The sequence below is a fragment of the Lissotriton helveticus genome, chromosome 9, assembly GCF_964261635.1.
Source record: "Lissotriton helveticus chromosome 9, aLisHel1.1, whole genome shotgun sequence".
Classification (NCBI taxonomy): domain Eukaryota; kingdom Metazoa; phylum Chordata; class Amphibia; order Caudata; family Salamandridae; genus Lissotriton; species Lissotriton helveticus.
In genome coordinates this window covers 1,221,792,698-1,222,369,413 of record NC_136070.1, presented here as the reverse complement: position 1 = coordinate 1,222,369,413, position 576,716 = coordinate 1,221,792,698, and the positions used below count along the sequence as shown (strand labels likewise).

At 43.9% G+C, this 576,716-nt stretch overlaps 1 protein-coding gene across 3 annotated transcripts; it reads left to right on the top strand.

Moving 5' to 3' along the window:
* Positions 1-119,042: 119,042 nt before the first annotated feature.
* Positions 119,043-547,957, top strand: FGD5 (FYVE, RhoGEF and PH domain containing 5). Of its 3 annotated transcripts, XM_078661706.1 has the most exons (23): positions 119,043-120,349; positions 141,721-144,658; positions 296,890-297,019; positions 340,053-340,111; positions 340,202-340,232; positions 406,770-406,921; positions 419,461-419,617; positions 428,355-428,442; positions 432,034-432,084; positions 437,184-437,242; positions 441,476-441,547; positions 445,647-445,715; positions 472,562-472,645; positions 473,837-473,916; positions 491,968-492,067; positions 493,770-493,907; positions 496,548-496,650; positions 498,889-499,025; positions 513,590-513,718; positions 529,010-529,164; positions 530,299-530,361; positions 542,213-542,259; positions 546,342-547,957. In XM_078661706.1, exons 1-23 carry the CDS (start codon positions 120,340-120,342, stop codon positions 546,356-546,358), a joined length of 4,869 nt encoding a protein of 1,622 aa, XP_078517832.1. In that variant the 5' UTR covers positions 119,043-120,339; the 3' UTR covers positions 546,359-547,957. The 3 variants fall into 3 exon arrangements, with proteins under 3 accessions (XP_078517832.1, XP_078517833.1, XP_078517834.1); XM_078661707.1 differs by lacking the exons at positions 530,299-530,361; positions 542,213-542,259; XM_078661708.1 differs by lacking the exons at positions 529,010-529,164; positions 530,299-530,361; positions 542,213-542,259.
* The last annotated feature ends 28,759 nt before the right edge of the window (positions 547,958-576,716 follow it).

Genomic DNA, 576,716 nt, shown 5'->3' with positions numbered 1-576,716 from the left:
TTTTATTTAATTTATTAATTGCTAATTATGTAAATTAAAATAATGTATTTCCTGTAGCGGGTTGTGGGTTTATAGGGGAATAGGGTGGGAAGTAATTTAATTATAATTAATTAAATATGTAAATTTATTAATTGGTAGTAATAATTAATTAATTGGTAATTAAATAATATATGTTAATTATTTAAAATGTAATTGGTAATTAATTTAATTTAATTCATTAATTGCTAATTATGTTACATTAAAGGGGTATTTTTAGGGTTCAGGGTCAGTTTTTAGTTTTTGGGTAAAGGGGTATTTTTAGGGTTCAGGGTCAGTTTTTAGTGTTTGGGTAAAGGGGTATTTTTAGGGTTCTGGGTCAGTTTTTAGTTTTTGGGTAAAGGGGTATTTTTAGGGTTCAGGGTCAGTTTTTAGTTTTTGGGTAAAGGGGTATTTTTAGGGTTCAGGGTCAGTTTTTAGTTTTTGGGTAAAGGGGTATTTTTAGGGTTCAGGGTCAGTTTTGGGTTTTTGGGTAAAGGGGTATTTTTAGGGTTCAGGGTCAGTTTTTAGTTTTTGGGTAAAGGGGTATTTTTAGGGTTCAGGGTCAGTTTTGGGTTTTTGGGTAAAGGGGTATTTTTAGGGTTCAGGGTCAGTTTTTAGTTTTTGGGTAAAGGGGTATTTTTAGGGTTCAGGGTCAGTTTTGGGTTTTTGGGTAAAGGGTTTTTTTAGGGTTCAGGGTCAGTTTTGGGTTTTTGGGGTACAGGGGTACAGTGTAAAAATTAAGTAAAATTAAATTTACATTAATTTAATTTAATGAAATGAAATTAAATTAAATTATATTTAAATAATTTTAAATAATTTAAATTAAATAAATTATTATATACTTACCAATACTTACGTTGTAATGGTAGTGCGTTGTAAAAGTTGCGTTTATTTATTTATTTATTTATTTATTGGCATTTGTAAAGCGCAACATATACCCTGGGGTGTCTTGGCGCTGATTAATTTGCCAGCTTGATGTTAATTAAGCTGCCTTGCTCAGACCTCTGTTCTATACCGAGAACTTATTTATTGAACAGCCAGGTTTTCAGTTTTTTGCGGAATTGGAGCAGTGTGGGACATGCTCTGATGTCCTGGGGTAGAGTATTCCAGAGTTTGGAAGCTGCTACCACGAACCGTCGGTCTCCCCAATTCACTGTTCTGGTGCGAGGTACCGTTAGTTGGTTGCTGTTGGTGGAGCGCAACTGGCGTGTAGGTTGGTAAGGACGTAGATGGTCTATAAGGAACTGCGGGCCCTGTTTATTTAGTGCCTTGTAAACAATGCACTGTGATTTAAATCTGGCTCTGTTCTGAATCGTCAGCCAGTGTAATTTTGTTATTGCGTCCGAGAGAGGAGAAAACTTAGGGATTCTCAGAATAAGACGAGCTGCCGCATTTTGTATGGTCTGCAGTTTTTTTATGACTCTAGCTTGCGAGTTGATAAAAAGTCCATTACAGTAGTCTAGGGATGTCAGGACTAATGAACTCACCAGTGTTTTAATGGCAGTTGTAGGGAGATAAGGACTTATTTTTCGAATCATGCGAAGTTTGTGATGGGTTGTGGAGGCCACTTTGTTAGCATGGTTCATGAAATTTAAATGGTCATCGAAAAGTATTCCTAAGTTTCTTACTTTAGTCACCGGTTTGGGGGGGGCACCAAACGTTTGGGGCCACCACGAGGCGGGCCATTCTGGTGAGAGTTGTCCAAAAATCATTACCTCGGTTTTTTTCAGAGTTAAGTTTTAGGCAGTTAACTGCCATCCACTCGCCTATTTCCGTCAGTCCTCTCTGGAATCGTTTAGCTACCTCTTCTCCATCACCTCTTATTGCCATAACCAGTTGAGTGTCGTCCGCGTAGGAGGTTAGGCTCATCCCATGTGCCTTGATGACATTGGCCAAGTCCGACACATAGATATTAAAAAGTGTCGGACTCAGGGATGAGCCTTGAGGTACACCGCACGGTTGTGACAACTTAACAGATTGGTAAGGGCCAAGAGTGACGGCCTGCGTTCTCTCAGAGAGAAAGGAAGCGATCAGAGCTCTTGCCGTAGAGGAGATGCCCATTTTCCCGACACGGTCGACCAGAATACTGTGGTCGACCGTGTCGAAAGCTGCTGAGAGGTCCAGCTGTACCAACACTGCTGTACCGCCTTGATCTCTTATTATTCTTACATCATCGGATGCTTTAATAAGGGCGGTTTCGGTCCCATGGTATTTCCGAAAACCATACTGAGTGTCGTCTAGCATCTTATGAGTTTCAATATACTCAGATAATTGTATGTTCATGGCCTTTTCCACCACTTTGGCCATGAACGGGAGACTGGCAATAGGTCGATAGTTTTTTAGTTCTAACTTATCTGCTCCTGATTTCTTGAGCAGTGGTTTGAGGAGTGTGGTTTTTAGATTAAGGGGGTATATCCCTGAGAGCAGGATGGAGTTGCAGACTTGTGTCAAGATTGGTATAATCGAGTCCATCACCGGTAAGAGCGCCGACAGTGGGCAAGGATCCAGCTTGGATCCAGTTTTGACTGTCGACACAATTTTTAATACCTGATCCTCTGTCAATGGAATAAAATTAGTGAAGGATGATGTTACTATTGGTTTTGAAACCTCCTGGATAATGTTGGGGACCTTGGTGTGCGTGGTTTTAGCCATGAAAGATTGATAAATATCATCCACCTTAGTAAAGAAGAAGTTGGCCAAGGCATCGCACATGTCTTGGGTTGGAGGTGGGGTCAGATCGGGGGTGTTACCCGAGAGCGTTTTAGTTATATCATATAACTTTTTGCTAGAGTTTTTTGCCTGCTCAATTTGCATCATGTAGTACTCTTTTTTTGCCTTTATAATCATGGCTTTATATATTGCCAAGGCATCCTTGTATTTAGTTTTGCTTGTTGGATTGTAAGTCTTTCTCCATTGTCTTTCCCAGTGTCTGTTCCGTTGTTTTTGTGCTTTTAGTTCATCCGTGTACCATGGTGCGGTTGGGGTGGACCTGTTCTTAGATAGTTTCTTGATGGGGGCTAACGAATTCATGGCATGTCCCAACCAGTCGTGGAGTTGTTGTACGGCCAGGTTGGGGTTAGCCGATATTAGCGGACAAGTATCGTCCAGATGATTTTTTAGGTCCAACTGGTTGACATTGTGCCATGCTTTAAAAGATGTAGACTGGAGGAGAGTAGTAGTTTTAGCTGGGCTTTTATCCATAACCAAGGTACAGAAAACCGCATAGTGATCTGTCCATGGCATCGGAAGGATATTGCGTACATGGAGCCCCTGGACACTTGAGAATATAGCATCTAGAATGTGTCCAGCTTGATGAGTAGGTGATGTAACCAACTGATGTAACCCCAGGACTTCCATGTCCGCGATGAGAGCTTGAGTCTCCTTATGGTTAGTGTCGTCTAGGTGGAAGTTCAGATCACCTAATACTGTAATCGAGTCCTCTAGTGCTAGAGATTCCAGGTGTGTACTAATGCTCGTTAAAAAGCCAGTTTTGACTCCTCGGGGCCTGTATATAAGAAGCCCTTTAAAGTTGAAATGTGGGCTAAGTTTGATTGAGAACATCAAGGCCTCGCACGAGATGTCCTGTATTTGGGTCACTGTTACCTCCAGATTTTCTCTGGCTATGATGGCGATCCCTCCACCTTTCTGTCTAGGCCTATCTTGTCTATAGGCTTTGTAACCTGTAGGTGTGGCAATGACCACGTCCGGATCGGACGAGTCGTCTGTCCAGGTCTCTGTGATGAAAAGTATGTCTAGCTTAGAATCTGTTATCAGGTCGGCGATCTCCTGGCTATGTTTACATAGGGACCGTGCATTAATGAGGGCTATGGCAACATTATTAGATTTAGGGTGTTGATTTGGGAGGTTCTTCTCGCCTTGACTCGATATCGTAAAGTGGCAGTGAGCACAACATTTTTCGACTCTGTTAGGCGTTTTACAGAAATCAAATGTGGTACAGGCATGGTTCATTGGTATTCTCAGATTAAGGAGGACGTCCTTTGGGTAAACCATAGTGGGATCTTTAGGAATTGGGCCAGGGGTCGTGGCCCTCGGCCCGGTCCCGGCGTGGACGGGCGCAGACGGGCTTGCCTTTGGCGCGCCTTTGGCGCGCCGCCGGCGCGCCCGCTGCGCCCGCCCGCTGCACGGACGGGATGGTGCCATGTTTTTATTCGTAATTGGGCAGAGGAGGGTGGGAGGGTTCTATCCACTGCAGCGCTGACCTTCCCTCACCAAGATGGTGCCTCGGGAGGGTCAGGTGAGGTCAGGGCGCCTGTTAGCAGCGCGCTTTGCCTGGCGACTACAGGAAACCTCTGGTGAAGTAATCTCACCCACGAGGTAATGTGACGTTAAAAAAGCACTTTTTAAAATATTTTACAATTCCTAAAATCCTCGTTTGTAAATCAGCGACGAGATGTAGAATTAATCAGTATTAGCAGGTATAGGAAGATTCCCCCGGCTTTCCGCCTCAGGGGAGAACAAGAGCAAATTACCTTTTCCGACCCTGTCCCTGCCTTAAGTATCCTGGGAGGGCGGGAAGGTTCTATCCACTGCAGCGCTGACCTTCCCTCACCAAGATGGCGCCTCGGGAGGGTCAGGTGAGGTCAGGGCGCCTGTTAGCAGCGCGCTTTGCCTGGCGACTACAGGAAACCTCTGGTGAAGTAATCTCACCCACGAGGTAATGTGACGTTAAAAAAGCACTTTTTAAAATATTTTACAATTCCTAAAATCCTCGTTTGTAAATCAGCGACGAGATGTAGAATTAATCAGTATTAGGAGGTATAGGAAGATTCCCCCGGCTTTCCGCCTCAGGGGAGAACAAGAGCAAATTGCGTTGTAACGTCATATATCCACTGTTGCACTCTTTGCAGTGGGAATAGTAATTTTTACTGTTTTGTATTTGTACGTTAATAATATTGGCTATTATTTAATTAAATTTTGTTACTATATATATATATGTTTTAAGAAATATGATTAAAAAAAATTATTTTTTTACTTTCATTAATTATTTAATTATTAAAAGTTATTTTAAGTATTGTTAATTATATTTTAGTAATAAATTTTTTATATTAATGTAATTAAACATTGTTTTTATTAAAGTCGATATTTTTTACAACTATATTTTTGTAAACGATATTTTGTAGTCGATATTTTTGTACTTACCTGTTTGTACATACAAACTCGATATTTTGGTTGTAGATATTTTTTCCTCGATATTTTGGGTAGTCGATATTTTGGTAGTCGATACTATTTCAGTGATCCAATCATGTTATGTAGTTTATTCATTTCTTTCTATGTTTTAATTTGTTTTCGCTTACTTTCCATGTATCCTCGGTATGGAGGGGTGATGGGGTGCTTGGGAGTCCATTTTGGAGTGCAGTACTGCGCAGGACCAGAAGTAGCGAGGTGGCATTGACACAGCGCCAAGAGAAAGTCGCTGCCAAGACGTGCCTGGGAAGATGCACCTTCACCTAGCCAGAGAAGCTGAAATGTGTTACATTATTAACAATGTATTTCTTCCTATTGTAGTCAGTGCGACTTCTCATGGGAACCCCAATCTTGCTAGGCGGTACCCAAGAATGTAAATTTAGGCTTACAGTAGTCTGTTCTGATTGGTGTGTTAACCTAGCCTACTTTGGGACCAATCGAAATTGGGGATTCTGACACTTTGCAACATTTGGGGGTGGTACACTGACCCGAAAACAGTATAACTAGCCTAGGTTTAGCTATAGAATTTGTCCGACTTGTCTGAATAGCTGACCTGTCACTGACCCAACGCACTCAATAGGTGACTGAAATTACAGAGCGCTGCGGAGCACTCTGTCCGAAATTGACCATAGACTTTTAAAGGTTTTACTAAACCTTAAGTGCTGGCGGAGAACTTTGCTGGGGAGTTCGCTAACCCAATCGGGGTTCTGACTGATAGCTGCAGAGAGGGTGGAGCGCAGGCGTTGCTTCCGAACTGCGGGTGCTGGTCATGCCTTGGTGGTCCTGTCCTGATCCTAATCTGGTTTTCCTGTCCTGTCCTGGGGTGTCCATTCTGCACCTGCTGTCCCATTGATGACTGCTATTCCTTGGGGTATTTCCTGTCCTTGACTGATCCGTGGCCAGGGTTGGTTTTCACACCATTCTAGGTAAATATATAGATAGGGCTGAGAACTCTATACTGCACCTTTCTATTTTCTGTCTTTGCTTCAATAAAGACATACCTTTGCACATGTTATAATTTCCATGCTTTCCGCAATCTACTATATGAATGACCATTTGAATTTTTCATAGCATGTTCCTATGTTACCTTACCTTTTAGAGCACAATTCTCTCCATACTGTTTATGAATTTAGATGTGGTTTATATTTTCTCCTGAATTCTATTCTTGAAATAATAATATTAGAATTATAGCGTGTTCCACTTTTACCCTTTTGATAGATGTATAGGATTCCTAATTTCCTCTCATTCTTCATGAAGTACGTCCAATAGTATAATTCTAGTACATGCAATAAGCTTGCTCATTTATAAATGTCCATTCTTGAGGTTCAGTTTTAAGTCTACTTAGTGTGTTCCCTGTCGCACTATTTACAAATTTACAAAAAGTTAAATGATTGCCTTTACACTTTTCTTGTATGGTTATGTTCTTGTTGTTATCTTGATTATCGATTGCCTTTTAACTGTAAGCCTAAAACTCTCAGAAACTGATTTCTAGATAAAACCTTTAAAACTTCTCAGTTGTCCGTGGTCATTTTATGAATATCAAAGGTATTTTAAGTTGGGTTTTGTATTTTGTCTACTTTTCTTCACAGCTAGCTCCCTAATCCATTGTGGTCATAGGTACCCGTAACGGTGGATTGGTAAGTCGGGTACACTAAAATAAAAGGAAGGAATCAGGGTTGCTGATGGTAGATTTGTGAGGTCGCCTGATTAATGTATATGGTGAATTGAAATTTATGGGCCCGAAAACTATATGGTGAAATTATTGGTCAGGTGACCCCCGATCTCTATCAAAGATTCCTCTCTTCGTTTAATTACTCCTGCCCAGCCTTGTAGTAAGTCAAGCACCACACATAACCAACCACTGGACCAGCAAAGCATTCTATTCTAAAAGAATGGACGCAGGCTATTAAACTAACAATCCATTGGAAATTATGTAAAATAAATATATATATATATATTCCAAACGAAGGTGCCCGAAGGATGAAGCGCCACACACGTTTGCAAGTTCACCTTTTTATTAGAAGACAGCAGCACACTCAGTAAAGCCTTACCGGCGCATATTGCTTGCCAAACGCGTTTCGGGGTTAGAGTCCCTTGTTCACTGGCTCGGGAAAACTGCTTTATATGATTAGGTCGCACTCGCGATTTTCATACTTTTGTCGCGCCCCACTGGGCGTGTACCAGCATGGCATTGTGGTCCTTGTTGTAAGGTGAGTTATCTTGTCACAGGGGATACTGCTGACCATTCCCTTTGTTTAATTTTAAGTCTTTCAAAGGGAACTTGCAAACGTGTGTGGCGCTTCATCTTTCGGGCACCTTAGTTGGAATATATATATATTCGGTATGTTGTCGTCCAAACTCAGCATACTCAGCCGAACAGAAGGATGAAGCGAGACCCAATTGTTTGATATAGATTATTTATTTGCCCAACACCAGTCAGCCATATATATGTATGTATATATATTTATATATATATATATATATATATATATATATATATATATATATATATATATATATATATATATATATATATATATATATATATATATATATATATATATATATATATATATATATATAGTGGTTAAGTTATTTAATTTAAGTTATTTCTTAATTTCATAATTCCCTGAAATTGTAACCAAATGAAATTAAGTTCGGGGGGGAGACACTCAGCTGTGCATTGCCAAAGGCCTTGCACAGCAGAGAGAATGCCCCTATGAGGAGGGCTGGAAGAAAGGTCTGGCCAGAAGCCTGGTTCTACTCAAAATCCTTTGCCTGGCTGTGGAGGGATGGGCAAAAAGCCTTGCCCTGTCATTTAAAATTACATAAGTGAAGTATTATTTGAGGTCATAAGCAGTGCGTGGGGGACAGTAAGTTGATAAAACTATTACCGGTGAATTTCAGTGGATTTTCAGTTTTTAAATCTTAGTTGTTTTCTCATTCTACAACTTAACTTTAACATTACTTCAACTTTTGTTTTTCTCAGTAAATTTCTCCTTTTTTCATAATTTATCATCTTATTACCAATCCAAATTATAACATCACTTTAAGTTTTTTTCCAGTGGAAAAAAATCAAATATATATAGTTAGGACCTTGTTTCTATTCAAAAGGGTTTTTTCTTTTGCCAATATCTTTGGTGCTGTATGACAAATCTTCGTGAAATTTTCAAAACTAGTGGGGCGCTCCGGTCAGCTCCTGTCTTGAAAGTTACGGGGTGATTTGTCAAACGGGACCAAGATAAAAGGGGTTCCCAAAACGCATTTTCCCCATGTTCATTTCCTTAGGAATTTTGAAGCAGGTTACAGCCCGAACTGTTGAATGGAATTACACCAAATTTGGCAAAAAGGTAGCCCTTGGTTCAGAAAGAAACCGTTTTTAAATGGTGTAAATCCATTCAGTAGTTCCTGAGAAATTAGAAAAAGAAAAATATCGATATCTGAGCACAGAGGAGGGTTTGCGAAACCCCCGAGCACGAGCTTCACTCTGATTGGCTGCCAACACTCCAAACTAGGAAGTGCTGGCAGCCATCTTGTGACTCGGCAGAACCGAGTCACAAGAAAACAGTGAAAAAGAGGTTAAAAAGAAGAGAAAGGAGATGGGTATAAACCTCCTGACCCCCTAGGCCTGCTCAGAGGGTCCCACAAGGACCCCCAGGGCCCAAAAAAGCATTTTCTCTTTTAAATTTCTGCAGAATCCGCGTTGGTGTCACGATCCCGACAAATGTTTTTGTTTTAAATGAAGCGCGGGCTACCGTGCTTCATTTTAATGAGGCCCCTGGGGGTGCCAGGTCTTGGGGGCAAGGTGTATTTAATTTACGGGGACCCGGAACGCCAACTCCCCAGGGCTATAGTAATTATATGTGGGGGGCACGCGGCCCCCCCGCAGCCCCGGTTACCACCACCTCCTCGAGGCTTTCATAATAAATGCTTGGGGGGGTCCAAACCCCCCAAGGTGCCGCCACCCCCCCAGGGCTTCTTTAAATAAGGGCGGGGGGCCTCACGGGCCTCCCAAGCCCCGGGGACCGCCACCTCCCTGTGGCTGTAATAAATAATTTGTGGGGTGGGCTCAAGCCCCCCCACACTACCACAGGGACCACCATCTCCCTGGGGCTTTAAACGTTGGGAGTGGGGCCGTGCGGCCCCCCTCATGGACCCTTTGATGGCTCTGGGGACCGCCACCCCCCAGGGCCTGCTCCTGCAATGTACCAGGGTGCCCACCCCCGTACATTGCTGTTTACTATGGCAGGGCGGCAGGAGGCCTCCCGCCCTGCCATAGCAAACACTGCTTTGCTTCATTGAAGCGAGAGCAGGAAAACTTGCTCTCGCTTCAATAAAGCAAAGCAGGATTGCTTTTCCACAAAGGGAGATGCATGTCAGCAGCTCCACTTGTGGAAAAGAAATTCCAGCTCCCGCAGGAGGTGGGTAGCTGGCGGGGCCGTGAGGACATTGGGGCTCCCCCGCGGTCCCCAGCGGAGAGGCCAGGCCCTGGGGGATGGGGTCCCCGGGGCCAGAATTGGTCTGAGAGGGGGGCCACGTGGTCCCCTCCCCTGTACATTCAGTCACTCGTCAATACAACACTATCATATGCAGTCCCTGTGGCCAACCCTAGATTTGCAGTACCTTCACCTAGGCCCACAATAACTAGCAAAACCCCCAGTGAGGTACCACAGTACCACCATTGGTACCCCAATACCGAAAAATCATTAAAAAAATTTAGAAGGGTCTGGTTCTAGGCCAGAGCCAGATGCCAACCATCATTATGCAGTCTGTAGGCCATGCGCAGTATGGGTTGGCTGCCTGCTGTAGCCTGGTGGGTTTTTTTAACCTCAGCCTAGCCTTTATTCTTATACCTAACTATAATGTCACTTTAACATTTGATTTTTTTAGTGAATGTTTTTTACCATATTCAAAAGAGAGCATACCTCCAAACCCTTCATTAATCTGCACCCATACCCCCCTCACACAACTAATGCAAGAGTTGTTGTCCAAACAATAACTTTAAATCCTAGGCCTTCCTTGCAAGTATTAACTGTTTGAAAAGGAATTGCTTCCTTACTGAAACAACTTAGAGGCTGGAACTTTGCTCCCAACTAGTATAATTTGGCATGAAAGGACAAAAGAGGGCCAAGCAGTCACACTGGTTTAACAAAATGACATTACAGTCCATAGTGCCAATATTGGCAACATTTTTCAGTTCTCATACAGCAACATACATAAATAAACCACAAGACACCTTCTCATTTTTCGTACAGCAAAATACATAAATAAACCACACGACACCTTTTTAGTGGAGAAAATTGCTGCAGGTTTATTTGCATAACAAATATGCCAACATGTTAGGTTATCTTATGGGCGATCCAAGGGCAGGCCAGCCCCTACGCTGCCTGCCCTAGAACTTTGCTCCCAACTAGTATAATTTGGAATGAAAGGACAAAAGAGGGCCAAACAGTCACACTGGTTTAACAAAATGACATTACAGTCCATTGAGCTGGAGACAAACTGTCCCATTTGCAGCAGCAAAAGCACAGTGACCGCCTCCAGCCATGCTCGACCATTGGTAACCCGCGAGCACATCCGTTATCCAGCTCAGAGGTTTCCTACCACCAGTCGCCTTTGTGACCAAAATCAGAATGCCAGACTGTCTGATGCTTCCAAATATTAATCATGGCCAGCAAGTCAAAGAGTGGCTGATGCCCTGGGCGAAGGAGCTCTGGAGAATACACAGCCATCCCCGCACCTGTGGTTCCCTCAAAATGAGTGTCCCCAACTTGCACTGTCTGCTCGTTTGCAGGAGAACAGAGCCCTCCATTAATGCACGACAGTGAATGGGAGACCCGTGAATGAATCAGCTCACTGACAGAGAATGGCCCAGGCCCGCCCGGCGGAACGTGCTGCTGGGAACAGCATGGCTGCATTTCCTGTTCAGTGACTCCAGCGCGCGCAAACAGGAAATCAGCTGGAATGCGGCCTTGGCTGGGGCGGGGGTGGAGGGATAGACGGCAAGGGGGCGACGGGGAGATGGGGGGGCTTTTATCAAAGATCAGTGGAGTCTGCAAACAGTGACAGGGCCAGAGATGCTAAGATAGTGAGATAAGGGATGACAGAGAGGCAGCCATCTTTTAAAAGAAGAGGAAATGTATTTAAATCATGGGTTTCTCATTTGTTAGGATTTATAAAGCATAGCTTGGTTCTCCCTCAGCACAGCCTCCTCTTCATCCCCTTAAAAATCTGGACCAGGATGTCAGGCGCTGTATCTCAGACCATTCCAGCAATCTCAAAACTGAATATAGTGAATTGCTGATTTTCATGAGGGTGGTAACGCAGGCCATATGCTCTATATATGGCACATCACACCAGTAGGATATGTGTTTCATTGTCAGCCAATTAAAGTCAATATCCTTTTCCTAGGTGGTTGAACCGCAGAAACGGGAAAGAGATTGGCATTCCCAAAACAAGATGCACTGGTAGTGGTGAAGTTGTTTTTTTCCCCATACAGCACCAGGAGGCCATTTTTGATGTCTTCTAAGCTCTTGACGTTTTCTTAAAATAATATCTCATACTTTAGTGTGAGGGTGGTAAACACATACTCAAGCGCGGCGCTCCTTCCCGAGTTCAGTTCCCCACTACTTTCATGTGGTGTTCTCTTTATTTCATTTCTTTTGCTGTATGGGTTTCTCTCAGTGGGACCCATAGGTCTTTCTAAAATTACTGAACAAGCAAGTAACCAGTACCGATGTTATGGAACATTTCCTCAGATCCAGCCATTGTGGATTTAAAAAAAAGATATATGTTTTTTTTTCATGTTTGCCAACATTGCACGCTGATTACAAAAAAGTAACAACTTTGTATTCCATACATCGCACTCAGATATGCCCCTTTATATGTATATTTAAAAAACACCCTGCCAATCCAGAGTGCAAAACAAGGCTGGATTTACATTTTTACTGTTGTCACTTTAAAAACCAAAAGTTTAAATGTTACATATGGGACTTAACCTCGTTCATGAGTCAGGTTATGGTTGAATAATTTTCTGCACTATATGATTCAGATGTAAATTTCCCTACATACCTTTTCAGCGTGTGAGGAAAGGAATCCCTACCTTCCATTCTCCTCTGTCTATAATGATGGTTGGTAATGACGTGGGCTAGGCAATTATCTGCACCATTTTGCTTTTCACAAAGAAGTTCAACGTGCCACAATCTTGCTCGAGACGTCATAGTTAAAATGAACCCAATCCCTGCAGGCGGATGTTCTGTGCAACACAGTTGGAATGGTAGGCAGTAGGAAGTTGTGTTTCCATGCTGTCACGTGACTTGCGGCAGGAAAACAAAATGGCAACAATTCAGTCAGCCGCATCATCTTTTCTCAATCCCGGATATCCTAGCCAGGGAATTGGTGCTCCTAATGCTTCTGTCTTAGCTTTCTTTACTAACCACCAGCCATTAGTATTGGTTAGAAACGCAGTTAAAGCATGGCCCAGTAAATTATATCAAATACATGAAATGTCCAGTCAGTGATATATATTGTCAATGAAGAATATGGTGTATTCACAGATAAGTGAGAAAACAGATGCAATTATAAGTGTAATTTACTGTACAGTCAGCGGATGGGTGGGGAGGGTTTGGCAATTTACCTTGCTTATATCAGGGCACATGACATCACTTCACTGCCATGTCATTAGTCTAGATAAGTCACAGTCATTTATATAGGCATTGGGCCGTAAATGTGGTATAACATTAGTCAAAAAGGCCAATATTTTCCTATAAGGCCATGCTCAGGTGACAGGTGTATGACATTATAAAACATGTTTTTACAACACATGCCTTTACCATGCATTGCCTTTACCAGGCAAGCCTTTACCATACATACACCTTTACAACGCATGCCTTTACAATGCAAGGTAAGTATATGTAAGGTAAGTGAAACTCCTACTTTTATTTTATATATATATATATATATGTATACCTATGTGTATATACAAACACACACACATACATATATATGCGTGTGTCTATATACATAAATATATGTATGTATATATGTGCATGTAAACATATTACTTATTTATTTTATTTGGGTGGAGGCCCCTCCATCCCCCCATTTATTTTTAATTATCACAAAATGAAATATTTTCTTTGTGTGGGGAAGCCCCCAAAACCCCCTCCTTTTTTTTGTAACCTTACCACCCTTTTCCCTTCCCCACCCATAACCTCTCAAAATACCTTAAACGCCCTATAACCTTACCCACCCCAAACCCTAAAAACCACCCTTACCACGCTCTACCTCTACCTACCCCTAAAACTCTAAAAACAACCTTACCACCCAATATCCTTACCCCCAAACCCCAAAAACACTTTTACCACCCAATCCCTTTACCCACCAATTAACCATAAAACACCCATACCAACCTACACCCTTATCCACTGCTAAACCCTAAACTAAATTGCTATATGTGTGTGTGTGTGCATGTATTTTTTTATAAACCAACAGAGACACTTTCCTGAAATATGCTTACCTTTCATTGTAAAGGCATGCGTGGTAAAGGCATATTCGTTGTAGAGGCCTGTTTGGTAAAGGCAATGCATGGTAAAGGCATTGCGTGTTGAAGTACGTGTAGTAAAGGCATGTCGTTGTAAAGACAGCATCGTAAAGGACGTCCACCACCACCAGCAACAAGTGGCACGCAGAAGCTGGAACAAGATCACAGCCGACCAGCTCGCCGCATCCCTGAGCCAGCACCCCCCCACCAGCTCAGCGAACCCCAGACAGGCCGCCGACAACCTCACGAAGTGGATCAGCGGCTGCGCAGACGACCTCGCCCCACTGAGGACCCCGCCTAGCAGACCTGGCAGTAAGAAAGCACCCTGGTTCACCGACGAACTCAAGAGCTCCAAGGAGAACTGCCGAGCCCTCGAGAAAGCCTGGCGCAGAGACCCAACACCAGACAACATGACCACCCTCAAGCTCGCCACCCGAAAACACCATCAACTGATCCACGTCACCAAGAAAACTGCATTCAAGGAACGACTGGACAACAACGCACACAACAGCAAGGAACTCTTCAACATCGTTAAAGAGCTCTCCAACCCCAACGCCCGAAACACCGACATCACCCCATCTCAAGACCTCTGCAACTCCCTCGCATCCTACTTCCACAACAAGATCGCTGACATTCACAACAGCTTCAGCGCACAACCAACGCTCCCCACGACCGCACCTACGCCCCCACCACCACCCTCCGCGCCTGGACCCCGATCAGCACCGAAGACACCATCCGCACGATGAACACCATCCACTCCGGATCTCCAACCGACCCCTGTCCTCACCACGTCTTCAACAAGGCCGACGCTGTCATCGCACCCCACCTGCGGGACATCATCAACACCTCCTTCGACACCGCTACCTTCCCTGAGAGCTGGAAGCACGCCGAACTCAGCGCCCTACTGAAGAAACCATCAGCGGACCCCACCAAACTCAAAAACTACCGCCCCATCTCGCTCCTCCCGTTTCTGGCCAAAGTCATCGAGAAGACCGTCAACAAGCAGCTGGCCGCCTTCCTCGAGACAAATGGATCCCTCGACCTCTCGCAGTCTGGTTTCCAGGCCAACCACAGCACCGAGACCGCCCTCATCGCTGCCACCGATGACATCCGAGCCCTGCTCGACAACGGAGAAACAGCGGCCCTCATCCTCCTGGACCTCTCCGCGGCATTCGACACTGTCTGCCACCGCACCCTAGTGCAGCGCCTCAGCAACATCGGAATCCAGGAGAAGGCACTGGAGTGGATCATCTCCTTCCTCGCCGGAAGGACACAGAGAGTCCGCCTTCCCCCGTTCAGATCAGAAGCCACCGAAGTCATCTGCGGCGTTCCTCAGGGCTCCTCGCTCAGCCCCAGCCTCTTCAATGTCTACATGAGCCCCCTTGCGGCCATCGCACGCCAACACAACCTCAACATCATCTCATACGCCGACGACACTCAGCTGATCCTCTCCCTCACAAACGACCCCGCCACCGCCAGAGCCAACCTACGCGAAGGGATGACAGACGTAGCCGAGTGGATGACAACCAGCCGCCTGAAACTGAACTCAGACAAGACGGAAGTTCTCATCCTGGGCTCCTCACCCTTCGCCTGGGACGACTCCTGGTGGCCCCCCGCCCTGGGCAGCGCACCCAAACCGACAGATCACGCACGCAACCTGGGCTTCATCCTGGACTCCTCCCTCTCCATGACCAGACAAGTCAACGCCGTCTCCTCGTCTTGCTTCAATATCCTGCGCATGCTACGCAAGATCTTCCGGTGGATCCCCACCGAGACCAGGAAGACGGTCACCCAGGCCCTCGTCACCAGCCGACTGGACTACGGCAATGCCCTCTACGCCGGAACCACCGCCAAGCTCCAGAAGAGACTCCAGCGGATCCAGAACGCCTCAGCAAGACTCATCCTCGACATCCCCCGACACAGCCACATCTTCGGACACCTGAGAGACCTGCACTGGCTCCCGGTCAACAAGAGAATCACCTTCCGTCTCCTCACCCATGCTCACAAAGCCCTACACAACCAAGGCCCAAGATACCTCAACAGCCGCCTCAACTTCTACACGCCCACCCGCCAGCTTCGATCATCCAGTCACGCTCTCGCCGCCGTCCCCCGCATCCGAAGAGCCACAACAGGAGGAAGGTCCTTCTCCTACCTGGCCGCCAAGACTTGGAACTCCCTCCCGACCCACCTCCGCCTGACGCAAGACCACCTCGCCTTCAGGAAGCAGCTCAAGACCTGGCTGTTCGAGCAGTAGCGGACCCCCCCTCCCCAGCGCCTGAGACCCTCCGGGTGAGTAGTGCACTATATAAATGTTTTTGATTGATTGATTGATTGATTGATCTCCCTCAGGTGCGGCCTCTTAGGCTTCTGGAACTTAGGGTTTTGTGAACAGCAGTACGATGCAGCCTATGATGTCAACTATGAACACACGACACCTTGGATGGAGTCCACAATTTTGTGCAGTAAGGCCTTTCAGTTAGGTATCCATTTTCCCCACACTTGTCCTGCAAATGAAAATAAACAAGGGTACTCAGTTATGGGAGAATCACAGACTTCGGAGGAGAGAGACGGCAGGCTATCTCCCCATCAAGCCTTGGATTAAGGGGCTGTATCTACCCTCATCAGGACTGGAAGATCACTTTCAGGATGCCCTGTCGAGGAACCTATCAAAATGGCAGTGGGACCGACATCAGTGTGACCAGGCAGACCGTGACAGATATGCCACCATGTTATAGCGTAAACAGGCAGGACTTTTCACTGGTTTAAACCTGGTGATTTCCCTGACTCCAATTACCGTTTGCGAACCTCCAACTTTGTGAGGTGGGAACACTGCTGATGGATGGCAAAGCTTGCGGTCAAATTCCAAAGAATGCCCAATGTATGTGACTGTGGCATCCACAGGAACCTCTGGCTGGGGGTCACACCCACCTCATCAAGTGTAACCCTCGACGCAGTGGATTTAGCGGGGCTAAATAGAGGTCCTAAGAGTTGCAAACAAACTCCGTGGAACTCAGCTACGCCACCCACCTCCACCCCCCCTATTAACAAGTAATTCAACATTAATTAAAAGTAAATTTAAAACCACTTACCTCTGTACTGTCCCAGGGGTGCCCTCCTCCTCTTCCTCGCCATATCAGTAATCCTTGAGAGAACTGTGCATGCACGCGTGTCCCTCCCTGGTGCTGCGAACGACCGTTGGCCGTTGCAGCCCCTCCCACCCTTTAGAACGCCCGCCGCGGTTAAGGCGTTAATAGGGGGTGGAGGCAGGGGATGGCAAACTTCGCTCTGGAGTGTGCGGAGATTTGCCTTCTCCACGTTCTCTGCGGAACGCGGAGAAGGCAAATCTCCACACACTCCGCGGAGTTCTCCGCTCGGGGTTAATCCAGTGGCCAGGACCGCCCTGTTCTTGTCTTGCTGGCACGAACGCTAGCTCCCTAATCCTAGGAGGCGGTCTTTGCTCTTGTACGTCCCCCTTCCAATACATAAGTCAGAGGCTTGAGACACATGGACACACATCCATACATGTACCCTTCTCCCCCCCCCCTACCACCTCCTCAAACTGAACTAGTTGAACAACAGTTGGGAAATCCCCATATATGTTGATGGCTTATGAATCTCTATGGATGAATTCACTGAGGACCGGGGGCCAAGTACTAGGCTATTTTTCACAGAAATGAGGAAGACAAGATAAGATTGTAGGATTCCAACTGTGTGAACAAGTAGATGAAAGAACAGACATTTTTAAATTTAAAAGAAACTAGAAGTCTGCCCGCTATCTAGATGGAAAAATATTGCCTTGTCTGGGTTAATGAGGTTAGCGAGAAACAGAAAGGAGAAATACATTGTTTCAAAATGTGCCCATAAAAAATGTTCTTGCGTCTTTTGATGGAAAAGTTTGTAGTTTTTAAAGCATATCCCCCTGGTTTAGCCAATTGCAGGATATGGAAAGAGATTGCACTGCTGGCGCTGAAAGCTCTCCTTTGATAGAGTCAGGTCGGCAGGGAATATACATCCACAAGTTGGAAATGCAGATGGAAAGTTCTTTGTTTTCCTGCACATCCCCGCACTTACATACTTGACATGTTTACTTGCTGATTGGCTCCAGTCACTGTACCATCCAATAGCACAATGGGACACTAGCAGCCTGATTCATGTACAATCCGTTTTGCGTGGCCCTAATAGCGAATCATAGCGACTCGCTATTGAGGACACGCAAAACGGCATTCATGTAGGAATTGCTAATGAAATAGCGATTCCTACATGTTCTTTATTTGCGAGTAGCAATTTGCTACTCGCAAAAACTCCCCATTCATTCCTATGGGCCAAGAGGCCCATAGGAATGAATGGGGAGTATCCCTTATTTGCGAGTAGCAATTTGCTACTCGCAAATAAGATAGCGATTTTAAGGGTGCCAGGGGTGTCCAAAGGACACCCTGTTGCACCCCTAAAAAGCACATTTGAACAGGTGTTGCGCACACACATGTCCAAAGGACATGTGTGTGTGCAACATGCAACTTAGAAAAATGCTTTTAAAAGCATTTCTCTGAGTTTTTGCTATTTACCGAGAGGTCTGACCTCTCGGTAAATAGCGGCCCCAAAAGTGCTAAATCGCAATTTCTGGATGTGTCATGAATAGCATTTGAGGAATCTCTAATAGAGATTCCTTAAATGCTATTCCTCGCATATTTGCGACTTCTTAAATAGCGATTTTTGCATTTGGTATCATGAATACCAAATGCAAAAATCGCACTCGCAAAGGGCCAGATTCTCAGAATCTGGCCCTTTTGCGAGCGCTAATGGCTACATGAATCAGGCTGATAGTAATTTGTTTTCTTTCCTTCAGTGACTGCAAAGTAAGCCTGGAGCCGGTCTGCTGATTGGCTACAGTTCCTTGCCGAACCTTGTAATTGGTCCTGCTTGGAAATAAAGGTCAGCTGTAAGGTATGTCTAGCCCTGGAGAGAAAATCACTTCTGGCTCGTATAATTTTTCCATTCAGTAAAAATTAAAAGAGTGGTGAACTTTTCAAGTTTGTCTGCTTGGTGGTGGTGCATTTTTGTGTAACTTGGGGATAGGACATGTTCTTGCGGCGAAAATGCTCGGAGGCACCAACACAATGGCATTGACATTGAGCGCTAAAATTACCATCTGTATTCTGTCATGTCGGAGTTGCCATCTTCAGGCGCTCCTTTCGATGAGGTGTTACCCCACTACTGATGCCATCAAGGGGGCAGATTTACAAAAAACTGATGCATCTGTACAGATGCGTCAGTTTCCCTGCGCCTCCATACGAAACCCTTGCGCCACCATGAATGCGCCGTATTTACAATACGGTACACCATGGCGCAAGGATTGACAGATGCGTCAGAAATTCTGACGCATCTATTGTCCCAAAAGTGACGCATTGCTGGAGTTGCTCATCAAAGTGACGCAACTTCAGCAATGCACCACAACAGATAGGTGAGTCCCATTAAAAAAGCACTGCGTCATTCCTTACGCCTGGTCTGAGGAGGTGTAGAGATTTTGATGCCGGGAAGGCGTAGAGTGACGCAGTGAAATGGTGTAAATTTCACGGTGTCAGTTCTACATGGCTTTTTGCGTGGGAGTGCCCACCCTGCATACATTATACCTGACGCAGGTATGATGTGGCACAGGGCTTTACAGGATGATGCATCTCCCTAGATACATAACGTTGTAAATGGTCCGCAACATGGTGCATTGTTTACGCCGCCGCTGCGTCACAAAAAGTGACGCAACGGTGGCTCAAAAGTGTGGCAAGGGGCTTGTAAATCTGCCCAAGATTGTTTTGAAGCTGTTCAGAGGATCCCTGTTGGTAATGAGCGACCCGTTGATATGGAAGTTCTCTGTTTTTCCAGGTCTCTATTGGCATGGAAGGTGCCTGTTGGTTCAGAGCATCTCTGTTAGAATGGAGGATATGTGTTGGTGCGAACGGTGCCTGTTGATACAGAGGGTCTCTGTTGGTATGGAAGGTCCCCGTTGGTACAGAGAGTCTCTGTTGGTATGGAAGGTTCTGGTAGGTATAGAAGGCTTATTTTGGTGTACCGGATCACTGTTGGTACTGAAGGTTTCGGTTAGTACAGAGGGTCTCTGTTGATATCGAATGTGCCTGTTGGTTCAGAGGGTCTCTGTTAGAATGGAGGATCTGTATTGGTATAGAAGGTCCTGGCTGGTATAGAATGTATATTTTGATGCACCAGATCTCTGTTGGTTTGGAAGGTCTTTGTTGGCACAAAGGGTCTCTGTAGGAATGGAAGATCTGGGTTGGTATGGAAGGTGCCTGTTGGTACAGAAGGTCTCTTTTGGTATGGAAGGTCCCTCTTGGTACAGAGAGTCTCTGTTTGTTATGGAAGGCCTTGGTTCATATAGAAAGTTCTGTTCATATCTGTTGATATGGAAGGTGCCTGTTAGTTCAGAGGGTCTCTGTTAGAATGGAGGTTCTGTGTTGGTATAAAAGGTCCCGATTTGAACAGAGGGCCTCTGTTAGAATGGAGTATCTCTTTCGGTATAGAAGGTCATGGTTGATATAGAAGATTTATCTTGGCATACTGGATCACAGTTGGTGCAGAGGGTCTCTGTTGTTGTGGAAGGCCTTGGTTCGTATAGAAGGTACTGTTGATATCTGTTGATATGGAAGGTGCCTGTTTGTTCAGAGGTTCTCTGTTAGAATGGAGTATCTCTTTTGGTCTAGGAGGTCCTGGTTGGTATAGAAGATTTATTATGCAATACCGTATCACAGTTGGTACAGAGGGTCTCTGTTGGTCTGAAGGGCCCTTGTTGGTATGATGGGTTCTTGTTTGTATAAAGGGTCCCTGTTTGTATGGAGGTATCAGGTAGCTATGAAGGGTCCATGTTGTATGGAGGTTATCTGTTGGTATAGGGGGTTCTTGCTAACACAAATTGACTCTGTCGATATATGCCAGGTGTTCTGGCTGCTCTAGTTTGTGTGACTTCCAGATGTGAGTATGGAACTCACCTCTGGATATTCCTGATTGAACCGGTTAAAGCTTCTATTCAGTCTATCTGAACTAGAGTTGACAAATCCTCTATCTTACCATGACGGGTGCATATTTTTTATGAAGAATTGTGAAGACAATTAACATCCCAACACCCTAAGGAGACCTACATGAAAAAAAAGTACCTTTTTTAATTGGACAACTCAATATGCCTTTACAGAAAAAATCCAAAGTAAAAGTGCAGTTTCTGAAAAGGATAAATAGAGTTGACATTTCTAAAACAAGGGCGTCCCCAACGGATAAGGTGAGTCCTAATCCATGCACTCACAAATGTATGGGGGCACCCACCCCTGTCAATGAGAGGCCTCTAACTGTCAGTGCTCTAAAGCAAACAGTAGAGTAATGAAGAAAAGAAGGCCCCAGTGTTATGCTGCATAAAAACATATGCAAAATGTAGTCCAGTCTCACCTCTTGGAGTTAATAAAATATGTAGCTAAATTACTAAATACAGTATGGCCATGTGATGATGATATTAGGTTCTAATTTTTAATAGCCAGAAACATAAATAACAATTAATTTACCAAGCAATCTATGGTTTCTATCGCGGCCCTAGCATCTCTCTTTCTTGTTCTTTCTTGTGACTCTTCACACTTTCCAATAATGACTCAAGGAGATTGTAATGCTGTGAAATGTCTGGTGAAGTAGAACGTGTCTGTGAAACTGTTGAAGAAATTGAGCAGCATCCAATGAAATTATTTCACGATGAACCTCGTTTTGGGTCGGATTCCGAAGGACCACGTTTGAGGAGCTGCTTTTGAATTCGTAGTAAGGGGTCAATTATGATGGCGGACGGATCGCCACCGCCATGCAGGCGGTAGCGATCCGTCCGCCATTCTTGCCCGTCCGCCACCTATATCCCCCCGCCATATTATAATGGCGGGGGGACCGTGGCGGATGGGAAGACCGTCCGCCGCTTTTCCGCCGCGGTCGCAAGACGGCCGCGGCGGGAAAGGTCTAATATGGTGGCAGTGTCTATCAGATACCGCCAGCCATATTAGGATGGGCTCAGGGGAATGCCTTTTCGTGGCGGCAATGCCGCCACGAAAAGGCATGCGGTCCTTGCTTTGGGGACCCGTTGCGGGCCCCCAGGGTGAAGGGGGGTGGGGGTGCACATGCGTTTCAAAATACAACATGGCAGGCACCGCGCGGTGCCTGTCATGTTGTGCTTTGAAACGCACAACATGCATTTTTTGCATTGCGGCGGGCGGTGCTTTCAATACCGCCCGTCGCAATGTAAAAAATGCGGGATGCACCCGCCACTGTAGCAGGTGCATCCTAATTCGAGGCACGGTACATCAGCCCCTGTGGCGGACGGTTCCGTCCTCGGACAGGATTGACCCCTAAGGTATCAATTGTTTTTCTGTGAATAAACGCACTAATGAAACTGACTGATTTTTAATGACCGTATTTTAATAAAGACAATTAATGAACAGTTTCTGATTATTCATATGGAAGAGTCTCTGTAGGAAACCATGGATTGTTTGGAAGGGTTTGCATCCTGCAGTGCATCATAAGGAAATACAGGAGGAAATCCCTTGTGTTGCAGAAATGCTCTGGGTGGGCTGCCTCCTGCCAAGATAGTCAATGGTTGGAATACGTCTGTAAATAAACACCCAGAACCTGGTTGCTGGCTGTGAAGCAAAGGGTGGGGTAGCTACTACACAAAACACACCACGATTCTGCTCTGTGTGGTGTTTAAGAGTGAGCTGCTGTAAATACCTCATTATCAGAGTTGTCCTCTTGAAAATCAGTAATTATTTCTGGAATCCATGGGCGATATGTATCATTGAAATTCGCATTCGCAAAGGCCAAAATTCGCAGAATTTCGGCCTTTGCGAATGCGAATTCTCAATATGGAATGTATGAAACAAATGTGGTTCAAAATCAGGAATTGCACAATTTGCTATTCCTTATTTTGCGATTGCATTTAAGGAATCGCAAAATTTGCGATTCCTTAAATGCAATGTATGATGCAAAAAAATATTGCTAATTGTCCCTAAGGAATCGCAAATTACCACCAACTTCAAGTTGGTGGTAAGTTGCGAATTCCTTTATAAAAGCATTTTTTTTTTAAACAAAAGGTGCCATGTGACGGTCATACATGCCCTTAGGGCATGTATGTGCGCCATATGCACACACATGTCATTTTCAGGGGTGCAGCAGGGTGTCCTTTGGACACCCCTGCACCCTTGAAAATTATCTCAATTTGCGATTAGCTAATTGCTAATCGCACATTTCCCCTTCATTCCTATGGGCCTCCTGGCCCATAGAAATGAATGGGAAATTATTCCTTAATTGCGATTAGCAATTTGCTAATCGCAAATAAGGAATTTTAAGAAATCGCTAAAAAGAAGCTGATTTCTACATACATACCAATTTGCGATTTCTAAATAGCGATTCCTTAAAAATCGCTATTTAGGAATCGCAAAACGGAATGTTGATACTTATCGCCATAGATTTTCTGCACTGAATTCATTCGTAGTTGATTTTACCATGCAGTCATCACTGGTAAATATTGCCGTTGACCTGCTAAAATATGCCATTGGAAAAAATAATCTTAAATGACTGTATTCCTGATGAGTTGATCAGTTTCTCACATTTCTAACTGGATTGCATACAGGTTTGATTATGTGTAGGCATGTGTGTATATGGAAGTGAGGGTAAAGTTCTGCATGCATGTCAGTGGGCTTGTGTGCGAATATAGATGCAATGGTTGTACATGCATGTCAGTGTACATATATGTGTTTATGTGTGTCCCTTTGTGATGTATGTGCATGTGGGTATACGTGTTTTGGTGAGGGGGTTTATTTGTGTGTGTGTCATGTTTAGTCTACATCTCTCTCGTAAACTTCACCACCAGTTTGTTTGCCCACTCCCCGGCCCCCTCCTTGAGCATATTAAGTTGTTCGATTGTTCCATAGGATCTTTATGTAATTGCTTTTTGTTGTGTCTCTATCGCAGCCTGTAGGAGCAGGCGAGGATTCTGAGACTCGCAAGCCCAATCATTCTTTGCCAATCAGGAAGCAGACACCATTAAGGCATAGGCAAAGAGAGCAATTGCACAGGGACCCCACCTTCCAAGGCCCCCTGTTAAAGTGTAATTTCTATCTCACATCTGTATATTTCTCCATCTCAACCTTTAGTGTATTATACAATATTATTTGGCATCAGCAGGATTCAATTAGCAGGAAATAGCAGGAAATAGGTCACAAACAGGGTCGAAGTGGCATACAGGGCAATCATGCAATACCTGAGGGGCTGGTCTGATAGGTCAGTGGGTGGGCCTGTATTTTGTAGGTTGTAGGCCAGTTTTCTGTCTAGTTGGGCAGTTTTTACTATTGAATTCCACGAGATTACCACTAACATTGCCTGTAACAAGCCCACATGCATGTAGTCTCCTTGAAAACACCTGTAAAACATGCCTTTACAAGTTCAAACCTGTCCTGTTTACAAACATTGGCCACTTTTTTAGCTATATGATTCATTGAGGGGGCCAGTTTTACTTTGGTGCCCCGGGCTATTGTCTGTCCCAGCCCCACGCTGATATCAAAATACAATGCTGTTCCAGACAGGGGTCCCCACACCTGCCAACTCACACAGTGGCACCGTGCGACACACGATATCCGCTCCCATCACAGGGTCTTCTGATGAGGAGTCAATATCCCATGGTGGCAAGGAAACTCATTTTCCAAGGCTTTGCACTGTAGACGTCCATTAACCCCTCCCACGCTGGTGACGGAACCGCTCCGTCACGCCCCTTGGGTGGGCTGTGCTGGTGACGGAGCGGTTCCGTCACGGCCTGGCCGCCGCGCCTGCGCGGCGCTGATTACGTGCCTGCACGGCGCGTTCTATTGAGCGGGCGGGGTTCCGTCACCAGCGTTGGAGTGCCGCGCGGCCCCCCCACCCCCTTAGCGCTGCGGCGGAATTGTCGCCGCAGCAAAAGGGTTAAGGGATATGAAAACACCCCAGGACAATGGCACCAGCCTTCGCAAGCTTTTTTTGTTTTTGGAGAAGGGGGCTTGGGAGCAGGGTTGGGTTTAAAAGTGCCTCCTAGGTACCTCTCGGCACAAGGCCCTGTCCCTTTCAAGGCCCTGCTCACTCCTCAGATGGTGAAATTGTCCTTCAAGTTGGCAGGTGTGGGTCCCTGAAGTAAGTCTTACATAAGCCTGGCGGTGAACGCTGCTCCGTTCGCGAAGTTTTCAGAGTTTTTTGCACTTTGCTTTCCGAGTAGCAGTAAGGAGTTTTTTCCCCACTTGTCAACGTTAAATTGGTGAGCACGAGCGAGGAAAATCCAACGCTAGACTACTTCCCTGTGAGATTTCTCAACGCGGCTGATCGCTACCGCTCGCATTGAGAAACTTTCTATTTGTGTAGAGGAAGCTGCCGCTCGAGTAGAACTTCTACTCGAGCGATAGAAAGAAGCAGCGCCCTCTTACATTGTGCAAGATGCCGTTCACGCTGATTTTACAGTGCAGGACAAACACCCGGCACTAAAAATCAGTGCGAACAGCGCAAGTTAACCCACTCCGCAGCTTGTGGAACCACGCATAGCTTGGCAGAGTTTTTTGTCGGATGTATGACATTACAACGCATGCTTTTACATTGCATGCCTTTACAACGCAAGTATTACAACGCAGTCCATTACAACGCATAGTGCTTTGGGGTGCTGGATAGTGAATAGTTTAATTTACTATTCCAACTCCAGTCCCCGTGGACACTAGGGAAGGTTACTGGATAGTAAATTAACCTATTCCCTATCCTAGAGCGCCCCCAGAGCAATGCGTTGTAATAGTTTGCGTTGTAATGGTTGCGTTGTACAGGCTCTGCGATGTAAAAGTTGCGTTGTAAAGGTTGTTTACCTTTTTTGTCACTTCGCAGAGTTCGGAAAACTCCGCCCAGGCTTACCCTTACCCACACACCACAAAATCCTTAAGATGTCTTATCAGGAGGGAAGTATTTCTTGAGCTGACACATATTTCTGATCCCTGTGTGTTCTTCACCCTTCACAGTCATTATGAAGCGTTTGTGTTTAATGCTGCTAAGTGGTGCATTCTCGGAAATGGTTTAGGGACTTTTGACATTCAAGGAATAAACTGTATTTTGATGTTAGAGACAGTTATTGCCAGATAAAAAGGCTCTTTCCGGCCTCTTCTTTTAATTGGCATCACCTAAGGCTGGTGTCAAAAGTGGCATTCCTCCATTGCCCTAAGAAACGACCAGCCCTCCATGCTGTTGATTGTGGCATGTGACCTTTTGTGCTACTGCTGTCATACCGGTGGTCTTTCTGAAGGGATGAACCCTTTTAAGGTCTCCTTTTCAGAATGTGTTATCATATTTTCTGACCCTGACGCCGCCTACACTATCTTGTGATCTGTCGTCCAACTGTGAATTTAGCTTTAACACTTCTTAGCCATGCTCTGAGACGAATATTCCTGACGTCATGTAAAACATGTCTGTAGTTATTATGGTGAACGTTTGTGAAAATTAGAAAGGTATTTACTATTTATTAAACTTACAGTTAGAAAAACTTTTAGTAGCAAAAACATTTAGAAAAAAAGTTTGAAATTTGAGCACAGAGATACACTGAAATTGGCCAGGACTGGTGTTTGAATTATGAACATGCCAAATTTATGGACCTGTATGTGCTGGTGTTTTTATATATAATCTGTCTGGAACAAAATGCTGTCATTTAAAAAAACAATTGCAAATTCAGATCCAACCGCCTTTTGACTCTGTAGTTACACTTGTAGCTGGTTCATGAGACGACAGCATCTGTCCACTTCCAACCCTAATTGCTCATTTGATTACACAGATGTTATTGGCAGCTAGCTTCACTGTGGCCCAGATGTGGAAGCTTGGATAAAATGACTGCAGTGGTCAATGACATAGCACTGATCACCAAGAGGTTTGGGAGCACTTTATGTAGCATCATAATAGTAACACGAGAGTCCTACAACTGTTATAGTCTGGTGGAAAGAAAGTGGGGGGGGGTTCATAATCTAATTTCTTTTTATTCTGCAGGGTAGTATGATTTGTTGATTTGACTTGTTCTCCGTGTAACAAACAAATCACTTAACCTCCCCGTGCCTACCAAAAAATGAATGTGTCCTTGTGTAATATAACTGGTACTCATGTAAAGCGCTCCAATACCTTTGGATCGAGTTTGCGCTTTATAAAAACAACAACACACAAATCTTACCATGGTCTCTGAACCTAGTGGTGTGCGAGACCTTCTCTGAAGTGAGGATGTAGGTAATACGGCATTATAAGTTGCTGCACAGTGCTTCATGAAAGGGAGAGAGCAGAACAGCACCATATGTACTTAGATATGGTGGTGCGTTACTCTTTTCCTGCGCTGGCACACCTTAGGCAGTCTAGTGCCAACGCACACACTGGTGCACCGTACTGCAAGGGTGCGTGCTTGATCTCAAGCATAGGTTTTGTACCAAAAAGGTGGACTTCCAGTACAAAATGCAACGCATTAACGAAGTTCAACACTTTTCTCTTTTGAATGCATGCTGAACAGTGCAGCACACGTGCAAAGTTGGGAAAAAGTTAAGAAAAGAAACAATTCTCAAACTTTATGCCTGCCGCATGCAGGCATATAGTTTTGGCATAACCTCACTCTGCCTGTTTAAGTAGCTAGGGATTTGCTTCAAAATTACCACCAATGGAACACCCACTTGAACAAATGTAGTGCAAAGTAACTTCAGGACACAAATCAGGATTTGTTTTGGAAAGTAAATCCTAATACAGCACTTTACACCAAAAGTGACACAAGCCTAGTGCAAAGTTTTATGAATGCATGTATATTGTATGGTATAGCAAAAGGCAACAATGAAATATATAAGGTATAGTGAGTGATAAGTGAGGCAGCTGGGTTATTGATGCTTTGTGATGTAGTGTTCTTTAACCCCTTGGCCGCAGCAGTAATTCCGCCGCGGCGCTGGGGGGGAAGAGGGGCTGGTCGGCGCTGCCATGCTCGTGACGGAACCACTCCGTCACGAGCCATGGGCGTGCTGTGCTTGTGACGGAGTGATTCCGTCACGGCCCCGCCCGCCAGGGCCGGACTGGGAACCAAAACCGGCCCTGTCCAAGTGCTCGGCCTGCCCCCGGGGGGAGGTCTGAGCTCTTTGCCGGGGCCGGTTTTTGGCCGATTTTGCAGCTATGCTGCATAAACGGCCCTGTATCAAAAATAGCCCCCACGGGCCCACAACTGGCCCCCACCCTTGCGGCGTACCGACAGATTGCCCGGTGCCCACAACGGCCAGTCCGGGCCTGCCGCTCGCTCAAAAAAACGGCCACGCAGGCGCAGAATTCCTGCAGCATGGGCAGGGCGGCCGCGCCGTGACAGAACCACTCCATCACCAGCACAGCGCGTCCGTGGCTTGTGACGGAGCGGTTCCGTCACGAGCACGGAAGTGGTTAAAGAGGTCAGTCTTCAACTCTTTCCTAATCTGGAGTAGCTTTGACGAGGTCCTGGTGGATACAAAGCTGCTGTTCCAGATCTTAGAGTCATAGATGGAAATGCCTGCTGACTTGTTTTTTTAAAGATCTCGTGGTGTCCTGGCTGTAGGTGTACTGGGAACTTCCAAAGATGGTGAGTTTGTCTGCAAGATACGGAGGTCAGCTGGTAGGGATGGCTCTGTATAGGATGCAGCTGGTTTTGAAGATGGTGCAGCCTGGCAATGAGAGTCAATGGAGTTTCATCAGGATGAGGTTGTTGTGATCATATTTCTTCAGGATCTAGATGACCATGCTGTGGTATGTAGGATTTTCTTATGGGGTGCCACTGGGGAGCCTGGAAGACATGGAGTGAGGTGTTACCATGATCTATTGTCAAGAGTACGTGGGTTTGAACAGCAATTCTAAGTCACTTTCTGGAAGAAAGCTTTACTTTATTTAGAATTGAGAGCAAGTACAATCTAGGTAACTTGGCATTCAGGAAAAGTTGGGGTGCAAAGCCACCAAGATTCATGTATTTTTGACAGGTTTGTACTGTTTCTTGTTTGTTGCTCTTGGCAAATAACAGTAATTCTGTCTTGGGTGGTTTGAGCTTCAGTTAGGCCCTGGACATTCAGGCTTGGGTGAGATTCAGGCAATGTTTCAGGAGTCAGAGAAACATTCAAGTAAAGTACTTTATCGGCGCCACCCCTCCAAGGTCTCACCCCTTCCTCCCAAAGTGATATGTTTTTAGTTGAGGGGTTTGCATTTTGCAGGGCACTTAAACCCATATTTTTACCTCTAGTAGTCTGGTTGATACACAGTCTAAGCCCCACAGCACCTACAGTTACCTGTACGATATTACGAAGACAAAAATCATCTGTGAAATTCTTAAGATTTTCCACATTTACTGTTGTTGATTGACCATATGAAAATTATATAATGTTAAGATGCCGAAGAATGGAGAAAAGGAAAACCCACCAGAAGATGCAGTAAAAACAATACATTCCCAATGACAGGGTACCCATCACACAGGAAAAGCCATGCTACATCTGTGGGCGTTTATAGAATGGAATTTGTTTCCTTCCATAAAATGAAATTATTTTAATGTATGTGTGTGTGACCATACATATTGCTATATTTTCGATGTGTGTGTATGTCCTTATATAGTTACATATTTATTTGAATAAATGCGGGGGGATTCATGAATAATATTATCCTGTTGGAGCTCTGCCAATACCGCCACCCTCTGACGAACCCAAACCTCTCGGACTACTATGGACTCCAAAAAGCCCTTTCCAAACTCTTTCCTCCTTTATCCACTTTATCCAACGAACAGACACACATGTCCACCACTCCAAATAACAACTCACACCTTCCCTTTACTAATCCATATCAATTATTCCATCACCATCAAAACAGTACAGTAAATGCATGCGATCTTAATGAGCACTAACTAAAGACACCACAAGTAATCTACAACAAAGATTAAAAAAACACGGGTCACTAATTTACTACCTTCTTACTACTAACCTTGGGCTCTGGAGTAGCGTGCTACTCACTGCAATTGCATCAACCCCTCGTCTGGGTTAGAAAGCGCTACATAAAACAATTTATAATTACTAATTTCTTTATTGAGAGGTTTCCTCTTATTGGTCAGGTGAATTTTCACATTGAAACAAAAATATCTATACTTCAGTGATTTGAAGGAAGAGCCCAGAATAAGGTTAAATTCAGATGGCCCGACAAATGCAACATGCATTCCTCAAAGACAATCAACAATCACAGCCATAAAATGTTTCTTCAAAAACATAGGGCATCCTAAAGTACTGGTCAAAAAGAGGACCTGCACAGGTCGAATGCTGAGTGGACACAGAGGTACTGGCCGCCGGGCAGCCATGATATTTTTTGTCAAGCCTGGCCCTCTGAAAGACAAATAGGGCTCGGTCAAAGTCAGGCATCTAGGATTCGGTTACAAATAAGATGGGTCCTTGTAGGTTATAGGATGTAGGTTCATTTGGTTTAGTTATAGGTTACAGATAACGCTCCACCAGGAGCAGCATCTTTGTTGCTCAGCCATCCACTCCAGCCGATACTCATTCAAGCACAAACACTCTCAACATTCCAATGACCTCACACGCTGACTGAGCAGCAGGGAACATAGATACTATGGGAAGGATGTATTATATATAAGGCTCCCTGTTTTCCGTTTTTACAGATTTTCTGCAGATAAATACAGACAGAAAACATTCATTTTCTTGTATGTATTTATTTTTAAATGTGGATAAAAATGGAAATTGGGTTGCTTTTTGAGTAGCTCAAAATACTGTCTGCCATGGCTGCCAGGCCAACAGATATGTTTATTGATAGATAAGAGGGTTAAAAAAAAGAAAGGAATTTTAGTAAAGAGACTTTAACAGCAATAGATATGCACAAGGTTGATATTGAAATGTGCATATTTTCATAGAAGTCCACTGATTTATATTCTGCTGATGTTCACAGCATTGAAACCTGGCATTCAAGTATGAGTGCACATATTTATTGGTTAAATAAATGTGGAAATATACTAATTTCAACTTAATTTTTCAACAAAACCCAAAATAAATATGGATAAATACAGATAAAATTAGAAAAAAATAAATGTGGTTAAATACAGCAGAATTGGCAAAAAAATAGATACCATAAAACCGGGAGCCCTAATTATACAGCAACAGGTTACAACAAATTCTTCCCAGTCTGAACCCATTTTCAATGGTCTGACTTATCAGGCATTCTCCAGGTAGCCCTATTGGCTAGCCAAGTCCTCCCCCCCCCCCTCCCTTGAATAGCTTTGAAGTAAATGACTAAGTTCTGCCTTTGTTCTGATGGGTGTCATTTTGGACGAGTGACCTCTAGGCATGATGGCACTCGAGGGGTTAACAGAACACCTCCGTCGCACAGGGGTTGCCAGGGAAACAGTTCCTGTACTTCAGGAAGCAGGGAGAGCAGTTTCCTGTTATGAACTAGGGCTGAGGGCTGTTTTCCTCCAATCACGCCGCCGCTGCATGAGCAGGAAGTTTGGGCGGACACTGCGGCCCTTCCAGAAACACCTCGCAGGGCCCAACCAGCCACCGAGTGCCCGCGAACTATGGGAAAGACCCGTGCCATCCCTGAAGGGACAGACGGGCATGTGTCACACACCCCGGGATGTACAGGGGAATTTCACTACTTTCTGGTGTGACTGGAGATCAGTAATTCGAAAGAGAACTATTAATCTAATCCAATGATCTAAATTTAAGATTCCTCAATTTACAAAGTAAAAGGAAAAAGGATCGAACAAAGCTGTGAATTATTTAGTCTTGAAAAATCGTATGAAAAACTGCAAAAACCTGAAAGGGAGAAACATTGCATTCACGAGGAAATAACATTGAATTTAAACGAATATTTGCATTTTATTCAACAATTCGAAATTATTCAAACTCTTACACAATTTAGAACTTTGAAAAAAGATACACTTCTTAAGTAAACATCAATACATTTTTATTTTTATTTTTTCGAGTACACTGGATTCATTACCGAATATTAACGTTTGTTGTTTTACCAAAAATTTATTGATTCTTTTTCATGAAAGAGTTTCTCCAACAGTTCAATTTGAGGCATAAAAATGTCCGTGATGCAAATAGGGACAAAAGCTTATTAAAACTACTCACGACTTTGCGTTACTTTTAAATAAGCAGATAAAACATTTTGCATTTCTGGAAAAAGGGTAGTGCTTGTCTTAATTCGTTTCGGGAAAAAGCAGTGGGGGCATTAAAGATGAAATTGCTGACAAAGATACTCTGGGGTAGGATACCCTATATAAACGCTACAATACAATATAACACAATTAAGTGTGTAGTCGGTGTTCTGACTCTACCCCAGTGGCGGCATCTCCGCTATGGCGGAGGAACGTCGCCCTCCTTCCAGCAGCCAAAAAGAAAAGCAAAATAAAATAATAATAAACAGTGGTTTATTATCGTTTTATTTTGTGTCCCGTGGTCTTGGTGGCGGGTCCAGGGGGGATAACAGACACCCACGGGGAGTGGTATGCACTGTTATCAGTGTGCATGACTGTTTGGCCGGTCGTCAAAGGCAGGCCAAATAGTCATGCGCACTTTGCATGTTCTCCACCCAGGCTGCATAACACCCTTGGTGAGGAACATTCTCAGGCCGCCAATCCCTGGCTGAGCGCTGAAAAACGACACTCAGTCCAATCACAATTGCAGCGTTGTGATTGGCTATGGGGAGCCTAACTGCTTACCAATCACAACTCTGCATTGTAGCATTGTGATTGGCTCAGGGGAGCTTAAGTGCTTACCAATCACAACTCTGCATTGCAGCGTTGTGATTGGCTATGGGGAGCCTGGTTGCTTCATGCTTCCAGACCGAGCTGAGGGACAACGAGGAGAGACAATGAGAGACGCAGCGATAAGATAAGGTTTTATTTTACTACCCCCCTACTCCCCCAGCCCCGATCTATGCCAGCCACCATGACACTACCCTTCAGCTCTGAGGCATCCACTGCTGTGGACTTAGAATGATTGTGCAAGATAAATTATTGATGGCCTACTTGAATCAGAGATATTTGATGCTGCTTTCTGTAGAGCAGGCTTGACTGTGAGTCAAGGTGTTCCAGGATTTTCCTTGCCTAGAAGTTATGATGTTGGTCTAGGGACCTGACATTCTTAGGCTAATCCCCGGTTTGACACCTAGCTAAAAACTGGGTGATTTTTGGCAAATCACTTAATTGTATTGTATTGTAGCATTTGCATACCCCTTACTACCCATATATGGGCATTGAAATGCATACCCACACGGATAGTGCTCTATATCCTGTGGCATGTGTGGTTGGAAGCAATTGTCTTTGTTTTGAACCTATGTGGACATTTTTTCCAAGTCGTGCCTGATGGGCACTTTAGCTGCTGTGTCAGGAAGTTGTCCACTCTGAGATCCACGAGAGGTAGCAGCTTTACGGAGTGGAATCAGAAATCTTCCCACTAGACTGCTTACCCATCCTCCTTTACATGGTATTGTATGGTATATGGGTATTAATTAACAATAAGGACATTTGACAAGATTCCGTTTGTACGGTAGCTTCTGGCGAGATAAGGTCGACTGTTTCCCTATTTGGGTATACAAGTCAAACTCCAAAGTAGGCACGTCACAGAAGTATTGTCAGAGTATGAGTCAGAATAGAATCTACACCCAACTGGGAACATAACAATAGGGGATGAACAAATATACATCCTTTCTTATTGTGTAGCAATCACTCTCTCTCTGGCATGTCGCTTAGTAGCAAAACGAGACATGTGCTTGGGTCATAATTGTCTTGAGGTTGCCCCCATATCTGAAACCCCTGCTGTAGATGTAGTTCTCGTAGTTCAGCATACGTCTCGTACTGTACACGTCACGGTCATTGACTGTTATTGGGGTAATCTATATAGACATATTTGATGTGCTCATTTTTTTCTTTGAATCTAGTCCAAAATGGAAAAAAAATACCCTTAAGTGATAAACAGAACAACCAAATACACACCTTCATTCCTATTGCAGTGCACACATTCATTTAATGGAGTTCCATTAGGTAGTAGGTAGAAGACGTCTCGATTAGGTTTTTAGATATACCTGAGGTCCCCATCATTAAAAGTGATTCACCGGGAAACTGCAAGGTATTTTTAATTGATCTGGATCCCAACTTTGTCCAGTAGCTTTTATCTAAGAATTCCCTCCTGTCACGGTCTGTCAGGAGGTTGCGTCGCCCTGGTGTCACTGCCCTACCAGGGTGGGGAGAGACTGCTAATGATAAAGCATGATATAGATATGTGTGTGAGGCATCCTCTTCCATAAGAATGGTCTTCCCTCATACTCTGAGAGTAGTCCTGTCCCTACTTTGGACTCTGATGTGTATACCCAAATATGGAAACAGTCAACCTTCTCACCCTAGAAGCTACCGTACTCATTTGTGACTGGGTGTATTGATTACTGAGGACATGCAGTTGCTATACCTTCCCCCTCCTCTTCTGTGTTAAAAAGATCTGTTTATTACATTTATTATTTTTTGTCTTTGACATCATAAGAAGTTGGCGTCCAGAGTGTGTGACTATTAGGGTCCTGTAGGGTGAACTATGGTGATTTACAATGTATTGCGGATCTCTGGTCCTGACCAGCCTCTCTGGTTAGTAGTGCATGGTTAGTTAATTGAGTTAGTGTGGTCTGTATCTATTGGCACCAAGGCAGGACAGAGTGTGCTGAGACTTTTTAGGTAGTTTAACTTGTAGCCTTAAATGTCTCTTTCTACGAATCTGAGCTTTGGGCTGAAAAACAGCCAGGACTGGCAAAACGTTGCACTCATGACATGGACTTTCTTGACAGCTGCACAAACCCTGATGCCCAGTGTGGTTTAACAAAAACCCATACTATCCCAGGGAGGGCACACTCTACAAGCCATGATACACAACTGCTTATTTTTGTAGTATAGCCTTTATAATGCAAACATTCTAAGCAACAATATATCCGAATTTGTACCACAAAAGTGTCCAATGAGGGTCCAGGAAGGCTGGAGCAGTGCAGGATTTTCAGGATCCTCATTGATCCTATGAAGGATATGCATTTACCTCCTTGGAGGTAGCTGTTTGCACTCTATAAATGGCTGTATTATTATTCACCGCGTGTGCATTAATCTTATTTGACTGTCCTTGGACCTTGACAATATTTTGGCTCTGGGAGCAGTCTATGGAATTGTCCTTTTTGATGTTGTGGAACTCCTAGGTGTCCTTACACAACCTGTTATCGCTCCTTTGCACAGTGTTCATCCTACTTCCATCCTCAGCTTTGATCTCTTCATCTCTGCGACCGCCTCCCAGCAAGAATCCAATTTGTTTTACGCTAGAAACCTGGCTCTAGTCTTGAATAATTTGCCCAAAGGAGAATCAGTGAGTATTGTCATGCAGACAGCATTCAACAGGCGTAGTGCAAGCTTTTATTAAAAACAAGAGTCTGGAATTTATTGAAATAGGAGAGCAATACCCATCTTTAAGCCAATTTCTTTCTTTCTGTGCTTTCCATGTGGCTGAATCTACAGGGCTTTGAGCTCTGCCAACTGAATGATGACATTAGATGCACCTGAAGATGTGGGGATGACCTTGTGGTTGTGGTTATGTCCTCCGGGCAATGACCTCCACTTTGGCAGAAACTTATTAGAGCCCAGTGCAAAATGAAGGCAATAGAGAAACACCGAACACACAACATATAAAGATGTCTGAGTAGGTAAAGGGGGACTGTAGGCGGGGTCATGGAAGGAAAGCGTAAGGTGTTGGGACAGTGATTGGGTCGAAGAAGTCTTGGAGGGGTTTGTCTGCTGTGGTATGAGAAATGATGGTCGAAGTTAAAAAAAATACCTTAAAACACTGATGCAGAGTGACCAATGGCATTCAAAGGCCGAGAGACCATAGAGGCCAGTCCAATGTCTCCGCTTATGTTTTTGAACTGTTAAAAGCATCTTATCCTTGGCCAGAAAATGTCTTGAACCATGTGCCACTCTACACCCCTACTTCCCAGACTGCCCTTATCATGCTCCCGTTCTTTAGAAACGGGAGCAAGATTCACACCTTCTTTCTTTACTGCCTCTATCCATTTATTATTAATCTGGAGATGAGAGCACATGATTCACACCTTCTTTCTAGACTCTCTCGATCAATTCCTTATTATTCTGGAGATGTGAGCCCCTGATTCACATCTTCTTTCCCGACCGTCTCCATCATGCTCTTATTATTCTGGAGATATGAATGTGCAATACACACCTTTTTTCTGGACTGTCTATCCATTTCTTATAATTCTGGAGATATGATTGGCAATACACACCTTCTTCCTGGACTGTCTCTAGCCATTTATTATACATCTGCAGGTGAGTGCACTTGATTCACAACTTCTTTCTGGACTGTCGCTATCCATTTATTATTCGTCTGGAGATGAGCGCACTTCATTCACACCTTTTTTCTGGACTGTCTCTATCCATTTATTATTCGTCTGGAGTTGAGCACACTTGATTCACAACTTCTTTCTGGACTGTCTCTATCCATTTATTACTCATCTGGAGATATGATTTGCAATACATACCTTCTTTCTGGACTGTCTTTATCCATTTAATATTCATCTGCAGATGAGCACACTTGATTAACAACTTCTTTCTGGACTGTCTCTATCCATTTATTACTCATCGGAAGATATGATTTGCAATACACACCTTCTTTCTGGACTGTCTTTATCCATTTATTATTCATCTGCAGATGAGTGCACTTGATTTACAACTTCTCTCTGGACTGTCTCTATCCATTTATTATTCATCTGGAGGTGAGCGCACTTGATGCACACCTTCTTTCTGGACTGTTTCTATCCATTTATTATTCATCTGGAGATGAGCGCACTTGATGCACACCTTCTTTCTGGACTGTTTCTATCCATTTATTATCCATCTGGAGATGAGCGCACTTGATACACACCTTCTTTCTGGACTGTCTCTATTCATTTATTATTCATCTGGAGATGAGCGCACTTGATTCACATCTTCTTTCTAGACTGTCTCTATCCATTTATTATTCATCTGGAGATGAAAGCATATGATTCACACCTTCTTTCTAGACTCTCTCTATCAATTCCTTATTATTCTGGAGATGTGAGCCCCTGATTCACATCTTCTTTCTGGACCGTCTCCATCATGCTCTTATTATTCTGGAGATATGAGTGTGCAATACACACCTTCTCTCTGGACTGTCTATCCATTTCTTATAATTCTGGAGATATTATTGGCAATACACACCTTCTTCCTGGACTGTCTCTATCCATTTATTATTCATCTGCAGATGAGCGCACTTGATTCACAACTTCTTTCTGGTCTGTCTCTATCCATTTATTATTCGTCTGAAGATGAGCGCACTTGAGTCACACCTTCTTTCTGGACTGTCTCTATCCATTTATTATTCGTCTGGAGATGAGCGCACTTGATTCACACCTTCTTTCTGGACTGTCTCTATCCATTTCTTGTAATTCTGGAGATATGATTTGCAATACACACCTCCTTCCTGGACTGTCCTTATCCATTTAATATTCATCTGCAGATGAGCACACTTGATTTACAACTTCTTTCTGGACTGTCTCTAGCCATTTATCATTCATATGGAGATGAGCGCACTTGATGCACACCTTCTTTCTGGACTGTTTCTATCCATTTATTATTCATCTGGAGATGAGTGCACTTGATACGCACCTTCTTTCTGGACTGTCTCTATTCATTTATTATTCATCTGGAGATGAGCGCACTTGATTCACACCTTCTTTCTAGACTGTCTCTATCCATTTAATATTCATCTGGAGATGAGAGCACATGATTCACACCTTCTTTCTAGACTCTCTCTATCAATTCCTTATTATTCTGGAGATGTGAGCCCCTGATTCACATCTTCTTTCTGGGCCGTCTCCATCATGCTCTTATTATTCTGGAGATATGAGTGTGCAATACACACCTTCTTTCTGGACTGTCTATCCATTTCTTATAATTCTGGAGATATGATTGGCAATACACACCTTCTTCCTGGACTGTCTCTATCCATTTATTATTCTTTTGCAGATAAGCGCACTTGATTCACAACTTCTTTCTGGACTGTCTCTATCCATTTATTATTCGTCTGGAGATGAGCGCACTTGAGTCACACCTTCTTTTTGGACTGTCTCTATCCATTTATTATTCGTCTGGAGATGAGCGCACTTGATTCACACCTTCTTTCTGGACTGTCTCTATCCATTTCTTGTAATTCTGGAGATATGATTTGCAATACACAGCTTCTTCCTGGACTGTCCTTATCCATTTATTATTCATCTGCAGATGAGCGCACTTGATTTACATCTTCTTTCTAGACTGTCTCTATCCATTTATTATTCATCTGGAGATGAGAGCACATGATTCACACCTTCTTTCTAGACTCTCCCTATCAATTCCTTATTATTCTGGAGATGCGAGCCCCTGATTCACATCTTCTTTCTGGACCGTCTCCATCATGCTCTTATTATTCTGGAGATATAAGTGTGCAATACACACCTTCTTTCTGGACTGTCTATCCATTTCTTATAATTCTGGAGATATTATTGGCAATACACACCTTCTTCCTGGACTGTCTCTATCCATTTATTATTCATCTGCAGATGAGCGCACTTGATTCACAACTTCTTTCTGGACTGTCTCTATCCATTTATTATTCGTGTGAAGATGAGCGCACTTGAGTCACACTTTCTTTCTGGACTGTCTCTATCCATTTGTTATTCGTCTGAAGATGAGCGCACTTGATTCACACCTTCTTTCTGGACTGTCTCTATCCATTTCTTGTAATTCTGGAGATATGATTTGCAATACACACCTCCTTCCTGGACTGTCCTTATCCATTTATTATTCATCTGCAGATGAGCACACTTGATTTACAACTTCTTTCTGGACTGTCTCTAGCCATTTATCATTCATCTGGAGATGAGCGCACTTGATGCACACCTTCTTTCTGGACTGTTTCTATCCATTTATTATTCATCTGGAGATGAGTGCACTTGATACACACCTTCTTTCTGGACTGTCTCTATTAATTTATTATTCATCTGGAGATGAGCGCACTTGATTCACACCTTCTTTCTAGACTGTCTCTATCCATTTAATATTCATCTGGAGATGAGAGCACATGATTCACACCTTCTTTCTAGACTCTCTCTATCAATTCCTTATTATTCTGGAGATGTGAGCCCCTGATTCACATCTTCTTTCTGGACCGTCTCCATCATGCTCTTATTATTCTGGAGATATGAGTGTGCAATACACACCTTCTTTCTGGACTGTCTATCCATTTCTTATAATTCTGGAGATATTATTGGCAATACACACCTTCTTCCTGGACTGTCTCTATCCATTTATTATTCATCTGCAGATGAGCGCACTTGATTCACAACTTCTTTCTGGACTGTCTCTATCCATTTATTATTCGTCTGAAGATGAGCGCACTTGAGTCACACTTTCTTTCTGGACTGTCTCTATCCATTTGTTATTCGTCTGTAGATGAGCGCACTTGATTCACACCTTCCTTCTGGACTGTCTCTATCCATTTCTTGTAATTCTGGAGATATGATTTGCAATACACACCTCCTTCCTGGACTGTCCTTATCCATTTATTATTCATCTGCAGATGAGCACACTTGATTTACAACTTCTTTCTGGACTGTCTCTAGCCATTTATCATTCATCTGGAGATGAGCGCACTTGATGCACACCTTCTTTCTGGACTGTTTCTATGCATTTATTATTCATCTGGAGATGAGCGCACTTGATTCACACCTTCTTTCTAGACTGTCTCTATCCATTTATTATTCATCTGGAGATGAGAGCACATGATTCACACCTTCTTTCTAGACTCTCTCTATCAATCCTTATTATTCTGGAGATGTGAGCCCCTGATTCATATCTTCTTTCTGGACCGTCTCCATCATGCTCTTATTATTCTGGAGATATGAGTGTGCAATACACACCTTCTTTCTGGACTGTCTATCCATTTCTTATAATTCTGGAGATATGATTGGCAATACACACCTTCTTCCTGGACTGTCTCTATCCATTTATTATTCTTCTGCAGATAAGCGCACTTGATTCACAACTTCTTTCTGGACTGTCTCTTTCCATTTATTATTCGTCTGGAGATGAGCGCACTTGAGTCACACATTCTTTTTGGACTGTTTCTATCCATTTATTATTCGTCTGGAGATGAGCGCACTTGATTCACACCTTCTTTCTGGACTGTCTATATCCATTTCTTGTAATTCTGGAGATATGATTTGCAATACACACCTCCTTCCTGGACTGTCCTTATCCATTTATTATTCATCTGCAGATGAGCACACTTGATTTACAACTTCTTTCTGGACTGTCTCTAGCCATTTATCATTCATCTGGAGATGAGCGCACTTGATGCACACCTTCTTTCTGGACTGTTTCTATCCATTTATTATTCATCTGGAGATGAGTGCACTTGATACACACCTTTTTTTTGGACTGTCTCTATTCATTTATTATTCATCTGGAGATGAGCACACTTGATTTACACCTTCTTTCTAGACTGTTTCTAACCATTTATTATTCATCTGGAGATGTGAGCACCAGATTCACATCTTCTTTCTGGACTGTCTCTGTCCATTTCTTATAATTCTGTAGATGTAAGCACCAGATTCACACCTTCTTTCTAGATGGTCTCTATCCATTTCTTATAATGCTGGAGTTGAGAGCACCAGATTCACACTTTTCAAAAACATCTCCATCCTGCTCTTATTATTTGGGAGATATGAGTGTGCAAACACACCTTCTTTATGGACTCTCTATCCATGTCTTATAATTCTGGAGATATGATTTGCAATACACACCTTCTTTCTGGACTGTCTCCATCCATTTATTATTCATCTAGAGATGAGTGCTCATGATTCACACCTTCTTTCTGGACTGTCTCTATCCATTTCTTTTAATTCTGGAGATGTGAGCACCTGATTCACACCTTCTTTCTGGACTGTCTCTATCCATTTCTTATAACTCTGGAGATGTGAGCACCTGATATAAACCTTCAAGGGCCAGAGTCAAAAAGATTCACAAAGGCTTCCTCTGGAGTCCATTAGATATGTATCCTCTTCGATGCTCATGACGGCTCCCGGCCGTCATGAGTCATGGTGGGCGTATGCTGATGACGGCCGGGAGCCGTCATGACCACCCCCATGATCGGAATGGTCAGCACTGCGGCGAAATTCGCACCACAGTTATGAGGTTAATGAAGCATCTCGGATCCACAACTGACACTTATTCTTTTAATAGGTGTAAATTAAATGTATGGCACTCTTTATATTATTAAGCCTAGACCTTGAATGGAGGCATGTGTATGTCTCAGTTATGGAGTAATGATAGAGGAATTGAAGGTCTTCCGGCAACTGGTGAATTTCTCCACATTGACTGTATGTGCAATATTAACATCATAACCATACTTTTTCGAGTAGAATATGACTTTTTCCAAACGTTGCATATTCCACTTATTTCCTTCTACTTACATAACCAAAGCCACGTTGAATGTGGTAAAAGTTTTGCCTTCACCTTGTATTCTTAAAACAAATATTTTCTTATTAGCGACCTCATTTTTCCTGCACCCTCAGTTGAAGCTTTGATGTAGAGTCACTGAACCTTTTGCACTGAAACTATCTTTTTAGATCTTGCCTACTAAACAGCGCATACGCTACCTGTTGCGAGACATATTGTTAGCATACAGTGGGCTTATGGCCCTCTGTTTGCTTCATTATCACTCTCATTTGCTTGCTTCTTATCTGTTAGCCTGTGCAGGCTTTTGTTCCTCTTATTGTGTTAGTCCCGTGGAGCATGAACGCATTACTGTGTCCCATAACCTGAGTCGTTTCTCACATTCTACTTTTTTCCTTTTTCCTTTATTTGCTCCACCCTGGACCTTTATGTTGCTTCCCCCATCTAACTCCTCCATGATTATTGCCTATACGCCTGTCGTGCTTCAGCCACCAAAAGCCCTCTATGTTGCTTCTGTGCCCTTTCTCACATTTTTTTTCTTATTTGAAAATCTGAAAAAGAAAAAAATTGTTGGGTCATTTTGTAGGCTCACGAATGCATGGTGCTCACACATACAAAATGGCGCGATTTAGCCTTGCTGCACAGCATCAGGGATGCTGCAGAACATGGCTAAAATGTATGGGCAAGGCCATTAAGTCACAAAGGTGAGACTTATTATCTTTCCCAATGCTTGTGTTGTACTGTATTTACAATGAAGTGGACTGGAGCAAATATGCAGATTGTAGTTCGAAAATTCATAAAAAATCAAAACTCTTAACCGAGCAACTAAATAATTAGAAATCCAAATAGTGGAAAAACAAATGACTATAAATACATTCAGGGGAAAAGAAATAACAAAAAAATATAATATTAATTTAACAAAATAGAAAACAAATAGTTAAAAGAAAATAATGTAGACTCCATAGTGACTCCTGGTTAGGGAAAATAGTTTTAATGTATAAGCAAAACCAAAAGGTAAGGCAACAAAGGCAGAAGGAAGAAGGTTAGGGAAAGCGATAATAAGAGGAATGACTGGAATGGGCTCCCAAAAATAATATAAAAAATATGAGTGTGTGCAACTCACATAATTTACAGTAGGGTAATTACGTGAAATTATAGCAAAATTACATGAGATTAAATGAAGGTACATGAGTGGAGAAGCGTGGCTCAGTGTGGAGAAGCATGGCTCAGTGGTTAGAGGCGGCAGACCCGGAAGTTGAGATCGGCTGTGGACCAGGGTTCGATTCCTCGGCGGGTCTCGGGCTCAAAAATTCCACAGACTTGACAATTCTCGCTCCGGTGCCTACTCGAATCACGGGGTCACACTCTGCGACTCTGGGCAATAGCTTGCTTAATCTCCACTATGGCCCCTCGCGGCGGGATGCCTGGCTTTCACCTTGTGCATACCCTTCCGGGGTATCTCACAGGGGAATACCAGGACGGGTTCCCTAAGCAAGCGCTTAGATACCGGGTCGGTGATTTGCGCTATATAAATACATGTACATTTACATTTACATGAGGCGTGTAACCTAGCATTGAGCACTATTTCCTTAGCACAAAATGCTTCCTTGAGTCCAAAATGAACCAGAGGGTGCATTTTATGCACAGAAAATAGCGATAAATTCAACAGAACAGGAACAGAAGGAGCATTTATGCTTTGTTCTGGTTCTCTCCGGAAAGCATTTTTGCCCCTAATTACACTAACAAGTCTAATCACATTATTTTCGGTAAATTTGCATCACAAGAGTAACGCAAATTGCCAAAATTACTCCAATTACTCCAGCTTAATTAAAATGTTGCCCAGCCCAAATAAATTGAGGATATTGGGTGGGTGTGAAAATAAAGTAATGTTTAAATCGGCGGAGGAGGGGGGGAGAAGCCATCCCCCAACAATTAAATTAGAAGGTAGAAGAGGGAAAGGGAAAGAAGGAACATAGGAGCTAAAAATACAGTAAAAGGATGAAGGGAGGCTCATGTAGGTAATCTCCTGAACAGTGTTCTTCTTTAAAAAAAGAAGTGAAATGTCAGCCGGTGCCAGGATGTGGAGAGGGTATAAAGGTTAATGGAAACACTGATCTATGCAATCCTAGTAGAAAAACCATCACAGAAAACACATTTTCAAGATAAATGTTTTAAAAATAAGTATGCAAGAGGCAAATTCTTCAAACGACTTCCTATGAATTGCTTTCCACAAAATAGTACATTCCATTCAACTTGAAGACTTAAATTCAACAGTGTAGATGAAATGGTTTCTCAAACGTAGCATTCTTTGAAACAGTTTGTACAATTACATTTTATCCATGGTTGGGGTGAGGATAGGAGGGAGAAGAGATCAAGTGTGTACAGATTCACTCTTTTGAAATCAAAAGTAAGAAACAAGTGTCGAAAAAGGGAACAGTCTTAAATTTAGCACCCTCGATGAAACCTAGAATGAAGGTTTGACTGCAAGTTTTTATTGTTTGGTGCTATGTTGGAAAGCGATAAAACCACGGTAAGCATTTCCCTCTTGGCCGAGATCAGAACTAATCCAAAGTCAGTGCTTACTGATGGAGGACTTTCACTGGTCTGATGAAAAACTAGAGGGCTATCTCTGCAGGCCACTCTCCTCAGTACTAAACTGCATCAACACATCTAACAGAAGTTTGGGAGAGTCGAATGTTTGAATATGGGCTTGGATCTCAGCCTGGTGTGGAGTGTTTACAGACTGTGATGATTGGGGTGCTCCTGAAGTTCGGACTTTAACTACCATGTTACATACCTCACATGCAGGCACAGAAGACATTTCAGAGTGGAGTGACTTGCACTGCCACAACTTTAACAGGTAGAACCATCATAAAGGAAGTTCTTCTTTTCTAGAAAGCTGGTTTCCAAGTTTGCGTATGGGTTTTGAGGGTATGGTGTACATTCACACTTGCCTGGGCTGCAGGGTTCCATTCAAATAAATGATAGTGCCCTCCCACCCCAGTGGTGTTGAGGGCACTGCAGCACTGCAGTCTAGACCTCGTCCTTTTTGCTACTGTGTCCAACCATCACATTGGTGACCAGCAGAAGTGGACACCATCAACTTTGATCACTGCCCTATAAACACACACACACATGTTGCAGGGTTTCTGTACTCACACAGAACTGTGCACAGAGGAGTGGAACCTCGGCAAATTAGGGTGTCCCAAAACTTACCTTAGCAACCAACTCACCCCTTACCGAGCTAGCTACAGTGTCTCATTGGACATATCAAACTTCCAATGTTTAGACAAACCAGAACATGAACTTACAGTACCTCAGGGTACGTGGAACTCATGAACACTCTTTCGTTATATTATCATTACAAACCAGAACATGGAGTAAAGAAGACACATGTGCATTTGAAATGTTTATTTACTAATGCCGTCTTCTCAGGCGCAGTATCTTAGATAATACAAGTATACTTATTATCAGTAGCAAAATTATCAGCATAGTTACTAAGACATAAAAAGCGAATGGTGACAGCATGTTAACATGCTGTAATGAATAAGAGTTAACAACACTTATATCTCACCCTCCCTAACACATATATTATATTATTAGCTAAGAAGGTCTCTTTGGGTTGTTTTAGGGCGGGCCCATACCTTAGTGTCCTAGCATGAAGGAATCACATCAGCATACACCAGCTCTCTCTGCATGTGCACCGCATCAAGTGAGTTAACTATTCTCGTGCAAAGCAATATCAATCCCGCCTCAAGCCCAAGTTGGCAAAGGCTGCACTTGTGTTATGACTATGAAGGCGTGGAGATCAGACCTCATAACAATTCCATATCGTGTTGCTCCTGAAACTTCAGCACTCTCCGTGCAGACATAGTTTATTAAACAAAACTGATATCAGAGCAATAACATATTATTCTCACATACACCACGGCAAACCACTAGGTTGAAAGCTAAGTCAACAATTAAGGGTCGTGTGCAGAAGTTGCAAGAAAGGAAAAATGGCGTTTAAATCTCAAATGTACCTATGCTAACTTAACACGATATAAGGATATATAGGAGCTATATAACACCCCCCCATGATCCGTGAACGGACTAAATAAGATAACAGAAGTGCCATCACATGAGAGCAGAATCCAACAATAAACGAGCATGAATAAAAATTCAATTATAAAAACTAATGCTAAAAAATAGCCCACAAGTATAATGTGGCTCAAGCCAATAGGCAAGCAAAAAATAAAATGTCTTGACCAAAAGTCAATAAAAGCAAGGAAATGCTATTAATCAGCATGTCAATTCGAGGCAGTGTTTATGATAAGACTGTATATGAAAAGTAAGCTGCAACAGCCTCCAGGAGGAAGTCACTGTCCTCATCCGAAAACAGTTCAGCCATCCAATTTAAAAGATGAAAGGAACATACGTGATCTCCCAGCACCGGATCCTCTATAACCATCAGAGGACAGCTCGGTGGGTTTTCAAGAAAACTTCGTTCCAAGAAATTTTGCGCTGCCGACAACACATCCCAGGGACCCATTAGTCCATGTGCCACCGCCAAGGCCATAATCCTTTCGTCAGAACAAACCAACTCGTGAGCAATGATAGGACTCATCAGTTGATCAAAATCGACGTCAGAAGATATCGGTCCGCAGAGACACAAATCAATGGCCCAAAGGAAATCACAGGTCAGGCAGCGAAATACAGGCTGGACACAGGTGAAATAGGAGAACCGAAAAGATAATCCAAACGCCGTGCTTAGAGTCGCCAACGGCAGTGTGCCATAATAATCAAGCATGCGGTTGCGAAACCGCGTCAGTAGCAGTTGAGCGTGGTCTTGCACAGGAAGGGCATCCATATTTAAAAAAGCAGAAAACCACCAAAGCGCCAGCCGCTAATGCAAGTAAAAACGGGAACCCTCCAAATAAGGATGAAAAAATAGAATGGAAGAAGGCAGGGATGACTCCAAAAATCTTCTCAAAGGAAGTCACGAGACCACCGCTAACAACTTTAAAAAAATGTGCTAGGCCCGTTGTGGAGGATGCGTTAAAGATAGAACGAACCATGGCTCCGAAATGCAAAGGCAAATCAGTATTTAAAAGAGCCTGAACCTCCGTACGGGTGTTAGCAATGTGAAGCACGAAAGTTTCACGGGCCGAGCTCAAGGCCACCTCTTTCTGGGACAAAAGAGCTCTTATTCTAGCCATGCCGCTGAATTCTGCTCCCAAGGTCGGTATCTGTGGCCAAATGGAAGACTCCCTATGTTCACGTGTGGGAGGATAAAGAACATTTCTGCAGCAAATAACTCGCTCACTTACTGTTACTATGAAAGCTATACCTTTAATTAACCCACAACAGTTTTCATTATTGAGCATTAAATAACTACCATTCTCTAACAATTTAAACGTGGGGATGATAGCAGGAACTGGCGTGCCCTGTAAAACGCAAGCCATATTCGGTCGGTCCTTGTTACATGAACCGTGTAACTGTATGTGTCTGCACATTAAAGAATGATCTGGCGTCTCAGTACACTCATCCCCTGTTAGATAAACCTCCTGTTCATCCTTGAAACATCTGTATGTGTATGGGAGTGACCAGACCTCATGAAGAAAACCGCTACCTAAGGGTTCAAAACGACCTATTGGCACATATTTCATACAATTTGAAAACTTATATGAAGCAAAAGGCAGTGTTATTAAACCGTGGATAAGCCACGTAGCAGCAGTGGCTTCTGCCACAGAAAAAGGTAAAGATTCCAACCTTTCAATATGCAGCATAGAAAAGGAAGCATCACGCATTGAAAGCAAGCGTTGTTTGTCTGTCAAATTAAACGGTGCAAATAAAGAGGAAACATTCATGTATCCCCAGGGAACTTTACCCATTTTCAGAGTCTGAAGTGTCCATGCAAACTGCATGATTGACCGTAATTGATTTTGACCATGGTATAATACTGACACTTCATCATGCACAATATCAACAACAGACGACACAATATTATCTAATGTGTAAATTCTAGAGGAAAGCACATTAATGCTATTGTCAACCACTGCAAGCACTTTCTCAAGATTCGCCTGATCAATAGCCCTAAGGCGTGAAGCAGCCTCAATCTGTGAGAGTTTCCAAATTTCATTGTAAACCCCATATAACCACCTTTTCGACCTGCCACTAGCTGGGCCTTTAATGAAATCATTCAAATCCACGTCTGCATTCAGTTTGGAAAGGTGATACTTAACCGCAGGTAAAGTTGAATGTTTCAGCCAAGCTTGACACAACTTGCCCACAGAGTAAGAGGTGACAGTATGACTCAAATCAAACCGGGGATCAGATCTAACAGTCATAAAACCGTCAGTTATATTTAAAAATCTTTTTTGGCAAGAATCAGCACTACGGTGCCAAAGCAGCCAACCCTTGGGATTCATACTGGAAATGTTAAAGGAGGAATTAAGAAGCAGAGCCTGTATATCTTTAATGGACAATTGAGTAAAATTACTCCAATTCTCATATTCCTCCAACTCCGGGAAAGACGGGGTGTTTAACCTTTTAGATGTAGCCAATCCAAAGCATGTGGTCTGGGAAATGGTTTCATTTAAAAACAACATATGATTCGGGATGAGACATGCACGGTGCAAAGCCTCAGTGCCTCGTACCTGCCAGGCCCTTGAACCCCAAACCGATTTAAGGTCTATTGTTTCCTTCCATAACTCATAGCCCCCAGTAATTAATTGATCTAGGAAGGCCTTCGAATACAACAATTTTGTATCGGTAAGTCTAACCTTGGACAGTGGCTGTTTGTGAAATTTAAAATAAAAGGACTCGGGATTGGTCTGGTTAAAGTCAGTGAAATAAGTATACTTTTTAAGAAACGTTTCCGAACTCCCTTGTGTAGGTGCCGGGCAATGTTCCCACTGAGTAAAATTAACAGCATCCCTTCGGGAAGATGTCTTGTGTAAGAAGTGATTGCCATAATGTTGGTAACAGAACAATTCACCATAATTAGCAGATTCTAAATATAAATCCTCAGCATCAAAAGCAGCATAGTACTTCAAATCAGAAAACAAACTTTCCACAGCATTAACATCCCAATCATCAGAACGAATGTTTTGTTTCACCACATCCCCCATATTAACTCTTAGTACATTAGGAACATTAACGACTTCCGTTGGGCCATGAATTTGAAACCGAACTGCATCCCACGCGATTCCATCCAGAACAGGCCATGCTGTGATGTTAACCAAAGTCAAGTCTCTTTTTAATCTGTGTGTAGAATGTGAAGAGGAAAGTGGGGCCAAAGTTCCATTTAAATGAGTAATGCAAGTTCTCTCCTCGACATAGTGTCCATTCATAATTCGAAAAAAATAAAACACAAAACCAATTGACATAAAAAGGTAAACCGAAAAAAGGGCCAGCCAAATGTATATCCAAGGAGGTATCAAAAAATGTTTTTTAAACAGGCTAGCATATACAGCATTTTGAGAGGGTTTTTTCGAGGCAAGGGAAGCAGAGTCAAATGAAAATCTGGATTCCGTGGCTAAACGAGCTTGCAGGTCAGGCATGGACAAATCAGTGGGGTATGTATAGTCCAATTCATCAACGTTAGTTCCGGGTAAATTATTTAATAATGGACTGGAAACAGCAGGTAATTCGATGGCCACTTCAAGTTCAATATTAGAAGCAGTGGGCATAATTGAATTTCTCACAATGGAAGGACAGGAAACAGCTGGTGTCATGCTAAGAAGAATCGGCCACTCTGTGTATCTTGACATTGTCAATAGAAATAAACCTGTTTTCCTTACGACCTGGAAGTGGTGGTAAAATGACTGTTCTTGTGCCCTTCACTCCAAGCACTGGGACTGGAGCTCGATAGGAGGGACCAAACTCTTTCTTGTTGTCGATCTTCTCTCGAACCAGTTCTCCAACTTGGGGTAGCCAGCCAACTACCGGGATCTGCAACGCATCATCCGCTGTGGAGGGCAAATGTTCCTTTGCAAGACTGTCTCTGGTCTTTTGTAGTTTCTGTAAAACATTGCAATGTTCATCTGCGTCAAAGGAAGTGGCGCGAACCACAGAGTCTAGACCGTCAAGGTCAGGGACGTACATCTTGATGCCAAAGAGCATTTCGTATGGGGTCCGCCCACCCAGAGACCTTCTAGGGAGATTATTAAGAGCACGCTGCACGCCATAGAGGTGAGCTAGCCAGTTTCTGCCAGTGCCTATAACTCGGGCTGTCAAAGATTGCTTTAAATCACGGTTCATTCGTTCAACTACACTATTACCCTCAGGTCTGTAGGGTGACGAAAACTTAACTTGGACCCCCATCGAAGTCATGGCATCCTTATACGCCTTAGAGGCGAAAGCCGGACCCTGATCCGAATGGAAGGTACCACAGGCAAAAATCCCTATAAAGATACGCAAATCTCTAATGACAGTCCGCGAATCAGCGCTGCGATGTGGCCATACCCACACAAAGCGTGTGCATGAGTCAACTGCTACTAAGATGTACTTATATGCAGTATCAGATGAAAAAGGACCGCAGTGATCTAAATAAACACAGCCTAGCGGTTTATTAGAAATGTACAACTGAGTCTGTGGCGGACGCGTAGCAGTTGAAGGTTTAATCTGCTGGCATATGTCACAAAGAAGGACATAATCACGCGTCTGTTTGTACAGTCCCCGCCACCAGAAACGTAGTTGTAATTGAGTTACAGTGGCCGAGACGCCCGCATGCGCAGACGCCACACCTTCATGAGCCGCTGTAATCAAGTCTGCTCTGCGATCCGAGTTGGGAATCAGCCGTTCCCCAACATCAGGAATTGTCACAAAAGGAACCTTTTCGGGACTTAAGTGGTATTTATACTTCGAAGGGAATCCCGCAGGATGTTTACTTCCCTTCTCAGAGGCAGCAATCGCTGCCAAGATGTCGCTATCAATCTTGGTTTTAGACCTAGTAACTGCTGCAACTAAGTATGTAGATACTGCTGATTTCGCTGCTTCATCAGCAAGCGAGTTGCCAACAGCGTGAACTCCTACGCGCTGATGACCGAGAGTATGAATCACATAAACGAGTGGCAACATAGCCTTAAGCTCTGCCACTCGAACCCAGATCATTTTATGTTTTATTGTGCTACCCTTGGAATCATGAAAATCATTTTGAATCCAAAAGAACAAGTTTTCATTGTAAGACTGGACACAGTAGTAAGAATCACTTACAATTAGAGTAGTAACACTTGGATCTGCGTACTCCAAAGCTAGTAAGAGAGCACGAAGCTCCGCCAATTGTGCGGTGCAATCGCCCAGAGGCAACGTGTGCACTTCCCTGGAAACGAACTCATCATTCAACATAGCACCGACCACAATGGCGCATGCGGAAACGTAGGCATGTTTAGAGCCATGCGCAACCTGCGCCGACCCATCAGTGTAAATGATGCAATGGAAGTCCTCCAAAGGTCGCATAGCCAGAGGAGCAGGATGAACGAATTCATACTGCAAGTACTCTTGCGACCGTAAGGAGGCGTCAAAAATAAACATGACATCCGTGGATGACAATGACGCCGCCCGCTGAATCCACCGAGGGTGCAAAGCTTTTGAATTCGGTACACTGGCTTTCGTGACTGCCTCCAAGTGAGGACAGGGTGTTACCACTAGCATGCGTTTCCCCTGAGACAGTGCTCGTTCTTTTAGAATTGCCATCTGTACAGCAGTTAAAACCTTTTCCACTGTGGGAAACCGCATCTCAGCCGAAGTGTACAAGTGTGACTTGTAAGCAATAGGTACTGTGTCACCTTCATTAAAAGTGAGGTATGTGAAACCCACCGTCCCAGGAATTATTCTTATTACCAGGTTGGTGTGGTTATCACGAGTCAGTAAATATTTAGAAGCGAGCAGATCAGCCTGCAAGGATTGCAAAATGGCTGAATGCTCAGGCAGCCAGCATGAGTTTGAGAAAGTTGGTTGTATCAAAGCATACAAAGGCTTGATACGCTGGGCATATTCCGGAATGTAAGTTCTGCCGAAATTCAAAAAGCCCAGTAAAGATTGTAATTTTTTCAGTGTTGTAGGAGCGCGCAATTGTGCGCACTTCTCTAAGAAGTGAGGAGCCAAACCTCTACCTTCATTGTTGAGCTCATAGCCCAAAAACAACACTGTGTGTTCAGCAATGTGCGATTTTGCAAAGTTAAATTTGTAACCCATGTCAGCGAAGTTGCAAATAACAGAATTTACACGACACAGATGCTCCCAAATATCGTCGTCTGTGAGATATATGTCATCCACATACGAAAAAGCATCAGGGTCGAGTGCCTCCAGAATAGAGACAATGCGAGCGGTAAATATACCAGGACTATTCTTATAGCCCATTGGAAGACGCCGGAATTGCTTTTGGACTCCAGCGCTCGTAAAACTGGTCCATTGGGAGCTAAAGCTGTCCAATCTGTGGGCATAAAAACCATTGGATATGTCAAGCGTTGTCTTGAAACGCTTACGCACGAGACTATCCACTAGGGCAGAGCCGTGGGTATTCTGTACAGCACAGTTACGGCAATGCGAGTTTAAATGCCGGTAATCCAAAACCAAACGATATGATCCGTCAGGTTTGTTCACAATAAAAAGGGGATTATTCATCGGTGACACACACGTTTCAATAACTCCCTGATATTCCAATTGTTCAAGGATTTCCGCGACGGAAGATTTAGCTTCACGCCGAATGGGATATTGAGGTTGAGGCTGCGGCTGAGACCGCAACGGAATTTCGTGGCAAGGCGACAATCTATCCCAACCACATTGGTTACGGTACAGAGCCGGCGCGAGAGCCCGAGCCCACTCTTCTGCAAAATGCTGCGCATGCTCTTTCGAGACAGTGTTCGCGAAACTGGGTAGGATCACCTCCTCCCCTCGCGGCGCCGCGAGCACAAAAGGTGGGGGCCAGTCAGCCTCCGAAAGTAAAATATCATATGTAGAAGACAGATTCTCCCAAAATACACCTTTAACGGTACGCTGTATGTCACCTTCAATTAACAGGACAATTTCATATAGTCTTTCAGGGGGAGCAAGTCTCGTATCCGCTGTTTCTATCACAACGTAGACATCAGTCGCTGTCACCCTCAGTAGTGGACGCAGCGCCTCTCTGACTATGGTTATCTCTGCCGCGCTGTCCAGCAAGGTCAGAGCCCACGTCAGATTCCGAAGCCGCGTTCTCACTATCTGTGGCATATCGATGCGCTGTTAAGGCTGCGACTTTCTTTTTCGCAAACTGCGGACACCTAGGCGTAGAATCCTCCTGCTTCACTGCGCCGTCCATCTGGCGGGACTGACCACGTCCTTGTTGGCCACCACGTCCACGTCCACCCCCTCCTCCTCCACCGGTCTTCGGGGCCGATGTTTCCTGAAAGGAACGAGGAGAGCGTTGATCAGAACCCTGAAATCGATCAGGTGATTTAATCATCGCGCGATCGCGCAAATCATAAACTTTTTCAGTCGGCGCAGGTGCTTGTACTGCAGGAAAAGAATCCTGAGTCTGTGTATTCTTCCTCCCCTGTGTCTGTTTCTTAGGCCAATTTTGTTTTTTAGACTTGGGCTGGACATCTGTCACTGCAGATTGTCCTTGAGGTTGTTTTTTCTCCTTTACTGAAAAATATTTCAGACCTCTACTTGTGCGGCCAATTGTCTTATAAGCGGCCACCACAATCTTTGCTAACTGGCGGGGTTTGTCGGCATCGGGCAGAGCAGCCAAAGCATTCGACACCTGAAAGTTAACTGCATCTCCTTTAACATTGGAGAGAATGAGATCACTTACAATCTCAAAAGAACCACACAGGCGCATACCCAATTCAACCGCTGCCTCTGGACCGTGATCATTCTGAACACGTCTAATGATTTCAGGCAGGGCAGTCATAGACGGGGTGCCGAAGCACCTTGTATAAACCGCCGCAAATGTTTTCCCCAGCTTTCACAGTCAACAAGTTCAGGAGGTATATCCTTCGGTAGAGTAATCGTTAACATTCTATGTTTATCAGCAGGAGTAGAATTCGGAAAAACCGCCTCCAGTTGATCAAACTTCTCTGCTAGCCAGAATGGGAAGTCATCGTTGTCAACTGGACGCGCACCAAAAACCGAATTAACCATCACTGGATTGAGACGCATTCCGCCTCGTTCCATGGGAGCGGCCGCACCCCCCTGGGGACCACCAGGAAGATGTCGACCGATGTATTGCACTAAAGCACGAATCACGGAAATGGAAACAACATGTAGCCTGCGTATTTCTGCTAGGGTACAAGCCCCGTGATTCGGGTGCGGGGTAAAGCCACCCAACGCAGGCCAATTTGTACCTGGAATTGAGAGTGGACCTAACCTCGCAGCGGACAAAGAGTGGGGGAGGGCGCCATCAAACCAAACACGATGCTGCCAATGATCAATAGGTATTTCCAATGCCCTGTACGGCGTATATACAGCCGTGACATCCGAGGCGGTGTAGGAGTGGAACAAACCAGAATTAGCGTCCACAGCCGGAAACGTAACCCAAGAGTAAAACAACTCGTAAGGAAACGCCGGATCTGCACATACCACGAAAATCACAGCCATCCCATCTACCGGGACTTGGTACGTCTGAAGATGGTTGCGTACCGCTACGCGACTATGCTGCGCAATAGCCACCGCCGCCATGACAACACTGGAAACAAGAACACACAAAGAATACTTTGTAGCACAACTGGGTAGTAATTCAAAGAAACCGTTTAAGAAAGAATCAAGCTTGAACAAAGACCTATTTCAAAAAACAGGTAGGTTTCACCGACACCCCGTTTTCCGGAAACGGATGTGAAGGGGTTAAGGCATGAACGATAAACTACTCGAGTGTCATGATATAAGACCACCGAAACCGTTGGGCGCCATGTTGCAGGGTTTCTGTACTCACACAGAACTGTGCACAGAGGAGTGGAACCTCGGCAAATTAGGGTGTCCCAAAACTTACCCTAGCAACCAACTCACCCCTTACCGAGCTAGCTACAGTGTCTCATTGGACATATCAAACTTCCAATGTTTAGACAAACCAGAACATGAACTTACAGTACCTCAGGGTACGTGGAACTCATGAACACTCTTTCGTTATATTATCATTACAAACCAGAACATGGAGTAAAGAAGACACATGTGCATTTGAAATGTTTATTTACTAATGCCGTCTTCTCAGGCGCAGTATCTTAGATAATACAAGTATACTTATTATCAGTAGCAAAATTATCAGCATAGTTACTAAGACATAAAAAGCGAATGGTGACAGCATGTTAACATGCTGTAATGAATAAGAGTTAACAACACTTATATCTCACCCTCCCTAACACATATATTATATTATTAGCTAAGAAGGTCTCTTTGGGTTGTTTTAGGGCGGGCCCATACCTTAGTGTCCTAGCATGAAGGAATCACATCAGCATACACCAGCTCTCTCTGCATGTGCACCGCATCAAGTGAGTTAACTATTCTCGTGCAAAGCAATATCAATCCCGCCTCAAGCCCAAGTTAGCAAAGGCTGCACTTGTGTTATGACTATGAAGGCGTGGAGATCAGACCTCATAACAATTCCATATCGTGTTGCTCCTGAAACTTCAGCACTCTCCGTGCAGACATAGTTTATTAAACAAAACTGATATCAGAGCAATAACATATTATTCTCACATACACCACGGCAAACCACTAGGTTGAAAGCTAAGTCAACAATTAAGGGTCGTGTGCAGAAGTTGCAAGAAAGGAAAAATGGCGTTTAAATCTCAAATGTACCTATGCTAACTTAACACGATATAAGGATATATAGGAGCTATATAACACACACACACACACACAAACACATTACAAGCCACCAAAAATATTGCACTTCAACCAATACCCTTCTTGCAACCCCTTTCCCTCATACACCAAAGTCTGCATCGTGAGACCATTAACTGTAAGGGCCATCCTTCAGCCATATTCACCACACTCCTGTGCACCTTGTTGTAAGTTGAACTTTGCATGATATGTGGACATGATGAGGAATGTGGTGTGCATGGACACCTGCCCGATGAGGTTGCTATGAATCTCAGTCTGTGTATACATCTCAACACCGTACCCAAACAGCATAGTGGGCAAAAAAAAGACCTACTGAAAAATAATTGGAAAACCTAATGCACTATGCATTAAATCAATGCATCCCACTGGTGAACTAGGACATGTACTGGATGTTGCAACGCCTCAACGTTTATTGCTTGCTCTCAATTGGAGGTAAGTTGTCAAAATCAGTAATTTTATAGTGAATATGCTGTCTTGCTATCTCCTATCCAATTAAGTGGTCTTAAATACAGGTGTGCTTTCTCCCATTTCCAAAATTACTAATTGGCAATAGACTAATCCCATTGATGCCCTATGTGATACCACCAGACTAATCTGGCGTTATAATAGAGCCACCATGAGTCTGGCAGTCATAACTGCTCTATAACCTTTGCACGCCCATTCCAGTGTTGCATGATGTTGACCCATCTATCACAGTGGTGGTGCTTTTTCTGATGAGAAGGTGTCTTATTTACTAGAACTGGGACGCATGTTGGAAGTGCTGTGTAGTTGTGTAGTGGAAAAGTTATTTTCAAAATTTACCCGATTAGTATATTCTGTGCATATTTCTCAGATCCACGTGAACAGCTTGGTATCTGAGCCACTGTTGGTGATTTTGTCAACCAGACAGCAGTATCCATTATTACTCGTTGTTTTTGCTCTGGTGGTGGAACTGCTGGCATATGTGAATAGAGAGGTCTATTCAAAAACAGAATATGTGTTAAGGGTCACTTGCTTATCACCTTGAGCAATGTGGATGACATATTATGTGTACAGAACCTGAGGTTAATATAGAGCCAACAATCTATGATTAATAACATTTATAACATTCCCCAGACAGCACATTAATTGCTACAAATCTGAGATATTTTTACTTACCACACAACCTCGAAAAGTCAATTAGAACTGGTGTTTGGACAAAGAATTGTTTAAAAAATATCTGGAGACAAATAATGGAAACTAAATATCTTGACACAAATATAATTGATGCACAAATATCATTGACAAGAATATAGGGGCAAATTATGAGTCTGGCAGTCTTGGACCACCGGGCTCACGGTGGCACAGCGATGGCAGTCCTGCGGCTGCTGTATTCCAATGCAGCCATTCGGACTGCGCCAGCTGCGCCAGGGAACCGCTGTTTCCTGGCAGTGGTACAGTGGACAGGGGTATAAAATATGCACGATGGGACCGCCGCTGTCCACCGAGCATATTTTGAGTTTCCCTATCAACAGCCTTTTCATGGCGGTGAACCCGCCATGAAATGGCTGATGGTGGGTAAACAAAAGGGGCCCTACCGGGCACCCAAACCCCGCCGCCATGTTTGAATGCACCCCTAGTTCCAGCACGATAGTCCAGGCCATGTTGGAACTGATTTTGCTTTCCCATTGCAGTTCCTGTTTTCCAGGCAACACAGTGGTAAAGGCAAAAGAAAAGCTCGCCAGACACGGGTTAACTCGTAATCTGGCTGGTGGACCATGTACGGCTTTGGCGGTGCTGTGCGGCACCGCACCATCAAAGTCGTAATTAGGCCCATAGTTTTGTGAGGTTAGTAATACCGTTGTAAATAATCTAAATGTTTTTAATATTGTTTCACTAATATAGTGGTTAGCAATATCGTTTTTTTATTATTTTAGTTGATATATTAATTTTATTTGTTGCTATTGTTGATATAAATGTTATTAACTGTAATTTTAAGTGATATTGAATTTTCAAATAATTTTTAATAGCAATCTATAGTGTTGTGGTGGGTTGTTGGGTTTGAGGGAGATAGGGTGGGAAGTTAATTAGGTAATAAATAATTAAGAGCTATTTAATACTTTTAAAATACTTTAAAAAATAATTATATGATTGATATTAATTATGCAATTTATGTAATACTGATTTATTTTCGGTGTATGTTTTTTGCAGGCTGTTAGGTCTGTAGGGGTATAGAGAGGGAAGTTAATTAAGAAATAATGAATTAACAATTAACTATAAATTGATAATCAATTTTTAATTGATTTGTAACTATGCAATTTATGAAATTCTTGAGTGGGTGTACGGTGGTAAGTTAACTAAGTAATCATTAATTCATTTGTTATTAATTGTTACGTTTTTATTTGATTTTTAATTATGTAAAACATGGACTACTGATTTATTTGACTTATATTTTAGCTTCAGGATGCTAGGTTGGTTTGTGGGGGTAAGTAATAATTAATTAACTAAATGACATAAAATACTTGCAGGATGCTGATGACACTTTTGGGCCTATTTCGATTTCAGTCGGAAAGCCTCTGACCTATGGTCGGAGGCTTTTCGGCCGACATCGACTCTTTCATTTCTGACCGTCTAATCACAATGAAGGCAGGCGAAAGTGAAACCGGCATGTCACAGCACATAATCCCTATGGATGGCGTTTTCGCTGTAAGGATTATGTCAGTTAAAACTCCGATTAATGGATACAGAGAGTAGTATGTTCTATATGCACGGAAGCACCTTATCAAACATTAATTTGCTCATAGAATTACAGTGTTTTAGCTTTCTTTTACCATGAAATTTGATTTTAAGAAAGCCCCCAAACTCCATGCAATTTAGCAGAAGTTAGATTTAAAATTAACAGAACAATGCGGGAATGTAGTGATGAGATGTAAGCATGGAGGCATTTAATTTACCATCCATCTGTCCACTGAATCTATGGTGATCAAAGACAAATGAAATGCTAAATTAATGATGTGTTTATGTGGTATCAATGTTTTGGTACGGCATGTTATCCCTAAATCATCACAATATCTGAAGCATAATTGTTGAATTCGATGAAACTTTTAATTGGCTTTCCACTTACAATTACTTTTTTAACTGTAATGATTTTTATTAGTCAGACAATAAAGATGTACTTACTTACTTTTAATTATTATTTGTAAATCAATTATTTTTTTTTTTTAAATATGTAAATTATGGTATATTTACTTGATTGTATTTTATTTTAGTTGTGGGATGCTAGGTTTGTAAAGGTCTAGGGTTGGATTTTAAGTAGTAATTAATAATTCATTATTAATTGTTCATTAATTATTTAATTTATTGTAAAAATATAAGTAATGGAATTGCTATTTTTAGGTATATTTCAGGTGTGGGCTGCTAGGTTTTTCAGGGTACTGTGTAGGAAGGTAATTCATTGATAATTTATTATCAATTATAAATTAATTGATCATTATTTTTTATTGAATAGTAATCATGTACATTGATTAATTATTTCTAGCTTTTTACTACATATATATTTATATAAATATGTTATGTTAATTCATATTTTTTTATTAACGGTTTAATATTTTTCTTACATTCATGGGGTTACTCATAAATGTAATATTTTTGAAGGGAAATATGTTCCCTACTCTTGCTTAGACTGCAGTAGAAATAGTAAAATTAATGTCTTCGCAGTTCAACACTTTCCCTACTGTTAGGCTGTTTGAAGTGGGAATAGTACATTTTGCCCCTCCAAAATCCAAGGCTTTTCCCACTGTTGGTCTAACTGGAGTGGTGATAGTAAATGTCATCCCTCTACAACGCTTTCTCTATTGTTGTATAGAGTGGAGTGGCAATAATACATTTTACCCCTCTGAAATCCAACACTTTCCATACTGTTGTGTTCTTTTGTGTGGGAATAATAAATTGAATCCCTCCGAGGTCCATCACTTTCCCTAATGTTGTGTAGACTGGAGTGGGAATAGTAAATCTCACCACTCTGAAGCCCTACGGTTTCCCTGCTGTTGCTTAGAGAATAGTCAATCTCACTCCTCCAAAGTCGAACACTTTCCTTATTATCGCGGCGACTGGAGTAGAAAAAGTAAATCTAACCCCTTCAAAGCCGAACACTTTCCCTACTGTTGTGTAGACTGGGGTTGGAATAGTAAATCTCACCACTCTGGAGTCCAACACTTTTGCTACTATTGCTTAGACTGGACTTGCAATAGTAAATTTAACTTCTCTGCAGTCCAACACTTTCCTTAATGTTGCACTGACTGAAGTAGGAATAGTAAATCTAACTCCTCCAAAGTCCAACATTTTCCTTAATATTGAGGTGACTGGAGTAGAAAAAGTAAGTCTAACCCCTCCAAAGTCCAACACTTTCCCTACTGTTGCATACACTGGTTTCGGAATAGTATTTTCAATATTCCTAGACTCCAATAGATGTGATATTATTGGTTAAATAGATGTTATAGCATTTATTAGTTTTATTTATATTTTATATTATTTGGTTTTATATTTTATTTTATTTTAATGTTTATAGTATTTTTGGGAAATGTGTTTTTTAAATTTTTTAATTCTTAATATTTTATTCATTGGCTACATTAATTAATATATATTTTCCTATTCAATTGTTAATATTTTTTATGGTTTTATTGTGTACTAGCAGCCCGTCCCGACGTTGTCCGGGTATGAAATAGAATGTGTGTAATGTGTGTATTTGGCAAGGGCAATTTATTTTAAAATCTCGCGGTAGACAACATTTCTTGTTTCATTAGAATAGGGACGGAGAAGGCCCAGCTGCAGCCCTGGTTGATGTTAGCAGGCGTGTGTAATTGGTGTAGTGATCCGCCGCCTGAGCCCGGCTACAGCCCTGGTTGATGTTAGCAGGTGCGTGTAATGTCGTTGAATGAGAGAATTATCAGCCGCGGGTAAATCCGTTTAATGAGAGAGTTGAGTGACTGGAGTAGGAGAGGCTGCAGTAATTGTCCCCGCAGACACGCTCATTTGCGTGTTCCCCTGCTTGAGGCCCAGCTGCAGCCCTGGTTGATGTTATCAGGCGCGTGTAATTAGTGTACTGATCCACCGCCTGAGCCCGGCTAGAGCCCTGGTTGATGGTAGCAGGCGCATGTAATTTCGTTGAATGAGAGAGTTCAGTAACAGCGCAGGCTGCAGTAACGTTACTTACCAGGCCTCCAGGTGAACGCGTTTGTCACGCCCCCAGCACACGGCCACAGCAGATGATCTTCTGATTAATGTACGACCCACATGGCATGAAGGGCGGAACGTAGCACACGCCCCCAGCGTGCCCCTTGATGCAGCGCAATTGCGTTCACATGGCATGAAGGCCGGACGCACGCCTCCAGCGTTTCTCATGCCCCCAGCGTGTCACGCTCCCAGCGTGCCCCTTGATGCTGCGCAGCAACGTAATTGGCGCTTGTATGTACGACTCACATGGCATGAAGGGCGGACACACATGCCCCCAGCATTTGTCACGCCCCCAGTGTTTGTCACGCCCCCAGCACACGCCCACAGCCCACGATGTGATGGCGTACCACACGCCCCCAGTGTTAGTCACACCCCCAGCCCACGCCCACAGCATAACGCAGACAAGCCCACAAGGGACTACTTTGCTGGCACGGTTCTTTTACCTTTTCAATGTATAGAGGAGTTGGCCTAACGGCTTAGGCGCTCAACCTCGGACCTGGGGATTTGGGTTTGAGTCTTGGTACCAACACCAAACATCCTGTGATTCTGGGCAAATCACGTAATCTCCCCGTGCCTAACAAAAATGAATCTGTGTCCTCATGTAACGTAACTGGTGCTATGTAAAGCGCTCTGATACCTGATTCAGTTCGGGTCAAGTTCGCGCTATATAAAACTCTGCAAAAAAATATATATATATGGTGGCCGTCTGCATAGCCTATGTCCTTCTGCTGCAACTGCCCTTTCCAACGCTGTATTGGGTGTTGTGATTGGTGCTGTGGTACTGAGATTACCCGCCTCAAAGGTTTGGGCTCACTCTTTATAATATTAGTATGGATATATATATATATATATGTATGTGTATATATATATGAAACCAGGATCCCAAAGAATGACTGTGTGGGCCAAACAAGGGCACAGACTCCAGTTAAAGATGCAATAAAGGAATTTTATGGTCTTAGCATGTCAGGACGCGTTTCGACCACAAGCCTGTTGACTTGATCATATGACGTGACATCACATGACATACCATGATATATATATCAATCAATTACCTACTGGTGTTTCAGGCACGAGACCGTCCGACAAGGTGTTGGCGGTCCCGATAGCCGAATTACAATATGACCGCCGTTCCGGAAGTTGTAAAATGCTTTTTACTATTTTGGCTTGTGCAGTGCCCAGGAAAAGGGCTGCTGCACAAGCCGCAATTGTAAACAGCATTTCGGAAACATCCATGCACCGTGCCTGACACACGGTGCATGGATGTTTGGGGAGGCACCACATGTGAAGTCATTTGAGATACCATCAGTGATGTCATGAGTGATGTCACTGACCATGTCATGAGTGATATAATATATGAGGTCATAAGCAGTTAATTGCGCTGGTGTATGTTATATTTAGCTTATGTAACTATACCTGCCGAATTTCTATGTTTTTTATGAGTAAAATCTGAGCAATGTTCACCTATGAGAGTACAGGACATATATTTAAATGTAACAGTTTTAGTGTCAGGTCTGTGTATAAAGAGCATTGAACAAGGCATAATCGCCGAAATGCTTCTGCTCACTTGAGAAATAAACTCTAATAATTGACCTTGCGAGTGCTGGATTTTCTTTCGAGAAGGAGCCTTGATATCTATGATTTTAATTTAATAAATGTTAAATATTAAGAAATTACATAATGCATAATACATGTTATTTAAATTATTTATGCATTTTATATATATATATATATTACCTACTGGCGGTCGCCAGTAGGTAGTTATAGTTAGGATTGATTTCCATAGGGAAATCGCAACATTCTATTTGGAATAACTTTGACGCCGGTTGAGGAATCAGCCTGAATTCTTCAGCAACTTTGCCTCGCGGCGCTCCGCTCCTTCCCTGAAAGTCTGGGGGGGATTCGTCAAGCGGGGGACGAGATAAAAGGGGGTCCCAAAACGTGTTTTCTCCATGTTAATTTCCATAGGGCGGTCGGTCGCACTTTTAGCCCGAACGGCTGAATGGATTTTCACCAAACTTGGCAAAATTGTAGGGACTGGTAGCCCGATGTGCCTTTGCTATGTCTCAAGATATGTGCTCCAGAGGATTTTGAGTAATTTAGGTTCAAAAAAATGTATATATCTGTAAGCGCGCCCCGGTACGCGCACCGGGGAGCGCTCCGGGCGCGCCACGCGACTTGCGCACGGAAAGCTGATTGGCTTTCGGGTGTCTGTAAACATTCGAAACAGTCCGGAGCGGCCGCCATCTTGTGTCTCGGTAGGATCGAGACACAAGAGGTGGTAAAAACAAAGGGGGAAATAACCAAAAGGGGGCAGGGTAGACCCCCCCTGACCCCTTAGGTTTGATGTGGGGGCCATAAAAGGGTCCCTCGGGTAAAAAAAAAAAAATTATTTTGGGGAGCGTACCGGGGAGCGTATTTTGGTGAAAAATAGTGAAAAAAGTTAGAAAAAGATAATCATTTGGAGTGATCAGAGGTAGGGTAGCTCTGAAAAGAACTTTTGGGTTCTGTGGCTGATTTAGGTACCTACAAGTAGGTAACAATGCACAGTCTTAAATTGAGGAGGAATATTCTATTCCCCTCATCTGAGAAGTGCACACCATCTCCTCTGTAGATATCTTGCATGTTGTAACGCAAGTTGTTGTTGTATATTGAACCCATTCCATAGTCTCTCATGTAAGCAGAAACAGATTTATTCACATGTTTCCGTGCTTTCTCAAATTGTGGACAAAATTGGTTGGACCAGTTCCATTTCTGTCTTTGGCATATATTGGAAAATACCAAGGCAGTTTGTGGAAAAAGTGCCATCAATTGCCCAAAGGTGTCCTTTAAAAGCATTTCCAGACCTACCCCAGTCAAAGTGCCTAAGTCATTTCCACCACAGTGAAGAATTATGAGGTTAGGGTGTGGCAAATGCAAAAAGGTTTTCACCAATGGAATCAATTGGTAACATCTCAATCCTCTCTGGCCAATCCATTTAATGTTCACATTTTGTAAATCAAGGTTGTGAAAATTTCTGGTAGCTGCATACCTTTGAGCCCAGTGGATATAGCTATGTCCAATAATCCAGACAGAATACATGGTGAGAGGAGATTCTGGTGCAGTCAGATGAAGTGTGGGAAAGAAATGGCAGTTGGAACAATAGGAGTTTGCAAAAAAAAACTGTAGACTTTCAGTGCTCTTGAATCACAAGCAATGATTGGTAGATTGAGATAGTTGAAAACTGAAAGTTAGGGTGCATGGTTGTGTTATGTGTAAGAAGTAACTTGAATGGTTAAAAAAAAGTCATTTAAAGAAACATTGCACCAGATAAGCTGGTGTATTCGCAGGTCAAACATCCTTGCTGAGGTGATTTGCAACATTGTAGAATAAACGTTTAAACCTGAGAGCTCAGTGAGGAGGGAGTTGCTATGGTAACAGGTAGAAAGGGCTGAGGGGGAGAAGGGTGTTGGTTTGAAAATACAGAGGGAAGAGTTTTGATTGGTTACCATGAGCAATATGTGTGTACAATTAGAGGTTTTCTGTGCCATTAAGGTTTGCAGTGCCTGGAGAACATACCTTTTGCTCTGCTAAAGAAATATTGGTGTGTGTATCTGACACTGTTCTGAATCTCCTAAAGTATTTGTGAAGGTGAGTTATGATTCATTTAATATACATAGAGACTTGTATACTCTATGGAGAAGATTTGGAAGCAAATTGTGGTTTTTTAATGTTGCTTTGTGTCATGGTTTTTGATAATGCTTGGTAAAAAGTTTTTACTGCATAGAGGAATTGTATTTTGTAAAATTGTGAAGTTTTAGTAGTGACATGGAAAGCTTGTACATAGGACCTGTGCTGTGTTTTTTAAATGTGATGTCAAAAACGATTTTGGGGAAAATGAATGGCTTTTACATTTTTTAAAAGGAATAAAGAATGTGTGCATGTTTAAAGAAATAAATGTGACTCTTTACAATGATGTTCCCTGTGTTAACTCAGTGTAGGAAGCATATTGAGTTTGTTTGCATAGAGGAATTGTATTTTGTAAAATAGTGAGGTTTTAGTAATGACATGGAATGCTTGTACATAGGAACTGTGCTGTGTTTACTAAATGTGATGTCAAAAACGATTTTGGGGAAAATGAATGGCTTTTACATTTTTCAGTATAATGTGGCGCAGAGGTTTAAAAAGTGACGTCACTTTTTAAATATGGTGCAACAAGGCACATGTTTTATGCTGCCAATGCGTCACAAAAATTGACGCATCAGTAGCGCAAAACTGACGCATGGCTTTATAAATGAGGCTCATCTTTTTCTTGCACACTACTCCAGTTTAGTCCTCTCCACTGCACTCTTGAACACAAGCCTCACCTTTTGTGCTCCCCTGGACAGTGTTCATCTGATCTGCACTCCTGCTTAGGTGTCAGAATCCTATCACATGGGGAAAGCTCCATGTAAAAGCGTTTGCCTCAGTCTTATCCCTGCTGTGAGGCAGATGCTTGTACATAGGATCTGTGCTGTGTTTCCTAAATGTGATGTCAAAAACGATTTTGGGGAAAATGAATGGCTTTTACATTTTTAAGTATAATAATGTGGCATAGAGGTTTAAAAAGTGACGCATCTACCTACATGCGTCACTTTTTAAATATGGCCCAAAAAGGTACATGTTTGGGCTTTCCTGGGGAGCGTAGGTGGTGAGGCTTGTGTCTAAGAGTGCAGTGGACTAGGCTTCATGAAGCCTTTGCCCGACTGCACTCTTAGACACAGGTGTCAATTTGACTCTTAACAATTATGTTACCTGTGTTAACTCAGTGTAGGAAGCATATTGAGTTTGTTTGCATAGAGGAATTGTATTTTGTAAAATTGTGAAGCTCCATGTGAAAGCGTTTGCCTCAGTCTTATCCCTGCTGTGAGGCAGGTGCAAGATTTGGACGCAACAGCGTCATAAAAGTGACATAGTGATATCTCATAGATTTTACTGCGTCACCTCTACGACCCTTTCTTGCGTCAATATGTCCCTTTTGCATACATTACACCTGATGTAGGTATAATGTGGCGCAGGGGTTTACAAAGTGATGCATCTACCTAGATGTGTCACTTTGTAAATATGACTGAATAAGGTGCATTTTTAACAGCACTGGTGCGTCACAAAAAGTGACGCACCGGTGGTGTAAAAGTGACGCATGGCCTCATAAATGAGGCCTTCAGTTTTCTACTCATGCGTCATATTAAATATATGACGTATTATGTCGCAAGTACTTTTAGATATGTCAGTATTTCAGATGTATCTGTAAGCGCAAAAGTGATGCATTGCTGGAGTGTGTCACAAAAATGATGCAACTCCAGGAATGCATCCTTTCACATGGGGCCAGGCCCCATGTGAAAGGGCCTGCATCAGTCTTACGCCTGCTGTGAAACAGGCGCAAGATTTGGATGCAACAGCGTCATAAAAGTGACGTAGTGATATCTCATAGATTTTACTGCGTCACCTCTACGACCCTTTCTTGTGTCAATACGTCCCTTTTGCATACATTACACCTGACGTAGGTAGAATGTGGCGCAGGAGTTTACAAAGTGACGCATCTACCTAGATGCATCACTTTGTAAATATGACTGAGTAAGGTGCATTTTTACGAGCACTGGTGCGTCACAAAAAGTGACGCACCGGTGGTGTAAAAGTGACGCATGGCCTCATAAATGAGACCTTCAGTTTTCTACTCATGCGTCATATTAAATATATGACGTATTATGTCGCAAGTACTTTTAGATATGTCAGTATTTCAGACGTATCTGTAAGCGCAAAAGTGATGCATTGCTGGAGTGTGTCACAAAAATGATGCAACTCCAGCAATGCATGCTTTCACATGGGGCCAGGCCCCATGTGAAAGGGCCTGCACCAGTTTTACACCTGCTGTGAAACAGGCGCAAGATTTGGACGCAACAGCGTCATAAAAGTGACGTACTGATATCTCATAGATTTTACTGCGTCACCTCTACGACCCTTTCTCACTGAATTGGTTGTTGTAACTGGTATGGGTATCTCCATTTTTTTGAAAATTTTTGTTTCTATTTTTGAATATGTGTTTCAAGGGTTACATTACAGTGAAAGGAGGTCTGTCACTCTGTCACAAGGATGGTGTCATCAGTGATGTCATGAGTGTTGTCACTGACCATGTCATGAGTGATGTAATATGTGACGTCATCAGCAGTGCATTGCACGCGCAAGTTATAGTGAGTCCAACTAACTATAACGTGGGAATTTCAATGGTTTTATGCCAGTAAAACTTCCAGCTAACTATAACTGGTGTGAAACCTATGGTTTTTTCAGTGAATTTAATAGGTTTTTTAAATGCTAATTCCTAACTATAACTGGTGTGAAACCTATGGTTTTTTCAGTGAATATATATATAGATATTTTAATAGCTAAAATATATAAAGTATTATGATGTAAAATATATTTTTTATTATTGATGTTATAGAATTTATGGTACCGTATTAAATATAAGTGAAATATATTTAGTTTTCATTAAATTAAATTTACATTAACATTTACTACTTTAAACTCATTTTATATTAGTGTCAGCGATATCTTTTTCCGATATTATTGCACTTACCATTAAAAGTATAAGAGCGAGGATATTGAGGTAAACTATATTTTTGACATGATATTTTTGTGAACTATAATGTTCACCACAATATTGTGTCAGAGATCCATTATGACTTCCCACTCACCTGGAAAGCACAGTCACTGAACTGCTGAGGGATCCAGATTGTTAGAGATCCAGACGGGATGGTCTGCATAGGCAATGCAAAGCACTGAAAAAACCAACAGTAGACATAGCTACGGACACAAGTGAGGTACCATTTTTATCAGGAGACTTAAGGGGAGAACACAGAATAGTTGAATAAGTGAAGGACTGTGTTAACCACCTTCGTTTGTTTTCTCTCCCTCCACTACACTGTTTATCTATTTTTCATGTTGTATTTTTTATCTCTGTTTTGCTTCCTTATTGCCTTCCTACTATGTAATACAATTTCCTTCGGTTTTTTACAGTGTGTATGTAAAGCGCTCTGATACCTACGGGTCAAGCTAGCGCTATATAAAACTTTTAAAATAAAATAAAAAATAGATGCCTGGATTACAACACCGAGCTCAATGATAGGCTATATCACCAAAATAAAAATGGTAATTTTACCTAAATTCCTTTATCTATTTCTTAGCCCCTGGATCCCGATGGCATAAACATATTTACCAAGCTACAGATGGTGCTTTTATAACGGATATGGGCAGGAGGGTAGGCCTAGACTAACAGGAAGGTCCTTCCTAGACCAACAGAGAGGGGTGGGCAGGCAATATCTGATTTGCAACGGTGTGCACCTCAACACCAAAGCTAGAATATCGTGGCATCCATACTAATATTAAAAAGAGAGAGCCCAAACCTTTGAGGCGGGTAATCTCAGTAACCACAGCCCCAATCACAACACCCAATACAGCGTTGGAAAGGGCAGTTGCACCAGAAGGACATAGGCTATGCAGATGGCCATCATATTTTTTTTTTTTTTTTTTTGCAGAGTTTTATATAGCACAAACTTGACCCGAACTGAATCAGGTATCAGAGCGCTTTACATGGCACCAGTTACGTTACATGAGGACACACATTCATTTTTGTTAGGCACAGGGAGATTAAGTGATTTGCCCAGAATCACAGGATGTTTGGCGTCGTTACCAAGACTCGAACCCAGATCCCCAGGTCCGAGGTCGAGCGCCTTAGCCGTTAGGCCAACTCCTCTATACATTTAAAAGGTAAAAGAACCGTGCCAGCAAAGTAGTCCCTTGTGGGCGTGTCTGCGTTGTGCTGTGGGCGTGGGCTGAGGGCGTGACTAACTCTGGGGGCGTGTGGTACGGCCATCACATCGTGGGCAGTGGGCGTGTGCTGGGGGCGTGACAAACGCTGGGGGCGTGTGTCCGCCCTTCATGCCATGTGAGTCGTACATACAAGCGCCAATTACGTTGCTGCGCAGCATCAAGGGGCACGCTGGGGGCATGACACGCTGGGGGCGTGAGAAACGCTGGGGGCATGTGTCCGGCCTTCATGCCATGTGAATGCAATTGCGCCGCATCAAGGGGCACGCTGGGGGCATGAGAAACGCTGGGGGTATGTGCCACGTTCCGCCCTTCATGCCATGTGGGTCGTGCATTAATCAGAAAATCGTCTGTTGTGGCCGTGACAAACGCGTTCACCTGGAGGCCTGGTAAGTAACGTTACTGCAGCCTCTCCTGCGGACTGTTACTGAACTCTCTCATTCAACAAAATTACACGCGCCTGCTACCATCAACCAGGGCTCTAGCCGAGCTCAGGCGGCGGATCAGTACACTAATTAAACGCGCCTGATAACATCAACCAGGGCTGCAGCTGGGCCTCAAGCGGGGGAACACGCGCCTGCTAACATCAAACAGGCCTGCATCTGGGCCTCAAGCGGGGGAACACGCAAATGAGCGTGTCTGCGGGGACAATTACTGCAGCCTCTCCTACTCGCTGTCACTCAACTCTCTCATTAAACGGATTTACCCGCGGCTGATAACTCTCTCATTTAACGACATTACACGTGCCTGCTAACATCAAACAGGGCTGTAGCCGGGCTCAGGCGGCGGATCACTACACCAATTAAATGCGCCTGCTAACATCAACCAGGGCTGCAGCTGGGCCTTCTCTGTCCCTATTCTAATGAAACAAAAAATATTGTCTACCGCGAAATTTGAAAATAAATTGCCCTTTCCAAATACACACATACACACATTCTATTTCATACCCGGACAACGTCGGGACGGGCTGCTAGTAGATATATAAAGGACAAAATATCAAAACCAAGATATTGAAAGGTAAGTATAGCTCTTCTAAAACTAACTCCAGATATAACCAGTTTCAAAAGAATATTGAATAAAAATAAATATGACAATGTTTGCAGACTTGTTCTGGAGTAGGAGGTGTATATCGGTCCAGTTTTTTCTCCTTTTGCTTGTGCCCATCACAGCATGGAGCAATGGGTAAGCCATTTTCAGTCATTGGCTCTCTTTCACTGTCAGTGATGCCATTTTTGTTGATCACATGTGCACATCCACCTAAAAAGAAGTGCACTACCCAGCTAGGGTTGGTAAACCAATCGTTTACTTGGTCAATGTCTTCTTCTCCATTCCTTCTCTGTTTTATTTTATTTTAGTCATCCTTTTGTGTTTAAACAATTTCTTCATATTATACTAGTTCAAAGTAAATAGTACCTTTTCTCTGGACCGATAAGAATATTATTTTCCGGCATTAAAATTAAAAGGATTTCTATTACACCTCCCTGTGAGGAAGCACCTGTACATTTCTATTTACATTACATGCAATATTTATTATTTTCAAATGGAAAATTTCTATGGAATTGTGCATTCACCATGTTTAAATAAAGTAGTTTTTCTTTGTTTTGATTGATATTTCTTTTTGTGCATATGCTTGCAAAAAAATGAAAGATATAAACATCGCACCAGCTTGCCATGGCCAGAAATAATGGCTATGCCAATGCTTGTTTCAGAATATTTTGGAACAGTATATTTCTTTTTATTAGAAGTATTCATTGAGCCACACAGGGGCAGTAACACTGAATGGCTGTGAACTTAATGAAACCCCTGTGGCTGTGAACTGCAAAAGGTAAATTACATTTCCTTGCAAGAAAAGGAGACAACAGATGAAGAACCAGCAACACATCTCCTGGTAAAGGAGCAGGGGCTCGGGAGTTGCATTTACTGGCTGAAACTGGGCCAGGATGTACCATCGCTATCAATACCAAACACAATTGACCCTATATTTATAGTGGTTGTCTCACAAAATCATCTGAACTTTCCAACAGTAATACAAGAAAAGGAATCTTCAATAAACAAAGGACACCTGTGTTGAGGACCAGAGTGTGACCAGGTATTGCCTGGGGCTGTAGGGTATGGGATGGGCACTGTAAAATGGGGAGCGACCAAGCGGGCTTGCGGTAGCCAGAGAAATGTTAAAGAGACACTCAATTGGAGGATGGCGTAAACAGGTGTTTCAACATCTGTGCTCACCTGTGGTCCTCTTCATAGGAGAGCGAAGAACAACACATCTCTCAAAAGTGCAACATAGGGCAGTGGCCTAGGAAAAGAGTTTTAAGGAGTGAGAGGGAGCGTACTAGGGACCCCCAACCAACGAACAGAAGAGATCCGAAAGCAACGGATGGATCAATTAACCTGGCCAGCATTAGGATCTTAGGGGCAATGCCCACTTCTTTTCTGGAGGAGTGATAAGAGTTGGACTGGAAACAAAAATCTATCCTGGCAAAAATGTTCATACTAGCTCAACACTGCAATGGGCCACAAATGGAATGGGGTCATGGGGGTGGCTGGGTTATCAATCCCATCCTAGCCTGAAAGCAGCTGGCCAGCAGGCAGCCTGATTGGGAAATGCCAGAGTGGCAGAAAGGCCAGTCCGGCCATGTGAATGATCATTAGAAAAGACCATGCCAGCATGGCATATAACATATGGACTTGAGAAAGCAGAACTGCATATTCAAGGATGCACAGTGGTTAATTAGCACCAGTGGACACCGGTAGGCCCCACCAGGCCTTGTTTATGGAGAACATGACTCCTTGGTCATGTACCGCAGGCGGCGGTCTCACTGGTCCTGCAGGCTTTCCTCTAGTTCATATGATCAATGCCTGTCCTCATGCGGCCCACCCAAGGCCAGGCTTTTTCTTTGCGGCTGAGGCCGTGCGGATGACACACTGGTGATGTTACATGTTCATGGCATTGTGTGTGAGCTGCTGATGCATTGGTGCTTTGACAGAGCTTGGTGCACAGGACCCATGCCACAACGGAACTCCCAGAGTGCGCAATGCACCTCACAGTATGGTAGTCATTCTCTCAATGCTGATAGGAGCAGATTCAGGGCTACATTAGTGACAGCATCTTTGTTTCTTTCTTTGTACCTGCCTCTCTGTGTGAGAGTCTGGATCCCTTGCTTGTGTGGCCACCTCATGTACTAGCCTCAGAACGTCTGGCACTAGGGGGCCTATTATGATTGCGTTTTTTCCGCATCCTCCGGGCCGGCGGTGTGCGGAAAAAACGCAGCGGACCCACCAAAGACCCACCGCCACATTAGGATGGCTGGTGGGTCCTGGTTTCCGTCCGCAGCTTTTCCGCCGCGGTTGGCTTACAACCGCGGCGGAAAAGCTCTAATATTGTGGCGGTGTCTCTCAGACACCGTCCGCCATATTAGGAAGGGCTTTAAAAAATGCTTTTCCGCGGCGGGTTTTCCGCCGTGGAAAAGCATGTGTAACTTCACTGTGGGGGCCCGTTGCGGGCACCCTAGGTGAAGGGGGGTTGGGGGGTGCACATGGGGGGTACCTATGGTACCCCCCTGCATTTGTATGCAGAAATCGGCAGGCACCACACGGTGCCTGCCGCTTTCTGCATACAAATGCAATGTATGCATTTTTACCATTGCGGCGGATGCAGCTTCAAGCCGCACCCGCCGCAATGGTAAAAATAAAGGATGTGACCGCCAGGGTGGCGGTCACATCCTAATTGCACAGGAGGGAACTCCGCAGGCAATGCGGAGGTTCCCTCCTGCTCTATGGTGGCGGACGGACTCAGGTCCGTCCGCCATCATAATCGGCCCCTAAATTCTTAATTTATCATTCTGTCATCAGGCTGCACTATTGTGATAGATGAAAATATGTTCTCTAGAAAAAATGCTATGTCCCCACTTCGAACCTCATACTATAACTCAAAAGCCCATTTTATGAGACCACACTAGTCCTACCTGGAGAGCTGGAAACTGTCTACACCATACTAGTAATTTAAGCTTCCAAATGTAATTATTTTTCAGTGATAATGTGGGTCAGAGAGGGTGTTAATAGATGTTAAAACAAAAAGACCTTGACATCTATGTAGAAGAATAAATACTTTCTTCTCATTAACAGGTTTAGTGGTGAGGCACATGGGGGCCAGATAGCGCAAGCCACCACTTACCGCACCCTGATGACAGCACTTTATCTCACTCTTGCAGACTCTTTTTTATCCCTTCTCGCTCACTTTATCATTGTTTTTCTATCTCCTGCCCCATCTACTTTCTCCATTTTCTTCCTTTGATTTTTTCTTACTAGGGGTCAACGTCTGATGATTAAAAATAAATTCCATTCCACAAAATGAGTGCTGGTACCCACCACCTGCAACCACCAGCACAAATTAAGCACTGGACATCCGACATACTCAAAGCGACTTCATTGAATTATTTGGTGAGATTCCCTCTGGATACATTTTTCTCGATAATACAAAAGGGGCATTCAGAATGACCCACCACTAGCATAACACACAAGATGATGGACGTAATGTTGCACAATGGCAAAACATTCACCCCCAGTCACAGATCTGGGTTTAATCCATCGTTATTTTTTTTGCTCATCAAGCCACCACTAGCATGGCATGGTAGTCATCCGTTTGTGTTTTAACAATCTCTTCATGTTATACTAGTTTAAAATCCATAGTACCTTTCTCTGCACCACTAAGAATAAAATGTGTCTGCATTTAAATTAAAAGGGTTTCTATTACACTTTCCTGTGAGGAAGCACACGTACATTTCTATTTAAATTATATGCATAGGGCCCGATTCACAGAATTAACTTAAGACTCAATCCTAAACTTACTACTATTTTGGTATTCACAGAATGCACTTACTACTTATGGCATTCACAGAATGCACTTACTACTTTTGGTATTCACAGAATGAACTTACTACTTTTGGTATTCACAGAAGTTAGGATTTTGTCTTAAATTGTCTTAAGACAGACTTAAGACAAACTTAAGACAGACTTAAGACAGACTTAAGTTAAGATTTTGTCTTAAGTCTGTCTTAAGTCTGTCTTAAGTTAGTCTTAAGTCTGTCTTAAGTCTGTCTTAAGTCTGTCATAAGTTTGTCTTAAGACGAACTTAAGACAAAATCCTAACTTCTGTGAATACCAAAAGTAGTAAGTTCATTCTGTGAATGCCAAAAGTAGTAAGTTCATTCTGTGAATGCCAAAAGTAGTAAGTGCATTCTGTGAATACCAAAATAGTAGTAAGTTTAGGATTGAGTCTTAAGTTCATTCTGTGAATCGGGCCCAATATGTATATATTGTTTTTCTTGAACATTTCTTGGAATAAAAAAATTAAAATTATAACCATCTCACCAGCGTGCCATGGCCAGACATATTTCTCTTTATTATATTACTTCAACATTTACACAGGGTGCTTGATGAGGTTGGCAGGGCAACAGGGCTGAAGAAAGGCCGTGTGGGGTGCCTGGTTAGCAGGGTGGGAAATGAAATCAGTTTCTCTGTAGCTCTAATACAGCTAGAGGAATTATATTTACTTGGATCCAGTTGTAGGGTCAGCTAGTTTATTGACAAAGCATTACCCATGGGATGGTCCATGGTCTATGAGCAACACCTTGGAATGGAATCGGTATTCACAAGGTGGGAAGGTCTGCACCAGCTGAATGATTTTATATTTGTGGGCTGTCAGGTAAGACAAGGAGAGCAGTGGCAGATGACATGCCCACTGAGTTGGGTGTACCACTAGCAATGGAGTAGGCTGTCTAATGTTGCTGTCATGAAAACATTTGAACCAAGGAAGGTGCAGCAGCTGCTGAGATGGTTGGATGTGGCTTGTACCATGGTATCGATGCACTATACCTATTGAAGAAACGTGACAATGTTGTTGAAAGGGTCATCAAATACACAACACAAAGGTTAGGATTTTAACAAGAGTGGGGGGGGAATCTGGGCCTGGAACACTTTGCATCTTCAATTAAGCATCTGCCTTTCTTTCTTCACTCACTAGCATCTTTTCTTCCTTCCCATCTTTCTTTCGTAGTGCTATATTATTTTCATTTCTTCCCTCTTTTTAATTACACTTTACACTTTCAGTTCCTTTTTTCCTCAAACAGTTCCTTTATAATTGCTCTTTCTGCATTCCCTACACCTGTCATCCCTTCCTTCTTTGCTTCTATGTTCCCGTCATGTCTTCCTCCTTTCTTCCATGCCTTTCTCATGCCCCCTGCTTCTTTTGCTTCCCTCCATTCATTCTTTCCACACTTCCTTCATTCTTCTCAGCCTCTTTTTTTTCAATGCACGAAACTCTTGAATTGAATATAAATAACTGTGTTTAAAATGTGCCCTGCTGCACTCTGCACATCTGTCGAAGGTTCTTTTATCTGAGGTTAGTAGGCTGCCTTTTTAACCATGAATTAAAACCTTGTTTCACCCCCTCTGTTTCTAATTCTGTCCCAGGGCGGGACGGGAGCCCGCCCTCACCTCTGACTGTGATCTCCAACTGCAATTAGCCGAACATCTCCTTGAACATGTCTATGGCTTAATAATTACACCCCCTGTGTCTTTACACTGAGGTGGAATAAATACTGTGAAGCTGCAAATGAACTGTGTTCTTTGAGCTCCTACACTCTTTTCAACCTTAGCCCCCTTAGTTTTGTGGCAGGAGGAGGGCAGTGCACAGGAGTACAAAAAGTCTAACATTCCCTGTTATATTGTATTTGTCTTGTCGACATTTCTGTCTGTATTTATCCATATCAAAGTTTTGCTAATTTGATCAATTTTAGACCATATTAATCTTGGATTTTGTAAAAAAAAAAACTGAAGCTGAAACTAATATATTTCCATATTTATTCAAATGCTAAATGAACACATAGGGGCCCATTAGGATGGCGGGCGGATTGCCCCCGCCAGGCTGGCGGTAGCCACCGCTGGCCTGGCGGGGGCAATCCACCCGCCATCCGCACCTAAATTCCCCCCACCATATTAGCATGGTGGGGGGGACCGTGGCAGACGGAAAGACCGTCTGCCGCTTTTCCGCCCCGGTCGCCTTGCAAGGCGACCGGGGCGGAAAAGGATTAATATGGTGGCGGTGTCTATTAGACACTGCCAGCCATATTACAATGGGCTTGGTGAGATGCCTTTCCGTGGCCCCACGGAAAGGCATGCGGTCTTCACTCTGGGGGCACACTGCGGGCCCCCTGAGTGAAGGAGAGGTGGGGGGTGAACACGGGGGGTACCTTTGGTATCCCCCAGCATTTGCATACACGAAGCAGCAGGCACCGCGTGGTGCCTCCCGCTTCGTGTATGCAAATGCATACATGCATTTTTAGCATTGTGGCGGGCGGTGCAGAGAGCACCGCCCGCCACAATGTTAAAAATGAGGGATACGCCCCGCATCCTAATGCCACCATCGGGACCCCCGCAATTATGGCGGGCGGCCCCTTTTTTCGATGAGATGGCGGCCGGACAAAGTCCGCCCGTCATCCTAATGGGGGCCATAGTGTCTGATTAGAGTTTGGAGGTCTCGCCGTCTGCTGTGTGTGACCGCCAAACTCGTAGTGTGAATGCCCAACAGATCAGAAGTTTTTTTCCTGGTCTGGTGGGCGGTCCTGTGGCGGTCTGAGAGCAGCAGCCTGTCTGGCTCATAAAACAGTCGAAAAGCCAGACCACCAATCTCATAATGACGATTGCACCTTCCTGCAAGGTGTGGCATACATTCCACACCGTGCAGGAAGAGGGGCTGCAAATCCAGGGGGACACTACATGTGCCCCCCCTTTGCATGCACCCTCAGGCCCAAATCCGGCAGGGGGAACTATAAGGGCCCCCTTTGTTGCCATTTCGCCTCCCTTTTCATGGCGGATTCATTTCATGAAAAGGGCGGTGAAATGGAAACTCAGAATATGCTGGCGGTGCCGGCTGCGGCACCGCCAGCATATTCGTGCCATTGACACACCGCCGGCCCAGCGGAATCCTTGATCCCAGCAGTGCTGGCGGTCTTGTGATGGTCCGGCCGCCGCGTTTTGGGTATTATGGTTCATTCTGGGTTTCCTCATTAGCTTTGGATATCCTGGTTAGGAGGGAGTTTCCTAGTTATCTCTGGCAGCTCTGGTTATCTGTGGTTATCTTGGACAGCTGTATGTATACTGTTTAACTATGCCCCTGTGGCTCGTACTGGGTTTCCTTGTTGACTGTGGTGCCCTGAATAGCGTTGCATATTCTAGTAAGCTTTGACAATTCTGTTTAACTGTTACTCTCATTAATAGGTACTTTGGTTGGGATGTGGGTTTACTAGTTGCCTCAATTACTGTACTGTTGTTCTACATTTTTCGATATGACTGTTTCTGAATCCCACTGTCATCATGGACTTTTTGTAAAGGTATTCTCAAAGCATATAAATTGCTCTGATACCCTTGGGTCTAGTCAGTGATATATAAACCTCAATAAATAAATAAATGACCAGGGGCCCGATGTAGGTAATTAGCATTTACCGATTCGTAAATACCGAATTTTACCGATTCGGTATTTACAAATCGGTAAATGCTATGTAGGTATTTTTACCGATTTTTTTACCGAATCTGTAACATTCGGTAATTACCGAATCGGTATATACCGATTCGATAATTGCCATTGATTACTATGGGCCTTGAGGCCCATCGGAACCTATGGCAATTACCAAATCGGGAAATACCGATTCTGTAAAATTACAGAATTTGCAAAGGAAACAGGGTGTCACTTTGACACCCTGTTGCACCCCTGATTCAGGCTTGTGTGCCATGTGACACACATAAATGCCCTCAGGGCATGTATGTGTGCCACATGGCACAGGTGTACATGCACAGATGTGCATGTACACAGGAATTCGTTATTTACCATGCAATAGTACTACATGGTAAATAACGAATTCTTAGGGGCCTGTGGCACTGTTTCCAGTGCCACCTACATATAGATTTACCGATTGGGGACATTTACCGAATCGGTATTTTACAGAATCGGTAAATTTACCGACTCTGTAAAATATAGGCCCCCTACATCTCAATCACCAAATACCGGTCGGTAACGGCCGAAATCGGCCGTTACCGACCGGTATTTGGTGACCTACATCTGGCCCCTGGTTAGTTGTGGTTATCCTGGTTAGCTCTGGTATACTGGTTAGCTATAAGTACTGTGGTTAGTTATGAGTGATAATGCTTGCCATTTGTCTCATACGTTATCATTGGTTTTCTAACCTGCTGTAGATATTCCCATGGGCTGCTGTTTGACAAGCAGGTGCAATTTTTTTCAGATTTTTGGCAATTTATTGTTGTTTACAATTTTTCTATATACAATCACTGAAAGGTGTCTTAACTTTGCCGTGTTCATCAAAAATATGTCCCGAACGTGGGGGGGCCGCAGTACATAATGAAATAATGAACGTGTAAAATGTCACCAGATGTCATGCACAAGTGGCACCAACGTTTCACGAGAATAAGGAAAATCCTCCTGACAGATGGATGCTCTTAGCTATCCACTGTAATGATGTTTGCTCTGTGGGTGTTTAGAATAAAGATTTCCTCCATGCTGGGCTGTGCCTCTGTACTACAGTGGCGACGAGGATTGAAAGCGGGATGTCCAATGGATCAGGAGACATTGAGTGGTGTAAATGCTGTCCTTGCTCTGGGCATATTTGTTCAGAAAGGTTCGTATGCCAAGTTGTGTAGATTTTTCTCTTGTATTTTGTTTACATTTCTACATATAACTTTGCAATTTAACAAACTTGTGTACTTTCCTTCTTTCCCAGTGGTGAAAAGTAAAATAATGGGCTCCCCCTGCAGAATGTGATAAGAGGCCACTTAGTCTTTCATAAAGCATTGATATTCATTGGCCTCGGGATGAATGGGGATCCCCAGAAGGTTAGTTCCCCCCTGAACGTTTGTTGCCCCCCTGAAGGTTTGGTGCCCCCCTAAGTCGCAGGAGCCCGCATTACTCTCCTGTTCTATCCCTTCATTTGCATCAAAAGTCTGATTTATTGTAACAAAAGATAAACCTACAAATATAAACCTGGCAACATTTGCCATCCTGAATCAAAAAAACTCTCCAAACTGTAATATTGCAGAGAAAAGATCTGCATTCATTTTCCATCTAGCTGGCTATAAGAAGATTGCAAATTATTCTCCAGTGCAGTAACAAATATGCACATTATGCACAATAGCTTTGCGTGGGTGTGGTCGGACATACATCACAAAACGTTGGGCCTTGGTGAGAGGTGAAATTAGTGAACTTCAAAGAGCCCCTCTGGCTGAAAATAACCTTCTGGCACAGCTGCTCTGTTTCTTAAAGGGGCCATTGGGTGGGTGATATAACAATATGTCTGAAAATCCAAGCTGACATCATCAAACATGAATCATTCTAGAATTCCTATTGTTGGGGAATGTTAGTCAGGTACAGAATTGGGCAGGAAAGAGATGTTCCTATGTTCTCTCGCTCCATGGGAACATTTACAGGGGAGAGTCACCTCCCTATCACCTTTCCAGTTTGTGGGCCTTATTTATGTGGTATTGACGTAGGGCAGTGCCGAAAGGAATCTTGCCGCTTTGCCCTGTGTCAAAAGAAAAGGGCAGGAATTTGCTGTATCTATAAGATATGATGCATTTCTGTCCTTTTCCCCTGTGCTGGCGCAACAGTGGACTGCCATGCGATATGACAGGCACCCATGCACCTTGGTGCAAGGGTGCCTGCGTCACAGGCAATGGCGGCTCGACAAAGGGAGTCGGGTGAGGTGGGGGAGCATCAGGGTGGGGGGTAGTGGACTCGGACATACGAAGGACAGGTGTAAGGTAAGTCATTAAATAAATAAAACTACTTACCTGGCGTTCACTGCACGGCCGGGTTGGCGAAGCAACAAACGCAAGGTAAATAGTTTTATTTCTTTAATTACTTACCTTACTCCTGTCCTTCGTATGTCCGAGTCTACTACCCCCCCCCCCCCCACCCTGCCTCACCTCCTCGCAGCACTCCCTCGGCGAGCCGCCACTGGCTGCAGGGCTGATTGGTTTTGTACAGAAAGGTACACCTACCTGAACAAAATCAATCATTTCAGGTGATTTCCTCCTTCTATCTGTGCTGCAGAATGCAGTATACATAGAAGAGGAAAAAAACGAGCGGAAATGAAATGTTTCTTCTTGTTGAGTCTCCCTAACGCCACCCCTATGGTGGAGTTAGATTCTGACGCATTCACAGGTTTACTATTTCTCGTAAATCTGGAAATGCTTCAGATTCCATGGGTCTTGATTGGGAACACCCACAGCAGCACCCATGTAATGCCCCTTTCACGCAGTGTTCTCTGTGAAAGGGGCACATATTTACAAGGCCATGAAAAATCACGTAAAGTGGCTGTATGTGGTCTTGTAAATATGCCGGGCACATTGTGCCACTGGAACGTCAAAAAAGTGACGTTCTGGTGCCGCAAGTGGCCTCATAAATGAGGCCCTGTACATTTATGACGATGGCACCAAGACAGTGCCACTTTTCAAGCAATGAATGCAGAGGTATCATATTGGGTGACACTCTTTCTAGTTGCATTCAAGATCTGCAGCCACCAATAGACGCATACCTACCTATCAAATTGATGTATGTAATATTGTCGGACAATGTCAAAAAAAGAATTAAGATCATAGGCAAGCATGTAGGCTCTACCTTCAAGATGGCTGCATAATGGAATACCATTTACAATGTAGTGACTAGAAAGATGGGGCTCAGTAACATAAGAGGGCCTCCTTTTATGTGCGAAGATTCACCCCGCCATACGATCTGGGCTACGAAGTTCTCAATTATTCCATACAAGGACCCGCTGAATTGGATAATCTTGCATCACTACTAGGAAAGAAGAGCCTCTCACACAGGAAAGGCAAAGCAACAGAAATACATCGTGAATTAGGGGCCCTGGAGCAAGTTCCTTAGACTTGGAACAGGAAAGGAGAAGAGCTCTTAAAGAAAAATTAGACTTAAATTTAGAGATTTTGGGCCTGATTCACAGAATGAACTTAAGACTCAATTCTAAACTTACTACTATTTTGGTGTTCACAGAATGCACTTACTACTTTTGGCATTCACAGTATGCACTTACTACTTTTAGTATTCACAGAAGTTAGGATTTTGTCTTAAGTTTGTCTTAAGACAAACTTAAGACTGACTTAAGACAGACTTAAGACAGACTTAAGACAGACTTAAGTTAGGATTGTGTCTTAAGTCTGTCTTAAGTCTGTCTTAAGTTTGTCTTAAGACAAACTTAAGACAAAATCCTAACTTCTGTGAATACCAAAAGCAGTAAATTCATTTTGTGAATGCCAAAAGTAGTAAGTGCATTCTGTGAATACCAAAATAGTAGTAAGTTTAGGACTGAGTCTTAAATTCATTCTGTGAATCGGGCCCTTTGAGGGCAGCACTCAGAGTACACTTTACCAAATATTATTGTAATAGCAATTATAGCTGTTTTACACAGTACTTCATATCTCAGTATTTCTTTTAGATAGGACTGTAACAAATTGTTACTAAGACCATATTTATGGCACTTTAAGGGTACTAAATGCAGCAATGTCTGAAGGATGCAAGGATGAGCTTGACTAAGTGAGATTGAAACTCATGACCTGATTACTGGAAATGACAACATTAGTGTTAACTCACTTTTACACTTATTTATAGCATTGTAAATATAATTAAAGGCAAAAAACATATTCAACAGCACCTTGTTGAAAATTAATTTATTGTTAGGCACTATGGCTATGTTCAGGATTAGTAGAGGGATTAGATTTAAATCTATGGTTAAGAATGGCCCTAAACAGAGGGTTTGCATAAGGTTTTAGGCGAGCTTTAGCTTTGAAGGTAAGACTACCATAAATGTAAAGGTTTTAGTGGGTTCACTGACAAAATATCACCTATGAAAATATCGCCATACCAAAATATTGTGACCAAAATATCGATGTAAAAAATATTGTCATCCTATACTTATAATGATAAGTACAAAAACATTGGAAAACTAATATTGTTGTCTTTAATATCGTTGTATTCAATAATGTTTTTTAAATATATAATTTGTATATTAAATATAATTTTTTGTAATATTAATTTTATAGAAATAATATAGATGTAATATATATATCAACAAATATAAAAAATGTTTTTAAAGTTAAAGACATACATATTAATATATATATATTGTTTAACAATGTAATAATATAACAAATAACTATTAACAAATAAATATAAATATATATGTATATTTGTGTGTGTATATATATGTGCCTATATATATATACATATATATATATATTCCAATAACAAATAATATTTAAAAAAACAAACCATTTTAAATAAAGTAAATAATCATACATTTCCTACAATCTTATAAAAATATTTCACACATGAAATATTAATAATGATAAATATTATACATATTATAATATTAAAAGAGCAAACACATAATAATATACATTGTAACAATAGAGGATAAATTATATAATTTTACATTTATTACATATACTATTCCCACTGCAATTTATACAAAAGTGAGCAAAGTGCTTTACTAAAAGTGTATAAAATGTACTGCTCCCACTTCACCCAGCTCAACAGTAGGAAAACTGTTATATCACATAGGGGTAACATTTACTATTCCCACTCCAGTCAATAAAGCAGTAGGGAAAATGTTTGGATTGCGTTGGGGTCAAATTTACTATTCCCACTCCAGTCAAAGAAACAGAAGGGAAAGTGTTGGATTGCAGAGGGGTTACATTTACTGTTCCAACTCCAGTCCCTGCAACAGTAGTGAAAGTGTTGGATTGTGGAGGGGTAAAATTAACTATTCCGACTCCAATCAGTGCAACAGTAGGGAAAGTGTTGGATTGCAGAGGTGTAAAATTTACTATTCCTACTCCAATAGGTGCAACAATAGGGAAAGTGTTGCAGTGCAGAGAGGTCAAATTCACTATTCCCTCTCCACTCAGTGCAACAGTAGGGAAAGTGCTGGATTACGGAGGGGTCACATTTACTATTCCCACACCAGTCAGTACAACAGTAGGGAAAGCTCTCGATTGCAGAGGGGCAAAATTTACTATTCCCACTCCAGTCAGTGGAACATTAAGGAAAGCGTTGGATTGCGGAGGGGTAAAATTTGCTATTCTCACTCCAGTCAATGCAACAGTAGGGAAAGTGTTGGATTGCAGAGGGGTCAAATTCACTATTTCCTCTCCACTCAGTGCAACAGTAGGGAAAGTGCTGGATTGCGGAGAGGTCAAATTTACTATTCCAATTCCATTTGGTTCAACAGAAGGGAACGTGTTGGATTGCAGAAGGGTAAAATGTACTATTCCACTCCAGTCAGTGGAACAGTAGGGAAAGCGTTGGATTGGGGAGGGGTCACATTTGCTATTCTCATTCCAGTCAATGCAACAGTAGGGAAAGTGTTGGATTGCGGAGGGATGAAATTTACTATTCCCACTCCAATGAGTGCAACAGTAGGGAGAGTGTTGGATTGCAGAGGGGTGAAATTTACTATTCCCTCTCCAGGCAGTGCAACATTAGAAACAAACAAATTCTCCTAAACTAAATTAAAGTAATTGCAAAAACATAGTAAACAAATAAAAATATAAATATGTAAAAAAATTATTATATTAAAAATCGAATAAAATAAATGCATATTACAATGTTAAATACATATCATAAATAACTACCAACATACAGTGATGATGGGACCTTCAACCTCTCCTCATATAACGGTAAATCCTTCCATTGCACAGTGAGGCCCTTGCCTAATGGCCATCTTTTATAAACGTTGGGAAAGAGATGAATGGTGGGGTCTAGACCACCATTTAAATGACTGTCTTTTATCCTCTTCCCTAAGTTTATAACAGACTGAAGTACACCCCCTACAGGGAGATAGTGTTACCCTTTGGCTGTACCTCACTCTTTATCTTCTCTCTAAAGATGTAGACGTATTTCTTAAATCCTTTGTCTCACAAATTAAAGACATCATAGATAATATGAGACATGTTAAAGGTGCATATTCAAACAAAACAAATCTTCTGATATTGGATGTAACATCCTTCTACTCAAATATTTCTTCATTTGAAGCAATTGATGTTATGCCTATGAGAGAGGCCTCTTCCAGTCTCTAGTAACTTCATACTGAAACTGGCCCAACTGGCATTAAAAAAGAACGTATTCAGGTTTTCATAAAAGTACAGCCTGCAAATAATGGTTTCAGGAGCTGTTCCTTCAATCCAAAATAGGCCATATTATATATGGTAGAAGAATATGAAAATAAATGCCTTTTCAAAGACAATCAATACCTAGAAGACATAAGGATAGGGAGCAGGGCCAAGCAAGATGGCGGACCAACCGTGAATATCGATCTCTCCAGGAACCCGAAGCACTAATCCTGTGAAATGCTGAATGAGAGCTTTCCTTAACTTGCTCTCTGTTGGCATTTGGCAACCCCAGAAACCGTGGGCAGTGTTGGTTAAGGTGCCAATGGTGAGGAGCACCTACTGATACCAGGTGCGACCTCCTGGGTTTACCCCGCAGTTGTCTCCCCACATCGGAGGCTGATTGATCACAAGTGAGCTTTGCATGGATGCGGCTTGGGGGGCCAGATTGTGATACTGTTGTGAGGTCCCCTTCCCCGAGAGATGGCATGAAGGATGGAAGCCAGGATGTTTGTGCTGGGAGTGGTGTTGGTGCTGCGCCTGATAGCCATACACTGGGTGTCAGTATGACCTCCGGCGGTGGCACCGTGGAAGTAGGATTTGATGGAATGGGCAATCGCTGATTAAGTCCATATTAGGCTTGATGAGGCAGGGGAGGAAGATTTGGGGGCATATTAGCAAGAACATCACTAAAATTATCGCCGTTCTAGCGTCAGGAAACTGCTGCTAAAACAGCGATAATGGGCTCGCTAATATGCATTATAGAATTCCAGATGAAGCCCAGGTTAGATGTCCAGGCCCAGTTTCCTGCCGCTAAAACGGCGATTATTTTAACGAGGTTCTTGCTAATATGCCCTTTGGTAACTTGGGGAGAGATGCTTAGTAGCATTACTACAGAGCCCTCAGACCAAAGACCCCCCGCGAAACCAGGGTAGGGCGAGCACAGGGTAGGGGTTGGCAGGGGTGGAGACTCTGGGCGCATCTGATTTTGTTTTGCACAGTATGAAATTGAAGTTGAATTTGAAACAGTATTTATGAAAATTTAGCACCAACTTGAAAGGTGCGTTGCTTAGTTGTTCGTGATTGTTAAAAAAAAATTGAAATGTCAATAAACATACATATTTTTTTCAAACATAAAGATAGGTAAAAGATTCATAAACAAAGTTGTTTTTCTAAGAGATGTCGGGCAATCCCAACCCAAGAACTCTAAGCTTGATTTACCACCACTAAGATGTGACATTTGTTATTAAAAGCAACATGAGACAGTGTCTTCGTGAGTGGATAAAAGACAAAGAAAGACAACTTCTAACCACTTTCAAAATTAAACAAATAGACAAAAATACAACTTTGCATTACATTACTGTCCAACCAACAAAATTAGGCAAGATCCTACCTTATGGGGAATTTCTCCAAATATGCAGAAATTGCACCAGCTGAGATGAATATTTTAAACAAGCTGATTGAACTGTGGTCCTGGTGAGACACAGAGGTTACCCCAAAATCACTTAAAGAATTCAAAGTAAAGGACCTATTCTACATCCACAGAAGACTAAAAAGCAAGATTAGTAGAAATTAAAGGTATGTGTTAGTTTTAGGTCCAAGACTTTTACAATTTAAGAAAATTATCAAAGCAAACAGGTACATCCTGAGTATAATACTGTGCCCAGTGGAATAACCACTACTTGTCTCTTTTAAAACGCGACACACACATGTTGTCTACTTAAATATGGAAACTGCATGGTTTGTAACCAAACTTTAACAAATACATTATTATATTATCACAGGTAGAAACATTAGCCATACTCAGTTTTTAACTTCAACAGAAAAGACAGGGCTGATTCAATTCGTTGTCCATATAACTGTCTGTAAATCGAAATAGAATGCAATTCAACCATTCGATGTAAAATCCAAAATGCACCTCTGGTATCCTGTTTTCAGGATTTTGAACACACAGAAGACCAACTCAAGCATTACCCAAGGGAGTATTGACACATAGGTCTAAGGAAGGGAGAATCAATGAACTATGTGATCAAACAAACACTCACAAATCTAGATGAAGTACAGGAACTAGACAATTTCTAACCAAATGGAAAACACCACGAAATAGTAGGTTAACTACCTGCGAAAATCCAACAATATGGCCAGAGCTGCACCTTATGCCATGGTAGTAACCCAATGGTCTCATCTAAAAAAAAAAGAACCACTTGTATGGTCATCCTCCATCGATTAAATGTTGTATCCTACCCACTTATGTACATACAGCTCTAACATGTTGTTTTCTAAGTTTAATTGTCCTATTCTCTCAACAGTGTACTTTTAATGTATTGTATTTTACTTGTAGCTTGAGTTTTATAGACTTTGACCCGAAATAAACTTCTCTGACCTACTGACTTACATAATTGTGCGAAATTTGCATAATTTCCTTTTGCTTAAATTGCTAAATTTTAGCAAAATTATAAGCAATTATTACAAATGCAAATATCTCATTTATGTAGTGTGAAATGCATCCTCGTGTCATTTTTGCTGTAAAGGTGTGTTTAAACCAAAGCACCAAAAACAATAGCTGCTCACGTTCTGTTTTTCCAGAGTTCGCTGTATATGCTCCCTACAAATTGCCCATTCACAGTAAATTTTTACTGTGAATGGCCAGTAGAGGATGAACTTCATGTGCTCTTCTTCTACCCAGCTTACAGTAAATCCAGGAAGCATTGCCTGGTACCTCTTTGTAAGAACTTGGGTTTTAAACACTGTTCACCTGCCTTTAGAATTCTAAAAACTGACACATCAAGTTCTACTGTATTTGCACTTTCTAAGTATTTGTTTGCCATGTGGGCCAAGCGCGCCAATTAATTGATATCGAATGTTAAGGACTAAATACTTTGAACTTTCTTCATTGCAAAGATGTTTAATATACCCCCAATGAATTTTATGACTTACTGTGTCTATGTAAATGAATTCTGTATATAATCTCCTTTTATTATGTTTTACTTCTGTACTCCTTTATGGCCAGAATGGCTGAAATAAAGAATTTTTTAATTGGATTGAATGGCCAGTAATTATGCACATTTGTGTAATGGGATAATTCGGGGAAATTCGTGTAATAATTGTGACAATTGTGACATGAATTTCCCAAAATTATGCGAATTATGCAACAATAATTTGCATTTTGCCCGTTCCTAGAATATACCCATTGGAATCGGTGCACATACTCTTTAATTTGTAATTGCAACATGTAGAGGGGTGTAAGCATGCATGAACAGATGCACACCAGTTCAACACTCTTTGTTCCTTACCAGAACAATATTGTGCATGCGTCTGGTAATGTTCCAGGCAGCAGAACACAAGAAATCAGATGCTACTTCTGCACAAAGCAGAAACCCTGAAGAGCTAGTTGAACAACAACACGTATTCCGCCTCATGAGACACCGCGAGACTCTGACATTGTGCCCCATGCATTACAGCCTGAACATGGAGATAAACACCAATGGAATAAGCTGTGAAGAAGCATGGAAACTGCTTGACCAGAAATGACAAAGAAAGTACCCAGCTTGAAACCCAGTCACGATAATCTTGAGAAACCATTAGATGACCACTATCATTCTAGACAAATAATCAAGATACCTAAATATTGATACCTGATACCCGGCAAGGTACCAGCCAGAATAATTTTGGAGAAGAGAAGAAACCTAGCTTGAAAATAGATAGAGCAAACGAGAAGGCGTGTATCAAATACTTTAATTACTTGAAAGAACTAAAGGACAACCTGACCCCTTGCACCTAATCTCTGAAAGTGTCCTGAAGCACACCCATGTTTGTTTTAAGATAATTTTTCCACCGTTGTTATTTCTCAAGTTTGGCGTGCATGCACTCTTTTGCGCCCCATCCGAAAGAGAAAAGGTGTGACGCGCGATATGCGAATCACCTAAGAGTTGCACAGCCTTATACACATTTGTGATTCACATTATACGCGTACTCAGAAGTTTTCAAAAAAGTTCATTCTGTTTATTTATACTCATTTTTCAGTTTTTGTCTAACACATCAAAGGTACGAGGTTCCATAATTTCATGCATTTTGTTTGCACTGGAATTGCCCATCCGGGCCTAATCACAGGCACGTTTCAAGAAACTCAATGGAGGATTCGAGTATAAATAAACAAACTGAACTTTTTTTAATACTTCTGAGTACGTGTCTAATGTGAATCACAAATCTGTATAAGGCTGTGCAACTCTTAGGTGATTCGCATATCGCGCGTCACACCTTTTTTTTTAGGTCCTTGCACCTAATGACATCACTGTTTTATTTTATTGGAGCAAACCAGCAAGAAACTTATTGGAAACTCAAAATCGAGTAGGAGAACACATACAAACTTGTTTTTTTCACAAACATGTTTACTTACTTACGTAATTATTCCTACTACCCCTCCTGGGTTATAGGCCATCCAACCATCTCTGTCCTGGTTTTTTCTTTCAATCTGACTCCAGGTGTAACCAATCTTCTTACAGTCAGCCTCGAGGGCTCAGCAGCAGGTGTTTTTTACCCTTCCTCTTTTCCTGTTCGGGTTCCAGGTCAGGGCTTGCCTGGTGGTTTTTCATAGCTTGCAGAGGGTGTGACCTATCCAGTGTCTTTTCATGATTTCTTCATGAGCAGGGAGTTGGGCAGTCTGCTGCCGTGGTTCATTTTTGCTGATGGTGTTTGGCCAGCGGATTTGCAGGATTTTATTTCGTCAGGTATTGATGATGGTCTTAACTTTGTTGCCGGGGGTCAGTGTTATCCTCCAAGATCCTGCTCTATGCAGAAGGACCAATTTTACATTGGTGTTAAAAAGCTTGATCTTGGTTTGGTTTGCAGTGTTAGGTCCTTGAATAAAGACAGCTCTTCCTTTGCTGATTCCTGCCTTGAAGCCGGTGTCTGTGCTGCCATGTTTGTCTATGACACTGTATACTCAACGTAATAGGTATCCCTTCAGAAGAACGCAAAGCGTTACTTCTGGGTTAGAAGAAAAGGGGGACTAGGAGGTTCTTTGTTTTCTGATGGTTTATTCTTCAGTGAGGTGTACCGAGAGATTCTAAGTCCAACCCGTGTCTATGGGTGGGAAGGGAGAGATACCCTTTTCTTTATATAACCCTCAGTCACTCTAGGAGTGACATGCTTCATCATCTGGCTCATCCCAACTCCTAGAGGTCGGGGTGGGCTAACCATCTTTCAGGGAGCACTTATGAAAAGGTGTATGGGGGCGTAACTTTAAAGATAGAATTCCTCACCCACTCCTAAATTATCCTTTATTAGTGGCGTGGGAGGGAAGACGTAAAACACTATAGTCGGGTTCTAGGATGTAATGGTCCTATGACCCTAAACTAAGCACCAACATGTTTCATCCCTTCCTAGTGGCCTAAATAAGTCCTGGGCTTTTGTCAGGGTTGGATGTAAAGATGTTACTTTTCCCAGAGACATAAGTTCATTTACACCAATTTGCATAAGGCACTTCTAAGTGATTTTATAGGAACAAGTATAATACTTGTCGCTGGATAAATGAGAGGATTTTCCTGTAGGAAAGCAGAGACAAGAAAACATATAATGCAACATTGTAGTATTGTGCAGTACAATGGCGTATTGTTGCCTTCAAACCATCAAGTGTAGTCCCCACTGGAGAAATTGCAGTGACGGTGTAAGGGAATCATGGGGGCTCCTCCCAACTGGAACGTGCTCCAATCAGGAAATCACACATGAGGCATGCTCTACACGCACCAAGCCAATCGCACTCTTGTATTCTCACATGTGCTATGGGTTGTGCATACATTCATTATTTCTTTCACTATAAACATACAATCTATGTATAGTTACACCACATCATACATACAGGTCCTGAGGTAGCATAGATATGACCCTGCCCAGGTAGGTGAATACGTCAACCTCTTGCAGCGAATGCGCAGTCCTCCCATGATGGACAACATAGGGGTTTGCGAACCAGCGGTGAGGATGGCGAGGAGGAGAGGAGACCATGGCGAGGAGGAGGTCAGGCCGGGCATGGCAGAGAGTGGAGACATCAGACCAGGTAAGTGCTGCTTTGCCTACTTCCCATTTCCTCTTTGGGGCGGAGCGGAGTTCCACTGAATTTTTAGGCAACTCTGTGGAACTCTACGTATTGGCACTCCGCCAACTCTGCCCAGGCCTGCACCCGAGATAAGTAACCAGGAGCACCACAGAGGCCATGTGCAGAGTGGGTACATGACCGCAGGATCAATGCAAGTCAAAAGGAAAGTCGCGATTGCAATTTTAACAAGCATTGGCATAGCCAATAGGTCTCGCTTTTGGGACCTTCTAAGTATTTAGTTATGCAGCACAATATCCTTGGTGCAACCACATCAACTGTTGTGTGGCTAAACACTTATAAGGTCCCAAAAGCGAGACCTATTGGCTATGCCAATGCTTGGTGTGGTTGTGTGTGTGGTTGTGTGTGTGTGGTTGTGTGTGTGGTTGTGTGTGTGGTTATCTGTGGTTGTATGTGGTTGTGTATGTGTGTGGTTGTGTGGGTTTGTGTTTGTGTGGTTGTGTGTGTGGTTGTGAATGTGGGTGTGGGTGTGGTTGTGTGTGTCTGTGTGGTTGTGGGTATGGGTGCGGTTGTGGGTGTGGGTGTGGGGGTGGGGGTGGATGTGTGGTTGTGTGTGGTTGTGTGTCTGGTTGTGGTTGTGTGTGTGGTCGGGTGGTTGGGTGTGGTTGTGTGTGTGTGTGTCTGTGTGGTTGTGTGGGTGGTTGTGTGTGTGGTTGTGTGTGTGTGGTTGTGTGTGGCTGTGTGTGTGGTTGTGTGTGTGTGGTTGTATGTGTGGTTGTGTGTGTGGTTGTGGTTGTGTGTGTGCCTGTAGTTGTGTGTGTGTGTGTGTGGTTGTGTGTGTGTGGTTGTGTGTGTGGTTGTGTGTGTGTTGTTGTGGTTGTGTGTGGTTGTGGTTGTGTGTGTGGTTGTGTGTGGTTGTGTGTGTGGTTGTATGTATGGTTGCATGTGTGGTTGTGTGTGTGGCTGTGTGTGTGTGGTGTGTGTGGTTGTGGTTGTGTGTGGTTGTGTGTGTGGTTGTGTGTGTGCTTGTGTGTGTGCTTGTGTGTGCTTGTGTGTGTGTGGTTGGGTATGGTTGTGTGTGTGTAGGTGTGTGTGGTTGTGGTTGTGAGTGGTTGTGTGTGTGTGGTTGGGCGTGTGTGTGGTTGTGTGTGTGTGGTTGTGTGTGTGTGGTTGTGTGTGTTTATGTGTGTGTGGTTGTGTGTGTGGCTGTGGTTGTGTGTGTGGTTGTGTGCGTGTGTGTGGTTGTGGTTGTATGTGTGTGGTTGTGTGTGTGTGGTTATGGTTGTGTGTGTGTGGCTGTGTGTGTATGGTTGTATGTGTGGTTGTGTGTGTGGTTGTGTGTGTGGTTGTGGTTGTGTGTGTGCGGTTGTTTGTGTGTGTGGTTGTGTGGTTGTGTGTGTGGTTGTTTGTGTGGTTGCGGTTGTGTGCGTGACAGTAATACTAAAAGCATCTCAAAATAAAGGAACACAAACATTGAGTTTAGGGAAAGAGAAAGCACGTTGTAAGTCAACCGGGCACAGCAAAGCATTGACACACAACAAAACAAGATCACTTAGTGAAGACTGCGTGCTGAAAATGGATACACACAACCCATCATCTTAAGAGTTCGATTGCAGCCAATGTGCACTCAACCCTGCCCCCTCCTTCTGAGTTGCACCCCATATTTCAAGAGTTATAACTGCTGCATCCACCATAGCGCTTTGAGATCTAAAGTGCTACATAGGTTTGATCAACTAACCAGTCGCCAACATGCTGTCCTTTTAAAGAGCATGTGTCAATAGTTTCCAGCTTCCTCATCATGTCCTCATGAAAGCGCCAATGAGAGGATTCCCTGAATGGAGCAACGGACATGAAGCAGCCGCTGCGATCAGAAATAAACACTGGGAACTTTGTCCAGTTTCACGGTAACATTTCCTTAATGTTCCTTAAGTCACAAAACAGTAATACTAAAAGCATCTCAACATAAAGGAACACAATCATCGAGTTTATGGAAAGAGAAAGCACGTTGTAAGTCAAACGGGCGCAGCAAAGCATTAACACAACAACATGTTCTTTAATGTTTGATGTTCTTTGAACAAGAACATCAAAGGGGCACCGCGAAAGTGATCGCGGGGGAAAGTGATCGCGGGCGCTTAATGAGCATGACAAGGTTTGCCATATTGCACCTCGGCTCCTAAGCGCTTGCCCGCACACAAGCACTGTAGCTCTAGTCTGGCCATGGTAGCATTTTTTGAGCCCTCACTAAAAGTCTCGCCAGATGACTGGGTCAGGCGAGACCTAAAAAAGAAGGACTCTTCCCAGTGGACCCTGAAGAAACACCTTGGAAGACAGAAGGTTGGAGAGCCACCCCACCAGTGGGAACCTTAGTAACCAGGATACCTGGACAAGGGAAGCTGGGTGCGTAGGTGTGAAGTGGCGTCGGAAACCACAGACGAACCCAATGGAGGACTACAGGAAGATGCCGCTGTTGCGGAAGGTGGAAGTGTACGGTGGAACCCAAAGGTGGATTCAAGATGTGAAGAACCTACAAGCAGAGGGACAGAGTCTATGCCACTCAGGAGTGACCAGGAGGCACGGAAGACGAATGCCCACCGATGTTGAGTGTTGTGGGAGAGCTGACAGTGACCTTGAAACTGCAGCTGTGTGGACCAGGCAATGCTGTGGAAGACCAGTAGCCATACATGAGCTGTCCCACATTGGATGTTGAGAGGTAAGGGGTCGGTGTCGGCTGCAACCAACGTGGAAGTTGAAGAAGGTACAGAGTCGAGATCAGCAAGGTCCAGGAGACTCCCCACAAGCAAGGGAGTCAGGGCAGGCCCCGAACAATCATAGGAGCCCAAGAAATCAAACATGGCCCTCAAGAGGACCCACTGGCCAGAGGCACTGGTGTCACAAGAGGACCTCGAGCAGCTCACCAGAGATGCAAGCCTACGGTGTAAGTGATGTTGTGAGGATGAAGATCTTGCTCACAGGAGATGCTGGAGAATGGGGCTACTTGGAGCCTGAAGATCTTGGTGGAAGGAAGCCAACAAGCCTTTGCAAAAGCAAGTCATTGGGGTACACAGGGGTTCGCTTCCTGCAGTGACCAAGAGGGATACTGGCCTCAAACTTGATGGTAGGACAGGGCAGACCTGGAGAGATGTGAAGAACCACCACCTGTGTTACTGATCCTTTCGAAGTCTCTGGGAGCCCAGGCTCAGCAGAACGGTTAGCTTAGTTGCAGTACCTGCAGATGCAGGGAAGCGACTCCTTCACATCAAGTGAGATTCCTTCAGGTGTCTTGGTTGCCCACAGACCTTGTAAGGTTCCGATATGGTGCATAGGCATTGCAGGAGATGAACAGGGTGACAGAATCAGGAGCAAAAGGAGTCTTCCCGGTTGCAGCCTTGATGTCCAAAGCAAAGTTCAGCGACGTCCAGAGTGCCCAGATGGTTGAAGAAGAAGTATTGTCTGAAATTAATCTTGTCCCATGAGAAATCTAGAGATCCACCCACAGGTAAGCCCTTAAATACCCTAAGGAAATGGTTGGGACAATTCAGGGGTCCCTTCCTAAGGAGGGGCCGGACACAGGGGAGGATACTCCCCTGTCCTTTGTCCAATTTCACAATACAGTGGGATCCAACGGCTTCCTGAACTGGTTTGAACTGGACTATGCATGGAGGGCACCAAGTGCGCCATGCACGCAGACTATGTGGTGCTGGTACCCCCACCCTGCCCCAGTACACTAAACCCTGTCTGGGAGTTGGTCACACCTCCCTGTAACAGGATACCTATAATTCTGCCTTCCCCTACCCGAGCTTGGCTCAGCAACAGGAGGGCAGAAACGTGTCTTGGGCCGGCAGCAGCCCTAGCTTGCTGTACGTTTCTGGAAGACTGGTACCATGAGCACAGAGGGCCTCCCAAAGAATCTTTACGGTGCATGGAATCATATCTCCCACACCGTTTACAGTGTGGGGGGTATGATTCCAACATGTTTGATATCAATAATGATAGGATTTGTTACAGCTTGTTTTGAGGTGGTCATTGCGTAATGACGCGGTGCCCCTCTATATGTTAAATGGCTTTCTCACTTACAACCTGGGAGAATGGAGTCCACAGGTTGTAGGGGAGCCCTGCTCATGCTGGGGAATCCTCACACTTAGAACTGAGCACCCTGCCTTCAGGATTGAAACCCCTGCTCTAGGGGTGACTTATAGGTTTTAAGTGCAGTGACCTCAGATATAGGTAAACCTATATCTTTCGTAAGTGGTGCTATCACCAGCCTACACAGACTGCAATGGCAGGCCTGTAAATTCAAATTGAGTGGTCACCCATGGGGGGCATAATACATGCTTCAGCCCATGGGGGACCCATGGTGTACCTATGCACTGGGTACCTTAGTACCATATACTGGGGTCTGATGAGGTTTCGCCAGTGTCCAATCTGGAATGTACCTAAGTACTTACCAAACCAATTTAGGGGAGAAAGCACAGAGACTGGGGTCCTGATTATCAGCTCCCAGTCAGACTAGTCAGAAACAGCATTACATCAAGCAAAAATTGGAGGTAACCATAAAAGCAGATCCTACTTTCCTACAGCTTCCATTCCAAACTTTTTCATTCTGGGTTGTTTTAAGAGTTTACCCTCACTTTGTTTTTGTAGACACTTTATAAGAATGCACTTTCCTTTCTATCGCTGGCTTGACAGTGCGGCTGTCCCTTGATCTTACGTGATCAACAGAAAAATAACTTTAAGAAGCCCCACTGAGAAACCGGCTTTTGCTGCATCCAAATGTTAATGTCTCAGAGTGCAGGTTTTGTCTGGGCAGACATGTATGCTTCTGCTGAGAAGGAGTGACTTTATTGTACATTATGCCTAGTAAGACACTGTATGCTTAATACAGCTGTTTATTAGGAAAAGTTATGACAAAGGCAATGGGAGATGACATATTTATTATGAAAAGAATATGTTAAACCCAACAGGTTTTAAAGGGTAGACTTGCACTTTGATAAACTTTGCAGAGTAGTATTTTCTCACATGGCATCTCACAGAATACCATATTATAAAATGGATTTGGTTACTTCCTTCTCCAAATCCTGGGGGTTTAAGATTTGCACTGGGATCATCATTGCTAGAGCCTCTTAGGAGGGCCTGGTGGGTGTACGTGTCTGCCAAGACACTGCAATACACATTTTAAAAACATTTTAAAAATCCATGCATGCATACACAAACTTATAGAGTGTGTGGGTCAGCCCTCTTCTCACTGTTCAAGTGTTGTTCATATTCTACTTCTTTCCATTATAGCATACTGCGTGGAGCATTGGATAGGCTAGTATGCCATTTTTGTATTGCTCTGTCAGTGACAGTATTTTGCAAGATTATTGACTGGGATTTTCTCCTTCCCCTTCAAGGTCCCCGACAATAGAGGTAAAAAAATACCCTTTTATCTGACCTATCCTTTATAGAATCATTTCAGTATTTTGCTAAGAAATTCTTCACTTTAAATACTACACCTGATATAATATTTCCTACAATATGGGATGCTTTTAAAGCAGTGCCCAGAGGTTTATTATTATTAATATGTTTAGTAAATAAAAAACATACTGAAACAAAATTGAAGGACGTCCTATTTTACATTAAATGTCATGAACATACTTATTATACCACAAAATCTCCGAAATAATTGGATGATTTATTAAAGATCATAATTCAATTTAATACGTTTTTCTTTGAAAATGTTTCTTCCTATCTTCTCAAATCCAATGCTTGATATTATTGGGGTCAAAACAAGATGGCTAAATTATTAGCTAATAACCTAAACATTAAAAAAGGACCTTGTGACAATTTAAAGCATTTACATTATTATTAACACACTAAAGATTGCCCAATCATGTGTGACCATTACAAATCATGTTATATGCCAGAAAACCTTCCCTAAGCTGCTACAAACGCAGCTAACTTTTCTTCAATTTCTAATTTATGGAATACCGACATTGATTTTAAACCCATGGTAGATGATACCCTGCCACAAAAAATTAATGATCTGATTAAAAAGGTAAGGTCATTGGATCAGATGGTTTTGAGATCCAGTTTTATATATATTTTTTACACTTTTATTACCAAAGGAATTTTATGTGTTTACTTATTTTTCAAATTCTACATTTTTAAAGGGGACTTACCAAGGTGATTTATTTGTTCAATCCCAAAAGATGGTTGGGACCTTAGACATTGCAAAAAATGTAGACCTATTTCTCTTGTAAATATGAATTATAAAATCTATGCTAAAATCATTGCAGTTTGAGTAGAACCCTTTATTACCAAAATTAATTGGAACAGATCAATCTGGCTTTGTCAAAGGTTGTGTATTCTCAGATAATATTAGATTATTCTTTAATGCATTGAGTAAGTGCTCCTCTTCTAAACATACTTTAATGTCCATCACCAATGATGCTGATAAAGCGCATGACCGAATGTGTTGGTATTTTTTATTTCATTCTCTTAATTGGTTTAATTTTGGTCCTAAAATCATACATTACATCTTATTATTATATTCGGCACACTAAGAAGGCATTTCTATTAATGGGATTTTGTCTAAAAGCTTTCAGTTACAAAGAATAGTAAATCATAGATGTCCATTGTCTCCACTTTGATTTATCCTAGCCCTTTAACCATTTTATCAAATATTTTCCAAAATAAATATATACAAGGGTTTAATTAAGGAAATACGTCATTTAAATTGTCAGTAAATGCAGATGATATGCGTTTCTTTTTTATATCAAAACCCAAATCTTCCCTCCCACCTTTTGTTAGAGCAGTTTAAACCTTTGCTTTTGTTTCAGGCTATAAATTAAATTCTGAGAAGAGGTCCTAGTATGAAATACATTTTCTTTTAAACATATATTTGATAATTCAGGTTTCTCTTTGAATCATTGTGAAATTAAATATCTAGGATTATTGTTTAAAAAATTATATTAAAGAAACACTTTAGGCAAACGTTGAGGCAACTTTCGAGAAAATTGATAAGCTCACCTGCAAATGGCTTCCTCTCTTTATTTCTTGGTGGAGTTGACTGAATTCAATACAAATGATGTTAGTCCCACTTATTATATGTATACTTGCTATGAATCCCCCTACATTTTCCAATTTCCTTTTTAATAAAGATCAATACCAACATAATTACTTCAAGTATTTTAATTTCCAGACTGAACTTTCAAAGATGAGGGTGGGATTAATTTCCAAGACTTTAAATTATATCATCAAGCTTCTCTTTACAAATAACCATCTCTTTTGACTCTCTCATTCCAATAAATATTTCCCGGCTATTAACTGACATAAAAAAATCATTCATTACTCCTTCCTTCTTTAAAGAATTACCGAAATTCACTAAGAAACAGCCTTCTTTATTGTTGCCAATATTTAAACATATGTCTGGTGTACCTCAACCCCTATTTTCCACTTCTTAGGGCACGATTCCGATCTTGCTAGGAAAGCCCTCCATGCGATTTGGATCTGGGGAGCTTTCCATGCGAAACGTGCTCCGTGAGTACAGATGAGTGAGTACAATGCTGCCTTAGGATTACAGACTATGTCCACTCAGACTCCCATTGAACTCTATGGGAGCCTGTGTACAGATGCGTACACAGGCTCCCATAGCAGAAAAGGGGTGGGTGGGGAAAAGCATACACTCTGTGGCGGGCACCCCATAGTGCCCGCCACACTGTGCATGCTTGTATTCTGAGGACCCATGGGCACACCCCTGTGACAGATTTGAATGGCCCCGGGAGAAGGGGGCCTGTTAAGGCCCCCCCAGTACACTTCTGAAAGCCGTTTCTTCTCGTTGAGACCGACGCAAATTGTCTGTCCGAATCGTGCATCGTACTCGCTTGGTCGGTAATTGTCTCCATTGGGCAGCACGAATCAGCTACGAACAAGTCATAAGGTGTGGTTCGAGTCCAAAACGATTCAGTTGGCGCTTACACGATCTTCACATAGTACTTGGTCGTTCAGACTTGTGTACAATTCAGTCAGAAATATGGGCTACGAATCAGATCCCATTCGGAGCCCTTCCAAACAACATCAGAATCGGGCCCTAAGTGAGATTAAGTCACATTTTTTAATTCTAATATATAGTATATTAAACTAATAAAAACAAAAACAAAATATTTCCAATCTAAAAGGACTTAGTTGGGTTCATCAACTTATTTCAAATGGATTTTCTCAGGTGTTCCAAAGATATTTAATTTTCCAAACACTTATAAGAACAAACATACCTTATTATCACACATACTATCAGATGCTTTTGATAAATGTAATGAAGTAGCTGTCCTTTCTCCACAAAATAAATCTCTTTTACAAACCATGCTCACTTTTTCAAAGGCCTCCCTAATTTATAAAATGTTGTCACACCTCCTTGTTTGCAAAAAGACCAATATCTAACATAGAGTTGCCCTGGGAAAAATATTTAAATGCCTCTTGGCATATCTCACTATGGAGTAGAAATTTACAAAAGTTACATAAATCATCTTGTACTGCTAATGCTACACAAACTCTAGTTTCATTTATAAAACATTAATATTAACGCCTGATTACAAAATCAACCCTACCTTAGTTGCTAATTCTTGGTCATGTGATGAACTTATGCAGACTTGAAACTTAGGTTTTTTCTGTTCCGAGAATATTACTAGTTCTTGGCATAATGTGTGGGTGCAACTTTTCCATATTTTTCAAACCAATGTACCATTTAATATCATCAATGTATTTTTAGGATGTTTATCTGATTAATAGAATAGTTGCTCATTTAATGTTCATATTGTCTAATATTCATATTGCTTAATCTTCTCATAGTTGTCATCTTTCAATAGATTACAAAACACTGGAAATATCATTCTTATGTCTCTTTGCAAGCTCATTGGTATGGGGTTTGTTGCAATCACCGATTATATAGAGCCCTGCCACACCCAACATTATTTTGTTAACTAAATGAGAACTAATGTGGTCTCTAATAACCATCTTCTTAATAAAGGTTTGAGCTGACTCCAATTTACAATCTCCATACACTGAAGTATCCAAGCCACCTTTCTATGTAACATTTTGAATAATTTGATATCAATATTTTATTATTGTTTATACTTATAAATGATTACGTTTTTAGAGTTCAACATCCTCTTTAATATGTATATACTACATAACATTTGAGATAAGATGTTAGACTCTTTTTCCCCTCATTGATTATTTATGTTTCCTTCACACAGTAAAGGGACTGATTCTGATGCGGGTTGGAAATGCTTCCCAACCGAATCGGGTTGGAAATGGTTTCCGACCCACTCGGATCGGGAGAGTCCGACCGACCAAGTACGATGCATCCGGATGCTTCCAGATATGATTTGGTTGGACTCCCATTGACTTCAATGGGAGCAGATGTTCCTAACCGCATCATAATTGGGCACTGGGTCACTCCCGATCCTATTTGGAAGGAGCAAATGCCATTAGGAGGCCTTCCTAACCGCATCAGAATCAGGCCCTGGGTGGGAATGCTTTCCAACCCGCATCAGAATCGGGCCCCTAGTGTGAAGTCAAGTCAAGTTCTTTCCTGTACTATGAGAATATACTTTTGTGTTATTCCCTACTGTATTTCATTGGTATTTTGTTATCTCTGAATCAATACCAACAAACTCTCTTGACATTTAACAAAGCATTATAAGATGAACACATCATAGAGGCGGGCAGTGATCAGACCAAGAGGGAGCTGCAGTGAGCAAGGTGTGTTGGGGCCAAATATTTTTAAAAAGAGACAGAGTATTAAAAGTCAGATAGAGAAAGAGAAAATAATTCCTCATGCAAGGCAATGAAAGGTCTGATGTCAGCAGTGTAAGGCTGCAAGTCATCGGATCAAAACACAGTGAGTAAAACCATTGAATCAGGAGTAAGGAATATAGTAGACAAGTAAGCCAAGAAATGTTCAGCAACGGATGGGCGCCAAGCACACTCTATATCAGTGTTAGTGACACAATGTGTCAGTTTGTCAACACTAAACAAAGGGAGGTCCCCTTTCTAATCCAAACTGGGACAAGGGGAAAGTAATACGATAAAATAGACAATGTCCCAATTAAGCAAAAAGGACTCTTATATCAGATCTGACTGGACTGACAAGAAAAATCAAACAGGTTGTGTTCTAAACAAACATTAGGAGAAAGATGCTAGTGCCACTTTTATGAACATACACAATGTAATTAAATATTACAACAGTAGCCACAAGGCAATAGATATCATTTAGAATATCTCTTGTAATTTATTCCTTTAGGTTTATACACATTATTATATTAAAAATGGATATTCATCCAAAATGTTAAAACATGGGGGGCGTGGCTTCGCGAGCGGCGATGGCGGTTGCAGCTTACTAGAGCTCCCGCCGGCCCGTTCATCATCCGGCTGATTATCCTGGCCCCCGAGCTCGCACACCACAGCCCAAGTGAGGCAAACGTTGCTGAAGGTTCCCGGGATCCTCAGGTACAGTCCGCGGAGCTCCCGCTCTGTCGGGCGCGGCTGGGCAGCGGTGAGGAGCGTGCGGCCTAGCACGCAGCAGAGAAGCCGGGGCCTCGATTTTGGCACCTCCCGACCGGGGGTGTTTGCGTGGCGCGGCCGGCCCGCCGATTGCCCTGCATCTCGACTGCCCTGAGGGACAGGGGGGGGGCGACGCTACCCTCCGGGAGCCCCGCCTGAGGAGTGGTGATTCTGGCTGCTGTGGGCTGTCCGGCCAGACGCGGCGGCCTTGTGGACCTGGTGCAGCCGGGGCCTCGAGTTTCGTGGTCCCCGCCCGGAGGTCACCGCGGGTCGCTGCCGCGGCTGGGCCCCGACAGTAGCCCCAAGGCTGTGATCGATTGGAGGTGGTCCCGGCATAGTGGATTGGGCCATCCTTGCTGACCCTCTGTGGGTGGCGGACCGGAGTTTCGCTGGACGGTGATCTGTGGGCCGACCCGGTTCTGGCGCTGCCCGTGACAATCGGCGAACTGTGAGTGCCCCCCGCCTGGGTCCCAGATATTTGCAGGAGTGGTGGCTAGTGCTGGAGGCCGATCAGTGGAGTGAGAGAAGCGACGATTGCCGACGCCTGGGGTGTAGTTCCCGGGACCTGCCTTGGCCTGCCAGAGGGACAGTGCCGGATAGGGGATACAGGTATCCGAACCCCGTGGCGGGGGGAGAACTGCTGAGGGGGTCCCTTTCAGACTCTACAGACGGAATAGAGGACCCTGTGCTGCCACAACTGCGCCTACTATCAGAGGCCCTCGGGTAGTTGGTGACCATGACCAGAGGAGGAGGTGGCGGCCTCACCAAACAGCCGACCATTGATAAATTTACGGGACCCGGCGGGGGCCCGGACCCTCGGGAGGGGGACAAGGAGGGGGGCCGGACAATGCTGCGCTTATGGCAGCCATCACCCAATCCAGGGATATGCTGGACGCCAAGATAGGCGCGGTGGGCGCAGATGTCACCTTGCTGCGCCAGGACTTGCGGAATGCAGTGGCGCGGATTACGGAGGCAGAATCCAGAATCTCTGTGGTAGAAGACGACGTGGGTTCCCTGAAAAAGAGGATGGCGGCAATGGAAACTGCGCAGAAGGGCCTAGCACTCCGGGCGGAAGATGCGGAGGGACGCGCGCGTCGAAACAACCTCCGTTTCATCGGCTTTCCAGAACGATGTGAGAAGGGGAACATGGAACAGTTTCTCACTCAATGGCTGATGAGCTGGTTGCCCCCGGGAGCTCTATCCAACTGCTTCGTTGTTGAACGCGCACATCGTGCCCTGACACAGAGGCCGCCGGAGGGTGAACGGCCCAGGGCAGTAATAGCCAGACTATTGAATTATCACGACCGGGATGCCATTTTGAAGGAAGCAAGAACCAGGGATGCTATTTTATACGAGAACCGAAAGATCATGATTTTTCCGGATTATACCAAGCTCGTACAGCAACAGCGTCAATCCTTCATGAACGCAAAGGCGAAGCTGCGAGGCCTGAATCTCCAATACTCTCTGCTGTACCCGGCTCGCATGAGGGTGATTTTCCAGTCCAAAACGCTGTTCTTCGATTCTCCAGAAGAGCTCTTCAAATGGACTGACGAAACGGTGGCACTCAGGCCGCATGCCCAGCCGGGACTGAACCCGGGCTCTTCGCGGGGGTCATCGCAGGAACGAGGAGACCGAACGGCCAAGAGCGGGAGAAATCGGAGGTCCAAATCACGGAAGCGGTCGGCTTCTGTCACTGGTACACAAGATAGCGGCAGAACAGAAGACTCAGACCAATCTGGAAAAGATCACTGAAGGCCTCAGGTACTCTGTGCTCCTTGTTTGGTGGTATAGTCCCGATGGATGGGGACAGTGCAATTGAGGCCCAGTGGACTGAATGCGTCATCAATGCCTCAACGTTAATTCGAGACTGAGTTATCGAACATGAGTTGGGTAGTGGAGTGTGGCTCGGTGATGACCCATTAGGGGCTGCCATTTTCCTACTAAGGTGGGAGATATTAGGGGAGCGGGAATGAGACTTTCGGGTTTCGGGGAGTTGGGATCCATTGGCATGGTTGGTCTTGGGCCCTCCGTTTTGGGCTCGGGGTTACCCATGCCGCGACAGGTACTTCATAGTTCCGTGAGGTATAGGGGGGGAGGGTGCGAGTTGTCGAGAATGGGAGGGTTGAGGAGGGGGTGGGGGTTGGGGGGTTTGGGAGGAAGCGGACGTTGCCTTTCTTGTTGTGTCCTGGGGTAGATGGGGGGAATGCACGTGTTCTTTACAAGGGTGCTGCCGTTGGTGCGCAATGAGTGGTGTTGGCGCGGAGGAACTCCTTGGTGGGTCCCCTTTGATTATGGCTAATGCAATACATCGACTCCCTGAGGAGTCCCTGCGAGTAATTACATGGAATGTCAGGGGGATGCTGGACAAGGTCAAACGGGGGGCGGTCTTGCGCTGGGGGAAAAGAGAGGTCGCTGATGTGCTCTTGCTCCAAGAAACTCATATGATGGGATCAAAGGTGCTTAGTCTGCAGAGGTTTGGCTATCATCAGGTTTTCCACGCCGGATTCTCCAGGGGGTCCAGAGGGGTTGCTATTTTAATTCATCGCAGGGTGGCCTACGTCCATGAAAAACAGTGGGTGGACCCACAGGGCCGCTATCTCTTTGTCAAGGGAATGGTGGGCACAGAGCCTGTGGTCTTTGGAAGTGTTTATGCCCCCCCCCTTTGCAGTGGGCCCTAGCTGAGAGGCTGTTTACGGTGTGGGAAGACATCCCGGAATCCTTAGCGGTGGTCGGGGGGATTGGAATGAGGTGATGGATGTCTGTATGGACCGTCAGAGGTGCCAGGAGATGCTTGGACCCCCCCCCACTAGGTTGCATGCTGTGAGTGAAGGATTGGGCTGGGTGGATACGTGGCGACACATGCACCCAACAGAGCGCGAGTACACGTTTGTATCTGCTGTGCATGGTTCCTTCTCACGATTGGATTATGTGTTTGTGCCCAGAGTATGCTTATGCAGAGTGAGAGCGGCAGAGATCTTACCGAGGGGACTGTCCGATCACTCCCCGGTGTCGGTCAGGGTGGAACTCCTTAGAAAACGTCAACCCTTCCGATGGAGGATGTCCTTGTGGCATCTCCAACAGCCCGGCTATATTCGACATCTCCGGGAGGCGATAGACCACTATTGGCGAGAAAACCTGATAGATGACGTTGATGCAGAGGTGGTGTGGGAGGCCTTGAAGCCCACTATACGGGGGGTGGACATCGCGTGGTGTACCGCGGCTCGTCGTGGGCGTCGGGAGACCATCACGGCGGCGGCCGCGCTGGTAGAAACGTTGGAGCAGCAGAGTCGGGGAGGAGGTGATGAAGTAGTGATACGATTGCTTCTCCAGGCGCAGCAATCATATGCATCGGTCTTAATAGATCAGGCCAAACAGGCGTGGCTGGCCACGCGGAGTAGAATATATCAATGGGGAGATAAATCGTGAGCACTGCTCCATAGACTTTGTCAACGCAGTCTTCAACCCATTACGCTGCCGGTTCTTACTGCTGCCGACGGGGTGGTCATTACTGACCCGAACGAATTAGCGGCGAGCTTTGCTAGCTACTTCATGACACAGTATGCCCCGTGTGACCGCTTATCTGCTGACGAAGTGGCTAAATTCATAGATGATTTGCCGCCTAAAGCGGTCTCGGATGAGACCAGGAGGGCCCTCGATGCTCCCCTCACGGTGGAGGAACTGGGAGACGCCCTGGGACAGCTCAATATAGGTAAGGCCCCCGGGACGAGCGGCTACCCATGTGAGTTTTACAAGAAATTCCATATACAACTAGGAGCCCACTATCGTCGCGCACTTGAGACGGCGCGTACACGGGGCAGGCTGCCTCCAGACTGGCGCCACGCCGAGGTAGTGGTCTTTCAGAAACCAGGTAGACCCCCTGATAGACATGACTCCTATCGCCCCATCTCCTTACTTAATGTGGAGGCCAAAATACTGGCAAAGGCCCTGGCGAATCGGTTGCTCCCTTACATAACGGACCTGGTCCACCCGGACCAGGCTGGCTTCATGCCTCGCAGGGCGACGCGCCATAATATCCGGCGCGCACAGGCCGCGGTGGATGCCATGGGGGCCACGGGGGAACAGGCGGCTTTGTTGCTCACCGATATAAACAAAGCCTTCGATTCGGTGAGCTGGACATACCTTTCTGCGCTCCTGTCCCGCCTCAATCTAGGCCCAATATTCCTGTCGTATGTCAAACTACTCTATACCGACATCACGGCTGCGGTGCGAGTCGCAGGGGCGGTGTCCGGGACATTCCGCATTGGACGGGGGACCCGACAAGGGTGTCCTCTATCCCCCTACTTGTTCGCCCTCGCCATGGAGCCTCTGGCCGCTTGGGTGTGCATAGATGCACAAATGCGAGGCTTTGTGTGGACTGGGGACCTCTCTGATAGAATCACGTTGTACGCGGACGACGTCCTATTTTTTCTCACTGACCTGCGACGCTCGGGGCTGCGGGTGTTGGAGATGATGCGGGTCTTTGGAGAGGTCTCGGGCCTTTACCTGAACCTACGCAAATCCACCCTATGGGTCCTTGGGGGTGGTGCGGTGACGGACCCCTGGACATCAGGACTGCAGGTAGCTGCCGGCGGTTTGAAATATCTAGGGGTGTTCCTGTCAGAATCGGTGACCCTTACCTGGGAACGTAACATACTACCTGTTTGGGAGCGGGTTCAAGCGGATGTGAAAACGTGGTCTCGGATGCCCCTTACTATCTTTGGTAGGTCCGCGATCTTCAAAATGGTGGCGCTTCCGCGCCCCCTATATCAGCTGCAGAATTATCCCCACCCCATCACACCTCAGTGGTTTCGGCAAGTCAACTCTGTCTTGGGACACTTCCTGTGGGCTGGGGGGGCTGCCAGGGTAGCGCTGCGTACGTGCTTCTTATCTACATATTGTGGAGGACTTGCCACCTCGGACCTTCTGTCCTATTATCAAGCCTCTCACCTGCTCGTCTTAAATGACTGGTGGTACAGTGATAGCAGTGATCCGGCTTATGCCCTAGAGCGCGCATTGATGGGCGACAATACACTCCACACAATCCTCTACTCAGCTCGGCTGCGGCGGACATTGCCTAGTGTTACGAAACAGTCTTCGCTGTGTGGCGACAGGCGCTACGTCGCGTGGGCTGGTGGGGCAGACTAACTGCAGAAACACCGCTGTGGCATAATGGACGTCTCCCCGAACTTGCCTCGCTGTCAGGATTCGACGGTTGGGATGCAATCGGGATCTCGTTGCTGGGACATGTGATGTCCGGGACTACGCTCAAATCGTTCCAGGAGCTCAGTGCGGAATTCCACATGCCCAAGACCCAGTTTTTCCGCTATCTGCAATTTAGACATGCACTGACACCCAGCATTGCCAATCTAGACTCACTTCCTGAATTTAGCCCTATTGAGGCGAAGGTCTTCATGGGCGACCTCGGGGATAAAAAGGTCTCTCGTATATACCAGACGCTGGTCACCCACTGCTCCTCCACCCTTCTTCCCCTGCGGACGGCCTGGGAGGCTGATATTGGCTCCATGGACGAAGATGATTGGAGGGAGGCCCTAGAGTCCCCGCGGGGAACTGCCATTGCAATACGGCTCAGGTTAATTCAATACAAAATTCTCCATAGGGCCTACTATACCCGTGAGCGGCTGTGGAGAGCGGGACTGATTGGGTCGTCGGAATGTCTGCGCTGTGGGGCGGCAGTAGGTACACTTCTCCATACGGTATGGTCGTGTCCTAGAATAGCTGGTTTCTGGAGGGGTGTGTGGAACTGCCTGTCTGAAGTACTGGGCTGGGACCTTCCACGCACTCATCGCCTAGGACTACTTCACATCCTTGAAGGGGTTGGTGGGAACATATATAAACGCCACTTGTTGCTATTGGGGCTAGTGTTGGCCAAAAGGGATCTAGCCCGCGCTAGGAAGGACGATAGGCCCCCCCCGTGTGCATGGAGAGCTGTGTTAGACTTTTGTATGGGTCTAGAACGACCAGTATTCGAAGCACGAGGGTGCCCCCGCAAGCACTTTAAGATATGGAAGAGGTGGGCTGACTATAGGGAATTGCCACTAGATCCCCCAGCAGACCCTGAGGAAGACCCCTAGACACACACCTTCGAATGGGCCTGTGAAATGCATCATATCTGCCACACCACGACCAAGCACTGATGCTCCTTCTACACACGTGCACAGGGTTGGGGAGGTAGCAGGGAGTTGGGTGGTGGGAGTTCGGGGGGGTAGGGGTGGGGGGGACGTTCCTATTGTTCGTCTTTGACTATAACTCTTGATTGGACTCTGGCCCTGTGATGTAAATTGTATCAAAATGTCTGGTGGTTTCTCCTGACTGTGGGGTGCCACGTTTATTGCTCTGCCTAAATTCAATCAATAAAAACCTGTTGTGAAAAAATAAAATGTTAAAACATACATAAATAAAACCACAAAATATCATCACATTTCCAATACAGTTGGAGAAATTGAGACAGTTGTCGACGCAGCGTTTCGGTTTTTTGAGATTAAAACACCTTCTTCAGGACAGTTCTCAAATGATATCTTTTGTTTAAAAAAGAGAAATTCATTATCTCTTTTTCAGTTCTTTAATGCGTCAGGGCCCAAATGGGGATATTAGGGTTCTGATCCTCACTAGTACTTCGGGTTTCCCTTTCTTTTTGAGTTGAGTAATTATAACGAATGTCCAGTGGAGCCTCCAAAATATAGTTCAGGTATCCAGGTAATTTCGTATTAAAATAGTGTATACATATACATGGCCGCTGTCTAAGTTCTGCTTATCTCAACGGCATGAATTCTGTGGGGGTTGTCCTCCTGTGTTTGTTTTTTGATTAAAACAAAATCTTTAAAAATATATTTGCCCTCCCTGCTCCTTCTAGTTCCTTAACGTCTCCTGACCCTTCACCTGCCACTCCTGCAAGTACAACTCCATTGAGACCCACACCAAATCCACAAACACCAAACAGAGATCCGACACCAACCACCTCAAATGCATCCTTCTCAACACCCGCTCGGTTCACAAACACGCCATCAACCTTTGGAACCTACTCGACACCATTTCCCCGGATGTCGCCTTCCTAACAGAAACCTGGATGAATGCCTCATCAGCTCCAGACATCGCCATAGCCATCCCTGACGGCTACAAGATCATCCGTAAGGACTGCACCAAGCAAACAGGAGGAGGCATCGCCATCGTCCATAAGAACACCATCCGCCTCACGACCAGTTCCGACGACAACCTCGCTACCGCCGAACACTTTCACTTCCAGATCCACACCGACCCCTAGACCACACTCAGAGGCACACTCCTCTACAGACCCCCAGGACCCCGTTCAGAGTTCAGCGAAGACATCACTGACTTCATCACCCCACACGCCTCCCCTCAGAAGAATACATTCTTATAGGAGACCTCAATTTCCATCTGGAAAAGAGCAACGACAAGAATACCACCACCCTCCTGGACAATCTCGCCAATCTTGGACTCAAACAACTTGTTAACACCCCCACCCACTGTGCAGGACACACACTCGACCCTATCTTCACCTCCAGCAAGCACATCTCCTTCACTCACTCCACATCCCTCCACTGGACGGACCACAGTTGCATCCACTTCAGTTACAATAAGACCACGATCCACAACCACCCCCAACCTACTCTGCGAAGAAATTTGAACAAAATCACAATCGACCAAATCTCCACATCACTTCTTCAAAAAACCCCTGCCTATTCAACGAACCCTAACCAAGCCGCCATCAACCTCACACAATGGCTAACCCAAACCGCCGACAAACTAGCACCCCTGAAAACACATCAAATCAAGCAAGGAAGTAAGAACGCCCCATGGTTTAATGATGACCTTAAGAAATCCAAGAAACTCTGCCGCTCCCTTGAAAAAACTTGGAAAAAAAAAACAAACACTATCACCCAAGCCGCCTTCAAAAACGCCACCCGTAAACACCACCAACTCATCCGGAGAGCCAAGAAATCAGCACTCAAAGACCGGCTAGACAACAATGCCCACAACAGCAAGGAACTCTTCAACATCATCAAAGAATTCACCAACCCCACCGCCAGCTCCAACGACATCACCCCCTCTCAAGCCCTCTGCGACTCCCTCGCCTCTTTCTTCCACGACAAAATAGCCGACATTCATAACAGCTTTGACAACCAACCCGGAAACCAGTCCACCCCACTCACCTCCGAACCTGTACCTCCTCCGAATAACCTTCTCAACTGGAACCCAATCTCCACAGAAGACACCATTCGCCTAATGAACTCCATCCACTCCGGATCCCCCACAGACCCTTGCCCCCATCACATCTTCAACAAAGCAGACTCCATCATCGCACCCCATCTCCGAGACGTCATCAACTGCTCCCTCAAATCCGGCACATTCCCAGGAAAATGGAAACACGCCGAACTCAGCGCCCTTCTGAAGAAACCCACAGCTGACCCCACCGAACTCAAAAATTACCGACCCATCTCGCTCCTCCCTTTCCCTGCCAAAGTCATTGAGAAAGCCATCAACAATCAGCTCGCCGCGTTCCTCGAAACCTACAAATCATTCGACTCCTCACAGTCCGGTTTCCGAGCTAAACACAGCACCGAGACCGCCCTCATCGCAGCCACAGACGACATTCGAACACTACTGGACAACGGAGACACAGTCGCCCTCATCCTCCTCGACCTCTCCGCAGCCTTCGACACAGTCTGTCATAATACCCTAATACAACGCCTCAGCAACATCGGAATTCAAGGGAATGCATTAGACTGGATCTCCTCGTTCCTCGCTGGAAGAACTCAGAGAGTCCGCCTCCCCCCTTTTAAGTCTAAGGCCACCGAAGTCATTTGCGGCGTTCCAGAAGGATCTTCTCTCAGCCCCACCCTCTTCAATGTCTACATGAGCCCCCTCGCAACCATCGCACGTCAGCACAATCTCAACATCATCTCCTACGCTGATGACACTCAACTGATCCTCTCACTCACCAAAGACCCAACCACCGCCAAAAACAACCTTCATGAAGGGATGAAAGAAGTAGCCGAATGGATGAAGCACAGCTGTCTAAAACTGAACTCGGACAAAACGGAAGTCCTCATCTTAGGTGCATCCCCCTCCGCCTGGGACGACTCTTGGTGGCCAACGGCCCTAGGAAAAGCTCCCATACCGACGGACCACGCACGGAACCTGGGCATAATCCTGGACTCCACTCTCTCGATGACCAGACAAGTCAACGCCGTCTCATCATCATGCTTCAACATCCTACGCATGCTCAAAAAAAACATTTCGCTGGATCCCCAACGAAACAAGAAAATCGGTCACCCACGCACTGGTTACAAGCCGCCTGGACTACGGAAACACCCTCTACGCCGGCACCACCGCAATACTGCTGAAAAAACTCCAACGCATCCAAAACGCCTCAGCCAGACTCATACTAGACATCCCCCGCACAGACCACATCTCCGGTCACCTGAAAGACCTTCACTGCCTCCCCATCAACAAAAGAATAACATTCCGTCTCCTCACCCACGCACACAAAGCCCTCTACGAACTTGGACCTGACTGCCTCAACACGCGCCTTTCCTTCTACACTCCCACCCGCCAACTGCGTTCGTCCAACCAAGCCCTAGCCGCTGTGCCGCGCATCCACAAAGCCACCATGGGGGGAAGATCCTTCTCCTACTTAGCGGCCAAAACCTGGAACTCCCTTCCCATCCACCTCCGCCTCACCCAAAACCACCTAGCATTCAGAAAACAGCTTAAAACCTGGATATTCGATAAGTAAACCTCCCCTCCTTCCTCAAGCGCCTTGAGACCCTCTGGGTATGTAGTGCGCTATATAAATCCTGACTTGACTTGACTTGACTTGTAGGCAACAATCGGGATTGACGAGCAGAGACGTTAAGGAACCAGAAGGAGAAGGGAGGCCAAAAATATTTTTTAAGATTTATTTTGTTTTAATCAAAAAACAAACATGGGAGGACAACCCCCACAGAATTCATGCCGTTGAGATAAGCAGAACTTAGACAGCGGTCATGTATATGTATACATATTTTTAATTCGAAATTACCTGGATACCTGAACTATATTTTGGTGGCTCCACTGGACATTCGTTATAATTACTCAACTCAAAAAGAAAGGGAAACCCGAAGTACTAGTGAGGATCAGAACCTTAATATCCCCATTTGGGCCCTGACGCACTAAAGAACTGAAAAAGAGATAATGAATTCCTCTTTTTTAAACAAAAGATATAATTTGCGAACTGTCCTGAAGAAGGTGTTTTAATCTAAAAAAAAACGAAACATTGCTTCGACAACTGTCTCGATTTCTCCAACTGTATTGGAAATGTGATTATATTTTGTGGTTTTATTTATGTATGTTTTAACATTTTGGATGAATAAACATTTTTAATATAATGTTATGTTATGTTATATTTATTTTTGTATAGCGCGCGGCTACTCAAAAAGAGTGTCCCGGCGCTTTGAGTAAGGAGGACTACCATACAATAACACAACACAGTTAAAAGAAAACAGAAAAAAAAATAGAGCAGACAGAATTTATACAACCTACTGGCTAAACAACCAGGTTTTAAGACCTTTTCTAAAAACAAGTAGGCTGGTGGCTCCCCGAAGTGTGAGCGGCAGAGAGTTCCACAACTGTGGTGCCAAAAGTGCAAAGGAACGACCTCCCAGTCGAGCTTTCTTCACTCGCGGGACCACCGCCAAGAACAGGGATTCCGACCTCAAAGAACGGACTGGGTGGTAGAATGCGAGTCTCTTTTGGAGGTACTTTGCTCCGACCGCGTGGAGAGCCTTGTAGGCCAAAGTCAAGGCCTTGAAGGCAATCCGTTTGCGGATTGGAAGCCAGTGCAGCGTCTGCAACAGACCTGCTGCACTGGCACGTCTGTTTAAGCCAAAAACAGCTCTAGCCGCCGCATTCTGCCCCACTTGAAGCCGCTGTAGCAGATACTCTGGCAGGCCCAGGTAAAGAACGTTGGAGTAGTCTAGCCTAGAGCCGATCAGAGCCTGCACAGTCAGCTTCCTATGCTCCTCAGATAGAAGGGGAAGAAACCTCCGCAGCATCTTGAGGAGGCCGAAACACATACCCGAGACCCCAAGGATCTGGGACTTCAACGTTAGCCCCTTATCCATCTTGACCCCCAAGTTCTTCGCCATTTGGGATGAACAAGACGGAGGGAACATACTAATGGGCCACCAAGCCTGCCAATCTGGCTCCGTTGTACACCCAAAGAAGAGTACCTCAGACTTATCGGAATTGCACTTGAGGCTGTTTAGTTGGAACCATTGAAAAACAGCCCCAAGGCAATCCCGGATACTCTCCCCATCAAAGTCCCCTCCTCTCTTACACGAGAAGAGGAGCTGGGTGTCGTCCGCGTAGGATACGATCTGGGCCCCAAACGACTCCACCAGCGCCGCCAAAGGGGCCATAAAGATGTTGAAAAGGGTCGGGCTCAAAATAGAGCCCTGAGGGACCCCGACTCCCAATGGCGGCATCACGGCGGAATCTGGCGAGGCCCAGACCGTTTGCCGGCGGCCCGCTAGAAAGGAAGAAAACCAGCCGAGCACCGTCCCCCGCAGTCCTATCTCATAGAGTCTTGCGAGAAGGCCATCATGGGGGACGGTGTCGAAAGCCGCCGACAGATCCAACAGCACCAGCATGGCTTTGCCTCCCGTGTCCAGAACCCCTTTAATGGTTTCTGAAACCTCGAGGAGCGCGGTCTCGGTGCTGAGATTTGGACGGAAACCAGACTGGGTGGCATGCAGAATCTCGTTGGTCTCTAGAAAATTGGAAAGCACCGATTGAACGTGCTTTTCCACAACTTTCGTGAGAGCCGGCAACAGAGAGATAGGCCTATAGTTGACTGGGGCCTTTGGGTCCAAACCAGGCTTCTTTAGCAGCGGGATGACCATAGCCTGCTTCCAGGCCTGCGGGACCACTCCCTGGCTCAGCGAGAGATTCAATAACGGGTTCGCCAGTGGGTTGATTACCTCCGCCATTTTTGCCAGAAATTTAGCGGGGCATGGGTCCAGCGGCGAGCCCGATTTGAGCTTGCCCATAAGTATTAGAGAAGCAGGGGCGGAAATGGGTGGAAACACGCCCAACGTTGGGGCTGACGAGGTCAGAGGAGACAGGTTAGCCTCACGGTTAGTCAACCCTACTGGAACAGCCGCAGGGAAGGAGTCCTGTATAAGTTGGATCTTACTAGTAAAAAAATTAGCCAGATCCAAGGCCCAGGAGTCAACTGGCCTCTCATCCGAGATGTTAGACCGTGGGGATGTAAATTCTCTCACAATGGAGAAAATCTCCTTACAGGAGTTGGTAGCGGCCTCTATCCTCCCTGCCAAATAGGCTTTTTAATGTGTGTAAACCTTATGGAATAAATTACAAGAGATATTCTAAATGATATCTATTGCCTTGTGGTTACTGTTGTAATATTTAATTACATTGTGTATGTTCATAAAAGTGGCACTAGCATCTTTCTCCTAATGTTTGTTTAGAACACAACCTGTTTGATTTTTCTTGTCAGTCCATTCAGATCTGATATAAGAGTCCTTTTTGCTTAATTGGGACATTGTCTATGTTATCGTATCAGTTTGTCAACAGACAGCTAAAGCATTCTGTGGGTGAGAAAAACCACCAATAGGATGTTTGACACTGTAGCTTTTTAGCTCATTTGCATGGAAATTGCACTTTTCCGTCATTATTAACATCAAAGAGGGTTAACCTCGCAATCCTTAATGAAGTATTGAATTGATTGGCAAGCCACAGACGTGTCCTTGGAGAACTCACCGGACTGTGAGAATGTCTAGAGACAGCTTCATTCGGCTGCCAGAGCTCATGGAATCACCAAAAGAGCTTTGAGAACAGTATTGCGAGAGTCTTGGTTTTGAGCCTAAATATCCCATCCTTAGTGGAGTAACGCAAAACGATGGGGGCCACTGCAGAATGTGATGGGGGCCCCTGAGCCTCTCATATCACATATATTCATTGGTTTAGGGTTGAGCGGACCCCTGAATGGTTGGGGGTGCCACTGAAGGACTGAAGTCCACCTTCACCTTAGGGTCATGCCTTACACTCCTACCCCTACACCACAACTTCTTCTGCTACTCCACACATCCTTGTTATATTATGTTAAATTTATTTCAAGAGTACACAATTACCCAGAGGTGTCTTGGCGCTAGCTCGATAGGAAACCTGAGACCCAAGGCTCAAAGAGAGTGTCCTATTAACACAACTTCAATGGAAATGCCCTATGCCTAAGCTCATAGTGAACTGAATAACCACGTTTTGTAAGGCTTTGCTAACAGCAAGCAGATTGTTTCATTGTTTTTAGGTGGGATGGCAAGGTATTCCAAGTTTGTGATGCACGGATCACAAAACTTCCTCCCCCGCATGAGCTAAGTCTGACTTTTGGGAATTTTGCTTCCTTGACTTTGGATGACCGCAATGTTCTTGCTGGCCTATACCATTTAAATGTGTTCTTCGGGTAATCAAGTCCCATGCCATGGAGAGCTTTAACCTCATCCATGCTTGTCATGAGGCACAGTGGAGCTGTGCTGATGACGAGCTGAGCTCGTCATAACTGCCGCGACCAGCCCTCGCGCTGCTAATTCCCCGCCTGTGCGGGTGTTCTATTGGAATTTGCCCCGCGTGGAAGGGGTTAAAGGCCATGCAAATGGCCTTAAATCCAATTATCTGCCTTACTGGCAACCAACGCAACTGTTTAAGTGCCATGGAGGAAGATTTGAATTTAGAAATACCTAGTAAGAGTCGTGCTGCTGCGTTCTGAAGAATCTATAGTTTGTTCAGATGTTGTTGTTTCATATTAATATATAGACCATTACAATAGTCTAATTTACAAAGAATCATGGAGGTAACAACTGTTTTCTGCATATTGGGAGGGTAGTGGGGGTAAGATCTTTTTGATTGTCCTAAGGGTATAAAAGGTAAATTAAGTGACCAAGTTCACATGATCACGGTAAGTAAGATTATCATCGAAGATCACTCCAATGTTACAGGCTTTCCTGAATGGGGTCGAAACGGTTCCTAACTCTTATGGCCACTATGAATGGGACCAGAAGGGCACTGGATTCCCAAATAAGATGACCTCTGTCTTACTTGAATTTAACTTCAAGCAGTTATTGGCCATCCAGTAATTCACTGCCCTCACGCAGTCATAGAATCTCGATTTAGTCAGACACAGGAATTTGTCATTGGCATACAATGTAATTGAGAATCCAAGCTGTCTCTATATCTTCAATCAATCAATCAATCAGGGGATTGTAGAGCGCCCTACTCACCCGAGAAGATTTCAAGGCCTGGGGGGAGCAGATCCGGATCAGTCGAAGAGCCAGGTCTTGAGGTCCTTCCTGAACGTGTGTATGACCGGGGAGCGTCTGATGTTAACAGGGAGCTCGTTCCAGGTCTTGGCTGCGAGGTAGGAGAAGGCTCTCACACCGGTTCTGTTTCTACGGATGCAGGGGACCTCTGCCAGGGTGAGGTCGGCAGAGCGGAGGTTCCCCTTGGGTATGTGGAAACATACTCTGTTGTTGAGGTATTTGGGTCCGATGTTGTTGAAGGATTTGTAGGCTTGGGTGAGGAATTTGAAGGTGACTCTCTTCTCGAAGGGGAGCCAGTGGAGGCTTAGTAGGTGTTGGGTCATGTGCTCATGGCGCGGTGTCCCTAGGATGAGCCCGGCTGCGGCGTTCTGGATGGTTTGGAGTTTGTGTAGAAGAGCTTTGTTGATTCTGGTGTAGAGGGTGTTGCCGTAGTCTAGTCTGCTGGTTATGAGTGTGTGAGTGACGGTCTTTCTGCAGTCAGGGGGGATCCATTTGAAGGTCTTACAGAGGATGTGGAGGCAGTTGAAGCTGGTGGACACGACTGCGTTGAGCTGGCGGTTCATGGAGAGGGAGGAGTCGAGGAGAATGCAGAGGTTCCGAGCGTGGTCTGTCAGTGTGGGTGGGCTCCTGAGGGAGGAGGGCCACCAGGTGGAGGTGCAGGGTCCGAGGATGAGGACCTTGGTCTTCTCAGAGTTGAGTTTTAGACAGCTTTCCGTCATCCAGGCTGCTACGTTTCTCATTCCTTCCTGGAAGCAGAGTCTGGTGTCTTCTGAGTTTTTGGTGAGGGAGAGGATGAGCTGGGTGTCATCGGCTTAGGATACAATGCTGAGCCTGTGCTGTCTGACGATGGCGGCGATGGGGGCCATGTAGATGTTGAAGAGCCTCGGGCTGAGTGATGACCCTTGGGGTACTCCGCAGTTGATGTCAGTGGGATCAGAGAGGAAGGGGGGGAGTCTGATCCTCTGGGTTCTGCTGGAGAGGAAGGATTGGATCCAGTCAAGGGCGGATCCCTGTATTCTTGCATTGTGGAGTCTGGTGGCTAACGTGCGATGTGAGACGGTGTCGAAGTCTGCGGAGAGGTCTAGAAGGATGAGGGCTGCAGTGTGTCGCTGGTCTAGCAGCATATGGATGTCGTCGGTGGCGGCGAGAGGGCGGTCTCGGTGCTGTGTTTGTTGCGGAAGCCAGACTGGGAGGCGCCTAGGATGGAGTTTTCTTCGATGAAGGCTGTCAGCTGGTCATTCGCAAGTCTTTTGGTGACCTTGGCTGTGAAGGGGAGGAGAGAGATGAGCCGGTAATTCTTCAAATCTGTTGGGTCGGCTGTTGGTTTCTTGAGGAGGGGTTTTACCTCTGCACGGTTCCAGTCATCTGGGCAGATGCTGGATCTCAGGGAGGAGTTGATTGTCCGCCCTAGTTCTGGTGCGATGATAGCGGCGGCCCTGTGGAAGATGTGAGGTGGGCAGGGGTCCGTTGGGGTTCCTGAGTGCGTCTTCTTCATGGTTGAGGTGATGAGCTCGACAGACGCCGGGGCCAAGGAGGTGATGGTCGGCTTCTCAGCGAAGGTGGTTAGTGTGGTGCTGTCTTCTGCTGACTCGCTGAAGTTGTCGTAGAGGGCCTTGATCTTCAGGTGGAGGTAGGAGCTGAGTTTGTCACAGAGTTCATAGGAGGGTGTGATGTCTGTGGGTTTAGTGAACTGCTGAATGACGTTGAACGGTTCCTTGATGTTGGATGCGTTGTTCTTGACTTTGTCTCTAATGAAGGTTTGTTTGGTGTCCCTTATACGCTGGTGGTAGTAATTCAGGGTGCTCTTGTGAGTGTTCCATACTTCCGTGGTCTTCTGGTGCCGCTAGGTTTTCTCCAAGTGTCTGCAGGAGCGTCTGCCTTCTTGGAGTTCTTTGGTGAGGCAGGAGGCCTTCAGCGGGCATTGTTTGGCAGTGCGGTGGAGAGGTGCCAGCTTTTTGATGCAGCAGGAGACCCAGTGGTGAAATTTGCTGGCTGCGGAGTTAGTGTCGGTCGTGGCGTTGGGGGGGTCTTGGAGGAGGGCAGAGTTCAGGTGTTCCTCGGTGACCTTACCCCAGGTCTGTCGCGGCAGGGCGCGGGCGGGCGCGGTGGTGGTGTTGAATGTGAAATGGACGCAGTAGTGGTCCATCCAGGGGGACTGGGTGGTGTGGCTGAAGCGGATGTTTGATCCTCCCACAAAGATGGGGTCGAGGGTGTGACCCGCTCTGTGGGTGGGAGTGCTGATGAGCTGCTTCAGTCCTAGGTTGGCGAGGTTCTCGAGGAGTGTGGTGGAGTCGGGGTAGTGGCTGTTTTCGAGGTGGAAGTTCAGGTCCCTGAGAAGAAGGTAGTCCGTGGAGGTGATGGTGTGGGGTGCGGCAAGCTCAGCGATGGTGGTTGCGGGCTGGGTGCAGGGTCCTGGCAGTCTGTAGATGAGGGTGCCACGTAGCATGGTCCTGGGGCTGGTCTGGATCTGGAAATGGAGGTGTTCCGTGTTGGAGTGGGGGTCGCTCATGCTGGATGAGGAGAGTCGGAGGGGGGTCTTGCGTGTGATGGTGAGTCCTCCTCCGGGGTGGTGTGGGCGGTCCTTTCTCTGGATCTTGTAGCCGTTGGGGATGGAGATGGTGATGTCGGGCCGGAGGAGGCGTTGGCCCAGGTTTACGTGAAGAAGGCGACATCGAGCGAGACGGTGTTGGTCAGGTCCCAGATCTCTACAGCGTGTCGGTGCAGGGATCGCACGTTGAGAAGGATGCAAGTCAGGGTTTCAGTGGATCGTGCAGTAGGCGGCCCTTCGGCGGCTGCGGGCACCTTGTCGACGGTGAGGGATCTTCGGCAGTGTCTGCACGAGAACTGCCCATGGGTCATGTTAGGCGAGAATCTTACGCATTCGGCCTGGCCTCTGGGGTTGAGAGCGTGGAAGGTGGCTGAGTGGTAGCGGTGGGGTCCAGGAGAACCAGGGTTCCTGGCGCTGGTCGTGGTTGCGTTGCAGACAGACATTGACGGGCGTTGACGGGCTTGCCTTAGGCGCGTCTTGGCCAGATTAGTCACATAAACGTTGAACAGTGTTGGGCTCAATGAAGAGCCACGGCTCCCTCCTCAAAGAAGAGAGAAGGGATCAGCGATGTATTCGTCTAATGATAATGGCTGTTTTCGATCAGACAGAAAAGATTTTAGGAGGGCAAGGACCGCTCATCTAATTCCTATGTTATGTAGTCGGCCTATCAGCAGCTCATGATGGACTGTGTCAAAAGATGCTGATAGGACGAGGAGGATGAGGGCAGCTTTGCCTCCTTGGTCCTGAGTATCTCTGATCTCCTCTGTTGCCTGGATAAAGACTGTCTCAGTGCTGTGCCCACTTCTGAACCCTTACAGCATAACGTCCATCAGTCTTTTACTGGGCATCGTCTCTGTATCTGGTGGCAAGGCTGAAGCATGGCAAGCAAGCACTCAGTAAACTCCTGGGTTTGTGGTAATTCCCTGTTCATGCCAGCCTGATGGCTCAGTGAATCGTGCATTCGGGCATCTGCAGGTGAACGTGTCAAATCCTAGCACGGCCAACCCAGCCAGTCATCCTTCAGGGTCTCCATTAGTCATTTATTTGAGACCCTGGTGACAGGCTTCATTTGCTGCCTTCATTGCACGTCCCCAGCTAGTCCTGAGTGTATTTCATAATGTAGCGCAAACCCCTGCTTGCATTGAGGTGATGCAGGCATCCTGCACAGGTTCACCCACACTTCGCAGTCCTTTGCTTTTATCCCATTGTAAAAAAGTTACATTTCTATGCATTACTACTTTGAAGTCAGACCTATCGGCATGCGGACATGGTTAATATTTGTCAGCAAAGGCATGTGGAAATTGTGACATAAAAAGGACCAGTAGGCCATTTTTGGAACAATTTTTGGGGTAAGTGGCCTTTCAGAACCTTGGTGTAAAATGTGATATCTTACTTCGGTTGTTCACAATTTCAAACAGGTCTTTATACCCCAATGGATGGATCGATGGATGGATGGGTGGGAGGGTGGGTGGGTGGATGGGTGGATGGATGGATGGATGGATGGATGGATGGATGGATGGATGGATGGATGGATGGATGGATGGATGGATGGATGGATGGATGGAGGAATCAATCAATCTATCGATCGATCGATCTATCGATGGGTGGGTGGGTAGGTGAGAGGAGTGGGTGAGATGGGTGGGTGAGTGGATGGGCGGGTGGGTGAGTGGGTGGATGGGTGGGTGAGTGGATGGATGGGTCGGTGGGTGGGTGGGATTGGAATGATGGATGGATGGATTTATTTTTAAGAGAGTGGATGGACGGATGTGTGGATGGATGGATGCATGGGTGGATGGATGGATGACATATTTGTATAGCGCCTCAAACACCTCAGTCACTCAGCTGGTGCTGAGAGTTGATACATTATTGGACTCCAACGGAAGACGTGGCTAGAAGGGATGCTTTCCTGGTAATCAATCGATGTTTCTGAGGTCCGTGCTCACACATTTAAGACATCCCTTGCCATGACATCCTACCCCAGGCCCCCGTGCCTCCCCTCTCCGGGGTCCCGTGTGGTCTGAGCACGGCGCCTGTGCTCAGCCCCTGCTCCTGATTAACGCCCGCTGCCTCCCGCGCCCTGCTCAATAGCGCTTCTTCGCTTTAAGGGCAGGAGGAAACCGCGCAAGCACGGGGGAAGGAAGTGCTTGTTTCAGCAGCTGGGCTCCGCCGCGGCGCTCAGTTGGGAGCAGCCCGTGCTCAGGGTCACAGCAGCCCGTCGGAGCGAGCCGAGAGCATCCCTGAGCCTGGAGGCGGGGGCCGGGGAGGCGAAGCCCCTCTCTATAGCGCTCCGACTGGAGGTGGAACTCAGGGGCAGCAGCGCCTCGCTATACCGCTCTCCTTGGACCCGGGGAGGAAAGACTGAGGGAACTGTAGTGCCTCGCTATACCGCCCTCCGTGGACCCGGGGAGGAAAGACTGAGGGAACTATAGTGCCCCGCTATACCGCCCTCCTTGGACCCGGACCCGGGGAGGAAAGACTGAGGGAACTACCGTGCCCCGCTATACCGCCCTCGTTGGACCAGGACCCGGGGAGGAAAGACTGAGGGAACTACCGTGCCCCGCTATACCGCCCTCCTTGGACCAGGGGCTGCAGAGGAAAAGCCCTTCTATACAACACCGTAAGTGGAGCTAGGACTGAGGTGTGAGCAGTCCCTCGCTACACCGCCCTCCTCGGACACTGAAGTCCCTCTTTGGAGTACCCTGACTGGAGCTAGGACTGTGAAGGGGGCAGTCCCTCGCTACACCGCCCTCCTCGGACACTGAAGTCCCTCTTTGGAGTACCCTGACTCGAGCTAGGACTAAAGAGGGAGCAGTCCCTCGCTATACCGCCCTCCTCAGTGAATGAAGTCCCTCTTTATAACACCCTGACTGGAGCTAGGACTGAGGGGGGTGAAGTCCCTCACTACACCGCCCTGCTCCGAGACTGAAGTCCCTCTCTGTGGTACACTGATTGGAGCTAGGACTGAGGCGGGAGCAGTCCCTCGCTATATCGCCCTGACTGGAGGTAGGACTGGGGAGGGAGCAGTCCCTCGCTACACCGCCCTCCTCGGAACAGCACTACGGGGACTCCAGTGTCTCTCTACGCCGCCCTGGGTGGAGTAAGGGCGGAGGAAGGTGTATCTCCTCGCTATCTCGCCTTCCTTGGATCGGGGCTGGGGAGGCGAGGGTCCGTCTCCACACGACCCTTCCCCGGCAGAGACTCGGGTGGCAAGGACCCCCTCCCTGTCACGCCCTCCTTGAAGCAGGGACTCGGGGGTCTGTAACACCCTCACTGAAGCAGGCACTGAAAAGACTACATACCCTGTCTATAGCGCCTTCCGTTGAGCATCGCCAGCGCCCAGAAGGAAGCCAGCTGGACAATTTCTCTTCTTTTTGCGCTAGTTGTGAAATTATTTTTAGTTTGAGAGACCTCGAGGCGCGCGAGCCTTCCTCAGGACTATGGTCTGAACAAGGGAAGCTTCTGCACAATTTTGGGTGACGTCAGAAGATGAGCACAGGTAGGTGCAAAAACGAAAAAGGAAGCTGGAATCAAGGGCAGGGAGAGCTGGGCTGACTTACTGGGTGTGAAAAATTAAACACAAATCTGATGTAAGTAGGTTGTGGGGCGAGAGTGGGATCATAAGCATGGTAATTGCAATTCGTACTCAGAGGCACTCCTTTTAACACATTTAAAGGGATGAAAGTTGAGTTCTCTGAGTGTTGTTGCTTGAAAGAGTGATCTGCAGTCCGCCATGTACTTCGCCGCAGGCACATTACCTCACTGAACTATCCCACAAGCCGGAATCTTTAGGTGTAGAGAGGTTGGATTCTCAACTCGTGAGATGGGAAGGCTGGGCGGCGCCAGGCGTGGGATGTGAGTGACAGTGTGTGGGGCCGGGAGAGCTGCCCCCGGCTCAGTGTATTGCCCTTGCCCTGGGCTTTACTCGATTCTGATAAGGACTGAATTATGATTTGGGGTCAAACTCGGGCGTTTTTCGTTCTGTGTGATGAAAGCTTACAATATACTTGGCGACATTTTAAGAATTAATTATTATGCCATCAGCACCAATTTGTTTATTGACCTTCATACAAGTTAGCTCAACTGCATACAGAGTAGAACAAAATGGATCGCAAAACTCTACCAGGGGATGGATGGATGGGTGGGTGGATGGGCGGGTGGATGGATGAATGGATGGATGGCAAAGTGGATAGATGGATGGACGGACGGACAGACAGTGGATGGATGGGTGGATGGATGGGTGGGTGGATGGCAGAGTGGATGGATGGGTAGGTGGAAGGATGGAAGAATGAATGGCAGAGTGGATAGATGGATGGACGGACCGACTGACAATGGAAGAATGGATGGATGGATGGATGGGTGGATGGATAGATGGGTGGATGAGTGGGTGGATGGATGGGTGGGTGGATGGCAGATTGGATGGATGGGTAGATGGATGGATGGAAGAATGAATGGCAGAGTGGATAGATGGATGGACGGACCAACAGACAATGGATGGATGGGTGGATGGATAGATGGGTGGATGGGTGGGTGGATGGATGGGTGGGTGGATGGCAGAGTGGATGGATGGCTAGGTGGATGGATGGAAGAATGAATGGCAGAGTGGATAGATGGATGGACGGACCGACAGACAATGGAAGGATGGATGGATGGGTGGATGTATAGATGGGTGGATGGGTGGGTGGATGGATGGCAGAGTGGATGGATGGAAGAATGAATAGCAGAGTGGATGGATCGGTGGATGGGTGAACGGACAGACAATGGATGGATGAATGGGTGAGTGGATGAATTGGGAAGATAGACTAATAATGGATGGATGGATTGGTTGATTGATTGATTGATTAATTGATTTTGGTTACAGTTCCCTATTTAATGGTTTGGCTCTTTTCGACGACGTCTGGCAAACCAGATCACTGTGGCTAGTTAGAAGAACTGACATTTCCGCATCTGTGTGCTCCTGGACAAATCACCCTTTCCCCATCAGCCTTTCCTTCCATAGCTGCCGAAATCAGGAGGGCATTAAGACATTCTGCCCCAATGATAAGCGCATTTTATTTAGGAAAATAGCAGTCCCCGCCGTTGTTTATTTGTTTAGTTGTTTTTGAACTGAGTCGCCGCCTGGAAACCTTACTTACCGGTATTTCGCAGCGCTACATAGTCCTTGCAGGGTGCGGCCGGGCCAGTGGTGAGAACGCCATTCCAGAAAATGGAGGTGTGAGTGGGCGAGTGTCTGCCTAGCAAGGGTGGCACCTTGTTAGCTGTGTGTCTGTGCTGCAGACAGATAGACAGACACATGTTCTGGGCTCTCCATGTCTCTGCACAGAGCACGACACGGACGCTGGGATTCGCAGGAGAAGCAGAACTATTTGGCAGGAAGTATTTTTGCAGACGTATTTAGGAAGTGCGTGACTCCCGTTTCCAGCATCACTTCTGTCCAAGGACAGGGAGGCAGTTAAAGAGTGGACGCGCTAAAACAAGAGAGATAAGGGCAGGGAACTCGGAGCTAAGGGCAGTGAACCAACAGGGGTGAGTTGAGAGCAGTGCGCTAAGAGCTGTTCGTGGTGAGCTTAGGACTGTCAGCTGAGGGGCAGTGAAACAACAGGGGCGAGCTGAGGGCAGTGCACTAAGAGCTGTTCGTGGTGAGCTTAGGACTGTCAGCTAAGGGGCAGTGAAACAACAGGGGTGAGTTGAGAGCAGTGCGCTAAGAGCTGTTCGTGGTGAGCTTAGGACTGTCAGCTAAGGGGCAGTGAAACAACAGGGGTGAGTTGAGGGCAGTGCGCTAAGAGCCATTGGTGGCGAGCTTGGAACTGTCAGCTGAGGGACAGTGAGCTAAGGGGCAGTGAAACAACAGCGGCGAGCTGAGGGCAGTGCGCTAAGAGTCACTGGTGGCGAGCTTGGAACTGTCAGCTGAGGGGCAGTGAAACAACAGGGGTGCGCTGAGGGCAGCACGCTAAGAGCTGTTCGTGGTGAGCTTAGGACTGTCAGCTAAGGGGCAGTGAAACAACAGGGGTGAGCTGGGACAGTGCGCTAAGAGCTGTTCGTGGTGAGCTTAGGACTGTCAGCTAAGGGGCAGTGAGCTAAGCGGCAGTGAAACAACAGGGGTGCGCTGAGGCCAGTGCACTAAGAGTCACTGGTGGCGAGCTTGGAACTGTCAGCTGAGGGGCAGTGAAACAACAGGGGTGAGCTGGGGCAGTGCGCTAAGAGCTGTTCGTGGTGAGATTAGGACTGTCAGCTAGGGGGCAGTGAACCAACAGGGGTGAGCTGAGGGCAGTGCGCTAAGAATCACTGGTGGCGAGCTTGGAACTGTCAGCTGAGGGGCAGTGAAACAACAGGGGTGAGATGGGGCAGTGCGCTAAGAGCTGTTCGTGGTGAGTTTAGGACTGTCAGCTAAGGGGCAGTGAAACAACAGGGGTGAGTTGAGAGCAGTGCGCTAAGAGCTTTTCGTGGTGAGCTTAGGACTGTCAGCTAAGGGGCAGTGAAACAACAGGAGTGAGCTGAGGGCAGTGCGCTAAGAGCTGTTCGTGGTGAGCTTAGGACTGTCAGCTAAGGGACAGTGAAACAACAGGGGTGAGCTGAGGGCAGTGCGCTAAGAGCTGTTCGTGGTGAGCTTAGGACTGTCAGCTAAGGGGCAGTGAAACAACAGGGGCGAGCTGAGGGCAGTGCGCTAAGAGCCACTGGTGGCGAGCTTGGAACTGTCAGCTGAGGGCAGTGAAGCAACAGGGGTGAGCTGAGGGCAGTGCACTAAGAGCTGTTCGTGGTAAGCTTAGGACTGTCAGCTAAGGGGCAGTGAAACAACAGGGGCGAGCTGAGGGTAGTGCGCTAAGAGCCATTGGTGGCGAGCTTGGAACTGTCAGCTGAGGGACAGTGAGCTAAGGGGCAGTGAAACAACAGGGGTGAGCTGGGGCAGTGCGCGAAGAGCCACTGGTGGCGAGCTTGGAACTGTCAGCTGAGGGGCAGTGAAACAACAGGGGTGAGTTGAGAGCAGTGCGCTAAGAGCTGTTCGTGGTAAGCTTAGGACTGTCAGCTAAGGGGCAGTGAAACAACAGGGGCGAGCTGAGGGCAGTGCGCTAAGAGCCATTGGTGGCGAGCTTGGAACTGTCAGCTGAGGGACAGTGAGATAAGGGGCAGTGAAAAAACAGGGGCGAGCTGAGGGCAGTGCGCGAAGAGCCACTGGTGGCGAGCTTGGAACTGTCAGCTGAGGGGCAGTGAAACAACAGGGGTGAGTTGAGAGCAGTGCGTTAAGAGCTGTTCGTGGTGAGCTTAGGACTGTCAGCTAAGGGCCAGTGAAACAACAGGGGCGAGCTGAGGGCAGTGCGCTAAGAGCCACTGGTGGCGAGCTTGGAACTGTCAGCTGAGGGGCAGTGAAACAACAGGGGTGAGTTGAGAGCAGTGCGCTAAGAGCTGTTCGTTGTGAGCTTAGGACTGTCAGCTAAGGGGCAGTGAAACAACAAGGGCGAGCTGAGGGCAGTGCGCTAAAAGCCATTGGTGGCGAGCTTGGAACTGTTAGCTGAGGGACAGTGAGCTAAGGGGCAGTGAAACAACAGGGCTGAGTTGAGTACAGTGCGCTAAGAGCTGTTCGTGGTGAGCTTAGGACTGTCAGCTAAGGGGCAATGAAACAAGGGGCGAGCTTGGAACTGTCAGCTGAGGGACAGTGAGCTAAGGGGCAGTGAAACAACAGGGGCGAGCTGAGGGCAGTGCGCTAAGAGCCACTGGTGGCGAGCTTGGAACTGTCAGCTGAGGAGAAGTGAAACAACAGGGGCGAGCTGAGGGCAGTGCGCTAAGAGCCAATGGTGGCGAGCTTGGAACTGACAGTTGAGGGGCAGTGCGCTAAGAGCTGTTCGTGGTGAGCTTAGGACTGTCAGCTAAGGGGCAGTGAAAGAACAGGGGCGAGCTGAGGGCAGTGCGCTAAGAGCAATTGGTGGCGAGCTTGGAACTGTCAGCTGAGGGACAGTGAGCTAAGGGGCAGTGAAACAACAGCGGCGAGCTGAGGGCAGTGCGCTAAGAGTCACTGGTGGCGAGCTTGGAACTGTCAGCTGAGGGGCAGTGAAACAACAGGGGTGAGCTGGGGCAGTGCGCTAAAAGCAGTTTGTGGTGAGCTTAGGACTGTCAGCTAAGGGGCAGTGAACCAACGGGGGTGCGCTGAGGAGAGTGCGCTAAGAGCTGTTCGTGGTGAGCTTAGGACTGTCAGCTAAGGGGCAGTGAGCTAAGGGGCAGTGAAACAACAGGGGTGCGCTGAGGGCAGTGCGCTAAGAGTCACTGGTGGCGAGCATGGAACTGTCAGCTGAGGGGCAGTGAAACAACAGGGGTGAGCTGGGGCAGTGCGCTAAGAGCTGTTCGTGGTGAGCTTAGGACTGTCAGCTAAGGGGCAGTGACCTAAGGGGCAGTGAAACAACAGGGGTGCGCTGAGGGCAGTGCGCTAAGAGTCACTGGTGGCGAGCTTGGAACTGTCAGCTGAGGGGCAGTGAAACAACAGGGGTGAGCTGGGGCAGTGCGCTAAGAGCTGTTCGTGGTGAGCTTAGGACTGTCAGCTAGGGGGCAGTGCACCAACAGGGGTGAGCTGAGGGCAGTGCGCTAAGAATCACTGGTGGCGAGCTTGGAACTGTCAGTTGAGGGGCAGTGAAACAACAGGGGTGAGCTGGGGCAGTGCGCTAAGAGCTGTTCGTGGTGAGCTTAGGACTGTCAGCTAAGGGGCAGTGAAACAACAGGGGTGAGTTGAGAGCAGTGCGCTAAGAGCTTTTCGTGGTGAGCTTAGGACTGTCAGCTAAGGGGCAGTGAAACAACAGGGGTGAGCTGAGGGCAGTGCGCTAAGAGCTGTTCGTGGTGAGCTTAGGACTGTCAGCTAAGGGACAGTGAAACAACAGGGGTGAGCTGAGGGCAGTGCGCTAAGAGCTGTTCGTGGTGAGCTTAGGACTGTCAGCTAAGGGGCAGTGAAACAACAGGGGCGAGCTGAGGGCAGTGCGCTAAGAGCCACTGGTGGCGAGCTTTGAACTGTCAGCTGAGGGCAGTGAAGCAACAGGGGTGAGCTGAGGGCAGTGCGCTAAGAGCTGTTCGTGGTAAGCTTAGGACTGTCAGCTAAGGGGCAGTGAAACAACAGGGGCGAGCTGAGGGCATTGGTGGCGAGCTTGGAACTGTCAGCTGAGGGACAGTGAGCTAAGGGGCAGTGAAACAACAGGGGTGAGCTGGGGCAGTGCGCGAAGAGCCACTGGTGGCGAGCTTGGAACTGTCAGCTGAGGGGCAGTGAAACAACAGGGGTGAGTTGAGAGCAGTGCGCTAAGAGCTGTTCGTGGTAAGCTTAGGACTGTCAGCTAAGGGGCAGTGAAACAACAGGGGCGAGCTGAGGGCAGTGCGCTAAGAGCCATTGGTGGCGAGCTTGGAACTGTCAGCTGAGGGACATTGAGATAAGGGGCAGTGAAACAACAGGGGAGAGCTGAGGGCAGTGCGCGAAGAGCCACTGGTGGCGAGCTTGGAACTGTCAGCTGAGGGGCAGTGAAACAACAGGGGTGAGTTGAGAGCAGTGCCCTAAGAGCTGTTCTTGGTGAGCTTAGGACTGTCAGCTAAGGGCCAGTGAAACAACAGGGGCGAGCTGAGGGCAGTGCGCTAAGAGCCACTGGTGGCCAGCTTGGAACTGTCAGCTGAGGGGCAGTTAAACAACAGGGGTGAGTTGAGAGCAGTGCGCTAAGAGCTGTTCGTGGTGAGCTTAGGACTGTCAGCTAAGGGGCAGTGAAACAACAAGGGCGAGCTGAGGGCAGTGCGCTAAGAGCCATTGGTGGCGAGCTTGGAACTGTTAGCTGAGGGACAGTGAGCTAAGGGGCAGTGAAACAACAGGGCTGAGTTGAGAGCAGTGCGCTAAGAGCTGTTCGTGGTGAGCTTAGGACTGTCAGCTAAGGGGCAGTGAAACAAGGGGCGAGCTTGGAACTGTCAGCTGAGGGACAGTGAGCTAAGGGGCAGTGAAACAACAGGGGCGATCTGAGGGCAGTGCGCTAAGAGCCAATGGTGGCGAGCTTGGAACTGACATTTGAGGGGCAGTGCGCTAAGAGCTGTTCGTGGTGAGCTTAGGACTGTCAGCTAAGGGGCAGTGAAACAACAGGGGCGAGCTGAGGGCAGTGCGCTAAGAGCCATTGGTGGTGAGCTTGGAACTGTCAGCTGAGGGACAGTGAGCTAAGGGGCAGTGAAACAACAGCGGCGAGCTGAGGGCAGTGCGCTAAGAGTCACTGGTGGCGAGCTTGGAACTGTCAGCTGAGGGGCAGTGAAACAACAAGGGTGAGCTGGGGCATTGCGCTAAGAGCTGTTCGTGGTGAGCTTAGGACTGTCAGCTAAGGGGCAGTGAACCAACAGGGGTGAGCTGAGGGCAGTGTGCTAAGAGTCACTGGTGGTGAGCTTGGAACTGTCAGCTGAGGGGCAGTGAAACAACAGGGGTGAGCTGGGGCAGTGCGCTAAGAGCTGTTCGTGGTGAGCTTAGGACTGTCAGCTAAGGGGCAGTGAAACAACAGGGGTGAGTTGAGAGCAGTGCGCTAAGAGCTTTTTGTGGTGAGCTTAGGACTGTCAGTTAAGGGGCAGTGAAACAACAGGGGTGAGCTGAGGGCAGTGCGCTAAGAGCTGTTCGTGGTGAGCTTAGGACTGTCTGCTAAGGGACAGTGAAACAACAGGGGTGAGCTGAGGGCAGTGCGCAAAGAGCTGTTCGTGGTGAGCTTAGGACTGTCAGCTAAGGGGCAGTGAAAAAACAGCGGCGAGCTGAGGGCAGTGCGCTAAGAGCCACTGGTGGCGAGCTGGGAACTGTCAGCTGAGGGCAGTGAAGCAACAGGGGTGAGCTGAGGGCAGTGCGCTAAGAGCTGTTCGTGGTAAGCTTAGGACTGTCAGCTAAGGGGCAGTGATACAACAGGGGCGAGCTGAGGGCAGTGCGCTAAGAGCCATTGGTCGCGAGCTTGGAACTGTCAGCTGAGGGACAGTGAGATATGCGGCAGTGAAACAACAGGGGCGAGCTGAGGGCAGTGCACGAAGAGCCACTGGTGGCGAGCTTGGAACTGTCAGCTGAGGGGCAGTGAAACAACAGGGGTGAGTTGAGAGCAGTGCGCTAAGAGCTGTTCGTGATGAGCGTAGGACTGTCAGCTAAGGGCCAGTGAAACAACAGGGGCGAGCTGAGGGCAGTGCGCTAAGAGCCACTGGTGGCGAGCTTGGAACTGTCAGCTGAGGGGCAGTGAAACAACAGGGGTGAGTTGAGAGCAGTGTGCTAAGAGCTGTTCGTGGTGAGCTTAGGACTGTCAGCTAAGGGGCAGTGAAACAACAAGGGCGAGCTGAGGGCAGTGCGCTAAGAGCCATTGGTGGCGAGCTTGGAACTGTTAGCTGAGGGACAGTGAAACAAGGGGCGAGCTTGGAACTGTCAGCTGAGGGACAGTGAGCTAAGGGGCAGTGAAACAACAGGGGCGAGCTGAGGGCAGTGCGCTAAGAGCCACTGGTGGCGAGCTTGGAACTGTCAGCTGAGGAGAAGTGAAACAACAAGGGCGAGCTGAGGGCAGTGCGCTAAGAGCCAATGGTGGCGAGCTTGGAACTGACAGTTGAGGGGCAGTGCGCTAAGAGCTGTTCGTGGTGAGCTTAGGACTGTCAGCTAAGGGGCAGTGAAACAACAGGGGCGAGCTGAGGGCAGTGCGCTAAGAGCCATTGGTGGCGAGCTTGGAACTGTCAGCTGAGGGACAGTGAGCTAAGGTGCAGTGAAACAACAGCGGCAAGCTGAGGGCAGTGCGCTATGAGCCACTGGTGGCGAGCTTGGAACTGTCAGCTGAGGGGCAGTGAAACAACAGGGGCGAGCTGAGGGCAGTGCGCTAAGAGCCATTGGTGGCGAGCTTAGAACGGTCAGCTGAGGGACAGTGAGCTAAGGGGCAGTGAAACAACAGGGGCGAGCTGAGGGCAGTGCGCTAAGAGCCATTGGTGGCGAGCTTGGAACTGTCAGCTGAAGGGCAGTGAAACAACAGGGGTGAGTTGAGAGCAGAGCGCTAAGAGCTGTTCGTGGTGAGCTTAGGACTGTCAGCTAAGGGGCAGTGAAACAACAAGGGCGAGCTGAGGGCAGTGCGCTAAGAGCCATTGGTGGCGAGCTTGGAACTGTCAGTTGAGGGGCAGTGAGCTAAGGGCAGTCAGCGAAGGGCAAAGAGTAAAGGGCAGTGAGCCAAGCGCTACAGGCAGTGTAAGCCCAGCGAGCTTAGAACAGTGAGCAAAGGCAGTGAGCAAAGAGCTAGGGGCAGTGAGCTAAGAGGAGGGAGAGCAGAGCTAACTATGGGCGGCGAGTAAAGGCAGTGAGAACAGAACCAAGGGCCGTGAACTAAGGGCCCCGGTGTAGTGATGTAAAGGCAGTGAGCTAAGAGTGGTGAGCTACGGGTGATGTGTTATAGTAGCTAATGGATCTGGGGCAGTGAATTAGGAGCTAAGAGTTTTGTGTTAGGGCCTAAACATAGTGAGCTAAGGGCTGGGGTTTGAGCTAAGGGCAGTGTGCTAAGACTTACAGGTAGGGAGCCAAGGGGAGTGACCTAAGAGCTTAGGGTGGTGAGCTAAGGACAGTGAGTGACTTATGAGCCAACTGTGTTTAGATAACATTATCGAGGTCGGTGCTAAGGGCAGAGGGTGTAGATCTGTGGGTAGTGAGCTAAGGGCAGTGAGCAAAGAGCGATGGGCAGAGAGCTAGGGGTAATAAACTAAGCCTGGTGCCCTAATGGTGGTGAGCGTGTAAACTAAGCCTGGTGCCCTAGGGGTGGTGAGCTAGAGGGGATAAACTAAGCCTGGTGCCCTAAGGGTGGTGAGCTAGAGGGGATACACTAAGCCTAGTGCCCTAAGGGTGGTGAGCTAGGGGGATAAACTAAGCCTGGTGCCCTAAGGATGGTGAGCTGGGGGGCGGGGTAAACTAATCCTGGTGCCCTAAGGGTGGTGAGCTAGGGGGGATCAACTAAGCCTGGTGACCTAAGTGTGGTGAGCTAGGGGGATAAACTAAGCCTGGTGACCTAAGTGTGGTGAGCTAGGGGGATAAACTAAGCCTGGTGCCCTAATGGTGGTGAGCTTGTAAACTAAGCCTGGTGCCCTAAGGGTGATGAGCTAGGGGATAAACTAAGCCTGGTGCCCTAATGGTGGTGAGCGTGTAAACTAAGCCTGGTGCCCTTAGGGTGGTGAGATAGGGGGATAAATTAAGCCTAGTGCCCTAAGGGTGGTGAGCTAGGGGAATAAACTAAGCCTAGTGCCCTAAGGGCGGTGAGCTGGGGGATAAACTAAGCCTGGTGACCTAAGGGTGGTGAGCCAGGAGGGATAAACTAAGCCTGGTGCCATAAGGGTGGTGAGCTAGGGGGGATAGACTAAGCCTGGTGACCTAAGGGTGGTGAGCTGGGGGGAGGGTGGGGGGTAAACTAAGCCTGGTGACCTAAGGATGGTGAGCCAGGGGGATAAACTAAGCCTGGTGCCCTAAGGATGGTGAGCTGGGGGGTGGGGTAAACTAATCCTGGTGCCCTAAGGGTGGTGAGCTAGGGGGGATCAACTAAGCCTGGTGACCTAAGTGTGGTGAGCTAGGGGGATAAACTAAGCCTGGTGATCTAAGAGTGGTGAGCTAGGGGGGATAAACTAAGTCTGGTGATATAGGTGTGGTGAGCTAGGGGGATACACTAAGCCTGGTGACCTAAGTGTGGTGAGCTAGGGGGATAAACTAAGCCTGGTGACCTAAGTGTGGTGAGCTAGGGGAATAAACTAAGCCTGGTGATCTAAGAGTGGTGACTTAGGGGGATAAACTAAGCCTGGGGACCTAATGGTGGCAAGCTAGCGGGGATAAACTAAGCCTGGTGACCTAGGGGTCGTGAGCTAGGGGGGATAAACTAAGACTGGTGACCTAAGAGTGGTGAGCTAGGGGGGACAAACTAAGCCTGGTGCCCTAAGGGTGGTAAACAAGGGGGGATAAACTAAGCCCGGTGACCTAAGGGTGGTGAGCTAGGAGGGATACACTGAGCCTGGTGATCTAAGGGTGGTGAGCTAGGGGGGATAAATTAAGCCTGGTGACCTAAGGGTGGTGAGCCAGGGGGGATAAACTGAGCCTGGTGACCTAAGGGTGGTGAGCTAGGGGGGGGGGGAGGTTAATTAAGCCTGGCGATCTAAGAGTGGTGAGATAGGGGGGGACAAACTAAGCCTGGTGACCTAAGGGTGGTGAGCCAGGGGGGACAAACTAAACCTGGTGCCCTAAGGGTGGTGAGCTAGTGGGGATAAACTAAGCCTGGTGACCTAAGGGTGGTGAGCTAGTGGGGATAAACTAAGCCTGGTGACCTAAGGGTGGTGAGCTAGGAGGGATCAACTAAACCTAGTGCCCTAAGGGTGGTGAGCTAGGGGGGACAAACTAAGCCTGGTGCCCTAAGGGTGGTGACCTAGTGGGGCTAAACTAAGCCTGGTGACCTAAGGGTGGTGAGCTAGGGGGGATACTCTAAGCCTGGTGACCTAAGGGTGGTGAGCTAGGGGGGATAAACTAAGCCTGGTGGCCTAAGGGTGGTGAGCTGGGGGGCGGGGTAAACTAATCCTGGTGCCCTAAGGGTGGTGAGCTAGGGGGGACAAACTAAGCCTGGTGCTCTAATGGTGGTGACCTACTGGGGCTAAACTAAGCCTGGTGACCTAAGGGTGGTGAGCTAGGGGGGATACTCTAAGCCTGGTGACCTAAGGGTGGTGAGCTAGGGGGGATAAACTAAGCCTGGTGGCCTAAGGGTGGTAAACTAGGGGTGATAAAGTAAGCCTGGTGACCTAAGGGTGGTGAGCTAAGGGCTTGAATTGCCCCATGACAAGACATTTTACCATTCCACAGTTTCACTTCACCAAAATGCAGAAGATTCAAGCCCTTTAGGCCCATTGCGCATGCCCGCTTCTCTACCTACGCCAGCATCTGGGGCCCCTCAGCAGCGGAGATGCCTGGCTGGCGACATAGCCTGCCTTCAAGGTTTCTGCTCATTTTTCATACAAAAAGGCCCAGTTCCTGACTCTCAGCCCTAAAGCATCCATCTCTCTGAGTGGATTTCTGCGAAGAGTCAAGGCTGGGGCCGCATGTGAACGCGGGCAGCGCCCACAGCGCTCCGGATCTGGGGCGAGTCAGGAACGGGACAAGGCAGGTCCATCCGTCTCCAGAAGCGACGGCGTTGTTTGCTTCCTGCCACTGAGAGAAGGGATGGGAGCAGGATGGAGCCGGGATGCAGGGGTCCTAGAGACGTGCCAGATTGCGCGTCCGCTGCTGGGGACCGCGCCGCGAGGCCTCTCGAGGCGCATAAGAATGGTGGGGGTCTAGCACTTGACATGTACTGACTCATTTCTCGGAGCTAAAATATTTAAGTCCTTTTAAAACCAAACTGATTTATGATGCAATGCAGAGTTGATCCTGTCAGAATTAACATTTATGGTTAAACGCCAACCTGCTCTGCTTGTGCTGTTGCCCACTGAGCAATCGTATTATGATATAAACCTGCAAGTGTGATTGAATGCAAACCTGTTACCTACAGATTTAGCACCAATCTCTCAATGGGCGAACTGACCAATCACGCCTTGCCCCTGTAACTTACTTCTAAGATACACGGGTATCTGTTCTATAGGAGCATTAACCCACGGAGCTATCTTACGACAATTCAAACATGTGACCCAACACGACCAGTGCTTAATTTGTAAAAAAAAAAAAAACATAGTGCCGGGGCTTTCGACAGGAGGACACTAGAGCTTGCACCCTCCGTTGCCCCTGACAGCACTGCCAATGACAGCACTAACACACTACTAATCGTCACACTGTTAAAAGTGTGCCCATTTATACTATCACAGCCCCCCCCCCCCCCCAAAGCTAAAAGAATGGCTTTGGAGGCAAATACTAATTATTGTACATTGAAATAATAAACAGAAGTTGCTGTGCTCGTACCTACCTACATTGGCAGACACCACTATCATGTGGCAGACAGTCATAAGCCCCGGTGCTGGCAATTAACTGCCGGTGCTGAGCATCGGAAAGCACCGGCACAAATTAAGCACTGAACGCAACAGATCTGTTTTGTAGGAGCAACCCTGTGCTTTTGGAATTATGGTATAGAGGATTTTAGCATCTGGCACTGAGCAGGGCTGGCAGTGGGACACAGAGATATTTCCGATTTTACTTAAATCGCAGCGGATTCACTTGTTAGAATGATCCTTGCGTCGGTATTGCGAGTAAGAGTATTGGGTTGTAAGGCTGTTTTTAGGGCAATGGGCTGAGTAAGGTATTGGGTTGTAAGCTTATTTTTAGGGTTTAAGGGTGGGTATGTCTTTTGGGTCATAAGGGAGTTTTTAGTTTTAAGTGTGTAAGGGTATTGGGTTATAAGGGTATTTTTATGGTTTAGGGATGGGTAAGGGTTTTGGGTTGTAAGGGTGTTTTCAGGGTTTAGGGGTGGGTAAGGGTTTTGGGTGGAAAGAGTATTTTTAGGATTTATGGGGTGGTTAAGGATACAGGTTGTAAGTGTGTTATTAGGGATGTGGGGTGGGTATATAGGGTAGGTAAAGGTATTTTAGGGTTTAGAGGTGGGTAGTGGGATAGGGTGGTAAGGGTATTTTAGGGTTTAGAGGTGAGTAGTGGCATAGGGAGGTAAGTGTAATTTAGGGTTTAGGGGTGGTTATGAGGCATCCAGGAGCCTGTGCATTTAGCACAAGTACATCACTTGGCTGCCTGACCTGAACATAAAGAGTGTCGGTCAGGCTGACCTTTGCCCAGCCTGACAGACACGCTTCATGTTTCCAAAAAGGTGGGGGAGCGAGGCCCTTGTGCTATCAAGGACAGGCCACGCCTGCTGCCAACTCTCATACAGGCCACAACAATTGCAGAATACTGTAGCCAAGCTCATAAGTTGGTAAAAACCTGAGAGAAGGTAACACCTCCACCCTCTGGGCTTTGCATTGGCTGTCAATTAATCAGCAAATATTATTCAAGGCAGTGACCACAGTGCATCAATTGGTACAGTCCCATACACAGTAGCCCAGGGCAGCTATATTCAGAGGTTTACTAGATATCCTTTTGTGGATGACTGACAGGTGTAAATGGAGCTCTTCATAGCCACAAATGTATGTTTACAGAAGAAAATGGCTCTGCATAGGGGACCTGTATATTTACTTTCAATAGCATAGTTGATGGAGACACCAAAATGAGTCCTGTCTCCAACCTCATCATGGTGGAAGGAAGCCCTCAGAACTGAAGTGTATCAAAGCAAGCAGCTATTGAAGTCATTTGGTGCACCAACCTGCACACGCACCTATCCATCTTGTTGCTTGTTTGCTGCTCCCCACAGCATCACATGATCAAAAAACAGAACCACTCAAGTTCATGGTCAACTACTTTTCAGCAACTTTTTTCCTTGTCCATCTAAAAGGTTTACAGTAGAGCATGAGTAGCCCACGTCATCGCTCCCAATACCTTCTTGAAGGTCAAGCCTAGGACTATTGGCATTGTCTTCAGAGTCATTCAATCAAGTAAATGATTTGCTGTCATACATCAGGAGGTCATTCTGGACGCCTGGTATCTTCAGAGCAAACGCAAAGATGTCAAGACGGTTGATGTGGAACTCGCATGACATCTCAGAGTGATCACCCATGGATCGAACTTCAGGATGAAACGTTTATTATACCTGACATGTCTTTCATGGCCACACAATGACCCAGGTCTATTTACACCTCTTTATCCCTTAGACACATAGGGCCTGATTTGGAGTTTGGCAGACGAGTTACTCTGCCACAAACGTGACAAATATCCTGTCTGCCATATAGTGCAATAGGATATAATGGAATTGTAATATGGCAGATGGGATATCCAATAAAACTGCTGAAAATATTGTTAACTTTTTGATATTTCTTGTGAAACTGATTGTTTTCTAGATGTGCACCAGCAGATTAACTATGTACTCCCACATCAATTTGAAATCATAAAGAATTGCTGGAAGTCCAGGGCCGTTTTGCTTGCATACTGCAAGCTGATGCTAGCAATGGTGACTACCTACTTAACCAGTACCCCTTCACCTGGAGGGGTCATTATACTTCAAGGCATAAACTAGAAAAAGCATTCAGAGACTGTTCACCAAAGCGTGAGATTCATGCAGAATTAGAAAGATTGTGCACTAATGCTTCAAACTCACACCCAGTGAGCGAAACATGTCCCAAGTTTTGGAACTGACTCAACTTAAGCAAAGAGTCAGAAAGACTACGCTCTAGGAAGGGTGAATCACAATCAGTGAGTCAGACTCCGCTTCAACATGTGAGCCTCACACCTAATGAGTGACATTGAGCACCTGGAGGTGAAACTCACACCCAGTGAGTATGTGCTCCATTGCATAAGACCCCATTCAGTCAGTAATTCTTTATTCGATGAAAAAGATACATCATAAAAGTACACAATATATACAGGATGAAAATAGAATTAAATTACAGCTAACAATCATCTGGAATTACCATTACAAATAGATAAAAAAGTTAAAAAAAGGCACATACACATTTTTAAAAAAAGACCACATAGTTTTAGCTAACTCCTCTTGTATTTCTTAGCCTTACGGCGAGCCTCAGAAAGTTCATAATGCAATGGAGGGTCCATGGATCATTAGCTCTTTGTAAATAGAGTAAAGCCATTTTAGCGTGCCTACATTTTTCTCTCTGTAAAATTTGTACCAAATATTTACACCGGGGAAATTTAAAAAAGGGGCACAGCAGTACAAAATGAAGGGTGTCTTGTGGAGACCTACTGTCGCAACCACAAGCACCCTTCTGCGCAATTGTTGGAGTGAATCCTGCAGGATCCTCTAATAGGTGTGGTAGTAAATTAAACCTAAGGCGGGTCATTAAAAATCTATCGTGTGTATTATGAACCAGGTACAAGTATGGCTCCATGCCCTCATTTTTTATAAGACTGAGGGCAGCTACAGATTGTTTGGTTGTGTCCTCTGCTGATCTGCAATTCACAAAGTGATCGGTTAACAGTTTTTTAATTTTTAGTTTATCTGAGGGTACAATCTTGACCCCATTCAATAATAGAGTATGCACAAAGGTGTAGGAATTACAACAAATTAGTTAGGGTGTGCCTTAACGCATGAGACTCGCATAAAGTTTGCAAGCCTGTATTTCTACCAACCTCTGTTGCTTCTTATGACCCAACTCTCCCCACCATCCTGCATTCTGGCGCCCATTATCTTCATCTACATATTAAGAGCTACCTTGTTGTCCAGCTCTTGCAGCACCTTCCCTTGAAACCATGCATCCAGATACAGGACATCAGTCACCCAGAAATGGACAGAGTAGCAGAAGAAGTTTACTTTAACAGACTGTGTTGGGTTCCTGCTAATGTATTCCCTAATTCTAAATCCAAGAATCATTACTTTAGAGGATGCTTGAAGAAAGTTGACATGGATCATGCATGTTGAAAAAAAACAATTGTACATTTTTGTTAAATTCTATCCATGCTGTCAGCACGGTCATAGGTTGGCTTCCAACATGTGGAGCCTTTAATGTATTTTAGTTCAATTTACACTCAAAACACTCTGAAACATGTGATGCCAAACAGGACAGACTTTTAGATTTTTTGAGGACAAATGATATGGAATTCTTTCAAAACACTCAGAAAGTCAGAACTTTCAATTGTTTTTCTTATCTGGCCACAGTCGTAGAGGGAATCCTCCTTCCATTTTACACGTGTCTGTTGAGTAGTATAAAGGCTGCTGTGTATAGTACTTGACATTATTGGTGACTGCTAGTAAGATATTGCAATGGAAATATCAACAATGCATCAGCTGCAGAGATCTGTTTGAAATCCAAACATTAGGGACTTAAATCCCAAGAGTGCCACCTAATCATTCATGGATCTAGAGTCCATGAAATGTGTACCACTGATTTGGTTCATAATAACACCTCTGAACAATACACATTTTTTGGGGGAGTTTTATGTAGCGCAAACTCAACCCAAAGGTATCAGAGCCATTTTACATGAGCACCAATTGCGTTACAGATGGGTACAATCATTTTGTTAGGCACAGGGAGATTAAGTGATTTGCCCACAACACAGGATGTTGAGCGTACCTGTCAAGACTCAAACCAGGTTCCCCAGCTTTGAGGTCAACCGCTGTAGCCAAAAGGCCACATCCCATCCCCATCTCATGGATCCAAAGTCCATAAAATCAGTGTCACTGATTTGGTTCATGATAACATCTTTTAGCACTCAACATCCCATTGATCTAAAGTCCATAAAATGTGTGCCACTGATGTGGTTCATGATAACACCTTTTAGCACTCAGCATCTCGTAGATCCAAAGTTCCTGAAATGCGTGCCACTGATGTGGTTAATCATAACACCTTTCAGTACTCAACATCCCATGGATCCAAAATCCATGAAATGTGTACCACTGATGTGGTTCATAATAACGTCTTTCACCACTAAACATCCCATGGGTCCAAAGTCCACGAAATGTGTGCCCACTGCCCTAGATGTGGTTCATAATAACACCTTTTAGCACTCAACATCTCATCGATCCAAAGTTCATAAAATGTATGCCACTGATTTGGTTCATAATAACGTCTTTCCCCATTCAACATCCTATGGATCCAAAGTCCATGAAATGTGTGCCCTAGATGTGGTTCATAATAACACCTTTTAGCACTCAACATCTCATTGATCCAAAGTTCATACAATGTATGACACTGATTTGGTTCATAATAACGTCTTTCACCATTCAACATCCTATGGATCCAAGGTCCATGAAATGCGTGCTATTGATGTGGTTCATAATAACGTCTTTCACCACTCAACATCCCATGGATCCAAAGTCCATGAAATGTGTGCCACTGATGTGATTCATAATAACACCTTTTAGCACTCAACATCTCATGGATCCAAAGTCCATGAAATGTGTGCCCCAGATGTGGTTCATAATAACACATTTTAGCACGCAACATCTCATGGATCCAAAGTCCATGAAATGTGTGCCATTGATGTGGTTCATAATAACGTCTTTCACCACTCAACATCCCATGGATCCAAAGTCCATGAAATGTGTGCCACTGATGTGGTTCATAATAACACCTTTTAGCACTCAACATCTCATGGATCCAAAGTCCATGAAATGTGTGCCATTGATGTGGTTCATAATAACGTCTTTCACCACTCAACATCCCATGGATCCAAAGTCCATGAAATGTGTGCCACGATGTGGTTCATAATAACACCCTTTAGCACTCAACATCTCATGGATCCAAAGTCCATGAAATATTTGCCACCGATGTGGCTCATAATAACACCCTTTAACACTCAACATCTCATGGACCCAGAGTTCATGAAATTTGTGCCACTGATGTAGTTCATAGTAACACATTTTAGTACTTAATATCTCATGGATACTAAGTCTATTAAACATGTGCCACTGATGTGTCTCATTATAGTACCTTTTAGCACTCAACATCTCATGGATCAAAAGTCCATGAAATGTGTGCCATTGATGTGGTTCATAATAACGTCTTGCACCACTCAACATCCCATGGATCCAAAGTCCATGAAATGTGTGCCACTGATGTGGTTCATAATAACACCTTTTAGCACTCAACATCCCATGGATCCAAAGTCCATGAAATGTGTGCTACTGATGTGGTTCATAATAACACCTTTTAGCACTCAACATCTCATGGATCCAAAGTCCTTGAAATATTTGCCACCGATGTGGCTCATAATAACACCCTTTAACACTCAACATCTCATGGACCCAGAGTTCATGAAATTTGTGCCACTGATGTGGTTCATAGTAACACATTTTAGTACTTAATATCTCATGGATACTAAGTCTATTAAACATGTGCCACTGATGTGTCTCATTATAGTACCTTTTAGCACTCAACATCTCATGGATCAAAAGTCCATGAAATATGTGCCACGGATTTGGGTCCTTAAAGCACCAGTTACCTTGAGATGTTGTTTCTATAATTTCTGTCAGCATTTTAACCATTCTCCTTGATAAATTCCAGCTATTATGTAAACATATAGTCATACCTTCCAGTGCAATGGGTGTTTTGAATGAATTTATAACTGGTCTTGGTGAAATTAGTTCTGTAATAATTTAATATTTTGTGTTATAATAAATCTTGTTTACAATCTGATCATTTGCGTTATTGGTTGATTTGCATTTTATGAATCTAAGGTAACATATTGAGATTAGTGTTCTGCTTCCTTTTATGATAGTTAATTAATTCCTCAGAGCTTGCAGGCTGCAGTGATGTAGTGGTTTGAACAATTTATTGCCTCTCATGCAGACTGTTGACAGTATCTGTTAAATTGTACATTTTCTAAAATTCTGCATAATCCTCATCTGTGATATAAATAAGGCTCCTAGTTTTACTAATTTTACACATAGACATAGAAGGAAAACAATCTGTTTCCATATCAGTATTTTGTTTTTAAATATAGAATAATGGAAAGTTTCTCTTCATTTTAGTCACTCTTGGAGCTGTCTACCATGTAGTTGTGGCCTGAGACTTTGCAAGTGGCGGCTGGTTTTTTCCGGCGGTGTGATGGGGGTTGTGCGGGGATGGAGTGAAAATAAAAGGATGCTTACTTGTCTGCCGCCTCTGTTGCCTCCTCCTTCTCTCGGTCCTCTTTGCCCGCAGGGCAGGAAGCTCCTGGCTCCCCGCCTCCCGATAGCCAATCATAAAGCTGCAATGCAGCGTTGTGATTGGTCTGAGCGCCGTGGATCAGTGCTCAGCCAGAGAATGGGAAGCTGGGCAAGTTCTCTAAGCAGGCTGTAGTGCAGATTGCATGGAGAAGATACAAAGTGCACATGATGGTTTGAGCGGCCCGAGAGGGCAAAGCGTCATGCACACTTGGAGTGGGCAAATCACTCCTTCCCTGCTCTGTGAGCGGAGCAGCCCCGCCCCATCCCAGCTGAGCAAGGACGTAAAAATAAAATGATAATAACAATGAGTTATTATCATTTCATTTTTACCTTTTTGACCTTCTCGGTAGGGCTACGCTCTTCCGCCTTATCGGAGGAGCCGCCACTGCTAAAAACATGGGGAGTTAGAAAAAGAAGAAGAGTTTGTAAAGAAGCCTAAACAGCTGTGAGCGTATTTGTATTACAATGGTAATATTTTCTGTTTTGTAATATTTAAATGGGTGATTGTTTATAAAACGACGGTCATCTAAGTGTGAGTGCATGTTTATCAGTCAAATAAAAGTAGACATATATTGGTTGTGGCTTCATTTTTTTTGACTTACCACAAAATAATTACTGTCAGATACTGATAAGATGAGAAAAAATAAATAGGGATAAATACAAACAGAAATGTGAACAGCTGCAAATGTTAGTCAGTAACATGAGTACCCTTCATTGGCTAATATTTACTGGTATTGTTATGTTATGTTCATTTGAAAAGGACTAAAATTCTGGTCATGAAGAAGGTATCTGGTGGTGATTTAGTCACTGTCAAGCATCATGGACAGTTCACATATTTTCGGAATAGTGCTAACTTCAAGTAATATTTCAACCCACAGGCAAGCATGCTAGCAAGGTAGGGGTGGACAGAAAATTCTGCTCTGCCAGCAGAGGGCGCGGAGTCTTGCCTACTCCACGTTATGCGAGTATCATAACTCACATGACCTTGGCAACGTTAAATTGGTGAGCGTGCGTGAGAACATACATACTGCGAAAGAGGATGTCAGATTTCTAAAGTTTGTCGTAAGACATAGGTTAAATCTGGAGTAGATTGTGAGATTTATATTCTGAATATGATTATCCTTCCCTCTATTTTATGTTTTAGATTTAGACTTTTACAACTGATGATTGCCTATTTGTATTTTATAAGATGTTAAAAAACGTATTAATGAACTGTTTTTATCCTGTGTGCAGAAATATTTTTAAGCATATTTAATGGTAAAATTTTCGTTTTATAAATGTACTTTTATGGTTTTTCAAATTCATGAAAACCGAGTAAAGGAATTTTGAATTTGAATTGAATTGTCCACAAGTGAGATTTTTATGCACTAGAATGCCTCCTGGTGAGATTTTCTCAACACGGGTGGTCACGACAGGTCATTACCATTTGTGTTGAGAAAGCTGCCACTCGAGTAGAAAATCTACTCCTGTGGCGGAAAGAAGCAGCGCACTCTGGTGCGCTGCGTGGTGCCATTCGTACTGATGTTACAGTGAGGAGCAAGTTCCCGGTGCTGAGTTTTTATGTAACTCTGTGGAATTCCATGGAGTAAAACTCTGCAAGCTCCGCCCACCCCTACAGCAAGCATCTTATTCAATGTGAATTTGATTGGTGTGACAAAAAGTCCCAAATATAAACTTGCGCACTGTGGCACTTTCTACAAGGTGCAGTAAAGAATGCAGCACCAATCTGATTACAACCCCCACAGCATTGTTCTATTACGGTATTGGGTTGTCATTTCTTATAAGAATGGAAATATCAGATTATTTGAAATCAACTTTGTGTAAAATACTGGAGATGGTCACTAAACTTCCAATCTGTCCCTTTTGTACTCCTGTATTTGTCAGACATACCATAATAGCAATACATTTGTTTTTTAAAACAATCAACCTCACCATGTCCAGTTATTTTGCACCCTAATTTTGCCATTTGCAGATTTCTCCACCCGTATAGTTCCCAGACAATGTTATCAACACTTTAAACCATTTTCTGAGTGTCTTATTTTTCATGCTGCAATATTGAGATTTTACAAGATATAGTAAAGAATGAATTTCAGATTTAGAATGATCTACTTTACAAATTGAGTATTAATGCAGATAAAATGAGGAGAATATTCTGTTAACATTTCACGTGATTTTTTACTAATCTGGCTAACGTGTCTGATAAATTAATCTAATCTGTTGGCATTGTTGTGTTTTTCAGACTTCCCAAAGCCACCACTGGCACCAAAACCAAGTCTTGATCAAGCTGACCCAATCATTGTATGTAAACATCCTTCCCTGGTGTTGACACAAAGTCTTCATCAACATTCAAACCTTATGTCTAGGGGACCCAAGCCACCACTTGCACCCAAGCCAGTTCTGTTCGCAACCGAGGGCAGATCTAGTGTCTATATCAACAATAGTCTGAACAACTGTGCCAATGGAGAAATGATCTGCTTTGACACCTGTCTTACTGCTGAGGAATGTGAAGATGCTGACCATCAATGCAAGTGTCTGGAATTATCAGAAGATCACTGCATCCTAGATTCCCCAGAAGCCGATGACACGCAGGACGATAAGAGTGTTGTGAGTGATGGAGAGGAACAAACTCCTTTAATGATGACGGCGGAAGAACATGTCTCTTTGGATGCAGTTGAACCTATTGATGATGCTTCAGATGAGTTAATTGAAACTGAAGTCCAAGGCAGCCCTGAAAACATCTGTGAATTATTTTCATCAAAGCTACATGTGGACGAATCGTCATCACAGAATGATGATAAAGCCGCAGACTTTGAAAGCAGTGATCATGAATCTCGGGAGGACTTGTCATTTGTCTCTGAGGAGGCTTCTGTTGACCAGGATCTGGTGAAAAGCAACAATGAATATAATCTTGAAAACCACTTGGTGTTGAATTCTGAAGAGGACATTAACAAGAACATCAGTGATGATGATATTGTTCAGCTGATACCATTAGACGAGGAAACATTAAATTTCCAAGAGTTAAATGATGAGGTAGAAGATCCAATTCTAATTTTAGAGGAGAACATGACACATGATGTGCCTGAAGTCTGTGCTATCAATGATGCTCTCAGTGATGCTAATTCAGACTGTCTACAGGAAGAGGAAAGTGATCTATTGTTTGATAACACAGCAGAGATATGTTCAGGTTCCAGCGATTCTCCAGATGATGAAGCAACAGACGATGGCTTAGAAATTTCTGATGACATTACACATCACACAGAAACATTTTCTGATGATTCACAAAATGATGCTTGGATCAAGGATGTGAATGCTGCACCAGGAATGGTCAATCCTAAAACCCCTAATTCTGAAATTGACAGAGAACAAGAGGATAATGTGGATGATGGTTATGAAACCATTGAGATAAAAAGCGAGGAGGAATCCTCAGAGGCAGCGCACGATGAAGGGGTGGTCTCGAAAGATGACACTGTTGAGAAAGATGACAGCTTAGATGACAGCTGTCAAATTATCCCCTATGAGAATGAATGCAATGAAGATCTTGTTGATGTCCCTCATGGGTACCTGGATGAGTTTTTACACATGGAAAGTGGTTACTCGTGTCAGGAAACTTCTGTTCCTGAATCAGCCATCGAAGAAGAAATTAAGTATAATCTTAAACAGAATGGAGTGAGAGAATGCATCCTGGAAGAGGTATATGAGGACCGAGAGCAGTTTGGGGATGCTATGGGCTCAACTAAGGATCTCAAACTAGGTAATGAACATTGTGATGGGCATTCAGATGATGAAATAGAAGTCCATGATAAGGAACTGACAGAGCAACAGCATGATAGTGATTCTGTGACCAATTATGAACATAAAGCTAATTCTAGTGACTCCTTATCACTTACAGATGATGAAGAAGAAAACCCATATGTGCTAGAAAACAGCCCTCACTCAAGAGGTGAACATAGCCTGCATAAGGAAAGAATGGTACAGAGCAGATCATCACCAAATGGCATGCTCTGTGACCAAATCCAGAAGGAAGATCTGGGTATAGACAATGACAATAACCTGTTATCGGTCGATCGTAAAAATATTGTGACTAGATCAAGATCCCTTTCTGGAAAGATAACTGGATGTGTGCCCGAAACTGTTCCGGAGGAAACAGGACCAGAGGCGGAGTCTCAACACATAATGCATGAACCTATTCCAGACATTATCTCCAATCATTGCCAACACTTTGAGGGGAGGCATATGGACATCAACCGGTTATTACCAACCAAACCTCGACGTTTTACACAATATCCCCGGTCTTATTCAGTGGAAGGAAGAGACAGCCCAGTTTCTTTGTACAGGGATAGTAACGGGAGCTCGTTTGAGAATAGCATAATGAGAATGAAAGATGACAACATTTCCTTGCCTTGCGTACTTGCCTCATCGGGCAGTTTTTCTCACAGAACTTATCTTTCTTCAAGTGGTGTGTCTACGCCTTCCTCTGGAGTCGACATACCACCTCCTTTTGAACTTGCCAGTATCACCAAAAAGCCAATTACAAAAAGCTCCCCCTCACTTTTGATAGAGAACGAATCACCGGACAAGTATTTTAAGAAGAAAAAGTCCTCATTCAAGCGATTCCTTACACTGAAATTCAGGAAGAAAGCAGAGAATAAGGTCCACGTGGACGTCAATGTGTCCTCCTCCAGGTCTTCTTCTGAATCAAGCTACCACGGGCCCTCAAGGCTGTTGGACATGGACAGGCGGAGTGTCGGCAGCTCACCTCAACTGAAGCCGCATTCTGGGAAGATGCGTGCGTGTGACTCTCCTTCAGCTGTTCTCATCTACAAGGATGGCAAGAGGAAAGGAACCCCAAAGTCCTTCAGCAGGAGCGTGGCAAGAGTGGAGTCCTTTGAAGATCGGTCGAGGCTGCCCTTCATGCCTTTGCCGTTGACCAAGCCGCGGTCAATTTCATTTCCCAACGCCGACACATCTGAATATGAAAACATTCCAGCCATGAACTCCGATTATGAAAACATACAAATCCCTCCAAGGAGACCAAACCGGGCTGGAACATTTACAGAGTTTTTTGAAGACCCCAGTAGGGCTTTGGCATCGGCCAATGAGAATGATGGCTACGTGGACATGAGCAGCTTCGCCACATTTGAGATGAAACAGCACACATCTGAGCAGGAAGCTGAAAGGTACTGTAAACTCATATGTAAAACCTGTTAGCATTGACCAAACAGGTGACACCTCCTCATACATATTATAGACAGAGACTAAGGTTGACCTTGCTAGCTCTCCTTCAGGAAGGTGCTTTTATAATTGTTTTGGAACGATAAAGGATAAGCAATGTTTAAGTTGGAAAGGACTAACTACGTTTTAATTGCTGTGTACAAATCCCCCAATGGGACTGAAGTATCACATCTGTAATGTTTTTTCAAGTACTGATGTAATTTCGGCTAATGCAGAGATGTGAAATTATTGAAGATTGTTTTAAATGCCATTATGTACAATTCTCCTATTTGAATGGGATGTGTGTGTGTGTGTGTGTGTGTGTGTGTGGGTGTGTGCGCGCACATCTGCAGGTCAGTGTGCGTATTTGCTTTTATAAGTTTTATACACAAACATACATACAAATAACTAATACTAGCTAATATTAATAATTAATAATGGTGACTGACTAATCTAGGTTAGGATCCTTTTATAGATAATGATGAGAAGAAAGGTAGAGTTTTAAAGTTCTTTTTCAAGATCAGAAAGAACAGGAGTAGAGTTTCAAGTTCTCATGTTATGGGCACAGAGTTGCCTCTCCTTTCTGTTTCTTGACTTTATGATGTCACCTCCAGGAGCAATAAGTAGTGCTTATGGTATGGTCAATGGAATGAATGGTAAAAGTGAACTTGAAGGATACTTTGGCACCAATGTATTCATGCATTTAAAAAAGCATATTTTGGGGTCTTCGGGACAGTTGTCTAGCTTGAACAGTGTGTTCTCCACTTTCAGGGATTATGTTTCTATCAGAGGGTAAATCTTAAGGCAAAAAAAGGTTAATTTGGAGTTTTACCATTGACATGTAGTTTGGTGTGGTCATTTCTGTGGTGTACATGTGGGTTACATCAGCACAGGAATGTATGTCAACACAACCTCTAGCAGGGAAACTAATGACAATAGATAAACGTTAAAAAGGAAGCAATAATAGCAAGATCTGTGAGACACCACAAGGTAACATCATACGTTATTCTGTATCTGTAGGGTTCCAGTGTGAGGCTGCCTGCTGCACACAGCCCTGCAGAACCAAATACATACAGATTCCAGCCCAATTCGGTGTCCCTACTCCCGCCCTTCGGCAACACTGAACCAAGGGCTGTGACCTCCATCGTATACATTAATTTTTGCTTAGGCACTCGGCTCTCACAGCCGCAACACTTCTGGAGACAAGATCAACGCTTTGTGCAATAAAGCAGTCATTCCGATATGACGTGCAGACGCTGCCATGTGTAGACCCGGCCCTGATAAGTAAGTGCCGGTGCTAAGCACCGGAAAGCACCGGCACAAATTAAGCACTGTGACACATCTGTATACTTTCCAAGCAGTGTACCCCTGAACAAGTTAAGCAATGGTGATGCAACATTTACCACAATGAACAGCCATTACAACAGGATCTGTTGATTAATGGTGTCAAAGGCAGCAGAAAACCTTGACAGGAGAAGGAACCCATTATGCCACTTATGTGCCCCAATATCATCATCATCATCTTTATTCGTTCATATTAGAAATTACCATAAAAGCACACATAATAAATACATTAATACAAATATTGTTACAAAAATATTATCATTAAGATTCCAACATGTTTCTTCATGATCCTAGAATAAGATGAGAATGCATTAAAAAAGAAAAAACATAATAAAATAAACAAATCATTTCTCGAATATTAATTCATTAACATTTACAATCAGTTTAAAGGGCTAAGTATCAACCCCTTCCTTTTCTTCATACAGGCCCATAAGAATGTGTGCCCCATTAACATCCCAGAACCTGATCAGTCACAAAATATTCCCTAGATAAACAACAGATTTACCTATAGGCGGGGTCATATGACAATTGTTTCACTGTTCTTTAAAAGAGAATGTAGCTCAGTTGGGCTACATACATATGAGCCAAATTGTTTGTTATGAATGCTAACACATAACTTGATCAGATTTAGATCAATCACTTTAATAAAGGAGCAATAATTTGAGAAAATGTCTTTCTATTAATAAAGAGTTGGTATGTGTGTGAGTATACGTTTGGAGTGTGCATGTAAGATACTTATATTTCTTTATATTTTGTACTGGAAACAATTGTTTAAGTATAAAACATCATCAACAACATTGTATATGTGTCTGTCATCACCATTATCTCACATGTATGTTATGTAAGTCATGCCATGACCCTTGTATTGTTTTTAGCATCATTGCCACCCATGTATTTCTGTTTCATGCATATCATAATCCTTATTTGTACGTTTCAGCAGCATTACTAATAAATCTCATCATGTAACAGTGGTCAAGAAGAAATATGTGTCTTCTCTACATACTAAGGAAATAAATGTGGCTAGTAAACAAGGCATGCTTGAATGCAGTTTATTGACTTTTGCTGAATCAAACACCCTGAACTACTGGACCATTTGACAACAGAAATCCTTAAGAAAAGTAAAATATGTCCATACAGGACAAGCCCAGCATATGCTACTTTTGTACAACATAACATGTGTATTTGTAAAGTGCTCATTCACCCTGAAGGGTCTCTAGGCGCTGAAGAACAAATGTTTATTGTTACTCAACTAAATGGTACTCATTTAGCGACCTGAGAAGGATGAAAGGCTGAGTGGACCCACAGGGATTTGAACCTGTGACTATGAGGTCAAACACAGACCCCTACAGTGTACACATTAACTAGTCCACTAAGCCACCAGACTCGACCTATATATCCAGACAGTGTATTTTTACATAAACCCACAGCATGGATGTTTATGGCTCAGAGTTGTTACTTAAAGTTTTATTCCATTTTTAAGCTTTAATGATTATTTTTTAATTTTAATAAAGTCCTCAAATCGTGAAATTATAATGGTTACATATAGGAAAATTAAGAGTAAACTTCCCAGCTTTCTTTCTTTATATTTTAAATCAGCATTATAGATTTAAAGAAACTCTCATTAATAATGTGACACACTAAACGTAACACATCAACACAATGTTCACCTCTGATGAATAAACGTTGTTTATTCTTTTGTGGTACAAGCGGGAAACTAAAAGTGTTAGGAAGTTAGTAGAGGTATCACAGCACACCTGCAACAGCTGTCAGGCTTTGCAAGTCACAACCACCCTTGTATAGATCTCAATGTGATGGGTTAAGCAGGAATCATCTAGCTAGAGAAAGACAAAATAACTCAAGTGGATCCAATGGACAGGCCTCCGAAGCCTATTTGTTGTGAAAAATCAACACAATTGGAAGTTCAAACAATGATGAACGACTTCACAATTCACACCTGAGTGAACGTCATCCTCAACTGGACAACAACACAATATTTTACGTTCAATTCCCTAAACAAAATCAACAAAATGGTGCTTATGTTTAGTTTAATTTCCGGATTGTTGGATTGACATGACCGTACTGTTGTTTGTACCTCTCCTTTTACGTATCATGTATTTCATCATTACAGAGACACAAAAACAGATTGTTATCTGTCATGACCCATGTCCATTTTCCATGCTTGCATCTGTATGCCTTCATACACATCTTAACACTGTTCCCATATACCTCCGCCTTTTGAAGCTACCACACATATCTGTGATTATTTTCAATGACCCCCCTTTATAGCGTCTCTACAATCACTACCCATTACTGACTTTTTAAAGTTGATTATGATCTATTTATATTCTAGAACTTTGTCCTTTAAGGAGACCTGGTGACCCTTTTAGAAACATTCACAACTCTTTCATTTCTATTATGAACCTAATGCACTTTGAGCCAACTCTCTAACTTGTCTATCTCACTTGAATGTTTACTGATACATTATGTTAGTTTCCTTGCCTCTTCATCCCCTTAACCATGTTGTACTTACTTCATGTCGTTCATTTCTTACTCTTCAAACGTTTGAATAAACATACTCTCTACACTCTTTCCTGACTTTTGTGTACTCTTTATTCATTTGTAGCTTCTACACACATTTCTCTTCTGATCCCATTAACACATTGATTATATTTATTTATCATGGTGTGTGTTCAGCCCATAATGCATTTGAATATAACTGCAATTGTGATGGCTTGGGTCAGCTGTTGGTTGCATTGATAGCAGACTTGGATGAGAGAGATATCACTTCTTTGAAATGAAGAGTAAGGTGGCATCTATAGTGAGGGAAGATGGTGCAGTGATGTTCTGGATTATTGTGGGTGGTGCCTCCAGTCAGCAAATGGTTTGCATGATCACAGACCACAGTGCCAGAGGTATCAGTTCTTCATTTGAAATATGCCTTGCCAACCAAAGTTTGGTGGTTGGTGGAACCCACTTCCTTTGGCAGGTTGTGCTGTCCATCAACCATCTTATAGATAAGAGAATACCTTCTTGATGAGGCAAGTCTTTCATAAAGGCTGGTGAGCTGGGTTTGTTCATCTGCCATGGGCTCAATGTGTTGCAGACTTATTGACATCTACCTCTGATGATTCTTTATGGTAGTTCTGTATTTATATTACTTTTAATTTGGTCAGGTCTGGCTTGGGGGATCCGCTATGTACTCACTGATATACAGTTCCTTGCTGTAGTCTAAGAATGTCCCAACTTCTTGAGGTCTTGTGAGCCTTTTTGAGTATTTGTGAGTATTTTAAATGTTATGCTTTGTACAGATTGAGCCAGTTCTGCTGTTTGGAGTAATGTGGTCTGAGTTCTTCACATTGAAACATACTCTAACGTATTGATTCCATAAATAGAACATCTACATTCTTTCCTTTGGTGCTCCAACATAGACTGTATTACAATGACGAAGTTGAGGCAGGAATATAAGTGGCTCATCTAGCATTACGAGTTGGAAATTTATATCACTTGTAACGTCTGTGATTTGATGTTTCAAAAAAACAAATATGGATTTTCAGTGCCAAAATGGGAATTCTCCCAGGTCATGAAAGTGGTCATCTATCACAAAGCCCTTGGATTTAATGGTGTTTATGTCTGCCTGTTCTCCTTAACACAATAGTAAACATGTCACAATGTCTTGGGTGTTTTGTGGTATAGTGTTATCCCAGTAATATGTGCAGCTGAGTGGCATCCACATACATGTGAGATTTCAGATCCTACTTTATTATTTCTGCCTGTATGATAAACTACTGTACCCTCTACCCACACCCAGAGCAGCTATCTTTCCTTCATAACTTTGCTGCATCTGCTATACAAATTCCTAGTATAGCTACTCTCTGTTTAAATCCATGATTTCCCTCCTGTTAGTATATTGCAATTTTTACTCATATTTCTGACCTTGCCTTTCTCTAAATTCCCTGGCGTGTCTTTATGCTACCTTAATTTGATCTGAGTAACTAGCATTTAGGTAGATATCAGGTGCCTGTTCACAAACATTTTTTAAGGAGGTAAGTATTGCAGTCCAGATTATCTCACCTTTTTATTGAAAAAGATCCAGAAATGTTCAGTAGTTAAACTGGGACAAAAAAAGAATAGCATAAACAGGTTACTGGAAAAGTATTTGCAATGTTGGCAGGCTATGCAAGTGTGTACTGGGAACACAAGTACCACTCATCCATTCCATAGTTATCTACTTTCTACTCTACATAAAAATGACAGTTCATTTTGTACTCGAGAATTTGAAAATGCTTATGCATCTGGTGTTAGTTTATCCATGTAAATAGATAACATTTGGAAAAACTGTGTTTCATTGTGGAGTAAGCAAAACATCTACATCAATTCTTATCTCATTGAGAACTGTTGGATTAGTTTTTAAAGAGCTAATGATATTGAAGATATATGGAATAATATTTGAATTTTAGCTTTTGTAGCTGTTAAAGTGGGTTATGCAATTATTGTTTTAATGTTTACCTTGATGAAAAGTTTTTACAAAAGAATGCTAAGCAAACAATAGAAATAAAAAAGGAAATCCCCCTAGAAGTAGCTTCGGAACCTCTAATGAGTAAATAATAGGTATGAATCATTTGCTCATGGTTCAAAAAAGTGTACATATTCTTTCTTAGCCAGAACTGATACATTTGATTTATTTGCCAGTGGTGGATACTTTCAAAGTGTTAGATAGCAAGTGCACTAAAAATCTGGCTATTAGATCCGTTTGTAATCCTGCCTAATTGTGCCATTCTTTTTCAAAGCCTCGAAGGCATTTTCAGAATTCAAGATGAATAAAGTTCTGATTTAAATTTGGAATTCTGAGATTGTCATTTTAATTCCAATTATAAGAAGAGTCTTAAAAACAAACATTGGTCAACCAATATTTGAAGAATATTCCTGCCACCAATACAGCATTTTTAAAAAATAATTTTGATACTTAACGGTTTATATTTCATGTGCAGTTAAAGCTAAGTTATAAAAACACTTGACAATAATAAGCTCATATGAAGAAGATGAACAAGTATATTGAAAGAATAGACTTGGATTTGAAAGTTCCTCAGAATTGGAGTTTCTCAGTGGTTTTCAAGTACGTAGCCTATATCCCATCGAAAGTGATTCTTTTGGCATGAGAGAATTTCATGATTTCTGTTATGATTGGTTTGAATAGTGGTGAGCTTGCTTCTCAATAGTCACTTGCAAGGATACCGTAAACCCGAATAAATTCATGGGGAACAGTAAGAAGCTTCAAGGCAATTTTTGAAACTACTAAGAGTCATCCAGCATGAGAAGAACTGAGTTAGATTGAACTCATCCTATATAACACACAATTCTCCTGGTAGAAAAATTGTAAGGCTTTTGAAGACAAGTAATACGTTTTTGTGAAATCAAATATATAGTTGTTTCAATTGTTTATACTTCCTACTGCATGAAAGGTAGGGTGGGAAACTCCTCATACGCAAGGTAATTTTGAATCTTCCTCAATCATTTCCTCAGGAGAAAACTTCCTACAAAGATTTCTGTCAAGCCCCTTCAAATAAAGGAATACATGGGCATCTTCATGGGTCTATGGCAGTGCTATCTACTTCATATTACTTTGTGTAATGACTTTGTCATTTAAAAAATATTTTGTGATATCATTTTACAGACAGTGTTGTTCCTATTGGATGGAAAAGCAGAAGTGTTTTTTCAAGTAAAATGTAAAATGGCTTAAAAATGTTATCAAGCAGATGTGCAATTGTGTAGCTTGACTCAAATGCTGCATCCTTTGAAGTAAATGTTCTCAACTGCAGTTTGTATAAATATTAGAAATATGCCACCACACTTTAATCTTTATAACCTTATCAACACCTTTTGTGTAAATGTTCTAATTCTTCTTTACCTTCACAAACTCAAGAGCTTTCCCTTCTTTTCATTTGGGTGGCAAAGAAATATCACTGACAGTAAGGAATAACCCTTCCTCTCCTATTTAGAGTTATTTGTATTCTCATCCACTTAAGTTTTCATTTGCAGATAAAGCTGCATGTTATGTTCTGTAGATCATTACAATAAGTTGTATTGCCATATATCAGTTAGATTTTAAAACTAAAATGAATTTCAGTAAAATCAAAGTTTTTGTTGTTGTAAAAAAGTGAATTTCTTTATTAAACGGAGCAGGACAAATAGTACAAACAATCTAACATTTGGCCGTACAAAAGAAACCATCTTTTCCAAGGGAAGAGGTCAGCCTCCTTTGTACAATTTATTGCAGAGTCATCCCAAACACTTTTCATAAAAAAAACATCAAGACACAACGTGCACGCTCAAAAGGCTCTTTTTAAACTAGCTTTTCAATCCCTCCATTCTTGCATGTACTGCATTCCTTTTTTCGTTTTGTATTTCTCATCAAATAATAAGTGCCTAATTCTTTTGTGTGCACTCACACCGAGGTCCAAAATGGAACAGCAATATCATGTGGACATAAAATTGCCCAGGGGTGCCAGAAATGTGGTGGTGCAACAGGGATCTGGATATTTGGGTGTTGTACTTTATTTGGCAATATTATATTTTCGAACTTCAAAAATTTAACTAGGATAGTCACACTGAACATCCAAGGTGCATAGCAAGAGCTACTAAAAAAGAATAAAAAGGCCGTCAATAAGGAGTAAAACACAGTTTGGTGTACCAAAATGTGGGAGCATGTTGAGTAATAGTAGAATGAACTATGTTACTGACAAATATTCAATTATAAAAACTATCAAGATGTTCCCCTTTTCCAAAGTACATCAGCAATGATAAACCAATAGGAGTCCTAACTTTACTACTACTAAACTGAGAAAAATCCTAATATTAAGACTTTCGGTATTCACAGAAGGCATTTAGGAGTCCTAAAGTTAGGAGTCCTAACTTTACTACTACTAAACTGAGAAAAATCCTAACTTTAAGACTTTTGGTATTCACAGAAGGCATTTAGGAGTCCTAAAGTTAGGACTAACTTTACTACTACTAAACTGAGAAAAATCCTAACTTTAAGACTTTTGGTATTCACAGAAAGCATTTAGGAGTCCTAAAGTTAGGACTCCTAACTTCTGTGAATACCGAAATGAGTAAGTGCCATATGTGAATACCAAAATGAGTAAGTACCTTCTGTGAATATCAAAATGGTAGTAAGTTTAGGATTTTGTCTTAAGTTAGTTCTGTGAATCGGGCCCTTAGATTCTTCCTGAACATTATCAATTACACATAACAGGGCATGTATAGAAAAGGCTAGTTCATAAACTAAGAGTCCATGCCTAATGGGCATACCCTTGTCACCCTGTGTGTGTACAGTAGAGGATACTAGTTAATTTGCTCAGGGTTCATGCTTAATGGCCATACCCTTGTGTACCTGTTTACAGCAGGAGACCTGGGTTTATAGAGTGAGAGTCCATAACTGATGAGCATTTACTTGCCTACCCGACATGTCTATGGCATAATATTCTATTTCATGGACTCCAAGTCCATGCCTAATGGGTATACCCCTGCCTACCAAACAGGTCTATGGTAGGAAACACCAATTCATAGACCTACAATCTACGCTTCATGGAAAAACATGTACCTACATATCTAAGGAAGGAAAAACTAGTTCATAGGACAAAAGTATGTGCTCTTGTGTGAATATCTACGGAAGGAGACACTGATATGTCACCAAAATATCATTGTCGGAAAATTGTGTCCTTCATATCATTTAGAAAAATATTAGAAAATGTACACCCAATCAAGCATTATATTAGACACCAATATATATGTCAGACAATATTTCTGTATACTGTATTCTGACATACAATCAAGAGCTATGCCTAATGGACTTATTCTTATTTATGTCTGTGGTGGAAGACACCCGAATCCTGCAAAAACATAAATTCCAGAGTATTGACTTCCCACTGTCTGCTGTATAATCAAGGTAAGTATAGGTTTGCTATTCTTGAATCTACATCTATGTACCTTGAAAAGATATATATTTAAAAGGCGCATGTGGATTTATAATTAATTGGCGGAATTTGGGTAACTCTGTGTTATGCTTGTAACGCAGAGTTCCTTCCAAATCCCGCCAATCAGTGAGTGGTGGAATTATTCTGTTGTTTGCGCCTTGGAGGAACAGGGCGAGGCTCCACAACAAGCGTGAGCTATATTTAACAGCTCCTGGCGCGATTTCCAGTCACCGCAGATCCTTATAACGCCGGAGGACGTCAGCGGTTGCGGTCAGAGAGGACAGCCATTCGAGCAGATTTGCTGCTGCGCGAGTAGATTTACTACTCAAGCAGCAGCAAAATCAACTTGAATGTCCACGTGCTCTTGCGTAACACATGGTGCTGATCGCACTGATTTTCAGCACTACTTTCATTACCAGCGCTAAATTGCAGGACAAGCAACATATTCTTTGCCATTGGTGGAATTCCGTGGAATCTCGCAGAGTTTTTCTGTAACTCTGGGAGTTCTGCCCACTCCTAGTGTGTTACACACATATATATTTATATATATATATATATATATATATACATATATATATGTATGTATATATATATATATGTATATATATATATAACACACGCATATTTATATATATATGTGTGTGTGTGTGTGTGAATATATATATACATGTGATCAAGGCCTCTGGGCAGGCCGAAACGTCATGCTGGCAGGGTGCGCTTCTTTTGAAATAAAAATCTGATTGCTCACCTGCATTTTCTGGATCAACTCCTCATTTCTGGTCATCATAACGCCCCTACGATAGGGGGCTCGGCTATTCGGATTGAGTCTTCAGCATATATATATATATATATATATATATATATATATATATATATATATATATATATATATTCCAGGAATAATCCGAAACGGCGCAGAAATGCTTCTTAGCTGCAAGTACGGACACGAACCCAGTTTGGTGCAAAGAATAATTTATTCGACCTCGGTGCTCCCAATCGTCACGATGCGTTTCGCGCTTCACAGAGCGCTTGATCACATGAAACAGTTATCCACCAAGCATAGGTTTAAATACAATATCACATGACATTAGAGCCTACAACTTGTATAGACATAGAAGAGTTCTAAAGTCATTAAACTACACAAGACATTTAGACTGTCTAGGCATTCATTCCACTTTATCTTTTGTTTTTTTATGTAAGTTGTTGAACCAAAAGCCTGTCATGGTGGTATAATATATAGCTTATAAACCTAATGCGTGAAAATTAAATAAAGGTGATAGTGCAAAAAGATGGAGAAAAGTAAATGTAAGAATTTACAATCCATATAAAGTTGTCTGGTGTGTTTTTTTAAAATTCATGTATAATACACAGAGTTCAGCGTTTTTTCAGATGTGTGAACATATAATGATTGTTTTATGTTATGTTTTTGTGTGCAAGATGTCAAAGCACACATAATTGTAAACATGGAAACGATATGGAGCCCCATATGTTCATAATGTCCATGTATATTTCGGGTCGTATTCTAAAAAGAATAAAGTGCTACAGTGAATTGTACATGCCGTGTTCATACAAGGGACAGTACCACAGATACACCAGTGACACACCCTTAGATACATCTAGTCTCGGTCAAATACCTTATTAATCAGATGTGTCCCCCGGCTAAAATAGCGGTCATCCAAGATATTTCAGATTCGCAATTGTGTAACTTTGCTAGTTACAAAGAGTTAAGAGCTCGCATAGTGTATTTAGGCAGTATTAATATTCAATCTAAGGCAACTGATAAAGAAACCTCACAAAATATATACATGCTTATAAAAAACCTAAAGGATTGGTCACTAAAAGGCTAAAAAGCATATATTTCATATCATGCATCCAGAACCTATAAGGTTATATAAATTGATTATGAAAAATATAAATTGATTAATACATAAATATAGCTCTAAAATTAATAAAATACATTACAAAAATTACAAATCCTATATCTAACTGTGCAATTTTATAGTCACTACTGGTCAATATCTATTTCATTATTTACAGACACGTATACAGGTCCTCTGTAATATTGAGGCCTGAAGGCTGCTTGGTATTCAGTTCAATAATGTACTGTGTCTCGAGTCGGCGAAGTTTCTCCTCCCTGTTACCACCCCTTCTGCTGGCCAATACACAATCAATTACAAAGTATCTTAACTCACTGCTTCTAGACTTGTGTTTGATTTTGAAATGTCTAGCTACTGGGTATGTATTATCTTGATTAGATATTGCCCGTAGATGTTGCAGAATTCTCTTGTGTACAGGGAGTTTGGTACTCCCTACGTAACACAGGTTGCAGGGGCAGACTAGTACATAGACGGCAAATTCCGTCTTGCAGGTCAGTAATTTGTTGATCTTATGCTCCCTGCAATCGAAAGGTGAGTGGTAGCTGGTCTTATTTATATCTTGCTGACAGGCCTTACATACCTTGCAGTTAAAAAATCCTGTATGTGTTTGGTACCAAGCAGAACTTTCTAAGACTTCAGGGCTAGTTTTTACTATTTCATCTTTCATGGATTGTCCTCTCCGATATGTAATGGAGGGCCTCTTAGGGAGGTCTTTGCCTATCACCGGGTCTCTGAGAAGTATTGGCCAATTTTTCGTGATGAGGGTTTCTATCTCCTTATGTTGAGCATTATACTGTACTATGAATCTGAATTCAGGTGACTTTGTGGTTTCCTCCCCACTATTCTGTGTTGTCTGTAAGTTTCCAGCCAATAACAAGGATCTATCCTTCTGATTGGCTTTGAATATCGCTGCATCTATCATTTTAGGAGAATAACCCCTTTCAATAAATCTCGTCTTGCTTTCATTTTGCGCAACTATTAGGTCAGTTTGCCTACTATGAATTCTTTTTAATCGTAGCATCTCCCCGTAGGGGATGCTGTTCACTAAATGTTTGGCATGTGAACTTCCAGCATGCAGGGTGGAGTTGCCCGCTGTGGCCTTACGGTGTCACCTGGTTTCTATTCTACCTTTTTCGATAAAAATCTCAGTATCCAGAAAGGTGATGGAAGTTGTACTCAATGTGGCTGTGAATTGGAGATTTAAATTGTTTTGATTTAGCTCTGTCACAAAAGTTTCAGCAGATGTTATGTCACCCCTCCAAATCACAAACAGGTCGTCATTAAAGCGTAACCATGTTACAACATGGGATTGCATGGTTGTTGAGTGTTGAACCAAGAGGACCAGCTCCTCCCACCAGCCCATGTGTAAACACGCATAGCTGGGGGAGAAGCTGGCCCCCATGGCAACACCCCTCAACTGCCGGTACATCAAGTTGTTGAACATAAAAACGTTGTTGTCCAAACACAACTTCACCATTTCCAACAGCATCTCCCTGTGGTCAGGCATTTCTGGTAGAGATCTTTTGAGATAGAAGTCAAGTGCATTGAGTCCATCTGACTGAATGATACTTGTATACAACGAGCATACATCCAATGCAATTAATGTATAGTCAGGTTGCCACTCAATGTTGCTGATTTTGTTTAAAAAATCGCGTGTCACTGAAGTAGGATGGCAGCTTTTTGACCTCTCCCTGCAATAAAAAGTCGACATACTGCGACATATGTTCTAGGCAGCTATTCCTGGCAGAGATAATTGGGCGTCCAGGGGGGTTAGTAGGATTTTTATGCAGCTTGGGCAAAAAGTACATCGTTGGAACAATAGGATAGTCATTTTTGAGAAAATTGTGCTCCTGACCGGTGATAAGGCCTTTGGATTTCCATTTGGAAAGTTTTTTGTTGCAATTTGCATACATATTCTTGAGTTCTGTCCACGAGAATCTAATGTAACATGATCTGTCATTGAGTTGTAGAAGGGCTTCCTTCATGTACATGTCTCTGTGGATTAGCACAATGTTGCCTCCTTTGTCCGAAGCTCGGACAATAACTTTGAAGTTTTTTTGTAGTTTCGTTATTAGAGCTCTGTAATTCGCTGTTTCCATGTTGTACTTATGTTTGCCTCTATGAATTTTCATATTCAAGTCTTTGAGTTGGCTGGTCACTTGTTCATGGTAGAGATCTATAGAGTCTTTTAGCCTGACTGGCATGTATTTGGATTTATCTTTGAAATTTGTTAGAGGCTTTTTTGGTTTCGCAGGTGTTTCCCCACTGGTCGAAGTATTGGTATCGCACTGGATTGGAGATAGTCCACTATCATTTATTGCATTTGTTTGCCACATTTCAGCCAATTCCTCCATTAGATTTAATGTGGCTTGAGAGCTTGGGTTTGCATCTGATGTCAAAGTTTCAGACCCAATATTTGGTTCTCTTTCAAATTTATTTAATGTGAAAAATTTCTTTAATTTGAGCTTCCTAGTGCTTTTGTACACATCCACTCTTGTATTTACATAATTAAAGTCCCGTTTTGGACAATATGATAGCCCCAGGCTGAGTATTTCCTTATCTTTGTCATTGAGTTCAATACCGGCAAGGTTCACAATTGTTTTGTCAGGGTCTGTTAGGGTTGCTGCTTTTTGTTCCAACCCCCTTTCTTTTTGTTTTTCCAATTTCCCCCTGAGTTTGTTGGCATTCCTCCGCTCACTTCGCTTGTTGTTTTTTGAGCGGCATAGTGTTGTTGTCTTGTCCGAGAACGTAGCGTATATATATATATATATGTGTGTGTGTGTGTTTTTTTTCAAGGTACATGGAAGTGGAGTTAGGGTTAGTAAGTGGAGATTTCCTATCATTACCTGTGCATATGCTTACTTTTATTTTAAAGTTACGTACACGTGGTTTTAATACTAGTAAATCTATACTTACTCATATAAACTTGACAATATAGTGGTAGTCAATATTCTGGAGCTGATACTTTTGAAGGAGGGTATTTAAAGCTCAGTAAGTGACAGAACAGGTTCAGAGACCACTCCAATCCTGCCTGTATGTCTGTTATGCAGATACAGAAAAGGGATGTCGTGTCTACTCAAGCAGGTCCGGGGTGCTGCTCCATCGGCTGTGATTTACGGGTTTTAGCAAAAGGAGTTGAGATTAGGTTTTTCCCAATAAATTTATGATTTTAGTAATCTCAAACTTGGCATACAGAGGACACGGTGTGTTATTAAAGAACTGCTAAAGAGCCAGTGGAGAAGATATTGATAATGTGCCTAAAAAAGCACAATCTTTTCGTCCAGTGTGGGTTTCACGGCTAGGAGCATGTCTGGGGTGAAACGTCTTGCAGGGCGTTAATTAACAACCGCGACGCCTCCCTGCAGCAAGTCCTTGGAAGCCCCGTGCCGCAGCCTCGGGCGTTAATGAGCCTGCGGCTTGCATGTTTCCTGACAGTGACTCCTAGCGCATGCAGTGCCAGCACTCAGCTCTAGGCGCTCGGCTTCTAATGAGGTGCAACCCTAGGGACCACGATGAAAGAGTGGGGCGTGTTGTTAGTGCGGGTCGCAGATCCCATAGCGCTTACATACAGTATCTACCTCTGTAGAAGTGAGTGAGGCGCTGTGTGAAGGAAATGGTCAGGTGTGCTTTTGGGCACAATACTGTTTAGCATTATTTTTGTGTTTTTCTACAAAGCTAATGTCAATTTAGCCGCTGGTTTTAATATATGAAAGTGAACTGGCCATTAGTCTCTCTAAAGTAGGCAATTTTAGAGGTCTTCACTACTGCCCCCTGCGCAGGAGAGAGGAGCTGGAGTCAATCTACACTCCCCTACTCAGGAGAGGCTCGAAGACGCCTACTAAGCCTCCTGGAGTGAGTAGCGGAGGTCATCTTCTCTACCCTGCATATGCAGCAGTAATGGAACCATCCAGCTCTCCCCTTCGCAAGAAAAAGTATGTGAGGCCAGAAAATACTGGAAGCCATCCGGCTCTCCCCTTCCTATAAGAGAGTACAGGAAGCCATCATATGGGAAATTACTGGAAGCCATCCTACTCTCCCCTTCGAAGAGAAAGAACGGGAAGCCACCCTACTCTCCCCTTCCAAGAGAAACTACTGGAAGCCATCCTACTCTCCCCTTCCTATGAAAGAGTAGTGGAAGGCACCCAGCTCTCCCCTTCTAAGAGAAAGTACTGGAAGCCATCCTACTCTCCACTTCGAAGAGAAAGAACGGGAAGCCACCCTACTCTCCCCTTCCTATGAAAGAGTAGTGGAAGGCACCCAGCTCTCCCCTTGCATGAGAACGTACTGGAAGCCATCCGACTCTCCCCTTCCTGTGAGAGAATAGTGGAAGCCGTCATACTCTTCCCTTCCTATGAGGGAATATTTGAAGCCACTGTACTCTCCCTTTCCAAGAGAAAGTACAGGAAACAATCCTACATTCCCCTTCCTCTGAGAGAGTACCGGAGGCCACCCATCTCTCCCCTTCCAAGAGAAAGTACTGGAAGCCATCCTACTCTCCCCTTCCAAGAGAAAGAACTGTAAGCCATCTGACTCTCCCCTTCTATTAGAAAGTACTGGAGATCATCCTACATTCCCCTTCCTCTGAGAGAGTACCGGAGGCCATCCATCTCTACCCTTCCAAAAGAAATTACTGGAAGCCATCCTACTCTCCCCTTCCAAGAGAAAGTACTGGAAGCCACCCTACTCTGCCCTTCCTATGAAAGAGTAGTGGAAGGCACCCAGCTCTCCCCTTCTAAGAGAAAGTACTGGAAGCCATCCTACTCTCCCCTGCCAAGAGAAAGCACTGGAAGCCACCCTACTCTGCCCTTCCTATGAAAGAGTAGTGGAAGGCACCCAGCTCTCCCCTTCTAAGAGAAAGTACTGGAAACCATCCTACTCTTCCCTTCCAAGAGAAAGAACTGGTAGGGGAAATATCCTTTACAACGCAACTTTTACCACGCAGTGCCTTTACGATGCAACTTTTACAACGCAAACCATTACAACGCATTGCGCTGGGGGGCGCTCTAGGGTAGGGAATACGTTTAATTTACTATCCAACACCTTCCCTAGTGTCCACGGGGACTGGAGTTGGAATAGTAAATTAAACTATTCACTATCCAGCACCCCAAAGCGCTATGCGTTGTAAAGGTTTGCGTTGTAAAAAACGCGTTGTAAAGGCATGCGATGTAAAAGCATGCGTTGTAATGTCATACATCCACTGGAAGCCACCCTACTCTACCCTTCCAAGAGAAAGAACTGGAAGCCACCCTACTCTCCCCTTCCAAGAGAAAGAACTGGAAGCCACCCTACTCTCCCCTTCCAAGAGAAAGTACTGGAAGCCATCCTACTCTCCCCTTCCAAGAGAAAGAACTGGAAGCCATCCTACTCTCCCTTCTAATAGAAAGTACTGGAAATCATCCTACATTCCCCTCCCTATGAGAGAGTACTGGAGGCCTCCCAACTCTCCCCTTCTAAGAGAAAGTACTGGAAGTCATCCTCCACTCCCCTTCGAAGAGAAAGTACTGGAAGCCACCCTACTCTCCCCTTCAAAGAGAAAGTACTGGAAGCCATCCTACTCTCCCCTTCCAAGAGAAAGTACTGGAAGCCATTCTACTCTCCCCTTCCAAGAGAAAGTACTGGAAGCCATCCTACTCTCCCCTTCCAAGAGAAAGTACTGGAAGCCATCCTACTCTCCCCTACAAGAGAAAGTATTAGAAGCCGTCATACTCTCCCCTTCCTATGAAAGAGCAATGGAGGCCACCCAACTCTCCCCTTCTAAGACAAAGTACTGGTAGGCACCCAACTTCCCCCTTCTAAGAGAAAGTACTGGAAGCCATCCGACTCTCCCCTTCCAAGAGAAAGAACCGGAAGCCATCCTACTCTCCCCTTCTATTAGAAAGTACTGGAAATCATCCTACATTCCCCTCCCTATGAGAGAGTACTGGAGACCTCCCAACTCTCCCCGTCTAAGAGAAAGTACTGGAAGTCATCCTCCTCTCCCCTTCCAAGAGAAAGTACTGGAAGCCATTCTACTCTCCCCTTCCACGAGAAAGTACTGGAAGCCATCCTACTCTCCCCTTCCAAGAGAAAGTACTGGAAGCCATCCTACTCTCCCCTACAAGAGAAAGTATTAGAAGCCATCATACTCTCCCCTTCCTATGAAAGAGCAATGGAGGCCTCCCAACTCTCCCCTTCTAAGACAAAGTACTAGAAGGCACCCAACTCCCCCTTCTAAGAGAAAGTACTGGAAGCTATCCTACTCTACCCTTCCAAGAGAAAGTACTGGAAGCTGTCATACTCTCCCCTTCCTGTGAAAGAGTATGGAGGCCACCCAACTCTCCCCTTCTAAGAGAAAGTATTGAAAGCCATCCTACTCTCCCCTTCCTATGAAAGAGCAATGGAGGCCACCCAGCTCTCCCCTTCTAAGACAAAGTACTGGTAGGCACCCAACTTCCCCCTTCTAAGAGAAAGTACTGGAAGCCATCCGACTCTCCGCCACCTACAGGAGAGTACTGGAAGCCACCTTACTCTCCCCTTCCAAGAGAAAGTACTGGAAGCCATCCTACTCTCCCCTTCCAAGAGAAAGTACTGAAAGGCATCCTACTCTCCTCTTCCAAGAGAAAGTACTGAAAGTCATCCTACTCTCCCCTTCCAAGAGAAAGTACTGGAAGCCATCCGACTCTCCACCTCCTACAGGAGAGTACTGGAAGCCACCCTACTCTCCCCTTCCAAGAGAAAGTACTGGAAGTCATCCTACTCTCCCCTTCCAAGAGAAAGTACTGGAAGCCATCCTACTCTCCCTTTCTATTAGAAAGTACTGGAAACCATCCTACATTCCCCTCCCTATGAGAGAGTACTGGAGGCCATCCAACTCTCCCCTTCTAAGAGAAAGTACTGGAAGCCATTCTACTCTCCCCTTCCAGGAGAAAGTACTGGAAGCCATCCTACTCTCCCCTACAAGAGAAAGTACTGAAAGCCGTCATACTCTCCCCTTCCTATGAAAGAGCAATGGAGGCCACCCAACTCCACCCTTCTAAGAGAAAGTACTGTAAGCTACCCTACTCTCCCCTTCCAAGAGAAAGTACTGGAAGCCATCCTACTCTCCCCTTCCTATGAAAGAGCAATGGAGGCCACCCAGCTACCCCCTTCTAAGACAAAGTACTGGAAGGCACCCAACTCCCCCCTTCTAAAAGAAAGTACTGGAAGCCATCCGCCTCTCCGCCTCCTACAGGAGAGTACTGGACGCCACCCTACTCTCCCCTTCCAAGAGAAAGTACTGGAAGCCATCCAACTCTCCCCTTCCAAGAGAAAGTACTGGAAGCAACCCTACTTCCCCCTTCCAAGAGAAAGTACTGGAAGGCATCCTAATTTCCCCTTTCAAGAGAAAGTACTGAAAGTCATCCTACTCTCCCCTTCCAAGAGAAAGTACTGGAAGTCATCTTGCTCTCCCCTTCCAAGAGAAAGTACTGGAAGTCATCCTACTCTCCCCTTCCAAGAGAAAGTTCTGGAAGCCATCCTACTCTCCCCTTCTAAGAGAAAGTACTGAAAACCATCAAACATTCCCCTTCCTATGAGAGAGTACCGGAAGCCACCCAACTCTCCTCTTCTAAGAGAAAGTACTGGAAGCCATCCTACTCTCCCCTTCCTATGAAAGAGCAATGGAGGACACCCAACTCTCCCGTTCTAAGACAAAGTACTGGAAGGCACCCAACTCCCCCCTTCTAAGAGAAAGTACTGGAAGCCATCCGACTCTCCACCTCCTATTGGAGAGTACTGGATGCCACCCTACTCTACCCTTCCAAGAGAAAGTACTGGAAGCCACCCTACTCTCCCCTTCCAAGAGAAAGTACTGAAAGCCATCCTCCTCTCCCCTTCCAAGAGAAAGTACTGGAAGCCATTCTACTCTCCCCTTCCAAGAGAAAGAACGGGAAGCCATCCTACTCTCCCCTTCCAAGAGAAAGTAGTGGAAGCCACCCTACTCTCCCCATCCAAGAGAAAGTACTGGAAGCCATCCTACTCTCCCCTACAAGAGAAAGTACTGGAAGCCATCCTACATTCCCCTTCCGATGAGAGAGTACCGGAGGCCACTCAACTCTCCCCTTCCAAGAGAAAGTACTGGAAGCCATCTGACTCTCCACCTCCTACAGGAGAGTACTGAAAACTATCTGACTCCTCTCCTCCAATGAGAGTTCTAGAAGCCATCCGACTCTCCACCTCCTACAGGAGAGTACTGGAAACCATCTGACTCTCCTCCTCCAATGAGAGAGTACTGGAAGCCATCCAACTCTCCACCTCCTACAGGAGAGTATTGGAAACCATCTGACTCTCCTCCTCCAATGAGAGAGTACTGGAAGCCATCCGACTCTCCACCTCCTACAGGAGAGTACTGGAAACCATCTGACTCTCCTCCTCCAATGAGAGATTACTGGAAACCACCGGAATGTCCTCCTCCAAAGAGAGAGTACTGGAAGCCATGCTACTCGTCACTTAATTTACGAGAGTACGGGAATCCATCCGACTCTCCCCTTCCTATGAGAGAGTACTGGAAGACGTCCAACTCACCCTTCCTGTAATAGAGCAGTGGAGGCCATCCTAATCTCCCTTCCCTGTGAGAGAGTAGTGGAAGCCATCCTATTCGACCTCACACTGGTGATAGCAGCGTAAGCCATTCTGATCTACTCCGCAGAGAAGAGCATAACAGAATCCTTTCTAAGTGCATGTACTCAGTAGAGACTAGCAGAAACTACCCTCCTCTGACCCTTACACCCGACTCCCTTATTACACAAGAACATTGGACAGGGTGTCTTCCCCCAATTTGGAGCATTTAATATTTAGAGTAGAGCACGATCAGGTTACCATATGGACAGGTGCTTTGGTATACCACCCGCCTGGAGGTAGTAAAAAGGAATTCTGCACCGCACTACTAGACAGATTGGCACCTCATGTCTTGAAAGCCAGCAAATTCTTATTGATTGGAGACTTTAGCCATCATTTAGAACTGCTCGCCAATCTGGACACTGCCAGCCTCATAGCAGCCATGGAATCCCTTAATTTATCATTAAGAGAGACCGGTCCCACGCATAGGGCAGGCCACACGTTAGACACCATTTTCTCAAATATATCTGAGTTGGCAGCTGAGTCCCCTCAAGTACTTGGTTGGACTGATCATTTGGCTCTGCGATTCCTGGTGCTGCTTGTGCCATCAATAAGACGGGCATGGGGCAGGAGATTTTCCGTAGACCATGGTCAAGAGTAACTCCTGCTGCTTTTGGTCAGGTTTACAGGGATCCCGCTTTCAATTTGGATGCAGACCCTAACCTGGCCTGGACAAAGTTGGAGGGAGTAATCCAGGGAGCCCTGGATGCTGTAGCTCCACTCAAAAGGGTAACCATTCAGGAGAGGGCAGCTCCTGCCACCTGGTATACTGACACCCTCAGAAAGGAGAAGTCCACATGTAGGGCCCTAGAGAGGAGATGGAGGAAGTCAAAGGATGACATAGACGAATCACGACATCGAAAGGCCCATAAACTCTACCTCAACAGCTGCAACGCAGCAAGAAGGGTACATTTGGGCGTACGTATCACAGAGGTAAAGAACTCCTCTAAGGAACTATATAAGATCTTGAAGGAGTTCACGAATCCTAAGGTTGAGAATGTATCCAAAAGATCTATCTGATTTATCAAACCCTCGACACGGAGGAAGAGGAATTGGGTGAGGGACAACCAGCTAGGGACCTACGACTGGATGTAGAGCCCTTTCCTGGGCTCGATTCCTTCTCATGTGTAACGAAAGAGCAAGTAGGATCCCTATTGAGTCGGGTAAAATCGGGCTCGCCATTGGACCCTGTACCACCGGCGGTCATGGCGACACTTAGTACTGTCCTGGCAGGTGCGCTCTCCACAATATATAACATCTCATTGGAGACGGCCATATTTCCTAATAAGTGGGAAACCGCACGTGTAAAACCACTGCTAAAAAAGCATCAGCAGATCCGAATGAGCTGCAGAATTATAGACCAATCTCGCTTATTCCCTGCTGTTCAAAGGTCCTGGAAACGCTGGTGAATCAACAGCTATCCCACTATCTGGAACAAAACAGCATTTTGGATCCTTCGCAGTCCGGCTTCCGTGCATCACATAGCATGGAGAGCGCACTGTTGGAGGTGACGGACAACATAAGGATGACACTGGATAGAGGAACCCCAGTGATCCTAGTCCTCCTTGATCTATCAGCAGCATTTGATACCATCTCTCATAGGCAGCTGCTAGACAGATTGGGGGGGATTGGGGTGAAGGGTAGGGCCCTTAAGTGGATACAAAGCTTCCTATCGGGCCGTACCCAGAGTATTCAGCTGGACTCATTTGTATCGCGAACCACAGGGATGGACAGGGGTGTTCCGCAAGGATCTGCCCTGAGCCCTACCCTGTTTAATGCATACATGACTACTTTGGCCGATATCATCAGAGGCTATGGCTTCGCGACCATCTCTTATGCGGACGACACGCAGCTAATTGTCCCCATTGAGGAGGACATTATGTCAACTCAACTAAAATTTAGGAGCTGCATGTCCAGCATTGCCAGCTGGATAAGGAGGAATGTTTTACAACTCAACTCCTCAAAAACAGAGATTCTACTGTTTGAGAAGGCCAAAACAATCTGGTCCCCAGAATGGTGGCTCACCGATCTGGGCAAAGCCCCCCTCTCTAGGAGCTGGGCCAAGAACCTGGGCGTTAGAATAAACGACAAATTGTCTATGGAGGAGCCGGTCAAGACAGTGGCCGGTGCCTATTTTGGCACAATGAGGATGCTTAGGAAGGTCTTTCCATGGGTCCCTCTGTCAGCAAGAAAAATCCTCACCCAGTCATTCCTGGTGAGCCAGCTGGATTACGGTAACTCGTTGTGGTGGAGGCAAGGGAGGATCTTCTATCAAGGCTCCACGTGGTGCAGAATACAGCAGCCCGTGTAGCCCTCAACAAACTGGCACGGACCCCTTCTGCCCCCTTGTTGAACCAGTTACACTGGCTCCCGGTTAAGAAGCGAGCCATCTTTTAGATGGTCTGTGTGGTCTTTAGATCACTACAAGGGAGTGGCCCTGCCTATTTCAGAAATAAACTCAGCTGGTATCAGCCTGCGCGACAATTAAGATCTGGCAACGCTAACTTGTTGCGTCCTCAGAGAATACACAAGGTTAGGATGGATGGCAGAGCCTTTTCCTATCTGGCAGCCAGCCACTGGAACAAATTGCCACAGAACATTAGAGCTTGTAACGAGCTAACCACTTTCAAGAAACTTCTAAAGACATGGCTATATTAGCTGCACTTGCTCATTAAGGACCGCTTCCTCGAAGCACCTAGAGATCCCTTCGGGGATGACTCGCTTGCGCTCTACAAATTCACAAGTAAAGTAAAGTACTCTCCAGCATGAGTTAGGACTGTTGAACATTTGACCTTTGCCTTACGCCTATGGTGCAAGGTAGCTGTGGGGCGTTTTCTAACTTGTGTACTAACAGGGCATTTAGCACCACAAACAGTACAGAAGATTTCTGCAGCCATGAGTGGACTGACTCTCTTGCCGGTTCTGTGTTAGCAGAGTATGGCAATGTGCCAACATGAAATGGCACAACATGAAGTGTGACTTGTGCCCGCTCTCTTCCAGAAGGACTCAGACCAGCACAATTAGACATTCAGAGGGGAGGTGTGACTTGTTCTGCTGCTGGTGCTCTCTGCGTTATCATAGGAGGGGCGTTGGATGCTGGCCTAGATTTTGGCGGTCCAGGTGGGGTGACCGTTCATTTTCTGTGGCTGCCACTAGACTTTGGAACACTTTGCCCCTTTCTATCACCACTGCAAACTCACTCAAATCCTTTAAGAAGATCCTAAACCTTACTCTTGGCCTTGTAGTTGGTCAACTCTACGGGGCCCATTAGGATCACGGGCAGATCGCCACCGCCCGCCACCCATTTCCCCCCGCCATAGTAATACCGCGCCAGACGGATAGACCGTCCGCCGCTTTTCCCCCCGGTCAACGAGTTGACCGGGCGGAAAAGGGTTTAATATGGTGGCGGTGTCTGTTAGACACCGCCAGCCATATTAACATGGGTGCGGAAAGATGCCTTTCCGTAGCGGCATTGCCGCCACGGAAAGGCATGCGGAAATGGACTGCGGGGGCCCGTTGCAGGCCCCCAGGTACTCCGGGGGGTGAGGGTGCACATGGGTGGGTACCTATGGTACCCCCCTGCAGTTCCATGCACAACATGGCAAGCACCGCGCGGTGACTGCCATGTTGTGCATGGAAGTCCACAACATGCCTTCCTGGCATTGTGGCGGGCAGTGCTGATTGCACCGCCCGCCACAATGACAGGAATGCAGGATGCGCCCGCCACTGTGGCGGGCGCATCCTAATTGCCCCCACGGGACCCCCGCACTTATGGCGGGCTGTCCCGTTTCTCGATAGGGTGGCGGGCGGACAAAGTCCACCCGCCATTCTAATGACCCCCTAAGTTTCTCCTTCGTCCAGCTTAGCGCCTTGACATCTTCTTGGTTTAGCGCGCTTTATAAATTCCCATCCTATCCTATCCTGGCAAAGCTATGTCTGGGTTTCGCAATCATGCCCATTTGTATCACAAAAGTAATCGCATCCTATTCACAAAGGTAAATTTGGTCGAAAACATAAATCTGCAAGGAATTCAAAAAGGGATTCCTGGCAGGGGTATATGCATTTACAGACAGTGGATGTTAAAGCCACAAGTGCAGAGAAAGTCATATTTGAAAATTTCACTCAATTGGTTTGCACTGGAAGTTTTACGCTGTCTCTCACATGTACGGTGGTTGGCATTTCCAAACTACTCTCTGTCATCTTTCCACCATGGAAATGGTCGGAGATTTACTCCAGTACAGGGCTGGCATAACCCCCCTTCCAGGGCGGGAAGTAGAACAGAGCACTACCAGATATGGTGGAGGTGTAGGCAAAAGTATTTCCCCTTTTGCTTTTGTGGAGTGGGATTCTGTTACTGTTGCTGGGGCTGACTCACACAATCATGCAAAAGTAGATAAAAGAGTACTTGTGTAGTAGAATTGGGGCTGAAACATCTAAAACTTGAGTAAAATAGGAATATTCAGGGCACATTCATATACAATTGATGCAAATGAAAAGAACTGTGCCTACATTGTACTTTCACTAATAGGGAGTTGGATGTTTCAGAGCAAAGTCACAAAGGCATGTAAGTGTATGTAAAAAAGAACCCTCATACTCCTTTATATAATCATAAATGCCTTGGTGATTTGACCCCCTGTGTTCAGTTCCTTGACGTGGAGGAGTCTGCACAGGGGGAACAGAACCTTCTAGGAGTAGCCACATGACAATCCCAGAAATAAGCCTCGAAACATGTGCCTGATGCAACTTTCCTGGGTACGTCTGGGAATATTTGTGAATCGTAAAAGGCAGTACATTTGCACCCACGTGTAAACGTAAATCTGCTAATGCAGATTTCCTACTGCTACACTGAATTGGATCTTTAATGTTTGCCCATTAGCAGTGGGATGTGGCCAGACTTGGAAGGTCATCTCTGCCCTTTGCCAACATGTCTGTCTGATTAATGGCTTGGAGTAGCTGGGAATCCGAGGGTATGAGGCCTTGCGTGAGTTTTGCGCTTCCGATGCGTCACTTTTTGCGACGCATCGGCGGCGTAAAACATGCCTCCTGATGCGCACTATTTACAAAGTGACGCATCTAAGCAGATGTGTCACTTTGTAAACCCCTGCGCTACATGATACCTGCGTCAGGTATAATGTATGCAGAGGGGGCGTTCACCCGCAAAAAGCCTCGTAATAGTGACGCAGTGAAATCTATGAGATTTCACTGCGTCACTTTTAGGACGCTGTTGCGTCAAAATCTTGCGCCTGCCTCACAGCAGGCGTAAGACTGACGCAAGCCCTTTCACATGGGGTTTCCCCATGTGAAAAGAAGCATTGCTGGAGTTGCGTCACTTTTGTGGCACACTCCAGCAATGCGTCACTTTTGCGCCTACAGATACGTCAGAAATACTGACGTATCTGTAACTCCTTGTGACATGATGCGTCATATTATAAATATGACGCATCAATCATGTCGCAGGGAGAGGGCAGTGAAAAGTGACGCATCGCTGTTTTCACGCAGCGATGCGTCACTTTTCATAAATGAGGCCCCTAGTGTAGAGTCCTGTTAGAGCACGGCTGGGGCCAGTATTCCCTGTTAGTGCCCAGCTGAAAAATACGGCCAGATGGGAGTGCTGTAAATGCAGTTTGTTATGATAAAATATTGATTTTCATATTTAATATTAATACAAGCACTGGCAAAGTCAAATAGGTCTGGTCTTGGCAAGCCCGTTATTATATTTGTAAATTCATGCAATAGACATTAAGGCCCAGATTTGCCAACGCTCTGCGCCGGGTTTACTTTACTTTTCTAAAGCAAACCTGATGCAAAGTGTTCAGGTGAGTTTGTGTTGGATAGTAACTCAACGTAACACAAAGATGAGCAATGCGCTGCCTTAAGTTACTTTGCATCAACAGATTGTCTATGGGTGGTGCATGGGTGTTCCCATACAACCACCCATGAGTGTCAACAAAAATTAAAAAAGTTATTGTAGACAGGAATTTGTCGCAAGACCTCTGCAACTCCCTCGCGTCCTACTTCCACAACAAGATCGCGGACATACAAAACAGCTTCAGCAACCAACCAACGCAAGCCACAACCGCAACAACGCCACCCACCACCACCCTCCGCACCTGGACTCCGATCAGCACCGAAGACACCATCCGCACAATGAACTCCATCCACTCCGGATCTCCGACTGACCCCTGCCCTCACCACGTCTTCAACAAGGCCGACGCTGTCATCGCACCCCACCTGCGGGACATCATCAACACCTCCTTCGACACCGCCACCTTCCCTGAGAGCTGGAAGCACGCCGAACTCAGCGCTCTTCTCAAGAAACCCACAGCAGACCCCACCGACCTCAAGAACTACCGTCCCATCTCGCTCCTCCCGTTCCCGGCCAAAGTCATCGAGAAGACCGTCAACAAACAGCTGGCCGCCTTCCTCGAGATGAATGGATCCCTCGACCCCTCACAGTCTGGCTTCCGAGCGAACCACAGCACCGAGACCGCCCTCATCGCTGCCACCGATGACATTCGAACCCTGATGGACAACGGAGAAACAGCGGCCCTCATCCTCCTGGATCTCTCCGCGGCTTTCGACACTGTCTGCCACCGCACCCTAGTACAGCGCCTCGGCAACATCGGAATCCAGGACAAGGCACTGGAATGGATCACCTCCTTCCTCGACGGAAGAACACAGAGAGTCCGCCTACCACCGTACAAGTCAGAGGCCACCAAAGTCATCTGCGGCGTCCCTCAAGGATCCTCACTGAGCCCCACCCTCTTCAACGTCTACATGAGCCCCCTCGCGGCCATCGCACGCCAACACAACCTCAACATAATCTCCTACGCCGACGACACCCAGCTGATCCTCTCCCTGACCAACGACCCCGCCACCGCCAGAGCCAACCTGCACGAAGGGATGAGAGATGTAGCCGAATGGATGACGACCAGCCGCCTGAAACTGAACTCGGACAAGACGGAGGTCCTCATCCTGGGCTCCTCGCCCTCCGCCTGGGACGACTCCTGGTGGCCCCCCGCCCTGGGCACCGCACCCAAACCGACGGACCACGCACGCAACCTGGGCTTCATCCTGGACTCCTCCCTCTCCATGACCAGACAAGTCAACGCCGTCTCCTCGTCATGCTTCAACATCCTGCGCATGCTACGTAAGATCTTCCGGTGGATCCCCACCGAGACGAGGAAGACGGTCACCCAGGCCCTCGTCACCAGCCGACTGGACTACGGCAACGCCCTCTACGCCGGAACCACCGCCAAGCTCCAGAAGAGACTCCAGCGGATCCAGAACGCCTCGGCCAGACTCATCCTCGACATCCCCCGACGCAGCCACATCTCCGGACACCTGAGAGATCTGCATTGGCTCCCGGTCAACAAGAGAATCACCTTCCGTCTCCTCACCCACGCGCACAAAGCCCTACACGACCAAGGCCCGAGCTACCTCAACAACCGGATCAACTTCTACACTCCCAAGCGCCTCCTCAGATCAACCAGCCACGCCCTCGCCGCCGTCCCCCGCATCCGAAGAGCGACAACAGGAGGAAGGTCCTTCTCCTACCTGGCCGCCAAGACCTGGAACTCACTCCCGACCGACCTGCGCCTGACCCAAGACCACCTCTCCTTCAGGAAGAAGCTCAAGACCTGGCTGTTCGAGCAGTAACGCCCCCCCCCCCCCCACCCAGCGCCTTGAGACCCTACGGGTGAGTAGTGCGCTCTATAAATGACCTGATTGATTGATTGATTGACTAACATCCTAGACCTCCTTGTGGCACGAGTAACGAGGAGAATTGCTTTAATTTCTTCTTGGTTTTCCCACTTTGCATGTGTGCTGCATTATACACCACACGTACACAGTGGGAAAATCCTTAAAGCATAGGTTAGTATAAGAAGGTACTCTTTCCAGTACAAAAACTATGCTTCAAAAAACGCAGGCACCTTAGCACAGTGGTATCTGCATTGGTGCATGGCTGACTAAAGTGCACCAACACAGTGAATATGGCACTTGGCTTCTGTCTGTCCATTCACGCAACGCAGCATAGCAACTTTACTTGCTGCGCTGCTTTATGTTGTGTTACTTCTTGGTATAGTTGGGTCTAAATGTGTAACATTTATAAAAAGTAGAAAACCCACTGTCTAAAAGGGATGTGCATGTGTTTGCAAAAAAAATTAAAAATTAAAAAAAGACCCCTCTAAAAATTTTTTTTTCGAAAGCATCTGAAATTAAACCAGGAGGAAAACCTTGGTTTGGCCCAGCAGCCCATACACTGATGCGGGCTACTTTTTAGGCATACGCAAAGAAGGCCTACGTCTGTTGGAAGACACCTGCAATTACAGGGTCTCAAAATTACCCTACAAAAGATCTGCATAAGAACGAATGAGGAGGTCAAGGTGTTGGAGAAAGAAGCTAAAACCAATGGGTGGGTCAAAAAAAACATTTCTGGTGGCAAAACAACCAAGAACCCTTTCTACAGCGAGAGGGACCACACACTGCAAGGGGACAAGGCTCCACTAAACAGTAACTTAGACAAAGTTCCCCTTGGGTGCAAAATACGAGCAAAATCAGACACTCATGTCTCAAGCTACACAACCTTTTAACCTACACAAAAATCACTTCCTCCTCATGAACAAGTACAAAACATATTATGAAAAAATACATATGACTTTAATAGTAGAAATCTCTATCATCTAAAAATGATTAGTAATTGTTTTCTTTCTATATTCAGCATTAAGATTACATAAAAAAGTTTAAAACATATATTTCACTCAAATTGAATATAAACAATTTTGCAGACATAAATCACTGTATTTTTCAAAAACAAAGCAAAACAGCAAAGCAAGGGAGATCAGTTAAGACACATCAATTTGTCTATTGAGCAACTGCAGATCTGCTATTACTGTCAACAGGGATCCTTCATTGTATCAATTTATCATGCGAAGTTTCCCTGTGCGCAGCAGAGTCTGCGATTATAAATGTCAACACATTTCGATTGAAATATTAGTTAAAAACTGCCTTCTTCAGGACAACACAGGGACATATTATCAAGGACCGGTGTTAAAATTATCGCTGTTTTATCGGCAGGAAACTGCCGATAAAACGGCGATAATGGGCTTGATAATATGCCCTTGTTAATTCCCATAGAAGCCCAGGTTAACACTGGAACAAGGGCTTCTATGGGAATTCACAAGGGTGTTTTATCAAGCCCATTATCGCCGTTTTATTGGCAGTTTTCTGCCGTTAAAACGGCGATATATTATTAACACCGGTCCTTGATAATATGCCCTGAAATTCATAATATCTCCCACTTTTGTGACAAACAAACTAGATATGATATCTACAGGGCAATGTTGATACTAGTGTTTTCATGGAGTTAAAATCTTTTAATAGAGAATCATAATAATTTCAATGTATATTTTGGAAGTCCATCTTTGTCATCCAATAAAGACTCCTGGGTATGCTCTGCCAGGTCTCTTGTGATTACTCAGTTCTACCCTCAGACCGGAACCATAGTCTGAAACATTCACTATCTTCTTTCTCTTGTGATCATTTCTCTCAAAAACGTTGATTTCTATGTTTCCAGGAAAGAGCTCCTGGGTATAGAGAGTCCGGCCATTCCCCAGAGGGTGTTTTTCCCTACCTTCAGACTCTGCGTCTGCCCTCATACCAAGATCTGATCAAAAAGCCAACCAGGTTGAAGGTTGAAAGGTTGTGTAGCTTGAAACATAAAATAGCCAAGAATGCCATTGTTCTGCACTCTGCCCAAGATACATAAGAAAAGCTATCTGTTAGAAATGGTATTTCTGGTTGGCTAGTGCTTGCACCTGAGCCACGCAGAAACCACCACTCTAGTCAGGGCAAGGGAGTTACACACCAAAGATAACCCCTGCTCACCCCCTTGGTAGCTTGGCACGAGCAGTCAGGCTTATCCCGGAGGCCATGTGTAAAACATTTGCGCAACCCACACAGCAACAACATACTAGGCACACCACAAAAGGAACTCCACACAAGGTTATATCAAAAATACCCTTTGTATTATCAAAAAACACATTAGAATAGTAATCACACAATATACACTGTGCCAACTGGCACTGGGCAATATTTACAGGGGATTATATACACATGACAGGGCCACTTGGACCACTGTCAGAACCATCACTTAGTAAAGATAGTGAATGGAGAACATATAATAAGCATAGAACACAACCAGTAATTACTGGCAGACACTGGACTCAGCATCATCATGTAACATGAATCATATTATTCTCAGTATCACATTAGGCGTTAAATATATCCTGCGCCAACCTCATAAGCCTAGACATATTAGACCATAACCTCCTAAGCATAACTCACCTTAGGAAATAATCTCACTAACATAAACCACAGAAGAGGATAACTCAAACATAAATACAGTATGCAAAACCTCATAAACCGCATTTAGACCCATAAAACAGGGTGCGTAAATCATACTACATAAATCACATTTCCTAGCACCACATCCATCACGTTAGGGCCTGGCGCCCTACAAACCTAACAGTCCACCTGGCCAACTGGCCTTCTCAAAGAGGATCAAAATGCCCTATGCCCAAGGTGTCAGGGCGGCTGCCAATGCAGCAGAATCCATGTGCGCAATTGCGCAGACGTAAACATTGCAGCTGGCACTTAGTGCTGCACAGCTGTGGGAGTACGGGGCTTAAAGGCGGGCACTCCGCGGCACAGCTCCTCAGCTACAGCAGCCCACAACAGCGATAGTGATGATTTTCGTTGTATGGCAAATGCAGGCACTCAGCGGCACAGCTCCTCAGCTACAGCGGCCCACAATAGCGATACCAATGATTCTCGTAGGAAGGCAAATGCGAGCACTCAGTGGCCACAGCTCCTCAGCTACAGAGGCCCACAATAGCGATACCAATGATTCTCGTAGGAAGGCAAATGCGAGCACTCAGTCGCCACAGCTCCTCAGCTGCAGCGGCCCACAATAGCGATGATTCTCGTAGGATGGCAAATGTGGGCACTCAGTGGCCACAGCTCCCCAGCCGCACTGGCCCGCGATATCGATGATTCTCGTAGGACGGCCAAAGCGGGCACTCAGAGGTCACAGCTTCCCAGCTGCAGTGGCCCACAATAGCGATAACGATGACTTTGGTAACACAGGCAAATGCGGGTTCTCAGCGGCACCAGCTCCTCAGTTGCGGCGGCCCACAATAGCGATAACAATGACTTTGGTAACACAGGCAAATGCGGGCTCTCAGTGGCAACAGCTCCTCAGCTGCGGCGCCACTCAATAGTGATAACGATGACTTTGGTAACACGGGCAAAAGTGGGCTCTCAGCGACAACAGCTCCTCAGCTGCAGCGGCCCACAATAGCGATAACGATGACTTTGGTAACAGGCAAAAGCGGGCTCTCAGCGGCAACAGCTCCTCAGCTGCGGAGGCCCACAATAGCGATAACGATGGCTTTGGTAACAGAGGCAAATGCCGGCTCTCAGCAGAAATAGCTCCTCAGCTGCGGCGGCCCACAATAGCAATAATGATGACTTTGGTAACACAGGAAAATGTGGGCTCTCAGCAGCAACAGCTCCTCAGCGTTCCCCGCAGTAGAACCAGAGACTCTGGAATTCTCAACAGAGGCCTCACCTGCTAGGAGAATTCCCCTCAAATAGGAATCCAGATGGGTGAAGTCTAATGTCCCTGAGACTTCAGCAGGAGGCAAGCTCAAATCATGCCCTTGGGTATTTGCTTCAGCAAGATGGATGAACGTTTCAAAGTCCTTTCCCTCTAGTTACACGGACAGAGGTTTGTCTTGGCATTCAGAAGTAACACATTCTTCCTCCAGGAAAGAATTAAAATATAGCGCTCAGAAGGCGCAGGGAGCAATCGCTCCCAAAACAAAAGTCCTCAACAATCAAGGGGGCAATGAGGGCCCTGGGAGGTAAGCCCTCATGGTAGTTCCTCCTGGGCCCCAGCAGCAGCATGCACCAGCAGGATCAGGAACAGCACATATTCCTAGACGAGCACCATGGAACAGAACAATTTCATGGGGTCCCAGCCCCTTTACTTATACCACCAAAAGACTTTGTTCTCAAAAGTCACAAGTCACTGAACCCAGCCAGAACCGGTTCAGTGTGGTCCTGGAGCACTTTGTTTACAAGGCTGCATTCTGCCTTTGAGGAAGAAGGGGCTGACATCAGACACACAGTGAGAGGTAGAGCCATCATTCACCTTGCCCGGCACAGCCCTGCTCAGATCAAAGGGTCCCCCCTTCCCATACTCCAACTGCAGATCTCTCTATTCAACCCACGTCTGGCTCAGCCTGCTCTGTCCCTCCAAAACCAGACATGAAATTCACATCAGGCAGGCGGACACATATCACACAGAAATGCCAACTTCTAAAAGTGGCATTTCTCACATAGTCATAATAAATCTACGCACACCATTGCGCAGCATTTATTCTCACAATTTCATACATACCAGACTTGACCATACTGCTACTCTCATAACAGTAATTACCACTGACACACACTGAGCAGGGAATCCCCCATGCATTCCTATGGGAGGGCAGGCCACTCTCACTCCCACTAAATGTAACAGAGGGCGCACGCACTTTACACTGGACCACAGGGCTAAAGTGCCTAGTGGCCTAAAACCACTAACACTACACAGAGAAAAAGGCTGGGAGAAATGCAAAAAGGTTAGGGGTGAACCTGCAAAAAGGGCCAAGTCCAACACTATCCAACCCAAGGAAGTTGAATGTCTCTGAGATAGGTTCAGGTGCTGAACCTTTATCTGAATTTTCAACTCATTCAACAACCTCTTTTAAAAACACATCTGGCTATTGCATAGGTACATTGATGATATTTTCGTCATATGGCATTGAAATACCACAGAAGTCATGAATTTTGTAACGTGGTTCAACGACCAAAATCCTTACCTGAAATTTCCGTACACAATGATCATTCAAGAGTTATCTTTCTTGAACCTCAGAATGACAGCAGCAGATAGAAATATTGTCACAGATGTGTATAACAAAAGACTGATAAGATAATGACTGACTGATAAGGTTTGACATGTTCCCTCCTTGTCCATTGTGAGGAAACTTACCATTCTATCAGTATTTGGGATTGAGAGAGAGCTCGTTTTGAGAAACAAGTTGATACACCGGCAATGAAGTTACATGAGAGACAGTAACACATGAAAATTGTGGCAAAGGCAAGAAAGAGAGCCCTTAACAATAAACTCAAGACTGGTAGAAACCTATCCAAAAAGAGCAGTAAACCAGCCATTATACATCACCACCTGTATCAATATCTCTAATGACACCAACAAGGTGGTAAATAATGTTTTCCTTTAAAAGGAACAGTAGCCTTAATGACAGGTAGGTCTGCAGAGACTAATAAAAAGAGCTCCAAATAATGAACCAACCACCATATGGTCTGCCTTTCATAAAAAGTTGTTTTCCCTGCGGGAGATGCAGTGATTGTCACCTACCAAAAAGACAATACATCTTGACCCCCGTTTTCCTCGGAAAGTTAACCATCACACAAACTGCAACGCCGACAATGTGACTTATCTCGTAAGGCGATCCCACCCTGCCCTGTCGAAGAGACGCTAATGGAAACCCTACCTCTTTACCTAATATGGGACAGAGCAGTGTTGCCGATCCTACCCTCTGTAGGAGACAGTGACAGAAGCCATACATCATTATCCATCTTTTTTTTATTTGTCAATGGTTGTCAATTTGTCAAAACAAATAAATACATCAAAGCAGCATCGATACTACGTACAACCACTATCAAAGCATACTATCACAGATAAAATCAGTAAACAAGGAGCACATAGAGAATAAATACCGAAAACACAGAAGGGGAAAAAAAGGATCCATTCTAAATTAATGTCAGACATCTGATTCTGGGACACCCCCCACTTATTTACATGGCGTTAGATACCCTGGTATTTCCCGGAATTTATCTAAAGCCAAGACCTCCATATTGTGTTACATTTAGCAACTGAACGGATGCCTCTTGACTTGGCCAATGCCTGTTCCATATCATACGTCTGTCGAACTACAAGCCACCAGTCCATCACATTTGGGGGCTTTGGCGATATCCATTCTCGAGCAATAATCAACTTTGCCGAGACTAGCAAAATAGTTAATAGGCTGCTGCTTTTAATTCCAGCATTGCTGCGGCCCAGCATAATTTCCCCTACTGTCAGGGATATTTCTAACCCCAGTTTCTGATGCAGAACATTCTAAACATCCTGCCAAAATGTTTTTAGCTCTGGGCACGTTACAAACGTATGTTTGATATCTGCCTGATGCATATCACACCTTGGGCACTTCATGCTATCTGGAATTGTGTTGTTAACCGCCCACTTGGCTATCCTCTTTGGAGGGTAATAGAGGAGACATATCGTCCGATGTTGATGCAATCTCAATTTAGTTGAATGCACCACATCTTTTATAATGCCCAATGATTGCATTATAGTATTAGCCCCTATCGGAGTCTCCAGTATCTTACTCCATTGATTAGCCAATCTTCCACAATCATCAGCTCTATCGCTACTAAGCCATTTATAAACCTTGCTAATCATAGATTCCCCTACTTCATCGTATATGAAATCCCAAACCTCCGACCTAGTTGTATTAGTCAACTTCAGATGCTTTAAAAAGTAATCTCAGTTCTGATAATATTTTAGCAGCATATGATTTGGTAGATTATATAAGAGCTGTTGTCTCTCAAACGCGATAATACCATTGTAATCATAGAGATCACCCAAGCATCCTATTCCCAATCCGACCCAATTTTTCAGCACCCCGTCATGAAATATACTAGGTAAGGCAGGGTTGGAATACAAGGGGAATTTATCATGATAAGGAGATGTATTGCCTTTATGCAAGATCGCCCGCCAAATATATATGCTGTCCCGAGCATTCCTAAATTTGACCCTTTTGAAATAATTAGGATCCATTATTCTATACAAAAACATTTCGCTTTCTTCCCCCAGCATAAATGTATGAAAAAATAAAATACTCGCAGGATTAATCAGACTACGAAAGTGGCCAAAGAAGGCTGACCAGAAATACATCTTAAAATTCGGTAGCTCCAAGCCTCCTTGACCAAATGGTAGTTTTAATTGTTCTATCGCTTGCCTAGATTTCTTGTATCCCCATATGAAGCTGCCAATTGTCCCTTCTAATCGTTTAAAGAAGGAATTGGGGACCCGTAATGGAATACATCTTTACCCATCATGACAGAATAGTGATAACAATCCTACCCTGCTCTGTGTAGGCAGCAGTAACAGATGCCAGACCTCTTTCACCCACACATCAATCAGTCAGTTAACCAGTTGAGTAGTAGAGCACGACAAGTCACCTGTGTGGGTATACAGGCATTGGAAGGGAGCCGGGCTTTATTTGAAAACAAACACAAAGAGATGATGGACGGAGCGCTGAAACTTTTCAGACACTCACCCCCAGTCACAGATCTGGGTTGAATCCATCATCATTCTTTAGCTCACTCCGCCACCCCAGCTCAGACCCAGCTATATGCAAATCAGTCTTCACCCTGTGCCGCATAGGAACAGTCCAGCCCAAACTGCCAAGCCATGTCTTCCATGCGCCGGAAAAAGCATCCTGGACCCGGTTTTAGTCTAACAGCCCTCATCAGCCAGGCTAGCTTGAATCCAGTGGCAAAGTGAGTTTAGTGGGCGCGGTGCAGTGCTGAACGGTACAAGCCGAATGTACATACTTGTTTGGCCTAATATGTATATCCGCAAACATAACGCCATATTTGGAGGGAAGGAATAGTCACCAGTTTAAGTGGTCTCTCATTCTCCTATTCCTTTTGTGCCAATCACTCATAGCTATTTATCGTGTCCAATACGAAATAAAAAAAATGCCTTAGTAATGAAAATTGCAGTGGTGCATCCCTGACGTCAAGTTACTTCCGAAGCACTCTCAACGAGGCGGTGAGGCCATGAAGCGGAGGAGGAGAGAGAGCGACCGGAACGGGCAGTCAAAGGGACAGGACAGGTAGGCAATTGCAAGTGACAAGCAGAACGGACAGTTTGGAAATCAGGAGATCAATTCTCTGTTAGCCACACGACTAACCCCAATATCACTTTGTAACGGGAGGCGGCGATCGAATGTTGACTTTCTTTTTTTATTTTTTTTAGAGTTTTATATAGCATGAACTAGACCCGAGACATCAGGTATCAGAGCGCTCTACATGAGCACCAGTTTCGTTACAGAAGGGCACATTATTTTTTTTTTTTTTAGGCACGGGGAGATTAAGGGCCAGATGTAGGTATTCAAATACTGGTCGGTAACGGCCGAAAATACCGATTTTCGGCCGTTACGACCGGTATTTGGATACTGAGATGTAGGAACACCTAAAATACAGATTCGGTAATTTTACAGATTCCGTAATTTTACAGATTCAGTAAAATTACCGATTCTGTAAAATTACAGCATCTGTATTATGAGATGTAGGTAGCACTGTAATCAGTGCTACAGGGCTTTAAGAATTTGTTATTTACCACCAACTAGAAGTTGGTGGTAAATAATGAAAAGTCTTGAAAAAGCATTTGTTTTGCTTTTCAAACGCTGCCATGTTGCAGACATACATGTCCTTAGGGCATGTATGTCTGCAACATGGGCACCCATACACGATTGAGGGGTGCAACAGGGTGTCAAAGTGACACCCTGCCACCCTTCAATGTTTCCCCTGATTCGGTAATTGACATTCTTTCCTATGGGCCTCCAGGCCCATAGGAATGAAGGGCAATTACCGAATCGGTAAATACCGATTCGGTAATTACCGAATCTTACCGATTCGGTAATTTAAAAAGAGAAATTACCTACATCCTATTTACCTACTCTTAAATACCGAATCGGTATTTAAGAGTAGGTAAATCAAGATTACCTACATCTGGCCCTAAGTGATTTGCCCAGAATCATAGGATGTTGAGCGTTGTTGCCGAGACTCGAAGCCAGTTCCCCAGCTTCGAGGTCAACCGCTCTAGCCATAAGGCTACATCATCTTTGAGCCCTAACATGGAGCACCACTATTATGGTCATAACTGCCACGGGAACATTATTGTTCTGCATCCGCAAATCAATGTAACAGTGTATGTCCATAAGAAAACTGAATGATTCTCTTTTTAAGTTACTTTCAGGCTGGATGTGCTAAGGATCTTTAAACTAGGGCTGGGCAATCTTTTTAGGGCTATGGAAAACTTGCCACAGTCTTTGAAGCTTTTCACATTCAGAGATCCGTGTAAAAATTTGTAATTTTGCACCAATTTTTGCTTATAGATCCATAATCGATTCTACAGAAGTAATCTTGCAAATCATGCGTTTACGTGAACCCTCACTACCAGTATCCAGTAACCCCATCAGGGGCGGCTCTAGGCTCATGGCGGCCATGGGCAGGGAGCATAGGTAGGGGGCCCCGGGAGAGGGGGTCCGGGCGGGGTGGAGCGAGGAGGCCAGTAAAGCGAGGGGGAGGGGTCAGGGTGTTTGGAAGTGGAACAGAGCCGCCACGCAAATATGTATCCATCCTCAGAGGATTATTATATTAAGGATATATATTGGCGTGGTGGCCCCTGGTGTTTGGGGGCCCTGTGCAGGTGCACAGCTTGCACATGCCTAAGGCCGCCCCTGACCCATTCAGTAGGACTGCATAGGGAAATACTGGTACCGCAGGGATTGGTTCCCCTGCTGCAGTACTATCCCCACGTGCAGGTTGGAAAGGGGGAGGATGTAGTGATAATGTACAACTTTTCCTCTTCCGAGGTGCAAAACTTAGAACCTTGCATTTTTACCTAGATAAACTTCAGCAGGTGCCATCTAGCAACATTTCCAATGTCGAAACACCGTTCGAGTGCAATGTTTGCACACAAATTGTAATGCGAGTCTGGCGCAAAGCCCTGGTAACTCTTGAGTCGTTATTAGAAGGCCACATCTAATGAGGGCCACTGTTTTTTCCTACGTAATGCTATTCTGCATTGAAAATTACTGCAAAATCAAAAAACTTATGGAGAACAAAATGGTGGTCACCTGAAATAGTGAAAAGGGGCTCCCGATGGCATAAAATAAAGTGACCATAATATCGAGGTTTGAAAAATTAAATAGTAAGTACGTAGTAATTTTCTATAACTTCACATATAAGTACCTTGACAATATATATGCAAATATATTCAAGTTGCAAAGTTGTGGTGTTAGGGATAGTAAATCTATGCTTCTTATGTATGCACTTACTTTTTGATATTTTGTCCCTCAATAATCTGTCCACAATATTCTGATACCACAAGATACCTATGTTCCATATTCCATAGTGTAATCAGAAAAAAGATTTTTCAGCTTGGAATTATGACCCAAACATGCAAGTAGTGTAAATCACACTCTGTGAGTTTTGTTTGGTTTGAACTTCCATTAACATGAAAAAGATCATAATATGGGGCTTATTTACAAGCCCCTTGTGCCGCCAGTGTCTCACTTTTAATATGAAAAAAAATTACACATGGGCGGTGCAAGGGGCTTATAAATAAGCCCCTATGGGGCATATTTACAAGCCCCTATCGCCACCACAATGTCACGTTTCCTGACATTGTGGTGGCGATAGGGGCTTCACCTTATTTACAAGGCGGCGTTGAGCCACGTGGCTAAACGCTGCCTTGTAAATAAGGCACCCTTTTACACTATATTGAGCATGACAGGAGTGAGCAATGGGTGTTGTGGTGGGCGTTTCACCACGACACCCATTAATTTTGATGCTGACCCATATTTACAAGGGTGGCGTAAATATGGGGCAGTGCCACAAGGAGAAATGTATTAATTTTTCTCTGTTTTTGCTGTTTCCATGTGTGCTGCATTGTGCAGCACACATAGAAACAAAAAAAGACCATTGATTGTTAATGTGCAGGAAGGTGTCCCTTCCTGCACATAAACAATCATTTAAAAAATATATATGTTTTGCAACTTCTATGTGTGCTGCATTAAGCATAGACGTTTCAAAACGCCATCTCAGACTGTTTATGTGCAGTGAGAGACACCTCCCTGCACATAAACAATCTTCCCCTGCAACGCTGGCACCCTTGCACTATGGGGCAAGGGTGTCTAATTTGGCACTAGGAGGCAAAATTTGTGCCAGCGCAGGGGGAAACGCAGGGCTGCACCGTATCCTTGCAAATACGGTGCAGCCCTATGTTTCAGAAGTGGCGGAGTGCTGCGTTAAGCCAAGGAGGCTAACGTCGCGCTCCGCTATTTCCTCATAAATATACCCCTATGTGTGGTAAAAATGTGCATCAAAGGAAGACTTGGAACCCCTGCAAACTACACATGGGAACATTTGGGAATTTCTCAAAACTTTGCTAGAGAAAAAACCTTTGAGCACAACTACTCACAGACTATTCAGCTCTGAAAGCAGCCATGTGACCTCCAGCGTATGTGTGGTTTTAGCTGGGTTCTTTTACGACCAAGTCATCTCTAAACTGTTTATAGAGTCCTTAAGGATTCGTTTTTCAATGTGAAAGATGTTGCAAAATATACAAAGGAAGCTTAGTAACATCTCTGGCCAGAGAAAGTAGTTGTGGAATTGGTTAACTATTTTTTTTCCTTCCAAGGATTTATAGTTTAGCGATGTGTTATAGCCCAGAACTAGCTCCCAGGAGCAGTGGAGCCCATGATATCCAACATTTTTATTGTAGCAGCATCCTCTCTACCATATGTTGGTGTGTGGTGTTTGGGTTCCGTCTGCGAGCAGATTATAGAAGCCAGAATGTGCAGACCTCTCATTGAGGAGTGCTAGCAAGAACACTGTACATTTGGGGGCAGATTTACAATAACTGGCACATCACTGCATATTAGCAGGGATGCGCCAGTTATTGTGCGTGACTCAAAAAAACCTTGCGCCTCCATGGATGCGCTGCATTTACAATGCGGCGCACCATGGCGCGAGGATAGACAGATGCGTGATGCATCTGTCGGCGTAAGGGTGAAGCAGTGCTGGAGTTGTGTCGCAAGCGCGACGCAACTCAACACTGCTCAGGGGTGCCCTATACCTAATATGCTGTGTCATCCTTACGCCTGCTTCAACCAGGCATAAGGATTTGAAGCAGCGGGGACGTAAAAGTGACTCAGTGAAATCTTGTAGATTTCACTGCGTCACTTTTACGGGGCTTCCTTGCGACGGAACGCCCACCCTGCATACATTATACCTGACGCAGGTATAATGTAGCGTAGGGCTTTACAACGTAACGCATCTAACTAGATGCGTCACGTTGTAAATATGTTGCATAGTGGCGCATTGTTTACGCCGCCACTGCATCACAAAAGTGATGCAACGGCGGCGTAAAAGGGTTGCAAGGGGCTTGTAAATCTGCACCTTGGTTTTTACACCATGCATAATCAAAATTGGAAGTGCCGCTTTGATATGAAGACATCTGGAGAGAATCAAAGCTTGCTGTCAAGGTCACTTTACGAAATCTCCATATTCTCAAGGTACATCAAAAAAATCTGGTAGCGGTGGAGCGCGAAATGACAAGGAGGAAGCCTATGCGTAGAACAGATCCCTGGCTGATGCTCTGTTGAGGTGGTACACCTCAGCCTTGCTGCAATGTCCTTGGTGCAGACAACGCGGGGTGACATTTCCTATGGGCTTCCTAAAGCTTTACGACAGAGTGGGGCGTTCTACAGGATAATTGCATTTATTCTGTTCCAAAATGCCAATGCTGTCTTATTTCTGCTGTTCCGGAAAAAATATAATTGAATTTTTTATGGTAATTTTAAATGGAGTTTTAGTTTGTGCAAAAAAGCGCGCGAGTGTCCGTACTGCAGCGGGCATGCAGATCTCAACTGATATTCAAATTGTGTCCCGAGCCACGGTGTATCTCCTTCAAATGCACCCCGGCGGTCTCCGAAGGTGTCCAGGGCTGCGCGTCAGCGGTCGTAGAATGGGGAGTATTACTAAGGAGCACTTTTTACTGAAAGAGCTTTATAAACAGTGGAAAAAAATGCAATGTTAAAAAAAGACAGAGCCTAGTAGTTAACTTATCAGTTGTAGATATAAGTGACCAAAGCTCCAAATCCATCTTGAACAAATTTTGTTAGGTAGGGATATTGACTATGGGTCTTTCACCTATAGATAGACTATGGGAACTATCTTAAAAGTTCCTGATTTAAGATAGTCTGAGGAATGTCTTAAACCAGCCAGTACCAGAGATTGTTTTATGAAGGGGATTTGCCAGGACACACAGCTGTCTTTCATGGTTCAAGATAATTGTAAAACTATTGGTCCTGATTTACAATGGGTTTTCCCTGATGTAAAGCAGAATTAGGGACTATTTAAGGCAGGAAAAACCATTTTTAAAGCAGGCCCCCTTTTCTGGCTAAAGAAAATCTTAAATCTGGAAAAATCCTTGGTAAACCAGGACCCAACCCTCTATGTATACAAGTTGCCTAGGTCCCTAGATTAGTAGCACTTGGAAAGTGCTAACCTCTAGTATTAAGCACATTAGTGATATCAAACCATTCTTGAGAGACATTTCCTGAAGAATCAGATCCCTGCAAATAGTACATATGAGGATTTGAGTGGTTAAATTAGTTGTTTCATATTCTTGCATTTGCAAGCTTGTTGTCCTCTGGCTGGGACACTGGAATCAGTTTCTCAAATTATTTTGTGCACCTCCGTTTAAGGAAGGGCGTAGACATTTATTTGCAAGTGCAAGTTCCCAGTCCTAGTTCTCAGAATGAGGAATGGTGGAATTTACCATCACATGTGAGATTTGCAGAGTGCCTTGTCCTGTATGATGGAATGTCCACAAACTCACATTTAGGGTTGTTGGTATATTTGTGGCACCTTCTACCTCCAGAACTAGGGGAACACAAACAAACTATTTATTGTTTGGCTGTTCATATACTCATTGCAAGTAGCTTCTCATTCTCAAAAAAATCTATACATTTGCTCTAGCGAAAGGCAGAAAGTAACTAGGGTCTTTGCAGGGTGGGGTAAGGGAGATAAACCCTATTTACGTATAGGAGAAGGATTTTCTCTATAGGGAAAGAAATTCAAGTTGATGTCAATAAAATTGAAATGTAAATAGGCACATTTACGTGACATTTCTGTATGTGGAATTTTCTACCCTACCTAGTAGAATGTGTGTGTGTGTGTGTGTGTGTGTGTGTGTTGGTTCGTGTGTGTGTGCGTGCGTGCGTGTGTGTGCGCGCACTTTCTCGCTCTCTCTCTCCTGGAAATCTGTGACTTTTCCAGGAGGGCTCTTGGTATTGGCTGATAATCCCATTAAATTTGGATTCTCTTTTAATTGATGTTGATGAATGGGGCCCTTGGTGCTTTCAATAGTGTTTGGTAAAAAGCAATGTCATCAAAAATGTAAACAGATGTAAAAATAGGATGAAAATGTACAAGGTGTGTTGTAAGATGTTGTCCCTCTCCCTGAGCCTTAAAAGGCCCTGGGGAACCAATCCCTGGTGCTTAATCCACAAAAAAGGGGAGCGGGTACACTGCTCCCTTCCCAAGCCTTAAAAGGCCATGGGGATCCAATCTCCAGGGCCATATGTCATTAAAAAGGGGAAGGGGGCCACATAGCCCCCCGCCCTGAGCCTCCTAAGGCCCCAGGTATCCCATTCCCCTGGGCTAGCAAACAGACTGTGTCCTGGGGAGCTCACCCCCAGGAAACCATAGTTTCCCTGCACACACATTGATAGGTATACATATGCTTGCTCCAACCCAGAAGGGGCATTTTTAAATCTCCCGCTGGGTGGAAGCAAGCATGCCTTCCCTGCTTGCTTGATTGATTTGATTGATTGATTGTGGGTTTCTAAAGCGCTAGAATCGACTCTCGAAGGAGTATCTCTGCACTGTAGACCGCTGGGGAACCCGTCCTGGCTTTCCCTGTGAGATGGTCCCTACTGGGTATCTCCAAGGTGAAACCAGGCATCCCTGACGTATGTGGGGGGCCGTTGTGGAGATGAGGCAAGCTAATGCCCAGAGTTGCCGAGTGTGATCCCTAGTTAGAGTAGGCACCGAGGCGAGAATTATCGAGTCCGTTGACCCTGGTCCAAGACCCTGCCGCGTCGGGAATTGAACCCTGGTCCCGGGCCGTCCTCTGCTCCCGAGTCTGCCGCCTCTAACCAGTGAGCCACACCACTCCACTCTCCACTCCACCAGTCCGCTTGCAGGACTGGAGCGCTGGGAGGGAGGGTATATCTGCTCGTCCTTGGTGGGAGCTTTAAAAATGAGGGAGCAACCAAAAAATAGCTGGTCCCGCCAGGTGGAAGCAATGCTGGCTCCTGCAGCATGTGGGAGCTGGCTGGGGCTGTGGGGGACCTGGGTACACCCCCACACATCCCCCACCTTTCTTATTGATGGGTGTCCCAGGTCGGCAAAGGGACCCCACCTAAAAGAAATAAGGTGCCATGGGATTGGGGTTCTACAGGGATATTAAGTCTCAGGGAGGGAGGGAGGGACCACATTCCCACCTCCACTATATTTTAAGTAATGTCCCTGGGGGATAGGGGCCCTTGGCCACTATTGGCACAGGGAGGGTGGGTGGTTATCCTCCTCCCCATAGAGGAATGCATGCACCCTCTCCCCTTTACAAATATCTTTTAGACCTAGGGAATAGGGACCAAAGGTCCGAAGTTGCTTGAGGAGAGGCTCCAGTCACCTCTTCCCCACAAAAAGGAGGCGAAAGGGGGGAGGCGGGAGGCAGTCTGGGCAATGTCGGGGCGGGCGGGGGCCGGGGCGGGAGTGCACCCAAGCCTGAAATGTTGCCCCCAGCCCCCTTCTGCCCCGGGCAATGCTGCCGCAATCCAGAAATGCTGCCCCCAGCCCCCTTCTGCCCCAGGCAACACTGGGGCGGGCTGCTAGTATATATATATATGACAAAGTCCAGGAGGCCGAAATGTGTTTGTCAGCTTTAGGTTGCACGCCGTTGTGAATAACAAAAAAATGAACTGAATTCGTAAAAGCCCTGAGTGTCCGGTGTTTTTTTGTGGTAAAACTGTGTCTAAGCAAGTCTGTCCTCACGAGCCGGAGTCACCTGATGCACTGAGAGCGGCAACGGCTGGCGGAAACGTTTTACAATATATATAAAAAAGTTAAAAGGATTGCGTATTGTACTTGATATGCGTTTTTAAAATTAATTAAGGCATATAGATTTTACTCTGTGTTAGCGTGGATGTCTCAACTGCTTAATAAGAAAATGAATCGCAAATTTTGTGCAAAATCTACTCTGTGCTTCAAAAATTATTCATTTCGTCAACAGGAAATCACAGAAAATTATTTTGAATATACAAGGAAGTAAAACCCCTGATTTGCTTCCTGAGTTATTTTGAAGTAATTCTATTGTTGCAATGTGAAACAATAACATCACGAGATGACGTCCCCTATGTTGTAGATTGGTTTGGCTTCTAGCTATTGTAGCAAACGGTAAGAAATAGTATTTCAAGATGTCACCTGCTTTGATTGTGACAGGATCTGACTTTCAAGATAATGGCTGCTTGGTTGTATGACAGCTCAACGCATGCCATTACAACGCGGTTGTAACAACGCATGTGCTGGTACAACGTATTGCCATTACAACACAAACTTTAGCCACGCATATGCCTTTACAAAGCATGCCTTTACAACTAATTTTGTTATAATAGCATGATTGGTAAAGGCAAGTTAGGTTTGAATATTTAAGTATTTTACAGGTAAGTAGTTACGCTATATATATATACCCTGAACCCTAAAATTACCCTTGACAACCCAAAACCCATACACACCCTAAACCTTAAAATTACCCTTGCCACCCAAAACCCCCTACTCACCCTATATCCTAAAATTACCATTGCCAGCCCAAACCCCTACCCACCCTAAACCCTAAAATTACACTTTCCACCCCAAAGCCCATACCCACCCTAAACCCTAAAATTACCATCCCCACCCCAAAATAACATACCCACCCTAAACCCTAAAATGACCCTTGCCACCCAAAACCCCCTACACACCCTAAATCCTAAAATTACCCTTGCCACCCCAAAACCCTACCCATCCTAAAGCCTAAAATTACCCTTTCCAACCCAAAACCCATGCCCACCCTAAACCCTAAAAATACCCTCCCCACCCCAAAATCCATACCCACCATAAACCCTAAAATTAGCCTTGCCACCCAAAACCCCCTACCTATCCTAAATCCTAAAATTACCCTTGCCACCCGAAAACCCCTACTCACCTTAAACCCTAAAATTACCCTTTCCACCTCAAAACACATACCCACCCTAAACCCTAAAATTACCCTTGCCACTCCAAACCTCTAACCCACCATAAATCCTAAAACAAGCCTTGCCACTCAGAACCCATAAACACCATAAACCCAAAAACGAATCCCATACTTACCTAATACTTACTTTTGAAACGCATATCCCTTTACTATTCATTCCGTTACAATGAAATGCGTTGAAAAGGCAAGCGTTGTACAAGCATATGCATGGTAAAAATGTGCGTTGATGGTCGTGTGCTGTAACAGCATTTGTGTTGTTACAACCGCGTTGTAATGTAATGCGCTGTAATGACCCCATTGTAATGGTTGTTTCCCTGGCTGCCCTGACTGCGGATGGGTCTGACTGATATCTATTGGAGGATATAGGAAGCAATTACATTTCAAAATGGCTTCTGCCTTCATTTTCTAATGGTCTAGCATCTAGCTATTCTAGTAAACAGAAGCCATATTGTTTCAAGATGGCTTACACGTGAACAGATCTGGCTATGACATACACGCGAACAGATCTGGCTTGACCTATCCCATTTATATGGATAAACATCATGGATCGTTTTAGACTAGTCCACTTTTTTCAAGCGACACACATCTTTGCACTCCCAAAAGACCCCACACACATGAGCATTCACTCTGAGACATGCAGCCCATTGACTGAGATGTGAATTTTGAGCAGTGGTGCCTGGGAATATCATACACCCATGGCTTGTTCCCTTGTGCAGCTTCCCAGTCTGGTCACTGAGTTTTATCTCAATGGAGTTTTGTCAAGTGGCAGAAGACTAATGGATTGTGGGTGTGCTGGACTTTATTTTTATGCACGGCGGGTTGCAGTGGTTCTTTGATCGATCACCCCACCCTGCGGAAGTCAATATTGTGGTCTAAAATTAATGAAAAGGCATATCTTTCAATCCTCCATCCATCATCTATAGCTGGATAATCAGTAGGCGATGGGCGTCAACGCTGCTCCTGTGAGAATGGATGGGTCAGTGTCTCAAGGATGAAGGCTATTCGCTGGGCATGATCACTGGCCCAATTCTGCATGTAAAAGGGGAGCCCACAGATTCTTTAATCACACTGCCTCCTCTGTACTGGAGGGGTCTGATCCCACGCATGGGTGCGCCCAGAAGCGCGTTTATTACTGGCCAATGCACCACAGCAGTGTGCAGTGGTCTAGAATACTTAAGATCTACACATATGTTACATGACTGGATGCTAAGGCATCAGGCACGACTCACAAAACTAAGGGGCATATCTACAAGGATGGCGATAAATAAACGCAAAGCGCGTTTAGCGTTTTCTTATTTATCGCTGTCTATCTCTGAAATTTCTCGCCCTGGTAGCGCGTTATTAACAATACGTTGCTCCAGGGAGATAAAAATTCCAGAGATTGCGGGGAAATTGCCGTTTTGCAGGGCGATGTTCCCTGCAAAACGGCGATAACCTTGCTGATACGACCCACAGGGTCGTATCAGCATAATCCACCTGAATGTCAGGGATAGGTAAGTCTGCATTTTAGCAGATGTTAGTTTTTGTAGAAAACAGAAGTTTTCTCCAAAACCTAACGTGTGCTAAAATCCTGTGGGCTGCATTGTAAATATCGCAATGTGAACATCAGCTATGGTGCATCTTGTTCTCTGGCAAAAGTCCTCATGTCTGTTCATCATAATGTCTTTTCTACGTTATTCAAGGCTTTTCCTGCAAAAATAAAATACACTTTTTCTTTCATAAAAAATTTCTTATCTGAATAAATCATCCTCATGCCCACAGCCAAAGATGTGTGTTTTGAAATGTCTGTGTTTGTATTGTATTGTAATTGCGTTTGTAAAGCGCTTACTACCAGTGACGAGGCGTCGAATCGCTTTCAACTATTGCTAAATAATATTTTCTTCCAACATCTAAAAAAAAGTTCATGGAGAGTTTTGAGAGCAAAGGGGAGATGAGTTTGCTTTTATTTTCAGGTGCACTTCCCCTTTAAGAGTTTTCCTCTCTTTTAATTTATCTGAGATGGTTTCTGCATGCACAGCTGATATACTCCCAATTTGTCATCCACCCATCTCTGGTGCTACATAGATGTAATTTGTCCGGCTGCCTCTTCATTGGCCTTTTAAAGCCTCAGAAAAAGCCTATATGCAAACTTATCAATCACCTAAAGCGCTTTTCTAAATATTTTCCCCGTCATAAACGACAGTGCCCATTAGATCAAATTTCCAAAGTCATCTATCGCAGCGAGCCTCGTCCCCGTTGATCATATATTACTATTTTATGGTCTTCTGGCCACTCTGAGATAACAAGGAGTAAGTGCTGTGACGCAGCGCGCTCAAAGGCTTTGATGGAACACGCGGGGCACGCGCTAGTACGCTAGCGTGATAAATCTGCAACGTAAGCTGTGCACGGCACTGTAGCACCAATTGTATCAGGAATAAAAGTGTGTCTTCTCTTTCTACAGTTCTTAGTTCCAGCCCGGGAGCACTGCTCTGGTGGCGAATGCTGTTTGAGCTGGCAGGTGACTAAGGCACTCTACCTCAAATCGCACTCTGTCACCCCTAGGGTTATCTGGGCGCTGTGTCTCCGTCGGAGAGTCAGGTCTTGAATCTCTTTCTGAAGTCTGCCAGCGATGGAGCTGTATGGAGCTGGAGGGGAAGGTTGTTCAAGGTCTTGGCAGCGAAGTAGGAGAAGGAGCTTGGTGGACATTCAGTCGTTGGTTGTGGTAGGCAGGTCCTAGGTCGTGGAGGGCTTTGTAGATGTGTGTGAGGATCTTGAGCTGGCATCTCTTCCCGATGGGGAGCCAGTGAATGTCTCTCAGGTGGGGGGCAACGTGTGTTCGTTTGGGGAGGTCAAGGATGAGTCTGACTACAGCATTCGGTATGGTCTGAAGTCTTCTGAGGAGCGGGGTGGAGATGCCGGATTAGAGGGCGTTGCCATGGCCGAGGAGGCTGTTGATGAGGTCCTGGGTGATGGTCTTTCTGGTATTTGTTGGAATCCATCTGAGGATTCTACGAAGCATGCGGAGTGTGTGAAAGCAGGAGGAGGGGACCATGCTAACTTGCCATCTCATGGTCAGTTGGCTGATGAGGATGATGCTGAGATTGCGTGCATGGTCAGTCGGTTTGGGTGTGGGTCTGAGTTCTGCAGGCCATCAGCTGTGGTCCCATGAGGAAGTGTTCTTCCCGAAGATCAGCACTTCAGTTTTCTCAGAGTTGAGTTGGAGGCAGTCGTCTCCCATCCATTTGGCTATCTTGGTCATGGCGTTGCAGAAATTGGTTGTGGCGATGGTGGGGTCCTCGGTGCGTGAGAGGATCAGTTGAGAGTCATCTGCGTAGGAAATGATGTTGAGTCCGTGGGATCTGATGACAACTGCGAGGGGGGGTCATATAGATGTTAAATAGGGTGAGGCTGAGCGATGATCCTTGCGGTACGCTGCATATGATGTCGTTGGGTGCAAAGGTGAAGGGAAGCAGTCGGATGCTCTGTGTGCATCCTGTGATGAAGGAGCCGATCCACTTGAGGGTGTCTTGCTGTATGCCAATGTTGTGGAGTCTGTTGATGAGGTTGTTGTAGGAGACTGGGTTGAATGCCAGTGAGAGGTCGAGGAAGATCAGGGCCTCGGTTTACCCAATGTCGAGGAATGTTCTGATGTCATACGTGGGGGCGATCTGCGCGTCCAGTAGATGGTTTTGTTGCAGGAATTCGGTAAGCTGCTGGTCAATGGCTTTCTCGAGAACTTTGGCCGGGTATGGGAGCAAGTAGATTGCACAATTATTTTTGAGATCGTTGGGGTCAGTGTAGGCTTTCTTCAGGAGGGATGTGACTTCTGCATTTTCCCTTCTGTCTGGGAAGCAGTGCTTAATTTGAGCCGGTGGTTTCCGGTGCTAAGCTCCGGCACTTAATCATCAACACGGGTGGTTCTCATATGCACCAGTTAAGGACACATTAACAGGTAGATTGAGCGATATGCCCTGAATCACAGGATGTTGAGCTACTGCAACACTCAAACCTGGTTCCCCAGCTCTGAAGTCTGCAGCTCTGGCCATTACTCCACATCCTCTCCCCACTTTCATGTTTGGTAGTTGGTTCTGATTTAGGTGGCGCTCAGGAGAGGCACATGCAGGTAAGAGCTGTGCGGCCGGGTTGGGGGTGGACTCGACAGATGACGATGAGGCAAAAATAATTATTTATTTAATTGTCCCTCATCATCGTCTGTTGAGTCCCCCCCACCCCGCCCAACTGCCCCGCCTTTCTTACCTGCACAGACTGCTCCTGGTGGCACTAACAGGAGAACTTTGCTGGTACAAGCTGCCTCCTGGCGAGAGCCCGAGCACTTATTTTTTTACAAATTAACCACTGCCTGGAAGGTTGCTGTGGAGATGGAGGAGTTGAGGATGTTGGCGAGTTGTGTGCTGCTGACAGGGTTCATTGCAAGGTGTAGAAGTGGTGGGGGCAGGGATCAGTATGCGCCCTGGAGTGGATGCAAGACACGATGGCTGAGGTGGTGAGGGTGGTGAGCTGTAACTTGGTGGTGATGGTTCTGCTGGTGTTCGCTGGTTGGTTGAGGTTGTCGGGAGTAAGAGTGGGGGGTTGGATGCTGACATTTTTGTAAATGTTGGTGATCTTGCTGTGGAGGTAGTCCGCAAAGGTGTCACAGAATTATTGGGAGTGGTGGATGGTGTTCTCCCAGGTTGTCGGGGTCGAGAATTCGTTGACTATTTTGAAGCATTCCTTTGTGTGGTTGGCCCTAGGAATCGATGCAGTTGGTGATGACTGGCTTCTTGGCTTCTTTGATGGGCCGGTGATAGTTGCTGAGGGCTGATCTGTGAGCTGCTCTGTCAGCAGGGTTCTTGCTGGCACACCATCGTTTTTCCAGTTGGTGGCAGTTGTGTTTGGGGGTCCTGAGTTCTGGGGTGTACCAGGTGGAATGTTTAGGGCTCTTGTTGGATTTTGTAGGTTTCAGTGGGACGTCACTGTCAGCACGGTTGGTGATCCAGGCAGTGAAGTTCTGTACAGCCTGGTTAAGGTCTGTTGAGGCCTCAGTTTGGGAGGTGGTGAGGGCCTTTGCCCACTGAGTTTCGCTGAGCTTGCTCCAGCTGCTGTGGGAGGAGATCAGAAACCTGGTGACGGTGTGCTGGGCGTCATTGATGGTGAAGTGTACGATGGTGTGGTCAGACCAGGTGAGTTCTGTGGTATGGCTGAATTTTATTCTGTCACTGTAGGTGAAAATGGGGTCTGGGGTGTGTCCGGCTTTGTGCGTGGGTTCAGTGACCAGTTGGGTGAGTTCAATGTTGTTCAGGTTCTCCAGGAGTGCGATTGAATTGGCATCATTGGGGTCGTCGATGTGGAAGTTGAAGTCGCTGAGTAGGACGTAGTGGTGAGAGTCTATTGCTGGGGGGTGATGAGGTTGGGGATGGTGTCGCAGAATGTTACTTGGGGTCCTGGGGGTCTGTAGGTGAGGGTGCCTCTAATCATGGTGTTCACCTCAGTTAGTATTAGGAAGTTGAGGTATTCCATGAAAGGAGTGGGGTTGATGCTGATGACGATGCATCTGATGGTTTCCTTGAATATGATGACAATGCCTCTGCCTTGTTTCTTGGCGAGGTCATGGTGTATCATCCTGTAGCCTTCAGGAGTAACAGTGGTGATGTCAGGGTTCAAGGAGGGGTTGAACCACGTTTCGGTGATGAAGGCAACATCCATGGACAGGGTGGTGATGGTGCCCTAGATTTCCGTGGCATGTTTGCAGAGTGATCGGGTGTTGAGCAGGATACAATGGAGTGTCAGCTAGGTATTCTTGATCTTGTGGGCATGAATGGTGCGGGATCATTCGTAGGTTGTGTAGCAGGAGGAATAGCAGTGTCGGGAAGGAAGGGCCCGGGGTCCTGGCACTGGGCATTGTCCAACCAGCGGTGCACCTGTTGCACGCATCCACTGCATGGTCATATGGCGGACTCCATTAGTGGTCCTGGTAGAAGGTCCTAGTGCAGGAAATCTCGCAGCAGCAGGGGCAGTAAACAGCTCAGGGCAGGGACAGCAGGGACAGCAGGCACCGCAGGGGCAGGGACAGCAGACAACTCAGGGGCCACAGGCAGCATAGGGGCATAGGCAGCGCATAGGCAGGGACAGCAGGCAGTGCAGGGGCAGGGACAGCAGGCAGTGCAAGTGCCGTAGGCAGCGCAGGGACTGTGAGCAGTGCAGGGCAAGGACAGCAGGCAGTGCAGGGGCATCAGGCAGCACAGGGGCAGCAAGCAGTGCTGGGCAGCAGGCAGCACAGGGGCAGCAAGGAACACAGGGGCAGAGACAGCGAGCAGTGCAGGGTAGGGCCACAGGCAGCATGGGGGCTGCATGCAGTGAAGGGGCTGCGGGCAGTGAAGGGGCAAGGATGGCAGCCAGCACAGGGGCAAGGGCAGGGGGGTCAAGTAGCTTAAGCTCAAGATCAGGCACAAGAGGGGTGCCCTATCCCGGCCTCCTCCAGGCTCTGGCGGTCACAGACAGGCCCGCCCTTGGTCCGGGGTTTGCCCGTGGGCGTCCTGCGAAGTGGGAGACGGAGTCCGACTATGAGGCCAGAGGGGCAGGGGCAGGACCAGCAGGTGACAATCCAGGCTGTCTTCCTAGCAGCGGCGGCTGTTGGGTAGTGTTGTTCGGCAGCAAAAAGGATCAGTGAGTGTCCCTCGAAGCCGGAGTTAGAGTCCGGCTATGATGCCGGAGGGGCAGGGGCAGGACCCAATATGGGCTCTCTTCCTAGCAACAGAGGCTGCCTGGAGGTTTAGTTTGGAGGCGAGGAGGGTCTGGAAGAGTCCAGCGAAGCGGAAGTAGGAGTCCGGCTATAAGGCCCGAAGGGCAGGGCAGTACCCAATCCGGCTCTCTTCCTAGAAGCAGAGGCTCTGCTGGGACGTGTAGTTCGACAGCAAGGAGGATCTGGGAGAGTCCTGCGAAGAGGGAGTAAGAGTCTATGAGGCTGGCGGGGCAGGACCAGCAGGAAACAATCCAGGCTCTCTTCCTAGCAACGTAGGCTGCTGGGAGGGGTAGTTCGGCAGCCAGGAGGGTCACCTCATTTATTCACTTATTTATGGATTTGATTAATGAGCCTACATGTCACCAAAGTACCTTCACAGCAATACTTGAAAGAGATGGAATTCATAGTGAGTGATCAGGTTTAAATAAAGTCAATACAGCAGCAAAGGCTGGGCATTTGATTTGAGATAAACATGGTTAGGTGCTTGATGCTGAACCACATCAAGCCGAGGGAGCTATCGCAGGGCTCTGGGAGGGACATCTTTGCTGTAAACGAGACAGACTACTTTGCCAGACAACTTTAGTGGAACTCACATACTTCAGTAGGTGTCTTCAAGCAAAGAGATACCAGCAAACTCACTAGAGCCTTGCAGGCCCTCCAGCACCAGGCTTCGTAGAACTTTATAAAACGAAATTGCAATGACCAGATTAAATGCTGCAATGTTCTACTGACATCTGTGGATTACCCACGCTGCACTGGTGCACACATTGACTGACTTCAGCAGTCCAAAATGATATTCAGTCCATGCAAATGTAATTTTTGCACTTGTCGTGCAATGAAAAGATTGGTGCACAATTGCATCAGTTCCGATGCAGTATATGTAGTATGGGCCACTGTACTTTATTTACATAGCACTTTAATTTATGTTGACTGCTTGTAGGAAGTTTTGTGTCATTCATTTTAGAGCTTTGTGCCCTCCAAGTATTTTATGCACCCGACTTACACTGTTTCCTCTTGCTATAGTGAAGACAAACCTCTTTTGTTTTTTTTAATATTCTGCATAGAATTGTATGATAACTACCACCCCAGCCTACTGCTCGATTCCTGAATACGACTCAGCATACGACACAGCATTTCCACCATTCAACCATGCGCCCGCCTAACCCCACCCAGAACTCTAATCTTGTGCATTACGGACCCAACTCCTGGTCCATTAACTACCCAAACAAAATGACTAGTAGTAATGCAAAAAAGAACTTCAAGCACCTTACTCTAAAACAACACCCGGAAACACTCATTGTAGATAACTACCACTCAGCGTCCAACGGCAACACGAAAACGAACTTCATTTTTTACACTAATCGCCCGACTAAATGGAAAAACACCTCCTCTCCACACCTTCAAGTCACCAAGTCAGTAATTATTCCCTATGGTGAAAAAATCTCGACTACCATATACCCGACCTTCAAATGGGGAACTCACCATTTCCATCTACAGAACTGGAACCATTCTCATACAAGCCACCGGCCCGCACCTCACTACTTTTGACCGCCACTTCCCCACACGTCTCTCCTCGTTACCTCAATTGACCATCTAATCCTTTCTCCCCTATCCCCCTTCACCCTCACTAATAACGTGGAACTGACCCAATCTTCTTGCCCTGAAGAACCTCTCCTCAACTCATGGACATCCACCATCACTCACTACAATCGCACTATTCCTATCATTACTCTCTGTCGCCAAACACCCACCATTATCAACTGATCACACCAGGAACACCAAACTCACAATAACAACCACCACAAAACCGATCTTGACAGCTTGGTCTCTAACCTTAGCTCTCCAGTGACTGTAATCCCCATAGACAACCCCCTCATGTCCAACACCTTCTCCAATCCAGCAGACACTTTCCCCCCTATTCGGCAAAGGGACCCCACCTAAAAGAAATAAGGTGCCATGGGATTGGGGTTCTACAGGGATATTAAGTCTCAGGGAGGGAGGGAGGGACCACATTCCCACCTCCACTATATTTTAAGTAATGTCCCTGGGGGATAGGGGCCCTTGGCCACTATTGGCACAGGGAGGGTGGGTGGTTATCCTCCTCCCCATAGAGGAATGCATGCACCCTCTCCCCTTTACAAATATCTTTTAGACCTAGGGAATAGGGACCAAAGGTCCGAAGTTGCTTGAGGAGAGGCTCCAGTCACCTCTTCCCCACAAAAAGGAGGCGAAAGGGGGGAGGCGGGAGGCAGTCTGGGCAATGTCGGGGCGGGCGGGGGCCGGGGCGGGAGTGCACCCAAGCCTGAAATGTTGCCCCCAGCCCCCTTCTGCCCCGGGCAATGCTGCCGCAATCCAGAAATGCTGCCCCCAGCCCCCTTCTGCCCCAGGCAACACTGGGGCGGGCTGCTAGTATATATATATATGACAAAGTCCAGGAGGCCGAAATGTGTTTGTCAGCTTTAGGTTGCACGCCGTTGTGAATAACAAAAAAATGAACTGAATTCGTAAAAGCCCTGAGTGTCCGGTGTTTTTTTGTGGTAAAACTGTGTCTAAGCAAGTCTGTCCTCACGAGCCGGAGTCACCTGATGCACTGAGAGCGGCAACGGCTGGCGGAAACGTTTTACAATATATATAAAAAAGTTAAAAGGATTGCGTATTGTACTTGATATGCGTTTTTAAAATTAATTAAGGCATATAGATTTTACTCTGTGTTAGCGTGGATGTCTCAACTGCTTAATAAGAAAATGAATCTCAAATTTTGTGCAAAATCTACTCTGTGCTTCAAAAATTATTCATTTCGTCAACAGGAAATCACAGAAAATTATTTTGAATATACAAGGAAGTAAAACCCCTGATTTGCTTCCTGAGTTATTTTGAAGTAATTCTATTGTTGCAATGTGAAACAATAACATCACGAGATGACGTCCCCTATGTTGTAGATTGGTTTGGCTTCTAGCTATTGTAGCAAACGGTAAGAAATAGTATTTCAAGATGTCACCTGCTTTGATTGTGACAGGATCTGACTTTCAAGATAATGGCTGCTTGGTTGTATGACAGCTCAACGCATGCCATTACAACGCGGTTGTAACAACGCATGTGCTGGTACAACGTATTGCCATTACAACACAAACTTTAGCCACGCATATGCCTTTACAAAGCATGCCTTTACAACTAATTTTGTTATAATAGCATGATTGGTAAAGGCAAGTTAGGTTTGAATATTTAAGTATTTTACAGGTAAGTAGTTACGCTATATATATATACCCTGAACCCTAAAATTACCCTTGACAACCCAAAACCCATACACACCCTAAACCTTAAAATTACCCTTGCCACCCAAAACCCCCTACTCACCCTATATCCTAAAATTACCATTGCCAGCCCAAACCCCTACCCACCCTAAACCCTAAAATTACACTTTCCACCCCAAAGCCCATACCCACCCTAAACCCTAAAATTACCATCCCCACCCCAAAATAACATACCCACCCTAAACCCTAAAATGACCCTTGCCACCCAAAACCCCCTACACACCCTAAATCCTAAAATTACCCTTGCCACCCCAAAACCCTACCCATCCTAAAGCCTAAAATTACCCTTTCCAACCCAAAACCCATGCCCACCCTAAACCCTAAAAATACCCTCCCCACCCCAAAATCCATACCCACCCTAAACCCTAAAATTAGCCTTGCCACCCAAAACCCCCTACCTATCCTAAATCCTAAAATTACCCTTGCCACCCGAAAACCCCTACTCACCTTAAACCCTAAAATTACCCTTTCCACCTCAAAACACATACCCACCCTAAACCCTAAAATTACCCTTGCCACTCCAAACCTCTAACCCACCATAAATCCTAAAACAAGCCTTGCCACTCAGAACCCATAAACACCATAAACCCAAAAACGAATCCCATACTTACCTAATACTTACTTTTGAAACGCATATCCCTTTACTATTCATTCCGTTACAATGAAATGCGTTGAAAAGGCAAGCGTTGTACAAGCATATGCATGGTAAAAATGTGCGTTGATGGTCGTGTGCTGTAACAGCATTTGTGTTGTTACAACCGCGTTGTAATGTAATGCGCTGTAATGACCCCATTGTAATGGTTGTTTCCCTGGCTGCCCTGACTGCGGATGGGTCTGACTGATATCTATTGGAGGATATAGGAAGCAATTACATTTCAAAATGGCTTCTGCCTTCATTTTCTAATGGTCTAGCATCTAGCTATTCTAGTAAACAGAAGCCATATTGTTTCAAGATGGCTTACACGTGAACAGATCTGGCTATGACATACACGCGAACAGATCTGGCTTGACCTATCCCATTTATATGGATAAACATCATGGATCGTTTTAGACTAGTCCACTTTTTTCAAGCGACACACATCTTTGCACTCCCAAAAGACCCCACACACATGAGCATTCACTCTGAGACATGCAGCCCATTGACTGAGATGTGAATTTTGAGCAGTGGTGCCTGGGAATATCATACACCCATGGCTTGTTCCCTTGTGCAGCTTCCCAGTCTGGTCACTGAGTTTTATCTCAATGGAGTTTTGTCAAGTGGCAGAAGACTAATGGATTGTGGGTGTGCTGGACTTTATTTTTATGCACGGCGGGTTGCAGTGGTTCTTTGATCGATCACCCCACCCTGCGGAAGTCAATATTGTGGTCTAAAATTAATGAAAAGGCATATCTTTCAATCCTCCATCCATCATCTATAGCTGGATAATCAGTAGGCGATGGGCGTCAACGCTGCTCCTGTGAGAATGGATGGGTCAGTGTCTCAAGGATGAAGGCTATTCGCTGGGCATGATCACTGGCCCAATTCTGCATGTAAAAGGGGAGCCCACAGATTCTTTAATCACACTGCCTCCTCTGTACTGGAGGGGTCTGATCCCACGCATGGGTGCGCCCAGAAGCGCGTTTATTACTGGCCAATGCACCACAGCAGTGTGCAGTGGTCTAGAATACTTAAGATCTACACATATGTTACATGACTGGATGCTAAGGCATCAGGCACGACTCCCAAAACTAAGGGGCATATCTACAAGGATGGCGATAAATAAACGCAAAGCGCGTTTAGCGCTTTCTTATTTATCGCTATCTCTGAAATTTCTCGCCCTGGTAGCGCGTTATTAACAATACGTTGCTCCAGGGAGATAAAAATTCCAGAGATTGCGGGGAAATTGCCGTTTTGCAGGGCGATGTTCCCTGCAAAACGGCGATAACCTTGCTGATACGACCCACAGGGTCGTATCAGCATAATCCACCCGAATGTCAGGGATAGGTAAGTCTGCATTTTAGCAGATGTTAGTTTTTGTAGAAAACAGAGGTTTTCTCCAAAACCTAACGTGTGCTAAAATCCTGTGGGCTGCATTGTAAATATCGCAATGTGAACATCAGCTATGGTGCATCTTGTTCTCTGGCAAAAGTCCTCATGTCTGTTCATCATAATGTCTTTTCTACGTTATTCAAGGCTTTTCCTTCAAAAATAAAATACACTTTTTCTTTCATAAAAAATTTCTTATCTGAATAAATCATCCTCATGCCCACAGCCAAAGATGTGTGTTTTGAAATGTCTGTGTTTGTATTGTATTGTAATTGCATTTGTAAAGCGCTTACTACCAGTGACAACGCGTTGAATCGCTGTCAACTATTGCTAAATAATATTTTCTTCCAACATCTAAAAAAAAGTTCATGGAGAGTTATGAGAGCAAAGGGGAGATGAGTTTGCTTTTATTTTCAGGTGCACTTCCCCTTTAAGAGTTTTCCACTCTTTTAATTTATCTGAGATGGTTTCTGCATGCACAGCTGACATACTCCCAATTTGTCATCCACCCATCTCTGGTGCTACATAGATGTAATTTGTTCGACTGCCTCTTATTGGCCTTTTAAAGCCTCAGAAAAAGCCTATATGCAAACTTATCAATCACCTAAAGCGCTTTTCTAAATATTTTCCCCATCATAAACGACAGTGCCCATTAGATCAAATTTCCTAAGTCATCTTTCAGAGCGAGCCTCGTCCCCGTTGATCATATATTACTATTTTATGGTCTTCTGGCCACTCTGAGATAACAAGGAGTAAGTGCTGTGACGCAGCGCGCTCAAAGGCTTTGATGGAACATGCGGGGCACGCGCCAGTATGCTAGCGTGATCAATCTGCAACGTATGCTGTGCATGGCACTGTAACATCAATTGTATCAGGAATATAAGCGTGTCTTTTGTTTCTATAGTTCTTAGTCCCAGCCCGGGAGCACTGCTCTGATGGCGAATGCCTTTTGGGCTGACAGGTGAAGAAGGCACTCTACCTTGAATCTATCAAATCATCAATCAAACAGCATCTTCAAAGCGCACTCTGTCACCCCTAGGGTTATCAGGGCGCTGTGTCTCAGTCGGAGAGTCAGGTCTTGAGTCTCTTTCTGAAGTCTGCCAGTGAACGGGCTGTATGGAGTTGGAGGAGAAGGTTGTCCAAAGTTTTGGCAGCGATGTAGGAAAAGGAGCTTGGTGGACATTCAGTCCATGGTTGAGGTAGGCAGATCCTAGGTCATGAAGGCTTTGTAGGCATGCGGGAAGATCTTGAACTGGCATCTTTTTTGGAAAGGGAGCCAATGGATTGTCTCTCAGGTGGGGGGCAATGTGTGTTCATTTGGGGTGGTCCAGCATGAGTCTAGCTGCAGCATCCTGTGTGGTCTGAAGTCTTCTGAGGAGTTGGGTGGAGTTTCCGGTGTAGATGGTGTTGTCGTAGTCGAACAGGCTGTTGATGAGGGCCTGGGTGATGGTCTTCCTGGTGTTTGTTGGTATCCATCTGAAGATTCTTCGCAGTGTGTGAAAGCAGGAGGAGGCGACTACATTAACTTGTTATGTCATGGTCAGTTGGCTGTCGAGGATGATGCAGAGATTACATTCATGGTCGGTCGGTTTGGGTTTAGGTCCGAGTTCTGCAGGCCACCAGCTGTGGTCCCATGCACAGGTGTTCTTTCCAAAGATCAGCACTTCGGTTTTCTCAGAGTTGAGTTGGAGGCAGTTGTCTCTCAGCCATTCAGCTAAGTTGATCATGGCTTTGCAGAAATTAGTTTTGCCGTTGGAGGGCGTCCAAGTGAGTGAGAGGATCATTGAGTGTCATCTACATACAAGATTATTTTGAGTCTGTGGAATCTGGTGGCGTCTGTGAGGGGGGTCATATAGATGTTGAACAGGGTGAGGCTGAGGGATGATCCTTGTGGTACACTGCATATGATGTCTTTGTGTGCATAGGTGAAGGGAGGAAGTCGGATGCTATGTGTGCATCCTGTGAGAAAGAAAGCGATCCACTTGATTGTGTCTTGCTGTATGCCTATGTGGTGGAGTCTGTTGATGAGGGTGTTGTGGGAGACTGTGTCGAACACCGTGGAGAGGTCGAGGAGGATCAGGCCATGGTTTCTCTGCGGTTGAGGAGTGTTCTGATTTCGTCAGTGGCGGCGATCTGCGCAGTCTCAGTGCTGTGGTTGGCATGGAATCCTGATTGAGAGGTATCCAGTAGGTGGTTTTGTTGCAGGAATTCGGTGAGCTGCTGGTTGATGGACTTTACAAGAACGTTGGCCGTGTATTGGAGCAGGGAGATCAAATGATCATTTTTTAGATTGTTGGGGTCTGTGTTTTTCTATCTGTCCGGGAAGGTTGCTGTGGAGATGGAGGTGTTGAGGATGCTGGTGAGTTGTGTGCTGATAGGGTTCATTGCGAGGTTGTAGAGGTGATGAGGGAAGGAGTCGGTGGTTGGTTGCCCCGGAATGGATGGAAGAGATGATGTCTGAGGTGGTGAGGATGGCAGGCGGTGAACCAGGTGGTGATGGTTTGGCCGGTGTTCGCTGGTTGGTTGAGGTCATAAAGAATGAGAGTTGTGGGTTGGATGATCTTGCTATGGATGTAGGTTGCGCGGGTGTTTCAGAGTTATTGAGAGGGGTGGATGGTGTTCTCTATGGCTGCTGGGTTGGAGAATTATTTGACTATTTTGAAAAGTTCCTTCTGTCTGGTTGGAAGTAGGAGTTGATGCGGTTGGTGATGGCTGCCTTTTTGGCTTCTTTAATGTGATGGTGATAGTTGGTTGGGGCAGTTTTGTGAGCTACTCACCATCGTTTCTCCAGTTAGTGGCAGTTGGACTTGGTGGTCCTGAGCTCTGGGGTGTACCAGCTGGAATGTTTGGGGCTATTGTTGGATTTTGTAAGTTTCAGTGTGACGACTCTGTCAGCACTCTCGGTGATCCAGGCAGCAAAGTTCTGGATGGACTGTTGGGAGGTGGTGAGGGCCTGTGTCCACGGAGTTTCAGTGACCTTGCTCCAGCTGCGGTGGGAGATCTGATGCCTGGTGATGGTGTGCTGGGCATTATTGATGGTGAAGTGTATGATGGTGTGGTCAATCCAGTTGAGGTCTGTGTTATGGTTGAATTTGAGTCTGTCGCTAGAGGTAACAAGCATTGGCATAGCCAATAGTTCTCGCATTTGGGACCTTATAAGTGTTTAGCCATGCAATGGCTGATGTTGTTGCACCAAGGATATTGTGCTGCATAACTAAATACTTATAAGGTCCCAAAAGCGAGACCTATTGGCTATGGACAAGTCATGGATGATACACAGTAAGCAGCGTTCTACTATACATTGTTGTTTTGAATAGTTTCAACGTCAGTTGGTAAAGAGAAGCCTTTAAGGGCATAGCTGCCAAGAATTTAAATTGCTATGTGTGATATTTTCATAATTTTATTTAAATTATTTTGCCCCAGTTCTAAAGTCTTTTTAGAGTTTCTCATTGCTCAAATAGGTATAATCACCAATACGTATATGTTTCCCTCATTTCCATTGCTTGAGTACTGAGTCTAATGTGGTGCCAAATGGCCAAAACAAATGCTGAGATAGCCTAAGAAACAGAGATTTGGGTAGAAAATAGGAATGTCTAATATTTAATCCAGGAGAGGTTCCGCATAAGTTGTACTGTGTGGATGAGGGAGGCGGGCGTTGATAAACGATATGGAAGGAGGTTAAGAAAGCTGGAGTTTGAACAAGCAACTATTGCCATTCTAAACCTTGGTACTTTTTAATTCTGGAAGTTGGTACAGTGTATCTGTGATCCACCACTAGCTGTCTGCTCCTCCTTTTATTTGGACAGTTCATGAACATTGTTGGGATAGAGCAAGGATTTGTAAGTCTGGTTGGTCTCTTAATATGGACGTTTTGGTAAGAGGAGTCAGTCGGGGAAAATCGGGGGAAGTCATTCAGAGGTTTTTGATATTCACAGAGAGAGACTGAAGTGATGAATCAGGGCAATCCAAGATGGGAAGATTAGGTAGACGGGTATGAGTGAGCACAGCAGAGTGAGCCTGCGAGTGGTGCACGCAAACGTGCGCACGCTGCAAAGACACTTGAAGAAAAGAAAAAAAAAGCCTGCACACTGCAAAGAATTTAAGGCATGCAGCAGGCACAGTGCGGGGACGCCCCTTGCTCCCGAGCTCCCTAGGCCAGGGGAGAGAGAAGGCGGGACATGCACCCGCCTTTGGCCAATTGCGTGCTGTCTTTCCTAGAAAGACGCACGCAAAGGCAAATAGCGTGTGAGCAAAAAAAAATAAGCACAAGCGTGTGGTCCGAGTTGGAAGTCCTTACTAGAAGCCTCGCAGAGCAGCACATGCGTGCTGGCTCAGGCAAGACCTAAAAATGGGGTTGAATGTGTGTCTGGCTTTGTGCATGGGTTTGGCGACCAGTTGGGTGAGGCTGATGTTGTTCAGGTTCTCTAGGAGTGCGATTGAGTTGGAGTAGTTGGTGTCATTGATGTGGAAGTTGAGGTCGCCGAGTAGAACATAGTGGAGAGAGTTGATTGCTAGGGGGGCAATGAGGTTGGGGATCACGTGGCAGAATGTTGCTCGGTGTTCCAGGGGTTTGTAGACAAGGGTGCCTCTAATCATGGTCTTTGCCTCAGTTTGTATTAGAAAGTTGAGGTGTTCCATGAAAGGAGTGGGGTCGACGCTGGTGATGATGCATCTGATGGTTTCCTTGAAGATGATGACGATGCCTCTGTCTTGGTTCTTGGCAAGGACACAGTGTATCATCTTGTAGCCTTGAGGAGAGACGGTGGTGATGTTGGAGTTCGAAGAAGACTTGAACCATGTTTCGGTGATGAAGGCAACGTCCATGGACAGATTGGTGATGGTGTCCCAGATTTCCGTGGTGTGTTTGCAGAGTGAGCAGACGTTGAGCAAGATACAATGGAGTGGGGGCGAGGTGTTCTTGGTCTTGTGGGTATGAGTGGTGCAGGATCTTTTATAGGTTGTGTCGTTGGAGAAGTGGCAGTGTCGGCAAATGAAAGGTCCTTTGGTGAATCGTGGGGCGAAGGAGACACATTTGTTGTTTTGGTGTCTAGGATCCAGGAATTCCTTGGTGGTGTAAATAAATAAATAAATATCCACATTTGTAAAGCGCACAATCACCCGTTAGGGTCTCTAGGCGCTGGGGGCCGTCGGGAAGATTAAGCAAGCTATTGCCCAGAGTCACATGGTGCTGGGCTAATCTGCCGCCGGTGCCGGGGATCGAACCGTGATCCCCAGATTCGGAGTCAGTCGCCCTGGCCGCGGCGCCACACCTCTTCCTTGTACCGTCAGGTGAAGGGAGGGCCCGGGGTCCTGGCACTGGGTATTGTCCAACCAGCGGTGCATTGTCGGCACACCTAATGCATGTATCCGCTGCGTGGTCATGTGCCGACCTCCATCAGTGGTATTGGTAGGAGGTCCTAGTACAGGCAATACAGCAGGTAGCACAGGTGCAGTGAGCAGGGCAGGGACAGCAGGCAGCTCAGGGGATGCAGGCAGCGCAGGGGCAGGGACAGCAGGCAGCATAGGGGCTGCAGGCACTGCACAGGGGCAGGGATAGCTGGCAGCACAGGGGCAAGGACAGCAGGTAGCGCAGGTGCCACAGGCAGCACATGGGCAGGGACAGCGAGCAGCGCAGGTCAGGGACAGCAGGCAGTGCAGGGGCAACAGGCAGCACAGGGGCAGCAAGCAGCGCAGGGGCAGCAGGCAGCACTGGAGCAGCAGACAGCACAGAAGCAGAGACAGCGAGCAGCACAGGGGAAGTGAGCAGCGCAGGGTAGGGACAGCAGGCAGTGCAGGGGTAGGGGCTGCAGGTAGTGAAGGGGCAGGCACAGCAGCCAGCATAGAGGCAAGTGCTGGGGGGTACAGTACCTTAAGATCGGGATTAGGCACAAGAATGAGGGCCCGCCCTTGGCCCAGGCTTTGCCCGTGCACTGCCCATGCGCGGCCTGCGAAGTGGGAGTCAGAGTGTGGCTATGAGTCCAGAGGGGCAGGGGCAGGACCAGCAAGAGCCAATCTGGGCTCTCTTCCTAGCAGCAGAGGCTGCTGGGAGATGTAGCTTGGTGGCAAGTAAGCTCTGGGAGAGTCCCGCAAAGCGGAAGTAGGAGTCCAGCTAAGAGGCTGGAGTGGTAGAGGCAGGACCAGCATGAGCACATCTGGGCTCACTTCCTAGGTGTAGTTCAGCAGTAAGGAGGGGCTAGAGGGTCCCGCAAAGCAGGAGTCGGAGTCCTGCTATGAGGCTGGAAGGACAGGGGCAGGACTCAACCCTGCTCTCTTCCTAGAGGTTGCTGGGAGGTGTAGATCGACCGCGAGAAGGGTCTGGGAGAGTTCCACGAAGCGGGAGTCGGAGTTCGGCTATGAGGCCAGAGGGGCGAGGCAGGACTCTCTTTCTAGGAGTGGAGGCTGCTGGGAGATGTAGATCAGCAGCAAGGATGGTCTGGGAGAGTCCTGCGGAGAGCAAGTCAGAGTCCAGCTATTAGACCGGAGGGGCTGGACCATCAGGAGACAATCCGGGCTCTCTTCCTAGCAGCAGAGGCTGCTGGGAGGTGTAGTTCGGCGACAAGGAGGGTCACCTCTAGCGCCAGGACACCCTTGGGTATAAGTGCGCTTTATAAGCTCCTGATAATAATAATAATAATAATAATAACTCACTTATTTATGGATTTGATTTGTAATGTGCCAATATGTCACCAAAGCCACTTCAAAGCACAACTCGAAAGAGATAGAATTCATAGTGAGGGATTAGGTTGAAATAAAGTCAGTACAGCGGCAAAGGCTGGGCATTTGAGATCAACATGGTTAGGTGCTTAATGCTGAACCACATCAAGGCGAGGAACCTATCTCAGCGCACTGGGGGTGGGGAGGACATCTTTGCTGTTAAAAAGAAAAAGACAGACTACTTTGCCAGACAACTTTAGTGGAACTGACATACCTCAGTAGGTGTCTTTAAGCAAAGAGATACCAGCAAACTCATTAGAGTCTTCCAGGCCCTCCAGCACCAGGCTTCGAGGAATTGCAACCGACCAGATTAAATGCTGCAATTTTCTACTGACATCTGTGGATTACCCACGCTGCACTGGTGCACACATTGACTGACTCCAGCAGTCCAAAATGATATCCAGTCCATGCAAATGTAATTTTTGCACTTGTCGAGCAGTGAAAATATCCGTGAACCAGCATCGATTCAATATATTTAGTTTGGGCCACTGTACTTTACTTACATAGCACTTTAATTTATGTTGACTGCTTGTAGAGAGTTTTGTGTCAATTCATTTTGGAGCTTTGTATCCTCCAAGGATTTTATGCACCCGAATTACACTGTTTCCCCCTGCACAGGTAAAGACAAATCTCTTTTGTTTTTTTCTCGATCTAAGAAGGCCTCAGTATTGCTGGACAGGGTACAGCATCTAACTGAACATGTCTCTAGGAATGTTTATGCATGGAGATGTTACCTTAATGCACTGAGTTGACCCTTTCTTTTCAGATAGAATAAGTGAGACCACTCAGCTGTACTATCTGTGGCATCAAGGTGCAGTGAGATATTTTTTTCTTATTATTAAGGGCACCCAGTTGCACGAGAATTTGTTCTTGACCCTCTTATAAAAAAAGGCATAATTTTAACAAATTCCAATAGTAAGTACTGCTGTTAAATATGTAAATGTGGACTTATTTTTCTTCAAAGGCTGCAATATTAGTGTTAAATTTCTAAAAACAATTTTTCTTCTATGTGCAAATGAGCAGAGATGAAAACCAAAATATAATAATAAAAAAGAAGCCTCAATACTAAAAAAGTTGTCAGAACCCCATTCAGAGGACCACAGGGCAAGCAGGGGTTCCTGGGCCTAACCATGGGGGTTGTGGTATTTTACTCCTATTGTCCCGGGGCTCCACCTGCTATGGATCCTGAGCAACTGGGCCAAGTACTCTTTCAGCACTTGATTCTCAGAGTAAGTGTGTGCCGGCAGTCCAAGGCTCCCTTGGGGGGAGGGAGGGGGAGGAGAGTGTGGTTCAGGATGGCGAACACAGGCTCACAACATAAAATATGCGCAGCAGCAGCAATAATTTATTGTCCAGCCAAATACTAACTTTTATGAATAAAGAGTAGAATAAAGAGTAGAATTTTTGTTTTACCACTAACAACACAAAGAGAAATACGACTTTCACAAACAGCTACACAGTCCCCCTGAGATCAAGGCTCAAATGTTTTGTAGGCAGTTCCCTGTGGCCCCTGTGTTCCCTGTGGCCCACTCTCTCATCGTGCAGTTATCACGGTTATTCCCCATTCACTTCAAGCAACATCCAGGATAAGCCTCCCTAGTAGTCCGAGTCTCAAGAGCAGACTCTGACTCTATATCAAAGTTAAAAGTGCTCCAGCTATCTAGCAAGCACGTTCCTCTGGGTCAACTCACCCAAATTCTGTCTTACTCGCACCTGCAGGATCGAAGCATCCTGAATCCGCCCTATCTGAGGGCGCTGGAGCAGCAACGCTAGTTTAGGTGAGTTCACTGCACGGAACCCAGGCAGGCTGCTCTCCATGATCCCAGAGTCAATCACAGACTGTAGCGCTCCTTCAGCGACCAGAGGTTCCTCATGACTCCTCCCAGCAGGGTAAGTCTTTGGTCCACTCCAAGGTGGGGGGAGATGGTTTGAAGCTCTTGATGCTGAGCCCTCACCCCAATGTAAATGCGTAGGGGTTCCCACATCAGCTCACTCCTCCGGCGCCGCTCCTGGTCAGATCATCTTTCTTGCTAGTTCCGGTGACACCTCTAGCAAACAGGGTCACCGAATATCCACTGTACATGTGCGCCGCCAGAGCAGCACAGCGGAAGCCTGCACAGTGGCCCCCACTAGCATACATGGTCACCAGCTCTTCAACCCGCAGGGCTATGGCCCACTCCTCACGGTAATCAGTCCACAGCGGCCACTCTTGACATATGGGGTCATGTACCCACACTGCACACTGGCTCCTGGCTGATCGGCACAGCTACATCCATTGCTCACTTCACAACAGCCCTTCTCTGGCATACGGGGAGGTTGCAGACCTTTTCCTGCACAGGAACAGTGCAGCAGCCATTTCCTCATGCCACGCAAAGGGAGTCAACTCACCAGGATTCCCCACTGGACTTCACTCTACCCCACACTCTCCTCTTCCTCTAGAGCACACAGGACTTGGCAAGCATGCATGGGCTGGTTTTCCAGGCTACAGGACAGGTAGACTTGGATTCCCTCAGTGATGTTCCCTCACTCAGCTCGGAGACTAGCAGGCCTTGGCCCCGATCCAGGTCACAGGTAGAAGTCTGGCAGAGCTTCCCCTCACACAGCCTGACTGGCTGCTTGATAGTTGACAATTTTGGTGTCTCAAACTCTCCTTCTTATAGTCCATTTCCAGACACCAAATGTAAATTAGAGTCTAAGGGCCAGATGTAGGTAATTTTATTTTACCACTTCTTAAATACCGAATCATACCGATTCGGTATTTAAGAAGTGGTAAAATAGAGGGGGGAGATGTAGGTATTTCAGATTCGGTAAATACCGAATCGTTGAGATTCGGTATTTACAGATTCTGTAAATACCGATTCGGTAATGCCCATTGATTCCTATGGGCTTCAAAGCCCATAGGAATCAATGGGCATTACCAAATCGGTATTTACAGATTCGGTAAATAACGATTTCAGCAAGGGTGCAGGGGGTGTCACTTTGACACCCTCTAGCACCCCAAATACAGGCATGTGTGCCATGTGGCACACAGACATGCCCTAAGGGCATGTCTGTGTGTCACATGGCACAGGTGTGCATGCACAGATGTGCATGCACACCTGAATTCGGTATTTTACCACCCAATTGGATTGGGTGGTAAAATACCGAATTCTGAAGGCCTGTAGCACTGTAAACAGTGCTACCTACATCTGGGTTTTACCGAATCGGTAAAATTACAGATTCAGTATTTTACAGATTCGGTAAATTTACTGTTTCGGAAAATTTACCGAATCTGTAAAATATTGACTCCTACATCTCGAAAACCAATTACCGGTCGGTAACGGCCGAAATCGGCCGTTACCGACCGGTAATTGGCGACCTACATCTGGCCCTAAGTCTTTGTAGTTTATATTGGCGGTCTGCTTCCTTTTGAAGTGCCCACTCCTCTGCCCTCTCTCTCTTCCTCTTGAAAGCAGTCTGCCACAGCAGGAGTGACTCCAAACCTGATAGTCCACACAACACAGGCCAAGGGAGTTACCAGAATACACACCTGGGGCCTTATTTATGAAGGCCTTGCGCCACCGGTGCGTCACTTTTTCCCATTTTAAAAGTGACACACCGGCGGCGCAAGACCTTCATAAATAAGGCCCCTGGATTTCAGCCACAGTGATGTGTATCAAAAGGTTAGCCAAGGGCCTCAAGCCTACTCTTTGTGATTCTCTTATCAGCCCCTTCTCCTTCCTGATATGTGCCCAGGGTCCTTCCTTGTGACCTCTCTCTGAATCAAAGCAACCCTTGGAAGGGCATGGGTGAAGTCTGGCTCTCCCTTCTCCAGTGTGTCCCACCCAGCTTAGAGGAATGCAGCAATGCAAAAATCTATCTGAGGGATTCCTCTACCTCCTCTCCTCATGTTTTATCAGGCAGCCCTGGGTCTCTCTAAGTGGAACCCACAGTCATCCATGTCTTGTACCATTTAAGAGCACACATATACCCAGTAGATGAACTTAGCACACACAAACTGCCCGGCACCAAATCCTCTGTGTACTGTACCCCTCACAGACACACATACACCAAGCACATGCATACACCATGCACACACTACATCCTGCACCACTCAAAGGTACACATACACCCAGTACATGCATGTAAATTGCACTAACAGCCCTGCGTTATCCTTATATTGCACCATTCACAGGCACACATGCACCCAGCGCATTTACATCCCACATGCACTGTGCAGAACTACACACAAAACTGATGTTGGCTGAGGGGTGAGGTAAGCACACAGCAGCTGACTTTTAAATGAGTCATGTAGGCCTCACTCCAGTGACACAGGTTAAAAGGGACCTGTTCTCTCCTACTGATCAGGGCATGGTATGCTGCCACCACAGCGCTCGTGCTGCTTAGCTCCTGTTGAAAGCAGCAGCCTTTAACCACCATGAGGGTAGCACATTGGCGCCCCTCCCGTTCCAACAAGTCTACAATCCAATGAGACAGGCTTATGTCACGGCGCACACGCATAATCCATGTTTGCCTATGACAACAATAATCAGCATTAGGAATCAAGACATCAGGAAGTTTTAGCTGTCTTGCCATGCACATGTAATAAAACAATCATAAATAAAAATACGTACCAATATGCATACATGGGGTGAAAGCTGCCATGACGTATGGCCTAAAATGAACAGTCGGAAACATGGTCCGCCTCCAACACCCATGCTAAGGAAACAGCAGCGGCACAATTTCACAGGTAGCTTGTTATTCTAAAACACCTACTATGTGTCATCAGCATGGGTTGCCTTCCACGCTTCCTGATTGGCCGAAAATACCTCTCTCGTTAATTTTCAGATCCTATTCCTCTTTAGAGAAAGCCCCTTTAATTAACAAGGCTGCATGTTTCTCACAGGGAGTGTTTAATGTCACCTGCAGTTCCATTCTGAGAGCGCTGCTAAATTTTCATCACTGTTATTCTGCCCCCTAATCACCTAGTTGAGGCAACAAACTCTGCATCATGCAAGACACATATTTTAATGCAAGACTTGATTTTCTGAAAAGGGTTAGTAGCAGTTATCAATGTGCTCACTAGTGAGATCTTTACCAACTTTACAGACCAGAGATCAGAAGGCTGATCAATTAGTGTTTTCAGCCATCTACAATGTAATTTCATAATATTAGTTGGAGGGCCATACATTGATGAAAATTGATTTACAAACAAGGAGCTCGACAGCTCAGAAGAGTTTTTGCTTTGACCATGTTATTATTTTTCTGATTTTCTTATAAAAACAAATCTTGTTAAAATCCTGAGTTGAAAAATGTAAACACATCTATTAAAATTTGTATGTAAAAAAATATCTTAAACATGACAATTTAATCAACAAAAAAGGGATATATGGAAATACTTGATCCAACACTTTCAAACCAGTGATAGCTACTTCTTGTAGCATTCGATTTCATTATTTTATAATTCTTCTGTACGGTTACACAAATGGACCAATAATATGCAAATTATTCTTTGTCCCGCCGCAAAGGATAAGACCTTCTCAAATCACTAAGGCCAAGTCCGCTCTGCATAAAAACACAAGCAACATCAGGTGTGTTTCTATAGCACAGCCTTAAATGAACAATATGGATTTAGAGGCTCCTCCCAAGTAGGGCTACTCACTGAAACAAAAGATCACAGGACAGATATACAATCCAGAGGAATTTACAGTTATTTACTGAAGAATTTATTTTTAACACTCGTTTGTAGACAGTGTTCCTAAATGTTTTTTCGGCTCCATAATTTCTTTGAATTAGAGATTGCACCCTGATATTGTAATTTCCTAGCATTTAAATAACAGGTATTATGATTACCCACTGTAATGGTCCTCAAAAGATAAACCTTGACATCTCTTTGGTTCCTTATCAGAATCCAAGCTCATGACTTGCCGGTCACACACAGATGTCCCCAGCAACCACTGAAATCAATTGAGCCACCTTGGTGGCTCTGTCATCATCTATAGTAATGTCAATGTAAATATGGTTCTGTAAACCAAAACAAGACCCCTCTCATTTATCTTCAACAATCACAAACACATGCATTGTTGAGACATGTCTGGCTTTACACAGAGGCGTTTTAAGACACGGGCAAAGTGGACTCTGGCCCGGGGCCACAATCTTTCAGGGGGAGGGCAGATTTAGCCAGCTCTGTTCTACAGAGAATCTTACCCTCATGACCTTGAAAAATTAAAAATTCTTTAACAGATTGTTTTAAATGCAGTTTTCTTTCATTTTAACTTTAATGTAGGTGATGTTTGAGTCTATTGCAGACATTTTGCGAGAAATGTGTTTATGTTTCATGCAACATCTATAAAAAAACTTTCTTCTTGGTCAAAACAGGACCTCGCATATGAGAAATGGGAAGGTGTCACAGAGATTATTTGCAGTAATTTGGGGGATCTGCTGCTCTGTTACAATATTGAAAACACACCCTCACTATCCCAGAATATTAGATGTAAACACATTTAGAATTTGGATGATTGTGTCTGTACATTCTCAGTAACCTGCCCTAGAGGGTATGAAAGAGATGAAATTGGATCATAAATTCAAAGCTGTTTCCAACAGTGGCCCTCAAAATAATTTTGGCCCAGAACCCCCACAATCCTTAAGCTGTCCCTGGTTTTGCATAATAAGGTGAAACAGCTGTTTGATCAAGACATTATTCTAATTTTTTGCTTGGAATCTACGAAAATATATTGTTGGTCCTGGAAACTGTAAATTTAGACAGCCACAGCTTCTCTTTCTCCCTTGATTATGGGGTGAAATCTGTTCTTCTAGAACTGCAGCAAGCTGATTCTCATAAGGAAGTTCTCTTTCCTATGGCTTTCTAAAAAAATAGTAAATGAAGGGTGACCTGAAAGATGAGTTTCTTCAGATAATAACTGTTGCAGTCGAGTGTTCTGAGATCTTTAACATAGATGTCAGAAATAAGGTCACACGGCAAATCTACCCAAGGGTCCACATTCCATAATATTCTTTTTTCATCTGAAGAACTAGCGGGTTAGGAAATATGTCAAGTAATTTCTGCTTGAGGGCAGGAGGTCTGCAGCAGAAGAAAATGATTACACCTTGAGAAGTCTGAGAGCTCCAGATTAGATTCAGAAAACGTGTTCTCTGCGCAGATTTTCTTTTACAATACAAAAATTACATTATTTTATCACATGTTCAAGTTTTTGTGTATAGCGCTTGTTTGTTAAAGTAGGCGCTGGGCACTTTGTGTCACTTACCTAAAGAAGGATTTTTCCATTATATGGTAATTAAATAGGGTACAGATGGCATTCCAATGTCACCCTCAACTGGAAAACACCTGCCTCCATTATTCCTGACAGATTAGTTGACAAAGCCATTTTCATCGAATAAAGTGAGTTTAAACATGCAAATGGTGTGTTTTACAAATGCAAATTCAATTACACAATTCAGAAAATTTATATTTGCACAAAAAAAAAAAAAATACTCCTGATATTATGTTTGAAAAGATTCACATATTTCTCCCCAAGCAATTCCTGTCCTGGAAACAGTTGGAGCTATACTCCTGTTAAAGGATGGAGTAAATAATTTTCCAGGGTGAGAATGAGAAGATGTCTTCACCAAAATTGGTAAGGTTGTTGTAAGAGAGGAGGTTTCACCACTGGGGAAAATATATCCCCTCTATAAACAAGATTAAAATCATCAAATTGCAATTGCATTCATGCAAGGGCATTTTCACATCTGAAACTTTACACTATGTCAAATTACAATGTATAAGCCCAGCTCAGGAATGGGATCCTTGGGTCCTGACACCACAGCCCTGGCAACCTTTTCCTGCAGATCACTAGCCACAGTTTGCTCAGTAAGGCCTATATTGTCCCTTTCTCACTGTTCTGGGTATATTTTAAATACAATTAGAACATTGGAATGTTGGGAGCTCCATTAAAAACAATGGAGTGCTCCGGGCTTATAATGGCTGGTATAAACCCGGAGCTCCAACATTCCAATGTGTCTTTGTTCACAGCTCTGACTGTTAACAAAGGCTTCAGGGAGGCTGAGGGGATTCCAATCCCCTCACGCTCCCATCAGGCTTTGTTCTTTTTTGTTAGAACATTCTGCCCTCCAGTGGCAGAATTTTCTAATAGCCTTATAGCCCTTCGTAGCTGGGCTATACCGGCTATTAAAGTCCCTCTCCCTTGTTAAAGCGCTGGAGAGGGCCTTTAATAGCCTGTATAGCCCTCTACGGCAGGCTATAAGGCTATAGTATAGCTCAATGGCTGAATATAGTCTCTTCGCTGCGGGGCCTGCCATTTTGTGAGTCAAAGTCTATGCTTAATTAACCTCATCAGGTTCCTTTAAGTACTGACAGCTTCGGCATACACAATGTATGTCATCTGTCTAGGAAGTCATGATCCCAGCTTGCTCATAGTTTACTGGTTGGTGGCAGCTTTTCATGTTTAGACTTTTAAGGGTGCATACTGCAATCCATGGATCTGTGCTACCCCACCTACCTCTGTTCACGATCACATCAAAAACTACTTTATAACCCAGGCCATACTTTCCTTTTGAAGGTAGAAATAAAAAAGCATATTGCTGTGAATAGGGGATATTCTTGAATAAATTGTAATGGGCAGAGTGCTTTATTTTGTGTGAGATTGGATGTGCCCACAATAGGCTATTGTATTATCAGGTCCCAGTGCACCAACCTGCTCCCCACACTCTCTGCCTAGCAGTAGAATGGAATGTCTCCCCAAATATGTGCAGCCCATACAGGCCAGCACCAGGCCAAGATTCAAACGTGTTATGTGTCATACTGAAAACACCTTACCTCCTCCCGTCTTCCATCATGCATTGCCTCCCGCCCAGTCAAGAATTGGTGTGAGTTGTGAATGAAAGAGGGCACTGCTTCTGATTGGTGGGTTTAAAAGTGTGAGATGCTCCGCCCATGAACTGTGCTTGGTTGCAGTCAGATCTCACAGTTTACATTTGAGGAAGTGTAGACATACAGCATCAGGTGAGGCTCTGCTGAGGAACCCCGGGGTGGAGCATCGCGGTCCAAGACTAGTCCGAGGGTTGGCGTCTTGTTGTGTCTGAATTCCATATCTACCACTGATTGCTTTCTTTTGATAGACCTCTGCAACTCTTGAGTGTTGCCTGGCCAGACATGAAGTAAATCCTCATTGTTAAATGAATTCCTGCATCAAGAACCATCTTTAGCATGTGTGGACATGATCCACCAAAATGCCTGCGGTAGCGGATATGACACCATACTCATTGGCGCAGTATGACATCACAGGGATGAGCACCCACGGGTCTTTAGTAGCCACCTTTTTGCTTGGGAGGGTGTCTCTCAAGAGCAAGGAGTAGAAACAGCCTCCTCATGCCATGTTTACTTTCTGTTCTTGCCTCTGCCATCAAGATTCTTAAGAACAGGAGTATCAAGGGCAATTCCTTATGTTGATGCATGTGCCCCAAAGTGACTTGTGTGACTATATACATACAATTACAATTACTGAATACATTTGTACTCAATTTCCCAAATTCAGATGGATGGCAGGCTGAGTCAAACTGGTCAGGGTGCAAACTGTTACTGCATGTAACTATGATGTAAGAAGCGAGTGAGCCATATTGCCGGCACTGTAGGAACATTACAGGTACAGAGGGACGGTGTGATGAAGAGGCAACTCAACTGGCCTCCAAAGCAATATTGTGAAACAGATGGTTCTCCTGGGCTTTTCTAAATCTATTGAGTGATGGTCAGCAGGGGAATGCAGGAGAAGACTATTCCAGGGAAAGGGGGCTTGGACAGAGAATATTGTGCTTTCTCTCCCTAAATTTTATGTTCTAGGGCTGAAGTGGTGAGCTGATTGGCAAATAGAAGGCGTCATAGCGATTAAAAATACTTTGATGCCTTTGGAATGCGGTGGCCCTAAAAAAAGGCTTTATTCGGTGTATGGGTAAAACTAAAGTAGACAACATAGCTTGCACTGTTCCTGTCTGTGTCTCTTGGCGGGGACCAAGTCCCACCAATCCTTTTGGTGATGTCCTGGCCTAACGGCTAGGGCGTCCGACCTCGAATCGGGGGAACTGGGTTCGAGTCTCTGCAATGACGCTGAAATCCTGTGATTCTGGGCAAATCCCTTAATCTTCCCTTGCCTAACAAAAAACGAATGTATCCTCATGTAATGCAACTGGTGCTATGTAAAGCGCTCTGATACCCGATTCGGGTCAAGTTTGCGCTATATAAAACTCTGTAAAAAAATTAAAAAATTCTTGTCAGGTAGATGTTCTAAAGCAGTAGCAAGGCGCTATGTAGCGCTGAGAAAACACCCTAAATAAGTGAAGAAGTAGATGTGCTCCACTACCCCCACACTCCAGTGTGCTAATAATAAGTAGAGCCGAACAAGGAGCCTTCAGAAGGAGGTGGGGCCGGGTTGAATGTAATAACCTTTTCTTTTTTATCAGCGGCCCATTGTCCCCTTTGGCGGTCTGGGTGTGGTGCCTCAGGAACGATAGCTATTGCAAGTTCACGGCCAGGTCATCTCCAGGGAGGACGTGTACCATGTTTACAGGAAATGCTGGACAAGGCGTGCAGTGCAGGGCAACCATAGGCCGGAGACTGCTGGGAAACCTTGAAAAAAAAGACGTTTTGCTGAAATGTGGGTGTGGGCGCTTGGCGCTTTGGCTAAAGACCAAGGACGCCATTTTTCATTGCGGAATGTTGCCTTTTTTCACTTTACAATGTGATTCTTGGAGAACTGACCTCACCACTTGTTATCATTTAAGTGAATCATATTTGATGGAGAGGAACTAGAATAGAGAATTATTTTTAGGTTGTTCATACTATTTGTAAGCAAAGAATTGTGTTGTTCTGGAATGAAATCGCCCATAACGGAACACACCACTTCAATCAAACGTACAACTAACCCAGACCCATGCATTAACCTCTTCCATATTCAGGTTGACCTTGGTCCAGCCCAATGCACGCCTGTAACCAGTTACTGTCCCACTTTGACATGCCAACGTTTTGGCTCAATTGACTCCTCTCTAAGTCTTCACCAGCATCATCTATCAAATATGGAAGAGGGTTCTAATCAGATGATTACGCTGTGCTGCTGGTTTTCGGTTTGATGATCTATAAAAGACTATGATCCAGTGATCTCTTCTCTGTAAGAGATTGCAAAGTCCTTTAAGGTCCCTGTCAGGTGATTTCTGATGTTATAAAAAATCCATACTAATATTACAAAGAGAGAGCCCAAAACTTTGAGGCGGGTAATCTCAGTAACCACAGCACCAATCACAACACCAAATACCGCGTTGAAAAGGGCAGTTGCAGCAGAAGGACATAGGCTATGCAGACGGCCACCATATTTATTTTATTTTTTGCAGAGTTTTATATAGCGCGAACGTGACCCGAACTGAATCAGGTATCAGAGCGCTTTATATAGCACCAGTTACGTTACATGAGGACACACATTCATTTTTGTTAGGCACAGGAAGATTAAGTGATTTGCCCAGAATCACAGGATGTTTGGCATCGTTACCAAGACTCGAACCCAGATCCCCAGGTCCGAGGTCGAGCGCCTTAGCCATTAGTCCAACTCGTGCCAGCAAAGTAATCCCTTGTGGGCGTGTCTGCGTTGTGGGCGTGGTCTGGGGGCGTGACTAACGCTGGGGGCTTGTGGTACGGCCATCACATTGTGGGCTGTGGGCGTGTGCTGGGGCGTGACAAACGCTGGGGGCGTGACAAATGCTGGTAGCGTGTGTCCGCCCTTCATGCCAAGTGAGTCGTACATACAAGCGCCAATTACGTTGCTGCGCAGCATCAAGGGGCACGCTGGGGGCGTGTGCCCGGCCTTCATGCCATGTGAACGCAATTGCGCAGCATCAAGGGCACGCTGGGGGCGTGAGAAACGTTGGGGGCGTGTGCTACGTTCCGCCCTTCATGCCATGTGGGTCGTACATTCATCAGAAGATCGTCTGCTGTGGCCGTGTGCTGGGGGCGTGACAAACGCGTTCACCTGGAGGCCTGGTAACGTTACTGCAGCCTTTCCTGCGCGCTGTTACTGAACTCTCTCATTCCACAAAATTACACGCACCTGCTACCATCAACCAGGGCTCTAGCCGGGCTCAGGCGGCGGATCAGTACACTAATTACACGTGCCTGATAACATCAACCAGGGCTACAGCTGGGCCTCAAGCGGGGGAACACGCACCTGCGAACATCAAACAGGCCTGCATCTGGGCCTCAAGCAGGGGAACACGCAGATGAGCGTGTCTGCGGGGACAATTACTGCAGCCTCTCCTACTCGCTGTCACTCAACTCTCTCATTAAACGGATTTACCCGCGGCTGATCACTCTTTCATTCAACGACATTACACGTGCCTGCTAACATTAACCAGGGCTGTAGCCGGGCTCAGGTGGCAGATCCCTACACCAATTACACATGCCTGCTAACATAAACCAGGGCTGCAGCTCGCCCTTCTCCGTCCCTATTCTAATGAAACAAAAAATGTTGTCTACCGCGAGATTTTAAAATAAATTGCCCTTTCCAAATACACACATTCTATTTCATACCCGGACAACGTCGGGACGGGCTGCTAGTATTAAATAAAATAATCAATTATACATCTCCTAATTTCCATCCAATATAATCCAGATAGGAAAGAAGATGGCTCTCACGGTTTCAAAAGAACACTTATCGCCTTCAAATACTGCAGTCAAATGCTGGAAAGTGCGCAGGCCAAAAAACCCACAACGCCACAAAGAATCTGGTAAACCCAATCTTCACACCCACTATTGAAATGTGCTTTGCCAGTATCGAGCATCATTTTATTTTACTTAAGTGCTCATACGGTGTTAAGAAGCTGCGCAAGATATCTGTAGGAGGCTGTTTTGAGTAGACCTTTTAATGCAGGAAGCGCACCAGGCAAAAAATAATTACACAAGATTGTACAATGTGAATTTTTCCAAAATATTTCAGATCTCCTCTAACTTGAATTCAGGAATTTCAAAAAATTTGCTGGAGCAATTAACATTTTTCCCATCCCTAAAAACACAAAATACCACTCATGATATAGTGTCATGTGCAAAAACAGGTTCTTGTCTTTGATGGAATCCGGAAAGTAAAGTTGGATGGTATCTCTCAGTGCTGAGAGTCAATATGAATGACAACATGCGAGCTATACAATTGTCTGTAACATAATGGTTGGCTAGTGCTGACTCGCCTCTAAGGAATGTTCTGTAAGAGGCTGGTCCAATGAAGTTTGTGAATAGTCTTGCTGTATGATGGGTATCCCATGGACAAGTCAAGTTTTATGGTTTAAAAGTGCATTATTAGAAGGGATTCGTGTTTCTTCTCCCAGTAGTCTCTGTTATCGTGATCTTAAAGGATGGATTTGAGTTATTTGAAATCTATAAGACTTTTGTGAGATGCCTTGGATACAAATATTTCGAAGCTGGTTAGCACATTTTCACTTTAATAATTGCCAATGATATTTGTATTTGTACAAGAGCGTTTTTCAAGGTATTATATGTCAATATGAAATACTATGAACGAACACAGTCTCTGCTGGTCATGAATTTCATGATTTCATAGAACAGAACATTTGCAAATGTATTTCTGGGGAAGAATTCTGTTAAAACATTTTTGCTACACAGCAAAATTTGCCTTTTTGACTCTTTGTTATCTGCAGAAAGTGAAACTATATATAAATTTGTTTAGCCATCAAGAGTGGATGTATGGCTAGCAAACAGCACTTAATTGAAAATAAACAACAGTGATTCTTAACCGCATCGCTGCGACGGCTATTCCGCCGGAGCGCTAAGGGGGCGGGGCAGCCGCACGGCGGCCGCATGCTGGTGACGGAACCGCTCCGTCATCAGCCGCGGTTGGGCTGTGCTCATGACGGAGCGGTTCCGTCATGGCCCCGCCCGCTCAATAGAATGCGCAGGCGCGAAATCAGCGCCACGCAGGTGCAAAATCAGCGCCACGCAGGCGCGAAATCGGCGCCGCACAGGCGCGGCGGCCGGGCCATGACGGAACCGCTCCGTCATCAGCACAGCCCAACCGCAGCTGATGACGGAGCGGTTCCGTCATCAGCATGGAAAGGGTTAACCGTTTAACTTCTGTGGACCCCACTGAATTACTACTGGTAGTGGGGGTCCGAGACTTAGAAATATCTATTACTTGAAACTCAAAACAATGCACAGAAATAAATATGCACAAAAATACAGAGCATACGAAATATGTGACAAACCAAAATAAATTAAAATTTTTAAATTTAAGGGGAAGAGTGGAGCTTTTCAAAATGCAGTTTTATTTACAAAAGACAAAGTGATATGCTAGTTTCTAGCATATCACTGGGCTTTTTTTGCTAATAATATATGCCTTGATTTTGTCAGCACATACCAGTGCATACGTTGATACCACCAATTGTCCATACTTGATTCCTTTAGCTTTACCTGCGCCGACCCCATTACTCAAAATAAGGTTGGTTGGTTGAAAGCTTTATTCGATATGCAAAAGATATCTTACAAGCATAACATACATTAAAAACAACATTTTAGAAAAAAATACAAGTATGTCATACATTTAATACAAGTATGTCATACAAAATAAGGATATCACCTTAATATGTAGTCTTAGTCACAAAAATGACTGGCAAGAATTTGGTCAGAGCATAGAACTCCAATAATTGGATTCCCCTTCATAGGAACATATCACGACAAATGTATTGTTAAGAAGATAGAAAGAATGAAAGGGATTTATAGAGAAATACCACATTTTGATTATAAAGATTCATCTGTTATAGAAATAGCCCTCCTGTCAGTCTGTTAGGAAGTTCTTTAATGTGACAGACTAGATTATTCCAATACACCATCATTGTACCAATATAAGAAATATCTTTCCACCAGTTTGTGAAAAACAGTTGATGTACTAGATCAGCAATGGATATCTTTAGTTCAAAGTTAAACTTTCCTTCCACGAAGGGATGATATCAAAAGAGCTAAAACAAAAGTGTTCTATCAACTTCTGCACAAGGACCCTTTTGACCATTGCAATATGGTGGACTTCTGCTCAGTCTTCCACTTTTCAAATTCTGCTAAAATCCTACAACTGGCTGCCGTAGCACACCTGTAACTTTTTCAAGTCTAGCAATTCATTTGATCATCTGCATGGGGAACCTTCAGACTCGATCGGGCAATAAATCAGTAGCGGTGGCTATTCGAAGTGATCCAAGATCAGAAATTATTCTAGGTGAGACCATTATGGTCAGGCTATTTGACCTGCTGGTGAACTCTGGTAAGGGTTATCATTTTTGAATGACCCAGTACTTCTTAGCAGAACTCCAGTTAGTATTGATCATTTCTCAATCAATTAGATCTGCTGTTGATTGTCCTATTTCAGGTTATTTTTGGGTATCTACGTTGCTGATGTTCATATAGTGCTAAGATTTCTTCACCACCCTAGACCCCTTTGATACAAATGTATGTCCTTTGTTTTCTTATTTCTAATAACTATTGTAATTTGCAATTTCTATAGCACACATTCTGCAACTAGTATGGCAGGGCAGCACTTTTGATAGTTCAGTGAAGGGTTGCTAAGGTTAAAATCACAGACTGGAGTCTGAATAGATTTGTGAAGATGTAGTGTAAGTAGGGTATAGGACTGTTTCTCTGTTGAGTAAATGTTGAGTAAATGTATCAGACTTAGCGAGGTGTAGGTTTCAAGAGTGAGTCTGATGGGCTATGTCAAAGTTGTTTCCTAGCAAATGTTTATGTGTGTTATGTTGCTAGTACACACACGCCTGTGGTTTGTATTAGAGTATATTGGGCCCCCAGCACAACATTTTATGCCATCTCCTCATATGTGGAAAACTTTTATACAATACATTTATGAGACATCACTATGATCCCTGTTCGTTTTTTGTTATTTTGTTATGAAACTGTTCATTGCACAACACTCTGATACCCATGTTATATGTTATAACACTCTCCATAAAAATAAAATAAATACAATTCTGATAGCGACTGTCTGATCATACCTTGAGTCGTATGTGTCCCTACCACCTCAAATAGGGGGTGTGTACATATACTACTACTTTTTTTCATAAATCTCCACCTGGTGTTGCCAAATTGCATCTTTGCAGACATTTACAATCGGGCATTGGTACAAATTTACTTCCACCTTTTTAAGATAGTGCTCTTTACTACTCTTCTCTAATTGCTGAAAATAATCAGATGCAATCCGCAATAGTCTGATAGGTCAGTGTGGGAGTACTTTCTTTAGTTGTTTGTGGACTGTTTGATTGTCTACTGGGCTGATTTGTGAGTTATCCGATATTACGACAAAAATTGCTTGCAATAAGATCAATATCCATATCTCGCAAAACACTCAAATAGCGTGTATTTAGCAAATAGAAAACTACCCCAATTTGCAAATCAGGGATATTTTCTTAACTATTTAATTACTAACGAGGGACACTTTTATTTTGGTACCCCGGGCTTCTTTTCTGTTCCAGTCCTGCCCTGGCTACTGTTACATTTACTCAATGTCACAGTATTGAATATATTGACCGTTGAAAGGATAGATGAGAGATAAGGGTTCCACCTCACCCCAGATCATTGCGGAAACTCCAGTCAGTGTCAGGGGCACTGGGCAAGACATACTTTACGGGTCCCCGTCTGGATCAGCATTATATTTTATTACACATTTTCTGCTAGCTAAAACCCTATGGTTCCAAACGATATTGAATAACATTTTAAAGGATGAGATGAAGAAATAGACAGAGGTGAGATAACGACAAAGTTCACTTTCCAAGGGGGGCCTTGGAAGGTGGGGGCCCTGGGCAATTGCCCAATTTGCCCATGCTTTATAATGTCTCTGATTTCAGTCCTGAACGTTTCATCTACAAATTATTGATCTCCCATGTATTATTCTAATTAGTTCTTTGGAAGCAAAACTAAACTGCAACAGCAACTATAAATTACACTTTCACACCAAAATCCAGAACTCGAAGTCCGCAATGATCTGGAGGATGGTGGTCACCCTAACTGCAGAATCAATTTTCTTTGTGAGTCTTCAGATAACTGCACTCAGGGGACATTATCTACCATCAGGCTCTGTGCAGCACTTTTATGAAAGTTGTCAGCATGTTTGTATGTTATATGAGTGAACGACACATTGATAAATTGCCATAATCTGGAACACAAGGCCACATCCCAGTGCTAGACGCCAAGCAAACCAATTTAGCATACACGGGGCACGTGCTTCTGTTGCAGAGCGGGCTTCTGTTGCAGAGGCATCTCGAGGCATCAGGCGCCTTGAGCAGTGAGTAGCTCCTGCAGTTTGGAATGTTCTCATGAATTCTGGTACTTGTAGTCTGTACTTAAAAGAAAGGTTAAAAGTATGGCCAGTGTACAGGTTATTGACTCTGAAGGGACAGTGACAATTTGCTGTGCTTCTCTCTTCCTAGTGGGTCAAAAGTTGAGATTGTATTGTCAATCTGACACCCGACTGCTGGCAATCAGTGCTTAATTTGAGGCTGTGGTTTCTAGTGTTCGGCACCAGCATTTATTTGTCAACACCGGCACTTGTGACAGTGTACCACAAGGTGGCAATGTCTGGCTGATTTTTAGACATGCACAACAACAATTAATTATGAATTCAATTTACATTAAAAATGACTATTACCTGCCGCCCAAGCGATTCTTTTAGCTGTGAGGGCTTGAAATAGTCAGCGTAACCCAGGCCCCTGCAGCCCCTGCGGTGCAGGGGGCCCCCAAGCTCCAGGGGGCCCCTTCGGCAAGGCACTCTGGTCAGAGAGCTCCTGTTTGAGCCCGAAGGGAACCCTCCACGTACCTTGCAGGGAGTCTCCCTCAATTTTCGTTACGCCAGTGCCGAATTGTCACACTTGTTAAAATGTGATGGTTCGTAGTTGCGTTGTTACTATCATTGGCAGTGCTCGCAAGGGCAATGTGTGGTGCAAACTGCAGTGGCCTCCTGACGAGAGCACTGGCACTTTTTTTGTTAGCAAATTAGGCACTCCTGGTGATGCCCTATCATTGCCAGCCTGGCCAAAAGCACCAGGATGAGAATAAATAACTATCATGCGTTGTTTATATTTACCTTGGGTATGGGATAACTTTTTATCATGCAAAAATATATCAAGTGACCAAACGGAAAACAAATCTTAAGAACATAATGACTCAAACTTGAAGTCCTTGCATACATTGGATGAAGCAAGCTACCTTTGATAAGACACCAACTACAGCAATATGAAACTCCACGATCACTAATGAACAAAGAGATCGAGGCGAAGAAAAAAGTAACACATGTGTTTGCAGTCATTAGTTGGATCCTAGACCTCACAGCTAAAAATAAAATGACCATTTATTCCCTATATACAATAGGAAGAACCATGCATGAGAGAAACAAAATTGCCAAATGGGGGATAACCATTTAAAGTTTTTTTTTGTTGTAGCAGAAAACAAAATGACACACCTTATTGTGTAAACATATTACGGTAGTATGCCTCTAGGTTATTACTACAGTCACCGAAGACCTCAAGAGTGACAGTAAAAAGTATGTTAAATAGACTCCCACCTAAGGACTTTTTGAGAATTGGATCAAGAGAATTTTTGGTTCTGGAGTGGCAATATGTGACAAGGATGTTTGAGTACATGTATTGTGTGACATTTTGTTAGCGGGTGATGTGTTCTGTTGTTTTTTGTGCTACTATGTTTGTGGCCTGCATTATTGCAATGTGATTTTGTCATGTTCTACTGCAGTTGTTGTATTGCATTCTATTTTGATTGTTTCACTCTAATTTGCCTGTTGCACTTATGTTGTGTTGGAATGTTACTTTGTGTATGTTATTTTGTGCTATTCTTTTGTATACTTTAGATACCTCAATATTTCCAGCAAAAAGCAACACATGCCTTGCACGTTCTTGTGACAAGCAACTGCATAAGGTGGTAAAATAGTGCTGCTACCACTTCACCTACCTAAGACACCAATCAGGCAAAAACTGTGACAGAACCCGTCTTGAGATGGAGCTGCCCATATTCTCATTGTATGATATGGTTACTGGACGTCTTGGGACAACTTGAGCCCTCTGATGGCATCCACTTACAAACTCCTTCTTGACTTGAAAGACAAATGTCTCAAGAGTCAGTGTTTTAGAACATTCATTGAGAAGACTATTTCCAATGAGCACCAGGATAAAATGAGAACAGCACACAGGCCCTAAGACCTATATAATTATTTGTGCTGCCTCATTTGTTGTAATTATCCTGATAAGTGCCACCGTGCGCGTCTCCCATAGCTCTGAAACTTTTTTGCGGAGCGTTCATCCCACAGGCATCCTTTTCCTAGGGTGACCAGAATTTTAAAGCCAAAAACCGGGACATTTCCCAAAAATAGTAGAAGGACTGCAATTTTACTGCAACCCAGCGCACAGAGTGACAGTGCTCCTCAGCAGAAAATGACAGAAGAGGTGGTAAAAACATACATAAAGTGCAATTTTTAAAGCCAGTAACAAGCCTGTTAATTAAATTACTTTCTTATAAGAGCTGCTAACTATCCCTGCTTTGCAAAACATAAAAATATACCACCCACCGTTTTCAGCCGACCCTCGCTAAAAACGGGGACATGAGCTTAATTTCTTTGAATCTGCACGGACAGCTGGCAAAAAACGGGACTGTCCGGGCAAATCCAGGACGCCTGGTCACCCTACTTTTTCCACACTTTGAGAGCTCTGCCTTGAGAGACTATGGGCCCGAGTCACAGAACTAACTTAAGACAAAAACCTAAACTTACTACTTTTGGTATTCACAAAAGTTAGGATTTTGTCTTAAATTTATCTTAAAAAAGACTTAAGACTGATTTAAGACAAAATCCTAACTTAAGTGTGTCTTAAGTGTGTCTTAAGTCTGTCTTAAGTCTGTCTTAAGAGAAACTTAAGACAAAATCCTAACTTCTGTGAATACCAAAAGTAGTAAGTTTAGGATTTTGTCTTAAGTTAGTTCTGTGAATCGAGCCCTATATCTTTTGCCTGTTAGTGCCAAGCGCATCCGCAGGAGATGTTAGCTTTCTGCCTAACCGCGCGCAGAAGTTCCTCCTAAGCAGAAACCACTCCGCTAATTATGATGTAAAGGCTGCTAAAGAAAACGGCTGCTGCTGCTGCTTCTTGCCTCGATTCAGTCAATTTGCGGCTGGCTGGTCCCGGTGGGCCCATCGCTTCCTCTATTGCGCTGGCTAACTCCCAGAATAATGGCAGGCAGGGGCGGGTGGAGCGGCGCTGATAATGGGTCTGCAATCTGTTCCCGCTCAACCATATCATTTGGTACGAGCAAAAAAAAAATTAGTCTGGGAATCCAGGGCCTGTTGTGATGGCATTTTCTTTGGGACGCTGCTGTTGCAGAATATGTTGGCTTTTCTGTTTTGCAATGGTACTGCATTCATGTTTACTGATTGTGTTAAGTTATGGGGGGTTATGTTGATGAAAAGTGAACTCTGGGTTGAGTTTCATCATGAAAATATTGCTCATAAGGAAATACTGAAGGACTTTAACTGTTCTCATTAATAATGCAGGACTACAAGTACCAGAATGTAAAGAAATATTCAGGAATGTATGAGCTGCTCTTCCTCGACATGGGTGCCCCTGGGATCTCAGCTCAGACATGGCAATTTGTCAGAGGAGACTTCTTAAATCTCTTTTGGTAGTATATAGCAAGCAATATCTTTCCTCGAAAAAATACCCTCTTTTCCTCTTCAATTTCTCTGATCCTTGCATGCTCTGAATCTGCTGTATGCATCACAGACAATCTATAGTAAACAAAATGTGGAAGAGTGGTCATGTTTCCACCACTTTTGGGCAAGTAACAAATGTGTACATGCTGTCATTCTACCTCTGCGTTTAACATACATGCTCTTTTTTTTTAAATTTGAATAAATGTTCTAGCTCTGGTTAATTTTGGTAATTTGTATTTTACTTTCTTCATTATAAGAGTAGCACTTGATATCTTCCTGCCTGGACTTTTTTTTATTAAAAACCATTGCAATTTGGTACATTAGCTTCATTTATTTTATTTATTTAATTAAATAAACTAAGACCACAAGTCACAGCTCAGCGTATACTGTGAAAGCAAGGCGGCCCATGGCTTGAGCACTGTGTCTCTGGCAATGCTATATTATTAATGCATTAAAAAAACGTATCTAGAAGAGCTGCTCATGTTTGGCATTGTACATCTCAAGGTCTCCATCTCAGTGAGCTGCTTCTCTCCTGCTCCCTCATTGGTTAAGTCAATTCTTTAATTTCCAAGGGATTGCTGAAAACAGCAGAAGGTGGCTTTTATCAATTTTGCAAAGTGCTTAAAATGGGGTATTTTCTGTGATAAGAGCTACTTATCTTCTGTGAAATTCATCCTGAGCTTCTAATATTAATGTTGTAATAGCGACCACATCAGGAAAGATTACACTAGTAGATACACTATGCAGGTTTACCAGTAGTAACCACATCAGTGCATCAGGCAAAGTAGTCAGCAGTAACGTAAAAAAGTCTTTGCCAGTTTGAATGCCTTTACATGGGTAATACATAACAGCCACAGCTGCAATGAACCTTGCACCAAGGTAACATTGTTAGTTAGAAGTCTCCCCAGTGCCACAAGATTTTCACTCAATTATCAGCCTCAAATTTATTTTGGAAATTCAACCATTCATCAACAGCTTATTGGTTCTGAAAAAATACACACTTTTGTCTTGAATACACGTTTCAAAGTTGGATTACTCATGTTAATTCAGCCAGGCAAAAGTCTCTACTTAAGTAAGCTGGGCTGCAGACAGGAGAGCTACTCACAGGTACCGGGAGAGCTACCAGCAGCTCACAAGCTACTCGTTGGAGAAGCCTGGTTTAAAGACACTTTATTCACCCCTTAAGCTTCAAGAAGTGAAAAGGAGAAAACAGCAGGGGCCCGATTCACAAAAGTAATCTGAGACAAAATCCTAAATGTATGACTTTCGGTATTCACAAAAGGCATTTAATAGTAGTAAAGTTAGGATTCCTAACTTTACTACTACTAAACTGAGACAAAATCCTAACTTTACGACTTTCGATATTCACAGAAGGCATTTAGTAGCAGTAAAGTTAGGAATCCTAACTTTACTTCTACTAAATGCCTTTTGTGAATACCGAAAGTCGTTAAGTTAGGATTTTGTCTCAGATTACTTTTGTGAATCAGGCCCCAGGTGAATAAACTGTCAGAGTAAGTTTTACCCTAGAAAAAATAGTGAAATATACATTTTTGTTGGAGAATTTGAGGTGGGGAACTTCTCATAAAAAAGTGGGTAGGGAACTTTGAATACAGAATAATGTTTTCGCACAGCACTTCTAAACAGTATTTTCATAGTTACCCTTTAGCTCCCTCATACCTTGGAGTCATACGGCACTATTCAAACCCCAAGCCATAGTAGAGTACTTGTTTGACCTAGAGCCAGAGACAAGATTTGTGCTCTGCTAACCCATTAGTCCGACATCTGATGTGACATGTGTCTGGGCCTGGGGACTGCAAGGGAAGTTTTACGGAAGCTACCCTGCTTTTGCCTTTGACCTTTGTCCTGAGACCAAGGCCACCCTGAGGTCAATGGTGATGAATATGCTTTGCATTCAGAAGCTTTTTGCACTGTGTGACCTTGGCAGTGCAAGGGCAGTCATGGCTTCATGTGTTTTATACTTGTGTCTTGGGAGGTGACATGCATGAACATGTGTGCTGCAGTTTCTGGCAAGTCTCCTGAGATGATGCAAAGATTTCTTCTTGCATTTTACTATCAAAGTTGTCCTTTTCCTTCCTGCACGCGAGGAAGCAAGTGTTCCAAATGCCTACTTACACTGGGCAGTAAAGAGAAAGTGTTGCTCAGTCTCTGCTTCTCTCAGGTCACACTGCTGGCAGACTCCATCTTCTGTGAGTCTGTGTTTGATCTGTTTCCAGCCTGTGGTCACTCAGTCTTGTTTTAGTGAGCATGTCTCCCTGCTTTTCCTTTTGACCAAAGTGAGTTATTCGGCTGCTTTTAAATTTCTTCCTGCTGATACCCTACATTCTTTCTACTTGCTTTACCCCAGGGACGTCTCCCAGTATATTATGTACTTCATTTTTTGGGCTAGTTCTAAGTGGTTGATAAATACTCCCCCTGCTTGTGCTGTGGTGTTACAGCCCTGTTGTGTGTTGTTGCAATAAGATTGTAGGGCTGTTAGATAAATCTCTAGTAATTGAATTTTAGGTTAAGTAATTTGGCCTTGGTTGCACATCCTGTGTGTCATTGGCCATAGAGCAAGAAAGGAAATGGACCCCTGACATAGATGTAATTTGGGGTCGGCAGGGGTCGCAGCTGTGACTCTTGACTTGCCCCTTGCAATTTCTGGCACTGGCTTTGTGACCCCTGGCCTCAGAGATGGCAAAATCAGTATCAGGAACACATGGTGGCTCACATTATCAGCATCAGGTTCCAACACTGTTGTTTTCTGCTCATTTTTATAACATTAATAGTGAATAATAGTCTTATCATTCACTGGTAGTGTAATAAAAAGTGTAGTAGTAGGATATGGAATGGGAGCTTTACTGGTATATTAGATAAGCGACATGAAATGCTTAACGTTTTTAAAAAATGGTTCATCTTGTGGGCACTGTCAGGTTTCGTTAGCTTGGCTCACCATGAAAGGACTTGGTTATTAATGAGTATCTTTTCAGAACCTATGGCATTATTGCTATATTTATGTGAACATATTTATTTGAAACACACTATAAGAGCCCGTTTTCTAAAAATGTGCTCAGGCGGGGGAGAAACCGCCCCCCCAGGCACCCTGCCCTACTTAGAAAATGTCAGTCTAACGAACTCACTTTGCTCACTTACTAAAAATCAAGTAAAGGTTCTCTTGACATATCATGTGGACACTTTAATATGGATTATATATCGAAAACATACATTTGTCTGTGTTGTGTTGTGTTGTTAATCATGAAGTTATTGTGGAACTTCAGCAATGTTAATCACTATGATGTAATTGGAGTTATATTCATGTGACAGCACTCCCCTGAAAAAAATCATAGTCCATGGTCATATGATGTCACTTCCTGTGATGTCATTAAGGTCAAAGGGTGTATGATGTCACTTCCCCATCTACAGGCATTTTGGTGACTCGACGCCCATGGCCTCGGCCACTGTTTGATCTGTGAAATACAGCAGTAATCAAGGTTCAGTGGGTCCCTTAGGCCTCTGGCCCCAGTGCCACTGAACCCGCTGCACCAGAGGAAGCTAGGCCTGCCTTCCCACATTGGTAATTTAAGGTAATTGGGTCACTTTCCTTGAAGGGTAGTAGACTTTGCAAGCACTTCTGCATACTAAGCAGCTGGAGACATTTCCCAGATCTCCCTGCACCCATTGGCTGTGCAGTTACTGCGCAGGCAGATCACTTGTTTACAGAACTGGAGATGCAGAGTTTCTGCCAGAGGTGTGATGCATTCTACCCAACAGAATAAGACTGGGGAGAAGATGCTCTCATTCAGTTTTTGCCCTAATTTAATCGGATTCAAGTATTCTACTTCCATTGATTCTGTACAAAGCACAGCTGGCTTGTTCTTGAAGTGTTTTGTTACAAGTTTAAGACTTTTATGTCTCTTTCTATGCCTCAGGTATGTGTGATGTGTGTTTGACCACTGCACAATTAAGAAAGAACTTGCTTCTGTTGTCTTCCCTGTGTATCTTTTTGTTTATCTCTGGATCCTAAGTATTGGAGTATTTTTCCAGCACCTATCACCTGCTCAGAGTCCTTCTTCATAGGTGCTGGAAAGACCAGGTCACCTGCATAGAAGAAGTACATTTCTAGCCCCATTCAACATCAGACCTGGGGCCTGGTACTTATCTTGCAGTTTTAGAAGGTCTTTGATATACAGATTGAGCAAGGACAAGCCCTTGTCAACTCTCAGCATATTTGAAAGCATTCACGTTGAACACCTTCACCTGACAGCTTATCGAGGGATACATCTTAATGTCCTAAGCCTTCCTCCCCTTATTTACAGCTTTCAGTAACTTCATGTTCTTAGGTGCCAGATTTAATCAAATTCTTCTCAGAATTCAATAGCGTAATCAAATACACTCCTCCCTTTGCTATCTTTTCATATTTTGTGATTAGTGTTGGTAAAACAGCAGCTGGAGAGAGGCATAGATGTTCAACGCACTATGCATTCTGGTACATGTAGTCATTATGTATCTATAGTATATGCTGACTACAAAAACGCAAAATGATGTGAGCTAAAAAAGCCAGAACTGGTTGAACCTCTCGCACCTTACTTTAACATTGTGGGTCTCCTCTGCACTGGCACAATATAAAAGAGTGGTGTTCCCTGGCAAACGTTCAAAAGGGGCATCTAATGTTCATGTTGGGCCCCTGAGTGGTGGACTTGCTTATCTTTCATGGCTCTCTGGTATACTCTGGTACCTTTGCCAATAGGTCTATTCAGGTGACAGTACAGGAAAGAGGCTTTCCCAAAATATTAATGCTTAATAAAGGCACTGATCAAGTACAAGAAAGGTAAGAAGTTTGGATCTGAACCATCGAAGAAGAAGGGGCTGGAGCTGGGTCAGGTGTAGGAATAAAGGGATGAAATTAGGGAGTTCTTCTGTCTGACTCTCGCCAGTTACTCCCCCCTCCTCCCTTGACTCTAAGGGGCTCATTAGGATGGCGGGCGGACTTCGTCCACTGCCATCCCAACGTAGAAAGGGACTGCCCGCCATAAGGGCGGGGGTCCTGTGGGGGCCCTTAGGATGCGCAGGCCACACTGGTGGGCGCATACCGCATTTTTAACATTGCTGTGGGCAGAGCTGAAAGCACTGCCCGCCGCAATGCTAAAAATGCACTTCATGCATCTCAATGCACAACGTGACAGGCACAGCGCGGTGCCTGCCACGTTGTATATTGGAATGCAGGGGGGTACCATAGGTACCCCCCCATGTGCAGCCCCAGAATTCCTGGGGGCCCGCAACGGCCCCTGCAAGAGATTCCCGCATGCCTTTCCGTGGCGGCAAAGCCACCTCAGAAATGCATGTGTCCGCCCCATCATAATATGGATGGCGTGTCTAGAAGACACCGCCACCATATTAAACTCTTTTCCGTCCGGTCGACTTGTCAACCGGGTGGAAAAGCGGCGGGCGGTCTTTAGGTCTGCCGTGGTCCCCCCCGCCATAGTAATATGGAGGGGGGGAAATGGGTGGCAGGTGGGGACGGATGTCGGGTGGGTCGCCACCGCCATGCGGGTGGTGGCGATCCGCGCGACATCCTAATGTGCCCTATGTGTGATTTAGAGCACGTAGCGCATACCTGCCATTTGCTCTATTAAATCAACTTTAACCGTCTTCAAAGAATAGAGCCATTCCATTGTGAAAAGTGAATTGTTGGCGGTTAAATAAAGAACAAATTCAAATCGACTGCCCCGCGCATCACTTGAAACCCCACCCAGGAGCCACGGTGGGGTTTCTACTGCTCTAACTACTGCATGTACAGTCGTCAATATTATGCTTGCACTGTTCACTCACAAACGCCCAGAAGCCGCGCTCGTCAGAGCACAGCGCTATATAAATATATGCAAATGCAGTTCATACATACGGTTGGCAGCCTCTGAATTCATTGTCCTGCCACATGTCCTGGGATGCTTGGGTCTGCCAGGAGGGAGCAGCTGATCAAACCATCTCTCGCCCCTCTACAAATTCACCGCCACCACAGATTCCTACAGAGCCAGCTGTGCTGTTACTTACTCTGATTTGTTTCTGTGAAACCACATGTGAGACCCTGCAGCAGCCAGCCCAGGAGCACACAGCAGCTGGCACAAAGTTTAAAGCTGACAGCTAGTAACACAATCCCTGCTGTTGTAAAGTTCTTTGCCATTTAAAGACGTCTGTTTCCTTCCTATAACATGCTCGCTTTGGAGATCCCTATTTGGAGCAATTTTCTTCCTTTGGAAACTTTAAATGGTTTACATTTGACTTTTTAGAAAGTCAATGAGTGTAGTAAGGTAATAAAACAAGCCTTGTCAATTACAATAAGTCTGGCTTTAATGTGCTGCGTCCTGCACTCTCAAAGGCAAACCATTCACCCGGCACTCACGATGGAAGGCCCGGTGCACTTAGAGTAAGATCAGGGGACCAGGATTGGCTGTCTGCCCGCTCTGGTGTAATGGAACATTGGCAAAACCAAGAGTGCATGAGAAGAGGGACAAATTTGCGAGAGGGCATGTAGGGCTGAAGCCAAGAGCTGAACTACTCAGGGTGAAGGCCAGCAAGTGTCTATATTCACAAATAAACTGTGGAGGAAGTTCTACTAGGATTTAAATAAGATGAATTAAGTAACAGACATGGCAGCTGCATTTTGCACAATCTGAAATTGACTGAATAGATATTCATATAAACCAAACCTGCATTTCTATAATCCACCCAGGATGAAATGGCTGCCTGGATCAGTAACTGTCTATCTTTAACTAAGAGACAAGCAAGAATTTCTCTTAAGCTCTATAAAAGCATGCAAAAAATACCAGCGTTCTTGTTGACATATCGGCAAGATCAGCATTCATAGTAACACCATTTACGGTCATAGTAACAATGGTTGGGATTTGTGGGCCGATAAATACTGAATACCAAATGAAGTTCTAGGTCTAAGGATGAGTCCCTACAATCAGCATCTCAGTTTTATCTGCATTCATCGTCAAATATTCAGCAAACATGCAGCTGAAGCAAGACATTCTCGAGGTTTAAGGGGAAAGTCAGTGTTACTTCTACATTATTGTATCGAGAATTGAAGAGCAACAGAGTACCTCAAAAGGCAAACCAAAAGAACACTTTATCATAAGATATTGATGAACTTCAGAAAGTTCACAATAATTCACAATAAAACAATGTAATGTGTTTTTAAAAACAAAACCATGTTTCATTCATACACAACTAAATACTAAACATAAAATTTAAAATGTAAACATCAAATACTTGGGCCACCTGAACTAGAGAGCTGATTAACCCCTTCGCCGCAGCGGCTATTCTGCCGCAGCACTAAGGGGGAGGCGGGGCCGCGCGGCGGTCCCGTGCTCGTGACGGAACCGCTCCGTCACGGCCCTCGGGTGAGCTGTGCTTGTGACGGAACGGTTCCGTCACGGACCCGCCCGCCCATTAGAACGTCAGCGCAGGCGCGGAATTCGCGCCGCGCAGGCGCGGCGAGCGGGCCGTGACGGAACCGTTCCGTCACCAGCACAGCCCACCCGAGGCTCGTGACGGAACTGTTCCGTCACGAGCATGGGAGGGGCTAAGAAGACCTCTTTGTGTTAAACACTGCATAGTCCCTCGCTATGGTGTTCGTGAAAGAGTTCACAAAAGGAAGTTCTTTCTATTGTAGTAGTCACAGTGTTTTGAATCTAACTCCCTTTTTTCTTGCAGAGTTGAGAAAACAAACCCCTTCCTTAGATCATTTGTCAAATAGTTTACAATGCGAAACCTGACTCTCAGGATATTGAAGGAGAGCCTTGCCAGGCTGACTCAGGGAGGTGTCATGGACTAGAAATCCAGAACTAAACAACAAACAAAAATAACACAATCGATCAAGGTTGAACCAATGCTTTTTGTTTAAAATGGAAAAACACTTTAATGAACACACAACTGAATACTACATTTAAAACAACATATATTTGCAATATTTCAGGAGGAATTACAAATTGTAGCTCCTCCTTTAGGGGCCTCACAGATTAATCAAATATCAAATCACATATCATAAAGAAATATCATAGGCAACTAACCCTGTAAATGTAGTGTGCTCCCTTTATTGGTGGGTACCATGGGGCAAATTGTGCACCAGTAGCCTTGAATCGTAAAAAACAGTAATGTACCTAGACGGCTCTATTGGAAAATATGAGACTTTTCATAATAGAAAAGATATAGCCTACATGCTTTGTCAAATCATTAAAAATGTAAAAAGAGAGGGTGACTACCTTTGTAACTACATTTTTAAATCAATAAAGTTAACCTATCATCTTTAACATGAACATAAACATGAAGATGTGGTCTTTTCCTATAGAGAGCAAGCAAACAATTTAGGCTGACACAAAGCATTCATTGACATGAACATTAACTCTTCTTCTGGAGACACCAAGCATTTACTGTGACTAGACATAAACAAGGATGTGTATTCTAAACCACTTCCTATTTTATTTGTCAGAGAGTTAACAGTATAGAACCCATTCCTGTTCTATTTGTCAAATGATTCACAATGTAAAAACATCAACCTTTGGAGTTTGTTTTGAAGTTCAGGATGTAAAATCCCTTTCTTTTACAGTTGTTATAAATTACAATATTTCCCCTTCCTATTGCATTCATCAAAGGATTTAAATTTAGAGTGCCTGGCTATGGTGTTTGGCAAAGTTGTTCACAGTGTTAAGCCCCTTTGTCTGATTTGTTTGCCATGTAGTTCTGTAAAGGCCTGTTAGATTTAACAGGAGGCTTACTCCTATTTGATAACCTTTTATTATGAATAGGCCAGACTTGTGGTATCTCATGTAATTGTTTATAATGAACCAGTCAGTCTATATATAACCTTGAATATTGCCTTGTGACCATAGCCAACCCAGGCTAACATATTGAGCAAAATCAGCGCAATACAAGCACTCCTTTTCAGCACAAGCACACAACCGCTGCCCAATCAAATCCAGTAGGAAGTCCAATGAGTGGATGGAGTAAAACCCCATCTTTCAATAGTGCCTCATAAAAAGCTTTTTCTGTTGCTCACATTAACTTTGGAGACAGCTCTGTTATCAAGCTAGACCTGATGAGGTGTTCCTTATCAAAGTCGTGGGACTTATTCTTAAAAGTTTCAGCACACCCAAATGGTGCACAAAGTGTGTGCACACACCCTAAAATCCCAAATGTGATGTAGAGAATTAGAATCTGTTCATTTTAAGGGAGCAGAAGGAACAGCATAAAATGTACTTAAGGCCAGATTTCTTGTTGTGATAAGTGTGAGCTGGTGACAATATATTTTGTTTTATGAGACTACCAATGGTAACTGTCGTGAAAATGCCAATGGTTGTCCCTTTGGAGATGTTGACAAACATTTATAATACAATTCCAATGTTACAGTAAAACTAAAGGTAGGCAATAATGTTAAAGACGGTGTGGGAAAGAAGACAAATTGCTGCCATAATTTGTGAAAGTGTAAAATAAAGTGATAGCTAGACATGGACATAAAATTTTCAGTGGGGATATCAGAGAAAAAATACACTTGGCCTCATTTTTACTAAACCTATGTATGAATTACGGTGCACAGTCAAAATATCGACAACAAAATATCGACTGGACACAATATCGAGTTTTAAATATCGAATGGACAAAATATCGACAGGACCGAATATAGACATCAAAAATATCATTATTAAGGTAAGTAATGTAATATCGATTGTTAAAAATATAGACATTTAAAATATCGAAGTATATAATATAGTTTAATAAAATTATCGAATTTTTGATAATATTGATTTTTTTATAGTGATATTTATGTTATTATGTGTGTTAAAAGTGTGTATTTATGTTATAAATAATTTTAATTAATGAAAATTGTATTTGTTAATTTTTGCGTAATTTAATTCTGTAGCGGGTTGTGGGTTTATAGGGGAATAGGGTGGAAAGTAATTTAATTATAATTAATTAAATATGTAAATTATGTATTGTTATTCATTTTCAACACTACACGCCAACGCGATGTTTGAGGTCTGCCAATCAAAACCTTTTAGTTGTCCCTAGATTTAGATTAGCCACTAAAGGAGGGAAGTCCCTCTTCGTGCTGGGTTCAAAAGACTGGAATAAACTGCCAGCTCAGCTCCGTTGTATAGTCAAGGAGGTTGACTTCAGAAGATCATTGAAAACATGGATCTTTTCGCTCTCTGACGCAGCCTGCAGAGCTTTGGTGTAATAATTGTACAGTGTGTCACTGCCTTCTGTCTACCAATTCATCTCCATCAGGGTTGGGTGTGGAGCGCCAAGATGCTCCTCGGAGCGATAGCCGCGCTATAAAAATGTGTGCTTACATTACATTACATTACATTACATTTTTAATTATTTGTTAATAAATTTATATTTGGTAATTAATTAACTTTTAATTGGCAATTACTTTTTTAATTAATTGATTAATTGCTAATTATGTTAATTTTACTAATTTATTTTCTGTAGCGGGTTGTGGGTTTATAGGGGAATAGGGTGGGAAGTAATTTAATTATAATTAATTAAATATGTAAATTTATTTATTGTTATTTATTTTTAATTATTTATTAATTAATTTATATTTGGTAATTAATTAAATTTTAATTTGCAATTAATTTTAATTAATTGATTAATTGCTAAATATGTTAATTTAACCAATTTGTTTTCTGTAGCGGGTTGTGGGTTTATAGGGGAATTGGGTGGCAAGTAATTTATTTATCATTAATTAAATATGCTAACATATTTATTGGTATTGTTTTAGAATTAATTGTTAATTAATTTTTTATGGCTAAATAATTACATTAGAATTGCTAATTAATTTTATTTAATAGAATATTTGCTAATTATGTAAATTTAATAACAATTTTTAATTGTATTTAATTAGAATTTATTGTAAATTCATTTTTAAATGTGAAATTATTTATTGTTAATTTGTAATTAATTTGTATTAATAGTTAAATTATTGTAATAATTCAATTTAATTAGTAATTTTAATTGATTATGTTATATTAAATTTGTAATTACTTTTAAATATTTTTTGATAGATATTAATTGATATTTATTGAAATAATATATGAAGTATTTATTTCCCTACTGTTGCACCTACAGGAGTGGGAATAGTAATTTTAACCCCTACACTATCCAACGCTTTCCCTACTGTTGCACCCACTGGAGTGGGAATAGTACATTTTATCTCTACGCTATCCAACGCTTTCCCTACTGTTGCACTCTTTGGAGTGGGAATAGTAATTTTTACCCCTACGCTATCCAACGCTTTCCCTACTGTTGCACCCACAGGAGTGGGAATAGTAATTTTAACCCCTACGCTATCCAACGCTTTCCCTACTGTTGCACCCACTGGAGTGGGAATAGTAATTTTTACCTCTACGCTACCCAACGCTTTCTCTACTGTTGCACTCTTTGGAGTGGGAATAGTAATTAAAACCCCTACACTATCCAACGCTTTCCTCACTGTTGCACCCACTGGAGTGGGAATAGTAATTTTTACCCCTACGCTATCCAACGCTTTCTCTACTGTTGCACCCTCTGGAGTGGGAATAGTAATTTTTACCCCTACACTATCCAACGCTTTCCCTACTGTTGCACTCTTTGGAGTGGGAATAGTAATTTTTACCCCTACGCTATCCAACGCTTTCCCTACTGTTGCACTCTTTGGAGTGGGAATAGTAATTTTTACCCCTACGCTATCCAACGCTTTCCCTACTGTTGCACCCACTGGAGTGGGAATAGTATTTTTTACCCCTACGCTATCCAAAACTTTCTTTACTGTTGCACTCACTGGAGTGGGAATAGTAATTTAAACCCCAACGCTATCCAACGCTTTCCCTACTGTTGCACTCTTTGGAGTGGGAATAGTAATTTTTACCCCCACGCTATCCAACGCTTTCCCTACTGTTGCACCCACTGGAGTGGGAATAGTATTTTTTACCCCTACGCTATCCAACACTTTCCTTACTGTTGCACCCACTGGAGTGGGAATAGTAATTTTTACCCCTACGCTATCCAACACTTTCCCTACTGTTGCACCCACTGGAGTGGGAATAGTAATTTTTACCTCTACGCTATCCAACGCTTTCTCTACTGTTGCACTCTTTGGAGTGGGAATAGTAATTTAAACCCCTACGCTATCCAACGCTTTCCCTACTGTTGCACCCACTGGAGTGAGAATAGTAATTTTTACCTCTACGCTATCCAACGCTTTCTCTACTGTTGCACTCTTTGGAGTGGGAATAGTAATGTAAACCCCTACGCTATCCAAGGCGTTCCCTACTGTTGCACTCTTTGGAGTGGAAATAGTCATTATTACCCCTACGCTATCCAACGCTTTCCCTACTGTTGCACCCACTGGAGTGGGAATAGTATTTGTTACCCCTACGCTATCCAACACTTTCCTTACTGTTGCACCCACTGGAGTGGGAAAAGTAATTTTTACCCCTACGCTATCCAACACTTTCCCTACTGTTGCATTCACTGGAGTGGGAATAGTAATTTTAACCCCTACGCTATCCAACGCTTTCCCTACTGTTGCACCCACTGGAGTGGGAATAGTAATTTTTACATCGACGCTATCCAACGCTTTCCTCACTGTTGCACCCACTGGAGTGGGAATAGTAATTTTTACCCCTACGCTATCCAACGCTTTCCCTACAGTTGCACTCTGTGGATTGGGAATAGTATTTTTTAGACTTATGCTATCGTACGGTAATAATATTGGATATTATTTAATTATATTATGTTAATATATATATATATGTTTTAACAAATATGATTGTAAAAAAAATGTTTTTACTTTCATTAATTATTTAATTATTATATGTTAATTTAAGTATTTTTAAGTATATTTTAGTAATTATTTTTTAATTTTAATTCAATTTAACACTGTTTTTAATAAAGTCGATATTTTTTAAAACTAAATTTTTGTAAACGATATTTTGTACTCGATATTTTTGTACTTACCTGTTTGCAGATACAAACTCGATATTTTGTCTGTAGATATTTTGTCCTCGATATTATTGCAAGTCGATATTCTGGCAGTCGATATTATTTCAGTGATCCATGAATTACTTATTAACTTCCAGGACATTTTACCCTCAGATAAGAATCTTTATGAATCAGGTTTCATTACTTACTCCTTAAAAAGCATGAGTAAGTCACACCTAAACCTGGAGGAAGATACAACTACTCACAGAATAAAACGTTGGGAATTTGTCATGGACATTCACAACTAACTAGTACTTCCTCCTCTAAGAAAAGGTTTTGTGAATTGGGCCAATATGGCTAAAGCAAAACTTTACGATACCATAGCCAACACCTAAGCAGAGCAGTTTTATAGTATCATACTCCAAAGGAAATGCCAGAGCTCTTGCTACCTTAGACAATGGTGACACTTGCTGAAGGTAAATCCTTGTTTGAAATCTGTAAAAAATCACCAAGTTAGCAAAACAAAAGTATGCAATGCACTGTTTTAATATTGAAGTGTTTTAATATATCCATTAAAATCAATATTTTAATCGGAAAATATTTGCAAAACATTTGAAGCAAAACATAAAATAGAGATTTAACATCATAGTCTTTAAAGAGAGTAAATCAAAAAAAGGAATGTGATTTCCATTAAAGTCTAATTTTGTTTGAGGATAGAAAGCATGCAAAAAAAGAAAGTCACTTCTTAAATTGTTCTTATATTTTCCTCAGTGAGATGTACATTGCCCTTTAACTACTTAGCTGATAACCAACTATCATTCATCATTTGTATATGTGCCTTTGAATGGAAACAAGACATTCCTGTTTTCGTTTGAGTCAGTCACTTAGGCTGTCAGTTTACTTTTTTCACACCATGAATCTGTATCAAGACGTAAGGGACTGAAGGTGTTTTCCAGCTGAGAGATTTTAGTATTTGGGTGTGGGTGCATGTGTGTGTGCCTGCAATCCATATCTAATTTTATTTTTCTTCATGCTTGAGTGATTTTTCTCTTGACTGTTATTGTAAGGTTCCTTTCTGCTTTTTTCATCTGGGTGCTTAAGAGTGACTTTACTAATTCATATGCCTCCTAAGATAGTGAAAAGGTTTCCTTTTTCTGGTGTCATTAGCAGAATATCCTTCAAATACTTTCTGGTCGAAATGCTAAGAAATCAACTATTAATTTAAGACCCTGTTGTATCAGAGACAAATATAAGCTGTTGTAGCTTAAAAAGCATGATGTCAAATTTTCCCAATACCTTGCTCCACCACTTAGACAGCCTGAATGCAGTTAAAGTTTGCTGTCATGCTAATTACCATGGACAGCAAAGACTTGCTTCAGTATTATACCCTATAAAAGCGATGCATGACTTCTAAAATTGATCACACTGGCTTCTTTAGATCTCTGTCCTCATTTTCATAACTTCTGAAAATATTTCTTTGGCAAAAAGGTATTATCCGATATTGTATCAATGTAATGATGAATGGGAACTTAAAGACTGAAAAGATATTTGCACCTATAAGCAAACCACTTTAATATATTAAAACATGCAAATATGTTGTCTAACACTTTAAGACATTGGACTTATTTCTTGCAACTTTAATTTTTATAATTTAAAATATGGTAGGTTTTATTGTGAAACATTTTGATTAACATTTAAATCTTTATAACAAAAACCCAACTTTGAAAAAGATTCTAAAAGTTATCTGTAACTTTTTTTGCAAATACTACCAGCATTTGTATTGCTAGTATTCGTATGTAACTTCTTGTTAAACAATGCCAACTTCTTAAAAGTTACAAAAGTAATTTAGGTCTAAATTAAAAAAAGTATTGAAGTAAATAAATAAACAAAAATTGTGAATGTGGGAAGCAATCTGTCATGCAAAAGCCTATAATTTTCTGTTGGAAAAACTGGATAAAAAATGCATTGCTCATGATTTTTATTCGTAGAGGAGTAACCCTGAATGCAATGGTTAAATTTTACTGCAATACATAGGATTCTTCAATCCCTAAATAAAAACCTGTCTCTAATGTCTATATAATTGGAGAATTGTGATGCACCCAGTCACCGATCATAAACAATTGATATCAGAACTCAACTGTTATTACAGTTGAGTTTGGAACTCAAAATAAAGAAAAACAAAACGTTGCTTTTAATTCTTCTGCTCTGTGTTTCTAGCTGTACATTAACAAGAAGAAAGGAGATGTTTATAGCAATATGATTATTTTTTGTACTCCTTAGGTAATATATAAAAGTTAGAATCTTTCTGCATGTTTCTACAGCACCTTTTTGTTAAAAAAAACATACTTGTATTAAACTGCTTCTAATATCTTTCTGTTTTAAACAAATATCTAAGGGCCAGATGTAGGTAGGCTTTTACCGGGTGGTAACGGCCGAATTCGGCCGTTACCACCCGGTAAAAGCAATTTGACATGTAGGTCCCTGTAATTTACAGACTCGGTAAATTTACCGATAGGTAAATTTACCGAGTATGTAAAATACTGAGTCGGTAACATTACGGATTCCGGTAAATTGGTATGTAGGTGGGACTCTTCTGAGTCCCACAAGCAGTACAAAATCGGTATTTTACCATCAAATAATACTTGATGGTAAAATACCGATTCTGGTGTTCATGCACATGTGTGCATGCACACCTATGCCATATGACAGGCAGACCTGCCCTTAGGGCAGGTATGCCTGCCACATGGAACCCGAGCCTCTTTTGGTGGTGCCAGAGGGTGTCAAAGTGACACCCCCTGCACCCTTGTGACAGTCGGTATTTTCCGACGCGGTAAATACCGACCGGTAAATGCCCAATCATTCCTATGGGCTTCAAAGCCCATAGGAATGCATGGGCATTTACCGGTCGGTATTTACCGCATCGGAAATTACCGACTGTTTCCGATTCGGTAATTGCACATCTGCAATTACCTACATCTCGGTATTTTTATTTTCCGACCTCTGAAATACCGAGTCGGTATGACTCGGTATTTAAGAGGTCGGAAAATAAAATTTACCTACATCTGGCCCTAAGTCTTTTTTATTTTGCACTAGAGATTCTATTTTTATTCTTTACGTTTGCAAACATGCTTTCTCTTTTATATGAAAGAGCTATGCACCAAAGATTTAAGTGATTTGTGGGAAAGGTGATGGTGTGACCATCTATTATAAGAAAAAAAGTACTCCCCTGCCGTACATGATAAGGATATTGCAAGTAACGTCAGAGTTCAATACCCTTATAAGGGAACTCAGCATCCGGCCTCATTCCTCTATCTGGTCCTAGAACTCCTCTGTGACTTGCAATATCCTTAAAATGTACAGCAGTGTGTACTTTATCTCATATATCATTGAGTACACCTCACATTCCTATCCACCCATGAGTAATGGGTATTTTCTGTAGCTACCAAAACATGAGGGCAAATAATCTAAACAAAATATTAAAGTGTTTACGTGGATTGATGCTATACTAGATTTCTTTGTGATACTGCTGTTGATTATTTATTTGTACACTTACAACAAGTGGTCTCTGTTGCTTTATAGGAAACGCTGCTTTTACCCATTTTCAGTATTCTACATGTATTGATCTCATAAGAGGTTGATTCAGTCTTCAGGTGATCTGAACCTGTCATTTATAGGAATTCACAGATCTCAGCAGTGGTTGCTTAATCCACTGAGCTGTCAAAAACTGGGACAAAATAAAAAGACTGAGGCCCCAAACCATTGACAGGATTATGTATTGTAAGCCCTATGGTAAACAAAAGTGGCCACCAAGAGTCAACATTAAGTTTTCTGTTTTTGACCCTAGAGGTCCTGCAGGACAGGTATAGATTACCCTATGCACCAGGGGAGAGGAGTGGTCTCACCCACTGGGCTTCCTAATGTGCAAGGTCCCACCAAGCTCTCAAAGGGTGGGTAAAGCATCCTATGGTGCAGAGAGCCTCAGATCCGCTTAGAGGTGTCCAGGGCTGGACTGGGAAACCAAAGCAGCCCGGGCAATTTTGTAAGACCAGCCCCGGGGATGTGGTGGGGTGCAAGTGTGAAGCACTGCTGGTTTTTTTTGTTACTGGTGGCAGGTAGTGCAGCATCACTGCAAAACCGTCCTGCAGTAAAAAAAAAAACCTGCCCCCACTGTTGCAAAACCAGCCCCAACCCATCCTGCCTCCCGGGAAAATGCCCGATGCCCGCTACTGCCAGTCCGGCCCTGAAGATGTCCATCTCTAAAGTCACCACCAGGGAGCAGGAGAGGGAGCACAAGTATACCTCGCACCTTGAGCCAGATTTCCTTGATTTTCATCCTCCTTTAAATTAAAGGTCTTGATTTTAAATAGGAGGACTATGGACAAGTGGCTTTGATTCGACTTATGGAGTCTTGCCGCTCATTTGGTAAAACTAAATAGCACTCCCTGTTGTCCAAGTAGCAGTGGGGTCCACTCTGTAGTACCGCCCTAGTATAATGGGGAAGTAGCCCTATCTTAGGGGTGGGCGGAATTCGCGGAATCGCATTACGCAAATCTCCGCGAAACGGTAAAAAATCTCCGCGAACACGCAGAAATTCCACGAACATGCGGAATTGCTTGTTTGTGGTGCTTTTTTACTGTTTGCAATAGCTGTTTGCGTGCTCGGGGGCAATATCTCACAAACACGCATTTTGTGAACGCGAACAAGCAAAAAATGTTCCCGAAGTCACGGAACGCAGAATTTTGGGCAATTATGCGTTCTCCGTCGAACGCAAAGTTACCCAAATTCCGCAAATTCCGCGAGCGGAACGGAATTTGCCGCCCAGGCATAGCCTTAGTATAATGGGGAAGTACAGCATTAACTCAACCGGCTAGTGCCAGAACAGGTTACTACGTGTAAGGCTAAACATCGGTCCCCTACTGGTTTGAGATCTGACCCCTGCAGCTTTAGAGCTTCTTTCTTCCTCCGGGTCTCAGACCCGGTATTATTTTAGAATCAACATTGAAATGCGTCCCTATTTGGCCCTATATTCATGTGCTTAACTACAGGGAAAAACACTGAAGATTTCTGAATAATTCATGTAATAAACGTTCAGGTATTTCGTGTCAGTGATATAATTCCCATTTATATTTCAAGTTTTACTGAATCCTGTTAGAGTGTTAGCTATTCCTTGGATGTTGTGTTTCTGAAGAATTTTTTTGTTTGTTGAGGAGCATATTACACTTATATGGTGCATTCTTTGAAATGAATCGCTGCCAGATGTTTATAACGGCCACGATTACGATTGAGAGCTCTGGAGTTGAGGCGGAAGGCAGTGCCTGCCAGTGGGTCAAAAAGGTGTTCAGAATACATGCTCATTCAATTCTTGTCTACTCTGCAGAGCACACAATAGTCTATCACTGACAAAGCCAATAGTCTAGGCTGATCTTAGATGTATGTGTAAAGCAGGCCTATAACTAAATAGGCCACAACAGCCATGTGGTGCAGAGCGCCCTCTGTGCCACTGGTACCTGCTCCCACCATCCTTGTAAACAATGTTTGCAGTCATGCTCGAGGCTTGCCTGTCCGCTCCTACAGGCAACCATCGACCAGAGGAGTGTCAGACCATTTTTTAAAACTAGAAAAGTGAACACATAATGCTAGAAAAAAGTGGACTCAGACACGCAACCCACATCCTCGATTAAATATGAGTACGTATTTTTGTGGATGTATCCCAAAAATAAGGGGAGGTATAAAGTCTCGCCTAGGGCTTTAAGTGGTCCGGGTCTTACCAGTGCTGAGCACCAGCAATTACTTGAAGGGAGCCTCAAAGGGGTCTCTATCGGGCTCTGTTTTGTGCCCTGGCACAGGCGGTCCTTTTTTTCCTGGACTGCAGTGACAGCAGGCACATCGATGTGCGCATGCTCACACTGCTCACTTCTTACTAGTGGAGAAGTTACGGCATGACATCATACCAGGTGAGCGTTGCAGGGTAAGGGAAATCCTCTAAAGAGAGTCATTTTCTCTCTGGATTTCCATTCTCTTTTTGAAACTCAGGAGCAGCAATCATTGTCGTGGTGTCACCAGGGCTTTAAGTGGAAGCTTTTTCAATATTATATACAAGCCATGGTTGTTGCTTATTTATCTTATGCAACTAACAACCATTGACAAAACCAATAGTCCTGACTTGTTGTAGGTATGATGTTACTTGGTGTATCATATATCTGGCTGCAATGACAAAAACAGCAAAATCAGCTAAGCACAGATTTTTAGCTTTTGTGTTTTTAAGCCACGCCCTTAATTACGTCGGCCACGCCCATTTGAGAGACCCCTCCAGTTTTTTCATCCTACTTAAAGCCCTGGTCTCGCCTGTTGTGCCCTGAAAACTGCAGAGCTGAGGAAAGACAGAACAGGCGCCAAGGGAGCTGTTGACACCCCTGCGAGCGTTCCGGCTCATTCGCCCCTCGGCAGCCCGTCAATTCCTGTCCCCGGAGAGACGCTGACGTCCTGACGCTCTGCCGATCGTGGCGCTTTCATGTCCTGCACACTCGGCTGTTTTACCCATCAGGCCCTTGGCTGCGGGTTCAGGGTGGCTGCTCTCGCATCACCGGGGGCAGCCTCCAAGGCACATCTGTGTTTTAGGAAGCTGAGGCGAAAAACCCAGGAATCCCAGTCAGAATTCAACATAGCGCTTAGTGACGCAGCCATGACAAGAGGCGCTGTCCACAACAAAATGGAAGAAGTTCATTTTTATATTGCTTAACACTGAACTTCTGCCATTTCCAAGCACTGCATATAACGAATTTCTATCACCCATCTAAATGGCACTCTAGAAATTACAATATTGTATTTGTTGACAGAAAAGGGTCTGTTCACATGAATTGAATATCGGAAGTGGTACTTCAGGCGCTCTTACTTCAGCTCGCATTGGTGCAAAAAAAGTACAAATCCATTTACACCATTGCAGGTGCTTGTCTTATGTGGATTGTAGGAGGTGTCATTTGAACTAGGGAAAATAAGGCCCAAACTGCTTTCAAATTATTTTTTCTCTGTGTTGTTAAGGGGAAAAATCTATGTTTCCACTAGTCAAAGATGTGCATATGACAAAATCAGTGTGTTCGGGTTTTTTTAATTTGATAAATAGTACATACGGTGCAAAATCAGTTTGTTCTATTTTTGTAAGGACGGGCCATTAACTAGGTCTGCTTCGTTAATATCGCCGTGACACATGTAACATAATTAGGGCTCCCGGTTTTATGGTTTTTATTTTATTAATATTTCTGTCTGATTTTATCCATATTTATTTTTTGCCCATTTTATCTGTATTGATCTATATTTATTTTGTGTTTTGCGTACAAATGTAGTTGTAAAACTGTACATTTCCATACTTATTTAAAGGATAGACGCGCACTCTGATGTCTGTCATGAGCTACTTAAGTTGCCAATTATTACATAATAGTACATCCACTGGCAAATATTTCCATTATACCCCAAATGTATGTTGACACATGAGTAGTTTAAAGAAATTTCATATTGTTTTTTTCATTTCCCATGCTGTCCATCTGCTCGGCTATTGGGCTACAATTCATGTAAGACACCACGAAGAGTCACTTAAAAGAAGCAACTTTTCTGTATTTATCCACTTTTAAAAATAAATGCAGACAGAAAACACATAGGGCATCATTAGGATGGCGGGCGGACAAACCGCCCGCCATCCTGACGGTAAATGGGACTGCCCGCCATATGTGCGGGGGTCCCGTGGGTGACATTTGGATGCGACCGCCACACTGCCAAAAATGTATGTTGTGCATGCACATGTAGGGGGTACCATAATTACCCCCCATGTGCCCCCTCAACCCCCAACACCCTGGGGGCCCGCAACGGACCCCGAACCTAGAAAACAGCATGCCTTTCGTTGGCAGCAACGCCGCCACTGAAAGGCTCCCTCCTGCCTGCATCCTTATATGGATGGCGGTGTCTAGCAGACACCGCCACCATATAAAACCCTTTTCTGCTTGGAAAGTCAACCGGGCCGGAAAAGCGGCGGATGGTCTTCCCGTCCGCCGCGCTCCCCCCGCCATACTAATATGGTGGGGGAAATGGGTGGCGGGCGGGCTAGGATGTAGGGCGGAAATGGGTGGCGATCCGCCCTACGTCCTAATGGGCCCCATAGTTTTCTGTCTGTATATGTCTGTTAAAATCAGTAAAAATGGAAAACAGGGAGCCTTAACTATAATTAATAGGCAACACTGAATGTTATATATGTTTAGCAGGGGTTTTACAACCCATTCTCTCATTTTTGCACCAATGCAAAACCCTTTCTGCCAAATGGTCTGGGGCAAAATTAGCTTTCTCTCCTTTCCATACTAACCAAGTGGCAAAAGATTTTACAATTTTTGTGCCAGTGTAAAGTTTCCTCAACACACTCCTTGCTATTATATGTGATATGTGACATAACATTATGCCAATTTATGTCAGACTATTCTTTTCGATTAAAAAATGTGTACAGGCCGGTGTTCGCTGCTAGGGTGGTCTGAGCAAAATGGGGGTGGGGTGGGGGAGTCGGTCACATTTTATAGAATGCAAATACATGTGCACAGAATAAGGGACTCTGTGAGGACCACAGATCTATGGCCTGAATAAATCAAGCTTGGGTATGTAATGTGCTTTTATCAAGGGTAGGGGTTGCAAGCTGGGCTGCTGTTTTGTACACTTTTCCTGGCAGGTTAATTACCAGGATTAGTGACATTAACCCCTTGTGTGCTGTTGACGAGCTCAGCTCGTCATGAGGGACGGTTGAGTTGCCCTCATGACGAGCTGAGCTCGTCACAGCCGTTGGAACGTTCGCACTCGGGGATAATTTCCCCGCTGTGCTGAACGTTCTAAAAACGGGTGTGGTGCGACGAGCTGAGCTCGTCTTGAGGGCAGCTCCGCTGTGCCTCATGACGAGCCGAGCTCGTCAACAGCACAGCGGCGCCGAGCACGCCCCCCTCCCCACCGCACAGCGGGGGGAAAACACCCTGCAGCCAAGGGGTTAAAACAACACAACACCTGTTCATTTCTGAAAAGGACACCAGGGTCTTTGTCAGCCTTCTGCTGTTTGGTAGAGTTTTGTGGTAATAGCCGGCAGAATTAATGTTTCTCTTAGTTATTCACCAAAACTGTGAGCGAGGTTTAAAATAGTTTCAGATATGGATGCAAATAATAATGTTAGTGGACAAAGTAATAATTTATCAGTTTACCAGGGGTATCTACAAGGTCTGGTTTGGATAATTAAGCTGTTCTCAGTTGAGATTTAGATATTCTATGAAAGTGTGATATGTTTGTTGCTAGTTTGCAATGTTATGTTGGGTAAAGCAATATCAATTTATGTTACAGTTTATTTTATGTCATGTTGTCTTATGTTTAGGTCTGAGCAGAATTTCAATTATGCCAGAGTAAATGGAGCAATTTCAGTAGCTCCACATTTTTCTCCAACGTGGAATTACTGATTATAACGTGATTACTCCTGTTCCCATAATTAAGAGTAATTTGAGAAGAAAACGTACTAGTGCAAGAAAACATTTAACGATCGGCCACATTGTTCGCGTTCACTATTAATCTTCTGCTGCATTTAGTGCTATTTCTTGGAGCTAAATGCATCCTCGAATTCATTTCAGACATGAGGGTGCATTTTGCGCTATGAAAATAGCGATAAATCCCGGAAGTAAGTTGAGGAAAGTTCTGTACCAAGAGCACATACAGTGAGTGGGAGTGGTTGCTTGCACTTGCTTTTTGTGTTCTATTCCATTTAGCACTATTTCTTAGTGCAAAATGCATTCTTGAGTCCATTTTGGACATGAGGGGGCATTTTTGCGCTCCAGGATAGCGCTAGATACAGAATTACTCTTTTCCCATAATTGTGCATATCTTGCAGAATTCTTAGGTAATTCCCCTTGATTACACAACGCACTGAATTACACAAGTTACGCCCACCACTAGTTAGGTTACATTATGATAGGTCAAGCTCTTTCAGATTTTGTTACAGCTTATATTCGGTTAAATTAGGTTACAATAGAATACGTTATATCAGGATACATCACTATATTGCACTATTTGAGATTAGATTGTGTTAAATTAGGTTTTGCTATGGTAGGTCATTCTATGTCAATTTATGTTAGGTTACAATAGGTTAGGTTATGTCAGGTTACAATAGGTTAGGGTATGTCAAGATGTAACAGGTTATTTTAGTTTATGTGAAGTTAGTTTATGTTAGGTTATCTTAAGGTAGGACATGTTATGTCAGGTTATACTGGGATGTGTTACAGGCTAAGGCATAGAAGGTTGGTAGGTTTCCATATGTAGTTTATGGTAGGGTGTATCAGGTTATGTTGAAGATTATGTTAAATGTTTGAAAAAGAGGTGGCTGGGCTGTCAGGATGGAATAGTGCTAAAGGTTTAGGGGTGCAAATCGATCTTTACCCATCACCGCAAGTCAATAATTGGGAAGCAATTATGTTGAGCTTAATGAGGTTGCCTAAATGAAGAGGTGTAGAGTGACTACACTGGATGTAAGGGTCTAATTAAAATATACAATACCTAACTAAGGTGTAGAGTGCCTGGCATGGTGAAGGGTGCATAATGGCACTGGCTGAATGAAGTAGTGTGTGGTAGGTGTAGTGTGTTAGAATGCTTACTAGAGTTGAGGGATATCTAATGAGGTTAGTGGAATGAAGTTGTGTTTTAGATATGTAGGGTACTACCCTTTTGCAAAGATAGGTGAGGTGGCTTTTGGATCACCTTTAGAGTTTAGGCCCTGGATGTTGGTATTGATTATGACAGGGTGTTGGACTCCTGCCGCTTGGAGTGTCGGGATGTTGTGGGTCATGCATGGTTTTGCATTCTTCCCAAAGTAAACCTTCATATGTCAGTAGATCGCCAACTTTACTGCATATGTCAATTAAGAGTAGCCATTGGCTCAGGTAGCCCAGGCACTGCCTGAGATAGACCTGGCCTCAGGAGCCATGATGGCAGCAGCAGAAGAGAAAGTAAACAGGTATTATTAAGCGTTGTTTACTTTTTGAAGGTTCCACTTCTCAGAACCTAAGTCCCTCCTTTAACCCCTTAGCAGCAAACATGTGGCTGTTGAGGGACCAATGATTGGAAAATGGGCCAACCAATCCTGTGCACTGTGTGGTCACATGGAGGGTGGTCCGACATCTGCTACCACTGGCATTTTGGTGAATCGACATCCAAGGCTTTACTCATGTTATTGTGTGACAACAATGCACGATCTATTCTTCACAGGTCTAGGGACTCACCAAGGACAAAGCATCCTAGGTGCTGCTTTCAAGGACACACAGACTGCCTACTCAAGGCCTAAATACCCCAAAGAATGGCCATCCTTATCTGATCCTTTGTCTCTTCAGATTTAGCTCACCCGCGGTGAGGTCTGAATGGATGTTGCAAGTCAAAAAAACAAAGAGGCACCCTCTCCTTGGTGAGGCATGGCATTTATTTATGAAAGGAAAGCTCTGCTGTACCAGGCCAGGACCTGTGAGATGGAAGGGGCCTGTGTTTGGTTCAACAAAGAGAAACAACCATCAGATATAGATTGGAGATGGAATTGGGGATGGAGAATCTGTAACATAGGGTATCATTCAGGTTATGTGTGCACCTAAGTAAATTACCACTTCTGATTAACAGAAGCAGACGGGTGTAAATATGGGAAACAGGAGTTTCCCATTCAAAAATGTAGGCAATATGGTGAAACAGCTGTATGAACAAATCAGCTGAGAAGGAGGTAGGGGGATTTGAGCATTACAAGGTAAGCCACCCTGCAAATATTGGTGAACATACACAAACTCCCAAGTTTGGTGAGAGAAGCTGAGAGGGACTTCCTCCTGCACTCTCCAAAGCACAAGATCCTCTGTAAGCAACTTTGTCACGACTACATCTCGTGTAAGACAGACCCAAAACGACCTACATTGCCTTTAAATGACTTCATTCAGAATGTATCCATTGTGCTCAATGTCTAGCTTTTAGTTTAAGAAGGTGCAAAGAATGAGAATGCTGCCTAGAATCTGCACCATCTATATATCCTTTAGTACAGCAGGAGTGGAGGTGGGTGCAAACTGTGAGAAAATGCATAGGTGGGGTCAGTGATCCACTCACCTGGTATGTGCGCATTTACAGGCAAAGTGGTAAATCGTGGCTTTGTAAGCACAACAGGGCAAGAACATTAGTCATACTTTTGCAACATTTAAGAAATGCTGTGCAAGCAGCTTACAGAGTTCTTGCACAAGGATTGTTTCAGTCACTTAGTGACAACTGGTGCAGTTGTTAACAATTACCGCGGTAACGTTTGTTAACATGCAGTAGGATTTAAAGACTGCTTTAAACGGGTGTAGATCTACTATTGCCTGCTAATGCATTTCGAACAAACATTTTCAAAGCCAATAGGTCCAGCCTTGGCAAGTGTGCATTTTTTTCAAACGTATGCAATATGCAAATATTTTTGGCAAACAGAGACAACATGTAAGAAGAACAAACGGTGGCAGCTGCCCAGGCACAGCAGCCCTGGTACTGAAGTGTACCTTTAGGGAGTTGTCCACAAGTCATGAGTCAAAATCCCATCACTCACAACACAAGACAGCCAGTGGATGACGTGGGCGGACCCACTACTCCATACTCTATGTTGTGGTGGGAAGAAGAATCTTGTGAATGGTACTTAAAGAGACCAACGGATGAAGAAGACTTACCAACAGCCTCTGTATCTATACACGTATGTATTGTTATTATGGTTTTAAAAGACTGAGACTGACAAGTAACTGAAGCTGTCTCTGGGCCAGACCTAAAAATGTCCTTGGTGGAGCACGCCAGAGCAATACCCAAGGCACCTGAAACTCAGCTCTTGGGGAAGCCAAGCAGGATAATTTTGCAAAGTCCATCAGCACCAAACAGTGCTCCTTAAATGCAGTGCAGTGCGTGTGTGTGTCTGTGTGTGTGTCAATAAGTGTGCGCTCACAGGTAAGCAGATGAGTGCAGCTGGACCATGAAGCATTAAGTGCAGCCTGTGTATGTGTGTGTGTGATGATCTATCTGTCTGCGCAGATGGACCACTGGGCATTTAACATGCAAGGGGCTTATTAATGAGTGGCTGCGTCACTTTTACCCCGCTGGTGTGTCACTTTTTATGACGCACCAACAGTGTAACAAATGCGCCATGTTGCGTCATATTTACAAAGTGACGTATCTAGGTAGATGCGACACTTTGTAAACCCTTGCGCCACATTATACCTGCGCCAGGTATAATGTATTCAAGGGGGGCGTTCTGACTCTAGTAAGCCTCGTAGAAATGACTCAGTGTAATCTATGACAGTTCACTGCGCCACTTCTAAGACGCAAATGCGTCAATATCTTATGCCTGCCTAAAGGCAGACATAAGAATGACGCAGGCACATTTCACATAGGGCTTGCCCATGTGTAATGACCCATTGCTGGTGTTGCGTCACTTTTGTGACACACTCCAGCAATGCGTAATTGTTGCGCCTACAGATACTTTAGAAATACTGACGTATCTGTAACTCCTTGCGCAATGATGCGTCATACTGTAAATATGACGCATCATTGGTGTCACAAGGAGGGCGCAATGAAAAGTGACGCATCGCTGTTTTCACACAGCGATGCGTCACTTTTCCTAAATGAGCCCCCTAGTTTTTTTGAGGCAGGACTTACATTTCCATGGTCGCATGGTAGTGGTATGTAGTCTGCCCATTGGCCAACCAAGGCTCGGGCCCTTCAATCAAGTCCGCACACTGTGGCTGAGAGCATGATGGCCCAGAGAGGAGAAAGTCAACATCAAGGTTCTATGAGAGGCAGCTCAGCGACAGAGAAGAAGGACCAATCCAGGCCCAGACGAGATGGTAGGGTCAAAAGTTGAATGCCTTGGAGAAACAGACAATAAACACAACGGAAGGAGCATTTCTGTTAAGAATTCGGTATGAATTCATCGCTCACTTTATTAAAGCCACGATTCAGCAAAGGGTTTTATTCCCCACGGGCTTAAAGTGGGAAGCGGGTCTTAATGAATGGGCCTTTGACGGGGACCCTGGGGGCAGGCGAGGTCAGCACTTGCTTTCACTGCATCTTTCTGTGTGTGTGGAATCTGATCTGCAACAGAAGCTCGAGTCTGCTCCATCTTCAAATAAAAAAACTCTGGGCTCCCTTTGTTTCCAGCATTTCCTCTCGTGAGCAGTGTCACTTGCTGGACAAGAGACAGCCTGCGCCACTGGTTTTATTTTGCATTTTGATCAAATAAAAGGGGAGTGAAGAAAGTGCTGTTAAATAGAGAACGTGCAATCCAAGTGGGATGTGAGAAAGATATAAGTGGCCTGGCCTATTGTGATGACATCATAGGCAGGATGTGAGAATGATGCTAATGGCTTTGGGTAGTTTGATGACATCATTAGCAGGGTGGGAGAATGAGGCTAATGGCTTTGCGTGTTCTGATGACATCATCAGCAGGAATTGAGAATGATGCTAATGGCTTGGTAATGTCATGTTCACTGTAGAGATGTTTCGTCATCAGTATGTATGCTGTTTGTGTACGAAAACCAATAAACAGAGTTTATAAAAAAAATAAAAAATCAGAGGCCAGGTGTGTTCTAAGGATACCATCATTAGCAGGATGTGAGAAGGCTGTGCGTCTCGCTACATCATGCGTAAAATGTGAGGATGTTGCTTGGTGTATTCTGATGATGACCTCAAACATACAACAAGCATTGGCATAGCCAATAGGTCTCGCCTTTGGGACCTTATAAGTATTTAGTTATGCAGTACAATATCCTTGGTGCAACAACATCAACTGTTGCATGGCTAAACACTTATAAGGTCCCAAAGGCGAGACCTGTTGGCTCATGCCTTGGTGGCTGTCTCTTGTGCAGTGTGAGCTAAGTAACTTGTCAGAGTAATCTTAACCAACAATGATGCCCAGCATAGGCTGGAGAACACATGTATGTGCACGGTAGCTCATTTATTTAAATGTTTTACTTCTTCTCAAAATTAGCAACAGAAATAAAAGAAAAGAAAAATACTCATCCCGCAGGAGGCAACAAAAAGTTTTGTTTTCTGTTTTGGAAATGTGAGATTGGCATGGCCCACCTGCTGCTGGATAAAAGGTCACTTTGCTCCTCATTCACTGTCCATTCTCCTCAACCCTCCTTTACGGTGTGTTCAAGGAGTAACGTAAACAGTTGTGCTGGAGCACCTTAGTGCTGTAGGGAAGGCCCACTTGAGCAGGCCGCACTCTGCAGGGATGAGTCCTGACAGATCTGGACTTGGGTGGGAGTGTGAAGGGCCAGGGATGCTCCTGGCTACCAGAGCGGAAGTGATAAAGGATGCTGCACTCCACGACCAGGAAGAGCTCAGCATGCGCGCTGCGTAGACGAGACCTAAAAAGGTACGGTAGCTTGTCTATTCCTTCTCCTCTCTGGAATAAGAGGTCTTCACCCCGGGAACCAAAAGACAACGATTAGGATGGAGAAGCCTCGCCCACGTTATCGTGGCGTGCTTCATCATTGGCTAGTCCGCCTCACCCTAATAAGATAATACCAATATGGTGGACTCAACCTCTGTGAAAGGGAGAACAGAATACATTTTTCTGGTCACCTAAGGGGTCCAGTAAAATTAATAAAAAATAACCTCTGTGTAAACCCAAGGTAATACCTTTATTTGATGGGTACGCAGGGCAGGATTAAGAACAAAATTCAGGGTGATATTGTGAGTCGTGTTGGGCATCTGTTCTAAATCTCATCTGCCAATATTTGTTGGCCACTCTAAGATCCACAAAAGAGGGTCTTGGGCCTTTGTCAGGGCTACACAGGTACCCCTATAGTCCGTCCTACGTCCTCATACATACATGCAGGTAAGAGTACGTCTCACCTCTATCCGTCCAGTAGTTTATTTGTACCTGTAAATAAAACGACATTCCAAATGTAATTGAATTAATCATACTTCTCTTATAGCTCCTTCTGCTTTGCTTTATTCCACAAGGATATTTCCAAAATATCCAGGATATTTAAGTATTATAGTGCACAGCTCATATACCACTCTTGAAGGAATATCACATGTACAATACGCGAAAAAACACCAGTGAGCATGCACAACTGGTGCATCTACTTACCCTATTCATACAGGTGGTCACACCAGTGGGGAACGACTCCTGTAGTCACACACTTCACAAATGAGTGGGGAAAATGTACGTTTTGTCTTACTTCATATGCTGTCACAAAGATGTCTTCTCACATATGTCAGGGATTCAGACTAATAAAAAAATGAGGAAACTACTTCAAGATAAACTGACCATCAATGGGGAAGTGCTTATTAAAGGGTATGAGAATATCTCCTATCTGATCATACATAGGCTGCCACCTGGACCCCATTACAAGTCACACTTCTATTCCAGGGGCTGGTGTTCCCTAAGTTCCGATACCCAAATAGTAGGGTGATACGTACACCACTAGGCAAAGAACCTTTGTCACAAATCTCCAAGGTTCTTGCAGTGAACTACTTTCATACATATACATAAATCCTTTGGTGATGGCTCATTTGACTGATATATGTATATGGGCCATGTTTGCTCCTATAAATGCCGACACATTAGCTCATGATTAATCACAAATAAAACCTTATAGGAAATGTTCCTTTCGGAGGAGTTTATTTTAGGCCACACCATATTATTGGTGGTGGGAGGTTCCCGACTGAAGCCCTCGTGTGGATTTGAGAAGACTGTATCCTCCATGCTTGTTCGTATGATACCTTCGGTAGGAGATGGTGTAAATGCTATGATGGGTTGTGATGATTTAATTCTGATGAGGGGTTCCGATAATGTTATCAGATCGATGTGAGAATGTTATACCTGCCACTGCCCAACTTATGAAGTCATCAGGAGAATGTAAGAAGGCTACGGATACCATGTAATTTTACCGTGACATCATCAGCTCTACATGAAAAAGATATAAGACGCATGGTATGCTCTAATCACATTACTGTTAGTACGTTGAACGTCGGGGAGGAGAATGAGCAAACAATAGGTAACATAGGTGACAAGATACCCTTGATGAATGTGTAACTACAGGGGCATGTCTCTCTCTTCTCTCATGTATCATGATATTCTGAAAGTTCAGGGACCCAAGACAAGAACATCATGGAATAGGGCGATTTAGCCATTTTCATGTTGCATGTGGCGTATTGTCCTAACCCAATAGACGTTAAGTTGCCTGCCATTACTAGATGGTATTGTATCTGGGCATTTAGGATTGGCAAATAGCAGCACAGTCTAAAAGGCAACACATGCTATAGTGTGAATGATTATTACCTAGAAGGGTAAACCCCAAAGTACTGGGACCTGGGTATTCAATGTTACAGGGGAAATGGTCCCAGTATGTACATTTCTTAAAGAATACAGAAAATTCTTTGTACTTATTCTAGAGTGAAAACATTTACATAATTGATTAGTGAGAGATGTTATTTAATCACATCCTCATCAAAAGCATATGTAAGACAAAACTCTTCAATGAGTATATACAATGTGCCCGAAGAGAAAAGGGAAGAAGTGGGGTAGGTAAGTGGGTTTTGTGAGGATTGGGGTTGAGTGGATAGTTTCAAAGATTCAAGTAGTCACAAAATGCATAGTTGACATCACATAGGCACATTATTATGCCAAATAACCAGCAATTGTAAACCTAGCCCATATATTGGGACACAATAACAATATTCTGTTCTTCGTGGTTAGGTAAAGACCACTTACCTACCCCCACTTCTTGCCTGTTCTCTTCGGGCACATTGTACATACTCAGTGAAGAGTTTTGTCATACATATGCTTTTGATGAGGATGTGATTAAATAACATCTCTCACTAATCAAATGTGTAATTGTTTTCACTCAGAATAAGTACAAAGAATTGTTTGTGTTCTTTAAGAAATGTACATACTGGGACCATTTCCCGTTTAACATAATGTGAATGATGACATCATCGACTGACTGTGAGAAAGATTATAATAACATGGCATGTTCCCATAACATCACCAGTCAATACTGAAACGATTCCCAAATATCTAGGAGTGTCCTAGTGGGGAATGGGGGTTCAGTTCCAAAGCTGCCTCCTTTAGCACCTGGGAGCTCTGGAACTGAGAGAAGTGTAAATGCTTTGGTCTGCTGATATGTGTCATCAGTGTGTGGGATGCCTACAATTCCTATGACTTCAGTAGCAGAGTGCAATAAAACTGTAACTGCCATGGCTTGTTCTGACACAAAAATGCAAATAAGAGGTTCATTCAAAAAGCATATAATTATCCATTAAGACAGTGCGGTATTCATACCAGTGTAGGGTGTCAGGGCACTTTAAATCACACACACATTATACAGAAAAGATTTTTCTGGTCAACGTGATTTGTTGTTTTCTTGTCTTATTGGCTAAGCCACTTTACTTTACATGTACGCCTCTGGATATATTTTCCCTTATTTAATTGAGTTAATATGTGATGATAGCAATGAAGTAAATGAGTTATGATTGTTAAAATCTGCCTGAGTGGATGATTACATGTTTTTTTTCATTAACCTCTTGTTTCCATTTTCTCTATTGTTGCTGTATTCTCACACCCTAGCTCTCAAGGGCTATTGAGTTGTCCTTTACTTCTCTTTCAGGTGTGTTCTGATGACATCATCATCTGAGTGTGCAAAATATGTAAATGGCAAGATGTGCTTTTATGTATCAAGAAAGTATGAAGTTCCTCAGTGTTAGAGGTGGGGAGTGAAGTCCGAGGGTGGTTGCTGATGTGTGTTGTGAGGAGGGGAGTTCTCCTTGTGGGAACTAGGGCTCTCACACACCTAGCAAGCTAGGTGTCATGCTTCATCATTTGAGCCTGCCCCTCGCCAGGTCGGCGCTGCAATACCTGGCGGGCACCCGAAACCGGGGCTCTTTGTCAGGGATCTTTTGTTCTCGCCGGTGGGTGCAGTGGGGGTGAGGGGCCTAGTGTGTGTAGATGCAAGGGAATGTGTGAGTTAAAATAGGTTAGTTAGTCCTAAATAATATTTTATTCCAAAGGTAAATTGCCTAATTAAAAGGTGGAGAGGGGCGAAGAACTAGTATGTAGGTATCTAGTAGCATGTGCCCTACTCTCAGGGGATCACCTTACAACACACATCAGCAACCACCCTCGGACCTCACTCCCCACCTCTAACACAGAGGAACTTCGTACTTTTCTCGATACATATCCTTTCGGGCATGTACACTGGACCTCATTAAAGTAGCCCATTGTCCCTCTTGTAGTTCACACAAGATGTGCTTTTATGACAGTTTTAGTGAGATGTGAGAAGGTACAGGTGTGGCTTAACGGCCAGAGCTGCCAATTTCAGAAATTAGGAACTGGGGAACCATGTTCGAATCCTGGCATAAGATCAACATTTTAGGAGTCTGGGAAAAACATTTAATCATCCGTGCCTAAAATAAACAACAAAATCTAACCTTGTGTAATGTAATCTGGTGTTCATGTTAAACAATCTGATGCCCTTCGACTAAGTTTGTGCTAAATAAAAACTGTAAAAAAATAAAAGAAAATCCTTCTGACACCGTGGATTATTGTTTCATCATGTAATAGTTACACTTAATATTTAGCATGGCACAAAATGGCAAAAACTCTTTTAACAAATGCTGTACATAAAAAAAGTGTCACTGATATTGGGTTTTTGTGGCATGCTAATGAGAATATTGTATGTTGTGTCACTGTAATGATCGACTCTGATTTTGTGTGCTATCAGCGAGCAGGCATTTTGTTGTGGAGTCACGCGCAAGCAGATTGTCTTTGTTTAAGTTGCATTTGCTCAAATATTTTCTTTATGTTATACAACAGGAGGAAGATTGTGTTCAGTTTGCTGATCCTTGGCACAAACATTGTCTTTAGTTTGTGCTGCTTTGTGTGGGAGGATTGTCTTTGATTCTTTGTGCCATGGGCACAAGGGTTGTCTTGATGTGTTCTGCCATGAGTGGGAGGGTTGTCTTTTGTTTGCCATGGGTGTTTAAAGTCCTTTCCAACTTAATGTCTCCTATTTCATATCATCTTTATCTTTGCCAATCTAGTATGTAGCATCACAATTTTGCTTAAACGCTCCCTCAAACAATTCAGAATGATGGTTTTAATTTTTTTTTTGAAGTTATCTCAGAGCAACAGGGTTCTCCCTTTCAATATCAGCATGGGGTGGTCTGATGAGGGTGGCCTGTGCTTGCCGGGAAGAAGGAATGAACACAATTAGGAGGATAAGGGATATCGCGAGAAGGCTCAAGGGAGTACTTCGAGGTGGGCATAAGCCCAGACCCATCCCATTGAGAAGCACATTCCTGATTTTGTAGGATGGTAGTCATTTTATTTGTAAAGTTACAAATTATCTGCGATGGGAGAGCCGTCTCCTAGGTGGACCATGAAGAGTTCACCACGCTTGTCCAGGCTGAAGATCTCACTGACCTGCCAACATTCTGCAGGCTACCGGGAAGTGGAAAATACTTCCAATATACCAGAACTCAAGTGGAGAAGATGCATGCTTTCACTGGGCTGCTGGCGCATGTGGGAAGGGAGTGGCCAAGGCTTTTCACTTTATTTAGTGATACCAAGGAGTAGCTCTGCAAGATAGAGGATTTTTGGACCGATCAGAATCCGGCCTTAGTCCATTAAAGAGCAAAGAAAACTGTTCTTTGTCAATTGTTTACATTCGTCAGAAATGTTGATAGATTATCTAAATTTGTAGGGGTGGGCGGAATTGGCGTAGTCGAGCTATGCAAAGCTCCACAAAACAATAAAAAATCTCCACGAGCACGCAGAAATTCCGCAAACACACAGAATTGCTTGTTTCACCAGTTCGCAACACTTTTTTCTTGTTTGCGAACGCTGTTTGCGTGCTTGGGGGGAAATATCTCACAAACACGTGTTTTGAAAGCGCGAACAAGCAAAAAATTCCACAAAGCCGCAGATCGCAGAATTTTTGGCAATTCCGCGTTGTCCGGAGAATGCGAAATTAACCAAATTCCGCAAATTCCACGGGCGGAACGGAATTTACCGCCCAGGCCTACAAATGTGCTTTGTGATCTTCAGGAAATCCTGCTTAGATCTGAGCATCACTAGCATAAATGAATATTCTGAGCAGGATAGTGTTCAAGCTTCTCAATGACAAGCGGCTGTGCTAACAAGATATTCGTTCATCAAAATGCCAATAAAGTTTAAATGAAGAAAAGAAATAAACGTTGGTAAAGATGGGTTAGAGTTGTAGCACCACAGGTCACGAGCATCGGACCAAGACCCTCAACAGAAGATGACTGTATACTGTGGCGTCTTGCGTTCTCCAAAGTTGTACATGTTTAGCCTGTGGAACTAGATTTGGTAAAACTGCCAAAGATCTTCAACTAAAGCAATGAAAGCAACAATTTGAAGAGTAAGACATTTTGCAGATGGTACAAAAGGAGCAATGATGTAAATTTACAGCCAACATTGTAAATTGATAATCTTGACAATATGAGACAGTAAGTTATCCGCGACAAGTGCCTCCCATCACGGCGGAATACTACAACAGAGCCGCCATTATTGGTGACATCCCCGGCACAGAGTCACTAATAGTCTCAGGGATTTCACTGGGCCTGCTGTCAATTTTGTGAAACGGTTATGGCTTCCGGGATGGTTTATTCCACCTTTTTTATTATGATTGCTCCGATCACATACCGGGATAAGCTTGTAAAATTATTATGTATTCTTGCATGAACCTAATGTGGTCATTTGTCTTGTGGGACGAGTTTGCCTTAATTGTGCCTGCTGGATCAAGCAATTGCAAATTGCAGATTGCAGGGAGTCCGCGGGCGGAAGGCGCTCAGTTGGAGAGTGATGTATCACACGCTGGCCTTTTATCTGAAATGAGAAGCAAGGTAAGCTGCTGGCAGGCTGTCGTGGGCTGTCGTTAGCTAATTGCTGGATTTCCAAGTTCAGCATATCATGTACCGCGGAGAAATTCCAGATGAGAGTACCCCATTGATAGGCAATAAAAAGACATAAGACGTCAACTTCTGGGCCAATGAACACCATGGGTGTCGCTGAGAGCAGTCGGTAGCATCGACAGCCCAAAAAGTGTGCATCATCTAATGAAAGCACAGTCTTCACACCCTTTGAGAAAAAAGCATTGGCAAAGCCAATTGGTATGGCATTCTCATTGGCCTCTCTTTTCTCATAAATTCTGTTTGTATAGGATGCTTAGTACATTCAGGCACAGAGATATTCTTGCATTATTTGGATCATGCTCTTGTTTGACTCAGAAACACGTACAGACAGGAAGAAGTGCTACATCTGAGGACTTCCTGTTGTGTTAAACATGGTCTTTAGGGATTTGTGTCAAGCGGCTTGGTGCCTTTCCTGCAAGACGTCATTCTTGTTAATTTGCCATTGGACTTTTTGAAGAAGCTAATGCTTGTTCATCCAGACTGGAGGTGCAATTAAGGGTTTTGGGCAGGGGTGTGCAAAATGCGCATAGTTTGACACAAATGTTGGCAAAATTACTTAAGTATGTCAAATGCAAATCTATGGTTACATTTTTCCAGCACATTTTGCATTTGCTGTAAAATCTTTATATGAATGGAGCGTAATTACGTGAAGTGGCATAATTTTGCCGGAATTTTGTGAATTTCATGTAGCAAGCATAACGTGAAATTCCTCAAATTAACCAAATTGCACAGTTATAATTTAAATTTTACCCAGGCCTAATTTTGGGGCACACCCTGGTGTATAGTTACAAAGAGTGTATCCAGTGACGGTTGTATGACATTACAACGCATACTTTTACAACATATGCCTTTACAATGCATTTTTTACATCGTAACATCCTTTACATCAAATGATTTTACATCGCATGCCACTACAACGGATTTCTAGAAACTAACTTTACAACGCATTCCATTACATCGCATTATACATTTACAATGCATACCATTACAATGCATACCATTACATCGCATTTAAGGTGGATAGTGTAGGGCAGTAGCAGTCGGTGGTGGGAGTAGCTACTGGGTGGTGATGTGGGGAGGGGGAGGGTCAGGGTGGGGGGTAGTAATCTATGGATTACGGAGGATTACAGGTAAGTAAACATATAAATAAATAAGACGAATTTCGTTGCGCGCACTGCATCCCCAAATGCGATGTAGTGCACGCAACGAAGTTCATTCATTTTATTTGTATGTTTACTTACCTGTAATCCTCCGTAATCCATAGATTACTAACCCCCGCCCTGCCCCTCCCCCTCCCTACGTCACCGCCCGGAAGCTACTCCCACCACCAACCGCTACTGGTGTAGGGGTAATAATTACTATTCTAACTCCAGTGAGTGCAATAGTAGGGTAAGTGTTGGATAGTGTAGGGATAAAAATTACTATTCTAACTCCAGTGGGTGCAACAGTAGGGTAAGTGTTGGATAGAGTAGGGGTAATAATTACTATTCTAACTCCAATGAGTGCAACAGTAGGGTAAGTGTTGGATAGTGTAAGGGTACTATGCGTTGTAATGGTATGCGCTGTAATGTCTTGAGATGTAACGCCTGCGTTGCAGCGACATGCGTTGTAATGGTATGCGTTGTAGTGACATGCGATGTAGTGTCTGCATTGTAATGACATGCGATGTAAAGGATGTTGCGATGTAAAAACTGCATTGTAATGGTAGTGCGATGTAAAAGTTGCATTGTAAAGGTTGATTCCCTCCAGTGACAGCACACTGCATCGTTGATTATTGCACAAAGTAGTCCAAAAGAAATGCACAGATTCAAAAATGCTAGCAGAATCTTGACAAGTGTACCAAGTAGTCATTTTGCTAATTTTGTCAATGGAAATTTGCAACTTTTTATATTTAACCATCTTAAACATTAATGGATGCATTGTATTGGGAATTTATGCTTTGGTCTGCAATGACAAATGTTCTCCACCTCAGCTTTAAAAAGCTGATATCCATGCAGATTTAATATCATTACCTAACTGCTTACTTTCAAAGTTCAGGTGAAAGATGATCTTGGCAAAGCATGCTCTAACCGAATACATTTATTTATTTGCAGTCTTCAATTGCCAGAAGGGGGTATTTTAGATTTTCTTGTACTAATATTTGAAAAATGTATGTTTTTGCAGGTTAGATTACTGAATATGTACATGTGTAGGTGTGTACATATATATATATATATATATATATAAATATATATATATATATATATATATATATATATAATCCATACAAGGAGTTACCCTGAAGTGCCACGCCGTAGGTGAAATAAGCTTTTATTTGTGAAGGCTGCAGGCAAGCAGGATTGGCCAAAACATCCAAGTACAAGCCATACGCATTTCGGGACAGACCCTTCATCAGTGGCAGATACAGGAAAACAGAGCAGTGCGAAGCAGTCCGTTATAAACTTGTAACCCAACCCCCGTGGCCGTGGCCATAGTCGCATAGCCTCGTGGTTACCGCAGTTTCCTAATGTGTGTCCATAGTTTTACTTTAAAGGTTAAGGGCCACTGCCTGCCCTTAAAAAATAATTGCACATGCATGACCAAAGGGGCAGGGGCCCTATTCGTTTGTGAGTGCCTTACCACCCTTCTGAGAAGGGTGGTAAACTGCAAGTGGTTTTGGAGTCGCTATTAGGAAGGGACACCCTTGGAACGCCCCTTCCTAATAGTGAGTCGCTAACCCTATTTTGCGAGTCGCTAATAGGTTAGCTTCTCGCATCATAGGGTTGGTACATGGGCCACACGTTTTTTGCGGTCACAAACGGGCCTAAAACCCCTTTGCGATCGCAAAAAACGGGATACATTTAAAAAAGAAAAAATGAAACGTTTTTGTTTAATTTTTCAAGGGCAGTGGTCCCTTATAATATTGCATGCATTTGCAAAGGGGAAGGGGTCCCGTGGGGACCCCTTCCCATTTGCGAATGCATTACCACCTACTTGAAGTAGGTGGTAATTTGCAAGTGTTTTGCGACCGCAAACATTGGTACATAGCTTTGCAGTCACTATTAGGAAAGGAACGCCCCTTCCTAATAGCGAGTCGCTAAATTGTATTTTGTGAGTCGCAAATTTTTTTCGAGTCGCAAAATACTGTTTGTACATGGGCCCATGCTTATTAGCTTGCGCAAACGGGTCTAAGACCAGTTTGCGCATGCTAAAAAGCGTCATACAGCTGACCCTAAGTCAGGTGCAGAGGCTGAGATTCACGTTGTGGCAGCTTACACAATAGATTACAGTAGCTGAGAACCACAAACCACTTCTAATTCTACTTAAACCAAAGTACTGGCATTTTTAAGAGAACTGTCATATTCTCAGTAAAGTAGCTGAGGCAAACATCAACTAAGAGACGCCTGGGCTCGGGTGCTGGCAGCCAGCGTGCCGGTGAGTGCCTCAGCCGTTTTTAGCATACAGCTCTGTATGCCTTCCGTGTAATTCCTGACTTGTAGTTATAATGAGCATTTCAATCTCTTCTCCAGGTTGGCTCCAGCCCAGTCTGGTCCCGCTGTTTGTCTGGTGACCGCGTATGATCTTCTCCCGCGGTGCACACGTCATCCATTTGAGGTAGGCCCCCGTGTACATTTTCCACACCAAATTCACCGTGTGTTTTGAGAACTCCCTGACAGTTACTTATGTCTGGTTATAGAAACACGCCACACGAGAGACCCCCAATTACACTGCAACCTCCAATTGAGCTACATCTACCCGAGCGACATTTCAACTATTTACCAGTGACTCATCTGGTCACTTTCAGGTACCCCTCCAATACTCTTTGAGCCTTGAGTGTCGAGTCTGCTATATGCAACCGAGTTTCATTATTGGTCTCAACACTTATACCACTTTGTCTCATTATTATTTTCAGTTTTGGCATCTGTCCAGTCCACGTCCTGAGGAGAACCCATACTAACGTGGTGGTTCGAAACGCGTTGACATAGAGCCTGGAAAAATAATAAGGGTGCTACTAGGGCTGTTAAAATCCACATTGCGTGTTCCCCAGTGCCGCAACCCCACAATTAATTTTCTTAATTCTAGGCTCTAGTAAGACAGGCGGGTTTTTCACCTGCAATTTGAGGCCCGCTTGTCTTTCATATCCAACAAAAAGGACTGGTTCCTAATGAGAATGTATCATTAGTTACATGATTGCGTATTTTTTTGTGTTGTTTGTATTAATTTACACATATTTCGTTTGAGCACTTGTACAGTTTACCATTGCACAGAATTGCACATCTGTTGTTTTTATGTAATCTTTTCATTGTTTGATGACTATTTCTGATGACATATATTTTTAATGTGATGAATGCTTTTTCAAAAAATCAAAAAAACTAAAATAAAATAGATTACCCCCCAGTACACTTCGACTGCGTGGGAACATTAAATGAAAAAATAAAATCTGTCTGGCATCTTTGTTTGTTTAGCAGATTTGAGTGGTCCAAGCCAGTACAGACACAGGACCCAAACCTTTCCTTTTGACTTATATTCTCAGTAAGGCAGTACCCAGTGCATTGAGTGGGATGAAAATAGTGTGGGGGAGTGTTCCTCAAAAAGGGGCATAGCTGAAGAAGCATAGCTATCAATCCATTCAAAGGGGCGGGCCCATGCAATGAGGGGCGTGGCTTAAAATATCCACTCTAAAATCCTGGGCTTCACACAGGGTGCCATCTGACAAATATTCTGTTGCCTCTCTGTGAGTTTTCTGTTATTGCACCCAGACATGTCACACAACAACGAACACATACACCTAAGACAAGGAAAATCTATTGACTTTAGCAGTTGAATGAATAACAATAGATCTGTTGGGAATAATTAGAATTAAAAAATTTTAATTCTGAAAATTTGAGGATGTATATTAAACATTAGTCAGGCCTGCGGAAGGAGGAGGGCCTTCGGAGTGTCTTAGACACTCTCTTTCTCTCCTTGATAACACTTTCTTCTGCTCCTTTTCTTCTCACATCTTACTGAAATCATCCATATGCATATCTCAAACTTTCACACAATTACCATTGGTACATATGCCACTATTGGTCAGTGTGTTGTGCGGAGAGGCTAAGGACTGGATGTGTATGTGGTCTGTACACCTCCATTACCCACTGTGAGTTACTCAGAGAAACTCAATGTGCCTTCTGTCTCAAGTTGAGAGACCTCAATCGTACCACCTCAAACACTACCTCTTGAAAAAAAGTAAAAAATGTTCGGGCGTACAACATGAAGTAAAACAAAAAACTTAGTGGCGGTTGCCTCGGAACGGGGGTAGTAGGGCGAGGGGGGATGGAAAAAATAAAAAAAATAAACATACCTTCTTCTTCGCCGCTGTCCTCGCACATCATTCCTCCATCTTCTTCTCTGCTGCACCGGAAGCACCCAGGCTGCCAGACTCTCCCAGACAACCACAATGCTGCAGGGGCAGCGTGGTGATTGGTCTGAGTACCTGGGAGGCTGGGCATGCTCTCCATTGAGCTGTGTGGTCCGTCGGCTAGACTGCCGACTTTGGTGCTGGAGACCAGGGTTTGAGCCTCGGGGCCGCGTCCACATCCTGTGATTCTGGGCAAAACACTTAGGGGTCCATTATGATATCGGGAGGCAATCCGCCCAATACCATAACCAGATTTCCCCCCCCGCCATATTAGGATGGCGTGGGGGACCACGGTGGACGGAATGATCGTCCACCGCTTTTCCGCCCTGGTCGCCTTGCGGCCGGGGCGGAAAAGGAATAATATGGTGGCGGTGTCTAATAGACACCGCCAGACATATTATGATGTGTGGTTTTCAGTGCCTTTCCGCGGCGGCGATGCCGTCACGGAAAGGCATGCGGTCTTCACTCTGGGGGCCCCCTGCGGGCCCCCAGAGTGAAGTACAGGTGGGGGGTGCACATGGGGGGTACCTGTGGTACCCCCCTTTATTGTCATTTACAAAGTGGCAGGCACCGCGCGGTGCCTGCCGCTTTGTAAATGACAATGTGAAAGTGCATTTTCAGCATTGTGGCGGGCGGTGCAGAGAGCACCGCCCGCCACAAGGCCGACAATACAGGATGTGCCCGCCACTGTGGCGGGCACATCCTAATGGCACCCCCGGGACCCCCGCCCTTATGGCGGGCAGTCCCGATTTACGATGGGATGACGGACGGGCAAAGTCCGCCCGTCATCCTAATGAGGCCCAAAATCTCCCCGTGCCTGAATGTGTAATGTAAATACAGTGCTCATGTAAAGTGCTCCAATGCATTCAGGTCGAGTTTTCGCTATATAAATATGCAACAACAAAAAAAAAACTGTTTGCCCGGCCCCAAAGGGTCAGGCAAGCCGCCATGCGCACTAAGGTAAGGGAGGGTGTGTAAACCACTCCTGCTCCCTCTGACGGCGGGGAGCCCAGACTCGCCCTGCCCTACCTGGTTGGAGTCGCAAAGAAAAATAAAATGATAACACCTTCTTTTTATTTTCCACTGTTCAACGAGCAGTGAGGCAATGCTCCTCCGCCTTTGCCGAGGAGCCGCCACTGCAGGGACTGCATCGCAGACCTGTAATACCTTGAGGGTTGTTACAGTAATAGCTGAGGAATCGATCCGTCTCTTTACCAGTAAAGGCAAGGCCAAAAGGGACCTTTTTTAAAGTCAGTTTGTATTTACGGCTGGGTCTGGGACATCACAGGATCGGGTCCATTTCAAGCCCAGAGAGTTCCAAGGGGTACAAGGAATTATGTACCTCTTTTTTTCATTTTTCGAGATGGGCTTCATGATTTAAACCAGTATCATTGATTGTACATATACATCTTTAAAAATTAACTATTTATTGATTGCATATATTTTATGAGACATGTTTTTTGTATGTGTTTTATGGGGTAAATCCCTGAAATAATCCTTAATTGGATGGATGGATTTAATCAGTACATGCTGAAAATACTCTCATTTCCCAGCTAACCCCATTGCCCTAAGCATCCTTCACATCCGCCATTATTCTTACTGACAAGATGCTCCTTGTACTCTCAAGGTGTGAGATGTCTGCTTACAGTGCCCAGAGGTTAGGAGCTTGAGGGAAGTGTGTAACACTGGGGCTGGGGGGGCTTTGACCTGTGATTACTCAAAGTCTTTGATAAAGTGGGTGATCACTAAGGGCTCCATCCTCACATTACTGGAGTAAATCATGTTATCTTTGCCCGACAGGCAGCACTGATGAGACCTCCCCTGAATTAGAAAACTCAGTGATGGAGGTACCACCAGTGAAAGGGACCTCTGGGGTCAAACCTGACCCTTCCAGGCATTGCCACATCCTGTGCACAAATGGTCATGAATCAATAAACACGATCTGAATGTTAACCCTTTGTTAGCGATAGACATTAAGGGCCTAATTTATGAGAAGTGACGCATCGCTGCGTGAAAACAGCGATGCGTCACAACCCAGTGCGCCCTCCTTGCAACATGATGGATGCATTACATTTACTGTATGGCGCATCATGTCGCAAGGAGTTACAGATACGTCAGCATTTCTGAAGTGTCTGTAGGCGCAAAAGTGATGCATTGCTGGGGTGTGTCTGAAAACAGACGCAACTCCAGCAATGTGTCCTTTCAGATGGGCAAGCCCCATGTGAAAGGGCCTGTGTCAGTCCCAAGCCTGCTGTGAGGCAGGCATAGGATATTGACGCAATGGCGTCCTAGCAGTGGCGCACTGAAATCTCATAGATTTGAATGCACCACTTCTACAAGGCTTTTTTGCAGAGGAACGCCCACCTTGCCTACATTATACGTGGTGCAGGTATAATGTGACTCAGGGGTTTACAAAGTGACGCATCTCCCTAGATGCGACACTTTGTAAATAGGGTGTAACATGGCACATTTTATACGCCACCGGTGCGTCACAAAAAGTGATGCACCGGCAGTGTAAAAGTAACGCAAGGCCTCATAAATAAGGTCCTAAATCAATGTCAGAGCAGAGGCGGCCCATTAAGGACCATCTTGAGCAACGTGCTCCTGCCTCCCAAGTAGGTGGAGATCCTGTCCACGCCAATCCCACTCTATGGGCAATTGGATTATATGAATCTCTAAATATCAAGCTTACTCAATACATAGTTACACATCATTGGCAGGAATGGGCAGCACATGATCTGCACTCCTGGTCTCACCACAACTTGCAAGTCCTGGTTGTGAATGTGACACCGGTGTGTTGCAATGCCCTAGCTGGAAACTTGATCTACGCATGCCAAGCATCGCAAATTTATAACCAGGGTTTCAAGACAGAGCGCTATCATATCTCTGCGGTGCCAACTGACTGCTACAACCAATGGCACTGATTATCTCCACTTCTTTCAGGTTGCCTTATGTTATGTAGTGGTAAATTATGTTATGTGTATTTGTCTAGCGCATTCATACCGTTAGTATCGTTCTGAAGCAATTTTGCATTCTGGGTGTCTTTTATCATTCTAATCTTCTTATTGATAGGGCCAAAGTGATTTCTTGACATAGTTTAAATGCTTCATAATATTTATGGGCAAAGTCTTTCTAATTAGTGGTTTTCTAAATTGAGGTAGATTATTATTTCTTTACTGATGGATTTTATTAAAAGTGGACGTCAAAAAACTGTTCTCCTGTGTGTTCTACCACAGCTGGTCACACTGGATCTATGCCAATTCATCTACAATAAGAAAATAAGTGAATCTCCACCCTTTGAAGTACTCAAACAGGAGTAGATTTGCTACATTTTGCAATTTAAAAACATTGCCTGTTGTATGCCTAAAGAGCTCTGCTAATTATTGGTTTATGGATCTACTGCTAGCAATGTCGTATGGCCTTGTCACCAGTTCCTATGACCCTAATGCAGAACTTTACACCAAATACCTTTATGGATTGGGTAAAGGTATCCCTGCAGTGGAGTTGCAGATTTGTTTCTCCTTGGGTAAGATGTTTTTCTCTGATGAAACCCGCAATCCAAAATACTCACCGAGTTTGGAGATATATTTTGTTTCACTTTCGACCAGAGGATTTCACCCAGCATTTTGCAGGAATAAACTTCTCACCATTTCTAGGGGGGGAAACGGCCAGAGAGGAGTTTCAGACTGTTCATAAACTCACAAGTTTGTGCACACTCTCAAACTCTCAAGGCAAGCCATGCCCTGATCTGCCCACTCTGCACCCATCACATGGCGTTTATGACTGCTGAAACGTTTGTGATGGTGACATAGAGTCACACAATAGTAAATGCATTTTCACCTACTAGGTATCCTTTCTTGAATCTCTGTCAGGAATAAATTGAGTAATTTTTGGTTGTAAAGAAATGCAAAGTAAATATTTGAATTGTTATATTAAAAACAGGCATTGGCAATAGATCTGGTAGACAGCTAAGCATGTCAAGCGCTCCTAAAAAGGTTTTAGCAAGGATTATCGCACTGCAAACCTCTACCTCTGGGTTTGTAAAGTGGGGTAAATAACAGTAAATTCCTTGCCTACTAAGGTATTAGGTGACACTCTATAGAACAAAATACCTGTCATTAGCCTTCAGCACAGTTCAAGATCAAACAAACCATAAAAAGCATTTGGCTTTTCAAGAAAAAAAGTCAGGCCTACTGCCTTTCACAAACCTGTTCATAGTAAATAGGTCATACCTATGGTAGGGACATACGTTTTCCCAATTAACCAATCAGGCTGTAGCCTTTATCATTGACTTGTCATCATAACCAGCTTAGGACTAATATGTTGACCATTAGCTCTCCCACAAGTCAACCATCAGGCATACAGTCAAAAATTGCGAATATATACCAAATTACTGTTTGCTGAAAAACATACAATCCTTCCTAAGAGGGGTTTTAAAGGATTTTCATGGTGTAAATAATCGACCCATGGGTTTTTCAGTGGGTCTCCCCCACACTTAGGGCCCGATTCACAGAACTAACTTAAGACAAAATCCTAAACTTACTACTTTTGGTATTTATAGAAGTTAGGATTTTGTCTTAAGTTTGTCTTAAGACAAACTTAAGACAGACTTAAGTTAGGATTTTGTCTTAAGTCTGTCTTAAGTCTGTCTTAAGACAAACTTAAGACAAACTTAAGACAAAATCCTAACTTCTGTGAATACCAAAAGTAGTAAGTTTAGGATTTTGTCTTAAGTTAGTTCTGTGAATCAGCTCCATAAACTCTTGACTACTATTGTAATCTGTGAAATTTAGCATCGGATAAAACCCTGTGGAGGCTCTTAGGCAGTCATTATCCCCCCTTGCAAATTATCTCCTAATACGGTTTTAATTTTCCCAAAAAACAATTTTAATAAACCTCTACATTACATTGTTACATAATTTTCTCTATAGAGTCTTTAATGTAAAGTTTTTGTTTCTTTGAGTTGATACATTTTTTTCTATCTTTTGGAAACAATTTAAGAAAACTTGTTTGTAATTTTCTTTCAAGATCAAATTAATATTATTTTGATCCATTGTCACGGGCCCCTAAAAGGAGTAGGGCCCATAGGCCGGAACCCACTTTGCCTATTAGGTAATTCTGAACTGGTAAGATTCCATGTAACAAATTACCTCTCTATAAGCTTTAAAACAGGATAACAATTCACCCTTGAATGCCGATTGGTTTTAATAAATGCTTTTCACAATAAATATGTCAGACCTACTGCCTTGGTAATAACTTTTCATATTAAACAGATCAGGATTACAGCCTTGATCATTGGCCAACTGGGTCCTGCTATAATGAGCAAACGTTTTCACACAAGGCAAAATGTGCAAAATGCAATGTCTGCCCAATCATATGCTGTTCGGAAGGTGATCAACGTATGGGAGGAGCCAAAGCCCATCTTAATGCGCTGTCGCTGAAAGCAATTTTTCTGTTCTTTACCTAATGGCTAGCGACAGCTGTGCTGAGATGACAAACCTAAAAAATGTTTAGGGTGAGGTTTCCACCAGTAAAATGTTGTTCGGGAGACGTCAACTCACCTTTTTTTTTTCTTCCTTCATGGAAGGAATATGTGATGTTACAACACGGTTGTTACATCGTACGTGTTGTTACCACGCATGACATTACATTGCATGTCATTTCAACGACTTGCGCTAGATGGCGCGCTAGGCTTAGGAATAGTATAATTTACCATTCCTACTCCAGTTAGCGCAACAGCAGGGAAGGTGTTGGATTTAAAATCCAACACCTTAACTGGTGTTGCACGCCACCTAGGGCAAGTAGTTGAAACGACTTGCGATGTAATGCCATGCATGGTAACAACGATGTAACATCCGCTTTGTTTTCAACCCGCGTGGTATTATCAGCGTTGTAAATGCTGTCTCCCTCTTGGAATTGGTCTCCCTGATGCAAACGGGTGCAAAGTGTAAAATTGGGATTTACTTTTCAACTTAAGATTTATTGTCCATCAGAAAGTAGCCCTAAAGCCAAACAAGGTAGAGCTGGGCGCTGCCTCACGCTACTTTGCGTCAAGGTGGTGTACAATGAATGGTACTTGGGCATTCTGATGCTACCACCCATAATTTGGAGGCAAAGGCCTATCTACTGAAAACGGTAGACAGGGCCTTCCACCAAAATGTACGGTTCCTCAAGGCAGACGTAATCTTACAGAAAAGTTTGCTTTTCTCCAAAGCTTTCCAACTTTGCATGTGTTCTGTAATGTACAGCACATATACAATATTGTAAGTGTTTTAAACAAAGTCAAAGCATAGCATTTTGTGCTGAAAATGTCCCCTGCCATTGCAAAACCTATGCTAGACAACACTCATATGCCCTTGCTATCTGGTGCAAAGTGGGTATTTATGGCAAAAATCTGCTTAAATGATGCCAGCCCAGCGGAAGAAGGCAGCAGTGCCATATCTTCATAGATGGGGTGATGTTTCTCTCTCTCCCTCTTGGATGCAACGCAGCAACTTATTTTATAATTCAAACAGCAGCCAGGGGCCCATTTCTTTCCTTGCACTAGGGCCCATAACATACTGGCTATGCTACTGCCATTTTTAGTGGCTGAAAGACGTCCATTAAAAAAAAAAAACACTACTCAAAGTGTGATTATGGTTTTAAATGTCATGGTTTAAAAGTGTTTTTTAGTAGCATGACTGGGTACAATTTAAACAAAATTTAAACAAGACACACACCAGTATTGCTCTTGTACATCTAACTCGCAGTCCACATAATACATCTGTTTTATAAAACAACAACAAAAAACAATACTAGGCACACAGAGTTCTCTATGTCACGTGAAAAAATGTAACAAAAGCATTGTCAGGAACATGCACCCAGCCAGGTGGAAGGAGAGATAAGAGGACATTTTCGAAGGGGAAATGCTGCTTCCTAGTTCCCTCTTCTTCCTGTCACCTTCTCGCTGTTGTTGGGCCAGAGAGGAAAACAAGGCAGGCCTGTGAATCCCCCTTGCTTTGGATGCAGACCCCGTCTGTAGAAGAAAAATGGATCTGTAGAAGAAGATTTTTCTTCTCCAAAACCGCATGAGAAGAATATTGAATAGGATTCAGCTTTATTTGTCTTTGTTCCTGAGATAACTGTACTTCCTGAGCAAACCAAGTGGCTGTCTGGCATCAGCGCTTAATTTGTAAGATAATAAGTGACAGGGGCCTGACCAGGGGGCCACTGCAGCTGGCACCACCCATCGCCCCTATCATCGCTGCCAAAACAACTACTGACCCTCTCTCTCGCCAGCAAGTGTGACAGTTCAGATTATTCAAGATCCCCAAAGCTAAGGGAATGGCTGGAGAGGCAGGTATTAGTAATTTTTAATGTATATTGTATTCATAAACATCCTTTGTTCTGCTCATCTCTAAATAAGATGAGCAGCGCCATCATGTGGCAGACTATCATAAATGTGGTGTTGCCAATTAAGTGCTGGTGCTGAGCACCGGAAACCACTGGCTCAAATTAAGCACTGTCTGGCATGTACATAATATACATATGTACTTCATTACAAGGTGTGTCCAGTATTGGTCCATGAGGGTGGGACTTTTGTCATGTTGTGAGGATATCCACATCAAATGCAGTCACATATAATTAATATAAATAGATCTCAATTACATAGTGGCTAGCCTGAATATCTAGAATGGACCCTGCACACCTGGACCTATGTTGGACACCCTACTTTACAATCAGTAAGAGACCACAGAAAACCCAAAGAGAAGAACTAATGGAAGATAAGATAGAAGTATAGATATATTATGTATTGTATATGTATATGTATATGTAATTGTTCCTTCTCAGCATTACTGTAAACAGGTGAATAATAACAGGGTCCACACAGTTCATTTGAAGAAGCCCTATTAACCACAACGGAGCCTCAATTGGAATACCTTTTTCATTCAATCACATAACACTGTAGAAAATCATTTTGTAATATCTTGCTACATTGTGTCCCCTAACGTCCTAAAGAAGGCCAATTAAATAAACTGTGCTGGCTGAAATATGTTAATCAGAAAGAGCACATACAATACACAAAAACTAAAATAAATCTGCCATCACTGTATTTGTACAACAACTTAAACCACTAAAAAAGTAACATAATCATTTTATTGATTTTTATTTTATTTCTAAGGTAAAAACAAGCGCACAACAGCTGCATGGTAACATTTGCTTCAAATCAAAAAATGTTCTTTCAGGTGATCCTACCAGAAAAAAGAAAGTTGTTCATTTCTTTCTGCCAGAAAATCTACTTGTCACAGGGTTTTTGTAAACTTCATCAGCTTGGTAAAGTTGGCAAAATTACTAATGTTTGAAAAAGGTTCCTGACCGTCATCCTTGCAAATTTCCCTCCCTCTTAGAAATATTAAGTATTCCAGGCTATTTTTATAATGTAAGCATTTTGCTTCTGATTTATGTTAGATCTTTTCTAATTTAGTTGGGGTGCAAATACACTGCATTTATACTACATTAACACTATTAGTGCTCCAGTTAGGAGGTTAGGGGTGGAGTAAGCATTAAGATTACAGTTAGGGGCAAATTTAGGAACTGAAATTCTAAAAGCGATAAACCTCGGCTTAGGGTTAGTGTCACAGAGTAAGGAGGCAGGATTTGGGTCACAGCTTGGCGTAAACGTTTATGTGCTTGTTTAGAGAAATTTGTAAGGTTAAGAAAAGGTTGACAATTTTTAAAATATCATGTAAAAATATAGGGCCTGATAAACAAAGGTAAACTGAGACGAAAGTCTAACTTCATGACTTTTGGTATTCACAAAGGACATTAACGAATAGTGAAGTTAGACATTTGTCTCAGTTTATCTTAAGTTATGGTCTTAAGTTTAAATGAGATCGAAAGTCTAGACTCAGTTAAACTTAAGACCAAAACTTAAGTTAGCCTGAGAAAAATGTCTAACTTTACTCCTCGTAAATGCCCTTTGTGAATACCGAAAGTCATACAGTTACACATTCCTCTCAGTTTACCTTTGTGAATCGGGCACATAGGAGCCCATTAGGATGGCGGGCGGATTGCCACCGCCAGCCTGGCGGTGGCAATCCGCCCGCCATCCGCACCTAAATTGCCCCGCCATATTAGGATGGTGGGGGGGACCACGGCGGACGGAAAGACCGTCTACCGCTTTTACCGCCCCGGTCGCCTTGCGGCCAGGGCGGAAAAGGTTGAATATGGTGGCCGTGTCTATTAGACACCGCCAGCCATATTAGCATGGCCCAAAACAGATGCCTTTCCGTGGCGGCGATGCCGCCACAGAAAGGCATGCGGTCTTCACTTCGGGGCCCCCCTGCGGGTCCCCGTAGTGAAGGACAGGTGGGGGGTGCACACGGGGGGTTCCTGTGGTACCCCCCTGCATTTGTATGAGCAAAGCGGCAGGCACCGCACGGTGCCTGCCGCTTTGTTAATGCAAATGCATATGTGCATTTTTAGCATTGTGGGGCAGCACCGCCGCCACAATGCTAAAAATGCAGTATGCACCCGCCACAGTGGCGGGCACATCCTAATACCCCCCACGGGACCCCCACCCTTATGGGGGCAGTCCCAAACACCAATAGGATGGCGGATGGACTAAGTCCGCCCGCCATCCTAGTGACCCCCATTGTGTCCTAAATACACTTTACAGGGATATCATCACGTTGAAGTTCTTAATAGAAAATCTACAAGAAGTGAGGCAGTATTTTGTTTTAAGAACACAGGGCCCGATTCTCAGAACTAACTTAAGACAAAATCCCAAACTTACTACTTTTGGTATTCACAAAGGTTAGAATTTTGTCTTACGTTTGTCTTAAGACAGACTTAAGACAGACTTAAGACAAAATCCTAACTTAAGTCTGTCTTAAGTCTGTCTTAAGACAAACTTAAGACAAAATCCTAACTTCTGTGAATACCAAAAGTAGTAAGTTTAGGATTTTGTCTTAAGTTAGTTCTGTGAATCGGGCCCACAATATTTATGTCAGACGATACTTTGAACATTCTGACAAACAGACTTACTATTCGGGTAAATATTACGTACAATGAATCTATTTTGCTAATGTAATGAGATGATGTAGAGAAAGTGGCATCTATGTACATAAGAAGCAGCGGAAGATTGTGGTAGTGATGGAGGTGTAGAAAGAGGCCAATCGTTTTTAAGGTATGAACTTTTGTTAACTAAAATTTAATGAAATATTCCAAACACAATGAGTGGCATTAGAAAATGCTTTTTATGGAAAAGTAAATGAATTCACAAAGCATTCGCCAAGCAGAAGGCCTGCAGACAAGAAATAAAAGAATCATGGGAAAGAGAAAGCGAGCTGTAGTTCTTAAAATGTTACTAACACTACAAACTTTGAACGCTTTAAGTCAAAATAAAATTATAAAGACTGGAATTTTCACATTGTAATAAATGCTAGATGTCCCCTTGGTTAGTGAAGGCAATCTAACAATGGGGTGACGTCAAAGACATTATCAATTCAATTCAAAAGTGCTTTATTCGAGTAATTACTCATAAAAGCAGACAAACAAACACTTAATAAAATACAATTAAATTTCTAAGTCAAGATGACTTTAAGCACAATACACATAAAAAGAGATTTGAAATAACATTACATCCAGTTAATTTCCATCAAGGTGCAAAGTTCATATTATAAAAACATATTAAAAAACAATCCAATTACATAGTTAAAAGTTAATGTAAAAATTTTACGTCAGATAGACACCAGGCATGGGAACAGAGAATAGATAAACTAGCAGTCTCTGATCAACTAGGCAGAGAGTAGTCACCCTACTAGCAATCTCTGCCTTGTTACCCACGCCCACCCCAAGTACTTTGCGGTCGCTATGGTAATCCAACTTAAGGAGGTAGTTTTAACAATACGTAGAGCAACCATGCTGCTTTTAGTACCCAAATTTCTACACATGGGGGCCAACCACACACGTCTAGGAACAGAATATACATGACAAACAAACAAGAAATGACCCAACGTCTCATTGCCTTCCCCACAAACTGGACAAGTTGCTGGACCTCCATTTCTCCATTTGGATGTTAAATTACCAAGAGGTAGAGAGCCAGCCCTCATTTGAAAAAACAGTTTCCTGTCCATGGGTCTAGTTATAATGTCCCAGTACATTTCAAACATTGGAAACAGTTTAGCTTCAAGGAAGGCAGTCGTCATAGTCCCATTATTGTTGTTAAGGAGACTCTTGTTTTCAACCTGTTCCCAATAAAGGTTTTTTATGAACAGCTTCGATGGAAAGGATGACCCGGTTGGATCAGACCATAATTCACTTAACCCTAGTTCACTTAATGCAGTTCTCAATGATCTAAACCATTTAATTTGATGAAATCGATCTGCTTTGATCACATCAGCAAATCCTTCTGCATATTGTGACAACTCGGGGGTGGTCCAAATTCTACGCCAATATAATATTGGTCGAAGTTTACACATAGCCGAGATTTCCTTCCTGCCAAGATCATATCTGAGTGGCAAGAGGGGACTGCTCTGTGGGGTACCAGTTAATTTTCGGAGGAAGCTATTCTCTGACCTCTGTAGCTCCTGGAGGTTTTCTTGCCCCCACAGCTCTGCCCCATATAGTGCAGACCCTATTGCTTTAGACTCATATATGATTAATGGCGGTTTAATTGGCTTAGTTAAAGATTTTTATATGCTCCTTAATAATGGTACCAGCCAGTTGTTTGTGTCCTAAAACTGCCAGATTCAAGTGGTGGTTCCATCTGTTGTCATTTGAGATTTGTATCCCTAAATAGGTAAAAGAATTCACAACTTCAAGGCGGCGCCCACTCATGGTTATTTTGGATTTGAAATTCCTACAAGGATTAAAAACCATGAGTTTTGTTTTTGCTGCGTTTACCTCCAAGCCGTGATCACAGCAAAATTTGTCAAAAATTACCAATGCCTTTTGCAGACCACTTGGGGATTTTGATAAAATTAAGGTGTCGTCTGCAAACATTAAAATAGGAACTTTTGCACCAGCAAGTGAGGGAGCATCTACGGGCTCAGCTTGCATAAGGGGGACAATTCCATTTATATAAAGAGTAAACAATGTTGGTGCCATTGAACAACCCTGCCGAACCCCACGCTCGACAGGGAAGTCAATGGTGTCATTACCATAGCCACCCCATTGGATCTTAGCATAAGTGCCCTCATGAAGTCTCATGATCAAAGTTAAAATAATCATCGGGACCCCCAGGGCTGCCAACACCTCCCACAACTTTGCCCTCGGCACAAGGTCGAATGCAGCCCGTAGGTCAACGAAAGCTGCATAGAGACTGCATCCGCCCAGGACCACTGTCCGCCATTGTATCAGTTGGAAGCGGAAGACCTGGTCTACAGTGCTAGTTGCTCTGCGAAAACCAGCCTGAAAAGGGGATAGGACATTCTGCTCCTCAGCCCAATCAAGCAGATTATTAATGAGTACACGTCCTACCACTTTTTGGACCGTGTCTATTAAGCTGATTGGGCGATAATTACACGGTTGGGCACGATCCCCCTTTTTATATACCGGTATAATGACTGCACCCCTCCAGGATACCGGGATTTCAGCCCCCCTGGCTATATGATTTAATAAAAGGCAGATGTATTTACTCCACCTGTCGGTGTCGTCTAAGAAGACATCCGCCGGAACACCGTCATTACCCGGAGCTCTGCCCCTATGAACAGATTTCAGGGCAGTCAGGATTTCACTTAGCGTAAAAATATCTTCAGCTGCGAACAGATATATAAGGTTGGAATTACTACCAGGCTGATCTTTGGAAGAATACTGCTCGCTGAAGAACTTAACCCAGGCATCATGAGGGACATTGTTATTGGGAGGCTCTGGAGATCTATCATGGCCCCATTTGACAATATGCCAAAATTGCCTAGAATTTTTACTTTCACTGGCACATCTCAGTTTCTGCCAGTGGTCTTCATCCCAGTCTCTTTTTGCCCTGGCGATACAGTTTTTATAATGCTTCCTGGCAGACCGAATGACACTCAAATTATTATTTTTAATAGCAGCTCCTAGTTTAAATCTTGCTGCCTTGCAATCTTGGTTATACCACTTAGCTGGTTTAAATGGACAAGCCCTGCTATTTCGAGCGGGTTTTAAGAAAAAGTTTTTGACTTCATCAAAGAGAGTCGTATGAACTTTATTAACATCTTCTTGTCCTCGTTCAAAAGCAGTAATATTTTCCAATGCCAGAATGGCCTTGTCTGCCGCTGCACCTATATTTTCCAGGGCCTGTTGGTCCGTCTTAACACCAGACCACCTTAGCCTACGCATATTATTGGATTGCACGATCGTTGGCGGCACAAGTAAGTCACAAGGGTTTAGAGTGATTACATTAGATGTCCACCAATTATGCGAGACGCATAGCGGGTCGTGGTCACTTTCTATCCTAGCTGTAATTACCATGTCACTGAGAGATGGCCATAACGATGTACTACAGATGACATAGTCAATACGACTTTTGCTTCGCCCGTTATTAAACGTCATGGCGGGAACACGGTCTGATTGGGTTCGGCCGTTCAGGGCTCGTAACCCATGCTCCAAGCACATGGCGTTTAAACCTAGGATATCGGCCGTCCACCGAGTTATCGGGGGGGACTCTAGTGTGGGAATGTCCCAGAGCTTGTCTTCCTCCGATCCCAGAGGAGAATCATCAGTGATGAGAGGTTCGAATGTCCGATTCAAATCACCTGCAATTAAAATGTTTTTTCCTGCAGAATGGGTCTCAAGAAGTGTAAAAAGGCACATTAGAACCTCGGATCTACCTTTGCTACCACCTCTAGCATAGATATTGTATATATCCATGGAGAGGGGTAAATCACTGGTCAATCTAATAAGCTGGATGTCTTTCTGGTCAAGTTCCACACATTTTACAGCAATTTTTAAGGACTGTCTAACCCATATAGTGAGGCCCCCCATCGGCCGCCCTTTAGGGCCCTTAATAGCAGGAACATAAAAGTTTACATACCCCATTGCAAAAGTAGGCTCACAGGCCCAAGTCTCTTGAAAAATGCAGAGGTCATACTTATTAATAAATTCAAGCCAATCAGCGCTGTCCATTTTGGAAGATATTCCAGCTACATTCCATGACAAAAGATTCCCTGAGATAGGTGTCATAAGAATACCGGGGTTTGTAGAATGCGTGTTTAACACCTTACCCTCAGTAGCTTGGTCTATAGTTATAACATTAGATAACTCAGGTAAATCAACAGTCAGAAGCCCCAAAGGGCTAGTTATTGTAAAATTACAGGCTAAATCAGATGTACTTTTAGCACAAAGAGGCACGGCAGCAGTATTACAGGTAAATGGTTGTCAATCGCAATCGCTTAAGTTAGACAATGCAGAAAAACGATTTTCCAACCCCAGACCCCAGTTCACTGAAGCAACATCCTTCCTCCCCCTCTTAGTCACAATGTTCCATTTGGTTCTTAAAATACTTGAGTTTGGTCCACTTCCCTTTCTAGGATAAAAGAAGTCCAAAGTCAATGGAACAATTGAAGTAGTTCGCCTTTGTGGTGGTAAGATGTTTGGTAGGATGTTAGGCAAGACCCCGGGGTCGGAGAAGTGAAGAACGACACACTCCCCGTTAAACTTCTTCACCCTATCCCCGATCCACTGTACCCTTCTCACTTTGACGAGCTCTTCAGAAAGTTGCTGCTTTCCCCAAGGAGTAATTACCATGTTGGTAGTTAACCATGATAAAGATTTATTTCTTAGAGAAGATGTAGTTTCCCGCTCTCCTTGAGCCAAGGGTGGAACGTTGGCAAGGACAAGAACCAGTGGCGAAGCTTCAACCACAAGCTCGAAAGTCCCCTTTTCAATAAATGGGTCTTCAGCAACAGGACCAGGGATCGAGGAAATATGGGAATCTCCTGGTAGAGTATTATCACTTGCCATTAGGGGATTTAATACAGGGGCAGGGATGAGACCACTAACAGCTGTAGATACTGATTTGTTTACGAATTCCTCTATCCTTACAGAGACATTTTCCGGAAGTTTCCCTATCTCACCCATGGATTTTTGTAATAGACCTTCCAGTCGGTTAACCTCAGAAGTTAACTTGTCTATTTTGCTTACCAGGGGTTTAACCACACCTTTAATTTTTGTGTCCATTAGAGCCAGTAGTTTATTGAATTGGGCATTCGAGAGTGTAACGTACGCTTCATTAGTCAGGTCAAGCTCCTCATCCTCAGAATGTTTCCTCGGGAGGTTTGCTACTTTGTTTTTAGCTGACCTGAGACATTCCCGTTTACCCAAGACAAGTGCTGGAGGGGAGGTAGAGTGATCATGACTAATAATTCTATCAGCCAATACCTCGTTGACGCTGAGGTCTTCAGCTACAGCAACAGTACCACTGGGCTGTATAGTAATAGTGTCTGGAAACAAATCAGGTGTAGCACTATTAGTACTATTGTTATTTAGGAGGCCAAAGGGATCATCAGACTCGATGTCAATGAAGGGAGATTGAGCAGGTGAATCTATTCCCAAAGAGGCTCTTCTGCCAATGTTAATTTTTTCAACTACTTGCACCAGGTAGTTCTCAATAGAGTTACTAGAAGTGGTTAACTTTTTTGGAGGCATCATATACTTTATATACAACCAAAGTCAATGTAACTTACGTAGCAGTGTGCACGGCAGATGTAGATGCGCAGAAACGTCAACTCCAAAGCAGCGATCCAAGAGACCAGGCCCAACCCAACCTTGGCCAACCTCGGACGGCCTCAGACGGCCCGCCCTTTGCCCGGGCTTAGCCCCGGGCGTCCCGCTCGCGTCCCGCGACGCGGGTCTCAGCCTCCCTTTATTGCGTCCTTGCGCACTGCTGGCGCGTTGCTCGTCACTTCCTCGCGCCGCCGCGATGCCTGCCGGGAGTTGTGGTCCCTCCCGGAGCGGCGGCGCGGTTTCAATGGCCCGGTGTGACTCTCCTGGCGGTGGCGGCTTCAGCGACTGCTCGGCGCTTGCTCCGGCGCCCGTTTGCTGCCCTGAATGACTCTCAGCGGTGGCGGCAGACCAACGGATCCCAGGAACTGACTCTCGGCGGTGGCGGCAGGTAAGTAGTGTCCCCACATTATCCTAAGTGAGAAGGTCCAATGGCCTTAATACACCAGAGGTAGTTAACATTGGGTTAGGATAAGAAAGAGGTTTAGCGTTTGGAAAAGAGTCGACGTGGCTATTTGCATGATGTAAAAATGCGAATGTAGTGGACAATAGCATTATTTGGACTCTCAGCATTTGTAGTAGTAGGTAAGATTTGGGGTACGATGTGCCTGCTTTGAGGATGCAGTGCAAGCACAAAGGCACCAGCACTCTCTCTTTGTCTTCCATAAATCGATGAGAATTATAGGCATTATTGTTTTTTGTTTATTTGCACTCTGAACTTGTTTAAGTGCTCCAGTTCACGCTCTGATTGAGGTATCAGGATCAATTTATGATCACAGTTGAATACATTTTGAGACCCTGGTTTAGGAAGCTCATGCAATAACACTTATTTATTATTGTTCTAAGGTACAAGGTTGATGTGCCATAGTATTGTGAAAGTACAAAGCACTAGCCCATTTTGCAATTCAAGCATATTGAAGGAAAATTCACTCCAACTTATGTCATGAATTGTGTTTATTTTATATTAAAACATGCTGATTATACCTTCTCAATCAAAAATTCTTTTAAAAAAAGAGGACGCAATTGTGTTTATGTAGTGGCCAATTGCATGAAGAGAGATGTGTAGATATAGTGACATCTTCCTCTAGTGGCAACCAAGATAGTCCCACAGGCAGTATACATAAGGCATATACTCCATTTTTAGGTCTGGCTTGACTGTACATGTTTTGAGTGGGCAGAAGTTGTGTGCTTCAACAGAACAGTGCTTCCCCTTCACACAGCTGTGAATATTTTGTTTATTTATCCAGATGCTTCAGCTAGCAGCAGTCGTATGGCTACCTGAGCTTGAGCTTTCAGGGGGACACACATGACATTGGAGTGCTGTTAAATATCTGGGCTAACTAGATCATTTACAGCATTTGGATTTCTGTGGCAGCAGCACAGATTGGAGGAGTGCAGTCATGAGGATTTTTTTCAGGCCCAGAACCATTCCTTTCCATCATTAAGTTAAGACTTCAGAGTACAGCTAGGTTTGAGAGCAGTACGGATGCCTAGGACTACACAAATCTACACATAGTATTAGGTCCAGCTTGACAGTGCAACTTTGACCTTACGTTATTTGAACAGCAAAGAATCATTTTCAGAGAACTACTGAGAGAGCGGCTTATGCTCCACAAACATGTTGGTTTCTCTGAGTACAAGATCTGATTGGGCCGAATTTGTGTGCTGCCACTAAAAAGGCTGCTTGTGCTGCACTTTTTAGCTTGTGATGAAGCTTGTACTCGAAACAGCAGGACTGAATTTGTTATCGCGGCAATCCGATGATCATGGCTCTAGGCCTGATCTGTTTATTATGAAATGCTATGATAAAGGCTCTAAACCTGACATATTTATTGTGAAAAGATTATGTTAAACTAAATAAGCATTTAAATGGGGATTGTTATTACTCTACATCAAATCCTACAGATAGGTAGTTTCTTTCATAGAATCTCACAGACTACCATAGTAGGCAATGATTTTGGTGTTGGCCACCCACTCTGACAAACCCTGGCAGTTTTCCGTGTGACAAGCTTGTTAGGCTCTGTTGAGAAAGATTGTATATTATTTTTCAAGCTGTATTTTTCTACATATTTGTAATATTAGACCTCTATGCATTATGGTTACTGGTTTATGTGAACTTGAATAGGTCGTTGTTGGATAAGGTGTAAAGCCAATGGTAAAAGATACAGGCCTTATTGGTTCATTGGGAAATGTCATGCCAGAGTTCATCAGTTTGATCTGTTTATTATGAAATGTTATAACAAAGCCAGATGGTCTGAAATACTTATTGTGAAAACTGTGCATGAGTTAAGGACAATAGGCTTCAAAGGATGGTCATTGTTATTAGACTATTCTAAAGCCTGCAGGCTTGTTGATTAATACATGGAATTTCATAGATTACCTTAGGGGTTTGATGTTGGTGACCCACTTGAACAAACAGTGGGGATAGAACATATGCAATTCAATAATACGAATTAGGCTTTCGTAGGAGAGGTAATATAGTATTTTTCTTCACTACGTTTGTGTACATTTGTACTTTTATGACTGTTTGCCCAATGGCTGCCCTGTGGAAAGCTTTCACTCAACACAAAAGACCTGAGTTGGTTATGTGTCAATCCAATGATAAAGGTTATAGATCTGATTGTTTATTATAAAAGGTTATAGCGTAGGTCTGAGCTGATTATGGTGACAAGCCAATTATAACAGATATGAGCTTAACTGGTGCACAAGGACATTTTATGCCACATGCCATAAGGCTGCCTATTATGAAAAGATATTGCGTATGGGAAGGCTATATAGGACTTCAACAGTGAGTGGATTATTATCACATTATGTTACAGTCCGCGGAAAGGTATTTGGTTACAAGTAATCTCACAGATTACCATATTAGGCAGGTGTTCTGGTGTTGTCACCCACTCTGGCAAATCCTGCAATCCTCCATAAAAAAATTGGTTGTCCAGAGATTTTCATTTTTGATTTGTGTTTTTGGATCATTAGAGAAGTAAATTAGCTTGGGTAGACATTGCTGATCCGGGCCAAAGTTTTCGGAACAACATTTAAAAAAAAAAAGATGTGGTGCAGTGAGGAAGTAATATTTGAGGAACCATGAGACCTATATGCTTCATTTTGGTGTCAAAACATGGGTTTTGGGGTCAAGTAGTATTATAGAGACAGAAAATAACTCCTCAGAACACTCTTTCTGCCTGTAATAGAGGAAGAAGAGACATATATATAAATGAAACAAATAATGGTTTTTGGTCCATTTACGAATACACAAAACAATGTTTATGATGTGAAAAAGAAAAAAAGAAATGTTTATCACTCCTGTTTTAGACACATTTTCATGGTTCATTTTATTTATTTGTTTCACCAATCACTCGTGGTAAATTTATAGAATGTTAAACATTTGAGACGAGCATACCGACAGGGACATCTTTTCGTAGCACAGGTTTTGCAAGTACATGTACCTGAAATTCTTTGGGGAGAGGCTTAAAAATTTTTGTAGGTTATAGTACCTCATCAATATCTTCCCAGCCAAATTTACTACTCAGATCTTTCTCTACAAATGCATGATCCAAAACATTTACACATCTTCTGATCAAGTTGAACGCTCTTTTAATGTGTCCTCACACAGAATATGATGTCCCTGGAAGGTCACTTAACGCTCTGGAACTCACTGTACCGACGATTGTCAAATGTGTGAAAGTCAGAACTTGTTTTTCACTCTGCCCAGGGTATTTTTCCATGTCTTTAAAGTCTTCTATCTCAGCAAATTCTTTTAGAAACTTCACAGGTTCAGCAGTGAAAGCTACAAGCTTTGTTCCAATGTTGCTCATAGTTTCATCACCTGTAAGGATATGCGCCTTGATGAGAACACTGGGCATCTCGGGGTCAAGTTGCTTGTATGGAATATGAAGCACGATTAAGTGTCTTTTCTCACCTGTTTCATAACATAGCTGTTGTATTTGCCTGTGTTTATTTGATTCCTTCTCTGGAATCTCCCTGTTGTCATGGGGCTCTGGATGTTCCAGTTCCCTGTATTGCCAGTTGGTGATCTGCTGTGCCAGTGTATGGTGCGGTGGCTCGTTGCTCTTCAATAAACTCACCAACCAACTATAACCCAGCTTCCAGAGTTTCATTTGTTACTCACAACAATATCCATAACTCTGACAATCACAATATAACATCTGTGTCATTTGACAGTACAGTGACGTGGTTTAAACCATTTTAAACAGCCCACTCAACATGTGGCACAACATGAAGGTTAGATTTCGCAAACATTTTAAGTTCTTGAACAATAAGGCCTGTACATTTTAAGCATATCTCTGCAGGCATCAACTCCTCATTGACAATGATTCCACTTGCAATAATTAGAGATCATCAAATTCTACTCGATTGTTCATAAAAATGTCAGCTACAATATGGAAAACACCTTCATCGCCGAAAATTGGCAGGATAGGCTGGTCTTCAAGCTGTGTTGATGCCTTGTAGTGATTTTGCACAGTTGGCAAGGCAGTTGGGTTATAAGTTTGCAGCTTTGTTTGCTTATGCCTACAGCTGACACAGAGTGTTTTCCAGCAGCTACTTCACTGGTACTGTTTTGAAAAAAGCATCATGACAGTATCATGTGTGTTGGATGTTCCAGACAAAGAAGAGTCAAAATTATCAAGAGCAGCAATTGGAAATCCTTTACTGGTAAAGTGACTTTGAAGTGGTGTGCTGTTGGATTCACAAGATTTTACAGCATGAGCTGCTAACAAGTTCTTCTCCGTACTATGTAATTATAACTTGTTGATACACCAGTCCTATTCTTTTAAGTGATTAGCTCTCTACTTTTGCCCTTGTCATAGATTGCATTGGCAGTCATCATGTGTAGTGGAGTTTTCTTTTTGCAGTGATGTAATTCATAAAAAGATGATTTGGCTAAGACAGTGCATTTGCACAGCATAAGCCTGTTGGTTCATGTGATTGTCTTCCACATCTTTGCTTATATCTTCAAAGCCATTCTCAATGTTGCTGGCTTCTGTTCCGAATGCAAGAACTTTAGTTTGTAACAGTTTTGCTTTGCTGATATTAAACAATGATGCAAAAAATGTTAAGACAATATCAGGCATTCCTGTCTAACTCCCATGAATTCCGGAGCTCTGGGGCATCACAAGAGTTGTCATTAAGTCCAACATCTATATATTTCAGGACATTTCTTAAAATGGTTCCAGATAATTTTACTGCATCCTGTGATATTATTTTGTTAGCAAGAACTTCAGGAGTCAAATTAGCTGAGAACACCATAAGTGTCTCATTCTTTTTGTTAGACTGACAAAAACGAATTCTGTCTTTGTACATTCTCACCAGAAAAATCTTAATTTCTTTATTATGGATCAATACAGTTTCATCAATGTTGACCATTATTTCTCTGATCTCACTGAGTGAACCCGTAGCCAGCACTCAAGAGTGTCTTGAAAACTGTATTTGCTTTTTCTAAGAGTGCAACCTTAACTGAAGGCTGGCCATTATGTTGCTGCTCAGAGCTCATTGTACATTCATATTTTCGAATGTGTGCATGCATGAAGTTCGGGCAGGGTTACAAATTCGCTGCAAATGCATTCCCCTCACTGTTTAGATCAGCTCCTCGCCTGAAAATGTAATCTTGGAAGAAACTAGCTACAGATTAAAACATGTTTTCCCTTTGAGACTCACACACTCTTTACATTGTTCTTTCTTAAATCCCTTTGGCCCTTGATTTGGCTAAATCACAGATAACACATTGAAAATCCTCTGCTTTGTGATCAGTTGTTTGAGGTGAATGAGGTGTAGCCATCAATCTTCTAAGTGGATGGGCATTGGGTTTGGCTGTCATCGCTTTCTCAGAATGCTCAAATTCTTGTTGTGATTCCTTGGCCTCTGCTATTTTTTGACAAATTCTTTCCAGGCTTTTTTCCATTGTACATGACTTGCAGGACTTTTGTGAACTTTGTCTTGCAGTATTTCTGCAGCATCTTGAACTCTCTTCTGTTCAGCCACAGTTGATGTTAGCTTTTCTTTCAGATTAGTTTGGCAGATGAAACATTTTTCGTTGTTGAAGGAGTCCTCAGATTTTGTAAGAGGTAAAGATCCTCTGCTACAACTACTTCGATCATGTTTACAAATTTGAATCAACGGAAAACCTGAAACAAAAACAATATTAAAATAAATTACTAATCTGATGGCTGAAACACATCATTATAGAGCTGCTATTTTAGAAAAATGTGGAACGGTTGCTCTGATGAGTTATTTTTTGTCTGTATGATAAACTTGACCCCCAAAACCTATGTTTGAACACCAAAATGAAGTATATAGGTCTCATGGTTCCTGAAATATTACATCATCACTGCAACACATCTGCCATTTTAATAAATGTTGCCCAGAAAAATTCGGCTCAAGCTAAATTACTTCTCTAATGATACAAAACACACATCAGGAATGAAAATCTCTGGACAACTATTTTTTTACAGAGGTATATCAGGGGACCAAGACTACTGTGAGTCGAATTTCACTGTGATGATTCTTGTTAGCACTATTGAGAACGGTTGTATATTGTTTTGCCGATTATGATTTTGTACATATTTGTAATTTTATAAATGCCTGATGGTTGACATTTTATTCACACTTTAGAAGGTCTGTGTTGTACACAATATCAAGCTGTTGATAAAGGCTACAGGCCTTATCAGTTCACAGGGAAAATTATGTCATATTCCTTAGTTTTGGTGTGTTTATATTGAACAGCTATGACAAAACAAGTAAGCCTTATTTACTTATTGTATTGTGAAACGCATGTTCAATGGCAATAGGCTTTTAAGGGTGCATTGATTTTGCACTGTGCTACAGCCTGTAAGTTAGTATTTTTGTCACATAGAATATCGCAGATTAGTGTAGGAGGCAAGGTTTTTGGTGCTGTGACCCACCCAACCATCCACTGGGATAGTCAATTTGCACTATCATAATCCTTATTAGGCTCTATTAGTAGGGATTTTATATTGTTTTGATAACTGCAGTTCGTACATATTTGTAATTTTATTGCGTTACCCTTAATGATTGCATTACGGGAAAGCATACGACCCGTGCAGTAGCTCTGATTAGGTTATGGCAACAAGCCAATGATAAAAGTTATAGGCCTGAATGTTTATAATTAAAAGTTACAATAAAGGCAGTGGGCCTGACATATTTATTGTGAACAACATTTGGTAAAGCCAGTAGGCATTTAAGGGTAAATTGTAATTACTCTGTATTAAAGCCTCAGGATAGGTATTTTGTTTCATGGAATTTTATAAATTACCATAGTAGGCAATGGTTTTGGTGCTGGTTACCTCCTTTGAAAAATTGTGCGAATGGAAGATTTGCACCGTCAGATTCCATGTTTGGCCCTTCTAGGAGAGGCAGTATTTTGCTTTGACAAGTGTAATTTTATATACTATGTACTTTATTACTGTGTGCCTGATGGTTGCCTGATGGGAAAGCTTAAGCTCAGTAAAGGAGGATGTAGTTGGTTAAGGTGACAAGCCAATGATAACAGCAAAACACCTGATTGGTTGACTAGCAAAATATATTTCCAATGTCATGTCTGATTTATTTATTATGAAAAGTTATGATAAATTCAGTATAACGAATATATTGATTGTGAAAAGCATATCTTAAAGTCAATAGGCACGTGAGGGTGAATTTGTATTTCTCTGCATCAAAGCCTTCAGATATGCACCTTGTAATATTAATGTCACAGATTACCTTTGATGGGAAGAATGTTAGTATTAGTTAGCACCTCTGACAAACCCTACGGGGAGAATATTTGCACAGTAATCATTTTTGCTAGATTCTCTTCTTAACTGTCAGCACCTTTTAATAAAGTGAACATTAAATAATACATACATCCATGTATATAAATGCATATCCCTATAGAAGCATAGAGGTCCTTTGGTTCAACTCTGTTATGCTATTGGTCTGTCTGAGTGTCATTTGCACTCTGCTTCCATCCATGGCAGAGTACTACATGGGCTAGAGGTTCAGTCCTCATCAGTAATTGGCTCTCTTGCCCTGTAGATGAAAATGAGTGTGTTTCAATGTGTGGGCTGGTTGGCCGCTCTTTAGTTTTCTCCCTTTCTAATTCCCTTTTGATTTCTATAATTCTTATTGTTTTAATTTTTTGTTTATTAAGTGGATACAGCAGCTGTCCAAGCAGTACTAGAGACTCAATTGCTCATGGATTATTTAATCTGCAGGTCAGTGCAGACCACATGGCCACTTCCTAAGACCATTATGGAATGCTATTGTCCATGGTTTACCGCTGTTTTACCATTGTTCAACACGTTGGTTCTCAATGTAGCAGGCAAGCTTGAACATTTAAACAACAATAGACTATTTAAAATGCCACTGCAGGATGGACACCCGCTGCTATGTTTAGTTTCCTTACTGCTAGCACATGCCTGCTTTGCTTAGACTGCAGCATGTTTTCTTATTTCTACTTGTATTCTTTTACCTTATCATGTAAATGTTGTTGAGCTTGTGTTTAATTGTGGTTGTGGCACAGGGCGATTACAAAAATGAGTCAGTGATTGGATGAATGGATGCATAAGGGCAAAGCTCAGTGACAGCGTGTATGTATGATGACTTATTGCGCATCTAAGTCCATATCAATGACACAGAAAGCACCTTTTCATTCATAAGCCAACCCTATTAGCATTGTTAGTGCCTATTTTGGTGGCAGAAGAGAGGATCAACAGGAAGGTATTGAATGTTATTTTTGTTAGCTGAAGTTGAATTAAATATTCAAAATGTCACTGATGACATTAGAAAACATTTCACAGAAAGGTTAATAAATGCATGGAGCACTCTCTCCCTGAAGAGGTTCTAGAAATACCAACCAGTAATGAATTCTAGAAAAGAGCCAGAGTAAGGAAAAAGTGTAACTAACAGTAGGCACCATATTTAATCTACGTGGTAAAAGCATAAAGTTAATAAACAGAATGACAGAGACTGTCTGTAGGTTGCAGCCACGTCAAAAATGTAGACTTTTCTTGTATGGGTGAAACAAGAACTGACTGCTGAGTTCTCAACAGCATAGATGGTTCCAAAGGGATGACAAAGCAGCACCGACTCAGTTCTGTGCCTAGCTGAACCACTCTAGATCACTTGGAGTCAGTGAGCATCTCCCTTACTACACTGACCATCCCCTGCAAGTAGAATTCCCCATATCAGCTCTTCCATCTGTTAAAGATAGGTGACTGGGTAATTGTACAAATGATGTCTGAAAAATACAGCAGCTAGGCTGGTACTGAATCTCCCATCCAGATCTCCCTTAGCACCAAGCCTAAGATATCTTCATTGACTTCCTGTGAGGAAGCGAACATGCTTCAAAACCCTCTGCCTAGCACACAAGTGTATGTATGGTAGAAGACCCAGCTACCTGGCAAGGAAACTTAACTGGTACCAGCCCCGTAGAACTTTGAGGTCCAGTCATAAATTTCTTCTTACTCCTCTTAGAGTTTGCACTGTCAAGAACGGCGGAAGATCGTTTTCCTTCATGGCACCTACCCTCTGGAATTAATTGCCTTTTCATCTATGCACTGTAAGTGACCATAATAGCTTCCGCAGAGAGTTGAAAACGTGGCTGTTTGGAAACTAAATGGGTTCTCTACCCTTTAGCTGGTTAGGTCAGAGTTGTCTGTTAAGTGACATGAGACCTTCGGGTGATATGTGCGCTCAATAAATATCCTTTGATTAGATTTGATTTGATATCTGAATTTCTATTCACACAAAATTCATAGCACCCACTGATCTGCACAAAAGACCATGGTAAAAAAAATGGATTCTGACGAGATATACTGACTTCCACAGTGCAACCTGTGTTGCATGTTGCATGTTTTGCATTCTGAGCTTTTCGTTGATGCCTGGTAAACTGCTCTGATAAATGTGTTGGTCTTGGACTCTTTTGAGTTCTGATAACATATCTGTTTGCCAACACCAACTGCTTGTGACTTAACGGAGCTGAGAAACCATTGCTTGGTGCAGAGGAACATCAGAAGCCATTCCAAACCCATCATGATCTTCTCCCTTTAACGATTCCTCTCTGCTGTATACCCTGCATGTTTTGTTTGGTCCTTCTAGAGAAAGCTTTTTGCAAAATGTAACCACACTGGGACTGTATCTTGTTCTCAGAGGTAGTAAATCTCATCCTCCATGAGTGTCAGAGGGGACTTTGAAAAAACCTCAGAGGTTGCATATTTATGTAGGGTAGGAAATCCTCTCTACTACTCCTGGAAAGTATGCAATTGTCCAATCCCTGCTGCAAAATCTTTTGAACTCCTTCTCTTGCTTCTGAAGTGGTTGTAGACAGCCCAAGCCGTGGTGGGTGATGGTTTGGTCCTTAAATTAAGGATGCCCATCTCCTACTTTAAAAGGATCTGCAGATGGCCCAAGCCCTTCTGGGACATGGTTTGGCTCTTTGGTTCAAAGACCCCCTTTTCCTGTCTCAGATGTTTCTGCAAACAAGATATGCCAGCAGACTCTTTGGCCCTTGGGTTAGCAATCTCTATTCTCTACTTCAGCATCCTCTGCAAACAATCAAAGTCAATACTGGTAGGTGGAGGTCCTTGGGGGGCGATACCATCTCCTTTTTCAAAAGTGTCTGCAGATTATCCATGCCATGCTCGAAGGTGTTCTAGATTAGCAACCTGCATCTCCTACTGCAGGTGCCTGAGTAGGAGGCGATTCCTTGAGTTGAAGTTCCACATTTGCTGTTTTAGGAGTTCAGCAGATGAACATAGGCTCATTAATGCTATAAGTGTGATGGATCACTAGTTTGGAGACCTCCTGGTGTTTTAATATAAAATGAAAAGCGTATTACTGAAAATATGAAGCAAAGTCTAAAATAACAACTTGAGTAAACAAAGGGACATAAGAGATAGTGAGAGAGATACATACAAAGAGATAGAGGAGAATTACATGGATGAGGTGACAGACAATAAGAGCAAGGCAGAAATTGACAACGAGAGAGAGAGAGATTGGGATTTTGGTATTCACAGAAGGCATTTAATAGTAGTAAAGTTAGGACTCCTAACTTTACTACTACTAAACTGAGATAAAATCCTAAACTTACTACTTTTGGTATTCACAGAAGGTATTTAGTAGTAGTAAAGTTAGGATTTTTTCTCAGTTTAGTAGTAGTAAAGTTAGGAGTCCTAACTTTACTACTACTAAATGCCTTCTGTGAATACCAAAAGGAGTACGTTTAGGATTTTTTCTCAGATTAGTTTTGTGAATCGGCCCTAGAGAGAGTTAGAGAAAGTTTAACGGATTCAGATTAATTAATTCAAATTAAGGCAATGAGAGGGGCACAGTGGAACCTACAGGGAGACAGAGATGAAAGACCACGTTTGGATGACTAAATCACAGTCTTGAAGTTTGAGCACTTTGGTTTCGCTTCCCCATCTTTCCATACACTGTGCCAATCCCCATATTTTTTTTAACAGATTGGCTTCACCCATAACAGAGAAAAAACAATGTATGGTATCAAGAGTCCTTGAAGCAGTGCCTTGATGGTTTGTGCTTTGTTTTGCAGCGCCTACACCGAGCCCTACAAAACTGGCCCGGTCTCGGAGGTACCCGCAGAGGACGCAGTCTCCGAAGAAGAAGCCAAGACTTCTGGGGATGAGGAAAGCAGCCCAGCAGAGGCCAGCCTGGGTCCCAAGGTAACCAACTTTACTGGATAAAATTGATTGACAAGTTGGGCAATAAGAACACTCGTTCTCCATGCAGAGTGACAATTAATGATGTATTGTGCATCATACACATGTTCACTTTTGCTGTATCCTATGCATTCCTTTAAACAGCTGGCAGCTTCTCATTCAAGATATTTCAGAAGGTATCTTTTCAGTAACTGGTTTATAGATGCACTTCTCCAAAAAGTTTATTGCAGTAGGCAAACTCAATGTACAGTTCATTGCAATTGGGAAGCCTTCAAACTGTATGTTTTGTAGGTAGACCTTCATGTAGTACACAACAGTGCGTGGATCTTCATACTGTACATTACCATGGGAAGATCCTCATACTCTGTTTTATATCAGGTACATCTTCAAGCCGTGCATTGCAACGAGCAGACCTTCAACCAGTATTTTTGGAGGTAGACCTCCATGTTATGTATTACAGAGGGAAGATCTTCAAAAAGGGCATGATTCTTAAAAGTAAACTTACACTTTTCTGTAAGTTTACTATTTTTTGGCATTCACTATGAGTTAATAGTAAGTTTATAACTGCGGATACTTCGCATTTGGGGTGAAGAACTCTGCATGTAAAAAATAGGATAAACCTTTATGTAACGCATGTCTGCATGTAGCTCATCATACCGTATGTTATAATAGGTACACCTTTGTAGCCTGTGTTTCAACAATCACATATCACACTATGCATTACAGCAAACAGACTTCTAAACATTGTATTGCAGGACCTGCATGTAGTGCTTTATTGTTGGCAGACCCTTATACAGCATGTTACAATTGTTACACCTATATATTCTGTGTTACGGGAGTTACTCCTTTAGGCTGTGGATTACTGCAAGCAGACCTACAACAGTATATTACAAGAGGGAGAGTATTACAGTGGAAGATGTTCATACAGTATGTTACAATAAGTACATGGTCATATTCGGAGTTACAGGAGGTACACCTTCATGTTGTACGTTACGTGAAGCAGACCTACAACAGTATTTTAAAAGAGGATGCGCATTACCGTTGAGATGCCCATACAGTATATTGTAATTGGTATACCTTTATATTCTGAGTTACAGCAGGTATGCGTTCATGCTGTGCATTACAACAAGCAGACCTGCAGCAGTATATTACAAGAGGTAGTTCATTACATTGGTAGATGTTCATACAGTATATTACAATAAGTACTTCTTCATATTCTGATTTACAGAAGGTATACCTTCATACTGTGCATTACAACGTGTAGACCTACAACAGTATGTTATAAGCGGTACACCACCACATAGTACACTGCAGATAGTCGATATTTTTGAGTGAGTTGCAATAGATACACCCTCATACTATGCTATGACAAGTACACCTCCATACAATGCACTGCAGCAGGCCCTTCTTCAAACAGTGTGCTACGATAAGTAGGCCTTCATAAACTGCAGTGGAGGAGAAAGATTGTAATAAAGTAATTTACATAAGTTGGAGCACCACCTAACAGTATGTCACAATAGGTAGCTGTTCAGAATGTATGTTATTTGTTTATTTCTAGCACAGTATAACATTCCAATCACTGATGTTGAACATTACGACAAGCTTTCACTTCAGTGAAGACAACAGATGACCTGACTTGAATTACAAAGGGTAATGTGGCTATAAATGGCATTTGTTAAATAAGTTGTTGTACGAGAAGCAAGAACAGGAAGCGCAAACTGGTATCTGAATAGAAAACAGCAAACACAAGGAGATGATGGATGGAGTGCTGAAACTTTTCAGACACTCACCCCCAGTCACAGATCTGGGTTGAATCCATCATCATTCTTTAGCTCACTTCACCACCCCAGTTCAGACATGGCCATATGCAAATCAGTCTTGACCCTGTGCCTCATGGGAACAGTCCAGCCAGAACTGCCAAGCCAGGTCTTCCCTGGACCGGAAACAAGCATCCTGGGACTGGTTTCTGGGTAACACCCCTTATCAGCCAGGCTTGCTTGAATCCAGTGGTAAAGTAAGCAAGGGACCCAGGTCTGGGTGTACCCTGCCAACTTAGGGCAAACACAGCAAACACAAAATGATGGGCGGAGCACTGAAACTTTTCAGACACTCACCCCCAGTCACAGATGTGGGTTGAATCCATCATCGTTCTTTAGCCTACTTCGCCACTCCAGTTCAGACCCAGCTATATGAAAATCAGTTTTGACCCTGTTCCTTGTGGGAACAGTCCAGCCACTGGATTCAAGCTAGCCTGGCTGATGAGGGATAAAACCCCGAAACCGGTCCCAGGATGCTTGTTTCTAGTCCAGAGATGACATTGCCTGGCAGTTCAGGCTAGCCTGTTCCCATTAGGCACAGGGTCAAGACTTATTTGCATATGGCTAAGTCCAAACTGGGGTGGCTTAGTGAGCAGAAGTATGATGATGGATAAAACCCAGATCTGTGACTGGGGGTAAGTGTGTGAAAAGTTTCCAGACTCCGTCCATCATCTTATTGTGTTTGCTATCTGTTTACAAAGCAACACAAAGGCATAGATTCACTGAGGGTTGAGAGGATGCTGGTATGGCATTGCTCAGTTTTGCACTGGTTTTTGTAATTGTAAGTAATTCAGTGCAATTATTTGCATCACTTTGGGCCATCCAAGCATCCATTACTGCAAAAGTATCTAAAGTAGATAAGTGTGGTCCTCCATAGTTGGAAGGAAAGGAATCTCGATAGTGAGGATGGTGGTATTGGTACAGTTAAGAAGTGCTGATTCATTGATTGTAAGTAATGTGAGGCGATATACTGGATTATATAGTACCAGAAAGGTAGCCTGGGGATAACCCATGAATTTCTTTAAAGACAAACATAGAAAGTTCTATAATAGCCACATACATAGCATAAAGTTTACCTGCTGGATGGTGTTAATGTGAAGTACAGGTCTTTCTGGGGAAAAGGTATAGTACTCCAGAAGAGGCCTATAAAACTTTGTCAAGGCGAGTGAAGGCATGATGAGGAAGACACATTAAAATATTATTGCAATTATGCAGTTTCCCAATATTTTAGACAATTGTAGAAGGGATAGGAAAGTTGAAAAAGACTACTCATCTGTTTATGGGTGGTAAAAGCACCCAAAAGAGGACATTAAACACTATAATGCAATATAATAAATAAAAAAAACATACTGTACATTTCAATGGGCATTTCCTAGTGTAGTGTATTGTAGCAGGTAGAGGTTTATAGAGTGTGTTACATTTGGAGGGCCATCGGATAGTTTGTCAGAGTAGATTGTATTTGTAGTGTAATTGCATTTATATAGCTCTTACTACCTCTGAGGAGGCTGTGAAGTACTTTTTCGGTGAGTAGCATGCTACTGCGGAACCTATAAAGAATTAGTGGTGAATTAGTATAGTAAAATTTGACATTATTTTGAGTAGTGGATATGTTAGTCTATTATTTGGATTGAGAAGGATGGTGGAGGGATAGAAGAGGGAAAAGATTAGAAAGTTTTTATTTTCATCTAACCACACCTTTACCACTTTAACAAAATATGCTGATAATAAACACTGCCTTGAAATCTGGGCTTGGCCCTCCAACAGTGTCATACCCCTGTTGACAGCCTTCTTTTCATCTTGCGGTCCGAAAAAACCCCCACATCTGTGAAATGGGGGCATTTTGGAAACTGAGGAACCAAGGGGAATGGTTTTTAATCCTGGTCTTTCAATGGGACTAAGTTGTGTCATCTTAGACATTCATTTTCTGTCTTTGGTTATCTTTATAAGATTGGAAGAGTTTAAAATTCGGATTTGAGTTTTTAGAAGTGTCTGATAATAAAACTGGATTGGAACCCAACACATGCTGATTGAATATTATGTCTTTGAAGACTGAGCCCAGTCGTTTGGATCACTCATCAAAATTTTGCGGGAACGCCAAGATCCTGGGAACAAGCAGCAATTGTAGTTTTAGATGTGATGTTTTAGTGGAAACATTCATACAGTGTATTTATTAAGAAGACCCCCGCAAAGTGCTTATCTCCATGTTGTAAATTGAAGTCTGCCTACTGTTATTAGGAACACATTTACTCAACACCTTATCCTTACTCTATTTAGTTCTGGGACAGGGAGATATTGATGAGATGAAGAATTCTCATGAGGACAATTGAAGAGTTTGAGCACACTGATTGGTCACTTCTGGGTCTGGTCGTAGTCTGCCACTACTCTTGATTTTTAGGCCTGGTTTGCCTGCACACTGTTTTTAAAACATATTGATGCCAACGTACAGTGAGTGTTCTTTGGGTCAGTCTCCTCCAGCTATTGTCTTGTTTTGGTCTGCTCCCTTTAGCCATTACTTTGAGACTTTGCCACCATACTTCGGCCCAAGGAGGATTCATATTTAATGTCATGCTATTGCTTTTTGAAGAATTATGCCACCTTCTAATGAGAATTTCTACTTTATTAAGAGTTGCATTATTTCCATAATGTAGCAGGTGTTATTTTATGAATACAGAAGCCATCTTAGAAAGAAGGCTTCGCCATCTAAAGAACACATTTTGCATTTTAAGAAAGGCTTTTTCAAAGTATGATCGAAAAGTAAGTCATTCATAGTATGTGATGTGTCATTTTAGGTGTGGAAAAATATGCTGCATAAAATAAAATGGCATATTACTCGACAAATAATAACCAGTGTTTACTTACTTTTCATAATGAGCTGTGTAATTAGTTCACTCGGACTCCTGCTTCATTCCTAGGGGTTTGATTGACTGATTCCTTTTCATTTGGGTTTCCTTTGTCACTTCTCTAATGTTGTTGGCTGCATTGCTTTTGTGGTTCGTCTGCAGTGTTGCTGCTTTTAGATGCCAGTGTAGTCCTTTTTCTACGTCTTGAATGCAGTGATATAAGTTATAAGAAGAAAGACAAAATGGCTCAATTTAATATGGGGGTTTTTATTGCCAAAATTGAAACACAATCTAAGGAAGCTGCCACTTTCCATTTAACGCAAGATGTTACCATTTTAATGTTTATGCTCCTTCCTCTGTGTCTCTCTATTCAAAAGTGATGGTTCTGAACCAAGATCATTCTTTGGTTTCATTAATCATTGCAGGTGCGGCTCCTCCGCTATGGCGGAGTAGTGTCGCCTAACTGCTTTTAAGGAGTGCCAAGCAGAAACCTAAAATGATAATAACTTTACGTTATCATTTTCGGCTGCTTCCTGTTGCTTTGCGGGCGGGTGAGTGGGCGGGGCATCTCTGCTCCTGGAGCAGGGCAGGGGTGGAGTGGTTTGCCCACTCCTAGGTGCACAATGACTGTTTGGTTGGCCCTCTCAGGCCGCCCAAACCAGCCATGTGCACTTTCCCCGTTCTCCATGCAGGCTGCATTATAGCCTGCATTGAGAACAAGCCAGGCTCCCATTCCCTGGTTGTGCGTCAAACCAGGATGCTCAAAAGCAACCACAATGCTGCATTGCGGTGTTGTGATTGGTATGGGGAGACTGGGTGCTCACCAATCACAATGCTGCATTGCAGTGTTGTGATTGGTTCGTGGGACCTGCTTTCTGTTCCTCAATGTGCTTGAGGAGAGCAGGAGTAGAGACGCGGGATCCAGCCAGCTGCAAGGTACGTTTAGTTAAAAAAAAATGTTTATTATAAGTGATCCATGCATGACTCGTGACTCCGCCCCCCCCAACTCCACCCGCTACCCGCGAGCCATGCCGGCCGCCCCTAATCATGGGTTATATGCAAAAAGACTATCAAAGAAAATAAAGATTCATTCATTATGTACCATACTCTACTTCAAAGACAACAAGCCGGAAGAACAGAAACCCTTCCTAGCAGCCGCGGTCGGTAGGGGAGTACCTGCCGGGGCGGTGAAGTGGGGGGGGGAGGGGCAGGGTGGGGGTTAGTAATGTATGGATAATGGAGGTTTGCCGGTAAGTAAACATTTAAAGAAATCAAACGAATTTCGTTGCGCCCACTGTATTGCATTTGGGGAAGCAATGCACGCAACCAAATTAGGTACTCCCCTACCGACCGCAGCTGCTTCCTAGTACCTAATAATGTTTTCCCCTATCAGAATGAAAGGTAGTGTTTGGGATTGTAATAAGAATTCGGGGTAAGCATGTGGTTGTAGGTCTTTAGCCTTGGCTGCACTGTCTCCATGTAGAAGAGCATGGCGCTCACTCCTTTCATCATGATAGCTTTGTTGAATTAAAAGAAAACATCTTCCTCTAAAACCATCTTTCATGTCTATGCCCCTTTCCTTCCCATCTTCATAGGTGAACATTCTAAACATGAGCATTCTTTCATTCGCACAGCTACATTTAATGAATACTAACATGAAATTGAAAGACTCCTGCAGCATTAGAAGACACTTTATGCACTATGCTCTTTCACAAAAACAACAAGATGAGTAGAGGAATATGGTTTTTCTGTGAGAAGGAAAAAGTAGTGTCTGCGATTGCACAAGTGATTATGCGCATGCAGATATTTTAAGGAAGATAGTGATTCTGCAGATGGCCTGCCAATCTGTTCCCTGTAGTGACTCTACAGAGCATTGCCTAAACTCAGTTGTTTACACTCATATTTATTTGTGTTTATTAAGATTTTAAGAAACCACAAATAAAGTATTTAATAATAAAACATATTCTGTTTTCCCTCTTATGCTGTTTAAGAAAAAAAAGTTCATCTAGTAATGGCTTGTGCTAATCTACACTGACTAATCAACAGGGTCATCTATTAACAGCCTGTAGGATTGCACCACTGTGCTGCTGACTCATTAGGGACATCTAGCATGGTTTGTGAGAGTGCACCCTTGTGCTGCTGAGTCAACTGAGACATCTTGTATCACCCTGTAGGTTTGCACACTTGTGATGTTGACTCAAAGGGACATCTAGCATGGCTTGTGGGAGTGCACCCTTGTGCTGCTGAGTCAAATGTGACATAGCGTTTCAGCCTGTAGGATTGCACACTAGTGCGGGTGACTCAACAGGGACTTCTAGGAATGGCTTGACCTAACGCACCCTTGTGCTTCTGAGTCAACTGAGACATCTTGTGTCAGCCTGTAGGGATGCCCACTTGTGATGCTGACTCAACAGAGACATCTAGCAATGGCTTGTGGGAGTGCACCCTTGTGCTGCTGAGTCAAGTGAGACATCTTGTATTAGCCTTTAGGGTTGCACACTTGTGCTGCTGACTCAACCGGGACATCTAGCAATGGCTTGTGCTGCTGAGTCAACAGAGACATCGCGCTTCAGCCTGTAGGGCTGCACACTTGTGATGCTGACTCAACTGGTATATGGTAAAAGCGCGTGCCACTGATTAGCACATTACATCCAGACCTATTGGCTTTGCCAAGACTTTGTACTTCTGGATTCAATAGGACATGCCAATTTATCACAACAATTGTTTCGAAAAAGTCTCATTTACATAGAGTTCGCTTAGTGCCCGTTGTGACTTTTAAGAACATTTAAGATATGGATGTCAAGTTAATGTACAGAAAAACTGGATGAGGTTCATGTATACTGATTGCACACATAAGATATATAAAGAGCAAATGTTTCCAAAGAGGGGGACACTGTTCAGTAGTATTTGCTGAGGTTGTCCGTTTATCCACTTCACACACTCTTGGGTAATAGACAACTTGACCATATAATGTTATTGCCCCGGCAAAAATCATCCTAGTGAAATACAAAGGGGACCAGGCATAACCCTACCTGTACATCAAATCAGGAGCTAAGACTGGTCTTTATTCTTTGTTACTGAACTTCTGCAGTTGATCACCGGCCAGTCAAGTAGTCACTTATTCCTTCTCTCGTTAATGCCTTTATACAGCTATTAATCTACGCACTGAAAAGTTAATCCATTCATTGATCCAGCCAATCAGTGATTCATCAGTGGATCATTAATGTGCCTACGCATAAACTTGTGCATTGATCCCATTTCTTCTTTCTTTTCCAGCATTCACTACTCATTTGAGTATTTATGTAGGAACAGACGTGTGTAAATCTAATACAGTAGGCACTGAAGCACTATACAACATGTTCTAAAATATACCAATAATGTGACACAATAAAAAAGAGTGAACACCAACCAAAACGTGGTTTCAAAAGATGAGCCTTCAACTGCATTTGGGATTGCCCTCAAAGAGTGAGCTCAGCAGATTGAGGCATCTAGCACGGGGTGATTTCCAGAGCTGAGGGGCTGCCGCAGAGAATTCCTTATAATTCAGCCAAAACTTCCTGACTCTTAGAAATGTACATTTTTTTAACTTCCTGACTCTTGGAAATGTACATTTTTTTTAACTTCCTGACTCTTGGAAATTTAATTTTTTTTTAACTTCCTGACTCTTGGAAATGTAATTTTTTTTTAACTTCCTGACTCTTGGAAATTTACAGTGGACAAAGCCCTTACTACAGGTAGTTCAAAACAGCACCCGAAACAGCCAAGATTTATGCTAGGTCTTTTCAGGATTACCACAGACCCTCATTTTGGATACTGCTCTAATGGCAGAAATGTGCAGTTACCTAATAAATGCACATTTCTGACATGAATACAGCTTTAGGAAACAGATGGATCAGTGCTGAAATGCAAGGATATCCCAGGGTTGCAATCACTTCTCCAGATTGCTCTCAATGCCAATGCATGTCTGCCCCCTCCCTGTAGTACTTTGAGTTTAAAAGACCCCTCTTCCGAGTCTTTAACTTCTGCGGGAGCTGCAAAATGGGGCTTGAAGGGACATGTATTCACCTGTGGCACCAACAGTTTCTTGCTGTGCATCCAGTTTTCCAACCAGGCAAACTATTTATAAGTGGCACATAAGTGTTTAATTCTCTTGAATAATCAATGCAATTCTTTCTTATGTCTTCTTTTATGACTGTGCCTATAAACTAGGGGGCCGGGCCCGAGGTGGAGGGACCGTCCGCAGGGCCAGCGGTGTTCCCTCCCTCGGAATTAGGATATGACCGCCACCCTGGCGGTCACATCCCGTATAGTTAACATTGCGGCCGGTGCTGCTTGAAGCAGCACCCTCCGCAATGTTAAATATGCATGTTTTCCCTTTGCATGCACAAAGCAGCAGGCACGGCGCGGTGCCTGCCACTTTGTGACTGCAAAGGCAGGGGGGTACCATAGGTACCCCCCATGTGCACCTCCCACCCCCCATCACCACTGGGGGCCCGCAACGGGCACCCAAACACAAAAGACCACATGCTTTTCCATGGCGGAAAACCCACTGTGGAAAAGCATGTTTCCGCATGCATCCTAATATGGCTAGCGGTGGCTGATAGCCACCATATTGGAGCTTTTCCGCCACGGTCGGAAGGCGACCGCGGCGGAAAGGCGGCGGACAGTCTTCCCGTCCGCAGATGACCCCCCTGCCATCCTAATCTGGCGGGGGGTCTTTTCAATCACCGCAGCGCTGAATCCGCATCCTCCGGGCCGGCGGTGGCTTCCGTTGGCCCGGAGAATGCGGATTCACCGCAATCCTAATCGGCCCCTAGGTCTTTTTAACCAATATAATTGAAGAAAGTGACTTAAAATTAACGCTTTTGTCGCATTTGCTGAACAGTGTCTTGATGGTGATTTTTCTTTCTCACAATGGCATGCTCACCTGAGGTCTGTTTGTAATGACTAGGGATTGTTGAGACGACGCCCTCTATTTCCTCTAGAAATAAACAATAAACCCCGGTGCTTGTTAGTATTATTGTGGGAGACCTCAGCTTCTACAGAGGCTTTCTTTGCTGCCTCCGGATGCACAGGCTGTCAGACGGCAGAATTCCCAGCAGTGCCAGCAAAACGCCTCCAACCGCTGCAATGGCATTTAGGGAGCTGAAGAGACGCCCTTCATCGCCTCGCAGAATTGATGGGCCTTGCCGTTTCTGCTGGGCTGTTAGAAACCAAAGACGAGGCAGGCCTCTCGTGCCTGCTATTATCTGAACATTTAATTAAATCGACAAAATCAACTCTAAGTTGACATTTTGCTTGTGACGGTAAAGTGCCAAGGTTATACGGCGCGTCCCAGACTTCAGAGATTTTGCTTCAGTCCTTCGGGGGCCCTTGAAAACTTGTAAGCCTCCAGTGTGAACGAGTAAACTTGTTTTGTGGCACATCTTATGGAACAAATTTTTTTTCAGGCCATTTAATTCCCCTCCAATGGCACAATACCACGCTCCTCGACTTTCCCTAAGGGGAGTGATGCAAAAGAAGAGGCTTTTGGGTAAACTGCTCCATGTCTTAATGATGCTCACCACAAAATGAAACATTCTTGGAACTACTTATCCCTACAACAAGTTAGTGGTAGTCAATATCTTTATTTCGGCCTAAAAGGCACTAAAAGACCAAGATAAATACATAAATACAAAATATATAAAGCAAATATAAATATAAACATATAAAAGAAAAAAAGTGACTAAATATATCACAATAAAACCAGGATAAAATATATTAAAACATTAAGTACACAGAAGCATTAAGGGAACACCTTTTTCTGTCTTAACCTTCACATAGACATCAATCCTTTATGAGTTACGGAGTATCGTGCTACTCACCGAAAAAGCACTTCAACACCTCATTAGGGATAGCAAGCGCCATATAAATGCAAACATTTTTACCTCTTCTACCCCTTTGCTATCCTCCTCTATCCAAATAACTGACTAACATATCCACCATTCAAATTACTTTCACATTTCACTATACTAATTCACCACTAACACTCTATGGGTTCCAGAGTAGCGTGCTACTTGTAAAAAAAAACACTTCAACATCCCATCAGAGGTAGCAAGCACTCCATAAATGCAAACCTTTTTCCCTTCTCTATCTCTTCACTATCCTTCTCAATCCAAATAATATGACTAGCATATCCACCACTCAAATGACTTACATATTTTCACTATACTAATTCACAACTAATCCTTTAGGGAAACATCGTTAACAACGCGGTCACTACACCGCATTGCTGTTACAACGCAGTCGTTACAACGACCGTGATGTAACCACGCTATGCCATTACAACGCAAGTCTTTACCTCGACTTGCACTAGATGGTGTGCTAACATTACAAATAGTGTAGTTTACTATCCCAACACCTTCCCTACTGTTAAGTGGACTGGAGTTGGAATAGTAAATTACACTTTTCTAATGTTAGCACGTCATCTAGCACAAGTCGATGCAACGACTTGCGTTGTAATGGCATAGCGTGGTAACATAGCAGTCGTTGTAACGACTGCGATGTAACGGCACGCGTTGTAATAGCTAGCGTTGTTCCATCATACATCCATCCTTTATGAGTTCTGAAGTAGCATGCTACTAACTGAAAAAGCGCTTCAACACCCGATATGCGGTAGCAAGCTCTATATAAATGCAAACATTTTCTCCTTCTCTAGCCCTCGACTATCCTTCTCAATCCAAATAACTGACTAACATATCAACCACTCAAATGACTTTCAAATTTTCACTATACTAATTCACCACCAATCCTTTATGGATTTCGGAGTAGCGTTCTACTCGCCGGAAAAGCAATTCGACTCCTCGTTAGTGGTAGTAAGCGCTATATAAATGCAATTACAATACAATACTAAATACATTGAGCCTGCAAAGACAATGGACTGGCTTGTGTTACTTTTGAGTAGTCTAAGGGTGATGTTGTAATTCCTCTGACTCATATTATGACAAAGTGGCAAACTCCACTTCTTCCTTGGATCATGATAGGCTGGACAATGTTCAACCACTTCTATCACCCCAGGGCAGAAAGGGCATGGTTTGTCAGACACCGAGTATCCCCACCTCCATGCAGTAGTAAAGACTCCAATTGGGTGGATCCCTAATGGAACGTTAAATGCAGGGTTCTAGCATGGGGGGAGGGGTGGGAGGGGGTGTCCACCTCATCTAAAAATGACTCAAATTAGTAGTCAATTTTGAACTCCAAGAAAGATGACATGAAGGAACCCACCCTAGAGGCACTCGCTAGTATCCCTACAACTACTATTAGTACAAAAGGGGCTTGCCCTAACTACCTGGCTACTGTGATTCACTACTGAGTAAATTGTTGACTCAGACACAGAATTTAGGATACTTTCTTTTGTAGAAGTTATAACATTCCAAGGATAAAATTCTGAAGGTCATTCTATTTTTAGGAAGTCTGAATATCCCCATACGAGTAAATTAATTTGAATGCATAACAAATAGAAGTTGATAATTTGGTGAATATCCAGTTGGACTCTGCCTGATTTCCATATTTTGGTCTGACTTCAGAGCTCAGCTGTCTAATGACCTGTTGCTACCATGCTTTACAATATACAAAGAGTGGGCGTTGCCTCCATCCAAAGGAGCACTTTTCTCTTGCCTCATGCTATTGGCTGTTTGGTGTATCACTCTGCTTCCTGTGCAATGCTTGCATTGCAATGCTAGAGATTTATTTTACTTCTCACATTAACAAACATTATATTTATAATATCATACATGCAATGAATACAAAACAACTCCTCTTAGATTTGAGTTTGTACACTGCAATATGACTTTTCTTAAATGCTCTATTCGTGACTTGCATTTTGCATGTTAGAGTGCTTCGTGCACAAAGATAAACAACCATTGAGAAAACCATTTAGTATGCCTTTAATATGCAAACAGGCACAATTGTTTTTTGCATTCTTTTGCACATAAAGCCAGACGTATATTGACTTTGCCAATGCTTGTTGATTTCAGAGAACAAAACCAAAAGAATAGTATCCAGTGGCTTCATAGGATACCAAATGTAGGCACACGGATGGAGGGATGGATTCAGGGAGACTTCGAAGGGAAACAACTGGACACCAGCTAGTTTACGAATACTTCAGGGTCACTCATCCTGGAGGCCATATTTCAAATAAAAGTGTGTTTTTACCTCCATTACTCATATCTTTAGAGGGATTTTGTGTATTTTTATGGACTAAAAAAATGCAAAAGAGCTAAACTGAATCTCTGTTTGTTCACAACAGTGAACATTTGTAGAAACACAGCTGTCCTCTTTCTCTGTAGCATAGAATCCAAACTAAAGACACCCATAAGAGTCAAGGCAGGTTTTGTATATTTATACACAGTATAAAAATCAATACTGTAAGCATCTTCACAGTATGCAAATACACAAAACATGTGGCATGTGAATGTGGAGTTACAGATTAATGTGCCATGTAACCTTAATTCCCTCAATGTGTTAATGATGGCACCATATATAATGCTTCATATGACATAATTAATGACTTTGCTGATTACCTGATATGACGTTCACAAAATCATCAATAACATACTCGGTAATATTACATTACATCATTCGGTTTACTTTTCCCACAATCTAGTGCAGTGCAGGGGGAAGTATGTTTGTGTTAATTTGTTTCTTAGGCTCCACAAATTAAATTGTTCCCAAGTACCAGCAGCAGATGTCGAACCACAATGTCTACACAAACACAAAGGATGCTAAACAACTTTTAAATACTCTAACAACCTGTAGAAAAGGTAAACCCCCACTAAAGTGATTAATATATATAGTGATGGTAGCAAAAGTAATACAGAAACACAGAGACAGGAGCATAGAACGTAGGGGGGCAAAAGACACAATAACAACAATAGAACAGCAAAAGTAACATCAGGCTTTTTAGTAACAGAGGCGTTTTTCAACCTACCATGGTTGTAAAATCAACACCTGGACTTCAAGAAACAAGGTTTCAGGGCCTTTAATAGGGTTCTGTAGAAGGTGCTAATGTCTCTCTTAAAGGGAGTATTTTGTAAATCTTAGGCCATAGATACAAAAACAGCTGTGAAACCTGGCCACGGACATAGATCTGGGGAAAATAACAGATCCCAAACAAGAGACTTTAGGATGCTGGCAAGAACATGGCTCCTCCTTCTGTAACTACTTCAGATCCAAGCCATCTTTTGTACTATATACAAATCTTTCAAATGTATCAGACTTTTTAAAATCAGGTTAGAAGAATTTGTGTTATAGTGTTTAAAGCAATATGTTCACATCAGAAAATGGCACACACAGGAGACGCGCGAGCGCGTCAACCATGATGGCCGCCGCCACCGGAGCTCCGTGATATCTTGGAGCTTTCAAGTTAATTAAACAACGAATTCTTGTCACAAACCCAGCGAAAATACCGGCGCTTGCCTCCTGATGCCTCTACCTACCTGTGGAATTCTTTTTTGACGACTTTGCTCGACGGAAGTGTTTTCTTCACCTTCCATGGTTTCTGCTCCCTGCTGCTCCTCAAGGTACTGCCGGAATTGTGAGCCTGGGGGCGGAGAGTTATTTATGAAAGAGGCTGGCTTGGGCCTAGCTCCGCCTACTGTACTGTTTAGCTGCTGCACCTGGGGTTTTTCAGTGTTTTCTGACGCATTTGCCCCTATTTACTACATTTTGCTTCACATTTTGAGGTTACTTTGTCTTATTCTATTCTTCTACATATTAAGGCATATTTTTTCTCCTCAAAATGGATTCTAAGAATTCCTCCACTAATAAAAGGAAGCAGCAACCTTCTTTGGCCCTAATTTTGGAGGAAATTAAAGCCTTACGTTTAAATACTGACACCATTGCCTCAGAAGTCAAAAATCTTCGTAAAGATATGGCTTCTATATCGATGAAGGTGTCGGATAATTCCATTAAAATTCAAGATAACAAGAATAAGTTGGATGCTTTTACACCTTTAATGACCAGAATTATGCCAATGCATAATCAGCTGCTGGACTTGGAAAATCGCAATAGGCAATATAATCTTCGCATCTTTAACTTACCTGAGGAAATTGAAGGGACCAGTTGCCGGCTCTATCTTGAGTCTCTTCTGCCTGGTCTCCTGAATATTAAGTTCACAGAAAAATTTGAGATTGATAAAGCTCATAGAGTTCCGTCACATCGCAATCCTCGTCATTCTAAACCACGGCAGATGATATTTAAGGTCCTGCGTCATCATCATCTGGTTCTTATTCGAAAAGCTGCGAGGGAAATACCATCATTGTTGGTGAATGGAACCAAAATCGTCATCCATCAGGATTTTGCTAAAGAAACTGTGGCTATTCGTAAGGAATTCTCTTCCCTTCGTCCACAGCTGAGGAGCCTTGGTTTCAAATATGGCCTATTTGATCCTTCTACAATGCGGGTCTGGAAAGACAATGTCTCTAAATCTTTTCAGCGTCCAGAAGATCTTCGTCTTTTCCTTGAACAGCAGGCTCCTCCATCAATGGATATGCAAGATCCTAATTCTTGACTTGATTTCGCTGAATTCTTGTGACATGTTTATGCATAAATTTCTTCATGGACTCCAACGGTAATTGGCCATGCTTGAGGAACGGGTGTGCGTTTCCTTGTCTTTATTTATGTTGCTTGTTTGTGCCTTACTCTCTCTTTTTTGTTTCTCCCTTTCCTATTTTTCGCTCAGAGTTACTCTTTTAACCTGTCTTTTCTGCCTTCTTCTTGTTCTCATTCCTTTCTCTACCTTTTCTTCTATCCTAATGGCTAATGTTCATAATATTAAACTTATTTCTCTTAACGTAAAAGGTTTAAGACACCCAGTAAAACGTTTGAAAATTCTAGATTATTTAGGTAACTCTAAAGCTGATATTTGTTTTGTCCAAGAGACAAATGTTGATGATAAAGTTTTAAATTATATGAACAAAAAGTGGGTTGACACTATTGTCTCTTCACCTGCTAAAGGTAAAAAGAACGGGGTCGCTATTTTCTTTGCCAAGAGATTACATTGTCAAGTCTTACATAAGATTTCAGACTCTGAAGGTAGATATATTATAGCCAAAGTTAAAATTCATGACTCTATTTTCTTTTTGATTAATGTTTATGGTCCTACGGCTGAGGATCCTGTTTTCTGGGCTGCTGTTACGACTGAAGTTCTAAAGTTGGGAAATGTTCCATTGATTTTTGGTGGAGATTTCAATGTTTTTATGGATCCCTTGTTGGATAGATTATCTACATCTCGATTTAGACCGTCCAAGACTTTTCATGCATTTAAGACTTTTGTTCAAACCACCAAGTTAGCGGATATTTGGAGATTGCACTATCCAACTGGTAAAGAGTTTTCTTTTTTCTCCAATCCTCATAATTCCCATTCCAGAATAGACTATTTTTTCCTTTTCCCTTCCCTCATTCAATTTGCAAATAACCCTACCATTGGTACCATTGACATTTCAGATCACGCAATGATTTCTTTTGTTTTAAATGTTTCATCTTCTTTTACTAAACAGTCGAGATGGCGTATGAATACTGATATTGTCCTTAATGACACTCATAAACCCAAATTATTCCAAGCAATTCAGGATTATTTTACATTCAATCCGGAAGGCTCTACCTCCGTTACCACTCGATGGGATGCTTTTAAGGCCTATGTCAAGGGTACTACTATTTCTATTATGGCTCATGAAAATAAGACATTTAATTCTTATGTTAAATCTTTAGAGAAACAAATAGCTAATTTTGAGCGTTTATTTATTACGTCTAGTGATCCTCACTATAAATTAAAGTTACAAAAGCTAAGGTATGAATTTAATGCTATTCTTAGTACAAGAGCTGGGATTCAACTTTCTAAATCCAATGCTAAATTCCGCTTTAACGCCAATAGGTCTGGTAGACTTCTGGCTAATTATTTACGTATTAAACGAGATAAAAGACAGATTACCTCCATTCAATGTCCTCAAGGTAAAATTGCACTTTCCCATAATGATATTGTTCAAGAGTTTTTAAATTTTTATTCCACATTATATAATAAACCAGATTTTTGTGATGAATCTATAATTGATGCCTTTTTACAATATTCTGATTTACGTCACATTTCCTCCTCTGATAAACTTAAGTTAGATTTACCTATTACTAATGATGAAATTCTCTCAACCATTAAATCGCTTCCAAAGAAAAAATCCCCTGGTCCTGATGGTATCCCTGCCGAGTTTTATAAAGAGTTCCAACATCATCTTTTACCTTATTTGTGCCAATTTTTTTCTCATTTTTCATCATCAGGTACCATTTCAGGTTCTTTTTCTGAAGCATTAATTGTCGTACTTCCTAAACCTGATAAAGACCCTACCCTTGTTGCTAATTATCGTCCCATTTCTTTGATTAACCAGGATTGTAAATTATATGCTAAAATTATCGCTTCTAGGTTAGCACCTGTCCTTCATTCAATCATCCACCCCGACCAATCTGGTTTTATGAAAAATAGATACTCTGCTAATAATACGAGAACGTTATTACATATTATTGAACAAAGCTCGACTATCCTTGTCCCTGCTGGTGTTATGGCATTAGATGCTGAAAAAGCTTTTGATAAAATCCATTGGCAGTTTCTATTTAAAACGTTATTATCTTTTAATTTTGGCCCCTCCTTTATTCGTATGATTTCTGCTTTATACTATGCTCCCACTGCTCGACTATTTATTAATGGCCAAATTTCTAACCAATTTTCCCTTTTCAGAGGAACTCGTCAGGGTTGTCCCCTTTCCCCTCTTTTATTTTTATTGGGTATAGAGCCATTTCTTAATTACATTCGAAAATGTGACAACATTCATGGAATTACCATCAAGGATATTACTGTTAAAACTTTGGCGTATGCTGATGATGTGTTATTATTTATTAGTAATCCTGTTTCATCTGTTCCATTTTTGCTTGATATTATTTCTAAATATTCCACTGTGTCAGGTTATAAATTAAATGTTAGTAAAACTGAATTTTTTCCGCTAAATATGTTATGTACTCCTGATATGTTACCTTCACCTGATATCGTTTGGCAAAAGAGTAAATTGAAATACCTTGGAATATTATTCTCATCATCCCTCCATGCTACCTTGAAATTAAATTGTGAGTTCATTCTTGAGTATATTAAGCAAAAAACTTCTAAATGGTCTTCCCTTCAACTATCCTGGTGGGGGAGAATGGAATCTATTAAAATGACTATTGCCCCTAAAATATTTTATTCTCTTGCTATGATACCAACTCAATTTCCACTCAAATTTTATAAAGATATTGACAAACTATTATCTAAATTTCTATGGAATAATAAGCCTCCCCGTATTGCTTATAAAAAATTGAAAATTCCCAAATGTCAAATTGGTTTTGCCCTACCTGATTTCTTTTTGTATCATAAGGCATTTATCCTTAAACAAAGTTTGTTATGGTTTAATATTTCCCCTATGGTTAATCCCCCTATCTGGTTACATATTGAGACATCCCTTGTAAAACCTTTTCCTTTACTGTCCTTGTTAACCATGTCTCCTATATCTAAGATTGTACATTCTTCTTCCATAATCAAATCATCGAGATTAATATTTAATGATTTAGACTCCAATTTTTAATCCCCTTTACTTTCTACGGTGAATTTGTCCCTCTGGCATAGTGCCTTAATTAAATTAAATAGGAATATCTCTTTTTGGTCTTCCTGGATTGATAAAGGTATTTTTTATCTTGGAGATGTTTTCTTGGATGATGCATTTATTCCATTTACTCAACTCCAATTGAAATTCAATCTGCCTTTATCAGATTTGTTAAAATATCAATTTCTTTGTAATTCTATTTTAGATTCCTTCCCAAATGGTATTCCTTCTAAAATGACAGCTGATTTTTTGATTTATGTTAATACTGTTTCTTTGTCCTCTAAAGCGGTGTCTGTATTTTATAAGAAACTTACCGTATCCTTAGGTTCCAATGTTGATACAATTTCCACTTTTTGGAATACTGAGTTATCTTTATCTCTGTCAAATGATTCTTGGTCATTAATCTGGACTCATTGTCTTTCTGGATGTTTGCCAGTGTCAATTTATCAAACTAATGCTTATATTTTATTTAATTCCTTATGGACTCCATTGCGTTTATTTAAAGCTAACTTATTACCATCTAACTTATGTTGGCATTGTCACTTGCATCCTGGTTCTTTACTTCACATGTTATTTGACTGTCCTACTATTAGGAAATTTTGGTCTGAAGTATGGAATGTAATATTGAAAGTTTTACCTATTTCTGATTTACCATCTTATAACTTAGTAATATGTAAATCTGTTGTTTTGAGTGTGCCCCTTGATGATAATGAAGCAAAATTATTTAATTTTTTGGTTTCGGCTGCGTTAAAATCCATCACATTTTGTTGGAAGGATGCTACTTCTCTTTCAGTCCATGCTTGGTGGTCTTGGATTATCTTTACAAGAAGAGGTGCTCAATTATCGTTAAAAGGTGTTCGTCATAATTCTTCACATTTTCAATCTTTTTGGTCCCCTATAGATTCGTACGTACAGTTATGATTTTTGTTGTCTTATTCATAATATCTTTTTGGTAACTCTAGTTATCTAAGTCATTATGCTATGAAATGTATATTTCCCTTTTCCCTTCTCTCCATCCCCTTCCTTCCCCTTCTCCCCTTCTTAAGTTCTCCTTTAACTGACAATATTATATTGCGATGTATTTTATTGAGGATTGTATTCTTATGATTGTTTTCTTTCGCTTCTTTGTAATTTAATGAATCATTTCTTCACTTTTTTGTATGTATTTCTGTACTTCTCCATTGTCAAAAAAATTCAATAAAATCATATTGAACTAAAAAAAGAAAATGGCACACAAGTATATATTGGAGGTATTTAGTTTGTTGTTAATAATTTCCACATTCATATCAATGACCACTTTCTATATTAATTGAAAGGACCAAGCTGTGAAGGGAAGACATAATTAATCTTTAAAAAATTTAATTGCAAGCATAAGCCATAAAAAAGAAAACAAAACCATTACACCACATACATGTGAAAGCCATATGCTTGCAATAAAAATATGTTAAATAAAAAACAATAGCCAACACACATATTTTAATGGAATAGTACAGATGGTTTATATAATGAAGGTGTAGTTAGAACAGGTGTCTAAGCCCTTTTAGCGTTAATGGACATCACATTAAGGTGTGATTCCTACTGAGAAAAGAAAAAGTACTAATGGCGTTGAAGACCTGTAACATGTGAATACATAGTTTAAGTATACAAATATGACAAAACAATTAGGAAATGATAAAGAATTAAAAGAAAAAAACATTTGGCGCAGTAAAACCCTGATCCACCAGTGCTAGCATTGATGTGCACTTCTTTTTAGGCAGATGTGCACGTGGTCAGACAAAATGCCTTCACTCACATTGTTAGAGAGGCAATGGCTGTAGTGGGTTGACTCTTGTTCCATGCCATACTTTATGGTGATCTGAAGCTAAATGCAAATCATTATTGCAGACACCAATGGGTGAAGAACACTGAGCCAAAGCCCATGTATGTATGTATATATGAGTATGTATTTTTAATTTAAGATTTTTCCTTATTACATAAGGTAGGCAAGGTAGCTAAAGCTGTCTCTAGGCCAGACCAAAAGAAAAAGCATTCAGCATCATAGAGCTGCCTGCCAACATTGTCTCATCAATGTCCAGTCTATTTCTCATCTCTCCGTTTCCTTTTTTTAGCACAAGTTGGCTAATAACTAAAGTCTTAAAAAAAAGAGCTGTGTTTTTATTAGAGAAATTGCGACCCAACTGGGACATGTGAAACTTGGTCATGAAGTCATCGGTTTTCTGGCACTTCTGAGCTAAAAGGTCGACTTTTGTCTCCTGGAGAGACAAATCATTTTTACAAGCCCTCCAACTCCAATCAACTCCTTGAAACTGCCATTTCAAAAATATAGGTTTCATTTTTTTTGCAGTACGTTTTGGGGAATTGAACAGCCAATAATATAAGTTCCCAGAACCAACCAGTCATTTTATTTTTCCCAGTGCAACGTTTATGACTTTTTCTAACTTTCCAAATTAACACTTGTCTGCCAAAATCTCTGTAGTGTCTAGTATTCACCTTATCAATGTGTCCTTATCTTTCTATTCTGCCTTACATGCTAGCATCCTGTGGTGTTCTACATGAGTTGTTATGGTTTGAAGTCAATTGAGAGAAACTCCCTTTAGGAGATGTGTGTACATGGTTTCAAAGACTAAACCTTTCGATCACTAGACTTGGGAGTCTGTCAACATTTATTGGACACTAAACACATGCAAAGCACAATGGCTTCTTAGCTTGAACTTGTCTTGGCATGTGCTGCAGAAACCATTACCACCAGAATGCAAGGCAAAGTCTCTCTTTTGATTACACAACATCTTTCCTCTGCCAGGATTAACGAGTGCGACCAAAGGCCATAATATTGTGGTTTATACTGATGGAAGGTTAAGGCTGTCATCTACCTTACAGAGCACAGCATATAGCAATTTTCATCCTTTGGCTGCTCTCTCACACTCACTGTTTCATCAAACCTCACTCCTTTTGTCTTCAGTCTTCAACTGTCTCATGAAAGAATTTACACTAAAAAAATGTTATAAACATTTCGAGTAAAACTCTGTTAGTTCAAGGAAGGACCTCAACTCATCCTTAGTAGTGGGATTGGGGCATCTAAAATAGTCTAAAGAAGTTTTTCTAAGGTTTAAATCCCTAATTGCTAATCTAATGACCAAGATAAGGAGCACTTTGTTTAATAAACCTGCATTTAGAAGAATAGTGGATTGTCAGTCCATGTTCACCAAATTGGTTAATATTTTTTTAACTTCAAATCATGCTCTTCTCTTGTTTGACCCTTAACCAGAATGACATATTTAAAGTAACACCCGTCCTTAATTTTTTTTAATCATCTCTTGCATTGGATACCTAAAAGCAGCCTCTGCAAAAGCAAATCACACTGCCATTTTAAGGAGCTGGTAACAACCTTCAGGTATAATGAATATTATGTTGGAGGTATGTTGAAAATAAATCTACCATATTGAACCAACATGCATCTTTAGCGATCAATACGTACAGCGTAATGGTGTTATGAAGTACATTATTGTTATGATAGATTACTTCTCCAAATGGCCAATGTTGGAAGTAGTCAGGAATGCTGATGCAGATCCCATGGTCAGAGATTTGAAGGAAGTATTTATAAGTCAAGGGGCACCTTCAGGGAAAGGAACAATGTAGGGAAAATGGTGTGAGAGAAGAAGAGGGAAGTTGGTAGAGAGGCAAAATCAGAGATGTCATCCTTGAAGGAATGTTACCAAGCCAGTGAGGCTCAAAGTTTATGAGTGCAAGGTTGGAGGGCTTTTTGTTTTTACTGCTACTATCCTGTAATGCTCAGGTCGAGCAGGCCTTGGGAAGTTTTATGTGGTATTGCTTGACTATGTTTTTTTTTGTGTGTGTATGATTTATTTTCTTGTTTTTTGTAAGGAGGATGATGTGTGTATTGCTTAGGCTCCGCCTCATATGTCTTTCCTTATCTGTTCTTCTGGTCTACCTTTGTGTTAGAATTCTGGCGTGTTCTACATCGGTTGCTATAGGAAGTTGAAAACAAGACTGTTAGGAGCCGCCTAATGTTTGGGCTTTTAATGAATAAACCTTTCTACCATTAGATTTGGCATTCTGCAGTACTTTTAATTGAGCATTACAATCTTCTGCTTCTGCTATTCTGTGGCACTTTGAAGAGGAAAAGAGGCAGATGTTACTGTGTGAGAGTGTGCGTGTGTGTGTGTGTGGTGTGTGTGTGGCGTATGTGTGTGTGCGAGTGTGTGTCTGTGGATGTGTGTGGGAATGTACAAACGATGCTGGTGTTGGTAAACCCTGACATAACCAGATAAACACTATCTTTTGCAGGATTGGTGCACTATAATGACCAGTCCACATAGTGTGTTTAGGTAGTTGAGTGTATCAAAATACTAAAAGTGCTGCTATATTTGCCTCGATGCGCTTTATAACCAAACCCAGTATGAAAGTGTGTGGTGTTAGAATAGGAAATGCACAGTTTCACATAAACTTACAAAGTCGTCTTATACTTAGGGCCTGATTTAGGTTTCGGCAGGCGGGTTACTTCGTCACACTGGTGACGGATATCCTGTCCTCCAAAGTATAAACTCATAGGTTATAATGGGATTTATATTTCAGCAGACGAGATATCCGTCACCGTTGTGACAGGTAACTTGTCCACAAAATCTAAATCAGTCCCTTAGAAGGCACTTGAATTTGGGGACGGGGGAAATCGTCACTTCCAAGTGTTAACTTTCAGTTGTTATACTAGTTAAAATGTAACAGAAGTTTCAAAGGAATAATAACTTGTCTGGTCTGGATGATCCTGAAATTGTTTTATTATGAGCCACTCCTTGATCAAAACACCTGTGTGGGTGAAACTTTCTCTACAGCCTCTGTTCTTCTAGTTAGCAGAACAGCTTTGCTCAAACATAATAAATATCCCAAAATTAAAATTGAGCCTTGTATGTAGCATTTTAACCAAAGCATCACTGCTCTGAATTAGTGCAAATGCTTTTAAATGCATTTATGGAGCAGTGTTTTTGGGTGTGCAGAAGGAGGGGATAAGTTACTTTTCAGAAAAAAATATATGTGTGTGGTTGATATCTGCATTTTCTACTAGCCGAGTGGCATTTCTTCCACTGTGGAAACGCAGCACAGATTAGCTCATTTTTGAAAAAACAAATCTCACTGTACAATCCAGGGATGTCATTGGATGTAGGTTTGCAGGCGCTCAGTTACATTGGCTATAGGTTTGCTTGTTCTATTGACATTGGATGTAGGTTTGCTTACTCTCCATTACTTTGGATATATAGCTTTGCTTGCTCTCAGTGGCATTTGATGTAGATTCGCTTACACTCAGTGACATCAGACACAGGTTTGCTTTTTCTCAGTGACATTGGATTCCTTAGACATTGGATGACCTTAGAGGCATTGAATATAGGTTTGATTGTTCTCATTGACATTGGGTGTAGGTTTGCTTGCTCTCAGTTTCATTGGCTATAGGTTTGCTTGCTCTCAGTGACATTTGATGTAAGTTTGTTCCTCTCAGTGACATTGAATGTAGGTTTGCCTTATCTCAGTGACACTGGGTGTAGGTTTGCTTGATCTCAGTGCCATTTAATATTGGTTTGCTTGTTTTTATTGACATTGAATGTAGGTTTGCTTGATCTCAGTGAAACAGGATGTAGGTTTGCTTGCTCTCAGTGATGTTGAATGTAGGTTTGCTTGATCCCAGTGACACTGGATGTAGGTTTGCTTGATCCCTGTGGCATTGAATATAGGTTTGAGTGTTCTCATTGGCATTTGATGTAGATTCGCTTGCTCTCAGTGACATTGGACGTAGGTTTGATTGCTCTCATTGACATTGGATGTAAGATTTGCTTGATCTCAGTGGCATGGAAAATAGATTTCATTGTTCTCATTGACATTGGATGTAGGTTAGCTTTCTCTCAGTTTTATTGGCTATAGGTTTGATTGTTCTCAGTGACATTTGATGTAGGTTTGCTTGGTCTCAGTGCCATTCAATATAGGTTTGCTTGTTCTCATTGACATTGAAGGTAGGTTTTCATGATCTCAGTTTCATTGGGTATAGGTGTGCTTGCTCTCAGTGACATTTGAAGTAGGTTTTCTTGCTCTCACTGGCATTGGATGTGGGTTTGCCTGATCTCAGTGACACCATATGTAGCTTTGCTTGATCTCAGTGTCATTGAATATATGTTTGCTTCTTCTCATTGACATTGAATGTAGGTTTGCTTGATCTCAGTGACATTGGATGTAGGTGTGCTTGATCTAAGTACCATTGAATATAGGTATGCTTTTTCTCATTGACACTGAATGTAGGTTTGCTTGCTCTCAGTGACACTGTATGTAGGTTTGCTTTCTCTCAGTGACATTAGATGTAGGAGTGCTTGATCTCAGTGATACTGGGTGTAGGTCTGCTTGATCTCAGTGACATTGAATATAGGTTTGCTTGATCCCATTGACTTTGAATATAGGGTTGCTTGATCTCAGTGACACCATATGTAGGTTTGCTTGATCTCAGTGTCATTGAATATAGGTTTGCTTCTTCTCATTGACATTGAATGTAGGTTTGCTTGATCTCAGTGACATTGAATATAGGTTTGCTTGCTCTCATTGACATTAGATGTAGGTCTGCTTGTTCTGATTTACTTAAACAGACCTCAGGATAACATTCTCTGTATTAGGCTTTTATTTTGGTATAGACTTTCCTGGTCAGGTTGTATGCATCAGGACACAATGAATAACAGTACAAAACCTATCTTCTAACTCTAGGTCAAACTCTGATGATAGAAAATAAGACCCGGTGCCCAAAAAGGAGTGCCAGCGCCCACCACCCTCAACACCCTCCACAAATTAGGCACTCATAAAATAGGATCATTCAGAACCGTCTATTCTTTTTTTCTTAGTATAAGAGTCAATAGGCGCTTAACAGGATAAATCATATGTTCTGATACTTAATTATGAACAGCCTGTGCAACGTCCTTTGGCACGCCACCGTATTATCCTTTGGCACTTCCAGATAACCCAATACATCTCCATAGTTTCCTACTTCCAAAGAGCAGGACAGGACAAGGTTCATGGTTCCTCAGCCTGAAGAGCTCAAATAAGGGCCTTGGCCTTTCTCACTTTTCGAGCCTAAGGCTGGACAGTTGGAATAAATGCCATAGTCTTTAGAATGAGAAAGAAAGTCTGAAGAGTTTATATAAGGATCACAGACTCATTCCAAAGAACCTAACACAATGTGGTGTAATGTGGAGTGTCCCCAATATCTAAAATTGATTACGTGGCTGGTAAATGGTGACTGTCTGCCAGCACAGAGGCAGTGAGTGAGTGAGCGCACATTCTTGAGCACTACCGCAAACCTTTCTGCTAACTTCTGGACTTTATGTGGCTCAACAAGGCAACCAGGCTCATCTGCAGTCTATGGCTTGCACCCCTTTTAATCCATCTGTTAGGATTCTGCAATGGCTGCTGTCGGTGGGGTGCTTTCATATCAAGTTGTATTGTGTTACATATAAAGCAGTATGGCAATCTCACCCACTCTATCTTCAAAGCCTACTCAGCAGCTCAGTCCTTGCAAGGTTAAAAAGTTGCAGTTACTCGCCTCTCCTTGGCATAACAGAAGCTGAAAGTTCCAAAATAATACAAACAACTCTCTTCCTATATCTGTCTTGGGACTGTATCCATAGCTGTCCAACCTTCACCTGCCTATGTCTATGTCCAAAGCTCCCTATCACTCAGCCCATATCTCTCCATCCCTTACCCTACCTGGAAGTGGTCTAATTGCTCCCTATCACATGTGTGTGCAGGTGTATAGCATGCTACAAGCATCCAATGCATGAATACATAGACACATGAACAGATGAGGTAAAATGTATCAAACTGGTCAGGAATGCACACTTTGAAGTCCAATGCCCTCTACAGATGGTGCACACTCAGTGTGGAGTGAGGTTGATAAATGGAAGTGTGAACACTCAGCTGAGATGCAGGCTCACTCCTACATCCATATATGTGTCTGATTTAGTCTGAGTTTCCAGAAGGTCAAGGCTGACAGAAGCACTAGCTGAGATAAAAAAAAATGCCTCAGTCATCAATGGAGTCATTAAACAATGAACACACACCCTGGCAGATGCTCTGCAGGTGATAATTACTGAAGCGCTTCCACCTGTGTCCGTTCATATGATCATTAATCCTACAGGACTCACCTAACAACATCGAATAAAGTCCTTGATTCTAACCCAACTGTGCATCTGCCTTCAAGGGTATAATGTGTGAGAGGCTAAAGACTGATACTGACCCCCCATTCACATATGGGCTGGATGATTTTTCAGGTCTAAGTATGTTCTCTTCAAAACAAGTCAGACAATGCCAAACAGGCTGATGAGCCTTAAAGGCCGGTAATGCTGGGGCAGGGGCAGTGCAACCTCGCTCATGTGTCTGTATTGCAACAAGCCCCCCTCAGCCTTTCATTCATCCATGTTTGGAAAGTTTGATACCCTCTAGGAAATGAGCCTTTTCTATGCATTCATCCTGTATTTTTATCCTTTGTTGTAATTTATATTTTTACTGGTGTTAGACCTTTGTGCACTTTAACCCTGCTAACCTGTGGTAAAGTGCTTGCGGTCCCCCTTCAAAATGGTTGTATTGGCATATTCTTAAATGATAACTTTAAATTACATATAAGCCCATATATATGGTGCAAAATGTACCCTGGGCCTGTAAGTTAAATGTCAGCAGTGGACGTCAGCACCTATTGTGGCATCCTCTTTAGTAACATTGTAAAACATGGCTTCAGGCCCACCATTGGAGCCTGACTGTAGAAGTGTAAACACTGCAATTTGATCAGTCAAAATAAACTCTTTTGACAGGTCTAAACCTCCCTTTTAAATATTAATAAGTCATCCCTAAGTAGGCTTTGTAGTCCACAAGGCAAGGTGCATGGTATTTAAAAGTGAGGCATGTAGAAACACAGTGTTAACATGTCCTTACAGTGTCAAATCCTGCTTGTATGTCAAAGCCTGCTTGACAGGTGTACTGGGTTTACATATAACGTGTTGGAGTGCAATGGAAAGGTAGAGGACAGGATGCCAAGATATTTCTTGTGTATCCATTGTCTGATTGCTGGAAAACCATACTTTTGTTCTACCAGACTTCTGTATCTGGGTTTATTGTGGGTACTGTGGCTGTCCCAAACTGGTGTTTACTGTTAGATGTGGGAGAACACTAGGAGGACACCAGTGGGAGGACACTGTAAGGAAATGCCTATTTTTGCATGATCATAAACTGGAACTGTCTTGCAGGGACAGATCATCTAGAAGCACCACCTTACTTTTGAAACCTTAAAAATGTCAGAAAAAGAAAACCTACCTACAACCAAACTTTCTGTAGATGGGCCCTTAGAATCCGGAACTCCCTGCCCCTGAAGTCAGACCGAACCCTTCAAGCACACCCTTCAGGAGATAAGTCAATCTGTTTGTAATGAACAAAACTCTACCCTGAACCCACCAACTCATTTATCTGGATACTGATTTGACGTATTTCGCCAACCAAGGTTTGCACTCGCCGTCTACGTCTTGGTGTATAACTACCTATCCTTCTCCTGATTTGCAAAGGGGACTGTCAGCATTTGTGTTTCTCAGTTGCCTTGCTTTCTACTTACCGTAATATTCGTAAAGTGCTCTGATACCCTTCCAGGGTCAAGTTCGCGCAATATTAAACTTTAAAAATAAATAAATCCCCAAGGTTTTGGACTGATGCTGCTGGTTTTTCGACTCTGAGAGTGCACAGAGGCCTGCTAACCAGACCACAGTGCCAGTGCTCAGACCCTTAAAGTGTATGCTTAATTGACTTATACCCAATTGGATTAGGTTAAGTCCCTAGTATATGGTACCGGCGGTACCCAGGGCCTGTAAGTTATTGTGTTCCTCGGGGGCTGCATCACCTATTGTTCCATCCCGGGTGAGACAATGCAAAATGTGTATTCCAGCCTGCCACACCAGACTGGCAGGGCAGTTTAAACTGCTAACTCGATGTAGCCATTTAAACTAATGACAACGTCCAAACCTCCCGTTTTAATATATATATAAGCCACCCCTACAGCAGACCTTTCGAGCCCTAGGCACAGTGCTGTACATTAAAAAATAGGACATATATTTTTATTTTACCTTCAATCTCTTTTGCCTTAAATCCTCCTTTTCATCTTTCTTTTCACCCTTTCTTTCCATATTCTTTACCACCTGTCTCTCCTTTCTGTCCTTCCTTCCTTCCTTTATTATTTTCTTCCCTTTCCGTTCTGCCTCCCTCAGACAATTTCTTATTTTCCTCCATATTTCCTGTCATTAGTCTTCCTATCTCTCTATTCCATGTTTTCATTTGCTTCCATCAACTCTTTATTCTTTATCATAACCTTACTTACAGTGCTTAATTTGAGCTGGTGGTTGCTGGTTCCTGCCAGCAGCACTCCTTTTTGGAGGCTGGCACTTATCTTTCCTTATCAGACATTTACGAGAGGACAAGGGGGAAAAACACATAAAGGGGAAAGCAGGAGGATGCCAAAGATGGGAAAAACATCAAAGGGAGAGAGCAAGAACCTACAAAAGTGAAATAAATATGCATGGGTGTCTGGAAATCAACATAAGAGGCATGGGGCCAGATTCATCAAACCAAAATCCGCTCGCAAAGGGCCAGTTTCTGAGAAACTGGCCCTTTGCGAGCAGTATGTTTGCATTTGGGATGCATCATCCCAAATGCAAAAATCGCAATTTTAGAAATCGCTACATTGCGATTATTTGCATTTAAGCAATCTCAATTTGAGATTCCTTAAATGCAATGCATGAACCATTTCAAAATTGCGAATTCGCAAACTTGGGCCGCTATTTACCGCGAAGTCTGACTATGTGGTAAATAGCAAAAACTTAGAAAAATGCACTAAAGTGCATTTTTCTAAGTTGTATGTGCGCAACACCAGTGTACATTACCATTTCAGGGGTACCACAGGGTGTCCTTTGGACACCTTGGCACCCTTGAAATTGCTTCCTTATTTGCGATTCGCTAATTGCGAATCGCAAATGAGGAATGACTCCCCATTCATTCCTATGGGCCTTTAGGCCCATAGGAATGAATGGGAAAGCCATTCCTTATTTGCCATTAGCAATTAGCGAATCGCAAATAAGGAATCAGTAGAAATCGCTAAAAATATTGCGATTTCTACATGCATCCCGTTTTGCGAGTCTTTAATAGCGAATCCTTAAAATTCGCTATTAAGGACTCGCAAAACATGACTTTGATGAATCTGGGGAATGATGAGGTGGATTTAGGAATGTGCATCCTCAGTGCACCGACATCCTATTGTATCGGCCATCTGCTTCTGAGCAGAGTTTTGGGCACCGGCACTCATTCTTTTACAAGCTAAGCCCTGCATACTTACCTCTTTCCTTCTCATCTCTGTCTTATTTCCTACCCAGCTTCCTATGTGCGTTCATTAACCATATTCCCCATCTACTTGCTACCTTGGTTCCTCTCTCACTTCAGACCTTTGTCATTTCTTGTTTTACTTCCGTACTATTCAGAAACAAATGGGGATTTCTAAACCAGCCAGCTATATCCTTATATAATAAGGCTGAGGCTTCCATTAAATCGCCTACCTATGTCTACCTGACATGGGATTAAAGATTTTGAAGGAAAACTTTGATCCATTTCGGATCTCGAACACACACTTTCAGGGTCGGACTGGCCATAGCGGGCACCGGGCAATCCCCCGGTGCGCCGCACGGGTGGGGGCCGGTTTTGGGCCCCTGGGGGGCGATTTTAGTACAGGGCCGATTTTGCTGCAAAATCGGCCCTGTACCAAAATCGTCCGAAAACCGACCCAGGGAAACTGCTCGGCGGCACCTCTAACCCCCCCGAGTGGGGAGGAAGGCCGGCCGAGCACTTTGCCAGGGCCGGTTGTGGTTACCAGTCCGGCCCTGCACACTTTAAGAAGGTACCACAGGACTTGGGGCTATAGCGCCGGGACGCTCCTTCGCTGGAGCAGCTGTGCGCAGTACAAATATCACTAACATAACATAACATAACATAACATATCATAATGGGGTCCACTGGCTCAGAGCAGAGCCCCTGTTTTTATGCCCGAACAGTGCATAAAGTCAATTTATTCAACACAATATTTATCAGAATTCATTCGCGGCCGGCATGACTCACGGGTGCGGTGGGTGGGAGCTTGCACGGGGATAGGGGTTGCGCGTGGGTTAGTTCAAAATAGTTAACTTACCTTCTCCGGACTGGTCCCGCGTCGTCTATGCTCCTCTCCTGCTCTCCTGCCTCCAGCAGGAACAGGAACCAGGTAGCCTCCCACCCCTCCCCTAAGCCAATCACAACACTGCAATGGCAGCATTGTGATTGGTCGGCACGCCGACCAGACAGTCGCCTATAGGGAAGTCATTTTTTCCATGTAGGCTGCATACACCCTACATGGAGAAAAAGCAGAGAGAACATGACTGGTTTTGTCCGCCCCATAGGGCCGACCAAACAGTCAGTGCCCTCAGCAGTGGGAAAGCCACTCCTCCCCTGCCCTAGAGCAGCCCAGCTTTACCATTTTATGTTTCTGCTTGTCGCACTGCGAGAAAGCAATAGGGCGACTCTCCTCCGCCCTAGTGGAGGAGCTGCCACTGTCAGAATTAGTGCATTATTTTAGACAGCAGGGCTCAGAAGGAGGCATGCCTTGCTCACAGTTTCCATGCTGTACTGTCTGAAAATAAAGCTCTAACTCTGAGAAATATTGGGTTAAATTAATTGACTTTAACCCTGTAGGCATATAAAAACACTTAGCACTACATTGAGACAGCGCTGCCCATCATGATATGGCCCTTGGTGAGCCAAGTTCACATGCGCACAAACATTGTCATAGTCTTTTTTCTTACCACTTTTGTTGAGCTAGCGCCAGAACACCTTTGGGTAACCGTTGCGCTTTATAAATTAATTTAACATATCATAGCAAGCAGTGCTAACGTAGTGCCACATTTCCCAATGGAAGGGAAGCTGATATCATGGCATTTAATGAAATACTGACAAGTTAAAGGGTTACCACTCTCATAAAGAATCACACTTGCAGTGGATTTTAACTTTTCCCTCCTCTGCAAATTATTTCGTATTTACCACAAGCGTCATTCATTGGACAGTTGCAAGGAATACATGCCTCCCTCTGAAGCTCACTGAGAAGGCGTAGGTTTGGTGGACGAGTGGAGTGAGATCTCCTGGGAAGAGGGGAAGAAACAAGAAAGCCATACATTTCCCCCCTATGGAGGTATATAAATTATATTTACCTGAAATAAATATGATAAAGAGGAATACTCTTGTAATCACAGGAAGGCAAATGGCTAAAAAAGAAATCCACTAAATATTTGTGTAGACAAGCACTGGCAAAGCCAATACGCCTGTCTTTAATGTGCCAACACAATTTAACAGAGGCATAACCAAATGCTGTTTATCACGTTAGATCCTGCACTATTGGATTGCCAATGCAAGAAAAAAGCAGCAAAAGAGAATTGCTTTCCGCATTTAATTCATGGGGAGATAAAGAATTGACAGTGACAAATAGCACAATTATTGAGTGCACCTTTCAGATGTTAAATAGAGCCTCATGCATTCCAAAGGAAGCTCTTCATAGAAAGCAGAATATTACTGTAAATAACCAGTAGCATGGAGTGGGAGTGTAATACTCGTCTGGGTTAAGCCAAAGCCCACTTTGTGTATCTTTTAAAGAATTGGTAACAAAGGGCCTTGCAGACATTTGCTCTATCAAGCAAGACCTAACAAAAATGAAACTGAAGAAATGTATTTTTATTTGCAAGCTTTTCCAACAGAAATAATGTACGGGGGTTCCACCAAACAAGATATGAAGACAGAGTCTTGGACTCTGAAGGGCAGATTTACATGCCCCTTGTGACACATTTACGTCGCAGTTGCGTCACTTCTGTGACACAGCGGCGGCGTAAACCATGCGCCATGTTGCGACTTATTTACAACGTGACGCATTGTAAAGCCCTGCGCCACATTAAACTTGCGTCAGGTTTAATGTATGCAGGGTGGGCGTTCCATTGCAAGGTAGCCCCGTAAAAGTGACGCAGTGAAATCTATAAGATTTCATTGAGTCACTTTTACGTCCATGTTGCGTCAAATCCCTGCGCCTGCTTGAAGCAGGCGTAAGGAGTGACGCAGCATGTTAGGCATAGGGCGCCTCTGAGCATTGCTAGAGTTGCATCACGCTTGAGACATGACTCCAGCAATGCGCCGCCCTTACGCCATCAGATGAGACACGCATCTGTCTATCCCTGCGCCACAGTGCGCTGCATTGGAAATGCGACGCATCCGTGGTGGCGCAAGGGTAGAATTGCGTGTCACGTCTGTTCAGGCGCATCCCTGCTGATATGCAGGGATGCGCCAGTCCTTGTAAATCTGCCACTGAGTTTGGTGGAGGGATGCTGCAGCCATCTCACGCTTTCCTACCATAAGGGACAGGAGCAATGCCTTTGATTGCTCATCCCAGGGTGTGGTCCAGTGGAGAAACCCTGGGGATTTCTTCATGAGAGTGGGTGGACATACTCAGAGTCAGTTCAAGGAACTAACTTTGACCATTTGGACCTCTGGGATTCTAGGGATTTCCAGACCTGATTGTGCGAACTTTTCATGATATAGGATATCGATGTTATGTCCGTTGGTTTTACTCCACGTAGGTGGTCTCACACCTCTGCAACTATAGCCCCTTGACACCCTTAGGCATTTGTTGCTCTTTATAAATCCTGTTCAAATCAAATTAAATCAGAAGGTCTACTAGTAGCCTCCCACCAGTTACCGAGTGGGAGCCAAAAACCCATGCTGGCAGCCTAAGTGATACATTGCAACAGAAAAACAGCACTTTGTTGAGGGAATGGGGTACTGTAAAAGAGTAGCATCCATTATCATGTGACTTAGGCATAGATGCATCAAGCTAAACAGCGCTCGCAAAGGGGCAGTGTCGCGTCCTTTGCTGTAGGCACCGTGTAGCACAATCACACGCAGGACACAAGGTGGGTGCAGTTACTATTCTTTATTGTTTCTTATCATGCTGCTGGCCACACACGTCCGTCCCCTTGCTCGTTCTAGTCCAGTCTGCCCCCTTCCTGTCCCCCTGACCGGATGTGGTGTCTGGTGACCTGGTCACCTCCCTCATGACCCACAGGGTCCTAGTGTCCTCGGTCCCTATTCGTCAGGTCACTACATCTCCCCCCTTGTTGCAAACAAATGTTCATGGTGCTATTCTCCTGCTCATTGTCGTCGTGAGAAAAGAAAAGAGAGAGAGAGAGAGAGAGAGAGAGAGAGAGAGAGAGAGAGAGAGAGAGAGAGAGAGAGAGAGTCAGTCTCGTCGACCCTTCTCCCCAGTCTCTTGTTCCTACTTTTTTCTACGTATTCTCGTTGTCCCCTTACACCCCTTCCTTGGTCGTCGTTTCCTGCCATCATCCTTTCTTCTGCCTTTCAGTCGTCCTCCGTCTGCTCTCTTTCTGTCAGCCTCTCTTCGTGTTGATCGTTGTTCTCCGCCCTCCACTATACTTCTTGCTCCTCTCTTTCTATGGCCGCACTTTGCTGTTTTTTTTTCCGCTCTTTTTTTTTTCTTCTCTTCGCTTGCTATCGGCATGCCCTTTCTCTTTTTCATATGTCATCGTTATCAGGCCCATCGTTTTGGCGGTGCTGTTGCTCATCAGGCATGGTCCAGGGGCATCGCCTTTTAGAACATGAATGTCCTCCTTCTTTACTTTGTCCTCATATCTCAGTTCCTCTGTGAATTTTCCCAAACTCGTTACCTCTTTCTTTGCCCCCCAGGTGAACACTTTTACCTTGGACGCTCTCAGTGTCGGCTTTACTTCCATTTTCTCGTACTCTGATACACACATGACGTTGCATGTTGCACCACTGTCCAATATAAAGTCTGCTTCGTGCGCTCCTACTCTTATCTTTGCATTGTCTGTCTTCCCTCGGTTGCTTTTGTCTGCTGGCTCTGTGTGTACTTCCGACATGTGGTATAGTCTTTGCACTTTCTCTTCTTCCTCTTCTTCGCTTGATCCTCGTGACATACTTCTCCTTTCGTTGTCGACATACCTGACGTGTCTTGTTGTCGACTCCTGTTGTCTTCCTGTTCTTTCCTTGTCGCCTCTGACTTGTGCACTCTGGCACATACTGGCGTAATGATTTCTTCCACCACATCTTCTGCACGTCTGGCCAAACGCTGGGCATGCGCCTCTGTGAGGAAATCCCATTCCGCACTGGAAACATGTTCCTTCGTGTCGTCTCCTTTCCTTTTGTTCCCTCCAGTCATTCTTCCCTCGGCCTGGGCGATCTCTGTTTGTCGTGAAGTGTGCGTTTTCTATTTCAATGCTCTTCCCTCTTTCCATTTCCTTGGCATGCTCCGTTGCTCTCGCCTCTGCTCTTGCTAGTGACAGGATGTTCTCCAACGACGTCGGCTCCTTGAGTATTCTTGCCCTGAATCCTATGTCGCGACAGCCTTCTATGAGCCTCAGCCTGATTGCTTGATCGTTATCGAATTTGTCTAAATCACAATGTGTCACCAATTTTCTCAACCTTGTCGCGAAGTCATCTAGTGTTTCGTCTGCTCGTTGACACGCAACGGTAAATGTGTATCGTTCGAAGTCAATGTTTCGTTGTGGGTCGAATTTGGCTGTTAGGCATTTTTTTAGTTGTTCATATGTTTTTGTTTCTTCGGTAGGCAGTGTCACCAGAAGTTCTTCGACGTCATCCCCTGCTAAGTTCAGCAGTAGCCCTCTTTTCTTTCCGTCTGCTACATCTGTATCTTCTACGTATCTTTCAAATCGTCTTATCCACTTCTCCCACCTTATTCCTGCCTGTGGCTCCGATAAGTTGAACGGTAGTGGGCTCCTGTATTGTGCGCTGGGCTTTGGGTCTGCCATTCTTGCCTTTTCTCTTTCCTTTTCTTTTAGCCTTTTCTAGGCTTTCACTGTCCTTTTCTTGTCTCTTTTAGCCTTTTCTAGGCTTTCCTTGTCCTTTTCTTGTCTTTTCTTCTTCTTCTTCTTCTGTTATTCTCCTTTTCTTTTAGCCTTTTTTAGGCTTTCTCTGTCCTTTTCTTGTCTCTTTTAGCCTTTTCTAGGCTTTCCTTGTCCTTTTCTTGTCTTTTTTTCTTCTTCTTCTTCTTCTGTTATTCTCCTTTTCTTTTAGCCTTTTCTAGGCTTTCTCTGTCCTTTTCTTGTCTCTTTTAGCCTTTTCTAGGCTTTCCTTGTCCTTTTCTTGTCTCTTTTAGCCTTTTCTAGGCTTTCCTTGTCCTTTTCTTGTCTTTTTTGCTTCTTTTTCTTCTTCGCCTGACTCTAGAATGGCCGCTCTGTTTATTCCTATGGCCTATCTTTCTATTGTCCTGTTTTTCAAAATGGCCACTCTCTTCCCGCGAGATTTCGGAATTGAAATCTCGCTCGCCTGACCCTGAAATGGCCCCTTCGTTGCTTCTATGTTCTCATTGGCTCTCCCCGCCTGACTGTCCAATGGCCGCCGAGATGTTGTCTTGCTCTCGCGATATCTCGCGCTCCTCTCTCGAGTGCGAGGACCTTTCGCTTTTTTTTTTTTTTTCTGGCATTCGCGCTGTGCCTCGAACGCCTCTTACCGCGTTCTGCTGTGTCTCCGTTGGACGCTCTCGGGGTGGGCTCCCGTGTAGCTCCTTGCGTCTTTCCTTCACCGCCGACCTCTATCACGTCCGTCGATATCCTGCACACGTGGCAGTCCTCCCGCCTTCGTCGCCAGATGTCGCGTCCTTTGCTGTAGGCACCGTGTAGCACAATCACACGCAGGACACAAGGTGGGTGTAGTTACTATTCTTTATTGTTTCTTATCATGCTGCTGGCCACACACGTCCGTCCCCTTGCTCGTTCTAGTCCAGTCTGCCCCCTTCCTGTCCCCCTGACCGGATGTGGTGTCTGGTGACCTGGTCACCTCCCTCATGACCCACAGGGTCCTAGTGTCCTCGGTCCCTATTCGTCAGGTCACTACAGGCAGATTCTCAGAATCTGCCCCTTTGCGACCAGTATTTTTGCATTTGGGATGCATCATCCCAAATGCAAAAATTGCAATTTAAGAAATCGCAAAATTGCGATTACTTAAATTGCTATTGCATTTAAGGAATCTCAAATTGAGATTCCTTAAATGCAATGCATTAAAGTTAAAGAATTAGCGATTTCGCTAATAGGGGGAGCAAATTACCATGAAGTTGAACTTCATGGTAATTTGCAAAAACTTTGAAAAATGCACTAAAGTTCCATTTTACACACAAACATGCTCTTAGGGCATGTGTGTGTGCAAGATGTACCCATATGCAGATTTCAGGGGTGCAACAGGGTGTCCTTTTGACACCCTGGCACCCTTGAAATTGCAATCTCAATTTGCGATTCTCTAATTGAGAATCGCAAATTGAGATTGTCTTCCCATTCATTCCTATGGGCCTCTAGGCCCATAGGAATGAATAGGGAGGTATTCCTTAATTGCAACTCGCAATTTGCGAGTCGCAATTAAGGAATTTTAAGAAATCGCTATTTTTTAAGCGAGTTCTTCATGCATAGCATTTTGCTATTCCTTATTAGTGAATCCTTATTTTTCGCTAATAAGGAATCGCAAAATGGATGCTTGATGAATCTATGGGTTAGATGTTTAGTTATTCATAGAGGGATTCATGTACCCAGTTAGGCAGCTGACAACCTCTTCCATGTTTTAGCAGAGGCAGGAATCAAGGCACCAGCGATAAAGGAGCTTGCCCATAATGACACAGTGTCGCCCAGTCAGAATATATCAGAGTCAGAAACCTATCCACAAAATCACACATCCATAAGTAATAAACATGGACATGGTCGTAAGGACCCTCAAAGCGCTCTACAAAGTGATCAAAAAGCATAAGGACACTTGTTACAGTAGAATACATAGAGAGTAAATTTACTTTTTAGGGTTTAGCAGCCTTGATGTTGTGTTGTGTTTGCAAGTGGATTTGGGCTTGTTGGGGATTAGTGGTGAATTGTCTGTGCAAGGAAAGGGCTGTGAGTCCATGGACGGGTCGAACACAAGGATGTGAGGAGCTTGTGGAAGAAGCAAGCTACACAATGAGTCTGCTTGTCTGATGTTTGTAAGGGTAGGGCTGGGACTTAGGGACTGGGAATTAGGGGCCAAAGGTGACTTTAGAAGATTGACCTGCAAGCATATTAGAGGTTTCTGTGAGTGTGTGGGGACTGGAGCATCCAGGTGACTGATCAATTGATGACAGAAATTCCAGTAAATGTATTGGCAAAAAAGTGGATAAGGTAGTCTTTAGTCTAAATCAAAGCCTCCCTGATTTCTAGATAAAAAACACACTTATGCAATTCCGTGTAGAAATGATCTTTAGGAAAATGTAAAAGTTGTAAGAAAGAAGATAATGTTGAACAGCAAAATATTCCAAGATGAGACAGAATCGTAAACACAAAACCTGCACCCTGGATTGAGCTCAGCTACTTCACACAGTGCAACACAAACACATTCTTTCAAAACCCCAGTACAGTGGCAATGCTTATTTCTAATGTATTGATCATTGCTGTGGTTTCGTTGAGCAGGACCCTGTTGGATCCATGCTTGACGAAAGAACTTCCGGCAGCCGTCAATATGGGCTGGACAGATGCAGAGAAGATGAGATAAATTGCTACTAGTTCTAGTACTCCTAACGCTACTACTACTGTTACTAGTACTTCTACTGCTACTATTACTGCTACTAGTACTACTACTGCTATTAGCACTGCTACTTGTAGTACTACTGCTACCAGTACTAGTACTACTACTGCTGCTGCTGCTACTACTACTACTACTGCTATTAGCACTACTACTGATAGCATTTGTGCTGTTGGTACTACTACTACTACTACTGCTATTAATACTGCCACTACTACTAGTAGTAGTACTGCCACTACTACTACTGCTACTAGTACTGATATTAGTACTACTACTGCTGCTATTACCACTGCTACTAGTACTACTGCTACTATTACTGCTACTAGCACAAGTACTATTACTGCTACTAGTACCACTGCTACTAGTACTACTACTGCTGCTATTACCACTGCTACTAGTACTACTACTAATGCTACTATTACTAATACTACTACTGCTACTAGCACAAGTACTATTACTGCTACTAGTACTAATATTACTGCTACTACTACCAGTGCTACTAGTACTACTACTGCTACTAGTACTACTACTACTAGCACTAGTACTGCTACTAGTTCTACTACTGCTATTACTAAAAACTACTACTACTGGTAATACTCATCAATAATAATTATGCAGCTAATCATTCTTAGAGTATTATTACTGTGATTATGATTTCTATTATGAATAATAATAACAATCATCCTAACAATACTTATAGCTAAGTATGATGATATTCAGCATTATAACGCGCACCATTATAACTTGGTTCCATATAGCTCGCCCTACCACACTTCTCTTGTATTGCAAAGGACAAACTTTTCCAAATCCGCATGGAGCCAAGTCCCTAGGGAGCACCGCATCCCAATCCACTCCTATTGGATTTAGCAGATAAGAACTGATGAGAATTCCATGTTTCCAAGGCAGATCTGCTTTAATTCTTCCTGCGTTGTTCTGAGAGATGTTTCATGAAGGAGCCATTGGTTCCAGTGGAGTAATACTGCAAGACCTTGGTGGGATGCAAGGCCAGTAATGTGACCAGGATTGTATGACTCCTGAGTGTGCGCTCTTGAGGCTGAACGGCTGCACCCTGGACATGCATCTCCTGGTTAGGAAACCTCAAACATTTCTGGTGGACCGAAGTAAGAATATGAAAGAACAGGTCCTTCTGGTAAGGAAGCAAAACAAATCTCTATTGGCTCAATGCAATTATTTTCTGCAGATTCCTCTTTTTGAAATTGTTTGTGCTTACAGATCAGCTCACTTTTCTCAGATCGGCGGCCTCTAGGAAGCCCCCATCCTCTTCGGGATTAGGATGACAATAGAATCCTTTCTCTTCCCTCTTTCATCATTTGCTATTGGCATATTGGATTTCTTGCTTATAAGCTCTCGTATTTCTTCCTGCAGAACAGTTTACTTCACCTATTGATGTGGTCTAGAAGAGGTTACTACCCTGTGTCTGTTGACTGAGTTGCAGATTTAATGCAGTAACAGTCCTGTAAAATGTCCAATGCCCATTTGTCTGAGGTGGACTTTGTCCAAACGTCCGGGTTAGTGCATAATTTGAACAGGTGATTTCCGGTGCGCGGCACAGACACTTAATTCTCAGCACCAGCTCTAATGTCAGTCCACCACATGATGATGCTGTATGTCTAATTTTGAGCAGGGCAGAGCAACAGTGTTTAATAAGTCAATATACATTAAAAATCGATAACACCAGCCATCCAAGCCATTTTTATAGCTTTGGGTGGCCTGGAAGAGCCTGCATTGTCACACTTTGCACTTACCTTTATACAAATAAAGCACTGGTCCTGGTACATCCAGAGGTGGCCACCAACTATCAACTTTGGACCACACTAGGCATGATAGACACTGATTTCTAGATGAAGATATAATCTGCTTCTTGACTCTTTCAAGGTGCCTGCTGTCAGCATACTTTCCTGATGAATAATATTTGGTAGAGGAGAATGAACTTTGCAACTCGTCTCATCTCCACATATCATGGCAACATGGAATGGCATCTTCCATAGCAGGTGCACTGGAGGATTCAGTGCACCAATCGTTGAGGAGTATCTGGTGCCTTGCTACAACTGTTTCTCCCGATACTGTCTCTAGGCTTATGCTCCATCGAAAGCTAAGTCTGATGGTACCTCAGCTTGCTATTCCAAACCTTCATGCATAGATCCAATTCCCCCATCAATTCCCTCAAAGCTCATAGAAGGTCGCTGGCCAGTATCTGTGGAGTAAGTAATGGGTTTCAAAGCGAGATTTGTACCTTCTTCAGAAGGAGAAATCTTCCTTTTGTCAGTAGGGTATATAAGAGTTACATCCTTCACTTCCATAGGTGACATGCCGCCAAAGCTGAACAATATAGAATTGGCCTGGACAGGTGCTGGGAAATAGCTAACACTTAAAATAAATAGATATATGGCCTGTTCTGCCCAACCTCCTAGAATTACATCTATCATGGTTGAACACAAAGAAAATCCAAGCGGGACAAGCAGCTGACAATGGAAGACTCTTCTTTTCATGAGACCTGAAATGTCTGCTACTTTCCCTTGTTTTGTTTACTTTGCCAAGGCGAATGGTAAGAGGTCACTTGATATGGCTGCACTCTATTGGTCAGATGCTGGTCGTTCCTTGGTGGGATGAGGATTCCGCGTCTCCCTGTGTACTGGCGTTCAGGAGTCTGTACATTTGGCCTCTTCACCATCCTGTCCCCTAAACACCCTGGCTACAGCTGACACATTGGACTCAGGTGCCCTGTGCTTGATCATTGCTGGGAGGACTAATCAGGGCAACACCTAGGCCTGCTGGGCATTTTTGTCAGAGGTGAAGAAGATCTTGACTAGGTACATCCCTCCATCCCTTACCTTTGCCTGTGTGCTCTTTTACTGCTGCTCCCCCTGGCTGATAGTCAACACAAGTCTATGCTAACACAGCAACCCATGCCTAGGAGAGTCACAAAACTCACAACTGTGAAAGAGCTGTCTTTGTTGCACTCTCAAAGGGTGGGCGGAGATGTATCAAACAATCAGGCCAGCAGGAATTCCTGCTCAGAGGGTGGAATTTATGTCACAATAACTGGTACAGAGAAGTGGGATGTGGGAGGTGAGGTCTTATATTTGAAGGGAGGAAATGAGGAAATGTAGTCATCTCTCTCTCTTCCTTCCATTACCTAATGTCCATGCTCGGTCACCATCATGGGTCATAGGGAACATGTTGTAATGAAACGAGGCGTTATACAGTAGAGCTAGGTGGAGAACGTCTGGATTTTGTGTTCAAGGCAGTGAATACTTGAGTTCTGTTTCTTGGATAGGGCCTACTCTGGGTTCTCTATATTTTTAGGTCTGGCCTTAGTCAAGACATTTTGTTTATACTAAAAGTAGATGTATAATATACTTACCTATAGAGGCTTTTGGCCCACCCTCTTCATCGATTGGTCTGTTATTGTGTCATTCACATTTTTCTTCCACCCACTACAGCATCCAGCATGCAACAAAGGGTCAGCCCACTTCAGCCATTGGCTAACTGCACTGTGAGTTATGGTATTCGTCCCTTTCACAAGGAGCACATACACGCTCAAAGTAGTTCTCTTCAGTTCCAGGGACTACTAGTTTTGTGCTTTTTGAGATAAAAAAATATTTTAGCATTTAGCCAATGGGTTTTTGGGGGGGATTGAGGATGGCCTAGCAGTTCCCCCAACAATAAAGTGTTGTAAAAATCATGGCAAAACAAACAAGCATTGAAAAAGCCAAAAGGCTGGCTGCCTTCTTTTCCTTCGAATGTATTAATGTAAACAGTAGCGAAAGTCAGTTTATACACAATCCATCAGTGGGTGGACTCCACCTAGACCAGGAGCCTAGGGCTCGCCCACTGTCGTTACTGGTAGTCTGGAATTGTGGGGACGTGCAAAGACACCCGTGTGTAGCCAGAGAGATCAGGCTCGCCTGTGCCAGCCTGGTAGATTTATGGCCTGTGCCAGTCCAATGTGGGAGGGTCAGGTGCGAGAAACAATAGAGGCTCTGAATATACAAGGCTGACCCGGATGTCTTTGCCCTTCAAAGGCGACATGTGATCATCTTGGTGCCAGAAATGGGCGAGAGACTGTGGCATGTAGGAGAACGTAAACTCCAGTGGCCGAAAATACAGTTTTTGTTTTTCAGACTTAACACACTTAAATAGAGTGGCCACAAGCCTCTTGCAACAGTGATTTAGAAGGCCAGTCCTGGATTTTTAGCTAAGTGTCCATTGCCTAATCCCCACAATGAGAATTCTCATGGAATATGTAAGTCTGTTTTGCTCACAACAATTGTGTTTGTGAGGGACTTTGCACTATGGAAACGAAGTTGGGAGCGGATTTACCAAAGATTACTTAGGTGCTGTTTAGCTGCAGTAGAGATGGTGTAGATAAAGGAGTGGAAGTGAACTTTCGATTCAAGTAGCACACCAGGGTTTTTAGCAGAGGAGTAAGGAGCAGGGTGCTGTGGCCTCTTCCTATCTTATGCACTCCTCCCACAGTCTTGATGTTCCCTGCTGCTCACCCAGTGAGTGAGGTCATTGGATGGGTGGAATGTTGAGAGTCTTTGTGCTTGGAATGTTGGAGTGAGAAGGGCTGAGCAGCAGGATGCCTCCCTTAGTGGGACTTTACCTGTAACCTACAACTAAGCTAATGAACCTACATCTATAACTTATGAGTACCCATCCTTCATTGTAACACAGGGTGATCCGGAAAATAACCAATCAGGGGGACTGGGAGGAGGTAAAATAGGTTGACTCGGCGCATTGAACATGTGAACCTGCAGAAGTCTTCCTTTTTATAAATCGATGGTCTGTGTTTCTCACAGTCTTCGTAGCGCTGACTTAGTCCCGAATGCATTTCTTATAAAGTAGCGATCAGCCCGGGTTAGGAAGCAAAATGTCCATGGGACATGTTACCACAAGTTGAGTTTGTGCACCACACTTTGCTTTAAAGCTATATCATTGCCCCATTCTCTGGATTAAGGGTTGTGTGTTTTTTCTCTCTCTACAGAAGGAAGGCCAGTCCAGAGCTTACGTCATAGCAGAGGAGCTGCTGTCGTCAGAGCGAGTGTGAGTACTCAGTTGGGCCTGGCTCACCTAATTCTAACAGAGAGTCTATCTGTGCTTGACTCACTAATAGAGTTCCATCTCTGTCCGCAGGTACGTGGAGCGTCTGAAGCTGCTACACACAGTGAGTTCATCATTCATGTTTGATTCTCTAGATCCTCTGTTTTACTTTAATTTAGTACAAAGAGGGTTTTGGACATGGCTAGCAATTGATGACAGACTGGTGAACCACTGTAATTGCTTTCTTCTGGTACAAGATGCGGTGTTCTTTTCAATGAGGGTGTGTGAAGTTGCAAAGCTTTCTATTTTTAAAAAAATTCACAAGGCTTTATGCCATCTTCGCTTAGGTTCCAAAGATTTTTGTTTTGCTACATTCAAGTGGAAATGATTACTTTGGACACGTAACTCCTAAAAAGTTGTGCTGATTAACTTATACTTCGCAGAATATAGGCACGAGTCACAAAAATAGGGTAAAATTATATTGGGAGATTTATGAGCCATTCCATAAAAAAGTGTAAAAGTTGATTAGGAGATTTGCACCTATGGATTAGTGTTGTTTTACCCTTTTTTTCCAGTTCACTAAACTTTTTGCAGAGGTGTGCCTGCAAACCTGTGCCATTCACAGGTTTGAAGTGTACCCCACAAGAACTCTTGTGACTTTTTCTGGTGCTCCAATTTTCCAATGTAGAATTCTTTGCACAGTACAATTCAGCACTGAGAAATGCAAGTGCCGAAATCCAATTGCACATTTTCCTCTGCTTGGGGACAAGATTTTTCCTGTGGAGAAACCTCTTCCTCTGTATCCCATTAAGTTTTGTTTGGCAGTTTTATATAGCACAAAACTGGGCTAGAGGCATGAGAGTACTTTACAAGGGAAGTAGACATTACACGGGGAGATGAAGTGGTTTGCCAAGATTCAGAGGATGTGAAGGGAAGCTGGAGATTTGAACCTGAGTCCCTGGGTCCAATGTAAGCAGCTCTAGCTACTCGACCACATCTCCTCCCAAACTGGTGGGTGTCCGCTCCCCAATCCCTCATTGGATCTGTATTTATTCCATCCCTCTGCCGAAGCAAATTCCCATGGTGTTCCGAAATGTTTGTGGGCATGTTCAAACTCATAAGGCGAACCATACCAAATTAAGAGCCCATTTTTTTGCCTGGGATTTACATCTGAATAAATCTACAAAGCCATGGAGAGCCATTAGTAATTGTAAAAGGATTTACACTTTCTAGGTGTCCATCTGTGAATAGTTGTTTCATACGTACATTTAAATACCTTTGTGAATCAGGCTCCTACTTTTGTTTTCTTGGGAATGTACCACAGCATCAAGTTTAAATGTTGTCCTCATCAAAATATTGTGTCCACAATACTGACTACCACAATATTGTGAAGGCAAATCCATACTAATATTATAAAGAGAGAGCCCGAACCTTTGAGGCGGGTAATCTCAGTAACCACAGCACCAAATACAGCGTTGGAAAGGGCAGTTGCAGCAGAAGGACATAGGCTATGCAGACAGCCACCATATTTATTTTAATTTTTTTAGCAGAGTTTTATATAGCACAAACTTGACCCGAACGGAATCAGGTATCAGAGCGCTTCACATAGCACCAGTTACGTTACATGAGGACACACATTCATTTTTGTTAGGCACGGGGAGATTAAGTGATTTGCCCAGAATCAAAGGATGTTTGGCGTCGTTACCAAGACTCGAACCCAGATCCCCAGGTCCGAGGTCGAGCGCCTTAGCCGTTAGGCCAACTCCTCTATACATTTAAAAGGTAAAAGAACCGTGCCAGCAAAGTAGTCCCTTGTGGGCGTGTCTGCACTGTGCTGTGGGCGTGGGCTGGGGGCGTGACTAACGCTGGGGGCGCGTGGTACGGCCATCACATCGTGGGCTGTGGGTGTGTGCTGGGGGCGTGACAAACGCTGGGGGCGTGACAAACGCTGGGGGCATGTGTCCGCCCTTCATGCCATGTCAGTCGTACATACAAGCGCCAATTACGTTGCTGCGCAGCATCAAGGGGCACGCTGGGGGTGTGACATGCTGGGGGCGTGAGAAACGCTGGGGGCGTGTTTCCGGCCTTCATCCATGTGAATGCAATTGCGCCGTATCAAGGGGCACGCTGGGGGCGTGAGAAACGCATGAGGCGTGTGCTACGTTCCGCCCTTCATGCCATGTGGGTCATACATTAATCAGAAGATCGTCTGCTGTGGCCGTGTGCTGGGGGTGTGACAAACGCGTTCACCTGGAGGCCTGGTAAGTAACGTTACTGCAGCCTTTCCTGCGCGCTGTTACTGAACTATCTCATTCAACGAAATTACAAGCGCCTGCTACCATCAACCAGGGCTCTAGCCGGGCTCAGGCGGCGGATCAGTACACTAATTACACGCGCCTGATAACATCAACCAGGGCTGCAGCTGGGCCTCAAGCGGGGAAACACACGCCTGCTAACATCAAACAGGCCTGCATTTGGGCCTCAAGCGGGGGAACACGCAAATGAGCGTGTCTGCGGGGACAATTACTGCAGCCTCTCCTACTCGCTGTCACTCAACTCTCTCATTAAATGGATTTACCTGCGGCTGATAACTCTCTCATTCAACGACATTACACGCGCCTGCTAACATCAACCAGGGCTGTAGCCGGCCTCAGGCGGCGGATCACTACACCAATTACACAAGCCTCCTAACATCAACCAGGGCTGCAGCTGGGCCTTCTACGTCCCTATTCTAATGAAACAAAAATGTTGTCTACCACGAGATTTTAAAATAAATTGCCCTTGCCAAATACACACATTACACACATTCTATTTCATACCCGGACAACGTGGGGACGGGCTGCTAGTATATATATATATATATATATGGCAGGGCGATATTTTGTCATACATACAACCCATTTGCTGTGCAATGCATTCGTGCAAAACAAATACAGTACAGTGTACATTTGCAGAGAATAAAATATGAAAATACTTACTATTGTCTATAGAGTAGTGTTGCCAAAGGTAAACTGCATACATTTTGTAGCTTGGTTGGTTGGATTTGAGCAGAGAGAAAAGTATCTCGCAACAGAATGAAAATGATCATGTTATACGGAAAAACTTCACACAGATGAAAAGAGAGGTAAACCAGGGAACTGCTCAACCTATATTGTGTGGAAAATGTACAAAAAAGTGTTGAATGAAATAACAGGATTGTTTTTTTTCCAGTTAGAGTTTAGGTAACTTGCGTGTGCTCAGTAAAGTTATAAACTTGGCAGTGATGCTGAATATAAAAAAGACAGACTAATATTGAAAGGAAATCTTACTTAAGCTCTCCCGGAGATTTACAGACAGGTAACTGTCTTCCTCTAAGTTGGTTTGTTTTGGAAAGCTTAATTAATCAAAGTAAAATCAATAGAGCAGATTCAGCCCTACTTGGCTGTTTTTGTTGCTCTTTCAGTATCTTTTTTAAGTGTCTTGTACCTGTTTTACACTTCAGGCAGTTGGGATGTCTGGTTTCTAATTTCTCACGTTCTGTGGTCATTATTGCGGTAAACACTCCTTCTGAATTTTCATTCAACTGTGAGCCCCGGAAGTTTTGCAGATCTAGTCATATTAATCTTCTTGATATATTCATTTTTTTCAGGAACCCACTTACATAATCATATTAATCATCTTTAACATTCAGTTTGCCTACCAGATTGAGGATGGTTTAGAATGGCTGTGCACTCAGGGTAAATGCTGCTTTGTTGGTTATAAAGATAGTATTCATGGTATATCTGTACAAACCTAGCATCCATGGTGTGAAATTCACTTCTGATTTAGTATTTCTATGTTCCACACATACTTTCAAACAAGTTGTAAATGTCATAGAGGGACGTTGACTGGAAAGAGAGTATCACGTTTTGTTTTAGTCTCTCATTGTCACAGGATTATGCAGGTCACAATGGTGTGTGGAACCAGTTCAGAGGCATCACAATTGAAAACAACTAAAAATAGGGATAACTTGCTAAAATATATAGACAAGGATACTAAGGAGAAGTTAACAACACTTTAATTTGGATCCTGAAAAGGATTATTCACTGCACACAGGTCCAATCAACATGGTTTATGTGGTATCACACATATGTGGGTCACCAATGCCAAATTCAGGATTCCTGTTCGTGCTTTCCTCCCTCTTGTCCTTGAAAACAGGAAGTGATGGAGCACTGAGAATGAAAAGCTTGGCTCTGAGCTGGTCAATGATTCACAGCCAAGCGTACCAGGCATTCAAAGCAAGGCAATAGGAAGTGCTGCCTTATGTTTGTGTATTAGGGAAGAGACCGCGCATGGAAAATATTTTGTCAGATTAGAACAGCAACAATATTTATACAAGGCAATTTTAAATGGAACAGAGGTATTAAAATATAAACATGTATATTTTGTTGGAACAAAGCACAAAAACATGGCATTTTCAGCTGATGTTAATGGTGTATTTCAACATTGTGTTGTTTGGTATTTTTAATATTCAAAGTGTCACGGGTGCTTCCTGCACTCTATGCAAAACAATCAGCCATGATTAAGCTTAGAAATCTTTAAAAAAAAATCTGTTATGTCAGGAAAGACTGGAAACCTTGAATCTATATCTAGGAGAGAAGATTCAGGAAGCTGATACAGGGATAGTGTTCGCCCTTTTGTAGCCGAACCTCGCCCTCTGTCGCTTTCCTGTGTTTCCACCACATCTGCACAATTCAGCTGCAGGCTGACTCCAACAGCATTTACTACTGTCCATTTTTTCTCTATTTTGCAATGTGAAAAGGAGAAATGGACCGCCCTGTTTGGTACCTCCCTTGATCTTTTACTTGAGGTTATTTTGAGTTGGACAAGAGCAGGGGGTTTCTGCCTCTTTCTCCTATTGTCCTATCACCTTTCCTTTCAGATGACTGTGTGCACTCAAGCTTAGCAAGGCTGTATTTTGTGGTCTATTGTTTAGTGGCTACATAGAACTCTTATTGTTTGTGTTATATGATTATTTTTATGTTTTATACATGCGGTACAAAAAGTCATTGCTATATATAACATAAACAGGTGGGATGGATTAGTAGGACTTCCTGCATTTTCTGGCTCAAAGTCTCTTAGCCACATTTGTTATTCCATTTGTTGTTAATTAATCTCTTTTATGATTCTAGCCATATTTCATAGAACATAACCTCTAATCCTTTCTGTTTCATTCACCTTCTCCAGCTATTCTATTAAGTGACTTTGGATGTTCTCTCTGTCTGCTTCTAGGATTGCTAATACGTTTACAGTAGATAGGCAAAATAACATGTGTTTTATAAATAAAAAAATCACCTTTTTCAGCTATGTTACCCTAGTGAATTTGGAAGTTCCCTCTGTCTACTTCTAGGATCGCCAAGAGGTTTACAGCAGATAGGCAAAATAGCACGGTTTCTCCATTTTTAAAATAGCAGTACATTTGCAAGCATTATATGGCAACCTCCAGGGCCAAAATGATTGTGAACTCCCAATTTTACTGATTATAGTGTTACCTGTATTGTACCTGCAAAAATTTGGTATTGTACTTAAAAAGAAGTGCTTGAGATCAGATTTGGTACATGTGACCTGAAAGGACCAGCATATTTGTGTTGCTGTCTTAAACGTAATATGAGAATCAAGCTTGACCCGTGCGCTGAACAGCAGGCATCCAAAATTGATGAGAATGATATTGAGGTCATGGTGGAGGACTGCATATATATTTCCGCTGAGCAGTAGGGTTATGTCAGTGGCATTGTGTAAAGAATCATTGTGAATGGTGAGACTGTTTTAGTCAGACACAATGTCAGAAGCGCACCGGGGTCCCGGGGGAGGAGGAGTGGTAAAGGTTCAATGGAAAATTAACTGTTCTCATGGAGTAAATGTGCCACAGTAAATATATGGATAGGGTAGATTCCACAAGTTGGCTTTTCCCATAAGTTATTGCTAAAAATGAGTTCGAAGAGTTGTGGTTGTGTACTGTTTTAAGGTTTACAGATACAAATATTTCGGCAATTGCCTGTCCCTCCAATGTGATTCAGGAAGTTATAGCAAACTTGTTCAAGGCATTTTTCAACATTAGATTTGTGGATAAAAATAATTCAATGTCTAGGTACATTCTGATACAGGGCAGAGCATAGCAGTATCGGCAGTTTTGTTTTTAGTTGTCTTCTTTTTCTTTGTCTTCTAAAAGGAAATGCATGTTTTGTTCTGCCTTATGAGATGACATCTTGATGTTTGCCATGTCTGTGGTTGAACATAATGTGATTTTAGGGAACGTGTACATGTGTTAAGTGAAAGCGAAAGTATGGCATGAAAAGTGTATGTTTGTATGTGAATGTATTAAAACTAAACCTCATCTCATCTACACTGTCACTGACACACCTATTCCCAAAGACAGGGAGCAGTTGTTATCTTTTTTTTTGGATTCTTTGAGCATAATTCAATGTTTGTTCCTAGGTTTTTGCAGAGACGCAACAATCATGCTATGAAGAGGCGCAGTGCTTAGGCTTGGGATGGGCCCTTCCACCCTGATTATGGCTGCCTTTTGCTGCTAAACCATGGGGGAGGTGATCCAATTTTCCTTTCTTGAATGAGAGATCATGGTACCTTGCTACGCTGCAGGATTTTCAAATAATTCTGGAACGCAAATGAATAAGTCCCTGGGGCCATATAATGAACAGCTATGATGGCTCAATACAAAGCTGGCTACCCCCTTAGATTGATGAAGTGGCTCTCAAAAAGAGCATGGTGCTGTCCCAGAGAGGAGCTATCTAGACTTGTTACAATGGGCAAGTCAAATAAGCGAATTAATGTAAACACTGTCTGTCCATCAGGCCATAAAATTGTCAATGGTATCAAAAGATACTGATCAGAACTTAGTACAATCCCTGCACCTATTTTTCTGATGTTTATATTCCATAGGTGAAAAAACTTCAATGATCACATTGTTTGGGCAAGTGATTTTTCCCCATGTTGAAATTCCATCGCAAATTCATGGGATTGAGAGCCAATCCGGTGGCCATCATTGTTGTTGAACTTTTATATAGTATGCAACCTTGCTATAACTACCAAAGTCATAACATGTGCCCATGTCATACACAATTTCAAATACTTTTCTAACTGTAACACCGCACTTGCAGTTAGTATATGCTATATAGTATCCCTGTGGACTGATGTGTATTGGGCAGATCATTCAGAAGATTAAACAAATAAAAGTGCAACATCTCAGCAGGATTCGGTGCAAGATTCTGTCTGCTCCCATGGTCAACCTCTATGTCATATTCAACCGTACGACACTCAACATCAAATGGCAATTGATGAAGTTAATACAAATACCCCATCATGGAGAGCTTTGTGGTGTCTGTCATGCATAGATTTAATGGTGAATTTCCATGAATTAGTATATGGGCGACAGAAAGCACAGCTTGGAGAGACAGTAAGCTGGGATTGCCTCTTAGTGTTTCCGAGCTTTGTTGAGCCAAGGTCTCTGTTCATGACACGGCCCTGATTAGGAAAGTTAGATCTTGTTGGAAAGTTAGAACTTGTTGGGAGGCTCATGAGCCCACCAGAGCACATAGCTTCCTCTCCTTATCTTTAAGGCTTAAAAGCAACCACCAGGGCAGCAGTTGCTCCAAAGGGGGTAATGTTTGCCGAGCAGATGCTATGTTTTCTGAGCCCACTCGGCAAACCTTTTTATTTCTCAAGAATAAACTCCCAAAGCAGGAGTCTCTCATTGAAAATAAAAATCAAAGGTACACACACACACACACAGGGAGTTAATTCCTTGTGCACCCATGGCTATTGTGAAATTTCCCTGCCCAGGACCACCACGCCTTCCAAGGAGAACCCAAGGGATGGAATCTAGTAATGGTCATCATGTCCTTTAGATGATGGGGTAACAGGCACTCTGATTTGACGGCCGTTTGGATGACCTGCCATCAGGTCATTGGTTTTCAGTGGGTAAAACAGCTGATGCACCATATTAGGAAATCCTGGGGCATATTTTTAAGTGAATGGCGAAGCGTGGTGTTAAGCAAAAATTGTAAACGCCACACTCGCCCATTCTAAAAATGCACGGATGCTCCGTATTTACAATGGAATGGCACATCCCTGCATTTTTCCTTGTGCTGGTGCTAAATTCATCTGCCTAGCTACAACGCAGGCATGCAAAGCACAATAGTGAAAGGGTGCCTGCATTGAGGGAATTATTGTTTATGTGCAGGGAATAAGAAAGTGCTTAATGTGTAAAATAATAAGTGCCAATGCCCAAACACTTTGCTCAGATGCTGCCACCAGCACTGCAGGTCATGGTATTGAATACGAACGCCGTGTCATCTTAATTCCACCTCATGCATCTTTCATCCATCACCAGACACTCCCTGCCCCTCAAACTCAATCCTGCATGTTGTTTTGTGTCCCTGCTTTCTCTATTTGTCACTCTTTCCTTTCCTTCTTTACCTCTTTAGTGTTTTTCTCTCTCTTGGTTGGTTCAAATTAAGCACTGGGATCATATGGTCCAATTCATGCACCAAAGCACTGTTCATCCTCTCGCCTCTCACACAGACTCACTGTGCAGACTTGCATTCATCCACATAGAATTGTCATACGGCGACACATACACACACTCTTTGTCCACTAGCACACACACTCATTGTTGATCCAAAGATTCACAGTCCATCCATGCACACTTGCCATCCATCCACAAGCCAACAAACCATCCATCCACACACTCACCATCCGCCCATAGAACCCCCCACACTCTCTGCACATACACACAGGTTGGCAAACATTTATCATCAATCTACCCACACACAAACTTGCCATCATCCATTCTCATACAAATCCCATCAATTATCACTCCATCCACAAAAACACCCATTTAACCAAACACACTTCTCTATCCAGTCAACCAGCCTCTGTTATTCGCCAAACCTCTCTACCATCCCTCTGATCATACTATCTCCCCCACTCAATTGTCTCCTTGCCTACCCATGCATATACCCATTCCTCCATCTACTAAGGTATCCTTTTTATTCACTCACTCATCCAACTGCCCACTAATCCATCCACTCTATCGCAAACCTTCTCCATCCATTCAGCCATCCATACCCATCTATTCATTTAACCAGGCATCCACCTAGCCACACACAAACTTGTCCATGTAAACACTGCTACATGACATTTCAACATCAACAACAGAAAACCTTACCGATCCACCCACTCACCTAGGGATGTATGTATCCACTTACCTAACCATTAACTCACCAATTCATTCATCCATTCCTCATACATCAACTAACTCATCCATCCACTTATCCACAGATCCAGTTCATTGCTCACCAGGCAACTCACTAGTGAACCCATTCATTTGTCCACGCACTCACAGGCCATTCATGCTAATAGCACACTCACCATCTCATCCCTTCACACAGGCATTTACTCATTTGCACAGTCACATGTACACTCAAACGGACACATCAATAAACAAAGATTTTCCCACAACACTTCAACTGTGACCATCACAATTTAGCGCAATGTGCCAGAGATGCCACCCAGAAACTGAGATAATACGTCAGTGGTTGCATGCGGAACTGAACACACCATGCCAGAAGTGCCTCCTAACCTCAACACAGAATTCCAAATGATGCATCCAGGTCTTGGAGCAGTAGTCTGGATGGGGCCACCTGAACTGGGCACAAAACCCAGACCATGCCCACAGACATGTGCACAACAAGCCACATGTGATATTCAGAACTAGACAGAGCTCTTTGAGTCTCCAGACCTGAGCACAATACCTCAGAGGTGGCTTCCAGGCCTTGACAGAATACTCTAGATGAGGTCTTGAAAACTGACCAGAGTACTCAACAAAGGACCTCGAGAACTGAGAAGGTTAGTCCTATTGAGACCTTACCACTAATGTGTACGCTTTACATCTATTGCATAACAAATCCAGATACAGCATCAACAACTGAATCCTAACCTTCAGATGAGCTATCAAGCACTGTACACAATACACTGTGGGTGCCTCCAGAGCAGGCCACAATAGGAATAGGCTACTGTTTCAATCCAGAACTGGTTACACCACTTCATATGAGGACTTCAGAAATTGGCACAATTCTCCAGAGGTGCTTCTAGAACTGGACAGAATATGTCTGAGGTGCCTCAAGAACTGGACACTATACACCAGAAATGGCCTCAAGAACTGGGAATAATACCCCAGAGAGGCTCTAGAACTGGACACAAATCACAGAGGTGGCATCTAGAACTAGGCACGATAAGGTAGAGGTGGATGATGATATGCTGAATCGGCTCCAGAATGGAATTTGGACTTCAAATGGACAGAATACACCACAGGGCACCCAAAAGTAAACATAATGCTGCAGATTGAGCATTTCCAGGGATGCCTACACTTTAAAGCTGTAACACAACCCTGCTTTTCATCTGGCTTATATGTCTCCCTCTGAATTCATTATTATTATTCCCGTATTATTTGCCCTCGTGTAGGCTATTTGAGAACTGCAACATGTTGAAGACATGGGATGCTTGCACTGTTGCTGCCTGTGCTATATGTGTATGTGTATGCAATGGAAATGTGCACTGTTGATGCCCTTGCTATATGTGTCTATGTATGCGATGGAAGCTTGCATGGTTGTTAACTGCGCTATATGTGTCTGTGTGGTGTGTGTGCGTGTGCAAGTGTGTGTGAGGGAAGCTTGCACTGTTACTGCCTCTGATATCGGTGTCTGTCTATATGAGGGAAGCTTGCACTTTTGCTGCCCTTGCTATATATGTTTGTGTATATAAGGGAAGCTTGCACTGTTGCTGCTCTTGCAGTATTTGTTTGTGTATATAAGGGAAGTTGCACTGTTGCTGCTCTTAATGTATGTGAGTGTGTGCATGTGTGTGTGTGTGTGTGTGTGTGTGTGTGTGTGTGTGTGTGTGTGTGTGTGTGTGAGGGAAACTTGCACTGTTACTGCCTCTGATATCGGTGTCGGTCTATATGAGGGAAGCTTGCACTTTTGCTGCCCTTGCTATATATGTTTGCGTACATAAGGGAAGCTTGCACTGTTATAACTCTTGCAGTATTTGTTTGTGTATATAAGGGAAGTTGCACTGTTGCTGCTCTTAATGTATGTGAGTGTGTGCATGTGTGTGTGTGTGTTTGTGTGTGTGTGTGTGTGTGTGTGTGTGTGTGAGGGAAACTTGCACTGTTGCTGCCCGTGATATCGGTGTCGGTCTATATGAGGGAAGCTTGCACTTTTGCTGCCCTTGCCATATATGTTTGTGCATATAAGGGAAGCTTGCACTGTTGCTACTCTTGCTGTATGTGTTTGTGTGCATGTGATCGAAGCTTTCATGGTTGCTGCCTGTACTATATGTGTCTTTGTGCGATGGAAGTTTTCACTTTTGCTGCCTGTGATATCTGTGCCTGCACTTGCTAAATGTGATTTGTACACGAGGGATGATTTCACTGTTGCTGCCTCTGCTATATGTATCTGTGTATGCAATGGAAGCCTGCATTGTTGCTGTCCTTGCCATATGCATGTGCATATATAAGGGAAGCTTGCACTGATGCTGGTCGTGCTACATGTGTATGTGTGTGCTAGGGAAAATGTTACTGTTGCTGCCCATGCTTAATCTGATCTGGATGTGAGAAATGAATGGACTTTTGCTACCTGTGCTATGTGTATCTGTGTATTGGACGCAAGCTTGCATGGTTGCTACCTGCACTATATGTGTATATCTGAGTGTGTGTGTAGGTGTGTGTGTGTGTGTGTGTGCGCGTGCGCGGGAAGCTTGCACTGTTGCTGTCTGTACTATATGTGTGAAGAAAGCTTGCACTGTTGCTGCCATATATAGGATTGTAATATGGGGCTGTAATAGGCACTTTTACACTAATAATACGGAAGACATCCGTGATTACCTCTTCCAGTATGTTTACCATATCTACATAGACGCTACAATGACAGAGAATATAAAAAGTATCCAACATGGCGGCTACTAAGAAGTGACCAAGGCATTTCAGAGCCAAAACACGTTATTGGCAACATTAATAAAATTGTATGAGCAAGACTATGAGCATAGACGCCTGCTGTTGTTGGGAATGTTCGGAGGACAATCTTTCATGTGTGTGTGTGTGTGTGTGTGTGTGTGTGTGTGTGTGAGCGTGTGTAAGGAACATACTAAGTGTGCTATAATATTGAGGGAAGCCTGCACTGCTGCTGCCCATGCTATATGTGTCTGTGTATATGATGGAAGATTGCATTGTTCCTGGCCATGCAAAATGTACCTGTCGGTTTGAGGGAAGCTTGCACTGCTGCTGCCCATGCTATATGTGTCTGTGTGTATGAGAGAAGTTTGTACTGTTGCTGTACCTGTGCATAGGAGAGAAGCTTGCACTGCTTCTGCCCATGCTATATGTGTCTATGTGTATGAGAGATGTTTGTATCTTTGCAGCCCATGCTAAATGTGCCTGTGCAATGTGAGAGAAGCTTGCACTGCTGCTGCCCATGCTATATGTGTCTGTGTGTATGATGGAAGCTTGCACTGTTGCTGGCCATGCTATAAGAGTCTGTGTGAGCACGGAAGGCTTGCACTCTTGCTGCCTATACTAAATGTGCTATAATATTGAGGAAGCTTGCACTGTTTCTGCCTTGGATATATTTGTTTGTGTATCTGAGGGACGCTTGCACTGCTGCTGCCCTTGCTATATGTGTCTGTGTGTATGAGAGAAGCTTGCCCTGCTGCTGCCCATGCCACATTTGTCTTTGTGTATGAGGGAAGCTTGTCCTGTTGCTGGCCATACTAAAAGTACCTGTCGGTTTGAGGGAAGCTTGCACTGCTGCTGCCCGTGCTCTATGTGTCTGTGTGTATGAGGGAAGTTTTTACTGTTTCTGCCCATTCTAAATATACCTGTGGTGTGTGTGAGGGAAGCGTGAGCTGTTGCTGCCTGCGTTATAGCTGTCTATGTGTGTGATGGAATCCTCTTCCTGCCTGCGCCGTGTGCGCCAGGGAAGCTTGCACTTCTGCTTGTGCTCCTAAATTCCTCTTTTATTAACTTCCTTAAAAGAAATGGAGCCCAGAGAGACGGAAGACACATAAAGCATTAGAAATGTGTTCTGTGTGTTTATCACTTATTTCATAGAGCAGCAGTTTCCGCGAATGCATTTAACACCGCTGTGATTGCACGTCAGTGGGGAGTGCTCCAGGGGCGAGATGTCACAACAGTGGAAAACGACTTTCTGCTCCGCTGGACATTACAAGCACCGGAACAGTGCGGAAGGCGAGCAAACATCTGGAAACCGGTTGCCACCCCGGACTGAACATTGCTTTTCACACGAGGCGAGCAGGAATCTAATGTACCCCCCGTGGGGCCTTATTAGAGAAGCGGTGACGCTCCCATGCCGTCCCCGCGCGCGCACAGCCTCTTTAAAAGCGGTGGACTGCATCAGAAACTGCAGATGGAAATAACCAATCGAGTTGAAATCCAACTCCAAAAAGTGACGTCACACATCGCGTTTCCGACACGGCAGCAGGGGTGTAGCTTCCACTTGTGCAGCAGGTGCAGCTGCACTGGAGTCCAGAGAAGGGCTGGAGTTGGGGTACCACGCGGGCGGATGGCGTCCCCCCACTTATTTTACCGAGAGCGCGATAGCTGGAGCAAATGGAGCCACACATTCACTCGTTGGCCTCTCTGGGGAGAGATCGGAGCTCATTCAGAATGCTGCTCACGCGCTAGCTTCCCTGATGCAATCGCATTTAAGGGGTGAGCGAGGTGGAGGCAATGAGTCTGATGGTGCAAGCCACCTTTCGTGACGTCACTTCCTGTCGTGACGTCAGCGTCCCCCCACTTCTTTTTTTAGGACTTGTGCCCTTGTCCAGAGGCCTGAGAAGCCCACTGAACCATGATTATAGCTGTATTTTATAGTTCAAACAGCGGCTGTGGGGGGGGGGGGGGGGGGTCATTACCTTCCTTGCACAAGGGCCAATGACACACTGGCTATGGCACTGTGTGTCATGTCGTGGCTGCAATAACGACATTACAAGGAATATATTTCTAGGAGCTTTATTCTTGTGCTTCCATCCACGTTCCTGTCCCTACTCTATCTGCCCCTTTCCTGTTCTAGCCCCGCCTCTTCCCCCAACCCCGAAACTCCTCCCATCCCAACTACTAGTATACAACATCACATCTCCCCCTTTGTTAACAAAAGAACCTGAAATGCTTCTAGTCCATTTCTTCAATCAGTCTCTTTGGCTTAATTATGTCTCTTCGTGGTCTGAGGCGTGTGCCGGTGTCTGCCAGTGCATTTTCCTGTGATCGGTCAAATCTCAGGGTTGGACTTGGTTGACTTGGTCCGCCAACATCTCGTTGCACTGTGTCTCTCTCAAGTGTTTCTTTCATACCTGGTGTGCATTTCTGAAAATGGGACACGTTTCGGTTAATCCTTCTCTGCTCCGACTCAGCAGTAATCATAGTGCCTTTTTGCTGAGTAACAGTTAGAGGTTCATCTTTGAACCGACAATCCGTTTTCTTGGTCTGCTCTTGTTTAACCACCACACAATCTCCTGTTTGCAAGGAGGGAGACTTGGCACACCGTCTGGCGTCTGCATATGCTTTCATCCTGCTCTTCTCCGCATTGTCAGCCCTGGCTGTTTCTTGATGAGCGCGTGCTGGGGACACCGGTGCCAGAGCTCCTTCCCACGTAGGGATCCTTGTCCTGATGGGTCGCCCTAGCATGAGTGTAAAGAGAGGGGTCCCAGTAGCAATGGAACTAGTAAACAAAAAAATGAAAAATAATCAAAGAAACATGACTTGTATCCACACTGTTTTACTTCACAATGGGAATGCGCATTTAAATATGCTGTATTAATATACACAAATAAGTTGACAGCCTGCCGCGTTGACACACGGATTCAGTCCGTGAATGATCGCTGCACGAGCGAGGGTTTGCCTGATCCTAACGGACCCGTTTCCAAGCCGCACGCGTTTGTAAGACGGCAGTCGGATTCAACCCTATCCGGACCCACACAGTCACGGATTAATCTCCAAGCCGGACGTTCTTTTACGACGGCAACCGGAGTCGACCTCCCAGTGTATTTTTAAACCCAGATCCTCACCAACAAGGCACTGACATCCATTGTTGCCTACAACGGGTGTGTGCCCCTCCAGTCCTGATGAAGACCCTACGGCAAGATAACCATTGATGTCTGCACATTTGAAAGGGTCGAAACGTCGACACACGTCTACTTTCCATCGCCAACTCTACTCCCCATCATTTTCATTAATTGAACTACTTGGAGTATGGCGTCCTTGGAATAATTCATGAACATTTTTGTCTCATTTCATTGTACAGAGTCTGTAACATTGCTAAATGATTGACAACTGTTGATTTTACTGTCACTTTTGAATTTTCACTTCTTCCTTCACCATCTCCCCACAACCACTACCACCCCCAACCCTCCCTGTTCTTGGGGCACCATGTAAAATACCGACTTATTTGTGTATATTAATACAGCATATTTAAATGCGCATTCCCATTGTGAAGTAAAACAGTGTGGATACAAGTCATGTTTCTTTGATTATTTTTCATTTTTTTGTTTACTAGTTCCATTGCTACTGGGACCCCTCTCTTTTCACTTCGTATTTAACCCAGGTCCCCGTAACTTTAACTGGGTCAACCCCCCTATTAATAAATCTTTTCTAGCATGAGTGTGGCAGGGCATTTTCCAGTGGTGGCGTGTGGAGTGGTTCGATACGCTCTTAGTACTTCGTTTAGAGCCACTTGTAGGTCTTTCTTTTCGAGCGTGGCCTGTTGAAAGGTCTTTTTCAGGGTGGCCATGAATCTCTCAATGGTGCCATTGGCTTGGGGCCACAACGGCGTAACCTTTCTATGTCGAAAGTTTAAGTGCTTTGCAAATTCACTGAATTCATGGCTATTGAAAGGGGGGCCATTGTCTGTTTTGAGTTCCTTGGGAACGCCCCATGCGGCACATACTTCGTCCAATACAGCAATTGTGCTAGAAGCGTTGGTGGATGGCACAAATTGAGCTATTGGGAATCTTGAGTATTCATCCATGATGGCCACCACATACCGGCCTGATTGGAGGGGACCATAGTAGTCCATGGCGAGCTCCTGCCATACCCCTTCCGGCAATGGGGTCATTTGAAGAGGAGCTGGAGGCTCTCCTGATTTCACCAATTGACATTGGGGACAGTCTTTCAAGGTGGATTCAACTATTTGATCTATTTGCGGGAACCAGACTCTCTCTCTTAATGTTCTCTTGGTGGCAACCACTCCTCTATGGCCTTCATGCGCCAGGTTAACCACTCCTTGACGTAGCTGCCTCGAGATGACAATCCGATGGTCCCTCAGCAGGAGCCCCTCTGAGGTGGTTGACAGCTCGTCAGTCACATGTCAGAAGGCTTGCATTTCTTGACGTATCTGCGAATCTCTCATTTCATCCTCGCTTTCATGTCTCCAGCGATGTGTGCGCAGTCGGCGCATTACTTTCTGAAGGATGTTGTCCTGCGCCGTAGCATCCTTGATTGCTTCTAGGGGAACTGCGGGTGGTCGGGCTACACCTACCACAAAGTGTATGTATTCTTCAGCCATCGATGAGTGTGAGTCATGAGATGCCTGGGGGTGTCTGGACATGTAGTCCGCGGGATTCTCACCCTTCCCGGGTTTGTGGATGATGGTGAAGGTGTACTCCTGTAGTCTCAGACCCCATCTCTCAATGCGGGGCGGCATCTTGGCCTTGGGATTGCCAAAGATAGTGACAAGGGCCTGGTGATCCGTGATCATGGTGAAGTGTTTGCCAAATATGAGCACATGGAAATGTTCACATGCCCACACGACCGCTAGGCTCTCCTTCTCAGGCTGAGAATAGGCCTTCTCAGTGTCAGAGAGGCTGCGGCTGGCGTATGCCACGATGTGGCGTCTCTCCGTGTCGTTGTCGTATTGAGCTAAAATGGCACCCAGACCTACCGGACTGGCATCCACCGTTATCTCCGTCTTTCTTTTGGTGTTGAAATAGGCCAGATTGTTCGCGGATTCCACCGCTTGCTTGATTTCTTGGAAAGCCCGCTCACATGGGGGGCTCCACACAAACGGTTGTCCCTGTTTCGTAAGGGCACGAAGAGGGTGACTGATTGTTGCATAGTCCTTGATATATCTGGAGCAGTAACTGGCCATGCCCAGGAATGATCTGACATCACTGACATCTTGAGGGCTCTTGGTGGTGTTGAGCGCAGTCACTTTTTCGGGGTCAGGCTTCATTCCAGCCCCTGAGAAGACGTGACCAAAGAATTTGAGTGTTGACTGGTGAAACTCACACTTGTCTTTGTTCAATGTTAGATTCGCTTCCAGGAGAGCATGACACACTCGATCCAGGGCTTGATCATGCTCTTGTGTGTTTGATCCATACACCAATATATCATCACTGTAGTTCAGGGAGTTCGGGATATGCCTGATGGTTTAGCGTATCACCTCTTGAAAAATTTCCGCTGCGGAAGAGATTCCGAAGCTCAGTCGTTTGTAGCGAAATAGGCCCAGATGAGTTGCAAATGTTGTTATGTATCTTGATTTCTCATGTAACTCTAACTGATGGTATCCCTTGTTGAGATCTAACTTTGAGAACACCCTGGCTCCATTTAATGCCGCTATCATGTCGCTCAGATGAGGCCCTGGATGTCGCTCCCGTTCTATTGCTGTGTTGGGAAGCCTCATGTCTACACACAGTCTCACTTTCTCAGGAGTACCCTTTTAGGGACGATTACAACTGGGGACACCCATGGAGTGGGACCGTCCGTTTTTTCGATAATGTCCGCTTGGAGCAGTTCCTGAATCTCGTCCTCCACTGCCTGCTGAAGGTGGAAAGGTACTCGCCGTGGGTGTTGAGCAATGGGTCGCACTTGGTCGTTTATGTGTAGGCGAATCAGGCACTTGTTCATCTTGCCGAGTCCATTGAAGAGCTTGGGAAACTTCCGGACAATGTCTGGATTGTCATGTACTCGGTACAGTATTTCAACCAGTCTGAGTCTCTCCGCCGTTGGCAAACTGAGGAGACAATCAGCCTCCGGTCCCTGAATGACGTGAATATATGCTTGTACTGCTGTGGATTCATGTTTGAGCGTCGTTGCGAATTTGCCCAGACAGGGAAGTGGTTTTTTCGCAAATCCAGGTGAACACCCTGACATGTGCGGGACTCAACGCGGGCTGCGGTCTCATCTTGTTGTATTCAGTCATGGGCATGTAGTTTAATGATGCCCCGCAGTCAAGTACAAATATGGTGGCATGAGTCCCCACTTCAATATCCAGCGGAGGATACTTTTTTAGTTGATCCGGGTCAGCCACCATGCATACATATTCGTCCGTGTACGTCGTCTCTCGAGAGTTCAACCTCGATTCTCTTGACAATGACCTTCTGGTCCAATGGGATCTGTGAGATTCTCTGCTGGAATGTGATGAGCTGTTGAAACCTGAGTCGGGTCGGGGACAATCGATATTTGCCCGGCGGTATTGCCTCTGTGACCCTCTAGTTATTTAATCAATGAAGAGGCAGGCGCTGGAGACTGGAAAGCAGGAAACAAGGTTTTTATTCTCTCCGGAGGAGAACACAGCAAAACGGACAGAAGGTATCGTTCTGAGGTGCTCTAACTTACGTTTTGGGGCCTGGCCCCTTATATACAGTGTTTGTGGTTTTTATTACAGTTTACATACATATGATAAAGCTTTGATGTACGGAAAGACATTCCCGGAATCCCCCTTCGGGCCCGTTCCCACACATATCTACAGTAGAAATCCCCACCCTGGTCACAGCAGGTGATGACTATCGCGCAGCTGGATATTCCGCCAATTCATGGAATGCGGGGTTCGATCGGATCTCATGGGGTGGGGGCTTTGATCAACTCGGGGGTCCTTTGAGGAGGGGAGCTTTCTATTGTACGGGGAGGGGCAAGGGATAGTATCGGCAGAGCTGGGTGTCGGCCTGAGAACGGGGAAGACAAACGGGCACACGGGGAAAAGGGGGTTTGCATCTAAGGGCCGGGGATCATGAAAGGGAAGAAGGGAGGTGTCGCGCTGGGAACAGGATGAGGGCCTGGGGCAGAGCAGCGCCGAAGAGGGGTTTATGATTCAAGGCAGGTGCAAGCAGGGGGGTGGTCAGCGTGCAGGCTTAGTGAAGGCGAAGGGCTATGTCAGGGGCCAGCGGCATGCAAAAGGGTTCGTTCTGATCGGGGCATCTTAAAATGGCGGGTGCGCACGACAAAAGTGTGGCATCAGGGGAAGAGGCAAGATGGCGCAGATAATGTTCACCAAAACGTACTAATTTTCAACAGTCCTCCCTTTAACATATTCAAGACATCTTGCTGGTTCATTTTCTACTTGGTTCTATTGCGGTGGGCATGAGAAAGAAAACGGTAGGAACCCTAGATGAAAGAGTTGTAAACAATACATTTTGAGATTTCTAGTTTTTAGGAGGTGGACCTATTGGATAAACTTTGATAAACTTGTTCAGCAGGAAAGTCATAGGAATGTAATACAAAAAAACGGTTCTGTAGCGAGAGCAGCAAGTACATTTCATAACGTGAACTGGTAGGTTATTACATATATCAGATTCGGATTGGAGCAGGATCAATACAATGGCGGCTGGGAGAGAAATGAGGCATAGCAGAAACGGTGATTGAGGATGTCAAATGTTCGAAGTTAACGAGTTCTCATTATTCTTTGTGGTCTTTCGTTGGCGCTGTGGAGCACCGGCGATGGAGCTACGGGTCCAGCTCTATTCTAAGTTCTGCGTTGCAGGGCACGACCCTTTCCTCGCGTTTCTGGTCGGAAAGGTCCCTTTCGCCCTGTGTCCTTTGAGGTGATTGTCAGAAAGTTCAGATGGAAGAAGAGCGTACAAAACAGTCCATAGGGTAGGTCGGAGAAAAAGGGGGATGGAGCAAGGCCAAATTAGGAACAAACTAGGGGAACGAGAGACTTCAGATAGGCGGGCGTGTGACTGAATTCAGAGAGCGGGGACTTGTCGGCAAACACTGGACATCGAGCAGGGGCGTCAGGTCGGCCCTTTCTTCTCATGTTGTCGAAAACAGTGCCTCGTCCTGCAGCTCTTTTCTGTCGTGGTCTCGCCTTGGCTGATGTCGCAGGTGTTCCTTAGTCTGCAGTCAGGCCTCGTGCTCCCACATCCGGTCCTTCTCTCCTCCAACAGCCGTACCCTTAAAGGAGTTTGGAAAGACAGTTTTTAGAGAATTTGCAGAGGAAGGTAGTCACAAAAGTCTATTTCTCTCCCAGCTCCAGGCAGAAACGAAAAATGTCCGTTATATTAGGGTTCACAATTAACATATATATGACCGATGACGGGCCTGTTGGATTTACTATGACTTTCCTTCTCAATTATTTATTATCGTCACGACAGTTCATCTGATGGTGACCCACCCTCGTGAGACGAGCCTGGCAGAGATATGCCGTTCTCTAGAGTTTTACATTTACAAAGGGTACTGTGAGTTGCCAACATGGCACTAAACAGGCATTTTGCTGAGAGACGAACATGGCTAAACATTTCTTTTCTATCGATGCATCCTGCTTTTCAACTACTACGGGGTTCATTTCGATGATTCACCTTGGACTAGTCTGTTAACCTTGTAAAACATCATTCTGGATCCTACGTAACTTCCTACGGCCTGAGTACTTAATCAGAAAAGACAGGGGTTTTATGGGAGACAACTAGGGACATAGAAACTTGTGGTAAGGGCGTAAATCGACCCATCTCTCACAACCGGAAATGAGGGGTAGTCTCATAACTCCCGTTTTTGGGCGGCTGATACAGGGGATGTAACAGGGGTGATCATTTTTCCTGTTTGGGTATTGCGACAAGTCGGGGTGGGGAGGGTCGCGTATTCTGAGGTCCTTTCTTATACCATAGGAGCCGTTGACATGTAGTTCCCTTATTACGGGCCAGATTAGGGAACCTCTGTCGTCTTACCTGTCCTTTCCCTTACGGCCCAACCTCGGTTCATTGACTTCTAGCGGAAAAGGAGAGGTAATGACGCGGTCTCAGGGTGATTGTATTAAAGACAAGTTTTTTTGTGCAAATACTGACGGTATTTGAAGCCAATTAGGTGGTGTGCTAGGGGTGGCAGTCTGCCAATTTCGGGGCTAATCACTCGGAAGAGTGGGAGTGCAAAAATAGAGGGAGAGAGAGAGAGAGAGAGAGAGAGAGAGAGAGAGAGAGAGAGAGCGCAACGGCAGGCTAAATAGTACACGTGCAACAGAGAGGGTGGCAGTGTATTCAAGAAAGGCTATTTAGTGCATTACACAGTAAAGGGCATTCACGGGTCTGCGTTAGAATCTTGTAATCATGCAGTTTGAGCATTAGACAGGGTAGAGGGGACGTGCCTTGAGAAAAAGGAAAGAAGAAAGGAGGTACCATTTTGTCGCACTTTCTCGCATTCTCGGTCCTTCGACCAGTTGGGTCAACGCCTCAGTCACACACACACATTCTCTCATAGCTTCGCATCATACGTGACATGGGTTCATTCGTCCGGTCTGGTTTAAGGGTGATCACTTTTTATCAGGTTGTGCTAATTTTTCGGGTTTGTTCGATACGTGAGTAGTTTGCAGGCGTGCTTAGGCACCACCTTGCGGCGCTAGTCTGCTTCGCGTATTAGACATGGCAAGGCTTCGGATCTTCGCCACACCTCGGCTGTAATCTCTGATGTAACCTGCAGAGGGAAGAAAAAGGGGGTGGGGGAGACAGCATTCGCGCATATTCAGATACATGGATTCATAAGTCCTTTACTTACCTCTTACTCGTCTTTCCTCCTCGGGGCAGGGCCCCGGGGGTATGGTTTCTGGGGTCGGGAGGGGAGGGGGGCAGTGTGCCCTTATAGGTCGTGTGCGGGGAAAACGTAAAAAGGAAACCAGAGGCGCCTAGTACGAGGTATCTAGTCAAAAGGATGTATCTCACTATCGGGATCCTTAAACCTCTTTCAACGCTGTGGCGTTCTAAGGTTCTTCGGTTCTTGGGTCAGCTCCGTTCCCTGATACCTTGGAACGTTGTACTTTATAACATTTACACCATTTCATTTCACCCTCCTTTTACATTCCCTCATTTACACCGTTCGTTTTACCCATCCTTGGAAGTCAAGGTCTTCCTCTACGCGAGAGTTCATGGGTCAGTCGCGTACTTTGAAGGCGGAGTGTCGTGTTGTCGATCCGATCCGTCCTCCAGGGCTGGGCAACCATCTTCTTTTAACCTTAAAGAGAGAGCAGAGTAGGGTGCACAGAAAAGAACTTTCCCACCGATCCCACATTTTTAAAATAAAGCATGCAATACCCGTCCATAGTTTCAAAAAACTTTATTTTGCAAAATCATTTCAGCACGTGGATTATGAGGGTGCGGTCGTATTTGGCCGGTCGTGGCAATGGCTAAAGTGCGTACAGTGGGGGGTGTCGTTTGCAGCAATAAAAACATCGGAAAGTTTTATTCATTCATTTGTAAGAAACTAAAACGTCTATTAATTGGCTGGGGGTTCGGGGGGGGCATTTATTTTCATAATTTAGAAACATAATCATAATAGTTGCAATCAGATTTCCTATATGTATACCGTATGTGTGCGTCGTAGATGAGGTTATACATCAGCTATAAAAAAATATAATACATTGTACATTTGTGATCAACATTTGTAACGGGATCCTTTCATACTGTTCGTCGAGTGAGCTCTCCTTGTCTTTTCTAGCCAAGTGTACAAAGGATCATATAAAGTCTCAGAACGTCAAGTTTATATTAGTGCGAAGGAACACCACGAGGTGTTCGTAAGTTCCGATTGATACCAGCGCCATCTTGGGCGGGGCCGGCTCAGTCCGGAAGCAGCATCAGGGGGAAATGTTTCCCATTACTGGCAGTTGGACCAGAGTCCTTTTCGGCAGTTCTAGAATTCATGCTAACAGAGGGAGTGGCAATGTCACGTTTATTTCGTTGGCGATCAAGGCAGCCGTCCCTTACCGGAAACCTGCAGAGGCCGAAGGTTCCGCCGGGGACCTTTGTAGGATCTTCAAGGCTGCGGAGATGCTGTCGGAGATGGGGGCTCGTGCCCCAGTGGGCAAATGTTTGAGTTATATTGCTGGTCAAAGTTACTCTAGTGGCCGGGGCCCGCCTTCCAGCGGACCCAGACGCCATTTTGAGGCCCTACAGGGGCCACTCTCGTCGAGTTTGCAAGAGTGGGAGAGATCCTTCGGAGTGAAAGGAAGAGGTCCCTGTTGTGTGAAAGCGGGACGTTCAGCTGGGGTGCAGCTGTGATGCCCCCACCTGGGGGGCGAGGGAGACTCGTTCGCGCCGTCTCCTTCTCCCGGTGCACTCCATGCTGTTCTTTTTCATCGCCCCGCATGAAGGTCTCTCCACATCCGGTGTTCCCCAAGTCTTGTGCTCAGTGCTGTGGGAGTATGGCCACCTGTGGCGCGCATTCTGCGCGGCACGAGTATCAGTGCAGTCATTGCAGGTTCGGTGTTCCAAAAATATGGCCACCATTGCACGTTCGGTGCTGCGCAAGTACTGGGGTGCCACCATGGTGTGTTCGGTGCTGTGGAAGTATTGGCACCATCGCCTGACTGGGGGTGTTCGGCGTCGGGCCGGGGGCTGGGAGACCTCCTATCGGTGGAGGTGGGAGAGGCTCGTCCACGTCGCCTCTCCCTCCCAGCCCAACTTGGACAAATTGTTGTGGAGGTACGTGCAGGACATCCCGCCGTCCAGAGCTGCTGCGGCTGTTACGGAAGGGAAAAGAAAGAGGTGCCTCGTTCTTCTCTGGACATGTGGCGGGACTACTTAAGTCTATCCAGGCCCGTTGCGGCTGGCCGAGGAGACATGTGGCGGGACTACCTACAACTGCCCAGGCTGCTGGCTCCTGCCTCTCCTCCGGCTCCCCCATACGTTAAGATTTCCTGACCAAGAGTTGGCGGCCGGGCCCGCCTTATATGGGTTGCCGTTGGTTGGGCGTAGCCGTAACCCTGCCCTACTTTGGAAGGTTCCAGAATGGGGGGGGGGGGGGGGGGGCGAATGTTCTGTTTGACTTTCATTTTCTACAGTTTACCGTTATTATTTCTTGTTTGTTGAGTTAAATTAAAAGTTCAAGTTCATCAATGGTCTACGGATTTTGTTTTACCATTTCTTTCTTTCCAGGTTGCTTTTATGCTAAGTTTCTGCTAACAGAGGTTGAGTAACACGGAAACACGTGTAGAGGGATGACGCAGATTCGTACATTACATACACACAAACTCAGACGGGGGACAGTACAAGTACGACATACAAAGACCCAAGACGAATATAAAACAGTTATTGGTCATGATTATCTCTTTCCGTCTGTGAATTTTAAAGCGAGGCTGGGTTCCCGTCTTGACGTTGCCCGACCTAGGAGAACTTGAGCATGCCGCTGAAATTGTCCTGGCGAAATCTGTGCCATCGGGCATAATCAAACGTGGTGGTTCTATCTGGTCTGTCTATGTAAGTCGGGTTCTTCTTTGTCTCGCGCTTTTTCTCGTACTGCCGGTCTGTCGTTCCTGTCGGCCCTTTGCCTTTACTCACGCTCAGTAGAGTCGGGCATTGGGCTTTCCAGTGTCCGACATATCTACAAAAAGCGCATTGGTCTGGCCCTAAGTCTGGTCGTCTTTTGCATAGTGTCGGGGGATAAGTTGTGGGTAGCGGTGTCCTGGGGTTGTCCTGTCGGTATATTTCTCTACTTGGTTTGTCCTCGTCTTTTCTCTGTCGTTGCATAGCCTCTCTGCGCCACATACCGAGACTGTCGAGCATAATAGGCGTTGTCTTATTATTTCGAAGGGCTATTTCTAACGTTTCTATTTTATCAAGGTCAAAGGATCCTGCCAGTGGCCACTGTTTGTCTTGACTTTCTTTGGTATACCTGTGCCACAATTTATTATAGGCTATGGTAACTAATCCATAGTTTATGAACATGTCCTTATTAGGGGTGCCTTCTAGTGGAGCTATATGGTCCACCTCTAATACACGGTCCGGGCTGAACCAATTATCAATCAATGGGGAGAAGACAGACATGACGGCTCGTAACGAGGGACTAATAAGTCAGCAGTGCCTATCTTATCACTAGGTGCAAAGACTAGACAGAATATTCCTATTCTACGTTGTTTGCAGGCAGTGAATACCTCATGAACAAAAATAAAAAAGAGTAACCAAGAACGCGGAACAATCAAGCAATTAATAAATAAATAAATAGGATAGAAAAAGGACAATGGGGAGAGTAAGTAGGGCGCAAAAGTCTGCGTCCTCTACCCTTTCACTAACCGCAAAGAGGAAGCTGTTGTTTCCGGTTTGCAGACAGAGAATCTCCAGAAGACAATCTGTGAACAGTAGTTCGGGGTTAAAGAACCCAGTTAATCAGTGAGGGAGTGGGGAGTCTCCCAAAAACCGTTGAGAAATAATAGAGTCAGTGGGGGAGAAAGATAGGCGCGACGGTTACGTTACCTATCCTTCACCGTTTGCAAAAGAGAAGGAGCCTACTGTTTCTCCGTGTGCAGACAGTGAATCTCCAATTAGGTCAAACAAAGAGTAATACTAGTATTTTATAAATAATCAAGCAATCAAACAATCAAGCAATCATTTCGCATCTTGTCGTGATTACACGACCTTACCCGGACCATGTGGACAGTTTCTTGTCTTCCGAATCCAGCGCCCGATCGTCCTCTTTTTCTCGTATTTCTCACGGCACTCCTAATGGTCCCCAGTCAGGACCGTAGATCACTCGAGAGAGGTCTGTTCGGAACTAGTGAAGTTCGGATGATCGGCTGCCAGACGAGGGTCTATTGGGCAAGAGCTCTCCCGATCGTTGCAGTCGTTCACTCTGTCGTCGGGACCTCTCCCACTAGATCCACGAGTCGCTGATGGGCCCCACGCTTGGGACGCCAATTGTTGAAACCTGAGTCGGGTCGGGGACAATCGATATTTGCCCGGCGGTATTGCCTCTGTGACCCTCTAATCAATGAAGAGGCAGGCGCTGGAGACTGGAAAGCAGGAAACAAGGTTTTTATTCTCTCCGGAGGAGAACACAGCAAAACGGACAGAAGGTATCGTTCTGAGGTGCTCTAACTTACGTTTTGGGGCCTGGCCCCTTATATACAGTGTTTGTGGTTTTTATTACAGTTTACATACATATGATAAAGCTTTGATGTACGGAAAGACATTCCCGGAATCCCCCTTCGGGCCCGTTCCCACACATATCTACAGTAGAAATCCCCACCCTGGTCACAGCAGGTGATGACTATCGCGCAGCTGGATATTCCGCCAATTCATGGAATGCGGGGTTCGATCGGATCTCATGGGGTGGGGGCTTTGATCAACTCGGGGGTCCTTTGAGGAGGGGAGCTTTCTATTGTACGGGGAGGGGCAAGGGATAGTATCGGCAGAGCTGGGTGTCGGCCTGGGAACGGGGAAGACAAACGGGCACACGGGGAAAAGGGGGTTTGCATCTAAGGGCCGGGGATCATGAAAGGGAAGAAGGGAGGTGTCGCGCTGGGAACAGGATGAGGGCCTGGGGCAGAGCAGCGCCGAAGAGGGGTTTATGATTCAAGGCAGGTGCAAGCAGGGGGGTGGTCAGCGTGCAGGCTTAGTGAAGGCGAAGGGCTATGTCAGGGGCCAGCGGCATGCAAAAGGGTTCGTTCTGATCGGGGCATCTTAAAATGGCGGGTGCGCACGACAAAAGTGTGGCATCAGGGGAAGAGGCAAGATGGCGCAGATAATGTTCACCAAAACGTACTAATTTTCAACAGAGCCAGAAGACGACACTGCCCTGTCTTGCACAGCCTTTGCATGATGTCGCCTTTCGTCCGTCCGAGATCTGGTTTTCTCACTCTTTCTCTCCATGCTGTACACTCCACACATGGCTTCGAAATGGTTCATGCGCCCACATTTCCGGCACTGTTGTCCCATTGCTGGACAAGTGTCCGTATGTGGGAAATCGTACCCACATTGATAACATTTCCTTGGACGTTCTGGCTTCTTGGTGTAGCTCGATCTCTTTTCTCTCCTTCTTGAGTCGTGGCGTCGACGACTCTGATGTGTGTGTCTAGAGGCTGGACGAGACCTTCTCTGATAGTCGCTGGATCTTCTCTGATGACCAGAGCTTTGAGTCCAATACGCTTGCTCCTTTTTCTCGCCCCGCCCTGTCTCCATGGTTTTCGCATGCTCTTCTGCCTGGTCGTATACTCTCGTCATCTCTTCAATCTCGTCGAGGTCATGACTCTTTCTCAGCAGTCGCCTGCGAAGGGTCTCTGAATGACAGCCATCGCTGACTCTCAATCGGATTGCATCTTCAGTTGAAAAGGAATCAAAATTGCAATACTGCGCTAGTCGCCGCAGTCGTGAGATGAAAGTGCTCATCATTTCCTCTTTGTCTTGACGTGCCTGATGAAACACATACCTCTCGTAATTCACATTTCTTTTGTTGAGTGCATCACGTACTTTATCATAAGTCCCTTTATCATCTGTCGGTAATTCTTTGATCACCTTCCCAATCTCTTTGCCAACAAGATTGCGGAGTGCAATTAGTTTGTCTCTGGCTTCTGTGACTTTCGACACTTCTAGGTAATCTTCAAAGTCTTCTAGCCACTCTTGCCATCGAGGACCCATGCTTCCACCCGCCACCAGGGTCAATGGTTCCGGGGGGCGTAGATGTGAGATGATGGGCGTGACAGGGGCAGCCACGGCCGCTACTGCACCACCTCCGTTTCGAGTGGGTGACGTTGACATGGCTGGACTGACGTGTTAACAGCACACTGGTGTTCTGACTGGTGCTCGCTATTGCACCGCTCACTGCTTGTGTCTTCAAAATTTTTTTTTGTTTTTTTTTCACTTGCACTCGCCAGTGCTTGTCTGGCAATTAATATTATTTGTCCTAGCACTCACCAGTGCTTGTCTTGCATTCGTCAATGCTTGTTTGGCTTTTTAACTGCTCGTCCTGGCCTCAAAATAGGGATGCCTGACTTCAAAATGGCCGCTCATGTACTTCACAGGGGATGTCCTGCACAGCTGCCTGACTCTAAGATGGCCGCCGCATCTCACCCACGAGGCTTGACTCTTCATTCATTCTGCAGCTCACTCGGTCTCATTGGACACTCACCGAGAGTCTCTCGTTCACAAATCAGGGATTTGCAGCTCAGCTTCCACTTCCAGGCCACTTTCACCAGCCAGGTAGGCTAGGAGCGAGCTCCGGTTTCCTTCGCTTGCCGCGTGCCGTTCCTCACGCATCGGAGTGAGACCCGATGTCGGCACTTTCTTCCGGCGCCTCCACGGGGGTCACTGTCTTCGTCGGACGCTCCCCACTCCTTCGGGATACTTCGGGAGGACTGAGGTGGGCTCTCAGTACCTTCTCTGGGGCACAATCTGCAGGGCGCACTCGCGACTTTCTTTTGGCGTGAACTATCGCGTCGGGTGCCAGAAAGGCAGCGCTGCACTCGCGCTGTTCCCCTGGGGGCTCTACACGATCGCCAGATCGTGGAGCAGCTCATTTACCGCTGGCCTCGTGCTGTAGGCGGCGGCTTCCTCGGGGCACACGTGTCCTGCAGAGAAACTTTTTTTTTTTCCCTTCGGGGTGCCCAGGGACAGGACGCTTCTTCTCGGGTTCTGGGGATGATTACTTTCCCATCCCACCCTCGTCGCCGGTTGTCATGTCGTGGCTGCAATAACGACATACAAAGGAATATATTTCTAGGAGCTTTATTCTTGTGCTTCCATCCACGTTCCTGTCCCTACTCTATCTGCCCCTTTCCTGTTCTAGCCCCGACTCTTCCCCCAACCCCGAAACTCCTCCCATCCCAACTACTAGGCTGTATACAACATCACACTGTGCTGCAGTGGTGAGAAGTATGAACGCCAAGAACTCCCTTTTTTCCACCAAGGGGGCGATAGGAATTTAAATGGTCACAGCGGGTTCACAGACGGGGTCGGGTGTACTTGGCAGCGGTTTGCAGGATGGGCTGCCACTTTTGAAGGAATGAATGAATGAATGAATGAATGAAGGCAGTCTTATATTGCGCAAAACTTAGCCCATGGGCATCAAGGCGCCTAACAGAAATGAAAATATCATATATGTACCGGGTGCCAGCTTAGAAATACGCCTCTGCAAAAAGCCATGATTTTAATGCCTTCCTAAAAGGTCCGATAGCGGGTTGTGCTTTTAATTCCGAGGGGAGGGTGTTCCACAGCTTAGGGGCCAGAACGGAGAAGGCCCTTCCTCCCCACCTGACTCTACGAACCCGAGGAACAGTCAGGAGATTCTTACTGGAGGAGCGAAGGTTTCTGCTGGGAGTGTAGGGAACCAGCAGAGAACCTATATCTTCAGAGCTTTCTCCAAATAGTGCCCCGTAGACAAGGCACAGTATCTTGAAAGAGATCCTGGCCTGAATCGGGAGCCAATGCAGACTCTTCCTGGCCAAAGTAGCAGACAAGCGACTGGGGACATCAAGGATAAACCTGGCTGCCGTGTTTTGAACAGTCTGCAAACGTTGTATCAGGCCTATGTTAATGCCCGAGTAGAGTGCATTGCAGTAATCTAACCGGGAAGTAACTAAGGCCACTACAGTCTGTTTACGGGTTTTCAGGGAAAGATAGTGCGTAATTTTCCTCAAGGTCTTGATAACGCCCCAGCAGGTGGAGATCATTCTATTTACCTGCTGATCCATAGCAAGAGAGGTATCAATCATCACGCCCAGATTCAGAGCGGATTTTGTGGGCCTTGGACACACTCCAAGGGATGGGGCCACCAGTCGCTTGACCACGCATCCTGGTCTCCACCGAAGATCAAGACCTCGGTTATCCGTTCAACTTCAGTGAGTTAAGAATCCTCCACTGTGAAATTGCCTCCATGCAGTTCCTGAAGTTAAGAACGGAGGTACTCACCGAGTGAGAGGGAGAGACCAGGATTTGGGTGTCATCGGCGTATGACACCACCTCCATCCCAAAAGATCTTACTAGCCTGGCGAGTGGGGCCACATAAATGTTAAAAAGAGTGGGGCTTAAAGCCAACCCCTGTGGTACCCCACAGCGCACAGGTTTAGAGGGGGACAGGAACACTCCCAACTTGACCCTCTGCTCCCTCTGATTGAGGAAGGAAGACAGCAGGCTTAGCGCAGGGCCCTCTACTCCTATCTCCCTAAGACGAGCTGTTAAAATAGAGGGAGATAGGGTATCAAAAGCTGCTGTCAGGTCTAGCAGGACCAGTAAGGTGGTCTGTCCCCGGTCGACCTTTGAGCGTATGTTAATAATGACCACAGTGAGGGCCGACTCGGTGCTATGGTGTTTCCGGAAACCATGCTGCGATGAATCCAGGAGGCCAGAAGAATCAAGAAAGGGGGTTAGATTTTGATTAGGATGTGTCTCAAGCATCTTTGCTGGGGCCGGCAACAGTGATATTGGACGAAAGTTCTTTAATATCTCTGGGTCTAATGTCGGCTTTTTCAGCATCGGCTTGACCACTGCCTTTTTCCAGAAAACTGGAAAGATGCCTTCAGTTATAGCATGGTTCATCACTTCCTGGTGGTAGGGCAATACAACTTCCCTACAATCCTTCAGGATCCTAAGGGGGCAGGGGTCCAAAGGAGATCCAGATTTAGTTATATTCAGGAGCTGGTCTAGCTGCTGGAGAGTAAGAGGAGGAAAATTGGACAAACTACTATGGGGGTCCTTTGGCCGACAGTCCGTGGGAGATGAAGTCAGGAGAGGGAGGGGACCCAATAGGTCCCTTTGGGATTCCAGAGAGGTATAGATCTCAGCTATTTTTGAGTGAAAAAACAGCAAGATCTTATCGCACAATTCTTGCGACCCTATTACAGGGTCGGGTGTTTGTAGAGTACAAAGGGAATCCACGATCTTAAACAATTCCCTTGAGGAAATGAGGGAGGCTGTTAAGTTGGAAAAATGGGCCTGCTTTTCCTCAATTATTTTCGTTTTCTACTCTCTTAGCAAGATTTTGTGCTTTTCCCTTTCTCTGGAATCCCAGTTCGTTCGCCAAAGCCTCTCCTGCTTCCTACAATCCTGTCTTAGAAGCCTAAGTGTCTCTGAGAACCATCTTTTCACCGAGACAGATACACATCACAAAACTAGAGATGGTGGTTTGAAATAATATGGTCTCAAAATATGCTTCTGAGTGACAAGCACCCTCCTTCTCTTCTAGCATGTCCTCAGATGCCACCCTTAAAGACCAAAATTCCACATCAATGAGTCATGCCAGGGCTTCTGAATTTTTGGGTCCTGGCCACCCAATGTTAGGACTGGCTCACATGTGCTATCCTGTGAGGCAGAGTGAAGAATAAAAGATTAGGGCAAAAAGTAAAGAGAACAATACATTGGGCCCACCTGGGTCTCACCCACAGACAGATTCTAGCTTTCTGGTCAGGGGTGTCGTGAAGCCCCCATTTTAGCAGTTAAAGCAGGGGTGGGGTCATTTATGGGCCTCTTCTATCAGAAGACCTGGGAAAGAAAGAGGGCATATTGGGAGTAAGGTTGAAAAGAAGGAAGTAAGGATAAATGAGTAGGTGTATGAATGAGTATGCGGATGAATTAGTGGGTGAAAGCATAAAGGGATGTGTGGATGGATGAGTGGGTGGATTGAGGAACAGCATAGTGGGTGGACAGATGGCAGAGTGGATGGAGGGCAGGGTGGATGGATGGCAGAATTGATAGATTGATGGATAAAAGCAATTGCATAGATGGATGACAAAGTGAATAAATGGATGGCAGAGTGGATGGATTGATGGATGGATGGATGGCAGATTTACTGGAGGGATGAATGAATGGTTGGAATGGGAAAGACTGAATTGATGAAAGTTTGTAAAGGTGAACTGATGGATATCGGTAGGTGGTTGGGGTTGTGAAAGAATGAATAGGTAGATGCATGGATGGAAAAGACAAGGAAGCTGTTGTATGGAGGGTTTGGCTCACTTGCTTCCCTTGCTTGGTGACATCCGTGCTTAGTTGAAAGTGGGTGCTATTTTAATTTTCTGGCTACTCGCTTGTTTCTGGTGTAGAAAGATCTCTTTTGGACCATACCTAAAACTAACAGTGGGTCTGGAGGCAGACCATTGCTTCCTATTAGTTTGCTTTCTTGCTTCTTATTCGATGGATTACCTTGCTCTGCTTTCGTTTGTCTCTCCCCAGGACCATAGCTTCCCTACCTTATCATCATGCATGCGCGAGCGTATGGAAAGACACGGCCGCAAGCAGATTCATGACTTGAACGTACGCTTGTGTCTGTTTGCGTCATTGCACATATTGCACCTTTTTTCTTTTTTTATGTCTAGCGTTATCCAAGAACTTTTATTTTTCTCAAAATTATGCCTATAATATGTTTATGTCTCGAGGATTACAGCCAGCCCTCGGCATCCTTTGGTTTGTTACTGTTTCATTCACATTTTTTTCCACCCACTACTGCATAAATTATGGGAAGTGCCACTGGAATTATGTGGCAGAGGAGGGTCAAATTATGCAGAAGGGCTCAGTAAATATTGCAGCAAGAAAAGGCAAATTATGCTGCATTATGCGGCACATTTTGTGATAGTATTTCTTCATTATTTGGTCTGAGCATTGGTTGCACCTCATTAGTACCAGGTAAACACCCAACTATAGTATCAAGCAATAGAGAAGTGACCAGTCAGCCATTGCAAAGGGCCTTCCACTGCGCTGCAACACGTGCCCCTGCATTTTTAGGAACTTTTGAACCATTTGAACTAGTTAGAATATGTTTTTTTTTGTTATAATCTGAAGACTGTAGCAGATGATGGATTATGTGGCAAATCTATAATTATGTTAAAATCACCACGCCCCCCAAAGGCATAATTCCAGGGGCCTTGAGTAGGCAGCAACGGCTTTGCCCACTTAAGCCATTGGTTGACTTACTGTGAGTGACAGCACACAAAGTAATTCACTTCAGTGACAGGGGCTACTAAGGCAATGTGCTCTTTTTGAGACAAAAAATATATTTTTGCTTTTGCAGGATTTTTTTTTTTAGAAAGGCAAGTGCACTGCAGTATCCCAAATGATACAGTTTTGCAAAAACCATAGACTAGAAAAACAACATTAACAAACCCAAAAGGTTGGCAGCAAACATTAGACCTATTAGCTTTGCCAATGCTTGCCTTGTTTTACGGATGCTGCAGAGCATTGATATAAAGCATTTCTTTTTGCCGATGATACAAATTATCAGCAAAAAGCCAATAGGTCGCTTGTTGGTGCAGCGATGGACTTCACTCGCTGGCACAACTCTGACCGAGCGCCTAACAGCTGTATTATGCATCAGCCACACAGGCAGTAGCTTCTGGCACCTCCTGCTGAGGATTTCTCTCATGAGTTCATTGACACGATTTCCCTCTACATTGTTGTCAAAATTACTTGAAAAAGCCTTGCAGGCACATGCATCAAGCTAGGATTTCGTGAGTCCTTAATTGCGATTATTAAGGAATCGCAATTAAGGACTCGCAAAAGCCTATGCATGTAGGAATTGCTATAAAAATAGTGATTCCTAAACATTCCTTATTTGCGAGACGCAAATTGCGATTCCCAAATAAGGAATGGCTTCCCATTCATTGCTATGGCCCTACAGGCCCATAGGAATGAATGGGAAATTGCATGCGCAATTTGCGAGTACCAATTGGTACTTGCAAATTGTGCATGCAATTTCAAGGGTTGAAGGGTGTCAAAAGGACACCCTTTGCACCCCTGAAATTGATCTGTGCACAAATGTTGCGCGCACACATGTCACAAGGACATGTGTGTGTGTAACCTACAACTTTGAAAAATGCACTTTAGTGCAGTTTTTCAAGTTTTTGAAATTACCATGAAGTTCAACTTCATGGTAACTTGCGACCCCTAGTAGCGAAATGGCTACTTCAAAGTGGTTCTTGCATTGCATTTAAGGAATCGCAAAATGTGATTCCTTAAATGCAATCGCAATTTGAGAACTCACAATTAATTGATTGATTGTGATGGCCTTGACCCTTGATGCATCGCAAAAGCTAATTTTGCGATCGTAAACTGCCAATTTTTGAGAATCGCACCGTTTGCGATCGCAAAAAGATTTGATGCATGTGCCTGTTGGTGCCTTTCATCACTGATGGAAGAAACCCTACATGCCCATGGTGCACAGCTTTGTTGTTGATCTAGGCCAAACCTAAAAATACAAAAAAGAAAATACAGAGTTGGGCAGATGTATCAGCAGACAGTGTGCACCCTAACCAGGTTGGCTTGTCAACCCTGCCTTACTTCAGTCCTTTGTTTTATTTTATTTTGTTCCTAAATCTTCTCATTATTTTGCTGTTTCGCCTCTTGTCTTGTTTGCCCTGCGGCTTGCTTCCTTTCTCTCCTTCTCCATCCCGCCCGTCTCGAGCCCCAGCAGCCGGCCCGGGGGCAGCGCGGGCTTCCGGCGCAGACAGATGGCGCCCTGGCTGCCTCGTGCTTAAAAGGGCGTGCAGGGGCTGACGCCTGGGGCGCGTGCTCCATCGTCTCGAAGGTAAGTGACCTGTTATTAGATTTAGGACGTGGACGGTGAACAATAACAGTGGAGCATCATGGCCGCCTTCGGGAGGTCAAATTGTCCAAAGACAGCACTTTCATTATCTCCTGAGGAGAGGCTGAGGCCTGCAAGGGGCTGAGCGGCCATTCCGGGGTTGTCTGCTGCACTCTAAGAAGCAAATGGGAATTGGCAGCGGTGAGGAAGGCAGAAGGATCTAGACTGCTTTAACCCCTTGGCCGCGGCGGTAATTCCGCCACGGCGCTAGGAGGGAGGGGGGGGGCGCGGCGCCGCCATGCTCGTGAAGGAACCACTCCGTCATGAGCCGCGGTGGCGCTGTGCTTGTGGCGGAATGGTTCTGTCACGGCCCCGCCCATCTAATAGAACACTCAGCGCAGGGGCGAAATCAGCGCCGCGCAGGCATGGCGGCTGGGCCAGCACCGCACCACCGTGGCTCGTGACGGAACGCATGCAAGGGGTTAATGTGTAAAAAAAAAAAAAAAAAGGTGTCGGGCCCAAAGTTCTGCTCAGAAGCCCACGGCCAGTGCCACCGAAGATGGAGGTGTCCAATACCCAGGCTGCATTGTCTTAATTCCACCCCATGCCGCTTCCGTCCACCACAACACACTCCCTGACCATTCATCTTACTAGTTCGAGTTCTTTTTCATCACTACTTTCTTTCTTTGTCATTAGTTTTCCAACTTTCTCTTCCTCCATTTTTCCACCATTTGTGTTTTACTCTCCCTTTCTCATGATCAAAGTCTGATGATGAAAACTTAGCACCGGTTCCCAAAAATGAGTGCCTGAGGCACTGGCTCAAATTAAGCACTGCATGTAGGAAAATGTTACATTAACAAAAAGAAGAGCACATCATGGAAACTATGACAATGAGACAGATTCTGGATCAGGGTGGAACCCATTCTGGCAAAGGGAAACACGGACGCTGGGACAAAGAGACACGGAAGAAACTGAAACGCAGCCCTCAGTGCTAGAGTAGAGCGTCAGCTGACAGATTTTAGTTTCACAGCTATTCTTGAGCCAGAACAGGGTTCCGGGTCGGCCCCTGCGGTATAAACAGTCTGGGATGCCAACATCATATCAAAGCAGTGGTGTCAGGAGGTGGAATATGGGAGCGGCAGGTTTGGTGCATGTTGGGGGATAGTGGGAAAGAAATATGTGGAGGGTGTCTGGGCAGCCTGTGCATGGTAGTGGTGGGTGTTCCATGCTCCCTTTGCTGTAGAAGTGGGCAGGGCGGGTACTGGGAGCCAGGGTCAGGCTGTGCTGCTAGTCTGATCCTTATGTGATAAAATGGGTCCAGAATTCCTTCACCCGGGAAATCTGGTTGCGGGAACACACAGGCAGAGTGGCATCCCACTGGGAACCACACACAGCTTTCCAGTACATGTTAATCCTGACTTGAAGTGTACACTCTAACTCCAGTACTGATGCCCAAACCATATTCTGCCAGGGCTTATCATTCCTAACTTGTAGAACCTCTTACTAATACAGCCCTGTCAAGGTAACTCTTTTCAGACCTGTGGCTCCACCAACTATTCCAGAACTGGGACTTCGACATCTTTGCCAAATTGCCTTAGTCCTGACCTGTGTCCGGTATCTCCTATTTCTGTACTGTGTGTCACTTATAATTAACCAAGTCCACCAAATCCTCACGTGCGGTACCCCAGCTACTTCAGTACTCGTGCCACACACTATAAGTGCACATCATTACTGGCCTTCAGCAGCCCTTACTTTTCAACACTGACACACAACTCTTGTCAGTAGAACTTTCATGTAACATGTTTCAGGCCAAGGACCCCACATAGGTCTGAAAATGCCTCTCACTCTTGGTGGGCCGAGAACCCTACAATTCCTGGGCTTGAAATGGCAAACAGTTCTATAAATTCATCTAAATCCTATGATCTTAACTATAAGAAAGGAAATATCAATTTTAATACAAACTAGCTTACCCGTCGCGCGTTGCTGCGATCTCAGAAGAAATGAAATTTAAGGAAACTTGTTATGATAACATTCAATTCACATTGTGTCATTTTTATTGAAACTTATTCATTTTAATATGGAAAACATTTCAAAGTGTTGTTTTAATTCTGTTTTTTTATTCGAGTGCTTGTGGATACACAATATTTTTTGTTTTCCGTCTGGTGCGTAGACGAATAAATCAGAAGGTTTTCCGACGCGTGAGCTGGCCACATACAGTTGTCCATGTGAGAAGCACGGATTCTCTAAATCTAGTCCACACACTTGCAGAGATTGTCCTTGTGCTTTGTTGATGGTCAGTGCAAAAGCGAGTCGCACCGGAAAGTGTAAACGTTCAGTATTGGAAAGATTATGAGGGCCCTGGGTGGCCGGGGGGGGGCAATATTTAACACATTTTTCTTTTTTTTTGCCAGAAACCTTCACAGGAGTGTACTCAACAACTTTTTGTTAATTCTTTTTAGTTTTTTTTTTAACCAGAAACCTTCGCGGGAGTGTACTCAACAACTTCCCAAAGTGTCATGTCGATCGGATGAATGGTGTAGTAATGGATAAAGGACAAACGGACATACTTTGGTTTTTATATATATAGATTAGAGTAATAGTACAGTTCAAATGAAAAGCACTTCAAATAAGGCCAGATCAATTCTGGCCTGACAGGTCTGGGAACGCAACCCCAAGAATCTTTGACAGGAAGGTGCAGGCTACCACTCCCATAAAATGCCTTGGCCAATTTGATCCAACACGTTAATGTTAGACTTTAGCACTATTCACAATCTTTTCAGGTAGGGATGTACTTAGCGAGGAATTGCACAGCGGCATCAATGGACCAATATTATCCAATGAACATTTTAGCACCATGGATAGCTCTGGAGCTGTCCTTAGTCCTGAAGTTCTTCATAATTGTAGTTTACAGTAGAATTTAGTGTTTGCTTTGAGTGTGTGAACATTACATTTCTGCGGTTCCTCATGCTTTACTGTCTTTCATGTCTGAGCAGTGGTGAACTCTTCAAGGGTCTTAGAAATAAGTAACCTGATTTCTCTATGCTACTTGGTTTTCTTAACCGTAACCTAATTTTTCCTACGTGGACATGATTTCTCGATTTTGCTGTCATTTTTTTCCAGGGTCCCTGAGGCTTGAATAGTTCATCTTTAGGTGTTCTGGGGATCATTTTTGCCAGGGGGCCCAGTTAGAGACCACCAGAAAGAAATGACAGCCTGTATTTTGGTTCCCAATGATTACGTTCATGATTTTCTCATTAGTTGACAGATCAACTCTTTGTAAACTGGGGTCTTGGTACAATGGGCACAGATGCTGTCTCTAGATGCTGCTGGCAGCTGTATTGCACCTCAGTACACAAAGTGTGAATCGTGAGATACCATTTGATGCCCACCCAGATGGAACATCTAAGCTGTGGGCAGAACTTCGGGTTCCCAATCTGGAGATGTCATCAGGTTCTAATAATGAATTAAAGTCTATGTTTCCGAGGTCCAATACATATAGTTTGTGAGCCTAGATTTGGGTCACATCTCACATGCTGAATAGAGCATCATTAATTTAAAAAAAACTCAGATATGTCACTTTCAAGGGCTTCTTCCTAGTAACATGGAGAACAAGAATGGTGCCAAGAATGTGTATTCCGAGCGATACCAAAGGGGATGATGGACGGAGCGCTTGAGCAAATCAAACACTCACCACCAGTCAACTGATCTGGGTTTAATCCATCGCCATTCTTTAGCTCACTCACCACCCCAGTTCAGACATGGCCATATGCAAATCAGTCTGACCCAGTGCCTAATGGGAACAGTCCAGCCCGAACTGCCAAGCCATGTCTTCCCTGGACCGGAAACAAGCATCCTGGGACCGGTTATTGGCTAATCAGCCGTCATCAGCCAGGCTAGCTTGAATCCAGTGGCAAAGTGAGCAAGGGATGTGTATTCCAGCGTGCTGCACCAGAGAGTGAAAAAGAAGCCCTTATGAGGTCATTGCCAGTTCCCGCAGCACCTCACAGGAACAAATTGGTACAAAGGAGCATGATTCCCTTGGCTGAATCACTGAATCGGAGGAATGCATCCCTATAGAAATTATTTTTCTTGTGCTGTTACAGAAATTTCCGCAGGGGAATGCATGGATTTATACAGGGACCAGGTGACGTCACCCACTGCGTATAGCCCATGGCTGCACCTCAAAATTACTGCTAGACCGTAAGCAAGCGGGCTGTCTCCCCAATCTATAAGGGAAAGCTATGGCATAGACGAAAAAGAAAGTGAAGGAACACCCAAGCCAGCAGTAACCATGAATTGTATTGGACTTTGTTGCGCCTCCACCCAATTGGATGGTTACGGCGAAGGCCCGGTGGGTGAAACACGGGGAATCAGAAAGGGAAAAATAAAACCCCGCAGCTCCTCGCATTTGAGGAATTCTGATCTTGCCCCAGCTATATCCCCAAGGATGTTTGGAAATATATTTTTACTCCAGCAAAGATGACAATTTATGTACAAAGGGGCAGATTTACAAGCCCCGTACGCCTCTTTTGCGCCATCATTGCGTAACTTTTGTGACGCAGCGGCGGCGCAAAGCCAGTGCCATGTTGCAGGGTATTTACAACGTGACGCATCTAGGGAGATGCGTCACGTTGTAATGCCCTGTGCCACATGAAACCTGCGTCAGGTTTCATGTGGGTGTTCCGGCGCAGGGGGGTGTCGTTCCGGCACAGGAATGCCTCGGAAAAGTGGCTGAAGGAAATCTACAAGATTTCACTCAGTCACTTTTCCGACCCCGCTGCGTCAAAACCTTACGCCTGCTTGTAGCAGGCGTAAGGAGTGACGCAGCACAGCTAGTATAGGGCGCCCCCGAGCAGCGCTGGAGTTGTGTCGTGCTTGCGACACAACAGCAACACTGCGTCACCTTTACGGCATCAGACGCGTCACGCATCTGTCTATTCTTGCGTCATGGTGCACCGCATTGTAAATGCGGCGCATCCATGGTGGCGCAAGAGATGTCTGCCGTGACGCAAAATAACTGCCGCATCCCTGCTGATATGCAGGGATGCGCCAGTTATTGTAAATCTGCCCCTAAGAGACTTTGCAAAGTGTTGTGTACTTCACCCAATTTTGCTTGGAGAGGGGGGTCGGCACAGTTCTCCTGCAAGTGTGTATATATACACACATACACAAAACTGTGGACAAATATTCTTCCAATACAAGTAACTCTCTTTTGCAAATTCCTCTTTTGCAATACCATCATCTTTGTGAAGTTTATGACGAAGATAAAGTATTTCTTTTTACAAACTGAAAGATTTAAAGTAAGCAAAGTTTTAAACCCTCGCCAACCCCAACAAATCATTCCTGTGAGTAGTCAGCCTAGAACGATATTGATGACTTAATTTCAGCTACTTTGGCCGGTTATGGAGGCTACCAACGGATGTGGGGACCTAGTAAAGAAACAGCTAAAGGATAATGAAGCAACCAGAATCCCTCCTGCGGATGACTGACAGGACCCGGAAGCTCGCCTTCCACGCGCGCAGACAGTGCCGCTGTGCTGCTACTGTGCATTTTAAACGTCCTAATGCCACAAACAAGGAGCCCGGATTGGACTGTGTCAGGGCATACATTATGCGGTTCCCCGGGCGCCTTTTGGCCATGTCCGGGTTTTTGCAGTCTCTGTGCAAAAAGTAATGAGAGACAAGGAAAAACACCTTTGTTTATGAAACCGGAAGCAGCGTGCATAGGGCGCACATCTGCTGCATAGATTGTGTGGGTAACACCGCCGGGACCGAGCGGTTCCTCTGGAATCCGGGGGCCCTTTTTCCTGGCTTTGCCATTAGCTGCTCTGCGCCTCCTTCCACCGCTGGCTTTTGCTTACAGTGAAAGTTCCAGACACACTTCCGGGTTCATCCGGAGGCAGACGGCCTGAAAGGCATTTTAAGTGTTACCACCTGGTGTAATAGAATAGATATGTTACCCTTTCACCCCAAAATCATACAGCAGGAAGGAGGTGTTGAAATGCGAATGTTCACTGGGCTACGCACCAGTTGACTGCAAGGATTCCATGCAAAAATCAATATGGCAGCAGGCCCAGGGCTTAATTTGTTAAAAAATAAAATGAAAAATTGCCAGGGCCCTTTTCGGGAGTCTACTGCAGCCTGCACCACCCATTGCCCCTGTTAGCGTCGCCAATGGCAGTATCAACACAACTACTAACCATTGCCATCCGTGTGACCATTCAGACTATTACAGACCATTCAAAGCTATAAGAATGATGCGAGCGGCAGCGGTTCCTTTTTTAATGAATATTGACTTATTAAATGTTGTTGCGTTCCTCTAAAAATTCGAAAGACAGCGGCACCCTGTGGTGGACTGTTACAGAGCCGGTGTTGACAGTTAAGTGCCGATACTGCGCACCGGAAACCCCAGCTCAAATTAAAGCAATTACACAGGGGCGGCTCCTCCATGTGGGCGGAGGAGCGTCGCCCCACTGCTTTCTCGCAGTGCGAGAAGCAAAAACATAAAATGGTATTATAAATACCATTTTATGTTTCTGCTTCTCACACTGCATGAAAGCAGAAGAGTATGGTTGAGGGCAGGTGGGTGGGCGGATCTGCTTGAGGGCAAGGGAGGAGTGGCTATCCCAATGCTGCGGGCCCTGACTGTTTGGTCGGCCTCTGGGGCCGACCAAACCAGTCATGCGTACTCTCCCTTTTCTCCATGTGGGCTGCACGCAGCCTACATGGAGAAAATGGTCTCCCCATAGGCGCCTGTGTGGTCGGCGTTCCAACCAATCACAAGGCTGCCATTGCAGCGTTCTAATTGGCTTAGCGGAGGAGAGGGAGGCTGCCTGCTTCCTGTTCCTGAGGAGGCTGGAAAGCAGAAGCAGACCCAGCAGTGAAGACGCGGGACCCGGGACCCGGGAAAGGTACATTTAATATTTTTTTTATTATTATTTAAACCCCCCTCGCGACTCCCCCATCCCTCAGGACTACTCGCCCACCCACCCCGCCCGACCCCGCGCCCGCCCCCCAGCCCGTGAGCCATGTCGGCCACCACTACAATGACATATCATACCACATGACTGGGCAACATTGCATCAAAAGCAAACAATTGCCAAACAAATGTCGCCCAACCGGACAGTAACCCCAGCATGTGGTCATGTACAGCCCTCTATGGGGGGAAACAAAACAAACAGCGAAGTCCTTTAGGTCAGGGTCGGACTGGCCTAAAGGACAATCTGGCATTGCCCAAAGGGCTGGTCAGGGGGGTCAGTAAGTAGGCTGTTTATTTGGGCTGTTTGTGGGCCTGTTTTATGGTCTACTGGGCCGGTTTTTCTGATCATTTCACAGATATTCAAACAACCCTTTCCTGCAGCAAGGTTAAATATATGCAATCTCCCTTACCGCTGCAAAACACTTAGGAAGCCTGTCTTTACAAATTCAAAACTGCCCCGATTTGCAAACATGAGCCACTGTTTTAGCTATCTAATTTGCTAGTAGGGGCCACTTTTATTTTGGTGCCCAACCTATTCTATGTCCCAGTCCAACCCTGCCTACAGCACTTGTCCATATGCATACTACACCACAAAGGATACAAATTCTATACTGATCCCATTAACTGATACAAACAATTACTAAGCAATATTAGACAGAGCAATCTTTACTGTTCAGATACGACACCAGACTACCATGACTCTGGTCAATGAGAAATCTTAGAACCAGTCTCCAGTAGTGCTACAAGGCAGCACAGATGGTGGAAATGCGCTATCCAAATTCTGATAGCAGAGCAAAGAGGAGAGCATAATGTAATGCAAGGAAATCTGGATGCATGCCAGATTTTTAAGATGACCAGTGTGTAGATAAAATTGTGTCATTTCGTTTCATAATTTGGAAATTAACCTTATATGGATTACTTTTAACTCTTTGTTGACTACTGACTATGTAAATGAATTTCATTCAAGGGATCGTATGTGGATAACTTGAAAATCTACCACACACCTGGACACCTTTGGTATTGTGGAAGCTCTTATGACTTCAACGAAGTGCCATAGATGTAGGCTAAAACTATTGCAATCTCCTTTATTGCCACTTACTCACAGCAGCAATATTGTCTCAGTGTGTTTAATAAAATCTCGATTTTCTGACCATCAAAGCTGGGGGAAATCTACATTGTCCATGTGATCTGGCTGATATGCTTGGAAACTAATGGAGTAGACACAAATGGAGTAGGGGTGCGGAAATCAATGGTACATCACTGAACTCATAGGGATTGTGGAAAATCGACACTACACAAAGAATAAATGTAGCAAATGAGCTACGCCCATTCATCAGTAGACTGGTTAGGGTGTGGTATATAGCTGGTGCTGTTAATCGGAGTACACTGTTGCAAATATACTACTAAAGCATTGTGTGGTAATGCACTGTCAAACACTGGCCACTCATTTTGCACACATAGTTTTAGTGGTAAAACTATATAGCGCACAAATGACAGTGTCTGGAAACTGGGTTTCAGTGAATATTAATCAATTGCGGATGTGTCTTGATTTGTTTTGATCCTAAAAATAGCTTTGTTTTCATCACACTTCAGAATTACAAAGAAGCGCTTCATTTGTACTTTTTGAACTGCTGATATATTTTGAAATGTTGTAATTTTTTTTATAGGTATTTCAAACTTTGTTGTGCGTTAAACAAAACATAACATTCTAAAGCCTTTAACCCCTTCACTGCGGCGGCTATTCCGCCGCAGTGCTAAGGGGGCGGGGCGGAAGAGCTGCGGGCGCATGCTGGTGACGGAACCGATCCGTCACCAGCATCGGTTGCGCTGTGCTTATGACGGAGCGGTTCCGTCATAGCCCGCCCCGCTCAATAGAATGCTCAGCGCAGGTGCGGAATCCGCGCTGCGCAGGCGTGCCGAGCGGGCCATGACGGAACCGCTCCGTCATCAGCACAGCGCGACCGCGGCTGATGACGGAGCGGTTCCGTCATCAGCAGGGGAGGGGTTAATTTCACTCCAGCTCTAATGTCAGATAGCTCGCTTTACAAATTCTTCTCACTCCGTAGTAAAAAAAAAGATAAGTAAACACCAATCTATATGTGATAAGAAAAGTAGCAATTTGTCATTCACTTTCTGAACTCCATTCCAATTATTTTGGGGGTGCTGCAAAAACCTCACAGCCCTATTTCCAGTGCCTAAGCATAAACACTTAAGAGATGTGTGACCTATGAGATGGCTTTGCATTCAGGCACATGCCATGTAAGATCTTACTAATCTGAGTGATAAAGTCCTCCCACAGGTAGGGCATCGTCCAGTGCCAGCCCTTCTTTATTTGGACGACGCTGTCCTTAATGCCAGCACCCCTCTTGCTTTGTAGTATCTACTTAATACATTTGTTGAATTTATGCAAGATCTTAATTTGATAGTCAATCAATCGAAAACATTCAATCAATCAGACGTTTGTTAAGTGCGACTACTCACCCGTAAGGGTCTCAAGGCGCTGGGGGAGGCGGGGGGTCGGGGGGTTAGCAGGCTCAAGTCCATTAATGGGGCGGTCTGTCGAAGAGCCAGGTTTTGAGGTTTCTTATGAAGATGGGCAGGGATGTTTTCTGTCTGAGGCGGAGCGAAAGGCGTTCCAGGCTCGGGCCGCGAGGAAGGAGAAAGAGCGGCCTCCCGATCTGGTCTTTCTGTTGCGGGGGACCACAGCGTAGGAGAGCTGGGCAGATCGTAGGGTCCTCTGGGAGGCGTGGAATTTGAGTCGGCTGTTCAGGTATGCTGGTCCGGTGTCGTGGAGGGCCTTGTGGGTGTGAGTGAGCATCTTAAAGGTGACTCTAGCTTCGATGGGGAGCCAGTGGAGTGTGCGCAGGTGCTGGGAGATGTGGCAGTGTCTTGGCAGATCGAGGACCAGTCATGCGGCGGCATTCTGTATGTTCTGTAGCTTGTGGGTAAGGTTTTTGTTTATTGCGGCTTAGAGTGCGTTGCCGTAGTCCAGTCTGCTGGTGACCAGTGCGTGAGTGACGGTCTTTCTGTGTTCGAGGGGGATCCATTTAAAGGTCTTACGTAGGAGGTGGAGGGTGTGGAAGCAGGAGGACGAGACGGAGTTGATCTGGCAGTCCATTTTGAGCTCGTAGTCCAGGATGATTCCCAGGTTGCGTGCACATCACTTAATCTTCCCATGCCTAACATATGAACGTGTCCTTGTGTAATGTAATTGGTGCTCTTGTGAAGTGCTACGGGTGGAGTTTGCCATATATAAAACTGCAAAAAAATAGACCTTAGGTTGTAACCTGTGGGTTTAGCATGACTGTCAGATACATTTCCTTGTAAGATCTGTATTTGCATAAGCTCTGTAATGAATAGCGATATTTTTCGTCATAGGCCTGAGCATTGAAGGTACGTGTACACTATGAGGTTACTTAGCTGTCCAAAGCCTGTAAAATCTCTGCAACTTCAGGAATAGCTGTGTGTATAATAATAACTCTCCCTGAAAGATCTCTACAACTTTAGGATCAGGTGTTTGCTGTACAAATCCTAGTAGGGTTGTGCAACTTTCCTTGTAGTGATTCTGTCTTGGGTCATCAGTCTGAAGGGCAGTTCCAAATTTCTCAGATCTCCGTAACCTAATGGTTTGCCATTAAAGTCTGTAAGTAGGTGAACCAAAAGGGATAACAGAGCCCAGTACATATGTGGTGCATGTGGATAGTTCTTCTGTGGGAAACCTTAAATTGTACGATTTCCATAATCTGAAGGATAGGTCTGGGGTACAAAGCCTAAGAACATTTGGGTAACATGCAAGATAGCCCAGTGGCTTAAATATCAACCTGTTCAAACTCTGTAAATTGAGCACCATCCCTGATTTTTAAGTTTGTAACCTAAAGGATGACCGCCTGAGCCTGGAAGGAACGCATGTAGCTAAAGGGGAAGCTTTTCTGTCCCAAGCTGGAGCCTGTGAGTTCTTTGTAACCTGATGGATAACTTTTCTGCCCTTAGCCTTTAAGATATCAATCCTCAAAGACCTATTTGCTGTCCAAAGCCCGGGAGCAGAGTGTAGCTTTAGTGGGCTGCTTGGGGTGTGGCAACCCCCAAATAAATGTTTTACCAGTTTGGTGGGGGCCCTGTGTTTGGTCTGCTATGTCTTGTTGTTTTTCTCCTTGTTCCAATTTCACTCAGAGGTTTTACATTGTTCATTTTCGGATAAGAAACTTAAACATAGATAGAGATACATTCACAAAAAAGTAGAAAATCTTCATCCCTAGAAGACTCCCTGAATGTATGCAAATTTACTTCTTTTTGGACTTCACAAACATGGGCAGAAGTTGGCTTGGAAAGCTGTGCCAGTCTTAAGTTTCAAGGCATGCTACTAGCAATCAAACACCCAAAAAGATGAGATGAATATTTGCAAATAGTTTAATCAGTGGCAATCGCTTGGGGTGGCATTCCAAACCATCGTTTCCCACCCACTGTGACACACTAGACAGAGGGTCTGGTATCATTGGGATTGTCACACTGGGTAATGGAGGACTTTATGTCTGCCACCCTGCCTTTACGCCATCTGCCAAGTTTAGAGATGGCCGCCAGCCCCACGGATATCTCAGGTTTTAGGTAAAACAGACCAATAAGTCTCTGGCTCCTCAGTATTTTGTTCTGTGAATAGCTCAATATGGAGTTAGACCGTTTTGCACCAAAAAGAAATAAATTACTAAAACAATCACATCCCTCTTGTTGATTTACGGAGGAACGAGTAGCATTAAAGCACTCCATGCCAACGAGCACGGCCAGTGACTTAATTACCATCCTGTCTTGAAATTAGAATGGCTACGGTCCGACTATATCTTTAAATTGGCTATTAGGAAGGCAGTTGTTTTATTCAGATAATGTCTTTAAAGTCCCTAATATAGCTACAGCCACCTCTGCACTTATCTGGAAAGTGAGAGGAGAGATTCGCCTAAAGAACAGGAACCGTCCCTTTCAGAAGTAAAATGTGATCAAGTCACTTTCTTTTTCATCAATGTGATTTCTTCTATTAATGCCATTTCCCTGGTCCAAACAGCGTTATAGAGTCAAAATATCGAGTTTTTAATATCGAGTTAAAAATATTGAATAGACATAATATCGACTAGACAGAATATAGACTACCAAAATATCGACTAGAAAATTTTAATATCGAATAAAATGGACATAATATCGAATCAAAAATATAGAATGGACATAATATCGACTAGACAGAATATAGACAACAAAAATATCGATTTTAAGGTAAGTTAATAATAATTTTTAATATTTGTGTAATATAATTCTGTAGCGGGTTGTGGGTTTATAGGGGAATAGGATGGGAAGTAATTTAATTATAATTAATTAAATATGTTAATTTAATTATTGGTATTTATTTAAATTATTTGTCAATTAATTATTAATTGGTAATTAATTAAAATATAATTGGTAATTAATTTTAATTGATAAATATGTTAATTTTAGTAATTTGTTTTCTGTAGCGGGTTGTGGGTTTATAGGGGAATAGGGTGGGAAGTAATTTAATTATAATTAATTAAATATGTTATTTTATTTATTGGTATTTATTTAAAATTAACTTTCAATTAATTATTAATTGGTAATTAATTGAAATATAATTGGTAATTGATTTTAATTGATTAATTTATAAATATGTTACTTGTATTACATTATTTTCTTGCCCTACTGTTGCACTCTCTGGAGTTGGAATTGTAATTTTTACCCCTACGCTATCCAACGCTTTCCCTACTGTTGCAGTCACTGGAGTGGGAATAGTAATTTTTACCCCTACGCTATCCAACACTTTCCCTACTGTTGCGCTCACTGGAGTGGGAATAGTAATTTTTACCCCTACGCTATCCAACGCTTTCCCTACTGTTGCGCTCTGTGGAGTGGGAATAGTAATTTTTACCCCTACGCTATCCAATGCTTTCCCTACTGTTGCACTCTCTGGAGTGGGAATAGTAAATGTAACCCTCTCGCCATCCTATAGAAAAAATATTGTATATGTTGTGTTAATAATATGTATTACCTACTGGCGGTCGCCAGTAGGTATATATAGTTAGGATTTTTTCTCTATGGGATTTTTGAAAATTCTATGTCTAATAACTTTGGCGTTTGTGGACGGAATTGGCTGAAATTTTCAGGAAAATGGCACATTTTGTTTCTGAGCAGCCCCTGAAAATTTTGGGGGGGTTCGTCAAGGGGGGGCCGAGAAAAAAGGGGGGTCCCAAAACGCGTTTTTCCCATGTTAATTTCCATAGGGCGGTTGGCCTCACTTTTAGCCCGAACGGCTGAATGGATTTGCACGAAACTTGGCAAAATTGTAGGGACTGGTAGCCCGATGTGCCTTTTGTAGGTCTCAATATATGTGCTCCAGTGGATTTTGAGAAATTAACGTTTAAAAAAAGATATATATCTGTAAGCGCGCTCTGGGCAGCGCTCCAGGACGCGTACTTTTCGCGCAACGGAGCTTTGTGAAGCGAAGCTGATTGGTTCTCTGGCGTCTGTCAACATTCCAAAAAGTCCGTAGCGGCCGCCATCTTGTCTCTCGGTAGGATCGAGAGACAAGAGGAGGCCAAAACAAAGGGGCAAATAACCATAAGGGGGCATAGTAGATCCTCCCTGACCCCCTAGGTTTAATGTGGAGGCTTTAAAACGGCCCCGCGGGGCAAAAAAAAAAAAAATTTTTGTTTTGTTTTTTTGCGTGGGTAGCGCCCGGTCCGGGAACCGGGAAGCTTTCTGGGCAGCGTACTGCAATGAAAAATGAATGATAGACTTTTCAAATACTGTTGTTAATTGATTGTTGGTTTTGTTGATTATTTTTTATTTTTTTTTATTTTTTAAGGATTGTTTATTGTGTTTAATAATTTATTAAACTTTCTAACGCGGCACGTCATATGACGCATTACGCGACAACGCAGGTCCAGAATATAGTCAAAATGTTTCCACCAACCAGCGGACGGCACACAACCCCTTTCAGCAGGCTAAATAGTTCTGTTAAATGACAACAGAAGGGACAGGCAACAAGAACCATCAGTCAAAGAGGGGAGGGCAAGTTCTTCTCTACCGGGTCACGTTGGAGCGCTACCGGAACTGATCGAATTGGTAGTCTACAGTGTTTCTGGATGTTTCAGACTGAAGCTGGCGTTAGCATGAGAGCACCACCATTTCGTAGCTCCGTCGTGGCCATTCCACGAGCAATCATGCTAGGCGCTCCCCACCAGAAGCCTGCGGGAGTCGGGGGCCCTCAAGACTTTTGTAGAATCTTCAAGGATGAGGGGACGCTTTCGAGAATGGAGCCCAAGCTCTAGCAGACAAGCGTCCGAGTTCCAAGGTGTCGCAGGCCCATTTTAGTGGACCACGCCCAAATCTGAAGAGATGGCCGCCATTTTGAGAGTCCTGTGGCAGCCGCCTATCGCTGCACCGCAAGAGCGGGAGCAACTCAAGTACATGGTGAGCGAGACGCTGTAGTCGAAAGAGCGGGCGGTAAACAGCTGAATAGCGGAAGAGGCACAGTGTAGCAAAAGCGGGCTGAATGGCAAATGAAACGGAAAAGGGTTGCCCCACTACAGCGTGTCTTTAGGTGAAACGGATTGTGGGACAAGGTGAAGAATGGAAGAGTCACCAAAAGGAAAAAAGTTCCGCTTGACCCCGGGAGCCGGCCACCTATGTCGGGGGCGATCTCAGGCCACACCAGGGCAACACGACTTGGGGAGGGGGCCGGAGCCAAGCGCCCCCTCCGAGTCCGCGACATGACACCGTCCCTCGGGGGCCTCCGTCAAGCGGTTCAGGGTGGCACCGCATCACAACAGCCCCCACTTACTTTAAGAATAGTGAAGATGAAGCAATTGCAAATAGGCTTCAGACAATGTTACAAGCACTCCTCAAAACTTTGAACTTTCAGAGTGCATGAGTTGGGACAGCGAGGGGTGATTTGGTTTCTCGGACTGTTTTTCTGGTCTCTCACCACTGGCATACTTTAACGTTTTCTTGTTTCTAGGACATTAATAGGTTTTATCATTACGTTATGTTATCGTTTCTTTGTTTGTTGTTTAATAAAAGTTCATGTTCATCAGTGGCCTACTGATTTTCGTTTTCCTATTTTTTTCTTTCCAGGTTGTTTCATGGTAAAGTTTCTGTTAACAGGATACAGTGATCACTTCGTTATTATTGCATATGTCCTTTTCACTAGGGGTGCTCTCTGGTCGGGCCAGATGACGTATCTCTAGTAAATGGTCCGGGTGAAAAAGGTGCATCAATCAGTGGGGAGTAGATAGGCATGACAGATTACAACGGGGGAGAAAGGTCCGCATTACGTACCCTTTCACTACTTGCAAAGATTTTCCTACGTTTATTTGCAAACAGGGAATACCTCCAAAAAGAACTAATTCCCAAACAGTCAATGTTCGGACAATCAATCAATCAATGAGGAATGAAATAGGTACGACGTGTTAAAGGCTTGCGTTACCTACCCTTCACTATCTGCAAAGGGAGAGAGAATATTCCTATTCTTCCTCGTTTGCAGGTAGAGAAGATCCTTAAGAGAATTAACTTCGAACAATTCAATGCTCGATTGAAACAATCAACAAGGGGTACTGTGAACACAAATGAACGCCGCTTATGTACATACGCATTGCTATTTTCAACAGGTTGTTCCTAATGTTTCTATTTTAGCGAGGTCAAAAAGAGATCCCATTAGTGGCCTACTGATTTTGCTCGATTCCTTTTGTTTTTTTACACGATTTTTCGCTATCTGCAAAGACTAAACAGAGTATTGCGACTCTGTGCTTGTTTGTAAATAGAGAATGAACCAAAGAGAACAATCAATCAAATGGAGAGAGAAGCAGGCACGACGTATTACAAAGGGGGCAAAGGGCTGCGTTAACTACCCTTCACTATCTGCAAAGAGAGAGTACTCCTAATAGAAATGAGGGGTGGGGGGCAGTATTCAAAGCAGATCAGTGTGCATAAACACGAAAATGTTTTTACTTACCACGTACTTGACATTCGACAGCTTATGATATTTGCTATTAAAAAACCATTGAAATTCACTGAAAAAACCATAGGTTATAGACCATATATAGTTAGGAATTAGCATTTACAAAACCTTGAAAATTCACTGAAAAAACCATAGGTTATAGACCATATATAGTTAGGAATTAGCATTTAAAAAACCTTATTTTACTCACACAAAACCATTGAAATTCCATATATAGTTAGTTGCACTAACTATATATCGCGCACCCGCAATCCACTGCTGATCATGTCACATATTACATCATTCATGACATGGTCAGTGACATCACTGATGACATCACTGATGACATCTCAAATGACATCAATGACCACATCACTGATGATATCATTCATGTGACAATACAATGCATCTCCTCACGTTTTAATATAACCTCTGTTTCACCCAGTGTTAAATACAGAGTATAATTTTTGAAACCATTGACACACCAATACTAGTTACTACATACGTACTCACTGATTCCTACGTCTACACACACATTCACTCATTCACCCATACAATCATTCATACATACAATCACTCATCTTTACAACACTATCATATGCACTCATACACCTATACAGACACTTACACTCTGCCACTCATCCATGGAGTTACTCACACACCTAGTCAGTCCTGTAAAGAATCAATCACACTTCCATTTTCTTGTCTATACAGTTAAACATAGAGCACCTTACATTTTCAAACATACACTAACACATACTTACTTTCTTATACAATCATTGATACAAGTACACATTGATCGGCACAGAGTCACACACCTCCCAGCCAGCCACACACACACTCAGTCTCCTATACAAATACTTGGACAATCAATCAATAACCCATATAGTTAATCATATAGCTACTGATCAACACATGCAGCAGTTTACAGAACAACAGACATAATGATGCACAAATTAAGACAGTTTAGTCACTAACCCATGCACTCAGTGAGACACATTTAATCACTCACTCATACATTCAGTCATGCACCTACTAAATCCTTCGTCCAGACACTTATACATCTACTCATTCTTCAATATGTAAAACATATTTAAACTTTACAGAAACACACAGTCACTGGATGATGTCATCAGTGATCTCATCAGTGATGTCATTTGAGATGTCATCAGTGATGTCATCAGTGATGTCATTTGAGATGTCATCAGTGATGTCATCAGTGATGTCACTGACCATGTCATGAATGATGTAATATGTGACATGATCAGCAGTGGATTGCGGGTGCGCGATATATAGTTAGTGCAACTAACTATATATGGAATTTCAATGGTTTTGTGTGAGTAAAATAAGGTTTTTTAAATGCTAATTCCTAACTATATATGGTCTATAACCTATGGTTTTTTCAGTGAATTTTCAAGGTTTTGTAAATGCTAATTCCTAACTATATATGGTCTATAACCTATGGTTTTTTCAGTGAATATATATATATATATATGTTTAAAAAAAAAATTAAGTTACATTAATTATTTATTAATTTTACGTTTATTTAAGTATTTTAAGTATGTTTAAATTATTTATATGTATTATTATATTAGTTTTAAATTAATTTTAAGATATTTTAAAAATTCGATATTTTGACTGTCTATATTTTTTCCTATCGATATTTTGGAGTCAATATTTTTGTACTTACCTGTTTGTAGATAGGAAGTCGATATTCTGGCATTCGATATTTTTACCTCGATATTTTGGCAAGTCGATATTTTGACTTTCGATATTCTGTCAGAGATCCCCAAACAGCATATTTACCTCCTCCTTCTATTGTCCAGCCGCCAGTACCAGTCAATTCTTTATCTCGTTTTACCCCTGACAGTGTAGAAGGTTTTACTTTACTGGTGTTGAATAGCAAACACTCAAGTTCTCCACTGGACCATGTCCATGCAATTGTTTTTAATAGTCTGATTTTATTGGAACAGTATCAGTTGAGAGCAGTTATTAATGTATCATTGCCTTCTGGTCTTATCCATAATGCTCTGAAAGTGCCCAGTGTTACACCTCTTTCATCACTTGACTCGTAGAAGCCAGCTAGCTTTCTTTAAATATCCCAGCTACCTTATCTGGCTGTTAAAAAAAGCTGTTTTTTAAAAACTACCCTTATTAATATTCTGGTGGCATTGGTTTTGGTAGATCTCTCAAGACCCTTTGAAACTGTGCATCAGCAGGGCCTCTGGAATTATGCAATTGTGCAACTGCGTAACTTTTTGCATAATTATTGATTTGCCACATTTGTCAGATAATCTTTTGTCTGCTGTATGATCTGCAGAATTTGACAAAAAAATTGTTTCTAACTCAAACATGTCAAAAGCAACTAAAACACAGCTCACATGTTGATGCTTGGTAGAAGGCCCTTGGCAAAGGTTGACTGGCCAACTTTCACTTACTTATTGCTATATTTGGGTGTTTAACTGGTCCTAATGAGGTGCAACCTATGCACAGACAGAGTTAGCAAATGTAACAAGCATTAGAAATGCAATAGGTCTCGCATTTGTTTGATTTAGAGCTATTGGCACAGCTAAACAGCTACCGGACAGAAATTGCCACTTTGCAGGTGCCAAACAGAATATTGCTCTGTGAAACAGCCTGAAAACCTAAAATTATGTTGATAGCCTATAAAATAAAAAATTTACAACAAGGGGTGGTGATGGACAGAGTCTCTGAATTAAGCAGAGTACTCTCACCCAGTCAAGAGATCAGGGCTAGATCCAACACCGTTTTTTAGCTCATTGCACCATCCCAGTTTCAGAACCTGGCTGTATGCATAAAATAAAAAGGCAGATCAGGATGACCAGGAAGAGCCCGATGTATTGGGATGGCCAACGCAAGCAAACAAGGAGTGAAATCGCCTGGGCGTGACCCAAGCACGCAAAGGCGGGAGAATAAGACCCAAAGCACCAATAAAAACCCTGTATTTCTAAATGGCATAACAATGAACAAATGGCAATTCATGGGCATGCCAAAAGCCGATAGAGGAGATTACAACAGATCTTGTATACTGCACATGCGTGCTGCCTAGGCTCGACCTACAAATAACAAAATAATGAAGTAATACTATGACAAAAGTATGCCTTTTCTTGCCACATAATTTAGTCAACCCTGCCACACAATTTGATACTGCCCTGCTGTATAATTCCAGTGGCCCTGGTCTTTAGACACTGCTGAGCCAACTCAAAGAAGGGGGAAGACAGAGCTAGCCCTAGCACAGCTCTCCGACTTTTAGACAAACATATTTTTCAAAACAATGCTTCTTCCATATGGAAAATCAAAAGGTTGGAGCGCGCTCAAAATCAGTTAAAAAATTGTCATAAAGTCTATGATAGGAATGAAGCTCAGCCCATAAATTTAAATTTATTTTCCTTTAGCACAAGAGGTCATAATATTGCATTTGTTGAAGACGAACAGCTGGTTACATAGGTCAATCAGTGCGGCCGACAGGTGTTTCATCCTTTTGGACCTTTTTAAGGCTGAGGACAACTGATTGAATAAATTTAAGTAAAGTGGTAGCCATAGGTGAGCTATGACATGGCATCAGTCGATCTAAAAACTGGTTACCCACTGTTGTGATGTCATAAAGGCCTCTCAGGCCAGGCTGACGGGGCTCTCTGAGAGCCTGTCAGTGAACCCCTGTTTGTCTGCTTTGGCTGAAAGCAGAAGCATGGCTGCAGGAGGGGGGAAGAAAAGCAGGGAAGGTGCTGCTGGTTGGTCAAGAATGGAAGGAAAGATATTTTATTGTAACCTTTTTTAGACAGTGATAAATAACCGAGGCCATGTTCTGTATGACGTCCCCCATTACTCTTCTGTTACTGTGAAGTAGTTGAAAGCAAGGCAGAGGATTTTGGGGGCCATACATAACATAAAATTAAAGATGGGTAAAAAGGAACTAAAGGGATGTTTTTCACTTTGGGTTCTGAGTGACATCAAGCACAACTCGAGTTGCTCTCTTGTATATTTGATGGCAACAATCAGAACTCCTCTGTGAAAACCATCCCCGTAATTCAAAGTTACCCATCTATAATTCTATATATCTTTTTCTGCTGTTTATGTTACACCATATCCTTAATCTAGTTTCTTTTTCACATAAAATCAAATTCTGAATGCTTTCATTTTTCTCGGAGAGGCTACTGTAATTTTGTATGCAGAGATCTGCCCAAATATTCGAGTCACAAACTTCAGCTTATCCAATATTTTGCAGCAATATTAGGTCTCGGCATAAAACGCAGAAAATCCATTTCATCACCTCAGATAACTTCATTGATTTCCGGTGAAGAAATGGAATATGTTTAAGATTTTATGCTATGTGCAAAAAGCTATATTTCTGCCAACCGTCACTCCTCCTCATCCTAAGTTTAATTGGTACAGACCTAGCAGAACTCCCAGATCTTGCAGCAAGCCTCAATTGGAAGCACCCTTTAACTGGTAGAGCTTTCAGATTGTACTTGTAATTGTACTTATATGGTCCTTATCACCCCTGACGAGGCATAGAATTACTTTTCTGTGAGTAGCATGCTACTCTGGGAACACAAAAGGATTAGTGGTGATTTAGTATAGGCAAATATGAATTAATTTGAGTGGTGGACATGTGAGTGTATTAGTTGAGTTGAAAAGAATAATGTTGGGAAAGAAGGGGGAAGAGTCTAGAAAGTGTTGATTGGGAAATCACGGTATTGGGAGGTCCTAGTAGTAAAATGAGATCTCAGATGAGTCTAAGGAGGGATACATGAGGGAAGAATTTAGAAAGGGTTGTTTGGGAGATCTTAGTAGTAAAATGAAGTTTAGGGTGATGCAATAAGGGATAGAGGAGGAAAGAGTCTAGAAAGAGTTATTTTGGAGATCACAGTAGTAGAAAGGGTTATTTTAGGGATCATAGTAGTAGAATGAGGGTTGGGATGAGTCAGAGAGTGGAGGAAGAGGATATACTGAGAGAAGTTAAGGGTAAAACAAAGGGTGTTGGATTGGGGAGATACAAATGTTTTTTTATCAGTAAGAGTAAAGTAATAAATATATAGATAGATAAATACATGGAAGGATACATATGTATAAGGAAGGTAATATATAAGGGTGGACGTGATATGCGTAAGGGGTCCACGCGGAGAGGCACGGAGATGGAACCAATCTCCGCACTCTCTGCATAGCTTCGTTATGCGCCGCCCACCTCCCGCCCGCAGTATTAAAAAACTTTTAAAAACATTATAAATGAAATTTAAAATAACCCTACCTTATCGTCGGCGGACCTGGGCTTTCATCCTTCTCCCTCGCATCTTCTTCTGGGAACTGCACATGTGCAAGTGCCCGAGCGTGCGCATTCCTCGCGATTCCATCCGTCTCCATCGCAAGGAGGTTTTGATGAGAAAGGAGGAGAATGGAAGATATTTGTACTGTTTTGAAGGTAAGATGTGATCCAGTTGAGAGCAGTCCCTCCTATACCGGAATTGTAGAGTCTTTGTGTTAGACTGTCATAGTCAACTGTGTCAAAGGCAGCTGAGAGGTCCAAGAAAAGTACTGCGCCAACCCCATTCTGGTCTATGGTGTTCTTGAGGTCATCCCAAATGATGATGAGAAGACATTATGTGCCTCTTTCTAGACGGAATCCTGTTTGGAAGACGGAAAGTTTGAAGTCATCTTCAACAAATTGTGATATCTGGGTGAATGCAGCTTTTTCTATCAGTTTTCCCAGGATAGGCCTGCTTGCTTTGACCAGATCCATAAATGTATTTTGGAAAAGGGTTGGTGCTGGTGGTTTAACTCTGTGTTAAATAGGAGTCCAATGTGTCTGCTTTGGTTATGCAATGATCTGCCAGTTTGCCTGTGAAATCCTGAGTAATGGCATGAATTCCTTCTATGCATTGAGGTTTACGAAATTTGTTGAGATTTTTATAAAATTCATTATTTGCACATTTGGCATTTTGAATTCTGTGTGAATAGTACAATGTTTTAGCATTTTGATACTGACTTGTATAATCTGCTAATTTTCTGTACGTGAAGTTTGCCTTGATTGCTGTTTGTTTTGTTCCAGGATTGTTTTGGCCTTTTAATTTGCTGCTTTATCTCTTTCAGTTCTGTATTTCTCCAATGGGGCTGTTTTCTTTTGTCCTGTTTTGTTATGAGTGGCATTAGGATATCAAAAGCTTCCTGAAGCTATTCATATAGTTTTTGTAACGGAATGTATTGTGTCTAGATCTGTGTTGGATGTTAGTTGTCTTTCTAAGTGTGCAAAATTTAATTTGTCCCACAGTCGATAGGTGGATTAATATAAGGTGGTTTTAGGTATGTTGCTTTGTGGTGTTTTATGTTGGAACGCTAGCAATTGGCAGTCTGTCCATGTGACTAAAGTCATCGTTTGGAAGGTAACTATTTTTATACTTGCAAAAAGGACATATAGGATTTGCCCAGTGATGTGTGTGGATTTGTTGATGAACTGATATAGGTTAATTGTGTCTAGTCCAGTGATGATATAGGGCATTTTGGGTTTGTCAAACCAAATGTTTATGTCACCAAGAATGCATAGGTTGGAGTGATGTATTTTCAGATTTGAAACTGTGTCTATAAATGTTCTGGGAATGTTGCATTGTTAGGGGGAGATATGTAAATGAGAAGGAAGTTACAGGAGGAAGATGGTGTTGGATTGCATCTGGTGGGTGAGGAGGGCCTCACAACCTTGTATGGAGACATTGTCAGCTTTAGTTTGATTTCTTGTTTGCTTGAATACAACAGCTAGTCCACCTCCTCTTTTGCCTATACGATGTTGTGTAATAGGTTGATACATTAGAGGAATGGCTTCATGCAACACTGGAACCATGCAACACGGGCGTAGGTGTCTGGTGGGTTGAAGAAAGTGTATGCGGCTGCTAAGGTATTCTGGTCCTGTGTTGTGTAGGGCTTTGTATGCGTGCGTGAGAAGTTTGAATTGGCTCCACTTGTGAATGGGGAGTCAGCGAAGTTTCCTGAGATGCGGTGTAATGTGGGTGCAGTGTGGGAGGTTGTGCGGGAGTCTTGTGGATGCATTCTGGATGGTCTGGAGTCTGTGTCAGAGTTGTTTGGAGATTCCGGCATAGATAGCGTTGTCATAGTCCAGCCTGCTGGTGATGAGTACAAGCGTGATGGTTCGTCTGGTGTTCTGAGGCAACCATCTGAAAATCTTTCACAGCATGTGTAGGATGTGGAAGCAGGAGGTGAACACCTCGTTGATTTGAGTCGTCATGTTGAGCTTGTGGTCTAGGATAATCCCTAGATTTCTTGCGTGGTCAGTAGGTGTGTGTGCATGGGTTGGTCCTAGCTCCGAGGGCATGATACCCATCGTCTGCATTCAAATACAAATATAGGCTAAAAAAGTGACTGACTGCTGAACAGAGTAAAATAATTCAAATTGATCTCTGTAGCAAGTGTAACTTTTTCATCTTTGTGCTTACAAATGCGAATATAAAACACTTGTAATTCCTTTTGCCAGCTTTAGGATGAAATTGAGTGAAAATGTCAACAGGATTTACAACAAATGTATCATTTATGTAGAAAAATACTCTAAGTAAAAGTCAGGCATACAGCCTGCAGTGCCCCAGGGTTTCATACGTCGTCACATGGATGTCCAAAAGCATGTTTTTGGTGCAGGCTTTTCATTTAAAAGGCCAATGCATCTAGGAACATGTTATCTGACTTTGCTTCAATTGAACTAACTCTCCTAATAACTATGATCTCTGAAAAGTAGGATTGTGGCTTAACCCCTCCCATGCTCGTGACGGAACCGTTCCGTCACGAGCCTCGGGTGGGCTGTGCTGGTGACGGAACGGTTCCGTCACGGCCCGCTCGCCGCGCCTGCGTGGCGAGAATTCCGCACCTGCGCTGACGTTCTAATGGGCGGGCGGGTCCCTGACGGAACCGTTCCGTCACAAGCACCGCTCACCCGAGGGCCGTGACGGAGCGGTTCCGTCACGAGCACGGGACCGCCGCGCAGCCCCGCCTCCCCCTTAGCGCTGCGGCGGAATAGCCGCCGCAGCGAAGGGGTTAATGTAAGGTGTTTAGTGTACACAGAGCAATCTGGAGCCCTGAGCCTGTCATATGTTAATTTAAGAGAACTCAAGATGCCAAATTGCAGTGTTTTGGATATACAATTATAAAAAAGGGGCCCAAGATGGAATGGGCATGCAAAAGAGTATTATTTAGCAACTTACCATTGAGCATGCAGAGGGCATGATTTGAATATGCATGTGTATATATTATTTCGATTCCAAAACAGTAATCATTTTTTCTAAGGTGAGACAAAGATTGAATTGGTAGAAATATTCAAAGTTTAAACTGGAAAGGTCACTTTGGCCACGACTGGGCCATCTGAACAGCACAGAGAGAGACCAAATTGGACACCACACTAGCTAAATAGCGGCTCACAGCTGCAACTCAGATACTGGCGCATTGCCCAAGTGCCCGCCTTACCAATCCGGCCCTGTCTGCACCCGCTTTTTCCAAATTTCCCTGGACATATTAGGATCAGTGTGAGCCTGTGTTATGTCATTTTGGTGCTATCTGTATTAGCCAAAGATGGAAAAGAAACGAGAAGCATGATTTTGAAAGAAGCACTAATGAGGATGAAACAACTGTGATATTATAAAGAGTTGTAAAAAAAGAAAAGGAACTAAAAATATTCCAAGGATAAGCAGAGAATGATGGAAATGCAGACACAAGAAAGCCTCTAAGAGAAAGAAGAGAACAAGAACGACAATAAAGAAGACTGGAAGAAAGAAAGGCGAAGAAATAAAGGAATCAAACTGAAAACACAGCAAAATAAGAATATAAATAAAGAATACAATTTTTAAAAATGAAAAAAGGAGCGACTGTAGAGATGGGAGAGGGAGGGGTGAGGTGAGGAATCAATAAAGATATATAACAGAAAGAAGAATAAAGACAACATAAAAAAGAAATTAGAGAAGGGTGATAAAAATACAGAAAGAACGACTGTATGATAGTAAAGGAAAGTAGGGGCGGAAACGAAAGAAATAAAAGGAATAGACCCAAAAAGATCAAGGAAATGATGGCAAGAAAGTACTCTATACTGGAGGGCAGGAGGAGCAAAAAGAACGAAAGTGAAAGACACAGAGAAAACAGTACTGAACAAAGAAAGAGAGACAGAAACAAAGTAAGGAAGGAAACAATAAAGAAAGTAAAAGAGACACAGATACACATAAAGAAAATAAAGAAAAAATGAAAAAGGAAGAAATTAATGGGTGAAGATGAAATTGAAGAAGGAAGGGATGGAGAAAGAACAGTGCAAACAAGGAAAGAGAAAGAAAGAGCAATGCAGAGAGGGGGAGAGAGAAATGAAGGCGGGGAAGAAAGAAAGGAAGGAAAAAATGAATGGGAAAAAAAGAAAGTAAAAGAGACTAAGAAGGAGATGGTGCATCCAACCAGAGATACAAAACTGCTGAACGTCTGCAGCACAGTTGACTTTATGGTTTAATAATATGAAGCAAATTGCTTCTGCCTCCCGAAGGAACTGTAGACGGAGTGCGCCGCTCAGGCTCGCTTAATATCATATTTTTATGTGTTTTATTGGCTGTAGATGCGTGAAGACACCACAGCTGCGCTTGGTCGTCTGAAGGAAGCTGTCAGGGGCTTTGCACTGTCTGGCCAATGGCGGCCGCCGCGCGCCGCATGGTAAATATCGGCGCGCGGGCGCGAGCCAGGCGCGCGGTTCGTGCAGCAGACAGGATTGAGGATGCTGGAGAGACGTCCCCCGTCGCCTCTTCTTCTTCACCAGATGAGCTGCCTCGGGAGGTGGGCGGGGCGAGGAACAAAGCTGGAAGAGAACTGCTGCATCAGTATCCTGGATGAAGTCGTTGGTCCGGTCCTTGTGTTTCTTTGCACTTTTAAGTTTTGGATTACACACAATATTTCCACTATTGCAAATCCATGTTTGCGGAGGGGTGTGTTGGCTAAAGCAGAGGACAGGAGGGGTTGGGGGGGGGGGCGTTTGTAGGGCAGTGGTGGGAAAGATTACATCTCAACACCCGAAGATGTCTCAGTGAGTTCAATGCCCGTGGCTGACATCTGCTGTGCTTTTTAGAGCACGGGTACGAACCGCAGCAGGACCAGCCTGCCATACGAACCCCTAGTGCTTTAAACGGGCAGGTACTGTCCGGTGCTAAGTACCTGCACTTCTCAGCACTACTGAAAAACATTTAGGGGCTGATTCTGGGTTGGAAATGCTTCCCGGCTGAATCGGGTTGGAAATGGTTTCCAACCCACTTGGATCGGGACAGTCCGACCGACAGAATACAATGCATCCGGATGCTTCCCAATACGATTTGGTTGGACTCCTATTGACTTCAATGGGAGCATATGTTTCTAACCGCATCATAATTTGGCCCTGGGTCGTTCCCGATCCGATTTGGAAGGAGCAAATGCCATTAGGAGGCCTTCCTAACCGCATCAGAATCAGGCCCATGATAGGAGTATTATCTTAGAACAACGGTCCTTGACAAGAGAGAATGTGCAAGCTAATGAATAATTATAGGCCACAATATGCACTATAATGAGTAAGGTGTCCATCCGGACCCTAAAATTTAATCAATGAAAACAATGCAAAGCAATATCAAACGCAACAAATATGAAGCGGGACACAGTCCTGTATCCACAGCATACAACAGGGCTAGACAAACAAAAAGGGTAAGAGGTTCATCAGGCAATTTTTCTTTTGTGAGAAGCTAGTACACATAGAACCTAATATCCTAGCTTTTCTCATGTAGTAAAAACTAAAAGCTAGGATATTAGGTTCTATGTGTACTAGCTTCTCACAAAAGAAAAATTGCCTGATGAACCTCTTACCCTTTTTGTTTGTCTAGCCCTGTTGTATGCTGTGGATACAGGACTGTGTCCCGCTTCATATTTGTTGCGTTTGATATTGCTTTGCATTGTTTTCATTGATTAAATTTTAGGGTCCGGCTGGACACCTTACTCATTATAGTGCATATTGTGGCCTATAATTATTCATTAGCTTGCACATTCTCTTTTGTCAAGGACCGTTGTTCTAAGATAATACAAGTACCCTTGGTCCTTGCCTACCGAGTGGGTTCCCTTGTTTCTTAAAATACCATGATAGGAGAGTGCCAGCACTTCTCATAAGAAAACAGGTACTCTAAATAATGAGTACCTGCACTTCTGTATTTCCATTCCAAGCACTTTATCCCTCTGACAGCTGTAAATACCTTAGAAATTGTAAATAATTATACATATAAATATTTATTTATGTACATTATTTGGTTGTATTCTTAGGAGTCAACCTTTAAACTTGTAACCAATTTATGACCTCAGCTGCAGACTGTACCTTGCACATCCATGGTTGTTTTTTTCCACAGAAAAGTCATAACTAAAGCGGGGTTCTTTGGTCGGTGAAGCCACATTCCTTGATAATGAAGACCCATTGTAGCTGCCTCACTAGTTGCACTTTAGTTTGCCATTACTGATTGACTTATTGACACATCTGAGTTTGTGAGCGGTTTTCTTGGCAGCTGCTCCTTCTACGTACCGACGGCTGATGTCCTTTGGCTTTGTGGTCAGTGCATAGGATTTTGAACTCAATTCTCGGTTCCACTGGGAGGGGATGTGGCAGTGCTTCAAGGGCAGGTGCTGAGTGGTCTCTGACCCTCAGATTCAGGTGGGGTCTGGCAGCCCAGTTCAAAAACCTTTGATTTAACTGTGGTTCCTATCTGAGGCTGCATATGTAGGCCGTGTTGCAGTAGTCCCCAGTGGTGGCTCAAAGGCCCACCTGGTGGTTGAACCACAGTGTGACATTTTTTTTCACATGTAGCAAATTTAGTTTGTTTTCGTCTATCTCTTGCAACAAGTAAATATCAATCACGTTTAATTCCTTTTGAGAGAATGAATGTAAAATTAGATGAAATTGTCAACTTTATAAACACCAATAGTTTGTGTTGTGAAGTAAAATAATCTTGGCAAACGTAATGCATTCAGGCTGCAGTGCACATAGGGTTGGTAGAACATCACATGGACTGAGGCAGTATATTATTGATGTAGGCCTTTAATTTAAAGTTCAATGCATCCCGGAAGTTGTCATCTTGGGCACTTCAACTGACCCAACAAGCCTGTCTTATATATCATCTCTACAGAGACCTGGTTTCAAACTGCTGTGATGCCAATGTATAATTATGCATAAGAGGCCCAGGATGGAATGGGCTTTTAGAGAGCACTATATTATGGTTTACCGATGATCACCTAACAGGAGCGATTTCTCCAAAGAGAGGCCAAAGATTAAATGAGCATTTCAACTTCAAGTTTCAATCTGCACCTGCTCACACATTTGAAGAAAAGAAACAAACTGCGTGGGGAAAATGCGATTTTGTGAAATTCTACTCTTAAATATGGCACATTACAACGCAATCTATTACATCACGTGCTTTTACAATGCAGTCGTTACAATGACCGCGTTGTTAGTACGCAATACATTTACAATGACTAGCACTAGGGGGCGAGCTGGACTTAGGAATAGTATTATTTACTATTCCTACTCCAGTTTGCGCAATAGTAGGGAAGATGTTCGAATTAATTTCCAATACCTCAGCGCCCCCTACAGCAAGTCGTTGTTATGACCTACAATGTCAGTGCATCGCGTACTAACAACGTAGTCGCTGTAATAGCACTGCGATGTAATGACATAGTTGTAAAAGCTGTTTCCCACTACATATACTTTCCATGCAATAGCTGCGTAGGCTGAGAAAATTACAGAGGGCTAAGGAGATTGATGATAGCCTATTAATATTAATGCACCGTTAAAGAGACATATTTGAGGTCTCACTGAACCCAACACAAGTAACCATAATTGCTTGTGTGCACTCATGGATATCCATGCTGCAGTACCCATCACAGAACCATCAGCAGAAGCTAGAGAGCAGGCCGCTTATGGGCTTTCCCTCGAACTCGGAGTTCCTAGCTCCCTGTCACCTCTTTGTGATCTTGGGCAACTCAGTTACTGTATCTTTGATGTTATGCAATAATGCAGTAAGATCAGTGCAGATGCAGAGACAAGCTGGAAGAGCCTCAGACAGGGAGACCTGTGTAGAGACAGCCACAGTGCTGCTTTCCAAGGCTTGAGACTGTGAGATATATAGAACCGAGCCCTGAGAATTTAAATTCAGTGCAATTTGAGGGATGGCTCTGCTGTTTACACCCAATGGCTGTACAGTCTGTAGAGCCTTGGATTAAACTCCCTTGGCCAATGGAAGGCCTGCAGTTCTGTGTCTTATCGCAGGAACTTTAGTCTGGTTCTTTGGGGCCAGTCTGTACGGTTTGTGAAACTGAGATATAGCTCTGCTGTCTAAACGTTAATGACTGTGGCCTCTGTGGAACATGAACAATAGTTCGGTTTGCTGATGCACATGCCTGAAATATTTGTGTGACACCATTCATACCAGTGGCTTGATGTGTGAGCTTGTGAGGTGTGTGCCCTTTGGGATAGCACTACTGTTTAACCCCTCCCATGCTCATGACGAGCTCAGCTCATCATGAGCCACGGTGGCCGTGTGCTCATGACGAGCTGATCTCGTCATAATGGCCGCAACGCTCGCACGCGGGGCTAATTCCCCTGCTGTGCTGAGCGTTCTACAGAAACGGGTGTGGCCGTGAGCACCGGGGCGCTGTGCGCACCCTCCTGCCCACCAGCACAGCGGGGGAATTACCCCCGCGGCCAAGGGGTTAAAACAGGAGCCTAAGGATAGGCCTGCTGTGTGAGGAATGAGTATGTACATTCTGAGTCACCGTATTCAAAAATTGTAAAAGTTCAAGAAAACCCTGTCCTTAAAACCAGGCTTATTCACTGAATAATTTCAGTGGTACCAGAAAATCCCAAATAAAATACAGGGCTACTTCCTGTGCAAATGAACCATTGTCCACTAAAGCTCCGGAAAGATCTCCGGGGGAGGTCCCGAGAACTGTGAGCTCCCATTTCCTCCTTTTAAATCTGGCTTTTATTCCTAAAGAAATCAAGGCTTGAAGTGCTTTCAAATTTGCTACATGCCTTTATATATACATACACCTAAGTCCAGCTGCCCACACATGCAAGGCGGCAGGCCCACCCTTGCCCAGAGGAACACTAAGACATGTTAACTGGTCCCAGCACCCACCACCTCTTCCAATACCACTGATCTTTCCCCAATATCTGTTTTCTGCCCTCCACTCAACTCCTCAACCTTGAATCCTGGTACTTCTGAAAAATGAGACTTTGTCCCTTAACATTTCCGCCCCCTCGCCTTGTTTACCAACCAGCCTCGGCCTGCATCTTCTTCCTGTGGTATTTCACTTTACAGACTGGGCATCTAAGTGCACAGCTGTTGTGGTCAGCTGAGGCACTCTCTTATACAGATCAGTAAATTACCAGGTCAGTGTTCTCAAATCTATAATCTGGTCTTCGTATATAGTCAGAGGAAGCCTTTTACTTTCGCATTGTTCACGTCAACAGACTGAAGAACCCAACCACCTGCTTGGCTAAGACAGCCATCTATATATTTTTATTTATAGATTTATGAGTGTTTTATGTAGTGCACGCCTGGCATGGTCAGGCTTTGGATTAATGTGCATCACAATAATAAAGAAAGAAATATATAAAGTATTCTTTAGCAAGTAGCATATTCAAATATAGGCAGTACCATTGAAATGATGTGAACCTGCGGCTGCAGTTTTTTCTGCATGATTATGGATTTGCCGCATTTGCCACATAATCGATCATCTGCTTCATAATTAGTACAGAAACCGGTCCCCGGAAGCTTGTCTCCTTTCTGGTGAAAAATTGGCTTGGTAGTTTGGTCTGCCCTGTTCCCATGATGCACTGGGCCAGGGACAGACTAATTTGCATATAGCCAGGTTCTGAGCTGGGATGGGGCAGTGAGCTAAATAACGGTGATGGATCAAGCCCTGATCTTTGGACTGGGTAAGAGTGGTCTGCTTAATTCAGACACTCTGTCCATCACCACCCCCCCCCCTTTTCTGCACCACCCCCTTTTCTGAATCATATTCAAATATAGGCAGTACCATTGAAATGATGTGAACCTGCGGCTGCAGTTTTTTCTGCATGATTATGGATTTGCCGCATTTTCCACATAATCGATCATCTGCTTCATAATTAGTACATTTTCACAAAAGAAATGTTTCTAAGTGAAATGGATCAAAAGTTATCAAAAGCAGTAGAAGTCCCTTAGCAAGAGTTGACTCATCATCTTTCAGTCGCTTATTGCTTTGATTGTTAAACTAGTACTAACCAGGTGAAATCTTCGCCCATACAGTACATCATATGTAAAAATAAAAAAATGATTAAGTAATACTATCACAAAATGTGCTGCACTAGTCTGCATAGTTTTCTTTTTCATGCCACAGGATTTTGTCAACTGCAACATAATTTGGTTCCCCAATGCCGCATAATTCTATTGGCTCTGAATATAGGTTATCAGAGATGTTATAGAAAGAAAGCGCATGTCTCGGTTTTAAGAATGTACAACATTATACCCTGAGGAGGAAACATGAAATGTATTACTATTTGAAAAGAAATGATGCTGTTGTTCAGAACGCTTATTAGAAAACAGCAAGGAGAGTTAAGGAATAACATAGTAGTTTGACTAGGGAAACAAAGGTTAAATGCTTTGTGTACAGTTCTGGTCACTCTCTTCTCCCTGAGACGCCCATAGGATGACTCTTTACCAAAAAGCCTTTCTAAAACCAGGAGCGTAGCTTCCGTTGATGCAGCAGGTGCAGTGGCACCGGGTCCCAGATCATTGGTGTCCTTTATAATTCAGTTAGCAGCCATTTCCTTCATTGCACTAGGACACATGACATGTTACCGACTAAATCGACATGCCCGAGCAAATGTTGTATGTTAGTGCCCCTTCTAACTTTACATATATTCAAATTTTAATGTATATGTTTTGTTCCAGATTTAAAAAAAATGTATTTGTTTGAGCTAAGATGTGTGTTTTCTGGATGTCTTGAAATGACTCCGACCATTATGAGGTCCTCTCTTGCTCTAGGTGGCCTGGTGCATACTTTATACAACTTCAGAAATAAATATGACTTAGAATTGCTATTGATGCGGTCTGTGTGTCCTGGGTGTAAAGATGCCTACCCTTGTGTCTCTGCAGGACTTCTACTCGGCCATCCTCAGAGTGTTGGGTGATGAAGATGAGGAAACCAGTCAAGAGTCCAAGCTGCTGAAGGGCCTGAGCATGCTGCCGCAGATCTGTGAGCTGCACCAGGAGATGCTGGGCGAGCTGGGGGAGAGGCTGGACAACTGGTGAGAAAGGACGCACGGGTGGTATCCTGCCGCACTGGGCAATATATTCATTCCAGCATGTGACACTATGACTTGTACCTACATCACAAATGTTGGTTGACAATCCCAGTTGCTTTGAAGTTTTACCAAATATCTAAAACGGATGTATGACGTTACAACGCATACTTTTACAACGCATACCTTTACAACACATTTTTTACACCGCAACATCCATTACAACGCACACCATTACAACGCATACCATTACAACGAATACTTTAAAACTACCTTTACAACGCATTCCACTACAACGCATAGTACATTTACAATGCATACCATTACAACGCATTACACTACATTGCATATAAGGTAAGTGTTGGATAGTGTAGGGGTTAAAATTACTATTCTAACTCCAGGGGGTGCAACAGTAAGGTAAGTGTTGGATGGTAAGTTATGCGTTGTAATGGTATGCGTTGTAATGACTGCGTTGTAATGGTATGCGTTGTAGTGGTGTGCGTTGTAGTGTCATGCGTTGTAATGACTGCGTTGTAAATGCATGCGTTGTAATGGATTTTGCATTGTAAACGTTTCGTTGTAATGGTAGTGCGTTGTAAAAATTGCGTTGTAAACGTTGTATACCATCTAAAACCACCAGTCCCTTATCTAATTCTTTCATAAATGAATGAATGAATGAACAAGACAATATTATATAGCGCACGGCTACTCCAGGAGTGTCCCGGCACTTAGGCAATCAGAGGCGGAAGTAGAAGCAGGGAACCGCAGGAGTCCTACTCTCCCTAAAGTGTGATTGGAATAAACAGAGCTTTACCATGTATATTTATAGAATTGGTTGCATTGACCGGCATTGAGGAACCTGCCAGCTTCTACAGCCTGTGTCTCGGCAACAAGGGTTGTATTATACTACGTGCTCTTGGGGCACAACACGTGTTTGCACACCTAGGGCACTTAGATGTTAAAGGAGGGACTGTAGATGCTGGTGCCACCCCCTCTTTAATTCCTTGCATGCTCATGACGAGGTCAACTCGTCATGAGCCACGGTGCTCGTGTGCTCATGACGACCGTTGGAACGCTCGCATGCTGAGCTAATTCCCCTGCTGTGCAAGCGTTCCACACAAACGGGTGTGGTCATGACGAGCTCAACTCGTCATGAGCACACGAGCACTGTGCCTCATGACGAGCTGACCTCGTCATGAGCATGGGGGCGCTGGGCGCGCCCCCCAGCACAGCGGGGAATATGCCCCGCACAGAAGGGGTTAATACGGAGTGTGCCAGCGCACATTTTGCACCAGCACAGTCTCAAGGAGCATTCCCCCATTTCATTGGGAGTGTGGCCCATGCATATGAGGAAACACTTTGCCTTTGCATTTGTGCCATATTACAGACGAGTGATGGCACAGGTGGGACATGGTAGCCCATTTTGCTCTGAAAAGCAGCCGTCTAGTCTGCAGGCACAGAGATAATAGAAACCAAACCACAACTCTTCTCATCCTAACCATCCAATTAATCATCAAAATCTACACCTTAATCAATACCACAACTTATTTATTACAAATGTATTCATAAATAAATCATTATAATATTTCTTAGGAAACAAACAGCAAATACCACAAAGTACACTGCAGAAAAATCAATTTAGCCCCTAACACTACAGAATTAATCCAACCCAAAAAATGTCCCTCGTTCAAAAAAAGCCTCAGCTGTAGACATAACTTCCAAACATCATGAAGGCTAGTTGTATTTTTTCCTCCTTGTGGGGCTGACGTCTATAGGCAATTTACAAGACATCGAAGCACGTTTCAGTGAAACCTCCTTATTTCCATCCCACCTTCATCAGGACACAAAGCAATAACTCATTGATATAAAGAAAACAAGCTTCAATCTTTCACTTGTAAGTGGGTCGGCAACCATGAAAACCACTTGGAAAAAAGAATGGAAATCCCCACCATCACATCCTGGAAGTGTGTGGGGGAACAAAAGTCCCCAGACTATCACCACAATACACGACAGCAAAAGGTACGTGTTTAAACGAAATGGACAGACATCAAGAAGCCAAAAACTTAATGAAATAAGGTAAGGTCGCAAGCAAGCTTCTGATAGTGCAAAGATGAAAAATTGACAGAGCAGATCTTGCTCTAAAGTGAGAGAAGGATCCAAGTGTTTCTGCCATAAAGGAATGCACGGCTGTGACGGGCGAGCTGAACTTATGGGATAATGCCCGAGTTCCAGAATGACCAGTCCGGCCCTAGCTAGGTTGTGCTATAGAAATATCATACAAATACTAAGAGAGTTCATGCATGGTGGATAAGGTTGGATAAGCAGGGCAAGGTAGTGAAGACAGTGAAGGTTACATCTCCTCACTGCCCCTCATAGAGCCCACATAGGAAATATTGTTAAAGAGGAATCAGTGTTAGAGATAGGGCGAGATAGAAAGGTGTACGAGCTGAACAGGGAAATCTGGTAAGGAGAGGCCAGTATGCAGGCCTAGACTACCCTTTTTTACACCGGGCATTTCCCCAGTGGATTAAAGCCCATGGAAGTTGGCTTTTAAGGCAGGGGAGCTACAGGTGCCTCTAGCACATTCTCCACCTTACCAACAGGGGCTACTCCTCCGCTAAGGCGGAGGAGCGTCGCCCCACGGCTCTGTGAGCAGGTGAAAAAGGAGAAATGGAATGATAATAACACATTGTTATGATCATTTTATTCTTCCGTCCTTGCTCAGCAGGTTGGGGGTGGGGCGGGCTGTGTCACAAGGGGAGGAGTGGTGGCACTCTGTAAGTGCGCATGACAGTTTGGCAGGCCGTCTTGGGCATGTCCGTCTTAGCATGCTCTCCACCGGGCTGCGTTACACAGCCTGGGTGGAGAACATGCCCAGGCTTCAACTCCCTCTCTGAGCGCCAAACCATGGCACTCAGACTAATCAGCAACGTTGTGATTGGCTAGGGGAGTCTGGAAGCCTGGGTGCTTCCTGTTTCTGCGCCTGGAATAGTCTGAAAGCGGGCAAAGAGGACCAAGAGGTGGCGGCACACAGGTAAGTGAGTTTCTATTTTATTTCCACCAAGTTGCAGCTGCTCCTGCTTAACAAGTTAATTACGGTGGTGGGTAGGAGGGCTTCAGAAAAGGGAAGGAAAGATAGAGAGGAGAGTCTAAGAAGGAGAGAGAGAGAGAGAGAGAGAGCGGTGAGAGAGGAGGAAGTGATCAGAGCTGACCCGAGCATTTTGCCAGAGCTGGCTTTGGTTCGCAGTCCGGCCCTGCAAGTACAAAGAGTTTGCAAAGCATAGTGGGAAGTGGAGGCCTTGCCGAAATGTAAATGATGGAACCCTTTTGGCTTCAGATGGACTCCGTAAAACTGTGATGTAAGCGTTGGAACAGAATGCACTGAAGGCTGGTTTAGAATGTTGAGTTTGCAGTTGCACGCAGAAGAATAAAGACGTATATTACTAAGCTCCATGTGTGGTGTAGTCCTCTGCGGGTACCCAGGCTGGGGAGGACTTTACAGCCCTGAGAAGGAATTTGCAGTAGACAGGGTGAAGGGATTGGGGAGAGAAGATGGATGTAAGTTAACTGTGTGGATGAAGAGGTGTGGGCTTAGATGTAGCAAGGGTAGGGAAGTGGTAGGGCTGTTAATGGTGGCCCGCAGTGAGGAGAGTAGAGCTGCTGATAGTTCAGGGCAGGACATTTTGAGGCTTCTTAAAAAAAATTGTAATAGGTGAAGGGGGTATTGTGATAAGGGCAGTATGAAAGGAGGAATGTAGTGCATCTGAGATGGCCAGGGGAGAACATGTAGTGCAGTGTTTGTGGTAGAAGAAAGAAAGGAAGGTGGCAGTGCTTACTTTGTAAAAAAGTAAGCACAAGAGCCCTTTTCGGGAGGACACTGCAGCCCACACCACCCATTGCCCCTGTCAGTGCTGTTAGTGACAGTACAAACACAACTGCCAATTCAGACTATTCCAGGCCACCCGAAGTCATATGAACAGAATGAGCAGCAGATATATTCTGGTTTTAATGGATATTGACTTATTAAACACTCTTGTTGTGCTCATCTCACAAATGGACAGATAGCGCCACCATGTGGTGGACTATCACTTGAGACGATTCTGACATTTAATTGCCAGTGCTGAGCACCAGAAATCACTGGTTCAAATTAAGCACTGGAAGGTGGTAAGTCTGGCAGGGCCATGGCATTATGCAGAGGAGTTTCTAGCGACTAGGATGGAAGATGCTGGACGGAGAGAGCCACATAGCTGGTAGGGTGTAGAATTGAATGTAGTATCAATTTAATATGGTAGGGGAGTTTGAGAGGGACATGATAGTTACTATAGCGGAGTGTTTAAGGTAGCGGCAAGGAAGGAAGGTGGTATGTCTGGCAAGACCATGACCGTAGATGGAGGGGATTGTAGTGTTTAATTAGGTGAGAGGGATGCAGAAGGTAGAGTGTGTAAGGTAAAGGACAGGAAGGAAGGTGGTGGGTTTGAGAAGGCCATGATACTAGGTGATGCATTTTAGTGTCAGTTAGAACACTCAGTTGGGCAGATTTACAATTTGCGACACATTTACGCCACCGTTGTGTCACTTCTGTGACGCAGTGGCGGCATAAAACATGCGCCAAGTTGCGACTTATTTACAACGTGACGCATCTAGGGAGATGTGTCACGTTGTAAAGCCCTGTGCCACATTAAACCTGCGTCAGGTTTAATGTGTGCATGGTGGGCGTTCCGTCGTAAGGAAACCCTGTAAAAGTGACGCAGTGAAATCTACAAGATTTCACTGAGTCACTTTTACGTCCATGCTGCGTCTCAACCTTGCGCCTGCTTGAAGCAGGTGCAAGGAGTGACACAGCATGTTTGGCCTAGGGCACCCCTGAGCTTTGCTGGAGTTGTGTTGCGCTTGCGACACGACTCCAGCAATGCGCCGCCCTTACACCATCAGAGCGACACGCATCTGTCTATCCCTGCGCCACGGTGTGCCACATTGTAAATGCAACGCATCCGTGGTGGTGCAAGGGTAAACTTGCGTGACTCAGCTTACCTGGCGCATCCCTGCTAATATGCAGGGATGCACCAGTCCTTGTAAATCTGCCCCAGTGTGACTAATGGTTGCAGTGACTTCCTGGTGCATATCATGAACGTTCTGGATGCACAGTTTTGCGACAGGAATAGTTTGTTGCGCGCGAGCTGTATTTCTGCGTTATTCTACATTGTTGCGCTTGGCTGTACACGAAGCAGTATTTTCGCAGCCGCCGCTGACATAGTCCCTCCGACTGTAGGGCCATGAACAGAAAGAGAGGCTGTCGTAAATTTGCAGCCAGTTTGCAAAAGATAAAAGCTCGTTGGCGCGCTAATGCTTCCGTGAATTACCACATGGCCAGTTCAAAAACTCTAAATAGCCAGATAGTTCATAATTTATACGACAGTCTAATGCCATTTTAAATACCTCCGGGCTAGATTAATGCCAGCATTAAAGTCTAAAGCGGACCCCCTGCCGCGGCCTTTATTGTAGACGAGGCACTGTACACTGCGCGCCAGACTTCGCTTGCAGGCGAGCATCTGTTGCGCCCCCTCGCCTGGTATCTGCGGAAAAGGAGAGGATGGAATAGGTGCAGGAATGGGGCTGGCATTAGCCCCCCGTGTGTGGAATCGGGGGCAACAGTGAATGTCTGAGCTGGGTAGCACTTGGGATGACTCGTCTGGGAGCTGAAAGCCGCCCTGGTAAATGTTTTTAACCCTTCACTGCCTGTTTTGTTGCATACTCTTGGTCCAGAGATTCCCCCCCCCCCGGATTTCCTGCTAGCTCGTTCAGATGGGTGCACATGTTGCCTAGTTGCACACTCATGAAAAATATATGTATTTTTTTTCGCATTCAAGGATGTTTATTGGTAAAACCTCGACATCAGTATATATATATATATAGATATATATATCTCTATATATATATATATATATCTATATATATATATATAGAGATATATATATATATAGATATATCTATATGTATGCTGCAGGGGGGGTAGCTATCATTGGTGCAGCAGGTGCAGTTACACCGGGACCCAGAGCCCTAACTGTCCCATCCCCTGATGAATGCTATTTTAAATACCCCAACTGCAGTCAAAGGGGCCATTTTCCTTGCTTGTCCCAGGACATCCTTACTACGCTACGGGTATGCTAAAGACATTATGGAAAATCTGCAGATTGTTTTCATCTTTTAAGTCCATTGCTCAATACTGTGCTCTATTTCCTATAAATCCTATATACTGTGCTCTATTTTATATATATCAAATGTACTTTGCTCTGTTTCCTCCCTTACCCACTTAACCCCAGAATACTAAAGTAAAAAAATTATGTTTTCACTGGCCAAATCAGGCATTATAAAATTTGTGAGTTTTATAAGGATTGTGGTCTGCCAGGGCAGCTTTAAAATGTTAGCACACCTCAGTAAATTGTTGTGAAAGTATGAGGCAATAGTCATTTTTTATAAAAGAATTACTCATCAGAATCAGAGGAAGGTCGCACATGAGGGTGGTCCCCATGGGGAGGGTTGGGTGCAGGGCCTAGCCTGTCCGTAAACCATGTGGGGCTGAGGTACACCTAACCCCACACTGTGTAGGGCCAAAGGCCCCACCATCTTTCACCAAGCAGCATGCCACTTATAGTAATGCACATTTTACTTCAACTAAAAAAAACCAGTTATAGTTAGGTACTCAAAAAAAAACTTTAGAAATTCACTGAAAAACAAAGGTTAAAGGGACATTATAGTTAGGTAAAATGTCAGTTAAAACATACTATTTTAAAGTACAAAAATACTCAAATTCACCAGTTATAGATTAACCTTTGGTCTTTTCAGAATATATACGTGTGTGTTTATATATATTTGCTCTCCTTGTTTCGGCGAGCTGCCGCAGTCCTTTCTGATCGTCAGCGGTGCTCGTGATGCAGTGCTCTGCAGTGCACTGCGAAGTTAACTAACAGGTTCCCACTCATATCGAGAGAAATCACAGCACTCCAGTTATGCTTTATTCGGAAGAAGCATCTACGCGTTTCAGTGCCATTGCACCTTGGTCACTTGCTTACATACAGGGGCTTTCAGCCAGTCTTCTACATCTATTAATCTAGTGCTGTCCTTCACATTTTTCTTGAGATTAAAGGATGGGGAATTTTTTCAGCCTACTTCACCCATTGGCTAACTACACTGTGAGTCACAACATTCTGCCCTTTCACAAGAAGCACATCTGCACAGGGCCGGACTGGGAACCACAACCAGCCCTGGCAAAGTGCTCGGCCGGCCCCACTCCCCACTGGGGGAGGGGGTAGAGGAGGGAGAGGGGGTTGGATCTGCCACCGAGCTCTTTGCCGGGGCCGGTTTTCGGCCGATTTTGGTACAGGGCTGCAAAATCGGCCCTGTAACAAAAACAAACCGGCCCCCACCCGTGCAGCGCACCGGGTGATTGCCCGGTGCCCGCTATGGCCAGTCCGGCCCTGCATCTGCACACAAAGTAGTTCCACAATGCCAATGTGAGCTATTTGAGACCAAAAAACAACCTTGTTTGTAACCAATGTGTTTTTGGTACTGGCGAGGGCCTGACAGTTCCCAACAATTATGTTTTACAAAAACCATGGTAAAACAAGGCAAGTATTGATAAAACCAAAAGGCTGGCAGCCAAAGTCAGACCTATTGGCTTTGTCAATGCTTGTCTGAACTGTATTGAAATTGCATTTATAATATAGAGTTTATTAACCCATACCCTTGGTGAATGGCTGAAAGACCAAAAGAAAATGGCCACGAGTACATTTTCAGCGACTTCCTACCAAAATATTATTTTTCTCTTCAGTCTCCTTCAGGTAGGACCAGGTACCTGGACAAGGAAGGCCTATATTTGTTTTCCCAAAGACCCATTCCCCCCTCGAGGAGAGATACGATGCATGGATGGGATTTCAGTGGGACTGAGCAGCCATGAGACTTAAATCAGACACACCACTGGTGGACAATCGCTTCAAGTTGGTTGTTCAGGTGGTCGCACTAACTGCACTTCCTGGTGTGTTGTGCCTGGTTGCGGTCCCAACAACAGCGTAATTAGGCCCTTTGTGTTTAGTTTGCATTACTTTTTTAACACAAAGCCGACTCAAAGTGTTGTTATGGGATTTACAATCCAACACATATAGCGATATGAATTGGATTGTAATGCAACGTAATGCTATGGTGCACAATGCACTGCTTTGCATTACTTTACATCAAGGGGGCAGTCCATGGGAGGTGTATGGGCGGTCCCATGCAACCGTGGGTTTTGGTGCTTATCGCTGTCTACACAGCATTACAGACAGGGATTGGCACCAAAATTCAGCGCCTCCTCTAGGCAAGCGTAATGAAGAGGAATGTTTTAATTCCTATTCATTATTTTCTCTTTTTGCATGTGTGCAGCATTCTACAGCACCATTGGGAAACATTTTAACCCCTTCGCTACCGGGATAATGCCCCCATTGTGCGGGGGGCGAGGGTTGAGCAGCGGTGCTTGTGACGAGACCAGCTCGCCATGAGTCATGTTGGAGCTGCGCTCATGACGGCCTGGTCTCGTCACGACCCCGCCCACTGATTAATTCGCCCGCACAGGCGGGAAACCACACGTGACCAGCGCAGAGCCGTTATGACGAGACCAGATAACATGAGCACAGCTCCACCATGACTCATGACGAGCTGGTCTCGTCATGAGCACCGAAGGTGCTAATGCATTGGTTTTGCACTGAAAGGGACACTTTGCTACATGAAGCCTATGCTGTCCCCAACGAAGACGGACACCTTTGCACTACGACTCTAGGGCGTCTGCATTGGCACAAGAACAGCCAAAAGTGCGCCGGCACCAGAAGCAATGTGGTACAAAAGGGGGTGGTGATGGACGGAGCATCTGAACCAATCAAACACTCATACCCAGTCAACAGATCTGGGTTTAATCCATCACCGTTCTTTAACCCACTCTGCCACCCCAGTTCAGACATGGCCATATGCAAATCAGTCTGACCCTCTGCCTCATGGGAACAGTCAAGCCCGAACTGCCAAGCCATGCCTTCCCTGGACCGGAAACAAGCTTCTGATGACCGGTTTCTGGCATTCCAGCCGTCTTCAGCCCGGCTTGCTTGAATCCAGTGGCAAAGTGAGCAAGGGAATCACGTCTGAGCATACCCTGCCAACTTATGGCGAACAAAGTGGTACAAAAGGGGGTGGTGATTTGGCACCAGAAGCAAGCAGAACAGCGCTACATCTTAGTAGATATGGAGAAGTTGTGCTCGCTCCCGTTCAAGCAGCAATTTTCTTTCCTCCCTGCATTGGTGATGTTTACGTAAAACTGGGCCTGGGTGTCTACACTCATTGCCTTCTCAGCCCCTCCAGCCCTGAATGCAGTCATTTATACTCAAGCTGTCCAGTGCTGGTGGTGCCATGCGGCCCAGCTGGTCCTAGCCACTTGCACTTTACTGAGGCACTAATATAGCTGCAGGCAAGCAGTGCAGATGTGAGGATTTTTGTCATCTAAGGAAGAGTGACATCTTACCTGCAACCAACACGAGGCCAATGTTTTCTGCTTGTGGGGCCAGTCTAGTGCCCCCTGCTGGTGGAAGTAAGGGCCTAGCATGCCATGGTTTATAATACACGATGGATTGGGTCAAAAATAAAAAATGGCAGCATTTGTAGCGCACAGCTACCTCCAGAGAGGTGTCCCGGCGGTGGGGGCCATCGGGAAGATTAAGCAAGCTATTGCCCAGAGTCACATGGTGCTGGGCTAATCTGCCACCGGAGCCGGGGATCGAACCTCGAACGCTTTGGTCCAGAGGCAGGCACCCTGGCCGCTGTGCCACACCTCTGCAAGCAGTTCTCACTCATACTGCCAGATTATTCATAATTTGTGGTGCTTTGTTACTCAGAATTCTACCAAGCGATATCAGGTTCTGGGGAGTCAGTGAGTAAACCTGTAAGATCAGATGCCTTTAATCACGCCTCTGGGGATAGTGTTAAAGGAGCCATTTTATTTGATTAAACACATTAAAAAGGCATACTTCCTGTCCTGATGATCCACTAAATTGCTGTGCTTTTAAGTGGGGCAGTTAATATGTCAGGCGGCTGCCAGAGAGCGTGATTGCTACCATACATTTACTGAGACAGCGGAGATAATGGCCATCCAGAGAGCTCTAGTCGCCCCCTTGGGGTATATGAACAATATCAAAGGCTGGCTGTTGCATGGGAGGCTAAAAAAACTGGAATGAGGCAAAACCATTCACTCCCCTTCAGGCTGAGTCTCTGAAAGGACAGTGGAGCCGGGGCAGAGTCAGTTGTAGATTCTGGGACTGACTCCTACTTCTCCAGCATTTCAGAGTCAGCTGACTTTGGGCATTGCCTACTGTGCCCCCATTTATGTTATATGTTATAAAGAATTTGTATCGTGCACTAATACTCTGGAGTGTCCTGGCGCGGAAGTGAGCTGGGGTAAGGGTGGGAGCCAATCAGACGGTCTGACTAAACAGATGTGTTTTCAATTGTTTTTTAAAGAGTTGGCAGTCCACCACTACTTTTCCGTAAATAAGACTTTGGTAAATAGTAGTCTTGGAAGATTCTGTCGCGCCAGCACGGTTTTGTGAAGTTTCCAATTTTTGTGTTTCATGAAATTTGTACATTTTCCGTCCTAAATGCGACTTCTCCCATGCAATGCTTTTCTATGCATTTTGTTGACTGGTGAAATACAGAGGCCATGAGTATTCTCTTATCCTCCCAAATATAATGTTTCAAATATCCATTTTGATCCCAGCGTGCAGTCGATAAGATGTTGGTGCAGAACCCAAGCAAATTGCTGCGAATCAAACAAAGGGGCTTCAGTTCAGATCAATAAACTTTATTTGAAAGATAAAAAAAACAGACTTAAAAGTGCAAAATAAAATAAAACAGAGCGTAAGAACATTCCATCAAATCCTCATAATGCACTCAAAATAAAATCATGCTTCCAATAGGGTACCAAACCAAATTATTTCTAGTACATGACGCTTATTCTCCAATTCATAGCTTTCTAGATAAATAAAAAACGACATTGAAACGTACTTAAAATCGTACATCCATTTAAAATCATGATCAGAAAGATATCTAATAAAGGGGTTTCATCACCTGTGGTTATAGCTTTCACATTATGAATTTTTGTCAAACACATTTAGCCTCATCTTTCCTCCTACAAAATGCAGTTTGTGAATATGGACAAGTAGTAAACAATACTCAAAAGTGTAATATACTAAAACAGTGCAGTTTGTGAATAGGAAGTTGTGGTAAATTTTGTAGTACAGCAAAACACACAAGATGATGGGCGGAATGTTGCACAATGGCAAAACTTTCACCCCCAGTCACAGATCTGGGTTTAATCCATCGTTATTTTGCACACCACGCCACCCCAGTTCAGACAAGGCCATATGCAAATCAGTCCCGACCCTGTGCCTTATGGGAACAGTCCAGCCCGAACTGCCAAGCCATGTCTTCTAGTTTTGTAGTACTACTGTTATACTACAAAACATTCTACAAAGTGCAGTTTGGGAATCAGGCCCAGACAGACTAGAACTGTAATTGGTCTTTAGTTAGTAGAGAGTGGAAGGCCCGCAGTGCAGATTTTAAGAGGTCAGAGCATCACAGGCCAAACATGAGCTGCACTGGTCTCCTTGGTGCTTGGAAAGAGTCCTAGCTGGAATACTTATATAGATAGGTCCTTTGTAGTCCAAGCAGGATGTTACCACCTCAGAGATCATCACAATTTTGTGAGTTAGATGTTGAAGATGTTGTTTTACATTTTCTGTGACGGTATTTAAATGAGGTGCAAAATAAATGTCATAGTTAAAGAGAACTGCCAAGGTGCAAACCTTTTCAGGTGGGGGTGAGGTCTCTGTGCACCTGTTATCGATTACAGTATATTAACATGCTGCAGCCTCAACTTTTCAATCAAGATGATTTAAAAACCATACAATGTCTTACAATTTTACTGAATGCTCATGAGCTGTCATTTCCTATGATGTCATTGGGCTGTTATGACACTTCAAATATTCTATTATTTTGGTGAAATTCAGCTGCTCAATCAATTTAGCCACACTTTGAGTTTATACACCCAGCGCTTAATTTGAAACGGTGGATGTCAGTGGGTGCTCCCTGCACTTCTTTCCGAGGACTGGCTCTTATTAATACTGCATCAGACATTACCAGAAGCAAGAGAGGGAAAAACAAAGCAAAAAGCAGGAGAAAGCAGGACAAGAGTGAGCTAAGGGGACAGGGAGCTTCTGATAGTGGACTAAAGAGGCATTAGGTGGATTCAAGATTACCAACCATGGTACTGGGCACGCAAATATTTAATTGCACCAGCCACGGGCTTCTGAGCAGAGCTTTGTCACAGGCACTCATTCTTTTACAAATTAAGCACAGTACTTCCTTGGAGGATGGAGAAACTCCTCACAACAGGAAGAATTCATGATACTTAATACTAACTGTTACATCTATTTCTGGTACTAAATGCCTTGCTTCACTTTGTTTTCATCTTCAAGGGAGGAAAATCAGAAGCTTGCTGACATCTTCCTAGCCAGGGCAGCCAGCTTTGAGCATCATGCGGCCTACATCTTGCAATACGACAGGACTTTGGCGGTGCTGGATGAGAGTTGCCTACGGTCCCACCAGGTGGCTGCAGTCGTCAGGGAGTTTGAGGTAAGTTACCACCATTCTTTTGTTTCCAGCAACTGGTCCCATGTCAGCCATTTTGTAAAGTGGCAAGTGTATGATGTCAGCAACAAGAGTAGGTGCCACTGTACATATAATCGAATGAGAAACTGTTTAGTTCAGTCCTAGATTAATACAGTATTTATTTCACACTTTAGCTGGATTCACTCTGGGACCGATTCACAAAAGTAATATGAGACAAAAACCTAACTTTACGGCTTTCAGTCTTCACAAAAGTCATTTAGTAGTAGTAAGATTTAACTTTACTACTACTAAATGCCTTTTGTGAATACTGAAAGTCTTAAAGTTAGGATTTTGTCTCAGTTTAGTAGTAGTAAAGTTAGGAATCCTAACTTTACTACTGCTAAATGCCTTTTGTGAATACCGAAAGTCGTAAAGTTAAGATTTTGTCTCAGATTACTTTTGTGAATCCTGCCCTCTGGTTCTCTTTTGGCCATCTCCGACCAGAGTCATATATCATGGTGTGGTCCTTGTTGACAAGCTTCATGTTGTATTTTCGTTTATTTTGATTGATTGCTCAAAGCATCGGGGTCCAGCTATGTTCTTTATATTCTCTGAAACTTTATGACCTTCCTAATTCTGAGTTATTCCAGTGAATGATTGGGTTGAGAGAACTGAATAGGCTTAGCGAGGACACACTGAAGAAAGGAGTTATATGAACCCCCCCTCCCCAACCCCCAGAAAATGGCAACTTACATTGAAAGTTCTGAAGTTTCTTACAATGTATGGACCATTTACTTGGTTGCAGCTACCAAGAAAAGTTCAAAATAAACTAAAGCAAAAATATTTCCAATCCTATTTGGAGGACATTTCATAATCCAGAGAAAATTGCCTGCATCGGCTAGGGATTGTCCTGAAATGCTTGAGACCAGAGACCCAGTCGGTGCTTGGCTTGGCCTTTTGTACCTCCCATGAGACTATGTCAAGAAGCATTGTTAGCCCCAGTAGACATGGATTTGTAGCTCCTGAATATTAGATAACATCTTCATAAAGTTACTTGGATTATCTTCCTAGAGCCAAAGAAGTAATCTGGTTGACCAGGATGTTTCAATGTTTAATTTTCAATTGTGCAAAGACCTTGACGTTTGCCCATTAAGAAAGAGAAGCCTAAGCAATTGCTTGCATTGAAATGCCACATTATTTGCCATGTCCATTTACATACTAATCAACCTGTGGCCTCAGGAATGAGGGTGACGTCTGATATTTACAGCGGTGATCCTATTATGAAGGATACCTCATTTTAGGAGGCACAATGTGTCATTTTATAAGGGTTTTTGTGTCTGGGCTCCACCAATTACTCATGGTAGGATCTGGCTAAGACCTTGTATGATGTTTATCCTGGTCAAACCTGGCTGAGGGAGAAAGCATTGAGAACAGAGAAGGGGCGAGGCAGCGGCATAAGGGAGGAGATCTCTAGTTATCTGTCTTGCATGAGTCTCTCTTCGATTGACCTGGTGTTAGAGTCAGTAGCATATCTAAAGGATGGGCAGGGAATCGTAGACATGCATAACGCTGCATTTGTAAGCCATCTCTTATTATACATAGATTATTACCACATTACAAGCAGGACATTTGTCTTCCTCATTGAGAAACAGCCACTTTTCAAAGTACAAACAGAGCTTACCTCCCCTTAGTTTCATTATCATGTCTTTTAAAGTTCTTTATTTGTTAAACTACCCATGATATGTGGGTAATGTACGTGTGATTTGCAATAGTTAATATAAATTCTAGATGCTCTTTTCACATTTCTAGTTGTAACTTTTTGTATAGCACTCACACAGTCATTAGGCTGCTTCAAGGCACTAATAAAAACATGACATGCTAAAACTGCACTCACGTCCTGTGGCGGCCAATGTGTCATAAATAAGTGTATTTCACATATTCCATCATCACTTATATTAACCTCATGAGTTCAAAATATCAGCATATCACCAGCACCAGCCTTCTTGATCAAGCTTTGCATTCCTGTAGGTTTTACTACATGACAGACAGTATGGAATGATTATTGAAGCATGCATTACTTTTAAAATTCACTCTTTTGTATTGCCTTAGACATTTACCACTTTTCAATGACAGGAAGAGGAACCTGAAACACATACATATATATGCATACAAATAAAATATTTACATTTTCTTTTTATTGTTTTGAAAAACCTTCACTCCCACCCATCTGGCTCCTCCCGAACCTTCTGACAACGATGAACTCTCAAACATCCTTCGAGTCTTCCACCCCTCATTTTTAGCCATGCCACCCAACTAACAAGCACATGTGACCATTACTTAAAAGAACAACTCACTACTTCCCCTTTTTAACCCCTTCGATGCTGATGACGAGCTGAGCTCGTCATCAGCTATGGCGTTCGTGTGCTGATGACAAGCTGAGCTCGCCATGTAACGCCGGTTTTTCTAAAAATCCAGCGCACAGCGGGAAAACCGCTAGCGCGCAAGGGGTTAAATCCACTCCTATCATTCTATCCCTATCCCAAAGTCTTCCAAACACACAAGAAATCAAGAGCACAATCGTGACACAACTAATGCACAAGAAAAAACAAAAGAAAACAATTGTATTAGGCTACTAAGTACTCATTTTGGTTTCGGGAGCAGGGTGCTACTTGCCGAAAGCAGCACTTCAATGCCTAGTCAGGAGTCGTAAGCGCTATATAAATACATTTACAATAGATTGTAAATAATTTCTTTCTTATTTGGTTGCATTGCAGTTTGCACCTCAGCTATAACTGAGAAGGAGGGTATGTTGTGGTGGCAAAAAGTGATGAAGTGATGTTACTGTCTATGTTAATTAGATCACCATCTACTTTTCCAGGACTTATTTGCTGCTTTCTAGGGGCAAGATCGTGCAACTTGGGTGGTCAGCACTGGTTGGTTGGCGCTAGACAAAATTAATATATAAGTAACTTATCAGTACTGTCTGAGACAGGTTGATTCATTAGTTTGTTCCATGATGAGTGTGAGTATCCTGCAGGGCCAGGCATGGCACTTCATCCTCATTTATTTATTTTTTGCAGTTTTTCTATAGCGTGAACTGAATATGACTCGTTACTACGCAAGTCATTACATTATGTGGCATTACAATGCGGTCGTTACAACGACGTGTTGTTACCAGGCAATGCCATTACTACACAAGTCATTACATCGACTTGCAGTAGATGGCGTGCTGACATTAGAAATATATAATTTACTGTTCCAACTACAGCCTATGCAACAGTAGGGAAGGTGTTGGAAAAGTAAACTATACTATTCCATATGTTAGCGCGCCATCTACTGCAAGTCGATGTAAAGACTTGCGTAGTAATGGCATTGCGTGCTAAGAACGCGTTTGTTGTAACAACCGCATTGTAATGGCATCGCGGTGTAATCACCACGATGTAAAGGTCGTTTCCCGCGTGTGAACCTGACCCAAAGTTATTGGAGAGCTGTACATGAGCACCATTTACATTACACAAGGACACATTCATTGTTGGGAGGCACGGGGAGATTACGTGATTGGACTTGCCCATATAACTGGGGGCTGAGCACCAGCAATAATTTGTTGAATCTGGTTCCAATAGGCGCAGGTTTGTAACGAGAGTAACGCTACTGAAGGCTACGGAGGCAAGTTGCTTTTTATGACGGAGAGTATCATCCACAGTCTTGCCCACTGTAGAGTGAACCAACTCTCATCAGATATCTCCAGCAATATATGTCATAGATGCCAAAAGACCGGATTCAGGTGGAAGATTCACAATTTCTTTACGCCCAAATGACTTTATTGTTGCCTGTTTCCAGCCTAAAGTTGCCTCTGCTTCAATATAAGTCAGTGGTGGAAATACATTCCCTGATTTATTTTTATTTTTAAATCTTCCACTTTCCTGTTCTGAAATGTTGCCTTGCATGCCTAGGTACACCTTGCAGTCAGGCGTGCAGCACAAGTGTTATTCCTGACCCTAGAGAAACACTAGGAGACGCCATTTCTACACCTCCGAGTCCCACTGATTAATGGGGTGTCCGCTCTACCAGTCAGGAGGTTAATCCGGCCCCTGTCGTCGAGGTCGTAAATCACTTCCGGGTTCCGTTCTCATCTGTCTGTGGCATTTCTTCCAAACAATTACCCCCCGTTCGCCGGCAGCAGTGTAGGAATGAATCCCAGGGGGCCCTGCACAACCAGGCCCCTTCTGCAGACCCAGGAACTAGCGACTCGTCTTTAATATTTCGCCTCAATTTATTACTTACAGAAGCACTTAATGGGGTTTTGATTTGGGTCATAAATCTGGCGCGGGTGCGAGAGGGGCGCGCCCTGCCACCCCCTGGTTGGATGTCATTCCCTTGCTAATCGACTGAGATAACATGGGAACATAGGAGTAAATAATCATAAACTTAATGTTCTTTATTAAAATTGATGCGCCAAAGAGGCGCTTTACGGATATTTGAAGATGCTTCCTAAGGGCGAATAGTTTCTACGTGTGCACACTGAACCGACACTTGGGGTGTCTGTCTGTGTGTGTCTGTGCGTCTGTCGGGAGATATAGAGGGACTGTATGTTATTGAATGTCTGTGTGTTAGGAAGCATCTCAGAGACCCTATAAGAGGTCCTCTCTGCATGTTAATGGCAGTGACTCACATGAGTGTCTGTACACAGCACTTGAAATGGAAAAATAGAAGTGCAGCTCCTCTGTACCAGAGCAGCTGCTTGTTTATGAGAAGTACAGATACTCTCCAATTAAAGGTATTATGTTTTTTGTGAGAAGTGCTGGTACTCTCCAATTAAAGGTATTATGTTTTCTTGAGAAGTGCAGGTACTCTCCAATTAAATGTATTATGTTTTCTTGAGAAGTGCAGGTACTCTCCAATTAAAAGTATTATGTTTTTCTTGAGAAGTGCAGGTACTCTCCAATTAAAAGTATTATGTTTTTCTTGAGACGTGCAGGTACTCTCCAATTAAATGTATTATGTTTTCTTGAGAAGTGCAGGTACTCTCCAATTAAAAGTATTATGTTTTTCTTGAGAAGTGCCGTTACTCTCCAATTAAAGGTATTATGTTTTTCTTGAGAAGTGTTGTTACTCTCCAATTAAAGGTATTATGTTTTTCTTGAGAAGTGCTGTTACTCTCCAATTAAAGGTATTATGTTTTTCTTGAGAAGTGCCGGTACTCTCCAATTAAAGTTATTATGTTTTTTCTTTGAGAAGTGCAGGTACTCTCCAATTAAAGGTATTATGTTTTTTCTTTGAGAAGTGAGTGCATGTACTCTCCTTCTCAAAATAAAACAAAGTGCATGTACTCAGTACTCTACGGTTCCAGCCCATGTAAAGCACTGCCTATACATGTGTGAAGTTGGGCATAAGAGTGGTGTCAATCTGCACGGATCTGTTTCAAGGCCAGAAAAAATCGACAGTGGTTCACATTAATAACTGGCGGGTGCAAATACGCTGGGTGCAAGATATTTTGCACCACTGTTCGTCTTCAGTTTCTGGATCCGGAATGCTGCCAAGCCTGCCTGGAACAGGGACGGTAATGAACTGATTCTCACTGGTTTGAGGTGAGATCTTTAAGTCTCTTGCAATCCACGTACGAATGGAATCCAGTGAAAACAAAGTGGAGGGCCTTTCCCATCTGTGTACCCAGGATCTGGAACAATATATCTGTGTCCATCAGGACAGCCCAAAGGCTGCTCCAATTTAGGGAAGAGTTAAACACTCACCTCTTTAAAGAACACATCACACTCCATAACCAGCTACCTCTCCTGTCACTGACCCTGTGCTTGTCTTTGACCCTGTACATTACTCCATTGCCTTTTGGCTAGGTTCACACTATAGAAGTACCCCTTACATACATACGTACATTCACAAAGCTCTGATGAGCCTGAAGTGGAATCCCTAACCCGTTGCAGTACGCTGACGTGTCAGTCTGTTATCCCAGTCCTTACATGGGCCAGTGACTCCTGCGGGTTCCAGTCACAGTGCTACAATATTTGAAGACACTGGCACGTGGCAATCCAACAAACAAGTGCTTTGGATCACTCCTAATGGTCGGTCATGTTGCGGGTGTGTGTGAGTGCTTTGAGTGTACCTTCAGATTTTGTTTGTGTGAGGGAGAGAGAGAGAAAGAGAGAAAGAACAGGGCAATTGCCCATGGCTTGGGCAGTCATCCTTAGGCAAGCCTCAGCAATGCAGGCTTTCAATAACCGGTGCGAGCTTCCACTGTGCTGTCTACAGTTCTTGAAGGTGAAGTTGTGTTGACATTTTTTATCAGCTTTTTACAAAATACAATATACAGTACAATATTTGAAGTTGGTGTTAATGATGAACCTAATTTGTTTGCTCAAGTAGAGCTGAAGTGTGACTTGCAGCCAGATTCATCATAGTAAAATGGGCTCGCAAAGGGCCAGATTCTGAGAATCTGGCCCTTTGCAAGCGCTATTTTTGCATTTGGGATTCATCATCCCAAATGCAAAAATCGCAAATCTAGAACTCGCTAAATTGCGATGAATTGCATTTAAGGAATCTCAATTTGCGATTCCTTAAATGCAATTCATGAACCATTTGAAAATTGCAAATTCGCAATCTGGGGCCGCTATTTACCGCAAAGTATAACTACGTGGTAAATAGCGAAAACTTAGAAAAATGCACTTTAGTGCATTTTTCTAAGTTGTATGTTACACACACACATGTCCTTTGGACATGTGTGTGCGCAACATCAGTGTACATTATCATTTCAGGGGTGCTACAGGGTGTCCTTTGGACACCCTGGCACCCTTGAAATCGCTTCCTTATTTGCGATTCGCAAATTGCTAATCGCAAATAAGGAATGACTCCCCATTCATTCCTATGGGCCGGCCCATAGGAATGAATGGGAAAGCCATTCCTTATTTGCGATTAGCAATTTGCGAATCGCAAATAAGGAAGCAGTAGAAATCGCAAAAAAGATTGTGATTTCTACATGAATCCCGTTTTGCGAGTCTTTAATAGCGATTCCTTAATAATCCCTATTAAGGACTCGCAAAACATGACAATGATGAATCTGGGGGTTGGTCCTGCGTTACAACAATAAGAATACTCAAACGAATCTCAGCTACTGGCTCAGGGTCGCATTCCATGCCATTGTTTTACACCCACCGTGCCACTCTATACAGAAGCCTGCCAAATGCAAATCAGTCTTTGTCCTGCCCTATTGGGAATGGCCTAACACTCTAGGCATTCTGGCAGATGGGAAGCACTGGATACCCATTTATGGAGCTGCCCTTGTATTTTGCTGTTGACTTTGGATTTAATTTTAGAACGGTGCTTGACATCCAGTTCTGTATGAGGGCAAAGCAGGTCCTAAGCAACCCAAAATTGTTGGCAAAGGAGGTGTTCATTGTAATTTCTGAATCTTCGAAATGTTGATGATGCTTGATTTCATTGTCTGTTAAGCGGTGCTCCGATGGGTTCTACATAAAGGTTGAAGATTGCAGGAGAGAGCCTAGGTCCCTGGACCACTCCATAGGTGACAGGTAACTCCTGAGATACTGAGGTGCCCAAGTAGATGAGTTATTGTCAACTGGAGTGATCAATGTAACCCCCAGAACAGCTGCATGTTTCCAGATTGTTTCTTAGGGATTTGTGGTCAGTGTCAAATGTTTCAGAGTGCCAAGCAGAATGATCAGGAAGGGATTACATGTGTTGCTGATGATGACTGTGTTGTCCATAGGATGGCTCTGTACTGTTATCTGAAACCGAGTTAGTAGGTAGTTACTAGTTAGCTAGAATTGTTGTGACTGATTAAAGTTCTTCCCACTAGAGGTCATTATTCTTCCAAGGAAACGTTGAGCAGATCACAAGTGCAAACAACTTCGCTGTCCACCGATACCATTTACAGATTGTAAGAGTAGAATCAGTAGGGGTCGTAATAGTCATATTTGTTGTAGTAGAGATAGCAGTGTTGATATTAGTTTTATCATATATGTAGTACTGATAAAGCTTTTTAATGGTAGTACCATTACTTATAAGGCTGCCACTGACATAAGAAGAAGCCTTTAATAAGCAATTGCACTCAAGTTATAATAACTAGCTCATAATTACGTATAATAATTGCCTCGTGACATCTATTACCGTCACCCAGGGCCTGGCCTTAAACCATATGCCAACTCAGATACCCCATGAAAGGAGGACTCACATTTCGACTCCTCTCTATACTTTTCTATAATAGTATACTGTCATTAGCTGAAACACATTGAATGCCTGAAAAACATTTCTTCTGTGGTGATTGCCTCTTAGTGGTTCACACCTGAGAACTGGAATATCCACTGATATTCTGAAACAAGCATCTATCTTTTCTTCATTTAATTGCTTCAAAACATAAGCTTGTCTCAATTTAGAATCTGCATATGTGCTTTACATTATTCGCATAGAACATATTCCACAGTTATTTTGCCTAATTGCAGCAGGACAATATATTTCCTAGGAGGGGTTATCAGGTCATCATTCATTGGGAAGGAGGAGACGAGAGAGAATAAGCATGCATTATACAAAATAAATGACCCCCTTCTATGTGTTAAACTTATGTCAACTTAAGGAACATGGCTTTCAATGTAATTTTTGTTTAATATGATAGTTCCTTGCAACATCCTTAAAATAGAGAAGAGGGAACTTTTTCTCAGCCAAGTTATTAGTATTGATATATTGCCAACACTGTTGTTAAGCATTCTTGTCCTTTCTTTCCTCTGGGGAGCAGCAGAACCCAGACTGGGGTCGAGTGAATGTGAAACACCAACTGCTGAGGGTGATCGAGCGAGTGTTCCAGTATCACATGATCCTGACAGGTGAGTATTATTCAGTGATGTCTATCCGCATTCTAACTTCAGGCAACTATGCTCCGCGTCCCTCTATCTAGCACCCCCCCGCATTAAAAAAAGCTGGAGCTGCGGTCGCGCCTTTTCCTACTTGGCCGCCAAACACTGGAACGAACTCCCTCTGCAACTCTGATCAACACCCACCCTCCAAGAGTTCAGAAAGAAACGGAAAACCTGGCTGTTCGCCAGACAGCCCGCAAAAACAAGATGTCTCCTCCAAGCACCTAGATACCCTTGCGCGTGATAAGCAGCGCTTTACAAATATTATTGTATTGTATTGTAAGCAGGGACAGGAAGCACAAGGGCCAGTGGAGGTACTTATGGACAGTGGGAGTGAAGTTTACCTGTTTTGGGTGAGCTTAGGGAGAGGGGTGCAAATATATTTATAGCCTACATGCTGCAGACAGTAACTGCTGTTAATTAATCACCCTTCCCCTTATTATGCACCTGTCTTTCCTGAGGCTCATATTTGTCTACCGAGCCCCTAACAGTGTTTAAATACCGCAGCATAGGCCGTTAACTAGTCTTCACATCCTGCCCAGTGGGCAGCGTTGCATAAACATGCACGGGTTTAAGCACACTAGAGGTTTCACAACATGCATGAGGCAACAGACATTTAGGAGCAATGTATATGTTGCATTGTTCGCATGCACATGTTCTCGTAACTTGAATGCCTTTAGAAATGTTCAGGCTCAAATACACACATGGCTTTTGATGTACTCATGACTATAGACATATATAAGGTCAGGGATGCTCAGGTCTTCATAATATAAGTAATGTTGAGAAATGTGTGTCTTCACGGGGCAGGAACGTTGGGGCCGATACACAGATCTAACTTAAGACAAAATCCTAAACTTACTACTTTTGGTATTCACAGAAGTTAGGATTATGTATTAAATTTGTCTTAAAACAGATTTAAGACAAAATCCTAACTTCTGTGAATACCAAAAGTAGTAAGTTTAGTATTTTGTCTTAAGTTAGTTCTGTGAATCGGGCCTGTTGATTCTCCATTCAGGGGTAACAGTGAAGTTGTCTCGGAGCCTGCAGCTTGCGCGACACTCTAGATTTCATGCAGGCCTTTAGAGACCCATGTCTTTGCAAGACCAGCTCCATGGCTTGATTTAGCAATCTCTGCCAGAGCAGCCCACCAATATCTAGAGCTTTTTGGTGGTTAAAGAAGTAGCAATTGCCACTTACAGGAAGAGGTCTTGTATTTATGGTAGGAGTGTGGGGGGCAGAGAGTGCAGGACGGAGGGCACCATTATACATTAGATAGACATGTTACTGATTCCATGTAAGGACGCTGCAGCCATCAGGAAAATGACTGTGTAAGCTCTGTGTAACTCATCCGAGAGGCCTCACTTGGTCTACTGTGTCCAGCTTGGAAGCACTCATCTGCCGTCACATAAGGAGCAATGGTTGGCATTTAAGATCTGTTGAGATTGTGCACGCAAAATCAGAAATCATAGACTCTCAAAGACTGAAAAACGAATCAACTAGAGGAGAAGAGGACTATGTCTCACTGGTATTAAAATGGCCACTCAGTGAAAGACATCACAGTGCAACCTCAAAGCCAAACAGACATCACCAAAAAAAAAACAGCATTCTGTAATGACTATTGTTGGTGATTGTTAGTGATGCAGACTGAGTTATGAGAACTACTTGCATTTCTCTAGATAAAATGTGGAGAAAAACAAGCTTTGGCAATGTTGATTCTCAGCCTTTTGACAATCTCAAAGTTTTTATATTTTGTCATAATGTGTGCAACATTTTAATGTTGGGAAAGGCCTTCATCAGCCTAAAAAACATTGGCTAAAAGCAAAAATATTTTGGTGTGCAAAAATACACACATTGAAAAGTATTCCCTCGCCCTGAAGGGAACTTGGTACATGCATATGGTCCTGTAAAAAGGTAGCTTACACTCATCGTGAAGTTAGCCAATGGCTGCACCGGGCTAGCCCACTGCCCCATGCAGTATGCTGTACAGGACGTAAAAAAACTGAAATGACACAATTACAGACCAATGGTTGAAGAAAGATGTCTGAGAGCCCCTAAAAAGTAAGTATATTATACATATAATTCTAGTGCCAGATCTAAAAACAGCTCTCTTTTCCGAGCCCTGTGTCACTAACAATCGCCAACAATAGGCAACTTAGCATGTTGGTTTATTTGATGATGTCAACTGGCCTTTTGAGGTCTATTATGACATTGTACACTGGATGGCCGGTTTAATGCATTTGGAAGGGCAACATGAGAGGTGGCAGTAAGGCAAGAGACCAAGACTAACGAAACGTTAAAGGATACTCAGAAGTAACATACTAAATATCTGCCTCCCCAAAAGAGCAGTAATTACGAGAAAGTGCCAAACCGGCTGGTCCGGACTGGCTACCTGGCGTTTGGTGTTCTGCCGAGCTGGGGGCTGATTTCATTGATTGGGACCTGCGTGTGCTGGAAAAAATGTGTTTTGCTTTGTTTATTCTGAAGTACATGCAGGTCTCCATTAACTAAATCAGCCCCCACCACAGTGAAATTGGCCTCCAGCTCGGCAGCACACCAAAACGCCCGGTGGCCAGTCCAGCCCTGCAAACCGGAGATCATTCAGCATGCCGATAGTAATAGATTGCACTGCATTGGACTACAATATTGCAGCTCAAAGACAATAGAAATGTTGTAGACACCTAGAACCCAGGGCCCAGATATAGGAAGCCTTTGCGTTGTCCTTGCTTTGTAATTTTTACAAAGACACGCAAGGAGCGATTTGTGCTGCCTTGTGTGACTTTCTAAGGAAGTGTAACGCAACGCAGCAGCTTGGGCTGCGTTATATTACATTTAACTTGAGAGACGTTCCATCGGTGGAGCTTCGTTCCCGTGCATCCAACCATTGATTTGGGCGTAATCCCAGATTTAGAGTCTTGTAAACCTGAGCATGCGTCAAAATGCTATGGCCGCCTGGGTGAGGCTAAAATGGTGAAATATATTTATTTCTGCTTATTTCCTCTTTCCACGTGTGCTGCAAACTGCAAGGGTGCCTGCACAGGCAATAGGCAGCACACAGTGCACCAGCACAAGGAATGATCAGAAGTGTTCCATATCTTTGTAAATATGCAGCATTTCTGCTTTCTCCCTTTCACGCAACGCAGCAAGTTTGCTTAATAAATATGCCCCAGGTGCTAAAGTCCCCTTGGGCTCACCTTCCCTTGGCATCTGCTTCAAAATCATCAGTACAAAATGTGAACACGTTTGAAGGGAACACAAACTTGAGGAGAACTAATGCTTGAATGTAGAGCTTTGCAGGTGAGCAAAGCCCCCGATGTGCACGGGGTGGGCTCTGGCTGACTGTTTTTGGCACTGCTATTTACAGGTGGGGTGAATGGCAGCTTGCATCATTAGCACGTGCACTGTAACCCCAGGCTGCACGCGGCAGGGCCTGGGATGACAATAAACGTCAGCCTCCTGCGTTGCTGGGATGCAGGGGCCACGGCGTGCCCTCGTTATCCTTGGCGCGCGACTGCTTGTCACCTGCCTCCCGGGCCGCGTCTGACCTCTCGACCTCTCTTGCAGATTACTTGAATAACCTCTGCCCAGACTCTGCCGAATATGAAGACACACAAGGTACGTGGACGATGACAGCGCGTTGTGCTGACTGCTGTGCTTTGAAATTGTGCTGATGCGGTACACAGAGGCTCGTGGCCTTGTTTTTGGGATGTGAGCATCTGTAGGCCTCTTCTCGTAACCACTTTCTTGGGCCTGATGTCGAGAACCATTTAAATGTACCATGTAAGTGAGGCTTCCAAAGTACGTATACGACTATGTAAGTGTGTCAGGTAAGTTAGTAGGGCACACAACGTAGGGCCAGGATTATATGTGTGTCAGGTAAAAACGGTGTGCAACGTAGGTGCAGTCTTTATGCATGTCCAGGGAAGTAGGGTGTGTAACACAGGTCTAGCATTATATTCGTGAAATGTGTCAGGTAAGTAAGGTGTCCAAAGTACGTCTAGGACTATGCAGATGTGTCGGGTAAGTCGAGTACACAACGCAGGGACAGGATTATATATATATATATATATATATATATATATATATATATATATATGTGGCAGGTAAGAAGGGTGTGCAACGTAAGTCCATGCTATATACATGTACCAGGTAAGTAGGGTTGTGCAACATAGGTCTAGCAATATGAGTGAAATGTGTCAAGTAAGTAGGGTGTGCTATGTAGATCCAAGACGATATAAGTGTACCAGTAAGTAGGCTGTCCAACATAAGACCAAGACCATATAGTTGAACCAAGTAAGCAGGGTGTGAAATGTAGTTCCAGGACTTTATAAGTTTACCAGATATCCATGGTGTACAATCCTGATCCGGGACTATATAAGTATAGCAGGTAAGTCAGGTGTCCAACATAAGTACATCGCTATATAATTGAGTCTGGTAGGTAGAGTGTACAGTGTGGGACCAGGACCATATAAGTGTAGCAGGTAAGTAGGGTATGCAACATAGGTCTAGGATTACATGTGTACCAGCTAACTAATGGGTGCAGCGTCGGTCCAGATTATATACATGTACCAGGTAAGTAGGGCGGACTATGTAGATCCAGGACCATATAAGTGTAACAAGTAAGGAGGGTGTCCAACATAAGAGCAGGACTATATACTTGAAGCAGGTAAGCAGGGCGTGAAATCTAATTCCAGGACTTTATAAATTTATCAGATATCTAGGGTGGCCAATGTAAGTCTGGGACTATATAAGTGTGCCAGGTAAATCCGGTGTCCAACGTCAGTCCATTACTATATAAGTGACTAAGGTAGATAGAGTGTACAGTGTAGGTCCATGACTATATAAGCATAGTAGATAAGTCGAATATACAACATAGGTCTAGAACTAAGGGCCAGATGTAGGTAATCCAGATTTACCGATTCTAAAATACTGAAGTTTACCGATTCGGTATTTTAGAATCAGTAAATGGGATGTAGGTATTCATTCGGTAAGTATTACCGAATTGGTAAGATTCGGTAAATACCAAATCGATATTTACCGATTCGGTAATTCCCATTCATTCCTATGTTCAGGACTGGAGTAGTGTGGCTCACTGGTTAGAGGCGGCAGATCCGGGAGCAGAAGTCGGCCCGGGACGAGGGTTCAATTACCGACGCGGCAGGGTCGTGGACTTGGGTCAGCGGACTCGATAATTCTCACTTCGGTGCTTACTCTAATCAGGGGTTCCACTCGGCAACTCTGGGCATTAGCTTGCCTAATCTCTACAACGGCCCCATCAATTCCGGGGATGCCTGGCTCCACCTTGGGGACTCCCAGCAGGGACCATCCCACAGGGAAAAGCCAGGACGGGTTCCCCAGAGTTATACAGCGCCAGGAAACCTATGGACGGGTAGCAGTGCGCTTTACAAGCTCAAATACATTTACATTTACTATGTAAGTGTAGCAGATAAATATGGTGTCCAGTATAAGTCCAGGACTATTTAAATGTGTCAGGTAAGTAAGTAATTCGTTTTGAATGTCCCAGGTAAGTATGGTAACTAGCATAAGAACAGGACTATATAAGCGTACAAGGGAAGCAGGGTGTGCAGAGTAGCTCCATGACTATATAAGTGTACCAGATAACTTGGATGGTCAAACGTAGGTTCAGGACCATATAAATGTACCAGATAAGTAGCCATATAAGTGTTCCCGGTAAGTAGGGTGTGCAACATAGATCCAGGACTACATAAGTGTACCAGGTAAGTAGGGTGTGCAATGTGGGTCAACGACTATATTAGTATACTAGGTAAGTAGGGTGTCCAACGTAAGTCCAGAACTGTATAAGTGAGTCATGGAAGTAGAGTGTACAACATAGGTTCAGGACTGTATAATTGTACCAGGTCAGTAGCGTGTCAAATGTAAGTCCAGGACTATATAAATGTGTCAGGTAAGTAGGGTGTACAACATGGATCCAGGACTATAAAAGCGTACAAGTTAACCCCTTCCCTGCGGGGGTTTTTCACCTCCTGTGCGTGGGAAGGGGGGCCGCGCGCCGCGCCGCCGTGCTGGTGGAGAGCTCAGCTTGTCATGAGGCACAGCGGAGCTGCACTCATGACGAGCTGAGCTCGTCACGGCCACACACGTTTTTCGAACGTTCAGCACAGCGGGGAAATTATCCCCTCGTGTGAACTCTCCAACTGCCGTGACGAGCTCAGCTCGTCATGAGTGCAGCTCAACCGTGCCTCATGACGAGCTCAGCTCGTCATTACCACACAACGGGTTAAATAGAGTGTGCAATGAAGGTCCAGATCTATATGTGTATCAGGTAAATATGGTGTGCAAGCTGGATCCAGGACTATGCAAGCGTACCAGGCAAGTACGCTGTGCAACTGAGATCCAGGATTATATAAATGTACTAGGTAAGAAGGGTGCCCAGTGTGGGTCTAGAACTATATAGGTGTACCAGGTAAGTGTGCAATGTAGCTCTAGAACTATATAGGTGTACCAGGTAACTAGGAAGTGCAACAAAGGTCCCCCACTGTTAAGTACAAAGCTCAGCTGTCACGTCTACCATTAACACACCCACTCCAATTACTGCCCCATAAGTGTTCAAACCATATACATTCTCCAATAGTATTCTTCCACGCATCCCCCACACATAACATTCCACTAGCGGCAAATAATAGCATATTACCATAGAGGTGAGCAAAGTTTGTTTGCTGTCTTGGGAAGGTATGTGGAAAATTTCCAACTTTGTGTCACTTGCAAATTGTTTTTTGATGTTTGGGCATCTGCAGGAATATCTGACTTTCTACAACCATTTATGTCAGCAAGATCCTTGTTTAACTACCCAAAAATGAGTCTACTGAAGTTGTACTTTACAGGAAATCACTAATAAACAAGGAAATGCATGCAACTTAATGTTTTGCATTTACACAGCTTGTTTGTTGCATTTCTCTCAGATTAAAAAGAACTCAGAACCATTCTTTCAAATTACAATTATAAGAATAAAATTAAAATAAGAATAATATAAAAATACAATTATATAAAGAATATAATATGATTATATACAAAAATAAGAATAATATAAATATTAAACTAAAAATAAGGAAGACTATCTATGTTCTATGTAGTTATTTCAAAAATGCACATCACCTCACATGTCAATAAAATCTAAAATGTTTTTGGAATTTTAATTGGCCACAAAAAAGTAATGTTTGGTTATCAGAACTAACGTTGAAATTTTCCATCCGTACCATGGTGAATGCGTATTCGAAATTTTGGGGGTTTTACATTTCATCCAAAGATTGTACACTCTATATTTTGTGCATCTGAATCCATGTGATCCTGAATCCCAAGTAATAATAATAATAATAATAAAGGAGTTTGTAGAGCGCCTGGTGACGCCATCCCGGCGTATCCCCGCGCTATGGAGAGAGTAGCAGAAGAGGAGTGACCGACCTAAAGGGTAAACAGATGCGTTTTTAAAAGTTTCCTAAAGATTGTTTCAGTCTTGGCTAACCTAATTTCAATTGGGAGGGAGTTCCATTGGTTGGCTGCCAACACACGAAAGGAGCGACCTCCCATTCTGGCCTTCTTTATACGAGGAACTTTAAGAAGACCCATGCCCATGGAGCGAAGTGCTCTGTAGGGCTTATAAGGGATAGCTAGATCCTTCAGATATTCAGGGGCTTTCGTCGAGGTTATCCTATAGCAAACTAGAAGTGCTTTAAATAGGATTCTCTTTTTTATAGGAAGCCAGTGAAGAGCAGCCAGAGTGGGTTTGGATGCCGTTCTTTTGGGGAGTCTGAGGACTAGCCGTGCTGTGTTTCCATTATTTAAATATTTGGAGTGATTCTTACCCTTACGTGGGGAATTTAAATGAAATGCACGAGGAGCCCTTCTGAGAGGGCTTTTCACAAAGGTAACTTACACTTTTGAGTAATTTTCACATGTAATTTATTTTTACACTTTTGAGTAACTTTACACACTGATGGAGACATGTAAGTCACGCTTTTGGAATAAATTTAAACTCAGACTTTGTCAATAGCTAAAAAAGTAGTAAACATTCTCAGAGGTGTAAATTAATAAAATGCTAAAAGGTTTAAGTTACCTTTGTGAATCAGGGCCAGAATGTCTGGGTTGGTACTTCTGAGACAAGCTCTTGCAAACTTTATAACTTCTCATTGGCCACACAGGCGGATAAAACCATCAATGAAACCGGAGGAGCCTGTCCTTGTCCACATAGGTTTGGGTACAGGCAGTATGTAATCTGCATAGATGTTTCAGACCCAGTCTACATCCGGTTAAGTTGATGTCTTTGCAGTTTCAGGACCCAGATGTGTTGCTACTGTTATGTCTTATACACTGAGTCATGTTGTTAAGATAAACAGCTGACCATTTCTCACAGTATATAGAGCACTATATGGATAAGAACCCCCTTTTTCTCTAACTCAAGGGGCTCTGAAACCTGTGGCTCGGTACCCCAGTGGGGTCAGCAAAGAGCTTTCTTTAAGTTTCAGTGTGGGTTGTAGGCCAATTTAATGCCATTTATTCCAACTTAAAAAAAGATGAAAATGGAGATTGCTTATATACATTATTGCTAAATATTGCTTGCTAAAGGAAAATGGGGTCATGTCAAAGAAAAGTTTGAAGAGCCCAGTTGTGCATGGCCCGTGTGATTGTGTTTGGGTAACTAACTTATCATGTATGTTGTTTTTCCATTCCTTAATCAGCCGCCTTGGTCCTCATCTCCGAAGTTGCTGATCAAGCCAACGAAAGCATGAGACAGGGGGTAAGTAAATTCTGCCATTTTCTCACTGGTGGGACCCTACAATCAACTATGGATTCGAGAATACAACAACCTGTGCCCTCTCTTCAAAAATCAAAAACTACAGGGACCTTTAGTCTTTACCATGTATTGTTTATTTTTGTTTAATTTTGTTGTTTGGATGTTGATCGCCTTTCTCACTTCAAAATGCTACAGACCGCTGTATAGAATATAGTGATATGAAGGTCTATCGAGAATAACAGCATGAGTTACAGTATAGACCCCAGCAGTATCACACATTGCAGAGTAGAGAGTGTGGGTGGCTTGAACCATTGACCACTGGAGCTTTTGGAAGTAGAATGACGGTATGATATCGTTTCTAGTTGCGGAGTACTGGTAATGGTTGTGTACAATGGGCAGATATACAGTCCTTTAGCCTCCACGGAGTGTGAACTGCATGAAGAGGTATTGTTGGCAGAAGACAGTCTTTTCCTTTTTTCGTTCCTTTCTGGAGGGTTGGAGAATGGCTGCCAGACCAAGAAGGAATAGGAAGAATTTTCAAAGTCTATGGGCAAAGGTGGAGAAGACGTCTTTGCATGTATTGGTTACTCCAGAAGGGCGAGTTCATACTTTGAAGCTGTGCGCCTTCCTAAAAGTTGGAGGATTTAATCATCATGGGTACAAGGTCTTGTACACAATGCAGGAGGCTTTAAGTTGATCCGGCCTAGAGCGCAGGGGAGGCTGTGAGTGATTGAAGTTCGCATTGCATGGACCAACTCCTATGTGGCGTGCAGACTTTACGTAGGCAAGGGACGATGTGTGTAGATGGCTGTTTAGCACATCGCCCCCTCCATATGGGAAAAAAGCAATGCTAGCACTGTTGTAAGGAAGGAACTAAAAGGCAGGCACAGCTTGATCCTACACAGTGATAATCAGTGAAACCAGACGGGATTTTTTGACTATCTTATGTTTTGGTATGTTACTGACCACTTTCATTGTACATAGCTGCTACAGGTGTACAATTGTAGCACTCTAACTGCCCGAATGATTGCGGATGGTCTTGCATATTTGGATGTATGGTTGGAGTATGACCAGTGTGGGAAGATATGGAGTCGTGCATGTGGTCGTGACAGGCGGTCTGGTCACGTCTTGTGATAAATATGGCACTGCTCGAGGGTAAGTGAGAGAGACCGATGGTGCTTCTGCTTCATGGAGCTTTGCCTGGGGTTGTTGAGTTCATGAGCGGAGGATGTATCTTGTGAATGAGATCTGGGAGTCAATGTGTAAAACAAGTAAGGTACACTAGGAGTATTGTGGGTGTGACGCCATGTAGTACGCCATTATTGAGACAGTGCAGAATAAAGAGGAGAGCATGATCCTTAATTGGAATGTGGATAATTTAAGTAGAAGAGGTTCAAATTTAAATTCTACGAAACAATAGACAGTAGGAAATGTCTGCTCATGTGAATTCTCCAAGCGGTGTCTTCCTGCCATAATGTTCTTCTTTTAATTGTTTTCATCGCTCCATTTCAAGCTGAAGCATCCTCCTGGAATATAGCCACTCATTAGAAAATATTGAAAAATTAATTAATTAATTTAAAGAGCCAAATCACTGTTGAAGCCATTTTCTGTTTGCACGAGAGTCTTCTGAAAGCAGCAGTTTTCTCAGGAGTGCAGTCAGTATTTAGGTCTCCAGATACTCTGCATCTGTTCTTAGGAGTTCGGATCTTAAAGTGCCAACCAGTGACACTTTCACATAATCAATAATTAACAGAAATAGTACACTGCAGAGATGAGTCTTGCTGGAATGTGATGCTTGCAGCTTCCCCACAGAATAATCCCCATATTCAATTTCATTGGGAGGTTGTTAGAGATGTTATAGAGAAAATGTTAAATAACAATTTTATTTAGCCAGCCCTGCACCACCCACTAGTACCAATATTAGTATAATGTTAGGATGGCCCTTTGTTTGATGCGGGTCTTCTTGAAATCGATTTGACATCACTCACTGAATGGCCCCTTTAAATCCTGTTTGGAATGCACAATGAGCGCGTCCAAGTGAGGGCCTGATTGGTTCAGCTGAACATAACAATGCAAAAGTCTTACACAAACTAATTTACTTTGGGAGGGGAGGGGGATTTGTCAAAGGCAGTATTAGAAAATGATGCTCTTACAATTTAGTGCCAACTGAAGTAAATATGTGTTGCTGATTAGCATTTTTGGATGTAATCTGCTTAATGTGTGTTGTGTTCTTAATTAAAAAATCTCAACAGTTCTGAATCATTATGATTTGGGTTTTATTAATATCGAAGTCTATTAAAAAGCTGCTGTGGCAGAGTAATAATGTTTCAAATTGTGCCACAAAAATTGCCTTTGTTCTCAAAACTCGACTAATATAGCTCTTTCGATGCAGCAGATTTAGCCAGGATTGAAGCTTCATTTGGCCTTACTTTGACATATATCTAACGCATCCCTTTATATAGTACTAGCGGCCTGCCCCGACGTTGTCCGGGGATGAAAATGAAAGTCTAGAAAGTTCTTTATTACCTGTGTAGTCGAGCAGTGCATACACGGTAACGCTAGGTGTCCATTGCAGCCGAACATGTGCCTCCACTTGTCCAGCCAGTGTGAGGAAGCGCCACAGTGATAGGTGCCTCTGCAGCGCCAACGTTTAGCGTGTGTGGATGCAGTTTTGCCCCTTGGCCTCACAGTGTCCAACAGCTGTCACGCGATGCTGTGCGTGTGTCACCAACAGTCCGTGACATTTTTAATAGCGCCCCAGCGATGCTCAAGCGCCTCTGCACCCGCAGATGAATGCGCAGAAGTTCCGTCTGTGTGAGCGCTCAGAATCCGTCAATCGTTTGTGTGTTTGCGCTGAAGGCGCTGAAAGTGAGCGTGTGCACTGCGGTTTTGTGTCCTTGCTGCGGGAGGGGAACGTGTGTGTCCGCTCCCGCCGACGCCCCTGATTGGTCCTGGCATGCACAATACGCACTCCACAATCATGGCGTGGTGCACTTAGACGCCACACAGCGCGTTAATGTCAAACGCACCAGAGCGCTATCTCCCTGCACGACACGCCCACTTCAAGCACACGCCCATCGCTTTACAGCACAACGTCCACGCCCACAACGGACTACTTTCGCTTTGGAGCACAACGCTCACGCCCACAATGGATTACTTTGTCCCTAACGGTCTTTTTCCATTGTAATGTATATGTTGGGCTGGTGTATAGCCTATGTCCATCTGCTGATACTCTCCTTTCCAACGCTATATTGGGTGTTCCGGTTGGCGCTGTGGTTCCGGAGCTTACCCGCCTCAACGGTTTGGGCTCTCTCTTTATTATATTAGTATGGACTAGGTAGGACATGACTCTTAGCATATCAGATCCACTGTTTGTAGTGTTCAGGCATTAAAAAGAGGCAATGGTGATGGAGGATCCACTTAGAGGTGTTGGGAGTTTGACGCCCTAGGGATCTGGAGACCCAAGATTCTCCTGGTCATATGTAATTGCAATTGTAATTGTAATTTCATTTATATAGCGCTTACTACCCCTGACGAGACGACTCGACCTAAAAACTGGCCGTTCAACTGCCCACTATAAATCAGATGGATGGTCGAATGGCCAAACCTCCGATGGCCCTTACTCCATTAGACTGTTGAAGAGTATGTCAATGTCAGAGACAGAGTAGTATACTTGAGGTGCACCCAATTGTAAATTGGGCAGCCGGACCTTCAGTTTGGCAGAGAGGATGCCCCATTGCCATGGCAATACATTACCCTCTCAGCCAAACCCTACATCTGCCCCATATTTGGTTTTCTTTTGGTGAGTGTAGTCAAATGTTCACTGGAATGCGGAGGTAGCAGATGGTTGAATGCGAGCCAATAGGCTAAGAGAGGGTTGTTGGAAAGGAATACGTAGCAATTGAAAATAGATTTACTGTGGTCTACAGCAAGAGTATGATGAAACTAATGTTACAAAGTCCGGAGTAAGGGCGGCATCAGTTGACTATTATGGCCTCCTGGGAGGCCTCAGATCTTCCAACATGGATGATCTCTTCTCTTCCACTAGTATCTGCTTAGGAAGTGTAAGGCACCTTGTCAGAGAAAACTAAGCATCTCAGAAAAGTAGAATCTGGAAATGAATAAGGTCAAAAACAACAAGATGAGGTACTAATAGGCTAAAGGAGAGGTGGGTGGGCACTGTGATTGTATTGTGGATCACTGTGATTCTCTGAACTCTTTCTGATTCTTTTCTAGGAAAACCTGCAGAGGCTGGTCCATATAGAGCACAGTGTAAGGGGTCAGAGCAACCTGTTGGAGTCTGGAAGGGTAAGTCCGGAAGGGTGAATCGTGCCCCAGTAAAAACAATGAGCTGCCTTTTCTAAACAATTTGTTACTCTAATGGAGTAAAAATATAATGCTGTGCTGTACGAATACTACTAATCCTAAGACTAATACTACAACTAATATTAATAATATTAACAATACTATTCCGCATGCTATGACTAACATACTACAGCAGTCACCATTATTACTACCATGATTATTTCTATTACCAATATACACACTTAGTGCTATTACCACTAATACTACTAGTCCACTAATGCTAAAACTATTACTACACCTAATACTAATAATACTACCAATATTATTACTCCTACTAACAATTCACGTCTTCCACCACTATTAGTACTATTACTACTAGTAGTACAACTGCCACCACTAATACACTGAGTGCTACTAATTCAAATACCATTACTACAGCTAATATTAATAACATTACTACGACTAATATTAATAATACTACCTATATTACTTCAACTCCTACTTCTATTAACATACTACTACTATTATTACTACTACTATTACTACTAATAGTACTACTAGTACTACTGTTATCATTGATACCACTAGTACTGCTAATAACATTACTACTTACCACATTTGTCAATTGAACATTACCCCAGGGGTTCTCTAGGTACTAGACAATCTGTGACCTTCCTTTTTTTGTAGACCTACCCCTTCGCTTATTTTGTTGAGTCTTCCATGCCGATGAACTGCGTAGGACTGAAGGGGAGATATTCTTGTCATAGCAGCCGAGACAGAGTAACGCATACCACTTCTGGATTCAAGCTTTGGATCCAAGACACATCTATAAGTAACTGGCTACTACTTCTGAGGGCCTACAGGGTGTGAAGGGGGTGGTTTGAAAGGTAGGATTGAAGAAAGGTGATCTTTCAGAAGGTAGTAGGAATTAATTGATAGTACACCAAAATAATACTACCACGAGCAATGGGGACATGCGCCACTGAGGACGTCTATATGGGAACATGGTTCAAGATAAGCCAAGGGGCTTTTAGATCATGAGGAACTTAGTCATGCCAGATCTACCTCATAATACTGTGCAGGGCTTCGGAATCTTCCTGCCTCACCAGGATAAGGCTTGGTAAACTTAAAAACCAGCAGGAAAAGTAGACATTTCAGGTTGTTCGCCTACACCATACGTCATGCATTGCGTCAAGTTATTACTGCATCATCTACCTACATCTTTCGGGAGCTTTCTGAGCACAGATAGAAATGGGCTACTTTTTCAGTTTTTTTTCATTTTTCTGAAGTGCTATATTATTTCTTCAGTTTTGGAACTCGAGGGCAATGTCCAACCGTGTCCTCTAATCAACGTTCAGATACACAGGATGGCATTGGGCTTAGTGCTTACTCAAGAAAAGAACCCTGCCCATGCGCACTTCAGGGGACATACATGGACTTGTGGAGAAGTGTGGCTCACTGGTTAGAGGAGGCAGACCCTGATGCAGAGGTCAGACCCGGGACCAGGGTTCAATTCTCGACGCGGCAGGGTCTTGAGCTCAAAATGTCCACGGACTCGATAATTCTCGCCTCGGTGCCTACTCGAATCATGGGTTCACACTCTGCAACTCTGGGCAATAGTTTGCTTAATCTCCACTACGGCCCCACTGCGATGGGATGCCTGGTCTTCACCTTGGGGATGCCCAGTAGGGGTTATCTCGCAGGGAAAGCCAGGACGGTTTCCCAAGGCAAGCGCTAAAAGACCTGTCGGTGATTTGGCGCTATATAAATCGAAATTAACATAACATACATCTGCCTTCCCACACGGCTGACATCATGAAGGTGTGGGCAGTGGGTCTTGTAGTCTTGTTTCATTGCAGGTTCCAGTGGTGGATTGCTTCAGTGACAGAGTCCACCCTTTCAGCCACAGATGGACACTGACTGGTCCTATAGGAAGTGAGGAGCTGATGGACACAAATTGATTCTTTATTGACAATTCTTGGCCCTGATCATTACAAGAGGCGCCATGCACTGGAGGGAAGTGTCTGCAGTCCATTTCTGGTGTGCCCAGATACCATAAAAATGTCAGGAATCTGGGAGGTCCTAGTCACCTCAGCACCTATTACTTGGATTGCCTTGCAAGTGTCAACATCACAAAAATCTCTGCGCTTCTGTCCACCAGCACATCCTTGACAGAGTCACCCCTGATATTGTATGCCTGCGGCATTGGTCTAAATACTACAGGAATTTCTGTGGACCACCTAAATACAGTGAGTCCCTACATAACAGCTGGGATACCCTTCATGTCACAGTATTCTCCATACTCCTTGTTAGGACATGCATGAGACCGCACATGCGCTATCGTTTGCAAGATATTTTGTTTACTTTTAGTGGGCTTGGAGACCTCCCATTGCTTGGCTTCAATGTCATTCTCATTTCCTTGCTTCTCTTTGGTCAGCATGTGTTGGATTCAGTACCTCTTCTTGAGTTTGTCCCTCCCCTGGAGCATGACCCAACTACTGCTTCCTTGCCCAATGTCTTTCCGCTCCTCACACTTTCAGAGCTTCTTTTTTCTTGTAGATGAAGCACTCCATAAAAGTGCATATATTTGCAGGCTGTCCCCCCTCAAGGCCTCCTCCTTTTCTGATCTGCATTGCCTTTTTTTTCTATATAGTTCATGAGCACCAGACTACCACGTTGCAACGTAGCACACATGATCAGTACAATAGATACAATGAAAACACTGTCGAGATAACAGTACCCTTGGTTTTTCCTACATATTGTATGGGTGCACCGTGTGTTCCCCTGCATTGCTTTGTGCTGGCCTGGAGGAAAGCCAAGGTTAGAAACCAACACCAATTAAGTGGCAGCCCATGAGGTCTGAGAATAATTCACAGCCGCACTGCGAACAGTGGGGATTGTTAGGCATACGGAAAGGATGCCTCTGTTTTAATTATTTGTGCACAGAGGTGTCCCCTAATGGGCTGCAAGTGCCGTGCGTGGCTAATACTGCCTGCCTGGGCAGCATCAATGCCTCACACGTGTGTGCTTCACTAATTGCCACAAGCCGTTATTACAAAGTTAAAACATCCAAACCTAAGCCAAGAATTGGCAATGCCAATGGGTTTCACCTATGCGAGAGCTACTGTCTTTGTCGATGTCTTTTAGTCATGATGCATACCAGAGTGGCTGCTGTACAACATGGGTAAAAGTTTTTTTTTAAAACAAAAGTGGTATGATGTGGTCAGTCCTGTCTATGTCAAGTGATTTTAATTGCTGGTGGGGTGGATGGGCAGGAGGCATCTACATCCTCTATGTTGGAAGCCCTCACTCACTTCGAGATGCCTCGTACCCCACTCTCCCGCCAGCAGTCCTAAAAGCGTTATGAGATGGCCGCCAATGGACGCATCATAGCACTTTTTATTACCACCTGTAGTCAACAAGTGATAAGTGGAAGGGGACAGTGTGGGTCGCCGGACAGCAGCCAGAGGTCTGGAGGAGTTAAAAAAATTAGAGCATGCTCGTCTGTGTCTGGAAAGAGCGTGCCATGACCTCCCACCCCCTCCATGGTGACCAAATGGGTCAGGTAGGGTCTGGGCACTGTTGGTGCTTTAACCCGTTTGCTGCTTCTAACGTTCAGCGCCAGTGCTGAACGTTCGAAGAAACGGGTGCGGCCGCGTCGGCCGTTGGACGTGCGCAGCACCAGGGAGGTAGCTTGTGCGACGTCCAACGGCCGACGGCAGCAGCGAAGGGGTTAAGCCCCTGCCCTGGAGTCCAAGGTGGTATTACTCAAGGCAGAAGGACACTGGGTAGAATCGAGCTTGGGGGTACTGCACCCAGGAATGTGCATGTGGTAGCAGCAGGTGACCTAGAATTGGATAGGCACTATCCGCTCAGGGGATACCACCACTGGCTAACTCATAATCAACTATATGATGTCAGGAAGGAGTCAATAAAACAGCAGAAGCCAAAGGCAAGTGATAAATTTTCCACTCTTGTACCATTAATGTAATTTTGTAGCAGTCCTACACCTCCCATGAGATGAGACGAGCACAAGGAGACACAGCGCATGTGCAGAAGTGATGTCTATTTAAATATTGAGATGCCTCTGTTTCTTCCTCAGGAGTTTGTGAAAGAAGGTACCCTGGTTAAAGTGTCCGGCAAGAATCGGCATCCGCGGCATCTCTTCTTGGTAAGGATACATCGTCTACAGGAGCGGTGGTCGAAGTGCATTAACAAATGTATGGAAACTGTGACGCTGCGCTCAATTTGGGGTGGTGTGAGTGAGCTTGGGGGTGTGGTCCAAGATGTGGATAAAAGAACGAAATATTCTATAACTTGTTTCAGTCTTTCACCTTCAGGTAACTACATATAAAATAAAGCACAACTTAAATTAAATTAAATGCCAGCTTGTCAGTGAGAAAAGCACTATTGTACAGTATGAAACCTCTATTAGTAAATGCGCTGCACCAGAGAGCCGCAGAATTGAATCCTGGTTGGTGCAGTGAAGAATAGTGCCTTGTGCATGTTTAGTGTTATGAGGTCTCAGTCCGTGACAGAAAGCACTATGAATATGTAAGTCATTATTTTAAACTTGTGTTAGACACAATATAGGACAGGCTTCTACAAAATGTGCAAAAAGGTTTAAGAGAAAAAAGTGCTTTCAAAATATAGATTTTAGTAATATCCAGACTGTACATAGTGCAGTTTTTTATAGCTGTCTTTTAAAAGCACACACTTCACAGTTTTGCTGGTAGCTGCCTTACAATATCTCTTTAAAAGAATAAATGCATGTCATCAGTTATCCTAAAGTGATTCCATAAATTAAAGCCAATACCTTCCACTTGTGACAAGTTTTTATTTTATTTTATATTTTTAGAGTTTTATATGGCGCGAACTCGACCCAAAGATATCAGAGCACTTTACATGAGTTACAGTTAGATGGACACATTCATTTTTGTTAAGCACTGGGAGAATAAGTGATTTGCTCAGAATCACAGGATGCTGAGCGTCATTGCCAAGACTCGAACCCGGTTCCCTAGCTTCAAGGTCGACTGCTCTAGCCGGTTAAGGCTACATCCTCTTCCCTAATGTGGATCTCTCTGTCCTCAGATGCATAGATGCATTGAGGGGACACATACATGAACCCTGTTGTCGACTTCTGTATCAGTCCCAGAAACAGATCACAGAGAACAACGTGGCCATCACCTACAGAAAGGGAGGGTGCACTGCCAGAAGAAATCAAAAGCAAACCTGGAAGAGGCATATTTACATCAAACCAGGCTGCCCTGTCCAGTTACCAAGATTTAAAAAAGATGGCAATGGAAAAAGAAAGGACAGAGAATTAAGGGATTTCAATTACTGGACGAGAATACGAACCATAATGTCTCTTTTAGGAACTCTAGAATCAGATTACCAACTCAAAGACTCAAACATGAGGTGGGAGATGAAGATGAGATCTAAGCACCACAGTAACTGTTGTGTGTCACAGCAGAAGGCCTGCTGCATTGACACCACAACATTTACAAGAGTTTTAGAGAACCAGATGACTCCATGTGATCGGGGATCCCTGGTTCCAGGGCTTTCATTTCACAACACAGTGCTTTCTCAGCATTGTGGGCTGGTTCACCTCAGCTGTACCACTTGGGAGAGGAGATGGTAAAGCACCACTCCCACCCTAAATGGAGGAGTTAAGGGTTGAGATATTGGCAATCCAGGTGGCAGAACCAGGGGTGGAGTGGGTGCTCACGCTTACAATTTAAGAAGGTTGGTGAAGAAGGGGAACGTAGTGGTTCAAATAGTTTTAGGGTGCTAGGTTGGAGGCGTGACTCAGGAAAGGTGATCGGTGAGTTCTTCCGCGCGGAGTGGCTGGTGCACACAGCTCTTGCCCGGCATGAGTCCGGTCAGGGACCGGCCCTAGTTCCTTGGTTGGGTTTGAGAATTCCATCACTGTCTATTGAACATATAAGCACATAGCATAACAGCCTGCTGGTCCTGGTTTTTATCCAGCACAGACTTTGTTCCCACAGGTGGCTGAGGCACCTCCAATGTCTGTTATTTCCTGTTGTGAAGAGAGGCCTCTCAGCGTCCTGTAAATCACACAGCGCCGGATGCACTCTGCCACCTAGCTTGATTATTGTGTGCTCGGGAGTTGGTGTTAGAGGGCAGGACGTTGGCCGCCCCTTTGAGTATAGGCCCATGGACATGGGTGGGTGCCTCAGTGACACGTCACCCCAGGGCCCTCTCGTGCCTGTTTTGTGACGTCACCTGGGCCTGGCACCCCACATCCTTCCCATCCCAGGCCCGTTTTCTGCTGATGCTGTTCCAGCCGGTTGTACTTGGAGGCGCTGCTGCTTCCTGGCAGGATGTTTGCTGTGTTCATCTGAGCGCCTGTTTCCTGCGCCCAGCCCCTGTTTACAAGGAAGCGGAAGTCACTCGGCAGGGCCGCAGGGGTGGGGTCCTGGTGCTGGACACAGAGACGCACACACACACATGCAACACAAACATGCTCTCGCTCTCTCTGCACGTACACACACACACACGCACACACGCACACACAAGCGCGAACACATATGCATGAGACACACAAGCTCTAAACACACACACGCACATGCATACGACACAAACATACTCTATACACACTCGCACACACACAATCGTGCACACAAGCATGTGACACATACTCTCGATACATACACACACACACACACACATATGCATGCATTACAAACAGACTCTATACACACACTCACATGCATACACGCATGCAACACAAACATACTCTATACACACATACACGTACAATGACATGCACACACACATGCAACACAAACATGCTCTCGCTCTCTCTGCACGTACACACACGCATACACAAGCACAAACACATACGCATGAGACACACAAACTCTAAACACACACGCATACGACACAAACATACTCTATACACATGCGCCCACACAATCATGCACACAAGCATGTAACACATACTCTTGATACATACACACACATATGCATGCATTACAAACATACTCTATACACACACTCACATGCATACACACATGCAACACAAACATACTCTATACACACATACACGCACAACATGCACACACACATGCAACACAAAAATACTCTATACCCACAAACACATGCACACACACATGCAACACAAACATGCTCTCGCTCTCTCTGCACGTAAACGCGCACACAAGCACACACACATACGCATTAGACACACAAGCTCTAAACACACACATGCACACGCATATGACACAAACATACTCTATACACACTCGCACACACACAATCATACTCTCGATACATACACACACACATGTGCATGCATTACAAACATACTCTATACACACACACACACATGCACACACGCATGCAACACCAACATGCTCTACACATACACATACACGCACAAACACATGCACACACACATGCAACACAAACATACTCTCTATATATACACACACACACAAACACAACACACACATCACTCTCTTTGTCTCATGCAGTCACCTGTTAGACTTATAATAATCCACATTTTGTATAGCGCACAATCACCCGTTAGGGTCTCTAGGCGCTGGGGGCCGTTGGGAAGATTAAGCAAGCTATTGCCCAGAGTCGCATGGTGCTGGGCTAACCTGCCGCCGGACCCGGGGATCGAACCCTGATCCCCAGATTCCAGCGTCAGCCGCCCTGGCCGCGGCGCCACACCTCTCCCACACCTCTTCAACAACAGTGACACCCCCGTCTTAGATAGCAGGATGCTCTACCACATTATTTATTTATTCATGTGTGTATGTATGTATGTATTTTAATATTTATTTATTGAGGCCCTTATTACAAGTTCTGCAGAGTGGAATTCCCATGTGGAATTCCGTTACCCACAAGCATAAATGGGCCAGCGTTCCCACTGGAGCTTCTGGGTGTTAGACACCCAGACCAGTTTTACAGTCAGGAAAATCGGATTAATAAAGTGACTTTGAAAAAGGGCCACAGCCCCCACCTAGCCCTCACCCAGGGCGAGAGGAAGCTTGTAATGCCCCACTCTGTCAGCCAACATTCTACTATCAGTTGAACGCTGAATTTTAGGTTTGAAGATGTTATTTTTGTCTAAAGCTGTAGCCTGTCTATTCTCCATGTCCTTAAAACACACCCTGAAAAGGGACGATGGAATATGTCAAAATAAATATTGTGGATTAAAAAAAAGGGTCAAATTGCAGAGACACACAAAGAGTAAGAAAAACAGAGGGAAAGTGTCTTGGAGGGCTCTGGTAACATATAATTTCCAGTACCCCACTGTTGAATCCATGCCTACCCAGGATGTGATATAAACCCCTTAGTTTAACCATTGTAAAGAGAAAAATGTTCCCTCTACCTATCCAAGACTGCTAACAGTCACCAACAATTGGTATTCTAGAATGTTGATTTGTGTGATAACGTCTCGTGAGATTTTGAGATCACCTGATTGTTCCTTTAAGATAACACTGGGCCAGCTGAAATCTAAACAAGGCCATATGCACATGCTTTGGTTTTACGGTTGGCTGCTGAGCTAGAGCTAGGGGTGTGCATAACTAATGTGGATCAAGTTTTGAACAGTTCACAATTATTGGTCTTCTTGAATTTTGCAGTTTTCCAAATTTTTTATATTTCGCCTCTAGACAGCTTTTAATATAGTGTTGTCAAAGACCTATTGTGTAGAATACCAAATGTTAGAGTTGGCTTACGGTCAGGCTGTTTCTTACCATTTGTTGGTTTTACGTTCAGACTCATTTCCTTGCTTCTTACTCAATGGCTTCCCTTTCCCTTCTTGTTTTTGCCCCTCCCCTGGATCATAGCTTCTTTGCCATCCTTTTGATTGGATGACTGGCATCCTTCCACTGCTCCACATCAGTGAACTACTTTGTGCTTTCACCATTTCTTGCACTATGCCGTGTGGGCTGCCTCTCCCCTCTCACTCCAACACCTGTTGTCTCCCATAGACATGTGCAAGTCACTGACAGCTCGAGCCAGAGGTCTGACTCTGGCTGAGTTTGGGGTGTTGTTGAGCCCAAAACAAGCCAAGTTTTCATGTTGTTCTTGCCTGCTGCCCAAGTTCCAACCTCATGTGCCAGGAACTTAAGATAAGCCATTAACCTTTGATATAAAACAGGAGAAAGAGGAATCCATCTAGTGGCTGAATTGCACAGTGTGAATCCAGAAATCCTATGTTTAATCCTGGCTTCCCAGTCTGACCAAATCGTTTAATACTAGGAAAATATGTTATTTCACCATTTCTTCTTTGTCTTCACTATCACATTGGAGAGCACTTTACACAATGAGCTCAGAATGTGTGCCTCTCTTGCATTTGATTTAATAGACTACAAACTTGCCTCATGAATACTAAGAATAGGCCACATATAGGGTGCACATGACAACTGACTTGTCCATTAATTCATTAATCGCATATCATGGGAGAGGGCTGGAATGCTTCTAGGTTAATGTTTAAGACCTATCACGTTTAATAAATGCCTCACAATTCAGTGATATAATCTTTTTTTTTCTTTTTTTTTTCGCATTGGAATTAAAAAAGTACAAAATACATTATTCAAAAATAGGCAGGCTGACAGTATACCATAATAGTGCAAATGCAAATTCAAATTCTAAGAGAAGATATTCTTTTAAAGTGTAAAGTGCATAGTGCAGTATATTGATAATAGAAGAGATTAACAATACGTTCCAAAAATATGTACATAGAAAAGAGGAAGAAGTTAACAATCAATGACTAGCATTCAAACACACTCCAGTGATATAATATGATGTTCTAAAGGGTTGGAGAAAGACCCTTTTTTGAATTTTGAATAGACATCATATTTTTTCATTATGTTTGTTGCACAATTTACATGCCAAATATGTTCATGATTGCACAGGCTCTTAGAACCAAGCCAGACCCTTTGGTCAACGGGTTTGCATTTCCCAGTTAACTTGTTGACTCACCCACCTCTACCCCCACACTATCTGTTTCGTTGCTTCATCCATTGTTTCCCTGCTCTGATCCCCCCCCACTGCACTCCTGCCGGATGTACGTCGTTACAACGCACGCTTTTACAACGCATACCTTTACGAAGCAAGTTTTACAACGCAAGTCGTTACAACGACTTGCCTTGGGGGGGCGCTGGATAGTGAATAGTTTAATTTACTATCCAAACTCCAGTCCCCGTGGATAGTAGGGAAGGTGTTGGATAGTAAATTAAAACTATTCCCTATCCTAGAGCGCCCCCCAGCGCAAGTCGTTGTAAAGGTTGCGTTGTAATGATTGCGTCGTAAAGGTACTTCGTTGTAAAAGTTGAGTTGTAAATGCTGTTCCCCCTCCTGCCCCACCACGTTCTTTTTTTGTTTACATTTGTTTTTTCTATTATGTTGGGTCTGGTGACTGCAGTTTCTAAATAAGAGTCATTCCTTTATAAAAAATAAACAAAAGTCACTGTCACAAATGTTTATGTTTTTTTAATTTACCGTTCCAAGATAGGCATGTCCTATCTTATGCTGATAAATTAAAAAACAAAAAGATTGCTGCAAAATCATTATGTTACATATGTGCGCATGAGTGTTGACACATCCTAGCATATATGCCATTACACTGGGGCTGTGCTATCATTATGATCCATATAAGTGCATATATGGTGACCATTGTGCAGGTTTTTGTTTATGCTGATGCTGTTCAGCATCTTGAATTACTTTTATTTTTTCAGTTTTGGAGATGGTAAACAGCATCAGAAAAAAAGGCATTGGCAAAGCCAAAAGGAGTGGCCTGCTGGCTTTTTCAGTGCTTTTTTCATTACTGTAAATGTTGGTGGTGAAACTGGTTGTGCTTTTTCACATGTTTACAATGACAGCTTATGTGCACTGCATGTTACTTCTCCCACATGACTCGGACACTTATCAGGTTAACATACATCTATTTACAGCGTTTGCCTACAGAAAAACATGCCTCTGAGATGCTAAAAAAGTTTCCTCTGGATATTATCTGTTATGTAGAAGGTTTTTGGGTAAATATTGAGATAACGTACTAGTGTCCATTGAATTGATTTCTGGGAAGTCCCAGTGGTCGGTAGACCTGGCCGCGGTGGTGTCCACAGCAGGGGTGACTCTAGGCTCATGGCGGCCCTGGGCAGGGAGCGTAGGTAGGGGGCCCAGCAAGAGGGGGTCCGGGTGGGGCAGAGCTCCCCAGAGCTCAGGAAGGTGGTCAGGGTGTTTGGAAGTGGAACAGAGCCGGAGGCCGCCAAATCCCTCCCACTGTGGCCGCCACGCAAATATGTATACAGCCTCAGAGGATTATTATATTAAGGATATATATTGGAGTGGCGGCCCCTGGGGTTTGTCGGCCCTGTGCAGGTACACAGCTTGCACATGCCTAAGGCCGGCACTGTCCACAGCTAAGCCGCACGCTCCCGCCTCCCCCCTCCCCCCGAATAAAGATGTGATGCATTTCCCGCGTGAGTAGGACGCACGTGCACGAGACAGAATTCTCTAGAAACTGTAATGTGATCAGCACAGTGTGGCAGCATCACCACGCTGATGATTAGATTAACATGAGCTGGGAGGGTAATTTATGAAGCAATAAGCAGACTGAATAAAAACCCGCTGACAGCCCATTTGTCACTTTGCTCGATGGAAATGTCCCCTTTGTTAGAAGTCAAAGCCCGGTGCACCATAGAGGGGAGGGACAGACATCTCTGAGAGGCAGAGCAGCCCTTTGTACCACCACTATGTTGTTAGACTATGCTCAAACTGTGGCACGTTAACGCATACAGCGTATTTGTACAAGGACATACCATTTTAAGATGGCCGCCGACACGGTGTATACTGTGCAATGCCAAGCACCCGCACGTGCATGCTTGTCAATCGGAATCCTCGCCAGCTGTGCAGGACATTCAGGTGGGACTTGTTTATAAACAATGCAACTAAATGGGATTCATTCACATATTCAATAGTTGGTTTTAAAACTTGGCCTGAGTCCGGCCCAGTAGTTCTGGTGATTGTGTGTGCCCATGGATGATCACACAACCGGTCTAGGGTTAGAAGCACTAACAGGGAGAAAGCGGCAGCATTTTATAATCTGCCAGTTGCAGCAGACATTTTCCAATGGCCTCTATTCACCTCGCACAGTAGCGCTTGTTGTTTGAGTTATGCATTTATTTTGTATTTTTATGAAGCGCTTAAGAAAGTCATCTCTTGATCACTTCAGGTCACTTTGTTTTTTGATAGCAAGGAATGTCTGGAAGCCAGGGGTCGTAGAGGGTGATCAACATATCCTGCGACTTGCGTGATCATTAGTTGAGAGTGACACTGAATTGTTGAGTTGGATACTTTGCTGTAGTCATGGCCAAAGTTTTCTGCTCGGGGTCTCTTGCAACCTTTGGATTTGTCTAGGAGAACCCTGGGAAATTTTTTGAACGGTAAGTAATGGGATACAACTATATCTCCAGGTACAAAAAGAGGTTCTGGTACTAGGAATTTGCACTGGCCAACATACGAAAAGGCGTGAACCCCGAATTACCACTATCCTAAATGCAGCGTAGCAGCTTTGCTGTGGGTAGAGGACCAAAGGCAGAGTCTCTGAATGGAGAGAGAGTGCTGATCACCCAACTTGACTCCTAAGATTGGGGGAAGCAAGTCGTCAGTGCAGGTTACTGGCAGGGTGATTTCTTAGGGACACCATCTACATTTGTGGTTGACAGTAATCTGGGCCGCCATTCACCAATGCACCACTCGCCCTCTTCTTTATGCAGCGACATTAGCTCTTGAGAGATGGCCGGCGCATGCAGGGATTACCCTGGAGTCCTCCTGTTGCTGATGAGTGATCTTTGCAGGCTGGCAGATCATGCTGAAGTTAAAATATTTTTGTCCCTCCTGATCCCAGAGAGAGAAATGAACACCATGCTAGGCCACGTCTCGGGAGGCGCTCGTCAAGACCATGTAGGCCTTCAGTGAGATCCAGTGCTTACATGGTGTGGGACCTGGGCACTGTCCCTAATCCCAGGAGGAATTGAATATTGTTAAAATATCAGCTATTCTGGCCAGTCAGGAAAGAATGTCTTTTTTGCCTGTTTGCAGGGGAAAGCTTATGGAGGTTGGCTTTGTGGGCAGTGCTTTTTATTCTCAGCCAGGCCACACAGAGTAAATATCTCTCTTAGGCATAACAGTCCTGGTCGCAGTACATGGGGAGAAGTTTCAGCGACAAAGGTTGGCCCTGTAGAGAAAAACTACAATACTAAAAGCCGTACTTTAAATGGGCCGGTACTCCTAGGTATTGAATAGCAGCACTTCTCTAATTTGAGAGGGAGAGTACCTGCACTTCTCAGCGGTGGTTCAATACTTTTGATAGGATAATGCCAGCACTTCTGAATAAGATGCAAGTACTCTTGGCCAGTGAGAACCTACACTTCTAAAATTCAATTTCAACCACTGACTATAAGCATACTCCCACAAACAGGTATCTGACCTCATATATTACAAGAGTTTTACTACATTGTTGGGTGTAATGACAATGTTATATAAACCTATTTTTACATAGGGGGGCTAAAATCTCACCCCAGGGGTATTGAAAAAAGATGCACCCATAAATACAGCACACTGCTTCCAACCAGACAGTCTCCCCATAAGGTGACCACAGAGCTTACTCTTTCAAGGTCCAATCCAGAGGTGGTCTTTGTGCCGCCACCTTCAAGCAGCACGCTATGCCTCAGCTTGGAGCAACTATAATTGAGTCCTTGGTTATGACTGGGTGTCAAAGACTAGAAATTGAAACATCACACACAGGTATCTGCAGGAACGAAAGCAACATATTGCTCTAGACCTTGGTCAGGAGCTCAAGAAACCCCTGATGGATTGCTATGAATTGAACCTTTCCACTCACTAGGAGTGTGAATTGAAGCTGGTCACGACTCACATCAGGTTGTACGGTACGTTTGGAGATGGACCCAGTGGGTGAGACCAACTGTGTGCATGGCATAGAGTTGATAGCTAGTCCTGCAGTAACTAAGGTGTGCAGATACCCAACAGCTCTTCTGGACACAGGGCAGACCGATCTTTTATCCTATTGATCTGGCACTCGGTACATTGATTCCTCTCAGCCTTGAAAAATGAGTGGCCACCTGGCATGTTGACTTCATGCGGAGGGAGTTGTGGCAAAAGCCGGGCAAGCACTGCTTTGTTTGTGTCAGTGGTTGCAGGGGGTGGGATATTATGTTGATCCAGAGCACGGTGGAGGAAGAGAGAAAAGGGATAGAAAAGGAGAAAGAAGATCATGGGAAAACATTGATAAAAAGGGAACGCTGAAGTGAAAAACAGCCTGCAAGAGTGAGATAAAGAGATCGGTAGAGAAGGAGAGGGGAAGATAGCGGCGTGGATGGAATCAAGACTAGAATTTAGAAAACTGGTCCGGCACTCCATTTAATGGTAAGAAAGGTATATAAAGAGACAAGTTTTCAGAAATAGAAAAAGCAGGTTGTGGTATAACTTCTTTATTCAAGATTCTTCTTTAAAAAGACACACGATGTAGTCATAAAAACACGAAGTAGGCAACGCGCTTCGTCCTTACGGACATCTTCAGGTCCAATATGTTCATAGATGTGTTCTTTTCAGTCTCAAGTATCAATTGTCCATGTTTTGATGTGGAAATATCTGGACAACGGAAATTCAAGCAGAAACATCCTGGTGTGTCTGATGAGATAATTCCCAGCATTGCAGGCAACAGAAGCAAAAATATAAAAGGTAACTTTCAAAAGAGGTGAAACAAGCAGGTTTAATTGGGAATTTGATACAAAATAGTTGTTACGAAATCAAACGGACTGGTTTTTTTTTTTAATCTATACTACTATTATAAAGGAAGAACTTTGAACCTTTGAGGCGGGTAAACTCGGGAACCACAGCGCCAATCCACACACCTGATACATCGTTGTAATTGTCAGGGTGTGCAGATGGACATAGGCTATATAAATTAAAAAAATATAAGTTATTTTAAAAAAAAGTAGTCCCATGGAAGTAGCGCCGGCCGCGACGTGCGTGCTGACATCAGGAGCGCGGGGAGGAGCGGCGTCCAGGAGCGCAAGGAGGACCGGCGGACATGAGCGCGGGGAGGGATGGCGGACAAGCGGGGAGGAGCCGTGAGGAGCTGCGGCAGGCTGGGAGGAGCGGAGGGGAGGTGCAGACAGGCGGGGAGAAGAGGCGAGAAGCGTCGGACCGGTGAACTCAGGAGCGCGGGGAGGTGCGGCGGATGAGGTACGGCTCCGGGGGACCCACGGACAATGTCGGGGCAGGCGGGGGCCCTGAAGCCAAGGTCGGGACGGGCTGCTACTCCGGGGGACCCACGGACAATGTCGGGGCGGGCGGGGGCCCTGAAGCCTAATTGCTCCCGGACAAGGTAGGGACGGGCTGCTCGTTAATATATATATATGACCAGTCAGTGTTTAATTATAGCCGGGGTCTGCAGGCAGGGCCCACCAGCCCTTATTTTTGGGGACGAGGGAGAGATAGATCGAAAAAGGTGACAGAGTGAGAAACAGAGATAGAAAAAACCCTGCAAGAGTGAGATACAGGGCAGTGTCGCTCGTGGACTAAAGTTGCACGAGGTGGATTCGAGACTATGCAGCCTTTATATTCGGCACCCCTACATTCCATAGAACCATCCCCAGGCTTTTGGGCAAAACATTGTACCACACCCCCCTCCCCCACACACACACTTATTCTTGTACAAATTAACCACTGTTGAACACTATTGGTTTATAAAATTTATTTTAGAAGGCAGCGCATCTAGTGCAGGCTCGGGTGGTCACAAGTATGTGCAGAGAGGTGGCTACTGGATAGATCATGGTGGCCAATATAACTTTCCTACTAGCCAAGTGAGAAGGGAATAGAGAGTGTAACACAAGAAACAGTTCCATGGTGACCATTTTTTTCTGGTGTCCAACATTGGTCCAAGGCAGCCAAAGAAAAGCCGGATTTCCAACATAACTACTTTCAATATAAGTGATTCCAGTTTACCCTTATGTATATTGTGAAAACCTGGCATGGATCTGTGCCTCCTGGACCTGTGTTAGACCACAAAGAGGGGAGGAGCGAGCAGTCTTAACCCCTAGCTCCCTTCTCTATGCTCAGCGCCTCACCTGTCACGCCGTGCCCCGATGGGCACCCGTGCACAGACCCAATGAGAGAGTTATGCTTCGTCTTGCAAAGACACAAATTGGCTCTGGGATCACAGAAGAATCTCTTTTACAAAAGAGGCATCTTGGGAGCCCAGGATAACAGATGAAAGAGGTATCAGCGAATTAATTTGCCCAGCACAAAAAAAGCTGTGATGTGGCGTAAAAGCGTCCGCCACGGAGGCAGGGATTAGAAACGAGGCAGGGTGTTTGTCAGGATGACAGGGGGATACAGTTCATCTCCCGGGTGTCACTTACCTGAAAGCGGAAAGTGGAACTAATAAAAATGTAGCTTCGTCTTCATAATTGTCAGAACTGAGCTGCCTGCGGCAAAATCTATTCCTGCGAACCATATGTAGGTCGGTTTGTGAAATATGTCCACAGTAAATTCATTTTTCTGCCAGACTGTTTTTATGAACAGAGATTTTGAAACTGTGACTTTCTTAAAACCCCTTCACTCCTGAGTCCTGGATAAACCGTGGTGTTCTGTGGTTAAGCATGTATTAAACATGTAATGTACGAACATGGAACCAGGATCATAACACCAGCCCCTGACGCCATATTCCACATGATTGATGCTACAGCCACGAAATTAGCAGTGAACAGCGCTGCTCTCCCAATGCCCCTTCCCAGAGTCCTCTGCACATGCTTATGTGCCCTTGGAGTGGACACAGTTGTAAAGTGTATTTTTTCTTGTGAGCTTCAGGTATTTCTTACTAAATGAAGCAGGACTTTCGCAAATATTTTTTAAGCAAATGTAATTTGTTTTAGGCCACGAGAAAAAGCTACAAAGGAAAGCACTCCCATACAAAATGCTGTAAAGAACCCGGTGCGGTTTCAAATTACTCGAATGAATATGCAAAGTATGAATTTCCACACAAAAAGCTGGTTCCGTGTGTTCCATATCTGCTTTATTGTGCTTGTACAGTATACCTATAGACCCAAGTGTTACAGCAAAACAACAAAGACAACACATGGTGTTCACTACCGTGAACTTCTTCAGGGCTTCCTTATTTTGTGCATCCAATATACCATGATATGCGTCTCGTGAAACTGTAGTTCACCATATAAATAAACCATATAACCACAGGGTCCCATTAGATTACCCATCCTGGATCCTTTTAATATCAGGCTGTGTCCAGGATAGCAGACAAACCGCAACTCGCCCTGTGTGAGTGCAAAAACGAAAGAGTCTACTTCACGGATGCTTCTCCTGGGGAAGCATCCTTTACAACGCAACTTTTACCACGCAGTGCTTTTACATCGCAACTTTTACAACGCAAACCATTACAACGCATTGCGCTGGGGGGCGCTCTAGGATAGGGAATAGATTTAATTTACTATCCAACACCTTCCCTACTATCCACGGGGACTGGAGTTGGAATAGTAAATTAAACTATTCACTATCCAGCACCCCTCAACACTATGCGTTGTAAAGGCATGCGTTGTAAAACTTGCGATGTAAAAGCATGCGTTGTGATGTCATACATCCCTTCTCCTGCCCTTCCTGGATGAACACATAGCAGCTACAATTTCTGCCAGTCTACTCTTGCACATTAGGGGGTTTCTTGAGTTTTTGGTGCAATAATGCTACTAGATAAGTTTAACTAGCTCACAGTGGCATTACATGTGCACCTTGTATATGGATTAAAAAGGAATTCATTCACAACTTCACCGCATCACAATATACACACATGGTACGAACACTGAGTGCATGCTTGTATAGAATGTCTGCTACATTCTGAAGGTTAACAAATTAAAACAGATATCACATATCTTTCCTGCAGGTAATGCCAGGAATGCCCTCTCTCCCCATCTCCTCACCCCCTTCCAGCTTATAACCAGCCTACAGATACCAGGGCACACACACATAACCAAACTACCATTAAGCACACTTTTGAAATCCTCAAGCAAACTTCAGAAGTCTTGATCACACAGGGATGGTGTTCAAGTTTTCGCCAAAGTAGTGTGCAAGATTATAGAAGCCAGCGGTGTGCTGCACAACATCGCCATACGATGGGGCTCACTTGTAAACAGAACTCCTGAAACAAGGCCCCACCCAGGTTTCCATTGAAGGACTCAGAACATCAGACAGGGTCTATAAGTGCATGACATACGAGCAGCCTCACATTTCACCTGAGATGCTAGTTCGGATTCAGCACCACAGTGGTTGGACAGTGTCTAGTCAATGATGAACCATAGACAATGTCCCTATCCATGTATACCAGCCTCAAGTGCCTCTTTTAAAGACCATGATGTCAATATCAAACATGCAATTATATAACAATATATATATATATATTATCAATCCATATATAATTATTTATTACTACTGCATCCATCATTCACACACACTTGTAATTTTCACTCACATCAATAACGCCCACTTGTACTCTACAGACAATGATGCATTACAAATGTAGGATTATATTAACATATCCAGTTCCAGTTTCATAAGTCTTTATTTCGGCTAAATGAACCATAAAAGACCACACAGAATAAAACACGATATAGCAATGAAACCAACATAATACATGAATTACACAATACATCATTAGCTATTCAGTAATATACATAAGAATCATAAAAGTAACATTCATTATATACATGTTATTAAAAACCATTTCATTACAATAGTTGATGATGAGTTTAAGACATAGTTAAAGATACTTTATGAGAAATAATTTGGGATGGGGATGTTGAAGCCATTCTGTACATACACACTCCGATCCGACCGATAATTAATCTCTAAGTTAGTTCTTTCTGGAAAGTGGTGTTTTCTCTCTGGTCTTGTCTTTAAGGGCCGAGGGTAGCGGGACCTAGGGTAGAAATCATGGAGTCCCCAGACAGAGATCGGGCCATCCCCTAATTGTGGAAACCAAGATTGTAAATAAGGCACCACCCGATCGCTCCAGAATCTAACTAACACCAGGTCGCCTGGGAGGTCCTTTGGAAGGGGGCCGAGCCATCCCACCTTTCTTACACTTCGAATGGCACCATCAATGTTCGCTGGCAAGGGTCGATTCCTAGACAGCCAATAGATGACCTTGTGTTTTAGATCCTCTCGTCTCTCGGTTTTTCCCTTTGTAATTGGTAAAACACCAGTGAGAACACAAACAAAGGGAGCGGCCATTGGGGGCAGATGTATATGTTTAGTGTAATCTAGATTGGTAGTAGTTTTCTCCTCATAAGGTGGGGGAACATTTGGCACCCCTACATCAGCGTAGATACTCTTGATGGTAATGGGCTCGGTGATGGATGACGAGGAGATACATGGGTCCGTGGGTCTGTTAGGAGGGATGCTACTTCTTTGAGGAGCTAACTTAGAAACCACGGAAGCGGATAAGGGCTGTGGTTGGCTCAATCCTGCCAGGTTCTTGAATGAGGTCTCTATATCCCTTAACCTATCCCCTAGGGAGTTGATTCTTGCAGTCAAAGGGGATGGTAGAGAGGTGACCAAGCGTTCAATCAGGGCCAGAAGGGCTGCCTGGTGGGGGGTGCAAAGGATTCAATATAATCACGGGCCTGGGAAACTGTAGGTGGGATGCTGACGAACGGTAAGGAACTTGTGCAAGGCTTAAGCAATTTAGCTTCCCTCCCCGTGCTGTTATCCCCGGGGCGCTTTCTTGTGACCATAGGAGTTTTAGGGTGCCCTAGTTGTTTAGTGTTTGCTATTACTAACGGGGATAAGAGTGGGGCAGCCAGAATATTATCATTTGCGTTCAATAACGAATTAGACAGCAGATGTACGGGAAGTATTGGACTGGATAGGACTTGGGGTGGGTCTGCTATGGTCTCAACTGGTACATATTGAATGTGACAAAGGGCGTTCAACTCCTCCAACCACGACAAACTAGATGCCGTGTCGACTAGCTGCGGCTCGGGATGTTTGCAGGCTACGCTGTGAAAGGGCAAACGAGTTTCTAAGTCTTCCAAATCATGAATAACGGGTAATAATGCCCTGTCTATCCTTTCTACATAGCAGTCTAACCTCCCCCTACTAGAATCACTTGGGAGAGTACTGGGATTGAGAGCCCCCTTAAGAGACATGGCGACAGTACAGCAAACAAAGCCCCGCAATAAGTCAATGGAAGTCCTGGTGTCTCTGCAGTGAATGCAGAGATGTAGGTCAAAGACTCACTATACCTTGTTCAATAGGAGCCAAGGGGGGTGGCCCGTCCCGTCCTTCTCGGGCCTCTGAGGGCCACAGAGGGCCCGCCCTTTGCCCGGGCTTCGCCCGGCTAGACCCGCACGCGTCCCGCGATGCGGGAGGGGCGGCTGGTTCTTATGCGCCTCCGGGCGCTGCTGTGTGATGCGGCAGGTCGGCGCCCCCGTTGGCAGTGAGGGGACGCTGGGAAGTGTAGTCCCAGTCGCTCTCCCCCCTCGGCGGCCGTGATGTCCAAGCGGCGGCGGGGGAGAGCGTGTGCAGGCAGGAAACAACCACGGGACCCCCACAGGTAGAGTCCGGTCACAATGCCCCCAACAAGTAGTGGCCCCTAACATATCTGAATATACACTTTTGTCTACTTTAGTTAATAAAATTAATTGAAAATATATTTTGTTTGTCGGATAGCACTAGTGGGCTATTTAGAACCCCGTACATGCTGTGTCTTTCACTCTGCTTAATTTCCTACTTTTCCACCTACATGATAGATTTCTGCCTCTGCTATGGAGGGACAGTCTCTGTAGCAGAGGGGGGGGGGCCTACAGAGGGGAGCTGGGGATTTCCAGTAACCAAGAGGTGGCATACAGGAACAGGAAGAAGGGTATTATTAAGCCATCCAGGGACCACCACACATTCCTCCCCATGCTGCTGATCCATTTGCACCAGAATTACCCAAAATGGCTGAGAATGGAGAACAGAGGTCCCTTGTTTTTTATCAGGATGAATTAGAGGTAATTGGGGAGGGTAGCGTCTAAAATATCCTCAGCCGTATGGGGGACCAGAATCCCGTCTGAGTAATGCAGCATGGCATTAAATCTGGCAGGTCATTTTCTTGACTGGCAAATGGTAGATTTCCTGCTTGCCTGATGTCGCTGATGTGTGGGGCTATTTGCTTAATGTCATCTGAGACATACAGAAGAAGGAGCGTTCCAAAACAAATAATATGAGTGTATCTTAACACGGTATTTAACACACTAGATAAACACCAACAGAGTACTCTCCTAACTGACATCTACTGAGACAAGCATTTGCAATGCAACCGGTCTCGCCTTTGGGACCTTATATGTATTTAGCTATGCAGCACATTAGCCTGGGTGCTGAAATATCTACTGTTATTTAACATGGAGGGAAAGTTAACACCAAACTGCGTGACACGCCAGGTATGGGAACACATGGAGAGAAATATTGCCTTTCAGCGGCAAATGGTATAGTACAAAGCTCTGTTTTTAATATAAAATAAGGGCCATCGGTGGTCATATCACTGAAAATACAAGATTTAAAAAACATATTATTGCCTATGGGTGCTCGTGGAAGACAATTTCTATGGACTGGATTCTAGAGAATGCTAAAGTGATTCTGGTATTTTACTGACCTCTGATGGTCGTTTTCTATCAAGAAAGTTAAATTGAGGCAGTTGCCAGAATTTTTTTAAAAAGAAAGTCCATCAGCAGAAAGCAATTCTGTTTTTTTACTGGCCTCTGCTGGTCGTTTTCTATCAAGACAGTTAATTAGAGGCCGTTGAACAGAAAAATGTCCCTAAGCGGAAGCAGACACGTCCTAGGGCTGATCCCCAGAGCCCACAAAGTACATACACATGAAAGTATATAATAAGTATATACTAAAGTATATACAAGAGGTCTCTTAATGCTTGACCTAATAAATGTACCAGTTGGTGGACATTGACATGATATGAGAAAGTGTTAGTCACTGTGGCAAAGGATATACCATCCAACGATTCACTGCAATGGAGAACATGGGAGGATGCAGCTAATGAAAACAGACATTTACATACACTTACCAGAGAAGCAGACACATGGAAGGATGCATTTTGTGACATAAGAACATTGACATCATACATATAAGTTCAACCATTAGACCTGCTGAACATGGAGCCATTGTGTTATGGAATAATATGTTTTTTTGTTTTTGCAGTTTTTTATAGCATGAACCCAAAAGTATTGGACACATTTTATTTTTTTGTAGGATGAGGATATTAAGTGATTTGCTCAGAATCACTTAACGTTGAGCCAACACGGAGACTCAACCCTGTTTCCCCAGCTCCAACGTTAGCAGCTTGGCTGTTACGCCACATCCACTACCATAATATGTTCAATATCCTGATATTCATGCAGAGAGATGAGGATGATTAGATAAATCTTAATTGACCTGGCAATAAATATACCAGGCTCTGACATCCATCCGTTGTCTGTGACCAGTCTGGTGCAGATGGACAGACAACACAAGACCTGCAAGGTAAATTTAGTATTATTAACTTACACTCTAAAGGGAGACTTAAAGCAGAGTGTAAATGGCATTTGTGAGATGTGTGCCTATAGGTGAAGGAAAATCCCACATTAGTGAGGAGTGGTGATGTAGTGGAAAGATAAAGGGTTTGCTTTTTACCTGCCATGATGGGATTCCCCAGAACAGGCAGGCCATGTAGGAGGGCTTGGTGCATGGTGGAGAGCACACTTTGATCAACAGGATGAGACAGAGATGGGATCCGGTATCATGTCCTGTGAGAGCCCTTGCCACCTGCATCCGCCACTCGTCGCCTCTCATACGGCCACTTTTTAGGTCCTCAATGATGCTTAGCTCTGCCCCAATGCAATGACATGGTCCTTCAGCTCCTGCACCTGGCCACTTTCTCTGCTCTACTGGGAATGTATAAGGCAGACCATATACACATCTGTAGTGATCTGCAATAAAGGTCTGTACAAGACCTCTCTCCTCACCAGTGAAGTTCCTCTGCCTCTTGAGTGAGGTGGGCTGTATCCTGTACGGTCTAGCTGTACAGTTTTGTCAGAAAAGTCGCACAGTCCAAAGCAAAGAGGGCAGAGCCTAGGGTATGAGCTGTATTTATGTGCTAGCTGGGTTAATGCTTGCCGGGTCGTGTTATTTACTCTTATGAATGCTGTTTTAATAGTCTTTTCCATTTAGGGTTTCCATAGTTAGACATCTAAGCATCCAATGTTGAGTACTCTGTCTACAGGCGTATGTCTGAAATCTGATGGTAACAGTTGCCAGAAACAATTTCCATTGCAGGGATCGTCACCCACTCAGGTAAGCGGGTAGAGACTCGCAATGTTGCTAGTGGGTAGCTGGAAGGGGGGTATCTTTACCTGCTAGCAAGATTAATGTTTGTCAGGTGTGTGTGATTCGGATGTACGTTGTTACAACGCAGGTTGTAACAACGCATACCTTTACCACGCGGCCGCTACAGCGCAAGTCGTTACCACGACTTGCGTTGGAGGGCGCGGATTTAGGATTTTTATAATTTTATATTCCAACACCAGTCCCCGTGGATACTAGGGAAGGTGTTGGAATATAAATTTATAAAATTCCTTATCCCACAGCGCCCTCCAGTGCAAGTCGTGGTAACGACTTGCGTTGTAACGGCCGCGTGGTAAAGGTACCGCGTTGTAAAAAATTTGTGGTAAACGTTGTTTACCGTGTGATTCAGGTCAGGTGAATGCTGGTTCCCTGGTCTTTTCCATTTGGATAATTCCATAGCTCCATCCTCAAAGCCAAGAACTCCACCTGCAAACGTATGTCTAATCTCCAGTTGCATAGTTACTAGTAGTACTTTTATGGTCATACTTTCTATTGCAAGAGTCTCTATCCCCTCATTTAAGGGGTTGGAGACTCATAACTCTACTATAGAGTGGGGGTTTCCACCCAGAACGGGCATGGACTCTGTTTATCTGCCTGTAGGATTAATGTTTCTCAAGTGTGTGCAAATTAGTTTTGTGGAATGCTGTTTCCCTAGTCTCTTCCATTCAATGTTTTCCATAGCAGAGGCAGGGATTGCCACATCCAATGCAGAGAATCCAATTGTAAAGTTAACATGAAAGTTACAAGGCATAATTTCTATTGTAGTAGCCTCCACTGCCCTAATTTAAAGTGGTGGAGACTCACAATCCCATCACTGGTTGATATTTCGACCCATAAAAGGTGAATTCCATAGGGGCAGAGTTTCCGCCGAGGCACAGCAAATCAACCTCCACGCTTGAACAGCGCCCATGGTGTTTGTCCAGTGCACTATTTCAACGCTCAGATTGTAATAAGGTCCACAGGTAAATATAAACAGTACATGTATTTCCTGATGCACAAGCCCACAGCATAACTGCTCAACTTTCAACAGCATGTTACACTCATCTTTCATAAGCACATCTGTGGGTGGCTTTTGGCTAATAAATTGGCAACAATGCTCTGACAAATGAATAGTTAATTCCTTGAACTATGGTGCTGATAGTAAAACATTTAATAGTGCAGCTGTTAGCTCCACTCCAGTCACCCCAGTAGCAGATTCTGTAAAGAGTAGCTACATTGGACAGCTGTTAGCACACCAAAGTGGTCTGTCAAGAACACAAAGCTGCATTTGTGCTCATAAATAGGCAGATGCTAGCTGGCAAAGGCATTTGTTGATAACCCCTTTTACAAATTAATACAAAATAATTGTTACCTTAAAATATTAACAATATATAAACATAAATCATTCAAAACAAGATACAAAGAAATGTAAAAAGAGGATGAAACCTAAAATACAGAAGCTAAAATAGTGGTTGAAATCGTTCGACATAGGAGCTAAATAAAAGTATTGGTTCATTCTCATGATATGCTGCTTAGTTACATCTTAGGGGGTAAAGAATGACACAGTCCTTTGATGTTTGTGCCCGCGCCTCCTTGAACATAGGTTTTAGCAAAGAAAAGAGCTATCTCAAGAGGCGTGGGCAGAAGGAAATATTATACAGGAGAACCGCAAGAGCATTTATGAGTCTGAGAAGTAATACTGCAGGAGTACTCTTTTACATCATCTTACATGCCTTTGTGAATCGGACACAAAATATTCAACTACCTGTTTCTGAAAGGGCAGAGTCCACAGTGCTTTCTATTTGTATTAATTGTATATGAATATTCACTGAAGAAACCCATTTTATTCCCATTTTAGATGTTTTGAGGCTAATTCACAAAGCAATGTAAGAGTACCCAAAAGTGTACTAATAGAGATACATTTTATAATTTCAAAAAAGCTTTTGTGTATAGGCCCTTAAGTATCAAATATTCATTACTATCGGAAACAGATGACATATAGGACCTGGTACCTTGCATAGATTTTTGGCTATCACTGCCAGCCAAGGGGGAGTGTCGAAAGTGTGTGAAATGTGGTTGCTTATTGTAAATGCCTAATGGATGCATTTTATGGCTGATCAATGCATAATATATCTTATGGGGAAACTCACCCATAAATAACTGACATGATCTTCTCTAGAATCGGTTTCTGTGCCCAGAGGTTGTAAATAAAGGGTGTGGTTTAATATTAGCTTTCAATTAATTTGCAAAGCAATTAATTATAAGTGACAAATTGACCAAGAGGTACAACCTTTTCACCAGTAGATCAAGATTAATGTAACAGTAAAATACGCTAGTGGTTTATATGTCTTCTAAACCTCTCTTTTACACATTAATCCTTTTACAGTAATGACTTACTGGGCTGTCCATTTTTGTACCCATGGAAACCAGATAGACATCATTTCTCATTTAGGTCCAGTGGGTATTGTTATCTATTATGATAATGCCCATACTTCCTGCCGCTATCTTTCATACTAATAATACCAATTACTACAATCCACCATTTGTCTCATCTCTTGGCGCCTTTCAGGTGCTAATTATTTCCAAAGCAAAACTACTCACATTTATCAACCTCTGAAAAATGTAAGGCTGAGTGGGCCCACCTGAATTCAAACTTGTGAGCTCAGATTGCAAACAGATTTATACAATGGATGCATTAGTCCACTGACTTTGCACTACCCTCTAATTTTGCCCTCCTTCCCTTTGTGCTCCTTGTTCCTTCTCATTTGAAGCACACTTCATAAGGACTGGTTATTTATTTTAGTTTCATAGACACAAAAGGTGGGCTGCACAGATGTCACCCTTCCCTTCAACTTGTTTCCCTTACTATTTTTAAGCCTGAAGAAAGCCGGGTGGCAACGGAGCCTAAATTATAGTCCCTCCTTTGTTCCTATTTCATTGAATCTAAAGAAGGACTACAATGAAGTCTTCCTTGCCACCGGAACTTTTTTGGGCCATAGAAACAACAAGCATTTGCAATGCAATAGGTCTCGCATTTGCGCTAGTTTAAGCTGTTGGCATTGTAAATGACAATGCCTTTAGTTTATCTGTTTGGCTAATTAACACATAAATAAAAGGCATTGTCACTTACAATTCCAATAGCTCAAACGCTTGTAAATGCAAGACCTTTTCAAAGAAGCGGCGGCCATTGTCCTGGCTGCTTGGAAAGTGAAAGTGCGCATGGCGCGCTGAATGTTGCACAAAAGCTTGTCGTGCCGCCAGTAGGAGAAACTCATTAACCCCTTCACTGCGGGGGTTATTCCCCCGCTGTGCTGGGGGGGAGGGGGGCGCGCACAGCGCCCCCATGCTCATGACGAGCTCAGCTCGTCATGAGCTACGGCGCTCCGGTGCTCATGACGAGCTCAGCTCGTCACAGGTGCATTGGCTCCCGTGGAACGCTCAGCACAGCGGGGGAATTCTCCCCGCACCTGAGCGTTCCACGGGCCATGACGAGCTGAGCTCGTCATGAGCACCGGAGCGCCGTGGCTCATGACGAGCTCAGCTCGACATGAGCGTCGAAGGTGTTAAAGAAAATAGTGCTTACAGATTTTAAAAAAAGACTACCATATAAAACCGAAGTAAAAGGGCCAGTCCACATGGGAGGTTACAAATGAAGACAAGACGGTATATAAGGAGGGTCTAACAAGACTATTCATGAATCAGAAGCCAGCATTTATGAAGGACAATGACACAAGCCAATAACAAATATGGGCTGGGAGTAGACGGGGCTTCTATTCCATGCTCCAATAAAACATGCCGCAGAGCAGCGCAAGCGCTGCCCAGGCTCGACCTAAAAACAGCAGTGTATTGAAAGCAAGGGAGGCTTTAATACAGTCCACCTTTCATTTCACTATCTGGCTTTAATTTGCTTATACAAAATGCGTTAGTTAATGTGCTTATAAAACATGCATTAGCTAGCACATTAAGCCCAGAACTATTGGGTTGCCAAAGCTTGTTAATTTGGCTTGTGTGATTTTAAATCAGTAATAAACTTTTATGGAGATAAATACAACACTCGTAGCCAAATAGGTTCCTTTGAAATCTCAGTCATTTAAAGACATACAAGTAGTGTCCGGATATGTCAGCTCTTCCTTCCAATGAGTGTGACACTTTGAAAACATAAAAGACCTGAGTCACACAAAGTGTATTTAATGTACTAGCCCCAAGCCTTCACCGCCCCTTCGATTTTGGTTGGTTGATTAATTTTTCTTTTGAGTGAATTTATATGTGTATTCAGAGTAGAAAATAGAAGTTGATATGTTTGTGATTACCCACAAAGTTCTCTTTGTTGTTTCTAACATTACCTGTGGCCAGTCCCCCTTTCACTCTTTCCCTTTCAAGCCCTTTCTTAAATTATTGACTGCTTTAAATCCCCTCATATCAATGCTCACATTGGGAATGCCAGTTCCATGTCCATAATGATATGGAGGGTGTATGCAAGATGCCACATGTGAACATTAAAACTGCAAAGTGTGCATAAACCAACAGCCTGGCACAAAAATACTTTAAAGATTATCAGGATGAATGGGTTGATTTTGGGCAGTGAAGTACATTTGGAGTCGCCATGGGTACATTTTCTGGCTGGTGTACTAATTAAAACATGTGAGCTTGATGTACAAATCCTTTTTGCAATTGCAAACCCTGAGATGCACAAAATTACAGCAAAAGAACTTTCTTAATGTTCAAAAGCCCTTACATGAGTTGGAAATTCTTTATGACTTGGAAAAGGCTTTTACAGTCCTTTCTGAATCACGAAAATGCTGGGAGTGAAATGGGTGCCCCTCCTACTTATGATTCAGAGAAAAAGAAGTGGGGGGACGCTAACGTCACGACAGGAAGTGACGTCACGAAAGGTGGCTAGCACCATCAGACTCATTTCCTCCCCTCGCTCACCCTTTAGATGCGATTGCACCAGAGTAGCCAGCGCGTGAGCAACGTTCTGAATGAGCTCCGATCTCGCCCCAGAGAGGCCAAACAGTGAATGTGTGGCTCCATTTGCTCCAGTTATCGAGCTCCCGGTAAAATAAGTGGGGGGACGCCGTCCACCCGCGTGGTACCCCGACTCGAGCCCTGAATCTATCAATTGTTTATGAACACAGTTGCATTTGGAAACCATCAAAGCGTTACTGACCCTGGAGTAACTTGTTCAGATAAGGGACGGCGCCTCCTTGGGACTCCTTTCCTTTTGTGAATCATTTAGGCCTCGGTGGGAGGGGTTATGGAGCACGCAGGGGTCGACGGGAAAACTCCTGCTCCCCCTGTTGTTTTCCCAAACTCGAGTTTTGTTTAAAGCCGCACAGGCCCCTTTAATAGACCAGGCTTCTATTTATGAAAAGAAACTTCCTGTTTAGTAATGCAAATGCAGCTGTGTGGGTCTGGTGTCCCTTTCATGCCTCCATATCTGCATTTGCAGCCAATCACCGGGGGTCACAAACTGTGACCTGCCTCATAAGTATTCATTAAGGCAGGTTGTGTTGCAACCCCCTGCCAGTGTACAATTTACAATGTCATCTATTATAATGTCGGTCGCATAACAAATTGCATTCCAATTCTCAAACCAGTCAGTGTGCAAATTGCAGATACCTGGTTTGGTAATGGGAATATTACAACATGCCCTGTGTATCACCCATGTATACATTAGAATATGCTTCCCACCAGCAAGTTAGACTCAATTTGTGGAACACCTCTGGTGTAAGACGCGATGAAACGTTAAGCCGATATGATGCCCGATTTGAAAGTTTTGTTATTGGAATGTTGATAAATACCTAATGCAGATTATCTATAGTGAACCAGAACCTGGTAATATTGGTAACATTTCTGAATTCCATAGATTGGTCTTGAGTGCTAGGAAAAGTCCTTGATTTGTAAAAGAAAAGGGCCTGATTACGAGTTTGGCGGTCTTGGAGCGGGCCGCCCCGTCAGCTCCCCGCTCCAAGACCGCCAGAACCATAGTCTGGCCGCCTGCCATATTCCGATTGGAAAACTGTTCTGGCGGTCCTGCAGTGGTGGGCCCACGGCTGTGCCTTTCAAAGTCAAAGCCTTAGAAAGGCACCGCATTGGGATCGCCAAAGCACTTTTCTGCAAGGCAGGACTGTAGTCCATGCCATGCATGAACTGGGGGTGCTTGCATACAGGGGGGCTTAAAGTGTGCCCCCTGCATGCATCCCTGTGCCCTGAGGCAACAGAGGGCCTTTGAGGGCCTGTTTGTTTCCTCACTGCCACACTTTTCCTGGTAGGCCCACCACCATGAAAACTGTGGCGGTGAGGAAACTCGTAATATGCTTGGCGGTGCTGCAGCATCACTGCCAGTATATTGCAGGCCTCAGACCACTGCAAGACCACTAGGGATCACGGATGTCTGGCGGTAGCAGTGGTCCTCTGGCGGTCTGACCGCCCAATTTGTAATATGGTGGTTTGACCGACGGTGCAGCGGTAACCGCCCACCACCACGGGTGTGGTGGTCTGTCGGAGCCCCAAACTCGTAATCGGCCCCTAAGCTCCAGAAGTTTTCCTCAGAAGCCTGGGTCGGGCACTAACGAACATCAGAGTGCCAAATACCAACCCTGCGCAGTTTCGATTTCTACCTCATGCCTCTTTAATTCACCATCAGACAATTCCTGCCTCTATCTCACTCTTGCAGGATCTTTATCTATGCGTTTCCTTTTTACGCTGTTTCTCTGGCTTTCTCTTCCTCCTTCTTTCTCCTTTTTGTGCTTTTCTCTCTTGCTCTTGGTCAAAGTCTGAGGTAAAATAAGTGCCAGAGGGCCACACCCGCAACCACCCACTCAAATTAAGCACTGACTGGCACAATAATTCCACAAACATTTTCTGAACATATAGATTGCACGGAGGGCTTTCGCAATATTCGCACCAGCATTTTTGGATTGCTTAGATTGGTCCAAGGGCTTACTGCAATGTTAGAATCATAATATTAGACTAGATAGATTTCCTTGGAGCAAGCATTATTTTTGCTATTGTTGAAAGAGTAGATACCAATGCAAAATTTCAACAGTGTTATCTCTGTAACCCGGAAATGCTAGTGCAAGAATGAACAGCTACCAGGGCGATCAATTGAGGCCAGTCCCATGTTGTGAAAAAATGTCTTTGAGATAAAAATACTTTGATCCAAAGTGCAGGTTCGAAGTATTTTCAGGCCTGGGCTTACTTCCCGTTGTTTTGCTACGCAAAACTCCACGAAGTTACAACAAATTCTGCAAAGTGCCATGAGTGGCGTAGTGCAGTGTGAACTGCAGTTTGTGCTGGTATTCCTGCCGCTCGGGTAGAAATTCTACCCGAGCGGCAGCTCACGCCTGCAAACTTATCGCTCGCGAGCGCGAACTTACCGTTCGCGAGAGCGAGCGGGGAAATAATTCTGTGAAGCGGAGTTTTCTGCACTCCGCGAGCTCCGCGGAGTGCAGGAAACTCCGCAAACGAGCGAAGTTCACCGCCTAGGCCTAGTATTTTTCAGTGGTAGCAACGGAGTACTACAAACATACTGCAGTGTCCCTGCTCCCCATGTGACTTACAACTGTCTCTTTTTCTCTCTTACAGATGAATGATGTCCTTCTCTACACCTACCCCCAGAAGGATGGCAAATACAGGCTCAAGAACACCCTGTCCGTTGCTGGCATGAGGGTAAAGACAACCTCTAGTGAATGCACTAAAACAGAATATAGGCAAAGGCACCAAAATTACGCCTTGTTAGTGTGAATCAGAAAACTAAAAAAAAGTATCCCGCATTTGCAAATGTGGGAAGTTTGGACTAGTTTCGACACACTTGCTGCAGGCAAAGTTTGCGGTGTTATCAAGGAAATCAACAGTAAAAAGCGGCCAACAGACCATAAAACGTGTTAATAGTTGTGCTGAGCTTGTAGTAGTTAATTTCAGATGCTGGTTTGCTGTTCAAAATTCATGCGACCCAGCTGCAGTCCCACTAATAAGACTTTTATTTGTATCAGGCAACATGCTTGGTATATTCAATGGTCCAGCGACCCCTTGTGAGACCTAAACTTATTAGTAAACACATATTAATTTTCTTTCTTTCTGTTATGCGCCTTTACTCCATTTCCGGTTGTATTTGCGACATTTATTACCTTCGCATTAGAGGAAAATTTGTGTTGTACATGCTATGCCATTTCTTAACATCCAAAGTTCCACTTTTTACTGGTACACGAGTTTCCTGTGATGTCACTTCCGCCTGACCAGGTTATGTAATTTCCAGACCAAAGTGATTTCAAAAGTGCCTGCTTGTCACTGATTCCCAGTGAAACAGAAGAAAGTGGAGGATTTGCAGGGGATATGGGTGAGGCGGCTGTGGGGTAATGGGTGCATCTTGGGCCTATTGCTCCCAGCACCTCATCAATGATAGAGGATGGAACAGTAGAGTGTTCCTGTGCCCGAAGCTCTGCCCAGAAGCCCGCGACTGGTGCAATTAAATGTTGGCGCATCAGTATTAATGCTGGTAGTCCTAAATCAACCTCGTGCCTATTCAATCCACTTCCAGACACTCCCTGCCCCTTTATCTCTCTTTTGCAGGTTCCTGCGTTCACCCTTTGTGAGGATTTTTCCATCATTCTCTTCCTCTATCATTCCTATCAATGTGTTTCTCCCTCTCCTGCTTTCGATAAATATCTGATGCAGAAAAATAAGTGCTGGTCCCTAAAAATTAGTGCTGGCTCAAATTAAGCACTGGGGTGGAAGGGAGTAAAGGGGTGGAGGCACCATGGTAGAGGTAGAAGGTTGTAGTCTTGACGTATCTGAATGGACTAAATAATTTTTTTCCCATTGGAATAATGACAGGGAATCATAACTCTTATTTTCTTCTAGGTCACCCGTCCAATCGTAGAAAAAACCCAAAATGTGCTGCGAGTGGAATGCATGGACTGCTGCCTGACTCTGTCAGCAAGGTATGGTCAACAGCCTGGCTTCACTCTCTGCAGTGAAGGACACACACAAAAACTAAACATTTAAAAAAAAAATAATAAAATAAAGATAGGAGAGAAGTGCTATCTCTTGTTTCTATCTATCTTTGGAATTGATTCCTAAGACACGACAGTCTCTCCGCGATTAAGGCACGGGCTGTCCTTTCTCGATTCTGAAATGTACTTTCCTAGAGCAGCGTGGCTCGAATTACGTCATTTAATGCAACAACCTACTGTGAGGAGCCTACTGGCCCATCACTCTCTCTGAATCGGCGCCACAAGTGTGGTGGCTTTTTGGTGCCCCTTCTCAGCCCCACCACACATCCCTGTCCTGAGGAAGACCCATAGTAAGGTGGAACTCAACCTACGTCTGTCAGGCGTCGAAACGTCGACTTTTACATCTTTTCCTATTCAAGAACAGCAGAAATATTGTCACTGTGTTCCGTTGTATGGGCTAGGACTACAATTGTCTCTGTATGTGACCCAGTAATATGCTTCTGTGATGTCAACTATGCATTTTGTGACCACACTGAATCTCTGAAACTTTTCACTCAACCCCAAATCCTCACGAAAAACCACTTACCTACCCCACTCCCTCCCCTTTCTTCGGGCACTTTGTATATTTACAGTGAAGAGTTTTGTCATAATTATGTTTTGTTGAGGATGTGATTAAATAACATCTCTCATCAATTAGTTGAAGGATTGTTTTTTCTTGTGATTATGTACAAAGAAGTGTCTGTGTTTTCTAAATGTATACACTGGGACCACTTTCCCTGCAACATCTATCTACCAGTAGCCATCAAAGCGGACTAGAAAAAACAGTGCCACCTGACACTGGCTTTCACAGTGATCATCATACTATGTGCTAAAATTTAAAACAAATAAAAATAATGGGGTTACCCAGTGTCCCTCAGAACCTGGGTCAATACAGTATAAGCTACAATGTGTTCTGTCGGACCGACAGAACACATTGGAACTTTACAACAAAGCTGGGCCAAGTCTCACCAGTGCCAAACTGGTCCTCTTTGTCTTCAGTGAGCCAAAAATCACAACCCAATCTAGACCAAGCTTCACTGCACTCACTGAAATTAGCTTCACTTTCCTCGTTCTGCCAAACATCAGTACATTCTCTGCAAACCAAGCTGAGCTTCACTATCACTTTCAGAGCCCACTCTAAACTGAGCCCCCCTATCTAATATTGCCCTGCCTTACTACTCTTAGTAAGCGGAAGCTCCCGATCCACACTTATCTGGGTCTCACTATCACTTCTGAGCTGAACTGACCTGCTCCCCACTTCCCTTACTAAGATGAACCTCACTACCCTCTGAGCTGAGCCTACGATACTCACTGAACGGAGTCTCACTATACAGTGACAGAACAATTAAGCGACCACTAGTAATGTAACAGTATGATGCACAGCATTTAATAGATTCATAAATGCTGTGTTGTGGTTCGCCTTTTTGGACTGTCGACAGCGTTTCGACCCAATATCCTAAATTGAAACCTTGTATATATGTCACCTTGAGTGTCACTGTTTAGTTTAGGTTCAATTGTTTTTTTCACTGGGATACCAGACACCTTTACATAACGTTCAGTCACGGTATAGCACATTTCTCTATACAGTAGATGTGTGTATGTATTTCTTTTGTTAATTGTGAATTTTTCCATATAAATAATTTCACTTATTTACTGAACATTCATTGTATAGTGCCAGCGTTCTTTCTGCCATCGCCTTAACCCTTTGCATTGCCATTGTTTTGTCTAAAGTGGCACAGTGGATGAAAAACAATGGATAGGAATGCTACCCAGGCCAATTGGCAGTGGCTAGACTATTTGCAAGCTTACCACCCATTGCCTTTTATTTGTTTGATGTCATATTCCAAAGACAAATGAATCTGTTATCATCTGACATATTGTAGTAGTGAAAGTCACTACCAAGTGAGTACATTGGGTACTCTGGATGGTAGGGAAAACATGGTTAAAGAAGTCTGTAAGTAAATATGTAATACTAGTTTTGAAGATGTTTGTATGTATGTGTTTAGTTAAAAACTTTAAGAGTGTTTCATTGAATTAGTGAATAATAGTTATATTGCACGAGTGAATGGGAGTGAGTGAGCAAGTGAGTGAATGGGTGGCTAAAAGATGTGTAGAATATAAGATTGTCTGTGGGATAAATGTAAAGAGCCAGTGAGTGACTAAGAGAGGTATTGAGTAAGCAAGCATTAAAAGATTATATAAGCCATTTAGTGAATGAGTGAGTAGCTATGAGTTATACAATTAGTGAAGGATTAGGTTGGTGAGTATTAGAGGAAAGTAGAGTGAGAGAGTAACCGTGAGAGGTATTGGGACCCAAAATAGGTGACTATAGAAGGTGTTAAGTGAGGAGGGAAAGTTGACTTTGAAAGGTACTGAGTAAGCACAAGGAGGAATTTGAAAGTATTAAGCGAGTAAATATAAGACTGTAAAAGCTATTGAGCGATTAAGGGAATTGTCGCTTGAGATGCTTTGTTTGAACGATTGGCTAATGGTGATATTGAGTGAGTGAGAGGGAGTGATCAAGCGAGTGAGTGGGTGGCTAAGAAGGGTATTGAAGGGACATTTGCCTGTGGGGCGAAACAAATGAGTGAGTGACTAATATGAGTGAGTTACTAAGGAATGCACTGAGTGTGCAAATATCTAGTGAGTTATTAGATAACAATGGGTGACAATAACAGATAAATTGGTGGCTGGGAGATATGAGTTAATGAGGGAGTCAGCAGTTCCCTATGAAAGGACTTAGTGGATGAGTAGACAACTACAAGAGATATGTTGTGAGTTAGTGAGTGGATGTAGGTGCTACTACAAGAGTCGATAATTAGGCAGACCCTTTACCATTTCAAGATTCTACGATTTGGGGAAAAATTACAAAATGGGCACTTTTGTTAAAATAGCATGATTTGTAAAAAAGTGCCCCTCAAAAATTGAATTTAAAAAATGAGATTGATCTCTATTAGTTATGCCAAGCCCCAGAGCCAATAAAAGAGGGTAACAAGCTGGTAGGCAGCAGAGGTGTTAACTTCCTCTGTTGCCTGCCTTGTCAATGAACAGGGCCATTTTTCTTTGCAATTAGCATACAGCCCACTTCACATGTTTTACTGGGCAATTAGCAGCCTCTATTGGCCTTTGGGTGCCACCTTTGACCACTCCCACAACTCCCATTTGTCTCCTGTAACCCCACCCCGATGGGTCCTATGTCCACATCCCTACTGCTCTGACACGACTCTGGCCTCCCTCCCCATATCACCTGTGTCCCCTCATCCTGTGACTCTTCTGCCACCCCCACACACAATCAGCTGCCTTGTGCACAGCGGAGAGTAGTAGATTTTCTGTTGCCAGAGTGCAGACAGGGACTATTCACAAAGGTAAATTGCATGTGTGAGTGATTTACACGAGCAATTTACTCTCACACTTTAGAGAAACTTCACTACTTTTTGTTATTCACAAAATCTGAGTGTAAAGTTACTCAAAAGTGTTGAAAAGGTGATGGAGCCAAATTTGTGAGTGTACGATACTACTTCCAAAAAGAAACAGTAGCAAGTTCAGCAGCATACATAGCCAACCACTGATGCTGTAGCATGCAACACCCTCCAATTGAAAATAACAGACGTAGAGACATAAAACCCGTAACAAAAAATCTTAAATTAAATTAAACTATTTCAAATAGTTAGAGACAAATAATTATAATTGAATGTAAAGAAAATCTAAAAAAACATGTATTTGTTATTTAATAATAGAATATGTTAACGTTATTGAATTTATAAATTAATATAACATTAATTTATATTCAAATATAATTAAACTACTTTTATTTAATTCGATATGTCACTTTTAATAATTATTAATACATAATTTTTATTATTTTTAGTTAGTTGGGTTTCTATTTTTTTATTGAAATGTCAGAAAATTATTTTATTTAACTTAATATCTTTATATTAATTACACATGTAATTGAAAATCACTTTCCCAGTTCTGTGGCATTTTCGTCCCTTTCTTCTACATTTAAAATAAATATATAACATTAATTTAAATTTTGTACATTATTATTCTGTATAAAATTGGTTTTACTAATGTAAAAAAGACAGCTGTGAGGGTTATGTTAAGTACAGATGGAAGGCGCTCTGCCTATAGTAAACGTTACAGTGTAGTAGGAGAATAATGTTTATAGCGTGGTGCGTGAAGAGCGAACGGGATAACCCAAACCGTTCAAGGAAAATCAAAGACTTTCAACAATGAGAAAACAGCAAAGCTCTCGCAACCACAAGGCAGTAAAATAGCATGACACACAGTAATGACAAAAGTGAAGAACAACAGCAGATCTTGTATTTTCAAAATTCCCAAAGACGTTTTATTTGGATCCACATTCAGCCGACACGTGTTTCGTCGTGTTCAAAAGTGGAGTCAACACGACTCTTCAGGGCTGGTAAAGACCCAGGCATCTATCGGTTAGTACAAAATGTTGGTGTCGTAGAGCGGTGAATCCTGTGTATGAATCGAAAGAAGATCACAGTATAAGTAATCCAAAGATACTCAAATCCGGGTTGGGAGTACGACTAGGTTATGAACGTAGGCGCTCACTGAAGCGCATAGGTGGAAGAATAAAGAGACTAGACACGTGTACGTGTCAGATTCTACCGGGAGGGGATCCAAAATTCAAGGACTAGAGTTGTTTGATTGGTTTTTAAAACACAAGCGGTGCGCTTAGATTTGGCATCCCTCCTCTGTGTGTTCCCGGTCGCCGTGTTCCATGGACGGACTATGGAACATAATAAGAAGTAGAATCTGACACGTACACGTGTCTAGTCTCTTTATTCTTCCACCTATGCGCTTCAGTGAGCGCCTACGTTCATAACCTAGTCGTACTCCCAACCCGGATTTGAGTATCTTTGGATTACTTATACTGTGATCTTCTTTCGATTCATACACAGGATTCACCGCTCTACGACACCAACATTTTGTACTAACCGATAGATGCCTGGGTCTTTACCAGCCCTGAAGAGTCGTGTTGACTCCACTTTTGAACACGACGAAACACGTGTCGGCTGAATGTGGATCCAAATAAAACGTCTTTGGGAATTTTGAAAATACAAGATCTGCTGTTGTTCTTCACTTTTGTCATTACTGTGTGTCATGCTATTTTACTGCCTTGTGGTTGCGAGAGCTTTGCTGTTTTCTGGTTTTACTAATGTATTGTAAGGTTGAATAAACTTTTTTAATTTTCTTATACTTTTCTATAGGAAGACCCCCACACCTAGGGACTCATTTACGAGAAGTGAGCATCGCTGCGTGAAAGCAGCGATGCGCAACTTCTCAGTGCGCCCTCCTTGCGACACCAATGATGCGTCATATTTACAATATGACGCATCATGTCGCAAGGAAGGTCAGATACGTCAGTATAACTGACGTATTTATCAGCGCAAAAAGTGGCGCATTGCTGGAGTTGTGTCAGAAGCCTGACGCAACTCCAGCAATATTCCTTTCACATGGGGCAAGCCCCATGTGAAAGGGCCTGCGTCACCCTTATGCCTGCCATGAGGCAGGCGTATGGTTTTCACGCATTAGCGTCCTAGAAGTGGCGCAGCGAAATCTCATAGATTTCGCTGCGCCACTCCTACGGCCCTTTCTTGTGTGGGTACGCCTACACTGCATACATTATACCTGGCATAGGAATAATGTAGCGCAGGGCTTTACGAAGTGACGCATCTACCTAGATGCGTCACTTCATAAATATGGCGCAACATGGCGCATTTTTTACACCACTGGTGCGTCACAAAAAGTGACGCACCGGTGGCGCAAAAGTGACGCAGGGGCTCATAAATAGGCCCCCTAATGTGGAGCCCTTCCTATTGTAAAGTATGGGGAACAGTATCAAAGTTTATTTATCTACAAAAAATGACTAAAAATATGTTAATGTTAAATGTTACTGTAATTGAGTTTTAAAATGTAGAAAAAATGTCAAATACTACAGCACTATTAATTTTGAATTAATTCTTGAATTAATTTATATATATTACATGTATTTTCTGAACATTAAATTTAAAAATAAATTTCTACTTAAAGTTTTAAAAAATGTATGATGTAATAATGTGTATTAAACGGTTTGTGTAGAATTATTAAAAAATAATATAATTATATTTTGATAAAATTTGATGTTTCATTAATTTATAAATTCAAAAAACATTTATGAATTATTTTCCCATTAAATAATAAATATTTTCTAATGTTTAGATGTTTTTAAACATTATATATATTTAACTATTTTAAATAATTAAATGTCATTTAACATTATTTCCTATTTGGTTTAACTTTAAGTCTACTGACATTATTTTCTATAGAAGAGTGATGCAGTACCTGTGTTTGGCCATGTGTCATGTTGGACTTACTCCATTATTTTATGTCCCGGCCTCTGTTGGACATACTCCAGCTGTGAGCTGAAGTAATTTACTGCTGTTTGCGTCCTCTTTGGACTGTAGTAACTTTAGATGTGCTATTTGTTACTAGCAATGGGCTTACTCTTTTGTGAGTGTGTGTGTGCATGCCTCTCACTAAACACCTTCCGAACCCTCACAAAACCCCTCCTTACTCTTTCCTAAACCCCTCCCATTTAGTATCTTCTTCTTTTTCCAGCCAAGAAGGTGCAAATTTAAAGTCACATGTTTGTGAACAGCATTTTTGAGTACTTTATTAGTGGTATTGTATTACTAATAAACTTGCTACAAAATGCAGTTTGTGAATAGCCCTAGAGGTTTCATATTACACTCTGTGGAACAAGACAGGTTTGTATTCCAAGGTGCTGGAGACTTCGCAAGGTCATAGACTGTGACACGTCACAGAGGGCCCCAGAGACAGCCAGACAACGCTGAATATCTCGGGTTTGCAGGGAGTCTCAAAATAATCACAAAATCTTCATATTTGTAAACATGCGCATAACTTTAATGAGAAAAATGCCGAAATAAAGTATTTTTGATTGACATGCACCTAAAACAAGCCAGGACTGATGGCGTTGTCCACGGATGTTAGTTGCATAAGTTAAACAACAGTGGCTTTGTTGTGCATAATAGAAAAAATATCTTAATTTCTGAAATGATGAGACTGTGAAATGACTATAACGAGTCTCTTTGAAGTTACATCAAAGGCCCTTGAAGGGTGGTAATCTACCGAGTTAAAATACTTTTTTTTCACTCCGAGGGTGAGGGTAAAAATGGAAAGCCCGATAGGGACCCTTCTCAGCACCGGCACCTGCTAAGCACCGGCAGGACCCGGCCCACTTAAAGCCCTAGTCGCACGTGGGAGGAGGGATTGAGTGAAAGAATGTGGAAATGAATTACGGGTAGGACAGAGTACTGACAGAGTAGGTGACTACCAAATAAATGTCACTGCCAACTACGGAGTCTGCGGGTGAGTGGATGGGTGAATGTAGGCATGTGTGCCCGGTGCATGCGTGTGCATGGCAGGCGCTGACAGAGTGAGTGAGCCACCCACCAGGGCGTGTCAAATAACGTGTGTGGTGTCAGTGAAGGGCATGAGGCCTGGCTGGGCACACGTGCCCTGTGCACACCCCTGCCAGCCGTGTTGTATCTCAGTCTCCGCCCCCACAGCACGCCTTCCCCTCCCCCCACAGCTCACTGATCTCATTAACTGGTACACGCGCCATGTGTGTGGGCACAACTCCCATTACTCGCGCTGGCGCGGGGCCCGGGGAGCGTGAAACGAGGCCATCACTGCGTCTCCCCGGTGGGTAATTGAGCGCAGCCCGAGCAGAGGGGCCTGTTTAACAAGACACGTCACGCGGTGCGCTTCACAGATGGACGGGCGCTCCTAGGGCCGAGCACTACACCCCACTACTCCGACCGGCCACTGCCCTCGCTCCGGCTACAACCAATCGACCGAAAGGCAAAGTAGGTGCTTCAATTGCCATCTTTCATCCATACGATTTGGATACGATTCTCGGCTACTTAAACCTTCATCGTGTACTCCTGGGCACATTACTTTATTATCTAGTCTTTACCCTAGCTCTCTTATGCAATAAAGCTGCAAGTGCTTAGAAACCGGTTGAACGCTAGTATTAAGTGTCTTATATAATCTAAAGATTGGACTGCAGCTAAATTTGCTTTATAAATAATATCACAATATAGAGATACACTTTTTGAAGTTCTTGTGTTATTGATGGCTCATTAATATCCAGTTACCAGGAAAAATATCAAGAAATAATCTAGATATTGTGTGTGTGTTACTTGTGGCATTGTTGCAGGACGGTGGTTAGCTTTGATGTGCCTTGGGCTGGTTTGATTGACACAGGGTTGCTTGTTCATGGACTCGGGGCAGGTAGTACTAGACAAAGGAGGTTTTTTCACCACTCTTTGTGGCAAGCCAGGCCTAGGGCCCTCCTAACGTAGTCTTAAAACTACTAGTTAACTAATCTGTTTCAAAACTTTACCTCGTTTCCTGGAAAATCCATTTCACAGTATCTTGCAAACGTGCTTCACACAATAGTCTCGAATCCTACAAGGTTGTAAACCATTGTTACAGTTTAACAAACTTAAATAGCAATACTTTGTACTAACTTTACCCCGAATTCTTGGGGAGAGCCCTAATCCCCCTGAAACTTGCTTTTCAATCTTACAAGCTTCAACCTATGTTATTGTCTGAACTTGCATAGGAATCCATCATTTGCTGCTAGGAGCACTTTTTAGCACTTGACGGACTGTGCTCTTTCCACCTGGCCAACAAGGGATGTACCCCACTGCCCTGGCGCACTGTCGCTGACATATTTACAGTACTTAATTTCAGCCCGTAGTTTCCCATACTCGACACCGGCACTTAATTGTCAACACCGGCACTAATGACAGTCTGCCACATGGTGGAGCTGGCTCTGTAATTTAGAGATGAGCACAACAACAGTAAGTTATGAATTCAATATAGCCTTATAGCCCGGCGTAGCGGGCTATACCGGCTATTAAAGGCCCGCTGAATCGTTAAAGGCCCGAGCCGAAGGCGAGGGACTTTAACGAAACAGCGGGACTTTAATAGCCGTATAGCCCTGCTACGAAGGGCTATAAGGCTATTAGAACATTCTGCCACTAGAGGGCAGAATGTTCTAACAAATTAAACAAAGGGTTCTCGAAGCTCGAGGGGATATAAATCCCCTAGAACTTCAAGAAGCCTTTGTAGAACATTGGAATGTTGCTCTGCGGGCCTTTACCGGCCCGTAGAAGTAGGGAGAACTCCATTGTCTGCAATGGAGCTCTCAACATTCCAATGTTCTAATATACATTGAAAGGATCTATTACTTGCCGCTCAAGTCATTCAGGCTACTCTGAAGGCATCAAAGCTTTGCCGTGCGCGCACCATGTTCAGTGCCCCACATAGCGAAGTTTTTTGATTTTTGAAAGAAGAAGAAGTTTCTTATTTAAAGAAATAAATAAATGTCCCTGACACCCTAGGAGTTTTCTCCCAGCATTTTATTTAATTCCTGCCCAGGATCGCTGGGATGGGTGGAGTTAGGTACTTTGACCTATAGCACAATATCATTTGGTTCATAAGTCAAAGATTTCCACGGGTAAAGAGAGCAGAGGCTTCATCAGTGGAAACATGACGGTTCACCCAACTGTAAATACAGCTGTGCGCCATCTTGGTGTAATTCTAGACTCTAAACTCCCCATGTCAGACGACATCAACAATCTGATCCGTATCTGCTACGGACTGATGCGCAGTCTCAGGAAAATATTTAAGTGGCTCCCACTCTCCTCCCGCATGCCCCTAGTACAGGGACTAATTATTAGTCATCCTTTTGTTTAAAACCCCTCACTCACCAACCTGGTGGTGACATGCTTCATCATCGGGGTCCACCCTGGCGACCTAGCGCCACCAGGGTGTGCTACGACACCTGTACTACAGTGGAGCGGGTTGTGGATGTGGGTGTGAAAAAATAAAATGTTAAAAATTGTCCTGGTTGTACTCAAAAATATAATTTTTATTATAGAGCAACTGAACAATGTTAAAATTAAGTGAGCGAGATCCTGGTAGGGGAGTTACGACCAAGGGATCTCTGTATGTGTTTATGTTGAATGGTCAACATGTTTCTACCATTAGGGCGTTTGCCCGGTATTCATCAGGACCAAAAAACAGGTGGACAGGAGGTGTGTGCTCCCTAAAAAGCACACCCTGCCCTGATCCCCTGTATACCTTCTGGCAAAATGGCCAGTGGTATGTACTGCTCAGTAAAATTAGTGAGCGAGTGAAAAAGTGAAAAAGAGACTCAGTTGTGAGCTCTATGGAGCTTCAGCGGGCAGGGCGTAGGTTCATTGCCGTAAGAGCAACATATTAGTTACTTGGCGGGAAGGACATAGTCTGACCTACTCCTAACGGCCTCTGCACGGCTAGCTATGACATTCCCGCAAAGTAACTAATATGTAGCACAGTCCCTCCCGTCCGGCTGTCTTGTCGGATGTCTGCCCAGAGTATTAGCTAGCGCTATGAGACCTACGGGTGATATAGCGCTTAATAAATACCAAATACACACATAGCACTCAACTCCAAAGTGGTGGATTTCCCTGCCTGCAAAGTACGTAATTTCTGAATATTCATTGTGAGCAAGCCAGTGAACACCCCTATATGACAGGTGGCTTTATTTAAAATAATAACTGGTACTTTAATATAGCACTTGATATCAAAGTTTTCCATTTTTTTAAGATGGGGATGCTAATGTTAACCAACTTAAAAACATTCAATATATCAACCTCGTAAGGATGAAAATCTGAGTTGAACTATTCAGTATTTAAACACATGACCTGCAGGTGACACAGATTCATCTTCATGGCTTTAAAATCCACTTTCCCTCATGTACTAATTAAACTACCTCCCAGACTGGCCTGTTAATCGTAAAGTGTCACACAAATAGAGGGGCGGACCTGTTCAAACTGTACACTTCCAAAAAACAGGCAGAAGCAAAGCTTGTGCCTCGCCTATGTTGTCTATATACCTCACTAGGCGTCTGCTCAGCAACTGAAATGGGGAGTGAATGTTACACAAATTGTCACTTTGCTCAGGGCAGCAAAATCTTACCGTCACTCCCAGTCCTTGACAACACTTTTTGCACAAAGTATCGGAGAGAAGCTGACTGGGAAAAGAAAAGTGCACAGTTCACCAGGATTCTGGTCCTTTTTGCTGCCAAAAAGGCCTGGATGGCCAGTAAGGGACGCCTGGCGAGTTAGAGGCAAAGAAAGATAGTCTGGGGTTTACAAATGTGATTCAGCACCGCCATCTGCTGGTCATTTGTTTTTCCTCCGGTTCCTACTTCAAAATGCATCAGAGAGCTTTTCAACTCTATTGAGAAATATGTTGCTTCTTGCGGGCCACGAAACAATGGAGCTATTCTCAGACTAATCCCGTCCCACTGTACTGTATTGTATTATACTTGTAAAATCCTCTTTTTTCAATAAAACGTTTTGAAATAAAAAAAAAGGGCTCGTGAGATAAGTGTTACTCAAAATAACGCAAATAGAGTGAGGACTCCGTGAGACTCCCACAGATAGCGTAACTGCCTGACATTAAACCATCCTCGGACTAAAAAAGAATCGAGTATTTGTAAAAATAATAAATCGGTCCTTGGAAAGCTGGTGCGATAGTTATTTATTTAATATTTAGGAAATCGTACTCCAACGAATAAAAAAGAAGAAAAGAAAATGCAGAGCCTGCTCAAGTGTCAGCCTTATGTTTGCAATAATAACAAATTTAATAAAGTAATGAACAAGAAAGCTGTCTCTAGGCAAGCTATAAACATTTCATATTGCTCCTTCATATATTTAGTTCTGTACAGCCAATTGGGAAAAAAATGTAAGTCTTCCAAAGCATGCAGTTACCACGCATGCCTTTAGCATGCAGCTTTTACCATGCCGAGGCCATTACCACACACCGTAAATATGCGTAAGGTAAGTATGTATAATAAAATCTCTATTTAGCACTAACAACCCCTAAACCCCCCAAAATGTTCTCTACTTCCCTTTACCACTACCCAAACCTAAACCCTAAAATTCCTCTTATTTCCCATTACCACTGTCCACCCTTAAACTATAAAATTACTCCTACCTCCCTTTACCACTACCCACTTCAACCGTAAAATTACCTCTACCGTGCCCAATTATGTGGTAGTGGAGTAGTTTTCCTGTAACATGGCACTTCTCAGCTCCAGTGTTATTACAGCCCCTTTCACACAAGTCATTATCTATTAGGAAAAGTTTGCATTGCATTATATGGCGTTTGCACAGACGCTCAGATAGCCGTGGTTTTGGAACTGCATAATATCAGATCTTACTCACTGGCACATGCCAGGTGCTGTCACCTTGGCACAAGCAGCGTTTTCTCACCTTGGCACTTAGCAGTGCTTGGGGAATCCACCCGCAGCTGCTCTCCGCCTGCTCAGAGCCCCTCTCTGCAGACGGCCCGTTCCGCCGTGTGTCCGCTTCTGGTTTCCACAGATGAGGGGTTCTGGCAGAGAGCCGGAAGTACAACCCTGGGGTCAGCGTTCACACTGCCTGGAGACCACAAGGCAGATGGTTCTCCGGCGTCTTGTTCAGGGGTGAACTTAGAATACAAACTCCATCAGTGCCCTGTGCCAGGAAGCAGGCGAGAGACACCCTGCCCTTCCTGCAGGGGTCTAGCGTTCAAGGTGACATCTGAGCGCTGTACAGAGTTTATCGTCCATTGGAAAGATATGACCTACACACAGCCTCCGCCATACATATACTGTGGCCTGCATGACTGGTGTGGGGAAATATGCATCTCATGAATGGGGAACATCCTTTACAACGCGGATGTTACCCCGCAGTACCGTTACAATGCGTCTTTTGCTACGCAAGTCGTAACCACGACTTGCGCTGGAGGGCGCTCAAGGATAAGGAATAGTAGATTTACTATTCCAACACCTTCCCTACTGTACGTAGGCTGGTGTTGGAATAGTAAATTTAACTATTCCTAAGTCCGCACCCCTACAGCGCAAGTCATGGTAACGACTTGCACTGTAAAAGACGCGTTGTAACGGTACACGTGGTAATACCACGCGTTGTACCGTCGTACATCCCTCATGAATATTCAAATTTAACTTTGTTTATGAACAATAGATGTGAATCCTTGCTGGAAGAACTATCAATGGTCGTGTTAAATGGATGAGTTACATCGGAGAGCCTCCCAGCATACACCAGGGTTACGCACAAAACAGGTTCAATCATTGACTATACAGTAACAGACCGGGACATTCTCCCATACATTTCTAACTTTGATATTAAAGAAAGGTCAGAAAGCGACCACCATCCTCAAACCTTCACCCTACTCTTAAGCACGGCTACCTCAATAACAGATAAAGCAATGTCTCAACAAGCACAATGCTATAACCTGAGACGTTTAATTTGGAAAAAGGAAAACATTGGTGAAATCATGACCACATGCACTACTCTTTCGGAGAGTTTCAAAGTGGAACCATCATGTATAAAGGCCTGGGAATCTTTTGCTCAAGATCTAAACAATGAATTTTCAAAACAAGGAAATGGCCGCAAAGCAGGCAGACCAGCAGGGGCCGCATGGTTTATCAACAGTTTAAAGAAACAAAAATATCAACTGAATAAATATCTAAGGCAAATACAAACTCGAGGCTCAGAATCCTCTCAGGATATTCTTTCCCTAATATCAAAATCAAGAAAAGACCTAAAAAAAGACATCAAGGTGGCTAAGAAAGATTTTAGAGAACATCTCTTGGCAAAACTCCTCCATGCCAGTAAACAAAGAGACTCCAATCTATTCTGGGATATAATCAACCAGCTATCAAATGGCAAGAACCGATATCTCAATTCGGACATAATGGAGTACGCCTGGAAAGCAAACATTGAACAAACATACAACGCTACTCCACCCTTAGGAGTCAGAAATTATGGAACCCCTACTGCAGGAACAGTGGACGATACATCGAAGTAAAGACTGCCAGAACTCCCCCCGCAGATTTCACAAGAGCAGGTCCTTAAAATCATAAAAAAAATTAAGGCCTGAGGGAGCTCCAGGACCTAACGGTTTGCCAAACGCACTATTCCCACACGACCCTACATTTTGGTCTGATATCCTCACCCCGCTATCACACATGTGCTATCATCAGGCACGGTTCCAGAATCCTGGCGAGGAAGCATCTTAAATCCAATATATAAATCGGGCTCTCGTTCAGATCCAGCTAACTACAGATTGATTGCACTCATCGACGTAGAAGCCAAGATTTACGCCTCAAACCTACTGGTAGATTTAGAAGACTGGGTGAGCCATATAAATATGATGTCAAACATGCAAACTGGTTTCCGGGCTGGAATGGGCACCCTCACTAACATCTCCGCGGTCACACTCCTAGTCAATCAAGCCATTGCAAAATCCCGTTCCCTCTATGCGTGCTTTATCGATCTTAAAGCAGCATTTGACAAAGTACCAAGGGCAACGCTATGGGCCAAAATGCAAAGCTGGGGGCACCAACAAAACTTCTGGAGGCGATTATCAACCTTTACTCACACACGTAGGTCCAAATAAGAAAAGGAGACGTGCGCAGAAAGATCCGAATAACAAACGGATTAAAACAGGGGTGGCCCCTTCCCTGTTTAACATTTACACTGCCGACCTCAAGAAACACCTTCAACAATTTCAAACTGACCCCCAAAACTGGGCAAAACACTAATCACCAGCCTTCAATATGCAGACGATATCATCCTACAATCACAAACACCGATAGGCCTGCGGCGATCAATGACCCAATTAGGAGCTTACACCATCGCAGCCCAATTAACAATAAACCTTAAAAAAAACAAGGTGCTGTGCTTCTCTAAACATCATAAAAAAGGGTCAAAAGGCAAATTTCTCTGGAATCTAGGTGATAAACCAATATCCCAGGTGGAGTCTTACAAATACCTAGGGTTTCAACTTGATCAAAACCTGAATAATAAACAACAGCTGAACCAAGGGAAAGTGAAAGCAAAATAACTCCTCCACGCCTTTAAAATTCTAGATAGAAAATTAAAAGGCTGTTCAACAGGGCACCTGCTGAAGGTAATCGCAGCAAAATTCATACCAACAATATTGTATAGGTCGGAAATAATGTACACAAAAGACGCAGCCGCCTTAAACCAAGCCCAGTCGAGTTTTCTCAAGAGTTTGTTTTCAATCCCTCGGCACATCTGTCAGGCCCAAATTCGACTGGAATACGGGCTTAAAAACCAGAAACCAGCCAGACAAGGGGCGGTTGTCAAATATTATTGGCGGATGCAACAAGCAGAAGACAACACACTAGCCCACTCTTGCTGGGAAGAAATCGAAAAGCAAGCGAGGCTACATAATTCCATCGCCATGGTTCTAAAAGAATCACTTGAGGACCTACACCTCGAAGAGGCCTGATACACTAATAGTTCCTATTCTGGTTTTAAAAACGCAGTGAGCAGTGCAACTAAACGAATCTAGCGAGGAATGGACAAAACTGCTATTTCTAAGAAAAATCACGCTTGGGCAGTGATTCAATCTTACCAGACGCTTAAACCACAACCCTGTTTGTCAGAACACTTTTCACATCATAAAAAACATTATTTGACGATTTTATGGTTGGGCTCATTCGCCACGAAGGACTTAACCCCAAAATGGAAGCAAGTATGGCTGACAAAAGAATGTCGGTTGTGTGGACAAGGAGAAGAGAGTCTTTTACACCTCCTATGCATCTGCCCATCTCTCTTAGAAATGTGAAAAACCATCCTTCGAGAGCTTTTGAGAAAAAAACAGCAAAGGACATGCAGGGCCTCAATCATACAATGCCTTGGAGGCCTGTCAATTGAACTATCTTGTAAAGCCATCACATTTTGGAAAATGGCAGCCAAACAATTAGACAACATAAATGAATGAACATGAGTGGTTTCGACAAGACTGTTTGGACCTTTTTTACACTGATATTACCTCCCGATCTTTTCTGTTCACTGAACTGCCTTGCATCGCTCAAAAACTGCACTGATTACAAATGTATACTTTGTGTACTATCAATGATGATGAGTACATGATCGCACAACGTTTTAAGCTTTTATACTCTTTTAACCCCCATTTTTTTAACCGTTTATTGTACTAAGTGTTTTATTAATTTTTTATGATTTTTAACGAAATCAAATAAAAGTATTATTGACTTGTTTATGATCAGATTTTAAGGTTATTTGCAGAAAGGTGACTTCTGCTGCTTAGTTGAGTGAGACAGTTGCTGGGGTTCACTGAAGCAGCACCTCAAGATACCCTCAGCTGCTGAGGGCAATGAACGAGGTGATCAGTATAGTCAGTAATTAACACGGGCATGGATGAGCACTTACTACATTATGTACCGTGCTTAATTTGAGCCGATGGTTGCAGATGGGGCCCACCGGCTCTTGTTTTTTCCCATATGACTTCCCCCAGAGCAAGAGAGAGAGAACAGCTGACATGGGGAAAAGGGCGGGAGAGAAAACTGTGACATAGGGAGACAGCAGGAATGAAAAGGAACCAGTATGTGTTTTTTTTACATGTGTTGCTCTTGGATGTATGAAAGCCCATGAGCCTGCCGTTTTCTTAGGACATTGGAGATTAGGTAAAACACATTTTTGCATTTAACATCTGGGCTTTGTATTAAATCCACATCTGAGGTCTTGAGGGGCAATTCTGAGCAGGGCCCATGGCCCTCTATCTTCCTCCCATTTCCTGTGTACTATCAGACACAGACCAGCTCCTTACTGACTAAGTGATGTTTCTTCAGACCAGTGCACGCCGAGAAGAATATCCCCACTCTGGTTCATCTACAACACCCCAAGCACCACCAGCTGCCCCACTGCAGCAGAGTGTCAATAGGGAAACAGCACAAGAGTCCACGATAGGCAAGTTTGACGTAGATTGGGCAGGGAGTTGGTTCATTCTGCATGGTGCACCCTGCTCTTTTTAAAGGCATCAGTTTGACTTCCTTGTAGACCTGTCTGCCTCTCATCCCAGTTGGCCTACAAAACATTTTTGGCATTAAGTTCTACAGCTCAACGATTCCCGCCCAATCATGCTGTGACAATGCAATTCTAGGCAGACCATCTCTGACTCATCACTTCCTCCTATCCCCTTGACCAACCAACCTGGAAGAATCCCATTCTCACTCTTCCCTTCCCTGCCTCCATTAATCCAAGTTCCCACATGTGCCCAACCCATGGGCAGTCCCATTCTGGGTCACCACACCAAGGCAATCCTTTATTGGTTCACTCCTTCCGTACCTCCATCAGGTCCTCCTCCCTGCAGGGTCACCTACACTGGGGCAATGTGATGCTAGGTCCCTCCTGTAATAGGTCCACCAATCTGTGCTTCTCAGATGCCTACCCGGGCTCTAAGAATGCCAGTATGGATCACCACTTCCCTATTTCCAGCAATGTCTCCTACCCCATGTTGCTCACACTTGGATAATCTCATTCTGCATCACCCTTTCGCTAGCTCCATTAATCCTTGCTCCACGCATACCCAGCAATTACGGAAATATGCATTTCTTCGTCAGTTCTTATGTATCTCTATTAGTCCTTTCTCCCCACATATCCACCAAAGCTGAATATCAATTTTCCTCGGACAGTTCTTATGTAGCTTTATTAGTCCTTTCTCCCCACATATCCACCAACGTTGGAAATATGCATTCCTTGGTCAGTTCTTATGTAGCTCCATCAGTCCTTGCTCACCCTACACCCCTTCCATATACAATTGCATTTTCAATATCTTGGTTAGTTCTTCTGTTGCTCCATCAGTCTCTGCACCCTCAACGTTCACTTACACCAGAACCTTCCCATGCTGTGTTACACTTTCTTTTGTTCCATCAGTCACCCATACTTCATTCACACTGACACACTTTCCCCTTTTGGTCTTCTGTTTATTGCATCTCACCCTTTGAGCCCCATAATTAAAGATGTCTTGTGTTGTTTTTGATGTCATTGAATGACTCTGTGATTGCCTCTGCAGCTCCTGCTCTGAACGGGATGAGTGGTACAACTGCATCAGCAGAACTATCCAGGATTACTACAAAGCACACAGTCCAGCCAGCTATCACAACAGCATGGAGGTAGGTTGGGTGTTTGTGTGTGTATGTCTTTGTTTGTGTCTGTGTCAGTGTGTGTGTCTGTGCGGGCGTGTTTCTGTGTGTGTTTAGGTCTTGATGTGTATGTGTGTGTGTACGTGTCAGTGTGTGTGTTTTGTGTTTATGTGTGTGTCTGTGCGTGTGTATGTGTTTGCCTTAGAGCCTATTTATGTCTAGCTTTCACAACACAATTGAGCTAAATGTATGTTCGATGCAAAAAGAAACAAACAAACAAATAAAGCGAGAAAGAAAGAAAGAAAGAAAGAAAGAAAGAAAGAAAGAAAGGAAGAAAGAAAGAATGAAAGAAAATAAAGAAAGGAAAAAATGTAGAAAGGAAGGAAGGCTCATGTAAAGTTTTCTGTTACACTACAAAGGGTTTCCTGTCACTAAAGAGACAGAGACTAGTTTAGCTGATAAACAGCTAAGTTGTAATTTGTTTGCAGAACTGTTTGTGGTCGGTACCATAGTCAAATATTTAAGGAAAAAGAAATGCCAAAAAGACAAAAAATAACCACCAAGTGTGGTCTTCTCAATTGAAGGCTCTTGGAGGTAGTTGGAAGATACAAAGTGTAAGCTTCTACAAGGAGTATACATCCTCAAGAGAGTGTCAAGATACAAAGGCCCTGTGTTGTCTAGATGAGTTTTTCTTCCGGTAGGTTTATTTATCTCACTGAATTTGAATTTAGAAATTCTCAAATAAATCCTTCTACTAAGAGGTGATACAACCGAATAATGTTCGACCTAAAAAAGTGCCAAAACAGTATTAAATGTTCTCTAGCCTATCCTTGGAGTAAGTCTAGCACCACACATGGTCACTCAAAGGTATTGCAGTACACACACCCATGAAAAGAAAATGGAGCCAGGAACTTAAAATAACACACCATAGGAAATAATGTTAAATAATATGATTTCAATTTTTCAATCCATAACTTTTAATACATTGTAATGAATATTAAATAAAATAAAAAATGCTACTTCAAGTAGGATTTTATTTAACATTCTTTAAGAAATATTATCAATGGTTTACATATACTTTTGTTAATTAAATACTTAATATTCATTTAAGTTAATGTGCTGTAACATTTAATTTTTTTAATTCTTGCTTTAAAATAAACATTTAAAAACTATTTTACACAAATATTTTAAATTAAAATATTTTTAAAGATAAATAAACTTTGCAAATCTTCTCAAAGCTTAGCTATGGGGCGATAGGCCCACAGTTGCAGAGGTCTCCAACTAGGAGCAGTAATTTTATACTCTTAAATCCTGGTGTAAGAGGCTCCACAAGGGGTTGGAGACATTAAATCTGCACGTAAAAGTAACGTTAAACTCTGAAATGGTGACTAGTAAAAAAGTGTAAAGTTACTACTTGGTGATAAGTGCATTTACACAAAAGGACATTTACACCAGTAAACTTTTGTGAATAGGCCTTCTGGTTTTATTTACCCCATTTGTCCATTGGCCTCTTTGTGTCTGTTCTGGTCCATCTTTCATGTAGTGGGATGGTGAATTCTCTGTTATGATGCTCATTAAATCCTTGGGCATGTTGGGATCAAAGGCTACCTTCTTGCATGGCACGCTTACAGAAAAGCTTTCTTAGATACGCAAATGGTGCAAGCCTGCAGACTGGCCAGCAAAGCCCCCCATGGTCAAGCAATGTAACGCAACAACATTTCCTCTCTTCCAGGTCCGCGAGAGGCTAGGGATCTGCCTTGGTGAGAAGCCTCCATCTCTGGTGCCCATGTCTCACGTCATGATGTGTATGAACTGCAGCGCTGACTTCACGCTGACCTTCAGGCGTAATCACTGCCATGCGTGTGGGAAGGTGAGCTTCAAGCGCCCTCTAGCTGCAGGCGTGTGCAAGTCCTACAGGAAATAGGGTTGGATGGATTTTAGTATCAGCTGCAAGTTTTATTACTTCCTGGGACTGTCCACAATACCTTCTAACAGGAGGCACATGCCTTTAGTGTCATTGTTATGAACTATTTATTTATGTGTGCATTTATTTTTGGTGATGCACTGCAAGCTGTTGCTATAAAGTCTGGATAAAAGTTTATGGTGAGAAGTACATCTTATTGAATAATTTGCTTTATGCCTGTGATGAAAGGATGTCGGATTGGGGTTCTCTACATAGTCAACTGGGCTCACACAACCACTATTATTCTGTTCTATGTTTGTTTTTTCCCCTTTTCATTATGTAAGTCTCCGTGCTCGAAGTTATTGTCAGATGGCACCTCCTGCTTTACAAAATCCTTGTCACTAAATATTCAGATTATCAATTGAGAATTTAAACGTAGAAATATAATATAACTGATCAAATGTTTGCGAAAGGCGGCTAAATGCAGCGTCATTATTTTAAAATGTGTCAAACATAGTAAATCTCCCGAGTACATATATGGCAATTCAGATGTCTGGCAGTCACTGGTGCAAATGTATCTCTTAAGGCCAGTGGAAGATGCATCATTTTGTTAAGCATCCTTACAATTGAGAGCCACAGGATGGATTTTTTCCAATCCCATGCCTTCTTGGTTTGCAAAACAAATTAAAAATAACTTCCTTGATGCTTGGAATGCTTAATTTATTTAAATTCGTTGCCTGGTGTCCTGTAACTGTCAATGGCAAAAACGAAAACATAATTTAACGCACCAGTGACACCAAAAATGAATGCTGTAGGAAAGGAAAGCTGAATATGAGAGTAAGATGTTCTTTTCTTTGAAGTATCTCTTTCAGATCGGTCATAACTAGGGGCCCTAATAGGATGGTGGACGGACCTGCGTCCGTCCGCCACCCCTGAGGTGGAGGGACCGTCCGCAGGGGCAGCAGCGGTTCCTCCGTGCAAATTAGGATGTGACCGCTACCCTGGCGGTCACATCCTGTATTTTTAACATTGCGGCGGGTGCTGCTTGAAGCAGCACCCGCCGCAAGGTTTAAAAAATGCATGTTTACCTTTGCATGCAGGAAGCGGTGGGCACCGTGTGGTGCCTGCCGCTTCATGCACGCAAAGGCAGGGGGGTACCATAGGCACCCCCGATGTGCAACCACCATCCCCCCTTCACCCCTGGGGGCCCGCAATGGGCCCCCAAATAAAAGTCCGTATGCCTTTCCACGGCGGAAATGCCGCAGTGGAAAGGCATAGAACTGCAGACATCCTAATATGCCTGGCGGTGTCTGATAGACACCGCCAGACATGTTAGAGCTTTTCCGCCGCGGTCGGAAGGCGACCGCAGCGGAAAAGCGGCGGACGGTCTTCCTAACCCCCCAGCCATCCTAATCTGGCGGGGGGTCTTTTAAGGCTCCGCAGCGGTTTTTCCGCATCCTCCGGGCCGGCGGACACTTCCGCCGGCCCGGAGGATGCGGAAAAACCGCAATCCTAATCGGCCCCTAGGTCAGAGAAGAGTGAGGACCAATCAGGGCTAGGGTAGAGATGAATGAGTTTCAGACAAGGCTAGGACAAAACTTAATGAGGATCAGTCAGCGATAGAGTGGAGAGGAAGGAGCATCAATTTGGGGCCAGAGAGGACATGTGGGAGGATCAGTTTACAGCTAGACTGTAGGTGATTGGAGAAAAGTAAGCAGCTCAGTGGAGTAAAGCAGCTATTGTAGAGATATATGTGCAACCTGAAGTTCACAGGTTCTAATCCTGACCCCTGCACTCAGCTTTCCATCCTTCCGAGATCAATAAAATGAGTACCATTGAGTTGAGTAATAAAGAACACCTGTTATCAGTATCAAGAGACCAGACAAGTGCACTACATAATTGTAGTTATTTGTTAAGAGAAATGGAGGAAGAGTAGAGATTAAGGGGATCAGTTAGAGCGGGTGAGTACACTAGGGAGGTTCATTTAGAGGTAGGAGAAGATGACGGAGGACCAGCTAGAGTCAATTTCAAGGGATCTGGAGCTAGAATGGATATAAAAGGAGATTCATTTAGAGCCGGAGTCGCGACTAAGGCATCTGTTAGAGTCCGAGAGGACACAAAAGAGGATAAGCCAGAGGTTGAAAGAGATGGGCAGTGATTAAAACAAAGGTTTCAGAGTTAGAGGGGAGATGGAGACCCTGTTAGAGCCCCAGAGGGGAATAAGAACCATCAGTTAGGCATTGGGGGTGGCAGAGAAGGAAAGGTTGAAGGAAACACCCGAGAGAAGAAGGCTAGAGATGCCAAGATGGGAATGTGAGAGCAGAAAAAAATAGAGGTCTCCAGGGTTAAACCAGAAGGTAGACGAAGAAGAGAACAATAGAAGATCGCTTGGAATGGCAGGCACACATAAGATATGGGAGAACAGTCCCGCCAGTGGAGTGAGCCACCCATAAACCTGATTAAAGAGGATTGTGGAGTCTACAAAAACCCACAAAAAAACTAGTGAGCATCAACATGAGCCTGGACATAATGGGGGACAGTTTAAAGGGGTCGAAATGGGCTGGAAGCGAGCTTGTTTGAGCTTATTATTATTCTATCTCCATGCAGATTGTGTGCCGGAATTGTTCAAAAAAGAAATACCCGCTGCGGTACCTGAGGGACCGCCCAGCCAAGGTTTGCGATGCCTGCTACGCTGAGCTCAAGAAAAGAGGTGATTGGTCTGCTTTGTACAGAATCTGAACCAGAATTGACTCTCATGATATGAGTGTATATTGTATTGTACTGTAATTGTATATACAGTGCTGCTAAAGCCAGTAGCAATGAAGGTGTATATTTGCTAGGCACTATGAAAGGAAATTTGGAAGATGAATCTAGGTGACTAATTTTAATTATTTTGAGACAATTACACCTGGTTCACATCAAATGGTTCCAAAGAAAGCATTTGAACAGAAATAAAAGCTATCTCTTATAATTTGGTTCAAATCTATATTTTGTTTTACTTTTTTATGTCAAAATAAAAGGCACACCTCATTACCACTATTTCTTCTTCTTTAGTTCATCTTCTGTTTAAATCTTCTCCCTAAATATTTCCTTCCTTCTTCTGTACTTTCTCCTTTTCTCTTCCAACGTGGGGACCCACGTTTGCTATTTTATGCTAGAGGCCAGGATTCTCCAATGAGAAACAAGCATCATGGGACCTATTTCGGGGTATCACCTCATCAGACAGACCAGCTTGAATCGAGTGGCGAAGCAAGCACGGAGCCCACGTCTGGGCATACCCTTCCCACTTAGAGCAACAAGTCCATCATTTGTGTGTCTTTTTCTTTCTCGTCCTAAGTGCGCTGGGTATGCCCAGACATGGGTCCCAGGTTCACTGTGCCGCCGGATTCAAGGTAGCCTAGCTGATGAGGTGTGATGCCCCAAAACCGGTCCCAGGATGCTTGATTCTGGTCCAGGGAGGACCTGGCACGGCAGTTCAGACTGGACTGTTCCCATGAGGGAGAGGGTCAAGACTGATTTGCATATGGCTGGGTCTAAACTGGGGTGGCATAGTGAGAAAAAGAACAATGGGTTTTACCCAGATCTCTTGACTGGGGGTGAATATTTGATTTGTTTCTCATTCCGTCCATCATGTGTGTTTCATTTACATAATTCCACACAATGCCACACAATTCCACACCATTCAGCATCACACAGTTCCATCCCACACAACATATTTACTCTCCACATAATACCACTCAACACCACATAACTCAACTCCACATAATTACACTCTACTCAATACCACATAAATACACCCCACATAAATTCACTCAATGCCACATAGCAAACCTTAGAAATACACTCCGCACCATGCCACATAATTCCACTCAAAATAATTTCTCTGAAAGCCACACAGTTTTGTGCCACACAATTCAACTCCACACAATTCCATTCCACAACACATAATTCCACATCAAACCACATAATACCACCCTACAACACAAATACCCTACACACTACATATATCCAATCCACAACACAAAATTCCACATAATGCCCCAAAATTCAACACCACACCACATAATTCCACTCCACCACATGCCACTCCAGGACACACAATACCACTACACTTAATTACACTCCATGTCACACAATCGACCGACACATAATTCCAGTACACACCTGCCACATAATTCCACTACACATATATCCCCTCAACACTATACACAATTCCATGCCACACAATTCCACAACAATTCCAATCCAACCCACATAATTCCACTCAGCACCACATACATCTACTCAACCCAATTACAAATGGCTAAAAAGCATTAACATTGACAATGCCAATAGCTCTGGGTTTGCCGTATAGGTGAGACCTACTGGCTTTGCCAATGCTTGCTTACTTTATTGCTGGTAACTCTACCTGTTGTACTGAGCTGATCACTACTGGCAATCTTGCATAAGGTGGCAACTAATACAATCTTGTCTAATGGGGTCTCTATTACACCACTGATAATAATAGTAGCTCAGGGTAATTTTTATTGAACACAAGTAGCTTGCATTACAGAAAAGACTAAAGACCCCTGCCAGAGGTTCACCCTTACAGCCTTACTAACTGTCCTTCCTCTCTGCTTTACTAAACCTCTATTTTTGGTTGCTTTGTAGTCTTATCTGCTCCCATTTTCACACTTAACTCCCTTTGTTATTTTGTTATGTTGTTATGTTGTTATATTAACCACTTCTCAAAGTAGATGTCATTTGAAGCAAATTATTTGCACTACTCACTGGGTACTGTGGCTGGCATTTTGCATTCAGATAATAAAATATTGGTCATTGAGTGCATAGCATAACCTCTCCAGTACTGTGATACAAAGAGAATTTAGGGGAAATGTGATACAAAGAGAATTTAGGGGAAATGTATTGACGTTCCCTTTTCTCGCACTCTTGTGCTCTCATTTTGCAGAGATGCCAGTGATGGTTGTGAGTTTCCCACAAACGCCTCCTTCCAGGTTTGCAGGCACCGCCTTCTCCTCCATGTTCCACAATATTCACCCCTCGTCGTTCAAGAGGCAGAAGAAAATTCCTTCGGCTCTCATGGAGGTAAGCGGAGCTGACTGCAGCATCTCCCCCTAAATATTGTGGCGGTATGTACACACAACTGGCAGAGTGGCCTTTCTGCTTCTGTCCCATCAGTTCTTATTCTAGGATGTGGCACAACTTGGCTACCTGTGGCATCACTAACATGAGAGGGTGCCATATTTAGTGGTGTGCAAAACTGTGTAATTGTTTTTGGAAAATTTGTGAAATGTCATTACAATTTTGCTACATTTTGCAAAATGATTCAAAATTGCACATTTAGATAAAAATACTATTTGCTGGTATCTTCTATGACTTTTATTACACCAGTGCATCTCATGTAAGATACCACAGAAAATTGGTTTAAACAGAAAATGCAACTTACACCTATACCCATATTATTTCTAAAATCAGCACAATGTGCCCCATTTCAATAGAAATGTGCACACAAAACACAAATTTACTTCGTAAAAAATCGTAGGGCTAGATGCACAAACCAAAATGTAAACTTTCTTGTAAGTTTACTATTGTTTGCTATTCACAAAGGTATTTTACAAGTCGTATCTTTACGTAATGTGGAGTCTCCACACATACAAAGATACAACAGTCCTATCTAAAGTGTTTTCCTTATATCAGAACAACCCTAGATATGCTTTGTGAAGAAGGGTGTGGTGAACTGTTATCACACGATAACACGAGCTGCTTTACAGGTATAACAAGTTGCATGACAAGATAGACAAAGTAAACACGTGAAACACATCATATGACAGTGTGTCAAGAAGTGGTCATTTCAGTTTCGGCCTCTTTCTGAAGTCCATGGTTTTTGGTGACGTACACACACACATATTTTGATGCCCTATCCTCTGTTTTTGGAAGGTCTAGTAGGATATTCACAGATTTTCTACTTCAGTTTGACTAACAAAGATTTCATTTGGAGCTCAGAAGCGCTTGATGAGACAGAGAAGGGCTGGCTGAGTAATTTGTTACAGGGAGCCTTTTACCATTGCATTATTGGTGGACATCTAGGCACAGTTTAGTTAAAGTTCGAAGATTTTCCCAATTGTTTCATCACATGTGTCACAAGTGTTGATGGTCGATTACCTGTGAGTGAGAAAGCATTGGATTCCTTAACCCCTTGCATGCTGCCACGATTCTGCGCCTGTGCGGCACATTCCGATCGCGGGTGCCGTCATGACGGCTCCCAGCCATCATCAGAACACGTGCCAGTGCTTAATTTGTGCCGGTGCTTTCCGGTGCTTAGCACCGGCACTTATTTCTCAGGGCCGGGTCTACGTCGTAAAAAACAATTCCTCATCGACGCATGCCTATTAAAATGCACATTCCGCTCATGGTACTGCCAGAGAGCACACATTGGAGCAGTTTCTTTCCACGAACCAAAGGCCGAAAATGATCGTTCTCCCCGGCTGTAATGACGTACCTCCTACTGCCTAAAAAAAGCTGCGCTGCCTCCCGGGCAGATTAGCCTTCTGAAACAGGCACCTTCCCCCACGCTCTAACTTCCGTCGCCTCTCTGCTTCCGCTTCCTGCCCCTGAGGTCACTCGAATAGCAGCAAAAGGCGGGCATTTTCTTTACTAAAGGGAACGTGTGAAAAGAAATAATACAATGGCTCCTGGTTGCTGCTCCTGAACCTATTAGGTAATGTGAACTTGCTAATAGATTTAATTTGTATTGCGAGTCCCTGCTCATGTAGAGTGTGATTAGTGAGGGCCCACTGTCCAAAAAAAAAGTGCAAAAATCAAAAAATCAAAAGGGGAAGGATCACTTGTCCTGCATAACCCAGGGTATGCAGGAGAACGTACAACGGTGTCTCCAAATAAAAAACCCTCATGCACGTGTTGGGTAGTGTGGTAAGCGGTATATCTTGGTTCTCCGCTCTTCAAACACGTGTGTGCATAATCATAGGGTTAGTCTCGGTATGCAGCCTCCACCAGGAGGATCTTACCCTTGGTAAAAACAGTAGTGACCCAGTGATGTGGACAATGTGCAAAAAAGTTAAAAACCCCGGATAACCAGAATAGGAATTTTATTAGGTCTGGGTTCGGGTGGATCCCTTGAGGGAATGCTTAAGTGACGTGCGCTCTGTTGAAAAAATTAAGTTTTCAGGACGCACTGGCATTCAAAAGAATTAAAATGGCCGACATGTTTCAGCCCCCTGTGCCGGGATTCGGACTTAAGGGCTTTCTTCAGGACCAGTAGTGATAGGTGAAAGTGATACTGGTTTACTAAATTTTAGCAAGCAAGTGTTTAGAAAAGGGAAATTATCAACCTGTTTCTTTTCTTCAAGGTCGCGATGTACCTATATATCAAACATAATAGAGACATACACAAAGGGAAAAAGGGTAAGGGAGACACATAAAGTAGTGAACTCACTACTTGACAAAACAAATTGAAGCAACTATAAAGATGGCAATACTTCGTAACCCCCAGTAAATGGCAGTGTCAACTCTCTCTTTATCCAACAAGCATGTGTCATGCAAAAAGAAAAATTCAAATATCTGGTTTCATGGTGCTGTGTCATACAGTCATGCAGGGCGTGAATAAGGAGCTCAGATGTCTCCTTTCACTCAGATAACTGTATTGGTGGGTCAGAGACATGATTATCGGCATTAAGTTGCAATGTGATGATATAACATGCAGTAACGTTATTCATTCATGTGCATTATCTACAGGTCTATTTCGTTCGTAATTTAAAATGACCCAATTTTATCGTGCTATTTCTAGAACCTAAACATCCATGCCAGCATTCTCTATGCGCCAAAGATCGTACCTGAAGTGTACATCAGTTACACCTCCTTCGGGTGTGACAAGGGCTTCGAGGGGGCTAGGTAGAGAGGAACATTAGGATATTAACGGGGTGGGGTGTATGGTACTTGCGATTTTGTAGCTGGAGTCTGTAGTGGACGGATACCTCACGCTCCGCTCCTCGCGCCTCGCGTTGTGCTGCAGCTGCCTCTTGTGACCCGGAAGTGGCGGGACTCCGCTTCCGGGTTGTTTATGAAAATCTCAGTTCAAGGCAATAGAGAAAAGACTAATTGTCTCTTGCTGTTAGATGTATCGCAAAGTAAAAATACGCGATTGTGAATCAAAAAGTAGGTTATTATAAAAAAGAAGTGATTCTGAGACTTCACCTCGAAAATTAAGTTTGTTTAAAAATAAAGTTTGTTTAAAAATAAAAATTAAGATAAAACTGGGGATTGTTCTAGAATTCACACGAGGTGTTTCAAGTTCGAGTGCACACAAAATATATACAAAAAAATAATATATATGAAAGACCGGATTGCTTACTACTGCATAAATAATTGTCTCAGTTATAGCAGCTCTTAGATTGATGTGCTGGACTGCGTCTAACGGAGGCAAATTGCAGTCAAGGATGGAACCTTCAGGGAATATGTAATTTCTTCGTTGTCATTACAACTCGGTGGAAGTGGTCACGAAGAATGTACAACTCGGTATTCACGTGGCTACCTTAAGTACTATTCTGTAAATTAAGGAACATCTTTGCGCTAAACTTGTAGAAGAAGAGCTAGTGAGTCATTTAGATTGCCCCATCTATCTCTCTCTGTGTGTAGATGGGGGCTGGGTGGGTATGGTTGCATTGGCTAGCTTACGCTTTTTATCTCAGCACACTAAGCCAAGGAATATTATCATTCAGGCCTCTTATGTCTGTCCCCAATCGATGTACCCAGCGTTGTTCCTTTTCAAAAAGGATTCTTTCTGCGTTACTGTCCTTTCTTTCCAAGGTTTCGAGGATGACCCAGTTAAGGTCATCCACTGTGTGGTTTTCTTCCAGAAAGTGACTAGCCATCTTGGTTGTACTCTTTTTACATTTTACGTTGCTCCGATGTTCCACAATCCTTTGTTTAACTTTCCTGCATGTCATGCCGATGTAACTGAGGTGGCAGGGGCAAGTGATCATGTACACTACATGACTAGTATTACAGTTAGTGTGTTTCAGCATTCTCCATTTGAAATTGGGAAGCAATTGTAATTCTTTGGTTGGTTGAGTCAGATAGCAGACTGAGCATGAGCCGCACGGGTAATGACCAACAATGGGGGGGTTTCCCCATAGATTTGTTTTTTCTCGTTGTTTTGCGACAGGTGGTCTCGTGTGTACCAAGATGTCTTTCAAGTTTCTACTCCGTCTATTGGCAAATCTTGGTTTGGGCCAAGAGAGTGTACCAGACGTGAGGATTCTCCAGTTTTTGTTAATGATCTTCTTAACTTTGTCAGTGACTGGGCTGTAGGTGGTAACACATGTGGTTAGGTCTGCCGTACGCTTAAATTGAAAGCCTTCTTCAAAGATCAACCAAAACACATCCCGGAGGGTGACACCTCCTTGAGGAATAAGTCCACATTTTGCCCACTAATCTCTCAAGTTCCGATTGAAATCGCAACTTTCGAGCAAGCTATCATGAGAGAGGTAGACGAACTAGCATTGAATCAACAAAGACCGTTCCACAATGTAACAAGAGCAGAACAGACTGCGCTGGATGAATTGAAGAACGATGGACAAATCATAATCAAGCCAGCTGATAAAGGAGGGGGTGTAGTCATACTGTCTGCAGCCGGCTATGACAAACAATGCCTTGATCTTCTATCAGACGAGAAGTTCTACAAAAAACTAGCAACAGATCCCACTAAGAGGTTACAGATGGAAATAAAGATGATGGTTGAAGAAGCAGAAGCTCACAACTGGCTATCTAAGAAAGAGGCGGATTTTCTGGTAACAAGGAACCCAAAAATTCCATATTTTTACTCATTGACGAAAATACACAAAGCCCGAATACCACCTCCTGGAAGACCAATAGTGTCAGGCATTGGGTCGGTACTAGAGCCTCTCTCTCAGTTTGCAGACCATTACTTAAAACCATTGGTGCAAAAGACACCAACCTATTTAAAGGATACGCGAGATCTCTTGAATCTACTTAAGGATGTTGAATACTCACCTAACACGATGATGCTAGTAGGACTCGACGTAGAAAGTCTCTACACGAGCCTACCCCAACAAGAGACCCTGGACATGCTAGAGCAAATCGTTTTTGACACAGACTGGCCACACAAAACTCCTAGACACTTCGTTTTGGAATGTTGCCGCCTCGCCCTGACGGAAAATCATTTTCAATACAAAGAGACACTGTACTTACAATGCCATGGCACCTCGATGGGCAGCACCTTTGCCCCGAGTGTGGCTGGGTTATATGTGAGTACCTTTGAAGGGACTCATGTACACACAGAAACCAATCCTTACATTCGTCATATACTGCTTTGGAAGCGGTATATAGACGATATCCTACTAATCTGGGAAGGGAATGAAGAAGATCTCAAGGATTTTCACACTTGGCTAAACACAAAAGACAACTGCCTCAAGTTCACGTACAGTGCAGACAACAGGAGTCTGGATTTCCTTGACATTACAATCTATGCAGGAGATGGGCATCTGCAAACACGTACCTATTTTAAAGAAACAGCAAAGAACAGTCTCCTATCTTTCAAGAGTTTTCACCCCCGCCCATTGAGGGAAAATCTCCCTTACAGTCAGTTCCTAAGGCTGCGGCGGAACTGCAGCAAGAACACGGAGTACCGGGTCCAAGCAGAAGACCTTTGCAAAAAACTACAAGATCGAGATTATCCAAGGCGAGTGGTAAATAAATGCAAGAAAAGAGCACAAAACCAAAACAGAGAAGGCCTATTGGAGACCATTACCAAAACAGAACCAGAAGACCTAACCACATGTGTTACCACCTACAGCCCAGTCACTGACAAAGTTAAGAAGATCATTAACAAAAACTGGAGAATCCTCACGTCTGGTACACTCTCTTGGCCCAAACCAAGATTTGCCAATAGACGGAGTAGAAACTTGAAAGACATCTTGGTACACACGAGACCACCTGTCGCAAAACAACGAGAAAAAACAAATCTATGGGGAAACCCCCCCATTGTTGGTCATTACCCGTGCGGCTCATGCTCAGTCTGCTATCTGACTCAACCAACCAAAGAATTACAATTGCTTCCCAATTTCAAATGGAGAATGCTGAAACACACTAACTGTAATACTAGTCATGTAGTGTACATGATCACTTGCCCCTGCCACCTCAGTTACATCGGCATGACATGCAGGAAAGTTAAACAAAGGATTGTGTAACATCGGAGCAACGTAAAATGTAAAAAGAGTACAACCAAGATGGCTAGTCACTTTCTGGAAGAAAACCACACAGTGGATGACCTTAACTGGGTCATCCTCGAAACCTTGGAAAGAAAGGACAGTAACGCAGAAAGAATCCTTTTTGAAAAGGAACAACGCTGGGTACATCGATTGGGGACAGACATAAGAGGCCTGAATGATAATATTCCTTGGCTTAGTGTGCTGAGATAAAAAGCGTAAGCTAGCCAATGCAACCATACCCACCCAGCCCCCATCTACACACAGAGAGAGATAGATGGGGCAATCTAAATGACTCACTACCTCTTCTTCTACAAGTTTAGCGCAAAGATGTTCCTTAATTTACAGAATAGTACTTAAGGTAGCCACGTGAATACCGAGTTGTACATTCTTCGTGACCACTTCCACCTCATTGTAATGACAACAAAGAAATTACATATTCCCTGAAGGTTCCATCCTTGACTGCAATTTGCCTCCGTTAGACGCAGCCCAGCACATCAATCTAAGAGCTGCTATAACTGAGACAATTATTTATGCAGTAGTAAGCAAGCCGGTCTTTCATATATATAAATTTTTTTGTATATATTTTGTGTGCACTCGAACTTGAAACACCTCGTGTGAATTCTAGAACAATCCCCAGTTTTATCTTAATTTTTATTTTTAAACAAACTTTATTTTTAAACAAACTTAATTTTCGAGGTGAAGTCTCAGAATCACTTCTTTTTTATAATAACCTACTTTTTGATTCACAATCGCGTATTTTTACTTTGCGATACATCTAACAGCAAGAGACAATTAGTCTTTTCTCTATTGCCTTGAACTGAGATTTTCATAAACAACCCGGAAGCGGAGTCCCGCCACTTCCGGGTCACAAGAGGCAGCTGCAGCACAACGCGAGGCGCGAGGAGCGGAGCGTGAGGTATCCGTCCACTACAGACTCCAGCTACAAAATCGCAAGTACCATACACCCCACCCCGTTAATATCCTAATGTTCCTCTCTACCTAGCCCCCTCGAAGCCCTTGTCACACCCGAAGGAGGTGTAACTGATGTACACTTCAGGTACGATCTTTGGCGCATAGAGAATGCTGGCATGGATGTTTAGGTTCTAGAAATAGCACGATAAAATTGGGTCATTTTAAATTATGAACGAAATAGACCTGTAGATAATGCACATGAATGAATAACGTTACTGCATGTTATATCATCACATTGCAACTTAATGCCGATAATCATGTCTCTGACCCACCAATACAGTTATCTGAGTGAAAGGAGACATCTGAGCTCCTTATTCACGCCCTGCATGACTGTATGACACAGCACCATGAAACCAGATATTTGAATTTTTCTTTTTGCATGACACATGCTTGTTGGATAAAGAGAGAGTTGACACTGCCATTTACTGGGGGTTACGAAGTATTGCCATCTTTATAGTTGCTTCAATTTGTTTTGTCAAGTAGTGAGTTCACTACTTTATGTGTCTCCCTTACCCTTTTTCCCTTTGTGTATGTCTCTATTATGTTTGATATATAGGTACATCGCGACCTTGAAGAAAAGAAACAGGTTGATAATTTCCCTTTTCTAAACACTTGCTTGCTAAAATTTAGTAAACCAGTATCACTTTCACCTATCACTACTGGTCCTGAAGAAAGCCCTTAAGTCCGAATCCCGGCACAGGGGGCTGAAACATGTCGGCCATTTTAATTCTTTTGAATGCCAGTGCGTCCTGAAAACTTAATTTTTTCAACAGAGCGCACGTCACTTAAGCATTCCCTCAAGGGATCCACCCGAACCCAGACCTAATAAAATTCCTATTCTGGTTATCCGGGGTTTTTTAACTTTTTTGCACATTGTCCACATCACTGGGTCACTACTGTTTTTACCAAGGGTAAGATCCTCCTGGTGGAGGCTGCATACCGAGACTAACCCTATGATTATGCACACACGTGTTTGAAGAGCGGAGAACCAAGATATACCGCTTACCACACTACCCAACACGTGCATGAGGGTTTTTTATTTGGAGACACCGTTGTACGTTCTCCTGCATACCCTGGTTCATGCAGGACAAGTGATCCTTCCCCTTTTGATTTTTTGCATTAACGTAAGGAAACTGAGGGATCAGACAATTCCTTCTCCCCCTTCCATTTGATTAGTATACAAAAAAAAAAGTGATCAGCATGGCGCGCGAGAGGCCTCGGTGATGGTGCGGCACTCGCCGCTGGGACCTAGGGACAGAGGGACAGAGGGACCGAACTCGCTCAGTGGAGGAAGCATATATGCTGTGAGTCTGTATTTTTAAAATTACATAAATGGATTAGGTTTGCTACCTAGTAGTGCAGTTTGTGCAAGTACGTGTTAACTGAACACGCAGCTCAAAACAAAATGCTAATTACGCAGTCTGGCCTACCTCTGCTCCTTCTCAGTAGAGTTTCTGGCGCTTCCGGCCCTGTCCCAGAATCTGCCCGAGGTAGTCGTGTGATTCATGGCTTTCACAGCGCAGGAGACATGGCCGTACCCGGGCCCCTCCAGCGTGAGTCTGAGTGGTCACCCCACACATTGCCCAATTGCCACTCACGGCAGCCGTGTGAAAGTTTATCCTAGTGTGTGCAAGTCTGTTCAAGCAAGAGTCTGCAGAGGCTCCAGAGCTGCTGGCAGCTGAAACGCATGCTTTAAAAGAAAGAGGCATGTAGCATATCGGAAATTTAACTATGTGCACGTTTGTTTGCATTAAATTAAAAACCCAGAGAATTTCAAAAACAAACACTAGAATGCAAAACAACTTAAACCAGCGTGCGTGCACTGTCTGGACACTGTTATCATCTCAGCCAACGCAGCAGCTGACACCAACAGAACATGCTGTCTCACCCTACGATAGCAGTGTCTCCTCGGGTGGGTTCATGCAGCAGGCAGTTCCTCGGTCGCAACACCTGCTGTGCTGTGGTATGTTTATCCTGTGTGTGCTATGCTGCAATGTCCCCGGCTGCAAGGGTGCTCAAATGCAGGCTGTGCACTATGTAATGGATGTGTTTGTGAGCAGGCGTCATCTGACACAGCCTAGCAACCCAGCGAGGCCAGCTTGCAGATGGCCAACACCAGCGCCTGCTAACTCATAGGGTGATGCATCACCTGCCCTTTTAACCACCTGTGACAATGAAGCAGTCACTCTTCACCAATGAATCCTAATTTAATTTACTAATTTAGAGCTCGTCAACATGAGCATAAGTAAAGTCTTTTTAAAAATCACAGCAGGGCAGTAGGTTCGTGCCCTTCCATTTCTGCCACTCTGCAGCAGTTTTAAGATCTTCTTAGAGTTTCTCATTGCTCATATGGGTATAATTTCAGATTTGTATATGTTACCATCATCTTCATTGCTTGATTTTGCTAGGGAGAAAGTGTCACTCGTAGTCATTGAATGTCACCCATAATTACACGGAAATTATGAAAATGTCACACATGGCAATCTGAAACATTGGCAGCTATGATGACTGCATGCAGTGGGATGACAAGACTGTGTAACTGCCGGCGCACACCTTAAAGCAGTCCCGGCGCTTCCTGAATCTGACCTCACTTACTTCCAGGAGGAGCCACAGGTGGAAGTGGGTAGAGCCGGGGGAAGTAGGTGGGCCTCCTAAAAAAATTGGAGCACCTGCACTTCATATTTTACAAATTAAGCGCTGACACGTGCACCATAGTGCATGACGGCTGGGGGCCATCATCAGCATATCATCAGCATGCAAGGGGTTAATACGGACATTAGCTTGGTAGCCAATGTCTTTGGGGGAACCAACAGCTCCTAAATAAAAGGTCAAGAATCGGGGAGTAGTTTTCGATTCAAAACTCTCCTTTGAATACCAAATCAGGAAAACTACCGGAAAATATTTTGGCACCCTAAAGACACTGAGGAAAATCCTTGACCTAATTCCTTCCAAATCTCAAAAAACCATAGTCCACGCACGCATTACTTCCCAACTAGACTATGGGAATGATCTAACGGGAATTCTTCTAAAGGGAATCTCAGATTGCTGCAACGAGTTCAAAATGCGGCAGCTAGATTGATTCTAAAGCTTCCCAAAAGATCCTCAGCATCTGGTACCCTAGACCAGCTACACTGGCTTCCAGTGTGCAAAAGAATCAGCTTTATCGCTCTATGCATATGCCGTCACATGCTAAATAAACAAGGCCCCAGTTATCTTCACTCGTTGGTCCAAACTTATGTGCCAAACCCGAACCTCAGATCTTCTAATGCGAATCTGGCAACTATCCCCAAGATCAGGAAAGCGAGAATGGGAGCAAAACCTATTGCCTACATAGCGGCTAAATTATGGAATTCTCTCCCCAGTGTCCTCAGAAATTCCCCCTCTGAAATAGATTTTAGAAAGAAACTGAAAACATGGCTGTTTAGCAACCTTATTCAATTTAATCAGGCCTGATGTCCTCTGCCCCTGCTTCTCTATCCTCAACTTAGGTCTCTGGTCCAGCGCGGGGATACACCGATAAAGTGTAACCAAGCGCCATACAAATAAAAATAAAAAATATTAATAAAATTAATAAACCAATGTCCAGCTAGTTGTCCTCACCGCCCCTCTGGCAAATCTTTCTGTCCTGTTTAGATGACCTCTCAGTAGACAGACATTGCTGGTGGGGAATCTTGAATGCCTCTATTAAGAATGTCATTGGCTCTGAATAGTTAAAGAAATTAGTTTTCAAACCTACCAGTTATGCCAGAGATGTCAATTAGAGGTCGCCAAGGGTCAATTAGGGCATGCCCATTGCGAACCCTGGCCCAGAAGTCAGAAAGACAGTGAACTGGAATGAAATTAAAAGTAGCCGTTCTAGGGATGAAAAGCAAAGGAAGCTGAATATGAGTTACTTTACTTTCTGCAGTTCTCAGCTCCAGCCCCTTGTCCCATCCATCGCTCCTCAGCTGCAAACTGGAGGGTGGGACAATTGAGTGGTATCTTCTATACGTTGTCCCACCCGTATCTCCTCTGGAGCAAACAGGAGGGTGGCACAAGGGAGTATTATCTCCTATCCGTTGTCCCCCTGCATCCCCTCAGCAGCAAACAGTCGGAAGGTACAAGGGAATGGTATCTCCTATCCGTTGACCCACCCGTACACTTCAGCAGCAAACAGGAGGGTGGCACAAGGGAGTGGTATCTCCTATCTGTTGACCCACCCGTACACCTCAGCAGCAAGCAGGAGGGTGGCACAAGGGAGTGGTATCTCCTATCCGTTGACCCATCTGTACACCTCAGAAGCAAACAGGAGGGTGGCACAAGGGAGTGGTATCTCCTATCCGTTGTCCCACCCGTACACCTCAGCAGCAAACAGGAGGGTGGCACAAGGGAGTGGTATCTCCTATCCGTTGACCCACCCGTACATCTCAGCAGCAAACAGGAGGGTGGCACAAGGGAGTGGTATCTCCTATCCGTTGTCCCATGCGTATCCCCTCAGCAGCAAACAGGAGGAAGGCACAAGGGAATGGTATCTCCTATCCGTTGACCCACCCGTACACCTCAGCAGCAAACAGGAGGGTGGCACAAGGGAGTGGTATCTCCTATCCGTTGACCCACCCGTACACCTCAGCAGCAAACAGGAGGGTGGCACAAGGGAGTGGTATCTCCTATCCGTTGACCCACCTGTACACCTCAGAAGCAAACAGGAGGGTGTCACAAGGGAGTGGTATCTCCTATCCGTTGTCCCACCCGTACACCTCAGCAGCAAACAGGAGGGTGGCACAAGGTAGTGGTATGTCCTATCCGTTGACCAACCCATACACCTCAGCAGCAAACAGGAGGGTGGCACAAGGGAGTGGTATCTCCTATCCGTTGTCCCACGCGTATCCCCTCAGCAGCAAACAGGAGGGTGGCACAAGGGAGTGGTATCTCCTATCCGTTGACCCACCCGTACACGTCAGCAGCAAACAGGAGGGTGGCACAAGGGAGTGGTATCTCCTATCCGTTGTCCCACCCGTACACCTCAGCAGCAAACAGGAGGGTGGCACAAGGGAGTGGTATCTCCTATCCGTTGTCCCACCCGTACACCTCAGCAGCAAACAGGAGCAAGGCACAAGGGAATGGTATCTCCTATCCGTTGACCCACCCGTATCCCCTCAGCAGCACACAGGAGGGTGGCACAAGGGAGTGGTATCTCCTATCTGTTATCCCACCCGTACACCTCAGCAACAAACAGGAGCAAGGCACAAGGGAGTGGTATCTCCTATCCGTTGACCCACCCGTACACCTCAGCAGCAAACAGGAGGGTGGCACAAGGGAGTGGTATCTCCTATCCGTTGTCCCACCCGTATCCCCTCAGCAGCAAACAGGAGGGTGGCACAAGGGAGTGGTATCTCCTATCCGTTGACCCACCCGTACACCTCAGCAGCAAACAGGAGGGTGGCACAAGGGAGTGGTATCTCCTATCGTTGTCCCACCCGTACACCTCAGCAGCAAACAGGAGGGTGGCACAAGGGAGTGGTATCTACTATCCGTTGACCCACCCGTACACCTCAGCAGCAAACGGGAGGGTGGCACAAGGGAGTGGTATCTCCTATCCGTTGACCCACCCGTACATCTCAGCAGCAAACAGGAGGGTGGCACAAGGGAGCGGTATCTCCTATCGTTGTCCCACCCGTACACCTCAGCAGCAAACAGGAGGGTGGCACAAGGGAGTGGTATCTCCTATCTGTTGTCCCACTGCAAACAGGAAGATTGAACAGGGAGTGGTATCTCCTATCTGTTGTCCAACCAACACCTATAGAATAGCGTCCTACTTGCTACTCGGGGTTTAGGGCTGGTCCCTTTCCTCCCTCAGCTACATCACCAGGCAGGGCAAAGGAAGAAACATCAGCTTGCCAACCATAAAAGAATTCCCACGCACTTCTGTCAAATGCTAATGGTGTGGGCAACTTCTTCATGAAGCTAAGAACAATTGTCCAAAGCTCATGTCAAACTTTTGATGCAGAGATGATCCCAAGTCTGGGGGATGGCTTTGTCTTACAGACAACAATGAACATAACTATCCAAGAGGTATTAAAAGCTTGAGGGGGGGCCTCAGCTAGCCTGCAGGGTCTCACAATGCTCCGCCCAGGTTTTGCTGTCCTCACTGGCCCAATCCTAGAAACAGGACTTTTTCTCTGTGCCGGGCCCTGACAACAGCACGGTCATGAGGTGTTGTCTGCATGCAGGAATCTGTGTTCCTCTGCTGCTGCAACGTTTTTCCGGTGTCAACAGCTAATTGTGCGCTGGTTGTCACCGTATTTATGTGCAACATAGCATATGAAGCATGCTAAATAGTGTAAAACTACAGAAAAACAAGCATGAAATTGTTGAAAAATATGTGCACTACCCGAAGTCTTTCCCATGATAGAAAAACAATAACACACTTTTAAATGTAATATTATTTCTTACTTACCTTTAAACTGGAGGGGCCAGATTTACAAAGACAATTTAGACGTTTGAGTAATTTATACTTTTGAGTAAATGTACTACTTTTTGCTTATTCACAAAATCTGAGAGTAAGTTACTACTAAAAAAAATGGTAGCAATCCAACACAACACACAGCTAACCACTGGTACTGCAACACCCTCCCATAGAAAATAATGGAGGCAGGGAGTTAAATTAAAACTCACAGAAAAAAATGTTAATTTGAATACAATTCTCTAAAATAGTTACATATATAAATATAAATTCAAGCTGAAAAATATCCAAAAATAAAAGATATTTTAGTGATCTATTTTTAATTAATAAAATAACTAATAATAATTATTTAAAAAAATTACATGAATTTTAATGAATTCTAAACCCAATGTGGGGATGCAGGGAAGCTAGATTTGATCCCCTATTTTCCAGTTTCACGCTGTGCAATTCAGCAGTTAGATGGGTATCTCTGATTTCTAAAGTTAAGGCTTAGTCTTTAACTGTTGCAAAGGAGATTAGTGCCTGGGTAACAGCAGACAGCACATGTTTTCTTTTGCTGTTTCACATAGCGCAAACCTTGCCCATGGACCTGAGAGGGCTTCACAACACGCACAGACTAATTTACATGTGTTTTTTATGACACAGGTAGAATTGCCAGATTTTCAGGGTGCGGAGCCAAGGCCAGGTTTCGAACCTGGGATTCAAAGTTGGTTCCCCATGTTCCATGGCGGGCATTCGTAGCCACATGGCCTTCCCTGAAAGCTCGGCTCATTTTGGCCTCGAGAGTCCAAGAGGAGCTCAAGCTGAACCAGAGAAAAATATCTGGCTCAAGCCTGGCTTGAGTTTTCAGCAGCTCAGCTAACTCTACTAGGTAGAGCAGCGGTTGAATTGTTATGACGTGTCGTAGATAGATTCTCATAGGGCGCATGCGATGTCTGGTCACCCTGGGCGTATCATAGATTATAACTCCGTCTCATCTCTCTTTTCAGGCAGCTGGTTCCGGAGAAGGCTCTGCGATCAGAGGTTACCTGCACAGGTGTAAAAGAGGCAAAAGGCATTGGAAGAAACTCTGGTTCGTCATCAAAGGCAAAGTCCTATATACCTACACGGCAAGCGAGGTGCGTGTCGCACACTCTGAGGTCAGCGCTGCGTCACAACTGGAATATCTGCACCTGAATAATAACCAATTATATACCACTCATTCTGCAAAGCATCATTCCTGTTTCTACATTCACTGATACCTGCTGCCATTATTACTCAAGCCATTGATGTTCAGTCAATGAACTGACTTTGGAGGGATAAGAACTAGGACTGACTCTCTGTAGATTACACACTCACCTCTGCAGCAGGTGCATTATGCCTTGGAGCTGTCCAATGAACAGGGCTGAATAGGCAGACAATTTACAGTGCCACCAGCAGGAAGCAGCAAAGGGCGCCATTTTAGCCCGTAGTGTTCGTAATCTTTGCACCGCCACCGCCTCAGGTGTACACTGATGAGCAAATGTGCTCAGACATTGAAGACTCTTGTACACCACCATGGTCCTATCAGCTTACTGTAACTTTGTGATGAGAACAACCATATTTGTTTAATGATTCAATATACATTTAAAATTGATTAACACCCACCACCAAAAGCTATAAGAATAGCGTTGGTCGTCAGAAATTATTCACTTTTAATGCATATTAAAAGTCTGAATTGTCACACTTGTAAGAGTGTGATGGTTAGTAGTTGTGTTGTTAGTGTCATTGGCAGCTGTGGTAGGGGCAATGGGTGGTGTGAGCTGCAGTGGGCTCCTGACAAGGGCCCTGACAATTTTTTTAAACAAATTAAGCACTGGGGCAGAACTAATCTAACAAGGCAAGGGCATGCAGAGTCCAGTGCAAGAGAGAGGCGTGTCCTCCTCGGTCCAGCCTTCTTCAGCTGCTGCACGCTACTCATTGGCTGGAGAGGCACAGGCTATCTGCCAATTACTCCCATAGGGTCTGCTCTGTAGTTATCCATCTTGTATGTTTTTTGTGACCTTCCACTTACCTTTGTTACATGTCAGCATCCTTCTGCCTGGCTTCCTGTGCGTGGGGGCAAGACGGGGTGGCTGAGCAGTTAACGAAGATTGCAAAGACACCAGTGCTTTAATTGGGCTGGTATTGTCCAGTAAGGAGTACCAGCACTGTTTTATTTTGAGAAGGAGAGTACCGGCACTTCTCATGAGAAGTGCTATACTTTTAAATGGAGAGTACCGGCACTTCTCAGGAACAAGCAGGTACTTTGGTACAGAGTACCAGCACTTCTATTTTTCCATTTCAAGCACTGGACGACACCTTTCACCATCAGCTGACCTGTCCAGTGATGTTCAAGGTCAGGCCAAGGATTGTCTGAGTATCTATGTTTTATGGAGCTTCCTAAAGAGCAAGGGGTGGGCGGGCTCAGCTTTCAAGGGGAGCTCTCAAATTCTTCAGTATTCTTGGTTCTTGGGAAGTGAGGGTGTAGCCACAATGCTTTAGATATCGGTACATAAATGTACTTTTTGGGAAAGTTTGAAGGGGGTTGGTATTTTGGTCATTGATGACTAAAGGTATAAGGTATAACAAATGGTCATGTCCCATGAGGCTGGTGCTCCAGCCTTAACTATAAGTATAGGGATTTTTCAGTCTCTCAAATGATCAAGTTGACAAACAAATGCTTTTTTTTGTAAAAGCCCCCCATGCTCCGATTTCACTTTAATAGCAGCTGCCCACCTTTCTTTAGAGGTGGCTGGTCTAAAGAAAGAGCCCACCCACCATTAACTTAAAAGCAAGGAATAGGGCAATTGTAAACAAACAAAAAGTGTGGAAATAGACAAAAAAAATTCAGCCACGTTCGGCGATGCAAATAAATTAAAGGCGTGGCCGCCACTGTATAAAAAAAAAAAGCATTGCGGGAGAGTGTGTCCTGCCTCCAACAGCAGGCAGGTGAAAACTCTTTAACAAAATAGTGCTCGGAGGCTGTAATTAAAGCATACTGAGTAACAACACATGTAACAAGGAGTATCCTCATGGGAGGTTACAAAATGAGACAAGGCGGTACTAAGGAGGAACTACTAAGCATATTGACCAATGAAAAGCCATAGTTTACATAGCACAGTGACACAAGGCAATTAAAAATATGGGTAGAGAGTGGGCGGAGCTTCAAGTCCATACATGAATACAGCATGCCTCGCAGAGCAGCGCATGTGCCGCCCAGGCTCGACCAAAAAGACAGGACAGAGAATCCCCATCACTAGGACATGGCGGCACAAGCCATAGGGCAGTGAAACATGGACACAGATAATGGAACAGAGAGACATATAGCCACATGCATCATTGTTACATTTTGCGATTTCTTAATTGCGAAAATTAAGGAATCACAATTAAGAAATCACAAAATGCTATGCATTAAGAAATTGCTATTTTTTTTGCGATTTCTTAATTTTCCTTAATTGCGATTCACAATTTGCGAATCGCAATTAAGGAATCCCTTCCCATTGATTCCTATGGACCTTTCCTGGTCTGACCATCATTTGGTACCTTTTGCCATACGCATCCCAGGGGTCAGATTACCTGAGCCAGTTCCCCAATACCATCCGAGGCGAAGATGGGCCACTTTCTCCCAAGTTAAGTTTAGCGCGGCACTTATTAGAGGGGGGAGCCCAGGGGGTGATGATGTCGAATCAGCTAACACCAACCTTGGTAAGCGCATCACCGAGGCGCTAGACAGTACGGCTCCGCTCTCCCATGTAAAAAGGGGTTGCCGTATTAAAAAAACTGCCCCATGGTACAGTGACGAGCTTCGGGTAGCTAAAGCAGCGCTTAAGCGTGCTGAAAGGCTGTGGCGGGTGGCTTTTACCACGGACACAAAAGAGGAATATTTAATGTGGAAGCGTGCCTACCATGGGCTAATTAGGAAGGCCAAAGCAGCATACTATGCCATCAGGATTGGGGAGGCTGGGAACTCCACTAAAGAACTGTTTCTGATATATAAAACGCTCTCGGTGGGCAGCCCCCCACCGCACCAGACGATTGCTCAGTGGAGTCCTGTAATAGGATTGCGGACTACTTTGCCGAAAAAGTAGCAAAAATATACTCGGCCTTCCCTAGCCATCCTATAACGGGGTCTGAGTTTGTTGAGTCTCTTAGGGAAAGGGGGGACCAACACATGCTGACGAACTTTGTCACCCCTTCCCCAGAGATTCTCATGCAGATCTGTGGGTCAGTAAAGTCAGGCTCCCCACGGGACCCGACAACGTCTTGCTGGCAGTCTGCCGGCTTTGGAGCCATACATTAGACATCTTTTGGATGTCTCTTTCAGGACTAGGACTGTGCCCAGAGACTGGAAACAGGCGGTGGTGCTACCTCTCCAAAAGAAGCCTAATATCAGCTTCGAAAAACTGGAAAACCTCCGGCCAATTTCCCTTTTACCCTATATGGTTAAAGTGGCTGAGAAAACAGTGAATACCCAGCTGATGGATTTCGTGGAAGAGGCTACCCTCCTGCACGAGACCCAGTTTGGTTTCCGTCCACGCCATTCCTCTGAATCTGCTTTATTGATGGCAGTGGAGACCTTACGCCAGGGGGTGGATGAGGGTCAGACTATGGCTCTCATCCTTCTGGACCTAAGTGCAGCATTCGACACTGTAGCACATACCACCTTGCTACAGTGTCTGAATAACGGAGGGATATCAGGAGCTGCACTTGAATGGATCCAGTCTTTTTTGACAGGGAGAGGCTTTCAGGTGCGACAGGGAGACTGTTATTCTAGGGAGTTTGATCTGGGTCAAGGCGTGCCTCAGGGCTCGTCCTTGAGCCCAACCCTATTCAATCTGTATGTCTCCCCTGTGGCACCCATTGTCGAAAGCCATGGCCTACACATAGTGTCCTATGCCGATGACACGCAGCTGCTCATCTCCCTGTCGCGCGCGCCCAGTCTTGCGATGGACAGTTTCAAGGCCTGCATGCAGGAACTGGCGACCTGGATGTCCACCAATTGCCTTAAGTTAAACAGCAACAAGACTGAGGTGCTCGTGGTAGGGGGGGGGGCGTCTGTTTGGTCATCGGCCTGGTGGCCACCTTGTTTGGGGGATGTACCCATACCCTGTCAAAAGCAAAAAATCTGGGGGTTCGGCTCGACGCGGATCTTTCTATTGGACCTCAAATAGTCCGTGTGGTGGGGGTTTGTTTCAGCGTCCTAAAAAGCTTGCGGAAAGTTTTAAATCTCCTACCTACGACAGCCCGTAGGACGCTAGTGCATGCCCTCGTCACATCGCGCCTGGATTATGGCAATCTGCTCTACCTAGGGGCCACTGGAAAGGCCATCAACCGACTCCAGGTGTTGCAAAACGCAGCGGCTTGCCTGATCCTGAAGCTCCCTAAGAGATCAGCGTCTAAAGCTGCCCTCAAGGCCCTTCACTGGCTCCCAGTGAGGAGCAGGGTTGAGTTTAAGGCTCTTAGCACCTGCCACCGCATTTTGTGCGGTAAGGCACCTGCTCCCCTCCAGGAACTGGTTACTTGGTACGCGCCTACGCGCACCCTGCGTTCCTCCCACACAGGGCTATTGAAGGTCCCCAGGATAAAAAAGTCACATATGGGGGGTAGGTCCTTTAGATACCTGGCCGCGAAAAGTTGGAATGCCCTACCATTGGACCTTCGTCTGGAGCCCTCTGAACTCGGCTTCAGGAAGAAGTTAAAGACTTACCCTTACACGCAGTAGCCGGGCCGACCTTGTGGTTGTGACTCTTCTGTTTCCACTCACTACAGCGCGGGGACACGCCGCTGCGCGTAACCAGGCGCTCTACAAATTTCCCTTATTATTATTATTATTATAGAGGCCCATAGGAATGAATGGGAAGCCATTCTCATTTTGCGATTCGCAATTAAGGAATCGCAAAATGAGAATGCTATTTCATGGGTGCAGGGGGGGTCCAAAGGACCCCCCCCTGCAACCCTGAAATTAAACTTTAAGAACATTTTTCACACACACATGCCCCAAGGGCATGTGTGTGTGTAAAATGAAACTTTAAAAAATAATTTTTTTTAAATTAAACCCCCTCTTTCTCCCCTCTTCTCTTTCCTTTCCTTCTGCTTTCCTCTCTTTCTTTCTTTTTCCTTCTTTCTTCTATCTCTTTCTTCCTACCCTTCTTTTCTATATATAAATTCCTATAGATTGATGTCCTTTTATTATTATACTCATATGTACTTTTTTCTAATTTTTCATGACATGCTTCTTGTATCACTTTTCAATGCTTAATAAAAATTTCTTAAACAAAAAAAACAAAAAAACAAAAATTCACTTTTGTGCATTTTTGAAAGTTTTCACAAATTACCATGAAGTTCAACTCCATGGTAATTTACCTCTTCCTATTTGCGAATTCGCAAACAAAAATATTAATGCATTGCATTTAAGAAATCACAAATTGCGATTTCTTAAATGCAATCGCAATTTAAGAAATCGCAACATAATTGCGATTCCTTAAATTGCAAAAAAAAGAAAAAAAATAATGCATCCCAAAAAAGGAAATTGCATACGCAAACAGCCGAATTTTGCGATTCGCACCGTTTGCGAATGCAATTTACCTTGATGCATGTGGGCAATAGACCCTGGAGCAAGGACAGGTTGACACTGGGGCAGTGAAACTGACAGAAATGCACTGAGATAGGCAGACATTAAGATGAACTCTGGGACAGGGAGACAGACAATACCTCATGGACACATGGTTGTGGCACCAGTGAGGCATGAAGACCCACACGGTGGCAAACCACTAACTGAAATAACAAACAAACACAACACAACACCCATCAGAGCCAAGACGAAAAAGCATTTTCAGACATTGTGTTTATAACTACTCTTTATAACTACTATTCTTACCTAAGTAGAACAAATCTAACAAATTTCGTGAATCAGGGCCATTGTATCTTTTGACAGAGTTTGGAGGGGGAGTGGTAAGCGGCAGCTGAATGTCCCCTTCAAAACTTTAATCATCTAGCACCACCTAGTGTTCCAAGTGCCAAATAACAACAAAATAATCGCGCCTAAAAAGCGACATAAACTTTGGTTGAAACTAACCTTGAAGTAAAAGTTTCCGAGGTGTGCAAGTTCAGAGTTAAAACAACTCTAGAAAGTATGTAATTAACTTATACTGCGCGTGCCTAGATGCAACATAAAGGGGGGCGCTGCTCAGTATAATGGGCACTTTAACCCTGGGCGGAGTATGCGGAGTGGTGCTTCGCGTAGTTCCACGGAGTTTAAAAAAAAACTCAGTGGAACTATGCTCCGCTCCACCCCAGGCCCACGGAAAGGGTTAAAAAACACATTTTTTAAACCCACTAATCTTTTCTTCTGCCTGTCCCCCTCCTCGCCGCGATCTCTCCTTCTTCTGTCGTCCTCCTCCTTGTGTCCCCGTACGTATTAAGGGGCAGATTTATGAAGGCCTTGCGCCGCCGGTGCGTCATTTTTAACATGGGAAAAAGTGATGCACCGGCGGCGCAAGGCCTTCATAAATCTGCCCCTAAGTCTTGTGTGAACTGCGCATGCGCAGTTCCTGCAAGACATAATACATACAGGGACGCGAGGAGGAGGACGATCGAAGAAGGGAGACACCGCGGTGAGGAGGAGGGTAGGCAGAAGAGAAGGTAAGTGTTTTTAAAAAAAAAATTATTTAGGGGGCTGGCTTCGTACTCCACTCCGCCATGGAGTCGGAGTTTTGCGGCAACTTCGCGTTCCCAGCAAAGCGCGGAGTTGGTAAAACTCTGCAAACTATGCTGGCGGAGCCGAGTACTCAGTCTGGGGTTAGTCTTTACGTTAATCAGCACATGCAATTCAAGAAACAGAAAGGCAGAAGGCATGCACAAGACGCTATATGCAGCTTCAGAGGTGTTTACTTTCAGCGTGTAACCATTGCTTTTGATCACAGTCCACTGAGTAAAGTGCACCGATGTTTAACCAGCTCACCTTGTCCCAGCGTGGTGGTCAAACTAAATGAAATTTGACATCAAACCCAGTAACCAGAGAATTTTAGGTAGTGACTGAACAAATCAATTTCCACCGATGAATGTGTCTGATGTTCACAGCCTTTGTACTTCTTCAAGTTGTGGTTTAACACCTTGGCAAACATTATTTTGCATATAAAGTTGCAAAGTATTTTACTATAGTAACTGATGAGGTTCAAAAACTGAGAAAACCATTAAAAAAACATGCCTGATGTTTGCTAAAGCAAAGTCGTCAAACGGTGCCTAGCCCTAATTTCGGCACTGTATCTTAGTGTTTGGAAGAAGTTCACTGTCAATTTAATTCAAAGTAAGAAAAGTGTAAGATCATTGAGAGTGAATGTGTGGGGAAATTGGGTTACTGGTTGAGGGGGGTGAAACCCTACTCAAGCAACAGTGACAAGTCTTGTCATGTTGAAACAGAAGCAAACCCCAAATTAACCCATGATTAACCCTCTGGTAGCTTGGCACAAAAGCAGTCAGGCTTAACGTAGAGGCCATGTGTAAAGAATTTATGCAGCACTTCAAATAGTTATAAAGTAAAACACAACAAAAGAAAAAGCCCACACCAATTTAGAAAAATAGAGTAAATAGTAATAAATTATTTGTGACCAAAATGACCAAAGTCTAAATAGTGTAACTGGAGACATGCAGTTTTAAAAAATTTCAGTGAAAACAATGCTTAGAAATACAAAGCGCCATTATGGTTAACTGGTTTTGCTGGGCCTGGAGGAAATCACAAGTTCAGGTCCATGGGCATCATGAACCCACGCTTTAGCAGCTACAGCAGGGTGGGGTTTTTTATGGGCTCCTTCTGGCTGCGCTATAAAGGAATAACGTGTCGATTAAAAGCAAGCAGGAGCAAGGAAAAAATGAAGGATCGGTAAGTAGAAAAGGGAAAGAAGGAAGAGCGAAAGGAAGAATGGATGAATGGGTGGGTGGGTGGAAGAAAGAGTGAGTGCATGAACTAGTGGATAGAAGGATGAGCGGGTGAAAGGATGAGTGAATGCATAGGCGGATTAACAGGTGAAAGGATCACAGAGTAATGGATGGATGGCTAGGGGGATGGACAGGTGAAAGGATGGTAGAGTAAAGAGATGGATGATAGATGAACAGGTGAAAGGATGGTAGAGTAAAGGCATGGATGGATGAGTGAGTGGCAGGATGAGTGAATGGATGGCAGAGAGAATGGATCAGTAATTGGATGACAGAGTGGATAGATGGCTGGCAGAGTGGATAGATGGGTGGCAGAGTAGAAGGATAGATGGATCGCAGAGTGAATGTTGTGTGGAAGTGTGGATGGGTGATGGCAGAGTGGATGAGTAAATGGCAGAGTGTAAGGATGAATGGATGACAGAGTGGGTGGATGGAAGGGGAAAGATTGAATGGTGGATGAAGGAATAAATGTATGACAGATATAAAGGTGAAATAATGGATATCAGTAGATTGATGGAAGAGTGAAAGGATGAATGGATAGATGCTTGCATAGAGGAGACAAGGACGTTTTTCTAATTTTTCTAATTGTATTAAATTAAACAAATTTGTAAATTAATGACAACAACCGGGTGATGGATTATAGAAAAATATATTTCAAAAAGCCAAAGAATAACAAAACAATGACATTGAATCAGCAGAACAAGTATGTGGGGGCACAAAGAATACAATGACACAGACTAAAATACGAAAATTCAATAAAATTTGTTTAAAAAAAAAAGGACGTTTTTCTAATGAGGGTTGAGCGCACTTGCTTGGTGCCATCAGAGCTTTAGTTCAAAGTGTGGGGGGGGAGGGGTATTTCAATTTTCTGTCTACTCCCTTGTTCAGGCCAACCATGATGGAGTATGAGCCAGGTATAGGGAACATGTTATGCCCGCAAAACAAAGTACCTTAAATCTGAGTTGTGGAGCATTGCGATGCCCCACATCAAGGATGCATCACACAGCGGTGGCTTCGAGGTCCTGCGGTGAGGATGTGTTGTGCAGTGGTAGTTCCAAGGAACTGTGAGGCTGAAATGCGAGGTCAATGTCGAGGATGCATTGTGCAGCAGCAGTTCAGAGGAGCTGCGGGGCTTCAATGCGAGGTCCTGCACTAGAATGCATTGCACAGCATCAGTTCTGAGCAGCGGCTGGGTCCTACATCCGAGATGAGTCAAGCTGCAGCAGCTGCAATGCGAGGGGATGCATTGTGTTGCATTGGTTCTGCATGGACCACAGATTAGTCTGGCAGAGCACCTTTAGTTCCAATTATAAGGGTCCAGGACTGGGGTGGCAGCATTTGGGGGAAAGACTTACCGTAGGCTGAGTCCAGGTGCTGAGTTGAAGGTGGTTGGAGCCTTTTTAGTCCCCCTAGGCACTGATCAGGAAGCCCTTGAAATAATTCTAGTGGTCCTTGGTTCAAGATGCAGGTACCGTCCTTCTCACTTAGGCAGTCATGCAGAAGGGCAGCGGAGTAGCAGACCTTCTTGCAGAGCAGCACAACAGCCCTTCTTATTCTTCCACAGGTGCATTAAAAAGTTGGGTCTGTGGGTCCAATATTTATACCTGGTGGCCGTTTTGAAGTAGGAGACATTTCTAGAGCCCTCAACCCCCATAGTTGCTTGGAATTTCCTGCCTCCCTGCCCTGGCTCCAGCTTGTTTGGGGTCATAAAAGACTAGTGTCAAACCCTTTGTGCGAGTGCTCATGCAACGTCTTTGTGATGTGCAAGTGTTTAGTTGGCAGCCCGCCCCTCATCAAGTCAGAGATGGCCCATCCAGTCAACACCTATTCCCCTTTGTCTCACTATATGGGTGCAGTACACAAAGACGTACTGCCAGCTACACCTTGTCATGTGACCCAGAATACAGACTACCAGTATCAAACGGGTAAGACAAGAAAATGGCAACGTTCTAAATGACGATTAATTTATTCTCCTTAACAATTGTAAAAATGTATTTATTTTTGAGTATTTTGATCCTATGTATAGGACATACTCACAACTTGACTGTTTGGAGATGGATATATACATTGATAATTAAGATGCTTCTCTGTATTTAATTTATATGTTCTCTGTTGTCAATGTGATTTTAGTCTGTGTCATTGTATTCTTTGTGCCCCCACATACTTGTTCTGCTGATTCAATGTCATTGTTTTGTTATTATTTGGCTTTTTTAAATATATTTTTCTATAATCCATCACCCGGTTGTTGTCATTAATTTACAAATTTGTTTAATTTAATACAATTCTGATTTGCCCTCTTGAGTACTATTAGATATCACTGCATAAAGACATTTTTAGTATTGTTAGAGTTTTTTGGTTTCACTTAAACCCATTGTAGGCAGCTTTAACTTTCAACTTTGTAAAAGTGGCATTTTCAGAATTGTGACCTAAAATCCAACTTTACCATTAAAGAGAGTTTTAGATTACAATTCTGTCGACATGAAACTTGACACTCATATCTGCTCCCAATTGAAAGTTACTACTTGTAAATGTAATAAGGGAACCCATTGTTATCCTATGGAAGAGGTAGGCGTCACAGTAGTGAAAAATTAATTTAGGAGTTTTTCACTAACAGGACTTGTAAAACTAGAAGTACATGTCCAACATTTTAAATACTGCATCCTGCCCTGTGGGCTCTGTAGAGCCTCCCCTAGGGGTGACATGTGTATTAAAATAGGAGTTTTGAGCCTGGAAAGAGGTTTATCTTGCCAGTTCGAAATGGCAGTTTAAACGGCACACACAGGGTGCAATGGCATGGCTGGAACGTGTTTTAAAGGGCTACTTAAGTGGATGGCACAGTAAGTGCTGCAGGCCCGCTAGTAGCATATAATTTATAGGCCCTGGATACCCATATCACCATTTTACCAGGGACTAACAAGTGAATCAAATAGACTAATTGGGTGAAAGCCAATTTTACCATGTTTGAATGTGCAAGCACAAGCACTTTAGCACTGATTAGCAGTGGTGAAGTGCACAGAGTTCTAATATCCAACATAAATGGCTACATATATATATATCCATACTAATATTATAAAGAGAGAGCCCAAACCTTTGAGGCGGGTAATCTCAGTAACCACAGCACCAATCACAACACCCAATACAGCGTTGGAAAGGGCAGTTGCAAAAGAAGGAAATAGGCTATGCAGACGGCCACCATATATTCTTTTTTTTTTCAGAGTTTTATATAGCGCAAACTTGACCCGAACTGAATCAGGTATCAGAGCGCTTTACATAGCACCAGTTACGTTACATGAGGACACACATTCATTTTTGTTAGGCACGGGGAGATTAAGTGATTTGCCCAGAATCACAGGATGTTTGGCGTTGTTACCAAGACTCGAACCAAGATCCCCAGGTCCGAGGTCGAGCGCCTTAGCCGTCAGGCCAACTCCTCTATACATTTAAAAGGTAAAAGAACCGTGCCAGCAAAGTAGTCCCTTTTGGGCGTGTCTGCGTTGTGCTGTGGGCATGGGCTGGGGGCGTGACTAACGCTGGGGGCGTGTGGTACGACCATCACATCATGGGCTGTGAACGTGTGCTGGGGCGTGACAAACGCTGGGGGCGTGACAAACGCTGGGGGCGTGTGTCCGCACTTCATGCCATGGGAGTCGTACATACAAGCGCCAATTACGTTGCTGCGCAGCATCAAGGGGTACGCTGGGGGCGTGAAAAACGCTGGGGGCGTGTGTCCAGCCTTCATGCCATGTGAACGCAATTGCGCCGCATCAAGGGGCACGCTGGGGGCATGAGAAACGCTCAGTGCATGTGCTACGTTCCGCCCTTCATGCCATGTGGGTCGTACATTAATCAGAAGATCGTCTGCTGTGGCCGTGTGCTGGGGGCATGACAAACGCGTTCACCTGGAGGCCTGGTAAGTAACGTTACTGCAGCCTCTCCTGCGCGCTGTTACTGAACTCTCTCATTCAACGAAATTACACGCACCTGCTACCATCAACCAAGGGTCTAGCCGGGCTCAGGCGGTGGATCAGTACACTAATTATACACGCCTGATAACATCAACCAGGGCTGCAGCTGGGCCTCAAGCGGGGGAACACGCGCCTGCTAACATCAAACAGGCCTGCATCTGGGCCTCAAGCGGGGGAACACGCAAATGAGCGTGTCTGCGGGGCCAATTACTGCAGCCTCTCCTACTCGCTGTCACTCAACTCTCTCATTAAACGGATTTACCCGCGGCTGATAACTCTCTCAGTCAACGACATTACATGCGCCTGCTAACATCAACCAGGGTTGTAGCCGGGCTCAGGCGGCGGATCACTACACCAATTACATGCGCCTGCTAACATCAACCAGGGCTGCAGCTGGGCCTTCTCCATCCCTATTCTAATGAAACAAAAAATGTTGTCTACCGCGAGATTTTAAAATAAATTGCCCTTCCCAAATACACACATTAAACACATTCTATTTCATACCCAGACAACGTCGGGACGGGCTGCTATCCATACTAATATTATGAAGAGAGAGCCCAAACCTTTGAGGCGGGTAATCTCAGTAACCATAGCACCAATCACAACACCCAATACAGCGTTGGAAAGGGCAGTTGCAGCAGAAGGACATAGGCTATGCAGAGGACCACCATATATATATATTTATTTTTTGCAGAGTTTTATATATAGCGCGAACTTGACCCGAACTGAATCAGGTATCAGAGCGCTTTACATAGCACCAGTTACGTTACATGAGGACACACAATCATTTTTGTTAGGCACGGGGAGATTAAGTGATTTGCCCAGAATCACAGGATGTTTGGCTTCGTTACCAAGACTCGAACCCAGATCCCCAGGTCCGAGGTCGAGCGCCTTAGCCGTTAGGCCAACTCCTCTATACATTTATAAGGTAAAAGTACCGTGCCAGCAAAGTAGTCCCTTGTGGGCGTGTCTGCGTTGTGCTGTGGGGTTGGGCTGAGGCATGACTAATGCTGGGGGCATGTGGTACGGCCATCACATCGTGGGCTGTGGGCGTGTGCTGGGGGCGTGACAAACGCTGGGGGCGTGTGTCCGCCCTTCATGCCATGTGAGTCGTACATACAATCGCCAATTACGTTGCTGCGGAGCATCAAGGGGCACACTGGGGGCGTGTGAACGCTGGGGGCGTGTGAAACGCTGGTGGCGTGTGCTACGTTCTGCCCTTCATGCCATGTGGGTCGTACATTAATCAGAAGATCGTCTGCTGTGGCCGTGTGCTGGGGGCGTGACAAACGCGTTCACCTGGAGGACTAGTAAGTAATGTTACTGCAGTCTCTCCTGCGCGCTGTTACTGAACTCTCTCATTCAACGAAATTACACGCGCCTGCTACCATCAACCAGCGATGTTACGTTTAGCCACTATAAACCCCAGTGTCATCCAGAGGCGTTCTTTACTAGTGATGTCAGTTTCACTCCAAATATTCAGGAGAACCATTGTGCCGACTTCTGTGTCGCTACAGAGTGCACCTCTCACATGCAGGAAATAATCTCCTCCCAATACGTCCGTACAGCTAGACAACCCCATATTATGTGGTGGAAGCAGCTTTCCTGTCCACATCACCTGATACCGCTTGGGGAATCAAGTCTCCCATTTTTTTAATCAAAGTTGTACAGGCAATATATGACCTGTGGAGTATTTTTAATTGTACACGCCTAAACTATGTCCTGATGGCTACCTCTTTGGGTGAGGCTAGGGCCTCCATCCAGTCCTTGTCCTCTATCTGCCCTAGGTACTGCTCCCCGCGGGCTCGGAGGGCGAGCAAGGGATCTGGGGAGTTATTCATTATCTTACGATAAATCAAAGAAATCGCCTTCTTTTCAAGACAGTCGTCCCATAATCTGTCTTCCAATGGCAAGCAATATGGAAGTTCCTCACCCTTTGGCAGTACTGCCCTCAGTGCATGTCTAACTTGCAGGTACCTAAAGGTTTCGTATTGTGCTAGCTTATATTCTTTTTGTAGTGTAGCAAATGGTTTGAAATCCCCCTTCACCCACAGGTCTTCCAGGCTCGAGAGGCCAATATTATCTCAATGCTGAACTACATCTTTAATCAATTCAAATATTCCAATTACAAATATGTATCAATAATTATTAAAAATATATATAGTATTAAAAAAGTAAGTTAATTATAATGTAATAAAACATACTGTTACATTAATTTAGAAATTCTGAAAAGGTTGCTAGAATATTTGATAATCAAATCATAAATATGTTTTATTTTTAGATTTTTTTATAATAATAATGGTTCCCAACATGTTGCACTCTGGAGTTGTGCTGTGTGGCACCTGGGAGGCGAGTATTGGTCTCCAATGGCAGGGGATGGTGTTAGTTGTACACAACTGCTCACCAGCTGCAGATATGGAATGGAAGTGTAATGTCCTGTTGAAGAGAGAGATAAGTTCTACATACCTGTTCATACCCAAATGGCATGAATTGAAAGATAATAATGGTCTGGTGGAATTTAAAGACAGGTTAGAGAGCCACTCTTAGTTATACTTGCAAGTGGAGGTAACAAGGAAAGAAATAGTAATTTCCAACAAGAGGTAAGAGGGCAAATTTGAATTGGCTGCTCTCCTACAGTGGGGTTCCCAGTACAATAGGCGTGGTTTCCAACTCGGCGTAGGGGTTGTTGTAGATTCACTCACTTCTGCTGCCCACCACTGGCGTCAATTGTCAAATGAAAACCCTGCTCAGAGACGCTGTACCAATAATGAGTCCATAACAATGAGCATATATATCTAACATACATACTCTGGACTTGTCACATGCATTATGAGTTACTATTTTGTAGAATCAGAATATATGATAAAAACATCTCAAAGGGCCTTGTTACAGGTGCTCCGGTAATAATAATTTGAGTACAAAGAGACTTTTGTGCTGAAATGAGGATTAGAAGTAATGCCAATTTACTGTACACCTGAGCTGCTTTCTTTGTACAAATTCACCAACAAAAGCCACTTTGAATTTTGATGGGCAAAAGAGGTACAAAAAAACACTGATACCCTATGTTGTACATATTTCCAACCAAATTATCTTGGAATGAGACAATAGTTTCGCACCGAGACGCTGTTGCGTGGCCAAAAAGGGTTTTCTTTCCCACCCATGTGGTAAGATAGCACGTTCTACAAGCATGACTATGCATTAATAATAATGAGGAACTGTAGAATATTTTCCATGTATCTTTCAATTGTAAGGTCCAAGCACTTCCTGGAAATGACGGAAGTTAGGCACAGCTACTGATAGAACGTCAAGAAGAAAGGCCTTGACGCTACATTCTGAACTAGGGGACCTTTAGCTTTGATAGAGCACTGCTATCATTACCTACACTAAACAACCCTAAAATCAGAGGGTATGAACCCACCCACGAAGAAATGTGAGCATTAGAATGTGTCATTTTATTTTATTATCTAAAGTAAACATTTTCATCTAAACCCCTTTTCTTTTCTGTGCTTGTAGGATAAAGTAGCCCTGGAGAGCTTGCCTCTGCTGGGTTTCATAGTTTTATCTGAGAAGGGAGAAGGAAAGATGGACCCAGGGACAGTTTTCCAGCTCTACCACAAGGAGACGTTGTTTTATAGCTTCAAGGCAGAGGATCACAATTCAGCCGAGAGGTACACAGAGAAACATGCTCTTTGATTTATTGCTTTCTGCAAAAGCATCATGTGACATAATCCAAAACCTCCATGACACATGGAAGCCAAAAAACAACTTCTCTTTTTGTTATTGTGATTGTTTCTATTTCTACTATGACAACATATAGACTTGCCGATGAGATGCCAGCAGGGGTTGTTCATTGAGAGAATTCAGTTCTATATCAATTTGTTGAACTTCATCCTTTATGGCTTCCCATCGTTTGTTTATATTTTCCCTGGTCTCTTTTTCTTGCTTTCCTTCTTCAACTCTCATTTCTAAAACCCACAAGACCTACACACGTCATGGGTTTCTAATAGGTGTTAATTTGCCATGGGGGTTTCAGTGTTAAGTGATTAGAAAGAAGAAAATTGAGAATTATCCAAATAGTTTTGATTGAGATCAAAGATTACCTATTCCGGTAGACACTCCAGTGTCTTTGGATGCTAAGACAATACCTCTCTAAAGGGCACTGTGTATGATGCAGGGCAGTGCAGTCTCATCTGATCTTCTGTCTTTTTCTTGACATCTTGAGTCTTTCTATGAATCAGCAAAGGGAGACAATAATGAAAAATTAAATGTGTACTGTGAGACAGCAAGGAAGACTTGAAAAGGCATTTGACTAAGTGCAGTGGAGCAACCAACCATAATTGCAAAGAGCAGAGATGGAGGAATGGCAAATACAAGGGAGCTGAGCAGGTTACCTCAAAAAGCAAATTGAAAGTCTTGTTGGGGTAAAGTCCAATTTCTTGATAGTGTGCAATTTGAAGAGAGTGTAAGAAAGAATGTGTTGAGGAACTGCTCTACACAAAAAAAAGATATTTCTCATTCAACCTGTACTAGCAAAGTGACGAGAAACAACATTTTGAAGTTGTTTATCCGAATTTTGAAGCACAAGTAGAAAGAACTGCCTTTGTGACCTCAATTATCTAATGCAGGAAAAAACATATTTCATTATCTTCTGAATTGAAAAGATATTAAATATGATTTTTCTTCAAAGAGAGGTATTGAAAACCTGATGTGATACTGTGTAGACACACGTTCTGTCAACTTTCCTTGTTTTCATCTTCCTTTCTTCCACTTTTCTTGACCACATCCAACATGCTCCCGCCCAGATCTCGTGAAGCACTGATGCGCTTACCAGAGGGGAGGGCGATGCCGAGTCGACAGGGAAAGAGGTAGCTATGAACAGTATAATCGTCTGTGGGAATTCTCCATCTGAGGAAATCTATCTGTGTTCAGTGAAGGAATATTCAAATGAAAGAAAGCAATCATGCAGTGATTAAGTGCATCCCCATACTTTGGAAAGGAAATACATTTTATTATAGTTCACTATTTTATTTTCATCTTTTCAAACTATATATATCTACATCTACACATGCATCTACATAAATACAAATATATTCATATGTGTATACACAGACCATAAATGATTGGTTGCAATAATTTATATGCATTATAAGTTGTACTTTATGCAATTTGTGTCATTTGTATTTAATATTAAATGGTTTAATATGGCACGTTAAATTATTGTTCATTAGACAGAAATGTGTAGAAAAGTAGATTAGTTGTTTGACAGTCAAATAAAATAGAAATAACTTAGTTTTTTGTATGTTAAACCTACACAGTAAATGGTGTGTACAGCAATGAGACTTTTTGACAGCTATTGTGATTGGAGTTCTAGACTAAGAAACTGTGCTAATATACTAGAACTTTGCTTTGCTTTATTTCTTCTGGAGACTGAATGCTGATGGAGCTAAATGGCCAAACTGAATGGTAATAGGGAAGTCAGACTAAAGAAAATACCTTACTATTAAAAAGGCAAACCAGAGGTAAATGTTATGTTATGTTATGTTATTTGTAGAGCACATGGCTGCCCCAGCGACGGGGCGTCCTGGCGCTAGATCCGCAGGTACTGACAAAGGAGCAGGGAGTGACAGGTCTTAATTGCCCTCCTGTATACCACATGGTCCTGAATACCACATGGTCCTGTCGATTCCTGATTGTGCCGGGGAGGGCAGCATATTACCCACAGGGCATCATTTAGAAAAATTGTGTGAATTGTTGTACAGGATAATTACCCACTCATGTTTGATGGGAAAACATCTAACTATTTGAAATAGATCAAGCTAGAGATACAGATATGGATTACAGAGATACTTTTCAGACTTAGTAACTGTGTTTCAGTCCATAATCCCTTAAGAGCAATGTTTGTGAATTGCCCATAAATATGCCTCACTTGAGGAATCTACACAAAACTTTCCAAAACATGATTTGTCTAACTTAGTTGAACCTTGTAAAGTTGTATGCAGAATTCTTAAAAGGAGAAGTTATATAGAATTGCAAAAAGTTACTTTTGTCATTCTAAATCTCCTATGGAAGCGGTGGGTAAAGCAATCACGCATATATAGCTATTGGGTTGGCTGACTGGCTCATGTGCCAACATTTAAATCTGAGCTGGCATTCTGCTTAGCTGCCAGGACCTAAGGATTGTTGCTCTGGCAGCCATCTTGCATTTCCAAACCAGGTCTCTTAATTTGTGAACTCTGTTGTGTAAAAAACTAAATGTGTTCAGTTAGGATGTTCCTACCACTCTTACAAGGGGCGGGATGGGTATCCATGACCCACACCACTCAGTTGTTGCAACACATTTCAAAATATTTTATGAACTTGTAGACATGATAAAATTGCACTCTCCATATTCTACAAAAATTGTAATACTTTATTACTTTATCGCGGCATATTTCTGAACATTTCTTTCATCATGCTGTGTTTGTAGTATTCTATGCACACTTTCGCCTTATGTCTTTCACCATGTGCAGAGGGAGGCGGGACCTTGTGTTGAGAAATACCCGAGGCACCTTTGCCCCTTCCATCACACCACATCGTTCCTCCCATAAAAAACAGAAACAAATTTGCTGTGTCTGGGGTGAGATGTCCTGGGGTGTTTTCACATCCCTTAATGGACATCAGCTGTTTAAAGCCTTGGCAGGCGGGCTCTTTTTCCATGCACCTAGGCAACGGTGTTAAGGGTGCTAATATTGTGCACACATGGTGGCACAGGGTGAGTTGGCAGAACTGAATATTACTATCATTTATCTTCTTTCGGGGTCTAAGATTCTGCGGCATTACCTATCAGCTTAGACTGAAACATCTGACTAGGAGCTCGCTTCTGGCCATCCCAGAATAGTACCTAGATCAGTGGTTCTTAACCTTTTGACTTCTGTGGACCATCATTTATTTATTACTAGAATCAATGGCCTCCCACTGAATCACTATTGGAATCCAGGGACCCCTGCTAAGTCATTACTAGCAGCTGGTGTTCCCAATCTATAAATGTCAATGATTTGAACTGCAAAACAATACACAAAAATACAGTCATAAGCATTTATCAAATACACAAATGATTAAATGTTTTATATTATTCACAAATATTAAAACATCACAATTTTAATGGGAAGTTTTCTGCTTTTCTAAATTCAACTGAGGCCACCCATTGTCCATATTATATTTTTTGCTGCACTTGCATTGCTCCTACAAATCAATCTGAGGATACCAGCCGAATTTTTAGCCTCCCATTTAAAATTCCGTCACAATCACAGAATGTTTTAACAAAAATTGCTGCTTCTTTATTATTGGACACTTTATTAATATTATTTAATTTTGTAAGCAGTCGCGGACCACCTGAGTAGCCATCGTGAACCTACAGGGGTCCCAGGACCACAGGTTAAGAACTGCTGGTCTAGACTATCCAAATGAATTTCTATGGAATGGTTGATACACACTAGACCTACTTTCAGTAATGACATATGTCCACCTAGCTAATTTAATCATGGAAAAACAAAGCATCCCCTTTCAAAACTATGGAAGCGCCACACACTGAAACATGAGAAGTGCTACTAAATGTATTAAACTTCATGAATTAAAGCTGCATTCAACATCTGAAGTTCCTTGACAGGCTGTGCTTAGCAGCTCATTAGACCGGGCTCTTGCTATTAAACATAGCACAAGAGAGTAGTGCTCGAAATATGAAGTTTCTGACCAGCTCCCTGTTAGCATTTCCTCTCCACGGGGAAGGAGTGAACACTTTGGAGAAGAGACTGACCCTGAGATAGCTCCATGTATATTAGAGTGTGAGGATTAGTTCCTCTCTGGTGCAAGTATGGTGGTGGTCCCACATTAAGAACCTTCCAGGAAAACTTACCTGAGAATCAATGAGTGAACACGGGTAGTCTCAGATCTATCTACCATCCCCACATCTGAGAGCTGCCTGGCTGCCAGGGTTCTCCCAAAGCAGAAGTCTACACTAATCAGTGCCCCCAGTTATGTACCTTTCTTCCTCGCCTCTCACACCAGCTATAGAACCTCCCACTCTCACAGACCACATCAGTTACTTTTGATCCTTCTGCTTCTGAACTTGGGATTTCTAATTGGGTAAAGAACCCAGGATATGGGCCCTGGACCAGAGGGCATCTTCCCAAAGTTCATCTGTCACAATGGTTTCAAACTAAGTTCACCAGTCACTCTGGTGTGGTGTTGAGTCCACAAGAAACCTGGGGATCCCATTAGACATTTATCTTTTATTTAGATCACAGATCAAGCGCCATGAGACTCTCCAGGTGTGATTTGTGCGCTATACAAATGTCCCTGACTTGACTTGACTTGAGATCTCAGTTGTCTCAGCTTCCTGGTTTTTTTTCTGTTGCTTAGAAAGATCCTGGACTTCCTGCTTTCTTCCTGTCAGAAAACTGATATTCAAGCTGTGATTACTTCTAGACTTGATTGTTGCAATTCAGTATACTTGGGCCTTTCCAAATACTTCATCCAGCGGCTCCACATTTTCTACAATGTGGTCCTCATACAAAGTTGAATGTACTGAGTTATTGCTCTATTTCCTTGCAGAAATTGCATTGAATTCCTATTCATAAATGGGTTCTGTTTAAGGCTATGATCTTAACATAGAGATCACTAATAAAAGAAGGCCCTACTGATCTACAAAAAATTCCAATATTCTTCAGGAAAAGCTTTAAGGTCTACCGTGACCAGGCTAACAAACCATTCCTAGGGATGTATGACGATACAACGAGGGCCATTTCAAGGGGGTCTGTTGGATCGCGGTTTTCACAATGCAAGTCGTTACATCGACTAGCGCTGGAGGGGCGCTGGATTTAGGAATAGTGTGAATTACTATTCCAACTACAGTCTAAATACAGTAGGGAAGGTGTTGGCAAAAGTAATTTACACTATTCCTTAATCAACAGCGCCCTCCAGTGCAAGTCGGTGTAACGACTCGCGTAGTGAAAACCATGATGTAATAGTACCACGTCGAAATGGATGCGTGGTAAACGATGCCTCCCATTCCTAGAGTTCGTCATGTCAGAATTGGGCGTTCTTTCACCTTGTAGACCAACAAATACTGGAACATGCTCCCCACTGGTCTGTGTCTAGCTCCTTCTGTCTTTATATTTCTTCGGAAATTGAAAACTTGGCTTTCTAATCAGGACTAGCTTTCTTGGACGATTTGATTGTGCATTGTATCAAGTACCGGGACACCCTAGTTAGGGCAGACATACTGACACCAGGCAAACAGTGGGGGTAACCATGAAAGCATATCCCACTTTCCTACAACATATTCATTCATTCATTCATTCACATTCCCACCTTGCACAACACAGCAGAACACTCGCCCTCTCTGGCACCATTGACCTGCTAAACATAGCATGTTATTGCAAATGTTTCGCCAAACACCAGAAGGTACATCTCGCATTCACTCAGGCTCCACTTGGCACCTTCCAGCAGAGTGGAGCAAATAAAATGCATTAAAAGCATTTCCTTCTCAATTTCTGCTTAATATCACAATATTTTGCACCAAGAAAAAAAACACAGCGTGAACTAAAAAAAAAATCCAAGCTTGGTCCCAAAGCAACTGCTTAACTATTGGGCGAAATTACTTCGACGGGTTGTGTTCTCATTTATTTCAGTATGTTTTCCTGCGTTACTTTGACCCTGGTATTTCTTGAAATTAAAGTTTCAATGAGTTCACGTGTATTTTACTAGTTATGGCATATGGGGACAGCAGGAAGGGGGATAGACATGAGAAATACCAAATTTCTTTAAAAAAAGAATTCACAGCCTCACTTCAACATACATCTGAAAAAGTAATGAGTGGAAGGGCGGGCCGAAACTTGGAAGGTCCGATCCTACAAGAAAGAGGCGAACCAAGTGGGTTAGGAAAATAATTATTAAACAAATTGAAGGAATTCACTGAAAAAGAAAAAGAGGGTTATAATGACATTATAGCTAGGTATGGTAGTAAGCGCTTACTTAACATGAAATCCCATGGTTCACTGAAAAAACAAAAGTTAAAGTGACGTTATAGAAAGGTGAAAATGTCAGTCCTAACATCGTTTTAAATCCGAAAAAACACTGAATTTCATTAGTCATAGTTTACTAAGCTAGCTATAACTTGCACCCCTGCCATGCACTTCCTATGACCTCACAGATTACATTGTTCATGACATGTTCAATGACCTCATAGATGACATCTCAAATGACATTATTGATAACATCATCCAATCTACTATGGTTCAAATTACTCTATAAACCAGTACAGCTTTTTAGATACCAAAGTAAGCAGTAAATGGTTCAGAATCATGTCAAGCTTAATTTACCATTCAGACAAACAGGTCCCCCTTAGGTGAACTAAGCTCCCTTTAACGCACAGCCTTTGTCAATCAACCACACATGAGTTTGCAAGCCCCTGCTGCACACTGTCTTTTCACTGTGGAAAACTCCTCATAGAGAACCCACTCCCTCCAGACACCCAAGCCCCATTAGTTGGCCAAGCCCCCACCATGCAACACTAAATATACATACATATGACTGCAGACTGGGGTATGGCAGACAAGCACCACTAGTCAACCCACAGACCTTTCTTGGGAAAGTTTTGTGCTGCCACAACAGACCGCATAATGGCCCTTTTTTCTTTATATAAACTAAATGTGCAGGTGGAAAGCTAGAATCTTTGCAACTTTGCACACACCTAGTTTCGTAGACCACACAAACACATAAAACAATTACTGTGGCCCTAATTAGCTGAGACTACTGTGGGAAAAGTGGGTAGGATGTTAAGAGGTGTTATCAGCAGCAAAAGGGGAGGGATTTATTGATTGACATTTGAGATAGTGCTATGGTAGAAAGACTGGTAACATTCTCAGTGTTGCAGGTGTAGAGCCAGTTGCATGTCACACTCATTCGTTTCTTTCTCCTTTTTTACAAACTATTTGTTTGTTTTTTTAATAATTATTTCCCATACTTATTTAACATACATTGCTTGTATCATCATTATTTTTACCTAATTGGTGTCAATAAATGTTATATTTTCTGGACTTCAAGCCATGTCTAACAAATCTGGAAAAGACATGGATGCTCAAAATGTGCACGTAGAATGTGGGAGGGGGGGGGGGAGGGGGTGGAGTCCAGGACTGCTCAGAGGTGGTCGTGACTCTAGTAATTTGGCACTAGTGCTAGATGGTTCACTAGGGCAAATTCTTACCCTCACCTTAGAGAAACACCTGCGCATTATCGCCTGCGCGTTATCGCCTGCCCCTACATTATTTTTCTATTTCATGTTCTACTCTTGAAGTGAGGAGGAAGACTTATGAGTGGGGGATTAGGGGGAAGGATTGAGAGTTGTAGAGTGAGGGATATGACTAAAGAGTGAGGGGTGAGTATAAGGAGTAAGGACGTCGGCTAAAGAGTGAGGAATGGAGAAAAAAAGAATGAGGACCAGGAGTGAAATGTGAGGGATCAAGATTGTGGGACAATGAGTGAGGTTTATGTAGTGACGGATGGGGGCGAGGAATGAAGTATGACAACTAGGAACGAGCGTGGAGTGATGGATGAGATATGAAGGTATGAGGAGAGAGGGCTGAGGTTTGGTTTGAGCAACAAGGGGTGAAGAGTGAGGGAAGAGAGAGGCACCAGGAATTTGGAATGATGAGTGGGTTTGGGGAGTGAGAAAAAAAGTGAGGAATGAAGGACGAGAATTGAAATGTGAGGGGTCAGGATTGTGGGACTAGGACTGAGAGGTAAATGGTGAGGGATGAGGGTGAGGAAAAAGTACTGAGGGATGAGACCTAAGAACAAATGATGATTGATGGATGAACAATGAGATATGAAAGTATGAGGGGAAAGGTTGAGGTTTAGTATTAATGATAAGGGGTGAAAAGTGATGCAGGATGAGGGAGAGGCAAGGAACGTGGTATGCAGAGTGAGAATGATGAGGGAAGGATAATGAGTGATAGGAAAGAAGACAGGCAATCAGAGTGATGAGTGAGGAATGAAAAGGTGGAGTAAAAAGTGTGAAAAGGAGATCTGTGAAGAGTCAAACATCAGGGCAGAGGAGTGACGAATGGCGAGAGAGGGGTGAGCATTAAAGGTTCTAGAGTGAGAAATGAGCATTGAAGAGTGAAGGGCGAGGAATAAAGAATGAGGGGGGAGGAATGAGGGTTGATTAGTGAGGACTATGAGTTGATAATGAGCAGTAAGAAGTGAGGAGTGATGATGTTCTTAAACTGACTGCTGTAGATTATAACAAAATGGCCCTTAGCTGAATACAAATAATATTTTTGCTGTCACACATTCGAATTCTGTCTGAATGATTAACAATTTTCAGTAACCGCAGTACGCAATATTGACCACTGGAAGGCGCCCTTTGACAATAATTGGATTGAATGGTGCTGCGAAGGAGAGTTTGAGGCCGCCAGGGATGGAAAGCGAAATAGAGAGGTTTTATGTGCTGCAGGTAATACAAAGGATGGAGAGCTTTGGTAGAAGAATGGAGTTCGAGCCCTGAGGAATGGTTGCCGTGGCAATGCTACAGCTTAGCCTATTTGTACATTTTCTGAACAAGAAACAAAACCCACGCAAAAACCATATGTGAGTGTGGTAAATGCTATATACTTGGATTGATTGTTCAAAGGCTCATCATTTGCTGGTGTTATCTGTTACTGCGCCCACTGGATAGGCAGCACAGAACCCTGCTCTCTCTGCTTGGCACTCATTGAGGCCTTTATATTCCTGGAATGCCTCCTATTCTTCAATATGTGTGCTGCCACTTTCTGATTGCAGCGCAGAGAAAGGTATATGGGATTTATTTATTTATTTACTTACTTATGCGTTTTTATATAGCGCAGACTTTACCCGAAGGTGTCAGAGCGCTTCACAAAAGGAACAGTAATGATACATGAGGAGAAGATTACAAGTGAACAAATTACAATAGCAAACATTAAGTTACATGAGGCAAAAGTGACAAATGTGAGCAAACAAAATACAAGAGGTAACAAACGGTACAATTATGGGAGGAAAAAGTGACATGTGTGCAGGTTACAAAGGTATACAAAGTTCAAGTAGCGTTATAACGCTGCAATATATGGTAGACACTCAAACACAAGAACAATCGTTACGTAGGCAATGGTGGCACTTGAGCAAGTATCTAAAGCAAACAGAATATAAGAGGTAGCAAATAGAGTGTTTCAAGAGAAAAGTGACATGTGCATGTAACAAAAGAGTACCAAACACGGATAGAAGGATAATGCTGCAATACCCCCTGCTGTAACTATAAAGATATTGCTAGTCACCGAAGAGGAGCGAGTCATATGGCAGAGTTCCTTTATAAAGTCTTCTAACGCTGATGTGACTTGCAATATCCTTTCAACGTATGACAGAGAGTTTTTTATTCCTTATAACGCATGGTACATTGTCACTCTTCCCACAAACCTTTTAAATGCTTGTGGGCTTTCTTCTTCGTATGAAACAGACATTATGGCTGTAGACATGAAGAATAAAAGCAGACTCCTTAGCACAAAATTAACCACACTAAAACACAGTTCGTTAGTTATTGTAAAATATTACAGTTTAATGTTAATCATGTTAAATGAGATATTTAGCTCAGAATGAGTAGTAGAATGAAGATATCCTTACCTTTCGTAACAAACTAAGTGCAAAAAATAAACACGTTGCCATAAAGCTCTCCTTTCTCCTGATCACTAGTAATTTTTAAAAAACAGATCATAATAATGAAAAGCCAATTATTGATTTCTTTCTTCAAACAGCAGAGCAACGATGCTCCATGACCTGCCTTTCACATTGACTGCTGCCACTTTTAAAAGGCAATACGGCATCAAAATGCAACTGTAATAACTTATTACTTTTGAGCAGCTACATCATTTTCTTACTACAGATGACTGGAAACATCACAATTTGAATGTAACTAAGAAAATAGAGACACGTATACTGAGTTTGCATTCTTCCATATATTATATAGTCTATTAAATTCCTACAGCTCTTACTGGGCGCTGTAGATGGTTCTCTCTAAGCCACGTGTGAAAGCACCTGTATTTCCTGTCTCTCGTCGCCACATATAATAACTCCGGAAGCACGGATGCACACACCAAAAAACATAACTATAGAGGTCCACTGGATAATCTGTCCACAAGACGGAGGGCCTGAATCACAGAACTAACTTAAGACAAAATCCTAAACTTACTACCATTTTGGTATTCACAGAAGGCACTTACTCATTGATTAGTAAGTGCCTTCTGTGAATACAAAATGAGTAAGTGCCTTCTGTGAATACCAAAATTAGTAAATGGTAATAAGTTTAGGATTTTGTCTTAAGTTAGTTCTGTGAATCGGGCCCGGAGTCTCCAGGTCTTTTCCCTTTGAGTTCTCTTCCTTTCGCCACAAGTTTGCATCCTCTTTGGCAGGAAGAACTTCAATTCACCAAAATACCAGGGGTAGCAGAAGTGACATCATACACCCGTTTGTACCCAACTACATTAAAAGGTTGAGCCATTGCCTCACCAGTTGCCCATCAACACAACCTCTTTGCAACTGAGGTATTAGGGGAATGACAATGCATGGGAACTACAGCAAATAAGCATGATTACTGTGAACTCTGCCGCTGACTTCACGACTCATCGCACTTCGCTGCTGTCAGAACCTTCTGAACTCCCTTCGGCTAGTGGCACATGCCCTGAGGGTTTCACAACGACACCCACAATGCTGAGTTATGCTCCTGATTGCGATCGGGTTAATTTGTAAACAAATAAATGCCGGGTCTCATCAGGAGGCAGCTTACACCAGCCAATTTCTCCTGTTAGCGCCCCTAAAACACAAACAACTACTAACCATGAAAGGGGGGAGAGGATGTGGCATAATGCTCAGGGAGCTGGGGACCCAGGTTCGAACCTCAGCTCAACATCCTGTGATTCTGGGCAAATTACTTAATCTCGCCATGCCTACCATAAATGAATGTGTCCTTAACTGGTGCTCATCAAAAGTGCCGAGGTTGATGATTAAGTGTCAATGCTGAGCACTGGAAACCACTGGCTCAAACTAAGCACTGGTTTTACAGCTAAGCGAGAAATGTAGCACAATAGAAGTCTATGCATCAAAGCAATTTACCTTGAAGAATAGAGCCTTGCACTAGCGTTGATGTATATTTAGTGCTTCAAATGAGCTTGGAGTTAAGTAACCCAGCAATAGAATCTTTAGCAAAGATTGCATTAACCATTAGGCTTCAAATCAGGAGCGCATCTACCATTAGTGCAGCAGGTTCAGTGGAACCGGGGTCCATTGAGCACTGGTAAATCTGTCTTTTGCTGTACCAACTACAGCCAGCAGCCCAAGAAGCCAATTGCCTTGCTTGCATCAGGGTCCCCTGGCTCAGCTACTGCTCCAAATAAGCTGAGAAATGTAAAATAATGTAATTTTAGGTTAATATACCTGGGCTTCCCTGCCGTGAGTGTTGGCAAATTCGAGATCACATCCTGCATGGCTGAGAGATATTCTGTTACCCTGATTTGGGTACCACTGCCGCAAACAGTCAATAAAAGGAAAGCAGTCTATGGACAGTAACTTATGGGTCGGTAACCAGTGTGCAGAAACCTATAGGTAAGCGTATCACAATTCTTAGACTTTGTCAATCTTTTTACATTTCTGTCTGATAGCATGTGATCTGTGCACATAGTTTCCATGGTAACTAATGCTAGGACACAGTGAGTATTAGCCCCAAACATTTGCAACAGGTTGTCAGAAACAGGGACGGTGCTACATTTTAGCCGCTTCAGTTACCCTTCTCCCAGAGCCACCACAAATGGCCAAATCAGGACACCAGATTGCAATAAATGGCCTCAAAAAGACCCTGTTGCTATGTAAAAGCAAGCATCCAGACAACACAACAGATTTTCTTTCCCTGCGCTCTGAAAGTCTCTTCATCGGGACTGGCTAGACTTGCACTCTCCCCCCAGTCTCTCAACCTGCCCTTTTCAAAACCTTTTCACTATACAATAGGAAAAAGTTGTAGCGTTGGCAGTGCTTGTTTAGTCCATAAGCACCTCAGAAAAATAAGTAATAAACAAAAGTAAGAGAGATGTTAGAAATATGCGAATGATTGGCAAAAACATTTTATTATGAAATGGCCAAAAATACCTACCCCTCCCATCCACCCTACACTGCTTCCAAGGCTTCCACTAGGAAACATAATGCTTTTATATGTCTCCAATAGTTACATTTCATTCTGATCTCTCTGCCTGGCCCCTTCCAAACAGACCACCTTAAAGTATCCTCTCACCTCTAGCAAGAAGCCTTTGATGCAGACAACTTCAGCCCACACAGGTGTCATTTCCTGTTCCGGACAAGGCCTGAATCGGCCTCTTGGAACACAGACTCCAGCCAGGAAGGTATGTAGATTGAGTTTGCTGGACCTCACATCTGCCCTGGAAGAGAGCAGCTATGGCACACCTGGTTTGTCACAGAACTCCGGCCTTGGAACCCTGTTGGAATTTTTCTGGGAAAAATCAAGCTTCCCCCTATTACTTCAAGGCTGGTTGCAGGGTCTTGGGGTAGCATAACTGATGCTGGGAGCACAATGCTCCGGTGCTGGTATGGTAGAGTTGTATGGATATAAGAGGTATTGTAAGGCATAGGGCCCTGACAACCAGTAACTTTACACTTCACTTCCAGCAGCCCACGCTATGCAGTCTGGGAACTCCAGAGAAGCAAGGTACCAGGTAAAAGAGTTTCCTCTGCTGGGGGCTCGAGTGTGTTCTACTTTGTAAAGTGTTTTTGCCCCATTTTGCTTAGCTTCATTTGCACCATTGGCTGTACAACCAGGGGAGGTGTGCTGTTCTCCAATGAGCAGAGAAACAAGGCACCAGACCCCTCTGCTGGGGCTTAAAGAAAGTTCAGTTTTGTGTTTTGTGTATTTTGTTTTATTTTCTTTGCCTCATTTTGCTTTTCTTCCATTTGCACCCTTCATTATGTAGCTAGAGGAAATCAGGTAATTTCCACTGTGCATAGAAACAAGCCACCAGTTGTCATAGTTTCTCCAGCCAGGGTCTAAGTATGTTCTATTTTCGCAATATGCTGAGCCCCATTGGCTGTGTGTGCAACCAGGGGGAAAGTGAGATGGAATTCCATACAAACACTAGGTTTCCAGCTTGTTTTTGTCAGGTCTGCATCTTTATAAAATCCCATAACGGGGTTTCCTCCTTCTCAGGACACGGGAGGCAGCATCTTAACCTGTTATTCGTGTATTTTGGGCAGGGTAGGAGAGATGTCTTATTTCATGATGGTCATATAAGCCCCGCCCACTCTCCACGACCCGCCCCCTACATGACGTATTCTGTCATTAGTGGATTTAAGCACCACCCTGGTGGTGTGGAGTGGTGTGGCTCACTGGTTAGAGGCGGCAGACCCGTAAACAGAGAACGGCCCGGGACCAGGGTTCAATTCCCGACGCGGCAGGGTCGTGGACCAGGGTCAAAACGGACTCGATAATTCTCGCCTCAGTGCCTACTCTAACCAGGGAACACACTCGGCAACTCTCAGCATTAAGCTTGCCTCATCTCTACAACGGCCCCCCACAGACGCCGGGGATGCCTGGTTTCACCTTGGAGATACCCAGAAAGGGACCATCTTACAGGGAAAACCAGCACGGGTTCCCCAGCGGTCTTCAGCGCCAGGATACTCCATGGAGTCGCAGTGCGCTTTACAAGTACACCCACATTCACATTTACATTTACCCTCTCCCTGCCCGGCCACCTCTCTCACACAGTGAAAAATGTTTAATGGGTGGCATGATTGCATTGATGAAGTGTGATTTAATATTAATAGCCTTTTGCAGCATGCACAGCTGTCGGATATCACAGGGTGATTACAGTTTTGATTGCTTTGTTAGATAACGTCTCCCATGTTGTCTGCCCGTCTATAAATATTTCAGATATTAAGGTTGCCACGCGTCCTGCAGCATTGGTTTTTAGGTCTTGCTTGATAGCTAGCTGTCTGCACAGCTGTAGTTACAATTTTTTTTAACGTACATAGAAGGGGTGTATTTTATTTGTCCATGGCTCTGCTCTTAGTAGAGCGCTTTCTCTTTCACATGTGCCATTGTTTAGAGGTGGTTTACTGCCAGAAGGCACAACTCTTTCAATTGTTGGCAATTTGTCTTCATCTTCTCCACTGTAATCAGCAATCATCAAAGACACTTATTTGAGAAGAGCTTACAAATAATTAGTAAATAAATAATATTTGCAATTTTGTGTTTTGTTATAAGTATTGTGTTGTGTTGTGTTGTGTTGTGTTGTGTTGTGGTGTGGTATGGCAGTGGTCTTCAAACTATTTAATCCCGTGCCCAACCCGGTGTAAAAAAAACAAAAAAAATCGGCCCCCACCCAGACTTTTTTTTTAACAAATTCTTTTAAATTGGCAATGTTTAAATATGTCCAAACGTATTTAAAAAATTCAGTCAAGTTATGTTACCCCATTTAAGAATACATGATTGCCAGACATACTATTTTAGTCATCCAGGCCTAACAAAGTGTAAAAGTATTCACAGTGTGATTATCAGAAATTCTCGAAGGGAGGTTTGATGAGTATAAGTCCCTTCTCTTTAGACACATACTCCCATCCAGGATATAAATGACAAAAGATGTTAGTGATGGCCCATTACCGAGTGGTTTATTGCTGCTCCTTTTTTGTTGTGGTTGCTTAAAACAAAGCACTCTTGTAAGCATCAAGCTTCTTTTGACCAGAGCCTGGTGCCCCCCCACTGAGCTCAATGAAGACCCCCAAAGTTTGAAGACCTCTGCCCTAGGGTGAGCATGACGTTCTAGTGTAATGTGAAATTGCTAGTATTCCATGACCTCCACCCTGGAATGGAATACCGGAGATTCATTTCATCTGTATGCCACCATAAACCTCTTCCTGGAACACCTAAATTATCCAAAATTGCAGCCAATTTAATTGGCTTGCTGGACAGGCTTTGACATCTAGGAAGCCATTTCAGGTACTCTGACCACCCTAAGCCCAATCATATGGGCAGAATCCAATGAACAATTAGTTGGTTGTGGGCAAACCAACCAGATTGTCTGAAATGGGCCTCACAGCATTCTGTGCATGGTGCTAGAGCCTCCTAGTAGGCAGCACTGTATACATGAAAAATACAAAGTAGGTAGAAGAAAGGCAGCCCGTTGTGCTGCTCCCCTCTGTGGCATGGTGGCGGTGCATTCTATCAGCCCTTAATTTGCACAGGTCTTGTAAAAGTGGGTAACTTTCATGAACTACTAGGCAGCCATCCTGTGTGTCATTCTCTACACCCACACTACTCCAGAATCTGTTGTAAACAGTTTCATGCAGTTTCATGAAGAAGAGCATATTTCTACAGTGACATTGGATCTACTGTGTCAATTTTTTTTTTATAAAACAGACTAAGATTAAAAGATGTTTCTGTTTGTAAAAGGACTCATGTAAAACACTTCAGTAATTCAAAGGTGGCACCCAAATGGGGCCTGTACTATATATACATTGGCACATTTTTCCTTTAAATCCAGTTGCACCATTGCTTCACTACTGTGATTGAAAAGCAATTAAATCATACATGTGTAATATGAAAATATCATAGAATATGCATTGGATATTAACGTGGGTCCTTGATGTATTGACATTTTTTTGCTCTTTCAGTGATTGGCTGAACTTGTGAAACCAACTTTATGACATTATTTTGCTAGCATTTCCATAGATAAAAGAGCTTTTCCTATAGTGTTTAGAGTACAGTTTATATATGAGATAAAGTACCCCCTGTCATACATGATAAGGATATTGCAAGTCACTTAGGAGTTTCATCACCATATAGAGGAATGAGGCGGAACAGAACTCTAATTATAATATATGGTCACATCATCACCCTTCATACAAACTGCTTAAATCCTTGGTGTCTTTCTCTTTCCTATTTGCTATTTATGTCAGACACAAAAAATAAAAACAGAGCCTGCACTGTGAAATTTAACACACCAAAAAACTGCGTTTTTTGCCAAAAGATAGTGGGATCAGTTTCATGCAAGTCAGCTTGACAAAATGATAACAAGGAGAGATTCTGTCTTTTCTGTAATGACCTATACAGTGAAAAAAATAAACATGTTGCGATAGATATCTAGTTTCTGCTGAATGTTTTTCATTTTAGTCAAACATCAGAAGGAAAAAAGGCAGTTCCTGTTTTCAGTGTTTAAATTGATGCAGGCTCTTAAGCAGACATTTTAATGTCAGAACTCAACTATGAAAGCTTATTATTGTCGAACGGCTATGCCACTTATTTATTACATGTGACTAGATGTGTCACAATTCGCCTGCAATAAGAAAATAAGTGATGGACTGTGACACAGGGATTAGAGGATCCTTAAAATAGTTACAGCTCAGGCAAGAAAAACTGACCGGGAGGAGAGAGCTTGTTTCTTTAGGTCTAGGACGCAGCCTTAAGAAGGCAGGGAAAGTCTATGCCAGTGTACGATTCATGATTAGGGATCTCTGTGACTAGTATTAAGAACAGTGCTGTCCATAAATGAGTGTCAAAGCAGGGATTCAACTGCCCCATCCCACCCTAGGCACAGCAAACATAATTACCTAATTTGGGTCATTACATTTTTCGCTGATCTCAGCATTTCAAATTCAGTCCTACTTCTCCTTCTGATCCTTCAGTGTATCCCTGCAAACCTAATTTATTTTTCTAATGTCTATTCTATTTGTTGTCTTTACCACTCTCTGTTGGAGATTATGAATCTAGCTAATACTTTCTTTTACCTTCTGGCTTTTTTTGCAGGTGGATTGAAGCCATGAAAGAAGCGACTGTATTATAGCAGTTCCTGACCCTGGTAGCTTAAAGACTATATAACATTTGTATACATTCTCTAAATTCGCTTCCTGTTTTAGGCGGACAAACAGTGCACTGACAAACCTCTTGCTATGCAGTGGAACTTGAACCAACTCTGGATTTCTGCTGCTGCCCCTTTTATCGTCATGTCAAACATCCTACCCCTAACTACACATTTTTAAATGAGGGCTTTTGCTTTTGCAGTATTCTGGATAACCCATCACCTGTTCATGTAAGTGTGAGTCCACAGCTCTAGCTCTATTTGTCTCCCAACTTTAAAGATCAGGAACAGCAAAGAAAGTGATCAATGTTGACATGAATATGCTAAGCAGATGTGTCTGATGATTCACATGGGCTAGAACTTTGCTTACTAGAAAGAAGGAACGTGAAAGGCAAAAGGCAAATCAGAAACTGGAAGGAGGAGCAAAGCCAAATTTCCAGGAGACGAAGCCCCCATCTGAAATGAAATCACTGAGGGTCGACAGCGCAACTCCGGTGGCTGGAGGGCTGCAGTGTGAGCCATGGTGCTACAGCCCAGTTACAGGCATTTATATTGACACAAACCCTTGGCCCGTGTTCAAGATCATTTCCACGGAACAGTTTGGATGTGCACTGGGCTTAGGACCTTCCAACTCAGGCTATGATAAACAATATACATTTTTCTGTTCTTAAGATCTTCTAGTCAGAAATAATTAACGTGTTGAAGTATTGTTAATAACCCTTCCCTTTTCCTCCCAGAAAGCTATGACATGTATTTTGTGTGTAAAAAAAATTATTTATAGAAAGTGTCAATTGACAGCAGTCAACAAAAGTTGTTCGTACAGCAACAGCTTGGGTCATGGAAGCATCCAAACCCTGTATCGCCAACGGCTCTCAGTAGTGAGAGAGTGGTCTGGTCCCCATTTCCAGTTTAATGTTATACTTCTCTGATGAGCCTGCCACCAAGGACCAGGAGCACTGAGGTGGTGCATTCTATGAAGTCAATTCAGAACTGTGCTGTGGAAACCAACTCCTTCCAACAAGTAACTACATCTCAGTCCCAAAGTTTCACTACTAACTTCGAGGTGGAAATCCATTGTCCAGCGCACAAGTTGGAGGCTCTTCAAACCATCAGCATATTGTTTTTATAAACCCTTGCTACTCCCTGCGTTCATCTTCTTCCAACAGCATGTGGAATTTGGACAATCACTCATCCCCATTTTGAAAGAGCAATTTCCAATTTAATTGCAGGATCTGTCTGCTGCTGAGGGTCATCCCTTTGGGTAAACAGATTTTTTTATTTTGTTTTAGAAGAACTGCACTTTAAGTGAAACAGTCTGCTTTGATGTGTCTGTCCAGGTGGATTGTTTGCTCATGATTCCTCCTCGCTAAGTCTTTCATTTGACTGCACCGGGTTCCTTTACTGGCTGTACCTCATCCTTCACAATGCAGAATTGGGTAGCATGTTCAAATGATACTTCCTCTGTTGACTGCTTACTTGACATAGGTAAAAATCATCATTTTATGATATGTATAATCCTCCCACTCTAAAGGATGTTTGTTGATTAAAAATGGGGGAACATCCAGTACTTGGTTTATTCATTTGGAAATTCGAGCATGCATACAAGTTCCAGGAAACTTTAATCAAAGAAGCAACAGCATGATATTTGGTTCTACTGGTCTTTGAGGAGAAAGTAGAGCAAACTGAACTCTGCACACATTATGGCATTGTGGTGCTTTAGCATCTCTAGGAAAGAATGATTGCATTACCTTTTTTTTTTTAAAGTAGGTTATAGGCAGGATCTCAGTGTAATCTTCATGTATCTTTGCTCTGCCAAAGAGTTCTTCAATTGCTGTGCATACACTGCACAGTGCCCACATGTGTAAGCTTGGTGCAGTCTTCTTTTATGAAAATTGGTGCTTAATCTATTTTAAAACAGGAACCACTGGTTCACCAACATAGGAATTGAATACATTCTGCAATGCGAGTCCCTTTTCTATGTACTTGGCTGTTGGAATTGTCAGTGCTGCTGCAGATTGGGTGTAAAATTGATTGTATTTCCTGTGTTCACTGCCGCTCCCCCATTCATATTCCTGGTGTTCCACCACCTGGTGTTCTAAGGTCTTTACACTCTTTTTCTTTCCCCGCCCACAGGCCAAACCCCACAGTTGATGTCTCCAGTGGTTATTTTCTTTATCTCACTACTGACACCCTCATCTGTCCTCAGAGGCTCCTGTCCCCTATTCTTGATTCGTGAGGCTCTTAAAGGCACCCCTAAAGGCACTGGAAAAAGTGCAATACCCCGGGGCACTCGCAATCAACCTGAGTCCACCTGTATAAAGGTAGTTTGGATATTAGTTTTGTTGACCACAAAGGCTGTCCACTGTCTAAAGATGCAAATGGTCCACCATGAATTTGCTCTTCTTCATCCCCAGCATATGTTCCTATGTAAATGCCATAGGAATATAACGTGTTACTGATGACTGCCAAGTGAATGTAGAACTATCGTCAACGTAACTGAATCGTTGTTGTGAATAGAAATGTTTGTTACTAACACCACAGGGGAAGACCTGTAGCTGTTGTAGCATCTAGACTTGCTGGAATGAGTATATTCAGCTTGTGATCTCCTGGTGGCAAGTGGCACTTTTAGGGTGCCAGGTCAAGAAGTCGTTTTTGGTCTACGTGGATATTAACAAGAGGTAACCATTCGGAAAATGGTTCAGTGACTTTGTACTGGAGTGGGTTGAATGTTCTGAATGGAAACGCTGTAATTGCCAACTGCACATATTAAGCTGTTCATAGTTTTATTAAACTTTCTGTTTTATTTACCATGTTTCATCAGATCTTTTCTCATGGCAAATGAGAAATCACTGCTGGGTGTTGGTTTTCGTTGTCATACAACATGAATACGTTTTAACATAACATAGCGTGTATTTGTAAAGGCATCTTGGCGCTGAATAACAGATGTTTATGTTACTAATTATCAGTACATTATTTTCTATGCACTAATTCTATATTTAGCATACTTAGGTAAATTGGCCAGAACATTTTCCATAATCCCTCTAGATTGGCGAGTAGGCATGGAAGGCCTGTAACATTAGGCTGTTGCAGTAGGCTGTGGTGAAATGTTATGTTATACAGGGTTGTTTAGCTCGCTCAAATACTCTAGAGTGTCCTGGCGTGTGCACAAACAGTGAGAGAGTGGGCAGGCAATTACGTGACCATTTTGAAGAGATCCGTTTTTAGAGTTTTTTTAAAAAGACCGAAGTCCTGTGTATGCTGTAGCTCCACAGGAAGAGCGTTCCAGGCAGCAGCTGCTTTCACAGAGATGGACTGGCCACCTAAACGCGCCCTACAAAACCGTGGGATGACCAGCCGGCACTGAGTGGCAGATCGAAGAGGTCGGTTCGGCGCATACACGACAAAACGTCTGATATTGCTAATTTACCTGCACTCTGGAGTGTAAACATACTAGTGCTACCCCAATCCCAACTTTATGTGGCTTTATGCAAACAGTTATATGGTACGAGTATTTCATTTTTACATTAGTAGGGGTAGTTTGCTTCAAGATTTACATATGAAGTATCACTACGTTTCAAGAAGTCACACAAATTTAGAGGAAATTATTTTGCAAATCAGACTATAATAATTTAGAATTAGATTTAGATTTGGGACTAGCTTTTATACACTTAACAGCCAAATGTAAAAAGAATGATGATGGTAAAAGTTGTTGCAAATTGTGCACCGACTTTTACCAAATTCATTCTGTTTTGCAAACCAACCTATTTATAAATTGTATTAATTCATCAGACAGGTATACCTTGGATCCAGTGACACAGTGTGCACGGGAGCCACGTCTGGGCATACCTGTCCGTCCTAATTAGGGAGACCCAGTAAAGTAAACAAAAAGTGATTTAATCTCTACCACTGGTATTCACTCGTGGCCACATCCCAATCCATAGTTTTTCTGCACACCATGCCACCTCAGTTTGGACCCAGCCATATGCAAATCAGTCTTGATACTGCTCCAATGGGAACAGCCCAGCCATACTGCTAGGCCAAGTTCGCCCTGAACCAGCACACAAGCAACCCAAGACCGGTTTCAACCTAGTTAGGGCTCATTAGCAAGGTATAGCTTGGTTGCCGTGACACAGAGTGCACGGCATCCATGTCTGGGCATAGCCATCCCATTTAGGGTGGTAAAGTATACAAACAGTGATGGATGGAATGCTTGAATTAATCTCAGCCACTGGGGCCACAATCCAGTCCATTGTTATTCTGCACACCATGCCACCTCAGTTTGGACCCAGCCATATGGAAATCAGTCATGACCCTGCTCCAATGGGAACAGTCCGCCCGAACTGCCAGGTCAGGTCCTCCCTGAACCAGAACACAGCAAGCCACTCCTCTGCTCGTTATATGAAAAGCCATGCATGTGGCAGTATCTGGCACGTGTCATGGTATAACTGTTGCCATTTAATATGTGAATGAGGAATGTGGGACATTGATCTGAGTGGCCAAAGGCCATGATCCATTTCTAGAATAACCAATGAAATTATTTCCATTTACATTCAATGTATGTATATCTATCTCAAGTGCATATTTTGAAAAACCTGGCATGGATCCAATCCTTATGCAGCAGTACTGGACACCCTGCTGTGACGTCTACCATGCAGTTAGCAGGTCCAATGATTTCTGTGCATTCCGTGACACCCTGGAGTGGGGTCCTTCACGGTGGCTTTTCAGTCATCGACTTTCTATGGACGCCTCTCAAGTGGGAACTTGTGTCTGTCTGCACTAGGCCGGGTACAGAAGAAGGAGACAGCATTACTCTACAGCAAGCATAATGTTCAATTCCTTTCCTTTGTTTGTCTGCAGCTTTGTAAATTGTCTGCTTCATGGAGCTACAAGAGACAAATTTGCTTAAGAATTCTGATCAGTGCAAACACTGGAATTGTTCCTGATGTTTTAACCAGAGTGATTTTACCACAAAGTGTGCACCAGGATATTTTAAGCAGTTAACTAAAACTCTGTACATAAAAGGTTGGTAAAGCACTGGGGATCCAGCGTCCCAGTGGAAAGAAACAAAAGTGAAAGTGTTTCGACCCTCACCTTTATATTCATAATGTGCTACAAAAATACATAACATGACGGGATGCTTCCTACGTCACCCATTACCCAATGCGAACCAATCCAACATGTTTGAACACAAGATATTGAACACGTAGTTCTGTCTCAGAGAAACTTAATGACACCACCTTGACTGGGGGCCTTGAGAATCTCAAATTCTAAAGGGCGCCCATGCTCCGAAAGCAATACTGCCACCTTCCCAAGTGCCTGCATACGCTCTTGGGGCATTAATGCCCCAAGAGGGCATTTTGTTATTGATAATAAATTAGCCCATAAAGATCATATCAACTCAGTGGTGGCTACAACGTCGTACATCCTCAAATCTTGTAGAAAAATATTGGACTTTCTCCCCACAGCTAGTCAAAAAACGGTATTCACAGCACTAGCAATATCCAGGCTGGACGATTGTAATAGCCTATATGTCAATGCACAAGAAGGTCTCATTAGGAAACTGCAACTCCTACAAAATGCTGCTGCCAGACTGCTGTTGGGCACGCCAAAACACAAATCCATCTCGGCGGAAATTAAAAAGCTGCATTGCCTGCCAGTTAGGAAACAGGTGTTGTTCAAGGCCCTATGCATAACACCAAGTCCTGAAGCCAATGGGCCCATTGGTGTTGAATGGAAACACACTTGGAAAGACTCAGAACATTAAGTGAAGATGCAAGATCCTTTATTTGGGCTTGAGCAGGAGGGTAGGCAGATACACAGTGAGCTCAGGCCGCTCTCCATCTGTGGGCAAGCCTCTATCCGATGAACAGACATCAAAGAACAGAACAAGCCTCCTTTTGTTTAAAAGAAAGAAACACTCCAACTTTTACAAGGCACAGGGCACATGACAGAAGAACACAGATACCACACAACAAAAAGCAAGCTGAGGGACAACACTCACTCCTTCCTCCAACAGGGCACACGGGAGTGCGAATACCAGTACATAGAAACAGAGAGGTGGGAAAAAAAGCAAAGGTGCATGAAGAGCCAGAGCCGGGCTGTGTCTCTGCTTGTCTCTGAGAGCCAAAGGGCGAGAGGAGACATCACAAGATTGTGCATGAAAATGACACAGCAAACTTTCATGTAAACATGTGCTAAAGACTGCCTCAAGTTCAAACCAGGATACTTCTTGAATGCTTGTGTTTCACTTTCAGTGCATTACATTATGGGCCAGATGTAGGTGAGTTCCATTTACCGATTCTAAAATACCGAATTTTACCGATTCGGTATTTTAGAATCGGTAAAGGTATTTGTTAGAACTGGCTATTTCTGGTAGGCTCAGGCTGATGCCAAAGCCAGGCAGAAACCACCATTCTAGTCAGGGCGAGGGAGTCACACGCCAAGATAACCCCTGCTCACCCCCTTGGTAGCTTGGCACGAGCAGTGAGGCTAAACTCGGAGGCAATGTGTAAAGCATTTGCGCAAGCACACTACAGCAACAACATACTAGGCACACCACAAAAGGAACTCCACACAAGGTTATATAAAAATAACTTCTGTATTGTAAAAATCACATCAGATAGAAATCACACATGTACATTGTGCCAACTGGCACGGGCAAAATTTACAAGGGACTATTCCCAAGATAGGGCCACATGGGCCACTGTCAGAATCCACACTTTTAGAAATGGTACTTTTAGAACTTAGAATAAGTATAGCACAAAATAACAGTTGTAAATCACATCCAGTAAATACTGGGAACAGGTAAGTACCACCTACGCAACCCTAAACACCTTAGGAGAATGTTCCGCAGGGGATCAGGACCTTACTAGGACCACCTGTACTAGAAAGAACAACCACCTAAGTATCACACAGCATTTAGGGGTATAAGCACAACACATTACACATGATGCATGAAAACACATTCAACGGTGTAGTAAAGGGAAACACATGATGCCTAAAAACATTCAGAGGTGTAAGACAAGGGAAAAAGGTAAACACATGATGCATAAAACATTCAGAGGTGTAAGGAAAGAAAACACATGATGCATAAACCTACACATTCAGCGGTGTTCAGAACAAAGCACATGATGCAATAAAACACATTCAGAGGTGCAGCGCAAGAAGACACATGATGCCTAAAACATTCAGAGGTGCAGCGCAGGGAAAAGGAAGACACATGATGCCTAAAAACATTCAGAGGTGCCAGAACAATACAATAGCGCAAAAATCACATGATGCCTAAAAACATTCAGAGGTGCAGGAATAATCACACAATTGCGCAAAACCTACATAAGCCACCACCTGTGGCAGTCCCTAGGCCAACTGGCCTTGTTGGGGCTAGGACGCCCTGTGTCTCAATGTCAGGGGCCTAAACGTGGCAGGTGCCCACTACTTGCTGGGCACCTGGGAACATCCCAAGACCTAAACGGTGCAGCTGCCCACTAATTGCTGGGCAGCTGGGAAATAAAAACTGCGACAGGGCCCTCACTGACCCTTAGGCGCGAACTGCACCCACTGCTGGAGCCACACAGGCTCTGGGCATGTCACGTGCCCCAAACGTTGGAGCCACATAGGCTCTAAAAACACTGGTCAAACGTTGGAGCCACACAGGCTCTGAAAACAACAGTGCCCCCTTGAGCCTCACTGGGCTCGTGAAACAATAATGTGGGCAGGGAGCCTCGGGGCGCTACACAAAGAAATGCCCCCTCAGAGCCTTCTCAGGGCTCTACAACGTTGGGGCGACCCGCTGCCAATCGGGGCCGCCCTGACTCTGTGCCTCTCAACCGGCACCCCTCACCTTCTTCTGCTCCCACGGGGAGCGCAAACAGATATGCCCCCTCTGAGCCTCCGAGGCTCTACACAAATGCCCCCGAGACCCTCGCGGTTCAAACAAGAATGCGGCCTCGCTGGGGCGGGATCGGCTCTTCAACAAAAGAGCCTACACGAGCCTCGCACTCGAGGGGAGGGGCGGGCACCGGCAATGTGCCCCGACGCCCCTCTCCCCTTCTCAGCCACTCACCGGGTCAGCGCGCCGGTCTTCTCTCTCTCCCTGGGGCTCCCTCAGCACACGGGAGCCCCAGCAGCAGGCCACGCTTCCTCCTCTCTTCTCAGCCGACCGGACTGGCCAATCAGAGCGCGGCAGCAGGGACTTCCTCTGGGAACAGGAAGTCCCGCCCCACATCAGGCACTACGGTGCCTGACTTCCTGGTCGCGGCGCGAGGGCCGCGGCGGTGATGAAAAGTGGCAAAACGAGGGGTGGGCACCCTCGGTTGGCAAAATAAGAATAGAAACGGGGTGAGCACCCGTTAGGCAGTTACATAAATGGGGTGGCACCCATGAATAAAAATAATGCGATATCGGGCATAAAGCAGGGTGGCACCTGCAATTCCCCACGCAAAATGCGGGGCGGGGAAACGCTCCCATAAAGCAAAAAGCGCTCCCAAGCGCTAGGAAAGCAGGCAGAGCGCTCCCAGGCGCTCAGGGGGAAGCACAGCGCTTCCAGGCCCAGCATTCAATCTCATGAGTTCGCACATATCAAACTCGACCCTGCACTCACCACAAATCAGGAACTACCATGGGCATACATATTCCCCATTCATTCCTATGGGAGGGCAGGTCACTCACCATACATACACAGAGAGCTCACGCACTTTACACTGTACCACAGTGAAAAAGTGCGCAAAGGCCTAAAATCACCAACACCAGGTTCTAGAAACAGGCTAGGAAAAAGCAAAAAGTTTCGGGGTGAACCTGCCAAAAGGGCCAGGTCCAACATAATGTAGGTAAGTATTCGGCAAAGTTTGCCGAATCGGTAATGTTTGGTAATTACCGATTCAGTAAATACCGAATCGGTAATTCCCATTCATTCCTATGGGCATGGATACCCATAGGAATGAATGGGAATTACCGAATCGGTATTTACCGATTCGGTAATGGAGGAACACATTCAAGGGTTGCAGGATGTCACATTGACACCCTATTGCACCCCTGAATAGTGCATGGGTTCACATGTGGCACACATACATGCCCTAACTGCATGTATGTCTGCCACATGGCACTTTTGAAAAAGGCACAAATTTGCTTTTTCAAAGGTTTTCGATATTTACCACCAACTTTTATTTGGTGGTAAATACCGAATCCTTAACCATGCAATGCACTCATTTGAGTGCTCCCTACATTTCAGATTCGGTAATTTACCAATTCGGTATTTTAAGGAATCGGTAATTTACCGATTCCTTAAATTACCGATTCGGTACCGAATCTGAAATGTAGCCACCTACATTTCAATAGCCTAATACCGGTCGGTAATGGCTGAAATTCGGTAATTTCGGCCGTTACCGACCGGTATTGGGCTACCTAGATCTGGCCCTATATCTCCGCACTGACGTCTGTTACAAGTTTTTAAACAAGAACGTTCCCCCATCCAAATGCTTTGATGGCAAAACCACAAGTGAACTGGGAGATGCCACATTTCCCATGCACTGTATACGTCCCGAATATTGCAGCTGCATGTGGAGAAACAGTATTGTTTCTTAAACCATACACAAATTATGTTTATATATAGCATATTGGCATATGTCCATCACTAAATTCCCTCAAGGTGCCCTTAGATTTGATCCTCATTCATAACGAGGCACAGTGTAAACAAAGGGATTTGGGCAGGATCACACAATTTGAACAAATGGGAAAGTTAGGATTTGGACCTACGTTACGGATTATACAGTTCATCCACTGGATGGAAATATCTCCTTCTTTGTTCCTTTAACCACCAAAGGACACTGGTTTGTGTTCAATTACTTCATGACCTAGATTAGTACACTAGGCTCAGTAAATGTAACTAGTATATGTTAATTCTATGTGGCACCATATATCAATACAACGTTAAAACTGTTTACTCGGAAAAAAAATAGTAAAGGAAGTCAGGTGAGTATTTTTTATGTTACTTTCACAGCTTTCCTTGACAGAATAAAGAAACGGAAAGGATGGGATGGAGACAGCCACTCAATAATGCCATTTCCATTGATTTGCATAACAAAGATAATCCCGGCTTCCTGCAGAAGTTGCTGTCCCACTGCAGGCCCACACCAAGTAGGATGTGAGCTCACATTTGCTGCAGTAACACACAGCAGAAAAGCATGGTATTAAAAGTTTCATGCACTCATCTGCCCTGCATCTAGTGGTATTTGGGTTTTTAAAAACTGAACTATGGAAGAAAAAAAGCAGTCCTGTGATGCTTGGCTCTCTTGTGGCTTGCCAGACCCCAAGGGACAAGAGCCGACCAGGGCCAGAGATCACCTGCCCATTCAACTTTTCCACAGCAAAGTACCAAGATGAGAAAGTGCATTCTTGATTCCGACCACAGGTGACCACATTACAATATCCTCCCTCTTGAAGTTCCACCATGCGTCTGACTTTGCAAACTCTCACACAGCATTCCCTTTACCCTCTTTCATTTAGTCAACACTTGCTTAACATTTCCTGCCACCTTCCATAGCATTGGTCAATACAGACCCCAGGCCAGTGGGTGCCATGTTTTGTTTCTGCAGGAAGATTCTCCATTAGGGCCCTGGGGTTGCGCCCCCCCTGATAATCCTTTACATTCCAGCAGAAAATGTAATGTAAATTATTGTATTTAAGTCTGGACTGTGTGTCCCAGGCTGCCGGCCCCGCCTCGCTCTGAAGCAGGAGATGGAAGCCAGGAGGTTAATATAGCCTTATAGCCCGCCGTAGAGGGCTATACCGGCTATTAAAGGCCCTCTCCAGCGTTAAAAGCCCCGAGCCGAAGGCGAGGGCCTTTAACAAGGGAGAGGGACTTTAATAGCCGGTATAGCCCATCTACGAAGGGCTATAAAGCTATTAGAAAATTCTGTCACTAGAGGGCAGAATGTTCTAACAAAAAAAAACAAAGCCTTTTGGGAGCGTGAGGGGATTGGAATCCCCTCAGGTTCCCTGAAGCCTTTGTTCACAGCCAGAGCTGTGAACAAAGAAACATTGGAATGTTGGAGATCCAGGCTTATACCAGCCATTATAAGCCCGGAGCACTCCATTGTTTTCAATGGAGCTCCCAACATTCCAATGTTCTAATCAACTTTCTGAACTGTGAACTGTTCTAAAGCCCTTCATAATGAATCATTGCCATTGTATTCTATGCCAGTATCCACTGTAGGCCAGTGACGCTTTCAGTGTCATAGTTTCAGGCGTTGAAGTCTGCGTCCCTGCGAGAGAGCAGCTGTCCATCATTCACAGGCATAGATCCCACATTCCCATTCGTCACACGTAGGAGTGGATGCAAGCACATATGATCTGGTGCCTTGTTCTCGGTAAAGGTGTAAGAATGCTAATCTTCTGTTATGTATATTGTTCTGAGACCCCCTCGCCACCCTAACCTCCCCCATTGTTACACCATAGGCCCTGGCTGAACGTCGCTGGCCCCGTTAGAAGTTGAGCTGCAGCATTGGTTCCCCCACAAAATGGATCCCAAAGACGAGCAGGTCAGGGTTCTTGTTCCCTTGTGAAGTTGATGCAAGTATCCAAGTCAAGTGCAAAGCGAGAGAAATGTGCTTACAGCAGACAGTTATCTGCTGTATGGCATTAAAACTGGCCCTGAATACCGAGTCCTGCAGAGAAGTCGATGCTGTGTGCCTTAAAGTCTCTCCAGTCTAGCTGAGCTAAGTTGGCTCATTTTGATATAAATGCATCGCAGTTTTAATGCGGTCTGCCGGCAGAGTATCCTTAAATTAGCTGCACGCCTCACTGCAAGTACTACATCTTTGCAGGTGCATGGTCATGCTGCTTAGTCTCCTGACCGAGAGCATGCAATGCAGACTTTAACGACAGCATGCTATTAATGGCACGGTTTTATGTTCCCAAGGTTTGATGAAACAATACTATGAAAAGAAAAGCATTGTGTGTGTAGTTTTTTTAATTAAATTTACAAGATAAACGTGGACATTAGCGATCATAGTAGTCCAAACCACAGCCCTCCAGCCCACATTATCACAGTCTAGCACACCAGTGACATGCCCTTACCAACATTAACGCCAAAATACATGAATTGATTTACAAACAATGAGGGTTAAAAACTTTAAGGCAATGCATATCAGCTATTTAGTGCAATATTTCAAGTTTTACTTAATCTTGCCTCCCTCAGTTAGCTATTTAATCATGTTGTGTTTCTTTCTGGGGTTTTTTCATGCATACTTCGAGCTGTGCAGGTGTTTTCGAGAGGCTTTGATTGAGAGCTCTGACGCTAACGCTGAAGCAAAGGGCCTGCCAGTGGATTGGCCTCTCTGCAGAGTACACAAAACAATGGTCATGTATTCCAGTTGTAATTGCAATTTTGTGAAAATGTGTGTGAAGAGGGGGCACAGATGGCAAAATATTTGCAGGACAAAAGCAAAAGTAAGTAAATTGCTTAAATGTGAGTGCAGTGTATGTTTGGAAGTGGTGAAGTGAGGGAGATGCAAGGAAGTACATTCCGGGAAGAGTGAAAAGAGGGTGCTGAAGAGGAAAGAGAGGTGGTTGAAGATGTGCAGGTGGATGAGAGGTGCCGGAAAAAGGACATATATATCTAACATAAATTGCATATAACTGAAAGCCAAAACTCCTTCCACAGGCCTCAATACTGCTGACATTTCAGAAATGGAACATTTAAACATTTTGAAGGTTAATTATTTATAAGAAATCCTTGAATGAAAACAGTGGTATACTAAATTGATGCAAAAACAGTTACTTTATACACGATTTATTATTCTGTATATGTGTTTTAGTAATTCATTCACAATGTGTTTTGCAGAGTAAATTAGTATTGTTCAAATTCTGGTCACGGACCACTGTTTTCATTCCAGTATTGTGCCCAGGTCCGTGTTGACGTTAGGGGCTACCCCATTATTAATAATGGGTATAAGAAATCCTTGTTGTTACTGATTATGTTAAACAACCGTTGACAAAGCCAATCATACTGACAGGTTTTAGGTGTAGGTCAGTTGTTATGCTATATATCTGGATGCAATTTCATCTCAGAGAGAAACTAAAATACCGGTTGGGTAGCACACTGTGGTTATCACAGAAATCTATTTTACGTGTTCCATTTTAGAGAGTCAACACATTTTTCATCCCACCTGATTGCAATCAGCTCCTGTCAGTCTTTCCCGAAGCCTGAGTAGAGAATTTTCTACCAAAGCTTATGCCGCATGTGGGGTAAACACTAGGCAAGCAGACACTTTAAAAGCCTGAAGTTGTCCTGTTGTACAATTTGCACATTACAGTAACTATTGAACATATTAATGGAGAAAGATACAAGGCAGTATTTTTATGTGTTTAATATTTCAAAACTATACGTTCCCACTGTTTTATAAGCCTTGCTTTATCACTAAATTAATTTGCTTTTTAAAATGCACCATTTGCCAATCTTTTTTTCAATTTTTGCTCCCTGGAGGAGAATCCAACTTGGCCCCCCATTTGTCCATGAAGCTTGCCGGCGTCGCTCACTACACAAAAGTCATACCAAACTTTTAAGCTCACCACTTTCGAATGACACCAACCGCCACTGGCCCTCAGCAATACCTCTTCTGGGAAGACACCAAAGGCTATCTGACCTTTAAATACTCCAAAGGTCATCTGTACTGTAAATGCACAGACAGTTCCTTTTCGCAGGATTCTGAGTAGGGCTGATGCGTCCATAAGGCCTGGTCAGGCAGTACGAAGGCAACACATGGTGGTGTTAGTTGTTTTTTTTGTATATTGAATTAATAAATACCTGATGTTCTGCTGCTCTCTAAATAACACAAACAGCGCCACCATATGACAGCTGCCTTAAGAGCCGTGCTGGCACTTAAGTGCCGGTGCTAAGCACCTGAAACCAACAGCTCAAATTAAGCACTGCTCGTGTAACCTAATTACTGAAAAAGGTCAGAATAACATTGGTTCCACTTCATCTGCTAAAGCTTTGTATGGCATGCTGAATATCCTTGCACCGGTCCTAGTTCTATACTTGATACCCTCTGAGGGATTTCGCATTTTATAATTGAAGATATTGCAACGATCATACTACACCAAGAACATACTACACAGTATGGGGAGGGCAAGCATCGACAAGTGTAATAGTGTGTGAGACTTAATTCATACAATTTGGTCATGTGCACGGCGTCAACTCTACTGGGATGTGGTGAGGGTTGGCCTACATGCAGCAACGGGGACAAGAATAAAGAGTTCAGCAAAAACACTGGTACTTAACATCTGGGGCAACATAATACTGGTTGCGTTGGGGCACACGGTGGCGAAAAGAAATATAGCAAGGGATTGGGGAGCAAGAGACCCACCAGACATACGAAGCTGGAAAGAATTCATAGACTGGTGCATGTTGGCAGAGAAGCAAGTCTATGAGGGAAGCGGATGCCCCAAAAAATGGGAGGTCTGTAATACCTGGAAACGATACAGGAATACGGACGTGAGCCCATAGCCCGGGGTGGTCGGTGGGAGGTGGTGTCTCCAGGGAGGGTTGAAGAGGGGTGAGAGGAGGAAGGTGGGAGAGAAGGACCTGTCAGAGTTGCAAAGCAACATGGTTATCATTATACAGAAGATTTATAAATGTGACATGTCGAGATGAAGAAGCCTGTTTATGGTTTCCTCTTTTTACAAAATTGAATAAATAGATATTTTTAAAAAAGCTTGATACCCTTTCACAAGTCCTAAAATTCGATTAACAAAGAAAAATGATGCTGATGACACACTTTATAAGCTTAATAACCGAAGGGATTACCTGTGTGTGTTTGCACTTCCTCGCATAACAGCATACTGAGCCTAGTTTCTCAGTTTTAATCTTTTGCTTTTGATTATTGTTGATTACCTTTACTTAATTCTTGCCTACCGTGAGATCTGAGCTGTTAGTTGGCCACAGACATACTAAAGACATAGCCACAGTGGTGCCCATTGACTGCCCTCATCGAAGTCAACCTACTCTGATGTATCACTTTAATTATTAATCCGGTGAATCACCATCCATCCCCTCAAGAGACAGTGGCATCATTTACCATCTCAAATCTGGAGAGCCCTCAAAAGCTCTTGCAAAGAAGGCCATGTGGAATTCCACATTAATCTCCCTGTTGCAGTTGTAGCTTGCATGCATATATATTTAGGAAGATTTTACTACCTGGATGCTTATCACATGCTTTAGTAAGTTAAGTCTTGCATGCAGTCCGAAGCAGAGGTCTGCTCCCTTTTCTCGAAATCCCTTCCTCCTCAGTCAGGAGTGACAGCACACTCAAGTATTGCTTCATCTGTAAAATATAACAAACAAGCATTAAAAATGCAATAGGTCTCGTCTTTATTAAAGTTTAAGCAATTCTGTTTGTAATTAGGTGGCTTTTTAGTTTTGCTTATATTAGTGTTTTTTAAACTTTCATGTACATATGTATATGTATGCATGCATTCATATTTGTATTTATATAGATATGCAGATGTATATATATTTATGGGTAGCAGAGAGTGAGTAGAGAGTACTAGAGAGTAGTAGTGAGTAGAGTGAGTAGTAGAGAGTGAGCAGTAGAGAGTGAGCAGTAGAGAGTAGTAGTAGAGAGTGAGTAGTAGATTTTAGAGAGCGAGTAGTAGACTGATAGAGAGTAGAGGAGAGTAGTATAGTGAGTAGGAGAGAGTGAGTAGTAGAGAGTAGCAGAGAGTAGTAGAGAGAGAGTAGTAGATATATGAGTAGTAGAGAGTAGCAAAGAGTGCTAGAGAGTAGTAGAACAGTATAGAGTGAGTAGTAGATAGTAGTGAGTAATAGATAGTAGATTGAGTAGTAGATAGTAGAGAGAGAGTAGTAGAGAGTGATTAGAGACTAGAGAGTAGACAGTGAGTAGTAGAGAGTAGTTGAGAGTAGTAGAGTGTACCAGAGAGTAGTAGAGAGTGAGTAGTAGATAGTAGAGTGAGTAATAGAGTGAGTAGTAGGTAGTAGAGAGAGAGAGTAGTAGATAGTAGAGCGTGAGTAGTAGATAGTGGGTAGAGTGAGTAGTAGAGAGTGAGGAGAGAGTACTAGAGAGTAGTAGAGAGTGAGTAGTCGAGAGTATTAGAGTGAGTAGTAAAGAGTGAGTAGTAGAGAGTAGTATAGTGAGTAGTAGAGAGTTGCAGTAGAGAGCAAGTAGTAGATAGAGAGTGAGTAGTAGAGAGTGAGTAGTCGAGAGTATTAGAGTGAGTAGTAAAGAGTGAGTAGTAGAGAGTAGTATAGTGAGTAGTAGAGAGTTGTAGTAGAGAGCAAGTAGTAGATAGAGAGTGAGTAGTAGAGAGGGAGTAGTAGATTTTAGAGAGCGAGTAGTAGACTGATAGAGAGTAGAGGAGAGTAGTATAGAGTGAGTAGGAGAGAGTGAGTAGGAGAGAGTGAGTAGTAGAGAGTAGCAGAGAGTAGTAGAGAGAGAGTAGTAGATAGATGAGTAGTAGAGAGTGAGAAGTAGAGAGTAGCAAAGAGTGCTAGAGAGTAGTAGAACAGTATAGAGTGAGTAGTAGATAGTAGTGAGTAATAGATAGTAGATTGAGTAGTAGATAGTAGAGAGAGAGTAGTAGAGAGTGATTAGAGACTAGAGAGTAGACAGTGAGTAGTAGAGAGTAGTTGAGAGTAGTAGAGTGTACTAGAGAGTAGTAGAGAGTGAGTAGTAGATAGTAGAGTGAGTAATAGAGTGAGCAGTAGGTAGTAGAGTGAGTAGTAGAGAGAGTGTAGTAGATAGTAGAGAGTGAGTAGTAGATAGTGGGTAGAGTGAGTAGTAGATAGTGGGTAGAGTGAGTAGTAGAGAGTGAGGAGAGAGTACTAGAGTAGTAGAGAGTGAATAGTCGAGAGTATTAGAGTGAGTAGTAAAGAGTGAGTAGTAGAGAGTAGTATAGTGAGTAGTAGAGAGTTGTAGTAGAGAGCAAGTAGTAGATAGAGAGTGAGTAGTAGAGGAGTAGAGACTAGTAGAGGAGTAGAGACTAGTAGAAAGTGGGTAGAGAGTAGTTGAGAGTGAGTAGAGAGTAGTAGAGTGAGTAGTCAAGAGTGAGTAGTAGAGAGTAGTAGAGTGAGTAGTAGAGATTGAGTAGTAGATTGTGAGTAGAGAGTAGTAGAGAGTGAGTAGTAGAGAGTGAGTAGTAGAGTGGACGCCCTCGCGACCAACAAACGGAAGGTGTCTCCTCGCTCACATGCACGCTGCATGGGAAGGGCAGGGCACACACAGGAGGCACGTAACTCACGAGCACAGCAAAAGCGCACTTCGACACCACAGCACGTGCGCTCACACTGGCTAGATCCAGGCGCAGGCACCGCGCGGATGCTGCCCTCGCGCATCAGGAGGCCGTCAAGTGCGTAGGATTAGCGTGTTTGCATTTGTCTCACCAAAAGAAACTACCAGGGCGCAGAGAAATCAGAAGACACTATCACCACACACCTAAAGGTATAAACAACGCTCTAAAACATTACCCATGTATTTGAGGATCCTCCGCATGCTTAAGGGAACAGGTGCAGCGAGGGCGGCGCTCGGAGGCCAGCAGTAGCCATGGGCATGTCTCTCCCTTTAAGAGTGCCCGTGTGTATGTGGCTGACAGACTATGCTTCCTCTCGACACCCCTCCCCCACCTTCTCGCACACCAACAAGAGCCTCCTCTCACTGCCGGGAGCAGCCACGCAGCCTGCTGTGTGCCTCCCTGCCTTCAGTGCCAGTATTTGTAGGCGAGGCTGGCACCCTGGAGGCTGTGCGCGTGCTCGATCCGGCCTCCCTGCTGCTTGGGTGCCAACAGCCTCTAAACATCTATCTTCCTCGTGAGCGTCCAGACCTGGGGTCGGCAGCGAACCGTACCCAATGTTGCAGGGCACTACTATGTATGTAGATATATAAGTGCTGCAGATAAACGGGAGACATTACCTGTGAGGTTGAACACACAAGCTCCCTATCAAGCAAAGGTGGGATCGTTAGCAGCTGCCTGCTGGTGTTATTGCGTCCTCGCTGCCCCTGCCATGCAGTGGCTGGCACTGAATCTTTCATGCCTAAGTGGGTGTTGCTGGCATGCGTAAGGGGCTGCCCCTGAGTGCGAGCTACATCCACGGAGCGCTGTCATTTCGGGGCTGCTTCTGTTGTCATGCCGCCATGCGCGGATGTTACCGCGCTTGGGCTGCTGATTACGTCATGGCGTAGTCATTTTCTCTTTTATCTGCCGCCCCATTCGGACGGCCTCGGCCTGCTGGCGTAAAAGGTTTATTATCTTCTTTATGGGGCCATCTGTTTCGCACCATAAAGAAGATAAGAAACCTTTTACGCCAGCAGTAAGTCGGGGCAGCCAGTCCGAGTGGGACGGCTCTAAAAGAGAAAAGAGTATGTCACTGTAACCTCTTTTCCAATGGCTGACCACCGTTTAGCATGAACGGTGATGCCAGCCAATGGAAAAGAGGGGCGGGGCTTAACCCAGCTAGTGAAACGTACTCTAAAACATAACATTTCGCCAGCGAGAATGCGCATGTGCGCAGCCTACGCTAGCCGAGACCTAAAAGTGGTATTACCAATATGTCTCACCTTGATGACCTACTGGCTTTACCAATGGTTTTTAGCCACGCTGCACAGCATCCATGATGCCACTTTGATGGCCAGCGTTGGCCCAAATGACATTAGAGCCATGGAACAAAAAGGGCTGGCAGAGAAGCCAGTGAAAGACCAGAGGGGCCTGGAGACAACATTCAGACAAGAGGGTAGGCAGACATGAGTGTGGCAGCGGTGCCAGCCCATATAGTCATGGGTGTTTGGCAACTCCCCCTGCTTATGGATACATGGAGGCCCACAAATAGAGTTGCCCTCATGCAGAAGTATGTTGAAAGTAGTGGGGGCTCCATGGAATGATGCAGCTTCACAGGATCCTGGAATATCCAGTTAACCGAGGGAGGGGTGAGGTGGCACAGGTCGAAGAAGAAAGATAGTACAGGCCAGGTGTTAATATAGGCAACAAACTTTGTATCTCCGCTGATGCACAGTAGGGTATTTCAGTCCAGGATCTCAGTCTGGCAGGGTAGATTGATACTTAAAGCTGTGGATAAAGGTTGTCAGCCAGAAACAGCCGACTTTCTGTGGAGAAGAGGGTAGAGGTGAAGAGTGTACCCCTTGCCTCAAGAAGGCTGTCCATTCAGAACAAATATATTGGTGACTGTGAGGAATGTGGGCTGGGGATGAGGGATGCTGTTGATACATTGGGGTACAGGCTATTCTAAGGCTGACAGTCATGACAGTACAAAAGACAAGGCGTGGGCTTGGGATGGGGGCAAGAGGGCCGTGTGGTGAGGCAAGAAGGTGGTGTGGACTTGAAAGAATAGACTTCAGAGAGCCTGGTGTCAGAAATGGGCAAAAACGTTAGCCCGTGCATGGGAGAAGTACAATAGGCCGCTGCAGATTCCCAATAGTAAGCGGGAGGACGAGGAATGGGGACACATAGATCATGACAAGTTTTGATCATGAATGTATCCTAGGCAGAGACGGAGGAGAAAAAGCATGAGAATGTGCCAGACCATGTAGAAGGAGGAAGATGGACTTCTAGACAAGTGACAACTCTCTTAAGAGCACTCAGGTGAGAGGCCAAAATGAGAGATTGAGTAGGTCCGCAAGACAGAACTAGAATAGAATGAGCCAGGCTGTGGGCATGATGAGTATTTGTGGTGTGGGTGCAGAACCCCCACAACCCAATATTCAACACACCCCAAATCAGATCACACCAAATTTTACCTGCTGCTCCAGGTTGATCTTGCATAGAAAAGCACCCCTACCCAACATCAATTTAGCAGAGTATTAATTATAAGTAAATGAGACCAGTCAATAACTGAGTTCTAGATCAGGAGAAAAGTTAAAAGGATTTAGTGCAAAATCTCAAAATCAGGCAGTACAAAATAAAAGCCAAGGAAAGCCTTCTGATATAATCTATTTGTCAGAAATCCTAAGAAACCAGACAGCATCTCTAGTGAAATGGGAAAGTCTTCTGGCTCCACCGCAAAACCAAGGGGTTCTTATACACAATTCTTGCATAACAAATAAAGGAAAGAGCAATCTTATCGTGGCATGATCAAAAGTAACAATTATATGGCAAATCAGAGTTTCCAATATTAGGTCCATAAGCACTAACCCTTTATATGAAAATATCCCCCATCTTCTGTGTTACTGTAATCCGGAGGTGTCCAAAATAATGTGAAACATTTTAACAATGAGTCTTCAAACAAGCAATTAAGACTAGGCCAGCAACGGAACTACAGTGGAAGGACCTTGGGAAATCTTACAGTTAGAAAGACCAATCCCAGTACATGGACACTGGAAATATTCTATGACATAAACTTGTTTTTGATCTGCAGAGCTTGTAGAGAGAATTGAACAAGGGGGCGAGATGGGAGTGGGAAAAGCAGGAATGAATGATAGAATAGCATGAGAACAAAATCCATGTTATCAAATATGGAGTTTTATAAAAATGTGGCATAACTAAATTAAAATAATAAACACACTTCTATGCATCATATTAAACTCATTTCAACTAATCATGTTACTTTAGCATTGGCGTATTGGATCCAATATAAAAATTATTGTTCATTACATTAATATTTCATGGATAATATAAGTCTAGAAAAACGCTACCACAGTGGGATATATGAAGAATGGAAGGCAGGATGACAGACGCCAATGTAGGTGATAAGCATGCAGAGTGCATTGTGGGACGATCAGATGGAATGGTGTTGAGTCAATGGAATGGTGTTGAGTTCCAGAAGGCGCAGTGGGACTTGTGGGAGAGGCGACGTTGCTGATGTCGGGTCAGAGACACTGGTAGCAAATACGGTGGGCGACAGCAGCAAAAATAGGGCACCCGTGTCAGAGACAGCAGATGAAATTGCAGTAGCATACGGGGGTGGTGACACAATAGGGACAAGTAGCATCAACGAGAAAGCATGTTCAGAAGAGGCATCCATTACGGACCCAGAAAAATGGAAAGGGAATGACAATTACAAGGCATTGAGGTTGCCATATAGGACAGTGGCACATATCTGCTGATGACCACTAAGGAAAAGAGTTGGTAAAATTAGTATATCGACATATTTAAGCTGTTACACAAATCGATAGGATTCAAAGTGGGGTCCAAGGCAGAGGAGAGGGAGCTAGCCAAACTCCCCAGAGAATCAATCAATATAGTTACGAGGACAGCAGTATTTATTATTTATGCCAGCATTTTATCCGCAAAGACGTGGAGGTTATATGGTGTGGCACTCTTTAAATAAATGGGTGTGATAAGGACAGCAAGTATTAGTTTTGGAGGCTGACGTTCTGCTTTGACAAGATATTTAGGTTTCCAAGGTAGATTAACCCTCAAAAGCTGTGGGTGGAACTGGACCACCTGAGTAGTTGTGGTCACAGCTTGGGCTGGACTTTGATGTGGGCTACTTACATTGGTACAGTTTAGAGGGCATGAGATAAGGAAAGTTGATGCCCACCTTATGGCACCTGAGGGACATATTATCACACTCGGATGAGATGGTGATACATCAGGGGAGAACTATTTGGACCTAGTTAACGGGATGGAATTGTGTAGGATGGTGAAGTAAGACTTAGAGACAGTTAAGGTCAGATAGTAGAGGGTGACCTTGTTTTCGGCACAATTGCTGCCCAGGGGGGTGTTGATAGGAGCTAGGAAGCCTGTCACTATCAACAGAGTAAGGGAGGAAGAAAATAGGGAGATGGCTGGTTATTGCAAAGTAATAGGCATAGAGGTGATTTGCACTTAGACATTGTATGTGACTGTCCAGTGCTGTTTAGGCATGACAGGGTTCACCTGTCCCTACTGGGTAACAAGTGGTACCTTGAGAAGTTGGTGGACATGAAGGAGGCATGGTGGGACAGGCAGAATTGAATTAGCGTACGGGGAGAGAAAGAACACCTAGGGAAGGGCTGTTCTGGTGGTGTTGTGGCGACTTTGGTTAACGAGCAAAGGGATAGAAAGATGGAAAGAGTAGGGGAGACAGAGAGAGGGAAGGGTGAAATGGGAGGTAGGAATGGTCACAGAGTGGCAGGCCAGGCAAGCCATAAGAAGCACTGAGAAACAACTGGAAGGACAGGGGCTGTAGAAGGGGGAGTTCATTCAGTGTTCTTGGTTGGTAAAAAGTGGTGGGTGCTTTAGGGGTAGGATTTGTTGATGGTTCATAGTCGAAGGGTTAGGTATTTGATGTCACAGTGTTGTTTAGGGCATGTCAAAAACAGGGGAAGGCTTTGTAATTGTGAACCCAGGTTGATATGAGAGGGCAGTGGAAGGGTGGCAGGCCCGAGAAAGTCTCACAAGGTTTATCATGTGTGGCAGTCGTAACCATCCGCAAGCTGATGGGAGGTAGAGTGGCTCCTGTGGGCATAGGTTGGATTGTCAACACTACAGCTCCCGTTTCTTGTTGTTCAAACCATGAAGAAGGCCAAGAGCAGGGTGCAAGTGATACCAGGTCTGAGTGGGGACAACAATGTATTGCTTCTGTTTAGGGTTGCCTTCAGCTGAAATTAAGACCAGTCCTCAGGGAGACTGAGAATGGAGCAGTCCAAGATACCAGAGGCTCCAGTCTCAGGAGGCAGGAATGCTTTGTGGGCTCTGTGAAAGTATCTCCTGCTCCAGTGGTCTGACACACAAGGTGGGTATTGGAAAAGCCTGAACTATCAAGAAAGTGGTGGACAAAGAGTAATCACTTGGACTAGTGGAATGATGGCCAGGGTTCAGTGCTTCCTGTGAGATTAATCGGGGAGGAATGTATAGTAAGGACTTTTCTAGCTGCTAAACTGTGGAATCACTTACCCCTCTGGATTCGCCTTGAACCGAACTGTCTGACCTTTTGCAAGACTCCTGTGCCCAATACTCAGACCTGCTTTCTGCCGTCTCCATCTGATTAGGTTTTCTAAAAGCGCCAGGATACCCGTAGGGTGGCAGTTTGCGCTATACAAGAGCAATATACAATACAATACAATACAATCTAAACAACTTTTTGCTCCCTTAACTCCTCTCGAACTCAAAGTTGCCTTGCATTTAGCGCTGGGATGCCCCCGGGTAACCATGCGCTCTAGACATGTCTTTCATTCACGTAAGGGGATTGGTAAAACCTGAGAGACAGGGCAGGTAATGGATAACATACAGGGGTAGGCAACGACTTGAAGACTCAGGAAAGGTATTTTTCAATACCTGTCTCGGGATGTCTACACCTATATTTCCACACTCCTATGATGAAAACTTTCCCCTGCATATTTCAGGAGAGCATGCTCCTTGCCGTCACAGTCACACATAGTGAATATCTGGAGATTTTAGGCCCCAGCAAGCACAGCAATAGTGTATGTACACAGAAGGCCCACAGTGACACAGAATGTGACCCACAGCTGGACTGCCCTGTCTGGAGGGGCACAGCAGGTACACCACCGTTTCTGAGCTTGACTACCCCCAGTGCACCAAGCAGTGGAAAACATTCTGCAGCAGCAGCGACTGATTACACAGGCAGGTCCTTTTCAGGGTCCATGCACAGGGAGAATTTATCACTGGCCTCCCTAGTTTTACATTGTCGGACAGTCCAATAGAACTGGGACTGTTACTCCATGCATGTGGGTCATGAATACTGTACGTATGTTTATTCAATGTAGACATGGTAAGCAGTTGAATGTTAGTTTACCCTGTGTAAGAGTATGTCACCTTATGGGTGCACAAGAAGAAACTGAGCCCAAAAGGTAGTGAGGGTCTATGGGTTTTTATTGTAGACACAGAGTCAGCGTCTCACATAAGGCACAGCTAAACAACAATGGCTAGGCGGCAGGTCCATGAAATGAAAGGAACGTCTTCACAGCGCGTCTCCGTCGTCTGCTTCTTTACCGCTCTCGCCAGCCCCAAAACAAAAGAAAGACAGGTGGCTGTTAGCTCACAGCTTATGGTCAAAAGTATAGCGTCAGGGAGGGGAGTGAGGGCAACACGCGTGAGGGGAAAACAGGCGACCGTCACCAATAAAGCAAACCAACCGCAAAGAGTGTACGTGTGTTCTCAGGAGTCCCCGTGCCCCTGCCTTCCACCCTCCTCCCGCTGCTGCCCCTTCCCGACCCGTTTAAAGGGAAACAGGGTACGCAAACGTTCACGTACCTGGTGTAGCCACGCGTCTTCCTGCGCGTGGCTGGGCGGTGCGTGGGAACGGTGGCCTCCTGGCTTCTCCGGTGTCCTCGCGCAGTCTTCGTCCGCCTGGTCAGAAAGCCGACTGCTTGTACTCGCGCTGCCTTCCTCCTCCGCCGCTCCTCGCTCTCGACCTCCTTCCGTCGTCCGGGTCTCTTGGTGGGTGATTCCTCTACGGGGCTTCGGTGCCGGCGAGCTCCGCACCATCCACACCCCGGCGTCTTCCGGCTCTCCCCTTTCAGGACCTGATCCGCTCTCTGATTGGCGGGACGGCCTCCACGTCATCGGAGGAGGGAATTCCTCCTCGCAGGGCTCCCAGTTGTTAAAGGGCCCGCGTCCTTCCTGTAACCGAGATGCAGAGTCCGTTACGGGGCAGGACTGGACCCCGTGACAGAGTAGTAGGATGGGCATTAAGATTGTGTGCTGTGCTTGAATGTTGTAGCCCAGGAACTTATTTTGATCTCCTGTGTACAAATAGCACCTAAGATGGAGGTTGCAGAGAGCCTGCCAGAAAGCATTCTTGGGGTCTTCTGAAAAGAACCAAAATCTTGGGTGTGGGAGATGGGAAGGGGGGATCTTTGAAGAGCAAGGACAGCACTTGCTCCCATCCTCATCTATTCTTCTACAGAGGAGTTACCCCGACAGGTTGCATAATAGCTGAGTGAGCAAACCTCTCTATTGTGAATTTGTTATGGGTTTCCCTGTCGAGGGTGTTTCCAGCCCTACCTCGCCTTCCAACTGATATTGGAGGGCAAAGACTGTGGCTTAACCAGGGCCGGACTGGCTACCAGGCGTTTTGGCATGCTGCCGAGTTGGGGCTGATTTCACTGCAGTGTGGGATGAATTCGTTGATGGGGACCTGCGTGTGCTTCGAAATAAACAAAACAAATGTTTTTCAGCACACGCAGGTCCCCATCAACGAAATCAGCCCCCAGCTCGGCAGTATGCCAAAACGCCCGGTAGCCAGTCCGGCCCTGGGCTTAACCAGTATGGAGATTATGCAGAATCCAGCAATTGCCTGAATCTGCTCGCAGAGATGAACCTGTGGAATATACAATCTCTGCCTGCAAAAGTTCCGTACCAATGGAGATCAAGAAGAGAAAGATATCTGAGCACCAAGACTTGGGTTGCTAATTGCACACTCCCTATTGCCAGGTTCATGGAAGTTCTAAAACCAGCTAGGAGAGCTGCCTTGAACAGCCCTGAAGTAGCCCCCTACTTCAAGATTGTTCAAGGTCTGTACCCCTCTCCAAAAGTCTAATGATTGCTAGAGTGGGGCACAGAATGTATCCCTACACCAATAGGAGATTGCCTAGAAGAGGAGGTCCTAGCGAAAGAGGAAAGTTGCTGCAACAGCAGGCGCTGTGGAGAAGGCTTAGGACCTCGGTTCCCCCTACAGATGCCTAAAAGCGACACTTTCTCACGAAATCTGTTCTTGAGTTCGGCCACTTCAGTCCCCCATATTGGTCAGTAGACTGTGGTGAAAGAGCCACCGGAGAGAGGGTGAGTGACTCTGAAGAGCAGGCACCAAAAAAGAGCAATTGTGAACGCTTAGTGTCAGAGAAATCTGCAACCGCAACTGGTGGTTGTGCTACCAACAGACTAAGCAACTGTGCCGGCATGGCACTAGAAACTATTTAGCGGCAATCAGCAGTTTCATCACCAGGAGAGAAATTACCTCTGATGTTTTGGTATCGATGAAGATTTATGCCTGCACTTTGGTGTTCACAGACTCAGCAAAATCATTATTGTGATCTTGGATGAGATCTTCACTTTTTTGGGAGATATGTTTGACTTGAGCACAAGAAGACCCAGCAAGGAAGATCTGAGTTTTGTCCACTGGTCCACCCACAGACCCTCCACGCCTTGACAGAAAGAGCACACTTGTGCACAGCCACACTGTAGAGAAGCATTGCAAAATATCTCAGGGTTGGGGCATAGCCAGGTACTGTCACTCCTCAGCGAGTGTGCACACCAGTACAGTGGACCGTCAAGAACTGTGAGGACCACAAATAACGTTTAATAACACTGGGACAGCTATAACAATCACAGACCAGATAAGCATAACTTCCCAGTTTGATTATCAAAGAACTACTTCTTGGTGGAGGGAGGAGTGAAAAGAAATTGTACCCTAACCCCTTCTATGCTGATGACGGCCCCCATCCGTCATGCATCACGGTGGGCGTGTGCTGATGACGGCTGGGGGCCGTCATGATCCCGCCCACTCTTAAAAACGGCCGCACAGGCGCAGAATCGCGGCCTTGCCCAAGGGGCTAAAAGACTTTGGAGTCTCTGATTCTGCTGTTACACCACCACTGTGATAACACTTCAAAGAATCTGAGAGTAACATCAAACTAATATTGATTCCCCAGTAGGGTTGCTACCTGCTCCAGAGAAAAATACCTGCCAACTGTCCACGTTTTAAGATTCTGCAAAGGTCCGGACAAGATTCCTAAATATATTTATATATGAAGAGTCTGTATTTGTTTTCAACATGTCCTTTCTGTTTTTGTTTTTTCATTCAGGCAGCTGCAGGAGACATTTCAAAGTGCTTTCTTCAGACAGTTACTGTTTAAAGTATGTTCTGATAAGCAGAACAATACTGGCTTTAAATGATTTTTCTCATTTTTGTACCAGCAGGACATAAAAACACCGGTCATGCTTCTATAAAACTGGCAAGATGGCAACCCTGCTCCCTAGAGAGATTGGTCTTTATATATTCTTACCCTTCACAGTTTTTTACATGTTTAGTATTTCAGCTGTGTCTTGTGAATAAAGTACTTAAAGTACTAATTGCTGGAGCTACGCCCCACTGGAATTCTCACACGTTCCTGACAAAATATTAAATAGATCGGTTTATTTAGAGACATGATTGTATCTCTAAACAAATCGATGTATTTAAGTGTGGGCTGTCTGTCCCAGGCTGCCTGCCCCGCCTCGCTCTGACGTAGGAGACAAAAGCCAGGCAGAAATTCAGTGGAAATGTGTATGAAGGGGGTACAGAAATGTCAAAATATTTATCAGGCAAAGGGAAATAAATGGCTTAGATGTGAGTGAGTGCAGTGTATGTTTGTAAGCGATTAAGTGAGAGAGATGCACAAAAGTACATTTGGGGAAGAGTGAAAAGAGGGTGCTGAAGAGGAAAGAGGTGGTTGAAAATGTGCAGATGGATGATATGTGCAGGGAAAAAGGACATATATATCTAAAAAAGCGCATATAAATGAAAGCGATTATGTTTGAAAGTGACGAGTGATGAAGTAAGGGAGATGCGAAGAAGTGCATTCAGAAAAGAGTGAAAAGAGGGTGCTGAAGAGGAAAGCAGCAGCTGAAGATATGCAGATGAACAAGATATGCAGAGAAAAATATCATGCATTGCTAACATAAAGCATGCATAACTGAAGGCCAAAACTCCTTCCACAAGCCTCAATACTATTTAATTCACAGACTCACAATTTCAGAATTGAAACACTTCCAATGTTCATTATTTATAACACATCATTATTGTTACTTATTTATGTTAAACAGTTAACAACCATAGACAAATCCAATTGTATTGACAGGTTTTAACCCTTTCCATGCGTCGGACGGCCGGCGGCCGTCCGACGTCACGGTGGGCGTGTGCGGACGACGGCCGGGGGCCGTCCGAACCACGCCCATGCCATAAATCACCCGCACCGCGGCGAAATTTTCGCCGCGGTCAAGGGGTTAAGTGTGTGTTAGTTGTTGTGTTATATATATGGACGCAATTGAATCACAGAGAGAAACTAAAATACCGGTTGGATGGTACACTATGGGAATCATAATAATTTATTTTACATGTTCCCTTTTAGCAGACCCCATTTTTTTCATCCCACTCAAACACCTGTCTGCACTTATTTCTACATGACTGATTGCAGCCAGCATCAGTGGTGCTTCCCGAAGCTTGATTAGAGCATTTTCTTCCAAAGCTTTTGCTGAATGCAGTGCAAGACACTGGGCAAGCACACACTTTAAAAGGCTGTAGTTGTTGCCCTATACCATTTGCACATTACAGTAACTGTTGAACATATTAATGCAGTAAGATATGGGGCAGTTTTTAATGTGTTTTATATTTCAAGACTAGATGTTTCCACTGCTTTGTAAGCCTTGTTTTATCACTAAATTCATTTGATTTTCTTTTTTTGGATTTTTTTTGGATTTATTTTTTTGGATTTGTTTTGCAGAGTTTTATATAGCGCGAACTAGAACCAAACCGAATCAGTTATCAGAGCGCTTTACATAGCACCAGTTACGTTACATGAGGACACACTTTCATTTTTTTTAGGCACGGGGAGATTAAGTGATTTGCCCAGACTCACAGGGGTTTTTTGGCGTCGTTACCGAGACTCGAACCCAGATCCCCAGGTCCGAGGTCGAGCGCCTTAGCCGTTAGGCCAACCCCTCTCCCAAATGCAATTTAAAATGCAATATTTGCCAATCTTTTTTCTTTTTTTTCCCAGGAGAAGGACCCACCCTAGAACCCACGTTTGCCCATTAAACTTGCTCGCTTATCTCGTCAGATAAAAGTCATACCAACCTTTTTACGCCTTACCACTTTCAAATGTCACCAGCCGCCACTGCGATTCTTGGGTCATTTCTATGGTCAAGCAATGCAGCCTTTCTGTGAAGGCTGTTGTTGCAATTGCAGAGTGTCTACTTGAGAGCAACACATTTTCAAATAAAGGTCAATGCTACAGCATTCTGGCTGTTCTATCCAGAACAGAAACAAAAAGTAGTAGCTTAGCCCAAGAGATATGATACAAATGATTGAAAGGGATACTTGAGGTCACGTCCACACAGTGTTTCAGGTTTATGAGCCTGACTTCTTAGTCACGGACCTTGAACCCATACGCAGGGCTGGTACTGTCTGATATGTTGCTGATGATGGATGCTGCCAATGGCAGCAGTAGGGGAGGTATTCTATCTATGGAGTGACCTTTGTGCCAGGCTGCAACTGCACGTTTCCCTCTATGTCAAAGGTCCGCACTTTGTCACTTTCGCCATGTTGCTGTCCATGCACATCAATGTACCATGCACAACTGTAGGGCAAGGGATAAGGGCAAAGGCCATGCACCCTCAATAATAACCAAAATCAACCAGATCAAGAGTCTAGTGGTCCTGGGTCAAAGAGTGCAGAGGCAGTTTAAAACAAGCATTTACAAAGCCACTGAGTGTTGCTTGTGCATGGTGCATGAATACAGGGTAGTAAATACTATGCATGCACACAGTCACATATAGATGCATATATGGACACTGGTAGACATACAGGCACTGAGGCACACAGACCAACAGAAATCCATGCACATAGATTAACATACTGATTCCACTGTTCATACCTATAGACACCCAGAAGCACCCATGAACACAGACCTACAGACAGCACGCACGTAGACTTCTAGTCATTCCAATAACAGTGCACATGTCCGTAGCGCTCATCACTTCGAGTTTCTCCCAAACCAAGACACAAGTCAAGGGTGCACACAGGTAGACGGCGTCTACCCACTCTTTTCACAGGGTGGATGCTGTCTTCCCTGACCAAAAGCTGCACCCCATAGAAATATGCTGAACTCGTCCCAGTGTAATTTTCAGACACCTGGACACATTCAGCAGCGACTGTATGTTGTCTGCTTTCATTCTAGGCAGCAATGTGCAGGCAAAGGGGTTTTGTTATCCTGGCAGGGAGCAATCTAGAACCTCACGCCTAGCTGCAAATGCAATGGAGGGGAAACTAAGACTCACATCCTGTTATTACTTGACAGGTACTTAAGAGAGGCATGCTTTTGACGTTTTTCAGTCCCTGTATATAAGACATATAAACAGGGCCAGCCTGGGAACCAAAACCGGCCCTAGCAAAGTGTTCGGCTGGCCCGCCCAGGGGGTTGGGGGTGCGGCCGAACTATTTGTCAGGGCCAGTTTCGGCCGATTTTGTCACAGATCCGATATTGTAGCAATGCTGCAAAAATGGCCCTGTGACAAAAGCGGCCACCAACGTGGCGACCCACCGGGAAAATGCCCGGTACCCGCTATGGCCAGTCCGGCCCTGCATATAAATGCACCATAAGAATGTCAGATGTGTTGGTCGGCCCCAGTATTTACACAAATAACAATTTAAATGCCACAAT

Bases quoted from the DNA above. Each gene is read 5' to 3' on its own strand.
- FGD5 (XM_078661706.1), top strand. The intron at 445,716-472,561 runs GTAAGGATACAT...TCTCTCTTACAG, and splicing joins ATCCGCGGCATCTCTTCTTG to ATGAATGATGTCCTTCTCTA. The intron at 529,165-530,298 runs GTACACAGAGAA...GCTCCCGCCCAG, and splicing joins GATCACAATTCAGCCGAGAG to ATCTCGTGAAGCACTGATGC.